Genomic DNA, 576,716 nt, shown 5'->3' with positions numbered 1-576,716 from the left:
GCGAATGCAGCGCCGGAGAGCCGGGTTCGATCCCGACTACGGGTGCTGTCTGTACGGAGTTTGTACGTTCTCCCCGTGATCCTGCGTGGGTTTTCTCCGAGATCTTCGGTTTCCTGCCACACTCCAAAGACGTTCAGGTTTGTAGGTTAATTGGCTTGGGAAATGTAAATATTGTCCCTAGTGTGTGTAGGATGGTGCTAATGTGCGGGGGTCGCTGGTCGGTGCGGACCCGGTGGGCCGAAGGGTTTAAGGTAGACAAAAATGCTGGAGAAACTCAGCGGGTGCAGCAGCATCTATGGGAGCGAAGGAGATAGGCAACGTTTTGGGCCGAAACCCTTCTTCGATGGGCCGAAGGGCCTGGTTCGGCGCTGTATCTCTCAACTAAAGAATATGTGCAAATAGTGCAACCGGGACCGTTCATATTTCATAGTTTAGTTAGTATTGTGCAGTGTTCACAAGCCTGATCGCTGTTGGGAAGAAGCTGCTCCTGAACCTGGAGGTCACAGTTTTCAGGCTCCTGTACCTTCTTCCCGATGGTAGCAGCGAGATGAGAGCGTGACCAGGGTGGGTGTGGGTCTCTGATGATGCTGGCTGCCTTTTTGAGGCAGGGCCTCCTGTAGATCCCTTGGATGGTGGGGAGGTCGGTACCCGTGATGGATCGGACCGGGCCAGTGTCCACCACTCTCTGTAATCTCCTGTGTGCTGGGTGTTAGAGTCGCCAAACCCCAGGCCATGATGCAACCAGTCAATATGCTCTCTACCGTTCAGCTGTAGAAGTCCAAGAGAGTAATTGTCAGTGAGATATGATCCTCCATAAACCAAGGTCACAAAGACTTTTGGCACGTTGACCTTCATCAGTCAGAGTATTGAGTATAGACGTTGGGAGGTCATGTTGCAATTATATTAGATGTTGGCAAAGCCGCATTTAGAGTATTATTCTCACTTCTGGGCGCCATGTCATAGGAAAGGTGTCAAGTTGGAAAGGGTGCAGATAAGATTTGCACGTATGTTGCCAGGACTCGAGGGTCTGAGCTATTGGGAAAGGTTGAGCAGGCTAGGGCTCGATTCCTTTCACCGCAGGTGGATGAGGGGTGATCTTGTAGAACCGTGCAAAATCTCTTGCCCATAGTAGGTGAATCGAGGACAAGAGGGCATGTTGGCTGTACGGGAAGATGAAAAGATTTAATAGGAACCTGAGGGGTAACCATTTCATACAAAGGGTGGTGGGTGTATGGAACGAGCTTCCAGACGAGGTAGTTGAGGCTGGGACTATCCCAACGTTTAAGAAACATTTAGACAGGTACATGGATAGGACAAGTTTGGTGGGATATGGGCCAAATGCTGGCAGATGGGACTAGTGTAGCTGGGACATGTTGGCCGTTGTGGGCAAGTTGTGTCGAAGGGCCTGTTTACACACTGTAACAATCTATGACTGTCACAAACGAGTTAATTAACTTCCTCAATCATCTGCTTCATTCAAACAAGTCCACGTTTGTACATAGAGTATAGAACAGCAGAGCAGGAGTCTGTGCTGAATATGATGCCAAGTATGCCTGCACGTGATCCATATCTCTCCATTCCCTGCATATCCATGTGCCTGTCTAAAAGCCTCGTAAACCCCACTATCATGTCTGCCTCCACCACCACCCCTGGCAGCGCGTTCCAGGCACCCACCACCCTCTGTGTAAAAAAACTTGCCCCGCACATCTCCTTGAAACTTTGCCCCTCTCACCTTAAAGCTGCACCCTCTAGTATGTGACTTTCCCAGCCTGGGAAAAAGGTTCTCTTATCTTTTTTTTTAAGAGAGATACAGCACGGAAACCGGCCTCCGAATCCGCACCGCCCACTAAAACTATCCCACACGAGGGACATTTTTTAAATAGTTATCCCAAGCCAATTAACCTGCAAACCGGCAAGTCTTTGGAGTGTGGGAGGGAACCGGACCCCCCGGGGAAAACCCACGCAGGTCACGGGGAGAACGTACAAACTCCGTACGGACAGCACCCCCCATCGAACCCACGTCTCTGGCGCTGCTGGGCAGCAACTCTACCGCTGCTCCGCCGTGCCTATCCATGCCTCTCATAATCTATCAGCACTCCCCACATGACTGTTGCAGGGAAAACAGTCCAAGTCTGTCCAACCTCTGCCTGTCACTAACACTCCCTAATCCAGGCATCATTCGGAGAAATCAAATCTCCTCAATTTTCTTAGGAAGTCGAGGCATTGAAGAGTAACGGAGCTGGAATTTCAACGGCATTTTCCCTTCCGTAGGATGTGGAGGAGACTGGGTCGAGAAAGGTTTTCCAAAGTCAACTAAATGTCCAGCAATTTCCCATCGACAGACACAAAATGCTAATGGAATGTTGGCCTTCATAACAAGAGCATTTCAGTATAGGAGTAAAGAGGTTCTTCTGTGGTTGTATAGGGCTCTGGTGAGGCTACATCTGGAGTATTGCGTACAGTTTTGCGGGGTCTCCTAATTTGAGGAAGGACATCCTTGTGATTGAGGCAGTGCAACGTAGGTTCATGAGATTGATCCCTGGGATGGCGGGACAGTCATATGAGGAAGGATTGAAAAGACTAGGCTTGTATTCACTGGAGTTTAGAAGGATGAGGGGGTATCTTACAGAAACATATACAATTATAAAAGGACTGGACAAGCTAGATGCAAGAAAAATGTTCCCAATGTTGGGCGAGTCCAGAACCAGGGGCCACGGTCTTAGAATAAAGGGGAGGCCATTTAAGACTGAGGTGAGAAAAAACTTTTACACCCAGAGAGTTGTGAAATTATGGAATTCCCTGCCACAGAGGGCAGTGGAGGCCAAGTCACTGGATGGAATTAAGAAGAGTTAGATAGTGTTCTAGAGACAGGTGGAGTCAAGGGATATGGGGAGAGGGCAGGCATGGGTTATTGATAGGGGACGATCAGCCATGATCACAATGAATGACGGTGCTGGCTCGAAGGGCCGAATGGTCTCCTCCTCCACTGCCCTCTATGTTTCTAAAATGCTGGAGTAACTCAGCAGGTTAGGTAGCATCTCCGGAGAGAAGGAATGGGTCAGGTTTCGGGTCGAGACCCTTCTTCAAAGCGATTTCCCGTACTGTTCTGATGATTAGATACCATGAGAGAATGTTGAGAATGTTCTTTGATGACATATTTACTCAGTAGCCCAGCCGTGAAGATAGCAAGCGATAATCTCCGAGTGGTTTACAGTGGTTACTAGATTACAGATGACTGCGGAAGATTGCAGATTCTTCCTCACTCCATGCTAATGCTTTTATGTACAGGAACAGTAGATCCTGTCTGCACTCCATGCAATCTCTGGCCCCTTCTGACTGATTCGTTGGAGGATACAGCATGGAAACAGGCCCTTCAGCCCATCGCCACCAGCGATGTTATCCCACTTTCTCAATTTGCAGAGGCCAGTGGTGCTGTGGCCTCACAGTGCCAGAGAGACCCGGGTCCGATCCTGCTGTCTGTACGGAGTTTGCACGTTCTCCCCGTGACCTGTGTGGGTTTTCTCCGGGTGCTCCGGTTTCCTCCCACACTCCAAAGGCGCGCAGGTTTGTAGGTCAGTTGGCCTCCTGTAAAATTGCCGCTGGCCTGTTGGATAGTGCGAGTGTATGGGTGATTGTCAGCACAGACTGGGTGTGTCGAAGGGCCTGTTTAATAGGTCTAAACTAAACGACAAACCCGCACATCTTTGGGATGTGGGAGGAAGCCGGAGCACCCGGAGGAAATCCACGTGGTCACAGGGAAAACTAGCTAATTCCACACATGGACAGCACCTGAAGTCAGGGTCAAACCCGGGTCTCTGGCGCTGTGAGGCAGTGGCTCTACCCGCTGCACCACTGCGCCACTAGATCTCTGGACATGTGCACAGCGAGGCAGGTTTAGATCTGTGTTGGGTGGTAGCCAGGTATTGTACAACTGGGATTCTGCTGCTTGGCAGGGTGTCAAAAGTAGCTTGTTCTGACACAGACTGACACAGATAGGAGCCCCATCTAATACCCACCACCGGAGAAGGAGTGGAGGGAGTGTCCAGTGTATCCAGATTAGTTATCCTTCATGTAATAAATCATCTTTGCCTGCTCTCCATCGATGAAGCAACCCTAAGAACATGACTCAAAGCGTTTACTGGGAACTGTTGCAAAGTCAAACAGCACAATGACAATGGCAACTTCTACCATCTTCTCGGGAAATCATCACAGCACGGTTTTGGAACATCTCCATCCAAGACCTGCAAGAAGCCACAGAGTTGTGGACGCAGCCCAGACCATCACACAAACCAACCTCCCTTCCATTGACTCCATCTACACCTCACGCTGCCTTGGCAGAGGTGCAGAAGTGTGCCAGTCACTGCTGCTCAGAGTAATAGTCATACAACTTGCCCACTCCCACCAACATGCCCCATCACATGAGCTACACTACACTACACTCTTCTCCCCACTCCCATCAGGCAGGAGGGACAGAAGTGTGAAAACGCACACCTCCAGATTCAGGGACAGTTTCTTCCCAGCTGTTATCGGGCAACTGAACCATCCCACTGAACCATCCCACAGAGAGTGACAATAGAAAATAGACAATAGACAATAGGTGCAGGAGTAGACCATTCAGCCCTTCGAGCCATTCAATGTGATCATGGCTGATCAGCCCCAATCAGTGCACGGTCCAGCACCGCACCGTGATCAGGAAACCTTTTGTCATGCCTGGTGACCTCGACCTGTGCCAAGTCATCAAAAGCCGTCTCAACAACAGACGCTTCTTCGTTCAACTAAACGACAAGAAGAGCAAATGGAAAGCCCAAAAGAATGGCCTACCACAAGGCAGTGTACTGGCCCCCCTCCTCTTCAACATCTACACCGACGACCAACCAGTTCCCCCACAATGCCGCCGCTTCATCTATGCTGATGACCTCTGCATCACCACCCAACAGGAGAACTTCCAGAAGATCGAGTCTGTCCTGGAAAGCTCCCGCCCTCCAAGAGATGACAACCCACTACAATAACAACCGCCTGAAACCCAACCCATCAAAAACCCAACTATGCAGCTGCCATCTTAAAAATCGAGATGCAGGAAAACAACTGAGCGTCTCATGGGACGGCCACAAACTCTCCAACCACTTCCACCCCGTGTACCTCGGAGTCACACTCGACAGGACATTCTCTTTCAAAACCCACCTTCAGAACACCGAAGCCAAGGTCAACACTCGCAACAACATCCTGCGCAAACTGGTAAACTGGTAAAGTGGGGCGCTGATCCACCAACCACCCGTGCAACTGCCCTAGCCCTGCGCTTCTCCACAGCTGAATACGCGTGCTCAAGCTGGAGCCGCTCCCACCACACCAAACTGGTTGACACAGCCCTCAACAACACCTGCTGCATTACCACGGGATGCATAAAGACAACGCCAGTCCCGTGCCTCTACGCCCTAGCTGGTATCACTTCAGCCTTCTGTCCGCGACCACGGCCTTCGTCCCGTACCTCCTGGTTTCTGTCTGCCTCTCTCCTGGGCTATTTGGTGTATCCCTGCAACGGCTCCTCGACTTCCTGCCTGGCTTCGACTCTCCTTTCGTCTGTCCCTCGCTGGTTTGTTTGGATCTCCTGGTTACCGGACCTTCCGCTACCCCGACTACGTCTCCTGCCTGCCCCTCTTCGGAACCCTCGCTCAATCCTGAGCCTCTGTGTGAGTACGGTGTACCCATTCCTGTGTTCCTACTCTGTGCTGCTATTGGGTCCCAGCTATACCCGTTACATGGAGAGAGGAATCACTCCGACTGAATGCCTCGCCAGCGGGCACGACCTCCCATGGCCAATCTGGAAGACCCTCAACAGATTATGAGTGGAGCAGGGGAGGTGCTAGGCATGGAACTACCAGGCAGAACACATATGCAGCTGTGGAGCAGTACAGACAATGTCCCACCTACTGGAGTGTGACAACGCCCCCCAGTGCAGCCCCCAGGACCTGGCTGAACCGACCCGACCAGCTGCGACCTGCGCCAGATACTGGCAGAACGACATCTGAGATTGCAACGGACTCCAAGAAGAAGAAGATTCCCAATCAGTACCCCGTTCCTGCCTTCTCCCCATATCCCCTGACTCCGCTATCTTTAAGAGCCCTATCTAGCTCTCTCTTGAAAGCATCCAGAGAACCGGCCTCCACTGCCCTCTGAGGCAGAGAATTCCACAGACTCACAACTCTCCGTGAGAAAAAGTGTTTCCTCTTCTCCATTCTAAATGGCTTACTCCTTATTCTTAAACTGTGGCCCCTGGTTCTGGACTCCCCCAACATCGGGAACATGTTTCCTGCCTCTAGTGTGTCCAAACCCTTAACAATCTCATATGTTTCAACAAGATCCCCTCTCAACCTTCTAAACACCAGAGTGTACAAGCCCAGCCGCCTCATTCTCTCAGCAAATGACAGTCCCGCCATCCCGGGAATTAACCTTGTAAACCTACGCTGCACCCCGTCAATAGCAAGGATGGTGGCGGACCAGTTGAGTTGCTGCCTCACAGCGCCAGGGACCAGGGTTCGATACTGACTACAGGTGCTGTCTGTGACCACGTGGGGTTTTCTCCGGGTGCTCCGGTTTCCTCCCACACTCCAAAGACATGCGGGTGTGTAGGTTAATTGGCTTCTGTAAATTGTCCCGAGAGTGTAGGAGAGAGCTAATGCATGGGGTGATCGCTGGTCGGTGCAGACTCGGCATGCGAAGGGGCCTGTTTCCACGCCGTATCTCTAAACTAAACTAACCGGCTTGTGTGGCCACTTTCAGGGAGTTTTGCTCTTGGACCCCAAGATCCTTCTGTACATGAATGGTGTTTAGGGTCTTTCCATTCATTGCATATCTTCCCCTCAAAGACAAGCTCCCAAAGTGCCACTCCCACTTGCACAAGGGCTTTTAGCCACAAGGTCAAGTCCCAAGACGACCTTGGAGATTTAAACTTGAATTCCTCGTATAAATCTGGAATTAAGACCAGTTCTCACTGAAAAGCCCCCCTCATTAGTGGGAATGAAACGATTCTGGTTTTTGGAAGATATACTCTGTAGCAATGATTCATTCTTGCTTTAATGTGACTCTTAACCAAATTTTAAACAAAACCAGATAGGATGCTTGGTGCCAGTCAGATAGTCAGTGTAGGAAAGTAAGTTCTATCCCCACTGAAAACATCACGTAAACATAGAAACATATAATATAGGTGCAGGAGGAGGCCATTCCGCCCTTCGAGCCAGCACCGCCATTCATTGTGATCATGGCTGATCGTCCCCAATCAATAACCCGTGCCTGCCTTCTCCCCATATCCCTTGACTCCACTCGCCCCTGGAGCTCCATCTAACTCTCACTTAAATCCATCCAGTGACTTGGCCTCCACTGCCCTCTGTGGCAGGGAATTCCACAAATTCACAACTCTCTGGGTGAAAATGTTTTTTTCTCACCTCGGTCTTAAATGGCTTCCCCTTTATTCTAAGACTGTGGCCCCTGGTTCCGGACTCGCCCAACATTGGGAACATTTTTCCTGCATCTAGCTTGTCCAGGCCTTTTATAATTTTATATGTTTCTCTAAGATCTTCCCCCTCATCCTTCTAAACTCCAGTGAAATGTAACTATGTTTACTTTGAGGATGCAGAGAGGATGTTTCCACTAGTGGGAGAGTCTAGGACCAGAGGTCGTTGCCTCTGAATTAAAGGACGTTCCTTTAGGAAGGAGATGAGGAGGAATTTCTTTAGTCAGAGGGTGGTGAATCTGCGGAATTCTTTGCCACAGAAGGCTGTGGAGCCCAAGTCAGTGAATATATGTAAGGCAGAGACGGATAGATTCTTGATTGTTACGGGTGTCAGGGGTTATGGGGGAAAAGGCAGGAGAATGGGATTAGGAGGGAGAGATAGATCAGCCATGGTTGAATGGGGAGGTAGACTTGATGGGCCGAATGGCCTAATTCTGATCTTTTTTTTTTTTTTTTTAATTTTATTTGTATTAGAAGTACGGTAAATTACAATCCTACACAACACATATATCTTAATACATTTTTTGTACCGCTTCATTTTTTTTTTTTTTGAGCTTTAAGAAAAAGGTAGAAGTAAGGAAAGTAAAGAAAGTGCAAGAGAGTCGTGCAGTGCAAGAGTGTTGGGAAAAGAAAGCCCCTTAGGAAAGAAGTTAGAGAAGGAAGTAAAGTGAGAAAATAGACCCTAGAAAAGAAAGAAAGAGAAAATAGAAACAATCGCTCTATTATAACATTAAACTCCGCAGAAAGGGGACTACCAATCAAGTCTGTTTTTATTATTTTACCTCCCGTTACCAGGTCCTGATACCACTTATTTATATATTTGTTTTTTTTAGATTACTATTGCACCTCATACTTGTAATAGGTCCAGAAACATAGACCACGTCTTTTGGAATTGGTCTGCTTTACCTGCTAGGAGGAATCTCATCTCTTCCAGATGTAATGTTTCAAACATATTTGATATCCACATTTTTATTGTTGGTGTCGGCGCATTTTTCCAGAATTTAAGTATAAGCTTTTTTCCCATTATTAGCCCGTAATTAAATAAATTCCTCTGAAACACGTTTAATTCAGGGTTATCTTCCGATATTCCGAAGATAATCCATTCTGGTTTTGGTACCAGTTTTATTTTGATCAATTTTGAAAAAATATCAAATATTTCATACCAGAATTTTTGGATTTTTGTACAAAAAACAAAAGAGTGCGCTATGGTAGCTTCTTGACACAGGCATTTATCACAGATTGGTGAAACATTAGGGAAGATTTTATTTAATTTAGTTTTTGAATAATATAATCTATGTAATGTTTTAAATTGGATGAGCGTATGTCGTACGTTGATCGAGCATTTATGCACCTGTAGTAAATGATTATCCCAGGTCTCTTTTGAGATTTTTATAGCTAATTCTTGTTCCCAATCTTTTCTAATTCCATCTGTTGTGGGTATTTCTATGTTTAAAATGATATTATATAGGTACGATATTAAATTAGCTGATTCCGCCTTGGTCTTCATTGCTTCATCCAATAAGTCGGAAGGCATATTATGATAATCTTTTGTGTGTTTTTTCAGATAATCACAAATTTGAAGATATTTAAAATATTGGTTATTTTTCAAATTATATTTCAGTTGTAGTTGTTGAAATGATAGTAAATTCCCCAATTCATACAGATCTTCGAGCGTTTTAATTCCCATTCTTTCCCATTGTATAAATGATTTGTCTATGACTGATGGTTTAAACGATGGATTATTGACTATTGGTATTAAAAGAGATAGGTTTCTTAATTTTAAATTCTGTTTTATTTGTTTCCATGTTCTTATTGTGTTATGTAAAATTGGATTTTTATTATAATTTTTTATTATTCAAATTTATTGGTGAGAGGATGGTCGCTCCTATATTACTCGGGGAGCAGTCCCCTTTTTCCATTACCATCCAGTCCGCCTGCTGTGCAGAATTGTCCAGCAGGTGAATCATATTTTTAATATTTACTGCCCAATTATAATACATAAAATTAGGGAGCGCTAAACCCCCCAGCTCTTTTCGTTTATTAAGGTGTGCTATTTGTATTCTATGGGATTTATAATCCCATATAAAATTTGTAATGTCTGAGTCCAATTTTTTGAAAAACTTTTTTGGGAGATATATAGGTATTGATTGAAATAGGTATAGAATTTGTGGTAAGAAAACCATTTTAATAGCATTTATTCTGCCTATTAAGGACATCGGAAGTGTTTTCCAGAATTTAATCAGATTATTCAATTTCTTGAGTAAGGGATTATAATTGGCTTTAAACATATCCTGGTAATTTCTAGTAATTTCAATTCCCAAATATTTGAATTTTTCTGTAGCTATTTTAAAGGGAAATTTCCGAAGATGTGTTGAGTCTTTTGGTTTTATCGACATAATTTCACTTTTGTTCCAATTTATTCTATATCCCGAAAAGGATCCAAAGTCCTCAATTAAATTTAATATGTTTGGTATACTAATTTGTGGTTTTGTGATGTACAGTAGTACATCATCGGCATATAGGGATATTTTATTCTTTGAGTATTTTGTATTATAACCATAAATATCTGGATGTGTTCTTATTTTTTCAGCAAGGGGTTCAATTACCAAAGCAAATAACAGCGGTGATAATGAGCATCCTTGTCTATTGCCCCTTGATAGTTCAAATTTCGAGGATAAAATATTATTAGTTAATATTCTAGCCGTAGGTTTGTTATATAATAGTTTTATCCATGCGATAAAGTTTTCTCCCAATTGGAATTTTTGCAATACTTTAATCATATAATCCCATTCTACTTGATCAAACGCTTTTTCTGCGTCCAGTGAGATAATAGATAACTCTTGGTCGTGAGATTTATGTGAGTGCATTATGTTAAGCAAACGTCTCAAATTATTGAATGAGTGTCTCTTAGGTATAAATCATTCTGCTCTTATGACATGACCTTGTGACCTTATTTAGATGAATAAATGCCCACTCCCATGCCACTGCAACCACCCGTGCTGTCTTCCAGTTCATCTGTGGGTCAAAGATGGAGTGGGTCCGATGGGTCAAGATGCACAAGTCGGGAGACAACGGGGGCAAAACCGTGCCCAACGTCGCCCTCACCCTGATGGCCACCTTCATGCGTGCCTGCATCAGGTGGAGCGTAGAGCCAAGGCACGTGGGCTGCAAGTGTCACTACCTGTTTAGAGATACAGCATGGAAACTGGCCCTTCGGCCCACTGAGCCCGCGCCGACCGGCGATCCCCGCACGCTAATCACTATCCTACACACACTAGGGGCAATTTACAACTTGTACCAAGACAATTGACCTACAAACCTGCACATCTTTGGAGTTTGGGAGGAAACCGAAGATCTCGGTGAAAACCCATGCAGGTCACGAGGAGAACGTACAAAGTCCGTACAGATAGTCGGGAAGAAACACGGGTCACTGGTGCTGTATATTTACAATATTACAATGTATATTTACAATATACATCAATGATGTGGATGAAGGGATTCAAAGTAACATTAGCAAATTTGCAGATGACACAAAGCTGGGTGGCAGTGTGAACTGTGAGGAGGATGCTATGAGAATGCAGGCTGACTTGGACAGGTTGGGGGAGTGGGCAGGTGCATGGCAGATGAAGTTTAATGTGGATAAATGTGAGGTTATCCACTTTGGTAGCAAAAACAGGAAGGCAGATTACTATCGAAATGGCGTCGTTGGGAAAAGGGGAAGTACAACGGGATCTGGGGGTCCTTGTACATCAGTCTATGAAAGTAAGCATGCAGGTACAGCAGGCAGTGACGAAAGCAATACAATACAATACAATTTATTTGTCGTTTGGACCCCGTTGAGGTCCAAACGAAATGTCGTTTCTGCAGTCATACATACAAAACGAAAAAGACCCAAGACACAACACAATTTACACAAACATCCTTCACAGCGCATCTTCTCCTCGCTGTGAAGGAAGGCAAAAAAAAAACATATCTCTCCCCTGCACTCCCCTCTCCCCCCCATGTCAGAGTCAAAGACAGAGTCAAAGCCCGCAGCAGGCGATGTTAAATGTCCCGCAGCCATCAAAGCCACGCCGGGTGATGCAAGGCCAAGCACCGGGTCTTGGTGTTGGCATGTTGGCCTTTATAACAAGAGGAATCGAATATAGGAGCTAAGAGATCCTTCTGCAGTTGTACAGAGCCCTAGTGAGACCACACCTGGAGTATTGTGTGCAGTTTTGGTCCCCTAATTTGAGGAAGGACATTCTTGCTTTTGAGGGAGTGCAGCGTAGGTTTACAAGGTTAATTCCCAGGATGGCGGGACTGTCATATGCTGAGAGAATGGAGCAGCTGGGCTTGTACACTCTGGAGTTTAGAAGGATGAGACGGCATCTCATTGAAACATATAAGATTGTTAAGGGTTTGGACACGCTAGAGGCAGGAAACATGTTCCTAATGTTGGGGGAGTCCAGAACCAGGGGCCACAGTTTAAGAATAATGAGTAAGCCATTTAGAACGGAGAGGAGGAAACACTTTTTCTCACAGAGAGTGGTGAGTCTGTGGAATTTTCTGCCTCAGAGGGCGCTGGAGGCCGGTTCTCTGGATACTTTCAAGAGAGAGTTAGATAGGGCTCTTAAAGATAGCGGAGTCAGGGGATATGGGGAGAAGGCAGGAACGGGGTACTGATTGTGGATGATCAGCCATGATCACATTGAATGGCGGTGCTGGCTCAAATGGCCGACTGCTGCACCTATTGTCTATTGTGTATTGTCTCTGAGGAGTGGACTGCAACATGGATATTTTTAATGATTCTGGAACTCTAGCTCCATGAGAAGGGATCAGCAAAGTTCTGTAATCAACTTTTCTCCTTTGCTGCGCTGCTGAGGCAGATCAGGCAGTCCTGGGCTTGTTGAAGAAGAGATGACACTTCAATATGACCCTTGGCAAAGAGACAGAACTTAATTGTAAGCAGAGTTTTCTGTGCTGACACGCAGAACTCTTTATGTTGATGCTTCCCTGCCTTTTAATCGGTTGGCTGGATATAGTTTTAGTCTTTTTAAAGCCTAAAGTAAATTCTAAAGACAACATCACCAGGCCAGGCCGACCCCTGCAACTCTGACCCAGTGCTGTCGCCAGGACAACGGGCCTTTAAGATTTGACCTCTTCCAGAAACGTGAGGCTCTTGGGTCTTCTGTTGTGCCACCTACCACAGTGTATCCTTTGCCACAGACGGCTGTGGTGGCCAAGTCAATGAATATTCTTAAGGCAGAGATAGATAGATTCTTGGGTTACACAAAAAAGCGGGCGTCGGAGGTTATGAGAAGAAGGCAGGAGAATGGGGTTAGGAGGGAGAGATAGATCAGCCATGATTGAATGGCCGAGTAGACTTGCCTCAGAGGGCGGTAGAGGCAGGTTCTCTGGATGCTTTCAAGAGAGAGCTAGATAGGGCTCTTAAAAATAGCGGAGTCAGGGGGTATGGGGAGAAGGCAGGAACCGGGTACTGATTGGGGATGATCAGCCATGATCACATTGAATGGCGGTGCTGGCTCAAAGAGCCGGCTCGAAGGGCCGAACTCCTGCACCTATTGTCTATTGTCTATTGATGGGCTGAATGGCCTAATTCTTCTTCTATTCCTTATGACCTTATTTCGTTTTCGTTTAGGTTAGAGACACTAAGCAGGAACAAGATCTTCGGCCCACCGAGTCAGAATCTTTCTTCCCAGGAAGAAAATATCAAAGAGTAGAGGGTTAGCAAAAATGCTGGAGAAACTCAGCGGGTGAGGCAGCATCTCTGGAGCGAAGGAAATAGGCAACGTTTCGGGTCGAAACCCTCAGCCCGAAACATTGCCTATTTCCTTCGCTCCATAGATGCTGCCTCACCCACTGAGTTTCTCCAGCATTTTTGTCTACCTTCGATTTTCCAGCATCTGCAGTTCCTTCTTAAACAGAGAGTAAAGGGTATCGCTTTATGGTGAGAGCGGTAATGTTTAGAGAAGTGTGGGGCCATTTGTTTACACAGAGGGTGATGGGTGCATGGAATATGCAGCCAGGAGTGGTGGTGGAGGCAGATATGATAGGGTTTTACTTGAAATTCACACCGCTGAACTTAACAGCGGTATGAATATCGATTTTCCTAATTTTGAGTAACTCCTGCATTCCCTCCCTTCCCCCCCCCCCCCCACACCCCGCCTCTCACCCCCCCCTAGACGTCCTGCCAATTCCATTGTTCGTATCCATATATCCCTTCGTTATCACCTCCCCCACAGCCAACAATGAACCATTGTGAGCTCCACTTGGTCATCAGTGCCAGCTCTGATTTATTCTGACCCTTGTCATGCCTCTAATTTCCCCCCCCCCCCCCCCGACTCTCAGGTTGAAGAAGGGTTTCGACCCGAAACGTCACCTATTCCTCTTTTCCAGAGATGTTCACAGCTTATTTGGAGGATGTGATGTTTAATAGCCCAATGGTTGTAGGGAAGAAGCTGTTCCTGAACCTGAACGTTACAGTTTTCGGGATCCTGTACCTTCTTACCCGATGGCAGAAGTGAAATGAGTGCATGGCCAGGGTGGTGTAGGTCTCTGATGATGCTGAGTGCATCTTCGACACACTGGTCTCGTCCAATTTCCTTGCATTTGCCCCATAATGGTCTGAATCCTTCTTGTCCACATGTAGACATAGAAGCATAGAAAATATGTGCAGGAATAGGCCATTCGGCCCTTCGAGTCAGCATCGCCATTCAATATGATTATGGCTGATCATCCAAAATCAGTATACCGTTCTGGCTTTCTCCTCGTATCCCTTGATACCTTTAGCCCTTGCGGCCGGTCACGGTGGCGCAGCTGTAGAGTTGCTGCCTTTCAGCAAATGCAGCCCCAGAGATCCAGAATAGATCCCAACTACGGGTGCTGTCTGTACGGAGTTTGTGCGTTCTCCCCGTGACCTGTGTGGGTTTTCTCCGAGATCTTCGGTTTCCTCCCACACTCCAAAGACGTGCTGGTTTGTAGGTTAATTAGTCTGAGATAAACGTAAATTGTCAAAAGGCCATCAGGTCATAAGTGACAGGAGTAGAATTAGGCCATTCGGCCCATCAAGTTTACTCCGCTATTCAATCACGGCTGATCTAGCACTCCCTCCTAACCCCATTCTCTTGCCTTCTCCCAATTTCCTCCCACACTCCAAAGGTTTGTAGGTTTGTAGGTTAATTGGCTTGGTAAATGTAAAAATTGTCCCTGGTGTGTGTAGGATAGAGTCAATGTGCGGGGATCGCTGGTCGGCGCGGACCCGGTGGGCCAAAGGGCCTGTTTCCGCGCTGTATCTCTAAACTGAACTAAACTAAATCTAACTCTCTTGAAAACAATCTCACCACTATTTGGATGGGTGACAAGCGGGCCAGGCAGCATCTGTGGACGATAAATGGACTGGCGACGTTTTGGGCCGGGACCTTTCCGAATGTTTGTGGGTTATTTTTCAGCCACGATTCCAGCAAATCTGATCTCTTGAGCCTTCATTCTTGGAAAATAGCCTTGGATAAATTTAGCTCCATTAAGATTAAATTGTCTTTCACAAAGGACAATTGCAATCAAAACATTTGACAGCCCTAGCTGAGGAACAGAGGAAGAGAAGGATTATTCCATTCTGAGTGGTTTCATGAACAATGGGAGATTAAAGCACACAAGGGACTTTCTGTTCCTTAGCCTGATTAAAAAAGTTGGAAATAAAAATGACTGGAGACGAGAAGACCAGGCACATCCCTACTGTAGTGTGATTGGATGTGTGGCACGGTGGCGCAGCGTTAAAGTTGCTGCCTCACAGCGCCAGAGACCCAGGTTCGATCCTGACTACAGGTGTTGTCTGTTCAGAGTTTGCACGTTCTCCCCGTGACCTCGTGGGTTTTCTCCGGGTGCTCAGGTTTCCTCTCGCACTCGAGTCCAGAGACACACAGGCTTGTAGGTTTATTGGCATCGGTAAAATTGTAAACAGTCCCCAGTGTGGGTGGGATAGTGTTAGTGCACTGATCGGTGCAGACTCGGTGGGCCGATAGGGCTGTCTCTCTAGAGTAGCGTACAGTTTAAGGAACTTGGGGGAAAAAGATACAAAGTGCTGGAGTAACTCAGCGGGTCTGGCAGCATCTGTGGAGAGGTGACGTTTTGGGTCGGGAGTCGGGATGCTTCTTTAATTGATTGTTGCTGGGCTGGGGAAGGGGGGAGGGGAAGCCGGGAGAGAGGAGGAGGAGCAGGGGAGCAGATTAAGCCTGGTAATAGGTAATAGGTCGATATGGGGGGGGGGGGGGGGGGGGGGGGGGGGGGGTTGGAACAGAGGCCAGAGATAAAAACAAACAAGGGTTTTGGCGGTCTCAAGAACGACAACTGAACTTTTAAACGAATCTTCATTCGAAAATTCACTTTTCAGCAAACGGGTTCTGTCGACACGTCTGGCCTCATCGGTGGTCAGTGCTGAACCGCCGCGCCAAAGCAAAACCGCGCGAAAACAAGCAGCCCCTCCCGAGTCACGTGACCGTGGCTTCCGAACGCCGGGTTCGATACCTGCGTGCACCAGCAGGAGCCGCTACAAGGTGTGAGTTAGGATTGAAGAACAGCGAATTGTGAAGCGTAGGAAGGAATGTGGGTGGAGGGGGAGGGGGAGGGGAGGAATATGTTGGAGTCCAGGTAGGGCACAGTGGCGGGTAGAGTTGCCAGCTTTCTCACTCCCAACTAATGGACAAAAGGTCAAAATACGGGACAAATTCCCGACGGCAATTCGTTGACCGACTCGGCCGTGGCTGGGTGAATGATGAGTTGGCCCGGGTGCTGGACTGCACACAAAGCCCAGCCGGCGGGCCAGCTGAGGAGTTTTGGCCCCGGCACCCCATCCAACTCATGAACCGATGATCGGCCATGAGGAGGAGGGGTGGTGGTGGTGTCGGCGGTAAGCGAAGGTCCGAAGGTCGGACAGCTGGCCGGGCTGCCGACCGACGGGGCCACGGGCGAGGCGCTGCTGCTGCTGCTGCTGCACTCCATGGGCTGCACTACGTCGGGACGGGTGAGGCGGGGCCGGACGCGGCGCTCCGACCCGACAGTCCCCTCGACCCGAGTAGTAGCGGTCAAATACGGGACAAGGGCGGTCCTGTACGGGACAAACCAATTTAATACGGGACAGTTGGCAAGACTAGTGGAGGGGAGAGGGGGGGGGGGGGGAGAGAGAGAGAGAGAGAGGGGGTGGAGGGGGGTTGATAGAGGTTACTTAAAATGCGACTAAAAGGGCAGCCAGCATCATCATGGACCCACATGGCCACGCTCTCATTTCACCCCTGCCATCAGGAAGAAGGTACAGGAGCCTGAAAACTGTAACGTCCTGGTTCAGGAACAGCTTCGACCTGCAACCTTCAGGTTCTTCAACACTACAAACACCCATTAAACTGAACTGAAGACAGCCCGGTAGCACTAGGGACTTGGGTACTGGGTTTGTACTGCACCCCCTGGGTTTGTTATTCATTGCCATTTTCTTGTTTGTTTATTGTCTTATCTCAGGACAGCAGAGTGAGAGGAAACCTGAGCACCCGGTGGAAACCCACACGGTCACAGGGAGAACGTGCGAACTCCACACACACAGACAGCACCTGTAGTCAGGATGGAACCCGGGTCACCGGCGCTGTGAGGCAGCAGCTCTACCCGCTGCACTGTGGTGCCGCACTAATATATGTTTCAATCTTGCATGTAATTTACAGAGGGCCAATTAACCTACAAACCCACATGTTTCCAGCCAGTCTGAGGAAGGGTCTCGACACGAAACGATGCCTATTTCCTTCATTCCTATGATGCTGCCTCACCTGCTGAGTTTCTCCAGCATTTTTGTTTACCTTCGATTTTCCAGCATCTGCAGTTCCTTCTTGAACATGTTTACAGCATCCTGTGACCTTTTGTAATCTGTGTCTGATAGGTCACTATCTCAGCCAGCTTTTAAACTCCTGTGTTGTTGAGTCACAGGTGTTTTTTCTCTTTGATCGCTTGATCTCTGCACCATTATATAACAATTAAATAATAATCAGTGCCTCTCTAATCTCCCAGGATCGGTGCAGGTCTGATATGAGATCAGACTGATATCACACCTCCCAGTCCCTCTCTGGGGTAATGTCCGGGTTTCACCCCTCTGTTATCAGGTTTCTGAACGGCCCTTCATTAACCTGGGTACTGTCCCATTCACCTCTACCCCATTGCGGACATCAGTTCATAAATTCATAAGTCATAGGAGCAGAATTAGGCCATTCGGCCCATCAAGTCTACTCAGCCTTTCAATCATGACTGATCTATCTCTCCCTCCTAACCCCATTCTCCTGCCTTCTCCCCATAACCCCTGACACCTGCACTAATCATGAACCTGTCAATTTCTACCTTAAAAATTGTGGAATTCCCTGCCATTTGTGGAATTCCCTGCCACAGAGGGCAGTGGAGGCCAAGTCACTGGATGGATTTAAGAGACAGATAGAGCTCTAGGGGCTAGTGGAATCAAGGGATATGGGGAGAAGGCAGGCACGGATTATTGATTGGCGATGATCAGCCATGGTCATAATAAATGGCGCTGCTGGCTCGAAGGACCGAATGGCCTCCTCCTGCATCTATTTTCTATGTTTCTATGACTCGGCCTCCACAGCCATCTGTGGTAATTAATTCCACAGATTCACCACCCTCTGAGTAAAGAAATTCCTCCGCATCTCCATACTAAACGTACGTCCTTTTATTCTGAGGCTGCGCTCTCTGGTCCTAGACTCTCCCACTAGTGGAAACATCCTATCCACATCCATATCCAATCTATCCAGGCCTTTCACTATTCGGTAAGTTTCAATGAGGATCCCACTCCCCCCCCATGGGACTGTCTCTGGAACAGATGACTACAATGTTGAGAACGTTATTCTACACTCTGTATCTTCCCCTTTGCTCTACCTATTGTACTCGAGTGTGACTTGATTGTATTCATGTGCAGTGTTATCTGATCTTATTGGAAAGCGTACAAAAAAAGCTTTGCACATTTAAACCGAAATGGGTCAGAGTGACAACCACAGAATATAGAATCGTCGAGCTATGCAGCGTGAAATCATGCTTTAATTTAATTTAATTTGTTCCTCCCACACACACTCTCCGCAAACCACTGAATCCTTGGGCACACATGTAAAAAGGTTAAATATGTAAGAGGGAGTGTGTTGGAAGGTACTGCAGATGCTGGTTTGCACCGAAGATAGACACAAAATGCTGAAGTAACTCAGCGGGACAGGCAGCACCTCGGGAGAGAAGGAATGGGTGCCGTTTCGGGTCGAGTCCCGTCTTAAAACTGAGAGTCAGGAGTCACCTCCTCCACAACCAACAATGGACCATTGTGATCTCTTTGTGTGTGTGTGTGTGTGTGTGTGTGTGTGTGTACGTGTGGGTGCGAGAGCGAGAGCGAGATTTTGTGTGTGTGTGTGTGTACATGTGCATGTGTGTGTGTGTGTCTGAGTGTGCATGTATACATGTGCTTGTGGGTGTGTGCTTGTGGGTGTGTGTGTGTGTGTGTGTATACTTGCGAGTGTGTGAGTGTGTGTGTGAATGCATGTATGTTCATATAATAAGAACAGAACTAGGCCATTCGGCCCATTTAGTCTACTCCGCCATTCAATCTTAGCTGATCTATCTCTCCCTCCTAACCCCATTCTCCTGCCTTCTCCCCGTAACCCCTGACACCCAGATGTGAGCCAATGTGAGGCAGGTTAAAATAGCCGAGATGGGGCACGTTGGTCAGTAGGGGTGAGATGGGCCGAAGGGCCTGTTTCCGTGCTGTAAAGGGCAGGTGTAGGAGATTCCTTAGCTTACAAACAATTCGGGAACTGTCTTGAATTGAACATGCAGAGTTTGCGAGTGGTCTCCCAGTCGGTGAACGATCACAAAATGCATCACACACTCCAGGCCCAAGTACAAACTCCACCCTCCATTTCAGTGCAATAGCAATAAAAATAACCGTAAAATTGCCTGATAAAACTTCAGTGACTGGGTGTCCTTGTACACCCGTCACTGAAAGTAAACATGCAGGTACAGCAGGCAATGAAGAAAGCTAACGGCGGCATGTTGGCCTTCATAACAAGGGGAGGATTTCAAACTGAGATGAGAAAAAAACGTTTTCAGAGGTGATTAAACTTATCTTTCTATGCTTCTATTGTTTCCCTCTAGCAGTTTCCTCCCCACAAGGCCCACAGTGATGAATCGCTGGTCGACTACTCGGTGGGCCGAGGGGCCTATTTCCATTCTGGAGTATTGTGTGCAGTTTTGGCGTCTTCGGCCGGGTAATTTGGGGAAGGACATCCTTGCTATTCGGTGGCCGGTGGCAGCGTAGGTTTCCACTATGTAAACTCCCATTGTGGAGGAATGGCGGGACTGTCAAACAGTACAGCAGGAAAGGTTGGAAAGACTAGGCCGTATTCAAACAGGATCTTTAGAATATCCCTCCATGAGGGTGCCTGTCTATAAACCTCTTATAGACTATCGTATCATCCACCATAAAATTATCCAGGCATCCACCAGTGTACTGGCCAAGCTAGATGCAGGAAAATTCCCCTTCCCAATAGACAACAGACAATTCCACTCTGTGCAGGAGTAGGCCTCATTTTCGGCCTCTTCGGTCTCCAGCACCGCCATTCAATGTGATCGTGGCTGATCATCCCCAATCAGTACCCCGTTCCTGCCTTCTCCCCATATCCCCTGCCTCCACTATCTTTAAGAGGGTGGAGTAACTCAGCGAGAGAAGGAATGGGCGACGTTTCGGGTCGAGAACCTTCTTCAGACTGAACAGTCTGAAGTCTGTACACTGTACCTCACCGCATGTGACAATACTAAACAATGTAGATAATAACCACCATGCTACACCACTGAAGGGCAGCTCGCAGACACAGCAGGTAGAGCCATTGCCTCACAGCGCCAGAGACCCGGGTTCAATCCTGACCTGGGACCGCGGCCTGTGTGGAGTTTGCACGTTCTCCCTGGGACCACGTGGGTTTCCTCCGGGTGTTCCGATTTCCTCCCACATCCTAGAGAGGTGCAGGTTTGTAGGTTAATTGGCCCATTGTAAATTGGAGTGGATGAGAAAGTGGGACAACATCGAACTCGTGTGAAGTTGGCATCCTGGGCTGGTTCCATTTGCCTACATTTGGCCCATATCCCTCTAAACCCTTCCGATCCATAGATCTGTCCAAGGTAGACAGAAATGCTGGAGGAACTCAGCGGGTGAGGCAGCATCTATGGAGCAAAGGAATAGGTGGCATTTCAGAGTCTGAAGAAGGCTCTCGACCCGAAACGTCACCTATTCCTTCCCTCCATAGATGCTGCCTCACCCGCTGAGTTTCTCCAGCATTTGTGTCTACCTTCGATTTTTCCAGTATCTGTAGTTCTTTCTTAAACATATATCTGTCCAAATATCTTTTAAAAGTTGTAATTGTATCCGTTTCTATCATTCCGCTCCAGCCGCTGGTCTACAGATATGGCCAGAAAAGGTTCCTTCTTTAATCCTCTCCCCTCTCACCTTAAGCCTGTGCCCTCTAGTTATAGAATCCTCTACCCCGGGGAAGAAGACTGTGAGTGTTCACTTTATCCATGCCCCTCATGATCTTGAACACACCTCAATAAGGTCACCCCTCAGCCTTCTATGCTCCAAGGAAATACTGGGGTGGAACAAGTCTTTGAGTAACGTTGTCATGCATTCCCCTCGCTCCCTTCCTCCACCCTAGTCATTTTACCAGTCCCACAGTTCTCCACATTGTTTTCCCTCTTGACATCACAGCTACCAGGCACCACCCTCCCTAAGGTCATTTGTGGCTGGCTCTGATTGCTCTTTCCTTGTCTCCAGCTATGAATGGGTCCCAATCCGAAACATACCTGAAACTTATTGAAACTAACCGAATAGTGAAAGGCCTGGACAGAGTGGATGTGGAGAAGATGTTTCCACTAGTGGAAGAGACTAGGACTAGAGGTCACAGCCTCAGAATTAAAGGACGTTTCTTTTAGGAAGGAGATGAGGAGGAATTTATTTCGTCAATGGGGTGATAAATCTGTGGAATTCTGCCACAGAAGGCTCTGGAGACCAAGTCAATGGATATTTTCATGGCAGAGATAGACTCTTGGTTAGTACGGGTGTCAGAGGTTATGGGGAGAAGGTAGGAGAATGGGGTTAGGAGGGAGAGATAGATCAGCCATGATTGAATGGCAGAGTAGACTTGATATGCCGAATGGCCTAATTCTACTCCTATCCCTTATGACCTAATGACCTGAAACGTTGCTTGTGCAATCCCCTCCATCGATGCTACCTGGCCCATTTAAGTTCCTCCAGCACTTGGTGTTTTGCCCAGCCTTAAGCGGAGCTCTTTTACACAATGCCAAAGATGCGATAAATCAGAATCTAATACTTTTCTTTAGTCCCACGCCTTCATAGTTGTCAAGTTGTTACTTGAAGCCTTTTACTATCAATGCCCCTCCCCCAATATTGTCAACTTACCGTAAACGTGGGGAATTTTCTGATTTTGGATGCCAGCCAAAATCAATTGATCTTTCAAAACTTTAATTCCCTCATGTGCATTTAATGACAAATTATTGTACTCATATTTATGATTCATTTGTCGAGAGTTTATACAGTAATGTTCTTTGAACATTTCATGGCCAATTAGATTCTTATAGTTTATTTTATTTTAGTTTAGTTTATTTTTGTTTAGTTTAGTCTAGTCTATTCATCTATTTTAGTTCATTTTAGTTCAGTTTACTTTTGTTTAGTTGAGTCTAGTTTAGTTTAGTTTAGTTTATTGTCACGTGTACCAAGGTACAGGGAAAAGCTTTTTTTGTTGCCTGCTATCCATTCAGAGGAAAGGATATACTGTACATGATTACAATCGAGCCATCCACAGTGTACAGATACAGGATTGTACACTCTGGAGTTGGCTTGTGCACTCTGGAGTTTAGAAGGATGAGAGGGGATCTCATTGAAACATATAAGATGGTTAAGGGTTTGAACACGCTAGAGGCAGGAAACTTGTTCCCGATGTTGGGGGAGTCCAGAACCAGGGGCCACAGTTTAAGAATAAGGAGTAAGCCATTTAGAACGGAGACGAGGAAACACTTTTTCTCACAGAGAGTGGTGAGTCTGTGGAATTCTCTGCCTCAAAGGGCGGTGGAGGCAGGTTCTCTGGATACTTTCAAGAGAGAGTTAGATAGGGCTTTTAAAGATTGCGGAGTCAGGGGATGTGGGGAGAAGGCAGGAACGGGGTACTGATTGGGGATGATCAGCCATAATCACATTGAATGGCGGTGCTGGCTGAAGAGCCGAATGGCCTACTCCTGCACCTATTGTCTATTGTCTAAAGGGAATAACATTTAGTACTAGATAAAGTCCAGTAAAATCAGATTAAAGATAATCTGAGGGTCTCTAATGAGATAGATGGGAGGTCAGGACCTCTCTCTAGTTGGTGATAGGATGGTTCAGTTGCCTGATAACAGCTGGGAAGAAACAGTCCCAGAATCTAGATGTGTTTAAGAAAGAACAGCAGGTGATGCAACCTCATCTACTGCATCCGCTGTTCCAGGTGTCAACTTCTCTACATCGGCGAGACCAAGCGCAGGCTCGGCGATTGCTTTGCGCAACACCTCCACTCAGTTACTTATTTTAATTTTTTTTTTTTTTCAAAATAGACTTTATTCAGGTAATGAATTTGTACACTACATGAACTGTGCAAAACATTTGTCCGACATTTCCGGAGGCTATACAACATTCAATACTGTTTACATACATTGCTCATATTTCACAAATTGATCCCCCACCCTTGCCACACTGGCGTGGAATCCCTTCCCCTATTTTGGGGGGCGTCTCCAATAAACCTTGCCCCCCATGTCCAGCATCGGAAGGACCTCCCCCACCGAGCCTTGGCATTGGCTACACCGAGCTTCAGTGCATCCCTGGTTCTGGATAGCAAATTGGCTCCATGGAAGGAAGCAGAGGGTGATGGTGGAAGGTTGTTTCTCGGACTGGAGGCCTGTGACTAGTGGTGTGCCTCAGGGTTCGGTGCTGGGCCCGTTACTGTTTGTCATCTACAATACATCAATGATTTGGATGAGAAACTAGAAGGCAAGATTAGCAAGTTTGCTGATGATACAAAAGTGGGTGGTTTTGCAGATAGTGAAGATGGTTGTGAACATTTGCAGCAGGATCTGGTTCGATTGGCCAGGTGGGCGGAGGAATGTTTGATGGAATTTAATACAGAGAAATGTGAGGTGTTGCATTTTGGGAAGTCTAACCAGGGTAGGACCTACACAGTGAATGGTAGACCTCTGTGTAGTGTTGTAGAGCAGAGGGATCTAGGAGTACAAGTGCATGGTTCCTTGAAGGTCAAGTCGCAGGTAGATAAGGTGGTCAAAAAGGCTTTTGGTACATTGGCCTTCATCAGTCAGAGTATTAAGTTTAGAAGTTGGGACACATGGCTTCACAGGTGTTTGTAATTGCTCAAGTGTGTTTAATTGCCTCCTTAATGCAGGTATAAGAGAGTTCTCAGCAGCTAGTCTTTCCTCCAGTCTTTCTATCACCTTTGGAAACTCTTATTGCTGTTTATCAACATGAGGCCAAAAGCTGTACCAATGGAAGTCAAAGAAGCCATTATGAGTGAGAAATAAGAATAAAACAGTTTTTATCATCAGCCAAACCTACAGTTTACCAAAATCAACTGTTTGGAACATCATTAAGAAGAAAGAGAGCACTGGTGAGCTTACTAATCACAAAGGGACTGGCAGGCCAAGGAAGACCTCCACAGCTGATGACAGAACAATTCTCTCTATAATAAAGACAAATCCCCAAACACCTGTCCGACAGATCAGAAACACTCTTCAGGAGTCAGGTGTGGATTTGTAAATGACCACTGTCTGCAGAAGACTTCATGAACAGAAATACAGAGGCTACACTGCAAGATGCAAACCACTGGTTAGCCGCAAAAATAGGATGGCCAGGTTACAGTTTGCCAAGAAGTACTTAAAAGAGCAACCACAGTTCTGGAAAAAGGCCTTGTGGACAGATGAGACTAAGATTAACTTATATCAGAGTGATGGCAAGAGCAAAGTATGGAGGAAAGAATGATCTGCCCAAGATCCAAAGCATACCACCTCATCCGTGAAACACGGTGGTGGGGGTGTTATGGCCTGGGCAAGTAAGGCTGCTGAAGGTACTGGCTAACTTATCTTCATTAATAGACAATAGGTGCAGGAGTAGGCCATTTGGTCCTTCGAGCCAGCACCGCCATTCAATATGATCATGGCTGATCATCCACAATCAGTACCCCGTTCCTGCCTTCTCGCCAGTACCCCTGACTCCGCTATATTTAAGAGCCCTATCTAACTCTCTCTTGAAAGCATCCAGATAATTGGCCTTCACTGCCTTCTGAGGCAGAGAATTCCACAGTTTCACAACTCACTGGGTGAAAAAGTTTTTCCACATCTCCGTTCTAAATGACCTACCCCTTATTCTTAAACTGTGGCCCCTGGTTCTGGATTCCCCTTACATCAGAAACATGTTTCCTGCCTCTAGCGTGTCCAATCCTTTAATAATCATATATGTTTCAATAAGATTCCCTCTAATCCTTCCAAATGCCAATGTATACAAGCCCAGCCGCTCCATTCTATCAACATATGACAGTCCCACCATCCCGGGAATTAACCTTGTAAACCTACGCTGCATTCCCTCAATAGCAAGGACGTCCTTCCTCAAATTTGGAGACCAAACCTGCACACAATACTCCAGGTGTGGTCTCACTAGGTCCCTGTACAACTGCAGAAGGAACTCTTTGCTCCTATACTCAACTCCTCTTGCTGTGAAGGTCAACATGCTATTAGCTTTCTTCACTGCCTGCTGTACCTGCATGCTTACTTTCAGTGACTGATGAACAAGGAATCCCAGATCTCATTGTACTTCCCCTTTTCCCAACGACACCATTCAGATAATAATCTGCCTTCCTGTTTTTGCCACCAAAGTGGATAAACTCGCACTTATCCACATTAAACTGCATCTGCCACATCTGCCCACTCACCCAACCTGTCCAAGTCGCCCTGCATCCTCATAGCATCCTCCTCATAGTTCACACTGCCACCCAGCTTTGTGTCATCTGCAAATTTGCTAATGTTAATCCTTTCATCTAAATCATTAATGTATATTGTAAATAGCTGTGGTCCCAGCACCGAGCCTTGCGTATCCCACTAGTCGCTGCCTCCCATTCTGAAAGGGACCTGTTAATCCCTACTCTGTTTCATGTCTGCCAACCAATTTTCTACCCATGTCAGTACCCTACCCCCAATACCATATGCCCTAATTTTACCCACTAATCTTATTGTGCCCATTAATGATGCAACTGCTGAAGGTGGTAGCAAAATGAATTCTGAAGTGTATAGATCCATCCTATCTGCTCAAGTTCAAACAAATGCCTCAAAACTCATTGGCTGGCGGTTCATTCTACAGCAAGACAATGATCCCAAACATACTGCTAAAGCAACAAAGTAGTTTTTCAAAGCTAAAAAAATGGTCAATTCTTGAGTGGCCAAGTCAATCACCCAATCTTAACCCAATTGAGCATGCCTTTTATATGCTGAAGAGAAAACTGGGGGACTAGCCCCCAAAATAAGCATTAGCTAAAGATGGCTGCAATACAGGCCTGGCAGAGCATCACCAGAGAAGACACCCAGCATGTCCATGAATCGCAGACTTCAATCAGTCGTTGTATGGAAAGGATATGCAACAAAATACTAAACATGACTACTTTAATTTACATGACATTGCTGTGGCCCAAACATTATGGTGCTCTGAAATAGGAGGACTATGTAGGAACACTGTTGTAATTTCTACATGGTGAAACCAAAATGTATTAAAATGGCATTTATTAAAAAAAAATTCTCTAGTACAAATCTCAAATTGTGGAGTACAGAGGAAAATAAATAAATGACGGGTCTTTGTCCCAAACATTATAGAGGGAACTGTAGGTACATGGATAGGACGGGTTTGGAGGGATATGGACCAAATGCAGGCAGGTGGGACTAGTGTAGCTGGGGCATGTTGGCCGGTGTGGGCAAGTGGTGAGGAGGGGGCTTTGATGAGCAGATAGTTGGTCAAAGGCTGGAGATGAGAAGACTGTGAGATAAGGAGAGAAGATTTGCGGAAGTTGCTTTATTTGTTCATTTAAAGTACCGACTTTCACTACAATGCACGAGCCAAGTGCTAGCTGTCCCAACTTGAGAATTCCTAACCGCAAATACAACGGGGAGGAGAGTGCTTGAGGGAGGGGAGAGGTGTTTTGGCATCCAGTCGCGGTGAGGAAGGCGCTCGCTGGCTTTGAACCCGTGCCAAGGTAAACAGTCGGGGCAGGCCAGCAACTGATCCAAGACTTGCAGCTCCGTGTATAAATACGGGAGGGAAACGGGGGATGAGACACGGAGCATAGGTTGGTCTGCTCAGAGAGGAGAGAAGGAGAGAAGAGGAGGAGGAGAAGAAGAAGACGAAGAAGAAGAAAGAGAGATAGAGAGAGAGATAAGGACTGAGAGTGACATAGAGAGTGAGAGAGAGATAGGAGAGAGAGCAGAGACAGACAGAGTGTGTGTGTGAGAGTGGCCTGCAGCCGACCCTGCCTGTAACCGACATTTCAACATGACCCGAGTCCCGGCGACCTTCCTCCTGCTCTCCGCTGTTGCTGCCGTTCTCTGGCACGTTTCCCAAGGTCAGTGCAAGGCGGTGGTCGTGGCGTGGAGGGTGGGTGATCGAGGGGAGGGTGGGTGATCGAGGGGAGGGTGGGTGATCGAGGGGAGGGGGCGATTGGTGGGCGATGGGCGGGGAGAGAGATTCAGGCTACGGAGAAGTGGCGGGGAGCTCACGGTTGCACGGACAGTGTGGGCCGAATGGCCTGGTCCCTGTTCTGTACTGTTTGCCCGGGAGAGCGAGGGAAGCAGATCTCTTCCCGCCAGCATCAGAAGGGGTGGGAGGAGGACCTGACAGGAGGCTGGGAGGGAGCGAGTGATTAGAATGGTTTACTAGGACCAGAACAGAATGAGGTGGAAGGTCCATAGTTCTGAAGAAAGATCCCAACCCCAAACGTCACCTATCCATGTTCTCCAGACATGCTGCCTGACCCGCTGAGTTACTCCAGCACTGACATAACATTGAACGTTAACACGGGGGCAATGTTCCAACCCCGATCTGCTAAGTCAGAGGAGGAGATAGTGTAGTGTAGTTTAGTTTAGTTTAGAGATACAGCGCAGAAACAGCCCCTTCTACAGCGCAGAAACAGGCCCTTTTTCTGTAAGCAAGCATCTGCAGTTTCTTGTGTCTCCATTGTTTTAAGTGCCTTGAGTTAGCTGAAAGATTTAAGGTTTATGCAAAAATTTCCACCTTGTTTCTTTACCAGCTCCCTCAGCGTGGATGAGGGGAGAGTAGGGGCTGGGGCTGGGGCTGGGGCTGGGGCTGGGGCTGGGGCTAGACCAGACAGAGGTTTTGGGTCTTGGGCTTGCTAACGAAGGGTGTGTTTGCCTATCAGCCAGCGAAGATGGCCGGAGTGTGAACGACTGCTGCCTGATGACGGCAAATGTTCCCATCCCGATTCGCATTGTGAAGGCTTACACGATTCAGAAAGCCGGCAATGGGTGTAGCATCAACGCCATTGTGTGAGTGTTCACCCTGCCCTACTATCCCCATCATTCCATCCCCCCCCCCCCCTCCATCCCCCTTTCCCCTCCAACCCCCTCATCCCCCCCCCCCATCTCCCCCTGCTCTACAAACCCCCCTTCCCTCCTTCCACCCCTCCCCCCCCCCCAGCCTAGGTGAGTGGGGAGAGCAGGCGGCTGATCTTTGAACCTTCACCTTTGCCACAGGTTCCTGACCAAGAAGGGGAAACGCCTTTGTGCCCCTCCAAAGGAGAAGTGGGCGATCAAGCTGATGAAGACCCTGAACCGCAAGAGTAAGAAGAGAGGCAAGTCCCAGCAGAGCCGCAGGTAAGGCTGTGTCCACCTTCGCCCATCTCCCCCTCTCTCCTCTCCTGTCCCCTCTCCCCTCTCCCCCCCCCCACCCCTCCCTCCTCCCCTTTCCCCCTTTCTCCCCTCCCCTTTCTCCCCTTTCTCCCCTTTCTCCCCTTTTCTCCCCCTTCTCCCCTTTCTCCCCTTCTCTCTCTGCTCCATCTCCCCCTCTCCTTCTACCCTCTCTCTGCACCATCTCCCCCTCTCTCCCCTCTCCCCCTCTCCCCACTCCCCACTCCCCTCTCCTCCCCTCTCCCCTATCCCCTATCCCCCCCCCTCCCCCCCCCCTCTCCCCTCTCCCCTTTCCCCTCCTCCTTTCCAATCTATGTCCTCTCTCTCGCCCCCTCCAAACACCCCTCCCTCCTAACTCTTGCCTTCCTCTTTTGCACCCCACCCCCCCCCAAACTCTTCCCACCCCTCCCTGCCCCCACTCCTCCACTCCTGTGACTCCTACACCCCCTGTCCTGGCACTACTGACTGCCGCCCATCATCCCAATCACTGACAACACCCCTCCCCTCCCCCTCCCCCATCCTATCCTGTCCCCCACAGTACTCTCCCCATCGTCCCCTGTGACTCCTCCCTCCTCCCCCCCCCCCCCCCCCACCCTACCCCCCCCCCCCCCCCCCCCACCCTCCCACCCGCTCCCCCCTCTCCCTCTCCTTTAGTTTAGTTTTTCTTAGTTTAGTTCAGTTTAGTTTATTGTCACATGTACCGAGGTACAGTGAAAAGCTGTTGCGTGCTATCCAGTCAGTAGAAAGACTATACATGATTACAATCGAGCCGTCCACAGTGTACAGATACAGGATAAAGGGAATAACGTTTAGTGCAAGATAAAGTCCAGTAGAGTCCGATTAAAGATAGTCCGAGAGTCTCCAATGAGGTAGATGGGAGGTCAGGACTGCTCTCTAGTTGGTGGTAGGATGGTTCAGTTGCCTGATAACAGCTGGGAAGAAACTGTCCCTGAATCTGGAGGTGTGTGTTTTCACACTTCTGTACCTCTTGCCCGATGGGAGAGGGAGTGACCGGGGTGAGACTGGTCCTTGATTATGCTGCTGGCCTTGCCCAGACACCTCCCCTAAAGTTGTTGCCTTGCAGCGCCAGAGACCCGGGTTTCATCCTGACTACGGGTGCTGTCTGTGCGGAGTTTGCACGTTCTCCCCGTGGCCGCGTACGGTTTTCTCCGGGTGCTCCACAAAGGCGTGCAGGTTTGTGGGTTAATTGGCTTCTGTAAATTGTGTAGGATAGCGTTAGTGTCAGTGGCCGAAGGGCCTGTTTCCACGCTGTATCTCTAAAGTGTAAAGTCTAAAGTAAACCCCCTCTTCACCCACCGCCATCACCACCCCCCCCCCCCCCCCCCCCCCTTCCTTGCCCGTGATCCTCGCTGTGTGATGGCGGAGGGAGGGTGGGGTTGTCCTTTTGTCTTCCCCCCCCCCCCCCCCCCCCCCCCCCCCCCCCCCCCCCCGGCCAACCACTGTCAGTATCTTTTCTAACAGACGTTTCTCTTCTTCCATCCACGGCAGGCCAAAGAACTGAGGAGTGGCCGCGGCCCAGAGACCTTCCGGAACCTTCCCTCCGTTACCTCGCGCTCCCACCCGAAGATGCCAAGATATATTTGTTGCGGGGGGTGCAGACGGGATATCTCCCAACCCCACACACCCCACAGGCGATGTTCCACGCTGATCGCCAACCCCCTCAACGACCCCTCTCCCTCCAATGTCAAAATGCTGGCCCCTACCCTGGGACTCAACCCCCCCTCTCCCTCTCCCCCTCCTCTTTCACTCCCTGGAGAGGTGGGTCTAGAGTACTCGGTCCCCCACTCAACTGGCCCCCAGTTCGATATTGTACTCCTGTAACCAGCTGAAACGTGTCGGCAGGAACTGCAGATGCTGGTTTAAACCAAAGATGCCGGCGTAACTCAGCGGGACAGGCAGCATCTCTGGAGAGATGGGGAGGTGTAGAGGGAGCTTCACTCTGTGTCTGACCCCCTGGGAATGGACAAACCTCTGTTCCATCAACCCCACACTGTCCCTGGAATATCTCCCACCGTTTGTGGTTTATCAATCGACACTGTAATGCTTCGAGGGAACTACACCAGGCTCCCCCTCCCCCCCCCCACTCCCCCTCACCCACCCAGTGGGGACCTCACTCGGCCCACCAAGAGATCCCTGATAAAATGTGAAACTGAAAAACGTTAAGTGCCGGAGGAACTCCGCGGGTCGGGCAGCATCTTTGGAGGGACTGCCTGGGACAGTCCCGATTCAGAGAGTTGACCCGAAACATCGGCCATCTCCATGGGACGGCTCGCTGGCGCAGCGGGTAGAGCTGCTGCGTCACAACGTCAGAGACCCGGGTTCGATCCTGACTACGGATGCTGTCTGTACAGGGTTTGGATGGTTCTTCCTGTGACTGTGTGGGTTTTCTCCAGGAGCTCTGGAGAAAACTCCGGAGAGCTTCCTCCCACACACCAAAGGCATACGGGTTTGTAGGAAAAATGGCTCCTGTAAATTGTCCCTAGTGTGTGTGGGAAGGAACTAGTGTGTACGGGGTGATCGCTGATCAGCGTGGACTTGGGCTGAAGGGCCTGTATCCACGCTGTATCTCTAAACTAATCTAAACTGATGCTGCCCGACCCGCTGAGTTCCTCCAAAAATGTGAAATATTATGACAATAGACAATAGGTGCAGGAGTAGGCCATTTGGCCCTTGGAGCCAGCACCGTCATTCAATGTGATCATGGCTGATCATCCCCAATCAGTACCCCGTTCCTGCCTTCTCCCCATATCCCCTGAGTCCGTTATTTCTAAGAGCCTTATCTAGCTCTCTCTTGAAAGCATCCGGAGAACCGGCCTCCACCGCCCTCTCATCTCTCCCCCTCCCCCCATTATCTCTGCCAACGACCGTCCTAACCCCCCACCCACCCTCTCCACCATCCCCGTGTGATGGCAAGAGAGGTAAAAAGCTCTCCCCTGGAACAATGTGAACACCGATAAGTGAATGTCCTTATGAAGCTACCACATTGTATGGTGCTACTCGAGATGGGGGAAGGAGAAACATGCGACACCTTGATACCTCCAGTGGTTGCTAGGAGTATGCGACGGAAAATGTTTCCCCTTTCCTCCGCAGATGGTAACCTTGCATCAACCGTGGGCCTGACCTTTGGTTCCTCCTGCAGAGCCTTGTTGGGTTGTGTTTGATTTAATGGTGCCTATCTCTTTAACTGTTCCACTCCAGTAAACCACAGTAAGCTGGCCTGTCATTCAGCTACTTTATATCAAGTTCTTGTATATTTTGATCTTTTTTTTTTTAAACGTGGCGTTTTGTACTGTTTTATGATATTAATTAAAAAACTTGGATTAATTCACTGTCTCTGAACTTATGTTCCCCCTCGCTTGCGGGATGGAGGGGAGACCTCAATCTTTGTCTAATGGTTCAATGGTTATTTATTACCGAGGTACAGTGAAATTGTTATTTAAGTGAGAGATTACTGCCAATCCCCAGTTAAATACCGAATGCATAGAAACAGCCCACTATTGAGGATTGAGCAGGCTAGAACGTTATCCTAGGCACACAATGCTGGAGTAACTCAGTGGGACAGACAACATCTCTGGAGAGAAGGAATGGGTGACGTTGCGGGTCGAGACCCTTCTTCGGGCTGATGTCAGGGGAGTGGGCGGCACAGAGATAGAATGTAGTCGGAGACAGTAAGACTGGTGGGAGAACTGGGAAGGGGGAGGGGATGGAGGGAGAGGGAAAGCAAGGGCTACTTGAAGTTAGAGATGCCAATGTTCAAACCGCTGGGGTGGAAGCTGTCCAAGTGAAATATGAGGTGCTGTTCCTCCAATGCGCGCTGGGCCTCACTCTGACAATGGAGCATTTTGTGTAACATCACTCATTCCTTCTCTTCAGAGATGCTGCCTGTCCCGCTGAGTTACTCCAGCATTTAGTGTCTATCTAAACCAGTATCCGCAGTTCTTTCCTAGAGCTGTATCCTGTTTCTCGCTCTCTCTTTAAGCTGGAAAGAGTGCAGACAAGATTTACGAGGATGTCCAATACAGTTCAGCTCCGTTTAGTTTATTGTCACTTGAACGGAAGTACAGTAAAAAGCTTTTGTTGCCAGGACTCAAGGGCCTGAGCTACAGGCAGAGGTTGAGCAGGATGGGACTCTATTCCTTGCAGTGCAGGAGGATGAGTGGGTGATCTTATAGAGGTGTACAAATTCAGAGAAGAAGAGATCGAGTAGTCTCTTGCTAATAGGGGAATCAAGAACCAGAGGACATAGATTTAAAATGAGATGGAAAGATTTAATAGGGACCTGAAGGGTAACTTTCTTATACAAAGGATGGTGGGTGTATGGAATGAGCTGACAGAGGAGGTCGGTGAGGCAGGTACTATCCCAAAGTTTAAGAAACATTTAGACAGGTATCATGAATAAGAAGGTTTAGATTCATGCCAAATGCAGGCAGGTGGGATTAGTGTAAATGGGACCTGTTGGGCTGAAGGGCCTGTTTCCATGCTGTCCGTATGATTATGACGCTCCATGTGCAAGAGGGGACAGGTTTTGGGGCCATTTCCCAGTCCCAGCTGGAGTTGGTCACAAAGGCCCGTTGCACCCATCGCCTCCACTCTGGTCGTCCCATGAACAGCCCAGCCATCTTCAGCCTTCCTGCTCCGGGGGGGGGGGGGGGGGGGGGGGGGGGGGGGCAGGGGCCGGATCGGACGAGGCTCCCACCCCAGCCGGGTGCACCCATGTTACACCGAGTCCCAAGGGTCTCCAATGAGCTGGGTGGTAGGTCAGGGCTGCTCTGTGGTTGTTGGTAGGAGTCGGACTCAAGAGTATTCCACCAGCTGCCAGTCAAACGTTGCCTGGATTACAGGGTATTTTCTACAGGGATAGGTTGGACAGACTTGGATTGTTTTCTCTGGAACATTCAAGGGTGTGGGAAGACCTTCTTGCGTACGGCGTGCACAGCCTAAAGTTGCAGGTCAACTTGTTCTATTTGATCTATTTGTTTGTGCACATCGGGTTGAAACAGGGTGGACAACGTGAATGTTGCAATCTCCCACCCAGCGGGATGACCTGATAGAAGTGTATAAAATTATGAGAGGCATAGATAGGATAGACAGTAGGTATGTTACAATACTTACCTTCAGCGGCGCTGCAATTCTGCCACTGGCCGTGTGCGCGATTTTGCCGCCGTTGAGGTGGGGGCGGGGTTAAAACGCGTTTTTTTCCTACCTTGTCCTGGATTATATTTGGCTGGAGTGCAAGGTTTTGCTGAAGAATCGTTCCGACGGCCGTTCTGTGTATTTTTTTTTTTTAATCGCCCAACTAATTCAGCGCTGGAGTCATTTTAAAATCAGCTTCTAAAGCCTTCAACGCTGACAACGGGGACGGCTTTCAGGTAGGGGACAGGTAAACGAAACGAAACGAATTTTATGTATAAACGTGGTCCTTAAGATGCCTTTAGTTCACATTTTAAGTTGCGAAATGGTGATTTAGTCCCCATACGAACCGGCAGTATTTTTCATGCCGATATGGGGGTCTAAATTCACTGCAAACCGCAACGTTCCAAATGATCGCGTTCCAGAAAAACCCACTCGCAAGATGATATAAATGGCCATTCATTTACAGGTATTAAACATTAAATTCCTTCCATTTGGCCTATAAATCCATGACAATGAGATTTAAAAATTATGTTATATTGTGAATTCTTGTGTGAATGTTATTTGGACACTTAGGCTATTTGAAAATGTGAATCTATTCTTAAGAAATTGATAGATGTTTAGATCTAGTAATTGAATTTTGTAATTAGCTACAATTAGGTAACCAACTAATTATATGCTTTAATTTCAAGTCATCTAACTAAGATTGTTTCCTATTTGTTTCAGAATGCTTTAATCTATAATGACTGAAAATTTATTTCTATTTTTAAGAAAGTTATGGCCATTTGACTGTCCTTGATCACAGCTTTTGTGAAGTCAATGGAAAAGCAATAGGGAACAAGATGCTAATTTCTGAGTATGAATATGGCCATAACTTTTTTTAATACTGAAGATATGAAAGTGAATTAGGTGTCAAATTAAACTTCTTTTTACGCTTGATTTTTTAAAATCTCAAAATTTAGTAACATTGCTATAGACAGTCAGAACCTTTTTCCCAAGGGTGAAAATATCAAAGAATGGAGGGCAAAGCTTTAAGGTGAGAGGGGCAAAGTTTACAGGAGACGTGCGGGGCAAGTTTTTTTCCACAGAGGGTGGTGGGTGCCTGGAACTTGCTGCCAGGGGTGGTGGTGGAGGAAGATATGATAGTGGTGTTGTCGCAGTTAATGGGGATTACAATCAGGTGGAGAATGAGGAATATTGGCATTGCCGTCGGTACAGACGTGGGTTGCTGTTAACACTTAGACTCAAACACATGAAAACAAACTATACCTAAATTAATCATGCATCACAGCATGCTTAAGGAACAGCTCCATCCAGGAGATACAGAGTGGAGACTGGCCCTTCGGTCCATCGAGTCCGTGCTGACCAGTGTTCACCCCCGTACACTAGAACTATCCTACACACTAGAAATATAGAAACATAGAACATAGGTGCAGGAGTAGGCCATTAGGCTCTTCGAGTCAAAGCCATCGCCACCGCCATTCTATATGATCATGGCTGATCATCCAAAATCAGTACCCCGTTCCTGCTTTCTCCCCATATCCCTTGATTCCGTTAGCCCGAAGAGCTAAATCGAACTCTCTCTAAATCCAGGCCTCCACTGCCTTTTGTGGCAGAAAATTCCAATTCTCTGGGCGAGAACATCTTTCCTCATCTCAGTCCTAAATGGTCTACCCCTTATTCTAAAACTGTGACCCCCTGGTTCTGGACTCCCCCAACATCCGGAACATTTTTCCTGCATCTAGCCTATCCAACCCCTTAAGAATTGTATATATTTCTATAGGATCCCCTCTCATCCTTCTAAATTCTAATGAAAACAAGCCCAGTCCATCCATTCTTTTACCATATGTCTAAGGAGGTTCCAGCTTGGGGGGATTGCCATGAGTGTTAGGGGTGTCAGGGGTTATGGGGAGAAGGCAGGAGTATGGGGTCAAGAGAGAGAGATAGATGAGCCATGTTTGAATGGCGGAGTAGACTTGAAGGGCCGAATGGCCTAATTCTGCTCCTATCACATGATCTTTAGGTGGGGGAGATTAAAAGGGGGGACCCAGCGCAGGCTATTTGTAACTCTGTCGGTGCCCTTTATATGGCTACTCTTTACATACCTTGTGTATGCAAAAACCAAGAATTTCACTCCGGCATATCGCGTGTGACAATAAACTATTCATTCATGCATTCATTCCTTCATTCAGATGTTGTGTGGTCTTTCTCGTTTATCTGAAAGCCGCCCCTGTCATGTGGCTCAAAGTGAAAGGGTGCACGGAGGGGCGGTAAGTAGCTGGGGCAATAACAAACCAGCCTTCCCGTACTGAGAGTCGATGTAGGTCAGGGGCATTGAAGGAATGTATTTGCAGTAAACACAAGGGTGTAGATTGATCTCACAAACCATGCATTCTCACCCAGTGTAGAAATCCCCTTTCTCCCTTTGGAGCGGAATTCCAGAGGGAAAGTCAGGCAAGGATCTGAGGCTTTGTTCTCTCGGAGTGAGCGGAACTCAAACAATGAAGTGATTATCAGGGGGCGCTGACTGGATACAGAGTCAGTGCTCGTCTCTGGGCCAAAGTCCAGAACCACAGGGCACAGAGTTAATGTGTGGGAAGGAACTGCAGATGCTGGTTTAAACCAAAGATGGACGCAAAATGCTGGAGTAGCTCGGCGGGACAGGCAGCATCCACGGGTGGAAGGAATGGGTGACGTTTCAGGTCGGGACTCTTCTTCAGACTGAGAGAGCCCTCGCCCAGTCTGAAGAAGGGTCTCAGCCCGAAACGTCGCCCATTCCTTCTCTCCATAGATGCTGCCTGACCCGCCGAGCTACTCCAGCATTTTGTGTCTATCTTCGAGCACAGGGTTAATGAGCAATGAAACTTAAGGAGATCATCGTAGTGTGTTTTTCAGTGGGTGGTTGCTTTTTGGTACAAGGTGCCAGAGGAGGTGTATGAGGCAGATGTATGCCTAAGCTGTTGGCCAAAACTCAGGTGTTGAGTAGACTGGGGCTAAGCTTGCGGTACGGAGGATGTGTGCATTGGATCCCCAGCTTTTGCCTGCAAGTTTCCCGATGATGTTGACCCTTGCTTTCAGTTTGTCAGCCACCCTCTTCAGGTGTTCACGACAGGTCAGGGTGCAATCCAGGGTGAGTCCGAGGTACTTGGGGAATTCCTCATTCTTCACCGGCTCACCACAAAAGGACACTCGGAGCTTTGCATTGGCGAGCAGATAGCTGAGGTGAAAGGCAGTGACAGCTGTCTTAACAAACACAAACAAAGTGCACAAACAAATCATGGGCAGCATGGATGAGATGGGCTGAAGGGCCTGTCAATCGTCTTCTGTTAAACACAAAGTGCTGGAATACCTCAGCGTGTCAGGCAGCATTTTTTGAAGATGTGTCCCGACCCAAAACGTCGCCTATCCATGTTCCCCAGAGATGCTGCCTGACCCGCTGAGTTACTCCAGCACTCTGTGAAACGTCACCTATCCATGTTCCCCAGAGATGCCCTGCCTGACCCGCTGAGTTACTCAAGCACTTTGCCCCCCCCCCCCCCTTTTTTTTGTAAACCAGCATCTGCAGTTCGTTGCATCAGCATTTTCAAAATTTAGTTTAGAGAAACAGCATGGAAATAGGCCCTTCGGCCCACTGAGTCCACGCCGACCATCGATCACCCGTTCACACTGGAGCAATGCAGGATGTGGGATGATCTTATCGAGATGTATAAAATCATGCTGGAACAAGGTAGTGAATGAACAGCCTTTTTACCCAGATTAGGGCAATGTAAACCTTTTCTGCGCTCTTTCCAGCTGAACGACATCTTTTCTACAGCAGGGTGACCAAAATTGAACACAATATTCCAAATGTGGCCTCACCAATGTCCTGTACAACTGCAACACAATGTCCCATCTTCTATACTCAATACTTTGACTGGTGGAGGCCAGCGTGTCAAAAGACATCTTCACCACCCTGTCCAACTGTGACGTTACCTTCAGGGAGCTTATGTACCTGCACTCCTAGATCCCTCTGCTCTCTACAACACTCCGCATGGCCCTACCATTCACCGGGAAGTACCATTTCCTTCCATCAGGTCACCCCTTCATCCCAGGGAAAACAAGCACAGGTTTTCCAAACTCCAATTTCAAGCTCCTCCTATATGTATGCAATGGCCTTAACGGGCTTGCCCCCACCTACATCAAAAATCTGCTATCCCACCATTCTACCTCCAGGTCCCTCAGGTCGGCCGACTTGGGACTACTGACTATCCCGCGGTCCAGGCATAAGCCTAGGGGTGACCGTGCTTTTGTGGTTGCAACACCTAGTCTATGGGACAACATCCCTCTTCCCATCAGAACTGCCCCCTCCATCGACTCCGTTAAGTCAAGACTTAAAACTTATTTCTACTCACAAGCGTTTCTTGAGGTCCTCAAAGTCAGCCCCGAGCAAGGCCCTCTGACTCCGGACTGTCAAAGCTGCCACAGCCAGACATAAAACCAGCTTTTTTCCACGAGTAGTTGCTCTACTCAATAACCAAACATCTGTAGCCTCCTTTTGCTCTGGTATTTTATTTAATTCACATCTTTAAACGATGATATTTTATTATTAATGTTTAATGTTTTTATGTGTCATTCTTAACTTGTCACTTGTGGGCAGAGCACCAAGGCAAATTCTTTGTATGTGAATATTTGACCAATAAAATTAAACTTAACTTAACCACATTATTCCCAGAGTACAGTATAAGTTTTGTAACCCGATTCTTATCGTAAGCAGATAGAATGGTAAAGAAGGCATTTAGTATGCTTGCCTTCAGGTTAAGGCATTGAGTCTAAGAGTCAGGAAGTCATGATGCAGGTCCACAGGACTTTGGTGAGGCTGCATTTGTAGTAGTACGCGCAGTTCTGGTCGCCCCCATTACAGGAAGGATGTGGGGGCTTTGGAGAGGGTGCAGAGGTGGTTTACCAGGATGATGCCTGGATTGGAGAGTATTAGCTACAGGGAGAGGTTGGATAGACTTGGATTGTTTTCTCTGGAAAGCCGGAGGTTGAGGGGAGACTTGATAGAAGTCTATAAAATTATGAGGCACAGATAGAGTGGACAGTCAAAACCTTTTTCCTATGATGAAAAAATCAAAAACTAGAGGACATTGCTTTAAGGTGAGAGGGGCGGAGATGTGCGGGGCAAGTTATTATTTTACATAGAGGGTGGTGGGTGCCTGGAACGCGCTGCCAGGGGTGGTGGTGGAGGCAGATGCGATAGTGGGGTTTAAGAGGCTTTTGGATAGACACATGGATATGCAGGGAATGGAGGGATAAGGATCATGTTCAGGCAAATAAGAGTTGGTCGGCATCATGTTTAGCACAGACATTGCGGGCCGAAGGGCATGTTCCTGTTGCTGTACTGTTCTATGTTCTACTGGTTAGGGCGGCACGGTGGCGCAGCGGTAGAGTTGCTGCTTTACAGCGCCAGAGACCTGGGTTCCATCATGACAACGGGTGCTGTCTATACGGAGTTTATACGTTCTCACCGTGACCGGGTGTGTTTTCTCTGGTTTCCTTCCATATTCCAAAAATGTGCAGATTTGTAGGTTAATTGGCTCCTGTAAATTTGAAATTGTCCCTTGTGTGTGTAGGATAGTGCTAGTGCGCTGGGTGGACTTTGGGTGGTGCGGACTCTGTGGGCTGAAGAACCTGTTTCCGCTCTGTATCTCTAAACCACCAGGGGGCGCCATACAAAGGCAGCCTCCCCAACAGTCTGTCTGTCTTTTTTTGTTTTTATTGTGTTTTAAAAGTTTATGTCAATGTTCTCTGGTGTGTTTTATGTGAGGGGTGGGGAAGGGGGGAGGGGGAATTTGTTTCCAATCTCATACCTTGCCGGAGATGCGATTGTTTTCCGGATCGTATCTCCGGTCGTTCTGCGGCCTAACATCATGGAGCTGGCGGCCTTGCTCGGGGCTGACGTTGAGCCCCACCGCTGGGTCGTGGACTTACCATCGGAGCCGATCCCTTGCCTGGGATCGATGCTCCAAACGTGGCCTGCGGACTTCACCATCGAGGAGCTCGCAGTTTTGGGTAGAGACCGATGTCGGGAAGCTCCAAAGAACACTAAAGGTTTTGAACTAGCCCCAACCCGGGGTCAGATCGCCCGGCGCGGGGGAGCTGAGATTCCCCCCCGATGCAGGAGTTTGATCGCCCCAACGCGGAGGGCTTGACTTGCGGGAAAACAAAGAAGGGAAGAGATTGAACTTTTATTTCACCTTCCATCACAGTGAGGAATGTGGAGGAGTCACTGTGGTGGATGTTCATGTTAAAATGTATTTTGTGTGTTCTGTTGCTTTTTATTGGTATGACTGTGAGGCAAATCAAATTCCTTGTATATTGCAAAACAAACTTGGCTAAGAAAGTATGATTATGATTACGATTATGAAACGAAACTAAATCGGGTTATTGAAGTGTTACAACTCATTTGACAGTAAATGATGGCCCTGCTAGGAAAGACGGACTGCCCCTTCCATCCTTTGAGATTTTCAGATACATTTTCAGGAATCATTTGAACTTTGGTGATTGCATCAAATGCTGTAAGATGCCTCATTTTGAAACCAGAGGACATCAAGCACAAGTGAGAAAAACAATTCAGCCAGGGAAGTCCCATGGCCCTCATCCTGCACAATCCGAGACACTGGAGACGCGAGGAACTGCAGGCGCTGGGATCTGGAGCAAAACACAAACTGCAGGAGGAACTCAGCGGGTCAGGCAACAGAGAGTGATACAGCGTGGATACAAGCCCTTCAACCCACACTGACCAACATGCCCCATCTACAATAGTCCCACCTGCCTGCGTTTGGCCCATATCAATCTAAACCTGTCCTATCCATGTACCTGCCCAAGTTGGGGAGGGAGATTGCAACCTCCACGTGGTCCGCCCTATTTCGACGAATGCGATCAACCCAGCGTGCACAATCAAATAAGATCAAATACAACAAGTTGTCCTACAACTTTAGCCTGTGCACGCCATACGCAAGGAGAAGACCTGCCCAAGTGTCTTTAAAATGCTGTTACAGTACCTGCATCAACCTACCTCCTCTGGCAGCTCACCCCATTTATTCCTCTCATGATGTTATACAGCTCTCTATAAGATCACCCCTCAGTCTCAAAGGAGCAAAACACAAAGTGCTGGAAGAACTCTGCGGGCCAGGCAGCATCTGTGGAAGGAGTTGACGTTTTGTATCAGGATCCCTCTTCAGACTCAAGAGATGTGTGACAGAGACAATGAGTTAGTTTACATTTGCAGAGAAAAGAGGGGAGGAGTGAATAGAATTAGTTTAGGGATACGGCACGGAAACAGGCCCTTTCGCCCACCGAGTACGTGCCGACCATCGATCATCCGTTCACGCTCGTTCAATGTTTTCCCACTGTCTCATCCACTCCCTACACACGAGGCACAGGTTGCACAGGCAAATTAATTTACTAAACCCTCACGTCTTTGGAGTGCGGGAGGAAACCGGAGCACTCGGCGGAAAACCACCCAGGTCACGGGGAGAACGTGCAAACTCCACACAGGCAGCACCCGAGGTCAGGGTCGAACCCGGCTGAGGCAGTTGTGAGGCAGCAACTCCACCACCCAATGTAGAATGCTCTGTGTTGTTATGTATTGGAGAGTTTGTTGGGGTAATTCCAATGTTTGTTCGACTGTAATAGATTACTGAAATGGAGAGTGAAAGTAAACAAAGGAACCAGATAAACTGATATGTGGGGGTCGGCCTGCTGACTGAACGTGAAACTAACACTAACCAGATGGTCAGGCAGCCGCTATGGAGAGAGAGATACAGGGAGAGAGACAGCAGGAGAGACGGGGGGTGGGGGGGGGGGGGGGGGGGGGAGGGGGGGGGGAGGGAGAGAGGGGGAGAGAGAGAGAGGGGGGAGAGAGGGAGAGAGAGAGGAGAGAGAGAGGAGAGAGGGAGGGGGAGAGAGGGGGAGAGAGGGGGAGAGAGGGAGGGAGAGAGAGAGAGAGGGAGAGAGGAGGGAGAGAGAGGGGGAGAGGGAGAGAGAGAGGAGAGAGAGAGGGAGAGAGAGAGAGAGAGAGAGAGAGAAGAAGAGCTGGGAGAGAGAGATAGGCAGAGAGAGGGAGGGGAGGAAAAGGGGAAGAGGGGAAGAGGGGAAGAGGGGGGGAGAGAGAGAGAGAGAGTATGTGTCATTTTTTTTTTCGACAATCAGCTTGTTGGTCTAACTGATGTTCAGAGCAAGGTTGTCCTTTAGTTTGAGATACAGTGGCGAAACCGCCCCTTCAGCCCACTGAGTCCACGCCGACCAGCGATCGTTCCGTACACCAGCACTATCCCACACTATCCGGAGGAGGTAATCTGCTTTAGCGATGCTTGCACAGGGTAAAGGATTGGTCGGGTTGCGGGCAAGAACTCCTCCAACACCATTGGACTGCCTGGGTGGATAGATCAAGACAAGACAAGACTAGCAAGCAAGCAAGTTTATTTATGTAGGCATTTCAGCAACAAAGAAATTCAAAGAGCTTTGCCCAAAGCATTAAAAAGCAATCAAAAGCAATTAACATTAAAAAGAATAGAAAATAAAAGTAAGCTAAAATAGTAAGATTAAACGAGAACTTACCAGTTTGAAGTTTGATCTGTATTTTATGAGGAGTTACGATGAGGGATTACGTGAAGAACCCCGCCAGGACGCATGCGTGTCATTCTTCAAAGCAGCGGTGTGAAATCACAGACAACTGTAATGAATAAACATAGTAAGATTAGAGAAGAGATACCAGTTAAGTTTATGATCAAGGGTGGGAGCGGAGGGCACGTAATCCCTCATCGTAACACCTCATCAAATACAGATCAAACTTCAAACTGGTAAGTTCTCGTTTAATCTTACTATTTTACTTCGGAGTCACGTGAGTGACTACGTGAAGATTTTAAAGCTCTGTGATTTCATGCCGTGGAAACGAGTCCATGCATCACTTCTGCCTTGACTGTAGGAGGAATAGTGTTAACATAATTCGGACATGAATTCGATATTGAAATCATAAAATGTATTAACACAAATTATGACCCTTTTATGGGTTTGAATTAATTTACAGAACTTACATTTTTTTCTGCAAATGTACCAGGTTTCATTACTGGTTTATTGTAAAATAATTGGAATGTTCATTCCCCTGACCACCCTGCTGCTTCGAGGACTTGGTCCATGGGCACATCCAATTGTATTGCTGCCGATGTAGCTGCAGCCCTGGTGGAATGAGATTTTAAAATGTTAATATCCACCCCAGCCTGTGTAAGCACCTGTTTTAGCCATCTGGAGATGGTCTGGACAGTCACTCTTTTGTGAGGTTGCTTGTGGCTGATCAGAAGTTCCTTCTCATTGCCTCTTAGGATTTTAGTTTTCTCTATGTATAATGACAGGTGTCTAACTATACAGAGACGGTCATCTGTAGGGTATGACCTAAATAGTATATTGAGGCCTGCTGATCCCTGTCTGTTCTGCTTTACTAGCTCGTAGATGTGGAACGTAATATTGTCAGGTGAGGAGGTCATGTTGTCCAGTCTGAGTTTATGCAGTGACTGTACCCTCTGTTCCGTGACTAATGCCATTAACATGACTGTTTTTAAAGTCAGTCTATGTAGGGACAGAGTTGATGCTGGAGACCAGTTCCTGAGCGTCTTCAGGACAATGCTTACATCCCAAATTTGAGAGTACCTGGTTTTTGGGGGATTAGTATTAAAAATTCCCCTCTTGAGCTTTGTTCCAAGTGTTGCCCACAATGAGTATGTCATTTAAATATGCCATAACCATGTGTTTACGTTCCCGTAGAAATGCTAGGGCTGGTTTTAACATTTTTTGTGAGCAGCCTGGGGGCTGATGATAGCCCATTTGGTAGTGCTTTATACTTCTAGATTTGTCCCATCCAGTTGAATTTTAAGTCTTCTTCTTCTTATCGAGTCCACACACAGAATTAGAAGTTGTTCAGCCCAAGCTGAACACACCTCTCGGCATCTGCATACAATGGTGTCTGTTTTGTCGCTTCTTGTGCTTCTTGTGCGTGGTGGTGGAAAGATTGGTGGAAACAGGGCCACGACGTGAACGCTCTTTCCTTGACCCCAATTTTAAGTAACATGTGGTCACCTCATATAGGCACTGTATAGTAAGCATCTTTTAAATCGATGCTGGCCATGAAGTAACCTTTGGAAATTAATTGTTTAGCAGTAACAAAGGTTTCCATTTTAAAGTGAATATATTGTACAAATGTATTCAATTTTGTTAGATCGATGATGATGCGACAACCACCATCTTTTTTGATTTTGGTAAAAATATTGGACACAAATTCTAATGGTTCGTGTTGTGTTATCTCAATTACACCTTTTGATGTAGAGCCGCTCCAGTTCAGCTTGTGCCTCTGAATTTTCTTTATCAGAGAGCACGAACACTCGGTTCGGTATATGTTGAACTGGAGGGCTGTACTTGTGTATAAACTCTATTGTATATCCTTGGATACTGCTTAAGATGTAAGTATCGGTTGTTAATATGCTCCATGCATTCAAAAACCAGCGTAATCTCCCCCCAACCTCCATGCTCTCCATATTTTTAGGGAACCAGACCCACCTACCTCCATTGTTACCAGTGGCAGGTTTACTTCTTTTTGTAGTTTTTCCGCAATTGTTGTTGTTGCACTGGTGCCTGGTTTTTCGGTTTGGTTGGCGTTGGGGATCCCCGCATCTTCCAAGAAGGCCGGCCTGGGCCATGGCCTAAAAAAGACTCATGTTTGGAAAACCGTGCCTTCGAGCTTTCACCAGTTCTGCTGGTGGATGCGTAGGGATGCTGTCTTTGGCTGTAGTGGGTTTTTATTGGTGTTCCTTTTATTAATCCCAAGGTTTTGGCTTCCTCATCGAGCTCTTTTACCTGCTTCGATAGGTTGCCTCCGAACAAGAGTATGGGTGGTTTCATGGTCCCAGGTTTGCACAGTCCCGCAAACTTTGGGTTCAGTGTGGGTTGAATGGCACTTTTCCTGATGTTATTTATTTCATGCTGGGTGTTGCAGAATAGTACCAGTGCATCTTGTTGGTCCTGGGACATGTCCCTGTCGTCCACTGTACGGGCAAATGCTGTTATCCCTGCGGTCAGTACTTTCAGTACTTTTAGCAATATTACATCCATGCTCCTGACTCCTGTTCCAATGTGTTTCCATATACAGTGGTTAACTATTGGAACGTTCAGAGATATGCAATTGCCCGGTGCCAGGTGTCTTCCTGTGGTGTCCAGTACAGCCTGCTCTTGTAACTGGTTTAGAGACATGTAGTCTATACTGGCAGCAAGCTTTGGCTCCAGATTTTGTCCAGTCTGTTCCGGCTGTATAAAATTGGCCACCATGTCCAGTAAGTTCTCTTTTTCCTGCACCCCATGCACACTTGTCTTTTCTTCTGCGGACCCCTCTCTTCCAGGTCAGCCCAGCACTGACCCGCAGTGCTCCCCTCCGATGAGGTGGAAGCACTGTGCAGCCCTTGAAAAGGTACTGCTGTGGGTTTACCATAGGGCCCACAGTGACCCGACTCCATCTCCCGGAGTCTGTCACGTTGGAGCAAATGCTCCATACACCGTTCCATTCGGGTCCAGCGCTCTCAGTCGCTGGCCGCCCGCGGTGGTTCAAAGTGTGTGTCCATACTCATCCCATACAGCTCGTCCCATACACTCCTCTGAGTCCACGACCTTGTTAGTTTTGTGTCTAGCCTTGCCGCCCGGCCGCGTGGATTTGGCCGGTGCGGAGGCGACATCGGGCACAGCTGATCCCACTACGGGTGATCCAAGTGCCGTTAGCTGCTGTTGCTGGCTTCCCGCTACTCCGCGGTCCTCCCTCACCAGCTTTGTTGCAGCCCTTGTCTTCTTTGTTTCCTCCATTTTCCTACCTGTAGTTGGAAATGGGAACAAAAAAGACCGCAGAGTAAACGCTTACCTGCAATTAGCGGCTTTTAAACTGCCGTCCACGGGGGAACGTCTTTCCACCGCGTCTGACGTTTCGCAATTCGTGTAGCGATATGACACGCATGCGTCCTGGCGGGGTTCTTCACGTAGTCACTCACGTGACTCCGAAGTAAAATAGAATGACAGGTATAAAATACAAGAATATAAGCAGTCTTCCCAGGTCTACACTAGTCCCACCTGCCTGCGTTTGGCCCACGTACCTCTAAACCTGTCCTATCCATGTACCTGTCCAAATGTTTCTTAAATGTAGTGACAGTAACTGCCTCAACTACCTCTCCAGGCAGCTCGTCCCATACACCCACCATCATGATCAATAGACAAAAAACAATAGACAATAGGTCCAGGAGAAGGCCATTCGGCCCTTCGAGCCAGCGTCACCATTCAATGTGATCATGGCTGATCATCCCCAATCAGTATTTAAGAAGGAACTGCAGATGCTGGAGAATCGAAGGTACACAAAAAAGCTGGAGAAACTCAGCAGGTGCAGCAGCATCTATGGAGCGAAGGAAATAGGCAACGTTTCGGGCCGAAACCCTTCTTCAGACGTCTGAAGCTCTCTCTTGAAAGCATCCAGAGAATTGGCCTCCACTGCCTTCTGAGGCAGAGAATTCCACAGACTCACAGCTCTCTGGGTGAAAAAGTTTTTCCCACATCTGCGTTCTAAATGGCCTACCCCTTATTCTTAAACTGTGGCCCCTGGTTCTGGACTCCCCCAATATCGGGAACATGTTTCCTGCATCTAGCGTGTCCAAACCCTTAACATTTAAATGTTTCAATAAGATTCCCTCTCATCCTTCTAAACTCCAGAGTGTACAAGCCCAGCCGCTTCATTCTTTCAGCATATGACAGTCCCGCCATCCTGAAACATCTCATCCTGCTTCTAGCTTCACTCACGTGTCATCCCTTGAGGGAACCTCATGAGTGGCACCACGAGGGGGCGAAGGGTGGGGTGCCCTCAGGGGGATAAGGAACGGACAGTCATTGCACAGGAGGATGCCATCCATCCATCATGGCCATGATATCCCACTAGTATCCCACTAGATATCCCATGATATCTCTGTAGTAGACACGGTGGTGCAGTGGTAGAGTTGCTGCCTCACAGCGCCAGAGACCCTGGTTCGATCCCGACTACGGGTGCCGTCTGTATGGAGTTTGTACGTTCTCCCGTGACCTCCATGGGTTTACTCCGAGATCTTTGGTTTCCGCCCACATTCCATAGACGAACAGGTTTGTAGGTTAATTGGCTTGGTGTCAATGTAAAAATTGTCCCCAACGGTGTTAATGTGCGGGGATCGCTGGTTGGTATGAACCCGGTGGGCCGAAGGGCCTGTTTCCGTGCTGTATCTCTCAACTAAACTAAACTAAACTAGTACTTGGTTCCTAGGCATTCCCTTAAATAGTTCAGAGCACATATCACCAGCAACTTCTCCTGGACCTCCCATATATTGAAGCAATGCCCAAAAAAGCCCACCAACATTCTACTTCCTAAACATTCCTGAGGTTAAGGAGCCATGAGGAGGTAGTGACCATAATATGGTACATTTTAATCTACAATTGGAGAGGGAGACGGGTAAATCAGAGGTGTCGGTGTTACAGTTGAATAAAGGGGACTATGGAGCCATGAGGGAGGAGCTGGCCAAAGTTGACTGGAACGATACTCTAGCAGGGATGACAGTGGAACAACAATGGCAGATATTTCTGGGAATAATACAGAAGGTGCAGGATCGGTTCATTCCAAAGAGGAAGAAAGATTCCAAGGGGACTAAGGGACGACCATGGCTGACAAGGGACGTCAGGGACAGTATAAAAATAAACGAGAAGAAATACAACATAGCAAAGATGAGCGGGAAGCAAGAGGATTGGGTAATGTTTAAAGAGCAACAGAAGATAACCAAAACCGCAATACGGGGGGAGAAGATGAGGTACGAAGGTAAGCTAGCGAAGAATATAAAGGAGGATAGTAAAAGCTTCTTTAGGTATGTGAAGAGGAAAATGTTAGTTAAGACCAAAGTTGGACCCTTGAAGACCGAAAAAGGTGAATTTATTATGGGGAACAAGGAAATGGCAGATGAGTTGAACAGGTACTTTGGATCCATCTTCACTAAGGAGGCCACAAACATTCTTCTGATGTACTAGTGGCCAGAGGATCTGGGTTGACAGAGGAACTTAAGGAAATCCACATTAGTCAGGAAATGGTTTTGGATAGACTGATGGGACTGAAGGCTGATAAATCCCCAGGGCCTGATGGTCTGCATCCCAGGGTACTTAAGGAAATGGCTCTAGAAATCGTGGACGCATTGGTGATAATTTTCCAATGTTCTACAGATTCAGGATCAGTTCCTGTGGATTGGACGGTAACTAAAGTTATCCCACTTTTTAAGAAAGGCGGGAGAGAGAAAACAGGGAATTATAGACCAGTTAGCCTGACATCGGTGTTGGGGAAGATGCTGGAGTCAATCATAAAATATGAAATAGCGGCACATTTGGATAGCAGTAACAGGATCGGTCCGAGTCGGCATGGATTTACGAAGAGGAATTCATTCTTGACTAATCTTCTGGAATTTTTTGAGGATGTAATAACTAGGAAAATGGACAAGGGAGAGCCAGTGAATATAGTGTACCTGGACTTTCAGAAAGCATTTGATAAAGTCCCACATAGGAGATTAGTGGGCAAAATTAGGGCACATGGTATTTAGGGTACAGTGCTGACATGGATAGAGAAGTGGTTGGCAGACAGGAAACAAAGAGTAGGGATTAACGGATCCCTTTCAGAATGGCAGGCAGAATGGTACCCCAAGGCTCGGTGCTGGGACTGCAGCTATTTACAATATACATCAATGATTTAGATGAAGGGATTCAACATAACATTAACAAAATTGCAGATGATACAAAGCTGGGTGGCAGTGTGAACAGTGAAGAGGATGCTATGAGGAAGCAGAGTGACTTGGACAGGTTGGGTGATGGGGCAGATGCATGGCAGATGCAGTTTAATGTGGATAAATGTGAGGTTATCCACTTTGGTAGCAGAAACAGGAAGGCAGATTATTATCTAAATGTTGTCAAATTGGGAAAAGGGGAAGTACAATGGGATCTGTGGTCCTTGTTCATTTGTAAATGAAAGTAAGCATGCAGGTACAGCAGGCAGTGAAGAAAGCGAATAGCATGTTGGCCTTCACAACAAGAGGAGTTGAGTATAGGAGCAAAGAGGTCCTTCTGCAGTTGTACAGGGCCCTGGAGTATTGGAGACCACAACTGCAGTATTGCGTGCAGTTTTGGTCCCCTAATTTGAGGAAGGACATTCTTGCTATTGAGGGAGTGCAGCGTTCACAAGGTTAATTCCCGGGATGGCGGGACTGTCATATGCTGAGAGAATGGAGCGGCTGGGCTTGTACACTCTGGATTTTAGAAGGATGAGAGGGAATCTTATTGGACACGCTAGAGGCAGAAAACATGTTCCCGATGTTGGGGGAGTCAGAACCAATGGCCACAGTTTAAGAATAAGGGGTAAGCCTATTTTGAATGGAGACGAGGAAACACTTTTTCACACAGAGAGTTGTGAGTCGGTAGAATTTTCTGCCTCAGAGGGTGGTGGAGGCCGGTTCTCTGGATACTTTCAAAAGAGAGCTAGATAGGGTTCTTAAAAATAGCGGAGTCAGGGAATAATCGGAGAAGGCAGGAACAGGGGGGGTACTGATTGTGGATGATCAGCCATGATCACATTGAATGGTGGTGCTGGCTCGAAGGGCCGAATGGCCTACTCCTGCATCTATTGTCTATCGTCTATTGTCTATGGCTGAGGATGTTCGGCAAGTCCCCAACAACTCTCACCAACTTCTACAGATGCACCATGGAAAGCATTTTATCGGGATGCATCACAGCACGGTTTGGGAACAGCTCCATCCAAGACCGCAAGAAATTGCTGCGAATTGTGGACGTAGCCCAGACCATCACATAAACCAACCTCCCTTCCATTGACTCCATCTACACCTCGCGCTGCCTCGGCAAGACCAGCAGCATAATCAAGGGCCAATCTCACCCTGGTCACTCCCTCTTCTCCCCTCTCCCATCGGGCAAGAGGTACAGAAGTGTGAAAACGCACACCTCCAGATTCAGGGACAGTTTCTTCCCAGCTGTTAAAAGGCAACTGAACCATCCTAGCACCAACTAGAGAGCGGACCTGACCTCCCATCTACCTCATTGGAGACTCTCAGACTATCTTTAATCGGAATTTACTGGACTTTATCTTGCACTAAACATTATTCCCTTTATCCTGTATCTGTACACTGTGGGTGGCTCGATTGTAATCATGTACAGTCTTTCCGCTGACTGGAGAACACGCAACAAATTATTTTCACTCTACTTCAGTACACGTGACAATAAACAAGAGAGTCAAGAGTCAAGAGTCAATTTAATTGTCATTTGGACCCCTTGAGGTCCAAACGAAATGCCGTTTCTGCAGCCATAGATAGATAGATAGCCTTTTATTGTCATTCAGACTTAGTCTGAACGAAATTGCAGCAGTCATACATATAATACAATACAATAAAACAACAATAAACACACATTAACATCCACCACAGTGAGTCCACCCAGCATCTCCTCACTGTGATGGAGGCAAAAGTCTTAGGTCGCAGTCTCTTCCCTCCTCTTCTCCCTCTGCGCTGGGGCGATACCCCCCCCCCCCGGCGATGTTAAGAACAGTCCCGCGGCTCAAACACCGCGGCCCGGGGTGGTTGAAGCTGCCGCCCACCAGTCCTGCAGAAACAGCTGCTGGCCCGCGGCCGAACCCCGGACTCAGGCCACCGCCGCCAGAACACCGTCCCAGCCACCCTCACGTGAGTACTGCGCCGTCTTCAGCCTCGGGCTGGGCCGCCCCGACTTGGGCGCCGAACCTCCCCCGGACTGGGCCGCCCTGACATGGGCGTCGCTTCTCCCCCCGCACCGGGCCACCCCGACTTGGGCGCCGAACCTCCCTCGGGCTGCCAGCGCCGCACCTCCCCGAGCTCGGCCGCTCCGACGGGAGCCTCGTTCCACCCTCGGGCTGGCCGCCCTCACGGGAGCGTCCCAGCCTCTTCCAGCCCTGAGCCGGACCACCCTCACGGGAGCGAGCTCAGAGCGAGTCCTGACGGTGCTCTGCCTCCGGAGCCTCGAGGTCGTCAGCTCCATTAGGCCTCAGCGCAGACGGAGGCAGAGAAGGGGAATACGACAAAAAGGTCGTATTCCCCCGCAGGGAGAGACTGCAAACCCCGTTTCAACCCCCCCCCCCCCCAAAAACACAAGCTAAAACCAAAAAACTAAACTAACCAAACAAATAAACAACATAAAAAACACAAAGACAACGGGACCGCCGGTAAGCCGCTGCAGCCAGAGCCGCGCCGCCACTCCGAGACATACATTACAAACAAATAGACCCCAGACACAACATAATTTACATTTTACATAAACATCCATCACATTGCTGTGATGGAAGGCCAAAAAAACTTATCTCTCCACTGCACTCTCACCCCCCCCCCCCCCCCCCCCCCCCCGATGACAGAGTCAAAGTCAAAGCCCCCGGCTGGCGATGGCGATTGTCCCGCGGCCATTAAAGCCACGCCGGGTGGTGCGAGGTCGCACACCGGGTTCTTGATGTTGGAGCCCCCGGCGGGCGCTCGCAGAGTCCCGCGGCCATTCCAAGCCGCGCGGGGCGGTGATGTAAGGCCCCGCTCCAGGAGCTCTTCGACCCCGCAACTCGGGCGGGAGAAGTCGCCGTTGCAGGAGCCCTGAAAAGCGGTCTCCCTCCAGGGACCTGCGGGCTCCCGGTGCCGCCGTCCGCAGACCCGCAGTTGCAGCCTCCGAATCAGCAGCAGCAGCAGCAGCAGCAGCAGCAGCAACGCTCCACCACCGCTCCACCCGCTCTGGACTCGGCCAGCTCCTCGACGGTGACGGTGAGGTGAGTCGGCACCAGAGTCCCCGGCTTCTTCTGTTGGAGGCCGCTCCTCATTGCAGCCCCAACGACAACGGAGACCCGACAAGAAAAGGTCGGGTCTCCAGTGCAGGGAGAGATTTAAAAGTTGCCCCCTCCCTCCCACCCCACCCCCACCCCCCCCCACACACACACCCCAACAAAAAATAACAAAACTACATATAAACATAGACAAAAATAATAAAAACGCGGACGGGCTGCAGAGGCCGCTGCTGACGAGAGTCGCGCCGCCTACCGGACTAAACTACACAAATCTATCATAACTGCCTCCGCCCACCACTCTTTGTGTAAAATAATTTGCATCATTGCCCCTCTCACCTGAAGCATACAATGATCAATAGTATAATAAATGATCAATAACATAAAGATTAAATGAGAACTTACCAGTTTGAAGTTTGATCTTGATTTTATGAGGAGTTACGATGAGCGACTACGTGAAGGGCCGTCCATCTGCGTGCGTGTCAATCTTCAAAGCAGCGGTGTTAAATCACAGATAAAAAGAAGACCTGATAATTGTAAGATTGTGAAGAAACTAGAACTTCCATATGACCTTGATAGTATGAGGGAGGGAGCGGTGGGTACGTAATCTGGTAAGTTCTCGTTTAATCTTACTATTTTACTTCGGAGTCACGTGAGTGACTACGTGAAGATTTCAAAGCTCTGTGATTTCACGCCGGTTACGAATCCAGGCGTCACACACTGAATGGATTGACCATGGATGAGAGTATTATTAAAGCATTCAGACATAACGTAGTTAGTAAAGACACTAATGCTTTAAAGAAAAGAACAATTTTTTAATAGTTTCCCCTCCCAACCTGGGGGAAAACTAGGTAACAGAACTTAAGATTGCATGAGCAAATACCCCTGGTCCGGTTATGGGTTTGTTATAAAACCGTTGGAACGTTCTTTCGTTCACCCATCCTGCAGCCGCTAGGATGTCATCAAGGGGTACATCCATCGTTCTTGCTGCCGACATAGATGCAGCCCTGGTGGAGTGCGATTTGAAGATATGAGTGTTTACCCCCGCTACCACCATTACCTCCTTTAACCATCTGGAGATAGTTTGTGTTGACACCTTTCGGTGTGTTTTTTTTGTGGCTGATGAGGACCGATTGTTCTGAGCCTCTGAGGTTCTCCGTAACTCTCAGGTAGTAGTGTAAATATGTTACCACACACAATCGTTGGTCCTCTGGATATGCCAAGAACTGGATCTTCATCCCTGGCATTCCTGGCCTGCTCTGTTTGATCAGGTCCTTTATAACGAATGTTATATTATTCGTATAGTTGGTCATGTTGTCCAGTCATAGCTTTTGCAGTGTCTGGACTCTTTGGGCTGTTACTAGTGCCATCAGCACAACCACTTTCAGTGGTAGTTTTGACAATGATAAGGCCATAGGCGGTCCCCACTGACAAAGTAGGGTTAGTACCATGCTCACATCCCATGTGGCCATGTACCTTGGCCTAGGAGGTATTGAATTGTAAATTCCCTTCATGAATATTGTTACGAAGGGGTGCGTTCCTATCGACCCGTGCCCTGCCTCCAGCATCAGTTAGGAGGAGAGTGCAACTCTGGCACTATTGATTGCACTATAACTTAGTTTGTAGTCATAGTACAGGGCTGATAGGAACTCTAAGACATCCGTTATCCGAACTGTGTTGTATGTTATATTGTTGGCATGGCAGAAAGTTTTCCCACTTCTTAATATTTGTGGCGTACTGTTTTTTAGTACTGTCCCTCCATGCCTTTGTGATGACATCCACAGTTTGTTCGGATAGTTCAATGTCTTGAAATGGCCTCCTCAGAATCTGCAAACCAACAAATTAATACGGTCAAAAAGTGAATGGTGCTCCCTATAACTGGGTTTACTAAGAGATCCCTCCTTTTAGGTACAACCATTAATTGCTGGACTATGATTCCCAATATTTTCGGGAACCAGGCTTGTGTAGGCCAATCTGGTACTACTAAAATGCCTGTGGCTTTGTCTTGCTTGATTTTAATCAAGCATCGGTTTATGAGGCAGAATGGTGGGAAAGCATACATAAACATTCCTCCCCAGTTTAGAGAGAAAGCATCCACTGCCTCTGCTCCTGGGTCCGGCTCCCAGGACACATATCTGGGTAACTGATGGTTTAATCGAGATGCAAACAGATCCAATTCTGGAATGCCATATCGTGTAGTTATTTCATTAAATACTGTACGATTCAACATCCATTCTGTGTTATCATTAAACATTCGTGACCTTGCATCTGCCACCGTGTTATATCTTCCTTGTAGATACACTGCCGTAACCCAAATATCCCTCTCGGTACACCAGTGCCAAATGAGGTTTGATAATCTGTCACAGGATACAGATTTTACACCACCCATGTGATTGATATATGCCACCGCTGTTGTGTTATCAATCTGAATTTGAACATGCACATGTTGCATATTGTTACAGAGAGACTTGAGCACATATTGTGCCCCCGACAATTCCAGGTAATTGATTCCATATTGTTGGAGTATCGTAGAGTCCTGCTCATTCCGGTCGGTGGGGGCGCTGCAAGCCGGCGCCCTGTCAGCAGCATGTCCATTTTTTTCTGCTTTTTTTGTTTTTTTAGTATGGTTTAATGTATGTTTTTAATGTTTCTCTGTATGTTTTGTGTGGGGGGTGGGGGGGGTAAGGGGGAAACCGCTTCGGTCGCCTCCTCCACGGAGAGGCAATTTTTTCCAGGTCGCCTTCCCCGTGGCCTAACAGCAAGGATCGGCGCGGCCTTTCCCGGAGACGCGACTGGGGCTTCAGCGGCGGGCGCAGCGTGGACTCTCAGCGTGGAGCGGGCGAGCCCTCGCCGGAGGGGAGCACTCCATTTCGCTGGCCCACGGCAGCCGGCAGCCTGAAGCCGCGGTCTGCACGGCTCTAGCTGGCGTGGCGTCTACAGCCCGGGATCTCACGTTGGGGACCCGGGGGGAAGAAGAAGCTCCATCGGCCGGCCCGCGGCCGAATTCTACCGTGGGCGCAGTGGCGACTTACCATCACCCCTGGAGGGGAGCTTCGTCTGTCCGCCCTGCAGTCTGCGGTGCTTCTGGCTGTTGCGTGAACTTTAAATCTTCGACCGCCGGCCTACGGCCTACACCAGCCTGAAGCCGCGGTCTCCGGTGGGGAAGAGCCGACTCTGGACTTACCTTGACTTTTACCTTGTCCTTTTACCATCTGGACGCCTGCAACGACGGCTGCGGACGGTTGAGGTCCTGACCACGGGGGAAAATGGAGGAGGACTGGCCAATTTCTGTGCCTTCCACCACAGTGATGAATGCTGTGGTGGATTTTTGTGTTAAATGTTTATTGCGTTTTTGTGTGTTCTTTATCATTGTACCGCTGCTGACAAATTCATTTCACTTGCACTGTATGTGCAAAGTGACGAATAAAACTGATTGATTGATTGATTCCATTTGCTGCGACAGCTCCTGACTGCGTTTGTAGCTCCCCATCCTAAACCGCTTGCGTCGGTTTGGAGAAACACTGATGGGCTTTCAAGAAAGATTTCCCTTGAGCTGAGTCTTATGTTTTCCATCCACCATTGTAGTTCAACAATGGCCTCAGCTGGTAACTGCATAGGTTTGTCAAACTGGCTCGTTCCTTTGCTCGCTGTAAATGCTGGTAATGCAAAGGCCTGTAGCGTACTGCAGGAAAGGCAGCTACCAATTTGCCAATTATGCTTGCTGTTTGTCTGATAGTTGGTTTGTATTTTTCTATCAGATCATTGCAGGCTTTCCTCAAATCTTGTTGTTTGCCCCTAGGGAAAGTCACCAACATGGTTACTGTGTTGATAGTAAATCCTAGGTAATCAATTACCCTGGTAGGTGTCAATTTTGATTCAACTGGATGGATGAGGAACCCAAGTCTTTCAAACAGGGTTTTGGTTACTTTGACTGTTGCTTCTGCCAATTCTTTAGTGACTCCAAAGATAAAAAAAATGTCATCCAAATATGCCATAACTATGTGGTTCTGAGATCTTAGCAGCCCCAGAATTGGTTTCAGTAATTTGGTAAACAGTCTAGGGGCTGATGTCAACCCATTTGGCAGAGCCTTGTATTGCCATTATTGACCCATCCAGCTAAACTTCAAATATCTCCTGTGCTCTTTGTGATTAGACACCAAGTATTATGCATCTTTGAGGTCGATGCATCCCACATAACCATATTTGGAAACCAACTGAGTTGCTGTTCCAAAATTGTCCATTTTAAAGAGTTTATATTGCACATATGTATTGAGTTCCGTAAGATCCAAAATGATGCGGACTCCCCCATCTTTCTTCTCTTTTGAGAATATATTGGATATAAATTGGTGAGGTTCTGAATGTGACCTCTCAATGACATTATTGTCAGATAATGTTTCAATTTTTGTATATCCATAGTATCTTTTTGGGAGAAGACATATATGCGAATATTGGAATGTGTTGCGGGTGGTGATGAATTCAAATTTAACTCAATTTTGAGTCCTTCTATACTGTGCAGTACAAATGGATCCTTAGTGACCCAACACCATTCTTTCAAGAAATATTTTAACCTTCCTCCCATCTGTAAGTGAGGTTCGTCTGGAATGTTCCCTAAGGAACTGGCGTCCACGAGGTTTGGGGAGCTGAGCTGGTGGTTGCTCTCTCCTCATCCTCGCTGTCGGCCTGCTAGGGCCTGCCACTAAAAAAGACCTTGACTCAGGTGTGGGTCTTCTTCCAGTGCCTGGCTCTCTAGGCGTGAAACGCCGAGAGCTGTAGGGGTGAAATCTTGTTGATGGACCCTTAGGGGTAACCTGACCTTTGGTTATGAGATGCTTGACCTCTGCCTCGTCATCCAGATCCCGTACCTGTCTCGGCAGGTCTTCCCCGAACAGGTAGTTTGCGGGCTGGATATTGCTGGCTTTGCAAAGAGCTGCGAACTTCGAGGTGATTGCTGGTTTAATTGCATCCTTCCGAATGCAGTCTATATCGAAGCGGGCATTGCATAGTAGTGCCATAGTGTCTTGTTCCCGGTCAGTGAGGAGGCCTCCTTCCACACCTCCTGCAAATGAAGTAATTCCAGACCCCAGCAGGTTTAGTACTTTCTGGAACTTTAGTTCTTGGTTCCTGATGATAGGACCAATTTGTCCCCAGATTACATGGTTCACTGCTTGAACCTCCAGGGAAGCACAGTTGGATGGTGGGGGGTACCTGTTCATGGTTTCTTCCATGACCAGTTCTTTGCGTTGGTGGGGTGCTAAGTAATTTATGTTACTTGCTAGGTCTTCATCAAGGGGAGCACCCATTGATGTGGTAATAGCAACCTTGGATGATTGTAGAGGTACTTCCTCCATTCTCCCCTGGGAATGTTCCCCCCTTGTGCTTCCGTATTCTGATTCCGGGTAGTCCCCATATGTACTTCTCCCTTCCAAGGGGAAGACATAGTGCTGCCCCGTGTAAGAGGCTACTGGCATGGTCTGTTGAGGGGACTCGTGCTGATATTGCTCCCTCCTGCGGAGCTTCTCATTGTGGAGCAACTTCTAGTTACAATACCAATGGTTTTAGTGACTGTGAAATGAAAAAAAAAAGTAATATAACTTCTCCACAAGCTGCTCCATGTGGGAGAGTCGTCCTCGGACGCTTCCCGTTGAGGGAGGGTATCCCTCTTCCCCGGACTCATCCGAGTCTACGGGTCTGGCAGACTTATGGGTGGCTTTACCGCCGGGACCACCACGGTGCTTTCCTCCTGCACCAAGTCTGCTGCTGCCGGTTCTGATGCCGGCGGCAATGTCGGCGAAATAGACTGTCGCCCGCTACCGGGAATGCTGCGGTCTTCGGCAGCTGGTTTCCCCGCGGACCGTCTCTTCGATATTTTTGGGGCTCTGAAACACAAATATTTTTTCAAGCCCGAACAGAAAGCGCAGGGTAAGTAGTTCAGCTTCTCTTACCTGCTGCCTTTTTTAAATCCCAACGGCTGGGAGGACATAGTGCGCGTTGCGTTCAGACGTAATGACGCGCACGCAGACGGACGGCCCTTCACGTAGTCACTCACATGACTTCGAGGTAAAATTGGTGATTTTACTTCAGAGTCACGTGAGTGACTATGTGAAGAAGGCCGTCAGCCCGCATGCGTGTCATTACGTCTACCGCATTGCGCAACGACTGACTGGCAGGCACGCTGCTCCTTCCAGCGGTAAGTTTAAACCTGCAGGTAATTTTTAAAACTTATTTCCAGGTTCTGTTTTTTGTCTTGCAGGAAGCTCTTACAGAGTTTGCCTGCTGGATTCGGGGCGAAGTCATACGGGCCGCGGGGAAACCGGTTATGGACCGTGAGGAGATCCTGGTCCGGACCGCGGAAGCCTGTGGCCGTCAGGTTCGCTACCTAAGTCGCAACATTACGTGCCCTCCGCTCCCAACCCTCGTATCATAAAGGTCATCTGGTATTTCTAGTCCTCCCTAATCTTACTATGTTCAGTTCACCAACTGTTATCTGTGATTTCACACCGCTGCTTTGAAGATTGAGGCGCATGCGGGCTGACGGCCTTCTTCACATAATCGCTCATCTTAACTCCTCAAAAATAAAGATCAAATTTCAAACTGATGTTATCGTTTATTCTTGCTATTAGACTATAATAGTGCAAGGCTCCAAGACATGGAGTCCTGGAGACTGCAGGGAGCAGGCCCTTCGGCCCGACTTTCCCATGTCGACCAAGGTGCCCCCAAGATAGTACCAAGATGGTATATAAGAGCAGTACTGTAATCTGCTAAATGAATTTCACTGTGCAGTTGTTTGTATATGTGACAAAGAAAACACCATTGAACTATTGAACCAACTGATCCAAGATGCCTCATCAAGGTAGACGCCCTGATTACCTCCTTGGCAGGGCCGGCCTTAGGAGGTGCGGGGCCCAATTGGGAACAATTTTGATGAGCCCCAGGTTCCCAGCCAAGGTCTGTAGAATCGCAGAAATATAAATAAAGTCTATCATAGACTTTATGTCTCTTGGGGTGGGAGATTGCAACCTTCACGTGGTCCGCCCTGTTTCGACAAATGCAATCCACCCGGCGGGCACAGTCAAATAAGATCAAATAGAACAAGTTGTCCTACAACTTTATGCTGTGCACGCCATACGCAAGAAGAAGAAGTAGACTTTATGTCTCTATGGCAGAATGGAAAGTAATCAAAATGTGCGCTTAAAAAGTTGTCTGCGACTTAATGGACCAAACAGATCTAAGCTACATTTTAATATATAATTGCATACATGTAAGCCTACAAGTAACAAACAAAATGTGTAGATCACCTCTGAAAAGTACATAGTTACAATACCACTTGTTTTAGTGACTGTGAAATGAAAAAAAAAAGTAATAAATTAAATGGATCCTGGAAAACCAATAACCATTGGTGAAAAACCAGTCCAGGCATTAAATTTTGGGCTTCAGCCCCATCCTACCCTTTGGGCTTCTACCCCATCCTAACTTAGATGTGTGTGTGTGTGGCTTAGTGTGGGGGTGTGTGATAGTTGGCTGTGCGTTAGTACGGGTGTGCGGGAAGGAGAGTGTGTGTGAGTGAGGGAGAGAAGGAAGGGAGTGGGAGAAGGAAGTGAGGGAAATTGTCTGTGCGTTATGTGTGTGTGTGTGTGTGTGTGTGGGAGGGAGAAGGGAGGGAGGGAGAAAGGAGGAAGGAGAAGGGAGGAAGTAGAGAGAAGGGAGGGAGGGAAGGAGAGAAAGAAGGGATGGAGCGAATGAGAAAAGGGAAAAGAGAGAGGAAGGAGGGAGGGAAGGGGAGAGGGAGGGAGGGAAGGAAGGGAAGGAGAGAAGGGAGGGAGAGGGCCAGCGGCAGGAGCGGATGCCAGGGTCTGGGTGTGAGCTGAGGCAGATGTTTGTAAACGTTGCTCCAATCCCCGGCCCGACGCTCCGTGTATTGTTCACGGCGCCTCCCCGGGGAGAGAGAGGGGTGGAGCCGGGGCTGTGTGCGTGAAGCACAGCGACTGGAGGGGCGGGAGCGCTGCCGTGAGCGAACGACCCACCTCCCCCTCTCCCCCTTCTCCATTCCCCCTCACACCCCCCCCCCCCCATCTACCCTTTTCTTCCCCCCTCCACCCCTCTACTCTCTCTCCCCCCTCCACCCGGGGTACATCTACCTTGAGCCGAGAGGAGATTACTCCGGCGCGGGGCCCCCTTACTCGCAGGGCCCAATTGGGAGCAATGGTCCAATCGGCTTAAGGCCGGCCCTGCTCCTTGGTGACCCTCGGAGTATCCTTGATCAGACTTTGCTGGCTTTACCTTGCACTAAACGTTATTCGCTTATCATGTATCTGTACACTGTGAACGGCTCGATTGTAACCATGTATTGTCTTTCCGCTGACTGGTTAGCGGGCAACAAAGGTTTTTTCACACAGAGAGTGCACGTGACAATAAACAAAACTGTAACTGAACTAAACTTCCTTCTTAAGTCCCCGAAACTCCTCCAGGGATGCACGGGTAGATACCCGTCCCACGCCTCCCGCTATTTCCTGACGCGACCCTCAGTCTCACTGGTCATCCAGGCCGCCTTGCCCTTCGCTCCAAGAGGAACACATGCGAGTCTTGACCCGCCACTATCCCCCTGTTCAACACATCCCACTTTCCGGACTTTCCCTTGCCAGCAAATCTCCTCCTCCCGTCAACTCTGGCAAGTTCAGAGCTGCAAAAACATCGGTTGTGTAACAAGGGTATTTCCAACAGCAGAGGAATTCTAAATTCCCTCACACTGCATCACTCTGCAGAAAAGAAAGTGATCTTGTGCGGCTACACATACAGAAAGTAACAGGGGCAACATCTTGCAGAATTCAAACAGCCCAGAAGCGTCCGATTAAAGATAGCGCGAGGCTCCCCAATGAGGTAGATGGGAGGCCAGGACCGCTCTCTTGTCGGTGGTAGGATGGGTCAGTTGCCTGGTAACAGCTGGGAAGAAACTGTCCCTGAATCTGGAGGTGTGCGATTTCACACTTCTGTACCTCTTGCCCGATGGGAGAGGGGAGAAGAGGGAGTGACCGGGGTGCGACTGGTCCTTGATGATGCTGCTGGCCTTGCCGAGGCAGCGTGAGGTGTAGATGGAGTCAATGGAAGGGAGGATGGTTTGTGTGATGGTCTGGGCTGGGCAAGAATCAATAGATTTTGGCGGCCACTCCACAACCATTGACTCCACCGGTCATCACCTCTCCACCGGCCCCGTAACGTTAACTCACCCGTATTCCTCGCCCAGTTCCGGACTGAGAGTCTGATAAACAATCTCGACCCGAAACGTCACCTATCCATGTTCACCGGAGATACTGCCTGACCCGCTGAGTTACTCCAGCACTCTGTGAAACGTCACCTATCCATGTTCTCAGAGATGCTTCCTGACCCACTGAGTTACTCCAGCACTCTGTGAAACATGACCTATCCATGTTCTCCACAGATGCTGCCTGACCCGCTGAGTTACTCCAGCACTCTGTGAAACGTCACCTATCCATGTTCTCCACAGATGCTGCCTGACCCGCTGAGTTACTCCAGTACTTTGTGCCCTTTTGTGCATTACCCAGCATCTGCAGTTCTTTGTTTCAGCTACTTACACAATGATGTGTGGGATAGAACTGCTGGTTTAAATCGAAGATAGACACAATATTATACAATGATACTCTATTACACAGTAATCCCTTACTCGGTTATAGTGGACACTCTGCAATAACGGACACCATCCCCCACTCATGGTCCATTATAACGAGGGTTTACTGTATACATCAGGTGTTCTCCCTTCTAGGAATAAAATCTTCTTTCTTATCCCTTTTCCACCAACACCAGTTCTTGGAAAGACCCTTCCTCCTCCATCCAGCTCTCCCAGTTTCCCGCTTCCTCTTCCTCCTGGGAATTTCCCCATTTGTAGAAAGAGTGTGGAGGCATTCAAGAGGCTTTTATTCTTAGTCTGAAGAGAGGTCCATTCGAGAGCCTGATAACTGAGGGGAAGAAACTGGTGATGTGTGTTTGCAAGCTTTTGAATCTTCTGCCCGACAGGAGAGGGGAGAAGAGGGGGTGACCGGGGTGAAAAGGATAAAAGTTTCGGAAATTCGGCTTGACTCCCACGACTCTTACCAATGTCTACAGATGATCCGTAGTTCCTATCTGTACTGTTCTATTTTCGACATTCTATGTTTTCCAAATTGGTAAAATGGGATGGATGGAACGGCCTCATTTTGTGCTCTAACCACCCGGAAACTAAACTAAACTAATCTAAATGATTGCAAGATTTCCCAACACCTCCAGCAGCCAAGATTTGGTCAATGGGTGATAGGCATGTGTCTTTACAATCCTTAATGTATCCTATCAGCTGCAGTTTATTGTTTTATATCACAAAGCTACCTGTGAGAGCAAAGTGTAAATGAGAAGCAATAAACTAAACACACTGCATTTTCGTGGACAATTCAGGAAAGACCCAGCAGATCAGGAAGCACATATAGAGGGAGAAAGATCAAATATTGAACATAGAAGAGCACTGTACAGAAACAGGCCCACAATGCCATTTTAGTTTATTTTCATTTAGTTTAGTTTTGTTTTGATTTGTTTACTTTAGTTCAATTTAGTTTATTTTACTTTATAGTTCAGTTTAGCTTAGTTAGTTTAGTGGTTTAGTTTAGATCAGTTTAGTTTAGTTTAGATTAGTTTAGTTTAGTTTACTTTGGTTTAGTTTAGATTAGTAGTTTAGTAGTTTAGTTTAGTTTAGTTTAGTTTAGATTAGTTTAAATTAGTTTAGTTTAGTTTAGTTTAGATTAATTTAGATTAGTTTAAATTCGTTTAGTTTAGTTTAGTTTAGATCAGTTTAGTTTAGTTTAGATTAGTTTAGTTTAGTTTAGTTTAGTTTAGATCAGTTTAGTTTAGTTTAGTTTAGTTTAGTTTAGTTTAGTTTAGTTTAGTTTAGTTTCATTTAGTTTAGTGTAGTGTATTATCGTCATTGTACTGTGGTACAGTGTTTTTTTTGTGGCGTGTTCTCCAGTCAACAGAAAGTCTATACATGATTACAACCGAGCCGTCCACAGTGTACAGATGCAGGATAAAGGGAACAACAATTAGTGCAAGATAATGCCCAGTAGTGTCCGATTAAAGATAGGCTGAGGGTCTCCAATGAGGTAGATGGGAGGTCAGGACCGCTGTCTAGTTGGTGGTAGGATGGTTCAGTTGCCTGATAACAGCTGGGAAGAAACTGTCCCTGAATCTGGAGGTGTGCGCTTTCACACTTCTGTACCTCTTGCCTGATGGGAGAGGGGAGAGGGGAGAAGGGGGAGTGGCCGTGTAAGAAGAGAGAGGGACTCCAATGAGGTAGACAGTAGCCTAAAACTGCTCTCTAATCTGTAAAGTCAGAAAGAATTGAAAGATATGAGAAGAGATAGAAACGAGCGTAGTTCGTGTAAGAAATGTTTTAAAAGAGTAGAGCGACTATAATGAATGATTGTAGATCTACTTCTGGGCCAGCACGCAGAGGGTCACAAGGCTTGGGCGCCAGCTTGGCTTTCTGTGTTAAAAGGATTGTCATTTGCCTCAGGTAGAGGGTTTAGATTAGTTTAGTGGTACAGCATGGAAACAAGGCATTTGGCCCACCGAGTCCACGCCCACCATCGATCACACGTTCGCACTGGTACAGTGTTGTCCCACTTTCTCATCCACTCCCTACGCACAACACGCAGAGGGCTAATTAATCCACCAACCCGCATGTCTGTGGGATATGGGAGGAAGCCAGAGCACCCGATGGAAAGCCACGCGGTCACAGGGAGAACGTGCAAACTCCACGTGGACAGCACCCGACGTCAGGATGCAACCCGGGTCTCTGGTGCATTGAGACTGCGACTCCACCAGCTACACCACTGTGCCACCCTATGTCAAGAGTGTTTTATTGTCATATGTACCAACAGCGGAGCAATATAATTCGTACTTGCAGCAGCTGGACACAGGCCTGAAAACACGATATATACAGAGAATATTAAAAATTAAATAAATGAATAACTACAACCAGGGACAGTCCATCGAAGTTTCTAGTTGCGCGGCACAGTGGCGCAGAGATAGAGTCACAGCGCCGAGACCCGGGTTCAATCCTGACTACGCTTTCTGTGCTGTCTGTACGGAGTTTGTCCAATCTCCCTCTGACCATCTGGGGTTCCTCTGTGTGCTCGGTTACCTCCCACACTCCAAAGGCATAGTAAGTAAGTCAGTTTTATTAATATAGCACGTTTTAAGTCAACTCGCATTGACACCAAAGTGCTTTACATAAAATAGATAATGATAATGAGCGGGGCCTTACATCATCGCCTGGCGTGGCTTCAACGGCTGCGGGACTTTGCTAGCGCCCGCCCGGGGCTCCAACAACAAGACCCGGAGAGCGGCCTTGCATCACCCGGCGCGGCATTAATGGCCGCGGGACAATTGTTATCGCCCGCCGGGGGCTCTGACTTTGACTCTGACATCGGGGGGAGAGGGAAGTGCAGGGGAGAGATACGTTTTTTTTGCCTTCCATCACAGCGAGGTGGAGATGCGCTGTGATGGATGTCTGTGTAAATTGTGTTGTGTCTTGGGTCTTTTTTTTTCTTGTATGTATGACTGCAGAAACAACATTTCACTTGAGCCTCTATGAGGTTCAAGTGACAAACAAATTGTATTGTATTGTATTGTATTGTAATAAGTTTCCATACAAACCATAGAAAAAGGTTAAAAAAATATAGAAATTGGACACAACACATTATAGAGCTCAACACAAACGTCCTCCCACAGCAGAATCAAACATTTCCACTGTGGGGAAAGGCACCAGAAAGTTAAGTCCTCTTCTTCTGTGAAACACCCGAGGTCGGGGCCCATTTGTGGCCGTGCAGCCAGTCCGATGATTTTCAGGGCCCTCTTGCCGCGTCGGGTGAAACATTCCTCAGCGGCTTGGAAAGTCTGGAGCGGCTGCCTCCTCCCCGGAGACCGACCGGGGCACTCGTAGTCCTCAGGCCGCGCCGGTTGGAGCTCCGACCCCGGCGAACTCGATCCCAGGCTCCCTGGCGCTCCAAATCCAGCGCCGCCCGCGGCCGGACGCCCGCAGCCACAGCTCCACGATGTTGGTAGTCGGCGTAGGTTAATAGTCTTTTGTAAAAACTGTAATTTGTCCCCTGTGTGTAGGATAGTGCTATTTTACAGGGTGATTGCTGGATCGCAGGCTGAAGGGCCTGTTCCCGCGCTGTACCTCAAAAGTCTAAAGTTGAGGTTAGTGTTTGTGCAGTGTTCAAGAGCCTGATGGTTGTTGGGGCAAAGCTGCTCTTGAACTTGGCGGTCATTTGAAATGTCTTCCGTCCATTCCCTCCACGGATGCTGCCTGACCCGCTGAGTTCCTCCAGCACTTTGTTTGTTATTCCAAATTCCAGCGCCTGCAGTTCCTTGCGGTTCCATTTGGCTGAGATCAGCGCCGACCCTTGAATTAAGAATTCCCCTGCAATCTCAGCCCTAATTTCTGCTAACAGGAACGGAATTCCGTGCCGTAAAGAGCCAGTATCCCACTGACCCTCATAGCATTAGTAATAGGGGTCAGAATGACCAAGGACAGACCAGTCGTTTTCACGGGGTCTTTTTTCGCCCATGTACCCAAGACGGCACCCAACCCAGGGGACTATATGCTCGCTAGATAATCTACAATCGCGAATTACAATCGCTCCACACACTTAAATCTCTATCCTTGATCGGACTTTGCTGGCTTTACCTTGCACTAAACGTTATTCCCTCATCCTGCATCTGTACACTGTAAATGGCTCGATTGTAATCACGTATAGTCTTTCCGCTGACTGGATGGCACGCAACAAAAACTTAAATACACGTGACAATGAACGAAACTGAACTAACCCGAGGTACAGGGTAATTCATTTTTCTACGCTGTTTAGTGCAGGTATCACTGTACCCAAGCACAGATACAACTTATATAAGCATCTCAGATATAGCATGCTCATTGCAGTAGTCTGCCTCACAGCGCCAGAGACCCGGGTTCCATCCTGACTACGGGTGCTGTCTGTACGGAGTTTGTACCTTCTCCCCGTGAGTGTGTGGGTTTTCTCCGGGTGCTCCGGTTTCCTCCCACATCCTGAAGACATACAGGTTAGTAGGTTAATTGTCCCCAGTGTGTGTAGGATAGTGTTAGTGTGCGGGGATCGCTGGTCGGTGCGGACTTAATGGGCCTATTTCCATGCTTAAACTCAGTAGTGCACTGAGAGAGTGTACAGAGTCGCCAGTTTGGCACCATTTTCAAGTGCCAGTTGTTGTAAGGGCGGGGTTCTTGACCTGACCACGAAGGCCCGTTGTCATGGCGACGTTGCAGGGTGGGCCTGGCCAAGCATCGCCGTGGTGTCTGCCGCCGCTGCTCCACCGCTGTAGGTCGCGTGCAGTCCACGTGCTCGGCCTCTTGGAGCAGCGCACGGCCCAGCCGAGCCCCAGGTTTTTAGAAAAGCACATGGATATGCAGGGAATGGAGGGATTTATGGATCACATGCAGGCAGATAAGAGTTGGCCTTGGCATTATGTTCAGCAGGGACATTGCGGGCTGAAGGGCCTGTTGCTGTGCTGTACTGGTTTAGTTTAGTTCGGAGATACAGCGCGGAAACAGTCCCTTCGGCCCACTGAGTCCATGCCGACCAGCGATCGTCCCCGTCCCCCCCCCCCCCCCCCCCCCCCCCCGTACACTAGGGGCCAATTTAAAATTTACAGAAGCCAATTGACTCACAAACTTGCACGTCTTAGAGATGTGGGAGGAAACCGGAGCACCCGGAGGAAACCCACGAGACCACAGGGAGAACGTCCTTCACTCTTGTTATGTTACAAACCAGCTCCCACACACTGATCTAGAGTGATCATCTGGCACAGTTTGCATTGATTTGGGACGGAGCCAAGTGGGAAGAGCGATAGCCACATTTCCCGACCACAAACCAACAGGGCCACGCCTCCCTGTATGCATCTCCTTTGATCGGCAGCAGCAGCAGGCATATTCCTGTCCAGTTAGTGAAGGGTTAATATTGATGTGGCGGGGATTCTGCAGATGTATATATAGAGGCGGCAGCCCTGTGTGTGAGCAGAGAGCTTCAGCGCTGATCACCAGGGAACGAGACCAAACAGGAGCCAGAACTCAGAGCTGACCACCACAGTGCTGATCTCCACAGCCAGCCACTCGACTCTGCCAGCATGACCCTCCACATCCAATACGCCGTCCTGCTCTGCACCGCACTCTTTCACCTCAGTCAAGGTAAGGTGCTGTCCTTCAGCGGACCAGGTACAGGGGAAGCTGAGGGGTCCTGCGGAAGTGGAAGTGGGGGTGCCATGCAGACGTGATTTACCAGGGTGTTGTCTGGAGTCAAGGGAGGTTGTGCAGGATAGGGCTCTGTTCCTTGGAGCACAGCTGAGTAACTCAGCGGGTCAGGCAGCATCTCTGGAGAACATAGATAGGTGATGTTTCACAGAGTGCTGGAGTAACTCAGCGGGTCAGGCAGCATCTGTGGAGAACATGGATAGTTCATCATTCCTGATGAAAGATCCCAACCTGAACCATCGCCTATCGATGTATCTCGAGATGCTGCCTGGATGTGTGGATTTTATATGTTCCACCTGTGACTGTGTGGGCTTGCTCCGGGTGCTCAGGTTTCCACCTCTGCCCTGTAGATCAGTGGGTTACATGGGCCGCTGTAAATTGTCCCCAAGTGGGTGAAGGTGAGTGGTGGAATACCGGAGTTGACGGGAGAATTGAACGGGATGCACATGGACGGGTGCTTGATGGTCGGCACGGGGGCGATGGGCCGAAGGGCCTGTGTCACTGCTGCGTGCATCTGTGAATGGGCATGGAGGTGATGGTCCCTGCTATGAGGTTCTGTTCTATCAGGGGCATGGAATTGGAGGGGAGGGGGCTGAGGTGGGGGGGGGAATAGTTAGCTCTCCTGCAACCTTCATGAGCAGGAGTTCTCTGTAACAACAATCTGAGGGGCAACATCTAGTTCAGTTCAGTTTTGTTTAAATTTTGTTTCTCAATTTTGTAAAATAAAAACGTAAAAAACAGTTAAAACACCCAGCTCCACAGATACACCTGTAGATACATCCACAGATACTGTATATGCAGATGTCAGGCACATCTGTGGAGAAACGGCTCAACGTGTGGCCATTTACAGCCTGATTCAGACTCAATTTAAGAACTCCGGGCAACCGACAGTATATTTAAATTTTCTGCAGGGTGTTTGCATAGAGGGAGGGTAGCAGGGAGGGGGAGGTAGGGGAGGGGAGGGGAGGGGGAGTGAGGGGAGGTAGGGGAGGGGGGAGTAAGGGGGAGTGAGGGGGAGGTAGGGGGGGGAGGGGGAGTGAGGGGAGGGGGAGTGAGGGGGAGGGGGAGGGGGAGTGAGGGGAGGGGGGAGTAAGGGGGAGTGAGGGGAGGGGGGGGGAGTGAGGGGAGGGGAGGAGTAAGGGGGAGTGAGGGGAGGGGGAGTGAGGGGAGGGGGAGTGAGGGGAGGAAGGGGAGGGGGAGGGTCCTAGGAAGGGGAGAGGGGAGGGGAGAGGGAGAGAGGAGGGGGGAGGTGGTAGGGGAGGGGGAGTGAGGGGGAAGGAAGGGGAGGGGGAGGAAGGGAGTAGGGGAGGGAGGAGGAGAGAGGGGGGAGGGAAGGATTGTGAGGGGAGGGGGGGGGGAGGGGAGGGGAAAAAGAGGAAGGGAAAGACAGGAGTGGTAGAGCTGAATGAGGAAAGGCGATGAAAGAAAGGAGGAAGAGGGAGGGACTAATGGAGGAAGGGGTGAAAGCAAAGGGAGTGAGGGAGAAGCGGAGAGGAAGAGGGACAAGGGAAGGAAAGAAGGGAGGGAGCCACCCTAGTACACGTCCTCCGCCCCCCAGCTGTCTCAGCCTCTAATGTTGCTTTCTCCCTCTCGTTGCGGCAGGGCGTTGGGGTAATGATGGAGCCATGGACTGCTGCCTGGAGGTGAGCCACAAGGTTATCCCCAGAAAGATCGTGGCCGCCTACAAGGTACAGGGCAGCAGCAGCGGCTGCCGCATCCAAGCCGTTGTGTAAGTAGAGAGAGCTCTATCCACCTCCCCTCATCCTCTACCCCCATCCTGCCCTCCCCCCCTTCCCTCTCTCTCCTCCACTCCCCTCCACTCTCCCCTCCCCCTCCCCTCCCCTCCACTCCACTCCCCTCCCTCTCCACTCCCCTCCCCCCACTCCACTCCCCCCTCCCACTCCCCCACTCCCCTCCACTCCCCTCCACCCTTCTCCACTCCCCTCCACTCCCCTCCACCCCTCTCCCCTCCCCTCCACTCCCCCCCCTCCACTCCCCCTCGCCTCCACCACTCCACTCCACACCCCTCCTCTCCACTCTCCTCCCCTCCACTCCACTCCCCTCCCCTCCCCTCCCCTCCCTCCCCTCCCCTCCCCCCTCCACTCCCCGCTCCTCCACTCTCCTCTCCTCCCCTCCCCTCCTCCCCTCCCCTCCACTCCTCTTCCCTCTCCACCCCTCCACTCCACTCCTCCTCCCCTCCCCTCCACTCTCCTCTTCCCTCTCCTCCCCCCCCTCCACTGTCCTCCCCTCCACTCCCACTCCCCCACTCCACTCTCCCCTCCCCTCCCCTCCACTCCACTCCCCTCCCCTCCACTCTCCACTCTTCCACTCTCCACTCTTCCACTCTCCGCTCCTCCTCTCTCCTCCCCCTCCTCTCCTACCTCCCCTCCCCTCACCACAGGGGTGGGGGGGGGGGGGTAGGCGATGGGTCGGTTACGGGGAGGAGATGGGAGAGTCGATTGGGGAGGTCTAGGGATGCGGTCTCTTCGGAGCATGGACCACACTGGGGGGGAGGAGATGGGACAGGAAGAGAGAGGAGAGCAGAAGAGAGGGGAGGGGACGGGGGGGGGGGGGAGGAGGGAGAGCAGGGTAGTTGCGGAGGGGTGGGATGGGTGCAGGGCAGGGTAGTGGGGGAGGGGTGGGGGATGGGTGCAGGGCAGGGGTGGGGATAGTGGGGAGGGGGGGATGGGTGGGGAGTGGGGGAGGGTGCAGGGGGGTAGTTCAGGGCAGGGTAGTGGGGGAGGGGAGTGGGGGGATGGGGGGGGTGGGGGCAGGGCAGGGGGCAGGGTAGTTGCGGAGGGGTGGGGATGGGGGCAGGGCAGGGTACATGGCCTGTCAGGAGTGACCATCAAGCATGCTGACCAACAACGCTCCTCTCCTGTAGCTTCATCACGGTCAAAAACAGGAAGCTGTGTGCCCCACACGATGCCCGCTGGGTAAAGAATTTGATGAGGTGGTCTGACAAGACCCATGGATCCAGGTAGGTGACATCCTGTCAATAACCAGGGGGGGGCGGGACACCCACCCACACATGAATTTAGAATGAGAGGGGATCTTATAGAAACATATAACATTCTTGAGGAATTGGACAGGGTAGATTGAGAAAACATGTTCCCGATGTTGGGGGAGTCCAGAACCAGGGGCCACAGTTTAGGAATAAGGGGTCGGCTGGCCATTTACAACACAATAATACTATATACAATATTTATTCAATGTCATTTGAACCTCAGTGAGGCTCAAACGAAACTCTGTTTCTACAGCCATACAAACAAAACAATTCCTACAAGACACACAAACAATTCAACTCATACAAACATCCATCACAGTGAATCTCCTCCTCATTGTGATGGAAGGCAAGTCTTTGAGGTAGATTGAGGAAACATGTTCCCGATGTTGGGGGAGTCCAGAACCAGGGGCCACAGTTTAGGAATAAGGGGTCAGCCATTTAGGACTGAGATGAGGAAAAACATTTTCCCCCAGAGTGTTGTGAATCTGTGGAATGCTCTGCTGTAGATCAGTGCCACTGAAGGCAGTGGCGAAAAATTCTCTGGATGGTTTCAAGAGAGAGTTAGATTTAGCTCTTATGGTTAAAGGAATCAAGGGATATGGGGGAATAAGCAGGAACTGATTTTGGATGATCAGCCATGATCATATTGAATGGCGGTGCTGACTCGAAGGGCCGAATGGCCTATTCCTGCACCTACGTTTCAATGCCGACGGAGCTTCACTCTGTGTCTGACCCCATTATTTTTATAATCCAAGATGCTTTTATTCAATTATACACAAATACAGAGTAGTAACGGAATCAAGACCAAGCCACCTTGGCCAAGCCCAAGAGCAAACCAACAGGGAGATATCCCCCCCCCCCCCCTAACTCCTCCGTACTGGGTGACCAAATATCAAGAGTGGCTTAATAAAAGTCCACGGAAGACCTCCAGAGTCCCCGCTATGACTCTGACTGTGTTTCTGTTTCTGTCTCTCTGTCTCCGTGTCTCCGTGTCTCCGTGTCTCTGTGTCTCTGTGTCTCTGTGTCTCTGTGTCTCTGTGTCTCTGTGACTCTGTGTCTCTGTGTCTCTGTGTCTCTGTGACTGTGTCTCTGTGTCTCTGTGTCTCTGTGATTCTGTGTCTCTGTGTCTCTGTGTCTCTGTGTCTCTGTGTATCTGTGTCCTGTGACTGTGAAAGGCTCTGTCTCTGTGTCTCAACAGGGAGATCCCTGTGTCTCCCCCCCTCTGTGTCCTCTCGTACTGGGTGACTAAATATCAAGTGTGGCTGTGTCCCTGTGTCTCTGTCAATGTGACTATGTGACTCTGTGACTCTGTGTCTCTGTGTGTCTGTGACTCTGTGACTGTGTCTCTGTGTCTCTGTGACTCTGTGACTCTGTGTCTCTGTGTCTCTGTGACTCTGTGACTCTGTGACTGTGTCTCTGTGTCTCTGTGTGTCTGTGTCTCTGTGACTCTGTGTCTCTGTGTCTCTGTGACTCTGTGTCTCTGTGTCTTTGTGTCTCTGTGTCTGTGTCTCTGTGTCTCTGTGTCTCTGTGTCTTTGTGTCTCTGTCTCTGTGTCTCTGTGTCTCTCTGTGTCTGTCTCTGTGTCTCTGTCTCTGTGTGTCTGTGTCTCTGTGTCTCTGTGTCTCTGTGACTCTCTGTGACAGTGTCTCTGTGTCTCTGTGTCTGTGACTGTGTCTCTGTGTCTGTGTCTCTGTGTCTCTGTGTCTCTGTGTCTCTGTGTCTCTGTGACTGTGTCTCTGTGTCCCTGTGACTGCCTCCCCTTCTAACGTGTGCCGTTTTGATCTTTCCCCCCAGCGGATAATAAAAGCCAGCATGACGCGAGGTGAAGTGAGAGTGCGAGGAAGTTTCATGGTTCCCGCCAGGACCTTGCATAGTCTACGCCGTCTTTCATCTTCACTACGCTGTGAGAGGCTCTCTCAAACAATCCCAGAACAATGTGAATGCATTTTCTCTTCCCTTCTCCTTTCATCCACCAGATCTTTTCCCCACCCCCTCATCTTCCCTTACCCCCCACCCCCCCTCCTGTGCCCCACCTGGACCTGTACATATCTCCCTCCTCCCACCTTCATTCCGTCCTCTGTCTGCACACTTCGCAACTCGCCAATCGTTTTGTCTCACAGCTTCCGTCTTTGAATCTCTCTTCCACCCATCTGCCTACCAAATACAACCCCCAACCTACCAGCCTACCAGCCCCTCCTCTCTTTGCCAGCTTTCCCCCCCTCCCACAATCAGTGAAGAAGGGTCCCAACCTGAAACGTCACCTATCCATGTTCTCCACAGATGCTGCCTGACCCGCTGAGTTACTCCAGCACTCTGTGAAACGTCGCCTATCCATGTTCGCCACAGATGCTGCCTGACCCGCTGAGTTACTCCAGCACTCTGTGTCTATCTTGTGCAATGACTGGTATTTCGGATCCATAGGTTTGAGCAAGTTGTTTACACTGAGGGTGGTGGGCGCATGGAACACTTCCAAAGATGGTCTTCGAGTCGTATAGAACGGAAAGAGACCCTGCAGCCCATCTTGTCCATATCGACCATCTATGCTGGTCCAATATGGCCACCTTTGGCCCATATCCTTCTATCCATATATAGAGCCGTGAAGTCATAGAAGACGGAAACAGGCCGTTCGGCCCAAATCGTCCATACCAACCAAGATGCCCCATCAAAGCTAGTCCAATTTGCCCATCTTTGGCCCATATCCCTCTAAACCTTTCCTGTCCTTTTGTCTTTGGTTCACTATTGTCGCGGGTACCGGTGTGTAATGAAAGGCTTTGATTTGCATGCTGTCCAAGCAAATAAGATATACCATACTCATCCACGTACCAGCCCCAGCTTCTTTTAAATGGTTAGGAAGGAACGACAGATGCTGGTTTACACCAAAGATAGGCACAGAATGCTGGAGTAACTCAGCGGGTCACAAAATGTCATTCATTCCTTCACTCCAGAGATGCTGCCTGCCCTCTGCTGAGTTACTCCAGCATTTTGTGCCTGGCTTCTAAATGCTGTTCTTGTACCTGCCTCAACTACCTCCTCTGGCAGCTCGTTCCATACACCCACCACCCTTGGTGTGAAAGAGGTGCTCCTCAGAATCCAGGGGTTTGTTGGGTCAGAGGTACTGGGGCGATGGCCTGTGCAATGGTTCAAAGGTCAGGGATGAGGGTTTGGGTCAAGGGTCAGAGGGTTTGGGAATCAGGGATGGAGGGCAGATGTCAATTCAGAAATTGAATTTTCTAGAAATAAGTTTCAGGAAAACACTTTGTATTTGTTAAAGTTGAAATTTAACGACAGGAACTGGCATGATCTTTGTTTATTTTTTTTGCATTTGTAATATATGCTTTGTCGCTCTTATTTTCATGAATCATAAACATTGTAGACTGCTTATATGAATAAACTACCTGATTTAACATTTCCAATTTGTGGTGGAGATTCTGTTGTTTTTTCATTGCGAAAGAGGGGGGGGCTTAAAGGTGGATTTGGGCAATTTTGAAAAGAGCACCTTGTATTTCCAAGGCACGGTGGCGCAGCGGGTAGAGCTGCTGCCTCACAGCGCCAGAGACACTGGTTCGATCCTGACCACGTGTGCTGTCTGTGGGGAGTTTTCACGTTCTCCCTGTGGCTTGCGGGCTTTCTCCAGGTGCTCCGGTTTCCTCCCACATCCCAAAGACGTGCAGGTTTGCAGGTTAATTGGCTTGGTATAAATGTGAAATGTCCCTTGTGTGTCGGATAGTGTGGGTGTGCGGGAAGCGCTGGTCGGCGTGGTCTCGGAGGAAGGGCTTATTTCTGCGCTGTATCTCTAAACTAAACTAAACTAGACTATGGCGATGAGGGAGTCCTGCATTGACAGAGAGGTCTTTTGGATGTAACTTTAAGGCTAGGTCTTTCTCCCATTCAAGAATGTTCAATTGTTCGTAAGTTCATGTCATCTGAGCAGAATTAGTCCATTCGGCCCATTGAGTCTACTCCACCATTCAATCATCTTTCCCTCTCAACCGCATTCTCCTGCCTTCTCCCTATAGCCTTTGATATACTTAGTAATCAAGAATCTGTCAATCTCCGCCTTGAAACTACCCTTTGCAGTCTGTGGCAAAGAATTCCACAGATACACCGCACTCCGACTAAAGAAATTCCTCCTCATCTCATTCCTAAAGCTACATCCTTTTACTCTTGAGTGTTTCTGAATTGTTTAGTTTAGTTTAGAGATACAGCGTGGAAACAGACCCTTCGGCCCACCTAGTCTGCACCGAACCAGCAATCCCCCCCCGTTCAATAACATTTGTCCTACACGCACTAGGGACAACTTACAATCTTTATCAAAGCTGATTAACCTACAACCTACAAACCTGCACGTCTTTGGAGTGTGGGAGGAAACCCGAAGCACCCAGAGAAAACCCACGCGGTCACGGGGTGAACGTACAAACTCCGTACAGACAGCACTCGTGGTCAGGATGGAACCCGGGTCTCTGGCGCATTGATGCAACAACTCTACCGCTGCGCCACCGTGACGCCCATTGTCGTGTGTACCGGCAATGGAACAATCAAATTCTTATTCGCTGTAGACTCATTAATGGAACAAGAGGCAGATAAATATACACAAATCAACACCATAAATTAATTATTATTAATAGTCATGGTTGAGAGCACACTGAGTGGTAGCGTGCACACTGACTGAACTCTTGATGTGAGATCACAACATTGGCAGCGGTAAACAGCTGTCTTCTTTGCAGTAAATTGGGATGGGGAGGACTGAAAGATCAGGAATTCCACTGAAAATCAACAGGATTTGAAATGTTCCGGATATGTTGCTCAATGCCTTTTCACATTAAACAGTCGATCAATCTTCGCAATCAGTCCTTCAGCAATTAACACCGTGTTGTACCGTTCAAAGCTAGTGTAGACAATAGACAATAGGTGCAGGAGTAGGCCATTCGGCCCTTCGAGCCAGCCCCGTCATTCACTGTGATCGTGGCTGATCATCCACAATCTGTACCCCGTTCCTGCCTTCACCCCATATCCCTTGACTTCACTTTCTTTAAGAACTCTATCTAACTCTCTCTTAAAAGAATCCAGAGAACCGGCCTCCACTGCCCTCTGAGAATTCCAGCGTATACAAGCCCAGTAGCTCCGTTCTATCAACATATGACGGCCCCTTCATCCTGGGGGATTGACGTTCATTCATTTCTGTCATCTGTACCAAGATACAGTGAAAAAACTTTGTTAGCTTGCTATCCACCCACTCAAACCATGAGAATATTCAAGCCATGCATAAATACAACAGGCAGTGCAAAGAGAAAATCTCCAGAGGGCGGAATATAGTGTTACAGCATTATACGGTTACAGGTAAAGTGCAGATTTTAAAAAAGGTTTAAGGTCCACATTGAGGTAGGTTGGAAGATTGAGACAACACCCTATTTATGGAAGGACAGTTCAGAAGCCTGATAACAGAGGGGAAGAAGCTGTTCCTGAGTCTGGTGGTGAGCACTTTCAAGCTTCTGTACCTTTTGCCGGACGGGAGCAGGGAGAAGAAGGAATGACCGGGGTGGGACAGGGATAAGTCTTTGATTATGTTGGCTGCTTTCCCAAGGCAGCGTGAAATGTAGATGGAGTCGATGGTGGGGAGTGTGGTCTGTGTGATGGACTGGGCTACATCTACAATGGTGGGGAGTGTGGTCTGTGTGATGGACTGGGCTACATCTACAATGGTGGGGAGTGTGGTCTGTGTGATGGACTGGGCTACATCTACAACTGTGTGATTTCTTGCTTGCGGTCTTGGACAGAGCTGTTCCCAAACCCAAGTGGTGATGTAACCCGACAGTGTGCTCTCTATGGTGCAGCTGTAGACGTTTGTAAGAGGCGCTCGAGACACGGGGAATTTCCTCAGTCACCTCAGGAAGTAGAGGCGTTGTTGCGGCTTCTTGGTTGTCGCTCCAATGTGGTTGGTCCACAACAGATCGCTGGTGATATTAACACCGAGGAACTTGAAGCTCTCAATCATTTCCACTTCAGCACCATTGAAGTCTGAAGAAGGGTCTCGACCTGAAACGTGGCCTATTTCCTTTGCTCCATAGATGCTGCCTGTCCCGCTGAGTTACTCCAGCATCTTTGTCTACCTTCAGCACCATTGATGCTGACTGGGGCTTGCACTCCACCATGCTTCCTGAAGTCGCCGGCAGGAATGGGAAGATAGGGAGAAATGGGAGCTATGGACTGATGGGGTTTAGGTGGAGATGAGCAACAAGAGAGTGAAAGGGGCTGATGGCATCAGGTTGGGGTTACGACACTTGACCTGAAGCAAGACCTCCAACCCGTAAACAGGACAGGTTTGGAACCAAACGCAGGAGCGGGACTAGTGGAGATGGGACATGTTGGTTGGTGTGGGCAAGTTGGGCCAAAGAATTGAGTGGATGCGGAGAGGATGTTTCCACTGGTGGGGGAGTCTAGGACCAGATGCCACAGCCTGTGAATAAATGGACGTACCTATAGAAAGGAGAGGAGGAGGAACTTCTTCAGTCAGAGAGTGGTGAATCTGTGGAAATGAAGGCTGTGAAGGCCATCAATGGATATTTGTAAGGTGGAGATAGATAGATTCTTAATTAGTACGGGTGTCAGAGGTTATGGGGAGAAGGCAGGAGAATAGATCAGCCATGATTGAATGGCAGTGTAGACTTGATGGGCTAATTCTGCTCCTATAACTTATGGACTACAACATAATGGTTGAACACAAACTCAAAACCAACGCTAGGGTCGGGTGAGCGGGCATATGGAAGGGCAGTGGGGGATATATCTCTGCTCCTTTCACTCCTTCGTTAGTTCTGGGCTTTTCCTTTTTTCTTTTTCGTATGTTTTTCTTATAATTTTTTTATTTTATTTTTCTTTTCTTCTTTCTTTCTTTCCCTTTTTGTGCTTTTTCTTTTTTTTCCGATCTAGTTATTAGTCCATAAAATGTTAAAAACTGAAGCAGTACGAAAATTGTTATGTCGATTACTTTCTTTTTGTACAATTGCTTCTAATAAAAAATAAATAATAAACAATAAATAAATTAATTAATAGACAGATAGATAAATAAATAAATAAATAAATAAATAGCCAGGTGAATAAATAAATAAATAAATAAATGGATAGATAGATAGATAAATAAATAAATAAATGGGTAGATAAATAGATAGATAAATAAATAAATAGATGGCTTATGAATGGCCTGCTTCCACACACTAATGACTATGATTATCATGGAAAAAGATTAATAGGGTTATACACATAGGAAACAGGCCCTTTGGCCCACCAGGTCCATACTAGGTGGTGAGTAGATGGAACGAACTGGTAGAGGAGGTAGTTGAAAGGTTCTATAGTGAGATTTAAAAGACATGGGACAGGTAAACGGACAGGGCGGCCAAACGTGGGCAGGTGTGGTTAAGAGTGTTTATATGTCCCGAAATCCAGGAGCAATTGGAGTATTGCATTCAGTTTTGGTCGCCCTGCTATGGTAAAGCTATAAGAAAGATGTTGTTAAGCTGGAAAGAGTGCAGAGGTGATTTACGTTGCCAGGACTCGAGGGCCCGCAGGAAATAATTTGAGTGCGTGCATTTTACCTTGAGTAGGGGAATCAAGAAGCAAAGGACATAGTTTAGTTTAGTTTAGTTTAGTTTAGAGATACAGCAAGGAAACAGGCCCTTCGGCCCACTGAGGCCATGCCAACCAGCGGTCCACACACATTAGCATTATCCTACACACATTAGGGAGAATTAAAGGACGTTCCTTTAGGAAGGAGATGAGGAGAAATTTCTTTAGTCAGAGAGTGGTGAACCTGTGAAATTCTTTGCCACTGAAGGCTGTGGTAGCTAAGAATGGATATTTTTCTAAGGCAGAGTTAGGTAGATTTGTGATTAGTTCAGGTGTCAGAGATTATGGGGAGAAGGCAGGAGAATGGGGTTAGGAGGGAGAGATGGATCAGCAAGGATTGAATGGCGGAGTAGACTTGATGGGCCGAATGGCCTAATTCTACTCCTATCACTTATGACCTCATGACCTTATGACAATTTACATTTACCTCTGACTAATTAACCTACAAACCTGTACATCTTTGGAGTGCGGGAGGAAACCGGAGCACCCGGAGAAAACCCACGCAGGCCACGGGGAGAACGTACAAACTGCGTACGGACAGCACCCGTAGTCAGGATCGAACCCGGGTCCCTGGCGCTGTGAGGCAGCAACTCTACCGCTGCACCACCTGAGGTTTGAAGTGAGAGGGGAAAGATGTCAAAGGAATCTGAGGGGCAACTTTGTCACTCAGAGGGTGGCGGGTATATAGGGCCCTCTAGTCCCGGTGACATCCTGGTGAGTCTTCTCTGCGCTCCTTCCAGTTTCATGACTTCAAGGCCGATGAAGAAATCGCAGAGCAATAAAGCCATTAAGCCTGCTAAGTGGTGTTAGTAATGGGACAGGGACAGGGCTGGATGTGAGGCAGGCTTTGTACCTCTATCACAGCAAAGCCTCTTAATCAGGAGCCAGATTAAGAGGGAATTGCTTTATGGTCACAAGTGCTATCTTGTTCAGACATGGACTTCAGCTTCAGCCCTCTCCACCCGTCCACATCAAAACGCTGCGCCAAGCAATAACAAGCTTGTTAGTGATCTCCACCTGATAGCCTTGCCTTCCCTCTCCCTTGTGTGTCAGAGAGAGCTATAAATATCTGTGTCAGAGGGTTGATGGGGTTCGGGTTGCAAAGGTGGAGGCACAGGACCCGAATAGCTCAGTCGGTAGAACATCAGACTTTTAACCCGAGGGTCCAGGGTTCAAGTCCATGTTCGGGCCTTGTACTTAAAGGCGGCACAGTGGCAGAGTTGCTGCCTCACAGTGACAGAGATCCTGACTATGGGTGCTGTCTGTACGGAGTTTGTACGTTCTCCTCGTGAGCTGGGTGGATTCTCTCCGGGAGCTCCGGTTTCCTCCCACGCGTAGGTATGTAGGCTAATTGGCGTATTACATTGTAAATTGTCCCTGGCGTGTGTAGATTACTGCTAATGTACGGGGATCGCTGGTCGGTGTGGGCTCGGCAGGGCATGTTTCAGCACTGTTTCTCTAAATTAAACTAAAATAAACACAAGGAACTGCACATGCTGGTCCACAAAAGCAATGCAAAAGAAGTTCGGCATGTCCCCAACTCTCACCAACAAATGCGCCGTAGAAAGCATTTTATCAGGATGCATCACAGCACGGTTTGGGAACAGCTCCGTCCAAGTCCGCACAAAATTGCAGAGAATTGTGGACGCAGCCCAGACCATCACACAGACCAACCTCCCCTCCATTGACTCCATCTACACCTCACGCTGCCTCGGCAAGGCCAGCAGCATCATCAAGGACCAGTCACACCCCTGGTCACTCCTTCTTCTCCCCTCTCCCCTCTCCCATCAGGCAAGAGGTACAGAGGTGAAAACGCACACCTCCAGATTCAGGGACAGTTTGTTCCCAGCTGTTATCGGGCAACTGAGCCATCCTACAAACAACTAGTCCTGAACTACCATCTACCTCATTGGTGACCCACAGACTATCTTTAATGGTCTAGTTACAGGTCTTTGGCTTGCAGTAAACATTATTCCCTTTATCCTGTATCTGTACTCTGTGGGCGGCTCGATTGTAATCATGCATTGTCTGCTGACTGGTCAGCACGCAACAAAAAGCTTTTCACTGTACCTCGGCACACGTGACAATAAACAAAACTAAACTAAAAAAATCTTGTGTGAACGGGTGATTGATGGTCAGCGTGCACTCAGTGGGCCAAAGGGCCTGTTTCCATGCTGTATCTCTTAAAAAAACTGCTGCCCTTTTGAGGGGAGGGTAGGAGGATTTACAGGGAAACCTCTTCTCTACCTCTTCACTCGCTGACATAATGGAAACACTCGGCTCCTGGTGAAGCAGAAGGAGGTGGGAGCTGGAAACCTCCACCCAGTCTCAGCATCAGTCTGGGGAAGGGTCCCGAACCGAAACATCACCTATCCCTATCCTCAAGAGATGCTGCACTGACCCGCTGAGTTACTCCAGCACTCTGTGAAACGCCACCTATCCTTGTTCTCCACAGATGCTGCCTGGCCCACTGAGTTAGTTTTAACTTTGGAGATACAATATGGAAACAGGCCTTTCGTTCCACCGACCAGCAATCACCTGGTATACTGGCACTATTCTACACTCAAAGGACAATTTACAGAAGCCAAATAACCAACAGGTCTATGTTTAGTTTAGATATGTAGCCTCCCTTTGTTCTGGTATTTGGTTGGTTCACATGCGTGATCAATGGTGTTTTATCATTAATGTTTTATTATTATTAATGTTTAATGTTTACTGAGTCATTCGTAACTGTCACTGTATGTCAAGTTGTCACTTGTGGGCGGAGCACCAAGGCAAATTCCTTGTATGTGAATACTTGGCCACTAAATGTTCTTACTACTAAACATACTTACAAGAGAACGGCCCTGACCTCCCGTCTACCTCATTAGAGTCCCTATCTTGAACTAAATGCTGTTCCCTTTATCCTGTATCTGCACACTGTGGACGGCTCGATTGTAATCATGTACAGTCTTTCTGCATCCAAACTTGTCCCACCTGCCTGCGTTTGGCCCATATCCCTCTAAACCTTTCCTAACCACTTGACTTCTGTTCCGAAGTAATATCGGGACTGCAGATTACACAATGCGGTAAGTGTTGGATGGTTTCCCAGCTCTGGGCAGATCTGCTCAGCTCCAACACAATAACTCTGACAGGCAATCAATCATCCCCACCGGCCTGAGAACTGGGCTGGGCCCATTGATCGACGGCCGGTAAAGGAAATCATAACTTATCTAGAGATTCGAGGCACGAGAAACAAACCCTAGCATGTTGAGCGCTGATTTCAAATAATGAATAGGTGTTAGTCATCTCCACAGCGCGCCAAGTTCCCCTGGAATAACAAAAAAGGAGTTCAAGACCAAATACTTTCACTCTTGTGTTTGGATAACCTGCAAAACACAGCTTTTCATTGTACCTTAGTACACGTAACAATAGTAAAACAAAATTTAAATCTGCGTCATGGTGGTACAGCGGTAGAGTCGCTGCCTAACAGCGCCAGAGACCCGGGTTCGAGCCTGACTATGGGTGAGGCTTTACGGAGTTTGTACGTCCTCCCCGTGACCGCATGGGTTTTCTCCGGCTGCTCCGGTTTCCTCCCACACTCCAAAGACGTGCAGGTTTGTAGGTGAATTGGCTTCTGTAAATTGTCCTTAGTGTGTAGGATAGTTTAGTTTAGTTTAGTTTAGTGTAGAGATACGGTGCGGAAAAAGGCCCTTCGTCCCACCGTGTCTGCGCCGGCCAGCGATCCCCGCACACTAACACCGTCCTACACACTAGGGACAATTTACAGAAGCCAATTCACCTACAAACCTGCACGTCTTTGGAGTGTGGGAGGAAACCGGAGCCAATTAAGCTACAAATCTGTAGGTCTTTGGAGTGTGGGAGTGAAACTGGAGCTCCCTGAGAAATCCCATGTGGGTCATGGGGAGAGCATACAAGCTCCATACAGACAAAACCCATGGTCAGGATCGAACGCAGATCTCTGACGCTGTAAGGAAGTAACTCTATATCTGCACCACCATGAACCACACTGGACTTTAGACCTTGCTTTAGGCTTTTGAGATGTAGCGCGGAAATTGGCCCTTCAGTCCATGTTGACCAGCGATCACCCGTACAATAAACGCTAACTTGCACACGGGGGACAATGTACAATTTGGGCCAAAATCAATTAACCTACAAACGTGTATGTCTTTGGAGTGTGGGAGGAAACCGGAGCACCCGGGGAAAAGCCACACTTGACCCTTGACATAATGTGTACCGAGGTACGGTGAAAAGCTTTTGCTGTGCGCTGACCAGTCAGCGGAAAGACAAAACATGATTACAACCGAGCCATCCACTGTGTACGGATACATGGTAAAGGGAATAACGGGAATAATATTTAGTGCAAGATAAAGTCCAGGAAAGGCCGATTAATGATATGACGAGGGTCTCCAATGAGGTAGATAGTAGCTCACAACTGCTATAGGATGGTTCAGTTGCCTGATAACAGTTGGGAAGAAACTGTCCCTGAATCTGGAGGTGTGCGTTTTCACACTTCTGTACCTCTTGCCTGATGGGAGAGGGGAGAAGAGGGAGTGGCCAGGGTGTGACTGGTCCTTGATGATGCTGCTGGCCTTGCCGAGGCAGCGTGAGGTGTAGATGGAGTCAATGGGAGGGAGGTTGGTTTGTGCGATGGTCTGGGCTCCGTTCATACTCACTTCCACACACAGTTCCCTGACTGACAAGATTGGGCAGCTTACAACCCAGCGGTAAGAATATTCATTTCTCTAACTTCAAGTAACCCCGGCATTCAAGGGTTTCAGCGATCACCCCGTACACTAGCATTATCCCACACACTAGGATCATGTGGAGGGAAACCGGAGTCCCCAGAGAAAACCCACGCAGGTCACGGTGAGAACATACAAGCTCTTGCACTGTGAGTCAGCAGCGCTACCACGGCCACCACTTAGGGACGGGTTTGGAGGGTTATGGGCCAAATACAGGCAGGTGGGACTAGTGTAGATGGGGCATCTTGGTCAGCGTGGGCTAGTTGGGCTGAAGGGCCTGTTTCCGTGCTGCATGCCGCTATCATACTGGAACAGGCCCTTTGGTCCACAAGGTGCATTCTCAAAATGATGCCAGGTTAAACTAACCTCATCTGCCTGCCCGTGGTCCATATCCCAACATTCCCTGCATATCCATGTGCCTGTCTAAAAGCCTCTTAAACACCACTATCGTATCTGCCTCCACCACCACCCCTGGCAGCGCGTTCCAGGCACCCACCACCCCCTGTGTAAAAAAATCTTGCCCTGCACATCTCCTTTAAACTTTGCCCCTCTCACCTTAAATCTATGCCCTCTAGTCTTTGACTTTTCTAACTGAGAAAGAGGGTGTGTTTGTCTACTCTATCGATGCCTCTCAACATTAATTGGCCCTTTGTAAATTGCCTACTGGCACAGAGGGATGAGAAAGTGGGAAAACACAGGACTAATGTGAACGGGAGGCCGGTGTGGACTCGGTGGGCCGAAGGGACTGTTTCCACGCTGTATCTCTAAACATGCAACGCAGAATGCAAGGAGCTGCAAGATGTCTGCAGGTCAGGGAGGGTCTGTGGATGGAATGATCAGACCACGTTTCGGGTTGGGACCCTTCTTCAGACTGATTGCCCCCCGGTGTGCAGGGAGTGGATGAGAAAGCGGGATAACATAGACCTAGTGTGAACGGGAGATCGATGGGCGGCATGGACTCAGTGGGCCGAAGGGCCTGTTTCCATGCTGTGTCTAAACTGAACGTGGAACTAGTGTGAACCAGTGATCGATGGTCAGCACGGACTAAGACGGGCCGAAGGGCCTGTTTCCAACCTGTGTCTTTCATTCAATTAATCAGGCTCCTTCCAGTTTCTCTGCGTCCCTTGTCGGTTTACACTCTCCCCCCTCCACAGCCCGCCTGTCCAAGCACATCCTTCCTGTCGTGTGGAGACCAGAACAATACACAGCTTGCAAGATGGTGTTATAAATATCCCCAACATAAGCTCTCTGCTCGAGTATTCTCATCAATGAAAGTACCCCATAAATCTTTTTGGCATCTTGTTGATTTATTTTGCTATCGCTAAGGATCTGTAGAAATCCACTCCAAAGCCATTCTGTCACTGTTCCAGCTTGTAATTGTACTTCTCCCCGCCTGCAATGGATAATATACAGTATGTCTAACTTAAGTGTGTGTTGTCTGAGTCCCTGTGCCTGTGAAGACACCATGCTGGAGTAACTCAGCGGGTCAGGCAGCATCTGTGTAGAACATGGATAGGTGGCGTTTCACAGAGTGCTGGAGTAACTCAGCGGGTCAGGCAGCATCTCTGGCTACACCCACCACCCTTTGTGTGGAAAAAGTTACCCCTCAGATTCCTATTAAATCTTTTCCCTGTTCACCTTAAACCTGTGTCCTCTGGTCCTCGATTCACCTACTCTGGGCAAGAGACTCTGTGCGTCTACCCGATCTATTCCTCTCATGATTTTATACACCTCTATAAAATCACCCCTCATCCTCCTGCGCTCCAAGGAACAGTATCCCAGCCCACTCAACCTCGCCCTATAGCTCAGACTTACAGGTGGCCTGCAGGGAGTTGAAACCATTGACAGATTTGGATTATTTGGAGGTTGAGGGGAGACCTGAATGTATAGAATTATAATCATAATCATAATTACTTTATTAGCCAAACATGTTTTGCAACATACCAGGAATTTGATTTGCCACACAGTCATACCAATAAAAAGCAACAAAACACACAAAATACATTTTAACATAAACATCCACCACAGTGACTCCTCCACATTCCTCACTGTGATGATAGGCGAAAAAACAGTTCAATTGCTTCCCTTCTTTGTTCTCCCGCGGTCGGGAGCCTCGAGCCCTCCGTTGACAGGACGATCTTGACTCCATTAGCCGGCGGGGCGATCAAGCTCCAGCATCGGGTGGGGGGGAATCTCAGCTCCCCCGCGCCGGGTGGTCGGACCCAGGGTCGGGGCTGGTCGAAGCTTTCTGCGACTGGAGCTTCCCGACATCAGCCTCAAATCAAGATCCCAGGCAAGGGATCGCAGGCTCTGATGGTAAGTCCACGGCCCCGCGGTGGGGCTCAAAATCAGTCTCGAGCAAGGCCGCCAGCTCCATGATGTTAGGCCGCAGAGCGACCGGAGATACGATCCGGAAAACAATCGCATCTCCGGCAAGGTAAGAGATTGAGAAAGATTATGAGATGTAGATAGGGAGAACGGCCTCGGGCTTTGAGATCTTTTCCGTTAAACGGTTCAAGTTGTGTCATTGTTTCACTAAAGAACATGAAGTATTACGGGGTTGGTTGGTCGGAGCGGACCCGGTGGGTTGAAGAGCCTGTTTCCGCGCTGTATCACTGAACACAACTATAGGTGAACCCTTGGGGTCAACATGAACACATTGCGGTGGGATTAGTTGGTGGAGGCTGTGTGGCAGCAAAAGTCGTAATTACTCGAGAGGTCCACAGTCAAGGATGGTCTTGACGTTAGACGGAGCTGAGAGACTTACAGCGCCAGAGACCTGGGTTCAATCCTCCCCTCGGGTGCTGTCTGTTCGGAGTTTGCACGTTCTCCCTGTGACCGCGTGGGTTTTCTCCGGGCGCTCCGGTTTCCTCCCACACTCCAGGCTGGCTTCTGTAAATTGTAAATTATCCCGAGTGTGTGCAAGATAGCGCTAGTGTACGGGGTGATCATTGGTCAGCGCAGACTCAGTCCTGTTTCCACACTGTATCTCTAAAGTAAAGTCAAAGCTTCTTCCCTAAAAGCTAATAAAAAGATTTTAAAAGAAAAAATATATATAAATAAATAATAAATAAAACAAACATCTAAAAAAAAGAAAGGAAAAAAAGCTTCTACCCAGTTCTTCCCAGCAACCAGCAGGCTCTTGAACACTGCACAACACTAACCTCAGCAACTTTGATCTCCTACACAGTATTTGGCTTTGCACTATTATGGTTAACTGGTATTAAGTTTATTAATTTATTGCATTTATGTTTATGTATTATCTGCCTCATTATGTTTATGGGCCTGTTAAAATGCAGCAAGCAACATTTACACCGAAGGATGCTTAAATCTTGAGCAAAAAACACTTGTGCCTCAGCGGGTCAGGCAGCAGCCTCTGGAGGGAAGGAATGTGCGACGTTTCAGATCAAGACCCTGCTTCACACTGAGAGTCGGGGGAGAGGGAAAGGAGAGATATATACTCGGTAAATAGAACAAATGAATGAAAAATATACAAAAAGCAACGATGCATGGAGAGTTGGCGTTGCAGAACCCTCGTCAGAGAGAGGAGATGAACCTCTTCAAAGTGGGCATGGCTTGCTGTACATTCCTCAACATATATACCCCTGGGGGTGTAAGCTGCCCAAGCAGAACATGAGGTGCTGTTCCTAAAGTGTGTGTGTGTGTGTGTGTGCTCTCACCCTGACAGTAGAGGAGTCCCAGGACCGAAAGGTCAGATTGGGAATGAGAAAGGGGATTTTAAAATGGTCAACAATCGAGAGTTCCAACAGGCCTTGGCGGACCAAACGCAAGTGGTCAATGGCTGCCTCGCCAACAGTCTGTCTGTCCCTTCCTTCTCTGTTGTTTCTTTAGTATGTGTTAAATGTATGTTTTTAGTGTTCTTTAGCTTGTTTTATGTGGGGGATGGGTGGGCGAGTTGGGGGAATCTTTTTTTTAATCTCTTACCTCGACAGAGAGGCGATTATTTTCCGCGTCGTATCTCCGTCCACACTGCGGCCTAACATCGAGGAGCTGGAGGCCTCCGCTAGGAACCGACTACGGGAGCTCCCACCGCGGGTGGCTGCAGACTTTAACATCGTGGCGCTCGCCGTCTCTGGTTAGAGGCCGACTTCGGGAGCTCCAAGCCGCAGGAGTTTCGACCGCCCGATGCGGGGGCTTCGACCGCCCCATCGCGGGGGCTTCAATCGCCCCGACGATCGCCGGCTGCCGGAGCTTCGACCTCCCCGACTGCAAATGGTTCGACTGCCTCGACCGCGGGAGGAAAATGAGGGAAGAAGATTAGACTTTATTGCCTTCCATTACTGTGAGGAATGTGGGGAATCCACTGTGGTGGATGTTTATGTTAACTTGTATGTAGTTATAATAATAAATCGATTTAATGGTGTCTTTCAAGACACTCAAGGCCACCTTACATCATTTAACATCAGTAATAAACATACAATAAGCAACAAAGCACAGCACAACCAGTTTAAGTTGATATAAAATAAGATGCATTTGTTGCAATTGAAATGAGTAAGCTAGTTTAAAAAGATGGGCTTTGAGCAGTTTTGAATTCTGTCATGGAGTCCAGTATGCGGATGTGAGGGGGTAGTGAATTCCAAAGTTTAGGTGCAGTGTGGGAGAAGGCCCTGGCACCCATTGTGCTGAGGTTGATGAGTGGGAGTGCCAGTAGACCGGCTGATGAAGGGAGCAGGAGGGGGTATAAGTCTGAAGGGGGTCTGTGAGATAAACTGGGGAAAGGTTATGAAGCGCTTTAGATGTTGATAATACAATTTTTAAGTGAATCCTTTGTGACACAGGGAGCCAGTGTAATTGAATCAGCAGGGGTGTGACATGAAGAGTGGACTTTGAGCGTGTGATGATCCGTGCTGCAGAGTTCTGGGTGAGTTGAGGTCGATGGATAAGTTTGTTGGGGTTGCCTGCCACGATCGCATTGCAGTAGTCAATGCGTGATGTGACCAAAGCATTGAAGCCCCTGTCCCACTTTCACGACCTAATTGGCCGAGTTTGCCCTTGACTCGTACTCGCAGCATGGTCGCCACGAGGTAGTAGGAGGTCTTCGTAACTCTTCCTCGTGCTCGTGAGGGGTCCCCGCGTACCCCTGGCCTCAAGTACGTCGCGCCGCTTTTTCCAGCCTGATAAAAAATGTCCACAAGTAAAATAAAAGTCGGCATGGAAAAAATGGATCCATTTTACTCGTAGGTAGGTCGTAGGTCGGCCTTAGTAGGTCGTGATGGTAGTCGTAGGTAGGTCGTGGATAGTCGTGGATAGTTGTAGGTCGGTAACTGGCTCGAGGAAAAAAATGCAAACATGACATCATTTTATCATGTGATCATTTTCCACTCGTACCTGGTCGTAGTTGGCTTAGGTGTGGAAGACCGAGGTCAAGGGGCGTCATAGGAGGTCGTAGACATAGTTGCAGGGGGTCGTAGACATAGTCGTAGGAGGTCGCAGGAGGTCTTTTATGACCGTGACATTTTTTACAACTCGTCTATGGTCTTCTGAACTTGTGGAGTAGGTCGTCCAAGTGGGACAGGCCCTTGACTAGGAATTCCGTGGAGTGTTGTGTTAAAGCAGGGTGTCGTCTGGAGATGTTTCGTAGATGGAAAAAGGCATTGTTTATATGACTGGAGAAAGAAAGTGTGCTGTCCAAGATAACACCCAGGCTCTTCACCTGTGTGGAGACTGGTGTGATGGCTTCAGCGATGGGGAGTGAACCGATATTGGTTTTTGAGCGTGTAGATTTCGAGCCAATTAGGAGTCGCTCAGTTTTACTCGTGTTGAGCTTTTGGGTACTTGTTTGTCATCCATATCTGTATCTCATGGAGACAGGCAGTGAGAGTACTGGAGGGGGCTGTGGAAGTGTGCCTGGTGGACACATAAAGCTATGTGTATCATCAGCATAACAATGAAAATGAATACCATGGTGCTGAAAAATGTTGCCAAGAGGAAGGAGGCAGATAATGAACAGGAGTGGCCAGCCCCAAGTTGTGTCTTGTTGCTTTTTTTTTCGTATGGCTGTACGGTAATTCGAATGTACCTTAATTGGCCCACGTGGCAATAAAAGACCTTTGAAACCTTTGAAGTGTTCGGGGAAAACGGCCGGCTGGTCTACGCTGGGTGTCGCCGATGGATAGGAGACCACATCGGGAAGAGCGGATGCAGTAGTTATCCCATTGTTCCATTGCCGGTACATCCGACAATTAAACACTCTTGACCCCCTCGCCCCCTGCGGAGTCCTCGACCTCTGCTCCTATTTCCCTTCAAGGCCGGCACAGCCAGATATTAAACTCATTTTGCAAACTGTTGTTAAATATATAGAACTCTGCAAACGACTTCCGTTTGCAGAACTGAATGTTCCCTCAGTCACGTGAAGTGTTGTACACACAGCCAGGGTTCTCTCCCTGTTCATCTCTAAACGGCTGGGTCAGGACAACTGCCTAACTTTCCCACGCAGCAGCCAGCGCTGGAGTTCCCCTGCACTGATAGTGTTTGCCTTGCGACATTCGAGAACCAGGCTGGGTAAACACAGGGGATTGATGTTCCCGTTAACTGTCGAACTCCTGGAGAGAGATGAAGCCCCCGGACCGACACTCAAACCAACCTCCCTTCCATTGACCCCATCTGTACCTCACGCTGCCTCGGCAAGGCCAGCAGCATCATCAAACACCAGCCTCGCTCCCTCCTCTCCCCTCTCCTATCAGGCAAGAGGTACAGAAGTGTGAAAATGCACACCTCCAGATTCAGGGACAGTTTCTTCCCAACTGTTATCGGGGACCTGAACCATCCTACCAACAACTAGAGAACAGTCCTGACCTCCAGTCTACCTCATTGGAGACCCTCGGACTATTTTATCAGGCTGCTGAACCATCCTCTCACCAGCTGGTTGAGTTTAGTTGAGTTTAGCTTAGTTTATTGTCACGTGTACCGAGGTACAGCGAAAAGCTTTTGTAGTGTGCTAACCAGTTAGCGGAAAGACAATACATACATACAAAGATTACATTCGAGCCAACCACAGTTTACAGATAAAGAGAATAGCATGAATGTTTAAGAAGGAACTGCAGATGCTGGAAAAGCGAAGGTAGACAATAATGCTGGAGAAACTCAGCGGGTGAGGCAGCGTCTATGGAGCAAAGGAAATAGGCAACGTTTTGGGCCGAAACATCGGGAACAGCGGATGCAGCGTCTGAGGAAGGGTTTCGGCCCGAAACAGTGCCTATTTAGTTGCCTGAGGTTATCCACTTTGGTAGCAAAAACAGGAGGGCAGATTACTATCTAACTGGCGTCAAGTTGGGAAAAGGGGAAGTACAATGGGATCTGGGGGTCCTTGTACATCAGTCTATGAAAGTAAGCATGCAGGTACAGCAGGCAGTGCAGGAAGTGAATGGCATGTTGGCCTTTATAACAAGAGGAATCGAATATAGGAGCAAAGAGGTCCTTCTGCAGTTGTACAGAGCCCTAGTGAGACCACATCTGGAGTATTGTGTGCAGTCTTGGTCCCCTAATTTGAGGAAGGACATTCTTGTTATTGAGGGAGTGCAGCGTAGGTTTACAAGGTTAATTCCCGGGATGGCGAGACTGTCATAAGCTGAGAGAATGGAGCAGCTGGGCTTGTACACTCTGGAGTTTAGAAGGATGAGAGGGGATCTAATTGAAACATAGAAGATTGTTAAGGGCTTGGACATGTAGGAGGCAGGAAACTTGTTCCCAATGTTGGGGGAGTCCAGAACCAGGGGCCACAGTTTAAGAATAAGGAGTAAGCCATTTAGAACGGAGACGAGGAAACACTTTTTCTCACAGACAGTCTTGAGTCTGTGGAATTCTTTGCCTCAGGGGCGGTGGAGGCAGATTCTCTGGATACTTTCAAGAGAGAGCTGGATAGGGCTCTTAAAGACAGCGGAGTCAGGGGATATGGGGAGAAGTCAGGAACGGGGTACTGATTGTGGATGATCAGCCATGATCACATTGAATGGCGGTGCTGGCTCGAAGGGCCGAATGGCCTACTCCTGCATCTATTGACTATTGTCTATTGTCTATTTCTTTTGCTCCATAGAATAACATGAATAATGTTTAGTGTGGGATAAAATCCAGTAAAGTCCGATTAAAGATAATTTGAGGGTCTCCAATGAGGTAGATGAGAAGTCAGGACCGCTCTCTAGTTGGTGGTAGGATGGTCCTGACCTGTCATCTACCTCATTGCGCTAAACGTGATTCCTTTTATCCTGTATCTGTACACTGTAAATGGCTTGATTGTAATCATGTGCAGTCTTTTTGCTGATAAACTAAATTAAACAATGAATTCCATTGTCCATTAGTAACACCATATATTTTTTTAAATATTTATTACTCATCTAATTATATGAATTGTATTTCCTTGCAGCCATCGTGGGATTACAACACCTAATTTCAGACCAGTGGTGCAGGCTAATGGATTAACCTTTAACCTAACCTACCAGTGATCCTAGAGTCATACAACACAAATACAGGCCCTACCGCCCAATATGACCCACCCCGGTCATTCCCCCTTCTCCCCGCTCCCGTCCGGCAGAAGGTACAGAAGCTTGAAAGCGCGCACCACCAGACTCAGGAACAGCTTCTTCCCCTCTGTTATCAGGCTTCTGAACGGTCCTTCCATAAGCTAGGGTGCTGTCCGATTCACCTCTACCCCATTGCGGACATTGGACTTTGTCTCTGGAATTGAAATTCCTAAGAGATAATACCACCAACAACTTCTCCTGGATCACCCATATTGAAGCAAGGACCAAGAAGGACTTCCTTAGAAGGCTTAGGAAGTTCGGCATGTCCACTACAACTCCCACCAACTTCTACAGATGCACCGTAGAAAGCATTTTATCGGGATGCATCACAGCTCGGATTAGGGAACAGCTCCATCCAAGACTGCAAGAAATTGCAAGGAATTGTGGACGCAGCCCAGACCATCACACAAACCAACCCCCCTTCCATTGAACTGAAGAAGGGTCTCGACCTGAAACATCACCCATTCTTTCTACGCAGAGATCCTGCCTGTTTCACTGAGTTACTCAGCATTTTGTGTTTACCTCCCTTCTATTGACTCCATTTCCACCTCACGCTGTCTCGGCAAGGGCCAGCAGCATAATCAAGGATGAGTCGCACCCTGACCACTCCCTCTTCTCCTCTCTCCCATCAAGCAGAAGGTAAAGAAGTGTGAAAACACACACATCAGGGACAGTTTCTTCCCAGCTGTTACGAGGGAACTGAACCATCCTAGCACAACCTGAGAGCAAACCTGAACTACTATCTACCTCTTTGATGTCCCTCGGACTATCCTTGATCAGTCTTTACTGCCTTTACCTTGCACTAAACGTTATACCCTCATCATGTATCTGTACACTGTAAATGGCTTGGTTGTAATCATGTATTGTCTTTCCGCTGACTGGATAGCAGGCAACAAAAGCTTCTCACTGTACCTCAGTACACGTGACAATAAACTAAACTGAACTGGACTGATGCGCTACAATGCTGAGAACTATATTCTGCACTCTGTATCTTCCCCTTTGCTCTACCTATTGTACTGGAGTTTGACTTGAAAGGTTGCATCCGTTCAGCCATCAGGCTATTAAACACATCAACCGCCAAATAAGCTCTGAACTGCATAGACTTGGGGGCATTGGTTTTGTCTTTTTGCACTGTTCTTGTTTGTTTGTATGTTTTTGTGTATGTATCTATGTGTGTGTGTATATATATATATATGTGTGTGTGTGTGTATGTATCTATGTGTGTGTATATATATATATATATATATATATATATACATATACACACACACACACACACACACACATATATGTATATATATACTGTATACTGTATATGTATACACACACACACACATATATATATGTAGATACTGTATATATATATATATATATATGTGTGTATATATATATATATATATATATATATATATATATATATATGCACACACATATATATATATTGCCTTCCATCACAGTGAGGAGGAGATTCACTGTGATGGATGTTCGTGTCAATTGTGTTGTGTCTTGGTTCTTCTACTTGTTTGTATGACTGCAGAAACCAAATTTCGTTTGAACCTCTGGGTTCAAATGACAACAAATAAATTGTATTGTATTGTATTGTATATATGTATATATATATATATATGTATATATATATGTATGTATATATATGTATATATATATGTATATGTATATATATAAATATATATATATATAGATATGGATATATATGTACATATATGTATATACTATATATATATGCACACACACATATATATGTATATATGCAATGTGTATATATATGTACATATACACACACACATATATATGTGTATATATATACTGTATGTATACACCAAATATATATATATTACACCATGTTATACACCATATATATATATATATATACTGTATAACGTAGTACTCTGTAAACAATATAATAAATGAAATAAATAGCTTTATATATATATATATATACTGTATAAGCTATTTTTTTCATTTATTATATTGTTTACAGAGTACTGTGTTTACATATTCTGTTGTGCTGTAGCCAGTGAGGATTTAGATGACAATAAAACATGATTGTATTTACGTAGAGTATTATCTGATCTCTTTAGATAGCATGCAAAACAAAGCTTTTTACAGCACCTGTGTGTGTATATCAGAGCTCAGCTCTCTCCCGCCCACACATGGCCAGCTACCCCCACCCCCGAATCCCCCGGCTCCAAATCCCCTCTTCAGAAAAGACCAATCTTCCAGGGAAAGGGGGGGGGGGCAGGGGGGGGGGGGGGAACTTGGGGGGGCAGGGGGGGGGGGGCCTTGGCCAGGAGGAAAAAAGCTAGCGAAATGTCGGAGCGGCAGGAGGAAGGGAAGATTGCCATGAACCTCCCCCTCAGCCCCATCGCCATTGAGCTGGGCCGAGAGGGCACCGTGCTGGAGGAGGGATGAGGGGCAAACCCTGTAGTACCCAAACTCCAGGAACCATCCCAAGCTGCAGGAACTGATCAAGGGTTTCATCGACTGGATCAATGTCGAGCTGGTGGTGAAGAGGATTATCGTGATGGATTTAGCTGAAGATCTGTACGATGGTCAAGTTCTACAGCAGCTCTTTGGTTCCTCTGGCAGCTCGTTCCAGATACGGACCATCCTCACAGTGAAAACGTTGCCCCTGAGGTCCCTCTTAAATCTCTCCTTAAAGGGGCTGTCCCACTTGGACGACCTAATTGGCAAGTTTAGAAGAGTTTGAATAAATGACACGATAAAGACTTCCTTCAACTATCTTGAAGACCTCCTTCGACCTCCTTGTTGAAGACCAGCTTCGACTAGCTACGACTAGCTACGACTAGCTACGATTAACTTCGGGAAAGTTGGACACCGAATAGTGGAGAGTGAAGACGACCTCCTTCGACCTCCCTTCGACTATGATGAAGACTATCTACGACTACCTTCGACTACCCTCGATTACCTACGACTAACATGCCGACCTACTACCACCTACTACGACTAAACCTACGAGTAAAAAAAGTATCGATTTTTTCCATGGCGACCTTTTTTTACTCGCGGGCATTTTTCAACATGTTAAAAAAAAACGCTGCGACCTAGCTGAGGGCTCAAGTACACGGAGACCACTCTCGAGCATGAAGGAGAGTTACGAAGACCTCCTCTGACCTCATGTCGACCGTGCTGCGAGTATGAGCCGAGCGCAAACTCGCCAGAACTCGTGGATTAGGTCGCCCAAGTGGGACAGGCCCTTAAACCTGTGTCCTCTAGTTTTAGAATCCTCTACCCTGTGGAAAAGACTGTGAGCGTTCACGTTATTCATGCATGCCCCTCATGACCTTGTACGCCTCAATAAGGTCATCCCTCAGCCTCAGGTGCACCAAAGAGAAATGTCCCAGCCTGTCCAATGTCTCCCTCCAACCTTCCAATCCATGGGACAAGGGGTCATTTAGATTTAAACCAGCATCTGCAGTTCTTTCTTGACTTGGATTTGGCTCCGGTGGACCATCACCACCCTCTGCTGGAGGCAAGAGAAACTGCAGCAAAGCAAGAACAGCTTCAGAGGCACAGAGACTCGCAGATGCTGGAATCAGAAGAAGTCAGGAGTCAGCAATGTTTCCTTGTCACATGTAATGACAACAGAGAAGGGAATTCTTACTTGATGCAGCAAAACAGGCCTATAGTGCATAGAAATTACAGAGATGTCTGTGTGTGTGTATACATATATAGTGTGTGTAGGAAGGAACTGCAGATGCTAGTTAGACACCGAAGATAGACACATCATGCTGGAGTAACTCATCGGGACAGGCAGCATCTCTGGAGAGAAGGAATGGGTGACATTTCAGGTTGAGACCCTTCTTCAGACTATAGTGTGTGTATGTGTGCTGACCTCTCCACCATCGAAGGTTATCCACTTTGGTGGCAAGAACAGGAAGGCTACTGCAGTTGTACAGGGCCCAGGTGAGACAGCACCTGGAGTATTGTGTGCAGTTTTGGTCTACTAATTTGAGGAAGGACATTCTTGCGATTGAGGGAGTGCAGCGTAGGTTCACCAAGTTAATTCCCGGAAGGCGCGACTGACATATGATGAAAGAATGGGTTGACTGGGCTTGTATTCACTGGAATTTAGAAGGATGAGAGGGCATCTTATATAAACATATAAAATTCTTAAAGGATAGAACGGGCTAGATGCAGGAAAAATGTTCCTGATGTTAGGGGAGGCCAGAACCAGGGGTCACAGTTGAAGAATAAGGGCTCAGCCATTTAGGACTGAGATGAGGAAAAACTTCTTCACACAGAGAGTTGTGAATCTGTGGAATTCTCTGCCACAGAAGGCAGTGGAGGCCAATTCACTGGATGTATTCAAGGGAGAGTTAGATTTAGCTCTTAGGGCTAAAGAAATCATGGGAAATGGGGAAAAGCAGGAACGAGGTACTGATTTTAGATAATCAGCCATGTTCATATTGAATGGCAGTGCAGGCTCGAAGGGCCGAATGGCCTACAACTGCACCTATTTTTCTATGTTTTCTCTGTTTCTGTGAAGGGATCTACAGGAGGCGCTGCCTCAAAAAGGCGCTCAGCTACATCAGTGGCCCACACCACCCTGGCCACGCTCTCATTTCACTGCTGCCGTCAGGAAGAAGGTACAGGAGCCTGAAAAATGTAACGTCCTGGTTCAGGAGCAGCTTCTTCACAGCAGCCATAAGGGTATTGGACTTAGACACAAAATGCTGGAGTAACTCAGCGGGTCAGGCAGCATTTCTGGAGAAAAGGAATGGGTGACGTTTCGGGACGAGACCCTTCTTCAGACATACAAACCCCAACTACACCAAACTGCCTTGATTGCATCAGGGACTTTGGGGCTTGGGTTGGAGGGCGGGGGGCGGTGCACGACATTCAGTTATTTTTATTTTATTTAACTATTATTATTATTATTATTATTATTATTATTATTATTATTATTATTATTATTGTCTATATTTGTCTATATTATCTACTGAGTTCTGTATTTAAGGACCTGTTTTATGTGGCTGCAAGTAAGAATTTCATTGATCTGTTTTGGTACATACAGATGTAAATAAAACACTCTTGACTCTTGACAATTTCTGTACACTATATATATCGGCCCAACTTGCCCATGCCAACCAAGATGCCCCATCTACACTAGTCCCACCTGCCCACTTTGACCCATATCCCTCTAAACCTATTCTATCCACATACCACCAAATGTCTTTAAATGCTGTTATATCCCCTGCCTCAGCTGCCACCTCTGAAAGCTCATTCTATACACCCACCACCGTCCGTGTGAAGAGGTTGTCCCTTAGATTCCTATTCAATCTTTATAAATAACTGGGGTCCCAGCACTGAGCCTTGCGGCACCCCACTTGTCACTGCCTGCCATTCTCAAAAGGACCCATTAATTCCTACTCTTTGCTTCCTGTCTGCCAACCAGTTCTCTATCCATACAGAGAAAGGTTGAACAAGTTAGGGCTTTATTCTTTGGAACGCAGAAGGTTAAGGGGGGACTTGATAGAGGTCTTTAAAATGATGAGAGGGATAGACAGAGTTGACGTGGATAAGCTTTTCCCACTGAGAGTAGGGAAGATTCAAACAAGGGGACATGACTTGAGAATTAAGGGACAGAAGTTTAGGGGTAACATGAGGGGGAACTTCTTTACTCAGAGAGTGGTGGCTGTGTGGAATGAGCTTCCAGTGAAGGTGGTGGAGGCAGGTTCGTTTTTATCATTTAAAAATAAATTGGATAGTTATATGGACGGGAAAGGAATGGAGGGTTATGGTCTGAGCGCAGGTATATGGGACTAGGGGAGAATACGTGTTCGGCACGGACTAGAAGGGTCGAGATGACCTGTTTCCGTGCTGTAAATTGTTATATGGTTTATATGGTTATGTCAATACCCTACCCCCAATACCATGTGCTCTAATTTTGAACACTAATCTCTTGTGTGGGACCTTGTCAAAGGCTTTTGAAAGTCCAGATACACCACATCCACTGGTTCTCTCTTTTCCGTTCTACTAGTTACATCCTCCAAATGTAATGTGGGAGGATGTGGGTGGAAACCAGAGCACCCGGAGGGAGAACGTGCAAACTCTGTACAGACAGTACCAGTAGTCAGGATCAGACTCCGGTCTCTGGAGCTTAGATTTTTCATGATACAGCATGGAAACAGGCCCTTTGGCCCACCAAATCCATGTCGGCCAGCGATCCCTGTACATTAACACCCATCCTACACACACCAGGAACAATTTACATGAATAGAAAGCTAATTAACCTACAAATCTGTACATCTTCGGAGTGTGGGAGGAAACCAAAGATCTCGGAGAAAACCCACGCAGTCACGGGGAGAACGTACGGACAGCTCCTGTACCTTCTTCCTGATGGCAATGGTGAAATGCGTGTGTGGCCAGGATGGTGTGGGTCTTTGATGATGTTGGCTGCCTTTTTGAGGCAGCGACTACGATAGATCCCTTCGACGGTGGGGAGGTCAAAGCCGGTGATGGACTGGGCAGTGGTCACAATTTTTTGCAGTCTTTTTCGCTCCTGGACGTTCAAGTTGCAGAACCAGGCCACGATGCAACCAGTCAGAATGCTCTCCACCGTGCACCTGTAGAAGTTTAAGAGAATCCTCTTCGACATGCCGAATCTCTGTAATCTTCTCAGGAAGTAGAGTTGCTGATGTGCCTTCTTTATAATTGCAACGGTGTGCTGGGTCCAGGAAAGATCTTCTGATATATGCACGCCCAGGAATTTGAAGTTATTGACCCTTTCCACCATCATCCCATTGATATAAACAGGTTTGTGGGTCCTCATTCTTCCCCTGCTAAAGTCCAGAATCAGTTCCTTGGTCTTACTGATGTTGAGAGCCAGGTTGTTGTGCTGGCACCATTTGGCCAGTCGGTCGATCTCACTTCTATACTCTGACTCGTCCTCATCTGTGATTCGTCCAACCACAGTGGTGTCATCGGCGAACTTGATGATGGAGTTCGCACTATGTCCGGCTACGCAGTCATGGGTATAGAGTGAGTAAAGCAGGGGGCTGAGCACACAGCCTTGAGGTTCTCCGGTACTAATTGTTACTGAGAATTAAGTGGTTCCTCCAATTTGAACAGACTGTGGTCTGTGGATGAGGAAGTCGAGGATCCAATTGCAGAGGGATGCGCAGAGGCCCAGTTCCGTGAGCTTGGTAACCAGCTTGGAGGGGATGATGGTATTAAACGTCGAGCTGTAGTCTTTCAACAACAACCTGAAGTAGGTGTTTTTATTGTCCAATGCAGAATGAAGAGCCAGTGAAATTGCATCTACCGTTGACCTGTTGTGGCGGTATGCGAACTGTAGTTGGTCGAGGTTCTTGTCGAGGTAGGAGTTGATGTGCACCATAACCAACCTCTCAAAGTACTTCATCACCACAGGCGTTAGTGCCACTGGTCGATAGTCACTGATCGATAGTCATCAACGGGGTACTGATTGTGGATGATCAGCCATGATCACATTGAATGGCGGAGCTGGCTCGAAGGACCGAATGGCCTACTCCTGCACCTATTGTCTATTGTCTATTGTCTATTAAACAAGCATTTGCAGTTCTTTCTTACAGCCTGGCTATTAAACACTACAACCTCAAATAAGCTCTGAACTACAATATACTATTATTATTATTATTATTATTATTATTATTATTATTATTATTATTATTGCACTACTATTGTTTGTTTTTTTGAGTATGTGTGTAAGTCTATATATATATATATATATATGTATATGGATATACATGTGTATATGAACTTTTATCTCTCATTTATCATATTGTTTACAGTGTAATATGTTTACAAATTGTGTTGTGCTGCAGAAAGTAAGAATGTCATTGTTTTATCTGGGACACATGACAATAAAACACTCTTGACTCTAGAAAGAAAGTGCTGGTGGGAGCAGCCTGCCTGCCGGCACTGCGGCTGCGCTGCCGACCGCGTCACGTGACGTAACGTGGGAAATCCCCGCGTTTTGCGAATGCAGTGACGCGATGGGCATTCCGGCGACGTGACGTCATCGCGTCCTGCGCGGCAGTGGGGAACTCTGGCGAGTTTTACCGTCATTAAAGCTGCAGCTGGGCTCTGCAGCAGAGCCCGGATAGCTCAGTCGGTAGAGCATCAGACTTTTAATCTGAGGGTCCAGGGTTCAAGTCCCTGTTCGGGCGTTGCGTTTTTTTCCCCCTAGAACTGCAAGCCATCTCTATTGTTATTTAGTATATTGATTGTCAATTATATTCCTTTTTCTAAATTTAGCAAGATAAATCATCCTTAAGTTCCAGTCAGTGCATTATTTCCCAACTCAGAAATAAACTGTTACAACTGTAAGAAACCTCTTGTTATTTAGTATATTCATAGTCAATTATTTTCCTTTTCTAAATTTAGCAAGATTAATCATCCTTAAATTCCATTGTGTCTTTGAGGGCAGACTATAATGTAAATTATTATATATTGTTAGAAAGAAGGTGAAATTTAAAAATGGGAATCTTCAATAACAAAATAAAACTCAAAGTGCTGGAGTGACTCTGGGGGTAGGAAGCATCCCTGGAGAACATGGATAGGTAACGTTTTGGGTCAGGACCCTTCTTCAGACAATTTAAGGTTTAGGTTTATTATTGTCACAGGTATGGTGAAAAACTTTGTTTTACATGCTATTTAAACAGATCCAGGTAAATACCACACATAAATACAATCCAGTACAATAGGTAGAGCAAAGGGGCAGATACAGAGTGCAGAATATAGTAGAAACATAGAAACATAGAAATTAGGTGCAGGAGTAGGCCATTCGGCCCTTCGAGCCTGCACCGCCATTTAATATGATCATGGCTGATCATCCAACTCAGACAATGCACAGTTCTCAGCATTGTAGTGCATCAGTTCCAGAGACAAAGTCCAATGTCCGCAATGGGGTAGAGGTGAATCGGGCAGCACCCTAGCTTATGGAAGGACCGTTCAGAAGTCTGATAACAGAGGGGAAGAAGCTGTTCCTGAGTCTGGTGGTGCGCGCTTTCAAGCTTCTGTACCTTCTGCCGGACGGGAGCGGGGAGAAGAAGGAATGACCGGGGTGGGACATGGACAAGTCTTTGATTATGTTGGCTGCTTTCCCGAGGCAGCGTGAAGTGTAGATGGAGTCGATGGTGGGGAGTGTGGTCTGTGTGATGGACTGGGCTACATCTACAATGGTGGGGAGTGTGGACTGTGTGATGGACTGGGCTACATCTACAATGGTGGGGAGTGTGGTCTGTGTGATGGACTGGACTACATCTACAATGGTGGGGAGTGTGGTCTGTGTGATGGACTGGGCTACATCTACAATGGTGGGGAGTGTGGTCTGTGTGATGGACTGGACTACATCTACAATGGTGGGGAGTGTGGTCTGTGTAATGGACTGGGCTACATCTACAAGTTGGATCAATGGGCCTGTTTCCGTGCTGTACGACTTTATGACCACTGGGCAACTCTTCTCTGTTGATTGATTGGAAACAGGCCCTTCAGCCCGCCGAGTCCACGCCATCACCACTTTCACACTAGTTCAATGTTATCCCACTTTCCCACCCACTCCCTACACATTTGGGGCAATTTCCAGATGGCCAATTAACCTGCAAACCCGCACGTCTTTGGGATGTGGGAGAAAACCGGAGCACCTGGAGGAAACCCACACGGTCACAGGGAGAACGTGCAAACTCCACACAGACACAGACTGGGTCCCCACCCGAAATGTCAACTGTGGGCCGATTGATCTAATTCTGCTCCTATTGAAGTCGGCTATGGGAACGGATCTGCCGGCTCTGGCTCCAGCTGGGCCGGGGAGGTGGTTAGTAGGAGATTTCCTGAAATATCAGGATGCATCACAGCTTGGTTTAGGAACAGCTCCATCCAGGAATGTAAGGACCGCAAGAAATTGCAGCGGATTGTGGACGCAGCCCAGACCATCACACAAACCAACCTCCCTTCCACTGACTCCATCTACACCCCCACGCTGCCTCAGCAAGGCCAGCAGCATAATCAAGGACCAGTCTCACTACGGGCCACTCCCTCTTCACCCCCCTCCCATCAGGCAAACGGTACAGAAGTGTGAAAACACACACCCCCAAATTCAGAGACAGTTTCTTCTCAGCTGTTACCAGGCAACTGATTCATCCTACCACAACCAGAGAGCAATCCTGAACTACTATCTACCTCTTTGATGTCCCTCGGACTATCCTTGACCAGACTTTGCTGACTTTACCTTGCACTAACCATTAGTCCCATATCCTGTATCTACAACACTGTAGATGGATTGAATGTAATCATGTGTTGTCTTTCTGCTGACTGGATAGCACACTTTTCAAAAAGCTTTTCACTGTACCTCGGTACACGTGGCGACACGGTGGCGCAGTGGTAGAGTTGCTGCCTTACAGCGAATGCAGCGCCGGAGACCCGGGTTCGATCCTGACTATGGGTGCTGCCTGAACGGAGTCTGTACGCTCTCCCCGTGACCTGCGTGGGTTTTCTCCGAGATCTTCGGTTTCCTCCCACACTCCAAAGACGTACGGGTTTTAGGTTAATTGGCTTAGTATAATTGTAAATTGTCCCTAGTGTGTGTAGGATAGTGTTAATGTGCGGGGATCACTGGTCGGCACAGACCCGGTGGGACAAAGGGCCCATTTCCACGCTGTATTTCTGAGCTAGACTAAACGTGACAATGAACCAAACTGAACAGAACTGATTATAGAAATCAATGTTCATACCATTGGGTTGTAAGCAACCCCAAAATAAATATGGACTTTATTGTGGTTGCAGTTCTTGTTTGGTTTGTACTATTATGTTCTGACTCCCTAGTATTATAGATAATGTAATGCATTATTGGTGCATATTTATTTGTGTGTTATTACATTAATATGTATGTAAAGCAGCAGCAAGTAGGAATGTCATAGTTCTGTTGCCGGTACACGAGACAATTAAACACTCTTGACTCAAGCTGGAAAGGGTACTGAGAAGATCAAGCTGGAAAGGTCATGAGGTCATAAGGAATAGGAGTAGAATTAGGCCATTCGGCCCATCAAGTCTACTCATGGCTGATCTGTTTAAGAAGGAACTGCAGATGCTGGAAAATCGAAGGTAGACAAAACTGCTGGGGAAACTCAGCGGGTGAGGCAGCATCTATGGAGAGAAGGAAATAGGCAACATTTCGGGTCAAGACCCTTCTTCAGACATGTGAGGGTGGGGGGGGGGGGGCGGGAAGAAGAAAGGAAGAGGCGGAGCCAATGGGCTGAGGGAGTGCTGAGAAGGAATCATGGCTGATCTATCTCTCCCTCCTAACCCCATTCTCCTGCCTATCCACTGACGGCCTCCACAGCCTCCTGTGGCAAGGAATTCCACAGATTCACCACCCTCTGACTAAATAAATTCCTCCTCATCTCCTTCCTAAAGGAACGTCCTTCAATCCTGAAGCTGTGATCTCTGGTCCCAGACTCCCGCACTAGTGGAAACATCCTTTCCACATCTACTCTATCCAGGCCTTTCACTATTCTGTAAGTTTCAATGAGGTGACCCCTCATCCTTCTAAACTCCAGCGAGTACGAGCCCAGTGCCGACAAACACTCATCAACCCACGCATTCCTGGGATCATTCATGTAAACCTCCTCTGGACCCTCTCCAGAGCCAGCACATCCTTCCTCAGATATGGTGCCCAAAATTACTCACAATATTCCAAATGCGGCCTTCCCTGCGCTTTATAGAGTCTCAGCATTACATAAAGGGTACAGAGAAGATTTATGAGGATGTTGCCAGGATTAGAGGGTCTGAGAAGGGAGAGGTTGAGTAGGCTGGGACTCCATTCCATGGAGTGCAGGAGGATGAGGGGTGATCTTATAGAGGTGTATAACATCATGAGAGGAATAGATCTGGTAGATGCACAGAGTCTCTTGCCCAGAGTAGGGGAATCGAGGACCAGAGGACATAGGTTCAAGGTGAAGGGGAAAAGATTTAATAGGAATCTGAGGGGTTACTTTTTAACACAAAGGGTGGTGGGTGTATGGAACAAGCTGTCAGAGGAGGTGGTTGAGGCTAGGACTATCCCAACATTTAAGAAACAGTTACAGGCGATTCGGCCACTGAGTCCACACTGACCACCCTGTACACTAGCAGTACCCTACACACGAGACTATTTACAATTTACAGAAGCCAATTAAAGCTACATACTTGCACGTCTTTGGAGTGTGGGGGAGCACCCGGAGAAAACCCACACGGTCACAGGGAGAACGTATTAACTCCGTACATTCTCTCATGCTGTGAGGCAGCAACCATACTGTTGCACCATCATGCTAATGTAAAATGCCCATAAAATGCAACGCCCGAACAGGGACTTGAACCCTGGACCCTCAGATTAAAAGTCTGATGCTCTACCGACTGAGCTATCCGGGCCCTGTATTTATATGGGGAATGCATAGACTCCGTGTTCAGACTGAAAAATGTCCCAACCATTAATAGACAATATACAATAGGTGCAGGAGTAGGCCGTTCGGCCCTTCGAGCCAGCACTCACTGTGATCATGGCTGATCATCCGCATTCAGTACCCAGTTCCTGCATTCTCACCATATACCATGGCTCTGCTATCTTTAAGAGCTCTATCTAACTCTCTCTTGAAAGCATCCAGAGAATTGGCTTCCACTGCCCTCTGAGGCAGAGAATTCCACTGATTCACAACTCTCTGGGTGAAAAAGTGTTTCCTCGTCTCCGTTCTAAATGGCTTACCCCTTATTCTTAAACTGTGGCCCCTGGTTCTGGACTCCCCCAACATCGGGAAAATGTTTCTTGCCTCTAGCGTGTCCAAACCCTTAATAATCTTATATGTTTCAATGAGATATCCTCTCATCCTTCTAAACTCCAGAGTGTACAAGCCAACTCCAGAGTGTACATGCCAACTCCAGAGTGTACAATCCTGTATCTGTACACTGTGGACAGCTCAGTTGTAATCATGTACAGTATAGTCTTTCCTCTGATATATGGATGGGCCGGGTTTAAAGGATTATGGGCCAAATGCAGGCAAATGAAGTTAGAGTGGTCTGACCTCCCATCTACCACATTGGAGACTCTCGGACTTCATTAATCGAACTCCACTGGACTTTATCTTGCATTAAACGTTATTCCATTTATCCTGTATCTGTACACTGTGAATGGCTCGATTATAATAATGTATGGTCTTACCGTCGACTGGATAGCAGGCAACAAAACAGATTTTCACTGCATCTCAGTATACATGCCAATAAACTTAAAGCCCTGTCCCATTGTACGAGTTCATTCAGGAGTTCTTCCGAGTTTGCCCTGTTTCGAACTCGGAGATTTACGGTAATGGCCGCTCGTAGGTCCTCGGGGCTCTCGTGGATATTTTCAACATGTTGAAAAATCTTCACGAGTCTTCCCGAGCTTATCGCGTTTTCCGAGTCCCTGCCGTTAGCGTTACGAGCCGCTAAGAGATGTCCCGAGCTCTGGCGTACCCGCTACGTACATTCTACTTGCTTACTACGAGTTTGATTTTTTTTTTAAACTCTGGAGAGCTCTTGAATGAGCTCGTACAGTGGGACAGGGCTTTTAGTCTGAAGAAGTGAAGAAGTGCCTCCACCGAAACGTCACCCATTCATTCCTTCTCTCGAGAGATGCTGCCTGACCCGCTGAGTTACTCCAGCTTTTTGTGTCTATCTTCGGTCTAACCTAAACTAAGCTTAGAGTGCCAACTTGGTCAGCATGGACAAGGTGGGCCGAATGGCCTGTTTCGGTGCTGTACAGCCCTGTGACTCTAATCCACTTGATCTGGAGAGGGTTACAATGAAATTGAGCAGAACTGGATGATTTGAAAGATTAAATAATGTGCGGTTCGCATTTAAAGAAAGACACAAAGACATGGCCCTTCTGCAGACAGATGCAGATGGGGGGGAGAAAGCTGGAAGAGAGGTGGGGGAGGGGGGGGGGGGGGCATGACCTGGCAAGTGATAGGTGGATGGAGGTGAGGGGAAAGTGGGTGATTGGTAGAGGGGTGCAGTAAGTGACAAAGGCTGGAGGTGAAAAGGAGACAAAATGGTGTCAGATAAGGACGGAGAGCAGTGAAATGTAAAGCAAGAGGAAGGGATAAGGGTGGAAGAGGACCAGGGGAGGGGAGGGGAGAGTGCATATTTTGAACACTCTTGATGTGCTTCTTTCAGCTGTTGGGGAATCTCGATCAAGACACGAAGGGACACGAAGAAACTGCAGATGCTGGCTTGCAAAAAAAAAGACACAATGTGCTGGAGTAACTCAGCGGATCAGGCAGCATCACTGGAGAACATGGCAAGATCACATTTTCTAGCCTGAAGAAGGTTCCCAACCCGAAACGTCACCTATCCATGTTCTTCGGAGATGATGCCTGACCCGCTGAGTTACTCCAGCACTCTGTGAAACGTCACCTATCCATGTTCTCCAGAGATGCTGCCTGACCCACTGAGTTACTCCAGCACTCTGTGAAACGTCACCTATCCATGTTCTCCAGAGATGCTGCCTGACCCGCTGAGTTACTCCAGCACTCTGTGAAACGTCACCTATCCATGTTCTCCAGTGATGCTGCCTGACCAGCTGAGTTACTCCAGCACTCTGTGCCTTTACTTAAAACGACAGCAATCCAGCATCATTGATGCTTCCTCTCAGCATCCTTGAATAATGAATCACTGCCTCCATATCTGAGATCATCTCTACAATGATAACAGAAAGCCAAAGCTGGTGGAACCCACAGTTTCTTCCCAACTGTTATCATGACAACTAAATCATCCTACCGCAACCAGCGAGCGGTCCTGAACTGCTATCTACCTCTGTCATTAGTGACCCTCAGACTGTCCTTGATCAGACTTTACTGGCTTCACCTTGCACTAAACATTATTCCCTTATCATGTGTCTATACACTGTGAATGGCTCGATTGTAATCATGTACTGTATAGTCTTTCCGCTGACTGGTTGGCAAAGTTCTTCACTGTACCTCGGTACACGTGACAATAAACTAAACTAAACTAAACTGAAAGTGAACTGAAACCGAACACACCTTCCAAGAGACCGCTAATTCCAAATTTCTGGATCCTGAAAACGGATTGTCATTGGGTGAAGTTGTAAAGAGATGCCAAACTAACAGAAGTAAACGCGGCTGAAATACAGATGAACCAGAGTCTTGTTGCTTGTGTGGTGTCATGGAATATGGAACACAGAACAGTGCAGCACAGGAACAGGACCTTCGGCCCATCACATCTGTGCCCAACATGATGCCTAGTTAATGTCAGGGGTTATGGGGAGAAGGCAGGAGAATGGGGTTACGAGGGAAAGCTAGATCAGCCATGATTGAATGGCGGAGTAGACTTGATGAGCTGAATGGCCTAAATGCCCTGTCCCAGTCCATACGAGTTCATTCAAGAGTTCTCCCGAGTTTGACCTGATTCGAACTCGGAGATTTACGGTAATAGCCGCTCGTAGGTACTCGGGGCTCTCGTGGACATTTTTCAACATGTTGAAAAATCTTCCCGAGCTTACCGCGTTTCCCAAGAACCTGCCGTTAGGGTTACGAGCCGCTAAGAGACGTCCCGAGCTCCGACGTACCCGCTACGTACATTCTATGTACTTACCACGAATTTGATTTTTTTAAACTCGGGAGAGCACTTGAATGAACTCGTACAGTGGGACAGGGCTTTAATTCTGCTCCTATCATTCATTAACTTACTCATAACTCCTCTGCCTGCACGTGATCCATATCCCTCCATTCCCTGCATGTCCATGTGCCTATCTACAAGCCTCTTAAACTGCACTAAAAAGCCATTTAAATCTGCCTCCCTCACCAATCCTTGCAGCGCGTTCCAGGCACCCACCACACTCAGTGTTAAAAACTTTGCCCCGGACATCTCCTTTAAACTTTGCCCCTCTCGCCTTAAAGTCATGCTTTGTAGTCTTTGACATTTCCATCCCGGGAAAAAAAGATTCTGACCGTCTATCCTCTGTGCTTCTCATAATTTTATAGACGTCTATCAGGTCTCTGCTCAGCCTCCGGCGTTCCAGAGAAAACAATCCCAGTCTGTCCATCCTCTCCCTGTAGCTAATACCCTCCAATCCAAGCAGCATCCTGGTAAACCTCCTCTGCATCCTCTCCAAAGCCTCCACATTCTTCCAGTAATGGGGGTGACCAGAACTGCACGCAATAGTTTAGTTTAAGGGGCTGTCCCACTTGGGCGACCTAATTGGCGAGTTTAGGAGAATTTGAAAAAATGACATGTTGAAAACAATAGACAATAGACAATAGGTGCAGGAGGAGGCCATTTCGCCCTTCGAGCCAGCACCGCCATTCAATGTGATCATGGCAGATCATCCCCAATCAGTACCCCGTCCTGCCTTCTCCCCATATCCCCTAGATAAGGCTATTTTTAAGAGCCCTATCTAGCTCTCTCTTCGACCTCCTTTGACTATGTAGAAGACCTCCTTCGACTATGTTGAAGACTAGCTTCGACTAGCTATGACTAGCTCCGACTAACTTCGGGAAAATTGGACACCGAATAGTGGAGAGTGAAGACGATCTCCTTCGATCTCCTTCGACTATGATGAAGACTATCATCGACTACCCTTGATTACCTACGACTAACATGCTGGCCTACTACGACTAAACCTATGAGTAAAAAAAGTGTCGATTTTTTTCCTTGGCGACCTTTTGTTACTCGCGGGCATTTTTTAACATATTGATAAAAACGCCGCGACCTAGCTGAGGCCTCGAGTACGCGCAGACCACTCTCGAGCATGAACGAGAGTTACAAAGACCTCCGAGGACCTCGTGTCGCCCATGCTGCGAGTATGAGTCGAGGACAAACTTGCCAGAACTTGTGGATTAGGTCGCCCAAGTGGGACAGGCCCTTTAGAGAAACAGCGCGGAAACAGGCTCCTCGGCCCACCGCGGGGATCGCTGGTCGGTGCGGACCCGGTGGGCCGAAGGGCCTGTTTCCGTGCTGTATCTCTAAACTAAAAAATGAACACTACCTACACACACTAGGGACAATTTTTATTTATTTTTTATATACCAAGCCAATGAACCTACAAACCTGTGTGTGTCTGGAGTGTAGGACGAAATGGGCGATCTCGTGAGAAAATCCACGCTGGTCACGGTGCCCGTAGTCGGGATGGAACCCGGGTCTCTGGCACTGTAAGGCAGTAGCTCTACTGCTGCACCACCGTGCCGCAAACTTGTTGGGAATATGGAGTGGTTGAGACAAGTACAGAGACATCAGCAGGGAGGCGGGGAGGGAAGGGGGGAAGGTGATGGAGATGGGCTGAGGAGCAGTCGGGCTAAGACTCGTCGCAATTAACAAGGAGATTCACAAAATCACGCCATCGAATCTCCCGTCATCCCAGAGCACCGACTGCCATGAAACGAGACAAAATAACGGTCCCTAAATCATCAACTGGCTACATTTCAATAAACTGCGACCAATATTCCCTTTACCCAAGGACGATAAGGGAATGGAATATGTTACCACTAAACACACGCACTGCTCCCGATGTTAAAGTCATTTAAAAAGGGGATTGAGCAACTAGATCTCCTCAACTTGGTGAAAATGGCCCATTTCAAAATTTAATCGCTACTCTACTCACTCCGACCTGTGCCAGATAACCACTGCTGAGGTGTTTGAGCAGTATTCAACCAGAACCAGAAGGAGCTGAGACAAGGGGGAGCGTTGGTAACTAGCATGAAGCAGCTGGGCCGAATGGCCAGTTTCCGTGGTCATGTGGAGAACGTACTAACTCCGTTGAGACAGCACCCGTAGTCAGGATCGAACCCGGGTCTCTGGCGCTGTGAAGCAGTCGCTCTACCGCTGCGCCACTGTGCCACCATCCAAATGTAGCCTAACCAAAGCGTTATTGCAGCTTGTACGCGATTGAAGAGCTTGGGATAAAAGACAATGAAAAGTCTGGTAAAGGTGGAACTGTAGCTAACATCCACCTGAGAGTCAGACCGAGAGACTGTTGTTAGTGGGAGAGACTGGAAGGGATTGCTTGTTCATCTCCATCAGCTACCCATGTCGCAGCGGGTGGAGCTGCTGCCTCACAGCGCCAGAGTCCCGGGTTCCATCCTGACCTGACCTCGGCTGCTGTCGGTCTGTATGGAGTGCGCACGTTCTCGCTGTGACCACATGGGATTTCTCCGGGTGCTCCGGTTTCCTCCCACATCCCAAAGACGTGCGGGTTTGAAGGTTAATTGGTTTCTGTAAACGGCCCCTAGTGTGTAGGGAGTGGATGAGAAAGTGGGATAACATAGAACTAGTGTGAACAGGTGATCGATGGTCAGTGTGGGCTCGGAGGGCCGAAGGGCCTGTTTCCACGCTGGATCATTCTTCAGACTCTACTTTAGACTTCAGAGATACAGCGTGGAAACAGGCCCTTCGGCCCACCGAGACCGTGCCCACAAGTGATCACTCCGTACACTAACACTGACCTTATACACTAGGGACAATTTACAATTTCACAGAAGCTAATTAACCTATGAACCTGATCCAATTTACCTACGAACCTGTACGTCTTTGGGATGTGGGAGGAAACTGAAGCACCTGGAGAAAACCCACGCAGGTCACGGGAAGAGCGTACAAACTCCGTACGGACAGCACCCGTAGTCAGGGTTCAACCCGGGTCTCTGGCGCTGCGAGGCAGCAACTTTACCACTATGCCAGCGTGCCACCCTTGCCTAGAGCAAGGAAACGGGATGGAGTAGATACCCCAGCCAGTGTGAATCATCTTCAGCCATAGATGGATACATGTGTCTTCAAACGGTCAGTGGGTGGAAGAGTGATTACCATTAATGACAAGGCACTGTGGCTCATTGGGGGAGCTGTTATATTGATTATTAAACACAGGCACAGTCCAAACAAGTACAAGACGCAGCGATAATGTTGGTCATTGCAAAATGTTCAACACAAGTCCGCTAACGGGCGTGATGGAGAACAGGCACAGTGTCCAAGGCTGGTGGTTGACGGGGGGGGGGGGGGGAGGCGTGGCGAGGGGGCGCTAACCGCGCTGGTTGTAGCCGGGGTAGTTGTCCTCGTCCTCGTCCCGGTGGCACTCGACACCCAGGCTCTGCTGGAGCCTCATCTCCTGTTGCCGGGCCGGCGTGGAGTCCAGCTGTTCGTACATGGCCGCCAGCGACCACACGGGCGAGAGGTACCAGGAGTGGATGGCGCCATCCTTGCCCGTCAGCAACATCATGAAGTGCTCCTCGCTGACCTGGTAGTGTTCCCGCAGCCCGCTCACCGCCGCCCACGACAGGCTCTCTGTCTCCACCTGTGACCGCCCTGTGTTAAAGGGAGCAGACAGAAGGTTTGGTAGACTTTAGACGTTTACTTTACACTTTACGTGGCCACTTGTACAGTGGCACGGTGGCGCAGCGGTAGAATTACTGCCTCACAGCACCAGAGACCCAGGTTCGATCCTATCTATGTCTGTACGGAGTTTGCACGTTCTTCCCGTGACCACATGGGTTTTCTCTGGGTGCTCCGGTTTCCTCCCACATCCCAAAGACATGCATGTTTGTAGGTTAATTGGCTTTGGTAAAATTATCCCTAGTGTGTAGGTGTACTGGATCGCTGGTCGGCGCGGACTCGGTGGGCCACATGGCCTGTTTCTGCGCAGTATCTCTAAACTATAGACTTTAGAGATACTGCGTGGAAACAGGCCCTTCGGCCCACCGAGTCAGCGCCGGCCAGCGATCACCATGTATACTGCTTCTATCCTACACACTGGAGACATTTTACAGAAGCCAATTAACCTACAAACTCACATGTGTTTGCAGCAAGGGAGGAAACCGGACCTCCCGGAGAAAACCCACGCGGTCACGGGAAGAACGTGCAAACTCCGTACAGACAGCGCCCGTAGTCAGGATCGAACCCGGGTGTCTGACGCTGTGAGGCAGCAACTCGAACATTGTGCCACTGTGCCACTGTGCCGCCCCTGATCTTAGCAGATCCTAATTGGTATAACTCAGCATCTGCAGTTCCCTTTTATTACATTCAGAGTTTAATAGATCAGGTTTCACCGTACGTGTGACATCAAGAGCTTCAACATAGAAACATAGAAAATAGGTGCAGGAGTAGGCCATTCGGCCCTTCGAGCCTGCACCACCATTCAATATGATCATGGCTGATCATCCAACTCAGTATCCTGTACCTGCCTTCTCTCCATACCCCCTGATCCCTTTAGCCACAAGGGCCACATCTAACTCCCTCTTAAATATAGCCAATGAACTGGCCTCAATTACCTTCTGTGGCAGAGAATTCCACAGATTCCACAGATTAGCTTTATAGGTGTAATTATCATCAACAATCTGGCCCAGGACGAAACACAGAGGCTAGGGCCAGGAAAGACCAACAACACCTGGCGTTCCTCAAAGCCGATGGATGTTTGGCATGTCTCCGACAACTTTTGTTGGAGAGATGCTGTCTGTCCCGCTGAGTTACTCCAGCAGTTCCTGCGAACGGGGCCTGGGATGACGGAGCCTGTATCCGGGGCCTGCTTCCAATAGTGGGAGGTTGCTTCACCGGGAACAAAGGAGGACCCGGCGTGGCAGGACCACCGTGAGTAGGGAGGGGAAGAGTAACTGGGACTTGGCGTTGGGGGGACCGCCTTGAGTAGGGGGGGGGGGTGAACAAAGGGGGAACTTTGTAACTTTGTCAACGCCCTTTACGAGGCGACTATTTACATACCTTGGGTATTCTTCTTACATCTTAAGCCCTTTGCTCCTCTGGGGAGCATAGGCTATTGACAAATGTCCTCCACCTCACTTGGTTGTTGACAGTTCTTTCGATATAGAAACATAGAAACATAGAACTTAGGTGCAGGAGTAGGCCATTCGACCCTTCGAGCCTGCACCGCCATTCAATATGATCATGGCTGATCATCCAACTCAGTATCCCGTACCTGCCTTCTCTCCATACCCCCTGATCCCCTTAGCCACAAGGGCCACATCTAACTCCCTCTTAAATATAGCCAATGAACTGGCCTCAACTACCCTCTGTGGCAGAGAGTTCCAGAGATTCACCACTCTCTGTGTGAAAAAAGTTTTTCTCATCTCGGTTTTAAAGGATTCCCCCTTATCCTTAAGCTGTGACCCCTTGTCCTGGACTTCCCCAACATCGGGAACAATCTTCCTGCATCTAGCCTGTCCAACCCCTTAAGAATTTTGTAAGTTTCTATAAGATCCCCTCTCAATCTCCTAAATTCTAGAGAGTATAAACCAAGTCTATCCAGTCTTTCTTCATAAGACAGTCCTGACATCCCAGGAATCAGTCTGGTGAACCTTCTCTGCACTCCCTCTATGGCAAGAATGTCCTTCCTCAGATTTGGAGACCAAAACTGTACGCAATACTCCAGGTGTGGTCTCACCAAGACCCTGTACAACTGCAGTAGAACCTCCCTGCTCCTATACTCAAATCCTTTTGCAATGAAAGCTAACATACCATTCACTTTCTTTACTGCCTGCTGCACCTGCATGCCTACCTTCAATGACTAGTGTACCATGAGACCCAGGTTTCGCTGCATCTCCCCCTTTCCCAATCGGCCACCATTTAGATAATAGTCTGCTTTCCCGTTTTTGCCACCAAAATGGATAACCTCACATTTATCCACATTATACTGCATCTGCCAAACATTTGCCCACTCACCCAGCCTATCCAAGTCACCTTGATATCTCCCCAGTTGGGCCCTGTCTCGGACATTTCTGTCTGAATATACCGTGGGTATGCAAACTAATAATTTCACTGTGACTCCGGTATAGACCAGCATCTGCCGTTCCTTCCTACACTTTCCCTGACTGATGAAGGCCAGCGTGGCGAAAACCTCCTTCACCACCCTGTCGACCTGTGAGACCTGAGGAATGGTCAGTCAGTCCAGCTGACTCCAGGGCAGCTCACCCATCACCCAACAAATGTCCTCACCATTCGCAGGAAGCAGCTCGAGCGATCCAGAGGCCTCTTCTCCTGAACCCATCATCTTCAACATGGCAAAATGGCGAATTCCTGAACAAGGAGAGAACTTCAGTAAGATAGCTCGCTTTCATTTTATTTTTAAAGAATTGATAGGGTGGACTCTAACACAGAGCAGGGCAATCGAGGACCAGAGGACCTAGGTTTAAGGTGAAGGGGGAAAGATTTAATAGGAATCCGAAGGGTAATTTGTTCACACAAAGGGTGGTGGGTGTATGGAACGAGCTGCTGGAGGAGGTAGTTGAGGCAACGTTTAAGAAGCAATTAGGCAGGTACATGGAAAGGACAGGTTTGGAGGGACATCGACCAAAGCAGACAGGTGGGACCAGTGTAGATGGGACATGTTGGTCGGTGTAGGTAAGTTGGGCCGAAGGGCCTGTTTCCACGCTGTATGACTCTATGACACCACAAGATGAATGAAAGTAAAATAAACTGCAGATGCTGGCACTCTGAAACATAAGACAGATAGTGGTGTTTAAGGGGCATTTAGATAGGCACATGGATATGCAGGGATATGGATTATGAGCAGAGAGAGGTGATTATTTTCTTCCCAGCTGTTATCAGGCAACTGAATCATCCCAAGAACAGCTAGAGAGCGGTCCTGACCTCCCATCTACCTCATTAGTGACCCTCAGACTATCTTTAATCGGACTTTACCGAACTTTATCTTGCACTAAATGTTATTTCTGTTATGCTGTATCTGTGCACAGTGGATGGCTCGATTGTAATTGTGTGTGGACTTTCCGCTGACTCGATAGCACACAACTAAAAGCTTCTCACTGTACTTTGGTACGCGTGACGATAATAAACTAAACTAAACTAAACTAAGACTGATGAGTCTGAAGAAGGGTCTCGACCCATTCCTTCTCTCCAGAGATGCTGCCTCACCTGTTGAGTTACTCCAGCATTTTGTGCCTACCTTTGATTTTATCCAGCATCTGCAGTTAGTTCTTACACATCAACTAAACTAGATGCTGGAAATCTAAAACACTAGACAATAGACAATAGGTACAGGAGTAGGCCATTCGGCCTTTTGAGCCAGCACCATCATTCAATATGATCAAGGACTATATCTATATAACTAAAAGTCTCATCTATATCTATATAACTAAAAGTCTCATCTTGACCTCTTCCTGTCTGCTCTGTATATTGATTTTAGAAAAAAACGCTACCATATATCGCTATGACTTTTGGCCATCTTCCTCACAGTCCTCCTCTGCTGAGGCAGCCCCAAGGATTTTTTTGATTGATGAAAATTAAAAAAGTTATGAGTGTTTAAAAAATCTTGAGATCAGCTGATTGGTCCTCTCGCCTGTCAATCACCACGGCAAAGGTAACGCCCCTTCCGGGGGTGGGGGAGCAGAACGATTAAACCCATGGATGCCTGGACGTGAGTCAGTCACTCTGGAAGATCGCGAGGGAGAGTCCACAACTGTGATCCTAAGCTGTGAATTAACTGGTCTGCAAATTACTTGCAATAAATGATTTGTTAGCCCTTAATGGCAATGCAATGACTTGTTTGGCAATTTGGTGGCCTGCACTCTGCTTGAAATGCTGTGAAACTGAATGTGGTGGCCTGCACTCTGCTTGAAATGCTGTGAAACTGAATGTGGTGGCCTGCACTCTGCTTGAATGGAATTTCAAAGAATAGCCGTGACTGAACTGCCAGCCCACCAGCCCTGAGTGACTGATCTGCCAGCACACCAGCCCTGAGTGGCTGAGCTGCAGCCCACCAGCCCTGAATACCTGAGCTGCCAGCCCACCAGCCCTGAGTACCTAAGCTGCCAGCCCACCAGCCCCGAGTACCTAAGCTGCCAGCCCACCAGCCCTAAGTGACTGAGCTGCCAGCCCACCAACCCTGAGTGACTGAGCTGCCAACCCACCAGGACTGAGTGACTGAGCTGCCAGCACACCAGGCCTGAGTGACTGAGCTGCCAGCCCACCAGGCCCAAGTGACTGAGCTGCCAGGCCAAGAATCCATTTGGCCCACAATGTCCATACTAGCCCTCTGGAAACCAGTCCCTTTGGCCCACAACACCCATACTAGCACTCCAGAAAGTCCCACCCCCACTGGCCAACAATGTTGGAATTGGTGGAGAGGTGGAATATTGTGTTGGTGGACCTGCAGACCCGTGTGAACATGGGACCCAATGGGTCCCACTTAGTCTAGTATATCTTTGTATTTATATTTTAACGCAGCCAGGAATGCCTCTGAGGTTCCTCCAAGGGTGTGTATAGCATGAAGATATTTACCTCCTTGGAGTTAGCAAGCTGTGGGATTATGTCAGGCCCTGGACATACTGGGATACACTTTCCGCCTGCAATCTAATGCCAATACCACCTGCTTCTCCCACTCAGTCTGGTTAATGGAGAAATTCCTGTGAAGCTCTTAAAAAATGTCTGCAATTCTTCCAGTTGTCCTAAAATAACGGCAACAAAACTTGGCGGGGCGGAGACACCAGGGACAGCAGCTGCTGCTGAAGTCTAGAGGGAAAAGCAAACTGCTGGAAGAACTCAGCGGGTCAGGCAGCATCTGTGCACCAGTCTTGGTGCAGGGTCTTGACCCAAAACATCCACTATCCCTTTGCCTGCGAGCCGCTACCGTCGGGCAGGAGGTACAGAAGCCTGAAGTTCCACACCACAAGGTTCAGGAACAGCCAGGGATGCCAACAGTCCCGTATTAGCCGGGACATCCCGTATTTTGGGCTAAATTGGTTTGTCCCGTCCAGGACCGCCCTTGTCCCGTATTTGACCGCTACTACTCGGGTCGAGGGGACTGTCGGGTCGGAGCGCCGCGCCCAGCCCCGCCTCACCCGTCCCGACGTAGTGCAGCCCATGGAGTGCAGCAGCAGCAGCAGCAGCGCCTCGCCCGTGGCCCCGTCGGTCGGTCAGCAGCCCGGCCAGCTGTCCAACCTTCGGACCTTCGCTTACCGCCGACACCACCACCACCCCTCCTTCTCATGGCCGATCATCGGTTCATGAGTTGGATGGGGTGCCGGGGCCAAAACTCCTCAGCTGGCCCGCCGGCTGGGCTTTGTGTGCAGTCCAGCACCCGGGCCAACTCATCATTCACCCAGCCACTGCCGAGTCGGTCAACGAATTGCCATCGGGAACTTGTCCTTTATTTTGACCTTTTGTCCCTTATTTGGGAGTGAGAAAGTTGGCAACCCCAGGAACAGCAACCCTAACACTAGCTCGGCGACACAGCCCACCGGTCCACCGCTTGCACTACCATGGACTTGCTCCCTTTCCGTCTTTTTCGTCTTTTTCACTAATCTCCTGTTTTTTCTTTTACTGTCCTGCGGAATTTATGTGAATTTACTTCGGACTTTAGAGATACAGCGCAGAAACAGGCCCTTCGGCCCACCGAGTCCGCGCCGACCCCGACCAGCGATCACCCCGTACACTAGTTTTATCCTACACACACTGGAGACAATTTACAATTTTTACTGAAGCCAATTAACCTACAAACCTGTACGTGTTTGGAGCGTGGGGGGAAACCGGAGCACCCGGAGAAAACCCACGCAGTCACGGGGTGAACATACAAACTCTGTACAGACAGCATCCGTAGTCAGGATCGAACCGGGTCTCTCGTGCTGTAAAGCAGCAACTCTACCGTGGGGGGGAGAGGCTGTGTGGGGGGGGGGGGGGGAACAAAAGGAGGAGCTGGCGTACTTTGTAACTTTGTCAGTGCCGTAGGTGGCCGCTATTTGTATACATTGTGTATGCAAGCAAAGGATCGCACTGTGCCTAGTCACATGTGACAATAAAGTATGCCATTCCATTCAAGCATTGACACAACCGATAGAACTGCACTCCCTTATGGGCCGGCCCCACTTACGCGACTTTTTCGGCAACTGCCGGCACCCGTCATAGGTCGTTACAGGTCGCCGAAAGTTTTCAACATGTTGAAAATCCAGCGGCGACCAAAACAAGGTAAGACTCTTTGGGCGACTACTCATGACCATACAGGCTTCACCCCACGACATGTCACCTAAAGAGCCGTAGCGTCTGACTGGTAGCCGCTGAATTATCAACGTGTTGAACATTTTCGGTGACCTATGAAAAAGTCGCGTAAGTGGGACAGACCCTTTAGGCTATTTTTTGGCGACTGCCGGCGAGTGTCATAGTTGTCGCAGGTCGCCGAAAAACCAGCGACTGGACCCCCTTTCCACATCAAATTTTAAATAGAATCATTACTTTAATAACAAAAATAAATCCGAAGTCAGCACCTGGCGACAACCTACGTTAACCTGGCGACAACCTACGACAGCACCTACGTCAGGAGAAGTCAAGCTACACTCATTGGCGTCAAACCCACTGTCGCCAACTGTCTCCGAAAATGTTTCAACATGTTGAAAATCCAGCGGTGACCAGAAAGACGCTACGACTCTTTGGGCGACTGAGAAGACGACTCACGGCCATACAGGCGACACCCCGGCAACCGTGTGGTGACAGCCTAGTCGCCTGTAGTTGCCTAAAAAATAGCCTAAGTGGGACAGGCCCATTAGCCTGTACGGAAATGTCAATCAAGACCTTTGGAGTGAGCTCACTGCCATGGGCTGATACAGAAGCAGGAAGTCCCACACCACCAGGTTCAGGAACAGCTACTTTTCTACAACCTTCAGGTTCTTGAACCGACCCGCACCACCCTAATCCCACCTCCGATACGGAACCCTACGGAAAACCTCTGACACTACTGCGGACGTATTTTTTTATCTACGTTTTGCACTAATCTCTTGTTTTTTTGTCTTTTTAATGTTTCGTGGATTTGTGTGTATCTATGTCTAGGTTGTGCTATGTATAATTTATACGTTGTGTGTGGCTGCATCAAAATGGCAGCCAGCATCATCAGAGACCCACACCATCCTGGCCACGCTCTCATTTCAAACCCTGCCATCGGGGAGAAGGTACTGGAGCCTGAAAACTAACATCCAGATTCAGGTACAGTTCTTCCCTACAGTCTCTTAAACACCACAACCTCCAAATAGGCCCCAAACAACATAGACTTGGGGGGAGATTGTAGTCTATCTATTTGTCTTTTTTAAAATAAATACTGAACTTTTGTGTTGTTTAACAGAGTACAATGTTTACAAATCAGAGAAGGAAAGAGTAGAATGCTGGTTTAAATCGAAGATAGACACAAAATGCTGGAGTAACTCAGGGGCACAGGCAGCATCTCTAGAGAGACGGAATGGGTGACGTTTCTGGTCGAGACCCTTCTTCAGACTGAGAGTCAGGGGGGAGATTGTGCTGCTGCAAGTAAGAATGTCATTGTTCTGTTTCGGGAAATGCGGCAATAAACCACTCTTGACTCTTGACTCTGAGTCTGCGTCTGTGATGCTGCTGCAAGCGAGATGTTCATTGTACCTGCATCTCACCGTACTCGAGCACCACATCAAGAACTTTAACTTTCTAGATGTAATTATCACCAACAACTTGCCCTGAACTAACCACAATGAAGCCACGGCCAAGGAAGCACATTAACACCTTGCTTCATCAAAGACTATGGACATTCGGCATGTCTCCAACATAGGGTTGCCAACTGTCCCGTATTAGCCGGGATATCCCGTATTTTGGGCTAAATCAGTTTGTCCCGTACGGGACCGCCCTTGTCCCGTATTTGACCGCTACTACTCGGGTCGAGGGGACTGTCGGGTCGGAGCGCCGCGTCCGGCCCCGCCTCACCCGTCCCGACGTAGTGCAGCCCATGGAGTGCAGCAGCAGCAGCAGCAGCGCCTCGCCCGTGGCCCCATCGATCGGTCGGCAGCCCGGCCAGCTGTCCGACCTTCGGACCTTCGCTTACCGCCGACACCACCACCCCTCCTTCTCATGGCCGATCATCAGTTCATGAGTTGGATGGGGTGCCGGGCCAAAACTCCTCAGCTGGCCCGCCGGCTGGGCTTTGTGTGCAGTCCAGCACCCGGGCCAACTCATCATTCACCCAGCCACGGCCGAGTCGGTCAACGAATTGCCGTGGGGAATTTGTCCCTTATTTTGACCTTTAGTCCCTTATTTGAAAGTGAGAAAGTTGGCAATCCTACTCCAACAACTCTTAGAAATTTCTACAGATGCACCGGGAAAGCATATTCACTGTGATGGCTGAATGGTTTCGGCCCGAAACGTCACCTATTTCCTTCGCTCCATAGATGCTGCTGCACCCGCTGAGTTTCTCCAGCATTTTTGTGTACCTTCACTGTGATGGATGTTTGTGTAAATTGAATTGAGTGTGTGTCTTATAGGAATTGTCTCTGTTTGTATGGTTGTGGAAACTAAGTTTCGTTTGAGCCTCACTGAGGTTCAAATGACATGTAATAAATATTCAATTCAATATTCAATATTGTCATAAGGTCATGAATCATCGGACCAGAATTAGGCCATCGGCCCATCAAGTCTATTCTGCCATTCATTCATGGCTGATCTATATTTCTCTCTCAACCCCATTCTCCTGCCTTCTGCTCCACAACCCCTGACGCCTATACTAATCAAGAGTCTGTCAATCTCCACCTTAAGTACATCCACTGACTTGGCCTCCACAGCCTTCTGCGGCAATGAATTCCACAGATTCACCACCCTTTGGCTAAAGACATTTCTCATCATCTCCATTCTAAAGGCACATCCTTTCATTCTGAGGCTGTGCCCTCTAGTCCTAGATTCTCCCACTTTCTCTTCACATCCACTCCATCCGGGCCTTTCAGAATGAGGAGCTGTTCCTGAACCTGGTGGTCACAGTTTTCAGGCTCCTGGGCCTTCTTCCCGACGGCAGGGGTGAAATGAGAGCGTGGCCAGGGTGAGGTGGGTCTGCGATGATGCTGGCAACTCCTGTAGATCCCATCGAGTTGACTTCCCTCCGCAGATGCTGCTCGACTTGCTGTTCCTCCAGAACTTTGTTCTTTGTTTCAAACCTACCTTTGTGTTTTTCGTGTATCAAAAATAATGTATTTAATTACGATCACGATACAAAATAAAACCCAACCAGGACATGTTCAGCCCTGCCCATTCCCTAGATCCCGTCACCAGTCCTTTGGTCACTGACAGCAGAGCCGCAACAGACAATAGACAATAGGTGCAGGAGTAGGCCATTCGGCCCTTCGAGCCAGCACCGCCATTCAATGTGATCATGGCTGATCATCCACAATCAGTACCCCGTTCCTGCCTTCTCCCCATATCCTCTGACTCTGCGATCTTTAAGAGCCCTATCTAGCTCTCTCCTGAAAGTATCCAGAGAACCAGCCTCCACTGCCCACTGAGGCAGGGAATTCCACAGACTCAAAACTCTGTGAGAAAAGGAGTTTCCTCGTCTCCGTTCTAAATGGCTTACCCCTTATTCTTAAACTGTGGCTCCTAGTTCTGGACTCCCCCAACATCGGGAACATGTTTCCTGCCTCTAGCGTGTCCAAACCCTTAACAATCTTAAATGTTTCAATAAGATAATCTCTCATCCTTCTAAACTCCAGAGTGTACAAGCCCAGCTGCTCCATTCTCTCAGCATATGACAGTCCCACCATCCCGGGAATTAACCTTGTAAACCTACGCTGAACTCCCTCAATAGCAAGAATGTCCTTCCTCAAATTAGGGGACCAAAACTGCGCACAATACTCCAGGTGTGGTCTCACTCCTCCCCTTGCAGACTCTAGGTGGAGTGGCGGTGCTCTTTGCCCATCTGGACCCTGGCTACAAGGGATGCTCTACTGCTCCCTCTACCCTCAACAGGAACGATGCTGCTCTTGGTCTTGGCGGCCTTCTCCACGTCGTCCAAGAAGGACCTGAGCTGATGCCGGTCACTCCCCGCTACCTGTGTGTTGGATCACACTGTGTAAAGACGATGCCATCTTTAGCGTGGTCATCCTGGCTATATTTCCAAATACATTTCCGACAGTTAGTGTGACCCTAATGAACAGGAAACCTAATCCCCAGGGTCTCCAATGAGGTAGATGGGAGATCAGGACCATCTCGAGTTGTCGGTAGGACAACTAGAGACCGGTTGCCTGATAACAGCTGGGAAGAAACTGTCCTTAAATCTGGAGGTGTGAGTCTTCAAACGTTCAATTTAGTTTACTTTAGTTTTGTTTATTGTCACATGCGAGGGTCTCCAATAAGGTAGATGGGAGGTCAGGACCGCTTTATAGTTGGTGATCGGATGGTTCAGTTGCCTGATAACAGCTGGGAAGAAACTGTCCCTGAATCTGGAGGTGTGTGTATTCCTCTTGCATGGACTCCGTACAGACAGCACCCGTGGTCAGGATTGAACCCGGGTCTCTCGTGCTGTGAGGCGGCAACTCTACCGCTGCACCACCGTTCAAGAGTGTCACCCTCAAGAAGGCGATTGTTGTAGTGGAAGGAATGGGCACTGGATGTGGAGCGGCTGTGTGTGTGTGTGTGTGTGTGTGTGTGTGTGTGTGTGTGTGTGTGTGTGTGTGTGTGTGTGTGTGTGTGTGTGTGTGTGTGTGTGTGTGTGTGTGTGTGTGTGTGTGTGTGTGTGTGTGTGTGTGTGTGTGTGTGTATGCGTGTGTGAGTGAGTGTGTGTGTGTGTGTGTGTGTGCGTGCGTGCGTGTATGCGTGCTTGAGTGCGTGCGTGCGTGCGTGTTTGTGTGTGTGCGCGTGTGTGTGTACGCTTGTGTGTGAGTGTGCCACACGGCATGGAGGTGAGGACAACTTACCCAAGTTACACTCCTGGCCTGTGAGGGCAGTGAGCTGCTGTTGGAAGGCCCAGTCCTCCTCGTAAGGCGTGGAAATGATCAACAATCGTCTCTTCCATTGAAACCTGAGAAACATGCAGACACTTAGAGTCTGAAGATGGGTCCTGACATTTCATGTTCATAAGTGATTGGAGCAGAATTAGGCCATTTGGTCCATCATGTCTACCCCACCATTCAGTCATGGCTGATCTATCTCTCCTTCCTAACCACAATCTCCTGCCTTACCCCCATAACCCCTGACACCCGTATTAATCAAAAATCTATCAATCCCTTCCTTTAATACATCCATTGACTTGGCCTCCACAGCCTTCTGTGGCAATGAATTCCACAGATTCGCCACCCTCTGACTAAAGAAATTCCTCTGAATCTCCTTCCTAAAGGAACATCCTTTAAATCTGAGACTATGACCTCTATATGGAACTAGCTGCCGGAGGAGGTAGTTGAGGCAGGTGCCATAACAGCCTTCTAAAGGACACTTGGACAGGTACATGGGCAGGAAAGGTTTAGAGGGATATGGGTGAAACGCCGGCAAGGTGAGAGTAGTTGAGATGGGGCATGTTGGCCGGCATGATCTTGAAGAATGGTGGAGCGAGTTGGAAGGATCAGGCTAGACCTTGAGATGGAGTATGTTACCACACGTACCCTTGCAGGGATGTAATGCCAGGGCTTCAGACCAAACTAGGAATATCGTGAGCAGTTTGGACCACATATCTGAGGAAGGATGTGCTAGCTCTGGAGAGGGTCCAGAGGTTTACGCGAATGATCTCAGAAATTAGTGGGTTATCATATGATGAGCGTATGATGGCACTGGGCCTGTACTCGCCGGAGTTTAGAAGGATGAGGGGAGGAACCTCATTGAAACTTACTGAATAGTGAAAGGCCTGGATAGAGTGGATGTGGAGAGGATGTTTCCACTAGTGGGAGAGTCTAGGACCAGAGGTCACAGCCTCAGAATAAAAGGACATACCATTAGAAAGGAGACGAGGAGGAATTTATTTAGCCAGAGGGTGGTCAATCTGTGGAATTCATTGCCACAGACATCTGTGGAGGCCAAATTATGGGATATTTTTAAGACATAGATTAACAGATTCTTGATTAGTACGGGTGTCAAGGGTTATGGGGAGAAGGAGGGAGAATGGGGTTGAGAGGGAAAGATAGACCAGCCACGATTGAATGGTGGAGTAGACTCGATGGGCCGAAGGGCCTAATTCTGCTCCTCTGACATGGACTTATGAGAAAGCCGAGGCTCGGCGTTGCGCACACGTTACCTGGCGAGGAACTTGTTGATGTTGAGCCGACCTTCTCTCTTGATGCAGGTGACTCCTCTTCTCCTCTCCTCTTGGATCTCGGGCAGTCTGGAGGGGAAAGTGTCCATGTAATCCACCAGAACTTTGATGGGGATGGGGACGTCAAAATATTGCTGCGGAACAAGTTCATACAATTTGTTAACCATCAAAGGTAGACACAAAATGCCGGAGTACCTCAGCAGGACAAGCAGCAACTCTGGAGAGAAGGAATGGGTTGAGGTCCTTTTTCAGAGTGAGAGTCAGGAGAGAGGGAGACATAGAGATAAGGAAGAGTAAGGTGTGAAAACGACACATTAAAGCAGACGATGCTCAAGGGAATATAGAACGGTTCATTGTTGGCTATGGGAAGGTGACAACAAGGCATACAATCAGTAAAATTAATCAGGAGGGCTGTGAAACTAGTCACTACGGTGGGGGAGGGACAGAGGGAGAGGGAAAACAAGGGTAACTTGAAGTTCAATCAATGTTCATACCACTAGGTTGTAAGCTGCCCAAGTGGAATATGAAGTGCTGTTGCTCCAATTTGCATTGGGCCTCACTCTCGCCGTGGAGGAGGCCCAGGACAGAAAGGTCAGTGTGGGGATAAGGGTTGCCAACTTTCTCGCTCCCAAATAAGGGACAAAAGGTCAAAATAAGGGACAAATTCCCAGCGGCAATTCGTTGACCGACCCAGCCGTGGCTGGGTGAATGATGAGTTGGCCCGGTGCTGGACTGCACACAAAGCCCAGCCGGCGGGCCAGCTGAGGAGTTTTGGCCCCGGCACCCCATCCAACTCATGAACCGATGATCGGCCATGAGAAGGTGGGGTGGTGGTGTCGACGGTAAGCGAAGGTCCGAAGGCCGAACAGCTGGCCGGGCTGCCGACCGACGGGGCCACGGGCGAGGCGCTGCTGCTGCTGCTGCACTCCATGGGCTGCACTACGTCGGGACGGGTGAGGCGGGGCCGGACGCGGCGCTCCGACCCGACAGTTCCTTCGACCCGAGTAGTAGCAGTCAAATACGGGACAAGGGCGGTCCCGTACGGGACAAACCAATTTAGCCCAATATACGGGATGTCCCGGCTAATACGGGACAGTTGGCAACCCTAGTTGTAAGCTGCCCTAGTGGAATATGAGGTGCTGTTCCTCCATTTTGCATTGGGCAGCACTCTGACAGTGGAGGAGGCCCAGGACAGAAAGGTCAGTGTGGGAATAAGAGGGAGAGTTAAAATGTTTAGCAACCGACAGATCGCGTATCATCGGACAGCATTACAGAGTTGTGGGGCATGGAAACAGGCCCTTGTCCGTGCTGACCAAGTAGGCATTCTGGGCTGGTCCCATTTGCCTGCACATGTCCTGTATCTCTCTAAACCCTTCCACTGTGCTACACACACACAGCTGCTCCACAGCCAGATGATCCAGTAATCACAATCAGAATCAGAATCACATTTTATTAGCCAAGTATGTTTTGCGAGGAATTTCATTTGCCAGGCCAGTCATACAAATAAAAAGCAACAGAACACACAAAATACATTTTAACATAAACATCCACCACAGTGACTCCTCCACATTCCTCACTGTGATGGAAGGCGAATTCCTTCCACGACAACAATCCCCCCTCGCAAAACAGAAAGGCTCTTTGACACACAGAGCACTGGAATAGGCCCATCAGCCAAGCTCTCCCACGTCAACCCCAAGTTGGCATTCTGGGCCAGTCCCATTTGCCTGTATCCCTCTAAACTCTTCCCATCCATATATCATATCAGGTGTCTTTTCAAAGTCATAATTATATTTGCATCTATATTTTCCCCAGGCAGCTCATTCCAGATACAGACTACCCTCTGAGTGAAAACACTGCCCATGAGCTCCCTCTTAAATCTCTCCCCTCTTACCTTCAGTCTGTGCCGTATAGGTTTAGAGTCTGGGAGAAAAGAAGACTGTGAGTTTTCACTTGATCCACCTAACTGAATCAGTTTGATGGAAGGTCCCGACCCGAAACGTCTCCTACCCATGTTCTCCAGAGATGCTGCCTGACCCGCTGAGTTACTCCAGCACTCTGTGATACGTCACCTATCCATGTTCTCCACAGATGCTGCCTGACCCGCTGAGTTACTCCAGCACTCTGTGAAACGTCACCTATCCATGTTCTCCACAGATGCTGCCTGACCCGCTGAGTTACTCCAGCACTTTGCATCTTTTTTTTAACACAAGTGTCCCTTAATTCATCACCAATATTAGATCCAACTTGTATTGAAGAAAGAGAGACACAAAGTGCTGGAGTAACTCAGCGGCTCAGGCAGCATCTCTGGAGAGGAGGAATGGGTGACGCTTCATGTCGAGACCCTTTCTTCGAACTGGTTATAGAGTCAGATCATAGAAACAATATGCTGCAACAGACCTGCGATATGTGAAATGCTCAGGCACGAGGAAGGGAGGTGAGCTCTGGTGTAAATGTTATGCTCTCGATTCCTAACTGATCTCAGGGAAAAGGTGTAAGGTTGATATCTACACATTATAGATACAGCACGGAAACAGGCCCATCGGCCCACCGAGCCCGCGCCGACCAGCAACCCATGCTAACTTACACCACCCTACGCACACTCGGGACAATTTACAATTTATACCAAGCCAATACCTACAAACCTGTACGTCTTTGGACTGTGGGAGGAAACTGGAGCACCCGGCGAAAACCCACGCAGGTCACAGGGAGAACATGTAAACTCCGTACAGACAGCACCCTTGGTCAGGATCGAATCCGAGTCTCTGGTGCTGTGAGGCAGCAACTCTGCCGCTGCGCCATTATGCTGCCCTTTTTAAAATATAATTAGCTATTTACTTTGAAGATAGTCACAAAATGCTGGAGTGACTCAGCGGGCATCTCTGGAGAACATGGATAGGTGAAGTTAGAGAAATCAATGTTCATACCGCTGGGGTGTAAGCTGCCCAAGCGAAATACGAGATGCCGTTCCTCCTGACAGTGGAGGAGGCCCAGGACAGAAAGGTCAGATTGGGAATGGGAGAGGGAGTTCAAGTGATTGGCAACTGGAAGATCGCGCAGGCAAAGGCGGACTGAGCGGAGGTGTTCAGCGTGCCTGCCTTTAATTTACTCAACTCGCTGACGGCAAAACAATGTCAACTCTCACCTTAACTTTCATGTCATAATCAACCAACACCATGAAGAATTCGTCAAAGGTCATCCCAAAATCTTTCCTCAGCTCTGTGATCACTTCAGGCCCGACAGGCTCCGTCACCGGGATTTCTAACGCTTGTTCATTCTCTGAAACACAGGAATGGGATGGTACGTCAAGGAAATGTCGACCTCGCACTGACACAGACACGGAACACATTGCCACACACGGCTGTGGAGGGCAAGTCCATGGATATTATTAAGGCAGAGATAGACAGATTCTTGATTAGTACGGGTCATAGGTTATGGGGAGAAGGCAGGAGAATGGGGTTGAGAGGGAAAGATAGATCAGCCATGATTGAATGGCAGGGTGGACTTAATGGGCCGAATGGCCCAATTCTGCTCCTATCCCATTTGGACAGACTCCGTGGAATCTCACCCGTCCACATATCTCCAGTAGGACTGTGAGTCAAGAGTCAAGAGTGATTAACAATGACAAAGTGCTGCTGCTAGGACAACAGGCCTTTAAGGCCAGAAGAGGAATAGATCGAGCAGATGCACAGTGACTTGACCAGAGTAGGGGAATCGAGGACCACAGGACATAGGCTCAAGGTGAAGGGGAAAAGATTTAATAGGAATCTGAGGGGTAACCTTTTCACACACAGGGTGGTGGGTGCATGGAACAAGCTGCCAGAGGAGGTTGTTGAGGCTGGGACTATCCCAACGTTCAAGAAACAGTTGGCCAGGTACATGGATAGGACAGGTTTGGAGGGATATGGACCAATCGCAGGCAGGTGGGACTGGAGTAGCTGGGACATGTTGGCCAGTGTGGACAAGTTGGGCCGAAGGTCCTGTTTCCACACTGTATCACTCTCTGACTTTATAAGACTCTGTGCTATTAAGAACATTGAAATTTGAAGGGCACAAGTTTGCACCAGAAATGCGGTTTGTGTACTGTACGGTGAAATAGACTATTCTTACACCACAGTCGTTGTGTGGATGATCGATGGCCAGTGTGGACTCGGTGGGCCTAAGGGCCTGTTTCCATGCTTTATCTTTCAATGATTTGTCCTTGTACATCAGTCTATGAAAGTAAGCATGCAGGTACAGCAGACAGTGAAGAAAGCGAATGGCATGTTGGCCTTTATAACAAGAGGAATCGAATATAGGAGCAAAGAGGTCCTTCTGCAGTTGTACAGGGCCCTAGTGAGACCACACCTGGAGTATTGTGTGCAGTTTTGGTCCACTAATTTGAGGAAGGACATTCTTGCTATTGAGGGAGTGCAGTGTAGGTTTACAAGGTTAATTCCCGGGATAGCGGGACTGTCATATGCGGAGAAAATGGAGCAGCTGGGCTTGTACACTCTGGAGTTTAGAAGGATGAGAGGGGATCTCATTGAAACATATAAGATTGTTAAGGGTTTGGACACGCTAGAGGCAGGAAACATGTTCCCGATGTTGGGGGAGTCCAGAACCAGGGGCCACAGTTTAAGAATAAGGAGTAAGCCATTTAGAACGGAGACGAGGAAACCCTTTTCCGACAGAGAGCGGTGAGTGTGGAATTCTCTGCCTGTGGAGGCCGGTTCTCTGGATGCTTTCAAGAGAGAGCTAGATAGGGCTCTTAAAAACAGCAGAGTCAGGGGATATGGGGAGATGGCAGGAATGAGGTACTGATTGGGGATGATCAGTGTGTGGAGAGGGTCAACACCTTCCGGTTTCTCGGCGTCCATATCGCTGCTGATATCTCCTGGACATACAACACGACAGCGGTCATCAAGAAGGCTCAGCAGCGGCTGCACTTCCTGAGGGTTCTCTGGAAGCACAACCTGGACTCCAACCTGCTGCTGACCTTCTACCGCTCGTCCATCGAGAGCCTGCTGACATACTGCATTACAGCATGGTACGGCAGCTGCACCATGGCAGACAGGGAGAGGCTTCAGAGGGTAACTAGGACAGCACAGATTATTGGCTGCCCTCTCCCCTGATGGATATTTACACCTCCCGCCGCCTTAACAGGGCAAAGAATATCATCAAGGACAGCTCCCATCCTGCGTTTGGACTGTTCGACCTGCTGCCCTCTGGAAGACGCTATAGGTGCATCAAATCCAGGACAAATAGACTCAGGAATAGTTGTTTTCCGAAAATTATAACTACTCTTAATTCACACATGCACTGACTTCACAGCCCAACACCCGGACTTCCATCTGTATATATGTATATAGCGCCGCAGAATTGTGCACCTATCCCCCCCCCCCCTCTTCTCCCTTCTGTTTTTGTTTTCTGTTTCTTGTTTTTTGTACTAAATTATATGTATGCACTGAGTACGAGCAGCTTTTAATTTCATTGTACATGTATAGTGACAATAAATGGCATATCATATCATATCATATCATCAGCCATGATCACATTGAATGGCGGTGCTGGCTCGAAGGGCAGAATGGCCTACTGTACCTATTGTCTATTGTCTATTGTCTATTGTAGCAGGTACGTCGGGGCTCGTGGACGTCTCTTAGCAGCCCGTAACGCTAACGGCAGGTACTCGGGAAGACTCGTTAACAGCAGGTAAGCTCGGGAAGACTCGTGAAGATTTTTCAACATGTTGAAAAATGTCCACGAGATCCCCGAGTACCGAGGAGTGGCCATTACTGTAAATCTCCGACTTCGAATCAGGGCAAACTCGGGACAACTCTTGGAATGAACTCGTACCGTGGGACAGGGCCATTAGATGAAAAAAATCATAAAATGCAAGAGCATTGTTTCCTTTAGTTTGGAGATACAGCACGGAAACAGGCTCCCATGGCCCTCTGAATCCACGCTGACCACTCGGCCTTAATTGGTTGTATGTGACAATAAAAGACCTTTGAGACACCAGAGACCCGGGTTCCATCCTAACTACGGGTGCTGTCTGTACAGCGTTTGTACGTTCTCCCTGTGGCAGCGTGGGTTTCCTCCGGGTGCCTGGTTGTGTTGCTCCTGGTCCTGGCCAAGCTGGCCATCCGCGAGTCACGGCGCCAGGCGGAAGAGGACTCTGCCCGAGCCGGCTGCCCGCCCCTTTTCCTGGGTTACGTCCGTGCCCGGGTGAGGGTTAGAGAGGGACTACGCCCTGTCCACGGGCACCCTGGGGGATTTCCGGGACCGCTGGGCACCGTGGGGGGTGGAATGCATCCTGGACAAGGAGTGTAACATCGTTGTATAGCAGTTTATTTAGGATATTTGTTTGTCTTGTATTATGGTGGTGGGTTCTGGTTTGTTTTGTTGTATTGCAAATATTATTTTTAATAATTGAACTAATGTTTTGATTAAATAAAACAAAAATGCGACGCAGGGGAGATTTGGGGAGGGACGAGGCGGGAGAGGACGGGGGGGGCGGGGGGGATTGTGGAGGGAGGGCCGGGATGGTGGACAGTCACCGGTCTGATAGTGTTCCACCGTCAGGCTGCTGTTGGTGGGGGAGCCCAGGATGTTGACCACACTGATGCGCCGCAGAGCCAGCTGGCACACGTGCTCCAGGTACTCGTCTCTCTGCTGGACGTGCAGTCTGCTGTCCTTGCTGGGCGACGTGATCACCTGGAAAAGCAGAGGAAGGAGCATCAGCCGCACCCACAGCACCCCGCCACTCTCACACAAGTACACCTTCATATTTACTGTTACCAACTGCAGTTCCTTCCAACACACTCCACCTTTCTATACCTTTTCTCACATATGTACCCAAGGATTCAGTGGTTGGGGAGTGTGCGTGATGTGGGAGGGTGCGTGTGAAACAGTAAAATAGGTGCAGGTGTAGGCCATTTGGCCCTTCGAGCCAGCACCACCATTTATTGTGATTATGGCTGATCAATCAGTAACCCGTGCCTGCCTTCTCCCCATATCCCTTCATTCCACTAGTCCCTAGAGCTCTATCTAACTCTCTCTTAAAACAATCCAGTAATTTGGCCTCCACTGCCCTCTGTGGCAGGGAATTCCACAAATTCACAACTCTCTGGGTGAAAACGTTTTTTCTCACCTCAGTCTTAAACGTTTTTTCTCACCTCAGTCTCCCCTTTATTCTAAGACTGTGGCCCCTGGTTCTGGACTCGCCCAACATTGGGAACATTTTTCCTGCATCTAGCCTGTCCAATTCCCCTCTCATCCTTCTAAACTCCAGTGAATATAAGCCAAGTCCTGGGAGGGATAAACTAAATTAAACTAAAGCATGATTCTGTGCTCTGTAACTCTATGATTCTATGTTCTATGATTATCACTATACCCATTTAGGTTGAAGTTTATTCTTGTTATGTGTACATTAATGCCATGTTATTAAAGCACATGGCATTGGGGGTTCAGTATTGATGTGGATAGAGAACTGGCTGGCAAACAGGAAGCACAAAGAGTAGGAGTAAACGGGTCCTTTTCACAATGGCAGGCAGTGACTAGTGGGGTACCGCAGGGCTCAGTACTGGGACCCCAGCTATTTACAATATATATTAATAATCTGGATGAGGGAATTGAAGGCAATATCTCCAAATTTGCGGATGACACTAAGCTGGGGGGCAGTGTTAAGTGTGAGGAGGATGCTAGGAGACTGCAAGGTGACTTGGATAGGCTGGGTGAGTGGGCAAATGTTTGGCAGATGCAGTATAATGTGGATAAATGTGAGGTTATCCATTTTGGTGGCAAAAAAACGGGAAAGCAAGACTATTATCTAAATGGTGGCCGATTGGGAAAGGGGGAGATGCAGCGAGACCTGGGTGTCATGGTACACCAGTCATTGAAGGTAGGCATGCAGGTGCAGCAGGCAGTAAAGAAAGCGAATGGTATGTTGGCTTTCATAGCAAGAGGATTTGAGTATAGGAGCAGGGAGGTTCTACTGCAGTTGTACAGGGTCTTGGTGAGACCACACCTGGAGTATTGCGTGCAGTTTTGGTCTCCAAATCTGAGGAAGGACATTCTTGCCATAGAGGGAGTGCAGAGAAGGTTCACCAGACTGATTCCTGGGATGTCAGGACTGTCTTATGAAGAAAGACTGGATGGACTTGGTTTATACTCTCTAGAATTTAGGAGATTGAGAGGGGATCTTATAGAAACTTACAAAATTCTTAAGGGGTTGGACAGGCTAGATGCAGGAAGATTGTTCCCGATTTTTGGGGAAGTCCAGGACAAGGGGTCACAGCTTAAGGATAAGGGGGAAATCCTTTAAAACCGGGATGGAGAACTTTTTTCACACAGAGAGTGGTGAATCTCTGGAACTCTCTGCCAGAGGGTAGTTGAGGCCAGTTCATTGGCTATATTTAACAGGGAGTTAGATGTGGCCCTTGTGGCTAAGGGGATCAGGGGGTATGGAGAGAAGGCAGGTATGGGATACTGAGTTGGATGATCAGCCATATCGAATGGCGGTGCAGGCTCGAAGGGCCGAATGGCCTCTACTCCTGCACCTATTGTCTATGTTTCTATGTCTATGTTTCTATGTACAGCGACAAGCTTTGTTTTGCACGCTATCCAAACAGATCAGATAATACCATGCATAAATACAATCAAGTCAAACTCCAGTACAATAGGTAGAGCAAAGGGGAAGATACAGAGTGCAGAATATAGTTCTCAGCATTGTAGCGCATCAGTCCAGTTCAGTTTAGTTTATTGTCACGTGTACCGAGGTACAGTGAAAAGCTTTTGTTGCGTGCTATCCAGTTCAAAGTCCGCAATGGGGTAGAGGGTGAATCGGACAGTACCCTAGCTTATGGAAGGACCGTTCAGAAGCCTGATAATACTACACATAATACAATCAAGTCAAACTCACGTACAATAGGTCTTCTTCTTCTTGCGTATGGCGTGCACAGCCTAAAGCTGCAGGACAACTTGAGTACAATAGGTAGAGCAAAGGGAAAGATACAGAGACGTGGTACATGAAAGAATTGCAGATGGTGGTTTACACTGAAGGTAGATACAAAATGCTGGAGTAACTCAGCGGGTCAGGCAGCATCTCTGGAGAAAAAGAATGGGCGACATGTTGGGTCGGAACCCTCTTTCAGACTGAAAGTAGAGAGAAGAACTTCTTCAAAGTAGGCATACCTTGAGGAGATTTTGCAGTGGAGCAGACAAAATGTGTAGGAAGGAACAGAGTACAGAATATAGTTCTCAGCATTGTAGCTCATCAGTTCCAGAGACAAAGTCCAATGTCCGCAATGGGGTAGAGGTGAATCGGACAGCACCCTAGCTTATGGAAGGACCGTTCAGAAGCCTGATCGTTATTGAGGGGAAGAAGCTGTACCTGAGTCTGGTGGTGCGCGCTTTCAAGCTTCTGTACCTTCTGCCGGACGGGAGCGGGGAGAAGAAGGAATGACCGGGGTGAGATAGGGATAAGTCTTTGATTGCGTTGGCTCCTTTCCCGAGGCAGCGTGAAGCGTAGATGGAGTCGATGGTGGGGAGTGTGGTTTGTGTGATGGACTGGGCTACATCTACAATGGTGGGGATTGTGGTCTGTGTGATGGACTGGGCTACATCTACAATGGTGGGGATTGTGGTCTGTGTGATGGACTGGGCTACATCTACAATGGTGGGGAGTGTGGTCTGTGTGATGGACTGGGCTACATCTACAATGGTGGGGAGTGTGGTCTGTGTGATGGACTGGGCTACATCTACAATGGTGGGGAGTGTGGTCTGTGTGATGGACTGGGCTACCTCTACAATGGTGGGGAGTGTGGTCTGTGTGATGGACTGGGCTACATCTACAATGGTGGGGAGTGTGGTCTGTGTGATGGACTGGGCTACATCTACAACTCTCTGTAATTTATTGCGGTCTTGGGCAGAGCTGTTCCCAAACCAAGGGCGGCACAGTGACGCAGCGGTAGAGCTGCTGCCTCACAGCACCAGAGACCCATGTTCGGTCCCGACTACGGGTGCTGTCTATACAGATTTGCTCGTTCTCCCTGTGACCGCGTGGGTTTTCTCCGGGTGCTCCGATTTCCCCAAAGATGTGCAGGTTTGTAGGTTTATTGGCCTCTGTAGATTGTCCCTTGTGTGTGGGATAGAACTAGCGTATGGAGATCGGTAGTCAGGCAGTCTCGGGGGGCTGAAGGGCCTTTTTCGACACTGCATCTCCAAACACTAAAGTCAAACTGTGAAGCAACCCTTAAAATGTTATCCGCACAAGTCACCTATCCGTCAAAGCACTTGCCCTGTTCAATGTGTGAAGGGGTGGTAGAGAGGGAACTATCAGAGTGATGGGTTAATAGAAGTGGTCCACACAATGGCCACCTCAGTCAGTCTGATCACTGCAGTAGTACAATACAACGGAGTGGTTTGCCAATTTGCTTCAGAGACAGATTGGGGCAAACTCTTCAGGGTGAGAAAGTAGTCACCTCTCAGCCCAGGCCAGGAACATAGAACGGTACAGCACAGGAACAGGCCCTTCAGCTCACAATGTCCCTGTTGAACATGATGCCAAGTTAAACTAATCTCTTCAGCCTGCACGTGATCCACATCCCTCCATTCCCTGCATATCCATCATGGGCCCGTCTAAAAGCCTCTTAAACACCACTATCGTATCTGCCTCCACCACCACCCCTGGCAGCGTGTTCCAGACAAGCTTTGTTTTGCACGCTATCCAAACAGATCAGATAATACCATGCATAAATACAATCAAGTCAAACTCCAGTACAATAGGTAGAGCAAAGGGGAAGATACAGAGTGCAGAATATAGTGTATATGTTTCGGGTCGAGACCCTTCTTCAGACTGTTGTGGGGGTGGGGGGCGGGAAGAAGAAAGGAAGAGGCGGAGACAGTGGGCTGTGGGAGAGCTGGGAAGGTGAGGGGAAAGAAGGAGAACATAGGGACTACCTGAAATTGGTGAAGTCAATGTTCATACCACTGGGGTGTAAACTGCCCAAGCGAAATATGAGGTGCTGCTCCTCCAATTTGCGGTGGGACTCACTCTGGGCATGGAGGAGGCCCAGGCCAGAAAGGTCGGATTTGGAATGGGAGAGGGAGTTGAAGTGCTGAGCCACCAGGAGATCAGGTTGGTTATTGCAAACCGAACGGAGGTGTTGGGCGAAGCGATCGCCAAGCCTGCGCTTGGTCTCACCGATGTAGAGCAGCTGACACCTAGAGCAGCGGATGCAATAGGTGAGGTTGGAGGAGGTGCCTCACCAGGAAAGACGGCTTGTGTCATTGGATGGAGTCGAGGGGATAGGTAAAGCAACAAGTGTAGCATTTCCTGCGGTTACAAGGGAAAGTACCAGGGGAGGGGGTGGTTCAGGTGGGAAGGGACAAATTGACCAGGGAGTTACGGAGGGAGCGGTCTCTGCCAAAAGCCGAAAGGGGAGATGGGAAGATGTGGCCAACAGTAGGATCCCGTTGGAGGAGGCGAACGATTTTTTCCAGCATTTGTAGTTCTTTCTTAAAGATAACCTACAAACCTGTACGTCTTTGGAGTGTGGGAGGAAACCGAAGATCTCTGAGAAAACCCACGCAGGTCACGGGGAGAACATACAAACTCCGTACAGACAGCACCCGTAGTCGGGATAGAACCCAGGTCTCTGGCGCTGCAAGTGCTGTAAGGCAGCAACTCTACCGCTGCACCACCGTGACCGTCATGTTGAGGTATGACTCTCCGTCCACGTGGGTCTTTTCCGAATGCTCCGGTTTCCTCCCACATCCCAAAGACCTGTGGGTTTGTAGGTTAATTGGCCTCTGTAAATTGCCCCTGGTGTGAACGGGTGATCATTGGTCAGCACGGACTCGGTGGGGAAAAAAGGGCCTGTTTCCCTTTATCTCCAAAAGTAAAACTAAAAAGTAAGGTATTTTAGTTTATGTTAGTTTCGTTTTTTATTGTCACGTGCACCAAGGTACAGTGAAAAGCTTTTGTTGCGTGCTGAATGTCAGCGGAAAAACTATACACGATTACAATCAAGCTGTCCACAGTGTACAGATACAGGATAAAGGGAATCTCCCAACCATTGCTGCCATCTCAAGAACAGCAGGATCCCAGTAGGGCTACCGTTAACGTGTTTTAAGGTATGATGAGCGTTTGACGACACTGGGCCTGTACTCGCTGGAGTTTAGAAGGAAGAGCGGGGACCTCATTGAAACTTACCGAAAGGCTTGGATAGAGTGGATGTGGAGAGGATGTTTCCACTCGTGGGAGAGTCTAGGACCAGAGGGCATAGTGAAGTATGACCAGAGGGCATAACCTCAGAATAAAAGGTCGTATCTTTAGAAATGACGTGAGGGGGGATTTCTTTAGTTAAAGGGTGGTGAATCTGTGGAATTATTTGCCACAGAAGGCTGTGGAGGCCAAGTCAATGGATATTTTTAAGGAGAGATTGACAGATTCTTGATTAGTACGGGTGTCAGGGGTTATGGGGAGAAAGCAAGAGGATGGGGTTGGGAGGGAGAGATAGATCAGCCAGGATTGAATGGCGGAGCAGACTCAATGGGCAAAATGGCCTAATTCTACTCCAATGTCTTATGGACCTATCAAGGGTATATCATAGTCCCGTCTGCGATGCAGGTGACAATGGAACACTCTTGGCCTGGGTTAAGCCCATGCCCTCGTCCTGTCTACTCACCAAGAGCCTCCGCTTGTTGAGGAACTGCTGCAGGAACAGCTGGCTGCCGGACTGCTCGTCCCCCCCGGCTCCTTGCTTCTTGTTCTTGTTCCTGTTCTTGCGGTTCCTCCTGTTCTTCCTTCCCTTGCCCCTGGAGCCCTTGCCCGAGTTCTCCCTGTCTTTCCTCCCTGCCTTCTTGGCCTTGCCTGGGGCAGGCGACGCGGTGGCCATGCCGGGCGCCCTTCCCTCCGGCCCGGCCGACCCACGCCGGCCACCGCCTCCCTCCTCCCGGGTGGGGTGGCAGGTGGTGGGTTCGGGAGGGTGAGTCTGCCCCTTCCTCGTTCGATGGGTGTCGAGACCAGAAGCCAACGTTGGTGATACCTCCTGTGGTTCCCCGGTCCAGTTTCCCTCGCCCAGGTGGGGCAGAGGACCCACGGACACCATAGTCCATCCGTCATGGCTGCCCTGGGATCGTGCTGTGCCTGAGCTGGAGTCCAGGGTCGTGACCTCCTCAGGGTTGACAAGTTGTCCGGATGATGATGAAGTGGTGGCGGTGTGGGGAAGCTGAGAGCCCGCTCCGGTGAGGTCAATGGAAGCCCCCATGGGTACCACGGTCGGAGGTCCAGAGGAGAGGTTCTGGTGAGGTCCTACCTGGAACACTTGACCACCAGGCCTGCGCTGGAGGGGGTGCCTGGAGTTGACCGCCATCATCTGCCACACCTTCTGCTTGATCTGGCCCATCAGATGATCCACCATCTCCCGTCCCTTGGTGTTCACTGGGCTCCTGGGAATCTTGGCCTTCCTCTCCCCATCCGAGCCCCGGGTTGAGGCCAAAGCATTCCGCTTTCCCGGCACCGCCTCTCCGGACTTCTCCGGGAATCGGCGGCTGGAAGATCTGAAGGGATTCCGAGAATTGGGAGAGCCTGGTCTGTACCTCGGGTTGGCTGGAGAACCTTTGGGAACAGTCCTGATGCCTGAACGGTTGGGCATAGTCCGATGGGAGGCGGTCCTATTGACCAGAGATCTGTTGGCCATGGTCCCAATGGACATGGTCCTATTGACCAGAGATCTGTTGGCCATGGTGGTCCCAATGGACTTGGTCCTGTTGAGTGGAGACCTGTTGAACGTGGTCCCAATGGAGGTCGTCCGATTAGCCAGGTTCCTCCTAGCGTGGACCTGTCCTGAGATCCTCCCGGCCCGGGACCCCTTGCATTTCAGCTTCTGTGCCCTCCGGGTCATGCTCTCCAGCTTCCTGAGGGGCATTTGATCAACCGCCTCCAACACCGCCTCCACCCTCACCGCGTAAGGGAAGCGCTCGTAGACGTGTAGGGACTTCCTCAAGAGGACCATGCCGAACTGGGAGGCCTCCAGGGAGAGCTTGCGGGTGACCTGCTCCACCTCCTCGGGCCCCAGCTTCTCCTCCAAGACCTTGCCTTCCTTGGACACCCTCAGCAACTTGCCCTGCGTTGGCCGGGTGCCTTGGAAGAGGACCATCACCAGGAGATCCCTCAAGGCCAAATCGCATCTCAACGCCCCCTTGCCCAGGTCTACCTGCCTCTCCATCAGCCGGTAGGAAGTGTCCAGTGGTCCCGGCGCGGAGATGACCAGCAGCCGAGACTTGCCGAAGTGCCGGCCGAGGGGTCCGGAGGAGGCGGCCGGGGAGTTGAGCGCCGCCGCCGGAGGGTCCTTGGAGCCGGGCGAGGGCACCGAGCCGTCCCCTGAGCCAGCCCGGAGAGCGGAGACCAAGAGAAGGCAAATGGTGAGCGGGCGGCAGCCGGCTCCCATCTCTGCTGTCGCTACATGCAGAGACAGACAGAGAGAGACAGACAGAGAGAGAGAGAGAGGGCGAGCGCCGAGTAAAAGTTTAGTGCAAGAAATTCCAGCCCACAATCCAGAGAGAGGAAAAAAAAAATCTCAGCCACAGCCTTAGAACAAACGCTTGCAATCTGGGTCAACGATTGCAGAGTGTGTGTGTGTGTGTGTGGAATGTAATACATTTACCAGCTGCCTTCCAGGTGTCACGGCAGCATTGTACATTTGAAATGTAAACACACGAATGCTAAACAAAACCCGACCCCCCAAAAAAATACCTACCCTCCGGGCTATGCATAGAAACTTTTGCCCAAAATAGCCACGTGTGCTCTCAAGCCCAGCCTGACTCACACCATCCCCCCGAGGGACTCCTGCCTTCGCAAGCTGTCAGACTAAATCGAATTGGAGTCATTGCATTTGGAACTTATCTGATCTCCTCCGGCAGCTCGTTCCACACGCCCACCACCCTTTGTGTAAAAAAAAATTAAATCTTACCAACCCCCCACCCCCACCCCCACCTTAAACCTATGGTTATCCATTCACCAACTCTGGGTGAAATATTGTGCATTTACCATATCTATTCCCCTCATGATCTTACACACCTCTAGAAGATCACTCCTCATTCTGCACTCCTTTATTCTCCTCATTAAAGTCCCAACCTGCCCAACCTCTCCCCCATAGCTCAGACCTCCACCCCCCCCTTTGATTTTAGCTCAAGCATCTGTGGTATTTTGGTATTCACAGCCAATTAAATACATTTTGGGATTTTGTTGTAGTGTAGGAAGTTTAGTTTAGTTCATTGTAACGTCTGCATGCTGTCTGTACGGAGTTTGTACGTTCTCCCTGTGACTGCATGGGTTTTCTCTGGGTGCTCCGGTTTCCTCCCGCATTCCAAAGACGTGCGGGTTTGTGGGTTAATTGGCTTCTGTAAATTGTCCGCACTGTGTAGGATACAACTGGTGTATGGGTGAGCGCTGGTCGGCATGGGCTTGGTGGACAGAATGGCCTGTTTCCACGCTCTATCTCTAAACTAAAATAAACAAAATCAAGCCGCTCACAGTGTACAGATACAGGATAAAGGGAATAACATTTAATGGAAGATAAAGTCCGTGAGTGGCAGCCTCTTTATTTCAGGTTTTGATCATCTGCAGTTTGCTAGATTATCATTTATTGATCTCTGACTTCACCGAGGGCAGTCTCTCAGTCTGAAGAAGGGTCCTGACCCGAAACGTCAACTGACCATTACCCTTCCGCAGATGCTGCCTGAGACGCACTGAGTTCTTCCGGTGCTCTGTGTTTTGCTCAAGATTCCAGCATCTGCAGTCACGTGTGTCTCTCCAGTTTAAAATCTGGCTGGGTTAAAACAGAGAGAAAGGAAGATCTGGGGACACAAGATGGTGGAATCTGGAGCCAAACACAAAATGGTGAGGGAACTCAGCGGGTCAGGCAGCATCTGTGGAGAGGAATAAACGGATGATGTGTCTGGGCCAGGACCTGGATGGTGATGAGCTGCCAGAGGAGGTCGTTGAGGCAGGGACTATCGTAATGTTAAAGAAGTAATTAGACATGTACATGGATAGGACAGGTTTAGAGGGATATGGGACATAAGCAAGCAAATTGGACTAATATAGATGGGGTGTGGAGGTTCGTGTGGGCAAGTTGGGCTGAAGGGCCTGTTTCCACGCTGTATCACTCTAGGACCCTTTTTCAGTGATGAATTAGAGAGAAAACTGGCACACAGAGAGAGAGAGGGCCCTACTCTTCTACTCCACCCAGAATTTCTTCCGTCCGTTTCCTTTCACAGATGCTGCCTGACCCGCTGAGTTCCTCTGGATCCTGGGATTCAGACTCAGGATGTGAAATTTTCCCAAAGGTTCTGCACTAGGTTTAACCCCAGCTGGAAATGCTCCTATCAAAGAAAAGTAATTAACTCATTTTGTTGGTATGGATTATGAATACCAGATGACCCAGCATGAATTCAGACTGGGCATCCATCCAACCTAAGCATTGAGATAATGCTACTCATCCGCCTGCTTGCGGAGTTGGCAATGGATTTGGAACAGTCCCCTGTTAAAAATGCCTGTCCTGTAAGTAAGTAAGTAAGTAAGTAAGTAAGTAAGTTTATTGGCCAAGTATTCACATACAAGGAATTTGCCTTGGTGCTCCGCCCACAAGTAACAACATGACATATACAGTGACAGTTACGAATTACTCAGAAAACACTAAACATTAATAATAATAAAACATTAATGATAAAACACCATTGATCAAGCATGTGAACAACAAAATACCAGATAAAAGGGAGGCTACAGATTTTTGGCTGTTGAGTAGAGCAACTACTTGTGGATAAAAACAGTTTTTATGTCTGGCTGTGGCAGCTTTGACAGTCCAGAGTCGCCTTCCAGAGGGAAGTGATTCAAAGAGTTTGTTGTCAGGGTGAGAGGGGTCAGAGATGATCTTGCCCGCTCGCTTCCTGGCCCTTGCAGTGTACAGTTCATCAATGGAGGGAAGGTTGCAGCCAATAACCTTCTCAGCTGATCGGACGATTCGCTGCAGCCTCCAGGTATCGTGCTTGGTGGCTGAGCCAAACCAGACCATGATGGAGAAAGTGAGAACAGACTCTAGGATGGCCATGTAGAATTGGACCATCATGGCCTGTGGCAGATTGTGCTTCCTCAGCTGCCGCAGGAAGTAGATCCTCTGTTGGGCCTTTTTTACTCTGGAGTCGATGGCAGCCCCCCACTTAAGGTCCTTGGAGATGATGGTTCCCAGGAACTTAAAAGACTCCACAGATGTGACTGTGATGTTGTTGATGGTGAGTGGGGTGAGGGGAGGGGGAGCTCTCCTAAAGCCTACAATCAATTCCACTGTCTTAAGAGCATTGAGCTCTAGGTTGTTGCTACGGCACCAGGACGCCAGCTGTGGTACTTCCAGTCTGTAGGCAGATTCCTCCCCATCCTGGATCAGTCCAATCAGGGTTGTGTTGTCCACAAACTTGAGAAGCTGGACAGAGGTGTCAGTGGAGGTGCAGCCATTGGTGTAGAGAGAGTAGAGGAGAGGAGAGAGTACGCAGCTTGCGGTGCTCCTATGCTGAGTGTTTGCGGGTCCGAGATGTACTTTCCCAGCCTCACATGCTACTTCCTGTCTGTCAGGAAGCTGGTGATCCACCGACGGTTCAGGCACAGTCAACTCGGAAAGTTTGGACTGTAGTAGCTTTGGCACAATGGTGTTGAATGCAGAGCTAAAATCAACAAACAGGATCCTCGCATAGGTCCCCCTGGCGGTCTAGGTGCTGGAGGATAAGTGTAGGCGCAGGTTGACTGCATCATCCACAGATCTATTGTCCCGATATGTAAACTGCAGAGGATCCAGCAGGGAGTTTGTGATATTTTTCAGCTTGGCCAGCACAAGCTTTTTGAGTGTCTTCATGACTACAAAGGTCAGTGCGACAGGCCTGTAGTTGTTAAGGCCAGTAATCCTTGCCTTTTTGGGTACAGGGACAATAGTGGAGACTTTGAAGCAGGCAGGGTCAGTACATGTTTGCAGGGTCAGTATAAAGCATTGTGATAGACAGTATAAAGCATTTATCCTCAACAGTCATAATTGTCATCACGTGAAAGAACTTCTCATCCCGACCTACAACCGTGGCACCCATGTGGGCTTCCATTGACCTCTCTGGAGCAGAAGACATTTTCCAGAACTCTAGAGTCCTGAGCTACAGGGAGAGGTGGAGCAGGCTCGGACTCTATTCAAAGGAGAGCAGGATGATGAGAATTGATCATATAGAGGTGCATAAAACCATGAGAGGAATAGATTGGGTCGACTTATAATTGGGACGGCAGGGTGGCAGAGTTGCTGGCTTACAGTGTCAACGACCCAGGTTCAAACATGACCACGGGTGCTGTCTGCATGGATTTACGAGGATGTTGCCAGGAGTTGAAGGCCTGAGCTACAGGGATAGGTTGAGCAGGCTGGGACTCCTTGGGGTGCGGGATGAGGGGTGATCTTATTGAGGTGTACAAAATCATGAGAGGAATAGATTGGGTAGATGCACAGAGTCTCTTGCCCGGAGTAGGGGAATTGAGAACCAGAAGACATAGGTTTAAGGTGAAGGGGGAAAGATTTAATAGGAATCTGAGGGGTAACTTTCTCCACACAATGGGTGGTGGGCGTACGCAATGAGCTGCCAGAGGAGGTAGTTGAGACAGGACCTACCGCAATGTTGAAGGAACAATTAGACAGGTATATGAATAGGATAGGTTTGGAGGGATATGGGCCAAATGAAGGCAGGTGGGACTAGTGTAGATGAGATATGTTGGTTGGTTGGTTGGGTCAAAGGGCCTGTTTCAACGCTTTGTAACTATGACATTTCTTTAGACTTCAGACTGTAGCGAGTGTGAAAACAGGCCCATCAGCCCATCGAGTGTGCACTGACAGCAATCGCCCCGTACACCAGCAAGTCAAGTCAAGTCAAGTCAAGTCAAGTTTATTTGTCACGTACACATACGGGATGTGCAGTGAAATGACAATTTACAATTTTTGCAAAAGACAAACCAAAACAACCAAACAAATTAACCAATAAACATACCTAATAAATAGAAGGAAAAAAAACGTTCTGTAGTCTTTTCTCAACCTCTCCGTTCTCAGTGGGGAAGGAAACCTGGGACGCCTTCTCAACCTCTCGTTCTCACTGCATGGCAACGGAGGCGTTTGCCTGACCGTAGCGGCTGGAACAGTCCGTTGCAGGGGTGGAAGAGGTCTCTCATGATTTCGTTTGCTCTGGAGTTGCACCTCCTGGAGCAATTCCCAAACCAGATGGTAATGTTCCCCAGACAAGATGCTTTCCACCGCCGCGCTGCGTAGAAGCACTGGAGGATCCTCGGAGACACTCTGAATTTCCCTCAATTGCCTGAGGTGGTAAAGGCACTGCCTGCCTTACTCACAGGAGGCGTGTGATGACCATGTCATATCGGAGAACTCCCAGAATTTAAAACAGTCTCCTACAGACAAGCACTATCCTACATCAGGGGTTTAAAACAATCAGGTCTCAAGGCAGCAGTGGGAAAGGAAACCGGACCTTGGGAGTGTCCAAAGCAATTGACTCCATTTACACTTCACGCTGCCTCGGGAAAGCAGCCAACATAATCAAAGACTTGTCCCGGTCAATCCTTCTTCTCCCTGCTCCTGTCCGGCAGAAAGTACAGAAGTTTGAAAGTGCGCATCACCAGGCTCAGGAACAGCTTCTTCCCCTCTGTTATCAAGCTTCTGAACGGTCCTTCCATAAGCTAGGGTGCGGTCCGATTCACCTCTACCCCATTGCGGACATTGGACTTTGTCTCTAGAACTGATGCGCTACAATGCTGAGAACTATATTCTGCACTCTGTATCTTCCCCTTTGCTCTACCTATTGTACTTGAGTTTGATGATTGTATTTATGCATATTATTGCTTGATCTGTTAGGATAGCATGCACAACAAAGCTTTTCACTGTATCGTGGTACATACTCCTGGACTCGCCCCACAGAACTCCCAGGTGACTGTGGAGAAGCCGGGCGACGAGGCCTGTCTGGGCCGAAGGAGCCTCAGCGGCAATGGGAGCCTCGGCGGCAGCATGAGCCACGACGTAGGAGGTGGTGGGGCCTCAGTGGCACTGGGAGCCTGGGTGGCGTTGGGGCCTCGTGATCAGTGGTCGATGAGCGTGAAGGGGGAGAGGAAGACAATGGGGACCCGGTGTAGGGGAACCGCTGTGAGGGACGGGGAAGAACAAAGGCGAACCTGGTGTGGGGGACTCTTGTTTAGAATCCTCTGCCCAGGGGATAAGTCTGTGTTTGTATGTTTGTTTGTCTGTTCATTCGCCAGTATAAAATGGCGGCGCTGTAATGGTGGCGGTCCCTGCAGTTCGTCTGTCCTTTTTAAAAAATATTTGTCCCGTTTGCTGTGGTTTTTAATATTATTTTTAATATTGTTTTTAACTGTGTATATGTGGGCGGCGGGAAGGAAACTTTTAATCTCTTCCCTGCACGGGAGACCCGACCTTTTCCCGTTGTCTTTGGGGCCTAGCACTGTGGAGAGACCTCCAGCCGGAACAACCAGAAGGCTCCAGTTGCGGAGCCTGCGGACTTGCCATCGTGGAGCTGGCCGGCCTCGGAGCGTGGGGAGCTGTGGTGCGACCAGACTTCAGGGCTTCGGAGGTTCCAGCCACAGGCCCGGTGGACGGTGACATCAGGAGCTCGTGGGTCAGGTCCCAGGTGGGAGACCGGTCTTCGGAGCTCCCACAGCGACAGCTTCTCCCGCTGGAGTTGCGGGGCTGAAAACGGCCCGGAGCGGGACCTGACATCGCCCAGCGCGGCTTTAACGGCCGCGGGACTTGCCATTGCCCGCAGGGGGGTCCAACGTTAAGACCCGGAGCATGGCATTACATCACCGGCACAGCCTAAACGGCCGTGGGACTTATCATCACCCGCCGGGGGCTTTAACATCGGGAGAGGATGGAGAGCAGGGGAGAGACAAGACTTTGCCTTCCATCACAGTAAGGAGGAGATTCACTGTGATGGATGTCTGTGTGAATTGAGTTGGTTTGTGTGGCTTGTATAATTGTTTCTTTTTGTTGTATGGCTGCAGAAACCAAAGTTCCTACCGGAAAAATAAAGCTCATTGTATTGTATTGTATCGTTCCGGTGTGAAGGCACTGTGAACAAGGACAACCAGACAACACTCGCTTGTCTTTTTCTTTTTGTTTTCACTTTTAAGTTACTTTTAATTTCATTTTAATTTCATGTTTTCGTGCACCTTGTGTGTTGTGGATGTCGGCAGACCAATATCTCTCCGGGGATGAATAACGGTCTATTGTATCGTATCGTAATAAACACTGAAGAGGCAACAAAAAAGCATTTCACATTGTGACGATAAAATAAACTAAACTATATAATCCTCTCTGTTACTGGTTCCAATGAAAGACGAGCGGTGGCCAAGATACACTCATCAGCATGCAGACTGAGCAGTGAATAAAATCTTCCTCTGTGTCTAATTAATTCCAATGAGACGCCCTTGCTGAGAGTGCAATCCAGGCCGCTGTGCTGAACCTCATCTACAAAGAGCCAAACCCTTGACAGTTCAGCACTCACATAGCATTGACTGGGAATCTTAGACTGGATATGCTGTTGATGTTTAGTTTAGATTAGAATAGAATAGAATGCCTTTTATTGTCATGCAAACAGACAAGGTTTGAACGAAATTTCATTCCTACAGTCATGACATTACAAAAATAAAACAAGACCCACACTTAACACAATTTACACAAACATCTATTACAGTGAATCTCCAACATCTCCTCACTGCAATGGAAGGCAAGTCTTATCTCTTCCCTTTGTTCTTCTCCCGCAGTCCAGCAGTCCAACTGCAGCGTCGAGGTGACTGGGGCTCACGATGTTTAAGCCCCCGGCGGGCGATGGTAAGTCCCGCGGCCGTTTAAGCCGCGCCGGCCAATGTTCGGCCCCGCTCCGAGTCATTTAAATTCCGTGATTCCGGCGGGAGAAGTTTCCGGTACGGCAGCTCCGAAAAGCGGTCTCCTACCAGGGACCTGCGAGCTCCCGATGTTCCTGTCCACTGGGCCTGCAGCCGGATCCTCCGAAGTCGGGTTGCACCACAGCTCTCCCCGCTTCGAAGTCGGCCAGCTCCGCGATGGCGAGTCTCCGCAGGCTCCGCAACTGGAGCCCTCAGGCTGGTTCCGGTTGGAGGCCGTCGCCGGCTCCAAAATGTTAGGCCCAACGACGCTGAAAACCCGACAGGGAAAAAGTCGTGTCCCCATACTGGGAAGAGATTAACGGTCCCCCCCCACCCCCTACATATACACAGCAAAAATTTAATAAAAATTAGAACCAAAAACATACATCTAACGGGACAAAAATTTAAATAAGACAGACGGACTGCGGTCGAGCCGCTGCCGTTAGGCACCGCCACTTCGCAAGTTAGTTTATTGTCATGTGTACCAAGGTACATGGAGTCATGGACGTTGACAGATGACCTGGAGTAAGTGATGTTGACTATTGACCCGGGGTCAGAGACATTGATAAAAAAAAAGAGGTACAGTAAAAAGCTTTTTCATTGCGTGCTATCCAGTCAGCGGAAAGGTTATACATAATTACAATCGAGCCGTCCACAGTGTACAGATACAGGATAAAGGGAATAGTGTTTAGTGCAAGATAAAACCAGTAAAGTCCAGCTAAGATAGTTCGAGGGCCTTCAATGGGGTAGATGGGAGGTCAGGACCGCTCTATAGTTGTTGGTTGGACGGTTCAGTTGTCTGATAACAGCTGTGAAGAAACTGTCCCTTAATCTGTAGGTGTGCGTTTTCACACTTCTGTACCTCTTGCCTGATGGGAGAGGAGAGAAGAGGGAGTTACTAGGGTGGGACTGGTCCTTGATGATGATGCTAGACAGGGAGACTAGTCTGAAGAAAGGTCCGGACCCAAAACGTCACCTATCCATGTTCTCCAGAGATGCTGCCTGACCCGCTGAGTTACTCCAGCACTCTGTGAAATGTCACCTATCCATGTCCGGACCTAAAACGTCACCTATCCATGTTCTCCAGAGATGCTGCCTGACCCGCTGAGTTACTCCGGCACTCTGTTTCCTTTTGTAAACCGGCATCTGCAGCTTCCTGTTTCTACGTATTAATATTTCTGATGCATAATGTGTTGTTATTTAGGGCTTTAAATAGGAGAGGAATTTTATTTTCTCCAGTTAATTTGTCTGTGTACTGTGCTAACTGTGCAGAGTTTTGTATGTTCTCCCTGTGACCGCCGAGGTTTCTCCTGGGCACTCCATCTTCCTCCCACTACATGCAGGTTTGAGGTTTAAAACTGTGACCCTACAGAGTGTGGGGATGAGGGGTAGAATCTGGGGAGTGCTGATACAATATGAAAGAGAATACAAGGAAATAAGTGGGGAGAATGGACTGCGTAGACATAATGGGCCAAAGGGCCTCCTTCCGTACCGTAAGTAACAATGAGCTGAAGTGGTTGAGGCAGGTACGATAACAATTAAAAGAGACTCGGACAGGTATATGGATGGGAAAGGTTTAGAGAGATGTGGGCCAAATGCAGTTAAATGGGACAAGCTTGGTTGGGGGGGCATTTTGGTCGACCTGGACGAGTTGGGCCGAAGGGTCTGTTTCCATTCTGTGTCTCTAAACATATTCAGCAAGTCTGACAGCATCTGTGAAAGGAAACGGACAGATGATATTTTGGGTGGAGTAATGGAGAAATGGGAACCCTCTGTGTCAGCTTTCTTTCCTCTTGTCCATCAGTCAGAAGAAGGGTAGAGTTGCCGCCTAACAGTGGCAGAGACCCGGGCTTGATTCTGACTACTGTTGCTGTCAGTACCGAGTTTGTACCTTCTCCCTGTGACTGCGTGGGTTTCTTCCGGATGCTCTTACATACTCTTACATTCCAAGTACGTGCAGGTTTGTAGGTTGGTTGGCTTTTGTGAATTGTGTGTAGGATAGAACTAGTGTACAGGGTAATAGCTACTTGGCATGGACTCAGTGGGTCGGAGGGTTATCTCTGTCGCTCCAAACTGAACTAAAGATACCCGATGGAGAAATCGTCTCTGCACTCTATCCTACAGCAGGGTGACCAAAACTCAACACAATACTCCAAATGTTATCTTACCAACGTCTTGTACAACTCGCTTGTTTTAAACTCCATCTGCCACTTCTCTGCCCACGGTAGGTGGATTTTAATTGCCTTACTGCTAAGGAGCACAGACAGCCGGTTTGTGCCACATTCTAAGACATAGTAGACTCTCGACTTTAAAAATGGTTGCTAAACAAGGCGGTGCCTGCATGTATAAATATCCAATAATAATTTCACTGTGCAGTCGCCTGTGACAAATAAAGCGCCATTGTGTAAGAAGGAACTGCAGATGCTGGTTTAAATCGTGGATAGACACAAAAAGCTGTCTCAGTGCCTCTGGAGAGAAGGAATGGGTGACGTTTCGGGTCGAGACCCTTCTTCAGACCACCGAACCATTGGTTTCACAACACAATCATGGTCGCCCTAGTGCAGTGCTATTGTTTAATTTATTATTGTCATTTGTACCGAGGTACAGTGAAAAGATTTTGTTTGCGTGCTATCTAGTCGGCAAAAAGACTTAATCAAAATGATTACATTTAAGCCATCCACGGTGTAGATGTAGGATAAAGGGAATAACATTTAGTGCAACATAACGTCCAGTAAAGTCTGATTAAAGATAGTCCGAGGGTCTCCAATGAGGAAGATGGGAGGTCAGGACCGCTCTCTAGTTGGTTATAGGATGGTTCAGTTGCCTGATAAAAGCTGGGAAGAAACTGTCCCTGAATCTGGAGGTGTGTGTTTTGACACTTCTGTACCTCTCGCCTGATGGGAGAGGGGAGAAGAGGAGAATCTCCGCCCGGCGCGGCCTGGGGACTGCGGGAGCCACGGACCCCGGTATGAAGCAGCTGATTTGGAGTTCCAAGCCGCTGAGGTTGGCCTCCCCTTCCGATGTCGGAGTTCCAACATCACGGCGAGTGGGCCTGAGCGGCGGGCGGGCTGCCCATAGCGGCGACTGCGGTGGGCTCCAGAGGCCCCGACCACTGGTGAACATCAGGTGAAGATGACTGACTTTGGCGCCTTCCCTCACAGTGGGAAACTTTTGATTCTGCTGTGTGGGGATGTTTTATGTTGAACTCTATCGTGTGTTGTGTTCTTTAGTTTTATTGTATCGCTGTATGGTGATTACATTTCACTGTGCCAACTGGTACATGTGACAAATAAATGTATCTATATCTTGTACATTGCCCCGTGCTTTGTGAAGGTAAATCTTGAATAAACGCTGTAAAATTGTTCTGTGAAGGTAAAATGGGTGGCCAGGTGGACTGGATTAAAACATAAAATGGCTGCTGACCAAAGTTGCTGAAGATGCAGCTGCAGATTTCAGGAACTTGTGGTCAGGGAAATACACATTATCTTGCAGTTACTTCATATTCGCGACTAGGGTATTACACGTGCCCGTCTGACAAGGTTGAGGAATATACAATCCGCCGCGCCGGGAAAACTGAGGAATGTACCTGTCTGAGCTCTAGTATTGTTCCACTAAATAACATCTCCTTATATGTACGTACCTGTTATCCTGACCATTGCGTACATATCTGTTGCTTGATTGGGGAATGTGGGAGGTGATAAACCGTAGCATTAAAGTATACAAGCATTACGAATAAGGGCAGAGAGCTTGACTCTTTGTTCAAGAAGGAACTGCAGATGCTGGAAGATCGAAGGTACACAAAATTGCTGGAGAAACTCAGCGGGTGCAGCAGCATGTATGGAGCGAAGGAAATAGGCGACGTTTCGGGCCGAAACCCTTCTTCAGAGAGCTTGACTCTTTGGTTGCTTGTTAACCTGTGTAAAGACTCCTGCTGAATAAACGTACGTTTAAAGCAACCCCGGTGTCCGGTCGATTATTGTCGAAACAACCGATGTAAGAGAAAAACAGGATCCACAGTTTGAAGAAGCAGGAGCTGAGTGAGTGAGAGTCCTTGCCCGAAGACTCATCAGTTGGCGGGACCGGGAGGGAGCTGGAGAAGTCGGGCAAGAGGAGCGTGGGCTGGTGAACCAGGGTAAAAACCCCAGCACCTTCAGGGTCGGCTGCAGGAGGTGCCCCCGGGGACACAAAGATGGCCGGTCAAAGCGAGACGAGGGACGTCGGTTTGTGAGGAACTGCTCCAGTACATCAAGCGGGCCGACCGGACTTTGAATATTGGTGCCAGAAAATGTGTAATATATGCATGTGTAATATTTGCAAAAATGAATTTCACTGCACAGTTGCATATGTGACAAATAGTCAAGCAACATTGAACCACAACATTGATTCACCCCTGAATCAGAGCCAAGGCAGAAAATAAAGTGAGGCCAAATATGCAGAGCTTTTAGCCAGAGAAGGCAGGATGCAGAGCCTAAATGAGAGCCAGGGCCACACCACACATCTGCTGATGGAAACTGCCATCCGCACAGAGATTGGCTCTTCTGTAAAATTAGAAGTCACACTACCTCAAGTGCTAAAGAAGTCACTGGAAGACAACCAAGAAAGCACATTTTCTTATCCTTGTTTAATTCTGCCCTGTTTCTCCATTCTTGCCCCATAACCCTGAAGGTCCTGTCCCACTGTACGAGGTAATTCAAGAGTTCTCCCAAGATTTCCCCCGATTCGAACTCGGAGAATATCCTTGGGAGTTTGTGGATGTCTTGTAGCGGCTCATACGAGTAAAAAGTAACCATTTTGTTTCATCACAACTATTTTTTCACTCGTGGACATTTTTCAGTGTTGAAAAAACATCACCAGTTTACCGGATTTCCCGAGTACCTACCGTTACTCGTACGAGCCGCTACGGGACATCCACGAACTCCTACGGACCCTACGAACATTCTCTGAGTTTGAATCAGGGGAATACTCGGGATACTCTTGATTTACCTCGTACAGTGGGACAGGCCCTTGACTTTCCTTATTGCATTCATTCCTCCATTGTCAAGAGCGAGGCCAGACACAAACTGGAGGGACAGCACCAAATATTTTGCTTGGCTAGCTTGCAACCCAGCAGTATTGAACATTGAATTCTCTAATTTTAGCTAACTTCTATATATACTCCCCACCTCCACCTTGCTCCATTGAGAGTTGGTTAACATGTTCCACAGCAACTATGTATCCCTCTTGGGGTTACACAGCTCCGCGCCAACAATCGGCCTCTCAGGGAGCCTCCCTGCCTTGAATCAACATGCTGCAGTTGGCACATATCCCTTGATGTCCTTCCTATCCATATATCTCCCCAAATGTTTGAAAAGCCATAATTATAAAATCCTAAATGGGAGTAAATCCTATCCCGACGAATCTTCTCCGACAGCTTCTCTACCACTGAAATGAGGCTCACCGGCAATATTCACTAGATGCTTCATATTTCCCTTCTTAAATAAAGGAACAACATTAACTACTCTCCAGTCCTCCGGGAACTCGCCTGTGGCTAGAGAAGACACAAGGATCTTCAACAAGGCTCCTGTAATCTCCTCTCTTGCTGCTGTCAATAGGCTGGCATAGATTCCATCTGGCCCTGGGGATCTATCCACCTTAATGCTCTTCAAGGTCCCCCACATCTCCTCCTTCTTCTTAATCTCAAACTGCCCTTTCCATTTTACTATTCTCAACACTGATCTCCATGTCCTTCTCGAAGATGAATACAGATGCAGAGTACTTGTTTAGTATCTTGCCTCTATCCCTAGACTTTAAGTGTGAATCCCATCAATTATCCTTGAGTGGTCTTCCCTTCTCCCAGGTTACCCTAGTTTTTAATGCAGGTTTAAAGCCTCGGGATTCAAAGAAAGACTTTGTGGCACCTTTCGGCCCTTCTAGTTACATGCTTGAGTTCTTTCCTCCTTATAGTCCTCAAAGGCCATGTCTGATCTTGGCCTAAGGCGATATGGAAATTCTTATTTTCTCACTTTAAGGCCCGAGGTCTTGGCGGCACTGGATCGATGAATTAGTGGGTGGGCCTGGCTTGAGCGGGGTCTAACATTTGCACTGTGCAGATCTATACACAATGGGTGGCTCGATTGTAATCGTGTAGTCTTTCTGTTGACAGATTAGCACGCAACAAAAAGTTTTTCACTGCACCTCGATACACATGACAATAGACTAAAGTAAATTAAAGAACAATGTCTTTATGAATTTAGTGGAAAGATGCTCAATGAATAACTGAACAAATATGACTGACGTGTTTAAAGAGGTAGCTAGTTAATCACAAGAGATAATGAATGTGAGGGATATGTAGATGGTTATTAGGTAAAGTGGAGGATGGATACTATATATCCAATGTTATGCTGACATTTCCAGTAACAGAGCACGTCTTAGACAACCATAAAACATTCTCCCTCTGTTTTAAACGCCCAAACCTCCCCACGATGTATTCAAGCAGTGGTTGTTGATGACAAAACATAGGTTGCAGCAGAATTCTACATCTCACCATCACAGTAAATGATTTGGAACAAATTACTCCCATACTTTATTCACCATGAGGAGTGGGGCAGTGCAAATTATATAATAAATAAACCCCACGTCAGATCATTAGTCAGAACTGTGCACGATACAGTGAATGCAACATCAAAAACATGTGTTCTACTCCCACTAATATAACACAGCAGCTTGAAGGCAACATGTTCTCAGAGCGCCAGAGAGAGACCACAAGAATGGATTGCATTTACATCTTCTTCCAAGTCGTAAACCACTCACATGCAACATGTTATTTTGAAGGGCAGCCTCCACCCTTGTTAAGTAGCAAGGTAGGCAGCACAGCGGCGCAGCTGGAAGAGGCATTTAGAACTAATTAGCTGAATAAAGGGCGGCACAGTGGTGCAGCGGTAGTGTTGCTGCCTCACAGCCCCGGGGACCCGGGTTCGATCCTGACCCCGGTTGCTGTCTATGTAGAGTTTGCACGTTCTCCCTGTGACCGCATTTTGCCCACATCCCAAAGAAGTGCGGCTTTGTAGGCTAATTGGCCCTCTGTAAATTGCCTTTAGTGTGCAGGGAGTGGATGCAATAGAACTAGTGTGAATTGGTGATCGATGGTTAGCGTGGACTCGGTGGGCCGAAGGGCCAGTTTCCATGCTGCATCTCTAAACTAAACATTCTGAAGGAGGAAATTCCCGTTGAAATTCCTCCTGCTCCCTTGCGGGAGAAGGGGATTCCCCAATTATCTCCCAGAGATGGGATGATTTAGCATCACAAGGCAGGGTTTTGTAAGATGGAATTATTCATCACATAGATGAGAGCTGAAGGGCTCTTTCAAGCTGATACAAAATCCCACTTCCGAATGGAGCAGTGAGGAATAAATGCAGACAACTTCCAGCACTAGACTGATGATTAATTGCATTGGGGCTAAGTCGAGGGAGAGCCACGGTGTTAAAGCAGCTGTTGTGATGACTTGACACGCTGCTGCTCAGAAGCTGGAGGTGGTCTGAGCAATACATACCATCTGGTGCCCATTACCAGGGACGGTGAGGCCTCATTCACGTCAGCTTGTCGGAGCTCCCTAGGATCAGGCAGCTGTTTTTAACACGTGGTTCCTGTGGTAGGAAGCTGCTTGTTAAGTGACGCGGGTTGATGGTGAAGCAGCGGCCAGGGCGGCAGAGAGAGAGAGAGATCGCCCCCTCGCCCTTCCTGGAAATGATTGTGGAGTCCACACACAGGGGAAAGACAGGACGGCACTCCTGTAAAAATGTATTTGCCGAACAACCTGTCCTTCCAGGCCATTCTACATGCTCTGGGTGAGACTATTGGCAGGGCAGCCACAGTCTCAGTGGTCAGTTTGTATGTATACTAAAGACCGAACGGACAGTGGCTCCAGCGCTGGAAAGGGGGTTAACGGCGGGCGGGCATTTCACGGCGGTAGACCGATGGGGGGGGGTCCCGTGATGCCGGTCATTTTGTCCAACGTTCCCACTTTTATTCTAGATGAGCTCCTGCTCCCACATCTAAACAGGCTGGGGGAATTGCGGTTGGGGCTCACCGGACTGTTGTACAGGTTTAATGATCCTAGATTGTGGCATTACAAAGGTGAAACAGTTATAATGGGTGACTTCAATCTACATATAAATTGGGTGAATTAAATTGGCAAGGGTGCTGAGGAAGAGGATTTCTTGGAATGTATGCGGGATAGTTTTCTAAACCAACATGTAGAGGAACCAACAAGAGAGCACGCTATTCTAGATTGGGTATTGAGTAATGAGGAAGGGTTAGTTAGCAATCTTGTTGTGCGTGGCCCCTTGGGCAAGAGTGACCATAATATGGTTGAGTTCTTCATTAGGATGAAGAGTGACATTGTTAATTCAGAAACAAGGGTCCTGAACTTAAAGAAAGGTAACTTTGAGGGTATGAGACGTGAATTGGCCAAGATAGACTGGCAATTGATTCTTAATGGGTTGACGGTGGATAGGCAATGGAAGGCATTTAAAGACTGCATGGATGAACTACAACAATTGTTCATCCCAGTTTGGCAAAAAAATAAATCAGGGAAGGTAGTGCATCAAACAAGGGAAATCAGGGATAGTATCAAAACAAAAGATGAAGCGTACAAATTAGCCAGAAAAAGCAGCCTACCAGAGGACTGGGAGAAATTCAAAGTCCAGCAGAGGAGGACAAAGGGCTTAATTAGGAAAGAGAAAATAGATTATGAAAGAAAACTGGCAGGGAACATAAAAACCTACTGCAAAAGCTTTTATAGATATGAAGAGAAAAAGATTAAAGTTAAAACAAATGTAGGTCCCTTGCAGTCCGAAACAGGTGAATTGATCATGGGGAACAAGGACATGGCAGATCAATTGAATAACTACTTTGGTTCTGTCTTCACTAAGGAAGACATAAATAATCTGTGGGAAATAGCAGGGGACCGGGGGTCAAATGAGATGGAGGAACTGAGTGAAATCCAGGTTAGCCGGGAAGTGGTGTTAGGTAAATTGAATGGATTAGAGGCCGATAAATCCCCAGGGCCAGATAGGCTGCATCACAGAGTACTTAAGGAAGTAGCCCCAGAAATAGTGGATGCATTAGTGATAATTTTTCAAAACTCTTTAGATTCTGGAGTAGTTCCTGAGGATTGGAAGGTAGCTAATGTAACCCTGCTTTTTAAAAAGGGAGGGAGAGAGAAAACGGGGAATTACAGACCAGTTAGTCTAACGTCGGTAGTGGGGAAACTGCTAGAATAAGTTATTAAAGATGGGATAGGAGCACATTTGGAAAGTGGTGAAATCATTGGACAAAGTCAGCATGGATTTATGAAAGGTAAATCATGTCTGACGAATATTATAGAATTTTTCGAGGATGTAACAAGTAGAGTGGATAAGGGAGAACCAGTGGATGTGTTATATCTGGACTTTCAGAAGGCTTTTGACAATGTCCCACATAAGAGATTAGTATACAAACTTAAAGCACACGGTATTGGGGGTACAGTATTGATGTGGATAGAGAACTGGCTGGCAGACAGGAAGCAAAGAGTAGGAGTAAACGGGTCCTTTTCACAATGGCAGGCAATGACTAGTGGGGTACTGCAAGGCTCAGTGCTGTGACCTCAGCTATTTACGATATATATTAATGATTTGGACGAGGGAATTGAATGCAACATCTCCAAATTTGCGGATGACACGAAGCTGGGGGGCAGTGTTAGCTGTGAGGAGGATGCTAGAAGGCTGCAAGGTGACTTGGATAGGCTGGGTGAGTGGGCAAATGCATGGCAGATGCAGTATAATGTGGATAAATGTGAGGTTATCCACATTGGTGGCAAAAACAGGAAAGTAGACTATTATCTGAATGGTGGTCGATTAGGAAAGGGGAAATGCAACGAGACCTGGGTGTCATGGTACACCTGTCGTATAAAGTAGGCATGCAAGTGCAGCAGGCAGTGAAGAAAGTGAATGGTATGTTAGCATTCATAGCAAAAGGATTTGAGTATAGGAGAAGGGAGGTTCTACTGCAGTTGTACAGGGTCTTGGTGAGACCACACCTGTAGTATTGCATACAGTTTTGGTCTCCTAATCTGAGGAAAGACATTCTTGCCATAGAGGCAGTACAAAGAAGGTTCACCAGACTGATTCCTGGGATGTCAGGACTTTCATATGAAGAAAGACTGGATAGACTCGGCTTGTGCTCGCTAAAATTTAGAAGATTGAGGGGGGATCTTTTGGAAACGTACAAAATTTTTAAGGGGTTCGACAGGCTAGATGCAGGAAGATTGATCCCGATGTTGGGGAAGTCCAGAACAAGGGGTCACAAGGATAAGGGAGAAATCTTTTAGGATCGAGATGAGGAAAACATTTTTCACACAGAGTGGTGAATCTCTGGAATTCTCTGCCACAGAAGGTAGTTGAGGCCAGCATTGGCTATATTTAAGAGGGAGTTAGATGTGGCCCTTGTGGCTAAAGGGGATCAGAAGGTATGGAGAGAAGGCAGGTACGGGATACTGAGTTGGATGATCAGCCATGATCATATTGAATGGCGGTGCAGACTCGAAGGGCCGAACGGCCTACTCCTGCACCTATTTTCTATGTTTCTATATATATATACTTTTAAGCGCTGCGTGTATATACAGATGGCACAGGGGACGGACACGGAGGGGAGGTTCAATGTGGAATTGGATGGATCCACCTATAGCGTGTTCTGGAACTCGGGCCAATTGCGTTGTCATTCATGCGAAGTGGGACATTTTCGCAGGAATTGTCCCAGAACCCGGGCTGCCAATTCTACCACGGTGGCCCGGGAAAGCACTGCTGGCCCATCTGGGGCTGCCAGTTCTATCACAGTGGCCCGGAAAGGCAATGCTCCCTTACCCCCACCCCTCCTCACCCCCCCATGTCCGTACCTGTGGCGGTGGATGTCGCTAAAGTGCGTGGAGCAGACGAGGATGAGGGATGGGAGCGTCAGTGGGAGGAAAGCTAAGAAAAAGAAGAAGCACCTCCGAGCGAGACCTCTGGCAGTAGATAAACTCGTGCTCTCCTCTGAGCATAGCCTAGGGAAGCCTAAGGACCAACGGGAGGCTGGAGAGGGTGAGCAGGTAGGCAGTTGTGCGGAGGCAGAGGCTTCCGCAATGGATCTCACTGTACCACCGCACGCCAGTGGCTGGAAGAGGAGGAGGCATGGGTCCTCCGATACGGACTGCAGCCCTGAAATCCAGGGGCAATCTGTAGGGGGACCTTCACTCCCTTTCGAGGTGGTGTACCCGGGACACGCTTCCTCTGAGCTGGAGGACAGGGACCACCTGAGGGTGGTGATGCACTACCCGTGGGAGCTGTTCCCCCAGAGAGCGAGTCCCCCTGGCTTAGAGGATGACCGGGGCAGCCTGAAGGGGAAGACTTTGGTGGGGGTGGGTCGCCAGCCTGTGCTCCCTGTTGAGGCACCCCAGAGGGGTGAGCTCCCCCACTGGCTGAGGGAGTAGGGGAGACACCAAGAGCATCGGACCCTGAGTGCCACAGTGAGGTGATTCCCCTGGTGGTGGAGGTTGGGGACTCTTTTGGTGACGGTGCTGGGGTGGGTACCAAAGGTGCGGAGAAGTTCTTGAAGGACTCCAGAGGGAGTAGGAATAAGGCGGAGTTGGCTGTCGACCGCTGGGCGGACCTGGCGGGACCCATGCAGTCCATTTATGCCATCCTTCAGAAGAAAGGAAAGGAGGCGGGTCTCACGTAAAATGAGCGGCGCCAGCTCCAAGTGCTTTTTTAAAGGCCTAAAGAGAGGCCTGAAGGTTAGGGGTGGCTCCACTCCTTCACGGGGTGCTGGTAAAAGATCTTCACAATGAAGCTCACCATAGCCAGCCTGAATATCAATGGGGGCAGTGGGTCTCTCCGTAGGTTTCACCACCTCTCGGAGCTCAGGGACGTGAGGTACGCAGTGAGCTTCTTGCAGGAAACACACACTGTGGCTAGTGATGAACACACCTGGCTCCTGGAGTTGGAAAGGGGGTATCTACATGAGCCATCTTAACTCCAATTCGAATGGAGTGGATTTCATGTTGGGCCCCATCTTTCCAGCCGGAGATCCTCAAGGTGCAGGAAATTGTACCAGGCTGGTTGCTGTATCTGGCCGTGCGCCTGGATGGTGTGCTGTTACACTTTATCAATGTGTATGCCCCCAAGACCGGCGCAATGCAGACGCGCCTAACCCGGGAGGTGACCACTTTGTTGAATACCATCAACCGTGGAGAGTGTGTTTTCCTTAGGGGAGATTTTAATTGTACCCTTGAGTGGAGAGATCCCTCTGGCATTCAGCGTGACTCAGTATCAGTGAAGGCATTAAGGGAGCTGGTGGACGCGTGGCGGAATTTCCATCCTGACTCTAGTGCCTTCTCGTACAGGTTTGAGGGTGGTGGTTCCCGTATTGACCACTTGTACATTTCCAAGGCCTATGTCTCCTGTGCTTCGGCGGCCTCCATGCGGCCGGTGCCGTGCTCGGACCACTGCCTGGTGCGCTGGGCTTTATCCCAGCGCAAACACGGGCAAGGTCCGCGTACTGGCATTTTAATAACCGGCTGCTGGAGGATCGCCGATTCAGGAAGTTCTGGGTAAATTGGAGAGAGGGGCAGGGGCATTTCCTTTCCCTAAGGCAGTGGTGGGACGTGGGGAAGGTCTATGTCCATCTGTTTTGCCAGGACTATGCGAGTGGATCGACCAAGGGGCAAGGCTCCAAGGTTGGACGGCTTGAGAGAGAGTTGCTCGACTCGGAGTCTCGCCTGGGTCGGACTGGCGGGGACTCATGTGAGCGGCGGGAGTACAAGAAGAAGGGAGCACTGAGGGACTTGCAGCTTTGGAGGTCCCGGGGCGCGTATGTGAGGTCGCGAGTCCAGATGTTGCACGATCTGGAGAAGTGGCGAGGAGTCCGCAGGCAGCTCATTGAGTTGCTTGTGGATGGTGGCTCGTCTGTCACAGATCCAGAGAGCATTGGTGCCTCGGTTCAGTCTTTCTACAGGACTCTGTTCTCCGCAGGTACATCTAGTGGGGTTGCACAGGGGGTCCTGTGAGAGGGCTTACCCGTAGTGTGCAAAGAGGTGGCTAAGCACCTCGATGATCCCTTAACTGGAGGAGCTGACTGCTACCCTGCACCAACTCAGAGGAGGCAAGTCTCCAGGACTGGGTGGGCTGACGGTGGAGTTTCTTAGAGCATTCTGGGATGTCCTAGGGGGTGACTATATGAAGGTCCTGGGGGGAGAGCCTGGCGACCGGGGAGATGCCCTTCTCGGGGCACAGGGCAGTCGTTGCTACTCCACCTTTTGAAGAACTGCCGCCCGGTCTCTCTCCTCAGCACAGAATACAAAGTCTTTGCACGGGCATTGGTGAATCGCCTGGGTCCCGTGCTGTCCCAAGTGATCCACCCGGACCAGTCCTACAGTCCCGGGCCAGTCCATCCAGGACAATATTCATCTGGTCCGGGACCTGATCCATCTGTCCAAGGGGGCTGGACAGTCAGTCACCTTTCTCTCCCTTGACCAAGAGACGGCGTTTGACAGGGTGGATCACGATTACCTTCTTGAAACTCTGCAGGCGTTCGGATTTGGACCGCACTTCGTGGCCCGAGTCCGGCTTTTGTATGCTGCTGTGGAATGCCTTGTTAAGGTCAACGGCTTTTTGTTGGTCCCCCATTCACTTAGGGAGGGCGGTACATCAGGGATGTCCCAGGCCAGCTGTATTCCATCTACGTAGCCATCACTGTGCCTTCGCCGTGGGCAGTTGGCAGGCCTGGCTTGACTGGGGCCGGGGGTGGAGGTGGATCTTTCGACCTATGCCGATGATGCCCTTCTGATGTTCACCGACCCTGTTGACCTGCGGAGGATGCGTGTGTGCCAGCAGGTTTTCTCAGCTGCATCCTCCGCCCGGATCAACTGGGGGAAGTGTTCTGGTCTCTTGGTGGGTCAATGGGTGTGCACTCCCTGCCAGAGGAGATGACATCTTATGCGTGGAGCACCACGCACCTCCTCTACCTGGGGGTCTACCTGAGTCCCATTGAGGGGGCTTGGCCGGCGAAGTGGCAGGAGCTAGAGGTGAAAGTTGTTGCCCAGCTAGGGCGTTGGTCAGGCCTCCTTGGCGTTCTCTCTTCCCGGGAGAGAGCATTGGTCATAATCCAGCTGGTGGCCTCTATGTTGTGGTACCAGCTGGCCACTCTGGTCCCGCCCTCTTTATGTCACCTTGATCCAGAGGAGGTTGGTGACCTTCTTCTGGGGAGAGAGGAATCATTGGGTCTCTGCTAGGATTCTGAGTCTGGAGAAGGGCGGTCAGGCGCTGGTTTGAGTCAGTACCCAGATCATGTTAATACTCTGAATGTTTATTTTATTTTTTGAATAAAAGTATTTGTAGAATAAAAATTTGTTTTTAAACGGGACTGTAGCTCTGGGTTGTGCTACCTGCAGTTACCTGAGTCACCAATGCAAGGAACAACAGACGCTGGCTTACCAAGGAAAGACAAAGTGCCGGGTTAGGCAACATCTCTGGAAAACATAGATCTGAGTTATCTGCCCATTGTTCCTCACCTCTCCTCCTACCACCTCACGCCTCCTCCTCTTTATACTGGCTACCTTCCCCCTCCACTCTCACTCCTCACCCAACACGTCAATGATTCCTTCCCACCTCCTCCTGACCCACTGATAGTTTCTTGACCCGCTGAGTTCCTCCAGCAGATTATTGGTTCGTCCATTCTCCAGCATCTCTCGCGTCTCCACCACCTTGGACCCATGTTCTCTGTGGTGATTTTGCATCTTTTAAATACCGCAGGAGCCTTGCAAAGTGCACGGGGGCAGATCTGAGCAAGTCCATTGCACTGAAGTTTAAGACAGGTCTTGAATACAGTGACGTTCCTGGCAATCAAAGAAGTTTAGAGTTTTTAAGAGTTTAGAGATACAGCGCAGAAACAGGCCCTTCGGCCCACCGGGTCCGTGCCGACCAGCGATCCCCACACATGAACGCTATCCTACACCCACTAGGGACAATTTTTTACATTTACATCGGCAATTAACCTACAAACCTGTATGTCTTTGGAGTGTGGGAGGAAACTGAAGATATTGGAGAAAACCCACGCATGTCACGGGGAGAATGAACAAACACCGTACAGACAGCACCCGTAGTCGGGATCGAACCCGGGTCTTTGGCGCTGCATTCTCATAAGGCAGCAACTCTACCGCTGCGCCACCGTGACTGCCCTACGGTAGATGGAGACACAAGGAACTGCAGATGCTTATAGCTGGGAGATACAGCGCGGAAACAGTGCCTTTCGCCCACCGATCACACTAGTTCTGTTATCCCACTTCGCAGGCACACCCTACCCACAAGGGGCAATTTACAGAAGAATACCCTTTACACACCCGCAGTGTGGGAGGAAACTGCAGCACATGGAGGAAACTCATGCGGTCACAGGGAAAACATATAGACTTCACACAGACAGCTCCCGAGGTCATCATCAAACCTGTCTCTGGCACTGTGAGACACCTCTCTGTGTTACCTTTTGTAAGTTTTGCTGGTATACTGAAAGAAAGACTCAAAGTGTTGAGGTAACTCAGCGGGTCAGGCGGCATCTCTGGAGAACGTGGATAGGCGACGTTTTGGTTCTGAAAAAGGGCCCCGGCGGGATACTGTAAGTCACCTATCCATGTTCTCCAGAGATGCTGCCTGGTCCGCCTTGTTACTCCAGCATGATGTGTCTTTTTTCTCCCCCCCATGTTAGATCATGGACCTGGCCTTCGTCATATCCATCACGGGGACTGTTTGCTGCACCACTGACCTGTTCATCCACTGCACTCCTGTGTTTCCCTCAGCGTGCCCGACCCTTCGCCTCCCTCATTTAATTTTCCCGTCCCCGCTTTTTGGTTTGCCTCGAGCAGCAGCTCGATATCTTGGATGGCCCTGCCAGTCCTTTGCAGTGCCAACTCCACGCTCCAGCCGTCATCTCCTGGGGGTGGGAGGGAGGTCTCCGTGGGCGGCTGAAGGGCAGGAACGGTGGGCGATGGGGGCTCAGGCTTTAGATACTTGGAGTTCTCCAGCAGAACTGCAGGCACGTGCGTTAAGGAAAACCCAGAGACCACAGACAAGACCAGAAGAAGTAATTGAGGCAGGTGACTGAGTAAATGAGACCCTCCACCCACCTCTCTTTCCCAGTTTTGTGTCTCCCCCCCCTCCTCCTACTCCATCAGTCTGAAGAAGAGTTCCGACCCGAAATGTTGCCCGACCCACTGACGAAATGTGGAGGAAGGAACTGCAGATGCTGGTTTACACTGAAGATAGACACAAAATGTTGGAGTAACTCAGCGGGACAGGCAGCAACTCTTTTGAGAAGGAATGGATGATGTGGTGAGTCGAGGCCTGCTGAGTTCCTCCAGCACTGTGTGTTTTGCTCAGGAGAGAAAGATCCCTCTGCGAGTCAAATAAATGTACAGCCTCAAAGCCGGACTTCTCCGACAGGCTATTTGGAACGAATATATAAAAAGGATACAGTTAAACCTCTGGATCTTCTGAAGTTCTGAGATAACAGACCTGGAAAATACAGAAGCTCGTGAGATACAAGGAAAGTCTTTGACTGCGTGGCATGTAGATTAACATGGGGAGATCGATTTATCCCACTCGATTACGAGTCAGGGTTCACTGAAATAAAACTGAACTCGCTGGAAACATTCAGCAGGTCAGGCAACTTCTGCAGACAGGGAAACAGAGGTAATGTTTCAGGTCCATGATCTTTCACCAGAATATTAAGATGCCTGCTGTTTCTCTTGTCACCAGGTGCTGTCTGACCTGCTGAGTGATTCCACTAATGCCTGCCTTCATTTTAAATTCCCAGAATCTACATTTTTCTTGTCAGCATTCAGCGGAGATGTGGAAACACTTTTTCACACAGAGAGTGTGAGTCTGTGGAATTCTCTGCCTCAGAGGGCGGTGGAGGCCGGTTCTCTAGATACTTTCAAGAGAGAGCTTGATAGGGCGCTTAAAGAGAGCACAGGGGATATAGGGAGAAGGCAGGAACAGGGTGCTGATTGGGGATGATCAGCCATGATCACATTGCTCGAAGGGCCGAATGGCCTACTCCTGCACCTATTGTCTAACGCTCTCCTTATTCGGCCCTGCTGAGTGCCCCCCACCCCCAAGAACTGTCTCCCTCGGATGGTCACGTCGCACAGACACATCTGCACTTTAGTCTGTTTTGACAATTTTACTGTTGAAATGTTCTTTGTACAAACCATGTTCTCGGGGTATCTAAACCAAAATTTTAGTAGTTACTTAAGTTATGATGTCGGATGGAAGCTGCATACCCAAATCTTGTTGCACTTATGTGCAATGACAATAAAATATATTATTATTATTATTATTATCTGAACAGGGAAACCCATTAGCATTTCAGGAGGCAGAGGTGGGGAAATTAAAAGGACATCCAACTTGAACCAATGTGATGAGTCGCACTTCTTAGGTTCAGTTGTTAGGTTAGGTTTTATTCTAGCCGTGTATTGAGGTATAGTGAAAAGCTTTGTGTTGCAAACAGATCAGATAATACCATACATAGATACAACCTAGACAAACTCAAGTACAGTAGGTAGAGCAAAGGGGAAGAGTGCAGAATATAGTTCTCAGCATTGTAGCGCATCAGTTCCAGAGACGGGGTGGAAGATTGCAACCTTTACGTGATCCGCCCTGTTTCGACTAATGCAATCAACTCGACGTGCACAAACGGAAGATCAAATAGAACAAGTTGTCCAACAACTTTAGGCTGTGCACGCCACATGAAAGAAGAAGAAGAAGTTCCAGAGACAAAGTCCAATATCCACAATGGGGTTGAGGTGAATCGGACAATACCCTAGCTTATGGAAGAACCATTCAGAAGCCTGACAGAGGGGAAGAAGCGTTCCCGAGTGGTGGTGCACGCTTTCAAGCTTCTGTACCTTCTGCCGGACGGGAGCAGGGAGAAGAACGAATGACCGGGACTGGAACAATGTTGGCTGCTTTCCCGAGGCATCGTGAGTGTAGATGGAGTCGATGGTGGGGAGTCTGGCCTGTGTGATGGACTGGGTAACATCCACAACTCTGCGATTTCTTTCAGTTTTGGGCAGAGCTTTTCATAGGTCAGAGCATTGATGCTGTTCCGTTCTATAACTCGGGAGAAGGTGCTTATCGAATAAAGCATTGTGACATTTTTTTAGGTGTGTTACAGTCACCCGAATAGTCACAGCAAATTCCTCACCAGTTCTCCTCCTGTCCACTGGCCTGTTGACTGGGCAGGTCCTTGGATTTTCTCTCCTGTGTTTTTTCACACACGCGTCGGCACCAGTCCGTTGCTGCAGTAACGTATCTACACCAGGCAGGGAGAAAACAATTATCCACAAGCACAATACCACCGATTCACCCACTTACAACCTGGTCCAAACAGTTTTCCTCCTCCTTGCCTTTTTGGTGTTAACTCCATGGGACCCAGCTGCAGTTCCAGAGAGATGGGAGACCTCTGGAGAGGGCCCGAGTCAGTTGAGCCACCCAGGTTTGTTACAAGCAACCATTCCCAATATGTCAGCCTTAGATATTCACAGATATTTGGATACAGTGGGAACCAAGAGGTAAGGTATAATGTCACAGAATCAAAGGGGTGATATGGTGGCCCAATGGTAGAGTTGCTGCCAGCACCAGACACCCAGGTTCGATCACGATTATGGGAGCTGTCATAACGGACTTTGTACATTCTGCAAGTGCCCACGTGGGTTTTCTCCGGATGCTCCGCTTTCCTCCCACGCACCAAAGATGTACAGGTCTGCAGGTTAATTGGCTTCAGTAAAATTGTAAATTGTCCGTAGTGTATAGGACAGTGCTAGTGTACAGGGATCGCTGGTCAGCGTGGACTCAGCAGGCCGAAGGGCCTGTTTTCACTCTGTATCGCTAAACTAAACTAAACAAAGAGCATGGAAAGAGGCCCAACTCATCCTTGCCGACCAAGATGCACCTCCAAGCTGGCCCTTCATTGCCCTCATTTGATCCATATGTCGCGCAACCTCTCCTGTCCATGTTGCCCACTCCTTTAATTACTTTTAATTTGAATTAAATTAAATAATTATTCATTTCTAACTGCACTGGAATTTTTATTCTTGTATTTTATACATCTTATTCTATTTTAGCTTGTTTTTATTTTCTATTCTTTGTAATGACTGTTTTTAATTGCTTTTTAATGCTTTGTGTAAAGCAATTTGAATTGCCTTGTTGCTGAAATGTGCTATCTTTGGCTTGAAGGTCCGAATGGCCTCCTCCTGCACCTAATTTCTATGTTTCTATATAAATAAACTTGCTTGCTTGAGAGGATGGGGATGAGCCACCTTAAACTGCTGCACACCTTTCTGGTGAAAGCTCTCCGTAAAGGCTGTAGACCTCGAGTTCCGGGATTTAGTTCCCAAAAGAATGAAAGAGTATTATTTGTCCAAGTTTGGTCTGTGTGCGACTTGAAGATGCTGGAGATCCCATGTACAGGGCTGCCCGTGTCATTTTAGGCTGCAGAGATTAGGAAGGGGTTGCATTGTTGAAGAGACATCGGCAGATTGCTGCTGCACCTAGTTGCTGCTCCCCGTTGCAGCCCCAGTGCACCCGAGGGGGAAAGGGAATCGTGCACAGTGGTGCCAATAAGACCTCAGCCTCAATCTTCAGACCCGCACATCACCCATTTAAAGCAGAGATGAGGCTAAACGCTCCCTCGGAAGAAAGCAGAATCTTTGAATGTTACAGAATATTAGATTGTTGAAACGCAGGTTGGGGAGGGAGGGGGTGAAAGGACTTCAAGGGAGAATGCAAGAGGTTTCAAGCAGATCATCCATGCATGTCAGAGCAAGCTCGAGGTGTCAGAAGTAACTCAGTGGGTCAGGCAGCATCTCCGGAGAACATGGAGAGGTGATGTTTTGGGTCAGGACTGTATCTTTGTTTAGTTTAGAGATACAGTGGAAACAGGCCCTTCGGCCCACCGAGTCCACGCTGACCAGCGATCCCTGTACACTAGCACTATCCTGTGGCGAGGTGGAGATAGGACAAAGCTTGGCACTTAATAGTTGAACACAGGCGAGGGGGGAGTTGATATAAAAAAAACAAATATATATTTATTAGAAGTACAATACAGTGGTACCATTTTACAGGATCCCAACATTATATTAACATATTACATTCTCTGTACAACTTCCTTTTTTTTAATTTTTATAAAGAAAAAAGTAAGAAGAGAAAAAAGAAAAATAGGTCGTAAAGAGTGAAGGATAGACTAGTGTGTGAGAGTAAAAGGCAGAAAAAGAAAATGGTGAAGAAATGAAATGCGTGAGGAGGGAGAGCAGGAAGGAATTTGTTCAATCGCCACAAGGAGATGATTATTTATGTTCTAGATCGTCTTTCACCCATACCTGAAACTTTTAATTTTCGCGATACTATACAGTAGCACCACATGCCTCCAAGAAATCAATAAATAAGATGTGAGTTGATAAGCAGATGGATAGACAAAGTGTGTTGGAAAGAACTGCAGATGCTGGTTTACACCAAAGATAGACACAAAATGCTGGAGTAACTCAGCAGATCAGGCAGCATCTCTGGAGAGAAGGAATGACTGACGTTTCGGATCGAGACACTTGAGTCATAGAGAGTGATACAGCGTGGAAACAGGCCCTTCGGCCTTTAACTAGCCCACACCGGCCAACATGTCCCAGCTAAACTGGTCCCACCTGCCTGCATTTGGTCCATATTCCTCCAAACCTGTCCTATCCATGTACCTGTCTAATTGCATTTTAAATGTTGGGATAGTCCCTGCCTCAACTACCTCCTCTGACAGCTTGCTCCATACACCCACCATCCTTTGTTTAAAAAAGTTACCCCTCAGATTCTTATAACATCTTTTCCCCCTCACCTTAATCTTATGTCTTCTGGTCCTCGATTCACGTACCCTGGGCAAGAGACTCTATGCGTCTACTCAATCTATTCCTCTCATGATCTTATACACCTAATAAGATCACCCCTCATCCTCCTGCGCTCCAAGGAATAGAGTCCCAGCCAACTCAACCTCTGCCTATAGCTCAGACCCTCTAGTCCTGGCAACATCCTCGTAAATTTTCTCTTTGTACCCTTTCCAGTTTGACAATATCTTTCCCATAACACGGTGCCCAGAACTGAACACAATATTCTAAATGTGGCCTCACCGACGTCTTATACAACTGCAACATGACCTCCCAATTTCTATACTCAATAATCTGGTTGGTGAAGGCCAATGTGCAAAAAGCCTTTTTGACCACCGGATCGACCTGCAACTCAACCTTCTTCAGACACAGTCTGGTGAGAGAGTAATGAGATATGGAAGGGCACAAATGGAATGGACAAAGGCCAGTGATGAAAAGACAGTCGGCGTGAGACAAAGTGATTGAAGAGTTGCGAACTAAGAAGCTAGAGGAAGTCATGTAGTTGGAAGGGTTGGGGGAAGGGAGTAATAGGGGTGAGTCCAGCTGTCATTCTGGGGGAAGAAGGAAGGGGAAGTGGTTTGTAGTTACGTAAAATTGGAGAATTCAATGTTCATACTGCTGGGTTGCAAGCTGCCCAAGTGGAATTTAAGGTGCCGTCCCTCCAGTTTGCATGTGGCCTCATTCTGGTAATGGAGAAGGCCCAGGATTGAAAGGGTAGTGTGGGAACGGGAAGGGAGTTAAAATGATTAGCAATGGAGAGATTTAGCAGGCCTTGGCAGACAAGTAATTGAGCGCATGTATTTGACAAAACCTTTCTGTACACCAGCACCCCCATAGTCCCTGTGTCTCCAAGGTTGAGGTGACCAACTCCCACTATATGTGTTTGTCCATACGGTGGGGGAAGTGGCAATGAAGGCAAACACACACAATACAGGTACCCGCTCTTACCTCTCATAGTTTCCAGCAGAATGCAGTTGAACCGATTGGGAGGATCTATCTGGAAACAATAATCGGTACCAACCAGCTTGTGTTTCGCCGAGACCCGTGGGTGAGGTCATGGGATTGCCCTGCTGAGAGAGGAGGAGAGGGAATTAATCGGGGACTGTCCCCAGGGCATTATCAACCATTTAGTTTATTGTCAGGTGTAACGAGGTACAGTGAAAAGTTTTTGTTGCTTGCTAACTAGTCAGCAGAAAGAAAATACATGATTGTAATCAAGCCATTCAGTATACAGATACATAAGGGAATAATGTTTAGTGCAAGGTAAAGCCAGCAAAGTCCGAGCATGGGTGGTCTGAATGGTCACCCGTGAGGTAGATAGTGGTTTAGGATTGTAGGTCTCCTGCCTACATTCAATTCAAAGGTAGACAAAAGTGCTGGAGAAACTCAGCGGGTGCAGCAGCATCTATGGAGCGAAGGAAATAGGCAACGTTTCGGGTCGAAACCCTTCTTCAGTTCTTCAATTCAATGGGCTTGACCGATTAAACAGTATGCTCTGTCCAACGGATCTCATCTATGACAGTAAAGGATGGTGTTATAATTATCTTGTTTATGAAATAAGTTGAGGGAACCTCTGTGTAACTTCAGAAAGGCTTAGTTTAACTGTGCTACCACAAAACCCTCATCTCTCCCCGAGAGAAGGGGCCCGACCCAAAACGTCACCTGTCTATGTTCTCCACAGATGCTGCCTGACCCGCTGAGTTACTCCAGCACTCTGTGAAACGTCACCTATCCATGTTCTCCAGAGATGGTGCCTGACCCGTTGATTTACTACAGCACTTTGTGTTCTATGCAGCCCCTTGTGTCTACATTCTCTACCCCAGAGGGTGAAGGCGAGATCGGAGGCGGATTTATTTAAGGGGGAAATAGTTACGATTTTGAAAGATCAGGGAAATGAGGGCTATGAGGAATCGGCACAAAAGACACGGGGCCTGGACATGTCATCCATGATAATACTGAATGGTGTGGCAAGCTAGTCTTTGTAAACCAGCATCAAGTTCCTTGTTTCTACATTCTGGATAAAAGATACTCTGCATTTATCCTATCTACAGTGCCCTCCATAATGTTTGGGACAAAGACCCATCATTTAAATAAATTTTTAATAAAATAAATCACATGTGGTTAAAGTGCACATTGTCAGATTTTATTAAAGGGTATTTTTATACATTTTGGTTTCACTGTGTAGAAATTACAGCTGTATACAGGGGGCACTGTTTTCCCCTTGTGATTTTATACACCTCTATAAGATTACCCCTGTCTCTTGAGCTCCAAAAAATAAAATCCTAGCCTGCCTCATCTCTCCCCATAACTCAAGCTCTCAAAGCCTGGCAACATCCTTATAAATCTTTGCTGCACTTTCCGGCTCAATGGCATCAAGCCGATAATGTGTCTCAGTACATGTGACAGTTATAAACCAAAATCAATACCAGGAGATTGGGAAAATGTATTACGGAGGAAGTATGCTTAAAAAGAGCAAATGCACCTTGAATTATTGGCTGGAGAACAGCTATCGTGTGCAATTATCCAACCTTGATGTTCGAATGAATATCACCCAAAAATGCAGGATCCCCAGGGCATTATCAAGAACCAACAAAATCTTGAATTGCAAATTCCTGGAAGCACTGTATCTCTCCAGCTGAGGAACAAAATGGTTCATGAATCAGCTTCAAATTAAAAAAAGGCTAACGTCATCCAAACTGTTCTGTTGCACTTGCAGGAAGAGATGCATTCCAAATTCCTTTAGGAGTCCAAGGAACAGATAACAAACAAGGGACACAAAAAGAGCTGGAGTAACTCAGCAGGTCAGGCAACATCTGTGCAGAACATGGACAAGTGACGTTATGAGTTGGGACCCTTCTTCAGACTGATTGTGGGGGAGAGAGGGTGGGAAAGAAAGTAGGAATGGAGATGGTGGATGGGGGACAAAGTCTGGCAAGTGATAGGTGGATGCAGGTGAGGGGATGTTCCATTGGTAGATGGGTGGACAAAGACTGGAGGTGAAATGACAAACCACTGTGACTAAGGTGTAAAAATCTGAAATCAGAGGAATGGATGTAGTTGAAAGAGGACTGGGGAAAGAAGAAAAGGGCGGGGGGGGGGGGGGGGGGGGGGGGGGGAAAGTTTTGTGCCTTGCTTTGGAAAGTGAAGCAGAATGTCACACACGTGACAGGATGGCATCACTTAAAGTCATGCATTAAAAAAATTATTGTAAGAGATCAATCTTATTCATTGCTATTTTCCTACCTACAGAGTTATAATGCATGTCTGCTAAAGATATGAACATACTAGCTTTTTAAAATTCAGTTTGTAAGATAAAACTGATGGCTATATTTAAGAGGGAGTTAGATGTGGCCCTTGTGGCAGAAGGGATCAGGGAGAGAAGGCAGGTACAGGATACCGAGTTGGATGATCAGCCATGATCATATTGAATGGCGGAGCAGGCTCGAAGGCCGAATGGCCCACTCCTGCACCTATTTTCTATGTTTCTATGAAATAAATGCTTCCATGATGTCACACATGTGACCAGTCATATTTGACCTCTGACCCCAAACAAACATTGTCAGCATAACATAGAAATTTCACTTGATAAACTTCGAAGAAAATATGAATCATACACACAGTACAAAACAATGTACCCTTAATACTTTCAGAATTAGATGTATTCCACAATTTTTCATATTTTTGGCCACACACGTGACCAAGAGTAGGCCTTTAGTTTAGGGATACAGCGTGGATACAGGCCCTTCGGCCCACCAAGGCCGCGCTGACCAGCGACCACCCATACACTAGTTCTACCCTACAAACCTGCAGGTTTTTGGAATGTGGGAGGAAACCAGAGCAGCTAGAGAAAACCTATGTGGTCACAGGGAGAACGTACAAACTCTGAACAGAGCACCTATTGTCAGGACCGAACCCGGGTCCCTGGTGCTGCGAGGCGGCAACTCTACCCGCTGCGCCGCCCAAACAAGAACCCAAACAAGTTACTTAAATGGTTGCATATCTGGACGGGGCACAGGGTTAAAGAGGGGGAGGGAAAGGGGAAATTTGTTGGTTAATTGCCTAAAATTGGAGGATTCAAATGTTCATACAATTGGTTTGTAAGCTATCCAAGCAGAATACTAACTAAGCCAAGGTTTAAGTTTGCAATCTCCTGCGGAAACTCCACAAGTCTGTCATTTTGCTGGTTTGTGTCCTGAAGCAGTCTGTTCATGTCTTCCTTCAAGCATGTGTTTCCAATAAAATCCAGTGGCATCCACGTTGAACACTTGGTATAAAAACTCCCCGCCCTAGTTATCCGAGCCAAAGCAGCAGGAATTGCACGCTCTGCTGCACGATCATTGCTTGCTGCTTCCTCTCACACTTTTCATCGTTCCATTACCACTACATATGGCAATTAAACACTTATGACTCTTGATCTTACTTATCAAGCCACTTCTGGAGAACATGGATAGGTGACGTCTTCGGTCCCGACATGAAACGTCACCTCTCCATGTTCTTCAGAGATGCTGCCTAGACCACTGAGTTACTCCAGCACATTGTGTCTTTTGTTTGTTAACCGGCATCTGCAGTTCCTTGTGTCTCTATCAACCACTTTGCCGCTTTGCAATGATGGTTGCCTGTGTCAGGGACGTTCCTTTAACGTGCTCAAGACTGTAAGCCTTGTCCTTTACAATGGCCACCTACTGTTGAATGATTGAAACATAAGGCTTTGCCAATTTGCAATGATATTTTATTATCTAATGATAAGTGGCATAGTGGTGCAGCAGTAGAGTTGCTGCTTCACAGCGCCAGAGACCCACGTTTGATCCTGACTATGGGTGCTGACTATGTGGGATTTATATGTTCTCCCTGTGACCTCGTGGGTTTTCTCCGGGTGCTCAGATTTCCTCCCATATTCCAAAGACGTGCAGGTTTGTAGGTTAATTGGCTTCTGTAAATTGCCTCCAGTGTGTAGGATGCAAAACTGGGATAGCAGAAAACTAGTGTATGGGTGATCAATGGTTGGCGCAGACTTAGTGGGCCGATGGGTTCTGTTTGCACGCTATATCTCAAAACTGAGCTAAACCAATTTATCCTCCAATATAATGATTTTCCTTTTCTTGGAAGACATAGACATAGAAACATAGAAAATAGGTGCAGGAGTAGGCCATTCGGCCCTTCGAGCCTGCACCGCCATTCGATATGATCGTGGCTGATCATCCAACTCAGTATCCCATCCCTGCCTTCTCTCCATACCCCCTGATCCCTTTAGCCACAAGGGCCACATCTAACTCCCTCTTAAATATAGCCAATGAACTGGCCTCAACTACCTTCTGTGGCAGAGAATTCCAGAGATTCACCACTCTCTGTGTAAAAAATGATTCATCTCGGTCCTAAAAGACTTCCCTCTTTATCCTTAAACTGTGACCCCTAGTTCTGGACTTCCCCAATATCGGGAATAATCTTCCTGCATCTAGGCTGTCCAACCCCTTAAGAATTTTGTAAGTTTCTATAAGATCCCCCCTCAATCTTCTGAATTCTAGCGTGTACAAGCCGAGTCTTTCTTCATATGAAAGTCCTGCCATCCCAGGAATCAGTCTGGTGAACCTTCTCTGTACTCCCTCTATGGCAAGAATGTCTTCCCTCAGATTAGGAGACCAAAACTGTACGCAATACTCCTGGTGTGGTCTGGAATGGTAGACCTACCATTGCATGCAGTTTTTTTGCATTTGGGAGGTATGGTAATGGTACAATAGTGTAAGAATTTTGCATCACAATAGCTTGTACAGTGTTAGTAAAGAATCCCAGACACTGCTTCAATATGGGTCTCTCGAGATGGCTGGCGTTGGTGCGGGGATCAAGCTGCCATTACCAGTGCTTGCAGGAAACTGCTGTTTGCAGGAGTGAATGTGTGTTCGAATGAACAAACTGGAGCTCATGTAGTTTTGAGATACTGTGGAAACAGGCCCTTTGGCCCACCAGGTTCGCGCCGACCAGCGATCCCCGCACATTAACACTATCCTAGACACACAAGGGATAAATTTTACGTTTACCAAGCCAATTAACCTACAAACCTGTACATCTTTGGAGTGTGGGAGGAAAGCGAAGATCTCAGAGAAAACCCACACAGGGTGCATCTCTCTCTTTGCACAATACATTTAACCTGCTCAGTTTAGAGATAGAGCACGAAAACAGGCCCTTCGGCCCACCAAGTCCACCCGACCATCGATCACCCGTTCACACTAGATCTATGTTATCCTACTTTCTCATCCACTCTCAACACAATTGGGACAATTTGCAGAGGGCCAATTAACCTACAAACCTGTGCATCTTCGGGATGTGGGAGAAAACCGGATCATCTGGAGGAAACCCTCATGGTCACGGGGAGAATGTGCAAACTCCACAAGGACAGCACCCGAGGTCAGGATCGGACCTGGGTCTCTGGCGATGAGAGGCAGCGGCTCTACCACAATGCCACTGCGTTGTATTCACGTGTGATGTGATTTGACTGGGTAGCAGATAAAACCAAGCTTTTTGCTGTATCTTGAAACCCATCGGGACTGCTCCCTGGTTCGTCGTGGCTGATCTATCGTTCCTTCTCAACCCCATTCTCTTGCCTTCACCCCATGACCTTTAATGCCCTTACAAATGAAGAACCTGTCATCTCCACTTTAAAAATGCCCATTAACTTCCTCCACAGCCATCTTTGCTGGGAATTCCACAAATTCACCACCTTCTGGATAAATAAATTCCTCCTCACGTTCATCATAAAGGTACATCTTTTTATGTACAGGCTCTGCCCTCTGGATCTAGATTCTCCCATTACTGGAAATAACTTTCCCACATCCACCCTATCTAGTGCTACCTCCTGCACCCATGCAGAACTCACTGAATTCATCAACTTCACGACTAATTTCCATCCTGCACTCAAATTCACTTGGACCATCTCCTACATCTCCCTACCGTTTCTGGATCTCACCGTCTCAGGAAACAGACTATTGACTGACATCTATTACAAACCTACTGACTACACTTCTTCCCACCCTGCTTCCTGAAAAGACACGATCTCCTACTCCCAATTCCTCCGTCTACACCGTATCTGTACCCAGGATGAGGTTTTCTATACTAGATCATCAGAGATGTCTTAATTCTTTAGGGAACGGGGGTTCCTCTCTTCCATTATAGATGAAGCTCTCACTAGGGTCGTCTCCATATCCCGCAGCTCCATTCTTATTCCCCCTTCCCCCGTTCGTGACAAGGACAGTCACCCTTGTCCTCACCTTCCACCCCATCAGCCGTCGCATACAGCATATAATCCTCCAACACCTTCGCCACCTCCAATGGGATCCCACTACTGGCCACATCTTCCCATCTCCACCATTTCTGCTTTCCACAGAGACCGTTCCTTCCGAAACTCCCTGTCAACTCGTCCCCACCCAAACCACCCCCTCCCCAGGTACTTTCCCCTGCAACCGCAGAAGATGCAACACCTGTCCCCCCTATACCTCCCCCGCTCGACTCCATCCAAGGACCCCGACAGTCTTTCCAGGTGAGGCAGAGGTTCACTTGCTCCTCCTCCAACCTCATCTACTGTATCCGCTGTTCCAGGTGTCAACTGTACATCAGCAAGACCAAGCACGGGCTCGGCGATCGTTTAGCTGAACACCTCCGCTCAGTCCACTTCAACCAACCTAATCACCAGGTTGCTCAGCACTTCAACTCCCCCTCCCATTCACAATCTGACCTTTCTGTCCTGGGCCTCCTCCATTGTCAGCGTGAGGCCCAGCGCAAATTGGAGGAACCGCACCTCATATTTCGCTTGGGCAGCTTACAACCCGGCGGTATGAACATTGACATCTAACTTCAGATAGCTCTGCTTTCCCTCTCTCTCTCTCTCTCCATCCTCTCCCCCTTCTCCCACCAGTTTTACTGTCTCCAACTACATTCTATCTCTGTCCCGCTCACTCCCCTGACATCAGACAGAAGAAGGGCCTCAACCCGAAACGTCGCCCATTCCTTCTCTCCAGAGATGCTGCCCGTCCCGCTGAGTTACTCCAGCATTGTGTGTCTACCTTTCGCTCTATCTAGGCCTTTCGTCATCCACTTTGGGGAAGATTTTTTTTCCGGAACCTTGAGTATTATTTGCTCCTGAATACAGAGGCCTGAATTTGCAGACCAGGTACAAATAGCACTACACAACACTGGATGAAACCAGTGCTATGTTCGCTTTCTTGCTGAGAGGCTGTTCTGAGGAATTCTACGACAGCTGACTGCTGACCAACTGACCTGGGACATGGTCTTCTGCTCTCTCCTCTGCCGGGACCCAAAGTCCCAGGTTGTGCTCAGTCGAACGCCGTTGCAGAAGGTGACATGGACCTGCCCATCGGAAAATGCCAGGAATCTTCCGACGTTACCAATCACTTCCTCGGCGAGAATAGCTGGGAACTGGATAGGAGGTCCTGGCTGCAACTCCTCCTTCAAAAAGAGAAAGGAAATTCATAGAACATAGAATACCGCAGAAGATGGACACAAAATGCTGGAGGAACTCAGTGGGTCAGGCAGCATCTCTGGAGAAAAATAATTGGTGACGTTTCGGGTAGGAACCCGTCTTCAGATGAGAAACCTCACCTATTCCTTTTCCCCAGAGCTGTTGTCTGACCCGCTGAGTTACTCCAGCATTTTTTTCTCTCTTCCGAATAAACCAGCATCTGCAGTTCCTTCTTACACATGGAACACTACAGCACACGAACCGACCCTTCAGCCCAAATGTCTGTGGTGGACATACTGCGTAGTTAAACTAATATGCTCTGCCTGCACAGAGTCATAGATAGAGAGTCATTGAGGAATACAGCGTGGAAACAGGCCATTCGGCCCAACTTGCCCACACCGACCAACATGTCTAATCTACACTAATCCCACCTGCCAGCGTTTGGCCCATATCCCTCTAAACCTGTCCTAACCATGTACCTGTCTAATTGTTTCTTAAATGTTGCGATTGTCCCTGCCTCAACAACCTCCTCTGGCAGCTCTTGTCACACTACAATCACATGATCTACATCCCTCCATTTCCAGCACATCCACGCTCTTCTCGTCTTCTCCTTCTCTTGAAGGAATACAAGAGACCACGGCTGTGATCACTCGTGGATGCACTCCAAGCCAACATAGTCATCATTTGTTCATGGCCCGGTTCCTCTGGTGATTGAGGAAGCTCTGTCACAACCCAAGGACCAACACCACAGGCTACTGCTACTGACACACGCTTTGCGTACAAGGGAACTCACCGTGATCCAGCAACGCACACTGGGCAGTTTTAGGGACAGCTTGAACTGGTTCCAGCACTGCAGGATCCTGGAAAACATTAACTCATAACGTTAGACCCAGCCAAGAGAAATGACAGAAAGGCAACCCGTCCCCTTCCACCGATAAGACCATTAGACATAGGAGCAGAATTAAGCCATTCAGCCCATTTGATCATGGCTGATCTATTTTTCCTTCTCAACCCTTCTCCCTGTAACCTTTGACATCCTTCCTAATCAAGAATCTGTCAATCTCCGCTTTAAAAGTACCCAATGACGGCCTCCGCAGCTGAATGTGGCAATGAATTCCACAGATTCACCATCCTCTGGTTAAAGAGATTCTTCCTCATGTCTATTCCGGAAGTACGTCCTTTTATTCTGAGGCTGTGCCCTCTGGTTCGAGAGTCTCATTACTGGAAACATCTTCTCAACATCCTTCCTCTGGATTTACATTTCGTGCCTCTTCTGTCCTTATCTCGCTCGTCTTGTCTTTTCATCTCTGGCCTTTATCCAACCATCCGCCTATCAAAACAAGTCCCTCACCTGCATACATGTTACTGCCAGTGCCATCATTTCAGGGAGAACTTGGAAACATCACCATGGAAACTAAAGGATAATATTATTGTAAAGTCACCAAAGCGGTAGGAAGGAACAGATATGAGGATAGAGCAATGGTGAGTTATCCAAACATCCACAAATGCATTCAAGATTAATGAAAAGCAACAAGTTATGCAAGGGTATGGAAATGATCAAGTTTCATTGATTACTAAATTGGTATCTGAAAATTCAGAATAGAGGAATTGGGAGCGGCACAGTGGTGCAGCGGTAGACTTACTGCCTAACAGCGCCAGAGAACTGGGGTTGGATCCTGACTACGGGTGCTGTCTGTGCAGAGTTTGTAAATTCTCCATGCGACCGTGTGGGTTTTCTCCGGGTGCTCCAATTTCCTCCCACACTCCAAAAGACGTCCAGGTTTGTAGGTTAATTTGCTTCAGTAAAATTTTTTAATTGTTATCAATGTGTAGGAGAGTGTCAGTGTACGGGGTGATCGCTGGCCAGCGTAGACTTGCTGGGCCAAAGGACCTGTTTCCACACCGTATCTCTAAAGTCTAAAGGAGTAAAGAACTAAGGGCCGGGCAATGAATAAACTTTAAATAGTTTAGTTTATTATTGTCACGTGTGCCGAGATACATTAAAAGCTTTTTTGTTGGGTGATATCCTGTCAGGGGAAAGACTTTTCATGATTACAATCAAGCCATCCACAGTGTACAGATAAAGGATAAAGGGAATAACATTTAGTGTAAGATAAAGTCCAGTAAAGTCAAATTAAAGATAGGCTGAGGGTCCCCAATGAGGTAGATGGGAGGTCAGAACCGCTCTCTAGTTGGTGAGAGGATAGTTCAGTTGCCTGATAACAGCTGGGAAGAAACTGTCCCTGTATCTGGAGGTGTGCATTTTCAAACTTCTGTACCTCTTGCCTGGTGGGGGAGGGGAGACGAGAGAGTGACCGGGGTTGAGACTGGTCCTTGATTATGCTGCTGGCATTGGCGAGGCAGCATGAAGCTGTTATCAGGCAACTGAACCATCCTATCACCAATTGGAGTGTGGTTCTCACCTATCATCTATCCCATTGGAGTCCCTTGGGCTATCACTTTAAGTCTTTTTTACCTTTTAAATTAAAAACCAAAGGAATTAAAGCTTCTGGAGCAGATACCTGAGTGCACGTGTGACCATGGAACAGATGGAGTATTTGGAGCCAGGTGTGTCTGGAGGAAGGCTGCTCACTCTGTACATTCTCTCTTCTCCCTGAACCAAAAAGAAAAGCACAATGCACTGAAGGCACAAGAAACTGCAGATGCTGGAATCTTGAGCAAAAAAACAATGGCTGGAGGAACTCAACGGTTCAAGCAGCATCTGTGGAGGGGATGGACAGGCGACACATAACCCGTAGAAACATAGACAATAGGTGCAGGAGTTGGGCATTCAGCCCTTTGAGCCAGCAACACCATTCAATATGATCATGGCTGATCATCCAAAATCAGTAGGTACACAAAAATGCTGGAGGAACTCAGCGGGTGCAGCAGCATCTATGGAGCGAAGGAAATAGGTGACGTTTCGGGCCGAAACCCTTCTTCAGACTTTATCAGTGTGAAGGAGAGTTTCGGCCCGAAACGTCACCTATTTCCTTCGCTCCATAGATGCTGCTGCACCCGCTGAGTCTCTCCAGCATTTTTGTGTACCTTCGATCTTCCAGCATCTGCAGTTCCTTCTTGAACACATCCAAAATCAGTACCCCGTTTCTGCTTTCTCCCCATATCCCTTGGTCCCGTTAGCCCTAAGGGCTATATCTAACTCTCTCTTGAAAGCATCCAGTGAATTGGCCTCCACTGCCTTCTGTGGCAGAGAATTCCAGATTTTCAACTCTCTGGTGAAAAAGCTTTTCCTCGTCTCAGTTCTGAATGGCCTATCCCTTAATCCAGTCTGATAAAGTGTCTCGAGGTGCTGCCTGACCCGCTGAGTTACTCCAGCAATCTGTCATTTGTCACATACATGTGAGTGTTGCTGGACATTAAAGCTGCGATTTGCCATGGAGATTGTAATCAGTTGTAGCACTCAACCAGCGGTGTTAGGGAACCACAGTTCTTTGTCCAGCTAATGCTGATCTTTGAATAGACTGCCCTTTCCTTTTATCAATTCTTTTCAATGCTTGGGACGCTGCCTCAAAAAGATAGCCAATGTCACACCACCCTGGCCGCTCCCTCATCTCACTCCTGCAGTAGTCTGAAAAACCGTGACCTCCAGGTTCAACAGCTTCTTGAACACGCAAAATAAAAAGAGCTTTTCACTGTACTGTACCTCAGTACACGTGACAATAAACTAAACTAAATTTTAAATATATAATGACGAGGGTGGCAGGGTGGCGCAGCAGTAGAGTTGCAACGTTACAGTGCAAAATACCCAGGTTCATTCCTAACTAAGGGTGATGTCTGTATGGAGGTTGTATGTTCTCCCCGTGACGACGTGGGTTTTCCACGGGTGCTCCGGTTTCCTCCCACGCTCCAAAGATGTGCAGGTTTGTAGGTTAATTTGGCTTCGGTTGAAAAAAATTGTAAATTGTCCCTAGTTGGTAGGATAGTGCCAGTGTACGGGGATATCTGGTCAGCGTGGACTTGGTTGGCCGAAGAGCCTGTTTCCACGCTGTATCTCTCAACTAAATTAAACTAAGACTTGTGTCTCAGCACAGAGCTGCCTTGCCTGATGGTCACACAGGCAGACGTTCCACCAGGAAGCGATATTCAGCCAGCGATGGAACTGGTCGTCCCGTCTTCGACTGTGCCCAGCCTGGGGTTCCCTGCACAGAGAATCAACCCTGGAGGGCTTGTTGATCTTAACAGGTCATACCAGTAAAGCTCAGAACTACTTGACAACCAAGCACACGGCACAAAAAAAGACACGGTGGCGCAGCGGTGGAGCTACTGCCTTATAGCGTCAGAAAGCCGGGTTAGAACCTGACTAAGGGTGCTGCTGTCTGTACGGAATGTGTACATTCTCCCCATGACCTGCATGGATTTTCTCCGAGATCTTCAGTTTCTTCTCACACTCCAAAGATGTACAGGTTTGCAGGAGAATTGGTATAAATGTAAATTATCCCTAGTGGTGGACACTACATTACAGATATTGACTTCCTCACCATAAGGGATCTACAGGATGCGCTGCCTCATAAAGGCAGCCAGCATCATCAGGGACCCACACCACCCTGGCCACACTTTCATTTTACTCCTGCCATCGGGAATAAGGTACAGGAGTCCGAAAGCTGTGATTTTTAGATTTAAGGACAGCTTCCCAACAACCTCAGGCTCTTGAAGATCACAATATATCTATGTTGTCCACAGATGCTTCCTGACCCGCTGAGTTACTCCAGCACTTGACATCTACAGTTCCTTGTGTAAGCATAAAGCACAGCTTTGTTGATGGAAGCTTGTAACTCCGTTACCTGCACGTCAGCGTGTCCCACCCGATAATGAGTGAAGTAGTTGCTCATGGCATCGTGGGCTTTGAGAACAGAACCATCTCCTGGGTAAATTTCCACAGAGGTCACTGTCCCAGCAATTACTCTGAAGCAACAAGACAATAAACAGAAAAAGTCATAAACATCCACGGGCAGGTGAAGTATTCTATTCATGAAATTACTGATAAATGCACCACTCATCTACATATACAAGTCCAAATCCCACCTTGGCTGTTGAAGAATTGAAAATCTAAAGTGGTGGCACAGTGGCTGGCACAGATTGTAGAGCCGCTGCCTCACAGCACCAGAGACCCGGGTTCGATCCTGACCACTGGTGCTTTGTGTGGAGTTTGCACGTTCTCCGTGACCCAATGGACTGACATGGCCCTGGCCTGTGATTGTTTCCCCATCTAATGACTGCATTAAAGCTGCAGTGATGGACAACGGCAGGCAGAGGTGCCTCCTGTCTTGGTTATTACTCATTCATGGACACGCCTCGTGACGAATAAAACTGATTGTATTGACTGTATTGAAGAAGGGACCAGCCTCAAAATGTCAACTATCCATGTTCTCCAGAGATGCTGCCTGACCCGCTGAGTTACTCCAGCACTTTGTGTCCTTTCTTGCCACGATCCTACAACAACAGACCGAGAGTAGCTGGGGTCAGGCCACTTTCCTGTTAGACAAAAGGCACTAGGTGCAGGAGAAGGCCATTCGGCCCTTCGAGTCAGCGCCGCCATTCAATGTGATCATGGCTGATCACCCACAATCAGTCCCCCGTTCCTGCCTTCTCCCCATATCCCCTGACTCTGTTATCTTTAAGAGCCCTATATAGCTCTCTCTTGAAAGTATCCAGAGAACCGACCTCCACCGCCCTCTGTTGCAGTCCCGCAAGTGGAAAGTTGACATTACAATGGTATGACGTTTGTGAGTCAGAGTCATACAGCAGGTCCTCCAGCCCAACTTGCCCATGTACGCCAGTCCCACCTTCCCACGCTTGGCCCATATCTTTCTAAGCCTATTCTAACCATGTACCTGTCCAAATGTCACTTAAACGTTACATTGGTACCAGCCTCAACTACTTCCTCCAGCAGCTCATTCCATACACCCACCACCCTATGTGCAAAACGTTACCCCTCAGGCTCCCATTAAATCAGAGCTGACGGATTGGTATTCATCCCGGAAAACAAATAGTCCATTACACTCCTGACTGGTGCATTATCGATAATACTCAGTCTCTGAAATAAGTTTCAAGCCATTGTACTTATGCAGTCAAAATAAAAAACAGAAAATACTGATAACATTCAGTTGGTCAAGCACATCCGTGGAGTCAAAATCAGGGAAAACGCTCCAGGTCTAATATTTATCTCAAAGTAGGACAAAGGTACAAATCAAACATGTTTTAAGTTCCACAGAAGGGTGTGGATGAAACAAAGATAAGATCTGTAACATGTAGAAACAAATAACTAGATGCTGGTTTGTACCAAAGATCGACACAAAGTGCTGGAGTAACTCAGTGGGTCAGGCAGCATCTCTGGAGAAAAAGGATAGATGGCATGGCGGCGCAGCAGTAGAGCTGCTGCATTACTGCACCAGACTCGGGTTCCATCCTGACTATGGATGTTTGTCCGTATGGAGTTTGTGCATTCTCCCTGTGACTTGCGTGGGTTTTCTCCGATCTTTTGTTTCCTGCCACATTCCCAAGACGTACAGGTTTGTAGGTTAATTGGCTTGGTGTAAACGTAAAATTGTCCCTTGTGCGTGTAGGGGAATGTTAATATGTGGGGATTGCAGGTCGATGCTGACTCGGTGGGCCAAAGTACCTGTTTCCACACTGTATCTCTAAACTAAACTAAGGTGACATTTTGGGTCAGGATCCTTTTGGATCAGTTACTCCAGCACTCTGTGAAACGTCACCTATCCATGTTTTCCAGAGATGCTGCCTGACCCATTGAGTTACTCCAGCACTCTGTGAAACGTCACCTATCCATGTTCTCCACAGATGCTGCCTGACCCGCTGAGTTACTCCAGCACTCTGTGCAACGTCACCTATCCATGTTCTCCACAGATGCTGCCTGACCCGCTGAGTTACTCCAGCACTCTGTGAAACGTCACCTATCCATGTTTTCCAGAGATGCTGCCTGACCCGCTGAGTTACTGCAGCACTGTGTGTCTATCTTAGATCTGTAACAGAGTGGCTTTCTGATGTACCACATGACTACTCCTAGAGAAATCCAATGAGCTGACATTGTATATCTCTCTGCACCATAAACCATACTGTACGCTCTGGTATTTCTCTTTGCACTACCTGTTATACTTGTGTGCAGCTTAGTTGTACTCGTGCCTAGTATGATTTGACTGGACAGTAAACAAACAAAGCTTTTCACTCTGTCTCGGTATACGTGACAATAATAAACTAATACCAATTGAGAAGAAGGGTCCTGACCCAATTCGACACATATCCATGTTTTCCTGGAATACTGCCTGACCTGCTGAGTTACTCCAGTACTTGGTGTCGTTTTGTGAATCACTTTGGCCGAGAGACAGTGAGATTCTCATTAGCTTTACCATTTGCATTACTCCACAAAACTAGACAACAAAGTATTTTTTTCTAAACACTTAACATAGAAACATGGAAAATAGATGCAGGAGGAGGCCATTTGGCCCTTCGAGCCTGCACTGCCAATCATTGTGATTATGGTTGATTAGCTGCAGTGCCCGGAAACACAGTGAGAATACATTAAAAAAAAAGACTTGCAGTTCTCTGTCACATGCTCCAAGACCACAGGATATCCCAAAGCTGTTCTCAGTGATTCAATAATGTTTTGAAATTAATAGTGACGTTGATTCGTGGGAGATAAATAGTGTCTGGTATTCTGGTGAAACTGTCTACGATTCCCCTGAATTAGTAATAGCCCATGAGATTTATTTCCATCCATGTGCAAGAATAGACATACGTGACATCTCAACTTTTGAGAAAAGGCACTACTTCTTCTTCTTGCATATGGCGTGCACAGCCTAAAGTTGTAGGACAACTTGTTCTATTTGATCTTATTTGATTGTGCATGCCAGGTTGATTGCATTCGTCGAAACAGCGCGGACTATGCGAAGGTTCCAATCTCCCACCCCAAGCACTACTCATACCGTAGAACTTCCTCACGTTTTTTCACCTCTTATCCGGCATCCACGTAACACAAAATGTCAAGGTTTACTAAGACAGGTTTAAGCTGATTATTGCCACGTCTACCAAGGTACAGTGAAAAGCATGCGATCCAAGCAGATCAAAATGATTAAAGTGATTGTATCCACATATTTCAAACCCGGGTACAAGAGATAAAGCAAAGGGGAAGATACAGAGTGCAGAATATAGTTCTCAGCATTGTAGCGCACCACTTCCAGAGACAAAGTCCAATGTCCGCAATGGGGTAGATGTGAATTGGACAGCACCCTAGCATATGGAAGGACCGTTCAGAAGCCTGATAACAGAGGGGAAGAAGCTGTTCCTGAGTCTGGTGGTGCGCACATTCAAGCTTCTGTACCTTCTGCCAAGACAGGAGCGGGGAGGGGGAGGAATGACCAGGGTGGGACAAGTCTTTGAATACATTGGTTGCTGGAAGTGTAGGTAGCGTGAAGTATAGATGGAGTCAATTGTGGGGAGTCTGATCTCATAAGCTCATAAGTTGTAGGAGCAGAATTAGGCCCATCAAGTCTACTCCGCAATTCAGTAAAGGATGATTATCTTTCCCTCTCAACCCCATTCTCCAGCCTTCTCCCCATAACCCCTGACGCCCCTACTAACCAAGAATCTGTCAATCTGTACATAACTAAAACTCTGATCTTGTGCTCATCCGGTTTGCGTGGTTTTTCTATTTGCGCAAACACGGTACACAATGGCGCTACGATTTTTCGTCACCTTACTCACCATTCTCCTGTTCTCAAGTGTAACAGTAGTGTACCGGTCGATAGTATAGTTTAAAAGTTATTAAGGTTTAAAAATCTTTAAAACTGTGCATGCGCAGATTGATCTCCTCTCCTGCCAGTCACCCCCACGTGGATTGGTCTCCTCTCCTGTCAGTCACCCAGGACGGTGACACCCAGGCTGGGATGGCGACGCTCGTTCGGCACAACATCGCCGCACTGACTGGCCGGGCCCTCTGTCACTCACCGGCGGGGAGAATTGAAGGAATGGACGAGCAGAGTTAGTGCATCACCTGGAGCTGCATCGCTCAGAGCCGGGCCAACTCCGACGCCAACTCCTGCAACCTCGAGATCGTGGGGAGGTGAGGAGGGAGACTCTGAGGCCGACTGCTGCAACCTCGAGATCGTGGGAAGGTGCGGAGGGAGAGTGGAGGGATTGAGGGAGAGGAGGAGGTAGAGAGGGAGAGGGGAAAAGTGGAGGAGGTGAGGAGGGAGAGTGGGGGAGGATGGGGAATAGAGGGAGAGGAGGGGAAGTGGGGGAGGTAGGGAGTGGGGGAGGTCAGGAGGGATAGTGGGGGGTATAGGGGGAGGTGGGGGGTAGGGGGGAGATGAGTTATGGAGGAAGGGAAGGGGGTGACTAAGGGTAGGGGAAAGGAAAAGGTGAGGCGAGGGAAGGGTTGGAGGAGGGGAGGAGGAGAGTGGAAAGAAGAGGAAGGGTGAAGAGGAGGGGAGGGAGTGCTCGGGGATGAGGGGAAATGAGCTGCGCCTGCGCAGTTAGGGGCTATGGGTGAGTGGTGGAATATTGTGTTGGGGGAATGGGTTGCATGGGGGAACGGGTGAGTGGTGGAATATCGCGTTGGGGAACGGGTTGCTTTGGGGTAGCAGGCCTCCCATGGGGGGCTATGGGTGAGTGGTGGAATATTGCCAACAGGTCCCACTTAGTCTAGTCTCGGTCTTAAAAATATCCATTGACTTGACCTCCACAGCCTTCTGTGGCAATGAATTCCACAGATTCACCACCCTCTGACTAAAGAGATTCCTCCTCATCTCCTTTCTAAAGATATGTCTTTTTATTTTGAGGCTATGGCCTCTGGTCCTAGACTCTCCCACTAGTGGAAACATCCTCTCCACAACCATTATATTCAGACCTTTCACTATTCGGTAAGTTTCAATTAGGGCCCTCTCACCCTTCTAAACTCCAGCGAGTAGGAACAGTGCCTTCAAACTCTCATCATACGTTTTGTTCCAATAATTCCTGGGATCATTCCAGTAAACTGGGTGCTCTCCAGAGCCAGCACACCCTACCTCAGATACAGGGCCCAAAACCTCCCAAAATACTCCAAACGTGGTCTTGTCCAGTGCCTTAGTGGTCTGTGTGATGGACTGGGCTACATCCACAATTGTCTGAAATTTCTTGCAGACTTGGGCAAAGCTGTTCCCAAATCAAGCTGTGATGCAACCCTTCAGCATGCTTTTGATGGTGCATCTGTCTGGCTGTAGCAAGTCATATAAGAGTAGATGGAATATATATCTATACTGGAGGCAGCATCTACGGACAGAAGGAATTGGCGACTTTTCGGGTTGAGACCCTTCTTCAAACTATATATCTATGCATATGTCTTTTATTGCACCTGCCTCAACTATTTCCTTGCGCAGTTTGTACAACATACCCATCACTCTCTGAGTGAAAAAGTTGCCCCTCAGCTTCCTATTAAATCTTGCCCCTCTCTCAACTAAAATTATCATCTTGAGTCTTGATTCCCCATTCCCTGGGGGAAAAACTATGCATTCGCACCTTAGCCTCCTGCATTCCGAGAAAAAAAGTCCCAGCCTGCTCAAACTCTCCCTGTAGCTCAGGACCTTGAGTCCTTGCATCCTCGCAAACCTTATCCGTATTCTTCCCACATTAACGGCATTTTTTCTGTAGCAGGATGACCTAAAACTAAACACTATAATACTCCAATGAGTGCAACATTCAAGCAGCTTGACAGCATCCAGATGAAAGCAGCTGGCTTGTCTGAGCACTTAAACATCATCTCCACCATGGCCAGACACAAAATGCTAGAGTAACTCAGCAGGTCAAGCTGAATCTCTGGTGACGTTGCTAATCAGAAACTTTCTTCAGAAAAGGGTCAGAAAAAGAGTTCTGACCTAAAACATCACCTATTATTTTTCTCCAGAGATGCAGCCTGCCCTGCTGAGTTACTCCAGCATTTTGTGTCTATCTTCAGTATAAACCAGCATCTGCAGTTCCTTCCTACCCATTTCCACCACTGTACTCAACATACCCAAATGAAGTTGAAATACCCCTGTTAATGCAGGATTATTTAAATTCCCGATGCATTCTTACCTGTACACAACACCTTGACACCAAACCACTTTCACTGGCTCCGAATCCAGACAGGTCTCCAAGTCTGGCTCTCCCTGACTCAACACATTTCTGTATCGCCATCTAGGTGTAGAAACAGCAATTATTACTGGTATATTCCTTATGTTTGCCACAGTCAGATATGCAAGCAAAAGGAATCTCAAGGTAGTGACATGCATCAATACATTTAGAGCTTTATGACATGATGCATGTTGATGAATACCGTAATAATCGTACAAGGAATGCTCTACATGATTAATGTTTTTCTCACCTTTTCCATTAATTGTGGGCTGGCAGTATACATAGAAGTTCAGGAACAGCTTCTTCCCATTAATCATCAGACTATTGAACCACATCTCACAACCTGACCTCAGCAATAATCTATTGAGGGCTTTGTATTAGGTTGCAATACGTACTTACGTTTGCACAATGGCTGATCTACCTTTCCCTCTCAACTCCATTCTCCTGCCTTCTCCCCATAACCTTTGACGCCCTTACTAATCACATAAGTTCATAAGTTCTAGGAGCAGAGTAAGTCGAGAGTAAAAGGCCTGTCTCACTTGGCCGTCATTCGCGCGCCATTTACGCGACCTGCTAGCATGTGGGTAGCGCGGTACGGGCGCATGGAGTGGCGTGGAAGAATGTGGAGTTGCGTGCTGCATGCCAGGATTTCGTTCTGCACTAAATCTTCGCGCGCCACCGGCCTGTCGCGTAACTGACGGCCAAAGTGGGACAGGCCCAAGACCCTGGCACGGCGCAACATCTCAACTCCAACAGCAGCAGAAGCAGGCAATCGATTGCCGTGCTCAGCCTGGGGCTCACGGCCATTGCGGATCCGGATCCGGATCCCCCCCCCCCACCCCCCCCAGAGCGGGGCCAAGACGATTGGAGATAGAGTAACTCAGCGGGACCGGCAGCATCTCTGGAGAAGCAATGGGTGACGTTTCAGGTCAAGACCCTTCTATTCAGACTGAAGAAGAGTCTCGACCCGAAACATCATTCATTCTTTCTCTCCAGAGATGCTGCCAATCCCGCTGAGTTACTCCTGCATTTTGTGTCTATCTTCAAATGATGTCATGCGCTCCAGACGGCTATGCGGAAGCATCGTGACCGTCGTGCGTCAGTCACTACCGGCCTGTCACATAAGTGACGGCCAAGTGGGACAAGTCCTTAACTCCCGACACCCGCACTAATCAAGAACCTATCTCCGCTTTAAAAATACCCAATGACGGCCTCCATAGTCATCCGTGGAAATTAAATTCCAGATTCACCACCCTCTGGCAAAATAAATTCATCGTCATCTCCAGTCTAAAGGTACTTACTTTTATTCTGAAGCTGTGCCTTCTGGTCCCAGACTCTCCCACTAGTGAAAATATCCTCTCCACGTCCACTCAATCCAATCCTTTCACTATTCAGTAAGTTTCAATGAGATCCTCCTTATCCTTCTAAGCTCCAGTATGTACAGGACCAGAGTCTCATATTTTAACCCAATCATCCCCATGTTTTCTTGTAAACCTCCTCTGGATCCTCTCCAACACTAGCACATTCTTCCTCAGGCACAAGAAACTGCAGAAGCTGGAGTTTTATGTAAATCACAGAGTGCTGGAGTAATTCAGCGGGTCAGGCAGCATCTGTGGAGAACATGGATAGGTGACGTTTCACAGAGTGCTGGAGTAACTCAGTGGATCAGGCAGCATCTCAGGAGAACATGGATAGGTGACGTTTCGGGTCGGGATCCTTCTTCAGACGGTTTATCACAGAATATGTGTGGGTACTGACCTCCCCACCATTGAATGGATCTACATGAATCGCTGCCACAATTGTCACAGACTCGCAACACCCTGGCCACGCTCTCATTTCACTCCTGCCGTCGGGAAGAAGGTATAGGAGCTGAAAACTGTAATGTCCAGGTTTAGGAGCAGTTTCTTCCCAACGACCATCAGGCTATTAAACATGCGGGGCCGGTCCCACTGAGGAGTGCGGAGGGGTATGTAGTTGAGCATGACATCGCGTGGGGCTCCGAAATTTTTGTAGCGAACAAAATCTTCGCACGCCAACGGCTTGTCGCGGAACTGACGGTCAAAGTGGGACAGGCCCAAGACCCTGGCGCAGCGCAACGTCTCACCTGCCACAGCAGCAGAAGCAGGCAAACGATCGCCCAAATCGGTCTGGGGCTCACGGCCGTTGCGGTCCGGTTCCGCCTCCACTTCTACTCCCAGAGCGGGGCCAAGAAAATTGAAGATGGACACAAAATGCAGGAGTAACTCAGCGGGGCCGGCAGCATCTCTGGAGAGAAGGAATGGATGACGTTTCGGGTCAAGACCCTTCTTTCAGGCTGAAGAAGGGTCTCGACACGAAACATCATCCATTGCTTCTCTCCAGAGATGCTGCCGGTCCCGCTGAGTTACTCCTGCATTTTGCGTCCATCTTCAAATGACATCACGCACTCTAGGCGGCTATGCTTACGCATGAAATCGCACGCGACCTTCGCGGGACCTTCACGGCTCAACGTGACCACGAGTAATTTGCGTGCCAACGACACGTAAGTGGGACAGGCCCTTTAAATTGAATAATTGAATTGAATAACCTTTAATAATCCTTTACAGGAAATTACAGTGCCACAACAGCTTCAAGACAGACATAACACCACACATTTCAACAGATATCTTCAATACATAATAAGTTAAAAATTTTTTTAGTTTACATATCTGTTGTGCTGCTACATGTAAGAATTGTGTCTGAAGAAAGGTCTCGACCTGAAACATCACCTAATCCTTCTCTCCAGAGATGCTATCTGACCCACTGAATTAGGCATCATTTCTCAAGAGAAGGAATGGGTAACGTTTTCGAGTCGAGACCCTTCTTCAGACTGGTTAAACTTCCCCTGATAAAGAGGATTTCATTGATAAGATACCCACCTGTGAAGATGTGGGGCTGGACAGTTGAGGGGCAATGCCTTGGGAGGAATAGTGGTCGCTTCTGGCAATGCAAGAGGCCCCGGTGTCTCAGGCTTGTCATGTCTGCCGGAGTGGTTGCTTGGTGATTTATCTTCTTGCCCACTGCAGTGAAGTGCGAGATTGAGAGGATGACGCCATTCTGGTGGACACAGGGAGACGGTGTGGTGCTGGACCACCCAGGTGTACTGGTGCGTGTACTTGGGACACATCTCCGTTGAGCCTCTGACATCCGGCTTGCAGGGTGGCGCAGCTCTTTGGGCTTCACCCTGCCGACCGCGGGCTCTCCCCACCGAAGCGTTGTTCCCCGAAGCCAGTGCCACAGGCTTCACGTTCTCCTGCTCCGAGCCAAGCCCATCGCTCTGCGCCAGTCCCGGTTTAGGACGCGGCTTGCCGGGGACGGGGCGGCTGACCCGCGCCAGGAACTCGACGGTGAACTCCAGTCGAGATGGGGATAAGTAGAGGAAGGCTTGACCTCCCAGGGAGGAGACCATAACCCGACCATTGTCAGCGATCGTCACTGCACCTTCCCTGTCAGTGCCGGGCCATTTCACTTCAGGGATATCAAGGAACAGGTTCTGCAGAATCAAGGGACAAGAACAAAAGTTTAAATGGAAATATCAAGTCAAGCAAGCAAGCCTGCACATTTACAGGGTGGCATCCTGAACTACTATCTACCTTTGATTGGACTTTACTGGACTAATCTTGGACTAAACGTTATTCCCATTATCATGCATCTGTACACTGTGGTTGGCTCGATTGTAATCATATAAATGTCTTTCCGCTGACTGGTTAACACCAACAAAACCATTTCACTGTACCTTGGTGCACGTGACAATAAACTAAACTGAGATACATGGAACAGCTGAAGTTGGTTTGTGCAAAAAAAGTACTGAAATAGGGCCCTGACAAGAAACGTCACCTATTTCATCACTTCCGGCTCTCTGCCCTCTAAAGCCTCCAACCTTATCGTTTCCCAGCCCCGCTCGGCCCGGTTTTATCATCTCCCCAAAATCCACAAACAGAACTGTCCTGGCAGACCCATTGTTTCTGCTTGTCCATGTCCCACTGAATTAATTCCCACATACCTCGACTCCATCCTATTCCCCTGGTTCAATACCTCCCTACTTGTGTCCAAGACACCGCATACGCCCTTTGTCTCTTCAATTACTTCCATTTTCCAGGCCCCCATTCCCCCATCTTTACTATGGATGTCCAGTCACCCTACACCATCCCCCTCCAGGAAGGTCTTAAAGCTTTCCGTTTCTTCCTCGACAGTAGAACCAGCCAATTTCCATCTACTAATACTCTCCTCCACCTAGCAGAGCTGGTCCTTACCCTTAGCAACTTCTCCTTCGACTCCTCTCTCTTCCTCCAAATCCAAGACGTAGCTATGAGCACTCGCATGGGCCCCAGCTATGCATGCCTCATTGTAGGGTACGTTGAACAATCATTGTTCCATGCATGCAATGGCCCTATCCCCAAACTCTATCTCTGCTACATTGACGACTGCATCAGTTCTACCTCCTGCAACCACGCAGAACTCACTGACTTCATCAACTGACTAGTGGGGTACTGCAAGGATCGGTGTTGGGACCACAGCTATTTACAACATATATTAATGATTTAGATGAAGGGATTACAAGTAACATTAGCAAATTAGCAGATGACACAAAGTTGGGTGGCAGTATGAACTGTGAGGAAGATGCTATGAGAATGCAGGGTGACTTGGGCAGATTGGGTGAGTGGGTAGATGCGTGGCAGATACAGTTTAGTGTGGATAAATGTGAGGTTATCCACTTTGGTAGCAAAAACAGGAATGCAGATTATTATCTGAATGGTGTCAAGTTGGGAAAAGGGGATCGGGGGACCTTGTTCAATAGTCAATGAAAGTAAGCATGCAGGTAATGCAGGTAGTGAAGAAAGTGAATGGCATGTTGGCCTTCATATCAAGAGGAGATGAGTATAGGAGCAAAGTGGTCCTTCTGCAGTTGTACAGGGCCCTAGTGACACCACACCTGGAGTATTGTGTGCAGTCTTATTCTCCAAATTTGAGGAAGGACATTCTTGCTATTGAGGGAGTGCAGCATAGGTTCACAAGGTTAATTCCTGGGATGGCGGGACTGTCATATGGTGAGAGAATGGAATGGCTGGGCTTGTATACTCTGGAGTTTAGAAGGATGAGAGGGCATCTAATTGAAACATATAAAATTATTACGGGTTTGGACACGCTAGAGGCAGGAAACATGTTCCCGATGTTGGGGGAGTCCAGAACCAGGGACCACAGTTTAAGAATAAGGGGTAAGCCATTTAGAACGGAGATGAGGAAACACTTTCTCACACAGAGAGTTGTGAGTCTGGAATTCTCTGCCGTCCCCTTTAAACTTTGTCCCTCTCACCTCCGCTTTGTTTTTAAAGATGTGTGAGGCACGCTTTCACTTGCCCAAGCAGTTGTCCCCACTTGCCTTAAAGCCACCTCCATCGTGCCAGTGCCAAAACACTCCACTGCGGCAAGCCTCAACGACTTCCGCCCAGTTGCACTTACCCCCATCATCACCAAGTGCTTCGAGAGGCTGGTCCTGGCACACCTCAAAAGCTGCCTACCCCCCACACTGGATCCCTATCAGTTTGCCTACCGCAAGAACAGGAGTACGGAGGATGCCATCTCAACGGCACTTCACTCCGCCCTCTCCCACCTTGACAACAGAGACACTTATGTAAGAATGCTGTTCATCGATTACAGCTCAGCATTCAACACCATTATTCCATCAAAACTGATCACCAAACTCGGTAACCTGGGCATCGACCCCTCCCTCTGCAACTGGATACTGGACTTTCTAACCAACAGACCCCAGTCTGTGAGGTTAGACAAGCACACCTCTTCAACCCTCACCCTGAACACCGGCGTTCCTCAGGGCTGTGTGCTGAGCCCCCTCCTCTACTCCCTCTTCACCTATGACTGCACACCTGTACATGGTACTAACACCATCATCAAGTATGCAGATGATACAACGGTGATTGGCCTCATCAGCAACAACGATGAGCTGGCCTACAGGGAGGAGGTCCAGCACTTAGCACCATGGTGCGCTGACAACAACCTGGCCCTTAACTCCAAGAAGACCAAGGAGCTCATTGTAGACTTCAGGAAGTCCAGAGGTGGCACGCACACCCCCATCCACATTAACGGGACGGAGGTGGAACGTGTTTCTAGCTTCAGGTTCCTGGGAGTCAACATCTCCGATGACCTCTCTTGGACCCACAATACCTCTACTCTGATCAAGAAGGCTCATCAGCGTCTCTTCTTCCTGAGGAGACTGAAGAAGGTCCATCTGTCTCCTCAGATCCTGGGTGAACTTCTACCGCTGCACCATCGAGAGCATCCTTACCAACTGCATCACAGTATGGTATGGCAACTGCTCTGTCTCCGACCGGAAGGCACTGCAGAGGGTGGTGAAAATTGCCCAACGCATCACCGGTTCCACGCTCCCCTCCATTGAGTCTGTCCAAAGCAAGCGCTGTCTGCGGAGGGCGCTCAGCATCGCCAAGGACTGCTCTCACCCCAACCATGGACTGTTTACCCTCCTACCATCCGGGAGGCGCTACAGGTCTCTCCGTTGCCGAACCAGCAGGTCGAGGAACAGCTTATTTCCAGCGGCTGTCACTCTACTAAACAACGTACCTCGGTGACTGCCAGTCACCCCCCCCCGGACACTTATTATTTATTTTTTATTCAAATCGTTTGCTATGTCGCTCTTCAAGGGAGATGCTAAATGCATTTCGTTGTCTCTGTACTGTACACTGACAATGACAATTAAAATTGAATCTGAATCTGAATTGAATCTTTGAATCTGAATCTTCGCTGAGGTGGGACTCACCTGTAGTTTGTCTGCAGTGATCAAATCTGCAGGGAGATACGGGCAAGTGGCAAATCGATTCCTGAACTCCAGAGCATGCAGTACTTGCTCCTGAAAAAAAAAGTTAACGCTGAATATCAGGCAATAACTAGGACTGAAACGCAAATTGGAAATATTCAACATTGCCATATAAAATATTTAATTCCTGTATCTTCTTCACAAATACTGCCTAATAGGCTAAGTATTTCTAGCATTTTATAATTTTCTCTTATGACCTGCATTTGTAGTGTATTGGCAAGGTGCAAGAAACATGGCAATTCTTGTTTACCAGAGTCATACAGCTTGGAAACAGGCCTCTCTTGCCCAGGTAAATTACCCACGCCAACCAAAATGTTCCCTCAATGCTAGTCCCACCTACCTGTGTTTGGGCCATATCCCCCGAAACCTTTCCTATCCATGTTCCCTGTCCAAGTGCCTTGTAAATGCTGTTAAAGTATGGGAAGAACTGAGCTGTTCATCCCCTTTCAAAATGGGTGGCACTTCACTCTGTGGGAATCAAACGTTACTGCAGTGAATGACTAAACATGCCTGGTGCAGGTGGCCCCATGGAGTTAAGAAAACAAGTTCGCTAAACACAAAGAAGAGCTTGTGAACTCAAGGATACACCGAGACATCCTAATCTTCCTACATAGATAATGACGCCTGTTTCTCAGTGGCAAGTTACTGAATGCTGGATCACAATAGTTAACCCTGTAAACAAGTGTACGTGACTAACCTTGCTATTATGCTATCAAAAATGATATTAAAAAATACTGCATGCTTTGAATCAGCAGGACAGTCTCTTGCTTGACTGTTCACCTTGTCTGACAAGTTATTACTTATAAATCAGCTGGCCCATTCTTAATCATGTGCGTGATCCAAAATATGAAAAATTGTCGAATACATCTCTTCTAATTCTGAAAACATTATGGGTATATTGTTTTGTACTGTATAACATGATTCTTTTTTCCCCCCGAAGTTTATCAAGTGAAATTTTTATGTTATGCTGACAATGTTTGTTTAGGGTCAGAGGTCAAATATGACTGGTAACGTGTGTGACCTCACACGGAAGCATTTTTCATAACTCAGTTTTATCTTACAAACTCTCGTGAATTTTAAAAAGCTACTAGAATGTTCATATTTTTAGCAAACATGCATTATAGTTCCGTAGGTAGGAAAATAGCAATGAATAAGATTCATCTTTTACAATAATTTTTTTATGTATTACTTTATGTTATGGCATCCAGTCTCGTGTGTGACAATTTGGTTCGTTTTCCAAAGAATGGCTCAGCCACAGTTTGACAGTCACTCCACAACAAGAGGAGTTGAGTATAGGAGCAAAGAGGTCCTTCTGCAGTTGTACAGGGCCCTAGTGAGACCACACCTGGAGTACTGTGTGCAGTTTCGCTCTCCAAATTTGAGGAAGGACATTCTTGCTATAGGTTTACAAGGTTAATTCCTGGGATGGCGGGACTGTCATATGGTGATAGAATGGATAGCTGGGCTTGTACAGTCTGGAATTTAGAAGGATGAGAGGATATCTTATTGAAACATGTAAGATTATTAAGGGTTTGGACACGCTAGAGGCAGGTAACACGTTCCCGATGTTGGGGGAGTCCAGAACCAGGGGCCACAGTTTAAGAATAAGAGGTAAGCCATTTAGAATGGAGATGAGGAAACACTTTTTCACAAAGAGAGTTGTATTTGTGGAATTCTCTGCCTGGAGGAGGAGGAGGAGGAGGAGGAGGCCGGTTCACTGGAAACTTTCAAGAGAGAGCTAGATAGGGCTCTTGAAGATAACGGAGTCAGGGGGTATGGGGAGAAGGCAGGAACGGGGTACTGATTGTGGATGATCAGCCATGATCACACTGAATGGCGGTGCTGGATTGAAGGGCCGTATGGCCTACTCCTGCACCAATTGTCTATTGTCTATTATCTCGTGAAAATTATTCCAACAACAGCACCTGCCTTAACTACCCTGATTAACCAAGTAACGAGCGTTCACATCGTGGCCCTGTTTCCACCACCAAGCGCAAGACAGACACCATTGTATGCAGATGCCGAGAAGTGTGTTCAGCTCTGGCTGAACAACTTCTAATCCTGTGATGTGGACTCGATATGAAGAACTACCTCCACCGGCAGTTAGTTCCATACACCCACCATTATGTAAAAAAGCTGCCCCACAGCTTTCCGTTAAATCTTTCCTTCTCACCTTGAAATGCTTCACAGCTGTTGCAGATAAAAACAAGTTGTTACACAAAAGATTGGACAAATTTACAGAGTAGTTAAATATTCTCCAATAGGGAAGTGTGCTGCCTCAGTGTAATCTACCAGTCCTCCGCTCTTGTAGTTAAGTATGATTGTGGCCATGTACATTAAGATTTTTACTCAACTGTTTCACTGTACTGTGACAATAAAGTACCATTGAACCATTAATTTTCTGGTCAGTCTGAAGAAAAGCCCCGAACAGCATTACTTTATCAGGATGCATCACAGCATGGTTTGGGAACAGCTCTATCCAAGACCACAAGAAATTGCAGTTTTAGACACATCCCAGACCATCACACAAACCAACCTCCCTTCCATTGACTCCGTCTACACTTCACGCAAGGCCACCAGCATAATCAAGGACCAGTCTCACCCTGGTCACTCCCTCTTCTCCTCTCCATCAGGCAAGAGGTACATAAGTGTGAAAACGCACACCTCCAGCTTTAGGGACAGTTTCTTCCCAGTTGCTATCAGGCAATTGAACCATCCAACACCAACTAGAGAGCTGTCCTGAACTACTATCTACCTCATTGGAGACCTTCAAACTATCTTTGATCGAACTACTGGCTTTATCTTACACTGAATGATACTCACGTTATTCCCTTTGTAATGTATCTGTGCATTCAGCATGCCTCCAATTGTCGGTACACGTGATAATAAACTAAACTGAAGGCTCGAAGAGTCACCTATCCATGTTCGCCATAGATGCTGCCTGACCCGCTGAGTTACTCCAGCACTCTGTGAAACGTCACCTATCCATGTTCTCCAGAGATGCTGCCTGACCCGCTGAGTTACTCCAGCACTCTGTGAAACGTCACCTATCCATGTTCTCCAGAGATGCTGCCTGATCGGCTGAGTTACTCCAGCACTCTGTGTAACGTCACCTATACATGTTCTCCAGAGATGCTGCCTGACCTGCTGAGTTACTCCAGCACTCTGTGAAACGTCACCTATCCATGTTCTCCAGAGATGCTGCCTGACCCGCTGAGTTACTCCAACACTCTGTGAAACGACCCTTTTTGCACGTTATGAACTTTCAGAGAAAGTCTCTAAATGTATCTTCTGCAACTAGCTGAGAGGTTAAAATTGGATTCAGTGGGGTTGTTACTGTACTGGAATCATGCAGCATAAAAACATGTCTGTTCAGCACATCCTGTCTGAAGGATCAGCCCCTCAAAAGAGCAGACCAACTGATTCTACTGTTCCTCTGCAGATCTGTAAATATTTCCTTTTCAAAATAACTAATTCTAGTTTAGTTTAATTTATTATCATGTGTATACCGAATATTATCACAGTGACGCTGTTGGTAGAGCCGCTGCCTCAGAGAACCGGGTTCAATCCTGACCTCAGGCGCTGTCTGTGTGCGTGGAGTTTGCACGTTCTCCCTGTGACCGTGTGGGTTTTTATCTGGATGCTCCAGTTTCCTCCCACGTCTCAAAGACGTGCGAGTTTGTAGGTTAATTGGCTTCGTAAATTGCCCGTAGTATGGGGGGAGTGGATGAGAAACTAGTGTGAAGGGGTGATCAACGGTCAGTGTGGACTCGGTGAGCCAAAGGTCCTGCTGTATCTTTCATCATCTAAATGCTTCGCAGCTGTTGCAGATCGAAACAAGTTGTTACACAAACGATTAGACAAGTTTATGGAGTAATTAAATATTTTCCCATAGGGAGGTTGGTAAGTAGGTTGACCTGCTGCTGAAACCTAATTTGAGAGGTTGTGGTATTAAATCCCACGCCAGAGACTTGATGGCATAATCCAGAGCAGATGAGCCTTTTCTCAACTCTTAGCATTGTTGTCAGGACTGCCTTTGATTTCCCCTGTATAACCTGGTACTTCCTTATTGCAAGATGTTTAGACGGGCAGAATGTTTTAGGCACATTCAACAGGGTTTCTTAAAACAGTATGCAGAAAGGGTGGAAAAAAGATTTTACGAGGATGTTATTGGATCTGGGGTGTAAAAAGGAGAGGATGAGTACGTGGGAACCTTTTTTCCCTGGAGCATAGGAGGCTCAGGGATGACCTTATACAGGTATATTATAGTCATGCAGAGTGGGAACAGGCCCATTGGCACAACTTGCCCAAGCCGATAAACATGGCCCATCAAAACGTCCCACTTGCCTGCGTTTGGCCCATATCCCTCAAAATCTTTCCTACCAATGTACCTGTCTAAATGTTTCTAAATGTTGGGATAGTACCTGCCTCAACTACCTCCTCTAGCAGCTCATTCCATACACCTACTGCCCTTTTTGTAAAATAGTTTCCCCTTAGGTTCCCAATAAATCTTTCCCCTCTAACCTTAAACCATTGTCCTCTAGTTTTTAATTTGCCTACTCTGGCTAGAAGACTGTGTGTATTTACCCTATCTATTCTACTCATGATCTTGTACTTACCTACTTACTTACTTACTTGGACTCGGCACGGACTAGAAGGGTCGAGATGGCCTGGTTCCGTGCTGTAATTGTTATATGGATATATGGTTATATGGTTACTTACTGGCTATTATGCCTCCTGGCATGTAGGGCAGCAACGAAGGTCCACCACTCCTGTCTATTCTGGGCTAGTTTCTGGACACTACCCCAGGTCAGGTCCATTGTTTTCATTTCCTCTACGGTTCGACTCCAGGTGGTTTTGAGTCTCCCTCTTTTCCTTTTCCTTGTGTCCGGTGCTGAGCTATTCTTGGGATGCTGCCTGGTTCTCTTTCACCATTGACATTCATCCTAGCATCTGTCGATAGCCCTGGATGTCCATCACACCCAGTAGTGTTGATTCCTTCAGTTGCTGTTTCTGTAACATATTTGTTTTACGAGACAGGGTTGTTAGCCCTGTGTTCAACCTCCAACCTGGAGGACCAGTGGATCGCTCTTCGTCTCACCTCTACCATTCGACCTGTCCTGCATGGGAGACCCTAACAGGAGATGAATCTCCCACTGGCATAGCTTTAGGAGTCACTGAGACACACAAACTCCCCGACCACGACAAGGTTGCAATCCAACGGGGAATCATGATCTTGTACATCTCTATAAGATGTACGCTCCAAGGAACTCTATAAGATCACCCCTCATCCTCCTGTGCTCCAAGGAATAGTCCTAGTCTGCCTAACATCTCCCTATAGCTCAGGCCCTCGAGTCCTGGCAACATCCTCGTAAATCTTCTCCGCACCCTTGAGAAAAGGAATAGGTGATGTTTCGGGTCGAGACCCTTCTGCAGACGAACAAGTCTGAAGAAGGGTCTCGACCTGAAACCTCACCTATTCGTGTTCTTCAGAGATGTGTCTGACCCATTGAGTTACTCCAGCATTTTGTCTATCTTCGGTTTAAACCAGCATCTGCCCTTCCATCTTATAGACTTCTCTGCACTCTTAACAACATCCTTCCTCTAGTAGGGTGGTCAAAACTGAACACAATACTACAAAATGCAGCCTCACCAAATTTCTTGTGCAACTTCTCGCTGTATTGTATCTTGGCACACGTGGTAACAATGAACCAGTAAGCTGTATGGCTGATGCCACACTTTGAGAAAGTAGCATCAGTTGCCGTTACCCACCTTGTAAATGCTGATGGTGAACAGAGTTCGCTGGCGCACCCGGCAGCAGCTCTGCAAGGGGTGCAAGTTCGGCGCAGGACTCTTCTCAATCATAAATTCAGATCCGCAAGGGGAGAGCTGGAGGCTGGAGCCATCCGCGAGTTGGACTTCCACAGAATCATCCTCATATAAGACCATCAGACTCACCAAGGCCATGGCGGTTGGTTGCAAAGTTTGCGGACGACACCAAAGTTGCTGGTGTCGCCGACTGTGAGTAAGGCTGTGAAAACATACAGTGGAATATAGATCAGCTATGGAAATGGGCGGAGAAATGGCAGGTGTGAGGTGTTGCACTTTGGGGGGTCAAATGTTGGAGGAAATTATACCGAGGAATCAGCGTTACAGGCTGGACAAAGAGTTGGTTGGAGAACGGAGGGTCTAGCTTTCTGCATCTACAGGGTCGGCTGCGGAAGGTGCCCTCCCGGGAGAAGGAAAGCTGAAGGCCGATTGAGGAGAAGGATGGTTCGCTGCCCCGATCCAAGTGAGGTGATGGCTGCAATGGGCCATTTTGAGCAGCTACAGCATGGACTGTGTAAAAGTGGCGCCGAAGTGTGGTGACTATATTGACACCTGGAACAGGTTGACACCTGAAACAGCGGATACATATGACCTATATGGAAAATATGTATTCAGTACACGTGACAATAAAAAAACCACTGAATCATTAATTGAAGAATACAGTTGAACAGAGGGATCTGGGTATAACCGTGCATAGTTCCTTGAAGGTGGAATCTCATATAGATAGGGTGGTAAAGAAAGCTTTTGGTATGCTAGCCTTTATAAATCAGAGCATCGAGTATAGAAGCTGGGATGTAATGTTAAAATTGTACAAGGCATTGGTGAGACCAAATCTGGAGTATGGGGTACAATTTTGGTCGCCAAATTATAGGAAGGATGTCAACAAAATAGAGAGAGTACAGAGGAGATTTACTAGAATGTTGCCTTGTTTTCAACAACTAAGTTACAGAGATAGGTTGAATAAGTTAGGTCTTTATTCTCTGGAGCGCAGAAGGTTAAGGGGGGACCTGATAGAGGTCTTTAAAATGATGAGAGGGATAGACAGAGTTGATGTGGACAAGCTTTTCCCTTTGAGAATAGGGAAGATTCAAACAAGGGGACATGACTTCAGAATTAAGGGACAGAAGTTTAGGGGTAATATGAGGGGGAACTTCTTTACGCAGAGAGTGGTGGCGGTGTGGAATGAGCTCCCAGTGGAAGTGGTGGAGGCAGGTTCATTGGTATCATTAAAAATAAATTGGATAGGCATATGGATGAGAAGGGAATGGAGGGTTATGGTATGAGTGCAGGCAGGTGGGACTAAGGGGAAAAATAATTTGTTCGGCACGGACTTGTAGGGCCGAGATGGCCTGTTTCCGTGCTGTAATTGTTATATGGTTATATGGTTATTAATGGCAAGCTCAAAGGGGACATTTTGGTCAGCAACCCATGTATTCCCTCTCTCCATCCCTCCTCCACCCATCACACCAGCTTCTCGTTCTCACCTAGCAAATAGCTAACAATGACCTGTTTTCTTAATCATTGTTACATTTTTGCATATCTTTCATTCATTTGTTGTATATCTCTACATCACCGTCTACATCTCTCGTTTCCCTTTCCCGACTCTCAGTCTGAAGAAGGGTCTCGACCCGAAACCTGACCCAAACAAAACTCCCCTTCCCCTCTCCACTCCCCCGCCTCCTCTCCCCTCTCTCTTCCCTCCTACTCCCCCCTTCCTTCCCCCACCTCCTCTCCCCTCTCCCCCCTCCCCTTCCCTACCTCCTCCCCCTTCCTCCGCCCTCCTCCCTCCTCCTCCCCTTCCTTCCCCACCTCCTCTCCCCTCTCCCCCGCCTCCTCTTCCCTTCCTCCTCTCCTCTACCTCCTCTCCCCTTCCTTCGCCCACCTACTCGTCCTCTTCCCTTCCTCCACCCCCCTCCCACTTTCCCCCACTCTCGCTGCCCGCAGTCAAACTTACCGCCGCTCTCCTCCCCGCCCCGCCGCCGCCTCGCAGCAATCCCGCCCGCCATTGGCCCGGCGCCTCGGCCCCGCCGTTAAAGCCGCCGCGTCATTGGCCCAGCACCGCTGTTCGCGTCACGGCGCGGCCGGTTACCCCGGCAACGCGGCCTAGTCCACAAGCTGCAGCCCGGGCCCCGCTGACAGCAAGTGTGCGGAAGAAGGAACCTGCAGGTGCTGGTTTAAAAACATAGACAACAAGTGCAGAGTAGGACATTCGGCCCTTCGGGCCAGCACCGCCGTTCAAAATGATCATGGCTGATCATCCACAATCAGTACCCCGTTCCTGCATTTCTCCCCATATCCCTTGATTCCTTTAGCTCTAAGAGCTAAATCCAGCTCTCTCTTGAAAAGATTACACCGAAGATACACAAAATGCTGCAGTAACGTAGCGGGACAGGCAGCATCTCTGGAGAGAAGGAATGGGTGACGTTTCCGGGCCGAGACCCTTTCTTCAGATTGAGAGTCAGGGGAGAGGGAGAAAGATATAGACGATGATGTAGAGTAATATAGAACTAATGAATGAAAGATATGTAAACATGTAACGATAATCAAGGTCATTGTTAGCTGAGAACTTGTTAGCAGTACACGTCTTTTCACTAACTTCAAGAACCCTTGCATCCCCTCTATCCATTCCTCCCCCACCCATGTCATTGTACTATTTCACTGTCGTCCTGGTGGGCTTCACTGTCTGTATAGCTCATTTTCACCTAGCCCACAGCCAACTATGGGCCGTTTTCTTTAACGTTATTATTTGTATATCTTTCATTCATTTGTTCTATATCTCTCTACATCAACGTCTATATCTCTTGTTTCCCTTTCCCCGACTCAGTCTGAACCAAAGATCTTTGGTCTGAAGAAGGGTCTTCACCCGAAACGTCACCCATTCCTTTACTGCAGAGATGCTGCCCGACCCGCTGAATTACTCCAGCTGTGTGTCTACCCACTGAGAGCAAGCCAAATCAACTGAGAAAGATAATAACACAGATAATTACTAGAGATCTAATGTCAACATTTCCGGGTGCTCCGATTTCCTCCCACATTCCAAAGACGTGCAGGTTTGCAGGGTCATTGGCCTCTGTAAATTGTCCCTAGTGTGTTTGAAGTGGATGAGAAAGTGGGATCACGTAGAACTGGTGATCAATGATTGGCGTGGATTCGATGGGCCGAAGGACACGTTTCCCTGCTGTATCGCTAAACTAAATGTTACACTTGCCCTCTTTTTTTAATGGTTCTTTTTCTTATTTGTTTTTCTTCCCCTTTTAACTCCCCCAAGAGAGAATATCCCTGTTTCTCAGCCCCAGTGTGATATTATGATTCACAAAAGGACACAAAGTGCTGGAGTAACTCAGCAGGTCACGTAGCATCCCTGGAGAACATGGATAAGTGACGTTTTGGGTCAAGGCCTTTCTTCGAACTGCTTGTAGGAACCTCCCTCCATTTGCTCTGTTAAACCTTTGTAGGATCCTTTTTCAATAAAATCATCTTCACGTACATGAGTGTAACTGCATAATAAAATGATTTCCCATGGAGATTATAATCAGTTGTGGCACTCAACCTGTGCTGTTATGGGACCACAGATCATTCCAGATCTTTAAATAGATTGCCCTTTCCTTTTCTCATTTCCTTTTAGATGCTTGACCTTCCCACCATCAAAGGGATCTACAGGAGGCGCTGCCTCAAAAATACAGCCAATGTCATCAAAGACCCAGATCACCCTGGCCACTCTATTTCTCTGCTACCATTGGGAAGAAGGTACAGTAGTCTGAAAACTGTGACCATCAGGTTCAAGAACAGCTTCCTCCCAGCAATTATCAGTCTCCAAACCCAACGCAACAACATGAACCTCAGGAACTATGATCTCCCATGAGCTGTCTTTGGTTGCATTATGGACTTCAGTTTTGTTCTATTATGGTTAACTAATATCAGGGTTATTAATTCATTGATTATATTTGTGTTATTGAGTTTACAGACCTGTATCAAGAATTTCAATGTTCTGTCGTCTTTACTTTAGAGATACACTGCGGAACCAGGCCCTTCAGCCCACTGAGTCCACGCCGACCAGTGATCATCCCATACACTAGCAGTATCCTACACACCAATGATAATATACAAATTAGACACCAATTAACCTACAAACCAGTACATCGTTGGGGTGTGGGAGGAAACCGGAGCACCGGGAGAAAATTCATGCGGTCACATGGAGAACGTATAAACTCTGTACAAACAGCACCAGATTGACCCGGGTCTCTGGCACTGTGAAGCAGCAACTCTATCACTGCACCACCCCTTGTCGGTACATGTGACAATGAAACTGCTTTGACCTCCAGTTAAGACAAATTTCATTTTTGGTCTCTGCCTCATTGGAGCTTTGCTGCTGAGTATGTGTCCCTCCACAATATCTCATCTCCCATTTGTGGCACCAACCCACAACTGAACCATTTAGCTCATACCTCCTCTATTTACTTCATTTCCAGACATCCTTCACTCTTCCCAACCTCACCATTTTCTGTTGCAACCCTAGCCTTGCAGCGACACCTTATCTCCTTCCAACTGGAGATAGCCATCATCCCATCCTCCACCCTCGAAACTCTACCTCGCCCACAACTGCAGAGTCATACAGCACGGAAACAAGCTCTTCAGCTCAACTAGTCCATGTCAAGCAAGATGTCCCATCTACACTAGTCCCACCTGCCCGCATTTGCCCCTTATCCCTCTAAAACGTTCCTATCCTGTCCGCGTGTCTTTTAAATGTTGTGGTGGAATCTGCCTCACTAGGGTAAAAGACTGCATTCACCCTATCTGGCAGCTCGTTCCATACACCCACCACCCTTTGTGCAAGAAAGTTACCCCTCAGGTTCCTATTAAATCTTTCCACCTTACTTTAAACTTATGTCCTCCAGTTCTCGATTCCCCTACTCTTAGCAAGAGACTACTCTATCTATTCTTCTCATGATTTTATACACCTCTATAAGATCACCCCTCAGCCTCCTGCACTCCAAGACCTGCCCAACCACTCCCTATAGCCAAGGCCCTCGAGTCCTGATGCCATATTTGACAGACGTTGCACGGTCCAGGTAGACTTTAGCCAAAGAAAAATGTTCATAAAGCATAAAACGCAAAACCATTTACAAACACATCAAAATTTATTTACCAGGAATAGCAGGAGGGGGAAAAGAAATCACAAGGTTGTTTCATGCATTGTTATATATACAATTTGAAGAACAGTGTAAACATCTACAATTCAAGTAAATAAGACTGCAAAACGAAGGCAATGCTTAGATACAGAGACTACTGCACAATAAAGGTGCAACTTTAAATTGTGCTGTAGGAAGCAACCTCGCAAACCTACCTGGAACTGCTGCCAATGGTTCAGCAGTTGTTATTAGCTACTCTCACAGTAGCTATCTGCAAGCAGGGAACTGGGGTACTGAGACGTAACCTCCAATCATTTCCCCGGGGAAGAAGTGGATGGTTAGTGGTGGAAGGCACTACTGAAGAGGGCAGGTATGCTTTTCACTTGGGGTGGGGAAAGAGGTGGGACAGGGACGCGATGGACTGAAGTAAGGATAGACTGCAATAAGGGGGGCACTTTGGAGCTGTCAGTAATCCTTGCGTGAATTGAAGTCTTACTGGATTTCTGCTCCCGAGAAGCTGAAGCGAGACAAAGTAAAACATTTAATATTTACAGGCAGGCTTTGCTCCAATTAAAAGCTGCAAGCATACATATACACGTCAGATAGATACTGCTTCGACAGAATAGTGAGAATCAGAGTAATGGGGACGACTCTTCCATATTCCAGATTCTTACTAACAATCCCAAACTAACAAGGAAACTTCGCTGCTTCTGAAATACCCCAGAAATTGGTAACTCAATGTAACATTTGAAACATGCCTTGTTGTCTTTTACTTTTATAAATCGCGGACTGACAAATAATGGCAGTGGTACATTTTAGTGAATTGCCTACCTAGGTGAGACATTTGTGACCACCTTGGTTTTTTTTTCAGGAAGGGCTCACTTTCGTGTGGAATACCGTCAATGGGAGCAACAATTATCTAGCAGTGCAAGGCTATGCCAATTTTCCGCAGGCTCCTTTTTTGGTGTCAAGAGATTGTCAGCTGGTGTACAATGGACAGCAAAAACACAAGGTTACACGTCACCTTATACAAACATGTTATCTTTGTCCAATACCATCTTCCAACTTGATAGCAATTTAGCATAGTTTCTTAAAGTGCACATTGTTTGCAAATTGCCAGCCTCTGTGTGTGTGTGTGTGTGTGTGTGCGCATGTGCGTGTATATATATATACACAGAAAATGTGTATGCATTTAAGTGTGTATGCATGTACATTGTGTGTGTACATATATATATCGTATATGTGTATGCATTTAAGTGTGTGTATGCATGTATATTGTGCGTGTGTGTGTATATATATCGTATATGTGTATGCATTTAAGTGTGTGTATGCATGTATAGTGTGTGTGTGTATATATATCGTATATGTGTATTCATTTAAGTGTGTGTATGCATGTACATTGTGTGTGTGTGGGGTGCGTGTGCGTGTGTGTGTGTGTGTGTACGCATGCATATATGGACTGGTAAATAATGGCAGCATTACGATTTGACTATTTAACAGTAGTCCCCACCTTACTCTCTCAGTGTGAGAATTTCTCACTCTTCTCATGCCTCATGTCCATACATCTCTTTCCCCCAACCCAATGACTTTGCACGGAGCAAGCTGCTGTTTTCCTCTCCCGACTGATACATATAATTCATTGTCTGCGTGCCTTGTGTTGTTTTTTAAATTACATATTGATCGGGAGAGTCAAAATCTTTAGTGTGCTTCACGAAGCGATGCAGCCCGTTACAAAGAATCATTTTATTTTAGTTTTGAACTTGCAACTTTTACATAAAAATAAAACTATAACAAACTATATTACAAAAGAGTCTCATTAAAAGTACAACATATTATCAGGCAGAATCTGCTTGGGCATTTTTGCAGTGTATTCACCATCAACAGCTTTAGGTAGATTCCCACAGACCTTTTCCTGTAATGCTTTCAATGGCACAAGAAAATGAAAATGTTTCTTCAGTTTGCCTTTAAATTACTTGCATGTCTTTTGAAATTCAAAAGTTTTTTTTTGTCCTTTTTTTCAAATAAACACTCAAAACGCAAATTTTTTTTGTCTATTTTTCACTTCTAACGAATCCCATGCTCTCTCCTCTTTGCACTATTTTGTCTTTTTCTCTGTTTCGGCACAGAACTTTTCAAAAGCTTCCTCCATCTCGGGGTCCATCTCATCTTCTGAGTCATCAAGATACCTATCGAGAAAATTGTATAGGGGATGTTAGCTAATGGTACCAAATGTGTGCATCCCCCCCCGGAAGACAAATTCTGCTATTGGGAAGAATGGACGGGACCCCCAAAAAAGTAACATCCAAGTTCAAGCACAACTTCTTCCCAGTAACCATGAGCCTTTTCAACACTGGTTTAGCTTTATTATGGTCACATACACCAAGATAAGAGTGAAAAGCTTTGTTTTGCATGCTATCCAAACAGATCAGATATGCCATACATGGATGCAATCAGTTCAAACTCAAATACAATAGATAGAGCAAAGGGGAAGATACAGAGTGCAGATACACTGTACAACGCTAATCGCTACCTCAGCAACTATGATCTGCCATTACTTTGTCCTGGTTGCACTACGTACATCAATGAACTTGCACTATCATCATAGTTTAGTTTATTGTCACGTATACCGAGCTGAATCTGGAGGTGTTCGTTTTCACACTTCTGTACCTTTTGCCCAATGGGAGAGGGGAAGCGGCAGTGACCAGGGTGCAACTCGTCCTTAATTATGCTGCGGGCCTTGCCGAGGCAGCGTGAGGTGTAGATGGAGTCAATGGAAAGGAGGTTGGTTTGTGTGATGGTCTAGGCTGCGTCCACAATTCTCTGCACTTTCGTGTGGTCTTGGATGGAGCTGTGGCCTGGTTACCTGGTATTACTGATTATAAATTTATTGTACCATTGATTATTGTATATTTATGTTTGAGTTTTGCACTAATGGGCCATAAAGCTGCGGCAAGTTTCTTTGCCAGTACACACAACAATTAAACAAACTCTCTGTCAAGAGACCAATTAGCACAGCAGATTCCCCAGGCTAGTCTCCATGCCAAAGCAGAGCCTTTGTTTTATCTGTCATGAAGTCCAGAGAGAGACTGCTCACTGACAAACATCAGTCCACGATGCTCTGTTTCATTCATAAACCAATAATGCATCGGCCCACACCAGCATGCTTACTTTCTTGGTCAGAGTGGCTGCTTTGTGATTTGCTCACCAATATCTAAAGATGCATACATCTTCCAAGTAGCCATATTTTTTCATTTAGTTTAGATATAGTGTGGAAACAGGTCCTTTGATCCACTTAGTCTGCATCGAACAGCAATTTCCGTACACTAGTTCTATCTGAAACACTAGGGACAACTTGCAGAAGCCAATTAACCTACAAAACCGCATGTCTTTGGAATGTGGGAGGAAACCAGTGCACCCGGAGAAAACCCACGTGGTCACAGGGATAACTTACAAACTCCATACCGACAGCACCCGTAGTCAGGATCAAACCCGGGTTACTGGTGCTGTAAGGCGGCATCTCTACCACTGCTCTACCAAATATATTTGGGATATATTATAACCCTAATTTATTTTCCCTACAAGGAACGACAAAGTGCTGGAGTAACTCAGAGGGTCAGGCTGCATCCCTGGAGAACATGGACAGGCGATGTTTTGAATCGGATCCCTTCTTCAGTGATTGGGGTTGGGGAGGAAAGGGGATGGCAGGCCAAAGCCTAGAAGGTCTGAAGAAGGGTCTCGACCTGAAACATCGCCCATTCCTTCTCTCCAGACATACTGCCTGAGTTACTGCAGCATTTTGTGTCTATCTTCAGAAATTCCTTTCATTGATTCCTGCTATACCCTGGAATAAATTTCATCAGGGCCTGGGGATGTAACCACCTTAACGTGCCACAATCTTCCCAACACTTCCTCATTCCTGATATACAAGTCCCAGACTACCAGTGTACACTTCCCCTCACTCTTCAACCTCCCCGTAAACTTCTCCCTGGTGAACAGTCATGCAAAGGTATTATTTCAGGACACCATACATATTCCCCAGCTCCACATAAACACCTCACTTCTGGTCCATGTGGACCTAATCTTTCCCTAGCTATTCTCCAGTATATTTATAAAAGGTTTATTATTTTCTCTAATTCTGTTGCCAGAGCCATTTCTTTTCCCCTATTTGCACACGTGTTTCTAATCTCTCTTATATAATCTATAGAACTTAAAGGACTCACTTGATGATTTCTTATACCTGACACACGCTTCTTTTTTCCCCCCCGATCAAACTTCAACTTCCATTGTTAACCAAACTTCCCCAATCTTACCATTTTTGCTTCTTACAGTTTACAGGGACATGCTAATTTTGAACTCTTACTTTTTCGCTTCTAGATGCCCCCCATTCATTAGATAGAAATAAGGAACTCCAGGTGCGGGCTTACAAAACAGACAGTGTTGGAGTAACTCAGTGGGCGAGACATTATCGCTGGGGAACATGGACAGGTGACGTTGAATGTAAGATTGAAGGGTCCTGCCTGACCCACTCCAACATTGCATCATTATTTTTACACACGATACCAACATCTGCAGTTCTGTGTGTCTACTCTTTATCCATTTACCAACAGATACAATAGATGTGACTGTGCATCATGAATGAACCAGGTTGTGGAGATGAATTAATTGAACCTTTTCAGGCCCTGCCTGTATTCATTGCCTAATCTTAGAGGCGGTAGAGAGCTTGTTTGCCTTGCACACTCATTGTGATGGCCAATAAATTAATTATGAAGCAATTTGAACAAGGCAAAATACTTCATAGGAGCATTCTGATAGCAAGTTACACCAAAGATAGACACAAAGTGTAGGAGTAACTCAACAGGTCAGGCAGCATCTCCGGAGAATAAGGATGGGTGACGTTTCGGGTGGTGGCCCTTTTTCAGACTGAAAGTCGAGGATGGGTGTGGGGGAGGGGGGGGAGTGTGAAGAGCTGAAGGCGAGAAAATACCAAGACCAATCAAAGCCACAAATGACCTAAGGCAGGTTGGTGCCCTTGCTGGCTAGAGAAGGTGTGATCTCCAGAGAAACAATGTGGAGAACTGTGGAACTGGTTAAAAGACTAGAGGGGAGGAAGAGGGCAAGAGGGGAGTGTAAGATGAAGCTACTTAAAATTAGAGAATTCAACATTCATACCGCTGATTTGTACTCTACTCAAGCAAAATACGAGGTGCTGTTTCTCCATTTTTTGTGTGGCCTCACTCCGGCAATGTTGGAGGCCCAGGACAGAAAGGTCGGCGTGGGAAGGGGTAGGGGAGTTGCCAGCTTGGAACATAGTGTAGCAAAGTGTAGAGTCATGCATTTTGGTAGTAGGAATAAAGGCATACACTATTTTCTAACTGGGGTGAGAATCCAGAAATTGGGGGTGCAAGGGGACTTGAGGGTGCTGATGCAGGATTCCCAAAAAGTTAATCTGCAAGTCGAATTGGTAGTAAAGAAAGCAAACTCAATGCTAGCATTTATTTCAAGAGGGCTTGTATACAAAAACAGGGATGCAATGCTGAGGCTCTATAAGGCACTGGTGCAGTCGCATTTCGAATACTGTGAATAATTTTGGGCACCATATCTGAGGAAGGATGTGCTGGCCCTGGAGTGGGTCCAGAGGAGGTTTACAAGATTGATCCCAGGAATGAGTAGGTTAACCTATGATGAGCATTTGTCGGCACTGGGCCTGTACTCGCTGGAGTATAGAAGAATGAGGGGAAACCTCATTGAAACATACAGAATAGTGAAATGCTTAGATAGTGTGGATGTGGAGAGGATGTTTCTACTAGTGGGAAAGTCTAGAACAAGAGGTCATACCCACAGAATTATAGGAAGTTCTTTTAGGAAGCAGATGAGGAGAAATGTATTTAGTCAGAGGGTGGTGAATCTGTGAAATTCTTTGCCACAGAAGGCTGTGGAGGCCGTCAGTGGATATATTTAAGGCAGAGATAGATAGAGTCTTGATTAGTACAGGTGTCAGAGGTTATGGAGAGATGGCAGGAGAATGGGGTTAGGAAGGAGAAATAGATCAGCCATGATTGAATGGCAGAGTTGGCCCGAATGGCCTAATTCTACTCCTATCACTTATGACCTTATGCCCCAGTACATCATTCAACACCTTCAACCTCTCAATTAGATCATGACTCATTTTCATATCCCACGAGACTTTCCATCAAGAAACATCCATTCATTGAAATTTCACGCAACAGGGACGTGAACAGAAAGAGAAAAACTTACGCGTCCCCATCTTCGTCGGAATAACCTTGAAACAATTCCTCTCGATCAATCATCTCCTGGTACTTTTCCAGGTAATCTGAAAGCCAAGCAGAGGAGAAATGCTGCTGAGAATCTGGTGGAAAGATCTGTGCACCCTTTCCCTTATGTTTGTTAGTTTTACAAAACACACAGCAAAAAGATATTTTAAACCGGTCAGGTGTCTGTTAAAAAGTGAAAAGATATTAACGTTAAAAAGAGCAGAGCCGCGTGGGATATGTGAGATTAGATAAGTTATACAGAACAGAAACAGGCCCTTCACCCCACCATGTCCGTGCCGACCCCTTTGCTAATCAATATTAATCGCATTGTCTACATTTGGTCCATATCCTTCTACGCTGTTTAAGTAGCTCTCTGAATGTAACTCAAATCAAGTGTTTGCATCAGACTCCACTACCTCTTCTGACAGCGAGTTTCAGTTATCTAACACTAATAGGTAATATCCCTTCCTGGCTTTGTGAAAGAAAAAAAACTATCCTCTCAGCTTACTTTCCTCTCATCTTAACTACGCAACTATTGTTTTGATACCCCTACCCTGGGTAAAGGATTCTGACCACCTATATATGCTTCTTCTAAGTTTGTATACTTCTATCGTGTCACCATCAATCAGTCATGATCACATTGAATGGCGGTGCTGGCTCGAAGGGCTGAATGGCCTACTCCTGCACCTATTGTCTATTCCCCATTAAACCATCAGCTCCCCTTTCACCAGTTTACATACACACATTCATACCTGGTGCTGAAAGATTCCTATGTCAGTTTTAACTGGTGACACATTCCTCCCTTGTTCCAGATTCTGATCTGGTGGGAAGAATTATCCTTAAATAATATCTTTCACATTTCTCTACAAGTCTATGAATCTCTGAAGAGTACAGTCTGGCCAAGTGAAATTCAGAACCGGCTACATGCCCCCAGGAGTTGGTGATGTCCTTTCTCAAGCCCCATTCCTTTTGACATTTGCAGAGGAGGGAATGGATCAGTAAATTAAAAATAATTGTCTGGCTGACACTAAAAGACTAACCTGGGTCTGCTGGAGTGAGAGGGATACCCTCTGCTGAATAAAATACAGGCTCATTCTGAAAATTAAAACATAGTAAACGTTACTCATTGCTCCTGAAGTACACAAGCGTCACGCTAATTCAGCATTACTTCCTTTAGCTGGTTAACTCAGTGGATCCACGCTCACAGGTTATTTTTGTTCTGGTTGTTCTGATTAATATGCAGAGTAAATATTCAAGCGATTGGATAGGCATGGTGGTGCAGGGCTAAAGCTGCTGTCTTACAGTGCCAGAGACCCGGGATTGATCCCGACTATGGGTGCTGTCTGTACGGAGTTTGTACATTTTTGTTGCGACATCGTGTGTTTTCTGTCCGGGTGCTCCAGTTTCCTCCCACATTCCAAAGACGTACAGGTTTCTAGGTTAATTGTCTTCTGTAAATCATCCCTAGTGTGTCGGATAGAACTAGTGTACGGGTGTTTAAGAAGCAACTGCAGATGCTGGAAAGTCGAAGGTAGACAAAAATGCTGGGGAAACTCAGCGGGTGAGGCAGCATCTATGGAGCGAAGGAAATAGGCAACGTTTCGGGTCGAGACCCTTCTAGTGTACGGGTGATCGCTGGGCGACGCGGACCTGGTGGACCTGTTTCCATGTTGTATCTCTCAACTAAACATTGCACTGGGCTACAAGTATGTAACAGTGCATGAATGCTCTGGCAATGCCCTATTCCGTAAGTGATAACTACCTGCAAACAATGAAACAAGAATCAGGCAGGATGGATTTAAAAGAGAGTAGAAAACAAGGAAACAATCAATGCATCAACCCTCACCACCCCACTTGCCCTGAGAATAGGGCAGGAAGGAAGACTGCCATTCCCATTGCAACTTCAAATCACCCACAAGCCACCATAGCAAGAGATATCAAGTAACAGTAACAAGGCAGATATGGCAGTGGCATTTAAGATGCTTTTGGATAGGCACATGGAAGTGCAGGGAATAGAAGGGTATGGATCATGTACAGGCAGATGAGATCTGTTAACTTGGCATCATGTTCGGCACAAACCTTGTGGGCTGAAGAGCCCGTTTCTGTGCTGCACATTTCTATGCAAGGCACTGAGAGAGTAAAACAGGATTGGGCTGAGTTGATGTGGACAGGTACATGGATAGGTGCCTGGTTGAGGGAGGTACTATGACAACATTTAAAAGATCTTTGGACTGGTAAGATAGGGAAGGCTTAGAGAGATATAGGCCAAATGCAGGTTGGTGGGACCAGTCCAGATCAGGCATCTTGGTCGCCATGGGCAAGTTGGACCGAAGGGCCTGTTTCCGTGCTGTATGTCTCCATGTTGTGGATTCATGCAAAGACAATCCCCCAGCAGAATAGATGAGGGGGATGTGGTGTATTTGGAGTTCCAAAAGACTTCTGCCACACAATATAGAATTTTAAACAAAATTGGAGTGTGGGGTATTGAGTGCAGCAAGACAGTGGCAGGGGTTAAGGAGAGATTAAAGAGAATAATTGGGTCATTTTCAGATAGGGAGGCTGAGATTGAGAGGGAAGAGGCAGCAGCCACCATCAGTTCTAAGGACTTCTCTACATCAATGGAAAGAGCAGATCAAGTGTAATATAACCAACATTTCTAAGATGGGTGACAACATGGGTTATGAGGCGGCTGCAGAGAGGGAAGGTTCAAGAGAATAAAGACAGTGAATGAAGACACAGCAGGTGGAACATACTGTGGACAAATAGTCATCATCACTTGGGTCTTAAAAAAATGGAAAAGCAAGATGTTTGTTTTAAATAGAAACATAGAAAATAGGTGCAGGAGGAGGCCACTCGGCCCTTCGAGCCAGCACCACCATTCATAGAAACATAGACATAGAAACATAGAAAATAGGTGCAGGAGTTGGCCATTCGGCCCTTCGAGCCTGCACCGCCATTCAATATGATCATGGCTGATCATCTAAATCAATATCACATACCTGCCTTCTCTCCATACCCCCTGATCCCTTTAGCCACAAGGGCCACATCTAACTCCCTCTTAAATCTAGTCAATGAACTGGCCTCAACTACCTTCTGTGGCAGAGAATTCCACAGATTCACCACTCTCTGTGTAAAAAATGATTTTCTCATCTCGGTCCTTAAAGACTTCCCTCTTATCCTTAAACTGTGACCCCTTGTTCTGGACTATTGTGATCATGGCTGATCGTCCCAAATCAATAACCCGTGCCTGCCTTTTCCCCATATCCCTTGATTCCACTAGCCCCTAGAGCTCTATCTAACTCTCTCTTAAACTCATCCAGTGATTTAGCCTCCACTGCCCTCTGTGGCAAGGAATTCTAGAAATTCACAACTCTCTGGGTGAAAACGTTTTTTTCTCGTCTCAGTCTTAAATGGCCTCCCCTTTATTCTATGAGTGTGACCCCTGGTTCTGGACTCGCACAACATTGGGAACATTTTTCCTGCATCTAGCTTGTCCAGTCCTTTTATATGTTTCTATAAGATCCCCCTCATCCTTCTAAACTCTAGTGAATGCAAGCCTAGTCTTTTCAATCTTTCCTCATATGCCAGTCCCGCCATCCCAGGGATTAATCTCGTGAACGTACGTTGCACTGCCTCAATCACAAGGATGTCCTTCCTCAAATTAGGAGACCAAAACTGAACACAATACTCCAGATGTGGCCATACCAGAGCCCTGCAGAACAACTACAGAAGACCCTCTTTACTCCTATACTGAAATCCTCTTGTTATGAAGGCCAACATTCCATTAGCTTTCTTCACTGCCTGCTGTACCTGCACGGCAACTTTCAGTGACAGGTGTACAAGGACACCCAGGTCTCGCTGCACCTCCCCCTTACCCAACATTGAGATAATAATCTGCCCCCTTGTTTTTTTACGCCAAAGTGGATAACTTCACATTTATCTATATTATACTGCATCTGCCACGCATCTGTCCACTCACTCAACCTGTCCAGGTCACCCTGCAACCTCCTAACATCCTCTTCACAGTTCACACTGCCTCCCACTGAAAGGGGTTGGCGTTCAGAGACCTGGGATCTTTGTGCATGAATTACCAGAAGCAAATGTACAGACAATGCAAGCAATAAGGGGTCGTAGAAAGGGCCTGGGTGAGACCACATTGGGAACATTGCCTTTTGGTGTGGTCTCCTTACCCAACAAGGATATACAGTGCCTTCCATAATGTTTGCGACAAAGGCCAATTTATTTATTTGCCTCTGTACTCCATGATTTGAGATGTGTAATAGAAAAAAACACATGTAGTTAAGAGTGCAGTGTCAGATTTTAATAAAGGCAATTTTTATACATTTTGGCTTCACCATGTAGAAATTACAGCAGCGTTTATACATAGGCCCCCATTTCAGGGCACCATAATGCTTGGGTCACAACAATGTCATGTACATGAAAGTAGTCATGTTTAGTATTTTGTTGCATATCCCTTGCATGCAATGACTGCTGGAAGGCTGCGATTCATGGACATCACCAGTTAAACATTGACATAGAAACATAGAAAATAGATGCAGGAGGCCATTCGAATCAGCACTACCATTCATTGTGATCACGGCTAATCGTCCCCAATCAATAACCAGTGCCTGCCTTCTCCCCATATCCCTTGATTCCACTAGCCCCTAGAGTTCTATCTAACTCTCTTAAATCCATCCAGTGATTTGGCCTCCACTGCCCTCTGTAGCAGGGAATTTTACAAATTCACAACTCTCTGGGTGAAAACGTTTTTTCTGACCTCAGTCTTAAATGGCCTCCCCTTTATTCTAAGACTGGCCCCTGGTTCTGGACTGGCCCAACATTGGGAACATTTTTCCTGCATCTAGCTTGTCCAGTCCTTTTATAATTTTATATGTTTCTATAAAATTCCCCCTCATCCTTCTAAACTCCAGTGAATACAAGCCTAGTCTTTTCAATCTTTCCTCATATGACAGTCCCATCAATCTCGTGAACCTACGCTACACTGCCTCAATCACAAGGATGTCCTTCCTCAAATTAGGAGACCAAAACTGTACGCAATACTCCAGATGTGGTTTTACCAGAACCCTATACAACTGCAGAAGAACCTCTTTCCTCCTATACTGAAATCCTCTTGTTATGAAGGTCAACATTCCATTAGCTTTCTTCACTGCCTGCTGTACCTGCACGCCAACTTTCAGTGACTGGTGTACAAGGACACCCAGGTCTCACTGTACCTCCCCCTTACCTAACCTAACCCCATTGAGATAATAAACTGTCCCGTTGTTTTGGCCGACAAAGTGGATAACCTCACATTTATCTATATTATACTGCATCTGCCACGCATCTGCCCACTCAATCAACCGGTCCAGGTCACCCTGCAACCTACTAACATCCTCTTCACAGTTCACACTGCCATCCAGCTTTGTGTCACCTGCAAACTTGCTAGTGTTGCTCCTAATTCCCTCTTCCAAATCATTTATATGGTAAACAGCTGCGGCTCCAACACCGAGCCTTGCAGCACTCCACTCGCCACTGCCTGCCATTCTGAAAGGGACCCGTTCACTCCTACTCTTTGCTTCCTGTCTGCAAACCAATTTTCTATCCACGTCAACACCCAACCCCCAATACCATGTGCTCTAATTTTAGTCACCAGTCTCCCGTGCGGAATCTTATCAAAGGCTTTCTGAAAGTCTAGATACACGACATCCACTGGCTCCCCTTCATCCATTTCACTTGTCACATCCTCAAAAAATTCCAGAAGATTAGTCAAGCATGATTTTCCTTTCATAAATCCATGTTGACTTGGACTAATCCTTTTACTGCTATCCAAATGCCCCATTATTACCTCTTTAATAATTTACTCCAGCATCTTTCCCACCACCGATGTCAGGCTAACTGGTCTGTAATTCCCCGTTTTCTCCCTGGCTTCTTTCTTGAAAAGTGGGATAACATTAGCTATCCATGAAGTGATCCTGAATCCATTGAACATTGGAAAATGATCACCAATGCGTCCACTATTTCTAGTCACCTCCCTGAGGACCCTGGAATGCAGACCATCAGGCCCAGGGGATTTATCATCCTTCAGTCCCATTAGCCAACGCAATACTTTTTCTCACCTAATGAAAATTTATTTCAGTTCCTCTACCCCCTTAGATCCTCTGTCCTACAGTACTTCTGGGAGATTGTTTGTGTCTTCCTTAGTGAAGTACCTGTTCAACTCTTCTGCCATTTCCTTGTTCCCCATAATAATTTCACCCATGTCTGCCTTCAAGGGACCCACATTTGACTTTGCTATTCGTTTTCCCCTTAACATATCTAAAGAAGCTTTTACTGTCCTTCTTTATATTCCTGGCCAGCTTTCCCTCGTACTTCATCTTTTCAGCCCGTATTGCACAGTTCCTGGGTGTTTTCTCTGATGATGCTCTGCCAGGCCTGTATTGCAGCCATCTTCAGTTTTCTCTTCAGCATATAAAAGGCATGCTCAATTGGGTTCAGATCGGGTGATTGACTTGGCTCCTCAAGAATTGACAATTTTTAAGCTTTGAAAAGCTCCTTTGTTGCTTTAGCAGTATGTTTGGGATCATTGTCTTGCTGTAGAATGAACCACCGGCCAATGAGTTTTGAGGCATTTGTTTGAACTTGAGCAGATAGGATGTGTCTATACACTTCAGAATTCATTATGCTACTACCATCAGCAGTTGTATCATCAATGAAGATAAATGAGCCAGTACCTTCAGCAGCCATACATGCCCAGGCCATAACACCCCCACCACCGTGTTTCACAGATGATGTGGTATGCTTTGGATCTTGGGCAGTTCCTTCTCTCCTCCATACTTTGCTCTTGCCATCACTCTGATATAAGTTCATCTTCGTCTCACCTGTCCACATGGCCTTTTTCCAGAACAGTGGTTGCTCTTTTTAAGTGCTTCTTGACAAACTGTAACATGGCCATCTTATTTTTGCAGCTAACCAGTGGTTTGCATCTTGCAGTGTAGCGTCTGTATTTCTGATCATGAAGTCTTCTGCGGATAGTGGTCATTGACGAATCCACACCTGACTCCTGAAGAGTTTTTCTGATATTGGACAGGTGTTTGGGGATTTTTCTTTATTATAGAGAGAATTCTTCTGTAATCAGCTGTGGAGGTCTTCCTTGGCCTGCCAGTCCCTTTACGATTAGTAAGCTCACCAGTGCTCTCTTTCTTCTTAATGATGTTCCAAACAGTTGATTTTGGTAAGCCTAAGGTTTGGCTGATGTCTCTAACATGATGTCCCTGAAATGGGGGGGGACTATGTATAAACACAGCTGTAATTTCTACACGGTGAAACCAAAGTGTATAAAAATACCGTAATAAAATCTGACAATGTGCCCTTTAACTACAAGTGATTTTTTTCTATTACAAATCTCAAATCGTCTTTGTCCCAAACATTATGGAGGGCACTGTACTTGCAATGGATGGAATGTCACAAAGGTTCACCCGGTTATTGGAAATAAAATGCTGGAGTAGCTCAGCGGGCAGGCTTCATCGCTGGAGAGAAGGAATGGGTGACCTTTTGGGTTGAGACCCTTCTTAGAGACTGAGAGTCAGCAGAGAGGGAGACTAGAGATATGGAAGGGTAAATGTGAAAACGAAAGATCAAAGCAGGCAATGATAAGGAAATGTAGAATGGTTCATTGTTAGCTCAAGGGAAGGTGACATCGAGGCAACAGATTGATGAAGAATATGTTCAACGATAAGAGATTAAGCAGACTGGAATTATATTCTCAAGAATGAGAGGCGGTCTAAATGAAACATACAAGATCATTTGGGGCAGACTAAGTTTTTCCCTCAGCTGGGATGTCTAGAACCAGGAGACGCAAGCGACTGCAGATGCCAGAATCTTAATCAGGAAATAAAGTACTGATGGATCTCAGGGGATCAGACAGCATCTGAGGAGAGAAATGGATAGACAATGTTTAGGTCGGGACCCTTCATCAGACTAAATCAGTCTAAATTTCAATGAGTCTGAAGACGGATCCCTCCAGAGATGATGCCTGACCCGTTGAGTGCCTCCAGCACACTGTTTTCTTTTGTCTAGGGTGAAGGGCTGGTGTCAAATTGGTGGCCATTCAGTACTAAGGGGGAAAATGTCTTCACAAAGAGGCGAGTAAATCTTTAGAATTTCTTTATCCAGTCTATTTAAGGAAGAAGAGCGACAAATGTTTGGATAGCAAGATAATCAAAGGAGATGGGGTTTGTGCAGAAAGATATCGGTGAGGTCAAGGATCAGTCCCAATCTTACAATGGCAGAAAAGGCAGCAGAGGCTGCTTCTTATAACTAGCGATGCAATCTTCTCTAATTACAGATTCTGCCTCTGGAGTATTGAACAATACCTTTCAGGGTTCAATACAAACAGCTTGCTTCTATTACCACCAGGGGCATAAATGTATCTTTTTTTGTTATGTTTGGTGCATTTTAAAAGTTTGTGTAAATGTTCTCCGGTTTGTTTTATGTGGGGGGGTGGGGGAAACTTTTTTCAAATCTCTTACCTTGCCGGAGATGCGATTGTTTTCCGGATCGTATCTCTGGCCGCAGCCTAACATCATGGAGCTGGAGGCCTCCTCGGACTGACTTTGAGCCCCACCGCGGGGCCGTGGACTTACCATCGGAGCCGATCCCTTGCCTGGGATCGCTCCAACCGCAGCCTGCGGACTTTAGAATCGAGAGCTCGCAGTCTCGGGAGAGGCCGAGTCGGGAAGCCCCAACGAAGCAGAGGTTCGACCCGGGGTCCGATCGCCGCCTTGGTGAACTGACATTCCCCCCGATGCAGGAGCTGACCGCCCCAATGCGGTGGGCCCAAACACTGCCGGCTACGGGAGTCAAGATCGTCCTGTTATCGGAAGGCTTAAGGCCCCCGACCGCGGGAGAGCATAGAAAGGACGAGATTGAACTTTTATTCGCCTTCCATCACAGTGAGGAATGTGGAGGAGTCACTGTGGTGGATGTTTATGTTAAAATGTATTTTGTGTGTTCCATTGCTTTTTATTTGAATGACTGACTTGGCAAATGAAATTCCTCGTATGTTGCAAAACATACTTGGCTAATAAAGTATTATTGTATTGTATTATATTATGTTGTGTCCACTGTCAGCAAAACAACACATCTATTCTAGTGAAAAGATGATTTTACCCACTTGACTTATTTGTCACTTGGTTGACAATGGTGGACGTGCAACTCTGCAGTGTATGAAATCCTTCCTCCTCTATACGCAAGGCAAGCCCCGTTTGTGGACGTGATATTTGGATGGACAAGGTTTACATTTGTGTCCCTCTGCCCTATCCCCAATTCAGACAGTCCCAAATCAAGGGAACATGGAGCCCACGGAACTAACTGTGTGATCCAAAACCACTTCTGGAAGAAAAAAAGATTTAAGTGACCAAAACGTACTCTCACACATGATGTGTAAAAGAGAAGCCGTGACTATCGTCAATGCATTGAAGTTCACCCACTCAAGCCCCACCACAGAACCTTAGCACTGTGTCAACAGCATGAATATTGCGGGCAGTGAGAAGGCAACACAACCCATCGATGAAATACTTCTTTGGGCCTTTTACAAAGCAACCCAGTTATTTGGTCTGCTGAAACTAATATCTCCATAAAGACCATCTGAACTTCCAATGATGACCCACCCATGGTCCTATGCATCTGAGAACATGGATTACTGGCCCCTACTGACAACTTTCAACCATGCAAATACTGAATCGTGCTGAGAACTATATTCTGCACTCTGTATCTTCCCCTTAGGCTGTACCTATTGTAATCGAGTTTGACTTGATTGTATTTATGCATGGTATTTCTGATCTAATTGGGTTGCATGCAAAACAAAGCTTTCCACTGTACCTCAGTATGTGACAAAAATTAGCCTGAACCTATTGCATGCAAAAGAGGAATTTCACTGTACCTAGGTAATAATAAATTATCATTGAAACACTCTATATCTTCCCTTTTGCTCTATGTATTGCACTTAAAGTCATATAATCACACAGCGTGGAAACAGGCCCTTCGGCCCCATCTACGCTCGTTCCACCTGCCCGCGTTCGGCCCATATTACACCAAAACTATCCTATCCATGTACCTATCTAACGACTTCTTAAGCATTGTGATTGTACCTGCCTCGACTACCTCCTCTGGCAGCTTGTTCTGTGCACCCACCATCCATTGCTGCACCCCTCAGGTTCCTATTACCCCCCCCCCACCTTAAACCTGTGTCCTCTAGTTCTCGATTCTTCACTTGAGTTTGGCTTGATTGTACAGCATTATCTGGTCTGGACAGCGTGCAAAACAAAGCTTTTCACTATACCTCGGTACATGCGACAATAATAAACCGAAATATTAGACCTAAAATCTAACTGTGGATGCTTTAGCGTGGATGATGTAGTAGATAGCCCAGTGTAACAAACTAAAGAGTCCCACTCCAGCAATTGGAAAGTGCTGTACAAAGGTCTTCACGATGAGATACCGACAGATCTGGCCCGGGTTCCATGATGTTTATAAAAGACCCACAGCAAAATCTCAAAGGCCAAAGAGAGTTTCCCTCCTTGCCCTGGCCAACAATTATTGCCGTTGCTATTGTCACTGCTTGTTTAATAATAGCAATTATTAAATACATGCTATTATTTAATAACTGCTATTATTAAACAGCAATAACAATAGCAACGGAAATACTATTGCAGTTTAATCATAATGGACAGATACAGGTCCAACCAGTCTGAGACATATAAGTGCATCAAATTATATAATATCTGCATTCAACCTAAATGTAAGTGTACTTAAGTTTACTTCTGCGACGCACTGTGTAAAATCATGATGGATTCCATAGAAATAGGAGTGTGATTTAACATTCGGCTTCTTTCAGTGGTGAAAGGCACCTAATGCCTTCACCAAGGGCAGTAGATGCATGCGTGCGCCCTTACCATATAATAGTTAGGATCATTTTCAGGTGTAGCTTCATTGTATGTGACTGCTGTGTGAACACGACCCCAATTACTAGACCGCAACTCCACCAGCTTCAGCAACATGTGCTTGACATCTCTGAAAAGAGTGAAGATCAGAAAGTAAATCAGTGCTAAGACTTTAATAATGCTTGGAGATTGAAGGCCTTGCTTCTGCGATGAATTCATTGTTCTGGTGTCTGTACACACGATAATTAAACGCTCGTTCATCAGAAGTGATAATAGCAGAATTAGGCCGTTCGGCCCATCAAGTCTCCTCCGACATTTAATTATGGCTGATCTACCTCTCCATCTCAACCCCATTCCCCTGTTTTCTCCCCATAACCCCTGACACCCGTACTAATCAAGAATCCATCTATCCCTGCATTAAAAATATCAATTGAAGGCCTCCACAGCCTGCTGTGGCAATGAATTCCACAGATTCATCACCCTCTGACTAAAGAAATTTCTCCTCATCTCCTTCGAAAAGGAACATCCTTTAATTCTGAGGCTGTGACCCCTGGTCCTAGACTCTCCCACTAGTGGAAACATCCTCTCCAAGTCCGCTCTAGCCAAGTCTTTCACTATTTGGTAAATTCTAAACCCAGCGAGTAGAAGCCCAGCGCTGTCAAACACTCTTGACTCTCTTGAAACAAATGCAATTGATTTGACTATAGAAATCTAAAATATTATACCTAGGTGCTCACTCATATTGTACAATGGTCTGCCGATAACTCTTTGGGGCTAATGTCAAAATCCTGTGGTACCCCAAATGTTGATCAAACCCAGAACCTTGGTTCAATGGCCAAGGACACTTACCTACTACAGTCAGAATCTAGAACAACATTCTCAACTCGCTGAATTATCTCGGCCATATCTGATTTTCCTTGCTTGTTCCAGGCATCTTCTAGTATTGACCCAGTAAGCTAAGAACAAAGAAGACATTATTAAAGGGAGGGCAACAATACGGCCAGTTTTTGGAGAGAGGTAGAGGGGATAGTAAGACATGACCAGAGGAGAAGGGAGTGCAGGCAGGTGGGAATTGTGTAGAAGGAGGAAGAGGGGCCATGCAAGTGGGGGCTACCTAAAAATGTAAAGATGGAAGGAAAATACTCCAGACTAAAATGAGAGGCAAGTGAAAGCTGTCATCATACCTTCAGTAATTTTACAGCACAGGTGAGGTTATCATCCACGGGCTTAGAAAACAGTGCGCTCAGTAATTCGCAGAGTCCTATTTGCAAAATCTCAGCTCGTGTCACCGCCCCGTTTACACCTTTGATCTACAGATCCACAGAGAGAAAATCCCCGTAATAAATACATTTGTTCTGCTGAATTCAAATGACAACATTTTAGTGCAACTGAACCCAGATGAATGTGGTGTTATGTTCAGACTGTACAAAGTAAACAATTACATCTCAATACATTTTAATTTTAGTTTTAGAGGTACAGCGTGAAAACGGGCGCTTCGGCCCACCGAATGTGCGCCTACCAGCAATCACCATTTCACTAGCACACGAGGGACAAGTTTACAATTACCAAAACCAATTAACCTACAAACATGCACATCTTTTCAGTATGGGAAGAAACAGGAGCACCCGGAGAAAACCCATGCGGTCACATGGAGAATGTACAAACTCCGTACAGGCAGCACGGTAGTCAGGATCGAACCCGGGTCTCCGACGTTGTAAGGCAACAACTCCACAGCTGCACCACCGTGCCGCACGCAGTCATAATCTCACAACTAAGTGTCAGCTGCTCTACATCGGTGAGACCAAGCGTAGGCTTGGCGATCGCTTCGCCCAACACCTCCGCTCGGTTTGCACTAACCAACCTGATCTCCCGGTAGTCCAGCATTTCAACTCCCTTCCAATTCCGAATCCGACCTATCTGTCGTGGGCCTCCTCCATGGCCAGAGTGAGGCCCACTGTAAATTGGAGGAGCAGCACCTCATGTTTCGCTTGGGCAGTTTACACCCCAGCGGTATGAACATTGACTTCTCCAATTTCAGGTAGTCCTTGCTTTCTCCGTCCTTCCCCTCCCCTTCCCACCTCTCCCCCAGCCCTCTATGAATGGTATGACTATGAACTTGAACGATGATCTCTCGTCTCCCTGATTTATTTTTCACAGGGTTTCTTCAAGATAAGCAACAGATTTAACAATTGAACTCTCACCTCCAGGTTGAGATACAGCTCACCCAAAAACAGCACAAATGAGTGGAACTTCTTCCTGGCCTTTTCATCACCATTCACTGCCTCGTTTCTCTTTGAGTACTCTGTCTCACACCTGTGGAAGGGGGAACAGAGGCACAGCAGGGTGAGAAGCAAGTGCATTTGCAGTCCAGCTACCAAACCAGCGGGCATCATCCGTGGCCCATTAGTTTAGTTTAGAGATGCAGCACAGAAACAAGCTCTTCAGCCCACCAAATCCACGCCGGCCAGCGATCCCAGTTCAATAGCACTATCCTACACACCAAGGATAATTTCGAATTATGTTTTAACCAAAGCCAATTAACCTACAAACATAGAGCTTTGGAATGTCTCTTCCCCCAACATGAATTGCAAGTCCAACGTCTACCCTTATAGTTAATGCCCTCTAATCCAGGCTTTGTTCCGGTCAACCTCCTTTACACTCGTTCCAAAGCCTCCACATCCTTCCTGTAATGGGGCAACCAGTATTGTAGGCAAAGTTCCAAATGCGGCCTAACCAAACTCCTCTAAAGCTGCATCTTGACTTCCCGACACCTATCACTCAACCAATGAAGGCAGGCATACTTGGATCACCACTTTCACGGAGTCATGGACTTGGACCCCAAGATCCAGCGACATCCAGGAGTTATTAATGCAAAAGGTTTGTTGATAAATTAACTGCAATCTGGTGTCGCTTTTTTCTCACTGGTCAAGAACTTGAACTTTTGTCACGGGGCAAGTGCAAGGGCAAAGAGAAGCGAGCCCGACAAAGCAGCAAATGTACACAATAACTTCACGGGGTGAACAGGATCCAGCACCTACCTCTGTAACAGGAGTTGGCGGAAGTTGCTATTTCTGGGGTTAATAGTAAGGTTCTGGGACAGGTAGTTACATAGTCGAGCTGCCGTGTACGTGAAGTTGGGCACCGTGGTTGCCTAAGAGACGGGAAACAAAACAGACTGAAATAGATCATTGTGGAGGTAGAATTGGAAAGTACAGTAACACAAACATAGAACAAAATGCTGGAAACGCCCAGTAGTTCAGCAAGCACCCGTTAGAGTGGAACAGTTAACATTTTGGATCAATTAATTATCTTGGACACAGGCCCTTCGGCCCTACTCATCCACGCCAACCAAGATGCTCCTTCTAAGCTAGTCCCATTTGCCCAGATCCATTTAAACCTTTCCTATCCATGTTCCTGTCCAAATGTCTTCTTGAAAGGCGTTTTTCTACGTGCCTCAACTACTTTTCCCAGCAGCTTATTCCATAAAACCACCACCCTCTGTGTGGAAAAAGTTGCCCCTCGGGTCCTATTAAATCTTTCCCCTTTCACTTTTCATCTGAACTGGATGTTAGCTACAATAAAAAGGGAAGGGCTAGGAATTGTAAAATAATAAATGGGGTAGTATCTGGTAGATTGGAAGGAAGGCGTCTAAATGACAAACAGAATCACGATGGAGGAAAAAAGATGCAATGAGACAAGGAAGAAACCTTTAAGAGGGCAAATGATGGCAGCAAATCAGACACCAAATCCACCCTAAAAAAAGTGAATAGATTGTTGAACTCAAGGTGCTCCAAAGGTAAAGAGCTGATGTGAAAAGTTTGGTAAATGAGGATGCAAACAGCGTTGGCAGGCTGATGTATCCAATGGTGCAGGCTGCTGGAGGCCCTGCAACAGCCTGGGGCTCGATTAGATCTGGCGGCATTCGAGCGGCCAAGCGCATGGCACAGACGCAGCATGCAGCGGCATGAAGCAGCAGAGGTCGCTCGAACTCCGACCCAGTGCCGCCACCAGGACAATGGGCCTTTATTGCCAAGTTAAGACTGTAATATTTTTAACAACTCTGAACTTAAAGGGTACAAGATGGTGCCACGAACGTGGCGACTTCTGTGTACTGCCTCAGTGTAATCTACTATTGTGTAAAGTACAGTTGCGCATAATCATAAGGTTGTTACTGAACTGCATGCAAAAAGATTTCACTGTACCTAGGTGTATGTAACAATAAAGTACTATTGACCCATATCATTAAAACATGTCATAAGTTCTAGGAGCAGAATAAGGCCATTCGGACCATCAAGTCCGTCATTCAAGCATGGCTGATCTAACTTTCCCTCTCAACCCCATTCTCCTGCCTTTGCCCCACAACCCTGACACCCGCACTTATCAACAAATCTGTCTCACACACACACACACGGGTTATTAATTGATTGAGTTTTGTATATTATATGTTATCTATGAGTATTGTGTTTACAGGAGGGTAAAGCTGCAACAAGTGAGAATTGTTCCGTTGTTGGTCTGCATTACAATGAAACATCCTTGGCCACAGAGACACTTTCCTACCTGCTGGTAGATGATTTCCACCACCTCTTGCAGTATTTCGTCAGTGTTCACCCAGGTGTTCATCATTTCTGTGAACTGCCCAATCTCCAGCTCAAAACTCCCGGGGTGAGAGGTCAGGAGACTCAGGAAATCTTGGAGATAATCAGCAAGTGTCAGGTCAGGCGGGATCTCAAAATCCACATAGGCCTCGTCGGCAGTAGCTTTCTGAGGAGACACCAACAGGATCATGTCAGACAAGCATGAAAGCTTTTTAACGCTTTGTTTCTTTATTGAACAAAGAGATGGAGAAAGTAGCCAGGCACCTATGTCCCCTAGTATAAATACAGAATTAGGGGTGGCAGTAGAGCTGCTGCCTCACAGCGTCAGAGACCCAGGTTCGATCCTGACTACAGGTGTTGGCGGTACGGAATTTGTACGTTCTCCCTATGACCGTGTGGGTTTTCTCCTGGTGCTCCACTTGCCCCCCACACTCCAAAGTAGTACAGGTTTGTAGGTGAATTGGTTTCAGTAAATTGTCCATAGTGTGTAGGATAGAACTGATCTACAGTTGATCGTTTAACATAACTAAATCTGCCCCGTGTCACCTTAAACTTATGTCCTCTTAATTTTAGACTATACCCTGGGATGTAGATGGTAGACAACTGTCCCTCAGCCTCTTAAGTCTGAAGAAAGGTCCTGACCCAAAGAATCTCCTAGCCACTCCCCCCCAGAAATGCTGCCTGAGCCGCCAGGTTACTCCAGCACTTTACGTCTTTTTTTGCAACCCAGCATCTATAGTTCCCTCTGTCTCTAAGATTTAATAGCAACCTTTACACACAGAGGGTGGTGGGTATATGGAACAAGCTGCCAGGGGAGACATAGTGAACTGCAGATGCTGGTTTACTCAAAGCTGGTTTTGCCTAAGATTCTGCCAGCATCTGCGATCATTTGTATTCTTCAATCTTACGCTGTTCCATATTCCAAAGAAGAGGTCAGGAAGGGAGTGGGGTGGAGGAATAAGGGGGCAGACAACTTCAGGTCACAGTTTGGACTAGTGCAGATGGGACATATTAGCCGGTGGGGCAAGTTGGGCCGAATGGTCTGTTTCCAAGCAAGCAGAGAAATTATACAAACTGGTCACCCGATCCACGTTTGGTTTCTCCAAATGCAGCAGAGACGACACCGAGAGCATTGAACGTAGGATGATGAGATGGAGGTAGAGGCAAACACTTACCGACGACACTGCCATAAAGCCAGGGGGGTAGAATTCTGGTGCGCTGGCTGAAAGTTTAGACTGGATGGTGAATGCCTCCATTTTCTGTGATTTAACCATGGAGGTATTTGTGCCATGCGAGAGATATTGGTCATGAGGGCCCAAGGCCATTTGCCCATGATCTGAAAAATCACAAAAACACATCCCATTATTTTCCACATCCTCCTTGCCTGGGGTGCCCAAGCAAAAAGCAACAATTGCCCACCAACGCCCCAGATCAACGGAGCTAATCTTTTGGTTTAGTTCAGAGTGACAGCATGGAAGCAGGCCCTTCAGACCACCAAATTCATGCTGACTATCGATCACCCATTCACACTAATCCTATGCATAGTTTTAGAGAGACAGCATGGAAACAGGCGCTTTAGCTAACCAAGTCCACACCGACCAGCGATCACCTGTTCACACTAGTTCTCAGTTACCTCACTTTCTCATCCACTCCCTTCACACTCGGGGAAATTTACAGAGGGCCATTTGACCTACAAACTCTCAGGTCGTCTATGGGATGTGGGTGGAAACCCGAGCACCCAGAGGAAGCCCACACGGTCACAGGTAGACGTGCAAACTCCACAGTCAGGATCAAACCTGGGTCTCTGGCGCTGTGGGGCAGCAGCTCTACCCGCTGCACCACTAGGTTGGCCTTTTGATGTTTGTGGACTGATTGGTTGGGCACCATGGAGATGCAGTGGACATTCTGCGAAGGCAAATATCTGCCTCCATTAATATTAACATTGTTGCTTCCACCATGGACAGATGCCTGGTTTCTAACTGCACCTCATTATACTGGCAGAGAAAGGTAACAAGGAACTAGATTAAATCCACATATTGTACAGACCTCCGCCCAGGAGCAAGTACCTACACTGACTTAGTTCTTCCAGGCAATATATCAAGCAGAGCCTTTGACTACTCCAAAGAGGTCAATAGTAGAATAAAAGCAGAGAGTTCCATTCTAAAACAATTCATCTGGGCTAGAAACTTCCCGAGAGACACTCCAAATACACCAACCCAGCTTAGTATAGTTTAGAGACACAGGGCGGAAACAGGCCCTTCGGCCCACTGAGTCCGCACCAACCAGCGATCCCCGCACATTAGCACTATCCTACATACACTAGGGACAATTTACATTTATACCAAGCCAATTAACCTACAAATCTGTACGTCTTTGGAGTGTGGGAGGAAACCGAAGATCTCATGGAAAAGCCACGCGGTCGCAGGGAGAACGTACAAACTCCGTAAACACAGCACCCGTAGTTAGGATCGAACCTGGGTCTCTGGCGCTGTAAGGCAGCAGATCTGCCGCAGCACCACTGTGCCACATCTGTGACAGACATTCCACCTCTAGTTGCCATCCCAAATGCGCAAACACAAGAGGAAATGAGAGTCAAATGTCAACATTGCAGTTGGAGCATCTGAAGAAATGTTTATCCTTGCTTTTCTTTCATAGAGACATAGACCAGTACAGCAAGGGAACAGGCCCTTCTCCCCACAATGTGCATATAATGTTAATCTCCTCTGCCAACACACATACCTCCATTTCTTGCATATCTACATGTCTACCGAAAAGCCTCTTAAAAATCACTATCATATCTGCCTCCACCTGCGTTCCAGGCACCCACCTTTAAACATCCCCACCTTATATCAGCCATCCTTTACAGGACTCCAGATTGAGTGTTTCTTTCTTTTTAATAGACCACTGGGATCTCTTCTGGGGTAGGGGTGACCTGTACAAAAGGGACGGGTTACACCTGAACTGGAGAGGGACCGACCGACATCCTGGCAGGCAGGTTTGCTAGGGCTACACGTGTGGGTTTAAATTAAACAGTGGGGGGGGGAAGGGATTGACAAATTGTGAGTATAAAGGGGAAGTGAGTACAGGAAAATTACAAAAGACTCTCGAATTAATAGGAAGGAAAGCACGAGAATGGACAACAGAGTAAGGTCAGGGCTAATTGCGAGCGGTGCGAGGGGAAAAGTGAATATGGAGGTCAAAGTGCTGTATATGAATGCGCGAAGTTTAAGGAATAAAGTGGACGAGCTTGAAGCTCAGTTAGAAACTGGCAAGTATGATGTTGTGGGGATTACTGAGACATGGCTGCAAGAGGGCCAGGGCTGGGAACTGAATATTCAAGGGTATACCTCCTATCGAAAAGACAGACAGGTGGGCAGAGGAGGTGGGGTTGCCCTGTTAGTGAGGAATGAAATTCAGTCCCTTGCAAGGGGTGACATTGAAATAGGAGATGTGGAATCAGTACGGATAGAACTAAGGAATTGTAAGGGTAAAAAGACCCTAATGGGACTAATCTACAGGCCTCCAAACAGTAGCCTGGACATAGGGCACAATCAGGAGTTAAAATTGGCATGTAGCAAAAGTAATGCTGTGGTTGTTATGGGAGATTTCAACATGCAGGTAGACTGGGAAAATCAGGTTGGTACTGGACCCCAAGAATGGGACTTTGTAGAGTACCTTTGTGATGGATTCTTAGAACAGCATGTATTTGAGCCTACCAGGGAGAAGGCAATTGTGGATTTAGTGTTATGTAATGAACCGGATTTGATAAAGGACCTCGAGGTTAATAAGCCATTAGGAGGCAGTGACCATAACATAGTCAGGTTTAATCTACAATTGGAGAGGGAGAAGGGAAGATCGGAGGTGTCAGTGTTGCAGTTGAATAATGGGGACTATGGGGCCATGAAGAAGAAGCTGGCCAAAGTTGATTGGAAAGATACACTAGCAGGGATGACAGTGGAACAAAAATGGCAGGTAATTATAGGAATAATACAGAAGGTGCAGGATCAGTTCATTCCTAGGAGGAAGAAAGATTCCAAGAGGAGAAAGGGACGACCATGGCTGACAAGGGACATCAGGGACAGTATAAAAATTAAAGCGAAGAAGTACAATATAGCAAAGATGAGCGGGAAGCAAGAGGATTGGGTAATGTTTAAAGAACAACAGAAGATAACCAAAAAGATAATACGGAAAGAAAAGATGAGGTACGAAGGTAAGCTAGCCAAGAATAAAAAACAGGATAGCAAAAGCTTCTTTAGGTATGTGGAGGAAAAAATGAGTTAAGATCAAAGTTGGATCCTTGAAGACCGAAAAAGGTGAATTTATTATGGGGAACAAGGAAATGGCAGTGGAGTTGAACAGGTAATTTGGATCTGTCTTCACTAAGGAGGACACAAACAATCTGCCTGATATGGTAGTGGCCAGAGGATCTGGGGTGATGGAGGAACTGAAGGAAATCCACATTAGGCAGGAAATAGTGTTGGATAGACTGATGGGACTGAAGGCTGATAAATGCCCAGGGCCTGATGGTCTGCATCCCAGGGTACTTAAGGAAGCGACTCTGGAAATCATGGATGCATTGGTGCTAATTTTCCAATGTTCTATAGACTCAGGATCAGTTCCTGTGGATTGGAAGGTAGCTAATGTTATCCCACTTTTTAAGAAAGGAGGGACAGAGAAAACAAGGAATTATAGACCAGTTAGCCTGACATGGGGAAGATGAGATAGCCGAACATTTGGATAGCAGTAACAGGATCGGTCCGAGTCAGCATGGATTTACGAAGGGGAAATCATGCTTGACTAATCTTCTGGAATTTTTTGAAGATGTAACTAGGAAAATGGACAAGGGAGAGCCAGTAGATGTAGTATACCTGGACTTTCAGAAAGCATTTGATAAGGTCCCACATAGGAGATTAGTGGGCAAAATTAGGGCACATGGTATTGGGGGTGGAGTGCTGATATGGATAGAGAAGTGGTTGGCAGACAGGAAACAAAGAGTAGGGATTAACGGGTTCCTTTCAGAATGGCAGGCAGTGACTAGTGGGTTACCACAAGGCTCGGTGCTGGGACCACAGCTATTTACAATATACATCAATGATGTGGATGAAGGGATTCAAAGTAACATTAGCAAATTTGCAGATGACACAAAGCTGGGTGGCAGTGTGAACTTTGAGGAGGATGCTATGAGAATGCAGGGTGACTTGGGCAGGTTGGGGGAGTGGGCAGATGCATGGCAGATGAAGTTCAATGCGGATAGATGTGAGGTTATCCACTGGTAGCAAAAACAGGAAGGCAGATTATCATCTAAATGGTGTCAAGTTGGGAAAAGGGGAAGTACAACGGGATCTGGGGGTCCTTGTACATCAGTCTATGAAAGTAAGCATGAAGGTACAGCAGGCAGTGAAGAAAGCGAATGGCATGTTGGCCTTTATAACAAGCGGAATCAAATATAGGAGCAAAGAGGTCCTTCTGCAGTTGTACAGAGCCCTAGTGAGACCACACCTGGAGTATTGAGTGCAGTTTTGGTCCCCTAATTTGAGGAAGGACATTTTTGCTATTGAGGGAGTGCAGCGCAGGTTTACACGGTTAATTCCCGGGATGGCGGGACTGTCACATGGTGAGAGAATGGAGCAGCTGGGCTTGTACACTCTGGAGTTTAGAAGGATGGGAGGGGATCTCATTGAAACATATAAGGTTGTTAAGGGTTTGGACACGCTAAAGGCAGGAAACATGTTCCCGATGTTGGGGGAGTCCAGAACCAGGGGCCACAGTTTAAGAATAAGGAGTAAGCCATTTAGAACGGAGACGAGGAAACACTTTTCCTCACATAGTGGTGAGTCTGTGGAATTCTCTGCCTCAGAGGGCAGTGGAGGCAGTTTCTCTGGATGCTTTCAAGAGAGAGCTAGATAGGGCTCTTAAAGATAGCGGAGTCAGGGGATATGGGGAGAAGGCAGGAACGGGGTACTGATTGGGGTTGATCAATCATGATCACATTGAATGGCGGTGCTGGCTCTAAGGGCCGAATGACCTACTCCTGCACCTTTTGTCTATTGTCTATTTAAACAGGGACAGTGAATATCAATAAACATTTACATGTAAAATATGGAAGATTATAGCCAGTAGCTAATTTCCATCTTTAGTCCCTTTGGCAGGTTGATGTTAAATAAACATGTTAAACACATCACACCACAATCAATCAATAAGAAAAAAAACAATAAGAAAAATACCAATAAAGAGTCCAATAAACAAACAAACAGACAAACAATGCTGCTTATGACAGACCAGATAGCGGTGAATCATTTTAAGGTAGATTATGAGTGAAGTATTGATTTTCCAGTAGCCATGTTTTTAGATGTTTGGTAAATGAGGTAAAAGTTGGCAGATCCCGTATGACGCTTGGTATCGTGTTCCAGGTCTGCGACGCTCGATATGAAAACACTGACTGCCCAAAAACACTTTCTCTAAATGGGACTAGACAATCACCTCTGGAGCCTGCTCTAGTCGACCTATTTGTGTTTTTCTTTAAAAAGTCCTTTAACGGAGGTGGGGCTAGTCCATGGAAGATTTTGTAAACCAAAATAGAATCTGCATATTTGATTACTTTTTCCCAGCTCAGCAGATCATATTTCTTCAGGATGCTACAGTGATGGTACATTCTGGACTTTTTTGTCATGAATTTTTAGGGCTTGTTTGCAAGTTTGTGGACTTGCATGCCAGTGCCCAACTTGTTATACAGCAGGTCATATATGGCATAATCATTGCATTAAAATATAGTTTAGCTGAATCAATAGTTAAATTATTTCTAATATATCTAAAATTGGACAAGTGAAATATATTATATTTACTATTCTTTTCACTTATTGTTTGAAACAGAGCTGTGACTGCTCAGTTAATTTGGAACGAACAATAAGTCAGCACTTTCAGTGAAGTCCACATACACGGGGAAGGGGGAAAAATTCCCATACACAGAAAAAAAAATCCTGCTCAAAATTCTGATTTCTCAGTTAAATTACCATCTTCACTCTAATTAATCAAACTTTGGAGTACGTAACATTCTGATGAATCTACAGCATAATGCTTCCACTGTCAGCTTATCTCTTAATAAGGCCTCAAGACATAAAAGCCAAAATAGGCCATATGGCCCATCGAGTCTGCTCCACCATTCGATTATTGCTGATCTATTTTTCCCTCACAACCCAATTCTCCTGCCTTCTCCCTGCGACCTTTGACGCCCATTACTAATCAACAACCTGTTAATCTCCCGCTGTGCAATGAATTCCAGATTCATCACCCCCTGGCAAAATAAATTCCTCCTCATCTCCATTCTAAAGGAACGTCTTTTTATTCTGAGGCTGTGCCCTCTGGTCCTAGACTCTCCCACTACTACAAACATCCTTTCCACATTCACTATGTAGGCCTTTCATTATGCAAACAGGAGAATGCAGAGATAAAATCAATGGGGTTTTCCTCCAACCTTGAGTATTATTTTCTGGAGAACATGGATAGGCGTCGATTTGGATCAGGATGCTTCTTCATACTGGTTGCTGAGTTATTTCAGTACTTTGTGTCATTTTGTGTATTTGCCAGCATCTGCAATTCTTTGTGTAGAAGGAACTGCCTAGACAGAAAATGCTGGGGTAACTCAGAGGGACAGGCAGCATCTCTGAATAGAAGGAATGGGCGACGTTTCGGGCCGAGACCCTTCTTCAAGACTGAGAGGAAGACACGGAGATAAGGATGAGTAAGGTGTGAAAACAAGACATTAAAGAGGACGCAGCTCAAGGAAAATGTAGATGATTGTTAGCTAGGTGATAACAAAGAGATAAGATTTAATCAGGGGGACAGTCAGACTAGTTCGAGAACTCGGAAGGGGGAGGGATGGAAATAGTGGGAAAGCAAGGGTTACTTGAAGTTAGTGATGTCAATATTCATATCGCTGGAACCTACAGCATAAACTTGTTTCTACAGTTTTAAGGTGATTCCGGATTACATAAAATCTGACTTATGTTAGGGTTTACAGAACATAACCCTTGCATAAATCAGAGAGTGTCTATATAGGTGTATTATTGTCACACATACTGAGATATTGTAAATGGCTTTATTTTACATGCTAACCAGGCAAACCTTAACATACATCAGTGCAATCCAACTATAAGTAAATCAGACAGCGCAAGAGAAAATAAACAAGAGTGTAGAATATAGTGTTACAGCTGCAGAGAACGTGCACTTTTTTTTTAAAGTGCAAGGCCGCAGTGAGGTAGATTGGAAGACTGGGAAATGGTCCTCAGCAATGCATGGCTAGTAAATTTGGAGGTGACACCAAAATTGGTGGTATGGTGGACAGCTGGAGAGACTTTTTGCAGCAGGCTTGACAAAAACATCTGGATCAACCAGGGAAGTGGCACAAGAAGGGCAGATGGATTGTAACTGAGTTGGATGATCAGCCATGATCATATTGAATGGCGGTGCAGGCTCGAAGGGCCGAATGGCCTACTCCTGCACCTATTTTCTATGTTTCTATGTAACTCAGAAAAGCGGGAGGTGATATATTTTGTTCGGGCAGGACTTGCAGAGTAAATGGTACGGCCTAGGAGAGTCTGTGCCCTTCAGGATACAGGTATATAGTTTCCTAAAAGTACGGACATGAATCGATAGGATGATGAAGGCGGCGTTTGGTACACTTGCGTCCATCGGTGGGGCCGTCATGCTACAGGTGTACAAAATGTTGGTCAGAACGCACTTGGAGTATTGCAAGCAATCTGCCACCTTACTATAGGAAGAATGTCGATTAACTGAATTGGGCGTAGAAAAGATTCACCAGAATGTTACCAGGACTTGAGGGCTTGGGATGGCTGGATCAAGTGAAAATGTTATCTCCCCCCCGAAGTGCAGGGGGCTGAGGGGTGATCCTATAGAGAGATACAGAATCACGAGGGGCTAAGGTCAACGGTCTGAGTCTTTTCCCCCCAGGGTAATCAAAAAACCAGAGGGCATATATTTTAAGTGCGAGGGAAAGATTTAAGAGATCTGAGGGGCATTGACACCAGAAGATAGTGTGTATATGGAACAAACTGCCAGAGGGAGCTGTACAGGCAGTTACAATGGTAACATTTAAAATACTTTTAGAAATGTCTTAGAAATGTCTAAACCTCTCCAGCCTCTCCTAGCATCTCAAGCTCTCGAGTCCTGGGAATATCCTGGTGAATCCTTCCTGCATCCAATCCAGGCCAGTGATGCCCTTCAGGGTGACCGGAACAGCATACAATACTCACATGTGGTCTCACCAAAATGGATAGAAAAGGTTTAGAGGGATATGGGCCAAACACATATGGGAATGGTACTAGGTATTACAGGTCTGAAGAAGGGTCTCGACCCGAAACCTCACCCATTATCAGTCTGAAGAAGGGTCTCGACTCGAAACGTCACCCATTCCTTCTCTCCAGAGATGTTGCCTGTCCCGCTGAGTTACTCCAGCATTTTGTGTCTACCTTCGGTATTATAAAACCTGGTCAGTATTTTTAAAAATAAATAGCAAAGCTTCAAGAAGACAGTAGGGGATAGGGACAGGTAGAGTGCCTAAAGATGCTCAAAGCCCTCTTCATGTGGCATAATAATTCTGTGCTTTAAAGAAGGTTGAAACTGAGCATGTGTACCCACCTGTTTAAGAAAGAACTGCAGATGCTGGAAAAATCGAAGGTCGACAAAATGCTGGAGGAACTCCGCGGGTGAGGCAGCATCTATGGAGAGAAGGAATAGGCGACGTTTCGGGTCGAAACCCTTCTTCAGACTGATACCTACCTGGCTCTTACTGCTGTCTACTCTAGTCAGGTTCTGTCCTATTTTGTGAAAGGACAATCGTAAAACAATTTTTAAAAAAAGGTCGAATGGGTAACAGGACATCTGTTTATCTGTAGGTAGACACAAAATGCTGGAGTAACTCAGCGGGTGAGGCAGCATCTCTGGAGAGAAGGAATGGGTGACGTTTCGGGTTTCGACTCGAAACGTCACCCATTCCTTCTCTCCAGTGATGCTGCCTCACACGCTGAGTTACTCCAGCATTTTGTGACTACCTTTGATTTAAACCAGCATCTGCAGTTCCTTCTTACACATTTGTTTATCTGTAATGGGGTGGAATTGGGCTGTGTTTACTGATCTGTGTTTTTCAGAGGTGTATTATTTATAATTGTTATAAGAACATTCAAAAGAAGGAAAATGCTTAAATGTGCCTGCTACAGTAATCAACACATGAAAGGAAAATTCTGTATCAGTGGATGAATCTTTGTAAGGTGAGTAATCTCCTAGATTGTTCAGTGATCACTGTATTTTATTGCCTTGCCCGATGGTGTGTTTAAAGATTTCTTGAACAGCATGGGCAAGTTAGGCTGAAGGACCCGTTTCCCCGCTGCACGTCTATGACATTCAGTCCACTTTCACACCCTGGCTCATTCCCACAGTCTGTAGAGGAGAGAGAATGCTTGGCCAATATCCAGTCTTGGATTAGCTGACATTTTCATCAGCAAGACAGCTCAAAGACAGCAGAATCCTTTCTAGCCACGACCACCACATCTACACTCTACTGGACATGACCATTTAGACCTTTTCTGACCAGTACCTCCATATCTTTAAAGGAGGATGAAGGGTGATCTAGGGGTATATAAAATCATGAGATGAATAGATAGGGTAGATGCACAGTCTTGTGCCAGAGTAGGGCATTCGAGGACCAGGGGGCATAGGTTTAAGGGGTAAAGTTTTAATAGGAATCTGAGGGGTAGCTTTTTCACACAGAGGGTGGTTGGTGTATGGAACGAGCTGCCAGAGGTGGTAGTTGAGGCAGGGACATGGATAGTTTAACTACTTTAAGAAGTAGTTAGACAGGTACATGGATAGGACAGTTTCAGAGGGATATGAACCCAGCGCAGGTAGGTGGGATCAATGCAGCTGGGACATGTTGGCCGGTGTGGGCATATTGGGCCAAAGGGCCCGTTTCCACGCTGTAAGACTATGACACTGCTGCCCTATCACAATCTTACAACCTATCAGCCCATCACCCTCAACATTCTACAGTTTCTGCACCTTAATTTTGCTTAATTGTTTAATTTAGAGATACAGCGCAGAACTTTGGCCCACCCAGTCCGCACCGACCAGCAATCCCCGCACACGGACACAACTCTACACACACTGGAGATAATTTACAATTTTACCAAGCCAATTAACCAACACACATGCACGTCTTTGGAGCGTGGGAGGAAACCGGAGCTCCCAGAGAAAACTCACGCAGGTCACGGGGAGAACGTACAAGCTTCATATAGACAGCACCTATAGTCAGGATCAAACCAAGGTCTCTAGGGCTGTAAGGCAGCAACTCTACCGCTGCGCCACCGTGCTGTCCAGTGGTCTAAATTGCTTTTAATCATTATAAGCCTGACATTTCTCCAAAGTTCAATCTCTAATTTTTTATTTTTCTCCACTTCAGCATCATCTTCATCCCTCCCTTTGTCCCAATAGTGCCCCCACTCCCCCCATTAAATCGCGACTTAAACTCATTCTTTTGTGTCAATCTTTATTCAACTTTTAATGGCTCCCAACATGTATAGTCACCGCATAATTGAAGGCTTTATGTCTCAGTTGTAAATATACAAAAAGCTTTGCACCGTAGAGCCGTATGGCACGGACAAAAGGCCTTTCAACCCACCTTGTCCATGCTGACCCAGCTGGCATCCTGGGTGAATCCCATTTGCCTGCATTTTGTACACATCCCTCTAAACCCTTCCCCATCCATATATCTGGCCAAATGTATTTTCAAAGACATTATAAAGTCCTTACATGTCACTGTTGTGGTCAGGCCAGTAATGAATCGTTTAACGTTTCAAGAGCCAGACAGACACTGTCCCAGTTCCAAGACTGAAGTAAACAATGTGTCAATGAAAGCACTCAATATCATTCCCTCATTCACGAGGGAAAATATTTTTTAAAACTTTCATTTTCAATACTATTGGCAAGCAAAACAATCTTAATTGCAAAAGGTTTGAGCAATAGTTTTTCATTTTTTATGAATGAATCCACAGGATGGGAGTGCCATGGGAAAATTCGAGTACAGGGTAGTAAGTTCAGTTTCGTTTATTGCCACGTTGTACCGAGGGACAACGAAAAGCTCTTTTTGCGTGCTAACCAGTCAGCGGAAAGACAACATAATTATTACAATCGAGCCTTTCAGTGTTCAGATAAGGAAATAGTGCAAGGTAAAGCCAGCAAAGTTCGATCAAGGAAAGTCCGAGGGCCACCAATGAGGTAGATAGTAGTTCAGCACTGCTCTCTGGTTGTGGTAGGACGATTCAGTTGCTGGATAACAGCTGGGAAGAAACTGTCCCTGAATCTGGAGGTGTGCGGTTTCACACTAATATACCTTTTTCCTGATGGGAGAGGGCAGAAGGCGGAGTGGCCAGGGTACGACTCATCCTTGATTATGCTGCAGGCCTTGCTGAGGCAGCGTGAGGTATAAATGGAATCAATGGAAGGGAGGTTGGTTTGTGTGACGGTCTGGGCTGCGTCCACAATTTGCTGCTATTAACAGCCACTCCTCACTGCCCTGGAATATGCAGTCAATTTGCAGACTTTAAAACTGACACATTATCTGCTCAACGCAGTGTGGCTGCTTGCAGGAGCTTGTTGTGCTCAGCTGGAATGTGCTGAAGTGAAGGAACCGGGCAAACAACTTCCCTCCTCTCGTTTCCTACTCTAAGTTCTGACAATTCCACACACACAGTTCGCTGACATTACACAAGGATTAATAGCTAATAGGGCACAGTGGGGCGGCACAGTAACGCAGCGGCAGCCTCACTGGGCCACGAATCCGGGTTCAATCCTGACCATGGGTGCTCTCAATGTGGAGTTCGCATGTTCTCCCTGTGACAGTGTGGGTTTCTTGCGGGTGCTCCGGCTTCCTCCGTGTCCCAAAGCTGTGTGAGATTGGAGATTTATTGCCTCCAATTGCCTAGCGTGCAGGGAGTGAAAGTGAAATTGGGACAGCATTGAACGGTGGCTTTGTGGTAGAGCTGCTATCTCACAACACCCGAGACTCGTGTTCGATCCCAACTACGGGTGCTGTCTAAATGGAGTTTGTACGTTCTCCCCGTAATTATTTGGGTTTTCTCCGAGATCTTCGGTTTCCTCCCACACTCCAAAGACGTACAGGTTTGTAGATTTATTGGATTGGTACAAATGTAATTGTCCCTAGTGTGTGTAGGATCGTGTTAATGTGCGGGGATCGCTGGTCGGCACGGACTCTGTGGGCCGAAGGACCTGTTTCCACACTGTATCTTTAAACTTAACTAGTGTGAGCGGGTTATCAACGGATGGCCTCCCAGCCACTCACCATCCCCACTTTGAACTCTACCCCTGTTGCTTCACCACCGCTGTGTCACAGTCCTGGAGTTGCCTACCTGACAGCACTGCGGTTGGAGTCACACCCCAAGGTCAGCAGCGGTTCAAGACGGCAGCTCACCATCGCTGTCTCAGTTGTTGAAGCAGGCTGAGAGGTGATCTTATGTGAAGGAAGGAACTGCAGATGCTGGTTTAAACCGAAGATATTCACAAAGAGCTGGAGTAACTCAGCGGGACAGGCAGCATCTCTGGAGGGAAGGAATGGGTGACGTTTCAGTTTCTAATCTTGTGATGTGGACTCGATAAGAAGATCTTGTGGATGTGTATCAAAAATCATGATGGGAATAGACAGACAGAATGAATGCAGTCGTTTACCCAGGGTAGGAGAATCAAGAAGTAGATGGCATAGGCTTAAGGTGGGAAGGGAAAGATTTAACAGGATCCTGAAGGGCAACGGTTTTTGTTTTTTTTTAACACAGAGGGTGGTTGGTGTATGGAACGAGCTGCAAGAGGAGGTAGTTGAGGCAGGTACTGTAACAACACTTGACAACTGGGCAGGCACAAAGATTTAGAGGGACATGAGCAGAATACAGCAAATGGGACTAGCTTAGACGGGGCACCTTGGCTGGTAAGGACAGGTTGGGCTCAAGGGCCTGTTTCCGTGCTGTATGACTAAATATTAAAGGAGGAATTATGAGGTTCATTTTTGTAGGTGTCAGTGATGTTCACGTTCTTTAAATGATTGAACCCCTCTGGTAGAAAGAGAGCAAGTAAAGTTTCAGGAGCAGAGACACTCTCCAGTAACAAACTAAGACTATGAATGATAGGTGTGCTTGTTGCATTGGTATAGAAGGGCCCGACTCGAAACATCACCTATCCATGTTCTCAAGAGATGCTGTCTGACCCGCTGAGTTACTCCAGCACTCTGTGAAATGTCACCTATCCATGTTCTCCAGCGATGCTGCCTGACCCGCTGAGTCACTCCAGCACCATGGGTTTTAGCCTTTATATGAACAGCAATGCGTTAGGATGAGCAAAGGTGGTACTTATTTCAAAAACAGAACAGTTTGGAATAAAAGATGTTATGTGAATAAGATACTAATTTCCTTGAACACCCATGTCCCTTATTTTGTGGATGAAATGGTGCCAGTATATATATAACAAATATAAAGGGTGGCTCAGTGGCACAGTGGTTGCTGCCTTACAGTATTAGATACCCGTGTTCGATCCTGACCACGGGTGCTGTCTGTACGGGGTTTGCACGTTTTCCCTGCGACCACGTGGGTTTTCTCCAGTTTCCTCCCACAAACCAAAGACAAGTTCATAAGTTACAGGCTATTCGGCCCATCGAGTCTACTCTGCCATTCAATCATGGCTGCCTCCTAATCCCATTTTCCTGCCTTCTCCCCATAACCCTTGACACCCGTTCTACTCAAGAGTTTGCCTATCTCTGCCTTAAAAATATCCAGTGACTTGGCCTTCTCAGCCGTCTGTGGCAATGTTCCACAAATTATCTACCTTCTCACTAAAGAAGTTCCTCCTCACCTCCTTTCTAAAAGAGCATCCTTTAATTCTGAAGCTATGACCTCTGGTCCTAGACTCTCCCACCAGTGGAAACATCCTTTCCATATCCACTCTTTTTTTTTTTAAATAATATTTTTATTAGAAGCATATACATATCATAATCAAAACACATTTTGTTTATCAATTACATATTGTTAATAGTTGGGATCCCAGCTATCAAAGTAATTGGGGTCCTCATTTATCAATTACATATTAACACAGCTTCTATTTGGTTTTTTTTTATAGGCAGAAAGAAAGGAGGAGAAAAAAACGATTTAAAAAAAAAAAGAATAAATTACCAATAATACAACTTTGGAGATGGGTCCATAGATTATAAAACATGACTATTCATCTAATCCTGGGCTCAAGTTTCAGTCAGGCCTCCGTGCCGGACCAATGTACCCTTTCAGAAAATCAATAAATGGAGACCATATTCTAGCAAATAATTCTTGTTTGTCAATTAAGACAAGTCTAGTTCTTTCCAAATGTAAGGTCTCTGACATCTCCATATCCATTCTATCTATACCTTTCATTATTCTGTAAGTTTTAATGAGTTGAAGACTTGCAGGTTTGAGGGTTAATTGGCGTCTGTAAGTTGTCCCTAGTGTGTGGGCTAGAACTAGTGCACTGGTGAATGCCGGTCGTCGCGGACTCGGTGGGCCGAAGGGCCTGTTGTATCTCTATGATAAACAGCTCACACCGAACTATTGGCTTCCATACATCAATCTAGTTTTTAAACTTTTTACAGGTGCCGTACCATCACAAAAAGAAACATTGTCCCTACTTATTACAAAACATGATGTACAGCGGATACTACAAATCTGAATGTTGAACGAGTCCAGAACCAGGGAGTCACAGTCTTAGAATAGGGGGGAGGCGATTTGGGACTGAGGTGAGAAGAAACTTTTTCACCCAGAGAGTTGTGAATTTGTGGAATTCCCTGCCACAGAGGGCAGTGGAGGCCAAATCACTGGATGGATTTAAGAGAGTTAGATAGCGCTCTAGGGGCTAGTGGAATCAAGGGATATGGGGAGGAGGCAGGCACGGGTTATTGATTAGGGATGATCATCCATGATCACAATGAATGGCAGTGCTGGCTGGAAGGGCTGAATGGCCTCCTCCTGCACCATTTTTCTATGTTTCTATGAAATGGAACTAAAAATGCTGCAACAGATTATTCTGCTGGAAGGTCACGGACTTGAAATATTAACCTCTTCCCTCTCACAGTGTATCTGGCCCGTCAGTTGTTTCCAGTTGCATTACAAAATGACCACAGGATATATCTGCTCTCCTGTTGACTCTTAATCAATGCTTGTATTGAACACAGAACTGTACAACATAGGCCCACAACGTGGAAACTCCAAATGAGAAATAAATTACTGTGGAAATGTACTCAAATGGGCGAGTCACAGAAACACTTCAACTGTAGATAGAACATGAAACCGTACAACACGGGAACAGGCCCTTCGGCCCACAATGTTTGCGCCAAACATGATGCTAATTAATCTCCTCTGCCTGCACGTGATCCTTATCCTGCCACCCCCTGCATATCCATGTGTCTAAAAAAAGCCTCTTAAATGCCACAATCGTATCTGTCTTCACCGCCAACCCTGGCAGCGTGTTCCAGGCACTCACAGATCTCTAAAAAATGTCCCACATATCTTTCTATTCACAATTTCACAACCAAACTAGTCAAGAGTGTTTAATTGTCGAATGTGCTGATAATGGAACGATAGAATTCTTGTTCTTGAAACAAGCCATTAAATATTTTGGCTGTAATTGCTCCACATAAATCTACCTGGTCATCTTGATAAAACATCCATTCCTACATTTATCCACACAAACATCTATTCGGCATCGATCCTTATCAAAGATTGAAGATGTTGAAAAGTGAACTATTTCTTTCACTCCGCAGATACTCTCTGATCTGCTGAATATTTACTGCACTTCTTTTCTATTGCAGATTTCCAGCACCTGCAGTTTTTGTTGTGACTAGTTCATAAATCCATGGTTTAACTCCAAAGGTTTGTGGCGGGAAGCAATGTGAATATTTGCTTCTAACTAACATTCGGGGGCTAGACACAAAATGCTGGAGTAACTCAGCGGGACCGACAGCATCTCGGGAGAGAAGAAATGGGTGACTTTTTGGGTCGAGACCCTTCTTTGTTTCCTGCCCAACTCGATCATATTTAACACAGTCCTAGTCCAGACCAGTCCTCAGCCTGTGGGTTCCATACATTCCACCATCGCTCCTGCCTACAGGGCCACTGGCATGCATACACAGAACCCATCAGTAGAGTCACCAGCACCCTCCACAGTTAAACCGTGGAGTTGTGGACTAATCATAACACAATTGCAGATGCTGGAAATCAGAGACAAAACAGTGTTTTAAAAATGCAGGTCAGAGCATATCTGTGGAGACAAAATAATAGTTGCCTCCCTCACACAAAATCCACAGCCGCCAGTTTGTCCCCTGTTACACAGTCACGGTGGCGCAACGGTAGAGTTGCTGCCTTACAGCGAATGCAGCGATGGAGACCAGTGTTCGATCCCGACTACGGGTGTTTGTACGGAGTTTGTACCTTCTCCCCCCGACCTGCATGGGTTTTCTCCGAGATCTTCGGTTTCATCCCATACTCCAAAGACGTACAGGTTTGTAGGTTAATTGGCTTGGTAAATGTAAAAATTGTCCCAAGTGAGTGTAGGATAGTGTTAGTGTGCTGGGATCGCAGGTCGGCACGGACCCGGTGCGCCGAATGGCCTGTTTCCGTGCTGTACCTCTAAACTAAACTGTCGCCGGCTGGTCCCTTCACCTCCAGAGACCCTGGTCAGCTCCTCCACCCCTTCCCCAGCCCTATCATGTTCTCTGTGCACGCACACACCCAGTCCACTGTGTTAAATGCACTGTACAATCAGCTTCCCCCTCACACCAGTCAGGTTCATCCCCAACCTAATTCCAACCTGGTGCGGTGGCACAGAATTGAAGCACCACGGAGCCATGTGTGAGCGCGGACCCAGCAGTGGGGCCTGGGAAGATAGAGGGACCTGGCTGGAGGGGAGGAAATATCAAGAACGAGGACAAACGGTATAGGACTCGGCCGGGTGGAGGGCACACCCGCACCCACACAGAACAAAGAGGGATCAACATGAGTCTAATGATTACTTATGTAACTTTATCGGCGACTCTCTGCGCACTTTGTGCATTGCATGCAAAAACAATTTCACTGTACCTAGGTACATGTAACAATAAAGTATCATTGAATTGAATCCTCCCAGCCCTGTCCTGCTCACATTCCCCAGCCATTCCCTCACCCAGATTCCCCCCTCCCCATCCCATCTACCACCCTTCCCTCTCCCCCCCCCATCCATGTCCCACCCACCTCTCCCACCCTGGCTTGTCCCACTCCACCCCAGCTCCCCACTATCACCCTCAACACCCTCCTCTCCCCCCCCCCCCCCCCCCCCCAGCCCCCAGCAGCAACTCCAATTCACCACCCCCGCTCCTCCGTCCCCACTTCCCTTTCAGGTCTTGTCTTCCCCCCATCTTGTATTCCCTGTCACCCTCTTGTTTCCCCCCCATCTCCCTGGGACTTTCACCTCCTAGTCTCCCCCCTCCCCCCCCTACAACCCCCAAAGCCCCTGTCATCCCCCTAGTCCTGTCCAAAGATACAAGAGCTCCCTAGTCACTAGTCCTGTCCTCCCTAGTGCCCCCCCGTCAACCCCTTGGTCTCCCCTCCCCCAGGCCCTGTCACCTCCTCCTAGTGCCTCCTTTCCTACCCGCCCCCTCTCCTCGTCCCTCGTCCCTGGACGCTCTGTTGACCCACACGCTCGGCTGACATCCACATCACCTTCTCCCCCCCCCCCCCCCCCCCCCGGTGTAGTCGTGTAGCTGTATGGCGACCACACATTTCACTGTACCAATTGGTACATGTGACAAATAAATGTTTCTTGTAGTGTCCCCCCTCTCTCTCCGCCCATTCCCCAGATGCTCAGGAGGTGGGTTACCTCCCTCACTCCCACCACCCCATGTCCCAGTTCCCACACATCTCTCTAGTTATACCGGCCGTCCACTCATCACCCTCTCTCCCTGTCACACTCACTCCCCCTCCTCCCTCTGGATGCGTCACCTCAAGTTTCCCCCAACTCAAGTGGGTAGTGTCCCCTGTTACCCGGGCATAGCATCCCCTATGCCCCCCGTCTCCCCCATTACCCGGCTGCTCAGCGGACTGGATACCTCCTCTCATCGCCCTCTCTCCCTGTCACACTAACACCCATCCCCACACCCCTGTAACCGCAAGTCTCCCCCCGTTGCCCCTCTCCCCGTTACCCGGGTGCTCGGCGGGCGGGCTGCTCCGGGGCTGCCGCAGCGGCTCCTGCTGCTGGATGGCGCTCTTGACATGGACGCCGTTGCCCTGCAGTCCGCTGGCGGTGGCGGTGACGGGGTTCCCGGGGGCGGTGATGCCGGGAGCGGCTCCGGGCAGCTGGGCGAGCGCTGCTCCGGGTCCGGGGGCCGGAGCCAGGCCCAGGCCCGAGCCGGGACACAGCCCGTTCTCCTGGGCGCCGTCGCCGTGTCCCTGCGGCCGCCCCCCCGCTCCCGCGGCCGCCCCGAAGCCCCGGCCGCGGCCTCGACCCGCTCCCGGCGCCCGGTCGAAGGCGGGCGGTCTGCCGCCGCCGCCGCCGCTCTCCATCGTCCGTTACCGACTGCCGGCACACTTCCGCCGGAAGCCGCGACCTTTCGCCCCCCTCCCCCCCCGCCGCCATCCGCTTCAAAACATAACAACGGCGGAGCTGATGCTGGTCCTCCAACTACAGCGCCTCCGGCGGTGGGAGGAAGGTATTGCACCCATCCTCGGTCCTCCAAATGTAGCGCCCCCGGCGTTGGGAGGAAGGTATTGCACCCATCCTCGGTCCTCCAAATGTAGCGCCCCCGGCGGTGGGAGAAAGTCATTGCATCTACCAGGTCCACCAACTGTAGCAAAGATCTTAGAGCTCCGCTATAAGATCTTTGAACTGTAGCACCCCCGTCGGAGAGAGTATTGCACCCACCCGGTCCTCCAATTGTAGCGCCCCGGCGGTGGGATAGAGGTATTGCATCAAACCGATCCTCCAACTGTAGCGCTCCCGGCAGAGAGAGGGAGGTATTGCACCCACTCCCGGTCCTCCATTTGCAGCACCCCCGGTGGTCTGACAGAGGCTACTACACCCAACCCGGTCCCCCAGGTATAACGCCTCCTGCGGTCATGAGCAAAGATCCTATAGCAGAGCTCCCTCCGCTATAGGATCTTTGGTCAGGAGGGAGATACTCTGTCTCGGTCCTGGTTCTGTAGCGCCGCCAGCGGTCAGAATAGAGCTACTACACCCAACCGGCTCCTTCCGCTCTGACGTCCCCGGCGGTGGGAGTGAGGTATTGCATCCACTAACAGGGCTTCTCCACCCAACCCGGTCCTCCGGGTGCAGCGCCCGCCCTTGGTCAGAATGGAGGTACTCCCTCTGTCTCGGTCCCGGTTCACCAGCTGCAGCGCCGCCGCCGCTCGGAGGGCGATACTTCACCTTTCCAGGTCCTCCCCATTGCTGCGCCCCCAACAGGCGGAAAGGAGCTATTGCACCCAATGCCTGTCCTCCGGTTACCGCGCCCCCAGAGGTGGGCGGGCGGTACTCCCTCTGACCAAATCCTCCAGCAGCAGCGCTGCTCAGAGGGCGATACTACATCTAACCCGGTCCATCAAGTACATCGCCCCTAGCGGTGGGAGGGCGGTCCTACACCCACTCCCGGTTCTCCTGTTGCAGCATCCCCGGCGACAGGAGGGCAGTAATGCACGTATCCTGGCCCTCACGGCGCAGCGCCCCCAACGCTTCAAGGATGCTACTGCCCCCGCTGGCGGTAGGGCGGTACTGCACCAGTCCCGGTCCTCCAGCTGCAGCGCCGCCGCCGGTGCATGTAGGTGCTGCATCTAACCCGGTCTTGCTGTCGTTGTGCCCAAAGATCCTATGGTTGGTGGACAGGCGGTACTGCACCCCGGTCAGTCCTCCCAACTGCAGCGCCACCAGCGGTGGAAGGACGGTACAGCACCCTTCCCAGTCTGCCAACAGCAGCGCCACAGGCGGTGGAAGGGTGGTACTGTACCCTGGCCTGCACCTCCAGTTGCAGAGCTCCCAGCGGCGGGAGGGCTGTACTGCATCGACCTGCCGCACCCACCCCCAAAGATTATAGAGGAGCAAGATAGACCACTCCTCGAAAAACGCGTAGTATGACGTGTGTGATCGTCGACGCCATTTTTCGAGGCATTTATTGGGCTTCCCCCACACTGTCATGGCGTCCTTATCTAAATTTCATCTCACTGCTCTGCTATCAAGTATTCTAATCGTAAATCTAAACGACCCGACCTGTCATTCTTTAGGTTCCCCAATAAAAAAGAAAGGTGAGAAAATATTTTTATTATTTTCAGTCGATATTCTGTCGTGAAAATGTTATTTTCTGTTCTCCCATCAACGGCCATTGGGAAACTGGGTTTGTCGGTACATTAGAAAGTTATTAGACTTATTTTTAATAGATCTTTACATACCACAATAATAAAGACAATTTTAACACTTCTGTACGTTTTTGGTTTTGTTTTGTAAGGGATTAGTCTCCACAATATGGCCCGCGGACACATTAGGTCCAGTGACCAGGAGATTTTTCGACCTCAGATTCAAGTCCGAGAATGGGCGGCTGTTACCCATTATATCCCTCGAACATAGGGACATAGCAAACAACACTCACATACGTACAAGACATCACATGCAAAGATCACAAGCCCGCCGTGAAGAAGGGTGCAATCAAATATTATATAACTCTGCTCTATAATCTTTGGGTCGGAATGGGGGTCGGGGGGTTCTGCGCGTTATATAATGTGCTATCGTGGAGCTCTGCCTCTCCCCTCTTTGGTTCTAATGGACGTTCTGCGCTTTATAATGTGCTATCTTCCACTCCCCCTCTCCCCTTCTCCCTCTTCCCCCTTCTCCCTGTCCCCCTTCTCCCTTCCCCCCCCCCCCTTCTCCCTCCCCCTCTCTCCTTCTCCTTCCCTCCCTCCATCCCCTCTCTTCCCCCCCCTCCCTCCTTCTCTCTCTCCCTCTCTCCCCTCCTCTCCCTCTCCCTCGCTCCCTCTCTCTCTCTCTCTCTCTCTCTCTCTCTCTCTCTCTCTCTCTCCCCCTCTCTTCGCGATCTCCCTCCCTTCCATCTCTCCCTCCCTTACCTCTTCGTGAGAGTTGGCAGCTCTGCTATGCCTTGGGTCCAAAAGAGGATAGATAGAAAATACTTAATGGTCTTTGTAAGAAGATTTTAATAAGCTCTTCTACATTTAAGGTAAATTGACATATTAGGGGCAAAACGCATTTTCAATATACAGGTCTCTCCACACAACTGAAAACAATTGCATTTAAGTGATATATCATCCATTGTTCAGGCAAGTAGCACTAGATTACAATAAACTTCCTACATATTCCAGGAATTCATCTCATAAAAATGGGAGAGGCTTAAATGCATTGTAAAATCATAAATCCATGTTGACTTGGACTAATCCTTTTACTGATATCCAAATGCCCCATTATTACATCTTTAGTAATTGACTCCAGCATCTTTCACACCACCAAAGTCAGGCTAACTGGTCTGTAATTCCCCGTTTTCTCTCTCGCTCCTTTCTTGAAAAGTGGGATAGCATTAGCTATCCTCCAATCCACAGGAACTGATCGTAAATCTATTGATCGTTGGAAAATAATAGAAACATAGAAATTAGGTGCAAGTAGGCCATTCGGCCCTTCGAGCCTGCACCGCCATTCAATATGATCATGGCTGATCATCCAACTCAGTATCCCGTACCTGCCTTCTCTCCATACCCTCTGATCCCCTTAGCCACAAGGGCCACATCTAACTCCCTCTTAAATATAGCCTGAACTGGCCCCGACTACCCTTAGAGAGTTCCAGAGATTCACCACTCTCTGTGTGAAAAAGGTTTCTTCTCATCTCGGTTTTAAGTTTCCCCCTTATCCTTAAGCTGTGACCCCTTGTCCTGGACTTCCCCAACAATCTTCCTGCATCTAGCCTGTCCAACCCCTTAAGAATTTTGTAAGTTTCTATAAGATCCCCTCTCAATCTCCTAAATTCTAGAGAGTATAAACCAAGTCTATCCAGTCTTTCTTCATAGACAGTCCTGACATCCCAGGAATCAGTCTGGTGAACCTTCTCTGCACTCATGGCAATAATGTCCTTCCTCAGATTTGGAGACCAAAACTGTACGCAATACCCCAGGTGTGGTCTCACCAAGACCCTGTACAACTGCAGTAGAACCTCCCTGCTCCTATACTCAAATCCTTTCGCTATGAAAGCTAACATACCATTCGCTTTCTTCACTGCCTGCTGCACCTGCATGCCTACTTTCAATGACTGGTGTACCATGACACCCAGGTCTCGCTGCATCTCCCCTTTTCCTAGTCGGCCGCCATTTAGATAATAGTCTGCTTTCCTGTTTTTGCCACCAAAATGGATAACCTCACATTTATCCACATTATACTGCATCTGCCAAACATTTGCCCACTCACCCAGCCTATCCAAGTCACCTTGCAGTCTCCTAGCATCCTCCTCACAGCTAACACTGCCCCCCAGCTTAGTGTCATCCGCAAACTTGGAGATATTGCCTTCAATTCCCTCATCCAGATCATTAATATATATTGTAAATAGCTGGGGTCCCAGCACTGAGCCTTGCGGTACCCCACTAGTCACTGCCTGCCTAATGACGAACTCAACCATATTATGGTCACTCTTGCCCAAGGGGGCACGTACAACAAGATTGCTAACTAACCCTTCCTCATTACTCAATACCCAGTCTAAAATAGCCTGCTCTCTCGTTGGTTCCTCTACATGTTAATCATATGTATAAATATATATGTATGTGTATATATGCATGTATGTGTATATATGCATGTATATGTATATGTGTGTATATATGTATGTATATATATGTTTATATGTGTGTATGCATATAAATGTATCCATATGTATGCGTGTATTTATATGTGTGCATATGTATGTGTATACGTATGTATGTATGTGTATATATGTATGTGTGTATATATGTATGTGTATATATATGTGTGTATAAATATATATATATGCATATATATATTATTACTATATAATTATATATATAATTGCCTTTATGGTTTATGTATATCATCTTACAAGACAAATAAATTAATAGTGATTATTTAAATCAAAGTTGCTTCTGATCCATGAGAATAAACTTAATTATCTCTAACTTGCCTCTCACACACAGACACGCATTCATATAAATATATATATGTATACGTTAAATTTAATTTTGTGCAGTGTGTGTTAAAGCAATACAATGCAAGGGAAACTATGCAAAGGAGGGGGCTGTTCCCGCTACAAGATACTCGAGGATCTTTGCTTTGGATCAAAGATTATAGCGGAGCTCTATAATCTTTGCTTTGGATCACAGCGGGTGGCATACCGGAAGTCGCGTGTCGCATTAAAAAATGGCGGCCGTGACGTTCCGTCACGTTCTACACGCCAGTCCATTGGATTTCGGAGGAGTGGTCTATCTTGCTCCTCTAGGATCTTTGCCCACCCCCTTCCATTCCTGCCTCCTGCATAAAGTAACTGAAGGTCTGCATTGAGTTCACCACTCTCTGTGGTATGAATATTGATTTCTCTAACTTCAAATAGCACTTGTTTTCCCTCTCCGTCCCTCCCCTACGCCAGTTCTCCGACTAGTTTCACTGATGCCCTGATTAATTTCCTTGATCACCTTCCCCATAGCTAATAAGATACAAGATACAAGATACATTTATTTGTCACATGTGTCCGTTGACACAGCAAAATGTGATCACCATACAGCCATACAATAAAATAAAGAACACAACACACGATAGAGTTCAACATAAAACATAAAACATCCCCCCACAGCGGAATCAAAAGTTTCCCACTGTGAGGGAAGGCACCAAAGTCAGTCATCTTCCTGTAATGTTCTTGATGTTCACCCTTGGTCGGGGCCTCTGGAGCCCACCGCAGTCGCCGCGACAGGCAGCCCGCCGCTCAGGCCCGCTCGCTGGAATGTTGGAACTCCAACGTCGAAACGGGAGGCCAACCTCAGCGGCTTGGACCTCCGAATCGGCTGCTTCCTTCCAGAGTCCGCTGCTCCCGACGTCCCCAGGCCGCGCCGGGCGGAGATTCCCGCTGGCAGCCCCTGGCAAAGGGCTCCAGGGACTCCACGATGTCGGTCAGCGCCGCCCACGCTGGGAGCTCCACGAACCACAGCCCTGCGATGTTGGAGCAGCGGGCCCAACGCTCCGGAGCTCCAAACAGCGATCCAGGTAGGTATCGCCCGCTCCGCGTACAATCCAGCGCCGTGCCCCCGCTGCCAAAGCTCTGGTCCGGTCGCCGGTCTCAGGTAAGAAAGGCCGCGCCAATCCAGTGGTAGACCGCGAGGAGGGGGGTGTGAGAACGCAACTCGGAGAAATAGTCTCATCCTCGCCAGGATGCGACTGGGAAACGATTTCCCCCTTACCCTACCCCTTATAAAATGGGAAAAAACGGACAGACTGTCGGCAGAGGCGCCTTCAATGCAGCGCCCCTAGTGGACTGGAACTGCAGCTGTTAGGTTACAAAAAAGACATAAAGTGCTGGAGTAACTGAAGGTCTCCATTCTACATTGCCTTAATGATCGTCTGCATTGATCTGTCGTTTTCACATCTTACCCTTCCATATCTCTATGTCTCGTTCTCCCGTGACTCTCGGTCTGAAGCAGGGTCTCAACTTGAAACGTCACCCAATCCTTCTCTCCAGAGATGTTGCCTGTCCCGCTGAGTCACTTCAGCTTTTTGTATCTATCTTCGGTGTAAACCAGCATCTGCAGTTCCGTTCAACACACTATCTGCAGTCTCTTGTGTTCCTGTGAATTGGAATATGCAACCAGCACTCCACAGCAAATTGATTGAAAGATACAGCACAGAAACAGGGCCTTCGGCCCACCGAGTCCACGCTGACTCATCGATCACCCGTTCACACTAGTTCTAAGTTATCTCGCTTTCTCAACCACTCCTTACACAATAGGAGCAATTGACCTACAAATCTGCACGTTTTTTGAGATGTGGGAGGAAACCGGAGCACCCGGTGGAAGCCCACACGGTCACAAGGAGAACGTGGAAACTCCACACAGACAGCATCCAAGGTCAGGGTCGAACCTGGTTCCTCTCTGGAACTGTGAGGCAGCAACTCCACCACTGTGCTATTAGTGCAAGAGGTGGTCCGTGGTGTTCCTTTGCCGAGGTGGGATTAGGGTGGTGCGGGTGGGTTCATGAAACTGATGGTTGTTGGTAAGTAGCTGTTCCTGAACCTGGTGGTGTGGGACTTCAGGCTTCTGTATCTCCTGCACGACGGTAGCAGTGAGAAGGAGGCAACCTTCCCTCCTTTGAAGATGGTGGGGATCCTTGATGAGAGATGCCGCCACTACCCTAATCCTACCTCAGCAACGGAACACGACAGACCACCTCGGGACGACCAGGGACTTGTTTATCAATAGTGTTTTACAGGAACATCTTGATTTTTGCAGTCCTCACAATCTTTTTCATTTTACTGTCTTCAGAATTAAGGTGCAATTTATCTATAATTTATCTATCTCTGTGTCCGTGTGTTGTCTGAGCCGATGTTGCTGTGGCAAGTAAGATTTCCATTGTACCTGTACCTCTCTGTACTCATGATAGACTTTAAGAAAGCTCCCCCTTCCCTCCCCGCACTCACCATCAACAACACCAGAGTCACATCTGTGGAGTCTTTTACGTTCCTTGGAACCATCATCTTCAAGGACCTTAAGTGGGGGGCCATCATCGACTCCACAGTCAAAAAGGCCCAACAGAGGATGTACTTCCTGCGGCAGCTGAGAAAACACAATCTGCCACAGGCAATGATGGTCCAATTCTACACGGCCATCGTAGAGTCTGTCCTCACCTTCTCCATCATGGTCTGGTTTGGCTCAGCCACCAAGCACGACACCCGGAGGCTGCAGCGAATAGTCCGATCAGCTGAGAAGGTTATTGGCTGCAACCTTCCCTCCATTGATGAACTGTACGCTGCAAGGGCCAGGAAGCGAGCGGGCAAGATCATCTCTGCCCCCTCTCACCCTGGCCACAAACTCTTTGAATCACTTCCCTCTGGAAGGCGACTCCGGACTGTCAAAGCTGCCACAGCCAGACATAAAAACAGCTTTTTTCCAACGAGCAGTAGCTCTACTCAACAGCCAAAAATCTGTAGCCTCCTTTCGCTCTGGTATTTTATTTCATTCTTCACGTGTTAAAATTATAATGTTTTATTTTTAATTGTCTACTATATATCGTCTTGTTACTTGCAAGCAAAACACTAAGACAAATTCCTTGTATGTATACATACTTGGCTAATAAAATGTATTAAATTGAATTCAATTCAATTCTTGATTATGGGATATGGGATGTGTAGGGAATCCAGACCCAGAGGACATAAATTCAAGGAGAGAGGGCAAAGATTTAATAGGAACTTGAGGGGCAAGTTAGAGTCATAGTCATACAGCACGGAAACAGGCCCTTCATCCCAACTTGCCCACGATGACAAACATGCCCCATCTACACTAGTCCTACCTGCCCATCTAAGTGGGACTAGTATAGAGGGCCCATAACCCTCTAAACCTATTCCATCCATGTACCGATCCAATTGTTTTTTAAACGTTGTGATGGTTCCAGCGTCAACGACCTCCTCTGGCAGCTTGTTCCATACACCCACCACCCTGTGTGTGAGAAAAAGTTACCTATAAAATCTTTCCCCCTTCACCTTAAACCAATGCCCTCTGGTTCTTGAGTCCCCGACTTTGGGCAAGAGACTGGGCTTCCTCTCATGATTTCATACACCCGATCACGATTTCGCGCACCTCTATAAGATCACCCCTCATCCTCCTGCGCTCCAAGGAATAGAATCCGAGCCTGCTCAATCTCTCCCTATAACTCATGTATATCCGAGGCCACAACTGAGGAAGCATCTCTAATGTGGGAGGAAAACGGAGCATCCGGAAGAAACCCACACGGTCACAGGGAGAACGTGCAAACTCCATATACAGACAGCACCCGAGGTCAGGATGGAACTGGGGTCTCTGGCGCTGTGAGGCAGTGGTTCTACCTGCTGCACCCCCGTGCCGCCACGGGTTGGTGGAGCATTAAATCGTGATTCTCTTAGGAGGAGAGAGCATCCTCAGGACCCCAATGAAGAGTTTCTGTCCAGGAAGTGAGATCACGGCCTCTGCATATCTTTGTGCGTCTGGTTTCTGGGAATTGTTGCGGATTGAGAACAGACACAGGAAGCCAGCCGTACGCGCTCTTCTGGTCACTCAACCTTCCCCTTTAGCCCACGGACCCAAGCTTCACCACAGTGCAAGTCAGCTCGGTTTAAGTTTATTGTCTCGTGTACCAAGTTACAGTGAAAAGCTTTTGTTGTGTGCTAACCAGTCAGCGGAAAGACTATACAAGATTACATTCGAGCCATCCAAGGTGTACAGATACAGGATGAAGGGATTAGTGCAGGATAAAGTCCAGTCAAAGATAGTCCGAGGGTCTCCAATGAGGTAGATAGTAGTTCAGGACCGCTCTCTAGTTGAAGTAGGATGGTTCAGTTGCCTGATAACAACTGGGAAGAAACTGTCCCTGTCCACTATATTCCTCCAAACCTATCCTATCCATGTACCTATCCAAGTGTTTTTTAAATGTACTTTAGAGACAGGCCCTTCAGCACACCGAGTCCACACTGAACAGCCATTATTACCCCGTACACTAACAATATCCTACACGCTAGGGAAATTACAGAACCTTTTACCAAAGCCAATTAACCTACAAACCTACACGTCTTTGGAGTGTGGGAGGAAACCGGCGCACCTGGAGAGAGCCAACGCGGTCACAAGAAGAAAATACAAACACCGTACAGGCAGCACCCGTAGTCAGGATCGAACTCAGGTCTCTGGCGCTGTGAGGCAGTAACTCTACTGTTGTGCCACCATGCCTGTTAAACTGTAGGAAATGTTCCGTTGTTCTGTTGCCAGTACACATGAAAATTAAAAACTCTTGACTCAATATTTTACCAAAATTTAATTTATTCAACTATTTACAATAACATTTATACAACAAACAATACACCCACCACCATAATACAACAATCGCCAAATATTCTTTCCACTAACCATCAAATTACTATACTAGTAACATCCCGAGGTCCTGATCCAGGATACAGTCAATCCCCTGTGGTGCCCAGCGGTCCCGGAACCCTCTATGGTTCAAAGGTTAATGTTCATAGTCAGAAACCGAGGTTAAGACAGTGAAATATCAATGCATCCCTGTAAGGGGGTGGGTTAGAAAGTGGGGAAAACATAGAAGATGGACGCGGTGGGCTGAAGGGCCTGTTTTCACAATGTATTTTTCAATCAATTCAATGCTGAAACAAAAAAAAGTATAGAACCAAAATGTTGATGTTTCTCTCTCCACAGGTGCTGCTCAACTGGCTGAGTTCCTCCTGCCTTTATGGTTTTATTTCGGAAGCCAGCATCAACCTTTTTAAATCAGTGGGACAGGCAGCATCTCTGGAGAAAAGGAATGGGTGACATTTCGGGTTGAGACCCTTCTTCAGACTGATGGTCAGGGGACGATCTTACTCATGTAGCTGGTTGGAGGCCTCCTCGTTGGGACGATCCTGCATTGGGGGGAATCTCAGCTCCCCCCGCGCTGGGCGATCGACCCCGGGTGGGGGCCAGTCGAACGTCGTGCGGCTTTTGGAGCTTCCCGACGTCGCTCTCAACCCAAGACTGCGAGCTCCACGATGTTAAAGCCCGCAGGCTGCGTCGATCCCAGGCAAACTATCTGCTCTGATGGTAAGTCCACAGCTCCGCGGTGGGACTCAAAGTCAGTCCAGAGCAAGGCCGCCAGCTCCATGATGTTAGGCCGCAGAGCGACCGGAGATACGATCCGGAAAACAATCGCATCTCCGGCAAGATAAGAGATTGAAATAAAGTTTCCCCCCTCCCCCACCCCCCACATAAAACACACCAGAGAACATTAACACAAACTTTTTAAACACACTAAAAATAACAAAAAAAGGACGAAAAGCACAGACAGACGGTTGGCGAGGCTGCCATCAAAGCGCCACCTGGTGCTTTTCACTGCCTGATGTACACGTGTATGGTATGATCTGCAAAGGCAGCACACAAAATAAAGTTTTCACTGTATCTTGGCCCACGTTGCAATAATAAAACAATCTGTCCTTACCTGTATTCACCCATTACTTACTAGTCATGTCCCACCTCTTTATATTGGTCCTATTCCCTCGAGGGCCAATTAACCTACAAACCCGCATGCCTTTGGGACGTGAGAGGAAACTGGAGCATCGGAGGAAACCCACATGGTCATGGAGAATGCGTAGGAAGGAACTGTATATGTTGGTTTATACCGAAGATAGACACAAACTGCTGGACTGCTAACTGCTAATACAGCGTGTCTGGCAGTGTCTCTGGAGAGATGGAATACGTAGGCGATGTGTCTGGTCTGATCTGAAGAATCTGTCAGATCTGGTCGTTATCTCCAGAGATCCAACGTGCAAACTCCACACAGACAGCACCCGAGGTCAGGATCAAGCCCGGGTCTCTGGTGCAGTGAAGTAGCAGCTCTACCAGCGACACACTGTTATAGGTTCTGTTATAACATTTAAAAGCCATTTAGACAGGTATATGGATAGGAAGGTTGAGAAAGATATGGGCCTATACGCAGGCAGGTGGGACTAGTGTAGATGGGGCATCTTGGTTGGCATGGATGACTTTAGACTTTAGAGATACAGCGTGGAAACAGGCTCTTTGGCCCACCGAGTCCACGCCGACCAGCGATCACCCCTCTTTGGAATGTGGGAGGAAACTGGAGCACCCGGAGGAAACTCACGTGGTTACAGAGAGAACGTGCAAACTTCACACAGACAGCACCCGAGGCCAGGATCGAACCTGGATCTCTGGTGCTGTGAGGCAGCAGCTCTACCAGCTGCACAATGTTGCAGGCAAAGATAGGAGAGGTCTAGGGGGATATATGGGCCATACACAGGCAGGCAGGTCTAGTGTAGAGGGGGCATCTTGGGTGGCGTGCATGAGTTGGGCTGAAGGTGCTGTTACTGTGCTGTATGAATCAATGGGTCTGTAACAAAGGGTTTTTGGGCAGAGAGCCATGTTTCCAGTGCACTTCCCATCCACAAGTGGCATGGAGCCACATCGATGACGAGTGGTCTTCTTGTGCAACAAAGGGGGAAAACACACTAAAACGAGTGTCCCAAAAGACCAGGCAGTTGGAAGAGGGCAGATCTGGACTTTGGGAATGGCTGCCATCGTCTGGCCACCTGGTGCTTTTCACTGCCTGATTACACGTGTTGGGCCAATGATCCTGCAAAGGCAGGAAGGAAAATTAAAGTTTTCAAGTGTATCTTGGCCCACGTTACAATAATAAACAATCTGTCCTTACCTGTATTCAAGAAATTACTTACTAGTCATGTGGCACCTCAGTATAGTTGGTCCTATTCCCGCGAGAGCCCAATTAACCTGACAAACCCGCATGCCTTTATAGACGTTTGAGGAAACTGGAGTGATCCGCCGTGGAAACCCCAGGGTGCTCTGGTTTTGCGGAAGGAAAGACGTACATGTTGTAGGTTATACCGAAGATAGTAAAATTGTAAACTGCTAACTGTAGGACAGCGTGTCTGGCAGTGTCTCAGGAGAGATGGAATGGTAGGCATGGTCTCGGTGGGATCTGAAGAATCTGTCCATCTGGTCGTATCTCTAGAGATCCAACGTGCAAACTTTGTCACAGACATTCCCGAGGTCAGGACTTTTTTCCTCATTCCATTTCTGCAGTGAAAGTAGCAGCTTACCAGCGACACACTGTTATTTCGTTCTGTTTGCTGCATTTAAAAGCCATTTAGACAGGTATATGGATAGGAAGGTTGAGAAAGATATGGGCCTATACGCAGGCAGGTGGGACTAGTGTAGATGGGGCATCTTGGTTGGCATGGATGACTTTAGACTTTAGAGATACAGCGTGGAAACAGGCCCTTTGGCCCACCGAGTCCACGCCGACCAGCGATCACCCCTCTTTGGAATGTGGGAGGAAACTGGAGCACCCGGAGGAAACTCACGTGGTTACAGAGAGAACGTGCAAACTTCACACAGACAGCACCCGAGGCCAGGATCGAACCTGGATCTCTGGTGCTGTGAGGCAGCAGCTCTACCAGCTGCACAATGTTGCAGGCAAAGATAGGAGAGGTCTAGAGGGATATATGGGCCATACACAGGCAGGCAGGTCTAGTGTAGAGGGGGCATCTTGGGTGGCGTGCATGAGTTGGGCTGAAGGTGCTGTTACCGTGCTGTATGAATCAATGGGTCTGTGACAAAGGGTTTTTGGGCAGAGAGCCATGTTTCCAGTGCACTTCCCATCCACAAGTGGCATGGAGCCACATCGATGACGAGTGGTCTTCTTGTGCAACACAAGAGGGGAAGTGGAAACGAGTGTCCCATAAGACCAGGCAGTTGGAAGAGGGAGATCTGGATTTCCTTGGGAATGTTGAGGTTCGGGAGGAGTGTAGAGAAATTCATATGTTGGGCCAATCTCTCCTGAAAACAGCTGGAAGGAACTTTATGGATTTAAAGTGTAATTCAGCTCCTCAAACTGAAACTCCCTTTAAAATAAGAACAACTGGCCTCAACGGCCTCTGTGGCAGACAGCAGAGAGTTACTGCCTTACGGCGCCAAAGACCCAGGTTCGATCCTGACTACAAGGATGCTGCCAGTATCCTTTGTACGCTCTTCCCCTTGTGCCGTGGGTTTCCCTAACATCGGGAAAAATCTTCCTTCATTTAGCCACTCCAAAGACGTTAAGAATTTTGTAGTTTATATAAGCCCCTCAGTAAAATTGAGAGTAAAACCATCCCTATCCAGTGTAGGATAGTGTTAGTGTACAGGGTGATCGCTGGTCAGCGTGAATCGGTGGGGTGAAGGACCTGTGCACATCCTGTATGGCTAAATGTCCTAACGAACAGATTTGGAGACCAAAACTGTGCGCAATACTCCAGGTGAGGTCTCACCAAGACCCTGTACAACTGCAGTAGAACCTCCCTGCTCCTATACTCAAATCCTTTTGCAATGAAAGCTAACACACCATTCGCTTTCTTTACTGCCTGCTGCACCTGCATGCCTGCCTTCAATGACTGGTGTACCATGACACCCAGGTCTCGCTGCATCTCCCCCTTTCCCAATCGGCCACCATTTAGATAATAGTCTGCTTTCCTGTTTTTGCCACCAAAATGGATAACGTCACATTTATCCACATTATACTGCATCTGCCATGCATTTGCCCACTCACCCAGCCTATCCAAGTAACCTTGCAGCCTCCTAGCATCCTCCTCACAGCTAACATTGCCCCCAGCTTAGTGTCATCCGCAAACTTGGAGATATTGCCTTCAATTCCCCTCATCAGATCATTAATATATATGTAAAAATAGCTGGGGTCGCAGCACTGAGCCTTGCGGTACCCCACTAGTCACTGCCTGCCATTGTGAAAAGGACCCGTTTACTCCTACTCTTTGCTTCCTGTTTGCCAGCCAGTTCTCTATCCACATCAATACTGAACCCCCAATGCCTTGTGCTTTCAGTTTGTATACTAATCTCTTATGTTGGCCCTTTTCGAAAGCCTTCTGGAAGTCCAGATACACCACATCCACTGGCTCCCAAATCCACGCTACTAGTTACATCCTCGAAAAATTCTATAAGATTCGTCAGACATGATTTACCTTTCGTAAATCCATGCTGACTTTGTCCAATGATTTCACCACTTTCCCAATGTGCTGCTATCCCATCTTTAATAACTGACTCTAGCAGTTTCCCCACTACCGATGTTAGACTAACTGGTCTGTAATTCCCCGTTTTCTCTCTCCCTCCCTTCTTAAAAAGTGGGGTTACGTTCATTTGTCATTTGTCATATGAAATTGGAACAATGGAAAATAGTAACATAGAAGTTAGGGGTGCCAACTTTCTCACTCCCAAATAAGGAACAAAAGGTCAAAATATGGGACAAATTCCCGACGGCAATTCGATGACTGACTCGGACGTGGCTGGGTGAATGATGAGTTGGCCAGGGTGCTGGACTGCACACAAAGCCGGCACCCCATCCAACTCATGAACCGATGAGCGGCCATGAGGAGGAGGGGTGGTGGTGTCGGCGGTAAGCGAAGGACCGAAGGTTGGACAGCTGGCCGGGCTGCCGACTGACTGACAGGGCCACGGGCGCGGCGCTGCTGCTGCTGCACTCCATGGGCTGCACTACGTCGGGACGGGTGAGACAAGACCGGACGCGGAGCTCCGACCCGACAGTCCCCTCGACCCGTGTAGCAGCGGTCAAATACGGGACAAGGGCGGTCCTGTAGGGGACAAACCAATTTAGCCCAAAATACGGGATGTCCTGCCTAATACGGGACAGTTGGCAACCCTAATAGTGATGGCAGTCAGAGACATTTCCAATGCTCTTGAGGCCTACACCTGCAATTAATGCATTCAGTTGTAACTCCTTAAGGACCGTGTTAAAGAACGGAGGCTGCAGTTTTAGTTTAGTTTAGAGATACAGCACGGAAACAGGACTTTCAGCCCACCGAGTCCGCGCCGACCAGCGATCACCCCGTACATTAGCACTATCCTACAGACACTGGGGACAATTTATAGTTTTTTTCCGTAGCCAATTAACCTACAAACCTGTACATCTTTGGAGTGTGGGAGAAAAGTGGAGCACCCGGAGAAAACCCGCGCAGGTCGCGGGGAGAATGTACAAACTCCGTACAGACAGCCCCCTTAGTCAGGATGGAACCCGGGTCCCTGGCGCTGTGAGGCAGCAACTCTACCGCTGCACCACCGTGCTGCCCTGAGCTGGTGACCTCAGGGTTATCCAGGGGTGTGAGAGTGTCATGGATTGGAGTTACAGTGTGGTGTTCATGCCTAAGGTACCGGCGGGAAGTAGATTGGTGACCACCAGGAAAGAGAGCAGGCACAATGCCGGAGTTCCCTGGGGCTGTTCCCCTCAACAACAGGTCTGTCTGCTCCTTTGCGTACTGTTGAGGGGTAGGAACGGTCAGAGGAGGGCAGCAGCAGCAGTGATACAGACTGTGTTTTCAGACCTGGCTCTGAGGCACAGAGGAGAATTGAAAAGTCTGACAGAGCCACAGTGATAGGAGACTCATTAGTTAGGGGCTCAGATAGGAGACTCTGTGTTCAATTCAGTTCAGTTTATTGTCACGTGTACTGAACGTGTACGCTTTTGTTACGTTCTAACCAGTCAGCAGAAAGACAATACATGAATCCAATCGATCCATCTACAATGTACAGATACATGATGATGTATCTGGGCGGTCACGGTGGCGCAGCGGTAGAGTTGCTGCCTTACAGTGCTTGCAGCGCCGGAGACCCGGTTTCGATCCGACTACGCTTGCTGTCTGTACGGAGTTTGTACGTTCTCTCTGTGACTGCATGGGTTTTCTCCGAGATCTTCAATTTCCTCCAACACTCCAAAGATGCACAGGTTTGTAGGTTAATTGGATTGGTATAAGTGTAAATTGTCCCTAGTGTGTGTAGGGTAATGTCAGTGTGCGGGGATTGCTGGTCGGCGCAGACTCGGTCGGCCCAACGGCCTGATTCCATGCTGTACCTCTAAACTAATATAACCAAAATACGGGTATAACGTTTAGTGCAAGGTAAAGGCAGCAACATCCAGTCAAGGATAGTCCATGGGTCACCACTGAGGTAGATAGTAGTTCAGGACTGCTCTCTGGTTGTGGTAGGATTCAGTTCCCTGATAACAGCTGGGAAGAAACTGTACCCGAATCTGGAGGTGTGCGTTTTCACACTTTTATACCTTTTGCCCAATGGGAGAGGGGAGAAGAGGGAGTGACTGGGGTGAGACTGGTCCTTGATTGTGCTGCTTGCCTTGCTGAGGCAGCATGAGGTATAAATTGAGTCAATAGAAGGGAGGTTGGTTTGTGTGATGGTCCGGGCTGCATTTGGAACTATGAATGTGCTAGCCATTCCCATACTGACTGTTTTGGCCAAATTCAAAGTCAAAGTCAATTTTATTCGTCATATGCACCCGAAGGTGCAATGAAATTAATTTGCCAGCAGCGATACATTTAAAAAGAGAACACACAATACACAATAGAATTTAACACAAACATCCACCCCAGCATTCTTCACTGTGGTGGAAGGCAACAAAGTTTAGTCAGTCCTCCTCCTTTGTTCATCCGTGGTCGGGGGCATAAACCCTCTGTAGTCGCCAAGACAGATGGCCAGGGCCTCCTCCTTTGCTAGAGAGAGGCCACACCCACTGGAGGAACAGCACCAAATATTCCACTTGAGTGGCTTACGACCCAGCGGTATGAACGTTGAATTCTCCAACTTTAGGTAACTAACCTACAAACACTCCCCTCCCTCTTTTCCCTCCAATCTCTTTCCTGTAACCCGCCTGGATGTGACCCATTTTTCCCTTTCCTTTTCCCATCTATATTCCTTCCTCTGGATGTACATTTCACAACTCTTCTTATCTCAGTCTTTTCATCTCTGCCCTTTGTTCAACCATTTGTCAATAACCTCCCCCCCCCATGTATATCCCTCCTCCACCCAAGTCGCACTAGCTTCTCATTTTCACCCTACAAACAGCTAACAATGCCTCTTCCCTTATCATCGTCACTTTTTTTGCATATATTTAATTCATTGTTCTTTATCTCTCCACATCACCGTCTATATTTCTCGTTTCCCACATCCCTAAACTGTCTGAAGGGTCTCGACCCGAAACGTCACCCATTCCTTCTCTCCAGTGATGCTGCCTGTCCCGCTGAGTTACTCCAGCTTTTTGTGTCTGTGTCCATGTATCACTTGCCTGGATTTGAAATCTTCAAATTCCTAAGGAATAAATTTCACCAAAGACTTCTCCTGGATCACCCATATTGAAGCAACGACCAAGAAAGCACACCAACTCCTCTACGTCTTTGGAAGGCTTAGTTCAGCATGTCCCCAACAACCCTCACCATGGAAAGCATTTTATCGGGATGCATGACAGTTTGGTTTGGGAACTCCATCCAAGACCGCAAGAAATTGCAGCAAATTGTGGATGCAGCCCAGACCATCACACAGACCAACCTTCCTTCCATTGACTCCATTTATACCTCAGCAAGGCCAGCAGCATAATCAAGGACGAATCGCACCCTGGCCACTCCCTCTTCTCCCTCTCCCGTTGGGCAAAAGGTATAAAAGTGTGAAAACTCACACCTCCATATTCAGGGACAGTTTCTTCCCAGCTGTTATCAGGCAACTGAATCATCCTACCGTAACTACAGAGCAGTCCTAAACTACTATCAACCTCATTGGTGTCCCTTTGACTGTCTTTGTTCAAACTTTACTGGCTTTATTTTGCATTAAAACGTTATTCCCCTATCATGTATCAGTGAACTGTGGATGGCACAATTGTAATCATGTATTGTCTTTCCACTGAATGCTTTGCATGCAACAAAAGCTTTTCACTGTATCTTGGTACTAGTGACAATAAACTAAAACTGAAACTGGCTTTGTCCTGTCCCACCTCTTTTACAGCTTTATTCTCCTTCCCCCCCCTCCCCCTCCCCTTCCCCCCCCTCCCCCTCCCCTTCCCCCTCCCTCCCCCGCCCCCATATAATCATTCAAGAAGGATCCAGACCGGAACATTGCCTATTCATGTTCTCTAGAGATGTTGCCCGACCTGCTGAGTTACTCCAGCACTTTGTATCTACTGCTGATGAATTTTTGCCCTTGTTGTGACATGGGTTAGTTAAACCAAGCGGGCAAAAACTTTGCAATATATTGTGCGGGAAATTGTTGACTTTTTATGAAGCAGAGAAAAGCAGAGGTTATCTTAAAATCGGAGGTGTTTTTGTACATGAAATAGAAAGAGTTAACGTGCGGGCATATCAAATAATTAGGAAGACAATGGCATGGGGTATGGGCCATCGCAGGGGACAGACTCCTGACCGACATACATTACAAACCCACTGACTCACATGGCTATCTGGACTACACGTCTTCCCACCCTGCCCCCTGTAAAGACTCCATCCCCTACTCCCAATTCTTCCGCCTACGCCGCATCTGTTCCCAGGATGAGACATTCCATACCAGGACATCAGAAATGTCCTCGTTCTTCAGGGAACGGGGATTCCCCTCCGCCACCATAGATGAAGCTCACAACAGGGTCTCATCCATACCCCGTAACACTGCTCTCTCTCCCCATCCCCGCACTCGCAACAAGGGCAGAGTCCCTCTGGTCCTCACCTTTCACCCACCCAGCCGGCAAATACAACACATAATCCTCCGCCATTTCCGCCACCTCCAACGTGACCCCACCACTAGCCACATCTTCCCATCTCCCCCCATGTCTGCCTTCCGCAAAGACCGCTCCCTCCGCAACTCCCTTGTCAATTCTTCCCTTCCCTCCCGCACCACCCCCTCCCCGGGTACTTTCCGTTGCAACCGCAAGAAATGCAACACCTGTCCCTTCACCTCCCCCCTCGACTCCATTCAAGGACCCAATCAATCGTTCCAGGTGCGACAAAGGTTCACCTGCATCTCCTCCAACCTCATCTACTGCATCCTCTGCTCTAGGTGTCAGCTGATTTACATCGGGGAGACTAAGCGGAGGTTGGGCGATCGTTTCGCCGAACACCTCCGCTCAGTCCGCAATAACCAACCTGACCTCCCGGTGGCTCAGCACTTCAACTCCCCCTCCCATTCCCAATCCGACCTCTCTGTCCTGGGTCTCCTCCATTGCCAGAGTGAGCAACAGCAGAAATTGGAGGAACAGCACCTCATATTCCGCCTGGGGACCTTGCGTCCGGATGGCATTAACATTGAATTCTCCCAATTTTGCTAGCCCTTGCTGTCTCCTCCCCTTCCTTAACCCTCTAGCTGTCTCCTCCCACCCTCTTATCCGCCCGCCCTCAGGCTCCTCCTCCTCCCCTTTTCCTTCCTTCTCCCCCCCCACCCCCCATCAGTCTGAAGAAGGGTTTCGGCCCGAAACGCCGCCTATTTCCTTTGCTCCATAGATGCTGCTGCACCCGCTGAGTTTCTCCAACAATTTTGTGTACCGAAGACAATGGCATGTTTGCCTTTGTTGCAGGGAGAGGAGTCTAGACATGTTGTTACAACCATACTGGGCATTGATGAGACTAAAGACAAAGTCTGGCACAGTTTCTTTGAGCTTACTTTGGGAGTGATAGATTCAGTAATTCTGTGACGTTCATTATAATGGAGGCACAAGCTGGGATCCTGAGCAAAATATACAAAGTACTGGAGGCACGTTAAAATAAACGTGAACAGGTACATGGTTAGGAAAGGTTTAGAGGGTTATGGGCTAAAGGCGGGAAGATAAGAATGGGTGTAGATGAGACATCTTGGGTAAGAAGGGCCTGTTTCAATGCTGTATGACTCTGTTAACTCAGTGAGTCAGGCAGCATCTGTGGATGGATTGGGCAGATGATGTTTTGGGATGGGTGCCTTCTTCAGGCTGATTGAGGGAGTGGGGGTGGGGCGAAGAAAGCTACGAAAGAGAACAGCCCATTTCCCTCCACAGATGCTGCATGACAGTTAGGTCAAAAAGCAACGTTGACTCCGCAGGGAAGACCATTATCCATGTTCCTCCAGTTCACGATACAACCATTCATAACTCTCTGCTTTCAAGTCCGAGGCAAAACTCATTTCCGTTTTGCTTCTTTCACCCACGAGGTTGAATTTTGCTGACATCTTTGTTTGGTGAGTTTTTAATGATATGTTTTTTTTGTGCAAAACATCATCAATCATCTAGCCCTTATCAAACCCAACACCTCATCAAAGAATCCGTTAAGTTACTTAAGCATGAAATGTCTTCAACAAATCTGGACATGCTCCCTTCATTGGTCCTGACCTATCTAATTTACAACTAGAGTCGTAGAGTTGTACAGCACGGAAATAGGACCTTTTGGCCCAACCTGTCCACACCAACCAAGTTGCCTGCCCGAGCTAGTCCTATTTGCCCCTTTCTCCCATTTCCCTCCAAACATTTCCTATTCACCTATCTGTCCAATTGTCTATTAAATGGTGTATTTGCACCTACCACTTCCTCTGGCAGCTCATTCTACATACCCACCAGCCTCTATGTGAAAAACTTGCCCCTTACATTCCCATTAAGTCTTTCCCCTCTCAGTATCCATTAAGATTCATCACACCCCTGTAACGGACTGTTCGAACTCCTTCCCTCTGGCAGACGTTACAAGGCCTTCTACGCCCGAACCACCAGACTCAGAAACAGCTTTATTCCAAGAGCTATAGCGGCTCTGAACCGGCCCTGCTGAGTGCCCCCCCCCCCCCCCCCCCGGACTGTCTCCCTCGGATGGTCACGACACACAACTTATTTATTTATTTTACTTTTTTCTTTTTCATCGGTTGGAGCTGCATACTAAACCTCATTGCACTGACGTGCAATGACAATAAAATATATTATTATTATTATTATTAAACCTATGTCCTTTGGTTCTGGCTTTCCCCACCCTGGGAAAAAAAACTGTGACCGTTCACCTTTTCTATGTCTTTCATGATTTTGTATACCTCCACAAGTTCACCCCCTCCGCTTCCACTACTCCAGGGGCAAAAGACTCAGCTTGTCAAGTTTCTCCTGAAACCTCAAACCTTCCAGGCCCTTCAACCCAGAGTCCGAGCCGACCAGCAATCAACTGCACACGAGTTCTATCCCGAATGTTAGGGACAATTTACAGAAGCCAATTAACCTACAAACTTGCATGTCTTTGGGGTGTGGGAGGAAACTGGAGCACCTGGCGAAAACCCATGCGATCACGGGGAGAACGTACAAACTCCGTACAGACAGCACCTGTAGCCAGGATCGATCCTGAGTCCCTGGCGCCGAAAGGCAACAACTTTACCGCTGCGTCACAGTGCCACCCTTGTTAATGACTTTATTCACCTTTTCCAGTTTAATACCTTTCCTGTAATCAGGTAATAGGGTGACCAGAACTGTACATTGTGCTGCAAATGTGGCCTTACTATCATTTTGTACACCTGTACATGACATCCGTCTTCCCCTACTGAATAGCCTGATCGATGAAGGCAAGTGCGCCAAATGCCTTTTTCACCATCTTGTCTACTTTCCTGGAAATATGTACTTGCTTCCCAGGGTTATCTGTTCCACAATATTCCCCAGGGCCCGACAGCAGTCCTGAACAACTATCTAACTCATTGGAGACCCTCGGACTACCTTTGATCGGACCTTACCGGCTCTATCTTGCACTAAATGTTATTCACGATATTCTTTTCATGTACCTGTACACTGTGAATGGCTCGATTGTAATCATGTACCGTTTTTCCATTGACTGGTTAGCATGTAACAAAAGCTTTTCACTGTACCTCGGTACATGTGACAGTAAACAAATTACTATTTTTACCATTTACTGCTTTGTCTTTGCATAAGGTAACACCTCTCATATTTCCTAATTAAATTATTTCTGCCGATCCTCAGCCTATCTGCCCAGTTGATGAAGATCTCAGATAGTCTTCCTCTATACCACCAGTTTTGCTGTCATCTGCAAACCCTCCTTCTCCCCACTCCCATCGGGCAGAAGATACAGAACCTTGAAAGTGTGCACCACCAGATCAAGAACAGCTTCTTCCACTCTGCCATCAGGCTTTTGAACAGTCCTTCCATAAGCTAGTGTACCGTCCGATTCACCTCTACCCCATTGCGGACATTGGACTTTGTCTCTGGAACAAAGTCTACTCTGATCGGTGAAATATTACAAAAGTTATTCGTCTGTCATTTGCCGGGTCGGCGACGCCCCTTCCGGCACCTGCTGTCAATCACCGGCGGCGAGAATAAAGCTGAAGGAGCGGAGTGAGCAGAGTGTGGGCTGTGTTCCGCGGGCGGCGGCCACCACAACGAGCCGGGCGCCGATGAGTGCAGCCGGGGTTGGGAGCCACTGAGTGCGACATGTGCAGGGGACGGGAGCCGCTGAGTGATTCCGGAGCCGGTCAGTGCGGTCGGAGCCGGGTCAGGGTGCCGCTGAGACCAAACACCTCCCTCCCTCCCCCCACCACCACTCCCTTCCCCCCTACCACACACCCCCTCCTTCCTCCCACATACACACCCTCCCCTAACCGCACAACCCCCCTTCCCCACACAGACCCCCCTCCCTACCACTTCCGCACACTCCGCCACACACAGCCTCCCCCACACACCCCCTTCCCCCCACCGCACCCCCCCGCCACACACCCTCCCCCATACACACCCTTCCCCCACCCACACCCCCCCTCCCCCACCACACCCCTCCTCCTCCCACACATCCCCTCTGATGCAAGACTGATGCAAAAAAGTTAATCAACTCCTCTGCCATTTCTTTATTCCCCATTATCACTTCTCCTGCATCATTCTCCAGCAGCCCAACGTCCACTTTTGCTTCTTCTATGCTCTTTATATAACTGAAGAAACTCTTGCTATCCTCTTTCATATTATTGGCTAGCTTACCTTCATATTTCATCTTTTCCCCCCGTATTGCCTTTTTAGTAACCTTCTGTAGTTCTTTAAAAGCTTCCCAATCCTCTGGCTTCCCACTAATCTTTGCTATGTTATACGCCTTCTCTTTTAGTTTTATTCTGTCCTTGACTTTTCTTGTCAGCCATGGCCGCCTCTTTTCTGCCCCTAGAGTCTTTCCTCCTCTTCCAGATTATCCCAGAAATTCCTGCCGTTGCTGTTCCACCGTCATTCCTGCTATAGCCCCTTTCCAGTCAACATTGTCCAGCTCCTCCCTCATGCCTCTGTAGTCCCCTCTGCTCAGCAGCAATACCGACACGTCCGATTTCACCTTCTCCCTCTCAAATTGCAGATTCAAACTTATCATGTTGTGGTCGCGACCTCTTATTGGTTCCTTTACCTTGGGTCCCTTGATGCGGTACTGAGAACTAAAGATCTATGCTGAGAACTATATTCTGCACTCTGTATCTTCCCCTTTGCTCTATTATTGTACATGCGTTTAACTTGACTGCATTTATGTATGGTATTAGCTGGTCTGATCATGCAAAACAAAGCTTTTCACTGTACACTGCACCGTGACAATAATAGACCAAAACCTAGCAAGGTATAATAGTCATAGATTCCTTCCTCCCCTCCTTACACGCTCACTCCCATCCCCTTGTGTACTCCATCATGTACTTTGTGCCTTCTCGTTTCGCCATCTTCCCCTCCCTGCATCCTCCCTCTCTCCCTTCCCTTTCTACTACCCCTGTGCGCTCCCTCCATGGTCCATCATGCTGCTCACCTCTCGCGCTCTCTCCCTCACACGCTCTGCCACCTTTGTTCGCTCCCCTCACCCTCCACCCCTCATCCTTACTCCCCCACCCCTCATCCTCACCCCCCCTGCCCTCATCACTCTCCCACCCCTCATCATCCCCCCACCCCTCATCCTCTCCTTCCCTCCTCCACCCTCATCCTTCCTCCCCAATCACCCCCCATGCTCACCCCCACCCCTCATCCTTTCTCCCCCACCCCATTCACCCCTCATTCTCACTCCACCCCTCCTCTCCTCTCCCACCCCTCATTCTCACTCCCCCACCCTCCTCACTCTCCCACCCCTCCCGCCCTCCCCCTCAACCCCTCTCATCCTCACTCTCCCACTGCCCCATCCTCACTCCCATCCTTCCTCCCCCACCCCATCATTCTCACCCCCACCCCTCCTCTCACCCCCTCCTCATTCTCCCCCTCATCCTCCCCCCCCACACCCTCATCCCTCACCCACACCCTCCACCCCCCATCCTCATCCCCACCCACCCCTTACCCTCACTCCACCCCCTCTTCCACTCCACTCTCCCCCCACCCCTCACCCCCCACTCCTCACCCCCTCACCCCTCACCCCCACCCCTCACCCCCCACCCCACCCAACTACCCTCCCACACCCCACCCCACCCACACCCCTCACCCCCACCGCCACCCCCCCACCCCCCACCCCTCACCCCCCACCCCCACCCCCACCCCCACCCCCTCACCCCTCACCCCCACCCCCTCCCCTCATCACCCCCACCCCCCACACCACCACCCCCACCCCTCACCCTCACTCCTCTCCCCCACCCCCCCCCCTCACCCCCACCCCTCACTCACCCCACCCCCCCTCACCCCCCCCCCTCACCCCACCTCACCCCCCTCACCCCCCCGCCCACCTCACCCCCCCCCTCCCACCCTCCAACCACCCCCACCTCTCCCACCCCATCATCCCCACCCACACCACTCACTCACCCCCACCCCTCCTCACCCCACCCCCCCCTCCCCCCTCCCCCTCACCACCCACCACCACCCACCCCACTCCCCCTCCCTCCCCCCTCACCACCCCACACCCCCCCCACCCTCACCCCCACCCTCCCCCCACCCCTCATCCGCACCCCCCCCCCACTCACCCTCTCATCCCCCCACCCCCTCTCACCCCTCATCCCCTCCACCCTCCCCACCCCCCTCACCCTCACACCCCCCCCCACCCACTACCTCACCCTCCTCACACCCTCACCCCTCACCCCTCACCCCCTGCCCCTCCCTCCTCACCCACCCACCCCTCATCCCCTCACTCACCCCCACCCTCCCACCCTCCCCCTCACCCTCTCTCACCCCTCCTCACCCTCACCCCTCCTCCCCTCACCCCTCATCCTCACCCACCCCCCACCCCTCACCCACCCCCTCACCCCTCACCCTCCTCCCCTCACCCTCACCCCCTCCCCCACCCTCACCCCCACCCTCACCCTCTCACCCCTCCCCCTCACCCACACCCCTCCCACCCCCCTCATCACTCCCCTCACACCCCCTCACCCTCACTCATCCCCCATTCCCATCACCCTCCCCCCTCCCCCCCACCCTCACCCTCACCCACATCCCCCCAACCCCATCCTTCCTCCCCACCCCTCATTCTCACCCCTCATCACCCCCCCCCCCTCACCCCCACCCTCCCCCCCGCCCTCACCCCCCCCCTCACCCTCACCCCCACCCTCACCCCCTCACCCCCAACCCCACCCTTCACCCCCCCACCCCACCCTCACTCACCACCCTCACCCCCCACCCCTCCCCTCACCCCCCACCCCTCACCACCCTCCCCCCACCCCCACTTCACCCCACACCCCCCACCCCCACCCTTCACCCTCACCCCCACCCTTCACCCTCACCCTCACCCACACCCATCACCCCCCAACCACCCCCCCCTCACCCTCACCCTCCCCTTCACCCCTCACCCCCACACCCCTCCCCACTCCCCACCCACACCCTCCCCCTTCACCCTCACCCTCACCTCACCCACCCTCCCACTCACCCCCCCCTCACACCCCCACCACCCACACCACCCCCACCCTCACCCCCCCCCCTCCTCACAACCCAAACCCTCACCCTCCCCCACCCACACCTTACACCCTCCCCCCCCTACCCACACCCCCCCCCATCCACCATCCCCCCCACCCTCCCTCCCCCTTACCCCCACCCCCCCCCACCCCTCCCCCCACCCTCCCTCCCCCCCCCTCACACCCACCCCCACACCCCCACCCTCACCTCACACCCACCCCCCTCCCCCCACCACCCCCACCATCCCACCACCCAATCAAAGATTACCCCACCATCCCTCTCAATCTTCACCCCCTCCCCCGCGCGCTCCCCATCCCAAGATTATAGAGCTCCCCCTCCCCAATCTTCGCCCCCCCCCGCCCCACCGCGTGCCCCCCCCCCCAGTGCCGCCCTCACCTCCCGCTCCCCTAGTGCCCCCGCGCGTTCCCAACCAAAGGTTATAGAGGAGCTCCTCTATAATCTTTGCTCCCAACCGTCCCCCACCCGCCCCACCGCGCGCTCCCCCTCCCCAGTGCTGGTGCCGCTCCACCAGTGCCGCGCGCTCCACCAGTGCCGCTCCCCAGCGCCGCGCGCTCCACCAGTGCCGCTCCACGCCAGTCGGGCCGCTGCGGCCGTGGGGGACGGATGGGTGTCCTGCTGTCTCATCGTCCTTTCGCTGCCGCTGCTGCTGCGCCCAACGCCGGGCCCTCGCCCTCACCCCACCCGCCTCTCCTCTAGTTCCTGCCCTGAACGGTCCCGCCGCCTCTCCTCTCCTCTCCCCTCGGTGCCGGACGGCCGACCTAGGTTGGAGCTCGCTGACGCAGACTGTCTCCATGCATCCCCGCTGCCCGGTGAGTTAATGCTTCGTTCGACGTCCATAAATCCCCAGGCATGGGATCCGCGGCCACGTTAGACGGCGCTTGTAAGTTGGTTGCATGGTCGGAGCTGGGACGAGACCAGATACAACAGGGAATCAAATGATGAAAGACCTTATACTTCACTGTACTTGTGTGTGAGTGTCCATATATCACAATAAATAAGCTCGGCTTAACCTGACTGGACTTGGCAGGCTATATGATACTCCTGTGTAGGAAGGAACTGCAGATGAAATGCTGAAAGTAGACACAAAACACAGAAGATAGACACAAGAAGCTGGAGCAACGAACTTAGCGGGACAGTCTACATCTCTATGGAATAGGTAACATCTCGGGTCGAGAAAGACCTTAGAGACAAGAGAGAGAGAGACTATAGATGCTGGGACATGGAGTAGGAAAACTGTGCTGCATTTGTTCAATTGTTGCGTGTTCTTGTATTCCAACGACTACGCTTGTTTTTAAGTTAAAATATACTATATAGAATTGTAACATGGGCATGTTATCAAATGACAGCAAACAAATTGCTTGAGAGACTCAGCAGGTCGGGCAGCATCTGTGGAGGCAATGGACAGTAGGTTTCCAGACTACACTCTATGTCTCTGATTGTTACATTTTCCTACAGTGTAATGATGACTAGACTTGTTTTTTTTAAGTATAAAATTGTGCCAGCAAAATACTGCAATCCAGAGCAAAAAAAAAGGTTTCTATGACTAAATTAGTGTATTTTTTCGTATTAGAACGATTGTGCTTGTTTTTTAAGTTGAAATTTAGAATTGTAATATGGGTAAGCTAGCAAATGCTAGCAAACAAAGTGCTGAAGGGGCTTGGAGGGTCAGGCTGTATCTGTGATGAAAATGGACATAGGAAAGGTTTCCATACTGTAAAGTTTAGAGATACACCACGGAAAACAGGCCCTTCCACCCACCAGGTCCATGCCATCCAGCGATCAACCCGTACACTTACACAATCCTACAATTTACATTTATACCAAGCCAATTAATTAACCCTCAAACCCGCATGTCTTTGGATTGTGGGAGGAAAACGGAGCATTCGGAGAAAACCCACGCAGGTCACGGGGCGAACGTACAAACTCCAAATTGACAGCGCCCAGTCAGGAACGAACCCAGGTCTCCGGTGCTGCTGTAAGGAAGCAACTCTACCGCTGCGCCACCGCGCTTTATGACTGTAATTGTTGCATTTTCCTACAGTTTTAAATTATCCAAAATAATTAACTTTTAGGTCAAGGTTTGAAAACGTTTAAAATAAGTGGACTTCGGTATTTGAACCTCAGCATGTTAGGCTGCTTTGTGAGAAACGAAAGGTGCCTAAAACAGTCTGACTCTGGCTGTAATTGTGGATACAAGGAACTGCACATGCTGGCTTACATAAAATACACAAAGTGCTGGGGTAATTCAGCGTGTTAGACAGCATCTCTAGAGAACAAGGATAGGTATCTGTACCTGTTTTTTTTTTAAATGTATAGAATTATAAAATGGGCAAGCAGCAAATAACTGCAAACAAGATTAAAAAAAAACAATGTGTTAGAGAGGCTCAGGGTTAGGCAGCATCTATGGTGGGAATGGACAGAAGAAAGATTTCCATACTGTATGACCCTAATTGTGGAGGAGGGAACTGCAGATGTTGATTTAAACCAAAGATGGACACAAAATGCTGGAGTAACTCAGTGGGACAGGCAGCATCTCTGGATAGAAGGAATGGGTGATGTTTTGTGTCGAGACCCCTCTTCAGACTCTAATTATTACTCTTTCCTATATTAAAATGCTTACGCTAGTTTTAAGCAAAAATATAAATATAAATTATAAATCAGGAAACCAGCAAATAACTGTAAATAAGAACAAAGAAAAAAAATGTGCTGGAAGCACTCGGTGGTCGGGTAGCATCTGTGGAGGGAAATGGACGGATGACTTTCTAGGTTGGGACCCATCTTCAAATTGAAGAAGCCCACCCCAAAAGGTTGCCCATCCTTGTTCTTCAGAGAATCTGTCTCACCTGCTGAGTTACTCCAGCAGTTTGTGTCTTTTTTCTGTTACACCAGTTGTTGCATTTTCCTACAAATTTAATTTTAGCTTTAAAATATTACATTTTAAGTCAAGGCGTTAAATCATTTCAAGTAAATAGATTTGGGAATTTGAACCTCGGCAAGGCAGGCAGCATCGGTAGATGAAAGAAAGGTTTTCCTGTTGTATGATTCTATGACTCTAATTAGTCACAGAGACATATTCCACAGGAACAGGCCCTTCAGCCCAACTTTCCCATGTTGGCCAAGCTACCTAATCTACACTAGTCCCATCTACCTGCATTTGCCCCATATCCCTGTAAACCTCTCCTGTCCAAATGGCTTTTAAATGTTGTTATGGTATTTGCCTCCACTACGTCCTCTGGCAGCTCGTTGTGTGTAAAAGTGGCACCTCGGGATCCTATTAAATCTTTCCCATCTCACATTAAACCTATGTCCTCTGGCACGATTTATTCTCGGTACAAAACTGTTCATCTACTCTATTTCTCTCTTGTTCGTATACACATCTATGAGAACACCTTTCAGCTTCCTGCACTAGCCTGCCCAACTTCTCCCTGTAGCTCAGGCCCTCACTTCCTGGCAACATCCTCGTATATTCTTTAACATTTCCTCAAATGTTTCCTTGCATCCTCAAATTGTTACGTTTTCCTACATTGTAACGATGACTATGCCTTTTTTTTTTAAAGTGTAAAATTTTGCCAGAAAACGTGCAGAAAAAGGTTTGCATGCTCTATTAATTGTTGCATTTCCCTGTATTACAAATATTATGCCTATTCTAAGTTGAAATATAGAATTATTCAGATTCAGATTTAGATTCAACTTTAATTGTCATTGTCAGTGTACAGTACAGAGACAACGAAATGCAGTTAGCATCTCCCTGGAAGAGCGACATAGAATATGATTTCAATAAATAAATCTATTTACATGCATACAGTCATAGTGTTTTTCCTGTGGGAGGATTGTCGGGGGGGTGGGGGGGTGATTGGCAGTCACCGAGGTACATTGTTGAGTAGTGTGACAGCCGCAGGGAAGAAGCTGTTCCTGGACCTGCTGGTCCGGCAACGGAGACACATGTAGCGCCTCCCAGATGGTAGGAGGGTAAACAGTCCATGGTTGGGGTGAGAGCAGTCCTTGGCGATGCTGAGAGCCCTCCGCAGACAACGCTTGCTTTGGACAGACTCAATGGAGGAGAGCGAGGAACCGGTGATGCGTTGGGCAATTTTCACCACCCTCTGCAGTGCTTTCCGGTCGGAGATAGAGCAGTTGCCATATCATACTGTGATACAGTTGGTAAGGATGCTCTCGATGGTGCAGCGGTAGATGTTCACCAGGATCTGAGGTCACAGATGGACCTTCTTCAGTCTTCTCAGGAAGAAGAGACGCTGGTGAGCCTTCTTGACCAGAGTTGTGGTATTGTGGGTCCAAGAGAGGTCATCGGAGATGTTGACCCCCAGGAACCTGAAGCGGGAAACACGTTCCACCTCCGTTACGTTGATGTGGATGGGGGTGTGTGTGCCGCCCCTAGACTTCCTGAAGTCTACAATGAGCTCCTTGGTCTTCTTGGAGTTAAGGGCCAGGTTGTTGTCAGTGCACCATGCTGCTAGGAGCTGGACCTCCTTCCTATAGGCCGACTCATCGTTGTTGCTGATGAGGCCAATCACCGTTGTATCATCTGCATACTTGATGATGGTGTTAGTACCATGTACAGGTGTGCAGTTATAAAATCGGCAAAATAAAAAGTGCTGGAGGGGTTCAGAGGGTCGGACAGCATCTGTGGTGGCAATGGACAGAAGAAGGGTTTCCATACTGTAAAATTGTTGCTCATTATCAAACTGATTGCCAGTTTTAAGTCAAAATATAGAATTGCAAATAGCTGTAAATAAGAGCAAAAAGAAACCCTTCTTCAGACAGATGTAGTAAGAGGGTAGAAAGAGACGGGGGTGGGGAGGGGGAGCTAGGATGATAATTGTTGGGATCATTCATGTTTTTAAAATCAACACCCCCCCTGCATTATAGGTGTTCTGGTTAATCTGGAAGACTGATCATTCGTTATTGTCTTATGTGCCTATAAAGAGCGTAAATAGTGTTTAATTGGCATATGCATGAAACGGAACAATAAAATTCCCATTTGCTGCAGCTTTACAGGCACATTAACGCAATAAAACACAAATTAATATATAATAATGTCATGCAATAAATTAGTAATACAAGGTAACCACACCATAACAGTGCAAAACGGAAGTATGCAGTGGAACTAAAATGAAGACCGTCGTGGTTTGGTGCTGAAGTAGGATTGTGGTTAGGGTTTGCAGTGTGGTTTATGAGCCTAATGGTTGCCGGGAAGAAGCTGTTCTTGAACCTAGAAATCATGGGTTTCTAAAGCTGTAATAGAAAGAATTTGGACAGATATATGGATAGGAAGGGACTCGAGGGACCTGGGCCAAATACAGATAAATGGGATTAGCTCAGAGTGCCAAAATGGTCAGCATGAACAAGTGTGGGTCGATGGCCTGTTTCTGTGCAGTATAGCTCTAATTTCATTGTTCTCTGGTCCCGATGCATATGAATGTCACTCTCCAGTATTCAAAGGTAGACAACAATGCTGGAGAAACTCTACGGGTGAGGCAACATCTAAGGAGCGAAGGAATAGATGACGTTTTGGGTCGAGACCCTTCTTCAGACTGATGTGGGGGTTGGGGTGGGGTGGGGGGGGGGGGGGGGGGGGTGGCGGGAGCGGGAAGAAGAAAGGAAGAAGTATTCTGTAGTATTATCTCCCTACATCTACATTCCTTCCTCTGGCTTCACAATTTGCATCTTTTCAATCCTTTCGTCGCAACTATTTTCATCTGTCCTATGTCCAACCATCTGTATATCAACTGCCCCTGCCGCCGCCTATAATAATAATAATAATAATACATTTTATTTATTGGGCGCCTTTCAGACATCTCAAGGACACCTTACATAGATTAACAGGAATATAAACATATAATCAGAATAAAATAAATAATAAAGACATCACAGAAACACAAATTAAAAACAGAATTCAGTCCAAAATCAAAAAATCAAAAACACAATGCCTATGTTCATGTGTTACTATTTTAAGGTGCAGATTGACAGATTCTTGATTAGTAAAGGTGTCAGTTGTGGGGAGAAGGCAAGAGAATGGGTTTGAGAGGGAAAGATAAATCAGCCATGATTGAAAGGCGAAGTAGACGATGGTTGAATGGCCTAATTCTGATCCTATAACTTGTGAACTTGCCAGGCTTTGTCCTGCCCCTCCAGACAATCAGTCTGAAGAAGGGACCTGACCCGAAACATCACCTATCCATGGTCACCAGAACTGCTGAGTTACTCCAGCACTTTGTGTCTGTTTTTGTAAACCAGAAACAGTTCCTTGTTTCTACACTTTAGTATTTTGTTCTTTATTTTATTTTTGTTCAGAAATTGATGTTGTCAGCAATTACAAGTCAGAGTTTTGTGTTTAAACCAAAGCAGGAATGTTTGGTGGTATTTCTGCAGCATGTTTTTGATATTTATTCAAGTCAATTCCATTCCTGAAATAGTCTAGTTTATCGGATGTCACGTCAGTTGTGTATGCAAGGCTGAAAGAGGCCATTTAAGCCTGCTTGTCCTTGCTAATGCTCCCCTGGATCTGCCTCCCGTCTTATCAAGGTTCAGCAGCTGCATTATTTTGGTTCATTCTCCCCAGTGCTTATCTATACAAACATTCAACTATGTTGTCTGTGGGAACGAGTTCCCTTTTCTGGGTAAAGCTGTCTAAATACCAAACATGATTTCTTGCTGACAGTCTTGTATATATCATATATCCACTCCATTTTGCTTTTTTCCAAAATTGGAAACACGCACACTGCCCCTGTTTATTGACTCTGCCTACTTGCGCCACAGAGTTGCTTCAGCCTACCTTTCAAGAGAAAATATTACTGTGTGAAATCATCGTGCTTCCTCACCGAAGAACAGTTGTCACACTTCAAGGAAAATTAATGCAATTGATAATGTTTTAAAAGCATTTCCCATCATTTAAATGTCATTTGCCGGAATTAGTTGGTGCTGGATATATTTGACATGGACCTTGTCACACCATAAATATCTTGACATGTTGCTTTCTTTCTCAGTAAATCATCTTTCCCTTAAATGTTTTTGGCCTTTACCCCAACCACTCAATTATATAGGTACCTGCAACCATGTTTCAGTTTTAGAATGTCTTCTCTTTTGGATTATAAAAGTTATGGTGTCCAGTTTTAGATTCCCCACAAGTACAATAAGTGTTCTACCATAACTTCTCATCATCACTTTATATCAGTCCATTTTTCTAAAATAGCTGTAGGGAAATTCTAACTTTTTAAAATTGATTAAGAAGACAGCAGCAATAATTATGAATGTCCTAATCATGTATCTGTCCGTTAGGGTACATAATGCCAACAAATTCCTTTCTATACTCTGTTTAAGAAGGAACTGCAGATGCTGGAAAATCGAAGGTAGACAAAAATGCTGGAGAAACTCAGCGGGTGACGCAGCATCAATGGAGAGAAGGAAATAGGCAAAGTTTCGGGCCAAAACCCCTTTAGCCCGAAGCATTGCCTATTTCCTTCGCTCCATAGATGCTGCCTCACCCGCTGAATTTCTCCAGCATTTTTGTCTACATTTCTATACTCTGCCCAGTTTTAGCCCTTTCTCACACCCTTCCTTTCTTTGGTGATTAAAATGATCGTCAAAGTATTTCTAAATGATTCTGAGACTAAGGTGTAAAAAAAATTCAGATCATCTCATATATTATCTTTAACATAGAAATATAGTAAAATAGGTGCAGGAGTAGGCCATTTGGCCCTTCGACTCAGCACCGTCATTCAATATTATCATGGCTGATCTTCTAAAATCAGTACCCTGTTCCTGCTTTCTCCCCATATTCCTTGATTCCTTCAGCCCTAAGAGCTAAATCTAACTCTTTCTCAAAACATCCAGTGACTTGGCCTCCACTGCCTTCTCTGGCAGAGAATTCCACAGATTCACAACTCTCCAAGACCTTCTGACTATAGAAATATCTCCTGAGGGAAATTCTTCTCATTATGTGCATTATCTGCATTGCTGCTTATTTTGCATATCTCTCAGCTTCTCCCTCAGCCTTTTTTGTCCATGGAAAACAAACCCAGCCTTTCCAGTCTAACCTCGTACTTATCTTTTGAAATAATATCTGCTCCATCTTAGGCAACGTTCATGTGTATCTCCCTCTCCAGTGCAATCGTGAACTGCTTAACCAGAAGCTTAACACATTACTTAAGTTGTGATTTGACTGATATTTTGTATGATTGCTCTTGTATTCTGTGCTAATGAAGACAACAAACCTGTATGCCTTGTCCACCATCTTATCTATTTGTGCTGCTGCTTTCAGTGATACTTAGAAAAGGACCAAAGCCCTCTGATTCTCAGTACTTCCTATGACATTCCATTTGTTCTTGCACATCACAGCTTTATCTGTCCTAAAATGGGCGGTATGGTAGCACAGTGATAGAGTTGCTGCGTTACAACAGTAGATACCTGGGTTCAATCCTGACTATGGGTCTGTCTTTACGGAGTTTGTACGTTCTACCCGTGACCTGCGTGGATTTTCTCTGGGATCTCCGGTTACCTCCCACACTCCAAAGTGGCTTGGTATAATTGTAAATTGCCTCTCGTGAGCGTAGGTTAGTGTTAATGTGCGGGGATCACTGGTCAGTGCGGACTTGATGGGCTGAAGGGCTCGTTTCAATGCTGTATCTGTAAACGAAACTAGACTAATCATTGTGCTTTACGGAGTTAATGAGCATATTTTAGATTTATTTTAAGAGAAAACGCAAAGTGTTTTTTGAATGTAAGATCAATTTAATTTCTGTATTCTCACTATATTAATTATGATGATTTGGCCTAAAAACTTGCTTCTGTTTTTTGTGTTAGATTTACCTTGGTATTCTTTTCGTCAAGACTCTAAAACATTTAAAGTAAATAGATTTTGGTATTTGAAACTTCTCAATATTTGTTTTCTGACCCCATTGGTTGTAGTTTCCAAACTCCTGTTTCGGTCAATGCACCACATTCTCTTTCATATTAAATGGAGATAACAAAATTATTTATTAAGCTCTTGATTTTGAGGTTGTGCCCACATATCTGCATTGAAAGATTAACAAAATTCTAATGGGACTGGCAATCATTCCATGAATTGGATGGCATTTACAAGGCTGAGGGGCGAGCGAGGCTAGCTGGATGACCTTTTAATGGAGCTGGTATTGATGTAATTGGTCTTCCTGTACTATATTAGAGCTAAAGAGTATTTCAGCGTGGAAATGGACCCTATGGCCCAACTTCTACATGCAGATCTCTGGTTCCATTTTCCTGCATCTGGTCCTCATCCCTGTAAAGCTCTCCAAAAGTCTGTTAAATATTGTAATATTACCTGCCTCAACCAGTTCCTCTGGCAGCATGTTCCATATATCCACCACCATCTGTGTGACCATCTTGCCTCTCAGATTTTATTTAAATCTTTCCTCTTTCATCTTAAGGCCTCTCTCATGTTAGACCCCCCTGGGGATAAAGACTGTAACCATCCATCTTGTCAATGTACCTCATGATTATATAAACCTCTTTTAAGTCACCCAGCAGCCTCCTTTGCTGCAGGGAAAATGGTTCCAGTCTATTCAAGCTCTCCTTAAACTGAAGCCCTCCAGTCCCAACGATTCTTGTGAATCTTTTCTGCACTTATCCTAGCTTAATTGCATCCATTATGCAGTACTGCACAGAATATTCCAGATGTGTTCTCACTAATGTTTAGTAGAGCTGTAAGATGATGTGCTAACTCTTGTTTTTAATGCCCTGATGGATGAAGGCAATCAGGCGACATGCCATCTCTACCGCCTTGTCCATCTGTGTCACATTCACTCTGTCTGTCCTGCCGTAGTTTAACTTCCCAAAATACATTACTTCGTGCTTGCCTAAATTAAATTCTATCTCTGCCATTCCTTTGCTCATTTTCCCAATTGATCTAGGTCCTGCTGTAACCTTAGACAACCTTCTTCACTGTCCACCGCACCATAAACCTTGGTGCCATCAGTGAGTTGATTACTCATTCTCATCCAAATTGTTAATGCATAGATTATTTCAGTGTTTATGATTTCTAGATGTCGATGTGGAATTTCCAATGAGAGATAAAGTACCGTGGAAATGTACTCAAATGGATGAGTGTATCTATTTGTGTATTTAAACCCTTTCTCAACTGTACATCGAACATAGAAAAGTACAGCACAGGAACTGACCCACAATGACCTAGCCAAACATGATACCAAGATAAACTAATCCCCACTGCCTGCACAAGATCCATATCCCCCCCCATTCCCCGCAAATCCTTGAGCCTCTCTCAAAGCCTCTATCATATCTGTCCCCACTCCTGGCAGCACATTCCCGGCACCCACCATCCTCTGTGTTTAAAAGCAACCTTGCCCTGCACATCTGCTTTAAACTTTGCCCCTTTCACCATAAAGCTATGCCCTTTAGTCTTTGACATTTCCAAAAGGTTCTGACTGTCTACCCTACCTGGGCTCATAATTGTATGTACTTCTATCAGGTGTTCCAGAGAAATCAATCCAAGTTTGTCCCACCACTCCTTGTAGCAAATACCCTCTAATGCTGTTAGCCTTCTGGTAAAAATGTGAATTGTTTTTATTGCAAAGGAATAATTTTCTAGCATTGTGCAGCTGTGATTTCCTTCGTCAAGGGAATTCAAGCATTAACTGCCCAGAGCTTTTAGACTAATTTATGTGGTTGGTAAATTTTATGTGCTAATAGCAAAAGATTTGTCATGAGTTCCTGAAGGGTATGATCTGCAGTTGGAGTCCATAAACCTGAAAATTACCTTAGAGTGTAAACAAAATTTACATTTCAACAGAACCATTCATATTATTGGGGATTAAAAATGCTGTTTATCTTATGAAAGACATCTGAAATGTGATAATGTAGGAAATATGCAGCTAATTTATACACATAGCTTCTACAACAATACAAAAAGTTTTAGATTAGATTAGATTAGATTAGATCCTTTATTTGTCATTCAGTCCTTACGGTCTGAACGAAATGTCGTTACCTGCAGCCATACATACAATAATAAACAACAGAACAGACAGTAAATAATAATAATAATAATAACTTTATTTGTTAAGCACCTTAAAAACAACCAAAGCTGACCAAAGTGCTGTACAGAAAAAAGAAAACAAGCAAGACATCATAAAACAGGCAGAACAACAGAACATACAACTAACACGAGGCGCATAAATTACATACAAAAATCCAAACAATAAATTAAAAAACATAAAACACAAGTACGAACAACGCAGCAAAACCAAGCAAATAAAGTTAATAAACAATTCAACACCTCACTGGTCTACAAAGGCCATGGAGAATAGATATGTCTTCAGGAGTGATTTAAAAACAGCTAGAGAAGGGGCCTGTTTAACGTGCAGAGGCAATTCATTCCACAATCTCGGAGCCGACACAGCAAAGGCACGGTCCCCTCTGAGCTTCCGCTTAGTCTTTGGCTCAATCAGGAGCAGCTGATCATCTGACCTGAGAGAGCGGGAGGGCGAATAAGGGTGAAGAAGCTCAGATAGGTAAACACAAATTAACATCCACCACAGTGAGTCCACCAAACACCTCCTCACTGTGATGGAGGCAAAAATCTTAGGGCTGCTGTATCTTCCCTCCTCTTCTCCCTCTGCGCTGAGGCGATACCCCACCGGGCGATGGTAAGTCAGTCCCGCGGCTCACCGAGCTCCGCGAACGGGCCAGTTCAAACTCCGCAGCCCGGGGGTGGTCGAAGCTGCCGCCCTGCAGTCCAGCGGACGCAGCTGTTGACGATGATGTCCACTGGCCCGCGGCCGAACCCCAGACTCAGGCCGCCGCCGCCAGAACGCCGTCTCAGACACCGCTGTACCGTTCCAGCCCCGAGCCGGGTCACCCTCACGTGAGCGCCGTTCCACCATCGAGCCAGGCCGCCCTCACGGGAGCGTCTTAGCCCCGCGCCAGGCCGCCCTCACGGGAGCACCGTTACCCTCGAGCCAGGCTGCCCTCACGGGAGCGTCTTAGCCCCTCGCGGGAGCGCCGTTACCCTCGAGCCAGGCCGCCCTCACGGGAGCGAGCCCAGGGCGAGTCCTGACAGGCTCTGCCTCCGGAGCCTCGAGGTCGCCAGCTCCGCCATTAGGCCTCAGCGCAGACGGAGGCAGAGAAGGGGGATATGACAAGAAAGTCGCATTCCCCCGAAGGGAGAGACAGAAAGCCCTGTTTCAACCCCACACATAACACAAACCTAAAAACCAAAAACTTAACTAAACAAGACGAAAAAAAACAACACAAAAAAGTAAAAACAAATGGACTGCAGGCGAGCCGCAGCCGTTCACCAGCGTCACCATTTACTTGCAGATAATGCAGATAATGCTTTAGTGGTTGTTACTGCATTTACTCAAGTGCATTTGAACAGATCAATTCCAGCGTAGCCATGTTTGTGGAAACAAAATTATTAAAGTTTACTTTGTGAAAATGTGGCAGCTGTTTAAATATACATTACTCTTGTAATTTTTTTTCATTGTGACTGAGCCTTTTGTGTTTAAAGTCTACCTAGTTCAAATAGTGTACCTTGGAGCTGAATGCCATTATCTCGGCTCAGATAAAAACAGAAACTGATGGAAACACTTGGATTGTGGGCACTATTTGTGGAAAGTGAAACAGATAATGTTTCAGGTTAATTAAATCAGATTTCCAGCATTTGCAATTTCTTAATTTTTATTGTCGGAATGTTTATGATAAGTTGCTCTGTGCAAATTTCGAAGATAGTGCAGGCGTTCAGGTGGATGAGGGGGGATGTTATTTATAGAGGAATATAAAATCATGTAGGGCAAGGGTTCCCAACCTGGTGTAAATTAATCCCCAGAGGGTAAATTTCACCTACCCAGGGGGTAAATTTCTTGATTCTGGATTTATACATATTTTTTCTCATTGACTGACTGTTTGGTTCTGGTATACCGGTATCTGTTCACCATTAGTTGTTCATAAGTGAAATAACACTGTTGTGTGCTATTAAAGTTGACCAGGGTAAATGGGACGAAAAAGGTTGGGAACCCCTGATGTAGGGCATGGATAAGGTGAAATGCACATCAACTTTTCCTTCATAGTAGGGGAATCAAGAACTAGAGGGCAAAGTAAAGTGAGAGGGGAAATATTTGAAAGTAACCTGGGGTACATAATTCTATATATCTTTGATCATTGACTGATTTGATCTGTCATTTTCAGACCTTACCCTTCCACATATCTCTAGTCTCCTTCTCCCCTGACTCTCAGTCTGAAGAAGGGTCTCGACCCGAAACGTCACCCATTCCTTCTCTCCACAAATGCTGAGTTACACCAACATTGTGCGTCTACTGAGGGACAATTGTTTCACATGGAGTGTGGTACGGATATGGAACAAGCTGGTAGAGTAAGTGGTTGGGCATGTACAATATTTAAAAGACATTTGTGCAAATATATATGGGAAGGGAGGGAAGGTTTAGAGGGATAGGGATCAAACTCGGAAAATGTGACTAACTTGGATGGGCACCTTAGTCAGCTTGATGAGCCGAAGGGCCTGCTTCCATTTGGTATGACGCCACGATACTATGACTAATTATTGTGATCAATGACTGCTTATTTTTAAGTCAAAATGTAGAATTGTAAAATGGACAAGCCAGCAAATAATGGCTACAAAATTCAGATTTGTGGGTTTTCAAACTGGCTAGATGGCTACACAGCAAACAGAAAAAAAAACACATTTATCTGGTACCTTTCATGCCCTTTCAAAACACTCAGAATAGCTTTAATGCCAGTAATGTAATTTTGATGAAACACAATCACTGTTGTAATGTGGAAAGCATGAGAGTCAATTTACTTGCACAGACTTGCACAGAAAGCTTAACATCAAATGCTATATAATTTGGTGAAAGGAATGTTGTTCTGATGGGAATCTCACTGAGTACCATAATGCAAACAGGTTTTGTGAACAAGGTTGGATTATTATTAATGTAAAAGCGTTTGTTTGTGGGATGTGGGTGATGTCTGCAACACAATACATTTATTGCCCTAACAAAATCAGCTCAATGCAGGGTGGAGTGGAGTCACGGATTTGCCGTGGTTAGAGATTCGCGTAAAGGGACGTCAATTAGTTAATTGGGTTTTGGACAAGTTGCTATCTTGATCATTTCTTCCACTGAGAGCTCACATATCATATTGGTGTGGTTTGTTGCTCACCAAAATGTTTTTTTTATTAATGGTCCACAATCTGTTTATAATATCAAAATGTACAAAATGTTTAACCACAATCTCATTGCTTATCTCACTGCTTATTGCTGCATGTGGGGTAGGAGATTGCAACCTTCACGTGGTCCGCCCTGTTTCAACGAATGCAATCAACCTGGCGTGCACGATTAAATAGAACAAGTTGTCCTACAACTTTCGGCTCTGCACGCCATACGCAAGAAGAAGAAGATTGCTGCATGTACTGCAATGCGGTGAAAATCTTTGCTTTGCAGTCAAATCAAAGCATACTCGAGTACCACAGGTAGTTTATAAGAGAAAATAAACAGTGCAGGACATAGTGCTACAGCTACAGAGTGAGTGCAAATATGAAGTGCAAATGCAGTAACAGGAAATTTGAATTGGAACGAGAGAGGTGGAGTGGTTGGTTGCAGGGAGGCCGATTTTGCGTGATGGATTGCGTGATGCGTTCACAACTAGATACATCGATACATAGAAAATAGGTGCAGGAGGAGGCCATTCGGCCCTTCGTGCCAGCACCGCCATTCATTGTGATCATGGCTGATCGTCCCCAATCAATAACCCGTGCCTCCTTCTCCCCATATCCCTTCATTCCACTAGCCCCTAGAGCTCTATCTAACTCTCCCTTAAATCTATCCAGTGATTTGGCCTCCACTGCCCTCTGTGGCAGGGAATTCCACCAATTCGCAACTTTATGGGTGAAAAAGTTTTTTCTCACCTCAGTCTTAAATGGCCTCCCCTTTATTCTAAGACTGTGACCCCTGGTTCTGGACTCGCCCAACATTGGGAATATTTTTCCTGCATCTAGCTTGTCCAGTCCTTTTATAATTTTATATGTTTCTATAAGATCCCCCTCATCCTTCTAACCTCCAGTGAATACAAGCCTAGTCTTTTTAATCTTTCCTCATATGACAGTCCCACCATCCCAGGGATCAATCTTGTGAACCTACACTGCACAAGGATGTCTTTCCTCAAATTAGGAGACCAAACAGATATGGTCTTACCAGAGCCCTATACAACTGCAGAAGAACCTCTTAACTCTTATACTGAAATCCTCTTGTTATGAAGCTCTGCAGTTTCTCGTGGCCTTGGTCAGAGCAGTTCCCATACCAAGCTGTGATGCATCCCAATCGGCTGCTTTCTCTGATGCATTTGCAGACATTGGTTGTGGGTCATTGGAGACATGCAGAACTTTCTTAGTTTACTGAGGAAGTACAGGCGTTGGTGTGCTTTCTAGGTCATGTTGTTGATATTCATGTTCATAAGTTCATGTGACAGGAGCAGAATTAATCCATTTGGCCCATCTGCCATTCATTCACGTCTGATCGATCTTTCCCTCTCTACTCCATTCTCCTAGCTTCTCTGCTATTGTTGGACCAGGCCAAATTCTCAGCATATTTTCACCAGGAAACTTGAAACGCTGGACCTTCTCCACTTTCGTAACATTGATGCAGCCTGAGTGAGACAAGTGCTCCATCCCCTTTTCTGAGAAAAAACAGATGCCAGAAATGGTCCTATTTGTCCATACGGTATGCTGACAATGTTAGCATTCAACGTGCATCGCCAAAATTAACAAACATTCAAACCTGATAGCATAAGACTTCTTAGAGTGTGTAGAATGGCAATGATAAAGCCCTAACCCATGGTACGAGTTCATTCCAAGAGCTCTCCTGAGTTAAAAAAAGAATCAAACTCGTGGTAAGCACGGAGAATTAACGTAGCGGGTACGTCGGAGCTCGGGGACGTCTCTTAACGCTAACGGCAGGTACTCGGGGAGACTCGCTAATGGCAGGTAAGCTCGGGAAGACTCGTGAAGATTTTTCAACATGATGAAAAATGTCTACTAGAGCCCTGAGTACCGACGAGTGGCCATTACCGTAAATCTCCGACTTCGAATCAGGGCAAACTCGGGAGAACTCTTGGAATGAACTCGTACCGTGGGACACGGCTTATACAGGGCATCAAGGGCCATTCTGATTGCTGATTCACCAGTACTCCAGCTGCTATTGAGGGTAAAGCATTGTGTACAACACTTATGTAGGCACAGAGCCTGCTGCATTTCTGAATTTGGTCTCAGGACCTTTTTAGTTACAGACCAAACAGTGGGTAAGATCCCACTTTTTAATCTGATTTGGGAACATGGACCGATGGGGATGGCAGGAGGAGGTGGGAGATGAAAATAGGCCTGAAGTTGTTTAGCGTAGATCAGTAGTGGGGATGAAGCCTAGCAGTATGCGCAGAGATTGGCACTGTTTGAAAGACAGATTAGCTGCAAAGTGGGGAGAATTATGTAGCTGGCAATATTTATCTGTGGTGCGGAGGTGGGACGTGTGTGTCTGGCCTTGATCTTTTGTGAATGTTGAAGTCGTTTACCTGGTGGGGAAGTGCTCAAAAATATAGAGAAGTAGGGTGCTTAACATTTGGGATTCCAGTTTGGTTCTGTGCGGTATGAAGATCTCGTTGTACCAGGTCAACTTCATCCCCTGCATTGTTCCAAAAGGAGGTGCAAGGTGGATATCATCCCAAATGGTGTCATGGGAATCCTGACAGGATCAGGGGGCTGCTGATGTGTGGAAGGATCCAGTCAAATTTTCCAAATGACCCGCTGAGTTACTTCAGGACTTTGCGTCTTTTTTTTTTAACACAAGTAGTATTCCTCTATTCTTCACCAGAATTAGATCCAATTTGTATTGAAGAAAGATAGACACAAAATGCTGTAGTAACTCAGCCGGACAGGCAGCATCTCTGGAGAGAAGGAATGGGTGACGTTTCGGGTCGAGACTCTCCTTCAGACTGGGTGTCAGGGGAGAGGGAGACATAGAGTAAGGTGTGAAAACACAGATCAAAGGGGACGATGATCAAGGAAAATTTATAATGGTTCATTGTTAGCTGAATGGAAGTTGACAACGAGGCATGCAATCAGTAAAATTAATCAGGAGGACAGGGAGAGAGGGACAGCAAGGATTACTTGAAGTTAGAGAAATCAATATTCATACCGCTGGGTTGTAAGCACACAGCAGAGAAGCAGGGCCTTGCCTTTCATTAGATTTCACTGAGGAAAACTAATTCTGTTTAATTTGAAAAAGAACACATTTCCAATAAATATTTACTTGACATTGTTATGACATAAATACAATTGAACATTGTGATCTGTTTTGTAACTGAGGTTTGTCTTTTGCAGTAACGTATGGCAGCTAAGATAAATCAGGGTTTTAAAGTCCTTTTAAGCGGCAGGAGAGGTTCCCCTCTTCCTCTTCAGATTGTTTTCATTCTTCGAGGGTGAACAAATGCCTCGCTCATTTACAAAAAAAAAAGAAAGACTGTAGATGCCAAGCAAGTCAGAGAGCAACTGTGGAGAGAAACAGAGTTAACGTTTCAATTCATTGTCCTTTCATTTGAATTAGTCCAATGAAGAGTCATTGACCTGAATTGTCAAATCTGTTTCTGAAGGGAATTTGGAGAAAGATGAATAAATGTGATTTGGAATTATCTACCAACATTTATTGTAAATGCAGCACAAATATGTCAGTTAGGAATGTAAATGGAACACTGGAGCCTTTGTATGAATATTAGAATAAATTAGTCTGGCCAGCGTTCATTTAATTCCCAAAGGGTGTAGTGATGGGCACTCACTTGGGCACAAGCTATGCCTAACTTTTTGTGGGATATATGACGCAGTTTTTGTTTTGGTCTTACTCGGGCACACTCTGTCAGCTTTTTTCTGGTACAGTACATCAATGCATTCTGGTGCCTTGTTGTTTTGCAAGAGGCTGCACCATTTTCATTATTTGTGCTTCCATTTTCACCCTACACTCACTACACAGTCAGATTCTGAGTCTTCCTTTTGTCATCGATCTCTATCTCCATCTCAGGGGATAGCCTAGCTACGGACATCCATCTTGACATCTGACATCTTGCCGTCTGACACAACTATTATGACAACTCTTTGCCCAACCATGCCGCTTATAAGGACTCTTTAATTTCCCTTGTTGTTCTGGCTCTTTTGTATTTGTTCTGATGATGAGATTTTTAGTACAGGTGCCATTGAAATGCCATCCTTCCTTATCGTGGCTTTCCCTCTGCCATGATTAATAAAGCAGTTGACTTCATCTCCATTCTTGCATTCTGCTCTTATCTTCTCTCCTCTAGGACAGATCAGGTTAGAGTTCCCTGGTCCTCGGACTACCGTTGATCGGACTTTACTGACTTTACCTTCCACTAAACATTATTTCCTTATGTATCTGTACACTGTAAATGCAATCATGCACCGTCTTTCCACTGACTGGTTAGCACGCAATAAGCTTTTCACTGTACCTCGGTGCACGCGACAATAAACTAAACTCAAATTAAAACCTTCCAAACCACTAGCCTCCACATCCAACGGCTCATTCTCAGTAATTTCCACCACCTTCAAAGAGATTCCACTACCAAACAAATCTTCTCTTTCCCTTTCCTCATTTTACAGGGACCATTTCCTTCACAATTCCCTGGTTTACTCTTCTGTTTCCACCAACGACCCACCTTCTTACAGTACTTTCCTTTACAACTACAGGTGATGCAACACTTGTGCTTTCACCTCTGCTCTTCCCACCATTCAGGGACCCAATTGGACTTTGTAGATGAAGCAGAGATACGGTTGCACTTCTTTCCCATTGAGTGCACTGCATTTGGGGTTGTCAATAAAATATCTTCTACGATGGAGAAACTAACTGTAACTTGTTTTCAGCCTTCAGTGGTGGCTCGGAGCCTCCTGGTGCCTGCCACTTTAACTCTCCATCCCACTGCCACTTTAAAGTGTGGCCTCCTCTAGGGCAGATCAGGTGAGAGTTCCTTGGTCCTCACCTTCCATACCACTAGCTTCAGCATCCAATAACTCATTCTCAGCAATTTCCACCATCTTCACAATGAACCCAATGAAGCTTGAGGAACAACACCATGCCTTCTGTTTGGGCACATTACAGCCTTCTGGGCTCAAGATTGAATTAATCAATTTTAGGTAATTTGATTTCTGTCATTCATCTGTGAACTTGGCTTGTTTCTTTTCTTTGCCCTTGGGTGTGGAGGAAGTGCCCAACCTGTCCTGCCGGGCATGTATACCTGTTCTGCAATTCGAGACTCTGACATTTTTTATGTCTAGACACAAGGGACTGCAGAGGAAAAATAGGACACAAAGCGCTGGAGTAACTCGGCAAGTCAGGCGGCATTTCTGGAGGACTTGGAGTCCAAAACCAAAATGACGCCTATTCCTGCACTTAGTGTTACTCCAGAACTTTGTTTTATTTTTAATGTAAATCTGTCCAGGTTCTCACTCTAACCGCACCCAGTTATTCATACTTCTGATAACCACGTTTGCAGCTTCTTGCATGGTCACCTTAATTTTACCCATCGGAGACTTCCACCTCCCTTGCGTTAACTTTATTATTTCTCCCATGGATGCAGTGTATATGGGTGATCGCTGGTCGGCTAGGACTCGGTTGGTCAAAAGGCCTGTTTCCACGCTGTATCTCTAAAACTAAAAAACTAAAATGACAGAAGACATGGTAGTTTCCACAAATTCAGAAGAAGCAGTTTCACAATGGAATGAACCATTTTAACCATATAACCATATAACCATATAACAATTACAGCACGGAAACAGGCCATCTCGGCCCTACAAGTCCGTGCCGAACAAATTTTTTTTCCCCTTAGTCCCACCTGCCTGCACTCATACCATAACCCTCCATTCCCTTCTCATCCATATGCCTATCCAATTTATTTTTAAATGATACCAATGAACCTGCCTCCACCACTTCCACTGGAAGCTCATTCCACACCGCTACCACTCTCTGAGTAAAGAATTTTACAGCACCTTTGCTTGCAAAAATTTCCCATTGTCATATTTGAACGTCAACACTGAGTTGCTAGTTCCGTGACATAACATAGAACAGTATAGGAACAGCCCTTTGGCTCACAATGTTTGACATGATGCCAAGAATAAGTAATCTTATCTGCCTGGACAAAATCAATATCCTTCCATTCGCTGCATATCCAACTGGGTATCATACCGTTTTGCAATAATGTCCTCCTGCATATTATTTTTACCCTTGGACATTAAACATTTAATACCCAATTTCTTCAAAAAATGAAAAGGTGAACAGAAGGGGAAAATGGTGTAAATACTCATAAGCTACCATCTACAGAGAAAGAACAGAGTTAATGTTTCAGCACCTTAATGTTTTCTTCGCAGAGCATTTACAAGGTTTTGAAAGGTTTCGATGGTTTCAATGAATGTTTAATAGTATTTGCTGATTGAAAATTATGGGAATGCACATTATAGTTAGTTTATGGACCTCACAATTAAATTACACTCACTTACTCCTTGGACATCAATTTAATAAATTGTGTTAAATTATTTATCTTTGGGTACCATTAAAATAAAACCAGTCTTGCCAATTAGAAGTATTACAGAAATTGCATTATCACTTTACCATGATCACATAATGTAATGAAAATCACAATGAGGATATTAGTGAGCCTTTCTTAAAGCAAAGTGGAGTGATAAGATGAGTGAAACATTTGGTTTTGATGCCATCCAGTCAAATCAAACCATTAGTGAGTATCTGTAACTTAGCAAGTTCTGGACAAACAGTAAATCTTTGTAGGTCTGCCGCCCATTATATCCTGGAAACTTTCTTCAGAATTGCAGAGACAACACAAAAATTCTGCAATAAATCTGCAGATTTTCTCAGTGTCTATACATTCATTAGTGTCATACTCGGTAACGTTCACACCTATCTTTAAGCAAAACAAAGCATCCTTGCTCACAGCCTAGGAATTGGCTGCACCATGCTTCAGTGCATCCTTCAGCACATACTCCTGCAGTCTGGAAAGGGCCAGTGGGTAACATTCCCTGAATGACACCTGCACCATGTACAGCATCTCGAGAACAACTCTCACCTGATAACCAAGTTTTTCCCGGTTATCGAGAGGGAGAGTTGCTTCCACAGATCACGCATTTCATTTCATTTGACCTTTAATCTGTCTTCTGTGCTGTTCAAGAAAGGTCAAGAAGCTGGCAAGAGGATATTGATACAGTATACCGCTGCTCTGGCCAGCGGTGTGCTTTACCAAAAATACTGTATGGTATTTTGAAAGATTAGGAAAGATGGTCGTAATTCGAAAAGGTGCTGACTTCCAGACTTCATGTGACTCAAAGATTAATTGAGCTATGCCGCATGGAAACAGGCCCTTTGACCCAACTCGTTCCTGCTGACCAAGGTGCCGTGGTAGAGTTGCTGCGTTACAGCGCCAGAGACCCGGATTTAATCAGGACTATGGACGCTGCCTATACGGAGTTTTTACGTCCTATTTGTGACCACCTGAGTTTTCTCGGTTTACTCCCGTTTCCTCCTGCATTTCAAAGACGTACAGGTTTGTAGGTTAATTGGCTTCTGTAAATTGTAAATTGTCCCGAGTGCAAGTATTCGGGGTGATTGCTGGATGGCAAGGCCTGTTTCCACGCTGTATCTGTAAAGTCCAAAGTAAAGTCCAAACATGCCTATCCATGCTAATCCATTTGGTCTGTCTTTGGCCCAAATCCCTCGAAAACATTTATATCCATTTACCCGTCCAAATGTTTTTTAAACTTTGTAATTGTACCTGACTTTTATCACCTTTGGCAACTTGTTCCCATGTACCCACCACCATCTGTGTGAAAATATGCTGATCAGATCCCTCTCACCTTAAACATATGCCCTCCAATTGTGTTTTAAAAATACACTAGGTGCTGCAGTAACTCAGTGGGTCGGGCAGTATCTCTGGAGATCATAGATAGATGATGTTTCAGGTCAAGACCCTTCAGACTGTTTGTCAGGTCCAGTTTTAGATTCCATTACCCTGGGAACAAGATGGTAAAAATCTACCTTACCCCTTCATAATTTTATAAACCTCAGTAAGGTATTCCTCAGTCTCCTTTGCTGTAGGGAAAACAGACCCAAACTACCCAATCTTACCTTATAACATGTCCTTTGGATCAGTCAACATTTCTGTGAACCTTTTCGGCTTCCTCTCTAAATAGTTCACATCCTTCCTATAACCCTGGTGATCAGAACTGCACACAATAGTCAAAGTGAGTCCTAACCAATGTTTTGTTCATTAATAACATGATGTCCCAACTCCTTTACTCAATGCCTTTGCTAATGAAGACAAGCTTAGCATTGTCCCCTTCCAGCAAATCTACATGTGTTGTCACTTTAGGGGAACCTGAAGTGTACCTCATGGTCTCTGTTCAACAATATTCTCCAAGGCTTAAATGTCCTCTGATTTAACTTTCCAAAATAATTCTCTTTGTGCTTGTCTGGGTTAAATTCCATCTGAAATTCCCTTGCCTACTTTCACTGTTGATTAACTTTCTTCAATGTCCATTATATCACCAATTTCGGTGTCATCTGCAGACTTATATTATGTAATCTACATAATTATGTAATATATATATATATATGTGTAATATATATATATTGCCACACACACACACACCCTCTGACTCCTACCACCAAGAAAATTTGGTCTCCGCTCAGTCCGCCTGGACCTACCCGATCTCCCGGTTGCCAAACACTTTAATTCCCCTTCCCATTCCCAACTGATCTTTCGGACCTGGGCCTCCTCCATTGTGAGAGAGAGGCCAGATTCAAATTGGAGTAACAGCATCTCATTTCGCTTGGGCAGCTTCCAACCCAGCAGTGAATTTGATTTCTCTAACTTCAAGTTCCCTCTCTCCACCATCCCTTCCCCACCCATGTTGCACTAGCTTCTTGTTTTCACCTAGCCCACCGTTAACAATGGCCTGGTTTCTTTATTTTTGTTACTTTTTTGCATATCTTTCATTCATTGTTCTATATCTCTCTACAACTCCGTCTATATCTCTTGTTTCCCTTTCCCCCTGACCCCAGTCTCAAGAAGCGTCTTGATCCAAAACGTCACCGATTCCTTCTCTCCAGAGATGCTGCCTCTCCCACTGAGTTTCTCTAGCATTTTGTGTCTGTCTTCGGTTTAAACCAGCATCTGCAGTTCCTTTTTACACAAGACACTTTTGTATCCTACTTGCCATCTCACACTGGATCCCATGTTTTCTAACTTTCTCGTCCAGTTTATCACATTGGTCCTTGTCAAAGGCCTTGCTGATGTCCATATAGAAAACACCCACTGCACTCCTTGGTCACCTTAACAAAAAGCTCAGTCAAATTTGGGGGACCTTGAGTTCTGGTTGTTCAAAACACAGTCAACTCAGATTTTATTTCTTGAGCCTGTGCATTTTGAAAGAACTGTTCTAAGTATTGGATGAACACTTAATCTTCAAATTGAACGGTATTCAGATAATGAATGACGTGAAAATAATAATAGTCTATTGTAGTTCATAGCTTATGAGGTTGTAGTGTTTAATAGCCTGATGGCTATAGGGAAGAAACTGTTTCTGAACCTGGACATTAAAGTTCTCGGACTCCTGCACCTTCTTCCCGATGGCAGTGATGAAATGAGTGTGTGGCCAGGATGGTGTGGGTCTTTGATGATGTTGGCTGCCTTTTTGAGGCAGCGATTACGATAAATCCCTTCGATGGTGGGGAGGTCAGAGCCGGTGATGACCTGGGAAGTGTTTACAACTTTTTGCAGTCTTTTCCGCTCCTGAACGTTGAAGTTGCAGAACCAGGCCATGATGCAACCAGTCAGCATGCTCTCTACTGTGCACCTGTAGAAGTTCAAGAGAATCCTGTTTGACATACTGAATCTCTGTAATCTTCTCAGGAAGTAGAGGTGCTGATGTGCTTTCTTTATGATTGCATCAGTGTGCTGGGTCCAGGAAAGATCGTTGGAAATATGCATGCCCAGGAATTTGAAGTTTTTGACTCTCTCCACCATTGTCCCATTGATGTAAACAGGATTGTAGGTCCTCAACCTTCCTCTTCCAAAATCCACAATCAGTTCTTTGGGTTTGCTGATATTGAGAGCCAGCTTGTTGTGCTGACACCATATGGTCAGTCGGTCGATCTCACTTCTATACTCCGACTCATCACCATCTGTAATTTGTCCCACAACGGTGGTATCCTCAGCGAACTTGAAAATGGCTACACAGTCATGAGTATAGAGTGAGTAGAGCAGGGGGCTGAGCATGCAGCCTTGACCCGTACTGATTATCACTGAGGATGAAGAGTTTCTGCCAATTCGAACAGACTGTTGGATTTGTGAATAATAAAGCAAAAGTTAATCAGTTATATATAAAACTGTTTAGATAGTTAATATAAAATCTTAATCCAAACATAGCAATTTAATAGTAAGATTAAACGAGTACTTACCAGTACGAAGTTTGATCTGTATTTTATGAGGAGTTACGGTGAGGGATTAAGTGGAGACCCCAGCTCCAGTGCGCATGCGGCATACTTCGAAGCAGCGGTGTGAAATCACAGAATAGACACAATATTTGAAGTAAGATAGTAAAGATCACGAGACATCAGTTTACTAGTTCGATCTGTATAATGAGGGTGGGAGCGGCGGGCACTTAATCCCTCACCGTAACTCCTCATAAAATACAGATCAAACTTCGTACTGGTAAGTACTCGTTTAATCTTACTATTTTACTTCGGAGTCACGTGAGTGATTCCGTGAAGACTTCAAAGGTCTGTGATTTCAAACCGTGTAACAGTTTTTATTTCACTCACTGCCGAAGTTTATGAGGGAGGAAGTGTTATCGTAATCAACCAGTGGATCTGCTTTCAAAAGAAACAGAAAGGTATTTGTTAACAATAACAACATAACAGAGCTCCTCTGAGCTTAAATTAATATTGCAGTTTGTAATATTCTCCTGCAATTAAATCAGGTTTATCAACGGTTTATAATAAAAAATGTTCTGAACGCGGTTCCCTTGACCATTCTGCTGTATTGAAAATGTGGTCAACCGGGATGTCCATTCGTTCAGCCGCTGATACCAATGCTGCCCTAGTGGAATGGGATTAAATGTATTATTATCTATTCCGGCAGCTTTCAGTACCTGTTTGAGCCACCTTGGAGTGGTTTGGCTCGTACCCCGTTTTGGGTTACTGTGGTTGACCCATAGGCTTTCCTCTCCCTCTAAGATAGTGGGTTGTGTCTATATATAGTAGTAGATGGGTCACCACACTCAACCTGGACTCTGGTGGGTAGGCCCGGAATCCCACCAGTGAATCGGGCGTTCCTGGTCCATATAGCCATATAACGACTACAGCACGGAAAACACAGGCGATCTCGACCCTGCTAGTTCGTGCCGAATCCATATACCTGCGAGTTAGATTTTACCAGACCTAAATATGAACTTGATGCGTCTGGGGTAATCACCATGTATCCAGTCTAGTTTATGGAGTGACCGGACTCTTTGAGCGTGTACGAGAGCCATAAGCATGAGCCTTTTTTAAAACATAGATTAAGCAAGCTGAGGGATCTGGCTGGTGCCATTCTCTGAGGTATGTCAATATCACACCAATATCCCATACATGGGTATATACCTGGGTGTTTGGGGCTTATATTATAGTTGCCCTTCATAAGTTTACCTTCAGTGGATGGGATCCCATGCTCTGCTGACATGCGGTTTTAGATAAGCAGATAAGGCGCTCCATGCTGTATTTACGGCACTGTAACTCACCTTTTAGTCATGGTGTAGATGTTCCAGGAACTCCAATACGTCAGTGGTTGAATAGTTCGTTGTCCCTGCGTCGTGGCAGTATTTTACCCATGTTAGCTTTTAGTGACTGTTCGCAGGGATGCCGACATGGTGGTAATGGTTCCTTTGGATAATCCCAGTCCCTGGTAAGGTCTATTCAAAACCTGCACCCAGGAGTTTGATGTTTCCCTGGCATGGGTGGCTTATGCCTGATACTGGGTTGAGTCAGCAACCATGGTCCACTAGGGAAATCCATAGGTGACTCGCCCACCGTGTCGTGATGAACTGGGAACCATGGCTGTAGGCCGGTCGGGCACGTTCAATATCTCGGAGACAGATCCCATCTGTATTGCGAAGTGCCCGACTGATGAGGCAGAAGGGAGGAAGGCAAAGCAGAAATTCCCCCTTCCAGCGTATAGGCATCTATCGCTGCTGCCTCTAATCTGGTTCCTAAGTCACATACATGGGTTACTGGTGATTCCGTCTTGTGCAACCAAATTGATATCTGGCTTTCAAACTGCTTAATAAATTTAGCAGATATTTTGGGTTATGACATCTATTCAATGTAATCATAAATTTTACCCCGTGACATGGTGTCTCCCACTGTGTTCTAGCTTCCTAGGACATAGGCAGCTGATAGTTAAAATGTCTTTTGACACACCATTGCCAGATTTGTTTGACCAATTTGTTGCACAATAATGATTATTATGCTCCCCATATGGTTGATATAAGCCACCACCATAGTATTATCAATCCGTAACCACATATGTACGTGCTGCATTTGAAATGCATATGCTTTTTAGCCCAATAGGCGATCACCAATCCCAAGAAGTTGATGCCCGGTATGTGTAGTAACGATGTTTGTGACTTGGTCCATCTGTTACCTGTGCTGGATATGGAGTTTAGTTGCTCCCCAGCCTAAAGTACTGGCATTGGTTTTTAAAATAACCAAGTTGGGATTGGTGATGATAATAGGGCTGAAAACTATGCCAAATATATGTCTGCCCACCACCTTAATTGTGATATAGCTTCAGTGGGTACATTCATGATTTGATTATAGTGACCCAAGTACCTTGGCAAAGTAACAGTCATATGGACGGAATTATTATTGAAGCCCAGATAATCCTTGGTAGTTAACGCTTCAATTCTGGTTTATCTGGGCGTGGGATGAACCTCAGCTTTAGGGAGCTGTTTCGTAGCTAGAACTGCTCCACAGCTAATTCCTTTGTTTCCCCTAATATGAGGATATCATCCAATATGTGCCATGATTATGCTTGTTTTCTTAATATTTTCATGGCCATTTATAATAGTTTAGGGCTGAGGTTTAGACCATATGAAATGCTATATGCTCCCATGGTTGCCCTAACCGGGATATCCATGATCCAGGTAAATATATTTAGGTATCTATAATGATCCTAGTGTATGGTATAAGATAGTTAGCATCTCCCATATCAATGCTCCCCATAGGTATCCTAGGGAGATCAGATGTCTGGCAGTGACAAAACTCCACCTCCATCTTAAAGTGGATATACTCAACAGATTTATTTAGTGATATTAGATCAATGATGATGCTACATTCATCATCTTTTATAGTTTTGGTGAATATATTCGATACAAATTCCAATCCGTTTAGTAATGTGCCTGTTTAGTTCAGCTTGCCTTCTCACTTCTCTTTTCTTAGAGGGAGAAACAGCCCTTTGGGCGCATTGCTGAACTGGCAGTAAAATGCCCAATTTGAATTCGTTTTTATCCTCTAATGCTGTTGAGTATATTTTGGTTATTTGTGACAGCACCCATGCTTAGCCCACTCCCCATGCAGTTTAGTAGAACACCCTTGTTTTAGTGTAAACTGGGAGGAACCAGACTACCTACCTCCATGCTTGTTGTTTTTCATGAAGGCGTAGTTTGCTGGTATGCTGGTGCTGTCGGTGGGGCGGCGCATCTTCCCACGGCTCCGCTCTGGGCCCCGTCTAAAAAGAACTATGGGGGATCTGCAGCGGTCACCAGGCTTTCACCAGTCCTTGTTTGATATTGCTGGTGGATGCCGAGGGGTGCTGCCAGCTGGGTGTTGGATGTGATGTCCTGCTCGTCCCATAGCCTGCTCCCTCTTCCCCGCAGCAGCGGTTTGCATAGCCCCATATATTTGGGGTTGCGGGCAGGTCTATATGCACCATCGTTCAGTCGAGTATCCCAAATATGGGAACATCTTAGGCGTCAGCACCAAAGGCGAGCAAAGGTGGTAACATCTTGACCTTCTGTAGAATTCGCTGCTTGTCTGTGAGTCTACGAGACCCAGCTGCCTGCGGATTTGCCTCTGGAAAGGCCTGCTCCTGCAGGGCTTTTGTTGGGAAGATGGTCGCGTGGAGGAGCCATGTAGTGGCCCACGACACCCAGTGGCTCTTCCTGATCCTGCTCCCCTGGCATACTGCTGTTCTCGTCCGCCTGCCCAGCGCTTAAGCCAGCCCAGCCCTGGCCTCCTTAGCCCTTAAAAAAGGAGCATAAAGGATGCGCTGAATGGGAGGAGGCAAAGCACTCCACTCCCTGTTGCATCAATCCCTCGACAAGGGAGATGGCTAGTGCAATAGCACTGGGGTAGGAGTCAGCTCCCTTGGCATTCAGCCAGTGCCCCTTTACACCAGCGGCACAGGGAGCGGCTCGGTGTCGAGTGAGCGGGAGCATTGAAATAGCTCCACCGCTACCGGTGGCTGCCTCCCAAATAAGGACCCTCGTGTGGAGTTGGGCAGGCAGTCCTTCTCCTGGAGGTGAACTTCATGACCTCCTCTGGCTTGGGGAGACAGACATACTTATTTTGCCTTCTCCAACCTGTTCCAGCTTGGAGGAAGATGGCTCCTGTAGAACCTGTAAATTGGTAAGATTTCCCCTTACCTGTAAGTAGAGGCTGCCTGCCGTTTTCCAGGCGGCGTTGTGGCGGTTCCCGGGCGGTGATTCTCCTGGTCAGGAGTCTGCAGGGCTGCCGGTCGGGTTTTTTTAAATTTTCCCGCCAGTCCGCGGCTGTACGGAACAGCTGTTCAGCGGACCGGCATTAGCGCAGCTCCTAGCAGCGGTCCGCAGCGTTAGCGGTCCGGGTGGCACCTTTTCCCCGTCACTGTCGGCCCCACGCTGGAGTCGAAACGGGGCCCGCTCACCATGCCTCACTTTGCTCCCCCTGGAGCAAAAATCACAAGGCCCGATTAAGGTAAGTACTTACCTCTCGTCCCTGGATGCGGGAGCTAGCCCGACTCCCGCTGGCTGCCGCGTTCTGCACGCTGTGCGATAATGCCGCATGCGCACTGGAGCTGGGGTCTTCACGGAATCACTCACGTGACTCCGAAGTAAAATCGATAGCCCATACTTGTATACAGGCTATTCTTTCTTACAAAGGAGACGGTCGGGTTCTGTCAGTCACCTTTGTTACTCTTGCGCTAATTAAAAATGTTCTTTTCTGCCCCCTGTATCTGGGATCAAGATATGTGAAAACTCTACAGGAGGTAGACACAAAATGCTGGAATAACTCACAGGGACAGGTAGCATCTGTGGAGAAGGAATGAGTGACGTTTCAGGTCGAGACCCTTCTTCAGTACCGACAGGGGTATGGGAATTATCCAAACCAACCAATGTATAAGAATTGTGACATTCTACAACGCCAGTCCTTGCCTTCAGTCTGATCCCTCTCTCACCCTATACCAACGCCAAGGGACAGTGCCTTCATGGTATTGATCTTGCACTTTAGAACTTTTCCAAAAGTCAAATCCACTCTGTGGGTCACAATGTTCTCCACGTTCACTTGGCATCATGTCGACACAGGCAAAGGGCCTACAACTCATAATCCTCCGAAATTTACGCAACCTCCAATGGGATCCCACCACTATCCACAGTTTCCCATCTCCACCCCTTTCCAACGTCTGCAGAGACCTGTCCCTCCGTAACCCCCTGGTTAACTCATCCCTTTCCACCCAAACTACCCCCTCCCCAGGTACCTTCCCCTGCATCTGCAGAAGATTCAACACCTGTCGCTATACCTCCTCCCTTGATTCTGTCCAGGGACTCTGACAGTCCTTTCAGGTAAGGTAGAGGGTCACTTGCAACTCTGCTAACCTCATCGACTGTATCCATTGTTCAAGATGTGAACTCTTATACATCAGCGAGACCAAAAGCAGACTGGGAGATCGTTTCGCGGAACACCTTCGCTCAGCCCGCGTGAACCAACCTGATCACCTGGTTGCTGGTCACCTTCCCATTCCTACACCGACCTTTCTGTCCTCTGTCTCCTCCATTGTCAGCGTGAGGCTAATTGGAGGAACAGTATCTCACATTTCACCTGGACAGCGCAGCTTACAATGGCCTGTTTTCTTCATAATTGTTACTTTTTGCATATCATTCATTCATTGTTCTTTATCTCTCAACATTACCGTCTATATCAGCCATGATCATATTGAATGGCGGTGCAGGCTCGAAGGGCCGAATGGCCTACTCCTGCACCTAATTTCTATGTTTCTATATCTCTCGTTTCCCTTGTCCCTAACCAATCTGAAGAAGGGTCTCGACCCGAAACGTCACCCATTCCTTCTCTCCAGAAATGCTACCTGTCCTGCTGAGTTACTACAGCTTGTTGTGTCTACCTTCGGTTTAAACCAGCATCTGGAGTTCCTTCTTACACAGACAAAGGGCTTGTTCTTGTGCTGTACTGTTCTACGTTCTATGTCCTAAAGCAAACCGAACATGATGCCAATTAAACACGCTGAAATAGTCCAGCACTTTGTGTCGTTTATGATGGTGAACACCAACTCTTTTCTGCCGACACATAATCCATATCCTTCCATTCTGAGCATATCTATGTGCCTATCCAAAAGTCTTCTTTACTGTCTCGGTAAATCTCCTTGGGGCATACCACTGCATGCAACCAAGAGCATAATCAGAGCGTGTTGGCAATCAACAAACATTGTCTGGTATGTGAGTTTAATATTAGCAGCACTATGAATTCATATTGCATTGGTCAGAAATAGGAATGTTGCTGTGTCCTACATTAAAGCTATCCTAGTGTTTCTGGCTTTGTGGAAAGGACAACTAGAGTGCTTGGAATGCACTGTTTGGATATTGCAAAGTCACGACTAAAAAAAGCTTGCCAAATGACAGGTGGGCCAATGAAATGTAGCCTGGTTCTCATGAATTATAGAGTCCAGTACTGTGCAATAGCTGAACTCACAGCGTTGAGGGACTGGCCAAAATGAGCAAGTGTTGATGAATATTCATTGAGTGATACATCTCGGAAATCAGTAGATTTTTATTATTTTGAGCTACGTTACACATTAACTAGACCTAAACTCTTGAGATTTATTGCACTGTCTGACTGTTCTGATTATGCCCTGATTCATAAGCTGGCAAAGGGTCTATGAAGTTGCAGATTTTTTTTGCCTCTGCATGTTTAAGAAGTGATTCATTGGTGACCAAAACCACCTTTGTAACAGCGAGTGATTCAGTGCCACGTCAATGTCTTTACTCCCCCAGTTTGTTTTTTTCAAACATCTGCAGTACATTTGATCCTCTACCATACAAATTTTGGGCACAAACCCAACACTGTTTCATATTTAGTGATCTGAAGTAATATTTCTGAATATAGAACGCACATCACAGAAGAGTACAGCACATGCCACAGTGTTTAGGTTAGATTAATTATTGTCACGTGTACCGAGACACAGTGAAAAGCTTTGTTTCTGCCGGACAGGAGTTAGGAGAAGAAGGAATGACCGGGGAAGGACAAGTCTTTAATTATGTTGGCTGCTTTCCCGAGGCAGCGTAAAGTGCAAATGGAGTCTCTGGTGGGATATCTGGTCTGTGTGATGGACTGGGCTACATCTATAATTCTACAATTTCTTATGATCTTATTCCGGTTCCGATGCCTCGCCTGCAGCGGGTTCGTTGTTTCGACTTTTTTATTTGGTATGTCCAAATGTATGTTTTAGTGTTTCTCTGTATGTCTTGTGTGGGGGGTCTTGGGGGTGAATAGCAGGAAACCGCCGTTTTTCAGGTACCTACCTCGAAGGAGATGCGACTTTCTTCCATGTCGCTTCTTCGCCCCCCTCCTCGCAGCCTTACAGCCGGTTTGGTGCAGCTTTTCCCGGAGTTGGGCCCAGAGTTTCAGCAGCGGCACAGTGGGTACTTTTAACATTGCGGACTCCCTTACCAGGGGTCGCCGGAGAAGCGCTCCGACCGCTGGCCTGCGGCCTACAACATCTTGGAGCCTCGGTCGGTGGAGCTTCTAGCGGCAGGTGTGGAGCAGGCCTTCCAAAGTGGAGTGGGCGGTCCCTCGACGGGGGTCGCTGGAGAAGAACTCCGACCGCCGGCCTGCGACCTACAACATCTGGAAGCCGCGGCTCCAGTAAGGAGGTGGCCGATTGGGAGTTCAGGGCCACGCGGTGTGCTCGGCCTGAGGGCTTGAACATTGGGCCGTCCGTAGCAGCGACTGCGGAGGGTCAGGGCCCTGACCGCGGGTGAACGAGGGAGGAGGAGAAGGACTGTCTGAACTGTATTGCCTTCCACCACAGTGAAGAATGCTGTGGTGGATGTCTGTGTTGAATTATTTTGTGTACTATGTCATTTTTTAATTGTAACGCTGTATGGTAAATCACATTTCACTGCATGTGACAAATAAATTTGAACTTGAGCTTGCAGACCTGTTGCCAAATGGGCTGTGATGCAATCCGACAGTATAGAAACATAGAAACATAGAAATTAGGTGCAGGAATAGGCCATTCGGCCCTTCGAACCTGCACCGCCATTCAATATGATCATGGCTGATCATCCAACTCAGTATACTGTTGTGATGCATCTGTAGAAGTGACCGTGATGCCTATTTAAACCGCACATCTACTTGCATGTGGTCCACACAACTGTAACATGACGCTGACTTTTACACCAAATATTTTGTGCCCGTTCTTTACCACCCTATCTAATTTACAACTTTCAGGGAGCTATGGACTTGCACCCCCAGATTTCTCTCTATCAGTTCTTCTAAGGGATCTGCCATTCACTGTATATTTGTGTATATGCGCATCCCAGTTTGGGGTGTGTAAGAAGGAACTGCAAATGCTGGTTTACACTAAAGATAGACACAAAATGCTGAAGTAACAGTGGGACAGGCAGCATCTCTGGAGAAAAGGAATGGGTGACATTTCGGATCAAGATCAAGATGGGTCTCAACCCAAAACGTCACCCATTTTTTCTCTCCAGAGATGCTGCCTGACCCGTTGAGTTACTCCAGCATTTTGTGTCTAACCCAGTTTGAAGGCTTCCCAAGTTTATATTTAGGTAATGGGAGTGGTTCCTTACATTAAAACAGCAATCTCATCTCGGAATTTCAATCTCATCATCAGTCTGAAGAAGGGTCTCGACCCAAAATGCCGCCTATTTCCTTCGCTCCATAGATGCTGCCTCACCCGCTGAGTTTCTCCAGCATTTGTGTCTACCTTCAGAATAATTGAAGATCAGATCCCTCTCTAATATATGGAAGGCCTGTTTTGTGTTTTCATAGTACTGGTTAGTGTTGATTAGTTGGTAAGAGAGAGAAGAAACCTGTGTGGTCAATCTCCATCCATCTTTAAAAGACTATGTTGACCAGTGGGTTGAAATTTGATTTAACCAAGTACGCTGTTGTTCGTCTTGCATGACTGGCACTTGATCTACCACCCTGGACTTTCAATTTGAGGCCATAATATTTCAGAGCAATGCTGATGAAAGCTTGTGTGCTGGCCAGATTGCCTTGTTGGCTGTGTTTGAAAATCGATTATCGTTTAGCATTTGAAAGCAGGTCATTTTAACCTTAAACTTAACAGGTTGGGTTTATGTGTTGGGACAGTAGAAAGTGCGTAAGCTTTGCTGAATTTACGATGCTGAATTTACTCTCTTGAGTTAGTTGGACGAGTGGTTGCGTATATGTGGTTTTGTGGTTTAGATGGTGTAGAACTGATAAAGTACAATGAGCACTTTGATTTATGTATGGGTGTTGGGTGGGCCTTGTGAACATAGAGCAGCATAGAAACGGGGCCTTTGGACCACAACGTCTGTGCCAATCAACTAATCCCATCAGCCAATACATATATTTCCATATTCCTCCATTCCCTGCATGGAACAATGTAGAGGCTTTGTAGAGGGTGCAGAAGAGGTGTACCAGAATACTGCCTGGATTAGAGGGCATCAGCTATGAGAGGTTGGACAAACTTATTTTTTTCCTTTGGCGATTTTGAGGTTGAGGGAAGACCTGATAGAAATAGTGATAGGGTACACAGTTAGAACCTTTTGCCCAAGGTGGAAATGTCAAAGTCTAGAGGGAATAGCTTTAAGGTGAGAGGGGGAAAGTTTGAAAGACATGTGTGGGGCAAACTTTTACACCGAGTGGTGGGTGTCTGAAACGTGGGCTTAAGTGGTGGTGGAGGCAGATCCAATTGTTTAATTTAGGAGGCTTTTAGATAAGCACATGGGGAATGCAGGGAATGGAAGAACATGGATCACATGCAGACAGAGTTAATTAATTTGGCATCATGTTCAGCATGGATGTTGTGGGTCCTTGAGCCGTTACTCTGCAGTACCGTTCTATGTTCTATGCACATCCATGTGCGTGTGTAAACGACTCTTAAGTGATATCATCATAACTACTGCCACGGCTGCTCCTGGCAGCCCATTCCAGGTACCAACGGCTCTCTGTTTAAAAAATACTTGCCTCACACTTTCTCTTTAAACATTGCCTTAAAGCTATATGTATCGAACATTTGCACCAAGGGAAAAAAGGCTATCAATGCTATCTGTGCCTCTCATCATTTATTTTTTTTCTATCAGCCCCCAAAGCGTCACAGGAAGCATCAAAGTTTGTTTAATCTCTCCTCATAACTCTGTTGTTCATTTGAAATTATCTGAAAGCAATTTACATCGTGTCCTCAATTAATTTGTTGACTTCTTGACTATATTTACCGAAAATACATTTTTTTGATTCTTTGCCAATTGGAAAGGAGAGATCAAATTTCAGCATTAATCATTGTTCTCAACATAGAGGAAGCATACTCGCACAGTGAGATGTTGAGAAACTGCTTGCTGGAAATCTAAAACATGAAATGAAAATGCTGGAACTAATAAACAATGCAAGTCACATCTGTGGGATGGGAAACAGAGTTAATGCTTCGGGTAAATGCCCCTCATGAGAACTAGGAAGGAGTCAACCCCCCTCTTGCCTGCATCCACCTTTCACCTGTATTGAAAGGAACTGCAGAAGCTGGTTTAGACCAAAGATAGACACAAAGCGCTGGAGTAACTCAGCGGGTCAGGCAGTATCTCTGGAGAAAAAGTATGTATGATATTTTGGGTCCTCCCACCCCCCACCACGCCGTGTTCCCCCCCCCCCCCCCCCCCCCCCCCCCCCCCCCCCAGGGTTAAACGTAACCTTCCTTACTCGGTTATAGCAGACATTCACCATAATAGGTTCATAAGTGATAAGAGCAGAATTCGGCCCATCAAGTCTACTCCACCATTCAATCATGGCCAATCTATCTTTCCCTCGTAACCCCATTCTATTGCCTTCTCCCCATAACCCTTGACACCAGTACTAATCAACAATCTATCTGCCTTTAAAAAAATCCATTGATACGGCCTTAACAGCCGTCTGTGGAAATGAATAATGGACACCATCTTCCCTCCGTGGTCTGTTATTGCGAGGGTTTACTGTACGGATAATTTACCCGGATACAGCACAAAACAAAGATTTTCATTGTATCTTGGTGCACATGATAATAATAAACCAGTACTATTGTCAATAAATCAATTGTGTGGTTTAAATTGAAGCCAAAAGTAACCAAGATTCCTCACAGCCGTTTCCTGTTGCAAAACGGCTGCTGTGAATTGTGAAATTCAATTTGTTTAGTTCTTCAGCAGCGGCATTCACTTTTCTGTTTTTCAAGCAAGTAGCTGATGCATTTTTTGACCGCCCAGTTTCCATTTTTATCTACTACCAGCTGTATCATAAAGTACTGACCTATGTCATGGTATTGTTTATCATATTTATACTTGTGGTTTAAAATACATAATTTTAATAAAAACACAATGACCAGACGTCTTCATGTGATGACAGTCAAATACCAGACAAAATCTTTTTGTCTTTTGTTTTTAAGTGGCCTGTTTGGAAGCACAAAGATGCAACAATTAGATCTGCTGCCCACAGCTTCAGCAACCCGGATTCATTGCTGATGCCCATTGCTGTGTGAAGTTTGCACTTTCTCCTTGTGGCTGCACGGGTTTCAGCAGACGCTCAATATCTCATGTCTCCAAACCCATATGGGTTGTTAGGGTGATTACCCCTACGATAGACACAAAATGCTGGAGTAACTCAGCAGGTCAGGCAGCATCTCCCGTTCTCATCAACACTCACTGATATACAAGGAACAATTTACAGTTTACAACATTGGAAAGTGGGAGGAAATTACGAAAACCCACACACTCACCGGGAGAACGTGCAAACTTCACGTGGACAGTGCCCGAGGTCAGGATCGAACCTCTGTCTCTGTAGCTACTGTACTAGCTGTTGCACTGTGCGCACTCACATTGTCAGCAAGGTGAATTGCATAGACGGAAGACCGGCATAAATTATAGATCCCTAAGTATCTTTGGGTATCGAGTTACTTTCTTGAACTGCATTGACGGTAAGGCTGGAGTAAATGGCAGATCCTTGGGTACCCTTGGGTATTAAGTTACTTTATTGAATGCATTGACGGTAAGGACAACATAACTTTCAGATCCCTAGATATCCATGGATGCTGTTATCTTCATGAACTGAAGCGATGGTAAGGCCAGATGAATTGTAGCTTCCCAGGTACACTTGAGTATCAAATTCTTCTTTTAAGCTGCTGCAGCCTGTGTGATGAAATGCTTAATGTTATTTTTTGATGTTTTAGAAAAGATTCTAATGAAACATTATTGAGGGCGGCACAGTGGTGCAAAGGGAGGCGCAGTGGTAGAGATATTCTTACAGTGCCAGAGACCCAGGTTTGATCCTGACCAAGGGTACTCTCTGTATGGTCTTTATACGTTCTCCCTGTGACTGCATGGGTTGTCTCCGGGTGCTCCGGTTTCCTCCCACACTCCAAAGGCGAACAGGTTTGTAGGTTAACTCAGCAGGACAGGCAGCATATCTGGAGAGAAGGAATGGATGATGTTTCGGGTCAAGACCCTTCTGAAGCATCACCAATTCTTTCTCTCCAGAGATGCTGCATGTCCCGCTGAGGTACTCCAGCATTTTGTGTCTACCTCTGGTTTAAACCAGCATCTGCAGTTCCATCCTATAGGTTTGTAGGTTAATTGGCTTCTGTAAATTGTAAATTGTCCCTCGTGTTTAAGATGGTGCTAGTGTCAGGGTTGATCACTGATCGGCAGGGACTCGCTGGGCCGAAGGTCCTATTTTCACGCTGTCTCTCTAGAGTCTAATCTTTATATGCGATGAGGGGACGGGATCCAATGGGTCCCCCTTGGTCTAGTACATAACTAAAACTCTCATTTGGTAATCTTCCGGTTTGCATTGTTTTTACATTTGCGCAAAAACAGTACGCGATAGTATGATATAAATATTCAGGAATAATTTCATCCCAGCTGTTATTAGGCAACTGCATCATCATATTGTCAACTAGAGAGCAGTCCTGACCTACCATTTACCTCATTGAAGAAACTATCGGACTTTACCGGACTTTATCATGCACAAAATGTTATTCCCTTTATCCTATATCTGTACACTGTGAATGGCTTGATTGTAATCATGTGTAGTCTTTCCGGTGACTAGATAGCACTCAACAAAAAAAGCTTCTCATTGTACCTCGGTACACGTGACAAAAACTAAACTGTTATTGTTGGAAGGAACAGCAAATGCTGGTTTACACCAAAGATGAACTCAGTGAGACAGGCAACATATTTGGAGAAAAGGAATGGGTGACGTTTCGGGTCGAGATCCTTCTTCAGACTCAAACTATTGGTGTTCCTTTGTTTTGTAGAAAATAAGGAATTGTACATCCAGCAATGCAATAGAGCAGTGGTTTTAACCTGGGGGTCGGGATCCTCATGGAGGGGTCGTTTGGGGCTTTACCGGGGGACATGAATGGGGTCATAAATAACATATCCATTTGTTGAGCCCATTTTTAGGAACCTAGCAAAGGTATATACCACATACAGTCCGTATGCCAAAAAGGTTAAGAACCACTGGAATAGTTGAATGGTTAACCAGTTATTGGTGGTAGTGGTTGAGGAGGTGACATTTATGAAGGAGAATTTGCAACCAAATAGAAAAGTCTGTAACATTTTAATCACAATGTTTAATGGTTCTACAACTGTCATTCAATAGACAATAGGTGCAGGAGTTAGCCATTCGGCCCTTCGAGCCAGCATCGCCATTCACTGTGATCGTGGCTGATCATCCACAATCAGTACCCCGTTCCTGCCTTCTCCCCATATCCCTTGACTCCGCTATCTTTAAGAGCTCTATCTAACTCTCTCTTGAAAGCATCCAGAGAATTAGCCTTCACTGCCTCCTGAGGCAGAGAATTCCACAGATTCACAATCCTCTGTGTGAAAAGGTTTTTCCTCACCTCTGTTCTAAATGGCCAACCCCTTATTCTTAAACTGTGGGCCCTGGTTCTGGACTCCCCAAACATCGGGGACATGTTTCCTGCCTCCAACGTGTCCAATCTCTTAATAATCTTGTATTTCAATAAGATATCCTCTCATCCTTATAAATTCCAGTGTATTTAAGACCACTCGCTCCATTCTTTCAACATATGACAATTTTTGATCATTATTGATCTAATGGACCTGACTCTCCCAGCGGCCAAAGTCATTCCTCCATTTATAGGTACATTTCAAGAGTATGATTAAATAGCACGTGGTAACTATGCTCAGTGAACCAAGGAGCTAGACACAATACCGAGCTTAACATTCCTCTTGGTTTGTATCTTATCAGCTAACCTGGACATTCACCTCTTTCATCAGAGACTACAATGTCCACTGCCACGCTTTAGTAGTATTTACTAACTAATCTAAGCAATCTCAAGTAAATATTTAAAAGGCTGGTAAGGCTGGCACGTGCATCCACCTCAAGTCACATAGTTTAGATGTAGAACATACCCCAAAGAAGACAGCTGTTGGATGGGTCTTTGAGCAGAGTACAACAAAACTCATTTGACAGAATGATTTAACACGAGAACTCTAAAACTTCTTTTCAGCCCACAAGGTGGCTGTGAAGGAGATGATTGTCTATCTCCTTGTGGACTGTGTGTTTGTTTGGAAAGGGATGTTGTGATCTTTGTTGAAGTTCATCCCGAACAGCTGCATAACATAGGATTTGCTCTATGACTGTTCCCAGTCACACATACTGAGCCAAACATTGTGTAGGAAGGAACTGCAGATGCAGGTATAACTGAAGAGGATCAGTAGTAGGACCTCTTTGAGAAAGATACAAATGATTTGGATGAAAATGTAGGAACACAGATTAAGAAATTTGCAGACGACACAAGAATTGATGGAAATCGCCAAAGGATTTGGCAGGATATAGGCAGAGATATGGTAGATAGTGTTTAATCCAGATAAGTGTGAGGTGTTACACTTTGGGAGCTCACATGTAAGAGGAAAGTATATCGTAAATGGAAGAACCCTAAGGAATGTTGATGTACAGAGGGATCTAGGAGTCCAGGTCCATAGCTGAGTAGCTACACAAGTAGAGTGGTAAAAAATGTGTGGCTTATTTACCTGAGTTCCTCCAGCACTTTATGTGTTGCTCATGGCTCCAGCATCAGCAATTTCTTGTGCCAGCCTATTTGACTTCATCAGCCAGGGTGTTGAATATAAAAATTGGGAAGTCATGTTGCTGTTGTACAAAAATTTGGTTAGCATTGTTGGAGTATTGTGTGCGTTTCTGATTGTCTCATCACAGGAAGGATGTGAAGGCTTTGGAGAGGGTGCAGAAGAGGTTTACTTGAGGGACGTTATCTGAGATTATTTGTTATAAAGTGATATTGGACAAACTTGGATTGTTTTCTTTGGAGCATTGGAGATTGAGGGGAAACCTGATAGAAGTTTTTAATAAAATTATGAACGGCATGTATAGGGTAGACTGTCAAAACTTTTATCCTGCGGTGGAAATGTCAAATACTAGAGGGCACTTTAAGGTGAGAGGCGGAAAATTTAAAGGAGATATACAATACAAGTTCTTCTGCAAAATGTGTGGTGGCTGTATAGAATGCACTGCTAACTACCGCTGGTGGAGGCAAATAGGATGCCATTTAACAGGCATGTAGACAAATATATGAACAGGCAAGAAATGAAGAGATAGATCATGTGCAGACAAATTAGATTATTTAAATTTTGAAATCATGTTCAGCACAGGCACGAAGGGCCAAAGGGCCTGTTCCTGTACTTTTCTGCCCTGTAGATAGATACAAAAAGCTGGAGTAAATCAGCAGGTCAGACAGCATCTCTGGAGAAAAGGAGTCGGTGATATTTCGGTGAAATAGGTGAAAGGTGGAGATCCTTCTTCAGTCTGTCAGGGGAAATGGCTGGAAAATCATCAATTCAGTGAAAGATGCTAATTGGTCTTCCAGTGCAATAGATGTCTGCGACAGAGCATAATTGAGTCACAACATTAGTCACCCTCCAGTTTTCCGGCATCTCATCTGTGTCTAATGATTCGCATATCGCAGCCATATCTCCACTCTAGCTTCCCACAGTGTCCTCATATGTTTGATCAGGCCCGGGAGATTTATCCACCTTCATATTCCTTAGAATGTCCAGCACCTTCACGACTATAATGTGGACTGTCCTCAAGTCATCTCCCATGTATCAAGTCTTCTTGACTTTCTCCATGATAAAAAAAAGAGTTCTCATTGATTTGTTTAAGAAGGAACTGCAGTTGCTGGAAAATCGAAGGTGCACAAAAAAGCTGGAGAAACTCAGCGGGTGCAGAAGCATCTATGGAGCGAAGGAAATAGGCAACGTTTCGGGCCGAAACCGTTCTCATTGATGACTGCTTTGGTTTCTGAGGGGCCTTTGTCTCTCTGGTTAGGTTGTCATAATTAAAGAAAATATATACCTGAATTGGAAACAATGCAGAGAAGTATTCCAAAATGACAAATTCCAGAGCTGGTGAATATCTAACTGAAGGTGCACTTCATGGATGAAACAAGTCAATATTCCCTAAGCGCTGCACTGAAACAACATTCTAAATCCTTGGGCTAACTTTATAATCAGATTTGTACAGGTCCACCACCCAGTTTGCAGCAACTGATTGTCCAGCGCTTCTTTTAATCCAGACAAAATCACGAGAGGGCACTTGAAATCCCCCTCCAAAGTCCCCCTGATAATGTGGCACCTAGGCTGAGTAAGGTGGCCGATCTCGACCTCATCCGCCGAGCGGCGGTTCGAATCTGCTGCTAGTGGCCGGGGCTCTGGAACTCCGGCCTGGCTGGAGCCGGCAGATCCGTTCCCTTAGCCAACTTCCATGGTCGAGGATCAGGAATGACATTCTAGACCTTCATTTGTAATTTACAAAGAAATGTATTTCTAAATGTTTTAAAAATATTTCATATTACTGTTAAGCCATACTATTTCCAGTCAATAGAATAAATATGGAATGCAGGAAAGAGATTGGCACTGCCTGTCAAATGTTGTGCAAGTTATGATTGTGCTTCTGTGAGGAATAACATGGCTAACCGGTTATTATCATTTGTGAGTTTTATCAGAGATTTATGAATGTTATGATCTCCAATTTAAAGTAATTCCTCATATAATCCTGGATTAGAATTTTCAAAATTTGTTGTTTATAGAGAAAATGTGCAATAAGCAAGCATCCGTATACATTTTTGGACGGTTCAAGAAGGAACTGCAGATGCTGGAAAATCGAAGACAAAATTGCTGGAGAAACACAGCAGGTGCGGCAGCATCTATGGAGCGAAGGAAATAGGCAACGTTTCGGGCCAAAACCCTTCTTCAGTTGTTGAACTTGATTTAGCAATAATCCAAATACAATTTAAAAAAAATTTTTTTAATTTTTTTTTTTAATCACTGCTACTTAGACTAGCTTTGAGATTAAAAAAAATACTTTAATCATTGGGTTACAAACTCTTTTTTTAAAACTAGTATTGCATGGGCAGACGAATGGGAAGAAATGTGGTTAACAATGACTGGAGCAAACTCTATTTTACTGGTAGTCGGGTGGATTACTGACAATATATTGGCCTGAGGGGTAGGCAGTACATATGCATGTTTATAGACCAGATTACGTCTGTTCGTTTAGACTTAGCTTCACATGTTCATACTTGTTTTGTTTTCATTTTCTGTCATTATCCAATGCTTTTTTTTTTAATGCTGTGGGAAGTTTTGATCTTGGTCAATTCCCAGTTCCCAGAAAGGCTAGTTTCTGTTTATCTTGACAATGCAGGACTTAAGGGAACATAGAACAGTAGAGCACAAGAACAGGCCTTTCAGCCTACAATGTCTGTGCTTGATCTATCAATCATGGATGACCTGTCTTTCCCTCTCAACCCCATTCTTCTGCCCTCTGCCCATTACTTTGGACACACTTACTAATTAAGAACCTGTCATTCTCTGCTTTAAACATACCCAAAGACTTTAGGTCAACACTACTTTACAAATCGGACAGGAGGGAATGTTGTGCAGTCTGTTTCACAGAGACATGACTTACCCACCAACCCGCCACACTCATTCCTCCAATCCAAAGGTTTGATCCATTGCATGAACTGGACCATGTAATCAGGAAAAGGGAGAGGCGGTGGTGTCTGACCCCTGGTAAAGTATTTGTTGAGCTAGGAAGTGGGAATTTTGTTACAGACTTGGCAACTCCTACTCTCCCTACCTGGAACATCGGCTGCCCAACGGTATTCATTCCTGATGTCAAGTACAGTGTGCGTGCTGCCCTAGGCAGGCATTTGTCTAGCACTGGAGGAACTACAAGCAGTGATCAGCAAACACCGGGCAGCATACCCTGACGCCTTCTCCATCACAGCTGGAGGCTTCCACAGGGCTACATTGAAGAAGACACTTCCAACCCGCCATTAGCATTTTTCCTGCAGACCAGATCTGTTTGCCTTCAATCAGGTGATTCAAACGATAGAAGAAGTTCAGGTACAACTTCCGGAGGCTGTCGAGAACACAAAGAGACAGTCTTGGTCTAAACCAGTGGGTTGCAGGATTCTCAGCAGCTATGTTAGGGCTTGCATGCCCTCACTTCCTACAAGGTGCAACGGAGTAGATCAAATGACAGTAAAGTATCACTCCCGGATGAGTTCATTGCTTTCTAAACTCGCTCGAAAGGGAGATCAATGTTGTACCTTCAAGAGCCCGCGTGTCCCTGGACTACACTATGAGCTCAGTCTCCGAGTCTGATGTCAAAAGATCTTCTGTGAGGATGAAGCCTCGGAAGACATCCGGCCCTGAGGTTAACCTGGGTGCAGACCTGCTGACTCGAGTTATCATGGACATTTTCAACTTCACAATGCTATGGTCTGCAGTCTCTACCTGCTTTAAAATGGCATCCATAATACTGGTGCTCAAAAAGGGAAAGTGACATGGTTCAATGACTACCAACTTGTGGCACTCAAGCACATTGTGATGAAGTGCTTCGAGAGTTTGGTTATGATGCAAAATAACTCCTGCCTCTGTACTGACCTGAACCCACTTCCATTTGGCTACCTCCACAGCAGATGCGATCTCGCTGGCTCTCCACTCTGCACCAGACCACTTGGACAATAAGAACACGTACATCAGGCAGTTGTTCATCAACAGCTCAGTATTCAACACCATCATCCCTTCCAAACTCTCCCATTGTTAAACATGTTGAACTAGATCTCTGCTCCTCCTCGTGCAACCTCCTTGACCTCCTCATTGGCAGACCTTGATCCGTACGAATTGGCAACAACATCGCCTCCTCACTGATCGGCAGTTTAAGCGGGAGACTTTCTCAGTCTCCCGCTCAACTCTATATTCATGACTGTGTAGCCAGACTCCGCTTCATCACCACCATTAAATTTGCTGTCAATCCTACATTTTTTTGAAGAATTATGGTTAATGATGAATCCGACTACAGGAGGGAGATCCACAATCTGGCTAATGTGGCCGAGCCACGTTGGTCTCGAACCTTCGATCGTCGAGCTCGAATTCTCGCGTGAACTGCCGTGATATGGGCTGAACAATCAACGCCGACCTCCGTGGTCAGCGGATGGGATGCAGCAGACGACGGAGCAAATCTTCACCTCACAGTCGACACGTTAACACACCTTGCCCTTTTGTGCTAATTATTAAACTGAGTGTTTATACATCACTTGAACCTCTTCAGTGGTGACCCCTGACGATCCAAAACGGCCTCTTTTGGATTTCATCATGCCTAGAGGAGACATCAGCAGAACACAGAACTGCTCACCTTCTGGGCATCACAGCCCCTAGTGTGGTTTGAACAAGCCGAAGCCCAATTCCATATCCGCCAGATAACTGCCGATGTCACCAAGTAGTCAGTTAGAACAACAATCTTGCCCTTGACGTTAGCAGGGCTAAGGAGCTGAACGTTGACTTCAGGAAGGGAAAGCTTGGGGAACACGTCTTCATGAGTTAGGCAGCAGTGGAGAGAGTCAACTTCAGCTTCCTGGGCTGACTGATGATCTGCCTTGGGTTCAGTACACTATAATTACAAAGATTACCAATGCTTTTACTTCCTCAGTAGTTTGAGGAGATTCAGTATGTCGCAGAAAGCTCTCTCGAACTTCTGCAGATGTACAGTGGAGAGCATACTGGACTGACTGCATCACAGGCTAGTTTGGAGATTGAAACTCTCAAGAACGAAGGATGCTGCAGAAAGTGGTAGACATTGCCTACTCCTTCGAAGGTATTGACTCCCCACCATCATAGGGATTCATAGGAAGCGCTGCCTCAACAATCCACCTAGTATCATTAAAGACCAGCTGTTATCAGGCAACTGAATCATCCTACCACAACTAGAGAGCAGTCCTGAACCTCATTGGATTTTCAGTTCTCTTGTCTGCAAAAATAAAATGTGGGCTCCTTCTTAGACTGCAGTACAATATCTCGACCCAAAACGCTACCCATTCCTTCTCTCCAGAGATGCAGTCCGACCTGCTGGATTACTCCAGCATTTTGTGTCTATCTTCGGTGTAAGCCAGCATCTGCAATTCCTTCCTACTTGGTCCCGCAAACAGGTCCTTCCACTCAGTATGTCAGTTGCTGATAGTTGCTAGTTACCACAAGCCTCACAAGCCTCAAGTTATTTTCTGTACAGTTCTATGTGCTGCTCAAATCCCTGATGTTTCAAAATGTCTCAATGTAATGAAAAAGTTTACATTATTCTCATGATGTCGCCTCCACAACTCTCTGAGGTAGAGAATTCCAAAGAACTCTCTTCTCCAAGAAGAAACATCTATGTGCTTCAGTTTTAAATAACTCTGCCCTTTTCTTGGAATTATGTCCGCTCCTGTGAGGTCCTCCCACCAATGAAAATGTTTTGATATTTATCTTGTCAGCCCGCTTGGAATTTTGTATGTTTCAGTGAGATCATCCATCGCTCTTCTAAACTCCACAAAGAGTATAGTGTTGTTTCACCACTCCTGACAGACACAAAGCTCTTGTTTCAGGAAATAACCTAGTGAATCTCCTTGGGACTGCTTCCAGTATTGTTGGGTAAGCAGACTAGAGCTCCAGGTGTGGTCTCCACAGCTCCTACAAAGCTTCCAACTCCTTTGCAGTAAAAGGCTAAAGTAATGACTTGCTGCACTTGCCTGTTAACATGCACACAGATCTCTCTTTACGCATTTGTACTCTGCTTCTATTTAAACGACAATATGCCCTTTGAGTTCCCAGACAGAGAAATGCATGACTTTGCACTTTTAAACATTATACTGCATTTGCCAAGTTTATGTCCATTTGATTTATCTATATCTTGTTGCAGTCACACAAAACAAAATCAAAATACAGTCCCACCAGTTCCCCCCCGCGACTTTCAATCTGAGGAAAGGACCGGACCCGAAACGTCATCTTTTTCCCTCCAGACCCACTGAGTTACTCCAGCACTGTGTGTCTGTCCTCGGTTTAAACCAGCATCTGCAGTTCCTTGCTGCACACTGCGGGCATTGCGGTCCTTTTAATACCATTGTAACAGAAGCCTTAAGTGACTTATTTAAAATGGATTGATGCATTTGTTCAAATAACAGGGTTATATGCAAACCTGTTATATGTTGGAACAGTAATAATTATGCAGTATAATTCCTGCCTTTTTTCCCCCTCAGGATTTTCATGCCAACGTCCTAGCCGATAAGATGCAAACCAATTTGCATGCAAATTCATGACCTTTAATTACTGAGCATTTGTTTTTTGGTAAAATCAGGAAGTCGTACGATTTGATTGCTGTTGCAGAAGGGAAGAAAGACATAAAGGCTTGCAGTCACAAAGCATCTCTCACAAGCTCAGGGCGACTCTGCGAATAATGCAGACGTTTTACACTGAAGCTGTCCTCATGGGCCTGTCCCACTTAGGCGATTTTTCAGGCAACTGCCTAAAGTAAAATGACCTAAGGAAGAAGAGAATAAAAACTTTTGAGAGTCGCAAGGAACTGCAGATGCTGGTGTACAAAAAAGGACATAGTGCTGGAGTAACTCAGCGGGTTAGGGAGCATCTCCGGAGTACATGGATAGGTGACTTATTCCACACTCTTAAAGCGCCCCTCAATATTTGAAGTGTAATTTAGTTAATTCAACACAAAGTTGAAGTTGAATTTAGAACTCTTATGTGTATATTCCTTAAATTCATGTTTACAGCAACGGTTGGGGAAAAAATAATCCCACAGAAACAATTTTTGAATGTTTTGGCAAAGCTGTACAGTCTAATAAAGAATGTATACAATTATTATTCCTTTGAATGTTGATTTACTTTTTTACCCAAATACAAGCACATATTAATAATATTTAGAGACTTGAAAGAAACATTTTTCTTTCCTACGAAAATAAGTTCTACTTAGCATTGGAATGATATGCAGTAACGCACATGGATATTTCAGCAAGTCTTATGAGAGCCACAATCTAGACCATAGGTTTGTTCTTGTGTTCATTCACTAAACAAATCCGTGCAAATAATGTACACCCTCGCTTTTGTTATTTAATAATATTTATAGGAAGCAGAAAAGTAAACTCGCTAGGAATGGTTTAGTTGATCTTTTCTGATGAGACCAATTATTGACCGGAAAACAAATTGCTGGAGAAACTCAGTGGGTCAGGCAGCATCTGTGGAAGGAAACGGACAGACAAAGTTTTGAGTTGGAACCCTTCATTCTGAGGATGACAATTCCAAAGAGGCTAATTATTGGCAGGGTAGGAGAAAATGAATATCAAAAAACAACAAATGCTGCGTCAGAAGTAAAGGTGGAAAATATTGGAACCACTCAGCAGGTCAGGCAGTTTCTGTGGAGAGAGAAACAGAGTTAATGTAGAAGCAAGGAATTGTAGATGCTGGTATACGGGGGAAAAAACACAACAGCTGGAATAAATAACTCAGCATCTCCGGAGAACATGGATAGGTGACATTTCGGTTTAGGAACCTTCAATCTGAAGAAGGGTCCCCAAAACGTCACCTACCCATGTTCTCAACAGAGTTAATGTTTCAGCTTTAAGAATTAAAACTAAATTTATTCTTCACTTTTCTAGTTCTAACATGAGGTTTTCATATAACTGTGTTTATACTCAGTTGCACAGCACAGAAAAGGGCCCTTTGGCCCATCATGTCCATGCTGACTTTTTTGCTTATCAATACTAATCAAGGAATGTATTCTTCGAGTACTGGTCTATTTAAATGCCTTTTTAAATGCCTCTCTCAATGCAAAACAAATAGGCCGGCACGATGGTGCAGCAGTAGAGTTGCTGCTGAACAGCGTCAGAGACCCAGATTCGATCCTGACTACGGGTGCTGTCTGCGCAGAGTTTGTACGTTCTCCCCGTGACCTGCGTGTTACCCCTTAATTTCTTACCTCTCACTTTAAAGTGAAGTCTACTTGTTTCCAATACCCCTATCATGTGAAAAAGATTTTGACTATCTTTGTATCTCAATCTTATACACTTCTATGATCACCTATGATTTCCTTTGGTCCAGGAAAAACATCCCATCCTATTATATTTCTGCGCATTACTAAAATCCTCCAAACAATGCAACATAAGGTCATAAGGAATAGTTGACTTAGGCCATTCGGCGCACCAAGTCTATTCTGCCATTCAATCATGCCTGATCTATCTCTAACACCATTCTCCTGCCTTCTCCCCATAATCTCTGACACATGTACTAATCAAAAATCTATCTCTGTGAAATCTCTGACGGCCTCTACAGCCTTCTGTGGCAAAGAATTACACAGATTCACCACCATCTGACTAAAGAAAATTTTCCTCATCTCCTTCCTAAAAGAACGTCCTTTAATTGTGAGGCTATGACCTCTAGTTCTAGACTCTTCCAACAATGGAAACATCCTCTTCACATCCACTCCATCCAAGCCTTTCACTATTCTGTATGTTTCATTGAGGTCCCCCCTCATTCTTCTAAACTCCAGCGAGTACAGGCCCAGTGCTGACAAACGCTAATCATAGATTAACCTACTCATTCCTGGGATCATTCTTGTAAACCTCCTCTGGACCCTCTCCAGAGCCAGCACATTCTTCCTCAGATATGGGGCCCAAAATTGCTCACAATATTCCAAATGCGGCCTTTCCAGCACCTTATGGAGCCTCAACATCACATACCTATTTTTGTATTCAAGAACTCTTGAAATAAATGCTAGCATTGAGTTTGCATTCCTTACTACCAATTCGATTTGCAGATTAACTTTTTGGGAATCCTGCACCATCTTTCTGTGCTGTCTCTAGCGCAAGCACGCTTCTATGGTGAGGGAACTTGAGCTCCACGTGGTAACAATGCTCCACGTGGAAATGCCATTGTTTTAAAGGTGCAGCATAACGTCCCATTTCTATATTCAGTGCCCCGACCTATGAAGGCAAGTATGCCATGTACCTCTTTACCACCCTATCCATCTGTGTGGCCATAGTTCCAGGAACGAGGGACTTGAACCTCTAGGTCCCCCTGTTCTTCAACATTCCTTCCTGTCTAAGTATGTAGTGAACCCTATTTGACAAAATGCATCAACTTACTGTTATGATTATATTCGATCCATTGTTCATTTCGGCTTCACAGTTTGACTTTCATATGGATGTCACATTGACAATTCCTTAATTAGGCTGTGTTCTGCACTCCGCTCAGTAACACAGAATATAACATTTGTTGTGAATACCAAATTAAATAAAATGTAAACGCTCGCAATAACGGAGTGCTGGATAGCGGATTTTGCTTTTAGCGGACGGAGGCTCCCGCTACACTCCCCCACTCCTCCCACTTCCGCCAGGTTATCCGCTGAGCTGGCACCACGCGGTGTGCTTCCGGTTGTGGGAGTGGAGAGAGTGAGCAGCATGATGTGGCGTGAGCAGAATTCCCGCTTGTTTAACTCCCCCCCCCCCACCATATGTCACGTTTCTTTCCTCCCGGCCTTGGTGTAAACTTTACCACCCTCACTCGGTTATAACAGATATTTGACAATAATGGACACCATCCCCTCCAATGTCCCATTATTTTGAGGGTTTCCTGTACTATTATACAAGGATGTGGACATGCTATGACATTACATCCACTGCCCCAATTTTGAGTCTGCAGAGGAAACAAATGTTTCAAGCTGCAGACAGGTGTTGGTGGAAAGAACAAAGGGAATACCTGTGGTTGGGTGGAGACCAAGTTTGTTCAGGTGACACAAATGCCGTGGATGCCATCATAGAGAGGGCGATGTATGCTTATTAGTCATAGCTAATTGCCTGGAGGAGGTGTAAATAAAGGGAGAGTAAGTGAGGAAAGTAGAGAGAGTGAAAAACACAATTTGCAGCTATGAGTGTCAGTACGCGGCAGCAGCTCGTAATCTGGAATGAAAGAGAATGTTGTACAAACTCAGCAGATCAAAAACGGGCGACGCAGTGCTAGAGTTGCTGCCTTACAACACCAGAGACTCTGGTTCAATCCTGACTACGGGTGCAGTCTGTACGGAGTTTGTATGTGAATGCGTGGGCTTTCCTTGGGTGCTCCGGATTCCTACCACACACCAAAGACGTGCGGGTTTGTAGGTTAATTGGCTTTGGTAAAATTGTTGCTGGCAAGTAGGATAGTATTAATGTGTGGGGATCGCTAGTTGGCGGGGGTTCAGTGGGCCAAAGGGCCTGTTTCTGTGGTGTATCTCCAAAGTCTTAAGTAAAATCTAAAGTCAGTTAACATCTATGGAGACGTCGGTGACCTATCATCAGAATGACCCAGGCAGGGTTGGTCATCTGAAATAGTTGAATTCATTGCTGAATCCCAGAGGTAACTTGCCAGGAGGTCCAGGCCCTGCTTCTCCAGGTTGCATTGTGCATTGTTGGATCTGCTTAAGAAAGAGAGGTCAGAGTCGGATGGAAAGTTAAAGTGGAACTGGAAGCTCAAGGCCTCCCCTGTGCACTGGTTAGAATTGTTAGTTTGTTTAGTTTATTACAGTCACGTATACCGAGGTACTCTGAAAAGCTTTTTACTTACGTGCCATCCAGTCAGTGAAATTACTACATGATTCCAATCAAACCACCCCAGTGTACAGTTACAGGAAAAAGGGAATAATATTTAGTACAAGATCAAGTCCAGTAAAGTCCAATTAAAGATAGTTCGAAGGTCTTCAATGAGGCGGATGGGTGGTCAGGACCCCTATTTACTTGGTGAGAGGATGGTTCAGTTGCCTGATAACAGCTGGGAAGAAACTGTCCCTGAATCTGGAGGTATACAGTTTCAAATTTCTGTACCTCTTGCCTGATGGGAGAGAGGAGAAGAGGGAGTGACCGGGGTGCAACTCGTCCTTGATTATGCTGCTGGCCTTGCCGAGGCAGCGTGAAGTGTAGATGGAGTCAATGGAAGGGAGGTTGGTCTGTGGGATGGTCTGGGCTGCGTCCGCAACTCTGTGCAATTTCTCGTGGTCTGAGATGCTGTTCCCAAGCAAAGCTGTGATGTATAATGATCAAATGCTTACTGCAGCGCATCTGTATACGTTGGGGAGGGTTGTTGGGCACATGCCGAACTTGTTGAGGAAATAGAGGCATTGGTGTGATTTCTTGGCCATTGCCTCGATGTGGCTGGTCCAGGACAAATTGCTGATGATATTTATTCCTAGGAACTTGTAGCTTTCAGCTTTCACTATTACGGCGTCACGTCAATGTATACGGGAGTGTGTGCTCTGCTTCGCTTCCTGAACTTGATCACTATCTCCTTTTGTCTTGCTGCAAAGCGAAAATTATTCTATAGTTGTTGGTGCAATATCAATTTTTGTTGTTGGCAGAACTCCTGAAGCTAAGTAGGGCAAGATATAATTTGCCTTTGAGACTAACAGGTTCCTTCCTTATGTACAGGCAGCTACTTGGCAATACCCTCGTTCAACTCGTTGGTTCAGAGTGTGAGTGTGACAGTCTTGTCTTGAAGGAGACACAAGATAGGGCAGATGTTGGAATCATGAGCAAAAAACAAACTGCTGGAGGAACTTAGCTGGTCAGGCATCGTCTAAGGAAGGAAATGAACAGTTGACGTTTGAGGTTGGAGGAGAGAAGTGTTAGCTGGTAAGAAGTGGCGAGGGAAGGGGCGAGGTAAGAGCTGGTAAGTGATAGGTGGAGATAATAACTGTTTCTTAAATGTAGGGATGGTCCTTGCCTCAATTACCTCTTCTGGCAACTTGTTCCATGCACCCACCACCCTAGGTGTGAAAAAGTTACCCCTCAGAATCCTATTAAACCTTCACCTTAAAAATATGTCCTCTGGTCTTTGATTCACCTACTCTGGACAAAGGACTCTGTGCATCTACCCGATCTATTCCTCTCATGATCTTATACACGTCTATAAGATCCCCCTCATCCTTCTGCGCTCCAAGGAATAGAGTCCCAGCCTACTCAACCTCTCCTGTAGACCCTCTATCCTGATAACATCCTCATAAATCTTTTTTGTACCCTTTCCAGCTTGATAATATCTTGCCGATAACACGGTGCCCAGAACTGAACGCAATACTCTAAATGTGGCCACACCAACGTCTTGTACAATTGCAACATGACCTCCCAACTTCAATACTCAATACTCTGGCTGATGAAGACCAATGTGCAAAAGCCTTTTAGACCAACCAATCTACCTGCGACTACACCTTCAGGGAGCTGTGCAACTGCACTCCTAGATCCCTCTGCTCTGCAACACTATACGGCGCCCTACCATTCACTGAGCCCTGCCTATTCCTTTTCTCCAGAGATGCTGTCTGACCTGCTGAGTTAATCCTGGGCTTTGTGTCTATCTTCAGCACAGGGAGGTTTTGGAGAATGGAAGAATAGAGGAGGAGAAGGTAACTGGATGCAAGGGGAGTTGAACGACAGGTGTGTGTGTGTGTGTGGGGATGGAGGGAAGACGGGTGAATGAGGATGAGGTAGGTGGGATGGGAGTTACCTGATATTGGAGAATTTGATTATTTGTTTAGTATAGTTTAGAGATATAGCACGGAAACAGGCCCTTCGGCCGACAGGTCCGTGCCGACCAGCGATACACATTAACACTATCCAACACCCACTAGGGACAATTTTTCCATTTACCAATTAACCTACAAACCTGTACGTCTTTGGAATGTGAGAGGAAATGGAAGATCTTGGAGAAAACCCACGCAGGTCATGGGGAGAACGTACAAACTCCGTACAGATAGCACCCGTAATCGGGATTGAATCCGGGTCTCTAGCGCTGCATTCGTTGTAAGGCAGCATCTCTACCGCTGTTCACATTTTTGAGATGTGTGCTAACCAATAAGAACATGAGATGTTGCAGTTTGCATGTGGCCTCGCTATAGCAGTGGAGGCTAAGGATAGCTTGGTCGGGATGGGAAGAGACATTAACATGGCTGCAGCAACCCTGCTCTATTATTACATCCACAACACCGCCAATTAGCTCGATAGCCAGGAGCTGTGGAAGGCCTTGGCAGACGGAGCGCAAGTGGTTGGTCAAGTGGTCGTCTAGTCTGTGCTTGGTCTCTCCAAAGTAGAGGAGGCCACATCAAGAGCAGGGAATGCAATAATCTTCTCCAGTTTAGTTTAGTTTAGAGACTAAGCGTGGAAACTGGCCCTTCGCCCCGCAGAGTCTGCCTCGACCAACGATCACCCGTACGCTATTTCTGTCCTACATACTGGGACAATATACAGAAGCCAATTAACCTATAAGCCTGCACGTCTTTGAGATGTGGGTGGAAACCGGAGCACCCGGAGGAAACCCACTCCGACACAGGGAGAAAGTGCAATCTCCGTAAAGACAGCATCTGTAGTCAGGTTTGAACCCTGGTCTCTGGCGCTGTGAGGCAGCAACTCGACCACTGCGCCACCATGCCGCACTCTGATGCCCCGTGTGTTATTACAAATACTGAGGAGCAATGAAGAGAACGTATATCTTAAATTAGATTTCAAATACTTGTCAGGAAATTATCGAGACGTGGGGATTTCCAGCTGGACTACAAATCCATTTGTTGGAGTCACGGTCCAATCTGTTTAGCATGCAGATCTCATGATGTCATGTTTGAGCTCCTTGAGTGCATGTTAAATAACAGACGCTGCACCAGGGCCACAGTGTGAACCAGCTGCACTTTTCAAAAAGGTATTAATGGGATCTACGTGTAGTGAGAAGGACATATTTTGCACTTTGAAATGTCTAAGATTGTTTTGCAGTCCACTAAATACTTTTTGGAGTAGCCAATTCACACAGCATATTCTCTCAAACAGCAATATGATAAGTGAGCTTCTGTGTTGTGGCTTTTGGTTGAAGAGGGAGTTAAAAAAAAAATTGTGCCTTATCCTCCCCGAGAAGCAAACATGGCCTCAATTTAACCTCGTACGAAACATTATCTCCAACATGCACAATGTGCGAGTGAGGATTATGCTTCTCAACGAGGAACTTCAAAATGTGCTTTCAAATAGATGCTATGGAGTTTTGCAATGTTAAATAAGTCAGCTTAGGCACAAAATAGGCACAAAATGTTGGATCAATTCAGCGGGACAGGCCCGCAGCTCTGCCTGTCCCGTTGAATTAATCCAGCATTTTGTGTCTGTCTTCGGTGTAAACCAGACATCTGCAGTTCCGTCCTACACATTTTGTCCGCTGAGTAGCATGCCCATAGCTAACTAAAGGGTAATAATATCTTTAGTGTCCCTCTCCCTTGACTCTCAGTCTGAAGAAGGGCCTCTTCACGAAACTTCACCCACTCCTTATCGCCAGAGATGCTGTCTGATCCCCTGAGTATCTCCAGCATTTTGTGTCTATCTTTGGTGTAAACAAGCATCCGCAGATCCTTCCTACACATAATCATACTTGAAACAGTTTAAGTATTTCTTTAAAACAAGTTTATGACTTTAGTGTATTGTGCAAAGGTCTGTAACATAAACTATGTTGTTTTTATTTAAACGTAAATAAAACTAATGTGTAGCTTAAAGGGCCTGTCCCACTCTATAGAGGTAATTCAAGAGTTCTCCCGAGTTTCCCCTGATTCGAACTCTGAGAATTACGGTAATAGCCGCTCGTAGGTACTCGGACATTTTTCAACATGTTGAAAAAAATCTTCACGAGCTTACCTCGTTTCCTGAGTACCTGTCGTTAGCGTTACGAGCCGCTAAGAGATGTCCCGAGCTCCGACGTACCCGCTAGGTACATTCTGCGTGCTTACCACGAGTTTGATTTTTTTTTAAACTCGGGAGAGCTCTTGGGTAAACTCGTATAGTGGGACAGGCCCATAAAGCTACTACCGTTTAATTTGAAGGTGAATGCCATCACTGAGACAAGTAAATATAAGTATCAAAAACCCTGAAAACATTTATCCTTTATATAATAATGACTTGTTCCCTTTACTTCTCTCTGAAGCTTTAACCATTTATTTATTCAGTCGATTATCAGATTCTCATTCACCTATTATTTGGCTGTCATTTCACTTTTGTTTTATGATACATCTGTAGATCGTATTAGATTCTTAATGTGAAAAATATTCTAAAATAAATGGATCTTATTGCTGATGAAGAGTAAACCTAATGTTTTACTAAAATAGCAGTGACAGATAAATTATAGTGTTTATATTCAGAAGTGCGGTTACTTGTGGAAGTTTCCCAGTAAACGATATTGTTGGTAGTATTTAACCACTTCCTAAAAGATTAGGAATAATAAACTCCACGGAAGGTCTAATGTTTGACATGTGAATGCTCAGACATCACATTAGAAGAAAATTGAAAAGAATGTATCTGTGTGTCCATAAGTACGTAAGCAGAATTAGGCCATTTAGACAATAGACAATAGACGCAGGAGTAGGCTATTTGGCCCTTCGAGCCAGCACCGCCATTCAATGTGATCATGGCTGATCATCCCCAATCTGTACCCCGTTCCTGCCTTCTCCCCATATCCCCTGACTCCGCTATTTTTAAGAGCCCTATCTAGCTCTCTCTTGAAAGCATCCAGAGAACCGGACTCCACCGCCCTCTGAGGCAGAGAATTCCATAGACTCACCACTCTCTGTGAGAAAAAGTGTTTCCTCATCTCCGTTCTAAATGGCTTACTCCATATTCTTAAACTGTGGTCCCTGGTTTTGGTGTCCCCCACCATCGGGAACATGTTTCCTGCCTCTAGCGTGTCCAAGCCCTTAACAATCTTATATGTTTCAATGAGATCCTCTCTTATCCTTCTAAACTCCAGAGTGTAAAAGCCCAGCTGCTCCATTCTCTCAGTATATGACAGTCCCGCCATCCCAGGAATTAACCTTGTAAACCTACGTTGCACTCCCTCAATAGCAAGAATGTCCTTCTTCAAATTAGGGGACCAAAACTGCACACAATACTCCAGGTGTGGTCTCACTAGGGCTCTGTACAACTGCAGAAGGACCTCTTTGCTCCTAACTTTCGATTTCTCTTGTTATAAAGGCCAACAGTTTCTTCACTGCCTGCTGTACCTGCATACTTACTTTCATAGACTGATGTACAAGGACCCCCGATCCCGTTGTACCCCCCCTTTTCCCAACTTGGGAAAACATTTAGATAGTAATCGGCCTTCCTGTTTTTGCTACCAAAGTGGATAGCCTCACATTTATCCACATTAAACTTCATCTGCCATGCATCTGCCCACTCTCCCAACCTGTCCAAGTCACCCTGCATTCTCATAACATCCTCCTCACAGTTCACACTGCCACCTAGCTTTGTGTCATCTGCAAATTTGCCAATGTTGCTATGTATCCCTTCATCTAAATCATTGATGTATATTGTAAATAGCTGCCGTCCCAGCACCGAGCGGTACCCCACTAGTCACTTCCTGCCATTCTGAAAGGGACCCGTTAATCCCTACTCCTTCGCTCCATAGATGCTGCTGCACCCGCTGAGTTTCTCCAGCTTTTTTGTGTACCACATCTCTATCCATGTCAGTCCGTCAAGTTTGGCCTGTCAAGTCTACTGCAACATTCAATCATGGCTGGTCTATCTTCCTCTGTTAACCCCATTCTCCTGCCTTCTCCCCATAACCCCGACATCCGTACTAATCAAGAATCTATCTCTGCCTTAAAAATATCCATTGACAACCACAACCTTCTGTGGAAACAAATTCCACAGATTTACCCTCTGACAAAAGAGATTTCTCCTGATCTTCCTAAAGGAACGTCCTTTTATTCTGAGGCTATGACCTCTGATCCTAGACTCGCCCACGAGTGGAAACGTCATCTCCAGATCCACTCTCACTAAGCCTTTTGCTATTTGTGTATGATGGATCTGCCAACATAATTTGCAGTAGAATATTATATCCACTCTGAAGGAAAGATGTAAAGGGTGTAGCGAGGAAATTGAAGAGATTCATCAAAATGATTCTACGAACAAGGAATTTGGATAATCTGTGTGGATTAGAGATGCTGGGGTTGTCCTTCTTTGGGGACAAATAATCCTCAATGATAATCCTCAACATTGCAATGATAATCCTCAACAATCCCACAGCTCTGCAAGGATGCGTTTTCAGCTGAAAGACACAAAATGCTGCAGGCGGCATCTCTGGAGAGAACGAATAGTGGACATTTCGGGCCGAGAACCTTCTTCAGACTGAGAATCAGGGTAGAGGGAGACATTGAGATTTGGAACGGTAAGATGTGATACGACAGATCAAGCAAAGGTGACCAAGAAAATGCAGAGAGGTTCATTGTTGGCTGTGGGGAAGGTGACAGCGAGGCATACAAACAGAAAAAATAATCAGGAGGACAGTGAAACTAGTCAGAGAACTAGGTAGGGGAGGGACGGAGAGAAAGGGAAAGCAAGGGTTACATGAAGTTAAGGTCCGGTCCCACTTGCGTGTCCTTGGCCCTCAAATTACGCAACCTCATGGTCGCGTTGAGGCGCACGGGCATCGTATGGCCGTGCGGGGCCGGTCCCACTTAAAAGTGCGGAGGGGTATGTAGTTGTGCGCGACATCACGCGGGGCTCCGAAATTTTTGAGGTGAACGAAATCTTCGCTCGCCAACGGCCTGTCGCGTAACTGACGGCCAAAGTGGGACAAGCCCAAGACCCTGGCGCGACGCAACGTCTCACCTTCAACAGCAGCAGAAGCCGGCAAACGATCGGCGAGCTCGGCCTGGGGCTCACGGCCGTTGTGGACCGGATCCGCCCCCGCTTCTACTCCCAGAGCGGGGCCAAGAAAATTGAAGATGGACACAAAATGCAGGAGTAACTCAGCGGGACCGGCAGCATCTCTGGAGAGAAGCAACGGGTGACGTTTCGGGTTAAGATCCTTCTTTTCAGACTGAAGAAGAGTCTCGACACGAAACGTCACCCATTGCTTTTCTCCAGAGATGCTGCCGGTCCCGCTGAGTTATTCCAGCTTTGTGTCCATCTTCAAATGACATCACGCGCTCCAGACGGCTGTGCGAGCGCATGTAATCGCTCTCGACCTTCGCAGGACCGTCGCGGCTCAACACGACCACGGGGTCGTGTAATTTGCATGCCAAGGACACGTAAGTGGGACAGGCCCTTTAGAGAAATCAATATTCGTATTGCTGGGGTGTAAGCTGCCTTCCAGACACATACCATTCTCCTTAAAATGTAAGTGGCAGGTTTTTTTTTAAGGAGAATGATATGTCTGGAAGGCAGAGTCTGAGGAAATGTTGGAAGAAGATATGATAGAGACATTTAAGAGGCATTTAGACTGGCACGTGAACAGGAATGAAATTGACCGTATGCAAGCAGATATGCAGCTTAATTTGGCAACATGATGGGCACAGGTATCATTGGCCCAAGGGTTTGTTCCGGCACAACTGTTCATTGTACTAGGTTAACAAAGAGGTTTATCCTCCACATTGAGTGGTTAATGCATGAAATGCAATGCCAGGATTAGCAGTGGAAACTGATTCAGTTGTAGTTTTCAAAGGGCAGCTGTTTAGTATGTGTAATGCAAAAATTAAGCAATGGTTCGAGAGCATTATGAATTGTTGCTTTTAATGCTTTGCAAAGATCACAAATCTTATGTTTATCCTATTCTCTATAAAGTCTGTCATTTATTCATTGTGCTTGTGCTCAAAAGCCCTAGATCTCCACACTAGAACAGCATGCCAATGAGCACTTTTTAAGTTTATACATAAGATAAGAAAGGTTTAGAGGCATATGGGCCAGCCACAGGCATGGGGGGGACTAGTGTAGATGGGGCATGCAGGTCGGCTTGGAAGTTGGGCCGAAGGGCCTGTTTCCATGCTGTTTGCCTATGAATCATCGTCGTTGTGGCTATCCCTCGAGGTCGAGGATGATGGTCTACGTTCAGTTGTTTTTATGGACTCTCAGGTGGCTTATCAGTCCAATCCTGGCTTTGCAGCTTACAGAACAAAGTAGCCTGTGCGTGTGTTCATTTAACATGTACTTGATGTTGTACTACAAGAAGCACACGCTCCTACACAAATCAATCAACTAATTCCAATGGTAAGGAAACCAAGACGATTGGAGCTATTGCAGCCTTCATCCGCCTTCACAGCCGTTGGGTTCAAGATAACTTTGTCCGCCTGGTCCGCTGTTGAGGTCTTGTAGGTTGGATCGTTCTTAGTCTGGACCCTCATCCTCGATCCTTACTGCCATTGGTGGCCCTACCAGAAGCTGGTGCTTCCAACGGCTTCACTCTCGGAATCATGGGGTCACGCGAGCCTCTTCACCACGCCAAGGTGAACGATCCGAAGAGGTGACTCTGAATAGCAAGTAATTAGTTTAGTTTTAGATTAGAGATGCAGCGTGGACACGGTCCCTTTGGCCCACCGAGTCCACGCCGACCAGCGATTCCCCACACACTAGTTCTATCCTACACCCTTGGGACAAATTACAGAAGCCAATTAACTTGCAGACCTACACGCCTTTGGAATGTGGGAGGAAACCGAAGCACCCGGAGGAAACCCACGCAGGTCACGGGGAGAAATTACAAACTCTGTACAGACAGCACCCGTAGTCAGGATGGAACCCGGGTCTCTGGCACTATGAGGCAGCAGCTCTACCGCTGCGCCACTGTGCCGTCCTGATGCAAGATTGCTTGTATCACTGCTTTTTGTCCTTTTTTAAAAATTCCTTTTCATTCTTTTCTTGAGCAGTACTTGTTAAATGATGCCTGCTGATGATTCTGCAAATTATTCACTGCTCAGTCAGACGTTAGAGTTCATAGTGGTGTCGGAAGGAACTGCAGATGCTGGTTTAAACTGAAGATAGACACCAAAAGCTGGAGGAACTCAGCGGGCAGGCAGCAGCTCTGGGGAGAAGGAATGTGTGAAGTTTCGGGTCTTGACCCGAACCGTCACCATTCCTTCTCTCCAGAGATGCTGCCTGTCCCGTTGAACTATTCCAGTTTTTTTGTGTTTATCTTTGATAATGATGTCAATCAATCAATCAACCTTTATTGTCATCTTGCAAGCAACAGTTGTACAGTGCAAAATGAAAAGACATTTCCCAGGGAATAGCGGAGCATCACACATGAAATTTAAAACATTTCACACATAATAACACTAAAAACAATCCAGTCCCTGATGGAACAGTATAAATAGTTAAAAGCAGGTAAAACACAACGTTAAAATACAATAAACCAATCATAAAAATGTCCGGGGCAGCTGATTTGAGTGGCCAGTGCCAGTTATTAAAATGACCAGTGCCAGTTATTAAAGTGTCCGTGCCAGCCGCAGAATCAAGTGACTGTGAGTACAGAGTAACTGTTTAGCAGCCTCACAGCCTGTGGCAGAAAGCTGTTTAGCAGTCTTGTAGTCCGGGCTTTGATGCTTCGATATCTCTTGCCTGATGGCAGGAGATCCAGGTGTATGTGGAGGGGGTGCAGTTTGTCCTTAGAAATTCTCTGAGCTTTTTTCAGACAGCGGCTCTGGAACAGTTCTTGTACCGAGGGTAGGGAGACGCCAATGATCCTCTCTGCTCCCCTCACTACCCTCTGCAGAGCCTTCCTGTCCGAGCAGTTGCAGGCGCAGTACCACGTATTTATGCAGTACGTGAGTACAGACTCCACCGTACCCCTGTAGAATGTCCTGAGGTTGTCGGTGGGGAGTGAGGCCTGTTTTAGTTTCCTCAGGAAGTGCAGTCTTCTCGTCCTCTGGCACATCTTGCACACATCTTTTTTTAATCAGTCTATCGCATCAGACTGAGCAAAGGCAAAAATCTGAGTAGTACCTCTTCCTTTATTATAACTTAAATTAGCAGTAGTACATAAGTGTAAGAAGTCATTCTATCTTGGCAAAGTTCACACAAATAACATGATTAACATGCTGAGCATGATGTTGAAATCATTGCTCAACATCATACTCAACATGCATGACGATGAGCAATGTTTGCTTTCCCAGATCATTTAATGTAATATGCACACATTGCTTAATTAAAAGACTCTCTCACTTGGTCCATGTTAGCTTATAAACAATCACCATAAGGAGACAATGCGAGAGATGAGCTTTCGCACTAATTGAATAAAGGAGCGCCGTTGTGCTAATTGCTGAGATATATTTCACTCCTACCGGGTTGACACTTTGTGATTTTATTCAGTTCACTGTAAAAATATAAATACTTGACAATCTATAATCCTTTCGATAAAATGAGTATTGAGGTGAAACATTTCATTTATCCCTTCTAGGGTAGTACTGTGTTTGGATGTTACTGTTTAAGCAAGGTCCTAGTTACTTTTGGTTCAGAGATTCAGCATGGAAACAGGCCCTTCAGCCCACCGAGTCCACTCTGACGAGCGATCACCCCGTACGCTAGCACTAATCTACACACTAGGTACAATTTACAATTTTACAGAAGCCATTTAATCTACAAACCCGCACGTTTTTGGAGTGTGGGTGGAAACCAGAGCACCCGGAGGAAACCCTCGCGGTCACAGGGAGAACCTACAAACTCCACACAGACAGCACCCGTAGTCAGGATTAAACTCTGGTGCTGTTAGGCAGCAACTCTACCGCTGTGCTACTGTATTCGCATATTTTAATACTGGCATTTAGTTGTCCAGTTTACTAGTTTAACACCTGCATTGATCTAATAAAGATGAATTTTGGATAAGCACACTTAAATTTTGCACCGGAATACAATTCGTGATAATCCTGTCCTTAAAGTTCAATTTGTGTGCAAAATCTTATGCATTGAGTAGTGGTTTAATAATGTGGGCTGTTGGTGCTAGGATTGTCTCAGTCGGTGGAAAATTATGTAATTGTGCATGTAACTCTTCCCTCTGTGACATTAACTTTGGGTTGGTTCCCCCTTGATTTAGTTGTACTTTTTGATGGTAGTTTGGGACAATGACATATATTTTGTTGATTATAATAACCCTGAGTAATTTTGTAAAGATGGTTAGTTTTGTCCTTCGAGTAATCTTTTCTTTAGATCCATTAACATTTGTTATTAATATTGCATAGTACAAGTTTACTATGTTTGATTTATTTCTGCCTGTTCTGGTACATTGACTGTTCTTGGCCATTGCCCTGATCTTGATGTGGTAATTATTTCTCAACACGAGAAAATAATGGTCTATATAGAAGAAATTGTATCCGTGAACATTTACAGCACCATAAACTAATGGGGAAGGGATGGATTTTGATTTAAAATAAATTATTGTTCAACTTATTAAACTGCATTTGTCTTAAAAACAAGTGCATAGACAATTTGTTCACAGTTCTATTTTTTAAATATTCATGTGAAAGTGGTTTTATGCAGAACTATAACACTAGTCCAATCAGCTTGACTGAAACTCTCAAAGAATGTTTTATGCACTTATGGCATTGATGCTATTCAGGAGACCGAAATGCTGGACATCTCCAGGACCAGACAATGTTTCCCCCTCTACCCTGAAGCTCTGTGCCGAACAACTAGCACCAGTCTACACTGACATTTTCAACCAGTCCCTGCAAACATGTACTGGCCCTGCCTGCTTCAAAGTCTCCACTATTGTTCCCGTACCAAAAAAGCCAAGGATTACTGGTCTTAATGACTACAGGCCTGTCGCACTGACCTCTAATCATGAAGACCCTTGAAAGACTTGTACTGGCCCACCTTAAACATTTTCACAAACCCCCTGCTGGACCCCATACAGTTTGTATACTGGGCCGATAGATCAGTGGATGACACAGCCAACCAAGGCCTGCACTTCATCCTCCAGCACCTAGACCACCGGGGACCTATGCATGGATTTTGTTTGTGGATATTAGCTCTGCATTCAACACCATTGTGCCAGAGCTACTACACTCCAATCTCTTCCAGTTGACTGTGCCTGAACCCCTCTGTCAATGGATCACCAATTTCCTGACAGACACGAAGTAGCATGTAAGGCTGGGAAAGCACATCTCGAACCCGCAAACCCTCAGCATAGGAGCACCGCAAGGCTGCGTACTCTCTCCTCTCCTTTACTCTCTCTACACCAATGACTGCACCTCCACAGACTCCTCTGTCAAGCTTCTCAAGTTTACGGACAGCACAACCCTGATTGGACTGATCCAGGATGGGGAGGAATCTGCCTACAGACAGGAAGTGACAAAGCTGGCATCCTGGTGCCGTAGCAACAACCTGGAGCTCAATGCTCTTAACATACTTGGCTAATAAAATCTATTCAATTCAATGTCAGGTTTATTGTGGGAGAATTGTCTTTGATGGAGCAAAATGGAGCGACAAAGCACATGAGTGAATTTAAGGTAGACAAAAATGCTGAAGAAAATCAGCGGGTGAGGCAGCATCTGTGGAGAGAAGGAATAGGCGACGTTAAGGATTTATTGGATAAAAGATAAGTTAGGCATTTGCCATCCTTTTACTTTGAGTTGGGTTTTTAAATGTAAAAGTTTAATGAGTTGCCGTTACTTAGATGTGCTTTCGCGAATGAGGATGCTGATAGGTCTCTATCTGACATCTGCCCATTAAGGCAAGATTGTAAACCAGCAGTTGTTTTGACTTATATAGCAAGGAAATCCTGAATTATTTATCACTGATTGCCAGGAAATTCTGACATCTGTTTAGCAGCTACATAAGATTGAAAAACAATATGGAACATATCTGATTCATACAATTAGAATTATAGTCATAGACTCATATGGGTACAACTTGCCCACGCCGACCAACAAGCCCCATTTGCACTAGCCCCACCTGCCTGCGTTTGGCCCATATCCCTCTAACACTATCTTATCTTAGAACAAAGACGCGAAAACACTTTTTCTCACAGAGTGCTGAGTCTGTGTAATTCTCTGCCTCAGAGGGCGGTGGAGGCAGGTTCTCTGGATGCTTTCAAGAGAGCTAGATAGGGCTCACATATACCGAGGTACAGTGGAAAACTCTGTTTTACACGCTATCCAATCAAATCAGATAATGCTACACATAAATACAATCGTCAAACTCAAGTACAATAGATAGAGCAATGGAGAAGGTATAGAGTGCAGAATATAGTTTTCAGCAGATACAGCAATGTCTTAGACTAGTTGAGATGCACAGCATGGAAAAAGTCCCTTTGGCCCTAATCACCCATGTGAACCAAAATAGTCCTACAGAGTGGAAATAAGCCCTTCGCCCAACTTACCAGCACTAACCAACATGCACCGTCTGCATTAGTTCCACCTGCCTGCTTCTGGCCCTTAATCCTCTAAACCTTTCCTGGCTGGCGGGATGATGAAAGAATGGGTCGACGGGACTTATATTTGCTGGAATTTGGAAGGATGAGAGGGAATCTTATAGAAACATAAGATCCTTAAAGGATTGCACAGGGTAGATCCAGGAAAAATGTTCCTGATGTTGGGGGAGTCCAGGGGGTCACAGTTAAGAATAAGGGGTAGGCCATTTAGGACTGAGATGAGGAAAGGCTTTTTTAGAGAGTTGTGAACCTGTGAAATTCTCTGCAACAGAAGGCAGTGGAGGCCAATTCACTGGATGTTTTCAAGGGAGAGTTACATTTAGCCTATTTCCTTCGCTCCATAGATGCTGCCTCACCCGCTGAGTTTCTCCAACATTTTTGTCTACGTTAGATTTAGCTCTTAGGTCTAACGAAATCGAGCGATATGGGGAAAAATCAGGCACGGGGTACTGATTTTGGATGATCAGCCATGATCATAGTGAACGGCGGTGCTGGCTCGAAGGGACGGATGGCCTCCTCCTGCACCTATCTTCTATGTTTCCATGATAATACCCACCTCAACTACCTACTCCGGCAGCACGTTCCATATACCCATCACCCTTTGTGTTAAATTAAAAAATTGCCCCGCAAGTTCCTATAAAATCTTCCCCTCTCACCGTAAACCTATGTCCTCTGGTTCTTCATTCCACTACCCTGGGTAAAAAAACGGTGCATTTACCCTATCTGAGCATTGCTGAACAGCGTTGATTACAGACCTCCTGTCAGAATACCCTCCCTCCACCACTACCCCTGCCATTTATGGCAATGCAAATTATTTTGATACCTGTCAACCGATTCTCCGTGGATCACCTGTGCCTTAATCTTGAGGAACCTTGTTGATAGTTTCGTTTTTTGTGATGTGTACCGAGGTACAGTGAAAGGCTTTTTTATTGTGTGCTATCCAGTCAGTGGCGAGACCACACATGATTACAGTCAAGCCGTCCACAGTGTAGAGATACAGGATAACGGGAATAACGTTTAGTGCCCGATTAAGCCCGATTAACGATAATCTGAGGGTCTCCAATGAGGTAGATGGTAGGTCAGGACTAGTGATGGGATGGTTCAGTTGCCTGATAACGGCTGGGGAAAAAACTGTCCCTGAATCTAGGTGGAGTAAAGACCATTCACTGCCTTGTTGCTCATCTTCATCAATTCCTCACAAAGTTCAATCAAGTTTGTAAGACCCTGCATAAAACCCTGTTGACTGTATGCTTTTCCAGATGTGAGTGGATGCTATCCCTCAGAATATTCTCCAGTACCAAGCACTGGTGTGAGACTCTCAAATCTATAATTTGCTGGTTTGCCCCTATTGCTCTTCTTAAACAGAGGAACAACATTGGTTATTCTCCAATCCTTTGGGACCGCACTTCCCAACTGTAGGAATATCCCAGCAATGTCCTCTTAATCACCTGAGGTAGATGTTTACTTCCAGCCTGCCAAATCGCATTGATGCATTGTAAATCTCCTACAGGTGCATGGCAGAAGCCATCCCCCAGACCCTACTGGAACATATGGAAAACAAGGACACCTCGGTTGGACTCATTCATTGACTGTCACTACACTACCAACACAATAATTCAAACTAAACTCATCTTCAATCCCTTGGATGTAGGAGTCAGTCTTTCAGACACATAAACCACATTCAGTAAGGAAATGCAACATAGCCCCCTCTACAATAATTCTCAACACGGGTGCCCTGCACGGCTATGTTCTCAGCCACTCCCTATGCACTCAGTTTGTGGCCATTTATAAATTTGCAGACGATGCTACTGCTGTGGGCCAGATCTCAAACACTGACGGGTGGGAATGCAAGAGATAGAGACCTTAGTAACATGGTGTCAAAACCTCTACCTCTCCCTCAATATCAGCAAGAAATATGAAGGTGGGCAGAGTACATGTCCCAGTCTACATCAGTGATGCTGAAATGGAGATGGTTGGGAGCTTCAAGTTCCTAGATGTAAATAGCCATCAATTTGCCATCCACACTTTTGAAAACACTCCACTTCCTCAAAAGACTGCATAAATTCAGCACGTCTCCAATAACTTCCCAACTTATGCAGATGTACCATGGGCAGCATTTTATTGGGATGCATCACAGCATGGTTTGGCATCTGCTCTGTCCAAGACCACAAGAATTTGCAAAGAGTTGTGAATGCAGCCCAGTCCATCACATAAACTAGGCTCTCCCTCCCCATTGACTACACTTCACACTGTTTCAGAAAGACAGCCAACATAATGAAGAATCATTCACATCTGAGTCATTTCCTCTTCTCCCATCTTCCAATGGACAGAGAATTTAAAAGCATGAAAGCATATATCACCAGACACAAAATGTTGGAGTAACTCGGCGTGTGAGGCAGCATTTCTGGAGAGAAGGAATGGGCGATGTTTCGGGTCAAGATGAGAAACGTCGCCTATTCCTTCTCTCCAGAGATGCTGCCTCACCCGCTGAGTTACTCCAACATTTTGTGTCGACCTTCGATTTAAACCTGTTTCTGCTATTCTTTCTTACACATTTTGTTCACCAGATTCAAGGACAACTTCTCCCCCACTGTTGTCAGATTCTTGAACAAACTGCATCATAAGCTATGGATGTATTCCTGATCTCCCAATCTACCGCGCTACAACCTTTGCAGTTTAAAAAAAACTGCACTTTCTTTATAACTGTAGCACTGTGTTGTGCACACTGTTTCCTTTCTGTGTGTGCACTATCCTTTTGTATTCAATGTATGTATGAATTTCCGGATAGCAAGTAACATTTTCATTGAATTTCAGTACACATGACAATAATAAGCCAATACCAAACTTCCTCCCATATCTCCCTAAGTTCTCTTCGTGGGACCTCGTCTCTCATCTTGCCTTTGCTGTTTGTGCCAATATGGACCACGGACTCTAGTTGCTCCTCCCCTCCCCCCCCCCCCCCCCCCCTTCAGAATGATCTTCCCCCCTCAGAATCTTCCTTGACCAGGGAGGGAACACACAATCCTGGAGACTGGCTAGCACCACCGCAATCCTTATCTGTGCCCTTGACTAAGGAATAGGGTTCAAGGGGAAAAAGTAAGAGTTACTGTCTCACAGCGCCAGAGACCCAGGTTCGATTCTGACTCTGGGTGCTATCTGTGGGGAGTATGCACGTTTTTCCTGTAACCGTGTGGGTTTTCACTGGATGCGCTGGTTTACTTCCACATTCCCACATGCAGGATTGTAGGTTAATTGGCTTCTGAAGCGTCCAGTGCGATTCGATAGTCCTCAGTCCTTTTTCAGAAATTCAGAGCTGTAGTCTATTTAAAGGATATCAGCATTCCTTACAATTCTATTTTGGTTTTTGTTGAAATGAATAAATAAGTTGTTGCCAACTGATTCTCCGTGGAGGTGGGGTGAGAATGCTCATGTCGAGAATCATGTAGTCCACTCTGCCGGATTTACAGACTCCTCTTTTGACACGCGCATACACAGCTGTGGTTGCTGTTTAAAAAAAAAATCCAAATAAGCGTGGAAGTCAGGGGTGGTGTTCGGAATTGCAAAGACCAAATACTTGGAATGTAAAAAGTTTCTCATGCGCCCCCCCACCCCACCCCCCTCCCCAGGGGTCTGAGTATCAGTAATCTGGATTATCGAGGCATGATGTTCCCTGCATTATTCACCGTGACAGCCGTCTGAGGAGCTGCAGATTGCTTGTTGAATAACCAGTGCCTCTCGCTTTAAAAGCCACGCCGGATGGTCAGTGTAGGAAAGAACTGCAGGTGCTGGTTTAAATCGAAGGTGGATACAAAATGCTGGAGTAACTCAGCGGGACTGGCAGCATCTCTGAAGAGAAGGAATGGATGGCGTCACCCATTCCTTCTCTCCAGAGATGCTGCCAGTCCTGCTCAATTACTCCAGCATTTTGTATCTACCAGATGGCCAGTCACTGCTTGCTAACTCCCTCGGAATTTGCTTTAAAATATATTTTTCATTGCGCCTGTGACACTGTGCACCGTTAAGTTATCATGCCTTAGTTAAATACTCTGCAATGGAATTATTAATGAAAAGAGCTACTGTGGTTTTTATTAAACCACCTTGGAAAGTGAGCAAAGGAACGACAGATGAATTTTAACTCCGACAAGTGTGAGGTGATACTTTTTAGGAAGTAAATATAAATAGCAAGATTCCGGGTTGCGTTGTTGACCGGAGAGATCTTAGGGTACAAGTGCATAGTTCCCTCAACACAAGAACACCATGATGAAGAGAGCAAATAGCAAGTTTGCCTTTGGCCAAGACATTGAGCACAAGAGTTTGGGCATAACGTTGCAGTCATACCACATGTTGGTTCGGTTGCATTTGGAGTGTGATGTTGTCACGCTACAGAACAGATGTAATTAAGTTCCATTGGGTGTAGAAAAGATGCCTGGGTTAGAGGGCTTTAGTTATGGGGAGATTGGATAGGCTAGCTTTGTTTTCCCTGGAATTAATGAACCTGAGGGGTGAACTGGCAATTCTATATAAAATTAGGAAAGGCATAGAGAAGGTAGATAGTCAGATGGTGGAATCTTGAGCAAAATCTAAACTCCAGGTACTTGATTTGGACAATCCTATCAATTTGATGACACTATCTATGTCAAAGCCAAGAGGACATAGCCTTAAGGTGTGACAAAGGCAGTATGAGGGTTTTTTTTCCACATGGAGAATCATCAATATCTGGATATTGAGGAACTGCAGATGCTGGTTTAAAGCAAACATAGACATCTCTGTAGAGAAGGAATGGGTGATGTTTCGGGTCGAGTCGAGGTCTGAAGAAGGGTCTCGACCCAAAATGTCACCCATTCCTTCTCTCCAGAGATGCTGCCTGTCCCGCTGAGTTACCCCGCTGAGCATTTTGTTTCTGTCTTTGATATCTGGAACTTGCAGCCAGTGTAGGTGGTGGGAGTCACAACATTTGAGAGACTTGTAGACAGGCACTTAAGATGGCAAGGCATGGGTGAATGAGGATTTTAATGTCAGCAAATGAAATTAGTGTAAATGGGCAACAGAGATTGTCATTGAGGTGATGGGCCAAAGGACCCTTTCTCTGTTGCTCAGTACTGACTCTGTGACTCTAAAATAAGGGCAGGGCATTTAATACTGAGGTTACAGGAATTCCTTTGCTCAGAGGCCATTGACTCCCTGGAATTCTCTTCCCGTGAGTGTGGCATTGTTATGAGTTTATTGTGTACTGAGTTACAGCGAAAAGCTTTTGTTTATCTAATTGTGCTATCTAATTAAATTGGATAATACTATACGTGAAGGTCCAGTGGAGGACAAATTATGAGATGGGACTAATATTTTCAAGATTAAGAGAGATGAGGTAATGGCACAGAAGAGGCCAGCTTGGATCAGTCATGATCGTGTTGGATGTTGCCACAGGGATAAGGGGACAGGTGGCCTGCTCTTGTTCCTATTTTCCAGTGTTTTTGTGATAACTATTAACACAGAACATAGAACAGTACAGCACAGGAATAGGCATTTTGGCCCACAATGTCTGTGCCAAACACGATGCCAGGATCCAATCTTATCTGCCTGCACCTAATCTATATATAGAATAGAATAGTTTCTTTATTGTCATTGTAACATGGACCATGTACAACGAAATTTAAAATGTCAGCCAGTCAGTGCAGCATTCAAACATTTCTAAAAGCTAACGATACATACACGGTAAAATAATAAAGAGAAACAACTAAATAAATATCACGAACACAGCACGCATTCACACCCAACCCTCCATCCTTCTGTCGATTTCACAGTTACCACAGTCCCTTAGTCTGTATCGCCCCTGTGTTCCTTGGCGGCTACATTTAGTGCCTTTATAGCAGTGGGGTAAAAACTGTTTTTGAGTCTGTTTGTCCTTGTCCTTGTAGATCTGTACCGTCTGCCTGACGGCAACAGTTCAAACAGGGAGTGTCCGGGGTGGGAAATGTCCTTTATGATATTCTGGGTTTTTTTGGTGCAGCGGGAACTGTGTAAGTCCTCCAAGGTAAGGAGAGGGCAGCCGACAATCCTCTGGGCGTTGTCAATGGCCCTCTGGAGCGCTTTCCTCTGAGCCGCTGTGCAGCTGGTGTACCACACGCATACACAGTATGTTAGTATGCTCTCAATGGAGCACCGATAAAAGGACAGCAGCAGTCTCTGAGTGATGTTGTTCTTCCTGAGCACCCTCAGGAAGTGCAGTCTCTGCTGGACCTTTTTCAGCAGCGCAGTGGTGTTCACGCTCCACGTCAGGTCCTCCTCAATATGGATTCCCAGGAAGCGGAAATCCGCCACCCTCTCTACACAGTCCCCTCTGATAGTCAATGGTACCATGTCCGTTTTGTTCTTCCTGAAGTCTATTATTACTTCCTTTGTCTTTAAGGTGTTGAGGAGCAGGTTATTTTCTTCGCACCACACTGTCAGCTGCTCCACCTCATCCCGGTAGGCGTACTCGTCCCCCCCGGAGATGAGTCCCACCACTGTAGTGTCATCCGCAAATTTGACAATGGTGTTGCTGTGGTGGGCGGGGGTGCAGTCATGTGTGTAGATGGTGTAGAGCAGGGGGCTCAGTACGCAGCCCTGTGGAGAGCCGGTACTGAGGCTGAGGGCCGTGGATGTGTGATGGCCCACTCTGACTCTCTGGCTGCGACCCGACAGGAAGCTATTTATCCACGTACAGGTGGAGTGTGGAAGTCCCAAGTCCCCCAGTTTGTCCACCAGTTTGTGGGGAAGGATGGTATTAAAAGCAGAGCTGTAGTCCACAAAGAGCATCCGCACGTAGCTCCCCTGCTGCTCCAGGTGAGACAGTGCAGCATGGAGAGCTGTGGCTACAGCGTCCTCTGTGGATCTATTTGCTCTGTACGCAAACTGGTGGGGGTCAAAGCTTCGGGGCAGAAGTGATGTGATATGACCCCGGACCAGTTTTTCAAAACACTTCATCACCACTGGTGTGAGTGCGACTGGCCGGTAGTCGTTGAGGCTGGAGATATTGGTTTTTTTGGGCAAGGGGACTATGGTGGAGGACTTCAGACAGGGTGGGACAGTGGACTGGGCCAGAGACTGGTTAAAAATCCTTGTAAAGACTCCAGCCAGCTGGTCTGCGCAGTCCTTCAACACGCGTCCAGAGACGCCGTCAGGACCAGTAGCCTTCCTTGGATTGATGGCACGCAGAGTGCGCCTCACCTCATGCTCCTCTATCTTGAGGGTTAGGCTGCTGTGGACCATGTGCTGTGATGTGGCTGTCTCGGGTGGCTCCACTTCAAAGCGAGCAAAGAAGTGGTTCAGCTCCTCTGCCAGCGAGGCGTCACCTTCAACAGCTCCAAGGTTGGTCTTATAGTTGGTGAGACACTGGATCCCCTGCCACACCTGCCTGCTGTTATTACTGTCCAGGTGGTCCTCTATCTTCCTCCTGTAATTCGATTTGGCCTCTCTGATGCCTCTCTTCAGGTTAGCTCGGGCCGTGCTGTATAAAGCCCTATCGCCGGACCTAAAAGCGGTGTTCCTCTCTTTCAACAGCCGCTGGACCTCCCGGGTCATCCAGGGCTTCTGGTTGGGGTAGACCCGGATGCGTTTGTCCACTGTGACCGTGTCCATGCAGTTTTTAATGTAACACAGTACACTGTCTGTGAACACCTCCAGGTCCCGGTGTTCAAACACATCCCAGTTGGTCCTGTTGAAGCAGTCCTGCAGCTGCTGAGAAGCACCATCTGGCCAGGTTGTGATGGTCTTTGTAATAGTAGGAGCGGTTTTCCTGAGGGGGGCATATGCAGGAATTAAGAGCAGGGACATATGGTCAGACTGGCCCAGGTGTGGTAGTGGTCTAGCCCTGTAGCCCAGCTTGATGTTGGAGTAGACCTTGTCCAGGGTGTTAGCTCCTCTTGTAGCACATTTAACATGCTGGTAGAATTTGGGCAGCATTTTCTTCAAGTCCGCGTGGTTAAAGTCCCCTGCTATGATGTGAACACCGTCAGGATATATGCTCTGTTGACTGCTAATGCTACCATACAAATGACCGATAGCCGAGTTAGCATTGGCATCCGGTGGTATGTACACAGCAGTTATCATGACAACAGTAAACTCTCTAGGGAGGTAAATGGGCCTGCATTTAACAGTCACATACTCCAGGTTCGGGGAGCAGTGACTGTCCACAATCACTGTGTTTGTACACCAGGTGTTGTTCACGTACACACAGAGCCCTCCACCTCTGCTCTTACCAGAGTCTCTTGTCCTGTCATGACGCTGTGCTGTGTAGCCTGCTAGCTCGATAGCAGAGTCCGGGATGAGAGAATGAAGCCAGGTCTCCGTGATCAACAGGATACAGCTGTCCTTCACGACATTGATAGCTGCAGTCTGTAGCCTCAGTTCATCCATCTTGTTAGCGAGGGATCTGGCGTTCGTTAGAAACAGGCTGGGAAGCGGTGGTTTCAGTGGCTGCCTCCGTAGCCTCGCTAGCGCGCCGGCCCTGCCGCCTCGCTTTTGCCTTCTGTCTCTGCGCCGTCTTCGCCTCCTCCCCGCGGGGATGGTGATCCACGGAGAGTCGGGGCTCCTCGCTATGTCCGCCGGGATCTCATTTGAGTGGACAAACTCGGCGGTAACCTCCCGTTCGCGACCGGCTCCGATCCTAAGAAGGTCCTGCCGGCCGTAGGCGTTGTTCGCCCGACAGTAAGTACACAAAACACAAAACAACACATACACATACACACATATCCCTCCATTCCCTACATATCCATGTACCTATCAAATTGGATGACCAAGATCCTCCAAGAAATGCAAAATACTGGGGTCCTTGTCAGATTAATCCTGCCTTATAGAGTTTTTTAGCCAGGGTAATTGTATGCTATTTTGTTTTGTTGTTCTCCCACTCTCACTGTCAGTGTTTTGTTTGGTTTCGAGAAACAGTCTCTTCGGCCCACCGAGTTCGTACCGACCAGCGATCCCCGCACATTGACACTATCCTACATACACTAGGGATAATATACACTTATACCAAGCCAATTAACCAACAAATCTTTACGTATTTGGAGTGTGGGAGGAAACCAAAGATTTCAGAGAAAACCCACGCTGTCACACGGAGAAGGTACAAACTCCGTACGGACAAGCACCCGTAGTCGGGATCGAACCCAGGTCCCCGGCGCTGCAAGCGCTGTAAGGCAGCAAATCTACTGCTGCTCCACCGTGCCACAGCAATGTTGTGTTTTAGTTTTTAAGCGTATTGCACTATTTACAGATACTGGTACCCCCCCCCCCGACACCTGTATATGACTAACCTTTATAAAACGTAGAAATTAATACAATAAAACCTGATTGACCTTGTGCATTCAAGCAAACAAAGAGCATGTGTCCCACCCTAGGCTGAGACATTTGATGGGAAGTTAAAAAAAACGACACCTCATTAAATGATTTGCAAGCAGTGTTATTTTTATCTGTCATCGACACAATGCACAAATTGAGAAATGAGGGTTCCAGTTATCGTTTGATCTCTCGTTTCCCTTCTGATTCTTATAACGTGCTTACTCGTGAGAACGTTTGGAAATTAAATTTTGTTGCCGGCGGAGCTGTACTTTAGTAAAACTCCTTCTGCAGCTTAAATAATGTTTGGTCAATTAGTTGTTTTATGGGCAGATGCGTGATTTTCATCACTAATTTCATTTTGTAGGTCATAAGGTCATAAATGATAGGTACATAATTAGGCCTATCAAGTCTAATCCGCATTCAATCATGACTGATCTATCTTTTCCTCCTAACCCCATTCTCCTGCCTTGTCCCTGTCACCCCTCACATCATAACCCCTGACACACTACAGTAAATGTTATTAGAGGGACAGAAGTGCAGATACTGGAATCTTGAACAAAAAACAAAGTGCTGGAAGAACTTAGTGGATCAGGCAGCATCTGTGGAGGGAATGGACAGGCGATGTTTCAGGTCTGTACCCTTCTTCAGACCCTTGTTTTACAGTTTGACCCACAGAGTTCCTCCAGCGAATGTTTTGATACCTTGGGGAAAAAATGACTTTAATTGATCTTAATTATAAATCCTTTGGTGTTTTGGAAGCTGAATACTTTGAGCCATAATCCCATCAGGATGGCCTATCTTACTGTATCATTTCATTGGGCCCTTGATGAATATATTTGATGCACAGTTGGCGATTATCAGATCGAAACCTGGAGTAAGCCCACTGCACCCCAGGGATACTTGATTTGTTATGGATGTGAACAGTGCAAGATTATTTTTGTTTTAAGTATGCTTCTTCTTCTTATCGAGTCCACACACTAGATTAGAAGTTGTTCAGCCAGAGCTGAACACACCTCTCGGCATCTGCATTCAATGGTGTCTGTCTTGTCGCTTCTTATGCTTCTTGTGCGTGTTGGTGGAAAGATTGGTGGAAACAGGGCCGTGACGTGAACGCTGTTTCCTTGACCCTTATTAAATATGAATGTCAACTTGAGGCTATCCAAATTGTGAAATGACTCTCTGTCAGTTGAACCATAGTTGAACTATATTTTTGCACTCTTTTTTTCCCTTTTGGATTACTTATTGTACTTGCGTTTGACGATTGTATTGATGTGTAGTATTATCTGTTCTGTTTGGATTGCATGGAAAACAAAGGCCTGGATAGAGTGGATGCGGAGAGGATGTTTTCACCAATGGGAGAGTCTAGGACCAGAGGTCATAGCCTCAGAATAAAATGATGTAACTTTAGAAATGAGATGGGAAGGAATTTCTTTAGAGGTTGGTGAATCTGTGGACTTCATTGCCACAGACGGCTGTGGAAACCAAGTTAATGGATATTTTTAAGGCGGAGATTGACAGATTTTTGATTAGTATGGGTATCAGGGGTTATGGGAAGAAGGCAGGAAAATGGGGTTGAGAGGGAAAGATAGATCAGCCATGATTGAATGGCAGAGTAGACTTGATGGGCCGAATGGCCTAACTCTGCTCCTTGAACGTGAAACCGTTTCACTGTACCTCGGTGCACATGACAATAATAAATCTAAATCAAATAGAAAACCATCAGATTCTTCTTCTTGCGTATGGAGTGCACAGCCTAAAGTTGTAGGACAACTTGTTCTATTTGATCTTATTTGATTGTGCACGCCGGGTTGATTTCATTCGTCGAAACAGGGCGGACTACTTGAAGGTTGCAATCTTTCACCCCAACCATCGGCTGATACTTCCAGAGCAAATATATCCCAGATTGATTTCCCTGACTGCATCTTCTGAGCTTTCCACAGTTACAGTGAGCAGGTGGGCTTCCATGTATATGAGCTGGAGGGGAAAAATTAATGATCATTTGTAGTTTTTCAAATGGCTTGACCCAGGCTCATCTTAAAAGGATAGTAGACAGAATCTAACTATGGTAGTAAAGTTCTTATTCATGTCTTTGTGGTCTGTGGATCATTGTTTCAAAACTCCGGTTAAAACAATGGTTTACAGGTCAGCTTGTTGTTCCATTTTGATGATTAATTGATTTGGAGATTGCGACATCTTTAACTCATTATTAATTCATATTTTAGCGTTTGGGTTTCTTTTTAGGATGCAAGACTGCAGCAGTGTGCTATTCCAGGCCTGCTTCGCTATGCTTGGGTTACTATATGTGAGAGCTGATTCTCAGGGTTCAGTGTGAATGAAGTTATATTGTAGATTGCAGTGTTTTTATTTTAATGCCCCTTTTGCCTCGTAAGTAACAATTAAGGTATAAAGTACTGGAAGTGTGCTGCAAAGTTCAGAATTGTGTGGAGAATTGCCAGCAGGAAACTGTTCTTCATAACAACTTTTGGATATAATACTGCTTATGGTGTGCTATGTGTTGCAGTGTTAGCAGAATATTTTGTTATCAAGGCATCGTGCACTGTTGATGTCCTCTTGGCATCTGGCCCAGGACGACCTGTTTTCTGCACGGCTGCACTCAATTAGTGCAAAGCGCAGAATCTGAGATGATTTCAGAAGTCAACAAATGGTTTGGGATTTTATTCTAACTTGACGCACTTCTTTTGTTGCAGGGAAGTGGAGTTCTCTAATGGATGACTTTTCTACGAACACATTCAAGGCTGGCAGAATGAAGCTGTGCGTGGTTTTTCAGTTTGTGCTTTTGACCCTCTCATTATCGGCTTGTGATCTGGCCTTGGCTCTGAATCACGGTGAGTTAATGTCTATTTCTGATTGCTTTTACTAAAATTGATGGCTTTTCTGTAGTTTGGAGTTTGCAATGCTTTATCCTGCCTGTTTTATTCATCTCTTTTCCTGTCACCATTTCAATTAAGTGACACAAGGTTTAATATAGGGAGGTTGCACGGCAGTCGAGGTCACGAAACGTGACGCGCACTGTTGCCGTGCAACGCCTTCTGGAGTACAAGCCAGAAGCACTTACTATGGCTGCCAGTACAGCGGGCCCATCTTCTGTCCCAGCATCCGGACTCCACGCTGACTGGGCAATGCCACAGACCCACAGCCCGTGACAGTGCGGCCGCACCGGGGGAGACGGGGTGGAGTGCGGCCGTGGCCGGATAACGCTGACCCTGGGGAGAGAGTGGGGTCTGTCCCGAGGGATGCGCTCCTTTAGCCGTTTACACCTTGGTACTCGGGTTCAGAGCAAAGATACTAGAGCATTTGGTTCAGAGCACTCAAGTCACCCTCCACAATTCTTTACAGCCCAAAAATCGACCATTTCAGCGTTTTTTAGCAGGTAAGAAAGTACGCGTTTCGTGTGTTAACGGTGTATGCCGGAGGCTGCCATATCCTCCAGAAGGATTGAGTTGCTCTGTGCGTCATGCCCTTTGACTCGATGACCCCGCCCGATAGAACATAGAATAGTACAGCAGAGGAACGGGTCCTTTGGCCCACAATGTTTACGCCGAACATGATACCGAGTTAAACTGATCTCATCTGCCTGCACATGATCCATATCCCTCTATTCCCTGCACTTCCATGTGCTAAACCAAAAGACTCTTAAACACCACAATCGTATCTGCCTCCACCACCACTGCTGGCAATGCATTCTGGGACCCTACCACTCCATGTAAAAAAGAAATTTGCCCTGCACATCTCCATTAAAGTGTCCCCCTCTCACATAGCGATGCCTTCTAGTGTTGGACAATTTCCACCTGAGGTGGCAACCGTTCTGGCTGTATACCGCATGGTGTCTGGTGTCTGGTGTTTGCCTCTGGTGTCCCTGTAATTTTTGGGGATTAGCTGCGCAGCCATTTCCTGCACAGTTGTTTAGTTTAGTTTAGAGATACAGCACGGAAACAGGCCCGTCGGCCCACTGAGTCTGCACCAACCAACGATCTCCGCACATCAACGCTCCCCTACACGACACTGCCCTACACACACACACTAGGGACAGTTTTCCATTTTATACCGAGCCAATTAACGTACAAACCTGTACATCTTTGTGGGAGGAAACCGAAGATCACGGTGAAAACCCACAGGGTCACGGGGAGAACGTACAAACTCCGTACAGACAAGCACCTGTGGTCGGGTTCGAACCCGGGTCTCTGGTGCTGAAAGGCAGCAACTCTACCTCTACGCCACTGTGCCGCCATTCATTTAGTTGGATTTAGAGTTTTCTCTGTCTGCCTCATTAATGCTACCCCGTATTTCTCAGTTTGGATATTTATAAAAGCAAACCAGATTACTTGCAATATCACCAAGAATTGCAGAGTTTGACAAGACCCTCGGTCATTATGAGGAGAAACACCAAACTGAGTTTGTTTTATTTTGAACTGGCCATTAATTGAGATGTACAAAATTATGCAAGGATCAGGTGGGTTAAATAGGAAAGAGATATTTCCCATGGTAGAGAGAATTCAATAGCAAGGCACAGATTAAACTTAATTAATACCAAAATTAAATAGATCTGAGGATTTTTTCCCCACTCAAAATATTATTGGAGCCTTGATTTGGCCTCCTAGGAGAATGTAAGCTTTATTAAGAGGTACTTGAAGAGCTGTACTGTACAGACGAGAGCTGGGAAGTGGAAGTACTTTAGTTTGGTGAATAAATGAATGGAAATACGTTATTATCACATGTGACATGTCATTAGTGAGATTCTTTGTTTTGCTTCCACAAGTATGCAAAGAGCCGCCACATATTGGTCCGTCAGACCTCCAGCACCCATCGCGGGCCTGCCTGGCCTTGAGCACCCACTGTGGGCCAACCCGACCGCCGGCCCGTCCTTGACCGCCGCTGGGTCTTGATGGCTCGGAGGCGGCGCTCACCGGGAGCTTCCCTATGCGGCGGCGCCCGCCGGGAGCTTCCTAGTTTAGTTTAGTTTATTGTCGCATGTACCAAGGTACAGTGAAAAGCTTTTCTTGTATGCTAACCAGTTAGCGGAAAGGCAATACATGATGACGATCGAGCTATCCACAATGTACTGATAAAGGGAATTACGTAATAAAGGGGATTACGTTGGGGTGGAGGGTATTGCACCGAGGAGTCCCCTGCAACCTGTTTCTCTCGCTGTTCACAGACTCGCCAGCCGCCTGCCACTTTTGTGGGCTGGAAGAGTCTGTGTACCACGTGTACATGGAGTGTGTGAGGTTGCAGTCCCTGTTCTAATATCTAAAGGGGCTGCTCCTTGCCTTCTGGCTGCGCTTCACACCCACCATCCTCATCTATGGACACCCTGTGCGTAGGGGAGAGGGTAGGGCTGAAGATGTCCTGGTTGGGTTGCTCCTGGGCCTGGCCAAGCTGGCCATCCGCGAGTCACGGCACCAGGCAGACGAGGGCTCTACCCGAGCCGGCTGCCCGCCCCTTTTCCGGGGTTACGTCCGTGCCCGTGTGAGATTAGAGAGGGACCACGCGCTGTCCACGAGCACCCTGGGGGATTTCCGGGACCGCTGGGCACCGCGGGGGGTTGAATGCATCCTGGACAAGGAGTGTAACATCGTTGTATAGCAGTTTATTTAGGATATTTGTTTGTCTTGTATTATGGTGGTGGGTTCTGGTTTGTTTTGTTGTATTGCAAATATTATTTTTAATAATTGAATACATTTTTTGATTTAAAAAAAAAGGGAGGAATTATGTGAATAACATTTAGTGCCACACAAAGTCCAATAAAGTCTGATCAAAATAGTCCAAGGATCTCTCCAATGAGGTAGATAGTAGCTAAGGACTGCTCCCTAGTTGTTGGTAGGGTGATGTTCAGAAACCTGAGCATATGGAGTCCTGTGCCAACATTGTCTATGATTCGGTGAAGTGCCTCCACCCCATGCCATGATTACCAAGAATTGATGCAAGTTTCATAGTGATGTTAGAGATAGTGATGAAAAGTTTATTCCAACACTTGGGTTTTAGTGAGCATCTTAAAGGAGGAGGTAGAGAAAAGTACTGGAGAAACTCAGCGGGTGCGGCAGCATCTATGGAGCGAAGGAAATAGGCAATGTTTCGGGCCGAAACGTTGCCTATTTCCTTCGCTCCATAGATGCTGCCGCACCCGCCGAGTTTCTCCAGCACTTTTGTCTGCCTTCGATTTGCCAGCATCTGCAGTTCCTTCTTAAACATCTTAAAGGAGGAGAAAGGATTGGAAAGGTTAAAAACAAGGAACTGGCGGTGTTGTTTTACAAAAAGAAGACACACAGTGCTGGGCTCAATGTAGTGTGGAGGTAGGGGTACAAAGGCAAAGGCCTCTGCTGAGGTTCACTTGCACCTCCTCTAACAAGCATTTGGTGTCTTTTTGTTGGAGAGGTTCGTGCTTGAAATTCCGGAGTTTGGGAATTTGGCATTGTAAGACTTACCTGCCTGCAGTTGAGCAATTGGGTTTGTGGGCGTGATGAACCTAGAGGAGTGCCAATATCTCTGAAGGTTGTGGAGCTGGGGGAGGAGCAGAGAAGTACAAGGGTAAGACCAAAGAAGAATTTGAAAAATATGTGATTTTCGTAACTAAAACTTGCATAACTGGGAGGCTCTAAAAGTCAGCAAACACAAAGGTAAGATAGAACAGGGGCAGCAGATTTTGAAGTTTTCTTCAGCTGACTGGCTAAAAGGAATAGAATAGATAAGGATGTGTAACACTGTGTAGAAAGGAACTGCAGATGCTGGTTTACACCAAAGATAGACACAAAATGCTGAAGTAACTCACAGGGACCGACAGCACATCAGGAGAAAAGGAATGGGTGAAGTTTCGGGTTGAGATCCTTCTTTAGACTGAAAATCAGGGGAGGGAACCAAAATATATAGAAGAGTAAGGTGTTTCACACCGTCTCCTCAGACTCTCAGTCTGATGAAGGATCTTGACCCGAAACGTCACCCATTCCTTCTCCGAAAATGCTGCCTGTCCCGCTGAGTTACTGCAGCAATCTGCACGACTGTGTTGGAATTCACAGTCCCTCATTTTACTTTCATTAGCTAATCACAAACTGGCTTATTCACAGGGTTGGCCCCAGGCCTCATCTTAAAATGTTTTTCTCCAACAGAGAGACTAATAAATACACTGACTGAAGACCAGTTATTGCTTGTGTAGAGTTCAGGCTTCAGACCACTTGTGTCAAGTGGCTCTTGCAATATTTATTCAGCTACAGCTTAGGATGTCAAAGCCCTACCCTGCGTTTTTTGTTTGAATGGAAGTAATTAGCTTATATTGTTCATTTTAAAGCATTTACACATTTTAATGTGTTTACTGTGTTGTCTGTTAAAATATATTTTAATGGACATTTTAAGAGCATATTTCTGTTGTGCAGGGATGACGGCAGAGATTGTAATAGAGAACATAAGTAATATCGGCTTCATTTTTGTTACCCATGGAAAGTATATGTGGACTATGAGGACACTGCAGTTAATGTTTGAGTTTCTAATGAGATGAGGTAATCTGTAATCTTTTGCCATGATATTGTTAAACAACATCTTTTTCCTGCTTCCTTTTATTTTAAAGGAGTGTTTCTCTTGGCAAGATCATAGCTTTTGAGCATAAACAACAGGATGATCATGGGCTATGAACCTATTTTTGCGGTAATTTTCTTTAAATAAACGTGAGAAGGCAGCAGGCAAAGGCAGAGATCTCTGTAAATAATATTAGTACGATAGTGCTACAGCCTTACAGCGCCAGAGACCTGGGTTTGATCCTGACTGCGGGTGCTGTCTGTACGGAGTTTGTACGTTCTCCCCGTGACCTGCGTAGGTTTTTTTCCAGGATCTTTGGTTTCCTCCTACACTCTAAAGACGTCCAGGTTTGTAGGTTAATTGGCTTGGTATGAATGTAAAATTGTCCCTAGTGTGTGTAGGATGGTGTTAGTGTGCGGGGATCGCTGGTCAGTGTGGGCTCGGTGGGCTGAAGGGCCTGTTTCCGTGCTGTATCTCTAAACTAAACTAAGCTCCAGGTGGGTATAACGGTTGGCATGGTCATGGTGGGCGGAATGGCCTGTTACTGCACTGTACGTGTGTGTCTTTGACTTCGGGTGCACACCAATAATTCTCAAGACGTACAACTTCATCCAAGATAGAGTAGATTTTATGACATCACTGTTTCTTGACTCTTTCAACTGGGCATCAAGGTCCTAGAAATTTGTTTCTGGTTACTGGGAATTTAAGGAGAATCGCCTGGGGGTTAACAACTTAGGAATGGTACACAAAAAGACACAAAGTGCTGGAGTATCACAGCAGGTCAGGCAGCATCAATGGAGCCCATGGATAGGTGATGATTGGGCTCGGAACCCTTCATCAGACTGTTTGGGTTGGTCTGGCCTGGCGATGTGTTGATGCCCTCCGCCATTGCTCCACTGTGTCGCTGCAGGCCACATCCGATCCGCTCGCTCGGCCACTTGGAGCATCACCCGATCTAATGGGACACCAGGTGGCTGCAGGGTCTCCAGTAACCCACTCCGTCAACTCGACCACTCTTATACATATAGAAAAGATCTTTCCAGCATTTGGGTGACCAGAATGAGGAATTATGGCAGCCACTAATAAAATCAGTTGAAAACTGAGGGGAAGAAGCAGTTTGTGAGTCTGATTGTGCACGCCTTCATGCTTCTAAAAATGTGCATCACCAGACTCAGGAACAGCTTCTTCCCCTTTATTTATCAGGTTTCTGAACGGTCCTTTCATAAGCTAGGGAGCTGTCTGATTCACCTCTACCCCATTGCAGGCATTGGACTTTGTCTCTGGAACTGATGCGCTACAATGCTGAGAACTATATTCTGTACTCTGTATCTTCCCCTTTGCTCTCCCTATTATACTTGATTTTGACTTGATTGTATTTATGTACAGTATGATCTGATATGATTGGATAGCTTGCAAAACAAAGCTTTTCACTGTACCTTGTACATGTGACAATAATAAACCAAATAAATTCATTACTTGGGGAATGGTGAGAATGCGGAGCTTGGCACAAGTTGTGATGAGTGAGATTGATAAATTTGAGAGAATGCCAGATAATCATGGGAAAGAAAAGAATAGAAGGCTTGTTGTAGAGTATATGAAGCAAAAGACAGATAGGCTGAATGATAGACACAAAAAATGCTGGAGTAACTCAGCGGGTCAGACAGCATCTCTGGAGAAAAGGAATAGGAAACACTAGACGAAGTGGGAGCCGTTGGGTCCCTGTCACATGGGAGGCCTGGTCCCCCAACGCAACCCATTCCCCAACGCAATATTCCACCACTCACCCGTTCCCCCAATGCAACCTGTTTTTAATGTTTTTAATGTTTTAAAGAAAAACCTCGATAACTTTTACAATATACCACCGATCGGAATGAAACTTGTTGCACTCGCAGCACAGGAGAGCGGCGAGTAACCTGGTGAAAATTGTAGCGCTATTGTTTTTATGCAAATAGAAAAACCGAGCAAACCGGAAGAGCACAAGATCAGAGTTTTAGTTATGTATAGATTTTGGGGCAAGAACCTCCGTCAGACTGGAAATAGAACAAATAAATAAAAGATGCAAAAAAGTAATGATGGTAAAGGAAACAGGCCATTGTTAGCTGTGGAGTAGGTGAAAACGAGTTACAGACAATGAGACTCGATGAGACTCAACAAGAAACTCGTACAATGACTTGGGTGGGGGAGAGAGGGGGGATGCAAGGATTAATGAGCAGTTCCTGTACTCTCTATTCTCTTTTAATACAGATTGTTTTTGTTACTGGAGTTTATTTTTTAATGTTGGGAGCAAATGAATTGTTTCCATTCAAGAGCAAAAAACACATTCTTTGACAGAAACTTTGTTTTCAGATGTTGTTTTTCTAGCCTCTATATGGAATAGAAATAAATTGCTGCTTTGGAAATTGAGGGCAGTGCAGGTTTGCAGCCCCCTCTACTGACAGATGCAGGTACATTGATGGATAGGATAGGTTTGGAGAGATATGGGCTAAACGCAGGCAGGTGGAACTAGTTTAGATGGGGCATGTTGGCTGGTGTGAGCAAGTTTGGCCAAAGGGCCTGTTTCCACGGTGTATGACTCTATGACTATACAACTGGCTAGATTTCTAATATCAGAATTTTGTGAAGCTACAAAGGCTGGAAGATTCATGAGCTCGGGTTAAAGCTCCCCCCTCTGTGAGCTGATTCACAGAGGATCTGTGGGTTTCTAGGTCAATTGTCCTCTGAAAATGTCCCCTTGATTTTTTATGTCAGGGTCAGGGCTATGGGTAGTTGAGATGATTATTTTTTTCCAATCAGTGTTCATGCTTCAACATCCAGTACTGATTTCAACACAGGGTGGCACGGTGGCTCAGCAGTAGAGTTGCAGCTTTACGGTGCCAGAGACCCGGGTTCGATCCTGTTCTCCCCGTAAACGCGTGGGTTTTCTTCAAGATCTTCGGTTTCCTCCTACACTCCGAAGACGTGCAGGTGTGTTGGTTAATTATCATCTGTAAATTGTCCCCAGTGTGAAGGATGGAACTAGTGTACGTGTGATCGCTTGTCGGCGTAGACTCGAAGGGCCTGTTTCTACACTGTCTGTTTCCACACTAAACTGAAACTTCTCAAATTAATGGCCAAATGGCCCACAATATAGGGCAAACTTGCACTAAACATTATTCCCTTTATCATGTATCTGTACACTGTGGATGGCTCAATTGTATTCGATTCCGCTGACTGGATAGCATGCAACAAGAGCTTTTTACTGCACCTCGGTACACGTAACAATAAACTAAACTGAACCAAGACTGAAGAGGTGGTAATGTGTGACTGACATTTAACCTAGGTGTGTTTAATGTTTGTAGAGAGTAGGGGAATAGAAAGATTGATACTAAAGAAGAATCTATTGGATATCTTGGAGGCGAGGCTTGGGTTGTTGTTGGATAAGGTGAAGAAAGGTCATCCGATCGCAGCAAATCACCTGGAGAGGAGGAATGGGTGACGTTTCTGGTCGAGACCCTTCAGGCTGAAAGTCCCGGGAAAGGGAAACGAGTTGGTTCCATTCCCGTGACTTTCAATGTGAAGAAGGGTCTCGACCCAAAATATCACCCATTCTTTCTCTCCAGAGATGGTGCCTGTCCTGCTGAGTTACTCCAGCATTTTGTGTCTATCTTCGGTTTAAACCAGCATGTGCAGTTCCTTTCTACACACAACAAATAACCTTCAGTATTACTCAGCGGGTCGTCTGGCTAATGGGTCAGCGGGGGTGGTTAGAGAGGGAAAATAAACAAAAACTGAGGTGAGGGCAGCTGATATGAACATAAAAATGTTGCCAAATGATTATAGGACGTGCCCAGCTCATCAGGTGCCACCGTGCTCTACGATTATGATTCCACAACTAGGCTATAACAAAATTAAAAGGTTTTTTTCTTGTTCATCTAGATCCGTGTGGTTCCATTTCTGCCAAGGTCTTGGTTGCTCATGTTGGTTCGAGCCACAATATAACCTGCTCCTTTTGCAAAGAAGGAACCGCTGATAAGGTCCAATGGAAATATGGTGGCAATGAGCTTCCAAGCAGCCAAATCATTAAGATCGGCTCCAATGCTAGCATGGCGATGCTGATCAACCTTGCCCTGACCAGCAGCAAGGGGGAGAATTTGACGTGCATGACGGAAGAGGAGTCTTACACTGTGTTAATTCAAACAGGATGTGAGTATGCACTGAAGGGATGCTGGCACAATGCCCTATATAAGGGGTTCACATTTTGAGTTACAAATCAATTGATCTTTTACCCAGAGTAGGGGAATCAAGAACCAGAGGACATAGGTTTAAAGTGAGATGGGAAATATGTGCGGCATTTCTTTCCACACAGTGGGTGTGTGGAACATGCCACCAGAGGAGTTAGTTTAAGCAGGTACTATAACATTTAATAAAGATATGTTAACAGGTGCATTGATAGGATAGAGGGACATGGGCTAAACGCGGGCAGGTGGGACTAGTGTAGTTGGGGTCTGTAACCTCCTTTTGCCCTGGTATTTTTTCATTCACATGTTTAACCTATAATATTTTATTCTTAATGATTTAATGTTTTATGTTTTATTCTTAATTTTTTACTGTCTGTCGTGTTGTTACTTGCGGGCGGAGCACCAAGGCAAATTCCTTGTATGTGGACATACTTGGCCAATAAAATTATTCATTCATTCATCTTGGTCAAGTTGGGCTGAAGGGTCTGTTTCATTGGTGTATGATTATGACTACATCAACAGTATGACCAATAAGTCAAATTTGGAGAATCCAGAGAAAAACGATATACTGTAATGCAGAAGCTAGAGTCAGAGAGTTGCACAGCATCGATCAGGCCCTTCGGCCGACTATATATTTGGTCCATGCTGATCTATTTGCCCATCTGCACTAATCTCATTTGCCTGCAATAGATCATTATGTTTCTATGCTTTATTTAAATTTAAATGTCTATCTAAATGTCTCTTAAACAAAATGTATTAGTTCAGATGCCTTTCAATTGCCTTAAACCTATCCCCTCTTATTTTTGATACCTCTCCCATTGGAAAAAGATTGTGGCTATCCACGCTGTCAAAGCCTCTTTTAATTCTATGTACCTCTATCTAATCTATATATCGGTCACCTCATCTACTGTATCCGCTGTTCCAGATGTGGACTCATATATCGGTGAGACCAAGTGCAGGCTCGGCGATTATTTCGCTGATCACCTCCGCTCTGTTCACATAAACAATAACTCCTCTTCCCACTCCCACACTGACCTTTCTGTCCTGGGCCTCTTCCACTGTCAGAGTGAGGTCCAGCGCAAATTGGAGGAATAGTACCTCATATTTCGCTTGGGTAGCTTACACCCCAGCGGTATTAATATTGACTTCTCTAACTTCAAGTAACCCTTGCTTTCCCACTCTCTCCATCCCTCCCCCTTCCCAGTTCTCCGACCAGTCTGACTGTTCCTGATTACATTTTATCTCTGTTTGCTTTGTTGTTACCTTCTTCTAGCAAACAATGATCTATTCTACATTTTCCTTGATCTCCACCCCCTTTGATGTCTAGATCTCACACCTTACACTTCCTTATCTCTATATCTCCCGCTCTCCTGACTCAGTCGGAAGAAGGGTCTTGACCCGAAACGTTACCCATTCTTTCTCTCTCGAGAGAGATGCTACCTGTCCCGCTGAGTTACTCCAGCGGTTTTGTGTCTATCCAGGGTTTTGTAAAGTTCATTAATTCATTCATTCAATCAATCATTAAGTTGCAAAGTAGTATTCCAACTCTTACATTTTATGTCCTGACCTATGAAGGTAAACATACCAGATACCCTCTACGTCACCTTATCCACTTGCTACCATCTTCAAGAAACTGTCGGCTTGATTCCCCAAGGTTCCTCTGTTCATCGACATTCCCCATACAGTGCCCTCCATAATGTATGGGACAAAGACCCATCATTTATTTATTTACCTCTGTACTCCACAATTTGAGATTTGTAATAGAAAAAAATCACATGTGGTTAAAGTGCACATTGTCAGATTTTCTTAAAGGCTATTTTTATACATTTTGGTTTCACCATGTAGAAATCACAGCAGTGTTTATACATAGTCCCCCCATTTCAGGGCACCATAATGTTTTGGACACAGCAATGTCATGTAAATGAAAGTAGTCATGTTTAGTATTTTGTTGCATATCCTTAGCATGCAATGACTGCTTGAAGTCTGCGATTCATGGACATCACCAGTTGCTGGGTGTGTTCTCTGGTGATACTCTGCCAGGCCTGTATTGCAGCCATCTTTAGCGTATAATTATTTTGGAGGCAAGTCCCCTTCAGTTTTTTCTTCAGCATATAAAATTGAGGTCAGATCGGGTGATTGACTTGGCCACTAATTTTTTAGCTTTGAAAAACTCCTTTGTTGCTTTAGAAGTATGTTTGGGATCATTGTCTTGCTGTAGAATGAACCACCGGCTAATGAGTTTTGAGGCATTTGTTTGAACTTGAGCAGATAGAATGTGTCTATACACTTCAGAATTCATTATGCTACTACCATCAGCAGTTGTATGATCAATGAAGATAAGTGAGCCAGTACCTTCAGCAGCCATACATGCCCAGGCCATAACACCCCCACCACCGTGTTTCACAGATGAGGTGGTACGCTTTGGATCTTGGTCAGTTCTTTCTCTCCTCCATACTTTGCTCTTGCCATCACTCTGATATAAATTAATCTTCATCTCATCTGTCCACAAGACATTTTTCCAGAACTGTTATTGTTCTTCTTGGCAAACTGTAACCTGGCCATCCTATTTTTACAGCTAACCAGTGGTTTGCATCTTGCAGTGTAGCGTCTGTATATCTGTCATGAAGTCTTCTGTGGACAGTGGTCATTGACAAATCCACACCTGACTCCTGAAGAGTGTTTCTGATCGGACAGGTGTTTGTGGATTTTTCTTTAGTCACACGGGAGGCCTGGTCCCCCAATGCAACCCATTCCCCAATGCAAAATTCCACCATGGTGAGGGAGACGGGGTGGTGTGGAGGAGGGGGGGTTGATGTCGGGGAGTTAGAGAGCTTTCTTCTGTCATCAGCTGTGGAGGTCTTCCTTGGCCTGCCAGTCCCTTTGCGGTTCACCAGTGCTCCCTTTCTTCTTAATGATGTTCCAAACAGTTGATTTTGGTAAGCCTAAGGTTTGGCTGATGTCTCTAACAGTTGTATCCTTGCTTCTGAGTATCATAATGGCTTATATGACTTTCATTGGGACATCTTTGGTCCATATATTGATAAACAGCCATAAAAGTTTCCAAAGGTGATGGAAAGACTGGATGAAAGACTAGGTGCTGAGCTCTCTTATACCTGCATTAAGGAGACATTAAAACACACCTGAGCAATTACAAACACCTGTGAAGCCATGTGTCCCAAACATTATGGTGCCCTGAAATGGGGGGGGGGGGGACTTTGTATAAACACAGCTGTAATTTCTACATGGTGAAACCAAAATGTATAAAAATGGCCTTTAATAAAATTTGACAATGTGCACTTTATTCGTGTGATTTTTTTCTATTACAAATCTTAAGTAGTGGAGGCAAATAAATAAATGATGGGTCTTTGTCCCAAACATCATGGAGGGCACTGTACCTCTCATGTACTGTGTATGTCCTACACCTATCTAACTTCCCAAAACGCATGACCACATATTTAGTAGGATTAAATTGCAACTTCCAATGCTCTGCACAACTTCCCTTCTGATCTGACTGCCTAGCCTCTCCATGCCGCTCACAATTTTATATACTTCCATCAGATCTCCCCACAACCTCCGACGTTCCTGAGAAAACAAATCAAGTCTATTGAGGCAGTCAAAAAAGGAAAAAATTAAAATGATGGATTCGATCTCAAATAGTTCACTTGCAGAATTGGACAGATGTGGAACTAGATAAATCAAATATGCATGACGTATTTCGTTACTGGTCAGCGTAGGGTGGTTCTTTATCTGCCCTAACTATTCAGCCCCTGTAATTGCAATGTTCTTGCTTTCTCAGATCCTCCAGATGCCCCTCGAGATATGAAGTGCGTAACTCAGAACTTTACTAAACTCAACTGTTCATGGGACCGTGGGAGAGACACAAATATAGAAACCAACTACATTTGCTGTTGCCAGTGAGTTGTCTTTGTTTCTGTGAACTTGCATTATTGTTGTACTGTCATATTTAAAACAAACATATAAAGTGCAGCAGGTACACAAAAAAGCTGGAGAAACTCAGCGGGTGCAGCAGCATCTATGGAGCGAAGGAAATAGGCAACATTTCGGGCCGAAATCCTTCTTCAGACGGGATATAAAGTGCAGCATTGTAGAAGCAAAGACTAGCAGATAGACGCAAAGTGTTGGAGTAACTCAGCGAGTCAGGCAGCATCTCTTGCAAATAAGGATAAGTGACGTTTTGGGTTGGGACCCTTCTTCAGACTGATGTGGTGGGGGGGGGGGGGGGACGGGTACTGGAAGGATGGTAGGGGCAGGACAAAGCCTGGCAAGTGATACAAAGAACTGCAAATGTTTACAAAAAAAGTCTCAAACTGCTGGAGTAACTCAGTGGGTAAGGCAGCATCTCTGGAGAAAAAGGATGGGTGGCTTTTTGTGTTGGGATCCTTCATTAGAAGTGCTGAGTAACTCCAGCACTTCGTGTCTTATCTAAGTGCTGCATTGTTTGATTTGATATTTGCCTGCTATCTATATGTACTAGCCATTTAAAAAAAAATGAAATAAGCAGTTGGTGGACCTGGCCAGTTTTCTCCTTTCCTGTACTACCTGTATGATCCTAGACCAGGGAACTGAGCCCTGTTGTGGCTGGGCCCAGCAGACATTGTACAGACCAGATGTCAAAGCTGGAATCCTGTCTGCTATAGCCTGATGTTGTAAGGATGCCTGTATCCACTGAGCTTAGTAGGTGCTTGATTGCAATCATGCACAGTCTTTCCGCTGACTGGACAGCACACAACAACAAAAGCTTTTCACACTGTACCTCGGTACACGTGACAATAAACTAAATGACCATTTTGGAAAATATTAGGGAAAAAGTTCATTATTCAGTCTCTTTTCGAAATAACCGTGGAGCTTCAATTATCATTTTATTTTTGACATTTAGTTTGAATTAGTGTGCATTCATTCCAACATTTTTTGTTTATTGTTAGCCAAACCCCACTCCATGACATTATTTCCACATCCACCCCACCCCACCCCACCCAACCTCATACAGTAATACATTATGTGACACATTATTGCAATGACTTTCCAACATGGAAAAACAACAGACCGACTGTTTTGCCTTTATCTACCCAGTTCATTGCATTGCCAGTAAGATTGGCAGATTTGCCAGTTGTAACTTTCCATTTGTAAATTATTGTCTAAATGATACTCTGAAATTTCCATTCTTCTACCCAGTTTATTACGTTGCCAATAAGATTAGCAGATTTGTCAAATGTGTGTTCCCTAATTGTCCTAATGATACCCTGAAGTTTCTGCTGTTCCAGTGAACACTAGTATTTCCCAGAGAAAGACATTAGGCGAAAACTGGCCCAACATGTCCTGAGGTGGTGTAAGGTACTGCAAACATTTAAATAGTCTTTCCAGTATGACAATATTGAATAAAATAAATGAATTTGTCTATATTACAATGTCTCCTGTAATCAGTTATCTAATACCAGTCACCATTCAAGTTCCAAAATTGGTCTAATGGTACTGGATGGTACATGTACTTGTGGGACCATGTGTTACTTTAAATGTAGAATGGAAAAAACAAGAATAACAGTTCTTTAAACAAAAAATGATCAATTGTTTTTTCCAGTTTTCTTTCCAGGTCAACAAACTGCACACGAGTGGGGCAGGTTAACTTTATTGAATCCGAATTTCTACTATTTAATGATAGAATATTACAAATAACTGCCACTAATGAACTGGGCACCCAGACATCAGACAAAAACTCACCGTGAAGGAAAGTGATATAGGTAAATAATTACGATTAGTTGCTTAAGATTCTTAAAATAAGTTTTCACTTCAAGCTAATTGCACGAATGTGGTTCCAGAGCGCAAGTTGCTTGTTTTATGTTGTTGACTCACTGTCCACACCTCCCCTGTTGTCTCCCCACAAGGATTGGAATTACAAGAACCTTTATCAAATTTATTTCTACCCTATCTTCATACAGAGGCAACCCATTTTTAACAACTCACCAAACTTCTGAAGATGGTACAAAGCGAAGAATGTGGTACAAACCTATTGAGCAGTTGTGTAAGAGTCCCAATCATATAATCTAAATAAATTGATTTGTAATCAATTACCCAACACATTCGCACATTCAGAGTCCTAAAGCTATGCAACGTGGAATAATGCCAATCGACAAACCTTGTCCATCCCGACCAACTTGGCCTTGGGGGCTGGTCTCGTTTGCCCATGTCCTTCTGAACCCTTCCTGTCCATACATCTGTCCAAATGTCTTTTAAAGATCATAATTGTCTCCGCTTCCCTGGCTTCCTCTCACAGCTCATTCCAGAAATGGACTGAGTGAAAAAAGTTGCCCCGAAGGTCTCTCTTCAATCTCTCCCCTCTCACCTTCAGTCTGTGCCCTCTAGTTTTAGAATCTTCAACTCTGAAAAAGGTTGTGAGTATCTATACTCCTTATCAAGCAGTTGTGTAAGGGTGCCAATTGCACAATCTATTTTATGGTGTCTCGTCTAGAATGGCCTCTACTCATCGAGCATATGGCGTGAAAACAGGGTCTTCGGCCCACCTTTCCCACACCGACCAATATGTCCCATCTATACTAGTAATGTGATAACATACATATAAAAAATGTGCATGTGATAAAGTAGATTTTAAAAAGGAGCAGAAATGGGTTTATTGTCCATTTCGTTAGTGGCCAACAATCTGTCAACTGGATAGGTAGACAAAAATGCTGGAGAAACTCAGTGGGTGCGGCAGCATCTATGGAGCAAAGGAAATAGGCAACGTTTCGGGCTGAAACCCTTCTTCAGACTGATGCAGGGTGGGGGGGGGGGAGGCGGGGGGGGGGGCAGGAAGAAGAAAGGAAGAGGAGGAGCCAGAGGGCTGAGGGAGAGCTGAGAAGGGGAGGAGACAGCAAGGGCTACCGGTAATTGGAGAAGTCAATGTTCAGGCCACAGGGGGGCAGAATATGAGGTGCTGATCCTCCAATTTCCGGTGCTGCTCACTCTGGCAATGGAGGAGGCCCAGGACAGAGAGGTCTGATTCGGAATGGGAGGGGGAGTTGAAGTGCTGAGCCACAGGGAGATCAGGTTGGTTAATGCGAACCGAGCGGTGGTGTTCGGCGAAACGATCGCCAAGCCTACGCTTGGTCTCACCGATGTAGATCAGCTGACATCTAGAGCAGTGGATGCAATAGATGAGGTTGGAGGAGGTGCAGGTGAACCTCTGTCGCTCCTGGAACGACTGCTTGGATCAACTGGATAGGGAACGTTTAGAGGGATAAAGCCAAACGCAGGTAGGTGGGATTAGTTTAGATGGGGCATCTTGGTCGACATCGGCAATTTGGGCTGAAGGGCATTTTTCCGTGCTGTATGACTCTTATTAACTGCTGTCTTTAATTTACCTGACCGCTAGAGTCGCCTGAGCAGCAAAAATAGCAAATTCCAAACTGTTTAAAAGTTGTTTACTCTTCATCTTGCTTAATTTGCTGACCAATTATGTTTAGACTATGGGGAGCTGTGAAGCAGCGTGCACATTCAGGTGAAAGAACTTCCAAGCCCTCATTCATTTTAACAACAATACCACTTCATTCTTCTACATGCTAAAGAGTTTTTAGTGCTCTTGCTCGCTAGGTAGCCGCCTCCTTACAGCTTTTAACCCAGTAAATCCCTGTTGAACCCCCTGATAGGTGAGTATATCCTACTCAAGGTAAAGAGTACATTGCAATCCAAATGTGGCCATTACCAAATCCCTAAATAATCGCACAAATATTTTCCACTAACATTGGAATTGACTGTAGGTATGTCCTGTTCATGATAGGGATTAGCGGCACAGGGGTGCAGCTGCCACACAGTGCCAGAGATGCAGGTTCAATCCTGACAACAGGTGTTGTCTGTGTGGAGTTTGTACGTTCTCCTCGTTGCCACATGCGTTTCCTCCAGATGCTCCGCTTTCCTCCCACATCGTGAAGAGTTCGTAACTTAATTGGATTCTGTAAAATTGCCTCAAGTGTGTAGGGAGTAGATGTGAAAGTGGAGATAGACACCTGAAGCTGGAGTAACTCAGCGGGACAGGCAGTATCTCTGGACAGAAGGAATGAGCGATGTTTCGGGTGGAGACCCTTCTTCAGAAAAGTGGATTAACAGAGAACTCGTGAGAAAGGGTGATCGATGGTTGGCTTGGATGAGGTGGGCCAAAAGGTCTGTTTCCCTGCTGCATCTCGAAACTGAACTAAATTTGGTCAATTATCATCCAAACGTCTATTTCAGTCACCAACAATATGATGGTAGATGTTGTGGACATTGCGGTCAAGCTGCACGTACTGATCCAGTAATGTAACGCTGATGCCGAATGTGGGTCTCCACAGCCATTTGACCAGACTTCATCACAATTTGGCCTATAGGGCTGAACTCCAGAGATGATGTGGGAACCGATTGCATTTGCCATCAAGGCAGCACTTAACCATGTGTGGTATCGATGAGCCCCACTTAGTTTTTCCTAGTTCAGTGTAGAGATACAGCGCGGAAACAGGCTCCTTCGGTCCACCGAGTCTGCACCGACCAGCGATCCCTAACACTATTTTACTCGAACTAGGGACAATTTACACTTATATCAAGCTAATTAATCTACAAACCTGTACGTTTTTGGAGTGTGGGAGAAAACCGAAGATCTCGGAGAAAACCCATGCGATCACGGGGAGAACGTACAAACTCCGTACAGACAGCACCCATGGTCAGGATCGAATCCGGGTCTGTGGCGCTGTGAGCCAGTAGCTCTATCGCTGCACCACTGTGCCGCTCTGGTAAAATTAAAGTCGGTGGTTATTGAAGAGAAAATATTTCATTGGATGAAGTCATACTTTGTATAAAGGAAGATGATCGTGGTTGGTGGAGGGTCACACATCCCAGCCCCAGAACACCACTGTGTGAGATTGATACTCTGGTTTCTCAGGGAAATATCCTAGCCCTAACAGTCCCTAGCTGCTCCATCAAGGGCCTTTCTAAGATAGTCCAAGATTAGAATACTGATGACTGCGCAGTGTTCAATACTATACATGCATCCCCAGCCATGCCTACATGTAGCAAGACCAAGAAAATATGGCTCTTGCTTGTTCGTTGATGCAGCAAATGTTGCAGGCTTTTCTCCAGGCTGTAATCTTTTTGTTTCTCTGCCCTATTTCAGCGTTTGTACCTTACACGCCGAAACTCAAGAGGGTATTTAAAGATCCGTCCAATTCCCAGATGATGCAGGTGGAATGGTTTGAAGGAGGAGACACTTACGGAATAGATTTAAAAATGATTTTCCAAATCCAAGTTCTCCTGGCATATGACATGCAAGAGGTCTGGATGGTAAGTGAAATGGTAGCATGAGATGTGGAGAATTAACGCCCTTCTTTATGACATTAGGAACATTATGACATTAGTGAAGTATTATTGCAGCCAACAGTGTATGGCTACTGCCTGCTGCATGTATTGTTTCTCAGATCTTCGAGGCTGTGATGGCGACAAACATATTGAAACAAAATTCGAGTCAAGGAAACCGCAGATGCTCATTTGTGCAAAAACCCCCTGTCCAAATAGCTAGAATAACTCAGCTGGTTAGGCAACATCTCTGGAAGACATGGATAAGTTGAAGTTTCGGGCCTATCTTTCCTAAAATCAAATTTGTTGCACTTCTGTGGTGAATAAGGAGATTCAACGATTCACTTAATTAATCAATTAATTAATTAATTAGTTAATCAGTATTTATTAAATTATAAATACTGATTCATTGTTCAGTATTTAATGTCTGTCTTTGGGAAACACTAGTATTCACTGGAAGAGCAGAACTTTCAGTGTATCATTAGGACAATTAGGGAAATCACGTTTGACAAATCTGCTAATCTTTCTGGCAACGTAATCTAGGTGGATAAAGGGAAACTTGAGAATATAATTGAGATAATTGGGCAAATTGAAAGTCACATTGGACAAATCTGTTTATCTTACTGGCAACGTAATAAACTGGGTAGATACAGGCACTTTGTGTCTTTCCTCATCCAAAATTTCACCTATCCATGTGACCCGCTGAGTCAAGAGTCAAGTCAAGAGAGTTTATTGCCATGTGTCCCAGATAGGACAATGAAATTCTTGCTTTGCTGCAGCACAACAGAATATTGTAAACAAAAATACAGATTCAGTTCAATATACACATAAATAAGCAGATAAAGTGCTTATTTATAGGCTGTTACAGTTCAGAGTCTGTTTGTTGGCGAGATTAATAGCTTGATGGCTGTGAGGAAGCAGCTGTTCCTGAACCTGGATGTAACAGATTTCAGGCTCCTGTACCTTCTGCCCAATGGTAGCGGAGAGATGAGCGTGTGGCCAGGATGGTGTGGGTCCTTGATAATGCTGGCAGCCTTTTTGAGGCAGCGACTGCGATAGATCCCTTTGATGGTGGGGAGGTCAGAGCCGAAGATGGTCTGGGCAGTGGTTACAACTTTCTGCATGCTTTTCCACTCCTGGACGGTCAAGTTGCAGAACCAAGTCACGATGCAACCAGTCAGCATGCTCTCTACTGTGCACCTGTAGAAGTTCGAGTGAGTCGGGCACTTTGTGTTTTTTTTATAAACTAGCATCAACAGTTGCTGGTCAGCAATCTGCACTGTTTATACACTGATCCGTGTTTTTTTTACTAGTTAAGAACAGATGAGCTTTGTTGGAAAATCTGGCTTATTGTTTGAGAGCAGTTGATGAAATGACGGAATTGTGTTTTGATTTTTGCAGGGAAACCACAGTGAAACCTTGAACTATACCCATAATCGGGTGTTGCATACGACTTGGACATCAGATATGCCTCTCAAGTGCACATCCTACTTAGTGAGGATACGTTCCATTGGCAATGATGAGAAGACCCTCTTCATGGGTAGAAAAGCATGGAGTGAATGGAGCTCACCATTAAAACTTGAAGGTAAAGTCAATATTGCTTTATTTGTCACATGTGCAACTGCACAGTGAAATTATTTTTGTATATATTACGCACGTGGGCCCCGACATTTTTGGTGCCTTTATTCAAAGTTAAAAAGTCCAGTTGGCCCGTGCGCGCGATGTACTGAAACAGTTCCTGCGAATCAACGTCCCTCTCCTCTCCTCGCCCGGCCATCATTGTGTTCCCCTGGCAACGCCTCCTTGCAGCAGACCTGAAAGCGGTGGAATAATCCCCTCCCGGTTCACCCACCTACCGATCCTTGCCCCTTGCGCCCAACTTCTCCGTTTCTCTCACAATTACGCTGTCTGACGAGCTTTCGAGCAGGTTCCTGGCTCTGCCGGAGACCATGGCGGGTGGTCCGAGCCTACTGGGCGGATGGTCCGAAGTTGGTCCGCGGTGGGCGATTCGGGTCTGCCGCCTGCCGGGAGCGAGTCCACTTGACCTGCAGTAGCGATCATAATAGTATCAAGCAATATAAGAGGCATATCTTACTCTAGTGCGAAAGAGGGAGAAAGGTTTGATTGTTGCGATGATGTGAACAAGTGTGACGCATGGGCTTCATTGATATGAAGCTGTGTTGTATGTAGCGATATACCATGGAAATGCTGAGTCGCTGCTGACCATTAATCACCCTACTCTAAATTTACATTAATAGAGCACCATCAGAGGGCCCATGGCACCCTGGCCACACTCTCATTTCACTCCTTCCATTGGAACGATAGTCCAGGAACCTGAAATCACTGACCTCCAGGTTCAAGAACTTAGAATCATAGAATCATGCAACATGGATTCAGGCCCTTCAGCCCAACTTGCCCATGCTGACAAGATACCCTATCTAGACTAGTTCCACCTGCCTGTTTTTGGCCCATATCCCTCTAAACCTATCCTACCAGTGGATGTGGCTTACCTACTGTAGATTTTCAGAAAGGTGCCACACGTGAGGCTGCTAAGGATGATGTGAGCCCACGGGACCAAAGGGCAGATACTAGCATGGATAGCACGTTGGCTGGATGGCAGAAGACAAAGAGTGGCAATAAAGGGGACTTTTTCGTGTTGGCTGCCAGTGACTAGCAGAGTTCCACAGGTGTCGATACTGGAGCCGCTACGCTTCATGTTGTATATTAATGATTTGGATGAGGGGATTGAGGTTTTTGTGGCCAAGTTTGCGGATGATACGAACAGGTAGTGTAGAGAAAGCAGGGACTCTGCAGAAGGACTTGGACAGGTTGGGAAAGTGGGCAGAGAAGAGGCAGATGGAACATAATGTAGCAAAGTGTGGAGTCAAGCATTTTGGTAGTAGGAAGAAAGGTGCAGACTATTTTCTAAATGGGGAGAAAATCCAGAAATCGGAGGTGCAAAGGGACATAGGAATGCTGGTACAAGATTCCCAATAAGTTAATCTGCAAGTCGAATCATTAGTAAAGAAAGCAAATGTGATGCTGGCATTTATTCCAAGTGGGCTTGTATACAAAAACAGAGATGGAATGCTGAGGCTCTATAAGGCGCTGGTCAGGCCACATTTGGAATTTTGTGAGCAATTTTGGGCACCATATCTGAGGAAGGATGTGCTGGCTCTGGAGAGGGTCCAGAGGGGGTTTACAAGAATGATCCCAGGAATGAGTGGGTTAACGTATGATGAGCATTTGATGGCACTGGGCAAATTGAAGAATGAGGGGGGGACCTCATTGAAACATACAGAATAGTGAAAGGCTTGGATAGAGTGGATGTGGAGAGGATGTTTCCACTAGTGGCAGAGTCTAGGTTTGTCATAGCCTCAGAATTAAACGACGTTCCTTCAGGAAGGAGCTGATGAGGAATTTATTTAATCAGAGGGTGGTGAATCTGTGGAATTATTTGCCGCAAAAGGCTGTGGAGGCCAAGTCAATGGATATTGTTAAGGCAGAGATAGATAGATTCTTGATTAGTACAGGTGTCAGGAGTTATGGGGAAAAGGCAGGAGAATGGGGTTTGGAGGGAGAGGTGGATCAGCCGTATTAAATGGCGGAGTGGACTTGATGGGCCGAATGGCATAATTCTGCTCCTATCGCTTATGACCTGATGATGACCTATCCATGTACGTGTACAAATGCCTTTTAAATGTTGTTATAGACTTCTGGAGGTAGGTGAGGCAGGTACTGTAAATTTGGTAACTTGGGCCAATTTACAGAGGCAAATTAGCCTACAGACATGCATGTCCTTTGGGATGTGGGGGGAAACTTGTGATCCACGGGGAAACCCACAAGATCACAGGGAGAATATGTAAACGCCACACAGACATTGCCAGAGGTCAGGATCATACCCATGTCTCTGGTGCTGCTCTGCCCACTGCGCTACTGTGCTGCCAAATGTCATTGTATAATCTGTTGTAGGTGATAATAAATATGTTGTCACATTATTTTTCAGGCCAGGATGTGTCTAATGAAACCTCCTTTAAAATCTACCCAGTGGAGGGAACTGTTCTGGAAGCTGGTTCCAATCCGGCGTTTTGTTGTGTAGCTGGGAAAGGAGAACATGCGGAGGCGTTGACTTTTGACAACTTAACGTCATTCATCAAATTAAGTGACAGGAGCCTGGCCATCAGAGTGCCGAATGTCTCTCCGTCGATAGAATCTGGAACAAATGTCGTTTGCAAGATGTCCGGGGGAAAATATGATGGAGCAGTTATATTTATTGGCTGTAAGTAGAAGTTTGAATGGGCATGAATTTGGTTTCAGTTTGGGCACCAAAGAAAATTGAAGTGTGTGTGTTGGGTGTGTGTGCATCGGGAGTACAGGCACTCCCCATCTTACGTACGTTCCATGAACCCCTGCACGTCAGGTTTTATGTACGTCGGAATCACCATCCCCGCCCCTGCCCGAAATAACCCACTGAGAGTATTAACTGTCTCAGCGGCATCCGGCTGTGTCCGAGGCACCTATTCCACGTCTGGTCTGTTTGATTGCTCAATCTGTAAACTACACTCCAAGGCTGATGGAGAAATAAAGATACAAAGTGCTGGAGTAAAGGGCCGGTCCCACCAGCATGCGACAGCATGCGGCAAGCGCGACCTAACGTGGTCACTTGAGCCGTACGTCCTCGTGGGGCCGGTCCCACTTCGATCGCCGGAGGAGTATGGAGTTGTGCGGAGCTGGTCCCAATACCGCGCGGGGTTCCGAAAAGCTGACACTGTTTAAAAATTCCACGCGGCAACGGCCTGCCGGCCCGCAGCCGCATTGAGGCTGTACACACCGACTCGACGCTGTACGCAGCATCTTGACTGCGTACGACTAAGCGCGAACTTCCCGCGGACTTCACTCGAACTTCACGTCAATTCATATGGGATCGGCAGATGGTTGGACAAAGGCTAGAGGTGAACAGACAAAAAGTAGAATAGAAGAGATGAAAATTGTGAAGCAAGAGGAAGGAAGGGAACAAGGGGAGGGGGTAGGGGATAAATGGATGCAAATCTAGGTGGGGCACACGGAAGAGAAGGGGAATGGGGGAGGGAGAAGGGAAGGAGGAGGTTTCTTTGTAGGTTAGTTACCTAAAATTGAAAAATTCAATATTCGTATCGTGTAGGACTGAATATTCCAGATGCTGGTTTGTACCGAAGATAGAACAAACAAATGCTGGGACAGGCAGCATCTCAGCGGGGGGAAAAGGAATAGGTGATGTTTCGAGTTGGAACCTTTCTTCAGACTGGAAGCTAGCTGTAAACGAGTTAGACAATTAAACTCAACATGATAGCAGTGAAACTAGTACAACCACGAGAGTGGGGGAAGGACGGAGAGAGAAAGGAAGAAAGGGTTACTTGAAATTAGAGATATATTCGTACCGCTGGGTTGAAAGGCGCCCAAGCGAAATTTACATTTAACCTCACTCTGACCATTGAGGAGGCCCAGGACAGAAAGGTCAGTGAGGGAATGGGAGTTATAGTGAACCAGGAGATCATGGAGGCCCAGGTGGACTGAGCGAAGGTGTTCAGCGAAACGATCGCCCCGTCTATGTTTGGTGTGGGGTCTCGACCTGAAACCTCACCTATTCCTTCTCTCCAGAGATGCTGCCTGACCCGCTGAACTCCACCAGCATTTTGTGTCCATCTTCAATATTCATACCGTGGGATTGTGCTCTACCCAAGCGAAGTATGTGGTGCTGTTCCTCCAGTTTGTATGTGGCCCCACTTTGGCCATGGAGGATGCCCAGGCCAGAAAGGTCGACATGGTGATAGGAAGGGGAGTTAAAATGTTTATGTGCCTGGAGATCAGCAGGCCTTGGCGGACCGAGCGGAAGTTGCATGACTGTTTTACAAAGGTCTGCGTTATTGTTTCATTATTTTTAATTTTTGATTTAGATCCGCCTGATGCACCAAAAAATGTCAGCTGTGAAACGCGGGATTTACAAACGTTAAACTGCACATGGGACCCAGGAAGGTCAACTAGGCTGGTCTCAAAGCGTAGGACAATCTATCATCTCAACACTGGGTAGGTTTCAATATCCATGTCTTCCCTTCTTGTGAATATTATTTGTTTGTCAGCTGACAGGTGTTTCTTGCAACAATGAACGAGGAGGCCATTCAGTTTATTGAACCAGTTCCAATTCAATTCTGCTACCATGCAAAACGATCAACAGAAACACAACATTGTCACTATTGATGACGTCACAAGGGCATTAGATAAGGGGAAATTTATACATAAGGCAATCCTGGACTTTTCGAAAGTGTTCGATAAAGTTACTTGTGAAATACTCCTCGGAAAACTGGATTACTATGGCATCAGAAATAGTCTACGTAACTGGATTAGGGACTTTCTCACAAACTGGATGCAGAGGGTGGCCTGTGAAGGAAACATTTCTTTAGAAGAACAAGTACTGTCAGGAGTACCACAAGGCATGGTCCTCGGGCCACTGTTATCCTGACGTACATTAATGATCTACCTGAACACATAAATTGTAAAACAAAACTCTTTGCAGATGATTGTCTTGTATATACACCTGTCACTGATGTAGAGTATATCAACTCCTTACAAGAACAGCTTAAGTCCTTGGAATTATGGCAAAACGTAATGGAAGATGAGCTTCAACCCAACCAAATGCTCAATTATGGTAATTTCAAACAAGAAGAAACCACCTACTCGAGACTACGTCTTCTGTGGACAAATACTTCATCGTCCAAGTTCACAACCATACCTTGGAGTTCATCTTGATACCAAGCTTTCGTGGGGAGAACACGTACACAACACGGTCACTAAAGCCAAACAGACACCAGGAATCCTTAGACGAAACCTCTGGTTCTGCCCAAAGGAAGTGAAAACCACAGCATATACAACATTGGTTAGACCCGTACTGGAATACCTGGGACCCATTCAAAACTGGTCATATCAATAAACTAGAAGGGGTACAGAGGAAAGCAGCCGCTTTTGCATCGGGAACTACAATAGAGGTAGCAGTGTCACCCAGATGCTGTCTGACCTGGAGTGGGAAAAGCTGGAAACAAGACGGGCAAGAAACAGGCTAGCCGTGTTGTACAAGATTCAAAAGGGGATCATGGGCATAACTGAAGATAGATACATAATATACTCAACGGAAAGGAGAACAAGAAAGAGAAATGATATGCAAATAGAAATCCCATTCGCCAGGACAGGTATTTATAAGAACCCATTCTTTGTAAGAACCTTAAGGGAATGGAATAAACTAGACAACAATATAGTCAAATCACCTTCATTAGACAGTTTTAAGGGGGCACCAACAGCACGTTAGTATGCACAACACATCCAAGTTGGCCATATGCAGAGTACTGCCCTGCCGACTACAAATTTAGAAGGTTCCATGTGTAGGAATTAACTACAGATGGTGGGTTAAATCGAAGGTAGACACAAAATGCTGGAGTAAGTCTGAAGAAGGGTCTCGACACGAAACGTCACTCATTCCTTCTCTCCAGAGATGCTGCCTGTCCCACTGAGTTACTCCAGCATTCTGCTACTATTTCCCTGTAACTTTGCATCTCTCACGTGCCCATTAACTCTCCTTTAATTCTCCTGACACTCATCTATACCGTGGGTAATTTGTAATGCTCCTCAGCCTGGCATCTACCACGCTCTGTGCAAAACAAGAAGACTGCTATTGCACCCAGTGTTCATGGCAATTAAACACTCTTTACTCTTGGCTGTGTTTCGCACTGTGGTGTCTGTCACCTATGACAGGTAAAAGGGATCCTGTGAGATAATTTCATGTAAGTGGAATTGCCCTAGTGTCCTGGATATTATTTCCCTTCAAACCACACCAGTCAGCAATCACACAAGTGCTAGACACAGAGTGCTAGAGTAACTCAGCGGGTCAGGCAGCATCTGTGGAGAACATGGATAGGTGACGTTTCACAGAGTGCTGGAGTAACTCAGCGGGTCAGGCAGCATCTCTAGAGAGCATGGATAGGTGACGTTTCACAGAGTGCTGGAGTAACTCAGCGGGTCAGGCAGCATCTCTGGAGAATATGGATAGGAGACAGTTTGGGTCTGAACCCTCCCAGAATCAGCCTGTTATTTTAGGCTTATGAGACCAAATTGCATCTATACTTAAGATAGACACAAAATGCTGGAATAACTCAGCGGGACAGGCAGCATTTCTGTATTGAAGGAATGGGTAATGTTTTCAGTCGAGACACTTCTTCAGGCTGAGAGTCAGAGGAGAAGGAGACACAGAGATATCACGCTTGCTCAGCAGGGTCACCCGCATAGTCAAGGGTGAGTCTCACCCCGGCTACTCCCTCTTCTACCCACTGCATCGGGCAAGGATAATTAATTTATTGTCAGGTGTACCGAAGTGAAAAGCTCTTGTGTGCTAATCAGTCAACGGAAAGACAATACATCATTACAATCGTGCCGTCCACAGTGTAACGATTAAGGGAATATTGTGAAGATGTACATGTGTGAAAACGCTCAACTCCAGATTTTGGGACAGTTTCTTTCCAGGTGTTCCGACCTTGGCAAGGCCAGCAGCATAATCAAGGACCAGTCTCACCCCGGCCACTCTTTCCTCTCCCCTCTCCGTCAGGCTAGAGGTACAGAAGTGTGAAAACGCACACCTCCAGATTCAGGGACAGTTTCTTCCCAGCTGTTATCAGGCAATTGAACCATCTATGACCACTAGAGAACAGTCCTGACCTCCCATCTACCTCATTGGAGACCCTCGGTCTTTGATCAGATTTTACTGGAGATTTTATCTGAGCCGGTACCCTTATACTAAACATTGCACTAAACGTTATTCCCTTTATCCTGTACCTGTACACTGTGGACGGCTCGATTGTAATCATGTATATTTTTTCCGCTGACTGGATAGCACGCAACAAAAAAGCATTTCACTGTACCTTGGTGCACGTGACCATATATAAACTAAACTAAATTATTTTATTGTCATGTATCTGTTGGCAGTCTCAACAGTAGTTTTCACATATTTACGTTTGAGTTGTATACATGATCACCAACTCTTTGTCATTCTTTAGGTCACAGAACTCTTTGCTATGTAAGGAAGCTTCTCGGGTGTATCCAGATTACTGGTGTGCTTACCCCATTTCAAACATCAGTGGTAAAACCAATATAACAATACATGGGAAAAACCCGCTGGGGGAAGCCGAGTCCAGCATAACTGTTTACGTGACCCGTGTCTGTAAGTATATCAAATGAAAGAAAAGCCTCTCCTGATTTTTTGTTGTGTTTAAGTATAACCTGTGACTGCACCAAGACTTGTTCAGGTACAGGGTACTGAATCTTCGGGAATGTGTAGGGAATGTGTAGGGAGGATTAAACCGAAGATAGACACTAAATGCTGGAGTAACTCAGCGGGACAGGCAACATCTTTGGAGAGAAGGAATAGGTGACGCTTCGGGTCAAGACCCTTCTTCAGACTGGTGCCAGTCGGATGTCCAGTCTGGACACCACTCTGAAGAAGGGTCTTGACCCGAAACGTCTCCCATTCCTTCTCTCCAGAAATGCTGTCTGTCCTGCTGAGTTACTCCAACCTTTTGTGTCTCTTTAGCTGAAGTAATGTCCTATTTTCTTATTTGTTTGAGGGTAACGACGGATTTCTGCTTGCAAATGATAGAGTGCATTTTGGCACTTTGCTATTATAAAGCTAATGGGAGAGAGCTTTCCACTAAACTTGACTGGTATTGAATGTAGGATACAGCTAGGGTTGCCAACTTTCTCACTCCCAAATAAGGGCCAAAAGGTCAAAATATGGACAAATTCCCGACGGCAATTTGTTGACCGACTCGGCCGTGGCTGGGTGAATGATGAGTTGTCCCGGGTGCTGGACTGCACACAAAGCCCAGCCGGCGGGCCAGCTGAGGAGTTTATGCCTGGGCCGCGCGACATCACACACAAAGTCAGGCACCCCATCCCCACTCGTGAACCGATGATCAGCCATGAGAAGGAGGGGTGATAGTGTCGGCGGTAAGCGAAGGTCCGAAGGTCGGACAGCTGGCTGGGCTGCCGACCGACGGGGCCACGGGCGAGGCACTTCTGAAAATTTAGCCCAATGTACAGGATGTCCCGACTAATACGGGACAGATACAGCATGGAAACAGGCATCTCATGCCCACTGAGTCTATGCGGCCCATCGATCACTTGTTCACACCACCTCTGATCTCACAGTAATTGCTCCTTTAAGAGAATTTGCAGAGAATGAAAGATACAGCACAGAAACAGGCCCATTAACCTGCCCGAGTACACGCCGACCATCGATCACCCATTCACACTAGTTCTGTTTCACCACACTGCATACTACTAGGCTGATTAACCCACAAACCTGCACGTCTGGGATATGGGAAACCACCCAGTTTAAACCCACTTGGTTACAAGAAGAATGTGCGGACTCCACAGAGACAGCACCCTGGGTCAAGATTGAACCCGAGTCTCTGATGCTGTAAAGCAGCAGCTCTGTGTGACTGTGCTGCCCTGCATTCTGGAAAAATAATTAACTTAGCTATCAGTCCTCTTACAAATTCTTTATCTGGTTGAAATAGCATCATTGATTTTACTTTAAGAAGGAATGTTTTTCCAAGACGCTGGCAAGTGTTTCATATCCTTTTTAATGCTCCTTCCAGTTCGCCCTTTTGCTCCTTATGAATGGAAACGGGAAGAGGTAACAAGAGACAGTGTCACTGTGTCCTGGTCAGATCGAGTGGATTACACAGGCATTGACTTGGATTGTGAGATTGTGATCCACGATAATCTTGGGAAAACTATGACAGTAAGTAAATACCAAAGCACGTTTCTCTTGATCTTCAGTGACGTTGTTCGTTTTTGCTGGGCTTGACTTGTTGACTTTCCTCAGGAGCTTTTCCCTCTGTGTGAATCTGAATACTGCAGCCCAGATTTAATTTGGGATGGTGGGGTGAACATGATCGCCACCTGTGGCTGCAGTGTTTCTGTGGCTGGACCTTGTACGTTGGGGCAAGTGCCATCCAGTGTCTTGGGCAGATGAATATGGGAAGAGAAATGCAAAGATGTTTCGATGGGCAAGAATGAAATTGCCTGCCTTGGGAAAGTTGGCCAAAAAATGGTACAGTGGGTACAGTGAGAAGCTTTTGTTGCGTGCTAACCAGTCTGCGGAAAGACAATACATGATTACAATCGATCCATTTACAGTGTACAGATACATGATACGGGAATAATGTGAATGACGTTTAGTGCAAGGTAAAGTTCGATCAAAAATAGTCCGAGGGTCTCCAATGAGGTAGATGGTATATTCACACACACACACGCACACGCACACACACACACACACACACACACACACGCACACACACACACACACGCACACACACACACACACACACACACACACACACACACACACACACACACACACACACACACACACACACACACACACACACACACACTATATCACTTTGGTAGCAAAAACGGGAAGGCAGATTACTATCTAAATGGTGTCAAATTGGGAAAGGGGGAAGTACAACGGGATCTGGGGTCCTTGTTCATCAGTCAAATAAAGTAAGCAGAGTGTTCAAGAAGGAACTGCAGATGCTGGAAGATCGAAGGTACACAAAATTGCTGGAGAAACTCAGCGGGTGCAGCAGCATCTATGGAGCAAAGAAAATAGGCGACGTTTCGGGCCGAAACCCTTCTTCAGAGTAAAGCATGCAGGTACAGCAGGTAAGTAAAGTAAGCATGCAGGTACAGCAGGCAGTGAAGAAAGCAAATGGCATGTTGGCCTTTGTAACAAGAGTAGTTGAGTATAGGAGCAAACAGGTCCTTCTGCAGTTGTATAGGGCCCTAGTGAGACCTCACATGGAATATTGTGTGCAGTTTTGGCCCCCTAATTTGAGGAAGGACATTCTTGCTATTGAAGGAGTGCAGCGTAGGTTTTCAAGGTTAATTCCCAGGGATGGCGGGACTGTCATATGACTGTCAGAGAATGGAGCGGCTGGGCTTGTACTCTGGAATTTAGAAGGATGAGAGGAGATTTTATTGAAACTTATATGATTATTCAAGGTTTGGAAACGCTAGAGGCAGGAAACATGTTCCCGATGTTGGGGGAGTCCAGAACCAGCGGCCACAGTTTAAGAATAAGGGATAAGCCCTTTAGAACGGAAACGAGGAAACACTTTTTCACACAAAGAGTGTGAGTCTGTGGAATTCTCCGCCTCAGTCGGCGGTGGTGGTCGGTTCTCTGGATACTGTCAAGAGAGAGCTAGATAGGACTCAAAGATAGCGGAGTCAGGGGATATGGGGAGAAGGCAGGAACGGGGTACTGATTGGGGATGATCAGCCATGATCACAGTGAATGGCGGTGCTGGCTGGAAGGGCCGAATGGCCTACTCCTGCACATATTGTCTATTGTCTATTACTGTGTGTATATGTGGATGTACCCGGGTCTCTGGCGCTGTAAGGCAGCAACTCTGCTGCCCAGTGTGCCCCCGTTTATTATTTTGATTTCAAGGACATGAAGCTTTTGGTTTTTAATTTGATATCTTTTTGTCTAATCTCTGAATATTTTTGTTTTGCAGCTTAATCGGTCAGTGACCGGAAAACGAATGAATCAACGGCACACAATGACGTTAACTGATTTAAGGCCCAACACAGAGTATTCTATCAGAGCTCGATATTCATCCGTACTTTTTTGGAAGTGGAGTAAATGGAGCGACGTTGCACATGCCAAAACTAAGATTGCTCGTGAGTAACTGGGAAAGGAATAGTCCAGGAAAATTAAGTGAGATTTACAACACCTGTAGCATCCTCCTTATTTAATTGCGACTTACAAAACCAAGAGATGTTCAGTCTTGGAGTCAATAAACAATAGACAATAGAAAATGTGTTGGCAGATCAATTTCCCTCCTGGGATAAATAAAGATCTATCGTATCGTACAATGCTGAGCACTATATTGTGCACTCTGTATCTTTCCCTTTGCTCTACCTACTGTACTGAGTTTGAAGTGATTGTATCTATGTATGGTATATCTGACCTGATTGGGTACCATGCAAAACAAAGCTTTTCACTGTACCTCAGTACACGTAACTATAATCAACATAAAGCAATGAGGGCCCAGCACCAATCTTTATAGCACACCATTGGTCATGGGCCTCCAATCTGGAAAGCAAACCTCCATTAACACCCTTTGGGGTATTGGCTTTAATACCAAGTGGTATAAGCGTTGATTCCCTAATTTTAAGCAAGTCCTACTGTAGATGGCTAGTGCATGTGCCTTTAACATAGTGACCTCACTACCCCTAACCACTCCCCTCCTTAGGTGTATAATTGCATGCTCCCACCCTTGGCTCTCTCTCTCTAGCTCTGGTGACAGACCACGTACAGCTGCTCCATGGTCCGTTGGAACTCCTCGCTTGCTTTTTTTTTTTTTTTTTTTTTTTCATTTTCTTAACTATAGTTTTATTAACTGTTCACAACATTACTGCTCTAGCTGTACGTGGTCTGTCACCGGAGCTAGAGAGAGAGAGCCAAGGGTGGGAGCATGCAATTATACACCTAAGGAGGGGAGTGGTTAGGGGTGGTGAGGTCACTATGTTAAAGGCACATGCACTAGCCATCTACACCTACAACTCTCTCTTCACCCCCCCCTTCCGTCCCACGAATAGTCCTACCAGTCTCACTGTTTGCATCTCATTATCTACCTCATTATCGTCTCTTCCCCAGTCGACATTGGGTCATTATGGGCTCCACCCTTTGTCATCTGTTGCCGGCCCTGCTTTTTATTCTGGCTTTTTCCCTACCAGTTCTCCCCCCCCCCCCCCCCCCCCCCTCTCCCCCCCCACCCCCCTCTACTTTCAGTCTGAAGAAAGGTTCCGACCCAAAACGTCACCTATTCTCTCCAGAGATGCTCCCTGACACGCTGAGTTGCTCCAGCACTTTGTGTCTATCTTCGGTATAAAGCTGCCTCTGCAGTTCCTTCCTACTCCATTAATACCCTTTGCCTTCTACCACCAAGCCGATTTCGTATCAAATTGTTCAGCTCACACTGGATCGCACATGTTCCAACCTTCCAGATCAGCCCACAATGGGTGACCTTGTCAAAGCCTTCACTAAAGTCCATATAGATAAGGCCCAGCCTCCTGGTCATCTTTTCAAAAAACTCATGAGCCAACTTCCTAAGCATAAAGCCATTCTGACTATCCCTAAACAGTCATGCTCATAATTTATTGGAGCAGAATTTGACCATTCCGCCATTCAATTCACTTGGCCAATCTATCTTTCACTCTCAGCCCCACTCTCCTACTTTCTCTCCATAACCCCTGACACACGTACTAATAAAGAATCTGTCAATCTCTCCCTTAAAAATACCCTTTAACGGCCTCCACAGCCTTCTGTGGCAATGAATTCCACAGATTCACCACCCTCTGACTAAAGAAACTCCTCATCTCCTTCCTAAAAGGACATCCTTTAATCCTGAGGCGATGGCCTCTGGAACCTAGACTCTCCCACTAGTGGAAACATTCTGTCCACATCCACTCCATTCAGGCCTTTCACTATTTGGTATGTTTCATTGAGATTCCCCCATACCCATCTAAACTCCAGCGAGTACAGGCCCAGTGCTGTCATCACTCATCATATGTTAACCTAATCATCCCCAGGATAATTCTCGTAAACCACCTCGGGACCCCCTTTGGACATCAGCATATCCTTCCTCAGATATGGGTCCCAAAACTGCTCACAATACTCCAAATGCGGTCTGACCAGCGCCCTATAAAGCCTCAGCATTGCATCCCTATTGTTATATTTTAGTCCTGTTGAACTAAATGCAGGCATTGCATTTGCCAGTCCCTAGTCTTTCCAAATATAAAGAAATGCAGGCTCGAGCAATCCCTCCCACTACCTTCCCCACAACTGATTTAAGGCTCATTGGCAGTGACATAAGCTTCATGCTTCTAAAAGCGCACACCACCAGACTCAAGAACAGCTTCTTCCCCTCTGTTATCAGGCTTCTGAACGGTCCTTCCATAAGCTAGGGTGCTGTCCGATTCACCTCTACCCCATTGCGGGCATTGGACTTTGTCTCTGGAACTGATGCGCTACAATGCTGAGAACTATAGCCCACACTCTGTATCTTTCCCTTTGCTCTACCTATTGTACTGGTGTTTGACTTGATTGTATTTATGTATAGTTTTGTCTGATCTGATTGTATGGCATGAAAAACAAAGCTTTTCTTTGTACCTTGGTTCATGTGACAATAATAAACTTCAACCTGAAGAGGAAATGAAATTCCCTCCACTGTCCATATTTCCTCACAAATAGTTTGTCATTGCAGCTCCATCGGTGAAGCTGGATGTCTGGAGAACAGTGATGCCAAACCGAACTGTGACCACTTACTGGAAGGTAAAGACTAGGAATGTCCTTTGGTGGGCAGATGAACGCAAAGAGTTGGAGTAACTCAGTGGGTCATGCAGCATCTCTGGAGTAAAGGAATAGGTGACGTTTTGAGTTGAGACCCTTCTTTGGACTGAGAGTCAGGGGAGAGGGAAACGGGAGGTATAAAAAGGTTCAGAACAAATGCAAGCCGGCACCGATGACCAAGGAACGATGGAGCCCACAATGTTTCATTGTAGGAACAGGATGAAAGTCTTGGAATAGGCATCAAGTGTAATGAATGAAAGAAAACCTTTGGGGATATTATGATCTTGTAGGACGAATAAATTACATTTGTTTATGTGAAATAAGAACTATATATACTGGAAACCCAGCAGATTGATCAGCCATGATCACATTGAATGGCGGTGCTGGCTCGAAGGGCCGAATGGCCTACTCCTGCGCCTATTGTCTATTGTCTATTAGGTAGCACTTGTGGAAGGAGAAACAGTTAATAGATTGGTTTGTGTGCTATCGAGTCAAATCACACCATGCATGAGTGCAATCAAAGCATTACACAAGTACAAGAGGAAAACACCAGAGTGCAGAATATTGTGCTGCGGCTACAGAGAAAGTGCAGATGTAAAAAGAGAAAAGTGCAAGGGCCACAATGAGGTTGATTGGAGTACGGGAAACACGCCCCTAGCTTATGAAAGTTCCATTCTGTGGTCCAATAGCAGAGAGAGAAGTGTTTTTGAATTTGCTGGTATGTCTTTTGTTGCCTGTCTGTGCAGATTGTGCTCTGTGGGTCAGGGTCCATTTACAACATGGGGTGCTGATTCCTAGGTCCAAGTATCTGGAGACAGGATTTATATGATATTTATTGGTGATATTTTCACCCAGAAACTTGAAGCTTTCGACCATCTCTATTTGGGTATCTTTGATGCTGACTGGGGCGTGTACACCACCCCGTTTCAAGTTGTAACGTTGAAGGGAAAGTTGGGAAGGAGTGGATAATGAAAGAACAGCTGGTAGGGGGAGGCCAGGTTTGTAGCGCTGGTTTATTGAAGTAGCCATATGGTTGATATTGTCCTCCTGATTAATTTTGCTTCCTCTCAGCCACCAATGAACCAACCTACATTCTAGATGCACAGAGTCTCCTGTCTCTTGCCCAGAGTAGGTGAATCGAGGACCAGAGGACTCAGGTTTAAGTTGAAGGGGAAAAGATTTAAGAGGTATCTGAAAGGTGACTTCTTCACACAGAGAGTGGTGGGTGTATGAAGCTGCCAGAGGAGGTAGTTGAGGCAGGGACTATTGCAATGTTTAAGAAGCAGTTAGAAAGGTGCATGGATTGGACAGGTTTGGAGGGATATGGACCAAACACTGGCAGGTGGGACGAGTAGCTGAGACACGTTGGCCGGTGTGGGCAAGGTGGGCCGAGGGGCCTGTTTCCACACTCTATCACTCTATGACTCTGTGCCTATGGGTCTACATTCTTTGCTCAGCTTCTGCTTTGATCTGTCATTTTCACACCTTGCCCTTCCATTTCTCTAGTCTCCCTCTCCCCTGACTCTCAATCTGAAGAAGGTTCTTGACCGAGAACATCACCCATTCCTTCTCTACAGAGAAGCTGCCTGTTCCGCTAAGTCACTCCAGCATTTTGTGTCTATCTTTTGTTGATAAGTTAATGCGTGAAGTCAGAGAGAGAAAAACAAAGGACATATAATAACAGTGAAATTGAGTTACAATGGACTGCAGATGCGGGAAACTTGAGTGAATCCAACCGCTGGAGAAAATCAGCAGGTCAGGCAGCATCTGGGGGAAATGTACAGTATGATGAATGTTTGATGGCTTTGGGCCTCTCCTCACTGGAGTTTAGAAGGATGATGGGGTGGCCTCATTGAAACTTACGGAATAGTGAAAGGCCCGGATGGATTGGAAGTGCAAAGGATGTTTCCACTGGTGGGAGAGTCCAAGACCAAAGTGCACAGCCTCAGAATACAAGGACAGACCTTTAGAAAGGAGATGAGGCGGAATTTATTTTGTCGGAGGGTGGTGAATCTGTGAAATTCATTGCCTCAGACAACTCTGGAGGCCGTCATTGGGTATTTTTAAGGCAGATTCTAGACTAGTGCGGGTGTCAGGGGTTATGGGGAAAAGTCAGGAGAATGGGGTTGAGAGGGAGAGATAAATCAGCCATGATTGAATGGCGGAGTAGACTTGATGGGCCGAATGGCCTAATTCTGCTGCGATCACATGACCTTATGAATCTCTCTTTTCATTATAGCCACTATCAGCTTTGGAAGCCAATGGTCCAGTTTTATTCTACAATGTAACTTGGACAAAAGTGGGAAATGGTTCAATAAATAGCAATGTTGAACATGGAACTGATGTCCAGATTCATCTTGACCGCGCTGGTTACGTAATCACCATCGTGGCTCAAAACGCTGCTGGAGTATCCCCCCCATCTGTGATCAAAATCCCTCCCCAGCAAGACGGTGAGTGTTCCAAGTCTGATCAGTGGCGATATTCAGAACACAAAGTGCTGGAGTAACTCAGCGGGTCAGGCAGCATCTCTGGAGAACATGGATAGGTGACGTTACACAGAGTGCTGGAATAACTCAGCGGGTCATGCAGCATCTCTGGAGGACGTGGATAGGTGATGCTTGAGTCTGAAGAAGGGTCCCGACCCGAAACGTTGCCTGTCCATGTTCTCCTGACTCGCAGAGTTACTCCAGCACCTTGTGTTGTATGCAAGATTCCAACACCTGCTGTTGTTTGTGCCTACAGTGGCATTATTTGCTGCAGGAGGCAGTCTCAGCACTTTATCTGGGCAGGCACGGGTTAATGATTGGGGACAATCAGCCATGATCACAATGACTGGCAGTGCTGGCTCGAAGGGCCGAATGGCCTCCTCCTGCACTTATTTTCTATGTTTCTAAAGAAACTACATGCCTTTAGGAGAATGTTGTAATGCGCATGTGAGCTCTCCTTGAGACCTTCAGAGCTTCTTCACAGATAAAACTTCATAACATAGTCTTTTAATTAACAGTTTCTTTATTGTTGAAGAAAAACAATAAGATATACATCCGACCTTCTTATCTGACTCGTACACTTTAATCTTCGTCAAACTCCAGCATATCGATTTAAACATTAGAAAACCTCTCGTGTCTCGGTTAAACTTCACATGGTCGAAGGGTATTCCTTCCCCATGTAACTCCGAGCTAAACTAAAAACGAAACTTCTGCGCAAGAAACCCAGCGCCAAGCATGCCCTTAACTACATAATAAATCCCACCCACATAATAACAGGCAGTCTAAAATTTAAAGATAAATGCCATAATTAATGACACAAAACAAGCCAAATGGCCACTACCTTGGTGTTGGTCGGGAAGATGCTTCAATAGAACAATTCTTGCAATAGACAGTTTCCTGTTTCTGTAATGGGTGGCACGGTGGTGCAGCAGTAGAGCTGCTGCCTCACAGTGCCAGAGACCCGGGTTTGACCCTGACCGCGGGTGCTGTCTATACAGAGTTGTAAGTTCTCCCCGTGCTTGTCCCAGATCTGCAATCATTTATTACAATTGCTCTCCACTCTTTTAAACCTCTACTCCAACAGCAGCATTCGTTATCCTGTAACTGTACACTATCGATGGCTTGATTGTAATCGTGTCTGGCATAGCCTTTCCTCTGATTGGATACCATGCAACAAAAAAGCTTTTCACTGTACCTCGGTACACATAACAATAGTAAACTAAACTAAACCCACCCATAGCGGCACGGTGGTGTAGTGGTCGAGCAGGTTCCATCCTGACTATGGCTGCTTGTCTGTACAAACTTTGTACGTTCTCCCCATAACCTGTGTGTGTTTTCTCCCTTTTAAATTTTCCCTAGCGTGTGTAGGGTAGTGTTAATGCGCGGGGATCGCTGGTCGGTGCAGACTCAGTGGGCTGAAGAGCCGGTTTCCGTTCTGTATCTCTAAACTTAAACTAAACTAAAAATGTGGCCTCACCAACCTGTGAAACATAGAAACATAGTAAATAGGTGCAGGAGGAGGCCATTTAGTCCTTCGAGCCAGCACCGTCATTCATTGTGATCATGGCTCATCATCCCCAATCAGTAACCCGTGCCTGCCTTCTCCCCGTATCCCTTGATTCCGCTATCCCCTATAGCTCTATCTAACTCTCTTTTAAATTCATCCAGTGAATTGGCCTCTACTGCCTTCTGTGGCAGAGAATTCCACAAAGTCACAACTCTCTGGGTGAAAAAGTTGTTTTCTCATCTCAGTTTCAAGTGGCCTCCCCTTTATTCTTAGACTGTGGCTCCTGGTTCTGGACTCCCTAAACATTGGGAACATGTTTCCTGCATCTAGCTTGTCCAGTCCTTTTATTATTGTATATGTTTTTATAAGATTCCCTGTTATATAAGTGTAACATAACATCCCAACTTCTATACTCAATGCCCCTACTGATGAAGGCCATTTCTGTGTATATTGACCTCCATTTCCTTTCTAGATGAAAACCTGGGCATTGAGAGATCCACTGGTGTTGGTGATGGAATCAATGTGACTTGGCGAGGTCATCTGGCTGACAACTGTGGCTACACCGTGCAGTGGTGCAGGTTGCTCAGCCTACCCATGTGTAAGGTGGATTGGAGTAAATTTCCTCCAGATACAACCAGTGCTACAATAAAATCAGGTGAGTGTCCATGCTGATCAATAGATCAGTTCACGTGCCCTCTGTTGCTCTCTTCCTCTTGCCCTCTCACAATTTCACAGTACTGTTACAGTTCACAAGCCATAGGAGCAGAATTAGGCCATTTGGCCCATCAATTCTATTCCGCCATTCAATCATGGCTGATCAATCTCTCCCTCTCATTCTCCTGCCATCTTCCCATAACCCCGACACCCTTACTAATCAAGTATCTGTCAATCTCCGCCTTAGAAATGTCCAATGACAGCCTCCACAGCAGTCTGTGGCAGCATAGCAAGAGGCCATGCTAGTTAAAAGAGCTAAGGGCCTGTCGCACTTTCACGACCTAATTCACGACCTCTGCCGAGTTTGCCCTTGACTCGTACTCGCAGCATGGTCGTCACGAGGTCATAGGAGGTTGTAGCTAAGTCGTAGCAGGCCGTGATGCTAGTCATAAGTACTTGTGGCATCAAGTGGGTCGGGGCGTTGTTTCAACATGATGAAAAAGGTCCACGAGTAAAAAAGGTTGTGAATTAGGTCGTGAAAGTGGGACAGGCCTTTTACAGTGCGGAAACAGGCCCTTCGGCCCACCGAGTCCATGTTGATCAGCTATCACTCTGACTACACTGGTTCTATCCTGCACACTGGAGACATTTTACAGAAACCAATTAACCTACATACTTGTACGTCTTTGGAATATTTGAGGAAATGGCAGCACCCGGAGAAAGCCCACGCAGTCACGGGGAGAACGTGCAAACTCCGCCAGACAGTACCTGTAGTCAGGATGGAACCTGGGTCAGTGGAGCAGTAAGGCAGCAGCTCTACGACTGCACCTCTCATACTTTATTAGCCAAGTATGTTTTGCAACATACGAGGAATTTGATTTACCATGCAGTCATACTAATAAAAAGTAACAGAACACACAAAATACATTTTAACATGAACATCCACCACAGTGACTCCTCCACATTCCTCACTGTGATGGAAGGCGAAAAAACAGTTTAATCTCTCCTTTGCTCCTTTGTCCTCCAGCGGTCGGGGGCCTCTAACCTTCCCTTGACGGGACGATGTTACTCCTGTAGCTGGCGGCGAGTCTCCTCATCGGGGCGATCAAGCTCCTGCATCGGGGGCGGGGGGGGGGGAGAGAATCTCAGCCTGTGAGACCCTTATCGCTGGAATTATCAAAGAACCCTCCGCCTCCAGATCCTGAGCACTCACTGTGTTTAAACCTTCATGCCACTCTGGGTTTATTCTGCTAACCACCTTCGTTCTGTGTCTACTCTTCCCTGATTCCTTTTACAGAGGAAACGCTCTGCTCTGTCAATATATTCAATGATTTTTTTCATGCTGCTCTCTGAACTGAACTCTTTGCAGGCCTCTCTTTCGTTTCGAGATCAAGCATGGAAACCAGTTTTTCGGCCCACAAGGTTCACTCCACTCCATCCACTGATCACCCGTTCTCGTTAGTTCTATGCAATCCCACTTTCTCATCCACTCCCTGCACACACCCGGCTCTACCGCTGCGCCACTGTGCCACCATAATGAGAATTATTTATTAAGAATTTATTGTCAATCCCTTCCATGAAAGGGTCACGGTGAATTGGTTGTTCAGCCGCTGCTGTCTTTCTTGTGGTGCGGAGTGATATGGATTATTTGCAGGTAAATAAGAGTTGGATCTGGCATTGTGTTCAGCACAGACATCGTGGGCCGAAGGGCCTTTCCTGCGCTGTACTGTTCTGCAGAAACTAAGAACTGCAGATGCTGGCTTATACCAAAGATAGAGACAAAGAGCTCAGCGGGTCAGGCAGTTTCTCTGGAGAAAAAGAATAGGTGACGTTTCGGATCAGGACCCTACTTTCCAGTCTGAAGAAGGATCCCGACCCAAAACGTCACCCATCCTTTTTCTCCGGGGAACCTGCCTGACCTGCTGAGTTACTCCAGCACCCTGTGTCTATCTTTCTGTACTCATGTTCACAAGTGTAGGTGTAACATTAGGCCATTCGGCCCTTCAAGTCTACACTGCCATTCAAGCATGACTGATCTTTGCCTCCTAATCTAATTTTTCTGCCATCACTACACCCCATGACCCTCGACACCCGACCTAATCATGAGTTTATCTATCTCTGCCTTAAAAATATCTACGAACTTGGCCTCCACAGCCCTCTGTGACAATAAATTCCACAGATGAACTACCCTCTGACTTAAGAAGTTCCTCCTCACCTTTCTAAAAGAGCGCCCTTTAATTCTGAGGCTATGATCTCTGGTCCTAGACTCTCCCACCAGTGAAAACATCCTTTCCACATCCACTCTATGCCTTTCACTATTCTGGAATCATTCTTGTAAACCTCCTCTGGACCCTCTCCAGAGCCAGCACATCCTTCCCCAGATATGGTGCCCAAATGTGCTCACAGTTCTCCAAATGCGGCCTGACCAGAGCCTCAGCATCACATCTCTGCTTTTGTATTCCAGTCCTCTTCCCTTCACAAAACCGTGCTGACTTTGTCCTATTTTATCATCAACTTCTAAGTAATGCGTAACCTCATCCTTTATAATTGACTCCAAAATCTTCCCAACTATCGAAGTCATGCTAACCGGCTAACCACTCTTCTGCTTTGTACAGCGGGGTGATATTTGCAATTTTCCAATCTTCAGGAGCCACTCTTAACTCTCGCGGTTCTTGAAATATCACAACTAATGCCTCCACTATCTCTGAGGCCCGGTCCAATGTTCTACGAGACATTAAAATGGCCTCCACCACCATCACCATCATTGATTCCGTTTGATTCTTTTTCGAACAGATGCCTTCCAAGTTGGGGTGCGCTACAGCCTTGAAGTATTCGAGTGCAGGAGCGATGGAGACCACCTGCTCAAGAAGCTAATCGGGTACACACGTGAACTAGGTAAGTAACCCGCTGGTGTTGGAGGCTTTGAGGCCTACTCTGCCTGTCTAATCATTTGGAGGCATAAGAGTCTGCAGGTACTGCAATTTGGAGCATAACACAAAGTGCTGGAGGAACTCAGCAGGTCACTCAGCATTTGTGGAGGCAGTTGCACAGTTGACGTTTCAGGTCAGGACCCTTCTTCAGACTGATTTTTTAACACTCTAATAATAAATTGGCTGGTTTTATTTAGAGGCAGCATTTTTAATGAGGGAAATATGACAGTGTACATGATGATAGGGTACACCCACAAAAGCTGGAGTAACTCAGTGGGTCTGGAGAAAGGGAATAGGTGACGTTTCGGGGCGAGACCCTTCTTCCGATTGAGAGTCGGGAAAGGGATAATGACGGTGATATAGAGAGACATAGAACAAATAAATTAAAGATATGCAAAAAAGTAACGATGATCATGGAAATGGTCTATTGGTGGCTGGGGGCTAAGGTGAAAACGAGTTACAGACAATGAAACTCACCGGGACGACAGTGAAACTAGTCTGACTAGGGTGGGGGAGGGACAGAGAGAGAGGGGATGAAAGAGCAACTTGAAATTAGAGAAATCAATAATCATACCACTGGGGTGTAAGCCACCCAAGTCAAATATGAAGTGCTGTTCCTCCAATTTGCATTTTGGCCTCACTCAGACTATGGAGTAGGCCCAGGACAGAAAGGTCAGTGGGGGAATATGTGCTTGGCAACATGGAGTTCATATGGGCCCAGGCAGACCGAGCAGATTCAGTGGGCTGTTTCTATGCATTCTGTTCTTAACCGGACAATGTGCTTATGTGTGGCAATAATCTCACCGATCTGTGTCACTGTATCTTGGTATGTGTAATAATAAAGGAACCATAGGTAGACAAAAATGCTGGAGAAACTCAGCGGGTGAGGCAGCATCTATGGAGCGAAGGAATAGGTGACGTCTCGGGTCGAGTCCCTTCTTCTTCATCTGAAGAAAGGTCTCGACCCGAAATGTCACCTATATCTACTGCAATCTTTTGCAGTGGCACAGAAACGAGGCACTTGTTCGGTGTCACTAATGTCAACATAGTTTTGTTGCGATGTAGTGTAGTTTATTATTATCAGGTGTACCGGCGTATGGTGAACAGCTTTCTTGTTGCCTGCTATCCAGTCAGCTAAAAGACTCGATGATTACAATCAGTGTATAGATATAGGATGAAGGGAATAAGGTTTAGCGCAAGGTAAAGTCCGATTAAAGATAGTCCCAGGGTCTCCAATGAGGTAGATGAGAGGTGAAGACCACTCTCCAGTTGATGGGAGGATGGTTCAGTTGCCTGATAACAGCTGGGGACAAACTGTCCCTGAATCTGGTGGTGTGCATTCAGTACCTGTACCTGTACCTGATATCTGTGCATGTGATTAAACTGACCACAGCCCAATCTGAAGCCGTCAGCAATCTTCACTTTTCTCCCCAGCCCCAGCTGAAGGTCCTCAGGTGGAGGTTAACCAAACCAGCGTGGAGTCGGTACAGATCGAGTGGAAAGACATTCCCGTGGAGAAGCAGCGAGGATTCGTTGAAGGATTCAAGATTTATTACAGCACGCTCTACAACGACTCAGCAGCCAGCAAGCCAGTGACCGCAGGTAAATAAATGTACAAGTTGTGATTTACACTTTAGTGATGCAGCGTGGAGACACGGCCCTTCGGCCCACTGGTTCCGTGCCAGCCAGCGAACCTCCTGTACATTAGCACTATCCTACACACTAGGGGCAATTTACAAATTTTCCAAAGCCATTAACCTATAAACCTGAGGTAGATACAAAAAGCTGGAGTAACTCAGTGGGTCAGACAACTTCTCTGGAGAAGGATTAGGTGACGGTTTGGGTCGAGCTTGAAAATGTCACCGATTCCTTTTCTCCAGAGATGCTGACTGACCCGCTGAGTTACTCCAGCTTTTTGTATCTGTCTTCGGTTTAAACTAGCATCTGCAGTTCCTTCCTGCACATTTAACCTACATACCCGCACGTCTTTGGAGTGTGGGAGGAAACCGGAGCATCCGGAGGAAACCCTATGCAGTCACAGAGTGAACGTCCACACTCCGTGGTCAGGATGGAACCCAGGTCTCTGACGCTGTGAGGCAGCAACTCTACCACTGCGCCAACATACTGCCCTATGGGATCTTTGGGAAGTTTCTCCTTCCTATTTGGAGTTGCACCGGCAATTCATCCTCAATTGTTGTGAGTGTCATTTGGTCTTCCCAGTGCCCAGACAGATATTTTAGAAACATAGAAAATATGGCCCTTTGAACCAGCACCGCTATTCAATATGATCATGGCTGATCATGCTAAAATCAGTACCTGGTTCCTGCTTTTACCATATCCCTTGATTCCTTTAGCCCTAAGAGAATCTAACTCTCTATCTTGCTCTCGATTGAGTTTTGAAGTTTTGTAGATTTGAAAAGAAGTCTAAATAGCATTTAGATCCTAACTACAAGTGCTATCGGTGTGGAGTTTGTACGTTCTCCCTGTGACTGCATTGAGTTGGCTCTGGATGCTTCGGTTTCCTCTCACAGTCCAATGACGCACAGATTTATACAGTAGGCTAAATGTTAGGAACTGCAGATGCTGGATGAAATCTAAGACAAAAAGCTGGAGTAACTCAGCGGGTCAGACAGCATCCCTGGAGAAAAGGAATTGGTGACCTTTCGGATCTATGGATGCACCGGTTTAAGGGGTGGCACAGCGGCGCAGTGACCCATGTTCAATCCTGGCGATGGGTGCTATCTGTACAGAGTTTGCATGTTCTCCCTGTGACCCGTGGGGTTTTTCCGGGTGCTTTGATTTCCTCCCACACCCCTACCACAAAGACGTGCGGGATTGTAGTTAATTGGCTTCTGTAAAATTGTAAATCGTCCCTACGGTGTGTCGGATAGTGCTAGTGTACAGGTAATCGATCACTGGTCGGCACATGCAGTGGGACAAAGGGCCTGTTTCGCCGCTGTTTCTGTCGAGGCTAAATCCGTCGACAGCCATTTTGAACAAGCTGACTTTGGGCTGTGTTGTCGTTCACGAGAAGGATTCAACAGCGGTACGGAGAGGAGATAGGGCCCGTCTCCATGTTTCTGACCCCCTGCTCTCTCTCCTCTGCAATAGTGAATCAGCAGGCAAAGATTGTGCTCCGCCCTGACCAGCGGGCATTCAAGATCCTGGGCCTGGAAGCAGGAACCACGTACAACGTTGGAGTGAGAGCCTTTACCAAAGGAGGGGACGGCCCCAGTAACATGGTCACTGTGACCACACCAAACAGCCGTGAGTAACTGGAAAACAGCAGTACCCTGCAAAGGTGTGAGCTCTGTTATAGGGGCCACATGTTTCTCAGTGGTCAAAGGTGCTTTTATTGTTACATTGTCTCCTAATTTGAGGAAGACATTCTTGCTATTCAGGGAGTGCAGCGTAGCACCACCATTCAGTGCTGGAGTAACTCAGCGGGTCAGGCAGCATCTCTGGAGAACATGGACAGGTGACGTTTCACAGAGTGCTGGAGTAACTCAACGGGTAACTCAACGGCAGGCAGCATCTCTTGAGAAAAATAAATGGGTGACGATTTGGCTCGGGACCCTTCGTCAGACACAACCCAAAACGTCTCCTATCCATGTTCTCCACAGATGCTGCCTGACCCGCTGAGTTACTCCAGCACTCTGTGAAACGTCACCTATCCATGTTCTCCACAGATGCTGCCTGACCCACTGAGTTACTCCAGAACTTTGTGACTAACTTCAGTACATACCAGCATTCTGCAGTTCCTTTCTACACGTTCTCACTGGAGTAAAGTTCGATTCCCACAGTGAAGTGCTGCCCATGTTTAAGATGTCTAAACCTTTGCTCGGTTCTCGTTGAGAAGCATTTCCTGCACTGTACATCGTGTTAATATAACTGCTTTCTCCTCTTTCTCCAGCCATTGCCCTGATCCTGGGGATTACCTTGCCTCTGATTGGATTTGTAGTTCTCGGAGTCGTGTTCAGTATCTTCTGCTATCAAAAGCAAGAGTGGTGAGTTCCTTTGTCACACACTCTCTGACAGCTGTGTCTTAATGAAACACTCCTCCGCTTCGTAGTGAAAGATGGATAATGCACAAGTTCTTGGAGCAGAATTAGGCCATTCGACCCATCAAGTCTACTCTAGCCATTCAATCGTAACTGATCTGTCTTTCCCCCTTAACCCCATTCTCCTGTCTTCTCACCATATCTCCTGACACTCGTACTTGAGCCTATAGCACTATCTGAAGATGCTAAAACATGAAGGTACACAAAAAAGCTGGAGAAACTCAGCGGGTGCAGCAGCATCTATGGAGCGAAGGAAATAGGCAACGTTTCGGGCCGAAACGTTGCCTATTTCCTTCGTTCCATAGATGCTGCTGCACCCGCTGAGTTTCTCCAGCTTTTTTGTGTACCTTCGATTTTCCAGCATCTGCAGTTCCTTCTTAAATGCTAAAACACGAGTTCCTCTCCCTTCCCTGAATGTACGGGCATTCATGGTATCGCCTGCTTTCCCACCCTGGGTCTATGTCCTGGGCTGCTTTAGCCTCACTCCATCTGACCCTGCAAAGTATATCAGGCCACTTTTCCCTGACTCTGTGCTCCAGTTGAAACCAGGCTGAGCATGGAAATAAGACCCGTGTTTGAATTCCCCAATTTCAAGTCATACCCCTCTTCCTCATTCTCTTTCCCCTGACCTTCCTGGACTGGTGCCCACACATTCCTCCCATCGTCACCACCACCACCACCCTATCATCCTGCACCTTCCCCACCTCATCTCCCATCCCTGAGTCCATTTCCCTTTTTACCCCTCTTTCCTTGCCACCCTCTCTTCCCTTCTATCCCACCACCCCTTCCTCCCATACCCCTTCCCCTCCCTTTACATTTCACTCCACCTCTTCTCTCCTTATCTGACACCCATTTCTGTCATTTTCATCACTAGACTTTGCCACTTACTGCACCCATCTGCCAATCACCCCCCCCCCCCCCCCCCTTCCAGCTTATATACCAAAGATAGACACAAAGTGATTCATAGTGTCATACAGTGTGGAAACAGGCCCTTCGGCCCAACTTGCCCACACTGACCAACAGCTACACTACGATAGACAGTAAATGCTGGAGTAACTCAGCGGGTCAGGCAGCATCTCTGGAGAGAAGGAATGGACAATGTTTCAGGTCGAGACCCTTCTTCAGCTACACTATACTAGTCCCACCTGCCTGCGTTGAGCCCGTATCCCTCTAAACCTGTCCTATCCTTGTACCTGCTCAAATGCTTCTTAAACGTTGCATAGTCCCTGCCTCAACTACCTCCTCTGGCAGCTCATTTATTACACACACCACCCTTAGTGTGGAGAAATGTACCCCTCATTCCTATTAAATCTACCCCGCCTCACCTTAAAAGTCCTGGAGTAACTCAGGAAGTCAGGCGACATCTCTGGAGATAGAGGGGTGATGTTTCAGGTCAGGACCGTTCTTCAGAGTTGCTGCCTGACCCACTGAGTTACTCCAGCCCTCTGTGGCATTTCCTTTGCCTTCCCCCCACCTCTCTTTCCAACTTATCCCCCCCTCTTCTTTCAGCCTGATGTGTCTGACCCCAAACGTGGTCTGTCCGTTCCCTCCGCAGAGGCTGCCTGACCCGCTGAGTTCCTCCAGCACTCTGCTGCTTGCACAGGGGCCTGTGGGATTGGGAATGAAGGGCACAGCTTTGAAACAGGAGACTGGGCAGAGAGTTGGGTGGGACTCACTGCAAACACGGGTGGTGTGATAGCAACGTCACTGACCGATGCCCCTTGACATCTTTTCCAGGATCAAAGACACGTTTTATCCTGATATCCCTGATCCAACTAACAGCAAAGTTCTACAGAATGGAAGCTTTGATCAGGTATGGTGCTGCACGTCTTGTCTACATGTGTACTCGTACAGATTCGGATATTGAATATGTACAAGCGTGTAAATGTTTATATACAGGCGGGCCGGTGTATATAGGTGTGCATTCCTTTGTGTGCTTGAACATAGAGCAAACAGTACAGCAACAGTACTTGATGCCAGATTAAACTAACCTCGTCTGCCTGCAGGCGATCCCTATCCCTCCATATCCATGTTCCTATCCAAAAGCCTTAAACACCACTATCGTATCTGCCTCCACCACCACCCCTGGCAGCACGTTCCAGGCACCCACCACCCTCTGTGTAAAAAGATCTCCCGCACATCTCTTGCTGGGAACATGGGAAGAATAGGAAAATGAGGTTGGGTCAGATTAGTACATAAATGGTTGCTTAATGGTTGGCATAGACAAAATGGGCTGAAGGGCCTGCTCCTGTGCTGTATCTTTCTATGACAGTGCAGCTGATTGCCTGGTGCTGGGTAGGTCCCAGGCCTCATGTAGTTTTGGTAGGCATGAGTGAGTTCAGCTGCGGGCAGTACTGTGATGACACAGCAATGCCTTTGTGGACAGAGTGAGTGTTTACATTTGGATCAGTTGTTGCCACAGTTTGGGTGAGTACACAAGGGGCAGCTGCCAGTACGACTGCTTTAAATCGTTGAAAACATTAGTGACGCATGGTGCTGGTTTCTGACGGGCATATCTTACAATGCTGTGTACGACAGTGATCGTAACGTCTACTGAAGTGTTCCGACTATCCCACCACGGAGCAGGTAGCCCGGGATGACATGGTACCCGTGGCGGGGGAAGGGGGGGGATCTCCCCCCCGACCTGACTAATTAATTACGATTGCTGGCTAACTGTTGCATCCACAGCCTGGAATCCTCTGATTTCTCTCTCTCTCTCCCTCCCTAGGTGGTCAACTTGTGCAAAACTCTGGAGCCAAAAGATTGCACGCCCAATGAAGTGCAAGTGGTGGAGGACAAACAGCGGAGAGCGGAGGGGAATAAATACATCATCACCAATCAACAGGGCGAGGACAACTCTGACAATGAGCTGCAGGAAGGAGGCGTCATCTCGTACAGGCCGAGCAGCACATCTGTTGAGACGGCGGGCGAGCCAAACCCAGCGTTCGAGGCAGTAGCTCCCCTGGTGCCGTGCGTCTACCCCAGTGAGGTGACGTACACGAGTATCCGAGGCCCTGGGCCCGCTCATCAGGACAGGGCAGGGGCGGTACAGCTGGAGGACGGGATGGAGGTGATCGTCAAGTCAGGATACCAGCCCCAGGTTCACGTAGCCACCAACCCAGTGCTGGACAGGGAGCAGCTGGACCCTGCGCCTCACGTCAACGGCTACCAGCCCCAGATGCACAAGAAGTCGTGGAGCCTCGACTCTGGGAACCTGCCCACGCTGGAGCCAGAGTCTATCGGCAGCCCAACCTCCATCAACTCCCAGGCTTTCCTGCTGCCAGAGATGTTTGGAGAGGAACTGAAGGTCGGTGGCAGCAAAACGTGGTCACTTCCCTTCTTCAACGCCAGAACCTCCTCAAACCCGTACAGCGACGACAATCTCAGCTGAAGTGCGGATGGGGAGAGGGAAGGCATGGAAGTTGAGCAGCCCAGCTCCAAACCCTCATTAATCTTTGCTCCTGCCCTTAACCTTAGCACAGAAAGCCTGCTGGAGGACTACATTTCACTGATTTCATAGCTGCATTCGCCTCCTTCCACACTTCCCAAGGGCTTTAAGTGGATGGAGGAATGATTTGCAAGAAGCATTTCTGACCGAGTCTCCAACCACCAGCACCAGGCCTCAGGAGGATTCCTGTTTGCACCACGGTTTGAGTGACTCTAAACACCTTCTCCATTGTTCCCGTTCAATATTGCTTGCTGCTGTCAGGCTGGGATCATCCTTCTCCAAGACTTCACATTGACTAAATCTAGGCCGAATGCTCAGAGCTCAGGAAAGTGGAGTGACTGATGTTTGCTTTCTGTAGAAGGTGTGAGACTGTCTACGGGAATTGTGACAAGATGGGTTTGTGGCAGCTCTGATCCTTGCATGCAGTGTTGGTCTGCTGCAGTAACTGACTGTGTGAACCTGCAGGAAATGGCAAATGGAACTGAACTGAACATCAAGCCTCCACTTCCCCAGGAAGAGGCAGCTGGACTCCGCACACTCCTGGATGGGAAGTCAAGTCTTTTGTAGCTTAAATATTCAGGTTTACAACTGCTTGTATTTCTGAGAATCTGACAGAATTATCCTGCTGATTGAGCCAATGTGTCGAACCTGTGTCACCTTAACCCTGCTCCGATTCCATTTATCAAAAGCTAAGTGGTCGATATGCCACTGGTGTGAGCGGATGCAGATCATCTATGGCCATTTTAAATATCGTCTGCTTCTGGCGTGCAACCAAGTCTGCGCGTTCTGCACCTGATGTGTCACCTTACAATCAGCTCGTCTGAAGCATGATTATACTTCATCTCCTGCCTTTGCTAGGGGAAAATTCAACCACTTTCAATCCGTTTGGCTACCTCTTTGACTTACCACAAAACCAACGCTGGGAATACCCGATGTAGAAGCTCCGCACATTACCCTGGAGAATAGGGAGTGTGAAATGCTGTGCCAGACTGACGTTTAGGAGTGGGCGTGCATTGCGTAAAATATCAGCAGTTGCAGAGATGACTACACCCGGAGGCAGTACTATTTATCCAGTCCATTCACATCATGGCTACAAGTATTAGATGTTAGCTTGATTGCTCAACCACCTGTAACTCAATGCATTTATATAGTTAGATTTCAATTAAATAATGAGGGCGGGAGGGGAAGAATGTCATTCTATAGTTCCAAGATATTTTAGGAGCAAGTCTGCTTCCAGAATCTAGCTCACCACAGCTGTACTTAGTCTCACTGCCCCATCAGGGCTTGGACAGCCTACCTGTGGCAACCATCTGTGAGGCAAAGGACACATTTACCCACTGAGCTACCGGAATCACATTAGCTTCTTCTCATGTCCATCGTGTTACAAATGTTGACCTCGCTGGTCCTGACATTAGCGGGTATTTAGTATTGAGGATAACGTTGAACCTAATCAGATGAAGCCTTTGCATTCCACCAGAGATTTGCAAATTGGTTCCAAAGTTGGCTTGTGGCAGAAAGCATAGGGCAGTGGTCAGCAGGTGGATGTTGTAGAATTGACAGAGTGGGACGTGATTGAGACAGAAGTGTAGGTGACCTGATAATGAAAAATGCATTAAATCCAAAAGCTACGTTGATAGTGCGGAGGGAGGCAAGTTGCAGTCAGACTAGTCACAGACACAGTGCTGGAGTAAGCCAGTGGGTCAGGCAGCATCGCGATGCATTTATATCTGCTATGTTTCGGCTCCGAACCCTTCTTCAGCCATGGCAGCTGGGCAGAGAAGTGGCAAATGGACTTCAGTCTGGGAAGTATGGCAATGGACAGCAAATAAGATAAATAAATCCATAAATCCTAAGTTTAGGTCACTGCGCATTAAGGATGGTGGAAAGATAAACTACAACAGCCAGAGGGTGAGGGATTTCAGCACCTTGGACTGAGGTATCCAGAACGACTGGTTTATACAGAGCTGTTCTCATGAGTGGACAATTCAAGGACCAGGCACACACCCGATTTTTGTTGTATTCAGGTTCAGTCTAAAGAGCTCATTGTGGACAAATTCTACAGTAATTCCTGATTCCACAAAATAGATAATACACTATTGTGCATACTCCCACATTGGTACATACATGGTGACCAGTCCTCAAAAACTAGATGTTCCTGTCAGTGAGCAGGTTCGTCTCCATTTGTAACGTTAACTTTAAATAAAGTTAGAAACTTACACCAGGACCCTTACTGTTGCTGCAGCAATCATTCAATTGAGTTTAGACACCAAATGCTGGAGTAACTCAGCAGGTCAGGCAGCATCTCTGGAGGAAAGGAATAGGTGACATTTTGGGTCAAAACTGAGTTTTCTATTTACCACCAGTTGATTGGAAGCTACAATTAATCATAGCACGAGTAAGTCTGAATATAAATTATCTTTTAACATGGTCCTCTGGAAGTCAACCCAAAATAGTTTGAGAAAATGTCTAAGCTTCTCCCCATATTGCATAGAAAATTGCCTGAGTCTAACAACCTGGTTCTTTGATTCCCTTCATGTATAAGTTTCTGTTACTGAAGGTTCACGTGTGTCCCACAAAACTGCTGCCCAACTCTTGGTTAAAGTGATTGTCCCCTTAAAATGAGAGTCCTTTGATATTCAATTCCTATTTGGGTCAGGAATAAACATTGACAACACTTGTAAATACCTCTTCCCACATCAGCATTAATCTGATAGATTTAAATCATTAACACAGGCATGTTTTTTTATCCACACCTAGGCATCTCTGGTTAAATTGAAAATTGTTTAAAAATATTAATAACTGAGGAATTTCAATCAAAGGGCTTTACTTTAAGATTACCTGTCGTCACAATATTTTTTTGTTACTGGATGGAAAAATGCTGAAGGATCTGGAAGGGCTAACATTGAAGGAAAAATGGTCCCAATGTTGGGCGAGTCCTGAACCAAGGGCCAGTCTCAGAATAAAGGGGAGGTCATTTAAGACTGAGGTGAGAAAAAACATTTTCAATTAGAGAGTTGTGAATTTGTGGAATTCCCTGTCACAGAGGGCAGTGGAGGCCAAATCACTGGATGGATTTAAGAGTTAGATAGAGCTTGAGGGGCTATTGGAATCAAGGGATATGGGGAGAAGGCAGGCACAGGTTATTGATTGGGGACGATCAGCCATGATCACAATGAATGGCGGTGTTGGCTTGAAGGGCCGAATGGCCTCCTGCACCTATTTTCTATTTAAAACCTAGTGTACGTTGTACATACCCTTGAACCCACTCACCATTGACTAAGATAGGATTGAACTGCTTGTTTAATGATTGAGAATCTTGTTGACCATTTTAAAATGTCAGATTAAATTAGCAGGCAATTGCGCATCTGTTGTTGCCGTTGCATTTTTAAATGTTCCCAGCTGTGTATGTGGGATGAAGATGTAAAACACAGGCCACAGCAATGAGCATCCTGCATAAAGGCAAAACAGGGTTAGTGAATCACTCCTGCTGCCATCACCCTATATCTAGTTATGCCTAAAAGGAGGGAGATTGAGAAATTTTGTGAAGGCACCTTACCACCTAGGTCTTGGACAAACCTTTGTTTAAATCAAGAATTGTGTATTTACAGCTGTGGGTCTAGATCCGTATTCTTGCTTTCATACCTCATCAAGTGGTCAAGGTCTTGGCCACCACAACTATTGACGGGGATGAACCAGTCAGCATTTATGGCACCCTGAATTTATAACACTACAACTGAGGCTTAAATTCAAGTAATATAACATTTTATTCCCAGAATTGTTTTTAAATAAAAGGTTGAATTGTTGCATTATTGACTCTGTATCTGTTCAATATCCTTACATCTCTGGTCCAGGTAACAGATGGCATTGTGAAGATGGTTACACGATCCTTTAAGTACATTTATTTGCAAAGTGGACTAATTCAGTCATCATACTCTGTGATTTGTAACTACTTTGCACGAGTAGTTAGAGAATCATCTCTGCATTATCCACATTAATCAACAAGCATAACGTTCAGCAGGAATTGCTGCTCAAGTCTGAGCTGAACAGATCAGTACATCAGGCCCAGGATTACTTACACGTTTCCAATCGCAGCTGCTTAGTCAAGAGTGCAGCATAGCACCGCTAGTATTAGTTTTACAGAACCAGGCCCTTCAGCCCATCTAGCCCACGCCAACGGGCAATTTACAGAAGCCAATGAACCTCCAAACCGGCACGTCTTTGGAATGTGGGAGGAAACCGGAGCACCCAGAGAAATCCTCTTGGTCACAGGGAGAACGTACAAACTCGGTACACTCAGCACCTGAGGTCAGAATTGAACTTTTTCACCCAGAGAGTTGTGAATCTGGAATTCTCTGCCTTAGAAGGCAGTGGAGGCCAATTCACCGGATGTATTCAAGAGTTAGATTTAGCTCTTAGGGCTAACGGAATCAAGGGATATGGGGAAAAAGCAGGAATGGGGTTCTGATTCTGGATGATCAGCCATGATCACATTGAATGACGGTACTGGCTCGAGGGGCCGAATGGCCTACTCCCGCACCAATTTTCGATGTTTCTAATTAAAGCAGAATACACGACAAACCATTCTGCAACAGAAGTGGACGCACAGATTGGGAACTTCACATTCACAGCCCATGATTACAGACTCAGCTAAATATGACTAACCTCTTTGTGTGATGGAGGCAATCCCACGCAGTTCCTGGGCTTCACACGAGGAGGTATGGGGTGTTTCACATGGGAACAAGATCGACACCGGCTGCCAGAAACTTTGATACATTTGTTTTTATTGTTAATTAACAATGCACCCCTTTGATAAGTTTATGATCAGAGGGTAAATGCCCAGAAACAGACTGTACACACTATACAAAGAAACCACAATGTGGCAACACAAAAACATTACTCTCCAAAGCCACTCTGCTTTATTTAAATTATACACAGCTTTATGAAATATTCTCTTATGGAAAATATATAAATAATTTCTTATTTTAATCAGACTATGTTACAGGTATACATACAAATCAGGTATATGTTCCGTGATCTTTGAACAGCAGAACATTCCAATAATGTAGCAGCTTATCACATAGAAATAAAACCAAACACATTCACAATGATGGCTGCAATGTCCACCTACAATGCGCTCTCTCTCTTTCCCTCGTACTTGGCCATTGACTTCCATTAAATTATTCCTTCCCCTTCAAACAACAAACACGTTTGCTGGATGAAGTAACATCAGACTTGCTATCCAAGCATTGATTCGTTTCAATCTCACTCCCAAGTGTGTGGAGATGGAAAGAGTGACGCACCACGAGAAACACAGAGCAGGGGGATTCAGACCGAGCAGGAGGAACAAATGTACACAGAGACCACAAGACGGGAGGGGAGAGGGGGTTCCTGCAGAAAATGGCAATGATAAAGTCGTAAAGTTAATAGTGAATTGCTGACATCTCTTGAAAGCATTGACGGTGATGGTCACCGCCATTTCAACTGGCCAACTTGATTAGTGTTCGTTACAGTGCACCGCCCATTGCAGGGCAGACTGCTGTGGGGACAATCAGGCGGAACGGTACCTGTGAGCTGGGGAGAGATGGAGGAGCCTCCAACACCGTGTGTTTATGTTACAGCAATTCCATCAGCAGCTTCTTCCTACATCCTGGATCCTGGGCAGAATGGATCAGGTCAATGAAGTATAGCACCTTATTCTAGACCCATCCCTTGGGAGTCACCATGCTCTCTGGGGGTGACATCTCAGCTGCTCTCTGCAATCCACCCACTCAAGATCAAGGCACACAACCCAGAGATTTCCAGCTTCCAACTAGCAACACCAGAAATAGATAGTCACAAAGTGCTGGAGTAACTCAGCTGGTCAGGCAGCATCTATGGGGAAACGAGGATAGATAGGTGATGTTCCGGGTCAGAGCCCTTCTTCACACAGCTCTGAATCCCGTGACGAATGGTCGCAACCTGAAACGTCACCCATCCTTTTCATCCAGAGATGCTGCCTGACCCGCTGAGTTACTCCAGCACTTTGTGTCTTATCTTTGGTATAAAGCAGCATCTGCAGTTCTTTGCTTCTGCCGACACCGGAACTCTGATCCGCTTGCAATTCTCCCTTCCCACCCTCTCCAGGTGAGTGCCAAGAAGAAGAATTATCATTCAGATAATGGAGAAGAACGTGTCCAGCTGCCAAACACTCCTCTGTTCCAAATTCACTGCTGATCAGAAAAACACAAAGTGCTGGAGGAACTCAGTGGGCGGGCAGCATCTGTGAAGGAAAATGGACAGTTTCCAATCTGAAGGACCACGACCGGAAAACACTGCCTGTCCATTTCCCTCCACAGACGCTACCTGACCCGCTGAGCTCCTCCAGCACTTTGTATTTTGCTGAAGATTCCAGCATCTGCTGGTCAGATTTAATTTCGTAAAAAAATCGCCGACCAGTGCTGTGAAAGGATCTTCAATCTTAATTCAAAATTAAATTCTGCACACGCACACACCATCGAGCTGCAGTAATGGGTGAGCTGAGAGCCTCCAGCAACTCAGCATCCTATCGACACTGATCATGTTTCTGTCTGGTGTCCAGAGCCCACTCGCACCTCTTGCCTGAGGCACACTGTTCAACAATAATCTGCTCAAGACCTCACTATAACAACCTCCTCAAAGTTGTGCAATGGGGCTCAGCACCGAACAGTATATGGATCGCTACCACACATCTCAAAGCCAGGACACAACGAGAAACGGCAGCCAGACTTGCCTCTTCATCTGGACGCTCAGCTATTTTGGAAGCCAAAATATTCGATGTCATTTTCTTTCACATGGTGCCTCCCAGTTTTCACATCACCACTGGGGGGTCGTTACAACCCCCCTGGCCAGAACCCACCCACACTGTGGAATTGCCACCCACGTTGGCTGAAATGCCCAGTGCACAAAGCTGCCTGACGGGTTGGGGAGTGGGCAGGCAGTGATGGAGAGCAGCCGGTGGTGGAGATACCAGGGATCAGTGTCCTATGTATCCTAGTTGCTGGAGTTCCAAACATCCTCTGAACTGCTGGGTGGAGAGTTTCCTATGTACCCAGGGGATGGGTAGCTACGTGACTGGGGGTGGGGGTTCCCTATGTATAATGGTTGTGGGAGAGGAGGTGGGGGTGTTCATAGTCTGGGGAGGGGCAGCTACCACCCACTCCTCTAAAGCAGCAGTGGTGGACAGGCCATGTGTGGAACACAGGGGCCCTTCTGAAGAAGGGTCTCGACCCGAAACGTCACCTACTCCTCTACGACCTGCCCCGCTGAGATACTCCAGCTTTTTGCGTCAATCTACAGGGAGATTTGGTAGTTCCAGGGTGAAAGTGCCCCCCCCCCCCAGAGAGCCCTTGACAATAGAACGGTTGGTCATCTGGATAGAGGCAGGGTGAGGGGCAAGTTATGCCCCAACTACTTGGGCCCACGGCTACAGTCCGCCATGAAAGGTCCCCAGCAGCGCCAGTCTCCACCAGAATATTTCAAACATTATTGCAACAAACTGTAGTCGTTTCTCCTTGTGGTGCCCATCAGACAGTAACACAGACTTGAAACAACCCAGGGCAGTTGCGGTGGAGTGGAAGGGTTTGCGATGGGTGGGTGTTGTCTGTACAATGGTGTTGAGCAGATCCATCCAGTAAGCCAGACCAGCGAGAACCGAGGGCTGCGTCCCAATTGTCTTCATACCGCCAGTAGTGTTAAGAATACCTTCGCGTTCAGGACAGAGGGAAGGGCAATAAATAAGGAGCCAGGCTCTGGACCAGAATCGAGTGCGGAGTCGACGCAAGTGGCAGGTGTGTTGGTGTCAGCAAATGGGGGCTGAAGTTGGCCGTGGATCTGGCAATGTGGAAATGTTTCCGTTTGGGCTTGGTCAGGACTCGAGCATCAGTTCAACGTCCACGGGCTTCGGTAATACAAGGGTAGTGTCCGCTTCCTCGTATAGCTGTCAGAGAGGAGAGACAAGGTCAGAGAAGATACAGCGAGATCTACTAAACAGCCTAAGTGAGAGACAGACGGAGATCTCGGATGCCAGAGAGCGAGTGGGTTCATTGGCTTCTGTGTAATTGTAAATTATACCTAATGTGTAGGATAGAACTATTGTCATAAGTAATAGGAGCAGAATTAGGCCATTCAGCCCATCAAGTATACTCCACCATTCAACCATTGCTGATCCATCTCCCTGCTAACCCCATTCTCCTGCCTTCAACTCATATCCCAACACCCGTACTAATCAAGAATCTATCTAATCTCTGCTTTAAAAATATCCACTGACGGCCCCCACAGCCGTCTGTGGCAACGAATTACACAGATTCACCACCATCAGACTAAATAAATTCCTTCTCATCTCCTTCCTTATGGAACGTCCTTTAATTCTGAGGCTATGACCTCTAGTCCTGGACTCTTCCACTCGTGAAAACATCCTCTCCACATCCACATCCTCTCCACATCCACAAGCCTTTCACTATTCTGTACGTTTCAATGAGGTCCCCCCTCATTCTTCTAAACTCCAGCGAGTACAGGCCCAGTGCCGACAAACGCTCATCATAGGCTCACTTACTCATTCCTGGAATCATTCTTGTAAACCGCCTTTGGATCCTCTCCAGAGCCAAAATTACTCACAATATTCCAAATGCGGCCTCACCAGCACCTTATTGAGTCTAAGCATTACATCCCTAACACAAGCCCCTCCGACCACCAAGTCCCCACTGGCCATTGATCATCTGTTCACATTAGTTCCATGTTATCCCACATAGTCAGTCCCTGTTAATTGGGGGCAATTTAATTTACAGATGTCAGTTGACCTACAAACCAGCAAGTCTTTGGGCTGTAGTAGGAAACCGGAGCACCTAGAGAAAACCTATACGGTTAATAGGAGAACACACAAGCTCCGTACAGACAGCATTCAGTCAGTATCGAAGCCAGGCCTCTGGTGGTGTAAGGCAGTAGCTTTACCGCTGCGCCACTGTACTGTCCTTTTGTCCATATCAGAAGTCCTTGCACTGTCCACGAGAGAGCATCCCTTTATTTATCCCATCTAAATCAGCATATCATTTATCAAATATCTTCTCAATCTTTTTCTAAATTTAGAGAGAAACAGTTCAACTTCTCCAATTTAACCCTGTAACCGAATCTTCCCCCCTCCCCCCCCGTTCCTGAAACCTACAAATCTTTTAAGCACCTTCTCTAGTGTCTCATAAGCAAAGTTGGACACAATATCACAGTGCGGGCCGATCAGTGTCCGGGCACAATTTGACACTTCCTTGCTGTCACACTCCATGCCACAACCACATCTGTCCCATTACCACATCAAACAGGGTCTTGTGTGTCAGGGTCTGGGAGACACTGTTTCAGAACTCTGTCGTGAGCACACGGAACATCACCACCTCTCTGACTTCTCTCAATCTGCACAAGAGATTGTACACCCCCCCCATTTGACCCCCCCCCCCCCCCCCACTGCAGAAAAGTGCGATTCTTCTGAGAAACGGGCGGCTCCAATGAGCATTGGTCAGCAACTTACTGGCTGGAATTGAACATCTTGGAAGAGTTCTTGGATAAACCTGCGGGACGGCAGTCTGAAGGTGCAGTTTGCCAGCAAGTGAGAGACCTCAGAGTAGAGACAGATGTCATCAAAAGCATGAGGAAACTTCTCCTTTATCCTGGGGAGCACAAATAGAAGGATCTGAGCGTTTTTGTGCAAAAACAACACAAGTAATGCACATTTAAAAAGCAGGCAGTGGGAGGGCAGAAGACAAGCCCCCCTCATTTGGGTGTTGTACAGCATGTTAGTTTGTGTTTTCTCTGGCACAATTTACCACCACACACATGGAAACTGCTTCTCAAATCGCAATGGGATCGAAGGAGGAGATAGCTGACTGGATAGAAAATTGGCTTCATGGAAGGAAGCAGAGGGTGGTGGTGGAGGCCTGTAACTGGTGGTGTGCCTCAGGGTTCGGTGCTGGGCCCACTGCTGTTTGCCGTCTATATCAATGATTCGGATGGCATGGTTAGCAAGTTTGCTGATGACACTAAAGTGGGTGGTAGTGAAGATTGTTGTCAAGCATTGCAGCAGGATCTTGAACAGTTGGGCAGGTGGGCTGAGGAATAGTTGGTGGAATCTAGTAGAGAAATGTGAGGTGTTGCACATTGGGAAGTCTAACAAGGGCAGGATCGACAGTGAATGGTAGGGCTCTGGGAAGTGTTGTAGAGCGGAGGGATCTAGGAGTTAAGCACATAGTTCCTTGAAAGTGGCATGAATAGGGCGGTCAAGACGTCATTTTGGCACATTGGCCTTCATCAGTTAGACCAGGGATTCCCACCCTTTTGTGTCCCGTTTACCCCTGGCAACTTTAATAGCACATAACAATGTTATTTCACTTATTTATGAACAACTAATGATGAACAGATACCGGTATACCACAACCAAACACAGTCAATCAATGAGAAAAAATATGTACAGATCCAGAATCAACACATTTACCCCCTGGGTAGGTGAAATATACCCCAGGTTGAGAACCCTTGAGTTAGAGTATTGAGTGTAGAAGTTGGGAGGTCATGTTACAGCTGTATAAGATATTGGTGAGGCCACATTTAAAGTATGGTGTTCAGTTCTGGGCACCATGTGATAAGAAAGGTGTTGTCAAGCTGGAAAGGGTACAGAGAAGATTTCATAGGACGTTACCAGGACTAGAGGGCCTGAGCTATAGCGAGAGGTCGGGCAGGCTAGGGCTTTATTCCTTGGAGTGCAGGAGGATGAGGGTTGATCTAATAGAGTTGACAATAAACCAAACTAAACAAAGTGCCCTTTCGAAGGATGAAACTGATGAATAGTTTTATTCAAGAGGGACATGTGATGCCTTGAGGAATGAGTGCAGGAACTGTGGTCACGGGCTGGTCTACGTGTGTCGGAGCATGCTAACCCTCCTGCTGCCATTTTACAAGAATCTAGGTAAATTGGACACTAAACACCTACTCCAGACCCGGGGAACAACTGTCCGTGCTGGGCATCGATCCTGGATTTAGTCCCATATACGCGCCTTTGTGTGTACAGACAGGGAGAATACGCAGAGTCTTTTTTCCCCCAGGGCTGGGGATTCAAGAACCAGAGGACAGAGGTTTAAGTAGAGATTTAGTAGGAACCCGAGGGGCAACTTTTCCACTCAGAGGGTTGTGGGTGTGTGGAACAAGCAACCAATGGAGGTAGTTGAGGTAGGTACTCTAACAGCATTGAAAAGATATTTGGACAGGTACATGGATAGGAAGGGACATGAAGCAAAGGTAGACATGTGTGACTGGTGTGGATGAGTTGTGCAGCAGGGCCTGCTGTACGGCTCTGACACCTCAATGACGGATGCCCATAACGCTCTGCCAGAAGTACAAGGATTGCCGCGAATGTCGCAACGGAATGAGTTCTTACGTCAGGAGCCCCGTTTCGTGGCCCTTTGTCCCGACAGAGCTGCTCAGATTTATGACCAGCCGCAGCACCTCTTTGCGCAGCAGCACCCGGCAGGCAGGCTTGTTGTCCATCACCGCTTTCCCTGCTGGTGGGAGGTGGCAGGGTTCAAAACAGGCGCAGGCTCCAAGCATTCACACCACTTTCACACTCCCCTGCATCTACACCCGTACCTCACTTGGTCAAACCAAGCCCACCCTCAGTCTGAAGGGCCCCGATACGACACTGGCCAGTCCACTGATGCCGCCTGACCCGCTGGATTCCTCCAGCACTTTGCCGTTTGCCCAAGGTTCCAGCATGTGCAGTTACTTGTGTCACCCTCATACTAACCGCTGAGTTAAACCAAGCCGTCTCCTCCCTGCCCCACCCCGACTCACTAATGCATACTCCCTCCTCACCCTAAATCAGACGCAAACTCACTCCCCACCAAACAAACCCCAAGATAAACAAGCCACAACAAGCCCATTTTCACCGCCCCTCCCTTAAGCCGACAACCACAGAGTTGTGTGTATCTAAGAGCGTTTCCTGAAATTCTTATGTGGATAGTCCAACCCGAGAAGGAAACATAGTGGACCTTGGGGACTTTTTCCACACAGAGAGTGGTGAGTGTGGAATTCTCTGCCTCAGAGGGCTGTGGAGGCCGGTTCTCTGGATACTTTCAAGAGAGAGCTAGATAGGGCTCTTAAAGACAGCAGAGTCAGGGGATATGGGGAGAAGGCAGGAACGGATAACTGATTGTGGATGATCAGCTGTGATCACATTGAATGGCGGTGCTGGCTCGAAGGGCCGAATGGCCTACTCCTACACCTATTGTCTATATTGTGTTGGGAAATAAGCCTGGTGATTGGTGCTTTTGGAGCTGGTGATCACAACTCCATAAGTTTAATGTAGAAACAAGGAGCTGCAGATGCCGGCTTAGAAAGGCAAGAGACAAAGTGCTGGAGTAACTCAGCTGGTCAGGTGGCATCACTGGATAACATGGATAGGTGACGTTTCAGTTCGGGGCCCTTCTTCACACTAATTCCCTGGTGAACATGGACGTTTTCGGGTCGAGGCGCTTATTCAGTCAGAAGAAGGGGACCCGACCCATGATGTCACCTACTCATATTCTCCAGAGATGCTGTCTGACCAGCAGTTACTCCCGTACTTTATGTCTTTCCATAGGTTTTAAGATTGGTTTGAATAGGGAGAAGGCTGGAACATGCTGCCAGGGATGGTGGCGGAGGCAGACGTGATATTGGCATTTAAAAGATTTTTGGAATGGCACATGCAGGGATTACATGCGGGCAAATAAAGATTGGTCTGGGCACTATGTTCAGCACGGACATTTTGGGCAGAAGGGCCTGTTTCTATGTACCAGCTCCCCCACCTTCCCCAAGCAGACAAGTGCAGGAAACACATTTCACAGGGTACAGTTAGTTGTGCCTCACGTTAACCCTCTTACACAAGAAGCAAGTCTGAATCACGAGCACCAGGGTTGTTCCAGGTCCCACACTCACTTATTAGTATATCGACACTCTTGGTACTGCTGGCAGACCCTTGTGACACAGCATCGCTGCACCCGGAGATGCCAGAGATCTTCGAGGATCGAGGCGTGACTTCCAGGTGGGTGTGGATCGGGATGGTGGGCAGACAGCAGTCAGAGTAGAGAACGTCCGGCAAATCTGGAAACAGTAACACCGTTACATTAACACCAGGAAACGTCACGAGGGATATCTGCAGCTTAAGAAAAGCAGAGTAAGTTTATTCAAAGCACTGGCAACAAAGTACTGTTAACTTGGAGTGGAAAATACAGTTGTAATGGGGAGGGAAAATAAACTCTGGAAGGGAATCACACGCAAGCTGCTACATCCAATCTGAAGCCGTAAGAAACCGCAGAGTTGTAGATATAGCCCAGTCCATCACACAGACCACACTCCCCGCCATTCACACACACCACACTCCCCACCATTGTAGATGTAGCCCAGTCCATCACACAGACCACACTCCCCACCATTTTAGATATAGCCCAATCCATCACACAGTAGCCCAGTCCATCACACAGACCACACTCCCCACCATTGTAGATGTAGCCCAGTCCATCATACATGAAGTTTAATGCTGATAAGTGTGAGGTGCTACATCTTGGCAGGACAAATCAAAATAGGACGTACATGGTAAATGGTAGGGAATTGAGGAATGCAGTTGAACAGAGGGATCTAGGAATAACTGTGCACAGTTCCCTGAAGGTGGAATCTCATGTAGATAGCGTGGTAAAGAAAGGTTTTGGTGTGCTGGCCTTTATAAATCAGAGCATTGAGTATAGAAGTTGGGGTGTAATGTTAAAATTGTACAAGGCATTGGTGAGGCCAATTCTGGAGTATGGTGTACAATTTTGGTTGCCTAATTATAGGAAGGATGTCAACAAAATAGAGAGAGTACAGAGGAGATTTACTAGAATGTTGCCTGGGTTTCAGCAACTAAGTTACAGAGAAAGGTTGAACAAGTTAGGTCTTTATTCTTTGGAGCGCAGAAGTTTAAGGGGGGACTTGATAGAGATCTTTAAAATGATGAGAGGGATAGACAGAGTTGACGTGGATAAGCTTTTCCCACTGAGAATAGGGAAGATTCAAACAAGGGGACATGACTTGAGAATTAAGGGACAGAAGTTTAGGGGTAACATGAGGGGGAACTTCTTTAGAGTGGTAGCTGTGTGGAATGAGCTTCCAGAGAAGGTGGTGGAGGCAGGTTCGATTTTATCATTTAAAAATAAATTGGATAGTTATATGGACGGGAAAGGAATGGAGGGTTATGGTTTGAGTGCAGGTACATGGGACTAGGGGAGAATACGTGTTCGGCACGGACTAGAAGGGCTGAGATGGCCAGTTTCCGTGCTGTAATTGTTATATGGTTATACAGACCCGACTCCTCACCATTGTAGATGTAGCCCAGTCCATCACACAGACCACACTCCCCACCATTGACTCCATCTCCACTTCACGCTGCCTCGGGAAAGCAGCCAACATGATCAAAGACTTGTCCCTGTCCCACCCCGGTCATTCCTTCTTTTCCCCGCTCCCGTCCGGCAGAAGGTACAGAAGCTTGAAAGCGCGCACCACCAGACTCAGGAACAGCTTCTTCCCCTCTGTTATCAGGCTTCTGAACGGTCCTTCCATAAGCTAGGGTGCTGTCCGATTCACCTCTACCCCATTGTGGACATTGGACTTTGTCTCTGGAACTGATGCGCTACAATGCTGAGAACTATATTCTGCACTCTGCATCTTCCCCTTTGCTCTACCTATTGTACTGGAGTAACACTTGATTATATTGATGTATAGTATTATCTAATGTGCTTGGATAACATGCCGGACAAAGCTTTTATGGGTGACTGGGGTTATGTGGAGGTTGGAGAATGGGGTTAAGAGGGAACGATAGATCAGCCATGATTGACTGGCAGAGTAGACGATGGGCCGAGTGGCCTAATTCTGCTCCTATAACCCATGGGCTTTTCACTGTATGTGGGTACAGGTGACCTACACCTGTGTGGTTTTAGACCGACCTGCACGGTTTAAAGTGGAGGCGCATTGGCTGCTGGGCTGGCAGCCCAGTATCTTCAGGCATACACAGTAGAGGCAGCTATCATCCGTGTGCTCCTGCAAGCCAGTCTCCTCTGTGGCGTCACCTGAAGGAGCATCTTCTGAGGCTTTCAGCATTGCCTCCGTGAAGCTGATCTGAGACCGCAGCTCTTGGAAGGGGCTTCGAGAACAAGGGGACGATACTTGGTCTAAAATAAAATAAACACAACTTAGGCATTATGTAGTCATACAGCACGGAAACAGGCCCTTTGACCCAACTTGCCCTTTCTAAGATGCCCCATCTACACTAGTCCAACCTGCCCACATTTGGCTCATATCCCTCTAAACCTTGCCTTTTGTCAGCCAGTATCTGCATCTCGTTGTGTCTACACTCACCTGTCCAAATGTCTTTTTACTGCTGCTGGTGTGCCTGCCTCACAACCTCCTCTGGCAGCTCGTTCCATACACCCACCACTCTCTGTGTGAACTCAATAGACAATAGACAATAGGTGCAGGAGTTGGCCATTCGGCCCTTCGAGCCAGCACCGCCATTCAATGTGATCATGGCTGATCACCCCCAATCAGTACCCCGTTCCTGCCTTCTCCCCATATCCCCTGACTCCGCTATTTTTAAGAGCCCTATCTAGCTCTCTCTTGAAAGCATCCAAAGAACCTGCCTCCACCGCCCTCTGGCAGAGAATTCCACGGACACCACTCTCCGTGAGAAAAAGTGTTTCCTCGTCTCCATTCTAAATGGCTTACTCCTTATTCTTAAACTGTGGCCCCTGGTTCTGGAGACTCCACAGACAACTTCAGCTGCAGTGTCTATAGGCCAGAGCTTCACTCCATCACCAAGAAACTATCCATGAGGAAGAATTCTCAGTTTCTAAGCCTGTCTGAAGGCGGCATCTCTCATCAAGGGGCCCCACCCAAGAGAGCCGTGCCCTCTTCTCACTGCTACCGCTGAGCAGGAGGTATACAAGCCTGAAGTGCCACACCACCAGGTTCAGGAACAGCTACTTCCTCACAATCGTCAAGATCTTGAGCCGACCGGCACCACCCTACACCCACCTCAGCAACGGAACACTACGCACCACCTCCTGCACTACGGGGACAACCAGAATGCTTGTGAACGCCACATAACACAAACTTCAGCAACTGCGACTGTATCCTTGGTTGAACTACACACTTTAGTTTTTGCACTATTATTTCCTAGTACTGTGGATATTCATTTATTGCACTATTGATTATCAGAGGTGGTGAGGTGAAGGCAGGAGGATGGGGTTAGGGAAAGATAGATCAGCCATGATTGAATGGTGGAGTACTTGAAGGGCCGAATGGCCCATTTCTGCTCCTCTAACCTATGGACGTATATTCATCTTAAGTTATTGTGTTTACTAGTGCAAGTAAAAATGTCATTGTTCTTTCATCAGCACATGTGACAATTAAACACTTGACTTTTTTCTATGTGTATTTTTGCAGTCATTTCCTTTTGCAGTCTTTTCACTGTCTTGCAGAATTTGTGTAAAGTATAATTTGGGCATCATTTAAAAGTTGGTGTTTTCTGTGTGTGCCGCAAGATTTTTATTGTACCTGCACTCACCATGAAATGCAGCCTCAACGCTCTATGAGGCGCTGGTCAGGCCGCATTTGGAGTATTGCGAGCCATTTTACGCAACATATCTGAGGATGTGCTGGCTCTGGAGAGGGTCCAGAGGAGGTCCTACAAGAATGATCCTAAGAATGAGTGGGATAACATATGATGAACTTTTGACTGTACTCGCTAGAGTTTAGAAGAATGAGGGAGCTCATTGAAGCTTACAGAATAGTGAAAGGCTTGGATAGCGTGGATGTGGAGAGGATGTTTCTACTAGTGGGAGAGTCTAGGACCAGAGGTCACAACCTCAGAATTAAAGGATGTTCCTTTAGGAAGTTGAGGCGGAATTTCCGTAGTCTTCTGTAGAGGGCGGTGAATCTGTGGAATTCTCTGCCACAGAAGGCTGTGGAGGCCAAGTCAGTGGATATTTTTAAGGCGGAGATAAATAGATTCTTGATTAGTACGGATGTCAAGGGTTATGGGTAGAAGGCAGGAGAATGGGGTTAGGAGAGATATATAAGCCATGATTGATTGGCAAAGTAGACTTGATGAGCCGAATGGCCTAATTCTGACCATGTATGAAAGAATATAAACAATTTGACTGCTGCAATGCCTACAGGCAATAGGTGCATGTCTCTGATCTACAGGGAGGAGGAGATCTGTTCCCCTGCTGTGCCACCTACTGGTGAGGGATAGGAAGCCACCTTCAGTGCAATGCATTCAGTGCAGTGCCAAAGCCACTTAGGCTTGATATAAACACAACACAAATCTCCCCAGGTGGCGAGGATGTTTGCAACACACGGCTATACTGGGGTACCTCAGCAAGGCAGGAGTTGGCATTATCTTCGCCTGATGTGCCTACACTTTCTCATTAAAGCAGCAACATGAGAGCACTGTGGTCAAGATACTACAGCACTAAGCTAGAGTCTAAAGTTCACATCTTAGAAACATAGAAATTATGTGCAGGAGTAGGCCATTCAAGCCTGCACCACCATTCAATATGACCATGGCTGATCATCCAACTCAGTATCCCGTACCTGCCTTCTCTCCATACTCTCTGATCCCCTTGGCCACAATCTTCTCCTCATGGTTGAGAATTTAGGGAAAAAATCAACCTCTAAAAAACCTCCATCCCCTTCCTTGTGCCCCTCATGGATGCCCCTCTATTTCCCTCCTCTCCCATCACCTTCCACCTACGCTCCTTCCTCTGGCTCCACATTTCACGCCTCTGCTAGCACTCGCTCCTTTTCTCACACATTTTGTCTTTTCACCTCTGGTTTTTGTCCACCTACCTGCCCACCAAACCCTCCCCTCACCTGTATCCACCTATCGCTTGCCAGGCCTTGTCCCTCCCCCACTACAATCATTCTGAAGAAGGGTCCTGACCCGAAATGTCACCTATCCATGTTCTCCAGAGATGCTGCCTGACCCACTGAGTTACTCCAGCACTCTGTGAAACGTCGCCTATCCATGTTCTCCACAAATGCTGCCTGACCCGCTGAGTTACTCCAGCACTCTGTGAAACGTCGCCTATCCATGCACTCTGTGAAAGCACTCTGTGAAACGTCGCCTATCCATGTTCTCCACTGATGCTGCCTGACCCGCTGAGTTATTTCAGCATAGGTTTCTTTAAAAAAAACCCCATTGGGTTCACAAAGTTTTATTCTAGACTCAAAGTAATCATCTCTTAAATGTCTACTCAGTTCAGCGGAAACCAGGGATGGGCAAAAAATGTCAGAAATAGCACAACACAAAGAGAGCAGTTAGCAAGACCAGGTAGACATTTGCACCCACCATCTTTTGATTCTGGTCCTTGCATTGAGTAGTCATCTTCAGGTGGGCTGCACTTCTGCTGAAAGTAAGGGATGTCCTTCACCTGGGAGAAAGGTGGAACAGTTCACTAGACAGTTTCATCCGCACACCATAGATCATGGTCTTGTATCTAAACATCAGCTCAAATGTAACAAACATCACAGTCATAGAATCTTAAGGGCCTGTCCCACTGTACGAGGTAATTCAAGAGTTCTCCAGAGTTTTTCTCCGATTCGAATTCGGAGAATGTCTGTAGCGGGTCCGTAGGAGTTCGTGGACTTCTCGTAGCGGCTCGTACGAGTAACGGCAGGTACTCAGGAAATCCGGTAAACTCGTGACGTTTTCTCAACACTGTGAAAAAATGCCCACGAGTAAAAAAATACTCGTGATGAAAAATATTGTTACTTTTTACTCGTATGAGCCGCTACAAGACATCCACGAACTCCTACAGACATTCTCCGAGTTCGAATCAGGGAGAAACTCGGGACAACTCTTGAATTACCTCATACAGTGGGACAGGCCCTTAACAGCGTGGAAACGTGTCTTTCCAACTTGCCCATACCATCCACCCAACACGACCCACCTGCTGACATTTGGCCGATATCTCAAAACAAAAATAGATTTACAATAAATACTTTTTAAAAAGTGTAGATAGCAAAGATTGGATATTTTTCTAATTAGCTAAATTCTTTCAGAACCAGGGGCCACAGTTTAAGAATAAGAATAGTTTAGAACGGTGACACGTAATTTTCTCACCTCAGAGGGCGGGTGGAGGCAGGTTCTCTGGAACAGAATAAGGATTGATTCTGGAAAAAGGGGCAGCACTGAATGTCAGATACACCAACTCATGATCCTTTGAAGATTCATTGGGAATACATTTAAACGGAATTCTTTATAAGCACTTTACATGGTCAGCCATTCCCAGGATTCAACCAGGCAGCACCTTGCAGCAAATAAGGAGGTCCTTCTGTTCCTTATCGAATATAGGAGCAAAGAAGTCCTCTGCAGTTGCACAGAGCCCTAGTGAAACCACACCTGGAGTATTGTGCACAGTTTTGGTCCCCTAATTTGAGGAAGGACATTCTTGCTATTGAGGGAGTGCAGCGTAGGTTTACATGGTTAATTCCCAGAATGGTAGGACTGTCATATGCTGAGAGAATGGAACAGCTGGACTTGTACACTCTGGAGTTTAGAAGGATAAGAGGGGATCTCATTGACGTGTAGCTTAATTGGCTTCTGTAAAAATGTCCCTAGTGCACAGGATTGAACTAGTGTATGGGTGATCGATGGTTGGCACAGACTCGGTGGGCCGAAAGGCATGTTTCCACACTAACTATAACATCTAAAACCAAGTCTCCTCACGAGAGGCAGGTAACAAAGAGGCCCAATCAGCTCACCAATCCATATGTATTGTGGGAGGAAACTGGAGCACCTGGGAAATCCATGTAGCCACTGGGAGGAGGTGTAGGTAGAGAGCAAGAAACTATTTCAGATGATCGAAAAGGGAACAGATCATAAAAACTAGATCCAGACTAGCAATAATGATAGGAAGCCAGTTCTACATGCAGAACTTGGTAGAAATGTCTACAAATGGAATTGATTCCAGGTCTATGTTCAAGAAGGATCTGCAGATGCTGGAAAATCGAAGGTAGACAAAAATGCTGGAGAAACTCAGCGGGTGCGGCACCATCTATGGAGCGAAGGAAATAGGCAACGTTTCGGGCCGAAATCCTTCTTCAGACTGATCCAGGTCTATTGCTGATTTTAAATTTTAAAAGGATGTTCTGTTAACCATAGGTATTAAACAATAAAGACAAATGTGGAGTCAGCCCACAGATCTGTAGAAGGGTATCGACCTGAAAAGTCACCTATTCCTTTTCTCCAGAGATGCTCTCTGTCCCGCTGAGTTACTCCAGCTATTTGTGTCTATCTGCAGTTCCTTCCTAAACAGACCATCCGTGGTCTCTTTAACTAGTAGAATCACCAGCAGTGGAGAGAGGGCTGGTCTGTTGCCAGGCCTGCAGTTGCACAATGGCAGTGTGCCTTCCCACCCGCCCACACACACACCCTGCCAGACTTGCAGACACACAGAATAATGTGCAGGGTTCCCACTCATCCTACCTGGAACAGCTCATTGATGTCGCTCGGCAGTGCAAGGCCAATGTAATCGTCGTTGCTGCCGTAGGTGGCGTTGGAGACCATGGAGCGCACAGAGGAGGAACGCTGAAGGGTGGTGTGATTAATCGGACTGAGTAAATCCTCTTTGTCCAGCGAGGCAAAGCTCAATGCTTTGATGAATCTGAACAACGGGAGATGAGCAGGAATGAGAGGCGGCAAGTGAGCGACAGATGGTATTTACAACCTCAGACACACTGTGGAGGGATCGGCAACAACAGCGTGGTGGAGCACAGACTATTTTCCTTTAGCTCCCCCTGACTCTGGTGAACTCTGCAGAGTAATTCATTTCCATAACCCGATCCGACCCGACTCGCAGTGTAATCAACGTTGCGGGGGAACAGTTTGTGTTAATAAATTAAAAAATTCTGAAAATGAGGAGAAGATTTTTACCAAATAACTTTTATTTATACGCGGATGTTTCCGTAAACCGGCTTCCGTCTCCGCACTAGTATCCTATGGGATCTTTGGTGCGGAGACAGAAGCCGGTTACAGAAATGGGGCCTTAAATTACCCATGAATCTGCCCATGACCGTACTACGTCTTTTTCGTCGAGTGGACTATCTTGCTCGCTATAGGATCTTTGCTGACCACGGTCTGTAGCAGCCATTACCAGAGCTCACCATTTTCTGTACAAGGCACCCCCTCCTATCATTCACCACTGTCTGATAGTAGGCATCACCATTGTTCACCACTCTCTGTAGTAGCCATTACCAGAGCTCACCATTGTCTGCAGCAGGCATCTCTACCGTAGCTCACCACTGACTGATAGTAGGCACCTCCACCATAGCCCACTAGTGTTCAGTAGGCATCCCCACCACAGCTCACCACCTCCTCCCATACATCACCACTGTCTCTGCTGGTAGGCAGCAGCACAGCAGATCATGCCCACAACTTAACAGGGAGCCTGCAGCAGAAAACCACTGGCTATTCGAGTCTTTAAGCAGCTCGCCCAGATTCCTACACTGTAAACTACCTAATTCAGCGCGCACACAATTCAGAATCCTTCACGCAACAATTTTCCAGGACCTACTTCCCTAAAGTCAAAATCATCATAAGATCATGTTCATTAGACATAGAAGCACAAATTAGGCTATTTGGTCCATCGAGACTACTCCAACATTCGATCACGGCTGATTTCCATCTGTCCTTCTCTACCCTATTCTTCTGCCTTCTTTTTTTTAATTAAAAAAAAAAAAGATTTTATTTTTTTAGAAGTAGTCATATGGCACCAAAGTGCCTAATATATATTTTTATAATACATTTTATGTACAACTTTTTTTTTTTTGTTACATTGAAAAAAGATTAGAATAAGAAAAAGTTAGATAGTAAAGAATAGAAAGATGTGAAATATATAGTGTGCGAAGAAAGAAAACGAGTAAATGAAGAAAGTTGAGAGAGAAAATAGAGAAAAGAAAATAAAATAAAAAAGAAAAGGAGATCATTATTTATAATCTTGACCAACCCTCGTCCAGTCCTGAAACAGTTATTTTTTACAATTGTGTTGCACCATATGATTCCAAAAAAACGACGAATGGAGACCAACTCGTTATGAATTGGTCTGATTTGGTCCGGGGCCTTACATCATCGCCCGGAGTGGCTTCAACGGCTGCGGGACTTTGCCAGCGCCCGCCCGGGGCTCCAACAATAAGACCCGGAGCGCGGCCTTGTATCACCCGGCGCGGCGTTAATGGCCGCGGGACAATTGTTATCGCCCGCCGGGGGCGCTGACTTTGACTCTGACATCGGGGGGAGAGGGAAGTGCAGGGGAGAGATACGTTTTTTTTGCCTTCCATCACAGCGAGGTGGAGATGCGCTGTGAGGGATGTCTGTGTAAATTGTGTTGTGTCTTGGGTCTTTTTTTTCTTGTATGTATGACTGCAGAAACAACATTTCACTTGAGCCTCTATGAGGTTCAAGTGACAAATAAATTGTATTGTATTCTATTGTATTGTTTTGTATTGTGATTTATCCATTAGGAGGAATCGCATTTCTTCTGCCTTCTCCCCGTAACATTTGACACCCGTACTAATCAAGAATCTATCCATTTCCACTTTAAAAATACCCATGGACTTGGTCTGTCTGTGGCAATGAATTCCATGGATTCATAGACAATAGGTGCAGGAGAAGGCCATTCAGCCCTTCGAGCCGGTACCACCATTCACTGTGATCATGGCTAATCATCCACAATCAGTACCCCGTTCCTGCCTTCTCCCCATATCCCTTGATTCCGCTAGCCCGAAGAGCTGTCTAATTCTCTTTTCAATGCATCCAGTGAATCGGCCCCCTCTGCCTTCACTGGCAGAGAATTCCACAGATTCACAACTCTCTGTGTGAAAAAGATTTTCCTCATCTCAGTTCTAAATGGCCTACCCCTTATTCTTAAACAGTGGCCCCTGGTTATGGACTCAAAGTAGGAGACCATACAATACTCCAGGTGTGGTCTCACTAGGGCCCTGTACAACTATAGAAGGAGCTCTTTGCTCCTATACTTAACTCCTCTCATTATGAAGGCCAATAGGCCATTAGCTTTCTTCACTGCCTGCTCTACCGGCATGCTTACCTTCAGTGATTGATGTACAAGGACACCCAGGTCTCGTTGCACCTCCCTTTTCCTAACTTGACACCATTCGGATAATAATCTGCCTTCCTGTTCTTGCCACCACACATTTATCCACATTATACTGCATCTTAAACATATCCATTGACTTGGCCTCCACAGCTGTCTGTGGCAATGAATTCCACAGATTCACCACCCTCTGACTAAAGAAATTCCTTCTCATCTCCTTACTATAGGTTTGTCCTTTTATTCTGAGGCTGTGCTCTCTGGTTCTAGATTTCTCCACTAGTGGACACATTCTCTGCCACTCTAAGGCAGCAACTCCAGTGCTGTGCCACCGATCTGTCCTGTAAAGATTCTTTGGAGAATCAAGGAACTGTGGATGATGGTTCAAAAAAAGGCACAAATTTCTGGAGTAACTCAGTAGGTCAGGCAGCTTCTCGTGCAGACATGGATAGTTCACCTATCCACGTGCTCCAGAGTTGCTGCCCGATCCACTGAGTGTACTCCAGAACTTTGTGCCTTTTTTTGAACCAACATCCGCAGTTCCTTGTTTCTCCAAAGAATCTTTACAGTCAATGGATATGTTTAAGATGGAAATTGATAGATTCTTGATTAGTACGAGTGCCAGAGGTAATGGGGAGAAGACAGGCGGATAGGGTTAGGAGGGAGTGATAGATTAGCCCATGAGTGAATGGTGGAGTAGACTTGATGGGCCAGATTCTGCTGCTCGGATTTATGAGACCCGGGTTCGACCTTGTCTATGGTTGCTGTCTGTATGGAGTTTGCACGTTCTCCCTATGACCGCGTGGGTTTTCTCCGGGTGCTCCGGTTTACTCCTACTCTCCAAAGAAGTACAGGTTTGTAGGTTAATGAACTTTTGTAAATTGTTCCTAGTGTGTAGGACAGAACTAGTGTATAGGGTGATCACTGGTCGGCGTGGACTCATAGGTCAAAATGGGCCTGTTTCTAGTTTATCTGTAAAATAAACCCCTTTTGAAAAAAGGAATACACGGGGTTACCTTCTGGGTGTCAGTCTGGAGTCCAGGCTGCCTGTCTTCATGGTGATGGTGTCTGTGAAGAGCACGTCCTTTGCGGGCGATGCGAGGGCCTCGGAGTGCGACAGTGACGAGTGCATCCTCTGCTGCTGCAGCCGCTTCAGGGTGGCGTAGCCAAAGGCATCGCGCGGACTGGTGTAGCTGAAGCTATAGTCGGTCAGGCTCTTGATGGTGGTGACAGAAGGTGCTTTGAGCGACTGGGCCCGCCGCGGGAGAGTGTGAGAGGATCCGGGGGGTACCAGCGAGACGGAGTTGGACTTGGACAGAGGTAGATGGTTGGAGCGAGGGGTGGGGGACACGTTGGTCTTCAACGTGCGTGAACTGACGATGGTGTTGAGGCTGCCACAGTCGGTGTCGGCGTTGGCCAGGTCGAGACGGACCGTCTCACTGGAAGGACTGGAGCTGACCGAGCTCATGGAGCTGATGCCGCTGGTTGTGGTGTCCGTGTTGAAGCTCTGGCTGCGGCTTTTGAACTGCGGGCCGGCGGTGCCGTCCCCCATCGACCTATCCTTGACAATCTGCTCCCTGTGGTTGTCCACCAGCAGTGTCTTGGGGCGTTTCAGCTCCGTCTCCGAGATGCTGTGCGAGCTGCCGCCGTTTCCGTGATCCCGGTTGCCAACGAAGGAGGTCTCCAGGCTCAAGGTGTGGCTCTTGTGCATCCGGGTGCCGTTGAAGATGCTGGTGAAGACCTCGCTCTGCAGGTACTCGGTGCTGTTGGCCGGCTCCGTCACCGCCCGGATGCGCTGGTGTACATGCTTCCTCTCCACTGCCACTTTGGCCGACTTCGACTCGCTGCTGCTGCGCAGTTTCTTGCTGGGCAGAGAGGTCAAATTGTTGAAGAAGCGGCGGGTGACAAATTTGGACGAGCTGAGGATGCTGAGAGGGCTTCGCTCCTTTTCCTTCATTGACTTGGGCTTCAGTAGCAAAGACGGGTCTCCCTCTTCAGTGATATCAAGGAAGAAAGTGCTCGTCGTGCTGCTCCCATAGCGGTCATCTTCCATGATAAACATGCCTGAAATGAAGCAGACCAGTTAGCATGTCCCACTGATCAGGAGCTGAATTTATACAGATCTTTCATGACTTCTGAGTAAGGAAAATAATTGCTCCTCTTTAAAGGCAAAAATTCCCTTTGAAGTGTAACTATTGCATAATACGGTAAATGCATCAGCCTTTTGGTCACGGGACAATGATCTGCACAGCACATAGCACAGTACAGGAACAGACCCTTCGGCGCACAATGTCTTTGCCCAACAGGATGCCAGGTTAATCTCCTCTACTGCCAATTGATTCATATCCCGCCATGTGTCTATTTAAAAGCCTCTTAAAAGCTGCTATTGAATCTGCTTTATTAATATCCACTGAAAGTTGAACTTTAATCAAGCCAATAAGATCATAAGTCCTGAAGGCACAGGAGCAGAATTAGGCCATTCATCCCATCGAGGCTACTCCGTCATTCAATCATGACTGATCTACGTTTTCCTCTCAACCCCATCCTCCCACCTTCACCCTGTTACCTTTAACAAATCAAGAACCCAGCAATCTCCGCTTTTAAAAATACCACAGCTGTCTGTGGCAATGAATTCCACAGATTCACCACCTTCTGGCGAAATAAATTGGCTGGTTTGCCAATGTAACCAGAGAAAAATGAAGGCAATGTTTGATGAGACAGTCTAGAGACCTCTGCTCTGTATTCAAATCATGCAGTGCCGGGCCTGACCATGGCTCTTGCGTTCAGTCTTGAGGTTCATTCGCTAAACTGGCGTCGATATTTCAATCAAATCAAAAGGAAATGGAAGTTGGATCTATGTATCAATAGCAAGTGCTCTTTAATAAGGCACACAATGTAGATGGGCTGATCAGGACACATGCAGCTAACAGAAAATAGCAGTTATAGATTGCGAGGAAGGTTGCTAAAAGATACAGCATGAAATTGGAAATAGCGGCAGAGAAATGGCAGATGACGTTTAATCTGAGCAAGTGTTGTAATTTGGGAAGCTAAATGAAGAGGAATATACAGAAAAGGCAGGACCCTCAGGAGTATGAACGTACAGAGGGATCTTGGGGTGCAAGTACATTGCTCTCTGTAAGTGCAAAACCAGTAGATAGTGGGAAAGACAGTGATGTTGGGGGAGTCCAGAACCAGGGGTCACAGTTTAAGAATAAGAAGTAAGCCATTTAGAACGGAGATGAGGAAACACTTATTCTCACAGAGAATGGCGAGTCTGTGGAATTCCCTGCCTCAGAGGGCGGTGGAGGCAGGTTCTCTGGATGCTTTTAAGAGAGAGCTAGATAGGGCTCTTAAAAATAGCGGAGTTAGGGGATATGGGGAGATGGCAGGAACGGGGTACTGATCGGGGATATTCAGCCATGATCACATTGAATGGCGGTGCTGGTTCGAAGGGCCGAAGGGCCTTCTCCTGCACCTATTGTCTATAAGGCAGACATACCACCATCAGTTGGGGTGTTGAGTATAACATTTGGAAAGTCATGTTGCTAAAGTATAAAACTTTGGTTTGGCCAAATTTGGAGTATTGTGTGCAGATCTCTGGTCACCCCGTTACAGAGGGATGCAGAGGCTTTGGAGAGGGTGCAGAAGAGGTTTACCAAGATGCTGCCTGGATGAGAGGTTATTAGCTAGAAGGAGAGTTTGGACAAATTGGGATTGTTTTCTCTGGAGTGTCGGAGACTGAAGACTGGCTGACCTGATCAAAGTTTATAAAATGATGAGACACATAGATAAGGTTGACAGTCAAGAGTCTTTTTCCCCCACAGGGTTGAAATGTCAAATGCTAGAGGGCATAGCTCTAAGGTGAGGGGGATGGCAAGTTCAAAGGAGTTTTCTTTGCTGACCAAAGAGGGTGGTGAGCATCTGAAACGCATGCCAAGGCAAGTGGTGGAAGCATATAGGATAGAAGTAGGTAAGAGGTATTTAGTCAGGCAAATGACCATATGAGTGGAGGGAAAGGCAGGAAGATGGGTTTTAGGTTAACTTGGCATCATGGTTGCACAGACATTGTGGGCAGAAGGGCCTGTTCCCATGCTGTACTCTTCTATGTTTGAAGCCAACATGACAAATTCATTGCAACCATCTTTGAACCAAAGCTTTGTTTGGGAACAGTCAGGGAGCCGACACAAACCCTGGCTGGCGACTGGTGCTGTGCTGTTGCAGAGGTCTCCCGATACATTGGGAGGACGGGCAAACTTCACACGATACTCACTCTGGGGCAGAGACTCACTGTCGCTGTTGTGCCTGGAGCCGGTGGACTCGGAGCTGAGGCTCAGGGTACTGGGGACCGAGGAGAGCTCGCTGTACAGTTGCTCCATGTCGTCAGGGGCCACGGGCCAAGGCTGCCTGCGGCTGTGCCTGACCGCATCCCAGTTGTGCTGCTTCAGGATGTCACAGCCCTGCTTTGTCTTTGCTAAGAGGCCTAGCACATACAAACACGTCCTGTGGGGCAACATAGTGAAAAGGAGTGAGTGGAAATAACAAGCCCACGTCCGATGCACTGTAATAAGCACACTCACAAAGAACATCACAGTTAACTTTACATGCAGACCTTAGAGATACAGTGCGGAAACAGGCCCTTCGACCCACCTAGTTTGTGCTGACTAGCGACCACCCCGTACACTAGCATTATCCTACCCACAACAGACAATTTATCATTTTACTAAAGCCAATTAACCTACAAGTCTGTACGTCTTTAGAATGTGGGCGGAAACCAGAGCACCCGGAGAAAACCCACGTGGTCACGGGAGAACGTACAAACTCCGCATAGACAGCACTCGTAGACAGCATCGAACCTAGGTCTCTGGCGTTGTAAGGCAGCAGCTCTCCCGCCACGCCACTGTGCTGTCCTAACATCACCTCACAGTCTCTGGAAATCCAATTAACATTCACCTATCAGCTATCACTGACATGTCAAAGCACAGAGATCTAATGGTAAAAAAGACACAAGTGCCTGTGTAACTCAGCGGGTCAAGCAGCATCACTGGAGAATATGAATAGATCACGTTTTTGGTTCAGACTCTTCTCCCTATCCATGTTCTCTAGAGACGCTGCTCTCTTTGTTGTAAACCTGCCTCTGCAGTTCATTGTCTCGAGATTTACTGCAACATGTATTACGCCGTTCCTCCGGGTTTATTCCAAGCAGGGTTGATGCTTACCCTCTGACGGAGAGGGTCTCACATGTCTGGGCCAGGACGATGATATCTGGGATCACATTCTCTTCTTGGAGAAGGTTCAGGCCCCAGTTAGATGAGCCAATGTTTCCCTGAAATTCAGACGACATTTCGGTTAGAATCATTAAGCATCCAGCATCATTTGAAGAGAAAAGATGGCCATCTTTAGTTTCGGTTTATTATTGTCCCATGCACAGAGGTACAGTGAATAACTGTGTTCTAGAATGCTATCCAATCTCATCAGCTAATAACATACATAAATACAATTACGTCAAATGAAGTACAATAGGTAGAAGATACAGAGTGCAGAATATAGTTCTCAGCATTGTAGCGCATCAGTTCCAGAGACAAAGTCCAATATCCACAATGGGGTAGAGGTGAATCGGACAGCACCCTAGCCTATGAAGGGCCGTTCAGAAGCCTGATAACAGAGGGGAAGAAGCTGTTCCTGAGTCTGGTGGTGCGCGCTTTCAAGCTTCTGTATCTTTTGTCCGATGGGATTGGGGAGGAAGAGGATTTACCAGGGGGGAGAGATTTGGTCACCAGATAATTCTTTTCAGAAAACAATCTAGCATAAATAGACATGGTTTGCATAAGGGTTCAGTTCCTGAGAAAAGTCACTGTGTCAGAGATATAATGCTGGAGTAACTCAGGGGGCCAGGCAGCATCTCTAGAGAGAAGGAATGGGTGAGCTTTTGTGTGGAGACCCATCTTCAGACTGGGTCTGCACCTGTCTGGGACTGGAACTGACCCGTTTTTCTAAAACTATCGCAAGTACATATCGCTCAACATAAATTTGTTATTTTTCAATGACGTGAAGGAATTATCACTCTTTGACACTAATCATAATTAAACTAATGGAATATACACCGCACCATTAATGAACACCATGAAGTATTTTATTATCACTACTATGGGAGGCCCTGGGGCAGCCTGCAATAGCTGCACGGAACTGCAGTGGAAGGAAATTGTTGGCATCAGTCCGACTCCTTTTTACCCATCCAGGACACCGGGCATTCAAGTGAGATGTAGGAATCGTAGGTAGACACCAAATGCTGGAGTAACTCAGCGGGCGGGACAAGCAGCGTCTCTGGAGAGAAGGAAAATGTAAGAATCGCAGGTCTCTTTAGGCCTGGGTCGGACGTTTCAGGAACTCGACGATGATTTGAAAAGTTAACAAGACATACAGACAAGATGATGAGGGTGGAAATACAGAAAGGTAACCATGTAAAGAAAAGACACCGTCGTACCAGGGCCCAGAGTGCTGCTTTCAGCTGCTTCACACCATCCCACTTGTCCAGGGCTGGTGAACGCACCACGTAACTCAAGTCTGGAACAATGCTCTGCAACAACAGAATGGTACCGAGTAAAGCTCTTGCCCATCTAACATTCCCAATTACATCGAGTACGTTCTCCTCTGCACTGGCAAATCAGACACTCCCGTGGCATGAACACCATGGGCTGGGAAACAATAAAGAACCCTCTAAACTCCTCGGATTGAGATTCACACGGAAAAGATTTATGTTGCCGGGAATCGAGGCACAGATTTACAGTGGGGGTGGACAGGTAAGACTTTATTCTTTGGAGCACAGGGGGCTGAGGAATGATCTGTGTAAAATCAAGAGGGGAACAGATAAAGTAATGCATAGATTTTACCCAGAGTATTAAGGGACTCCTGTTGACAGGTAGTTCTGCTACATGTATTCATATTGCAAATTGGATAACATATTTGTACGCTATTTGTATTATACACGTGCCAAATTGGTTATAAAACGATTTTGATCAGGAACTAGATAACACTTAAAAATCACATTGAAACTAAGGTGTAGAAAAAAAAGCTGTCATAGAATAACAGCCCAGGGGGCAAAAATTGCTTCCATGTAACGTCCCAACAGTAATCAGACACCTTTATCCTTCAAGAACACAGTCTGTCAGTTTCACTGAGTGCCCATTGCAAATGGTCAGCAATCGCTCCTATTGACACGTGCAATAACACACAAGCAGCAACTGAGTGAAGAGACAGGGTTTTAAATACTGTTTTATTACTGTATTAAATACTGTGTTAATCACAGTCATGACTGTGCATTGCATTTATCATGTTGAAAGGTATACTCAGCTCCACAAAGGTTTTCTGACCTGTGTCTCCAGTAAATGGCAGCCAGTTTTATGATGCACCAGCTGGCTATATAGATGAATGGGCAGGTAAACATACAGCCGTTGTAACCTAGACAAGGGAAAAATGTAATTCTCAATACAGAACATATAAATAAAGTCTTAACTCTCTGTATTTCAAGCTATATATTGCATTTGTATTTATACACGGAGTTCCTGAATGCAATTTTCAGAGACAAACAGGAAAGCTTGCATTTGTTAAATATCATATTTCAAGAGTCAAGAATGGTTTATTCACATGTGTATCAAAACAAAACAATGAAATTCTTACTGGCAGCAGCCCAAGTCTGTAAGCACAGTAGTCAAAAGGATAAGATTGTAAAAACTAATTATTTAAAGTGCCCCACCATGTTATTTCAGTGACGGTGGTGGTCATTTTGTCTCGCAAATGGTTTAAATTAAGATAAAGCTGATGTAATAACTTTGTGCTGCTGCAAGTAGCCTCAGCCATTCATTATTGGTTATAATCCTTTAAAGATGTTTACTTAACGCACTCCTAACACCAAGTGGGCAATGGTTGTTATTGCACAGCATTTACTTTGGAATCTCAGAATCAAGAAGCCAACGCAGAAACAGGCTCTTTGGCCCACTGAGACCAATACTTGCACTGCTCCCACTTTGATTCTCCCCACTTTCCCATCAGCTGGCCCTAGATTCAACCTTTTACTGACACACTAGGGCCAATTTGCAGTACACAATTTGGGATGAGAGGTGAAACCAGAGCATCCGGTGGAAACCCACACACACACAGTCATAGGGAGAACATGCAAACTCCACACAGACAGCACTGGAGGACAGGATTGAAGCAAAGTTGCTGGAGCTGATACTCTACTAGTGTCACGGCAGCGATCCCTGCATCCTTTAGACTTTACTTTAAAGATACAGCGCAGAACCAGACCCTTTGGTCCACTAAGTTTAAAACGACCAGCGATCACCCTGCACGCACGCGAGCACTATCTTACACACTGGGGGAAATTTACAATTTCTACCGAAGCCAATTAACCTACAAACCTGTAGGTCTTTGGCTTGTGGAAGGAAACCGGAGCACTTGGAAAAAACCCACGTGGTCACAGGGAGAACGTGCAAACTCCGTACAGACAGCACCCGTAATCAGGATCACTCTGGTGCTGTGAGGCAGCAATTCTACTGCTGTGCCACTGTGCCGCCCCAATTGACTTAATCCTCACTTGTCTTGAGTATTCAGCTAATGCTGATGCTCTGCAAGTGTTGCAGCGGTGACTACAAAATAAACCTAATCCGCACTCATTGCTGCTCTCATTCATGGCCCAGGCGGGGAATATTCAGAAATCAGTGGTCAGTAAATTCCATGCAAACAAGGCCACACAATACAGTGAGGCACACATAGGCAGCCAATATCAAGGACCCACACCACCATGGCCATGCCCTCATCTTGCTGCTTGCCATCGGGAGCCGGGAGCCTAAAAACCGTGACCTCCAGGTTCAGCTGCTTCCCAGCAACCATCAGGCTCTTGGAGACTGCACAGCACTAATCTCAGCAAAATGTACAATCAATGAACTGCAGATGCCGGTTTGTAAAAAGCGACACAAAGTGCTGGAGTAACTCAGCGGATCAGGCAGCATCTCTGGAGAACTGGATTGGTTACATTTCAGGTGGAGACCCGACTTCAGACAGACCTCAACAGCTAAAAGATGTAATAGCTGCGCATTTGGAAAGCAGTGACAGGTTCGGTCAAAGTCAGCATGGATTTATGAAGGGGAAATCGTGCTTGACAAATCTTCTGGAATTTTTTGAGGATATAACAAGTAGAATGGATAAGGGAGGGCCAGTGGATGTGGTGTATCTGGACTTTCAAAAAGCTTTTGACAAGGTCCCCCACAAGAGATTAGTGTGCAAAATTAGAGCACATGGTATTGGGGGTAGGGTATTGACATGGGTAGAGAACTGGTTGGCAGACAAGAAGCAAAGTAGGAATAAACGGGTCCTTTTCAGAATGACAGGCAGTGATTCGTGGGGTGCCACAAGGCTCAGTGCTGGGACCCCAGTTATTTACAATATATATATATATATATTAACGATTTAGACGAGGGAATTAAATGTAACATCTCCAAGTTTGCAGATGACTCAAAGCTGGGTGACAGAGTGAGCTGTGAGGAGGATGCTGTGAGGCTGCAGGGTGACTTGGATAGGGTTGGGTGAGTGGGCAGATGCAGTATAATGTAGATAAATGTGAGGTTATCCACTTTGGTGGCAAGAATAAGAAGGCAGATTATTATCTGAATTGTCAGATTAAGAAAAGGGGAGGTGCAACGAGACCTGAGTGTACATCAATCACTAAAAGTAAGCATGCAGGTACAGCAGGTAGTGAAGAAAGCCAATTTTTGGCCTTCTTTGCGAGAGGCTTTGAGTATAGGAGCAAGGAGGTCCTATTGCAGTTGTACAGGGCCATGGTGGGCCCACACCTAGAGTATTGTGTGCAGTATTGGTCTCCTAATTTGAGAAAGGACATTCTTGCTATTGAGGGAGTGCACCGTAGGTTCACCAGTTTAATTCCCGAGATGGTGGGATGGACAAATGATGAAAGAATGGGTAGACTCGGCTTGTATTCACTGGAACATAGAAGGATGATGGGGAATCTTATAGAAACATAAAATTCTTAAGGGATTGGACAGGCTAGATGCAGGAAAAATGTTCCCCATGTTGGGAGAGTCCAGAACCAGGGTTCGCAGTTTAAAAATAAGGGGTGGGCCATTTAGGACTGAGATGAGGAAAAATAATTTCACCCAGAGAGTTGTGAATCCGTGGAATTCTCTGCCACAGAAGGCGGCGGAGTCCAATTCACTGGATGTTTTCAAGAGAGTTGGATTTAGCTCTTAGGGCTAAGGGAATCAAGGGATATGGGGAAAAAGCAGGAACGGGATACTGATTTTGGATGATCAGCCATGATGATATTGAATGGCGGTGCTGGTTCGAAGGGCCGAATGGACCTATGTTTCTATTTTTCTCAGCTAAAATGTCGACATTAAGCCTTCCACCCAAAATTGTTTAATTTCATTTTGCATACAGCTTTTCCTTTCAGAATTCATTGCTGTAAATCTTAAATTATCCAGCAATAAAGTGATAAAGCAAAATGCTCAGCATTCAGAAGTGGTTGTAGAATTTTAAAACTTGGCTTGTGCATGTGGTAAATATTTTAATAAATGTTTAACCATTTACCCAGTCGCTCACCTCTGGTTACTGCGACGCACATAGTTCTCTCCGTCAGCGGGTTTGCGATATGTAGTGAGTGCCTCATTTAGCTTTTCTTCAATCAGATCCACATACTTCAAGTTGTATTCCTGAAAGCACATATGATGGTATTTACATTGCTGAAACGATGCACTATATTCTATTAACTTGAACCACATACCCAGCATTCAATGTATCCGGTTCCACATGCATCGCAGCTTGGGTTGGCAACTACCCTGCCAAAGAGATTGTAAACACACCCCAGACGATCACAGAGTAGCCTCTCTCTCTCTCACCCCAAATCTTTCTGCCTCGGGAAAGCAGACAATATAATCAAGAACCACTCACAACCTAATCATTCTCTCTTCCCCCATCAGACTGAAGATACACTCTTGAAATTTCACATCACCAGATTTAAAAACATTTCCCCTCTCAGATTTTTGAATTGACCTTGCATATGTCAGGGATGAATTTCCTGATCTTTTATTCTACCTCTTTGCAGCCCTTGCATTTGCGCTTTATATCTGTCAAGTCAAGTCAAGAATTTATTGTCACACGTCCCAGATAGGACAATGAAATTCTTTCTTGCTGCAGCACAACAGAATATTGTTGGCATAAATACAGATCAGTGTGTCCATATACCATAGAATATATATACACACACATAAATAAACAGATAAGTGCAATAGGCTGTTATGGTTCATAGTTTATTTGAAGTTGTGTTTGCAGTTGGGAAGAAGCTGTTCCTGAACCTGGATGTACCAGATTTCAGGTTCCTGTACCTTCTACCTGATGGCAGCGGAGAGATTTTCTGCATTCTTTTCCGCTCCTAGACGCTCAAGTTGCAGAACCTAGCCATGATGCAACCGGTCAGCATGCTCTCTACTGTGCACCTGTACAAGTTCGAGAGAGTCCACTTTGACATATCGACTCTCCGTAATCTTCTCAGGAAGTAGAGGCGCTGATGAGCTTTCTTTATAATTGCATCAGTGTGCTGGGACCAGGAAAGATCTTTGGATCCACAGTCCACAATCAGTTCCTTGGTTTTGCTGGTGTTGAGGGCCAGGTTATTGTGCTGGCACCATTTGGTCAATCGGTCGATCTCACTTCTATACTCTGATTCGTCCCCATTAGTGATTCGTCCCACAACCGTGGTGTTGTCGGCGAACTTGATGATGGAGTTCGCACTATGTCCAGCTGCACAGTCATGAGTATACAGCAGGGGGCTGTGCACGCAGCCTTGAGGTGCTCCCGTGCCGATTGTTATCGAGGATGACAATCACTTTCTCTGCAGTTGTACGGCTATATTCTGCATTGTTTTCTATTTGGCACTACCAGATGTACTCATGCATGGCATGACCTGTCTGCATTCTCCGCTATATCTCAGTATAGTGACATTAATAAGCAATAAGCAATATCGCTATTATTCAGGGATTCAAGATCTTAAATTGAAGCCGACAAAATGCTCATGACATTAGTATTCTGAAACCAACAGAAGGTACAGTGGCCCTTGAGAAATCACTAGTTACATGCGAAATAAGAGCAAACAAAGCAGGCTGTTTGACACAAGTTCTGTTCTAACTTTCAATAAAATCTTCATCTTCTCCCTCACCACAATTTTCCTATTGTATCCCACAATTTTGCCATTGACCTTAGCTTTGAATGCTATGATTGAGCCTCCATAGCCATCTGGAAAAGAGAAACCCCTGGTTTCACCATTCGGAAATTTGCCACTTTAGTCCCAAATAGTCTATCCCTCATTTACTGCGTAGCTTCCTCGAGTTATATTTGATGACGTTAAAGTGGAGACCATTGATCATGAGAATTGAACCATCACAGCACTTCATTGCTCCCTTTTATCCACTATCTCGGAGCTGACACCACCCTTACACAGGACTAAATATGGAAATAAAATACCTGCTGCAAAATGTCAAATCTGCAGCAAATTGTTTCCTTTCGTCCAGTCATTTGGGACAAAGACTTTATTAACAGCCTAATAATGAAACACTTTAAGAGTTTTAGTCACTGAAACTATTAACCATACGCACCTGTTGCCATTTTTCCAACTGCTTGGTAACATAACCTCTTTCGTTCAGGTAGGAGAATCCCTTAGGAATTGATAAAAATCTGGAAAAAATAAACCACATGTCATCACCGATGTTGGGGAAGTCCAAAACTAGGGGTAACAGTTTAAGGATAAGAGGGAAGTCTTTTAGGACTGAGATGAGAAAATCATTTTTTACACAAAGAGTGGTGAATCTGTGGAATTCTCTGCCACAGAAGATAGTTGAGGCCAGTTCATTGGCTATATTTAAGAGGGAGTTAGATGTGGCCCTTGTGGCTAAAGGGATCAGGGGGTATGGAGAGAAGGCAGGGATGGGATCCTGAGTTGGATGATCAGCCTTGATCATATCGAATGGCGCTGCAGGCTCGAAGGGCCGAATGGCCTACTCCTGCACCTATTTTCTACGTTTCTATCAGGAATCCAGTCAGTGCCATGGTTCAAAATAGCCAGTTTGAAGAATGGTCCCAACCTATAAAGTCACCTATCCATGTTCTCCAGTGATGCTGCCTGACCCACTGAATTACTCCAGTACTTTGTGTCCTTTTATGTTACAAAATGAAGAGCTGGCCAAAGGATGGCCAGAGGATTAAACCAATTTCTGTCTGGCCACACTAACTTTCTCTGTTGAGGTGCAGATTCCTTTGTCAAAAGAGATTAAAAAAAGGTGAAAGGGGATAGAGGAAGGGGCAGCCAGAGAGAGGAGAGAGAATGAAGGGGCAGCCAAAAGAGGGGAGTAAGAGACAGCAAGAGAGACATGGAGGGGAGGGAAGAAGAGGAAGATAGGGACTCTACAAGGGCAGGACTGAAGGGAAGGAGGGGCAATGACAGGCAGACAAGCTGAAAAGCACACAGGCAGGCTCGGAAATGGTAGGAATGTTTGCATGGCAGTGGTCAAAGAATGACCCCTTAGATTACATATAATATATTAAACGACATGAGCAAATATTTTTCATTTTAATCAATATCTAATTCCTTAGATGCCATGAATTTTGCGCTACTTTCGAAAATTTGCTTACTGGTTCACTAAGTTTCTTGAGCGGTTGAAACCTGTTGCCCCTTTACAGGAAGGATGTGGAGGCTTTGGAGTGGGTGCAGAGGAGGTTTACAAGAATGCTGCCTGGATTAGAGGGTATTTGCTATAAGCAGCGGTTGGACAAACTGTTTTCTCTGGCAGATTGGGGGTTGAGTGGAGATCTGACAGAAGTATATAAAATTTGGCAAGATAACAATAGGGTAAATGGCTGTAACCTTTTTCCCCCAGAGTGGAAATAACAAAGACTAGAGGTTGAAAGTCAGAGGGGAAAAGTTTAAAGGAGATATGTGAGGCTTTGATTTGTTTTTAAACAGAGGGTGGTGGGTGCATGGAACGAGCTGCCACAGTTGATGGTGAAGGCAGAGTGGTTTATAAGAGGTTTGTTGATGGATATGAAGGGAACGAGGTGATATGGATCAGATGCAGGCAGAGGAGATGCCACCATCTTCAGCACAGAACTTGTAGGCAGAACGGCCTGTTCCTGTGTTATACTGTTGTGTGCGCACAAAATAGGTCCTGAAAGGGTTGATGTGTGAAAGTGGCAACGATGAGCTACATGGGAACTTCAGAAGACATTCAATAAACTTCCCCATTATAAACAAATGTGCTGCTCATGGTACTTCAGTTTAGTTTAGTTTATTGTCACGTGTACCGAGGTACAGTGAAAAGCTTTTTATTGCGTGCTACCCAATCAGCAGACAATGCATGATTACAATCAACCCATTCACAGTGTACTTCCCCATTCCCCATTACATGATAAGGGAATAATGTTTAGTGCAAGGTAAAGCCAGCAAAGTCCGGTCAAGGATAGTCTGAGGAACATCAAAGAGGTATTTAGTGATCCATTGAAGTACAAGCAACAAAATGGGCTTAAGGCAGAGTCATGACAATGTTATTCTTCAGGTAGCAGGTTGGTTGCTGTGATGCCCAGCAGGATGTTGAGAGTTTCAACTAAACGATTATCTTAAGCGAAGATGTGGTTGTCATTTTAGTTTAGTTTAGCGGAAACAGTCCCTTTGGCCCACCGAGTTTGTGCCGACCAGCGATCCCCGCACACTAGCACTATCCTACACATAGGGGCATTGTACAATTTTTACCGAAACAAATTTAACCTTCGAACTGGTACGCCTTTGAAATGGAAGAGGAAACCGCACCAGGGGAAAACCTACACGATCACAGGGAGATCATGCAGTCTCCGTACAGACAGCACCTGTAGTCAGAATCAAACCTGCTTCTCTGGGGCTGTAAGGCTGCAACTATACCACTGCGCCTCCCCCAAACTTTGCTATGTATTGAAGCGAAGGACGAGGGAAAACGTATTTAAAATAAAGAGGGAATGATGCATGGAAAACAAGTCCCGGTAATTATGAACTGTAATTCATCGCCTGCCTGTGTTGGAAGCAGTATCAATTTGTGCCATCAAAAGGAAACTGGGTAGGCACTTGAGAACGTGCAAATTGCTGGGGAATGGAGCTGATGAAATTATTGAACGAGGATTCGGTGATTTAAATGGCCTGCTCCCATGCTGTGAAGGTTTGGAGTTTAATAAAAACGGATGAAAATGGGTCAGGTTAGGACAATCAAGGAATTGTAGATGCTAGTTTATAAAAAAAAACAAAATGCTGAAGTAACTGAGGGGGCCAGTCAGCATCTCTGGAGAACAAGACAAGTTGGCGCTCAGATCGGGACCCTTCAGAATGAGGCCTGAAGCATGGGTCCCAACTCCAAATGTCACCTCTCCATGTTCTCCAAAGATGTTACTTCAGCACTTTGTGTCTTTTTCTGTGTCAGGTTGGTCTTGCTTGATCTTATTGTGTTGTTAGGAGTGTAGCAGTGGAAACCGGAGATGACGGAGGAAGTTTGAACAATTGTACTCACCGAAGGAGTAGCAGCAAACCTTTGTCTCCAAGGTGGGTTAAAGCTGGTTTCAACTGGATCAGTGCATGCAGGTTAGCCTGGAGTATTAGAAAGAAAATTGCACACCCATTAATCACACCTTATTCCAGCTAAACAACAATTATCTTGTGTAGGAAGGAACTGTAGATGCTGGTTATAGATCGAAGATAAGACACTAAATGCTGGAGTAACTCAGCTGGACAAGCAGCATCTCTGAAGGAAAGGAATAGGTATAATTTTGTGTTGACACCCTTCTTCAGACAAGGATAACAAGGATAGGTGACGCTTCAGATCGGGCCCCTCAGACAGAAGTCTGAAAAAGGGTCTCGACCCGAAATGTCACCCTTCCCTTCTCTGCAGAGATGCTGCCTGTCCCACTTTTTCTGTGATCTTCAGCAATTAAACTTCCTGTTCTCCAAGATTTTAGCACCACGTATAGATGGAAACACCAGTGCAGATTACGATCTGTTGAACAATTGCCCTTGTAGTCTGTATTGCGGCTGACCTGGACAAACAATGCCTTGATCTTCATACTGTGAGAGCTAATGTTAATGTACAAGTGGAGGCCAGGTGTACAATCTCCTGTAAAGGAAGCGTCTCTGACTGTACATCATCCCATCCGCACTGGGTGCAGTATGAATCGACATTAGTATACAAACTTAAAGCACACGGCATTGGGGGTTCAGTATTGATGTGGATAGAGAACTGGCTGGCAAACAGGAAGCAAAGAGTAGGAGTAAACGGGTCCTTTTCACAATGGCAGGCAGTGACTAGTGGGGTACCGCAAGGCTCAGTGCTGGGACCTCAGCTATTTACAATATATATTAATGATCTGGATGAGGGAATTGAAGGCAATATCTCCAAGTTTGCGGATGACACTAAGCTCGGGGGCAGTGTTAGCTGTGAGGAGGATGCTAGGAGACTGCAAGGTGACTTGGATAGGCTGGGTGAGTGGGCAAATGTTTGGCAGTTGCAGTATAATGTGGATAAATGTGAGGTTATCCATTTTGGTGGCAAAAACAAGAAAGCAGACTATTATCTAAATGGTGGCCGACTAGGAAAAGGGGAGATGCAGCGAGACCTGGGTGTCATGGTGCACCAGTCATTGAAAGTAGGAATGCAGGTGCAGCAGGCAGTAAAGAAAGCGAATGGTATGTTAGCTTTCATAGCAAAAGGATTTGAGTATAGGAGCAGGGAGGTTCTACTGCAGTTGTACAGGGTCTTGGTGAGACCACACCTGGAGTATTGCGTACAGTTTTGGTCTCCAAATCTGAGGAAGGACATTATTGCCATAGAGGGAGTGCAGAGAAGGTTCACCAGACTGATTCCTGGGATGTCAGGACTGTCTTATGAAGAAAGACTAGACAGACTTGGTTTATACTCTCTAGAATTTAGGAGATTGAGAGGGGATCTTATAGAAACTTACAAAATTCTTAAGGGGTTGGACAGGCTAGATGCAGGAAGATTGTTCCCGATGTTGGGGAAGTCCAGGACAAGGGGTCACAGCTTAAGGATAAGGGGGAAATCCTTTGAAACCGAGATGAGAAGAACTTTTTTCACACAGAGAGTGGTGAATCTCTGGAACTCTCTGCCACAGAGGGTAGTCGAGGCCAGTTCATTGGCTATATTTAAGAGGGAGTTAGATGTGGCCCTTGTGGCTAAGGGGATCAGAGGGTATGGAGAGAAGGCAGGTACGGGATACTGAGTTGGACGATCAGCCATGATCACATTGAATGGCGGTGCAGGCTCGAAGGGCCGAATGGCCTACTCCTGCACCTAATTTCTATGTTTCTATTATTCACTGACGCAATGCTTGAAGCATAATGCTTCCTTTTATTTGGGCAAAATTGAGAAGCCACCAAACTAGTAAGTGTTTTACATTTTTGAATCCTTCAGAATCTAGTCTCGTAGGTAAACTTCACAATAATAAGCATTGCACATCACAGCGCCAGAGACCGGGGTTTGATCCTGCCTACGGGTGTTATCTGTACGGAGTTTGTACGTTCTCCCCGTGGGTTGTCTTCAAAATATTCGGTTTCTTCCCACACTCCAAAGACGTACAGGTTTGTAGGTTAATTGGCTTGGTATAAATGTAAAGCATTGTACCTAGTGTGTGTAGTGCGGTGTTAATGTGCGGGGATCACTGGTCAGTGTGGACTCGGTACTGTATTTCTAAATGAAAAGTCCTGTCCCACTGTACAAGTTCATTCAAGAGTTCTCCCCGAGTTTGCTCTGATTCGAACTCGGAGATTTACGGTAATGGCCGCTCGTAAGAACTCGGGGCTCTCGTGGACATTTTTCAACATGTTGAAAAATCTTCACGAGTCTTGCCGTTAGCCAGTCTTCCCGAGTACCTGCCGTTAGCGTTACGAGCCGCTAAGAGACGTCCCCGAGCTCCGACGCACCCGCTACGTTCATTCTACGTGTTTACCACGAGTTTGATTTTTTTTTTAAACTCGGGAGAGCACTTGAATGAGCTCGTACCGTGGGACAGGGCCAAAAGCTGTTAAAAGAAACCCTTATAATTTCTCATCCCTCTCTTACCAGCTGGATTCACCCACATTAAGCCCATTATACGTACTCCATTTAAAATTACATGGTGATGAGTGAGGCCCACCATAAATTGGAGGAGCAGAACCTCATATTTTGCTTGGGCAGTTTACACCCCAGCGGTATTGAACTTCTCCAATTTCAGGTAGTCCCTGCTTTCTCCTCCCCTTCCCAGCTCTCCCTCAGCACATTATCTCCACCTCTTCCTTTCCTCTTCCCGCTCTTCCCACCCTCACATCAGTCTGAAGAAGGGTCCCGACCCGAAACGTCGCCTATTTAGTTCGCTCCATAGATGCTGCCTCACCCGCTAAGTTTTTCCAGCATTTTTGTCTACCTTCGATTTTCCAGCATCTGCAGTTCCTTCTTAAAGTGGTGATGAGTGAGCAAAGCTTTAGGTGACGGTCACCCCTTACATCAGGGAAAACCCAGTGCCACTTCCGCAGGCTTCAAATAATCTGACTGCCATAACTGGGCTCAAACACAAGATCATGGTTAAAATATTTAGACAACTCTCTCACCCCACTCCTAAGTCACCAGCAAAGTTGGCTCACGGTCAAATGTTAAGACAGATGCCCAGCAGCATCTAACAATTAGGCAATTCTGCGCAAAGGTGCTGAGAATCCATTTCCCCTTCCACCCCGTCTCTTCCCTCACATGTATCCTCCCCCTTGCCCCTCTCTCTCTCCCCCATCTATCCTCCCCTCGTCACTCTCCCCCCACTCTCTCCACCCACATCTGTTTCTCCCCACCCCTTGTCCCTCTCGCCACAAACCCGCTCACCCTTCCCACTCTCCTCACCCTCACTTCTCCTTTGCTCCTCCCTCTTAAGGGTCAAATGCCAACTCCTAAGCCACAGCAGTCTGAAGACTTGCATCGTTGTCTGTCCATTCCCCCCACAGATGCTGCTTGACCCGTTGAGTTCCTCCAGCAGGCTAAATATAATTGCAGATGCTGGAATCTAGAGTAAAACAGAGTGCTGGAGTAACTCAGTGGGTCAGGTGGCATTCTGCGGAGGGAATGGACAGAAGACCCTTCATGAGACAGATTGCAGTAGGGTGGGAGAAGGCTGGGAAAGAGGTGGGTGGTGGGTGGGGCAAAGCCTAGCAATGGGTGGACAAAGGCTAGAGATAAAAAGCACAAAGCAGACAAAAGGATGTCAGATCTGTGGAGAAATGAAATGTAAAGCCAGAATGAGGGATATGAAGGCGGGGTGGGGGGTGGGGAGGTGGGAGCAGATATTGGGGAAGTGTGTGCACACTGGGATTGGGGGATGGGGAAGGCAGTGGAGGGTTGAAGAAAGGGGTGGAGGGGGAGCTGTGACCTAAAATTGGAGAATTCACTGTTCCCCTAGCATTACCTCAAACCACATGGATGTGTAAGTATTACAGGATGGGGATTCTGTAAGTGCTGTAAGTTAAACTAAAACGTTAGGTTCAGAAAGCTGAGCTTGTGTGAGTAATACCACACTTCAAGCCTGGAGAGCATTGAGTACTCACTTCCACACTCAGCAGAGCTCACCTTGTCCTCACATGCCTCATCCAGGATTTCCAGGGCCTCTAAAGAGATGGCTTTATTTTTATCGTGCAGCTGCGTCACCAGTAACTCCATGCCCCAGTTGCTGAAGAACTCCACGTTGGCCCGCAGTAGAACGCGCAAGTGCTTGGTCGCGTACAGCCTGCAGTTCTGAAATGACAGCAGTCAAACCGAAACTGTGGTGAGCCACGGGAAGTGTCTGCTCCAAACTAGTCTACACCACTCACAAGTAGCACAGACAGAGAACATCTTGCCTGACAACAGGCGTTCTGATTGCACTCTACTCTGTCTGTGGAGAGCAGTTCTTCAAGACTACAGCAGAGATAAAGAACGAACAACAACTTTTTTTAAACAATTGATCCGCAAGTCGTGCTCATCGCGTCAGATTTAATAGGAACCCGAAGGGTATAAACGATAGGTTTGAGGTGAGGGGTAAAAGATCATGAGGGGCATTTTTAAAAATTTTTTTTTACACAAAGTGTGGTAGGTGTATGGAACGAGCTGCCGGTCGGTGGAGGTAATTGAAGCAGGTACTATCGCAATGTTTAAGACACATTTAGACAGGTACATGGATAGCACTGGTGTGGAGGGCTATGGGCCAAATGCAGGCAAGTGGGAATAGTGTAGCTGGGGCATGTTGGTCGGTGTGGGCAAGTTGGGCCGAATGGCCTGCTCCCACACTGCATGATTATCACTGTCAAGCCCATAATTTGTCATCGTTGTCACCTCAAAAGGTGGGTATAAAATAATTGGCAACACAGCAGGCAATGCTCCCCAGCTACTGGTTCAGGTTTTCTCATCATGTGCCCACCCAGGCATGGTTTGGATGCAACGTGGACTTCTGTCCCACCCACTTTACCTCAGCGGTTACCCAACCCTCGCCATTTGCAGAAGAAATGTTAATTTTTCATGAGTTTATTGCCAAACATTAACTGCCCCCGAAAAGGCGAGGCATGGGAACATGATAATCGGGAGCGGGACCGCCCAGGCCATTCGGTCCCTCAGGTCTGCTGCACCACTCAGTAAGATCACCAGCTCAGCCGATTCAAACCTCAATTTCACGTTCCTATTTACCCACAGCAAATGAGCATTCAGCCCCTTGCTTCAGTTTAAGTTTAGTTTAATGTCACGTGTGCCGAGGTACAGGGAAAAGCTTTTGTCGCGAGCTGACCAGTCAGCGGTAAGACTACACATGATTACAATCGACCCATTTTTACTATGGATATATGAAAAAGGAATAGCGTTTAATGCAAAGTAAAGCCCGATCAAAGATAGTCCAAGGGTAACCAACGAGGTAGATCGTAGTTTAGGACTGCTCTCTGGTTGTGGTGGCATGCTAATAGGTCTTTTTTTTTAAATCACGGGCAAATTTCTTAATTGTGGCTGCCATCTTTAGGTTCGTCATTTATATACAACACATGAAGCAAGGATTCTAAACCAAGGCTTGTGGAACATACTGCATACAGTTCCCCAGTCACCAAACACCAGGGGCATGCATCCTTTATTCTCCCTGCATTCTGCATAAAAACTCCATCTTGTATAGATTTTTCACACCATTAAGTGAATGTGAATTTCAAGACCCAGCCAGTCTGCACAAAATACGATCAACCCACATGATTCACCTGCTCACCAATTCCAAACGTACTTACATCTGTGGCTGACGTAAGGATTTTGGACAGGATAACCCTGGACAAGCCGTCGCGGCTGTAGTCTAGAGTGGAGACTGTTAGCTTTAGCACGTGGTCGTAGTTCTTCAGAGAACAGAGGCTGAGCAAACTAGAGGGAGGAAGAGATTAAATTAAGACAGGCACAACATTCAGTATTACTTATCTCACCATCCCACGCACCTTAACAGCATCTTCAAATGCCACCTCAATTTCCGACCAATTAATTCCATTTCTAAATTCCCTGTTGCGTTGCCACAGTGCCTGCCTTTTCTGCTGCAGCAAAACTGACAAATGCTGACGGCCATTTTGCTTGGGAAATTTACAACACAGCAGTATGAAATTGATTTCTCTCACTTTAAGTAACCCTTGAATCTCCCCCCTCCCTCTCTCTCTCTCTCCATCCCTCCCCCACCCATCGTACCAGCTTCAAAGTCGTCTTGTTAAGTCTCATTGTCTGTAACTAGTTTTCACATAACCCACAGATGGCCTGTTTCCTTTATCATCGTTACTTTTTTGCATATCTTTCATTCATTTGTTGTATATCTCTCTACATCACCGTCTATATCTCTCGTTTCCCTTTCCCCCGACTCTCAGTCCAAAGAAGGGTCTCGACATGAAACGACACATATTCCTGTTCTCTAGAGATGCTCTCCTGAGTTACTCCAGCTTTTTGCATCTATCTTTGGCATATTAAGAGTTTTAGGTTTTTATGCACAGCTTTTGATCTTATACACTTTTCTTAAACAAAATGCTAATCTGTGGAAATCGGATTATACAGGCTATGTATACAAAAGGGAAAGGACTGAGAGACTGATTTGGGAGCTTTATTTTTAAATGAGCAGTATAGGGAAGGAGAATATTGCAAACGTGGTATACTTCAACTTTGAAAAATGAGATGCCCCAGAGGAAGCCGAGGAGAGCAGCGAGACACAGTGAAAAACACAGTGTCCAGTCAAATTATACTGTCCACAAGTACCATCAAGCTACACACAGGTACAACGGGTAGTGCAAAGAGAATACACCAGAATGCAAAATATAGTGTTGCTGTTATAAAAGTAGTGCAGATTTTAAAAAGTGCATGGACCTCAATAAGGTAGTTTGGAAGATCAGGACTACACTCTAGTTAATGAGAGGACCAGTGAAGAAGCTATTCCATAGAAAAATAGAAAAATAGGTGCAGGAGTTGGTCATTCGGCCCTTCGAGTCATTCAATATGATCATGGCTGATCATCCAAAATCAATACCCCCTCCCTGCTTCCTCCCCATGTCGCTTGAGCACGAAGAGCTAAATCTAAGAGCTGGACTAGCAGGTTCAGGAACAGCTTCTTCCCTGCGGTTGTTACCCGACTTAACTCTGCACCTTGGTGATTGCCAGTCACCCCCTTGGACACTCCTTCCACAGTGATTGATCTCCCCCCCGGAAATTTGCACTACTGTTACTGTATGTATATACATATGTACATTTTACTGTTCCATTATTCTGTGTTCACATCTCTGGGTGAGATGCTAACTGCATTTCATTGTCTCTGTACTTGTACACTGCACAATGACAATAAAGTTTGAATCTGAATCTGAATCGAACTCTCTTGAAAACATCCAGTGAATTGGCCTCCACTGCCTACTGTGGCAGAGAATGCCACAGATCCACAACTCTGAGTGAAAAAGTTTTTCCTCATCTCAGTTCTAATCCTAATCCAGAAATGAATGATACATGCTTTCACGTTTCGCATCTTCTGCCCAACAGGAGTGGGAAAGGGAGGAGAGAACTACTGGGTCCTTGTTTAGGTTGGCTGCTTTTACCGGGCAGGGTGCATTCAGGTATACCACTTTGACATTATCAGCATCAGTATTTCATTCACCTAAAATTAGCAGAGCGACTTACCATTGAAACATGCTGCATTTCTCCAACATCTTGACCCCATGCGGGTGAGCAGACAGGGTACCGATGAGTAGAAAGTAGTGCTGGCTGAGGGTGTTGAGCAAACCATTATTCTGCAGGCTTCGTTCAGGTTTAAGGCCAGAGGACGAGGAGAGCCACTGCACAATGTCCTTCACCAACTCCTCCAGATAAATCTGACCATCCTGTCACAACATGAAACCCATGACAATCATTGAATTCACATTTTTTCACCACTCTCTCTCTCTCTCTCTACGTCCCATCTGGATTCACATCCTTTCTCCCTTTCCCCCTCACCCCAGCTTTACAATTCACCTCTTCTATCCATAGCTCACACTTTTTGTCTTTTCAGCTCTGGCCTTTGTCCAAACAATAGCGCATCAAGAAATCCCCCTCCACTGTATCCACCTATCACTTGTCAGGCTTTGTCCTTCCCCCAAATAAATTGTCTGAAGGCCATAACGTCACCTGTCCATGTTCTCCACAGATGCTGCCTGACCCGCTGAGTTACTCCAGCACTCTGTGAAACGTCACCTATCCATGTTCTCCACAGATGCTGCCTGACCCGCTGAGTTACTCCAGCACTCTGTGAAACGTCACCTATCCATGTTCTCCAGAGATGCTGTCTGACCCACTGAGTTGCTCAAGCACTGTCTATTTTTGTAAACAGCAGTTCTGTGTGTCTCTACATTGCGTTCTACATTCTTCTGAAACAGTAAACGAGAAATTTGCACCATAGCAAAAAATGAAACTGCTCCACTCAACGCCAACCCCTCCACTCTTCACTCATCTCACCCTATGTATTAATTCTCCCACAGTTTTAGAAAGGGGAATATGTTGAGTTAAAGGGTGATAATCAATACCAAAATAATTCCTAAAGCACACAAGTCTTCAGACAATCTCTCCCCACTCCCCACAGTACCACCTCTCTGTACTTTCCCCTTAAACGCTCAGAATACCGCAGCCGCTGCAATATCCGTCCTCCTGCTTCCTGGATTGAAATGATCAGCTGCTCAGCCTGTGCTCTCAGGCCCTCCCTCACCGTTCTCCTATAATCTAGGCTGTTGAGACGAACATTGAGTGCCATCCACAGCATCTTGATGAATTTCATCCCCTAATTCTTCAAATCCATTTCAATTTCAGAAATTAGCAAACAAAACCTGCTGCCACATAATTTGTGAGCACAACGCTTGAGTTGTACAGAATTAGTAAGTGCAGGGAGGAACTTCAGATGCTGGTTTATAGCAAAGATAGACACAAAGTACCGGAGTACCTCAGCAGGTCAGGCAGCATCTCTGGAGAAAAGGAATAGGTGACGTTTCGGGTAGGTGACGTTTCGGGTCTGAAGAAGGGTTTCCATTCGAAACATCTCCAATTCCTTTTCTCCAGAGATGCTGCCTAACCCACAGCAAGCACCTTGTGTCTATCATTAATATGTGGATTTACATGGAGGATAACGTTGTGTGGAGTAATAAGCTGGCAAGCTCACCTCGCTGGATTCAAGCAGAAACTCGATAAACTGGCAGCCCACTATAGTCAGCTGCTTTCCCATGGCATGATCCAGCTCCATGTTCGCGTACAGCCTGCCACTGGGTTTGTAAAAGTACAGCAGTCGGCGCACAAACCTAAACAAGGGTGGAAACGCTGAAATAGTGATCAAGGCAGGAGGAAAATAATGCATCGAAAGGAACTGCAGATGCTACTTTGCACCGAAGATAGACACAAAATGCAGAAGTAACTCAGCAGGACAGGGAGCATCTCTGGAGAGACGAAATGGGTAACATTTTGGAGACGAAGAGACCCTTCTTCAGACTCTACAGAATTTGAAGAAGGATCTCGACCTGAAACGTCACCCATTCCTTCTCTCCAGAGATGCTGATTGTCCCGCTGACTCACTCCAGCATTTTTTGTCTATGTTCAGGAGGAAAATAACATGGGAGAGGACAAAAGAATAATAAAGTCATGCAGAAAGACTCCATTGTGCAGGTAATATAACAGCATTGTAAAGCCATTTGGACAGGAACATGGATATGAAAGGTTCAGAGGGAAATGGGCTAAACTGGGGAAAATGGGACTAGCTTAGATGGAACATCTTGGTCAGCATGGGCGAGTTAGGCCAAACGACCTTTTTCCCGTACTGTGATTGTGTGACAAGTAATTTCCCCACTAGTAGTGATGCAATTCAAACCTCCCTCCAGGTATCTGGGTTACTATTCCAGTACATTAATTAATGATTTGGATGAAGGGACAAAAAGCAATGTATCCAAGGTTGCTGAAGGTTAAATGGGAAAGGGCAATGAGATAGTGAACGGACAAAAAGATAGCAAATTATGGGGAAAAGTAGTGTTATCTATTGTGTGGAGAGGACAAAAGCAGGATATGATTGAAATGGTATGAGATGAATGGTAATACTCTGAGATCTGTGTGCCCTTGCAAAAGAAGCAGTTACTTTGAGTACCACAAGAGTTTACGAGGGTGAGGGGACATTGGTCTTTAATGTAATGTGAATGGAGTCCAGAGCTTCACTTTAATGAGAGGCAGCGCTTGTACTCACCTGTGTAACTGTTCATCTTTGTAATTCCTCAGGTTTACATTGGGCCACTGCAAAAAAAGATTGAAATTCAAGCATTTATTCTTGAATAGACTTGACACTAACGGCCAGTCAAACAGTGTTGATAACCAGCATGGACACAAAATGCTGCAGTAACTCAGCAGGACAGGCGGCATTTTCTGGAGAGAAGGGATGGGTGATTTTCGGGTCGAGATCCTTCTTCAGACCTTGATAACCAGCCTGCTTGGTTCTACCACTGCCTCCATTTCTTGAACTGATTTGAAATGTTACCTCTCCCTTCATGGAGTGTCCAGGCGAGACCTTTGTCTTTTCACTTGCAATTTTTCAAACGTCCTATTATCCAGCCTACCTCCATGATAAAAAAAAACTTTGCTGTTGGTGGAATTTAGCAGGTCAAGCAGAATATGAGAAGGCAAAGAGATGGTGGATATTTCAGGTTGTGACCCTACTTCAGAACTAAGGGAATATAGTATGAAGAGGTGAAAGAGAGGGATGATAGGGGTCAGTAGAGGATAGGTGGAACCAAATTATATTTTTGGGGGGGGGGGGGGGGGGGGGGGGGGGGAAGAGGTGTAATTTGACGATAGAGGCTATTGAAGATAGATGAAGTCGTATGAATATTGATCTCACTAACTTCAAGTAACTCGCTCTACCCCTCCCACACCCAAGTTGCACCAGCTTCTCGTTTTCACCCAACAAACACCTAGCAATGGCCTGTTTCCTTTATCATTGATACTTTTTTGCATATCTTTCATTCAATGTTCTTTATCTCTCGACATCAACGTCTATATCTCCCCTTTCCCTTTCCCGTGACTTTCAGCCTGAAGAAGGGTCTCGACCCGAAACGTCACCCATTCCCTCTCTCACGAGACGCCGCCAGTCCCACAGAGATACTCCAGCTTTTTGTGTCTATTTTCGAATATAGATGAAAACAGATAAGGGAATAGAATGAATTCAGGTGTGGAAGGTACATGAAAGAGTGGCGAGCACTTTGCATCCAAGTTTTGAACGATCAAATCAAAACCGGGCATCAAATTTTCAAAAATGTTTATGGTAATTATCCCAAAACCTAAATGTTTTGAGATACTAGTCGAGCCTAAGTGATTTATTTGCAGTTCTACCTTAAGAATAGTTGAGATGAGGTTCCAGTTCCATCGCAGATTGTCCTTGTTATTCAGGACATCGCTGTCACGCAGGTTCCCCATCATTGCCTCCTCCGTATCCTAGAAAATTATTAAGCATTGCAAAATGGGTATATGGCAGGAGATGTATAAAGATAAACTTGTGCAAGAAATACGTTAGTAGAATTATTTAGCTTTACAAGCAGAGTTAAAGCCCAGTCCCACTGTACGAGTTCATTCAAGAGCTCTCCCGAGTTTAAAAAAAAATCAAACTCATGGAAGCACGTAGAATGAACGTAGCGGGTACGTCGGAGCTCGGGGACGTCTCTTAGAGGCTCGTAACGCTAACGGCAGGTACTCGGGAAACACGGTAAGCTCGGGAAGACTCATGAAGATTTTTCAACATGTTGAAAAACTCGAAGTACCTGCGAGTACCGTAAATCTCCGAGTTCGAATCAGGGCAAACTCGAGAGAACTCTTGAATGAACTCGTACAGTGGGACAGGGCTATTACAAAGAAGGCAAATGGGATATTTGCCTTCATTGGTCAGACATTTCAGTATACGAGTCAGGAGGTGGTGCAGCTTTATGGACTATCCCAAGGCTGGCATTTGGAGTAGTACGTGTCAGTTCCGGTCACCCTTGGCGAGGATGTCGAAGAAATTTACCAGAATGATGTTTCGATTAGATGGCATGAAATATAAAGAGAGGTTGGATAAACTTGGATTGTTTTCTCCTAAGCATTAGGGGTTGAGAAGAGACCTTACCAGTATATACAATTGTGAGAGGCATGGGTAGCATCAGCATCCAGAACCTTTTTCCCAGGTTGGGAATGTCAAAGACTAGAAGACATAGCTTTAAGGTGAAAGGGGGAATGTTTAAAAGAAATGTGTGGGGAAGTGATAGGTGCCTGGAACACACTGCCACGGGTAGTAGTAGAGGCATATACGATAGTGGATGACATGAAGCCAGAAGAGATTAGTTTAACGACATTATCATCGGCATAGATATGGTGGGTCGAATGGCCCACTCTTATGCTGTGCTAAGCTTCAAAATCTAAAACTCAAAATGCCATGTACAAGTCATTTAAGGACTAAAAAACACAAGGATTTTCAAATTGGTCTCTTCATCGGGACACGTTTTCCCAGTGGCAGTAAAAGCCCTGTCCCACGGCATGAGTTCATTCCAAGAGCTCACCCGAGTTTAAAAAAAAATCAAACTCGTGTTAAGCACGGAAAATGAACGTAGTGGGTACGTCGGAGCTCAGGGACGTCTCTTAGCGGCTCGTAACGCTAACGACAGGTACATGGGAAGACTTGCTAACGGCAGGTAAGCACGGGAAGACTCGTGGAGATTTTTCAACATGATGAAAAATGTCCACAAGAGCTCCGAGTATCGACGAGTGGCCATTACCGTAAACCTCTGAGTTCGAATCAGGGCAAACTGGGGAGAACTCTTGGAATGAACTCGTACCGTGGGACAGGGCATTAACTTGTTAACTAGGAGCTCTGCTCACCTTCAGAACGAAGAAATCCTTTTGGATACGCAGATGCTGATCCCGCTTCTGGATGTTGGAACCGCTCTTGTGCGCAATGTGATCCAGATACAGGCTGTAAGGTTTGGAGCCCCGCTTCTTCATCTCGTGAAAACGCTTCAAGCAATTCACAGCTGCACTGGCTCGCCTGTAAGTATTGAAGGCAAGTCAGGAGGCAAGAGGGACAAATGCTTACTGGCACTGCAATCGTTGCCGTCATATGCTTTTACACAACAGGGAAGAAACACCACGACAGAGATCCCATTATCATGTGAAAAAGAGAAATTTGACTTGGATGTCAGTCAATAAGTTGAAAAGGGTGTTGAAGAGATTCACCATGATGTTACCAAGACATGGGCTTGAGTTACAGGGAGAGTTTGAACTGGCTCGGATTTTCTTCTTTGGAGCGCAGGAGGTTGAGGGGTGACCTTTTAATGAGTACAGGATCATAAGGGGCACGGATAAAGTGGACGCTCAGTTTTTTTTCCCCAGGGCAGAGGATTCTAAAACTAGAGGACACCCGCTTAAGGTGAGAGGGGAGAGATTTAAGTCAGACCTCCAGGAAACTTTTTCCGAAGGTAGTGCATATCTGGAATGTGGTGCCGGAGGAAGCAATAGAAGTGGATACAATTACGACTTTTAAAGGGCATTTAGACAGGTATGGATGGCCAAGGTTCAGAGGGCTATGGGCCAAATGCAGGCAAATGGGACTAACCCAATATGCAACTTGGTCAGCGCGGGTCAGTTTCCACGCTGCACAGATTAGTTGCACTGGCGAGGAACGATTCATGCTTCTGGTATATTGCTTATCAGTAACTCACCCATAAAGGTATATACAAGAGAGGAAGTCGTACCAGAGGAGGTCATAGAAAATCATCACAGAAACAAGCCCTTCTGCCCACCTTGCACTGCCGACCATGATATCCCACCCACCTGTGTTTGGCACATATCCCTCTAAAACATTCCTATCAGTGTGCCTCTCCAAAGTAGGTGGTAGAAGAAAGTGAGCAGATATTCACAGACTATGTTACCACCATAAATATTGCAGGCTATGGTCAGTAACTGTAAGTACTGTTGTATCACTTTGAGCTTTGACAGCCACCGTTATTTAGCGTGAATGGTGAAATGCAATACTTACAGACGCTTTTCCTGAGAGATATTGAAGGAAGCTGCCATGTTCATGAGAGTTGGTAGACAGTGTAAGTGGTGACTGTACGCATAAGGCAGGATGTTATTTGCCTGGGTGAGGAAGGTACCCGTTTAGTATGCCACACAATATCACAAGCTTACTCTAGTTTATTCAACCTCAAACGCAGTGGTGATGGTGTGCACGACTTTAGACAAAATGTTAATCAGAGGATACAGCTTATCTGGCCAGGTGGATGTTGAGGAACCCATTTCAAAGTGACCATACATGGTTGCCAAGTAAAGAAACAAAGTGCTGCTGGAGTAACTCAGCGGGTCAGGCAGCATCTGTGGAGAACATGGATAGGTGACGTTTCAGAGTGCTGGAGTAACTCAGCGGGTCAGGCAGCATCTCTGGAGAACATGGATGGGTGACGTTTCGGCACGGGACGACTGCGTTTCGGCACGGGAACCTTCTTCAGACTGCCACGTATCTTGGCCATGAACAATAAATCTACTGAAGCTGCTCACTAAATTAACCCACACATTAATTCAGTTTTATGGCTGTTCAATATTGCTGTGTAAAGTATTAATGATGGTATAAAATGATTTATTCCATAAGAACCACAATAATATTTCTAAGATATTTAGACCAAATTACAGATTTTAGAAACTTTTACCCCTCTGAAGTAGAGTATGTTAGTTTTTTGAGCAGATGCTGAAGATGATTGGCGAGAGAAGCTTTGTACATGGGCTTTAGTAACGCTCTCGACAAGGTCCCTAATGGTAGGCTGATCAGGAAGATTAAGATGCATGGGATGCATGGAGAATTAACAGATTGGATTCAAGCATAGGCTTGGCAATAAAAGACAGAGGGTAGTAGTAGAGGGGGATTATCCTGACTGGAGGTCTGTGCCCAGTGGGGTTCCACAAGGATCAGTATTGCAAGATTGCAAAAAGTGGTGAATATTGCCTGTATCAGCAGTACTGAGCTCCCCACCATCGAAGGGATCTACAGGAGTCGCTGCCTCAGAAATGCAGCCAACATCATCAGAGACCCACACCACCCTGGCCATGCTCTCATTTCACTCCTGTCATCAGGAAGGTGACATAGAAGCCTGAAAACTGTTAACAGCCAGGTTCAGGAACAGCTTCTGTCCACAACCATCAGGCTATTAAACATTACAAACTATATACTAAACATTTTTTAGTTTATTATGGTATAATATTATGTTTAAATGTCTGTTGTCCCGCTGCGTACGAATTTCATCGTTCCACTTTGGGACATGTGACAATACAACACATGTATTGTTCTTGATTGTTCTTCCTCAGAAGCTGCCTGATTTTCTCTTTCCATTATGCGCTATACTTGATTCCAGACCTAGCAATGAGATTGATTCTCTACTACAGCTTTGGTTCAGAGGCAATTTGGACAGAACGGTAAATGCTATCAACAACTATATCACTAATTGCTGGACGTCAAAGGGCAGTGTCAAGCCAGTTACAAACTGGAGTGCAAAGTCAGATGAGATGCAAGCCCCAAGGAGATGGTGTCGGGCTAGTCACAGCCTTGCAGAGCCTGAAAAAGGGACCGAACCAAAACGCATGTTCTCCAGGGATGCTGCCAACCCGCTGAGTTACTCCAGCACTTTATCTTTTTTCGTAAACCAGCACTGTGCCGTTTCTTCTGTCTACTGTGCAGGGTCAGTGTCAGGTTAGTTCCAAAAGACACCCACATCAGCCTGGTTTCAATAAATTAATGGCATTGTTGTTAGTTTATAGCTTGTACTGTTTTAATATTGTCACATGTACCGAGATATGGTGAAAAATATTGCGTGTACCTGATCAAGTCAAACCATACTGTACATGAGTACACTCAAGCCATACTCAAATACACCAGGTAAATAGAAATATACCAGAGTACAGAACATAGCGTAATAGCTGCAGGGAAAGTGCAGATAACAGATATCAAGTTATTATGTTACCAAACCCATGACAAGATTGGAGTAGGCAATGCCAGACGGCCTATGATACAGTGAATAGAGGTCGAGAGAGAGCATTATCTAGCTGACAGCTCAACTTACCATGTGCAGGAGCTCACCCAGAAGGATGGTGGCACACACAAACACACCATCATTGCTGCTTGTTAGCACTTCAACCAGGCTCTGAGGAAAGAGGCAGGGTGAGTTACATTTACGATACACTAAACAACAACAAAACAATGACTAGGTTGTGGGTTTATGTAACGAGCTGCCAGAGGAGATCATGGGGGCATGTACTATAACAACATTTAAAAGACATTTGCACGGGTGGACGGATAGGAAAGGTATAGAGGGATATGAGCCAAACGTGAGCGGGTGGGCTAGTGTAGATGGGACGTCCTGGTCAGCATGGGAAAGCAGCAAAGGGCCTGTTTCCATGCCGTATGACTCTTATGACCAACTGACCGAGGCACACATTTCAAATATAAACCCTCTATTTAAATGAATCACGCTGTTCACAAATATTCAAAGTCTCAATACCCATTGTCATTACTGAAATCAGTAGCATGTATACTTACATTAAAGATGATATTATTTATTATATATATCTTTTATCATTATTAATTCACCAGTGACGCTTCAGTTAAAATATTTCACGGGGTGAACGTACAACCTCTGCACATAATAGCACCCGTCGTCAGGATTGAACCCGGGTCTTTGGCGCTGTAAGAGCTGTAAGGCAGAAACGCTACCTCTGCGCCACCATGCCACCCCTCGGCGGGAGTAGGGAGGAAGAGGAATGATCAGGGTGGGAAAGATCCTTCTATTGGTTTCCAGTTTCTAACGGTGTTATGCTATGCAGAAATAATGCTAACACCTCAATTTAAATTTAAATTCACAACCAACCATTATTCCACACACAAACCTCCTGAACCTGTTGATTTAATACTACTCGCATTTCAAAGTAACTTTACATGACATTATTGCCCGTTAATTACATTGGGTGTTCCAACGCTTGGGGCTTGGAACCTTTCTAAATTAATTTAAAGTAATTCAAATTGTACTTAGCTAATAAACAAATGATGAAAATATATTAGGAAGTTTTATAGTTTCTAAACTGCCAAAACCAAATTTAAAAACCTCGCTAATTTAGGTGTTACCTCCAGGAGTCCATTGTTGATAAATGCAGAGAGCACAAGTGCCAAATAGTTGTCCATCAAGTCAGGCCTAGAAAGAGAAACAATCATTGGACTTGACACAAAGCCATGAACAAGTCTGCCAACACCTCAAGTCTTCCCTTCAAACCTTACACACAACACAGCAAAAGCAATCAGGACTTTATGAATTCTCATGTAACTTTTACTTATTTTCCATGATGCGCCCAACGTACATATTTAAAACAGAGCTGGATATATTCGGGTCTGAAAGCACGTGGTAAGAGAAACAAACTTCATATTTCAGGTCCACAAGCTTTCATGAGGACATTTAGATTTGTGGCTCCGCGAATAAATTACTGACCGGCTAAATTCAGCGTCTCCGTCTGACACGGCACCTCATAATTTGCTTGGGCAGCTTGCAATCTAACGGTATGAATATTGATTTCTCCAATTTCAAGTAACTCCTGCATTCCCCCACTCCCCCACCCAAGTAGCCCTACCACAGAGCTGGCAAGTTTTGTCAGAGCAGTTCAGTATTCTAGTACCTGAAAATCAGTATTTTGCTGAGGAAATCAGTATTTTTGTCATTTTGCTGAAAAAAAGTATTGTTTTTTTATGTGCGGTCATACCCATGTAGGCGTACAAGAATGCATAACTTTGCTACCAATTGACATATCTTCTACGCACCTTCCTTGACAGAGCTGCAAGTTCATTGCCATCTCTTTCTATACCTGAAAATGCTGTTTGAGGACGGCAGTATTTTTGTAATTTTTACCGAAAAAAAAAAAGTATTTTTTAGTATCAGATGATGTACAAGAATGCAAATTTGAAGCATATCTTCTACGCCCTCCTTGACAGTGCCTCCCTCTTTATATACTGCTTTTTGAACGGCTCCTCCTGCTTTTAGTATCAGATGATGTGTGGAAGCCAAATCATCCCTCCCACCCTTCCTCTCTCTTTCCTCCTCTCCTACTCTCCCTTTTCGCTCTTCCTCCCTCTACTCTCTCTCCCCCCTCCCTCCCCACTCCCTCTCTCCTTCCCTCCTCCTCCTCCCTCTCTCCCCTAACAGTCTGTGACCCATAACGCTATGTGTAAAGCGCTCTAGCTGGGAGTGCTATTATTAGAACCCATAGTGCTGTTCGTTTAAATTCCCACACGTTAAACTGACAGCACTGTTTAAACCTGGAGCGGGACATGCAGATCAAAGCTTACAAAAATAATCATCCAGATCTTGAAATTTAAAATACTAATAGATTTAATCTATTTAATTAGAGTTACAGTATGACTTTTTATATCCTTGCATTTTTTAAGCAGCAAGATGAAACAGGAAGTTGGGCTGATTTTTAAAAAAATCCGTATTTTACAAAGCAAATGTGTATATCCGTATGCTGATCGCATTTCCGTACAAAATACGGAAAATCCGTACTACTTGGCAGCTCTGCTACCAGTTCCACTGGTCACATCCATGTATCCCTCTTATTATCACAACTTCTCCAGCCAACAATGGGCCATTATGGGCTCCAACTATCCTGAGGTCATCTGTTGCAGGCTCTGATCTCGCCTCCAGTCTATTTTCTCCCCCCTCCCCCTCCATCACCCCTACTTTCAGTTTGAAGGGAGGTTCCTACCACAACATCATCTATTCTTTTTCTCCGTAGATGCTGCCTGGTCTGCTGGGTTCCCCCAGCACATTTATTCTGCAAAACACGTCTCAAGGGCCTCATACGCCGTACACTGCTTGGCAGGTTGGAGTTCACATACTAGACAATTCCTTTGTCACCTCCCCAGGAAGCACTTACAAGGTTAAAATGATGTCCTTAAGCTTGAAGAAATGAGCCTACAATTGCATTTCCCTGCGGTCTCATCTATTCAATGGTAAAGCATGAATTGCTGGTACAAGTACCGTGCAGTATAATGACAGCATTAATAATCAAATGCTACCAAAAATAAAGATTTAGATGATACTTTGGGATCTTCTTCTCCTTGTCCAAGCCACTGCATAACGCAGGCTCTGGCACATGGGTTGAAGACCTTGAGATCTTCTGGTTTGCAGGGCTCTGGCAGGTATAAGACCATTAGACATAGGAGCAGAATTAGATCATTCGACCCATCGAGTCGACTGCCATTCAATCATGAGTGATCTATCATTCACTCTCAACCCCATTCTCCTGCCGTCCCGTAACCTTTGACACACTTACTAACCAAGAATCTCTCAACTTCTGCTTAACCCAATGACTTGGCACCCGCAGCCACCTATTGAACATCGAACAACATGATAAAAAAAACTTAACACGTAATAACTTTTAAAAACTATAATGTTCTGTGGGCAAATAATGATACGTGTTGTTTTAGTCTTCAACCCTAGTTGAGGCCACCCAAACTATTGCATTAATCACTGGGGAGTCGTACCTGGATCGGGCTCGATGCGGGAGAATGGTTTTAGCTTCAGCTGCTACAAATCCGTCCGAAAGACGCCAGGAATCCTGGAATCGGCTGGGATCTGGGGGAAAAAAAACAAGGCAATGCAAATAATCATGGAAAAGCAAAGGTGCTTTCAACCTTACACACATGGACCTTCCCATTGTTCATGTAGGGCCGAATTAGGCACACTGGCATTACATCAAAGTCTGAACAGTTCCTATAATCTGTTTCCAATGAAGGGCCTGTAATCATAGATTTAAAGGAATTGGCTACCCAGAGGCTACACAAGGAAACATTTTTCTAAATTGTGTATTATGATCTGATACGTACTGCTGAAAAGAGTAGTGGAATTACATTCAACAGAGTGAACTAGGAATTACAGGAATGGTGGGTGTGAGGTTCAAGATAAAGAGCTGCATTAAAAGCCAAATTACAAACTGCCAGCATTGCACTAGGGACTCTGGGCTTTGTTTGTTTTTTTACACAAAATGTTTTTTTTTTTTAATTGAACTATTTTCTTTGTTTATTATATTATCTATTGAGCACTGAGTTTTCAAACCAGCTACGCTGCTGCTGCTGCTGCACGTAAGACTTTCATTGTCCCCTTTCGGTACCATAGGACAATAAAACGCTCTCGACTCTCGAAAAGAATGAACACGTTCCATGCGACTTCATGCCATGATTACGGCTGACATCAGCAACTCATTATTTTGATCCTCGCCAGTCCTACTGACGTCATGTATTGTGGGGCTTTGATCCTTCATCCGTCTTTAGGCAACAAGGGCGGCAGCGATTGGCGGTAAGTGTAATCGATGACCACTGCCTGTAGGGGTCAGCAGTGATGAAGCAAAGGATCTAACTGCACACACAATGTTTTTACAGCATTTCATGCACAAAGTAGATTTCTTCCTAACCCCCTGCATTTGATTATTTGGGTTTTGATACATTTGCTTCCTCACTTGCCTCACAAAAGAGAATAAAATGTTCCCATGCTGTATCTCTAACCTAAAATAATACAACTATATACTTACTTGTCACTTAAGCATTTAAGGATAGAAAAAGACACAAAGTCCAGGAGTAACTCCGCCGGTCAGGCAGCATCTGTGAAGAATTTGGATAGACGCAAAGAAACAACCTGAAACTTCATCTATCCATTCTCCAGAGGTGCTGCCTGACCCGCTGAGTTACTCCAGCACACTGTGTTTAAAAAACCCCCCAGAAACTGCAGTTCCTTGTTTCTATAATTAAGAATAGAATTGTGAGAGCAGATTGTTAGATTGAGTAGTTGACATCACACTCACTTTTTGGACCATTTTCCTTGATTCACTACAAAGGATTGGAAGTTCATAAGTTATAGGACCAGTTATAGTCTATTCGGCGCATCGTCGACTCTGCCATTCAATCATAGCTGATCCATATTTCCCTCGTAACCCCTTCTCCCGCCTTTTCCCCCATAACCCCTGACACCTATACTACTCACGAATCTATCAATCTCCGCCTTAAAAATATCCATTGACTTGGCCTCCATAGCTGTCCGAAGTAATGATATTCACAGATTCGCCACCCTCTGACTAAAGAAATTTCTCCTCATCTCCTTTCTAAAGGTATGTTCTTTTATTATGAGGCTATGGCCTCTAGTCCTAGACTCTCCCACGAGTGGAAACATCCTGGCCATATCCACCCTATCCAAGCCTTTCACTATTTGGTAAGTTTCAATGAGATTCCCCCCCCTCATCCTTCTAAATTCCAGCGAGTACAGGCCCAGTGCTGTCAAACGTCCATCATACTTTAATCCAATCATCCCTGGGATTATTCGCGTACACCTCCTCTGGACCCTCTCAAACACCAGCAAATCCTGCTCCAGAAATGGGGCCGAAAGATGACTTAATCCCTGGTGGTATGTTATCTGAAATGGTGCTAAAATCTTGCTAAAGTTGATCTGCAAGCACCCACAGCGAATACAAACATTACATTGTTTGTTGCGGCAGGGCAGTGGGGAGGCGAGGGAGGAAGTGATTTGTGGCAGTACCGACAAACTGGGTTAAATGAGGACTCCCACTATAGATGATGCCAAGTCTGGCCAAGGCAATTTATGAATTCAGTATTTCTGGTAACTCAGAAAGGTACCAGCAGCCATTGAAGTTTCAAATTGGATATATAAAACCAGCTGTATATACTTCAGTGCTAAAACACTTTTTGGACAAGATCACAAAGAGAGCATGGAATCAGGCCATTTGGCCCGACTTGCCCACACCGATCAACATGCCCCATCTACATCAGTCAAGGGGCTAGGATGTATTAACAATTTATTTTGCACATATTACAGTATTCCCAATTCATTGCATAATATGGTCCAAAGTGCAATGTGCTGGAGTAACTCAGCAGGTTAGACAGTATCTCTGGAACATGGATGCTTCAGGTTGGGACCCTTCTTCAGACTGAAACGTTCCAACGGGTACCAAAGAAGGGTCCCAAACCAAACCCATATGCCACCTTTACCACTCGATTAAAAGGCATAGAATGTCAGTGAGTATTGTATCATCTATAAACAGGAAACCACTGTACAAAGGCATTCATAATCTCTGCCATCACACTGTGTCATTTACTGTCTATCTGCATGATATTAAATATTGCAATCAGTGATCGAGTCAGTGATAGTTTACATTTTCTGACAAGTAGAAAATCACAATGTCCTGTCAGATGGCAGGTCTTAAAAAGACTGGCTTTACACTGGCTTCCTTACATCCAGATCAACTACGCATGTCGTACATTGATCAGGTCAGGTAAAGAATCAGAGAAGTTTATCCAAGTCCATCTTGCAGGACTTATTTCCCCCCCAATAGGCATGAACATAACCAGGAAGGCAAAGAAATGTTTTGCAATATGAACTGTGAGGAGAGTGGGCTCACAGCTTACCTAACCACCCAGATACCTCAGTGAACTGACAGGTAGAAAGCGTGCTCACTCACCTACACTTAGCAGAGCTTCAGAAAAATCCTGCGTATCCACAGGAATAGGTAGTCGAAAGATATCGTGCAGCACCTCCAGCAGACCACGCTGTCAAAGTGAAGGGGGGGGGGGGGAGAAAGCTTGTCAGTTTACAAAAGGTTTTTCTGCAAACCTCTAGAATAATACACAGATGAGCAGTACAGCAGAAGAGGCATGTATGATAATAAAGCTATTTTACACAGGCACCTCAACACTTAACTGTACAACTGCCAGGTTCACCAACAGCTACTTTTCACAGAACTGAGGTTCTTGAACCAACATGAACCCTAATCTTACCCAGTCAACAAATTACTACCGACTACCTCTTGCACTACTATCAATGGGATTTTCTAATTGATTTTTCACTAATGTCTTTTTTCTTTGCAGAACTTTCTTTCTTTTGGAATTTTTAATAGAGGGAGTTAGATGTGGCAATTTGTTCTTGTGTGTTATCTGAGTGAATGTGCCTATGATGCTGACACAAGCTATACCTACAATAATTGAATTGATTGAAAGATACAACCAAAAAAACAAGTACCAAGCACCGGCTCACCGAATCCCGTTCATACTAGATCCATGTTTTCCATCCATTCCATATTAGGGACAATTTACAGAGGCCAATTAACTCAAAAACCTGCACATCTTTAAGATGTAGGAGGAAACCAGAGCATCCGGAAGAAAACCACGCGGTCACAGGAAGAACATGCAAGCTCCATTTAGACAGCAGCCGAGGTCAGGATCAAACCCAGGTCCCTAGTGCCGTGAGGCAGCAGCTCTACCCGCTGCACCACTGTGTATCTCAACTCTTGCATATGACAATTAACGGCGGTCACAGTGGCGCAGCGGTAGAGTTGCTGCCTTACAGCGAATGCAGCGCCGGAGGCCCGGGTTCGATCCAACTACGCATGTTGTCTGTACGGAGTTTGTACATTCACCCCGTGACCAACGTGGGTTTTCTCCGGGATCTTCGGTTTCCTCCCACACTCCAAAGACGTTCAGGTTTGTAGGTTAATTGGCTTGGGAAATGTAAAAATTGTCCCGTGTGTGTAGGATAGTGTTAATGTGCGGAGATCGCTGGTCGGCGCGGACCCGGTGGGCCGAAGGGCCTGCTTCCGCGCTGTATCGCTAACTAAACTAAGAGAAGTAATCAAAAAAATCTAATGCCAGATCAATCTCCTTGACTCAAATATGAAAGCCTCCTCAACACCAATCCACAAGCCAATCACTCCACAAATCCATTCACATTGCCTAACAGTGTATTCCATACTGTACCCACCGACCACCTTTTCCTCCAAGTCCCAGTTAACATTGCGCATTGCACCCACTCCAGTGCAATCGCATTTTTGCCTCAGACTAGCAACCAGAACACAACATTCTAGTCGTGGTCTCACCAATGTGTTATAAAACTTACCAAGACCAGTCTGCCTTTATACTCTAGCTAACAAAACCAAACATTCCTATGCCCTCGTCACTATATCGACCTGTGCTGTCACCTTCAGTCATTTTGAACATGCATACCAAGCTGACTCAATCGATTTAGTCCTCAATAAGTATCCAGAGCCAGTAGCCAGAGTATCCCAGGCCCAGAAAATTAACTATTGACTATATGATGTATTAGACCTGATGTTGAGTGACGGATAAATATATTCCAGGAACAAAAAAAAGTCAGTGATCGTATGGGATCTATTCATGCCCACCAGACAGGTCAGTAACAATGAAACCACAGACCAGCAGTGGCGCAACTAGCACCAGGGACCCAGGTTAGATTCTAATCTTGGATGCTGTCTGTGTGAAGTTTGCATGTTCTCTCTGTGACCGCATGGGTTTCCTCCAGGTGTGGGTTTGTAGTTTAATTTGCCTCTGCAATTGCACCGAGTGCATGGGACTGGGTTAACGTGTAACTAGATTCACGGGTGATGGATGGTCTGTGTGGGCTCGGTGGGCCGAAGGGTCAATTTTCAATCAGTATTTCTGAACTAAACCGTTCTTCAGGTAGCAAAGTGCAATAAAAGTAAAATTTTTAAAAAAACTTGCATTAAAGCACTACATGGTCAATTTAGCTTAGGCTTTCTTTCAAACATGTCCCCTGACTTGAAGACAGGAAAACTACGAGTTATTCTTGAGCTTCCCACGAGTCACTGCGGCTTTAAACATTAACGCCATCAATTTCCACAACACTGGTGACCTGCTCCAAATGTATCAGTAGCTGATTCAAGCAAATAACAAAATATATTTGCAAGGGAAACAACTTAATCTGGTTCCCATCAAAAATAATTCCTAGTCTTAGAATCACAAAATAGTTTGATGTGAGGAAGCCACTCAGCCCATCGTGTCTGTGCCAGCCATTTGAAAGACAACTGTCTAATTGGTCTCCCTCCCCGACTCTTTCCCAGGTGAGAACTAGACAATTATATCAAATGCATTCGATGATTAGTTACAAGGCCAGCAGGTCTACATTGCAGCAGTGACTAGATATACTTTCTGTCAGTAAAATACTGATCAGAAATAGGAAGGAAGTAAATATACTCTGCAGACCTTTCTTTAAATAAAAAATAAAACCAGGAAGTAACAAGGTCAAACTCAGTGCCACAGTTTAAGAATAAAGGATAGGCCATTTAGAACGGTGACAAGGAAACACTTCTTCACACAGAGAGGTGCGAGTCTGTGGAATTCTCTGCCTCAGAGGGCGGTGGAGGCCGGTTCTTTGAATACTTTCAAGAAAGAGCTAGATAGGGCTTTTAAACCTAGCGGAGTCAGGAGATATGGGGCTCTTAAAGATAGCAGAGTCAGGAGATATGGGTAAAAGGGAGGAAGATCAGCCATGGTCACATTGAATGGCGGTGCTGGCTCCAAGGGCCAAATGGCTTACTCGTGCACCTATTGTCTATTAGATGTTAGGTGCAGCAGGAATGGGGGGGGGGGATTTAAATTGGATTGTGTTCTTATCATCTCCACCCAGAAAGATATCAGCAGCAAATCCAACTCGGGATATTAAGTAAATTCCATGTGCCTCCTGTTCTCATTGATATATATGCGACTGAAGCTATCATCTTACCAGAGGTGGCCCAAATCTGCAAATTTCAGGACCACACTGGCCATTCATCACATTAAAGAGCGCTCAAGACTACATTCAAACTGTAACTGGAGACTTGAGCTGTTCATAAAACTCATTGGTTTTACCATATGTCCAGAGATGAAATCAAATGCTAACAAATTCCCCTCAATTACTGCGGGGTAGGTGAGAATAAAAAAGAATTATAAATAATGCCCATGTGTATAAAGAGGGGAAATGTGTCAAATCCGTATATTACAAATAACAATATAATCTTTTTAAAGCATCCCTTACAATAAACTGCGACGGAAAGATCACACTGTGCGCTTGCCACAAATGATGCAGCTAAGATTCAAGTACGAGCACCTCAGTGGGAACATCAACCTACCCGTACTTCCATATTTGGTATACAAAGTATTCCTATCAAAGAATGGATGCCTGAGTTTCCTGGCCGGCACAAATTTATAATTCCTGTAAACCAAACAAAATAGGCACACTATCAGCATTCAAATCTGCACTAGATATTGGCAAAAGCTTCACCACATCTTCAAATTAAAACAATATTTTAAAATATTAAAATAATCATTAATAACACCAGGAAGTAATACAAAGGCAGAAAGCAAGTTGAGTGAGACCAATGCTACCTTGTCTGTGGTCTCAGTACATTTTAGCAGTGCTCTCCAGGTTTAGTGTACAGAGCTTGGACTTTGGTGGGGAGGGGTGATTTTATTATCATTTAAAATTAAGTGGACGTTGCAAATTGAAATCCAAGAAACCTAGAAATACTAGCCAGGTCAGGCACCATCTTTGGCCAAAAGCTGTCTAATCTTTTAAGTTACTGACCATTTCTGTTCTATTTCATCCAAAATAAATTTGGTCTTAGTTTAGTTAAACAAAATGTAGTTTCTAATTTTCTCATTTCTAATTTTCTTGTAGTTTAATGGGGCTGTCCCACTGTACAAGCTAATTCAAGAGTTCTCCCGGGTTTGCCCTGATTAGAATTTGGAGAATTATGGTAATAGCTGCTCGTAGGTACTCGGGGCTCTCGTGGACATTTTTCAACATGTTGAAAAATCTTCCCGAGCTTACTGCGTTTTCTGAGTACCTGCCGTTAGCGTTGTACATTCTACATACTTACCAGAAGTTTGAATTTTTTTTTTAAACTCGGTAGAGCTCCTGAATTAGCTCGTACAGTGGGACAGCCCCTTTAGCTTGCATTGATATAAACCAGATAGCTCACAGGTAATTGGGTAACCCATTAGAACTGGTTAATTGAAGCCAGTTGACTTACCACACGTTAGTTGGAAAGATATATGTGGGTGTAGGAAAGAATTGCAGATGCTGGTTTAAATCAAAGGTAGACGCAAAATGTTGGAGTAACTCAGCGGGTTAGTCAACATCTCTGGAGAGAAGAAATGGGTGATGTTTCGGGTCGAGACCTTTCTTCAGACAAAGGTATATATGGGGTTCCAGCAAAAGGGCAGTGTCTTCAGAATGCAGTGTGAACTTTGGGAAGTAATTTTAATTGCACTTTAAACACTTATTGGTTTAATTTTGTTTTCTCATGGTCCTATTGTTTTAAATTCCAGTGATATAAACAGCTCTTTAGACAATTCAGTGTTTTTTTTGTACACAGAAATATGCCAGTGTGCATATAATTTCTTTCTACCAGTGCAAGACCTGGGTGTCCTTGTAGACGAGTCACTAAAAGTTGGCGTGCAGGTACAGCAAGCAGTGAAGAAAGCTAATGGAATGTTGGCCTTCATAACAAAAGGATTTCAGTATAGGAGTAGAGAGATTCTTCTGCAGTTGTATAGGGCTCTGGTAAGACCAAAACTGGAGTATTGTGTACAGTTTTGGTCTCCTAATTTGAGGAAGGACATCCTTGTGATTGAGGCAGTGTAGCGTAGGTTCACGAGATAGATCCCTGGAATGGCGGGACTGTCATATGAGGAAAGATTGAAAAGACTAGGCTTGTATTCACTGGAGTTTAGAAGGATGAGGGGATATCTTATAGAAACATATAAAATTATAAACGGACTGGACAAGCTAGATGCAGGAAAACTGTTCCCAATGTTGGGCGAGTCCAGAACCAGAGGCCAGTCTTAGAATAAAGGGGAGATTTAAGACTGAGGTGAGGAAAAAACCTTTTCACCCAGAGAGTTGTGAATTTGTGGAATTCCCTGCCATAGAGGGCAGTGGAGGCCAAATCACTGGATAGATTTAAGAGAGAGTTAGATAGAGCTCTAGGGGCTAGTGGAATCAAGGGATATGGGGAGAAGGCAGGCATGGGTTATTGATTGGGGACGATCAGCCATGATCACAAAGAATGGCGGTGCTGGCTCGGAGGGCCGAATGGCCTCCTCCTGCACCTATTTTCTATGTTTCAATGTCTACAGTGGATCATCACTGTATACGGTGTTTAAAGTCCTAACTGCCTAAATTAATTTTTAAAAAATGTAAACTTTAGTAATCTTTTTTAATATTACAAAAACAATAAAGCTGAAAATCTAGTGTTTAATTGGTCAGAGGTGCCAGAATGCTGTATGGGCAAATTATGTCATTAAAGAAGCATTTATTTTAAAGGGGGAAAGTGCAGACCAATTAGTGTGAATTCAAAATTAAAGAAGGTGCTGGAAAAGGACATTTGGAAAATAATAACAAACTGGGCAGGGTCCGAATGATTAAAGGGATATGTTTGAAAAATCTATTCGGATTTTTAGAGGCTGGAGCTAGCAGAATAATGAACATTGAACTAGTTACAAATAGTATATTTGGCCACTGTCACCATTGTGATCATTACAGCAAGAGACCCTTCATGCCCCTCAAAATAATCAGGGAGGAGTATTAAATCCTACCGCACATGGCTTTCCAAGTTTCTAAGGCAAAAATAAAGAAGCCTTTGACATTACTTGCACGCCACAGTGAATCATACCTGCCCAGGATCGGAAGGCTGCTACTATTGCCATTTTGCTGGCTAATAACCGTGCTTCTCTGTCCTCTCTGCATGAAATAAACAAAAAACACAATTACACCCTGAATGCAACTATATTCAGTTTATTCCATAGAACATAAAACAGTATAGCACAGGTACAGGTCCTTCAGCCTACGGGGTCTTTGCCAAACGCCTTGCCGAGGTAAAATGTATAAACAAGGTACAACAGATAACACAGTGGTGCAGCGGTACAATTGCTGCCTTACAGTGCTTGCAACGCCAGAGACCCGGGTTCTATCCTGACTACGGGTGCCGACTGTACGGAATTTGTACATTCTCTCTGTGACCACGAGGGTTTTCACCGCACTCCAAAGACATACAGGTTTGTAGGTTAATTGGCTTGGTATAAGTGTAAATTGTCCCTAGTGTATATAGGATAATATTAATGTGCTGGGATCGCTGGTCGGTGCTGACTCGGTGGGTCGAAGGACCTGTTTTGGCCCCGTATCTCTGAACTAAACTAAAACTAAGATGCTGCTCTACAAAAAAAAAAAGGCAGAGTGCTGGTATAACTCTGCGGGTCAGGCTTCCAGAGGCATGGATGAATGACATTTTGGGTCGGGACCCTTCTTCAGACTAATTCCCTCTGCATGTGATCCATAGCCCTCAATTCACAGCATATCCATGTGCCTATCCAAAAGCCCCTTAAATGCCACTATCGTATCTGCTTTCACCACCACCCCAGGCGATGCACTCTAGGCATTCACCGCCCTTTGGTTAAAAAAAAATCCCACGTACATCTCCTTTAAACTTTGCCTCTCATGTTAAAGGTATGCCCTCTAGTCTGACATTTCCATGCTGTATTGCCACTCGCATGTATATCCTTAGCAGAGCCGTGCTGGAGGTTCAGACAGCATCTGGCTGTGTAGGGAATAGGGAGGCAATGCTACGGGTTGGAATCCCAGCTTTAGGAGACGCTGACTTGAAATGTCATCTGTCCATTCTCTCCACAGATACTGCCTGACCTGCCGAGTTCCTCCAGTGCAGTCTCAAGATTTTGGCACATGTACATCTTTATTGGATTGGGGTTCTACAGGCTCTAAACTTTGTGATATTGTACCATGTTGCTCTTCTTCCTACGTCGGTAAAGATCAAGAGACCGTAGGATTTACTCACTGGTGCAGCTACAGCTGAGTTTCAGTCATGTGTATAGATAGACACATTAACTGTGAATCACTGGTCAATGGGCAGTAATAGATCTCCAGCTTAAGGTGGTGTTTGGCATGCTTGCCTTCATTGGCTTTCTGTAACCTTAATGCTACAACTGTACAAGACAATGGCAAGGCCAAATTTTGAGTATAGTCCTGGTCACCCTGCTATATGATGGATGTCACTGAATCGGAAAGGGTGCAACAAAGATTTAAGGATAATATGAGTTTTGGAAGGTTTGAATTATATGAAGAGGCTGGATAAGATGCGTTTTTTTAATCCGGTAAGAGATTGAGGTGACATTAAAGGTTTCCCAAATCATGAGGGGCATAGAGTGAATAACCACAGATATTTTCCCTGGATAGTTGAGTCAAAGGCTAGAGGGCATGAGTTTAAGATGAGAGGGGTAACATTTAAAAGCAATCGCATGGGTAACGTCCTCCACTTAAGACAGTGAAGCATATGTGGAAAGAGCTGCCAGGGCAAGTGGTCGAGATGGGTGCAACTAAGACACCTGGACAGGAAAAGTTGGAAGGTGTACGGATCAGGCAAGTGGGACTAGCTCTGTTGGGCAACGATCACATGGACAAGCTCAAGACCGAAAGCCTTGTTTCCATGCTGAGTAGCTCTCCAACTTTACCATCTTTCCATTTCATATATTATCCCAGTCCACGCTAGATAATTCCACTTTTATAACTTAGTAACTCTCTTTACTTAACTTTGAAACAAGGTTTCATATTTTGGTCTGAATATGATCACTCTTCCGAGCGAATCCACAAGAATAAAATCATTAGTTATTCCTGTTCCATAATGCATGAGCAGATATCAGATTAGTTTCATAATATATTGTGCTGAGAATCTGTCCCAAATAGATTATGAACATCCTTAGTTATAGTTCTGCCCATTAATTTATCTATTGTATAAGATTGGACTAGTCATACAATTTATCACAGTACATTTCCTGCAAGTCCCCATTATGTGTTTACTATGCTTTCCTAATGGAAGGTTGACCTTCATAACAAGAGGATTTCAGTATAGGAGTAGAGAGGTTCTTCTGCAGTTGTATAGGGCTCTGGTGAGACCACATCTGGAGTATTGTGTCTAGTTTTGGTCTCCTAATTTGAGGAAGGACATCCTTGTGATTGAGGCAGTGCAGCGTAGGTTGCCGAGATTGATCCCTGGGATGGCGGGACTGGCATATGAGGAAAGATTGAAAAAAACAGGCTTGCATTCACTGGAGTTTAGAAGGATGAGGGGGAATCTATATAGAAACATATAAAATTATAAAAGGACTGGACAAGCTAGGTGCAAGAAAAAGGACGGCAAGTCACTGGATAGATTTAAGAGAGAGTTCAATAGAGCTCTAGGGGCTAGTGGAATCAAGGAATATGGGGAGAAGGCAGGCAGGGGTTATTGATTGGGGATGATCAGCCATGATCACAATGAATGGTGGTGCTGGCCGATTGGCGAAGGGCCGATTGGCCTCCTCCTGCACCTACTTTCTATGTTTCTATGAAATAGCTTTTACACTTTTCACTTAAGAGAAAGCCGCTTCGCTCTTCCAGAATAGTTATTCACTCAAATTTCTATTGAGAATTATATATTACTACATTTGAAATAAATTCAAGTAGGAAACTTACTTGAGTTGTCCCTCTGCAGTGTCTGGATTATGTCTGTAGTGAAAATCCGTGTATGGCGCTAGAATTTGCTGCAAGACAAATACATTATTGCAATAGATAATCCGGAACACTTCAAAACTTTACATTTTATACAAATATATACTGACACATATGTAACTATAACACACACAGATACAGAGTCTGAAGAAGGGTCCTGAACGCAAACGTCATTTGTCCTTTCTCTCCATAGCCTGACCTGCTGAATTCCTTCAGTACTTTGTGCTTTGCTCAAGACTCTAGCATCTGCAGTTGCGTGTGTCTTTCTACATAATATATTTATATATTAAACGAAAAACAAAAAGTGCTGGGAAGATTTAGCTGGTCAGGCAGTATCTGTGGAAACAGTACCAATGTTTCACGTTGAAGACCCAGATCCAAAAAGACCTGAAGCTAGAATTCAAAGGAAAGTAAACAGAGAGAGAGATCATCAGAAGAAATTTAGAAACATAGAAAATAGGTGCAGGAGGAGGCCATTTGGCCCATCGAGCCAGCACCACCATTCATTGCGATCATGGCTGATCGGCCCCAATCAATAACCCATGCCCATATAGATATATTCTCCCCATATCCCTTGATTCCAATAGAAACATAGAAAATAGTTCAATTTTCTCAGTGGGAAGGCAAATCCCCAACACATTCTCTGATCATCAACTCAAACTCCGGTATCCCTGTCAGTAGTAAAACAATTTGGAAAACTGCTTTTACTGAGAATCAGCTTTTCATCTACATGTTAGCAAAACTCAAACTCACATTTCCCACATGTAGCAAAAGTTTTCTTCCCACAGAAATGTAGAATTTATTTATGTTTTTATTTTCACTTTTTGTCTTAAGGTTATCATATCCAAGTACCTAGAACATAGAGCAGTACAGTGCTGGAAAAGGCTCTTTTGGCACACAATGTCTGTGCCAAACATGACGCCAAGTTAAACTAATCTCCTCTGCTTATATGCGATCCATATTATTCCATATCCAAGTGAAACACCTTTTCTCTTCCTGGCAATAATCAGAACCTTTGTCACCCAGGGTGGAAATGTCCAACATTAGAGGGCATAGCTATAAGATGAAAAGGGAAAAGTTTAATGGAGACGTGCAGGGCAAGTTTTTAAAACAGATGGTGGTGGGGGGCCTGGAACGCACTGGAGGCAGATACGACAGTGATATTTAAGAGGCTTGTAGACAGGCACATGGAAGTGCAAGGAAGAGAAGGCTAAGGTTCATGTAGAGGCAGATGAGAACAATCATATTGGGTGCAAGCATTGTGGTCAAAGGGCGTGTTCCTGTGCTGTGCTGTTCTATGCTCTAAAGGCTTTGTCCAGGTGGGATTATTGTACTACATAGTGCACCGGAGAGCAATTATAACTGAAAGCACCAGTGCTCATACCTCTAGTTCCACATCGTTTCGAATGTACTTCCGTGTCTTTGGGTGATTTAGCAGATGAAGAATGGTGGTGATGAGCGCCTCGTTTATCCGATTCAATTGACAGTCGATCACATTCTTCAGAATGGTACTGAGACCTCCACGGATGGCCACCACCTCAGGATTTTGAAGTGCTGATAAAATAAATTAGTCCAACGTTTACACAAAGGAAATGGTGATCTAGAGGCCGAGGCTATTGATTTGGTGTCAGTAAATCCAATCAATGAAGCTATAGATTGCCATCATGTCCTTCAGGGAAGGACATCTGTTTGTGTGCAAATCATCCATCTATACATTTCAGATTTCCACCAGCATTCATAGAGTGATACAGCGTGGAAACCGGCCCTTCGGCCCACACCGGCTAACATGTCCCAGCTCCACTAGTCCCACCTGCCTGCACTTGGTCCATATCCATCCAAACCTGTCCTATCCATGTACCTGTCTAACTGTTTCTTAAATGTTGGGATAGTCCCTGCCTCAACTACCTTCTCTGGCAGCTTGTTCCATACACCCACCACCCTTTGTGTGAAAATGTTATCCCTCAGATTCCTATTAAATCTTTACTCCTTCACCTTAAACCTATGTCCTCTGGTCCTCGATTCCCCTACTCCGGGCAAGAGACTCAATGCATCTACCCGATCTATTCCTCTCATGATTTTATACACTGCAGATGTGAAGTGGGGCACAAAGCTACACATTTTCTGACTGGTAATGGGCAGAAGAGTAGTAAATACTATCTTGGTTAAGGAGCCTATTGGCAATTTAAATGCCATCAGTGCACCGTCTCGTCTTCTGCACTGTGGGTTTGAACGTGCAACCTTTTAGGTTTAGATTGATCTGGTGGCAAGCCCACGGATGCTTTTACACTAATGCCCCAGGACAGGATTCTGAAGATGAATGAATGCCAGATAGGAAATGGTTTAGTCCCGTTACCTAGCTCACAGAGGATGGCCAAACAAGCTCGGACCATGCGATCACGTTCTTGGAGACCATCATTTCCAACAGCAATCAGGGAGTTTGTGATAGAGTTGGGAAACAGTGCAGCATTCACAGTGATCATCTGTGAAAAAAAAGAAACACATTAACACTCAAGCTCCTAACAGCACAGACAGGAGCTGACTGCTGGAGCAAACCATATCTAATCTTTCTGCCCTATTAGTTTGTCATGGCCTCTTCAAATAGTTAGGTTTTCTCATGTAGAAATAAATGTCTCTTCACCTCTCTCCTTGAGGTATCAAATTTATAATAGACCCCCTTCTACATTAATTTTACTCCATCTAGCCTTCAGCGAGTCCCCGTGAAAATGCCCTCAGCCCTCTTCTTGACCAGTAAGGGGATCAGGGATTATGTGGCAAATGCAGTTTCCATCTCAAAGGGGTTGAGATCAGCCATGATTGAATGGCAGAGTGGCCTGGATGGGCCGAATAGCCTAATTGGACTTCAAAATTAAGCTCCCTATTTAAATTCTAATCATGTGTTCATAAACAGAATAAACGTGGGGCCCAGCAGTCAATCCTATGGCTCAGATATTGTTCAAATCCTATGGCTCAGCACTTCCAGCTATTCTCAATATTAAGCAATACACATTTGTTGGTCAATGTTTTTAAACAGTGACCCACGTTTCTCTTAATAAACTTTGAACTATTTCTCAAACATGTTTCGAAAACAAGTAATAGCATTAGAGCATTCCATTTATCTTTCAGTTTGGCTGTTTTTTAAATTTATTCAGCCTCAGAAAGGGAGCATAAAAAGTTAGGAACCTCTGAGGAATCTCAACTACTAACGATTCCTTGATACAAACTCAATATGTGCGCACTTAGAATGAGGACACAAATGGGCCCACCTGATACACTCCACAAATGCAAGCCTGTCAAAACTCTCAAAAAGAACGGCCACCGAAGGAAGGCAATGAATGGTCATTCGTCCTTCTCCCCGCTTCCGTCAGACAAAAGACACAGAAGCTTGGTAGACAACAGTGCTGGAGAAACTCAGCGGGTGCAGCAGCATCTATGGAGCGAAGGAAATAGGCAACGTTTCGGCCCTATTTCCTTCGCTCCATTGATGCTGCTGCACCCGCTGAGTTTCTCCAGCACTTTTGTCTACCTTCGATTTTCCAGCATCTGCAGTTCCTTCTTAGACACAGAAGCTTGAATGGGCGCACCACCAGACTCAGGAACAGCTTCTTCCCCTCAGGAAGGGGAATCAGGCTTCTGAACAGTCCTTCCATAAGCTATGGTACTGTCCGAGTCACCTCTACCATATTATGGACATTGGACTTTGTCTCTGGAACAAATGCTGAGAACTATATTTGTCTCTGTCGCTTCCCCTTTGCTCTACCAATTGTACTTGAGTTTGGTTTGATTGGACTTATGTGTAGTATTACTGATCTGATTGGATAGCATGTAAAAAAGCTTTTGACTGTGCCGTGGTACATGTGACAATAATAAACCTAAACATAAAATAGAATGTAAACTTCGATAGATTCTTCACACTTTCAAGATGTCACTATGAACAGGTGATGAGGGCAAAGCAGAATGTCGATTTCATTTTGCAAATACAAGTTAAAGACTTTTGCCTTCCATCACAGTGAGGAGGTGTTGGGAGATTCACTGTGATGGATGTTTGTGTAAATTGTATTAAGTGTGGGTCTTGGTTTTTTTTGTAATGTTCAAGACTGTAGAAAATGCAATTTCGTTCAAACCAAGCTGTTTGAATGACAATAAAAAGGCATTCTATTCTATTCTATTCTATTAAGCAATGTTTGAAAATATACAATTATACTTTTACTTTTTCATTCTGCTAACTTCACCCAATAATTCTATGCAAATGGAGAAGCTAACAGAAGGTCTGTGTATGGAAGAGACTTCATTCTACATCTAATCCATGCAGAACTTGTTCTGGAAGTTTGGATGCTGAAAATTATCTTAAATAAATGTTTTCATCAATAAGGAAAAACTAAATTTTAATACACCCACGCTCGTAAAATGTATTGTGACGATTTACATACACGTTGAGTCATAACACAGAGCAGGGGAATTCCTGGTACACACAAACAAGTCTATGGGGTTGCCATTACCCTTTTGCTACCCTATGTGTAGCAGCTGTCATAGGCAAATGTTAAAGTTTCATTGTTTTGAGTCAGAGCTAGAGAGCACATAAACCACATATAGATCACATAAACAGTGCATTTAGCCAAACTCAGTCATGCCAACAAAATTGTTCAAGCAGGCTAGTTCCACTTGGCTGCACCTGCCTCACACGGTTCCAAACCAGGTCCTGACCTGAAATGTTGACTGTCCATTCTCTCCATAGATGCTGCCTGGCCCTCTGAGTTGCTCCAGCACCTCATGGTTTTTTCACCTGTTCATGCAGCTGTCAAAGTGTCTTGTAAATGTGATAATTGCACCTGCCTCTCCCACCTCCTCTGGCAGCTCGTCCCATGCATGCACCTTCAAGTATGAAAAATGTCCACCTCGGGTCCCAAAAAGTTTTCAGTTTTCGATACCCCTAGCCTGAGGAAAATACCATGTCTAATCATCTTTTCTATATTCCTAAAGTCATTCTTTAAGGGCCTGTCCCACTTGGCCGTCATTTGCACGCCATTTACGCGACCTGGTAGCGTGTGGGTAGCTTGTGTCGGTCGCATGGAGTTGCATGCGGAATCGTGCAGCGCGCCAGGATTTTGTGCTGCACAAAATCTTCGTGCGCGCCACAGGCCTGTTGCGTAAATGATGGCCAAGTGGGACAGGGTGATGTTTCGGGTCGAATGGGTGACGTTTCGAGTCGAGACCTTTCTTCAGACTGAAACGTCATCCATTCCTTCTCATCAGAGGTACTGCCGGTCCCGCAGAGTTACTCCTGCATTTTGTGTCTATCTTCAATTTAAACCATCATCTGCAGTTAATCCCACAGATTAATTTGCTCTGCAGTTTGCTACTTTTCATTCACCTCTTTTTTTTGAATAGGAGCTTTACATCTGCAGTTTTTCCAATTGCTAGCACCACTCAAGAAACTGGAACATTTTAGAAAATCACTATCATAAACTGGGTAAATATCATAAACTGGGTCTTCAAATGACGTCACGCACTCCAGACGGCTGCGCACACGTCAGTCACCACCGGCCTATCGCGTAAATGACGGCCAAGTGGGACAGGCCCTTTAGCTTTCTACACTCCAGGGAAAAGACAACACAGACTATCCAGCCTCTAATAGCTCAAATTATCCACACCAAGTAACATCCAGATTAAATCTGTCCCCATTTGTTCCACCAAAATGCAAAACGCGATTATTCAACTTAAACTCTGCAATTTCTCTGTCCATTTGCCCAGTGCAGGAGGCTCAAGGGTGACCTGTGGCCTCTCAATTTCCCCCCCTGGGATCCCACAATGTCTTAGGAAACACAAACAAATCCCAGGGATTTAGCTAAACAAAAAATGCTGGAGAAATTCAGCGGGTGAGGCAGCATCTATGGAGAGAAGGAATAGGCAACGTTTCGGGTCTTTCTCCTGCATTTTTTGTCTATTTTCGATTTTTTTTTTCAGCATCTGCAGTTCTTTCTTAAACACTAGGGATTTAGCACCGCCTCCTCTGTAATGTGGTCTCTCTCTAAGACATCACTAATAATTTCCACAAGGTCCCTAGAAACCATGTCTTTCTCCACTGTAAATACAGAGGAGAATTCACAGGTGGTGATGAGTCAGCATACAAGTGACATCTGGTTGAATAGCGGCACAACAACAAAAAAAAAAAAAATCACTCGCTCAACGTCAACAAAACCAACATTTCGGAAAGGAAGACAAGAGAACATGCGCCAGTTTTCAATCATGGTCAGAAGTGGAGAGAAAAAGCAGCTTCAAGTTTCTGGGCATCAACATCTCCGAGGATCTGACCTGGGCCCTGGACGTATGTGTAATCATGAAGGTGGTGTGCCACCACATCAACCTTCTTGGAAGTTTGAAGAGCTTCTTTGGAAATTGGGAGGTCATGTTGTATAAGACGTTGGTGAGACTGCATTTAGAATATTGTTTGAGAAGGAACCGTAGATGCTGGAAAATCGACAGTAGACAAAAGTGCTGGAGATACTCAGCGGGTGCGGCAACCAAGGTTTCGGCCCGAAGCATTGCCCATTTCCTTCGCTCCATAGACGCTGAGTTTCTCCAGCACTTTTGTCCAATTTAGACAATTTATTGTGTTCAGGTCTGGGCACCGTGTTATAGGAAAGATATTGTCAAGCTTGAAAGGGTGCAAGGAGATTTACAAGCATGCTGCCAGGGCTAGTGGGCGTGAGCTATTGGGAGAGGTTGAGTAGGCCAGGTCTCTATTCCTTGGGTGATCTTATAGAGGTGCATAAAATCATGAAAGGAATAGATCAGGTAGACGCACAGAGTCCCTTGCCCAGAGTAGGGGAATCGAGGACCAGAGGACATAGGTTCAAGGTGAAGGGGAAAAGATTTAATAGGAATCTGAGGGGTAACTTTTTCTCACAAAGGGTGGTGGGTGTATGGAACAAGCTGCCAGAGGAGGTTGTTGAGGCTGGACTATCCTAACGTTTAAAGGGCCTGTCCCACGGGCGTCATTTGCCTATCACGCAGGTGGCATGCGAAGATTTTGTGAATCATAAAATCCTGGGGTGCCGCGCGCGACCGCATGTCACTGTCTACGCCACCGCGCGTAATGCACGCCATGCGCACATCGCGACGCGCAAGTCGTGCATCGTGACGTGTAAATGAGGAGGAGGGGGCAGAGGGAGTGGGAGAGGGAGAGACCGGGACGGAGCAGCTAGCCTTCCGCCCGGCAGCTACCCGGCAACCACCACCTCCACCGGTTGCACCTGTGTCGAAGGACACCGTGGCTGGCTGCAGGGCGGGCCGGCAGTAGGCGCTGATGTGGCAGCTGGTTCCGCTGTCCAATCCCAGCGGCCGCTCTCGGCCACCCAAGCTGCTGAGTTGCTGGCATGATCCCCGATCCCCTCCTTCTCAATACTCCTGCCCTCCCCGCAACTTTACCCCTGGCAGCCCAGAGAAGTTTACTACTTTGTGCCGACCAGGCCGTGCTGACCCGGGCCAGACACCCCACACACTGTGAAAGGAACTCTCCCCTCCCAGCTGTACTGAGGGATAGCCAAGTGACGGGGGACCTGTCCACCCACCACATTTTCAGAGTTGGGGGCCAACCCCCCCCCCCCCCCCCCCCCCCCATGTTTTGTGAGCTGGGCGCTACAGCCAGTCCCAGGTTGGCTCGCTTGCCCCAGGTCTGGCAGTAGCGCCCAGGTCGGCTGGCAGGTCTGGATGTAGTGCCCAGGTCGGCTCGCTTGCCCCAGGTCTGGCTGTAGTGCCCAGGTCGCCTGCGTGCCCCAGAACTAACTGCAGTTCCCAGGTCGGCTGCGTGCCCTGGGAATGGCTGCAGTTTCCAGGTCGCCTCCGTGCCACGGGTCAGCTCGCTTGCCCCAGGTCTGGCTGTGACACCCAGATCTGCTGCGTGCCCCCCGAATGGCTGCAGTTGCCAGGTCGGCTCGCTTGACCCAGGTCGCTCGCCTGCCCCGGGACTGGCCGTAGCACCCAGGTCGGCTGGCAGGTCTGGCTGCAGTTCCCAGGTCGCCTGCGTGCCCCGGGACTGGCTGCAGTTCCCAGGTCGCAAAAACTAATTGAAAAAAAACACCTGCGGGCCAAATGAGTTTGGGTTACGGGCCAGATCCAGGCTTTAGGTTGCCGACCCGTGTTATGTCTCATTGTGTCCCCCCCCCCCCCCCCCCTATGTTCTGGCCCAAGCGATTTGGCCCAAGTCTATCTTTCTTGGCTAACAATCTAACCCCCAAGACGCAGGAAAAATTTCGGGCCTTATTTTAGGGTAAAAAATAGCTTCTTCATTGCCGGGAAATACGGTACTCATTTGTGGGAAATCTAATGCATATAGCCACACTTTTCAAATGAAAACCACGTAACAGGAAGTCCAGTCAAATCAGGATACCATTGTTACACAAAACAAGATCCTCTCGCAAACCTCAGCCCAATTTTTTTCTCATCTCAATAACGTTGTCTATGGAGGACCAAGTGTATACCACGCTGTAAGTCCAATGTAACCTGTGGTCACTTCATACAAAACAAGAAGCAGAGTGCTAATCACCCAGTGCACCCAACTCAGAATGAAAGAAAGAAAAGCAATTGATCCCCATGCTTAGATGACGGAGAGCAAGAGGGCCAGAACTGCGAGATGTAAGTTCAGGGCGGATGGAAGAAAATAGGATCCTTCAAGTCTGTAAGGTCCTAGATTCATCAATAAATAATTTATTGTGTGTTGCGTGCTAAGTATGCAAACACATCAACCAAGTTGCACACAGGAAACTGACTAATAGTTTATTATTGTCACATGCATTGAGGCAGAGTGATATACTGTAGAGCTTGATCTAAAATGTTAACTTCTCTCTCCTACACATATTATTTTGACCAGCTGAATGCTTTTCAGATATCCAGCATTTTTAAATGATTGAAAGGCCAGCCAACAGTGGGTGAAACTGTATGGGAATTAGAGCCATAGGATTTTTTACAGCCTGCAGTCAATCTATATATTTTTTAAAAAGCAGTCTACTTGACAGCTCCAAATACTGAAGCATTCCTTGAATCCTGAAGCAGACAAATAGAGTGCTGGATGAATGCAGCCAGTCAGGCAGCATCTGTGGAGGGAACTGGACAATCTACATTTCGGGTTGACACCCTTCTAAGTCTGAAGTCTGAGGAGGGCTTGGAACCAAAATTCCATCTGTCCACTTCCCTCCAGATGCCACTTGACCTGCTGAGTTCATCCTGCATGGGTTTTTTTTTGCTCAAACTTTCAGTATCTGCAGTCTTGTCTCCTTGAGGGCTGAATCTTTTGTCAGAGACAAGAGGACTATCACTGGTCTAATCTAATACCAGATGTCTCGGGACCGATTAGATTTGAGTCCCAAAAAGTATGGATTAAAGGAAATCAGTATTAGTTTAAAAAATATTGGAGAAAATAATGGGCCTGAAAGTTGCCGAATCCCCAGGTTATGATCTTCTGCATCAGAGAGAACTGAAAGATGTAAACTCTAGAGATTATGGAAAAGACCATGCAGGTTGGAGGGGGGCAAACCTCATAATTAAGAAAAAAAGGAAATGGGGAATTACAGAGAAGTTAAACAAACATCAGTAATAGGGAAAATAGACACAAAATGTTGGAGTAACTCAGCGGGACAGACAGTATCTCTGGAGAGAGAAATGGGTAGATTTTGGGTAGAGATCCTTCTTCAGACTGAAAGTCAGGTGACAGGGAAACTAGACATTTGGAAGGGCAAGGTGTGAAAACGGCAGATCAAAGTAGACAGTGATCAAGGAAATGTGGATTGGCTCATTGTTGGCTATGGGGAACGTGCCAACGAGGCGTACAAAATGTAAAATTAATCAGGAGGGCAGTGAAACTAGTCGGAGAACTATGGTGGGGGAGGAATGAAGAGAGAGGGAAAGCAAGGGTTACTTGAAGTTAGATAAGTCAATTTTCATACCACTGGGTTGTAAGCTGCCCAAGCAAAATATGAGTTGCTTCTCAATTTGCACTGTGCCTCACTCTGACAGTGGAGGTAGCCCAGGGCAGAATGGGAGGGGGAGTTTAGCAACTGGGACATCAGATAGGTTTCGGGGGACTGAGCAGAGGTGCTCAACGAAACGATCGCCGAGCCTGCACTTGGTCTCGCCGATATATAGGGACAAAGAACCATCATTTATTTATTTGCCTCTGTACTCTACAATTTGAGATTTGTAATAGAAAAAAAAATCAGTGGTTAAAGTGCACATTGTCAGATTTTAATATGGGCCATTTTTATACATTTTGGTTTCACCATGTAGAAATTACAGCAGAGTTTATACATAGTCCCCCGATTTCAGGGCACCATAATGTTTGGGACACAGCAATGTCATGTAAATGAAAGTGGTCATGTTTAGTATTTTGTTGCATATCCTTTGCAAGCAATAACTGCTTGAAGTCCGTGATTCATGGACATCACCAGTTGCTGGGTGTCTTCTCTGGTGATGCTCTGCCAGGCCTGTATTGCAACCGTCTTTAGCTAATGCATTCGGCGATCGAATGCTTGTTTTGGGGGCTAGTCCCCTTCAGTTTTCTCTTCAGCATATAAAAGGCATGCTCAATTGGGTTCAGATCGGGTGATTGACTTGGCCACTCAAGAATTTACCATTTTTTAGATTTGATAAACTCCTTTGTTGCTTTAGCAGTATGTTTGGGATCATTGTCTTGCTGTAGAATGAACCACCGGCCAATGAGTTTTGAGACATTTGTTTGAACTTGAGCAGATAGGATGTCTATACACTTCAGAATTCATTATGCTACCACCATCAGCAGTTGTATCATCAATGAAGATAAGTGAGCCAGTGCCTTCAGCAGCCATACATGCCCAGGCCATAACACCCCCACCACCGTGTTTCACAGATGAGGTGGTATGCTTTGTATCTTGGGCAGTTCCTTCTCTCCTCCATATTTTGCTCTTGCCATCACTCTGATATAAGTTAATCTTAGTCTCATCTGTCTACAAGACCTTTTTCCAGAACTGTGGTTGATCTTTTAAGTACTTCTTGACAAACTGTAACCTGACCATCCTATTTTTGCAGCTAACCAGTGGTTTGCATCTTGCAGTGTAGAGTCTGTATTTCTGTTCATGAAGTCTTCTGCAGACAGTGGTCATTGACAATCCACACCTGACTCCTGAAGAGTGTTTCTGATCTGTCGGACAGGTGTTTGGGGATTTGTCTTTATTAACAAGAGAATTCTTCTGTCATCGGCAGTGGAGGTCTTCCTTGGCCTGCCAGTCCATTTGTGATTAGTAAGCTCACCAGTGCTCTCTTTCTTCTTAATGATGTTCCAAACAGTTGATTTTGGTAAGCCTAAGGTTTGGCTGATGTCTCGAACAGTTTTATTCTTGTTTCTCAGTCTCATAATGGCTTCTTTGGCACAACTTCGGTCCTAATGTTGATAAACAGCAATAAAAGTTTCCAAAGGTGATGGAAAGACTGGAGGAAAGACTAGGCGCTGAGAGCTCTCTTATACCTGCATTAAGGAGGCAATTACAAACGCCTGTGAAGCCATGTGTCCCAACATTATGGTGCCATGAAATGGGGGCGCTATGTATAAACACAGCTGTAATTTCTACATCTTGAAACCAAAACATATAAAAATGACCTTTAATAAAATCTGACAATGTGCACTTTAACCACACGTGATTTTTTTCTATTACAAATCACAAGTTGTGGAGTACAGAGGCAAATAAATGAATGATGGGTCTTTGTCCCAAACATTATGGAGAGCATTGTACGTCAGTCCCGCCATCAGGGGAATTAACCTGGTGATTTTTTTTGTACCTTTGATACACGCATCCCTAATTTCCTGCTTGATACAATCCCCAACCTCCCTACTGCTGTTTGGTGGTCTGTATACCACTCCAATAAGCGTTTTCTGCCCTTGGCTGTTTCGCAGTTCCACCCACAACCAATTCTACAGCACCCAAGCTGATGTCTCTCCTTGCTATTGCATTAAGCTCCTCTTTAACCAGCAATGCCACCCCACCTCCTCCTCTTTTGCCTATCCTTCCTGAATATCAAATACCCCTGCATGTTTAGCTCTCAGCCTTGGTCACCCGGGAGCCATGTCTCCATAATCTCAACTATATCAAATCCCTTAACTACTAACTGCGCGTTCAATTCATCCACCTTATTACGAATGCTCCTCACATTAAGGCACAAAGCTTTCAGGTTAGTATTTCTTATCTCCCTTCTACCTTTTGCGTCTAAAAACTATAAACCAACTCAATAAACGAATCTGCCTGTGTTTGATCAATATTCCTCCATAACCATGTACCTATTGAACAGCCACTATGGTATATGTCTAAGGAACAGCTTCTTCCCCTCTGTTTTCAAGCTTCTGAACGGTCCTTCCATAAGCTAGGGTACTGTCCGATTTTCCTCTACTCATTGAGGAAACTAGACTGTCTCTGGAACCGATGTGCTATAATGCAGAGAACTATATTCTGCACTCTTTAACTATTATACATGAAATTGACTATTGTATTTATATATAGGATATTTATAGATAGTATTATCTGATCTGATAGCATGCAAAAAGCATTTCACTGTACCTTAGTAAACGTGACAATGACAAATCTAAACCGGCCTCCACCACCACCCCTAACAGCATGCTCCAGGCACCCAACACCCTTTAAAAAAGACTTGCCCTGCATACGTCCCTTAAACGTTGACCCTTTCACCTTAAAGCTATGCCCTCCAGTCTTTGACATTTCTACCTTGGTAAATCAAGAAAAACGAGCAAAAAAAAAACCCAACGTTAAATCAGTCATGATCTTATTGGATGGCAAAGCCGTTTCCAAGGACTGTATTTCACCATGCTGCTTCTATTCCTAAGTTCTTATAATTTTATATCATCTTGTGTCATAACTGAACATCCAGACTGAATCTTCTGGTTATCCTTAGCTTTTTCTTATTCCCACTTCTACAGTGAAGTTTTGAACAATTTGTCATGGGACTTTATTCAAACGTTTGGCATAGATCAATTAAACTCAAGACCCCTTGTCAAACTATTATAGAACAAGTGCAAAGATAGTTAAAGTTAGATAGTAAAGAAAAATTATATCTTTAAATATATCTGACAGATATAATGTAGCTTAGCTTCAGATAAACAATCTTTTACATCATTCCGTTGACCTGTTTCTAATCCAAGATGGCTCATGTTTAGAATCTCACAAGGAATAGTCAGCAGGATAGAAAAGAAAACTGCATTCTCTTCTTTCTATCCACAAGTTTCTGATTCAAGGTTAACGATGTTGAATAAATGGTGGAAGCTTCAAATATAATTTCTCAGGCAATAGGACCAATGTTGGCTTAACCCTGCTGTCCAGAGAGCCCTGGCACCAGCTTGTGGCCAGCAGAAGACATGGAACAGTGCTTTCGGGTCCAACATTAAAGCAGTGCTGTTCTGGGTAATTTACCTTCCGAACTAGTCGAAGTGCCTGTGTCCGCTCCACCTCGTTGCTCTGTTGGATGTCTATACATCTGATGGAAGAAATGGATGACAAAAATGTGTTCAGTCAAAAACCGTACTACTAAATTGAAGACGTTTTTTTTATCGTAGTCTCTCACTTTTATTACCGTCGAGAGGTCTGTCATTCCATTTTACTATATTTCACGAGGGAATTTTTGATCGGTAAAGAATTCAAGCATTTTGGTAGGAAAGTAGACACAGGAATATTGGATTGGCAGTGATTCTATTGACTGGCAGAGAGGTTTATGGAATACTCCTGCTCTCTTGTATCGAAGATAGGGAGAGTTTGGCTCATCAGGTGGTTACATTTGTCCCTTTGATTTTCTTAACATTCACATTTAGTTATTAGAATATTTCAGTTATCTTAAGATGTCAGACATTTTCTAAAAGGGATTCAGCAAATTTCTTAACTGTTATGGCATCCACTTTTATTTGTTTATATCCTTTCCTTGTGCAACCAGTTCCCTTTTCCCGAGGTTGTGAAAAATGATGCAAATCAGACTGACCCAAGGAATACGAGCACTGTTAAGATATTTAGCATTCTGGCAGATTAGTAACACTTTCTTAAACATTCACTGACTTGCTTGAACATGCAAATCAGGTCTAATAAATTCCTACAGGAAACCAAACTCTACCCTCTACAAACAACACTTCACAACACAGGAATTTTCATTCCAGGACTAAAAGCAGTGGGAAAAAGAAACTGCGGCAGGAGGAAATTTGTTTCAAGTGAAGACGAGATTCCTGCTGAAAACCTGACATTGTCGGGCTGCACGGTTGCACAGCAGTAGAGTTGCTGCCTCACAGCGCCAGAGGCCCAAGTTCGATCCCGACTACAGGTGTTGTCTGTACAGAGTTTGTACGTTCTTCCCGTGACCTGCATGGGTTTTGTCTGGGTGCTCCGGTGTCCTCTAACACTCCACAGACGTACATGTTTGTAGGTTAATTGACTTTAGTAAAATTGTATATTGTCCCTAGTGTGTAGGGTACGGTTAGTGTGTGTGGATCACAGGTCGGTGCGGACTTGTTATGCTGAAGGGCCTGTTTATGCTCCATCTCCAAACTAAACTGCAGATTACAAACTAAAAACATTACAGCACAGTTAAAGGAATACAGCAGTTTGCAGTGCAACAACTGTTTGATATGCACAATTTAATAAACGTGATGCTTATATTTATGCCTATATTTATATTTATGCCTATTTATGCCTATATTTATATACAGGTTTTCCAATTAAATTTATCACTTAAGCTTAATTGAATATTAATAGTAAATAAAATATTCATTCAGAAAAGGACTGGATGACCAATGAATGACCAAATTAATTTTGTAACACTTATTTTAAGGGACCAGGAAGTAGCAGCTAAAAGGCCCCATATTCTTTCAATCTGAATCCTATCAGACTAGATTAATCTGCAGTATAGTGCCCTGGTGATGTGTAAACTCCCCAATGAAGAGGCTCCTGGTGATAAAGCTGTTTGTGGCTTTGGGAAATTGGCAAATGTTATCTTGCCAGGAGGTGCCAACAGCACTGAGCCAATACAAAAGCAACTTTTAATAAGGTGGTTATTTGAGGCTCCTCGGTCCAACCCCTTTTGAATTGCAAATTAATCTCAACAAACCATCAAGGGCAAGTAGATTCATCAGTTCAACAGAGGAGCATGATATTATACAGCTGAATGGCAATGAGGTTTCAGACAACAAAAATTATGAAACCAAACTAACCTAGCTATTAAATAATCCACGCGTAGTTTCAGCACCTTCTGGAGAATACTTGAGTCTCGAGTAAGATATCGGAGGGCACGGAGACCAGCTGCACGCACCTCTTTGGCTTCATTTAACAATGCTAATCGCAAACTGTGCAAGAGGAAATGTTTATTAGTGGAAAAGAGTATTAAGGTTCTTTCATCACATCTCAAGGCATTGCACAACAAGTGACTTACGCTGGTTCGGTGGTCATTTCTACTTTGTGGTAAATGCAGCACAGAATTTGCGTACAACCAAATCCCAAAAACAAATGAGTCAACTGACTATAGATACTCTATTACTGGCAATGCTGATGTGAAGAAAACATTGACAAAAATAATATTGTTTCATCTGCATTTATCATGACTGAGGTTGTGGAAGCTAGGGAATTCAGGAAAGTGAATGGGAAAGGCCTGAAATTTATCCACATTACAAGAGGTGCTGGCAGTCAAAGCACATAAATCACTGGATGCTGAACTAGTGTATCCCAGGACATTGTGGAAGATAGGAAAGAAAGTAGAGAGCCCTGGCAAAGATGTGTGTTATTATTAGCCACGAGAGATACTGGAAGCTGGAGGATGGCGACTGTATTTTTTATTTAAGAAAGGCGGCAAGGACAAGCCAGGAATTTAAGGCTGGTGAGCCTAACGTCAGCGGTGGGAATGGAGGGGATTCCGAGAAATACCATCCGCCTGCATTTGGAAAGGCATGAATTGATGATGGGTAGTCAGCATGGCTTTGTGCAAGGGAAAATTGTCTCACGCGAATTTGAGTTTATATTGAAGAGTTGACCAAAAGAATTAATGAGGAAAGTATAGTAGATACTATCTGAATGAACAGCAAAGTTCCATGTGTTCTGGAAGGTCAGATTACATGGGATAGGCTGTGATAGCAAATTAAATGTTATAGAAGATATAGAAATTAATCAAATATGTCATTAATATGCTGGACATTAAATCTAGAGGTCCAGAACACAAAAGGGTAGACATAATGTCACGATGCAATATAAAGTCCTGTTTAGACAATATCTGGAGTACTGTGTGGCCCCCCTGGTTCTTGGTACTCTACAGTTGAAATGACACATACAAGTGTGACACAGAATTACCAAAGTCCAAAGCGATTCATAACAGATCTATTACAAATTCACCTAGAGTCCAAAGTGTTAAACTACAAACTTGGATTGTGTATTTCCTGGAATTTGGACGGTTATGGTTTTCATGCTATTACAGGTAATTGAAGCGATACATAAAGCAAAAGTATTTCTACTGACGAGGGAGTTTAGTGTTGGGGATAGAGCTCAAACGCTAAAAAACTCCAAATAGGAATAGACGTTTCAATTTATTTTTCATAAATCTAGGTTGTTAATATTTAATTTGACATCAATTTTGTTAACCATAGCTCTTAGCAAATATGGGCTAAAGGTAGGTATTTGAAGCTAGGTCACCAATAAACCCTAATTTCATTGAATGGTAGAAGAAGCTCGAGATGTTTAAAGACCTACACTCCTAGATCAGGGGTGGGGAACCTGCGGCCTTCTAAGCCATTAAGTGCAGCCTTTTGAATGAATCCAAATTTTGTAGAACAAATCTTTTTATTATTATTCATATGTTTTTGTTCATCTTTTATTATTTTTATTTTAATCTTAAAAATAACGTATTTAAAATACCAAAGAGTAAAAGAAGATTCAACAAAATAATCCTTCCCGACTGACGGCCACAATTAAAACATTAGGAAGTCATGAGGGCTATTTTAACAAAATAATGTACATTTTGAAGTATATCTAATTTTCTTGGATGTGGCCTTATTAGATCACAGCTAACTTAATGCGGCCTCCCACCATGAAAAGCTTCCCCACCCGTCCTAGATCAATTAGAACTTCAGTAGTGACAGATTTCCAGCTATATGCTATACTTACCATATAATAATTTCTTCATAAGTAAAACCTAGTTTCTCTTCACAGTGGCCAATATTACAAAGTAACTATGGAAGAAAAAAAAGTGAAATTAAATAGTGTCAATGTCTAAACAGTACTACAAACTTTGTATTAAAAGACCCAAATGGGATATTACTCAAGGGCAAATGCATGCATTTCCTAATGGGAGTAGTCTTCATCTGTGTGTTGCTGTATTAACGGGAATAAAAAATTGCTGCAAGAGAGAATTGAATTGCTCCGTTGCCGGTGAATATGACAATTAAGCACTCTTGACTGCAACTTTCCACACTGCAAGTACTTCATTTCAATCACGCCAGCTTAAGTAATTGCCAAATAAGAGCCAAATACATTCCATGCCAATGTCCTACAGCAGCAAATAGTTTCAATTGATTGAGCGATAGGAGCTTACGCCATAAGAAACAGCCATATGGCTCGTTTGTGCTACAGCAATCCAAAGCACACTACACCACCTCATTTTCTCCCATATCTTTCTGTGCTTTATATATTTATTAACTTTTTCCTTAAAATAAGCCTTGTTGTATTTCAACCAGCCTGTGGCAAAACACTCCACCCTAACTACAAAAACATTGTTCACAATAAATGCAATCATCGTAATTTGATCTTGACTCCAAATGGCTCCCAGAAAATAATCTTTACTTAATCTTTAAATATATTCCTTCCTCAGAATAAAAATTGACTTTATCATTCTCAAGGGCCTGTCCCACTTGGATGTCATTTGAGCGTAATTTGCGTGTCATCATTTACGCGTCACGACGCATGCATGGTGCGTGGTAACGTAGGCAGTGACGCGCAGTTGCGCGCGTCGGCCCAAAATTTTGGGATGTACAAAATCTTCGCGCGACATCTATGTGACGCGCAAATGACGCCCACGTGGGACAGGCCCTTTAACTGTATATTTCTATTCCCAGCATCATTTTGTTGAATTTGTTGGAAGGAACTGCAGATGCTGATTTAAACCGAAGATAGACACAAAATGCTGGAGTAATTCAGCAGGACAGACATCATCTCTAGAAAAAAGGAATAGGTGACATTTTGGGTCAAGACCTTTCTCCAGATTGAGAGTCAGGGGAAAGGGAGATAAGAGATAGTCTGAAGAAGGGTCTCGACCCAAAATATCACCCATTCCTTCTCTCCAGAGATGCTGCCTGTCCCACTGAGTTACTCCAGCATTTTGCGTCCATCTTCAGTTTAAACCAGCATCCACAGTACCTTTCTTCCACAAGGGAGATTGGTCCAAAAATGTCAGAGACCAAGGGATCCAAGGCAAGAAGTATCTATAATTGGATCAGTAGTAGGAGATACTGGGCGATGGGGGAAGGTTGCTTTTGTGACAGATTCCTCCGCTGACGAACCCTTACTGTTTCTTAAATAGATTAATGGCTTCAATGTGAAAATAGGAGTTCACAGTTGGTAATATCGATAGCAGGGAAGTTAACCTTGCGCTATACGATGATATGAGATGGTTAAGGTTGATGGGGAAATGAGCAGCATGAGAAAACAAGAAGTGCTGGAGGAATTCAGTACATCAGGCAATACCTGTGGAGGAAATGGACAGATAATGGCGCAGGTCCCATCCCCAAGTCCCATATTCCCCCTCTTTCCCGTCCCCCGTCCACCACCTGCTGTGCTGGCTCGAAGGGCCGAATGGCCTACTCCTGCACCTATTGTCTATTGTCATATACCACCTGAATTCGCACTTTTCAACTTTACTTATCTGAACCCATCTCCTTTTCATCTCTGGCCTTTGTCGCTTACACCATCCACCTTTCATTTGCTAGCCTATTCCCCACCCCCATCTGTCTTTTCCTGCTTTTTCTCACCCCCTCAACCCAACAATATGAAGGGTCCTGACCCAAAATGCCATCTGTACATTCCCAGACCCGCTGAGTTCCTCTAGCAGTTTGTGTTTTGCTCCAGTTTTCCAGCATCTGCAGTTTCTTGTGTCTCTATTGTTCATACTTACTTTGATAAAGTTGTTCAGGTGTCCGAGCTTTCGCATGTTAGATACTCCCTGGGGTTTTGCCACATTTTGGAGGATCTCGCGAAGGTTGTCTGCAGGGTCTGAAACAAAATATAAAGATTGGGTAATGTAGCTCACTGGAACCTTGCTTCACACTTCATTTAATAGTCCTCATTCACAACTGCTCAAAGATGTCCCAAGATCTCCTCACTGAAATTACTTCCTCAGGCTCTGGACCAAATGACTTGCATCCTCAGTGATTTCAATTGCCATTTCAATGTAACATGCCCTTCCCACGAGTTCACTGCAATCCCACTATTCCCTAATCTCTCCCTCCGCAAAAACTGTAAAAACCCAAATTCAGAAATGCCTACACTTTCCCATTTCACGTGGTCTCACAATTCTCACAAAATTCTCCTTCAAGCCCCTTTGCTCCAAGAATAACAACTTACAGCTAATAATCCCCCACCCGGATGTATTCTGAAAAAATATCCGCTATTGGTCCTGAAACGGTGACCACAACTAAATAACACAAGAAATAGAAAAGGCAAACTGATTTAACCATTCAAAGCCAGATCTGGCTGTGCCATGCAGTTCCCTGCTCTCCCATACACTATTATTCCTGATGTAGTCATATTAATCCTCCTTCAACATGCAGAGTTCCTAGATGCATCACTAAGGTCCAATATGTTGCCTCAACTTCCCTCATTTTTATCCAAACTAACCAGACCAATCTTCTCAGGATACCCAGTACTGTCGTACTGATATCCATCGCTCTAGTTCATCGAACATAAACAAGCCAGCTTGATTAGTACCCCCATTAACGGCACGAAACATGACTCTCCCCTTCGCCATCAGCACTGTGGCCGCAGTGTGCACCATTCCCCAAAACTACTCTGACAACTGCTCCCTCTAAGCCAAGGTGAACAAGGACAGTGGATGCATGGGACGACTTACAGGTTCCTCTCCAAGTCTTACGCCACACTGATTTGGAAATATATAACTGCTCCTTCACTGTCACTAGGACTACAGGGGGCCTCCATAATGTTTGGGACAATCATTTATTTATTTGCCTCTGTACTTCACAATTTGAGATTTGTAATAGAAAAAAATCACATGTGGTTGAAGTGCACATTGTCAGATTTTATTAAAGGCCATTTTTATACATTTTGGTTTCACTGTGTAGAAATTACAGCTGTGTTTATACATAGTCCCCTCATTTCAGGGCACCATAATGTTTGCGACACATGGCTTCACAGGTGTTTGTAATTGTTCAGGTGTGTTTAATTGCCTCCTTAATGCAGGTACAAGAGAGATCTCAGCACCCAGTCTTTCCTCCAATCTTTCTATCACCTTTGGAAACTTTTATTGCTGTTTATCAACATGAGGACCAAAGTTGTGCCAATGAAAGTCATAGAAGCCATTATGAGACTGAGAAAAAAGAATAAAACTGTTAGAGACATCAGCCAAACCTTAGGCTTACCAAAATTTGGCACCCCAATTCCAGATTTCAAATTGCGGAGTACAGAGGCAAATAAATAAATGATGGGTCTTTGTCCCAAACATTATGGAGGGCACTTTAAATCCTGGAACTCCCTATCCAGAGCACAAAGGGAGCGTCTTCACCAAGATGACTAAAGTGACCCAAAAAGACCGCTCAAGAGTAATTAGGGATAGGCAATTAATCCTGACCTTGTCGGTGATGCTCAGATCAGTCAAAACAGAAATTCTTGTCAAAATATGCAGATCATGCAAAATTCAAGAAGAGTGAACAATGACAGGATTTGTTTTAGATTTAAGGAATACCAATAAAATGAAATGGACAGTAGAAAGACCGAAAAATTGAATGGAAGAATGATTAGGACTAAATAATACAATTTTTAATTTTTAATGAGTTTGGAACACAGACGGAGCTGCACATAAATGCATCGTTGCAGATAGTTGTGCAAGTTGATAAGAATTTTAGAAAAAACATTCAGCGTCTTATAGGTTTTATACAGAAAAATAAAATTCAAAGATCACAATTTATGCCATGGTTTTATATTCGGTGATAAGGTAACAGAAGAATAGTGTTGTTGCATACCCAAGTTTTAAAGTCATAAACAGTGATAAAATGACAGAACACGTCATGAATGATTATAGGATATGGCACCGAGTGAGTAACAAGAGTACGAAAGGAAATACATTTCATAGAAGCTGTCTATAGCACTCGTTAGGTCAAAGCAGGAGTCCTGCATCAAATCCTTGACTCACTTTCAAAAGGACATGAAAGTTAGTCAGTTTGAAGAAGGGACTCGATCTAAAACACCGTCTGTCCATTCCCTCTACTGATGCTGTCAGACCCACTGAGTTTCTCCCGCACTTTTGTTCTTTGCTCATCACCCCACCACTCGATCAACCACCCGCTGACACCATAAGTGGCAGCCTCGCCAACAGCCTGTCTCGTGCCTTTCTTCTTTTGTTGTTTTTAGTCTTTTATTTGTATGTTTTAGTGTATCTTTAGTTTTGTATTATGTGGGGGGGTTGGTGGAAACTTTTTCCATCTCTTCCCTCGACGGAGATGCGACTTTTGCCGTATCGTATCTCTGTCTGCACTGCCGCCTAACATCGTGGAGTTGGCGGTTCCTTTGTTAGGGATCGACCTCGGGAGCTTCGACCGCCCCAATGAGGGGCCTTCGATCGCCGACTGCAGAAGCTTCGACCGCCCCGATCGCGGGAGCCTCGATCGCTCCGACTGTGAATGGTTTGATCGCCCCGACTGCGGGAGAAAAGGAGGAAGAAGGTAAAAGTTATTCGCCTTCCATCACAGTGGGGAATGTGAGGTTGCCGAAAAACAAGATGTACGTGCACTGGTGGGGACCCGGAGGGAGTGCCGTGAGTGCAGTGATCTTGGTGTTTGTGGGGACATCGTGCCATGAGAATATCCCGGAGTCTGGTACGAGTGTGGTCGGCTTTCTGACTGTTCGGGCGGATAGGGACGGCAGAGAGAGCGACAGCGGTCGGTACAACTCTGATCACAGCACGGTGAAGGAGCCTGTGTGTGGCCCGGACATTGAACTGATGGCTGTGGGTCTCTGCTTATGTTGTGTGCCCTGGGGATTCTCACACGCCGCTGTGGTGGCTGTTTAGGTTTAATTTTTATGCGGTTTTGTATCTTGTTGTTTTTTTTTGTATGACTATGGTAAATCAAATTTCACTGTACCTCGGTACACGTGACAATAAAGGATCATCTAACCATTGAACAATTCTACTTGGAGCCTGCAAGTAAGTACACAATGGCCCACGTATTTACCCTCCGTGCTGTCACAATTCTATGCAAAGCCACGGGTGAACTATTTTATATAATTTCTGCAAAACCAGGTGGACTTTGTACTCCATGTCTTGTTAGAAAACTGAAGATTCCACACACTGTATTAAGCTGTCTTGCTATCTTAGTGCACAGCCATTTATTAAATCTGCTTGAAAATGGCAACATAGAACCACTATTGATTATGCTGCTCCCTCACAGCCCTAGTGATCCCTGGTGACCCAGATTTAATCTCGGCCTCCAGTGCTGTCTGCATCAAGTCTATTCCTGCGCTTTGTGATTTTGTGGATTTCTTCTAAGTGTACTAGATTCTCCCACAACTTAGACATGCTGGCAGTGAGGTTAATAGCCCTGTCCCACAGTGCGAGTTCAATCCAAGAGTTCTCCCGAGTTTAAAAAAATCAAACTCGTGGTAAGCACGGAGAATGCTTCCTTGGCATATGGGGTTCCACAGGGCTCAATTTTAGGGCCCCTGCTCTTCTCTCTATACCTACTTCCTCTGGGCTCAATTTTAAGAAGGCATGGCATCTCCTTTCACTTTTACGCAGATGATAGCCAGTTATATATGCCACTCAGGAAGGAAGACGACTATTCTCTAAAATCACTTCTGTCTTGTCTTGAGGACATTAAGTCCTGGATGACCTTAAGCTTTCTGGGACTTAATGAAAAAAAGACAGAGGTGATTTTGTTTGGCCCCAATGGCTGCCGTGAACCTCCCTTTGTTGCCTTGGGTACACTGGCATTGTCTGTAAAGCCAACAGTTTTAAACCTGGGTTTTAGGATGGACGGTGATTTTAAACTAGATAAACAAATAGGCGCGGTGGTTAAGTCCAGCTTCTTTCACCTAAGGAAGCTGGCAAAGGTGAAGCCCATTCTCGAGCAGCAGCATTTTGAAACAGTAATCCATGCCTTTATTACTTCTAGGCTGGATTACTGTAACGCACTCTACTCTGGAGTCGCACGAGCTTCATTGGCTCGTCTCCAGCTGGTTCAAAATGCTGCCGCTCGCCTCTTAACCGGAACACGAAAGAGGGAGCACATTACGCCAATTTTGGCCTCCCTTCACTGGCACCCAGTGCACTTTCGAGTTCATTTTAAAATTATTTTATTTGTTTTTAAATCGTTGAATGGGCTCTCCCCGCCTTACCTCTCTGAGCTGCTCCACCCATACGCTCCTGCCCGGTGCCTCAGGTCAGCTGCTCCTTGAGGTACCAATGTCTAAGCGGAAGCTCAGAGGGGATAGAGCCTTTTCTGTTGCTGCTCCGGCACTCTGGAACACCTTGCCGTTGCACATCAGACAGGCCCCCTCACTGTCCATCTTCAAATCCACCCTAAAAACTCATTTTTATTCTCTGGCAATCGACACTGGCTGAGACATTGCTCCTGTTTTTAGTGCTTTTAATGTCTTTTAATTTTTACTGTTTTATAGTCCTTTGTTTTACGGTTTTTAATGGTTTGTAATAACTTCTTGTCCATGAGTTCTCATGTACAGCACTTTGTGGCAACTGCAGTTGTTTAAAGTGCTTTATAAATAAAGTTATTATTATTATTAATGAACGTAGCAGGTACGTCGGAGCTCGGGGACGTCTCTTAGCGCTATCGGCAGGTACTCGGGAAGACTCGCTATGAAAAATGTCCACGAGACCCCCGAGTACCGACGAGTGGCCATTACCGTATATCTCCAAGTTCGAATCAGGGCAAACTCGGGAGAACTCTTGGAATAAACTCGTACCGTGGGACAGGGGTTTAATTGGCCACTGAAAATTATTTCCAGTGCATAAGTGGCTGGTGGGAGGATTAAGGGGATGGTAATAGGCAAGTAAGAAAGGTTGGGTTTGCAGGGAAATGAAATGGATGGATGGGATTCAGAGACATGAGAGACTGGAATTGTGAGTAAATAATAAAGTACTGGAGGAACACAGCAGGTCAGGCAGCATCTGTGGAGGGAAATGGGCGGATGGCACAACAGATCCGAAGAAGGGTGCCAACCCAAAATGTCCTCTGTCCACTCCCTCCGCAGATGCTGCCTGACCAGATGATGGGGGAAGAGCTGGCAGAGACTCAATGGGGCAAATATCCCATGTTTCAAAGGAGTCATTTAGCTTGTTTTGCTTCTGATTTTTGTAATCATTATTTTACTGATTCATGCTTGCTTCCAGTATTTTGAGGAACCCTTAAAAATCATATTTGGAAACTGGCATTGTGTCACAAACTCTAATTTTCTGGATTATTAATCCTGATTTCAGCATTACGTGTTCAGTAACTAAATTATTACATGATCACACCATTCAAAATCCCAAAACAAAATACTATAGATAGTGCAAATCTGAAACTGAAATTTGGAATATTCGGTAGGTCACGTAAAAGTTAAGGTTTTTGGCTGTAAACTATGCAAAGGTCTTCTCTGCTGATAACACCAGGTCAACAGTAAAATGGAAACTTTGTGTTGTGCTACAAATGCATCATCCTCTAGACCCTTCCTCGTCTCTCTTTCTTTTCACCTTAACATCACCCCAAGAGAGCCAGTCAATGTAACATTCTCAACTTTTAATTAATTCTTGAAGTAAACTATTCTGAGCTTTGATACTAAAAATCATCAAATACCAATCTAATATTAGTTGAGCATTGTGCATCAGTATCAAGACACTCTAGTTCCAAGGCCCCTGACACACAGTCTGAAGAAAGCTCTTGACACAAAACGTCACCCATTTAGTCTCTCCAGAGATGCTGCCATTCCCGCTGAGGTACTCCAGCATTTTGTGTCCATTTTCTAGTAAAGGGCCTGTACCACTGTATGAGGTAATTCACGAGCTCTCCTGAGTTAAAAAAAAAACTTGTGGTAAGCACGTAGAATGTACGTAGCGGGTACGTCAGACCTCGGGACATCACCTAGCGGCTCGTAACGCTAACGGCAGGTACTCGGGAAACGCGGTAAGCTTGTGAAGATTTTTCAACATGTGGAAAAATGTCCATGTGAGCCCCGAGTACCTACGACCAGCTATTACCATAATTCTCCGAGTTCAAATCAGGAGAACTTTTGAATTAACTCGTACAGTGGGACAGCCCTTTTAGAATAACTTCTGCCCATCCACTTCTGGACCCAACACATTTAAATTTTGTTTAATTCTAGAAGGGCCAAACTTTGACCCTTCATCTCAAAACAATATAGAAAGTTCTTCATAGTGACAAAACTACACCACTTCATTAACAATAAAACACTTATTTCCTTAGCTGAAAAAGACTCCTTTAAAATCCCAGAGAATTCAATCTGCAGCATTTTTTACTTCCAATAGCAATATTCCCTAATTCCGGACCGGTGAACGGTAAATCATTCACTAACTTGATAAATCTCAATTCCAGCCCACATCCTTCACGCAATATTTTAGTTGCCAACATGCAGACATTTTTGAGTCCCTGCCTAAAATTACACTTAGTTGCCATGGGCTATGACTCAGAGTAACCTATGAAATCCCACATGGCTTGTCTCCAAAATTATTTTTAATCTTGGCTCGTACATGTAAATGCCGCTCAGCCAAAATAATTTACTCTAAGCAGAACCATCTTCAATAAACCAATCAAATCATTCGCTCACCATTTGGCTAAGTGTTTTTTTGAATTCTGTGTTGTTGTTTAATGGGAGAATTTTGCTCGGAAATAGAACAATTGCATCTACTATCACACAGATTCACAATAGCCCAGACCTGACGTAAATGAGTGCCTATCTTCTGCATTTTCAATGTTATCCACCTCAGAATATCGTGGGTAATATTGAAAAACAACAGGGCTGGAGGAACTTGGCATGTTGTGTCAGCATCTGTGGAGGAATTGGACAGATGGCGTTTTGTGTTGGGACCCGTCTTTAATCGGAAGAAAGGCAGTCACCTGCCCATTCTAACCACCCCCACCCCACCCACAGATATTGTCTGACCCATTGAGTTCCCCAGCACTTTGTTTTTTGCTCCAGATAATGAATAGACACCGAATAGTATGCATCTTTGAGGTCGATGTATGCCATGTGACCATTTTATAGGAAGCTCCTATAAAACAGTAGTTAGACCGTAACAAAAAATTGCTGTTTCTAAAAGTCTGTACTGCACAAATGAGTTCAACCTGGATGAAGTGACATCCTCCATTGGTCACCTGTCCTGGAAGGCAATCCTGCCCAAAATACTGGGCCTGCCTTGAAGACAATTCTGCTTGGAACCTATGTATGTTGTGCAGTAAAAAATAATCACATGTTGTTATCTGTTTTTTAAGACCAGATCTGAAATTCATGTTATTGTCATTTTGAACAAAAACAAAAGAGTAAAATTACCAACATGTAACTGGTCCACAATCCCTTGTTTCAGTAAACCCAGACCCACCTACCTCCATGGCTACCGGTGGTCTTGTGGTAAGCCCAAAGGCCCCTGATGCGGGTTCCTTTTCTCTCCTTGATTGGGAGTTGGACTGGTAGGAAGTGTGGATTCCATGTTTCTCCTGACCTCTGCTTGGGTCTTGGTCTGAAAACCTTATCATACTGAGCCTGCCTTGTCGGACAATTCTGGCCATAATTCTGAGTCTGCCTTGAAAGACGACTCTGATCATATTTCCGTGCCCAGCTTTCAAGCTACCACCGGCTTCAGTGAACTGCTTACCCCCTATGGAGGTGTGGGGTGTGTTGTCGCCTACTGATGAAGTTTGCTTGTCGTTGGTACCTTGATTGGTCCGACAGCTTTTGCTTCCTTCTTCTGGTCTTACCTGAAGAGAGGATTCGGCGGCTGGTTTCTCCAAAGTCACCCTGATAGCGCTGTTCCCTTGCCGGCATTTGTGCGGATATTCTGCCAACTGCTGTCTCTTGAGGCCATATGCATGTGCTTCAGTATGTACATACTTTAATTCGAGATCAGTTACCTACTGATCTCAAAACCAAATTTCGCTTGAACGTTATGTGAGGTTCAAATGACAAATAAATGGTATTGTATAGTACAGGTGCACAACCTTTTATCCGACAGCCTTGGGACCAGACACTTTTCGTAATTTGGAATTTGTCGGTCTTCGGAATGGAAATTTTTTAGCGTAGATTTTAATGGCTGGCTCAGTGGTAGAGTGCTCGGCTCATATCCGCAAGGTCGCGAGTTTGCGCCTTGATCCCGGCAGTTCCTCGGTCGCGAGTTTGAGTCTTCAGTGTAGTTTTTTTCTTGCAGAATAAATGTCTGTATGAAATGCAGTGTGTTGAATGAATTCCTGAATTTGTAAATGTGACCGCAGCATTGAATCACCTCCCGCACTCATGTCACCCTAGCGGGGCTACATGCCCTTAGGCGGCCTAAGGCGACATTTTCACACTCTTATATCCGTGTGCAGCAGAGGCGCCAAACGTGAGCTTTGGTGTGCAGACGACATCCTGGAAAAAATGTCTGGTTTCTTCCAGGTAGGCGATATACCCTCCCGCGCAATATACCCTCCACTTCTCTTTTTAGTTCCCCTTTCTTCCAGGACCGACCCGAGGTTCCGCTGTCACCTCTGCGGGCCACCCTCGGTGAACGCTCACTCAACTTTGTCTTGGGATTCCTACTCTCCCGCGCAATATACCCTCACCTTCTTTTATGAATGGGGATTTAGTTCCCCTTTCGTCGAGGACCGACCGGAGGTTCCGCTGTCACCTCTGCGGGCCGCCCGCGGTGAACGTCCTGTCTCCCTGTCCCTGGGATAGCAGGGGGCGATAAAACAGCACAATACCCCCCTCCCCCTCCCCCCCACCCCCAACTCCAGAGGAATCCGCTCCCCGATGGGCCGCTACGGCGACGCGCTGCGCGACCTCAAGAACAAGACGCACCTTGCGCACCATCAGTTTCTGCCCCTCTGGAGTTGGAGCGGGGCTGGGCTGGAGTTGCTGATCTGGGATCTCCGTGCTTGCAGTGGGCCTGGGGGTCGGTGTCCCGATGAGGGGGCACAGCTCGGGCTGTGGGCGAACTGCCACTTGTCGCCGTAGCGGCCCATCGGGGAGCGGCTCCTGGTGGTCCCGATGTCTCCCGCTAGTTTGCAGTTTTCCTCTGGAGTTGGAACGGGGCTGGGCTGCTGCTGGCTGTGGGTCTCTGGGATCTCCGTGCTTGCAGTGGGCCTGGGGGTCGGTGTCCTGTTGGTCCTGACGTCTCCGGTGACTGGCACAGCTCGGGCTGTGAGCGAACTGCCACTTGTCGCCGTAGCGCCCACCGGGGAGCGGCTTCTGGTGGTCCTGATGTCTCCCGCTAGTTTGCAGTATTCCTCTGGAGTTGGAACGGGGCTGGGCTGCTGCTGGCTGTGGGTCTCTGGGATCTCCGTGCTTGCAGTGGGCCTGGGGGTCGGTGTTCCGTTGGTCCTGACGTCTCCGGTGACTGGCATTGCCGACGTGAAGACAGTGCAAAGCCCCTACGCCGGTGCAATGCACGGGGAGCTGGAGAGGGGAGGGAAGGGGTCACACACATGGCCGGGAAGCAGAGGGGTGTAGGTGGGGTGAAACTGAAGGGAGCGACAATCTGCAGCTCCCTGCCCGCTGAGTTAAAAAAGTTCCCACGCAAGACTCACGATACACTGTGTATCGTGAGTCTACCGTGGGAACTTTTTTAACTCAGCGGGCAGACAGCAGCATATTGTCAATTATTAACCCTCCCGCGCAATATACCCTCACCTTCTCTTTTATGGATGGGGATTTAGTTCCCCTTTCTTCGAGGACCGACCGGAGGTTCCTCTGTCACCTCTGCGGGCCGCCCTCGGTGAACGTTTTCAAGGACCTTTTTTCAAGGACTGAAAAAATGTCGCTATTCGGAGGTTTTCGTTATTTGGATCTTCGGATAAAAGGTTGTGCACCTGTATTGTAATTCGAGATCAGTTACCTACTGATCACTCACATTCCTCTCGATTGAGTGAGATTTGTAGGTAGCCCTGATTCAGAGTGGTTTCTTCCATATGTACTTCCCCCTCCAATGGGGGAAGACATTGGGTTGCCCCATTATGCGAGGCTCCCGGTACTGCCTGCTGCTGTAGGCCCCGGGCTGACACAGCTCTCTCCTTAGAGCAGGTCATTGTTGGAGCAACTTCTCCAAAAAATTGCTCCTATGTGGGAGAGTCGTCCTCAGACCCTCTCCGTTGAGGGAGGGTATCCCTTTCCCTCCCCGGACTCTTCTGAGTCAACGGGTTGTTTGACTTGCGGGTGGATTTTCCCGTATTGCAAGACCACCAACGGAGCTCTCCTCCTGCAACAAGTCTCCTGCCGGTTCTGCCGGCGCTAATGTTGGGAAACACCGTTGCCCGCTACTGGGAAATGCTTCGGTCTTCGGCAGCCGACTTCCTCGCGGACCGTCTCCTCGACATCTGGGCCCTGAAACTACAAAAAGTTTCAAGCCCGAAAGAATGCAGGTAAGTGATTCAACTTTCCTTACCTGCCATCCTAACGGCCTGGGAGGACGCAGTGCCTCTGCCAGTCCGTCGCGCGTTGCGTTCAGATGTAATGACGCGCACGCAGACGGGCGGCCCTTCTTCACGTAGTCACTCACGTGACTCCGAAGTAAAATCTATGTTTTCTATAGCTCCCACTTAAATGTACTCAACAAAAAAAATGGTCTCAGCTAAAAAGATGTCATACTATTGTAGGAGGTCAAACTCTTCAACAATGCAATTCACACTTTGTGAAATCAAATATTTGTACGGTTTACAAATGTGGAGAATGAATTTTAACTACCTCAGCAATGCCAGCCTATGTTGTTCCTCAGCAACCAATTTAAATCCTGGAATTTCCTTCCCAACAACACGGGAATCCCAGCCAAGAGCTACAGCAGTTCCAGGAGGGGCTACCAAACACGTGTTTAAGCGCGATCATGGACGGACAATAAATATTGGCTTTGCAGACGTATCCCGCAAATGAAATATTTATCTTAATCCAGAAACGTCAAATTTGATATTATCTTTCACGCAAAATCATTGAACCACTTATTTCCGCTTGTGTGACATTGCACGTCCCAGCTCCTGTGCTGAAATCATCAGCTATGACTTTGTTAATTTGACTTCCAGCACATTATTGATACCATCAGTGGGCCCAACTCATCCATGCCGACCAGGATGCCCATCTAAGCCAGTCCCATTTGCCTGCGTTTGACCTATCTCTATAACTTTAAACCTCTCATCTTGTATGTGTGTGTGTGTGTGTGTGTGTGTGTGTGTATATCAAGAGTCAAGAGTGTTTTATTGTCATATGTCCCGGATGGGACAATGAAATTTTTACTTGCTGCAACACAACAGAATATGCAAATATGTAAACATAGTACATAACGGGGGAAGAGAAAAAAAAAGTTAAATAAATGACAAATATAGTGCAATAATAATATAGTCTTTTGCAGTTCAGTGCTCAGAGCTTATTTGTTGTTGTGTTTAATAGCCTGATGGCTGCAGGGAAGAAGCTGTTCCTGAACCTGGATGTTACAATTTTCAGGCTCCTGTACCTTCTTCCGGATGGCAATGGTGAAATGAGTGTGTGGCCAGGATGGTGTGGGTCTTTGATGATATTGGCTGCCTTTTAGGTAGCGACTACGATAGATCCCTTCGACAGTTTGGAGGTCAAAGCCGGTGATGGACTGGGCAGTGGTCACAACTTTTTGTAGTCTTTTTCGCTCCTAGACGTTCAAGTTGCAGAACCAGGCCACGATGCAACCGGTCAGAATGCTCTTTACTGTGCACCTGTAGAAGCTTAGAAGAATCCTCTTCTACATGCCGAATATCCGTAATCTTCTCAGGAAGTGGAGTTGCTGATGTGCCTTCTTTATAATTGCATCGGTGTGCTGGGTCCAGGAAAGATTTCCAAAAATATGCACGCCCAGGAATTTGAAGTTTTTGACCCTCTCCACCATCTTCCCATTAATGCAAACAGGTTTGTGGGTCCTCATTCTTCCCCAACCAAAGTCCACAATCAGTTCCTTGGTCTTACTGATGTTGAGAGCCAGGTTGTTGTGCTGGCACCATTTGGTAAGTCGGTCGATCTCACTTCAATACTCCGACTCACCCCCATTTGTGATTTGCCCAACAACAGTGATGTCGTCGGCGAACTTGATGAGGGAGTTCGCACTATGTCCGGCTACGCAGTCATGGGTATAGAGTGAGTAAAGCAGGGGGCTGAGCACGCAGCCTTGAGGTGCTACTGTACTGATTGTTACTGAGGATGAAGTGCTTCCGCCAATTCGAACACACTGTGGTCTGTGGATGAGGAAGTCGAGGATTGCAAAGGGATGTTAAGAGACCCAGTTCCATGAGCTTGGTAACCAGCTTGGAAGGCATGATGGTATTAAATGTCGAGCTGTAGTTTATAAACAACAGCCTGGCATAGATGTTTTTATTGTCCAAGTGGTCCAATGCAGAGTGACGAGTCAGTGAAATTGCATTCTCCGTTGACCTGTTGTGGCGGTAAGCGAACTGTAGTGGGTCGAGGTTCTTGGTGAGGTAGGAGTTGATGTGCACCATAACCAACCTCTCAAAGCACTTCATCACCACAGACGTTAGTCCCACTGGTCGATAGTCATTGAGGCATGTCACCTTACTCTTCTTGGGCACCGATATTATTGATGCTCTCTTAAAGCAGGTGGAAACCTCAGAAGTGAGAGGTTGTAAATATCCACAAAACTCCCGCCAGTTGGTCTGCACAAGTCTGGAGAACTCCACCGGGTATACCATTGAGTCCAGGTGTTTTCCGAGGGTCCACCCCGCTGAAGGATCTTCTGGCGTCAGCCTCTGTGACTGTAATTGTCATACCGTCAGGGCCAATGGGGATTCGGGAAGGCACATCAGTGTTCTCCCTATCGAACCATGCGAAGCACGCATTGAGCTCATCAGGGAGTGATGCTTCGCTGTCATTTGAGCTGCCTCCTGATTTCGCCTTGTAGTAGGTGATGGCATTCAAGCCCTGCCACAGTTGCCGAACATTCGTCTCATCCTCCAGCTTAGAGCAGAAGTCCCTATTGGCCTTTTGGATGGCCTTACCAAGGTTGTATCTGGACTTCTTATGGACCTCTACATCGCCTGACCAGAATGCTGGGGATCTGGCCTTCAGAAGAGTGCAGATCTCATGGTTCATCCAAGGCTTCTGGTTAGGAAATACTCGGAAGGTTTTTGTTGCTACGCAGTCCTCCATACATTTCCTGATGAAGTCTGTAACGGCTGTGGCGTATTCATTCAGGTCCGTTGCCGAATCCTTTAACATTGCCTAGTTTACAGACTCCAAGAAGTCCTGGAGTTTATCCTTTCCCTCCCCCGACCAACTCTGTACAATCCTCACCTCTGGGTGTGGCTTCTTCAGTTGCTGACTATATGCAGGAAGAAGCAGCACCGCTGAATGGTCGGATTTTCCGAAGTGAGGCATCGCGACGGCGGTAGGGTCCAGGCCTGTCAGTTGCCCCAGACGGAGTTGAGCTGGGTTTGCCACTTCTTCTCCGCGCAAGCTGTGGGCCTGGGGCCGTTGGTATTGTCAGTCCTGGCCTGTCAGTTGGCCTGGGGTGAAGGGGGGGGGGGGGTCAAGAGTGTTTTTAGCGGATCCCAGTCGGTCCAGTATCCCTCTAAATTTTTATTCACAAGGAACTGTAGATGCTGCTCAAGTAAACTCAGCGAGGCAGGCAGCACCTCTCGAGAACATGGATAGGCGACATTTCTGGTCCCTCCCTTAGAATGTTTGAATGATGGGAGGCGGGGTGCAAAGAAAGAGGAAGAGAAGAAGGGCAGGGCAAAGCTTGGCAGGTAATAGGTGGATACAGATGTCAATCCCATACAGATCACTTCCCATTCCCACAATGACCTTTCTGCCTGGGCCTCCTGCATTGCTCGAGTGAGATCACACGCAAACTAGAGGAACAGCACCCCACATTCTGCTTGGGCAGCTTACAACCCAATGCTGGGAACGTAGAATTCTCCAAATTTAGGTAACTTCAATCCCCCCCCCCCCCCCCCCCCCCACCCCCCTGACATTGTCTATCAATGTTTGAGGGGATGCTACCTGACCCGCTGAGTTGCTCCAGCACTTTGTGTCCCTCTAAACCTAGCCAAATACCTTTTAAATGTTGTTATTGTACCTGCCTCAACCATTTCCTCATTCCACTGACACGTTACAGCATTTACATAAATTGAAGTCGTTTTCATTGACCCCAACAAGAGGTTTACCATGATGTTTGTCACAGATGCCAGAGCTTGAAAAATATGTTCCACTGTTTAGCATCAATATTAAAATGTAATATTAGATTCTGCCCCCAGCATTGTAATGCTTTTGGTGCTCAGTGTTGCTTACCAGAAATAGCTCCCGATTTTACTCAAAATGGTCTCATTCCAATTTTAGATTAAAAAAAAACAGATTTCTGCGCAAGGCATAGTACTTGTTGAGCAAGTGCCACTCACCTTTTGTGGCTGAATTTCCCCATAGACCTCCGCTTCTGATGCTTTGTTTTATTTGCAGGGGAGCAATCAAATCCAGAATGTAGCTGCTGCTCAGCACTCTGGCCTGATAGGACATTGTCCAATCATGTCATAAGGTCATGTGATAGAAACAGAATTAGGCCATTCAGCCCATCATCTACTCCGCCATTCAATCATGGCTGATCTATCTCTCCCTCCTAACCCCATTCTCCTGCCTCCTCCCCATAACCTCCGACACCCCTCTCCCACTTAGGATTCCAATTATGGACTCCTCATGCCTCTATGATTCAACCCCAATTACGAATCTTAATCGCTCAACCCTCAAATCTATTCCCAGAAGGCACAATTCAGAGATATTCAACACAATATATTCATCATCTGCCAGAGTTTAGTTTATGCTGACATCATGTTCGGCATAGACATTGTAGGCAGAAGAGCCTGTTCCCATGCTGTACAATATGGAGATATTTAGAATGGAATTTATTTTTTAAGATGGTCAATTATTTAAATTGAATGTAGCACGAGACGGACGTTAAAAGCCCAACGGTGTGATAGGTTTGTTATTTGAAGTGCACCATATCAATCTCCGTCACTTAGTGAAACTAACTTTTTACTATGTCTCAACTGATATGAAACTAGCTGGTTCAGAATATGGCAATTCAATTACCTCCTCTCAGTCACTCCTGGGTACTCCTATCTCTTAAAGTTACAGATCTCTCTCATTGCTGGCCTCGGCTCCACTCAAAAAAGTTTCAATGTGTGCAGTGCAGACAGACTTCCAATACATTGCTTCAGTTTAAGTGATACAAGAAGAGGATTTATGAAGTTTCAAGGACAGCGTCTGCATAATTTGAGCATTTTACAACACCGCCGTTGACTAGCAAACAGAAAAACTGGAATTTATCACAAGACATCACTTAGACATTGGGTCGCTAGAGGTAAACAACATGAGCAGTTTCAGACTCTATACTCCAGGCAGGCAAAGCTCTGTAATGGAAACACACATTCAGAATTTGTTTTCCAACCACGGAGAAACCATGGTCTTGGTGCACCACAACATGAAGAATATCAAAAACAACAGGGAAATCAAAGCAGGCTCATCGACTGGGTAATGCCCAGCTCCAAACAAAGTCTGACGGAGAACGCAAAGAGTTTCAGTTTGTTTGTGAAGCCATCATCCCCCTGGTATGGGAATGAGCCATGCTGGAATTTACATTACAAAGTGGACATTAATGACGTTATTAAAACATACTTGCAGTTTTACAGTTGTAAAGAGACAGCAGCTAATTTACACACAGCAAGCTCGTCCAAAACTCCAATGTTGATTCCGGAGTGCTCGTCATCTGTTTTCAGTGTTATCGATTCAGAGATGAGTATTAACCAAGACACTTGGGATAACTTGCCAAAGGATATTTTACATCCAAGGCTGCAGGCAGGTCTTCAATTTAACACGACATTTTTAAAAAACATCTCTAAACGTGCAGCTCTACTTGAGCAATGCTTACCATCACTCTGGATAGGTGGGTTCAGGAGTCATACAGCCATGTATCCCTTACAAAGCCACAGATACCACTTGTGACACATATTTCAACAACCTTCATCTCGTCCCAAACTAAAACTACACGTTGGAACACTGGCAATTTAAGGATGCTAAAACCACGAGCTACTGAAAACTTCCGACTAACAATTTCAGAATGTTACAAACAAATTAAGATAAGAGGTACAATAGTTACAAAAACGTCTCTGACACTGTATGCATAGTTTTATTAGTAACTATATTCTTCTATACCACGTAACACCTCAGAGGTAGAATCTCAGCAACAATGCCCAGAATCAAACACAGTTGGCCTTAAAATCTAAAGATTGGACATGCGAGGACTGGAGAAAGGTGTTATTCAGTGACAAAAGCATTTCCTGGTTCAGGGCTAACTAAGGCAACATGTTTGTCGATCAGTTGTAGAGCCGACGAGAAAATGCTACAGAGCCACTTGTCAAACACCCCAAAAAAATGAAGTGTTGTGGTAGTAGTTTCCACTATTATGGTGTTGGCCCACTGGACCTAGTTAATGGATTGCTGAGATCGGCACAAAATATTGATGTATTGCACTGAAGAGCGGTGAAGGAAATGGCAAAGACTTCTCCAGCAGCATTGGAGCTATTCCAGCAAGACCTTGCACCCTGCCACACATCAAAGATGGTGAACCATTCTTCCCAGCAGAAGAAGATACGTGACTTGGACGAGCCTGGTAACTCACCTGACCTGAATCCAACTGAGAATTGCAGTCAATTATCATAGGGAGACTGAAAGGACAGGACTGTGCAACCAGACCGAAGCTCAAAGCTATAATTCAGCTGCAGTTGCGAGATAAAAAGAATCGTTGGAAACTGCCAAAATCTGGTTGATTCCACGCCAATCAAGTCAAATACTTGATAAAGAACCATGATGTAGTTTCAAATTCCTAGGAGTAAATATCACCAACAACTTCTTCTAGACCACCCATATTTTTAGCATCAATCAATAAAGCACACCTCCTTAGAAGGCTTCGGAAGTTCGGCATGTCCCCAATAACTCACCAACTTCTACATTTGTGCCATAGAAAGCATCACAGATTGGTCTGGGAACAGCTCCATCCAAGACCGCAAGAAATTGCAGCGAATTGTGGACGCAGCCCAGACCATCACAAAAACCAACCTCTCTTCCATTGACTCCAATTTCACCTCACTTTGCCTCGGCAAGGCCAGCATCATAGTTAAGGACAAGTCGCACCCTGGTCACTCCCTTTTCCCCCCACTCCCATTGGGCAAAAGGTAGAGAAGTGTAAAAACACATACCTCCAAATTCAGGGATAGTTTTTTTTCCAGCTCTTGATCCATCCTACCACAGAGCAGTCCTGAACTACTATCTACCTCATTGGTGACTCTCAGTCCATCTATGATCGGACTTTACAGGCTTTATCTTGCACTAAACGTTATTCCTTTATTATGTATCTGTACACTGTGAATGGTTCAATTGTAATTATGTGTTGTCTTTCCGCTGGCTGGGAGCACACACCAGCTTTTCACTGTACCTCGGTACACGTGACAATAAACTAAACTGCCTGATTAACTGTACTAAAGACATAATGGTGTGATGATAATGAATAAAAGGTAGCCCTGCGACATGTATAACGACTTGTTATATCCAAGTGTATGCTTGATTGTATTAATTTGTACAAGGATGTACAGCGTAGGACTGATCTGAGTGAATCAGCATTCCCAGAGCATACTTGACTTGATTGGCAATGACCTCAAATGGATGTAGCATTAACATCCCAAGGTAAACACTGCATCCATTATACTGGCACACACAAATTTGGACATTGGTACAATCACAAGGTATATATAGTATGTTGATTGTAAAATATTGTACATCTTTATAAACAATACACATTTTCAAGTTGCTAGGTACGTATTCAATAGATAATAAACAGGAGCAGCAACCATAAATAATTTATTCCTAAAACGCAAGGCACCGAAGTAAATTTAAGCAGCTTACTATTTGAAGCTTGGAACCTACACTCCATATTACAGTTGTCAGTCATCCCAAGTAGGGAGTTATTACATAGGCATGCAAAAATAGCATCGCATAGTGCTCTATTTTACAAAGGTAATCATCTTGTAAACAGTGTACCATATCCAATATGAAATGAGACATAGGGAGCGAGGAAGGCTTGAATAGATGTCAGAACATCTGTACTTGGAATCAGGAAATTTACTGATATAAAAACTGTTTTATAAAGCGCCGTATTTCATAAATTCCTTAAATTCCACATTGCTCAATTATTCAGAAGTATGGGGTTGGGAAATGCTTCAACTATTTTACACAACAACCATCTTAGATCACACTTGGGAGTACTGTGTGCAGTGTTGGTCGCCCAGCTATATGAAGGATGCCATTCAGCTGGAAAGGGTGCAGATGATATTCACCAGGATGTTACCTGGGCTTGTGGGCTTGAACTTTAGGGAGAGATTGGATAGGCTGTGACTTTATTCTTTGAGTGTCAGAGGCTGAAGGGTGACCTTATTGAGGTGTACAAAACCATTAGGGGCATGGATAAAGTGAATGCCCAGTTGAACCCAGGGTACAGGGTTCTAAAACTAGAGGGCATAGGCTTAAGGTGAAAGAAGAGAGAGTTAAGAAGGACCTCAGGATCAACTTTCTGAAACGAATCTGAAATGAGATGCCAGAGAAAACTATAGGAGCTGATATAATTACGATTTAAAAAAAATAATTGGAAAGATATAGAGATAGGTGTCTCGCGAGGTAGGGGACAATAACAGGCAAATGCCAGCTTTGTCAGGATGGACAAGATGGGCTGAAGGACCTGTTTCAGTGACGTACAGCCTTATGTCTTTGCACATCATGGTTTTGCAAATAGCCACAAACTGACAAACTGTTTTGATGAATGATAAAAAATTTACAATGAAAAAGCAGCACCTTTCCTTTCTTCAGGAGATCCTAAAGCACCTCATAGTCAATGATTTAATTTTGTATTAGAAACAGCACTGCTTTGGGACAACTCTTCCCCCTCCCCCTCCAAAAAGAACCCCAAAATACTGTGGGATCCAACACAACCGTCTAAACAAGAATGATTTCTGATGAGAAATGTGGATTTTGACAAGGTCCATTTCTCAGCATCACACAGATAGTGTGCTCAAATTTAAGACTGCTACAATTGTGAAAGATGGAAACAAAATGGGCAACATCTCTGCTTTTGCATTGGTAGCCTGCTATTTGTCTGCTGGCAACAAGTCGAGTTGGGGGGGGGGGGGGGGGGGGGGGGGGGGGGAGCGTGGAAATAGTGTGATGTAGGTTTGAGCCGTGTGTAAACAAACAGAATTAATAGCATGACCCCAAGCAGGATGTCCCATGATGCCTAGCAGCAGGAATGTACTAGGAGCTCTCCCTGTTGCTAGTCTGCCCCAGGTAGGCCTCAAATAGTTCTCGAACCTGGAAATGATCAAGCTGCACACGCAGTTTTTGAAAGAGGTTCATCCATTTCATACCCTTTCTATTGAACACGTCAGATATTTCAGAAAAAAAAACTGGACAATGTTTAAAATGATCACAAGCAAGATAACCTTCACTTCCTAATTTAACTATATTACATCAAATCTGCTTCTCCTCCACTCCCTTCAGATTTAGTGAAATGCATTCTTAAACCCATATAAAATGGAGGGAAGGTGCTGGAGAGGAAAAGCATAGTCAAACTTAAAACATTTAGTTAATTGCACAATTTCCTGCCTCACAACTCCCTCCAAGAGCACTGAACACCCGAGGGCTCACTATATTGCAGGAAGTGGGCTTCTAAGTAAGGTTATTATAGGTTACTAGAGACAACTTATCACCACGTCAAAATAAAAAGCAGGCAGAATAGGCCTGCAGGGATTGATACACTTTCCAAATACAATTTCATTCAACGGTCATTCACAATTATACTTTACTCCCAGTCACTTCTGGCATTAGATCATCCACATTGCACATATCTGGTTGTCTGGAACAACATGATGCTGGATAAAAGCCAATCAGCAGGAAGAACAGGCACTGTGGGCCCCTTCACTAGTTTTTCTTATGCCTGCTCTTAAAGTTGCAGTGTGTCACATTCATCATTTAATCTCTCGGCTTGTGATATGACACCACAACATTGAGACTGGTAAAACCAGCAAGCCTGTGCACACAGAGGGATGAGTTATGCGCTACTCCCCGAGGAGCTGCACATAATGAATTCCTCATCTGGCCCACGCTACTGCGGTTTGCAAACAAAAGGAAACACTGCAGGAAATCATCCCAGGAAATGCTATAATGCTGCAAACCTCTTAAGTGGCCAGGCACCAGAAGAAACCAGGCAAGAAGGATCTTTTTTTTTGGCAAAATATATGGAGATTTCTGGGAAGTATGGTGAGGTTAGGTAGATTTAAACATCAAAATATATATCCCTGTGGTGTCTTTCTCGTACCTGCCCCAAAAGTAGATCATCTCCCACTGTTTTTAGAGTTCTGCGATGCAGCTATTCATTCAGATGGTTCCAGGGAGCAAGGTATCAAATTTGCCATGAGTTACATTTCTTCACTTCATATTTTTTTTAATTCCCATCAAAGATGCAAAGTTTGAATCGACAAAGTTAATCATACGTCACAGAAACAGGCCTTTCAACCCAACTCGTCCATGCCAACTCTCCAGGTGCCGTTTGCCCATGTTTGATGCATCTCCTTCTAAACATTTTCCTTATCACATACTTGATCAAATGTTAAAGTTGTTTTTGTACCTGCGTCAACCATTTTCTCTGGCAACTTGTTCCATACTTTGAGAGAAAAACTTGCTCCTCAGACGTCTATTACATTTTTCCCCTTTCACCTTAAACGTATGGCCTCCAGTTCTTGATTCCCTGACCCTGGGAAAAAGACTGTGCAATCACCCCAATCCCCTCATGATTTGGCACACCTCTATCACCCATCATCCTCCTGCATTCCAAGGAATAAAGTCCTAGCCTGCCCAAGCTCTCCCTATAGATCAGGCCCTTGGGGAAAGATTGGCTAGGCTGGGTTTGTTTTCTTTGGATCAAAGGCAGCTGAGGGGTGATGATAGAGGTATGTGGAATTATAAGAGGCATACATGCAGATAAACTGAATCTTTTTCCCACAGTATGGATCTTAAAATAAAAAAGATGTGGGGGTTTTGAAGGGAAGTTGAAGTGAACATTTTTATTATAGATTGGCAAAATGGTCAGCAAGGATGTGGTGGGGAAAGGGCCCATTTCTGCCCGGCCACATCCTCCCCATGGGCACTCATTTACACTACTCAAATAACCTGAAAAACCTCTGCAGAAAATGCAACATCCCCATTGACAATTGGGAATTTTGATCCATGACCACTGAAAGTGGAGAAGAATAATTCTGGATGGCACCGTCCGTCTATTGCCGGGATCTGTACTAAAGTTCATAAGTGATAGGAGCAGAACTAGGCCATTCGGCCCATCCGGTCTACTCTGCCTTCAATCATGGCTGATCTATCTCTCCCTATCAACCCCATTCTCCTGCCTACTCCCCAAAACCCGACACCCATACTAATCAAGAATCTATCTATCTTTGCCGTAACAATATCCATTGAGACTGTGGGTCCCAAATCACCCTTGTCAGTCACTCAGGAACTCATTCCTGGCGCTATGGGAGTATATTAGGTCCTTTCAATACTTGCTATGGGAACATTTTCCCAGTGATAGGGTAGGGGCACATCTTAAGAATAAAGAATCGCTTATTTCTGAGTGACATGAGGATTTCCTTCTTGAAGCGGGGCATGAATTTATGGAATTATCTACACCAGAGAAATGTGCAGGTGGAGTTATAGAATATATTCAAGACAGAGATTGACAGACTTTTACATTACACAAGACTTGAGTGGAATGGGAAATAGATATACAGTAAATGCTTATTATAATGGACCATAGGGAAGGGAATGGTGTCTGTTATTGCCAACTGTCCACTATAACTGCATAATGTACTGTGCCATCTGGCACATGTGACAATTAAATCTATCTTGAATCTTGAATGTATTATCATTGTACATAGTAAAACAAAGATGATCTTTCATACACAAAAGGGCACAAAGTGCTTGAGTAACAGTGGATTAGGCAGTACTTCTGGAGAACATGTATAGATGACATCTGGACCCTTCTACAGATGGATTCAGTCTGCTGAGTTACTCCAGCACTTTGTGTTGTTTCACCTTAAAACTAGGCACCGATGCCGCTGGTCTGCACCCGTGAGCCCTCGCACGGTCCAGTTGACGCGGATGTTGTTGTGGCTCACATTCTTGACCCCACGTACAGCGTTTTCTTTGGGCCGCCACCACCGACAGGATGCACTCGGTCACCATAGGGTTCCCTCCCCTATCACCAGCCACCACTACTTCCTGTCCACCGTCACTTTGTCCACTCCCTCGCTCCACCTCCTCCCGTCGCTTTATCTACTCCCTCGCCCACCTTCTCTCCTGCAATCGCCAACATCTTCCAAGCTGGAGTATATCAGCGACTCCAGAGCAGGAGGTGGCGGTGGAGGTGGGGGGAGGCCAGGTGAACAGAGCAACAAGAGGTGGCAGCTCAGGGGAGTGGGAGTGGAGAAAACGACAGCCACCAGGAATAAACGGTTCCGAACACCTCCGCTCGGTTCGCATTAACCAACCTGATCTCCCTGTGGCTCAGCACTTCAACTCCCCCTCCTATTCCGAATCTGTCCTGGGCCTCCTCCATGGCCAGAGTGAGGACCACCGGAAATTGGAGGAGCAGCACCTCATATTCCGCTTGGGCAGTTTGCACCCAAGCGGCTTGAACATTGACTTGTCCAATTTCCGATAGCCCTTGCTGTCTCCTCCCCTTCTCAGCTCTCCGGCTCCTCCTCTCTCCTTTCTCTTTCTTTTCCCTGCACCCCCCCCCCCCCCCCCCCCCCCCCCCCCCCCCCCCCCCCCCCCCCCCCCCCCCCCCCCCCCCCCCCCCCCCCCCCCCCCCCCCCCCCCCCCCCCCCCCCCCCCCCCCCCCCCCCCCCCACCCCCCATCAGTCTGAAGAAGGGTTTCGGCCCGAAACGTTGCCTATTTCCTTCGCTCCATAGATGCTGATGCGCCCACTGAGTTTCTCCAGCACTTTTGCCTACCTAGGAAGAAACGGCAGCTGGTGAGAGGGGAGGAAGCCCCACGGTGACCAAGCACATCCCGCCAGTAACAGTGTCCTGAAAAATGTGCTGTCATCACGGAGCTACGACGTCAGCCACAACAACAGCCGCATCTACCAGACGGTGCGGTGGGTGAAGGGCTCACTGGCGGTGGAGGGGCTGCAATTGGCCAGAGAGCCGGGGTGGCATTGGCAGGTCTGTCCGCTATAACTGAAATCCGTTACAAAAGGGATGCGTTAAAACGATGGTTTACTGTATTGGGTGATGGTGGCTGAAATTGGATCAGCGGACCGCACCTTAGAGAGGGCTTTACTGCTGATGGGATCACACGTGGCAGGCTGGTGCAGAAGGTTCAGCCACATGGGGTGTGTTGATACAAGGCAGAGGGTAGTGTGGATGTGTGTTTTACTGATGGAAATTTTGTATCAAGTGGCTTTCAGCAATCAGTGCTGGGACCTTTGTTGTTTGTAATCACTTGTTTGTGAGAATGTAGGCAGCATAATTATATTGGAAACAATATAAAAAATGGCAGAGTCCAAGAGAGTTTAAAAGGTTTTTGATGATACAGTGGGTCATAGATCACCACAATAGTTGGGTGGAGTGGTGACAGGTGGAATTTAATCCAGACACACATGACGTAATGTACTTTGGGAATACAGAATCTTGGAGAATGTGGAAAAAATGGCAGGATCTTCAGCAGTGTAGATGTACAGAGAGACCTTAGGGTATAAATTCATAAGGTCACAGGGGATAAATTAGTAAGTTTTTCCACTTAGAATGGTGAATATCTAGAATGAGGTGCCAGAGCAGGTAGTGGAGGCAGATACAATTACAACATTGAAAATGTGTTTGGACGGATACTTAGAAGGAAAAGGTAAAGGGGTATGGACCTAATGGAAGTAAATTGGATTAGCATAGATACACACAAGGGTCGGCATAGACAAGATATGCAGAGAGAACACGTTTCTGTACTGAACAATTCCATGATTCGACAAATGATCATATTGAATGGTGCAGCCAGGCCTGTACCTACACATTTCAAACATCTTTATGGCGCATGTTGCTTTCAGAAAGCTGCAATAACTATTTACGTTTAAGCCCGATTTGTACCGGCCACATGTACAAATCAGAGTGAGGCCACACTCAAACTGGAAGAACAACACCTCATATTCCACTTCAGGAGCCAAAAACCTCACGGTATGAACAATAAATTTCCCAATTGAAAGTAATACCATTTCAGTTGTGAGACATTACAGATGCTTACACCCAAATATCAAACCGTAACTTCCGCAGGAACATTGCATGTGTATCTGCCACCATTTAGCACCATGACCAAACAGAAGTTCAGAACTCCCACACAAATGGGGATGCCCCAAATACCTACTCATCTGACTACTGGGGATTGCCCAATTTGGACTACATATTCAAGCGCATTCAATGTCTCCCTCCTTAGCTTCATATCCCTTTTGTCTGTTACACGATGTATAGCATAAAGTGTATGGTATTATTAAAATGACAAGATAAATTACTAATCTGAACTGTATCAACCTTGGTCCTTACTCCATAGATGTTGCTCAGCCCACTAAGCATTTCCAGCAATATTTGACTCATTCATTGCGGGGAATTAGTGGTTAGGCAATCCGTAATTATTCAGAATTCCCATCCCTCACAGGACTTAAACTAAGTGACATACTAGTTCATTTCTGGATAGATGGGGGTGGAGGAGAGATATGGTGAGAGGAGTTAAGAGTGAGCCACATTAGTAATTGAGACATTAAAAAAACACCCAAAATTCTGTAAGAGTAAGTTTAATTCTGCATCATTTACGGATCAAAAACTTGTTTTAAAATTGAATCTGAATCACAAGTTTTTGATCCGTAAATTAGTTTTGTTTAGAGATACAAAACAGAAACAAGTCCTTCGGCCCACCGAGTCCACTCTGACCAGCAAACCCCGCGCACTAACGCTAGTTCTACACACACTAGGGAGAATTTACAATTATACCAAGCCAATTAACCTACAAACCTGTACGTCTTTGGAGTGCGGGAGGAAACTGAAGAAAACCCACGCAGGTTTTTCTTTTCTGCTTTATCTGCAGCTAAACTGTTTCCGGAGTAATCTAACTGTGCATTTGTGAGTTCTGTAAGGAATAATTTCTGAACCCAAATGGACATAATGCAGGGGTTGCCTGTGTACTATTTTGGAGTCACTGTCAACAGTTGTTTAGTCACTACAGACTTCTGAAACCCAAAATCACAGCATGACATTACAAAATGGAATTTCAAATTTATATTCACATGAAGGATGCATACATTGATAAATCAGCACGAATCAAATACTCCTTATGAAGACAAGTGTCAGCAGTCTCTGAACTGCTCCATTGTTCTGATGAAGATATTCCTGTAAACTATTATTACCTTCTGGATTATGCCCCAACAATAATGGTTCAAAACCTTGGTAAACACCGCTACATATTCTTGTAAACATTTACACATTCTGTTGTGCTGCAGCAAGTAAGAATTTCATTGTCCTATCTGGGACACATGACAATAAAACTCTCTTGACTCTTGACTTGACTAAGTCCATTAACAATTTGACCTGTTTCAATCATACTGACACTACGGCCAAGAAAGCACACCAAGAATCTAAGCATCAGAAAATGAAGAAAATTCAATGCCCATAATGATTCTTACCAATTTCTACCAATGGACCATAGAATCAAAATACATAAGTAGATTCAAAATGCTGGAGTAACTCAGCAGGACAGGCAGCATCTCTGGAGAGAAGGAATGGATGGCGTTTTGGGTCGAGACCCTTCGATTTAAACCAGCATCTACAGCTCTTTTCTACTATATCTAAATACATCACAGCTTGGTAAGAAATCTTCTTTGACCAAGAGCGTAAGAAACTGCAAGGAATCATTCACATCACAGCCCAGACATTCACGCAAACCAGATCCCCTCCCAATCAACTCCATCTAAACCTCACGAAAGCAGCCAATATTATCAAGAGCCTATTAGGCAAAATGTACAAAAGCTTGTGAGCACATACCACAGATCTACGTATAGCCTCTTCCCTGCTGTCATCACCCTTCAATCGATCACTCATATGCTCACGTGTTCTTATTCCTCCAACCTACATTGAGGCCCTTGCACTTTTTAAAAATCTGCTCTTCCTCTGTACCTGTAACACTATTCTGTACTGCGTTTATTTTCTCTTTAGCACCATCAGTCGTACACATGTACGGTACAATTTGCCTGGATAGTACAAAAACAGTTTTCACTGTACACATGACAATAGTAAACCATTGTCAGAGTCTGAAGAAGGGTCTCGACCCGAAACATCACCCATTCCTTCTCTCCAGAGATGCTGCCTGTCCCGCTGAGTTACTCCAGCATTTTGTGTCTACCTATAATAAACCATTTCCAGATTTGAGTGGTTTTCCGTGTACTTGGACTTTCATAACGCCTTTAATGAGGGGCGTCAGAATAGTTTATTAAACAAAATTAAAACACAAGATAAATGTAATTTATAGCTGTGGGTTGAGGAATAGTTAACAAAGAAAATAGAAATACGTGTCATTTGAGGGTTTAGAAGGTTATGGTTTGTGTGATTTACCAGCTTTTCAGTGAATGTCAACGCTTTAAATGGAGGGAACGGGTATAATATATCCAGGTTTGCTGACAATACAATGATAGGTGGTAGTATGTGTAGTGAGAAGAGTTTAAGTGTTATAGGGAGATTGAGCGAAAAGACGAGAACTTGGAAATGGAAGATATTAAAGGTACTGTGTGCAAATGGACCCATTGTCCTTCCATAAACATCAGTCAAAAGAGTAGGCCATTTTGGTCTACTTCACCATTCAGCAAGATCATGGCTGATCTTCAATCTCAACACCAATTTCCTGGTCTATCCCCATAGTCCTCAATTCTGCTAATTTCCAAAGAAGACAATGATGAAGGCAGAATATAACACAGGTTTACCAGGTTGGAGGGTGGTTGGGACAGGCAGGCATGAAAAGAGATCAGACCAGATTCAAAAGAATGACGTGCGATATTGAAACCTACAAATTCTCACATAGCTTCAAAGGGTCAATACAAGGATGATGTTTCTCCTGGCTGCAAGGTGGAGAATATTCAGAACACTCAGTGTTTAAACAAAAGGTCAGCCAGTCAGGATAGTGATGGATTTATCATCACCCAGAAGAGTTATGAATCTTTGAAAATTCCTATAAGGACCTTGGAGGCTGAATCATTGAGTATATTCAAGACTAAGGTGTATAAATGTTTGGATAATAAAGTCAACAGGTTCATGGATTTGTACAGGAAAATAGTGTCAATATAGATGATCAGTCTGATTTTACTTAATGGTGGGAACGTACCCACGTCGACTTCTATTTTAATTACATTTTTCTCAACATTTAAGAAATAACTTCACCAGCTAGGTATTATTTCCATCCTCTGTATTCAGAATAGTTTTGGGCACAAAATCAGACTGCTCAGAAAGATGGGGATTACATTAAAGATTATAAAAATCAAATTAGCCCCTCTCCAGGAATGTTAGCAGAGGTACAAATGGAGAATGCAGAGAAAACCATCTCACTCAAAGGATAATGATGGGGAAATAAGTTACTATAGTAAAATATTCAGAATGATGAGAAAGTACAATTTTAATCAAGTACAAAAAGGAACAGGTTTGTTAGACTAAGTGCCCCTTTCCTGTTGTAAATAACTATTTTCCTATTACCCATCTTGTAATTATATTGGAAGATCATCATTTCAGAAATAAGTGTATGGTGTGAACATCACATAAATGCTCACCTGATTGCTACAAGTACATTCTGGCACTGTGGGGAGTCTTAGCTTTACTTAGAATGAAGATATTGTTTGGACAGCTTCTGCTTTGACAATTACTATTTATTGAAGGTTAATTGTATTTACCTTTAACAATGTGTTTAAAATGCAGAATCCTAATTGAAGCTAGAGGTGTACTAACCAACAATTCTGACAGCCAGAATTGTTCTACAAAACCATGTCAACTCTCCACAAAGTAAAACTGTCTCTCCAAGTGGGTACAATACTGCTCAGGATAATCAGTGATGTCAACTACCTTCAATATGTGAAAAAGACATGCAAATTATTATAAAGGTTCTAATCTCCAGTGCTGAGTTTGTTGATAATGGCTAACATTTCACTTGGTTTGGTATTCCTGAATGTAACGGCTAAACAGGAAGTTTTGCTGGAAAGAATACATGTTTATGACAGACCTTATCTTTGAGGATCGCTCCCAACTTCACTGACCGCCTCTTTTTTTCTACCCCTTGCAACATTCAAACCTTCAAATACCCTCGTGAACCACATTAATCTTACCTCATACATTATACAATAGACAATAGGTGCAGGAGCAGGCCATACAGCCCTTCGAGCCAGCACCGCCATTCAATGTGATGATCATCTCAAATCAGTACCCCGTTCCTGTCTTCTCCCCATATCCCCTGACACCGCTATCTTTAAGAGCACTATCTAGCTCTCTTGAAAGTATCCAGAGAACCTGCCTCCACCGCAGGTTCTCTGGAGGCAGAGAATTCCAGACTCACCACTCTGTGTGAAAAAGTGTTTCCTCATCTCAGTTCTAAATGGCTTACTCCTTATTCTTAAACTGTGGCCCCTGGTTCTGGACTCCCCCAACATCGGGAACATGTTTCCTGCCTCTAGCGTACGTACATTACATACGCAAGCAACAATATATCTATTAAGTTAATGCATAATTGTTAATTAAGACTGTTAATTTTCCAAATCCCCAAAAAACACCCCCATTAGACTTAAGGCGATGTCAGGTTTACTCTTTTCACGGGTCTGATGTAATTACTGTGACTGCTTCCCCTGGCAGCAACATATCGAGTCTTTTAACTTTCTATTGACATTTTTGGTAAAATGGTAAAGCAGTCAAGCTCAGATTCTTCCCAACAGAAATTGCTTTGTTTGCCGTTGTCTCATTTTATTTACTTCCCCCTACCCCTCCTTCAATTACGCTTGTTCCTCTTCCATCCTGTTCCCTCTATAACCCAATTACAGTTTACATTCCACCCTTGCCCAGCAAAATCAAGAGAGCAGTTCAGCCAGTTCAATGCTTCGCCACAATTCTCTCATATCACGGCTGTTTCAAACCTATTTTTTCCCAATATTTAATAATTCCATAATGCTTCTCTACATACCCCAAATTTATTTATTCACCTTAATGTTTAAAGCTTCAATTATCCTGTCATTCCTACATTTTAATGGAGAATATTACAAAGTTATTTGCTGAAAAAACTTTTCCTAATTTTGTTCCCAAATAGCCACGGTCTAATTTTAAAAATGTATCCCACTATTTTTTGTTTTACTCCATTGGAAATTGTTTCTTTATATCACTTTTCTTTAATATTTTAACTAACATGATCATATTGCATGTCAACCGCTTGCGGTGGGAGCATCCTGAGGAGTAGCAGCCAGAAGAACGATGACCCGCCTGGAGTGCCCAGCTCGCCTCTGCCGGAGACTCGCAGTGGACCTGTATCACAGACGGAAACCCACCTGGAAGGCCCGGCTCGCCCGCCAGAGTGGAGAGAACGGTGGGTCTGTAAGCAGATCGGCAGTGGGAGGGAGTACACTGCATCAACAGTGGAGTGGGCCTCTGGAGGCCCTGCAGCAGCCTGGGACTCCAAGAAGCCAAGCACGTGGACTCCATGCGACATGCAGCAACACAGAGGACACCAAGTCGACGCTTGGCCAGGCCGACCTTGCTACCGCCGCCAGGACAACGGGCCTTCATGGTCAGGTCAAGTATCAAAGGGCACCAAACTGGCGACTCTGTATACTATCTCAGTGAACTCCTGCTATACACCTAGACCTAAGCGAAGATGCTTACTAATAAGCATCTAAGTAGTTCTGTACAGAGATACTTGTACTCAACTGTATATGAATTCCACTGTACCTTGGTACATGTGACAAATAAGTAAAGTACAAAACATGCAGAATCCTTAAATTGATCCTCAAACAAAGCTCTGAACATTAATAGACCATTATCTGTTTATTTGCACTATATCTGTTTATTTATTCATGTGTGTGTATATATTTATATAATGGTATATGGACACACTGATCTGTTCTGTATTCATGCCTACTATATTCTGTTGTGCTGAAGCAAAGCAAGAATTTCATTGTCCTATCTGGGACACATGACAATAAACTCTTGAATCTTGAATTGTACCTTAAATTGTAAGGGAATTCTGATGAATCTGCCCTACTCCCCTCAAAGGCCATAATTAGAGAGCTGCACAGCACAGAAACAGGCCCTTCGGCCCACTCGTCCATGTCAACCAAGTTGGCATTCTGAGCTCATCCTATTTGCTTGCATTTGCCTCATGCCCCTCTATACCTTCCTATTCATACATGTCCAAATGTCTCCCGTAAATCATAATTATATCTGCCTACCTAGCCTGCTCTGGCAGTAATAAATATCGTCCTAAAATCTCCAAGTTAATTTTGTTGATTCACCCGGGGTCTGACCAACATTATATATTACCAAACCACAGGCCGACACTCGTTCTTTAGGTTTATTGGCTGCGTACAGCGGAAATTTGTTTTGCATGCTATCCAATCAGATAATACCATATACAAATACTATCAACACATACTCATGTACAATAGGTAGACCAAAGGGGAAGATATTCTGCAGAGTGCAGAATATAATTCTCAGCATTGTTACACATTGCTGAGACAAACACGCGACAAAGTCCAATGTCTACAATTTCTTAGTCCTGGGCAGAGCTGTTCCCAAACCAAGCTGTGAAGCAACCTAACAGTATGCTTGCTATGGTGCATCTGTAGGGGATTGTAAGTCATTGGAGACATGCCGAATATCCTCAGTCTCCTCAGGAAAGAGGTGTTGGCGTGCCTTGGCTATTGCATCAATGCGGTTAGTCTATGACGGATCATTGGTAATATTAACACCAAGGAACTTAACCATTTCCACTTTGGCACCATTGATGCTGACTGGGCCATGTGCTCCATGGGCTTCCTACAGTCGTTAGTTAACAAGCTCTTTCACCTTGCGGGTGGAGGGAGAGATTATTGTCCTGACAGATTATTGTCCAGTCTAAAGAAGGATCTGGACCGAAACCTCACCTTTCCCTTTGCTCCAGATGCTGCCTGACCCGCTGAGTTTCTCAAGCATTTTTATCTACCTTCAATTTTTCCAGCATCTGCAGTTCTTTCTTAAACATTTTGTCTACTCTACTGCGAAATCTCCTCAAAGTATGCCTACTTTGAAGAAGTTCTCCTCCTCTCTCCAAAGACAGTTTAACAACCTCCTCTCTCATTGACCCCCCCTCTGTGATTCCCCCTTCCCTCCAACTCTACGAAGTCTGTTGAAGGGTCTCGACCCGAAACTTCACCTTTTCCTTCGCTCCATAGATGCTGCCTCACCCGCCGAAACTCTCCAGCATTTTTATCTACCTTCATTGTCCTGAAACATGTAACTAAGTTTTCTATCTCCATCCTATACTTCATCTCTACATTGTTCATGATTCGGTGCACCACGTGGTGTCATCTGTAAATTTGTAGATGGAATTAGAGCCTAATTTGGTTGCACAGTTATGAGTGTATTGAGTATATAGTAGGGGACTGAGAACGCATTATGTTGAGAACTGTGGAGTGCATCTCCTGTCAGAGCCATTTTACTTTGGCACCAGGATGACAGTGGTCTTTTTGAAAAAAGATTTCAAGATCTGCCGATTCTTGCATCAAGATTTGCAGATCCTTGTGTCAAACACAACATTTTCTATTTATTTTCTGTTTATTTTCTCTTTTGCACTATCTGATGTACTTATCTATTGTATGATTGCCCTGGTTAGTTTTTTTTAAACCTGCATCTCAATACATTTGTCAATAACAAAATACAAACATAAGAAATAGATGTTGGGATAAGCTTCGAGCTCTCATACCATACCTACTGTGTCATTAAAGCTATCAAAGGTTTTCACTGTACCTCGATACATGTGATAATTAACTAAACTGATATCACTGCTGATATTCAGCATCTGCAGTTCCTTCTTAAACATTTTGTACCATAGATGCTGCCTCACCCGCCGAGTTTCACCAGCATTTTTGTCTACCTTCGATTTTCCAGCAACTGCAGTTCCTTCTTTAACATGTTGTCTACTCCACTGCGAAATCTCCTCAAGATATGCCTATTTTGAAGAAGTTCACCGGGTTTTGACCAGAAACGTTGCCTATTTCCTTTGCTCCATGGATGCTGCCTCACCCACGCAGTTTCTCCAGCATTTTTGTCTACCTTCACTGCTGATCGTTCACCATTGCAGGGGCGGAAAACCCCAGGGGGGCCAGGGGGGACACGTCCAATCCGTTTTGAGAGGTGGGGGACGATCCTCACCATTTTTTGTAATCCGGAATTTAAAACCCGGTGAAATCTGTTTACCGCGAGACAGTGGGGATGGGGCTGATGATCAAGGGCGCTGATTGGACGAGAGAGACATCGGTCAGCAGGCAATGGGGGTGATTGGAGGAGGGAGGTGTCGGTCAAAGAGAAAATAACGGGGTGGGACCGAGGACAGAGCGTGGTGATTGGAGGAGGGAGACGTCCTGGTGGGAACGACGGCCAGCACGGGAAAGCAGCGTTAGCTCCACGGCTCCGGACTGGTGTCCCGTCAGTCCAGGCAGGGCTGTAGGTTAACCGGCGAGACAGGCAGAATTGAGCTGCATCTAGCGCTGCTTCTCTGCGTTGGCCGTAAACCTGGGCCGTCGTTCCCGGAATTACTGTCCACAGGGCCCATAGCTGAAGCCTCCAATGCCTCGCGTGCGTGTGAGTGTATGCAGGCACGCGCGGCCGCCAATAAATTATGCCCCCCCCCCCATGTTTTGATAGCGATTTCCGTGCCTGCGCCATTATCCCCATGTCCCCGCTTTCCTTAACAGACAGAGCTATACAGCGCAGGCAAAGGCTCCATTGCCCATCGATATGGATCCACAATACCATAGTATCAATAATCTATTTATAATTCCAGCTACAGTACATAGAATTATTTTGTTCTTAATATACAAGTAACTAAGCCGCACACCAATTTCTTGAGTACTAAAGTCCACAGGTTCAAAACTAGAAATTTCAGCTCATTTACCTGAATGGCCAACTGCTGAGTTTGGGATTGTGACTGGTTTGAGGTAAGTCAGCCCGGTCAAACAACAGCTCTGCACCTACCCATAAAAACGTTGCAACCTTCAATATATTCACCTCTCATTCTTCTAAACTCAAGATTGTATTCAAGAAAGTGAATCTGCCCAGTCCATCACACAGAGTCATTGACTCGATCTACATTTCACATTGCGTCGAGACATTGCTGATCGTTCACCATTGCAGGGTGCAAGTCCCACCATCATTCCTTTTTCTTCCCACTCCCATTGGACAGGAAATTAAGCTTGAAAGAGTGCACCTCCAGACTCGGAAACAGCGTTTTCCAGTTATCAGACTTCTCATTGGACCTCGGATAAGCAACTGTACAGACAAATTATCCAATCCACCTCATTGCAGATATTGGACCTTTACTCTGGAACTATTTGCTAAAATGCTGTGAAACTATATCTTGCACACTGGCATCTTTCCCTTTGCTCAACCTTTTAGTCCTTGTGTTTGCTTGATTGTATTAGTTTTAGTTCAGTTTAGATACAGTTTAGATATAGTTTAGAACAGGCCCTTCGGCCCACCGGGTCCACCAGCGACCCCTGCATATTAGCACTATCCTACACACAGTAGGGACAATTTATACATTTACCAAGCTAATTTACATACATACCTGTATGTTTCCAGAGTGTGGGAGGAAACCGAAGATGTTGGAGAAAATTCACCCAGTTCACGGGGAGAACGTATAATCAGACAGCACCTCGAGTCGGGATCCAACCCGGGACTTGCGCGCCGCAAAGCAGCAACTCTACCGCTATGCCACCGTGCCGCCCTATTCATATATAGTATTAAAGGATTTGATTGGATAGAATGGAAACAAAGGCTTTTCACTGAACATTGGTACGCATTATAATAATAAAGCTAAGCCGACTAACCAAGTTAACATCATCTCTTTGTACAACTACTCGCCATCCCAAAGAACAGAAAATACTCAAATAACTCAGTAGGTCAAGAGAATCTGTGGGAAAAAAAAGTTGACGTTTCAGATGCAACAAGGCCATTATAGAAACGGGAACTGCAGGTGCTGGTTTACAAAAAAGACAAAGTGCTGGAGTAACAACAGATCAGGCAGCATCTCTGGAGAACATAGGTGATGTTTTGGGTTGGGACCCTTCCGAAAAGCTGTCTGACTTGTTGAGCACTCCAGCACTTTGGGTCTTTTTTTTTTAAACAACCAAAGCATTAACATCTTTTTTTTTTAAAATGCTACAAAACCTGATAACTGCAACAATTTCTCCTTTTATTTCAGATTTCCAGTATCTACAATGTTTTTATTTTTATTTCAGAGGCACCAAGAGGCCTTGAGTAGAAACCATCACTCTATAAGCAACAGTATCTATCGCTGAAATATTGCAACATAGAGTGGATGCAGACATTTCAATTGCTTTCTAGATTATTTTCAACACAAGTATAAAAAACAAGAAAGCTCCAGCCTGCAAGCCTCAAAAATAGCTATTTGAGGTGGGTGGTTACAATATTTTTCTCAATGTAGGGGAGCCTAAAACTAGGTTTAAGGCATGAGGGGATTTAGAAAGGATCCTGGGCATTTTTTCCACTCACATGAGATGGTACGTTTATGGAACAAGCTGCCAGAAGACACTGTGGATGTGGGGACAATTACATTGTTTAAAAGACATTTAAACAGGTAAACAAATAGAAAAGACTTGTTGGGATATGGGCCATATGCTTGCAGATAAGCCCAAGAAGACATCTTGGTCAGCATGGATGAGTTGGACCGAAGGACTTGCATCCAAACATTTATTTCTATGAATCATAATCCCAGTCAAACAGCCCTATAAGATAATAGATCGGCAAATTGCACATTTCTGCTCAATCGCTAGTTTATTGGAGTTCAGTAGTGTTATTGGTTCAGTAGTGTTAATACCAAAACAGAATCTTATTTAGATGTTCAATGACAATAATATGTGGGGCGACAGGTGTGTGCAGGGTAGGGTAGTGAAAGGGAGTATTATAGGTTAATGCAACATTTCTTAAAGGTTCAACTGGGAAATACCAATAAAGGCTAACATTTAGAATCACCCTACCGATTGACAACCTGAGTCATAGCAATATCAGGATCACATCAAAAGGTGAACTGGACCGTTCAAAGCAAGCTCAGATGGCAATACTGAAATATCTCCGTATCTGTACACATTGATGTCAGTTTAATATTAATGCAACTAGTATAACCATATAACCATATAACAATTACAGCACGGAAACAGGCCATCTCGGCCCTACAAGTCCGTGCCGAACAAATTTTTTCCCCTTAGTCCCACCTGCCTGCACTCATACCATAACCCTCCATTCCCTTCTCATCCATATGCCTATCCAATTTATTTTTAAATGATACCAATGAACCTGCCTCCACCACTTCCACTGGGAGCTCATTCCACACCGCTACCACTCTCTGCGTAAAGAAGTTCCCCCTCATATTCCCCCTAAACTTCTGTCCCTTAATTCTGAAGTCATGTCCTCTTGTTTGATAGTGCTCAAGGCAAGTTTATTCTTGCTAATTGTAAATGTACCCCCACCAATCGAATCGCAGAACTCTTATTGTCTAATTGCTGTGTATAAAAGGAACCTTCTAATAATATACCACCAGCAATGAATTACTGAGAAAGTCCAGTTAATTATACAGCATGTGTTTGCCACCTAAACATCCCACTGCCTTAATCAAAACATGTTGGGGAAAAAACAGGTCCACCATTAACTTTTAATTACACTTGAAATATTAAACTGTTTGCCTTTTATCATTGAGAAATCCAAGCTTTGTTTTCCTTTCAGAGTACCAGATCTCTTAATGCTATGTATACCAGTAGAAAATCTATTTCAAAATAGCAACATCCTAACTGGTATTGACTCAGTTGAACATGCAATACACGGATGTCTAGAGCAGACAACGGGGGTGGTGGAAAAAAAGTATAGATAACGATGGGAACTGGAGCCTTTTCTTCCAACTTTGGCTTGCGTCTATAGTCGCGTCTAAACAATGAAGTTATTGCAAAATGGGGGACATTCAAGCGTGACAGAGGGGGAGAGAACAGTGTGCAAAAGGCCACAACACTGCAATCAACTACACAGTGTAACACAGAATAAAGGGAACTTACCAGCGGCTGCTAATTCTACCAAAGTCAAAAAGTAAAATTTTGGTCGGAAAAAGACAGACCACAACTGGCCATGTTCACGACCAAAATAGGATAGAGAGACTGGGTCGGCACTCGATGAGGGCCCGAGGCTTTCAGCACAGATCAGCGGCCTCCGGGGCTGGTGGTGCCGCACACACCGGTGTTAGCCTAGGTCCCGGCACCGGCTCGGCCCTCAAGACATGGCTGACCCAGAATCTTATCCTCTCTCTCCACCCGGCGCTCATCCACATAAGAAAGGCAACACAATTGCAAAGGGAATGTGACAGGAAAACATCTGCCGGCCCACAAACCCGAAAGCAACTGGGTCAACAAATGAGAAGGCTGAGGCACCAGATAGGAGCGGGCGGACACAGACAGTGTCGCAGGCAGATAGGCCAAACGTTGGGTCAGACAGGCCCCAGGGTGGCACAGGGAGCCGGACCGGGCTCCCGCTCCGCCGATGTCAGTGCTGGGCATTGCAGCAGGGCTCCCCTTACGGCTGGAAGGTCATCAGCCCTGACTGACTTACTGACTGGCTCCCTGGCACCAGGAGAAAGGCAGCAGCTGGGCAAGCCTGAGCTGGCACAGGGAGACAGACCTGTATTTAATCACAGGACATGGAAGCCCCCACCACCGTGTTTCACAGATGAGGTGGTATGCTTTGGATCTAAGTTCATTTTCGTCTCATCTGTCCACAAGACCATTTCCCAGAACTGTGGTTGCATTTTAAGTACTTCTTGGCAAACTGTAACCTGGCCATCCTATTTTTACAGCTAACCAATGGTTTGCGTCTTGCAGTGTAGCCTCTGTATTTCTGTTCATGAAGTTTTCTGCGGAGAGTGGTCATTAACAAATACACACCTGAAGAGTGTGTCTGATCTGTCGGACAGGTGTTTGGGGATTTTTCTTTATTATAGAAATAATTCTTCTGTCATCAGCTGTGGAGGTCTTCCTTGGCCTGCCAATCCCTTTGCGATTCGTAAGCTCACTAGTGCTCCCTTTTTTCTTAATGATGTTCCAAACAGTTGATCTTGGTAACCCTAAGGTTTGGCTGATGTCTCTAACAGTTTTATTCTTGTTTCTCAGTCTCGTAATGGTTTCTATGACTTTCATTGGCACAACTTTGATCCTCATGTTGATAAACAGCAATAAAACTTTACAAAATGATGGAAAGACTGGGTGCTGAGAGCTTTCTTATACCTGCATTAAGGCATTTAAACACATTAGTGGGCCTGATCTCAGACAACGACGAGAAGGCCTACCCCGCGGGAGGAGGTGGCTGGTCTAGCACTCTGGTGCCAGGATAACAGCCTCCTCTTGAACATCAAAAAAACGAAGGAGCTGATCATGGACTTTAGGAGGGCACATCATCCGAGGACGTACACTCCATTGAGGATAAATGGGGATCCTGTGGATAGGGTGAACTGTTTTAAATATTTGCGAGTCTACATCTCCGAGGATATGACATGGGCATCACACGCCTCAGCACTCGTTAGTAAGGCAAGGCAGCGCCTTTACCACCTCAGGCAATTGAGGAAATTCAGAGTGTCTCCGAGGATTCTCCAGTGCTTCTACGCAGCGGCGGTGGAAAGCATCTTGTCCGGGAACATTACCATCTGGTTTGGGAATTGCTCTGCCAAGGACAAGAAGGCTCTGCAGAGAGTAGTGCGTTCGGCCGAACGCACTACTCCCCTGCAGGAACTATACATCAGGAGGTGCAACTCCAGAGCCAACAATATCATGAGAGACCCCTTCCACCCCTGCAACGGACTGTTCCAGCTGCTACAGTCAGGCAAACGCCTCCGTTGCCATGTGGTGAGAACGGAGAGGTTGAGAAGGAGTTTCTTCCCAGAGGCCATTCGAACTGTAAACGCCTATCTCACCAGGGACTAACTCTACTGAACGTTTTTCCTTCCATTATTCATTATGTAAAAGAATATGTGTGTTATGATTGTGTTTATAGTTTGTTTGGTTGTTTGTCTTTTGCACAAAAGTCCACGAGCATTGCCACTTTCATTTCACTGCACATCTCGTATGTGTATGTGACAAATAGACTTGACTTGACACCTGAATAATTACAAATGCCTGTGAAGCCCTGTGTCCCAAACATTAAGGTGCCCTGAAATATGGGGGGGGGGGGGGGGGGGGGGGGGGGACTGTGTGATGGTGAAACCAAAATGTATAAAAATACCCTTTAATAAAATCTGACAGTGTGCACTTTTACCATGTGATATTTTTTCAATTACAAATCTCAATTTCTGGAGTAGAGAGGCAAATAAATAAATTATGGATCTTTGTCTCAAACATTATGGAGGGCACTGTATACACCACTCTCTGAAAAATTGCCCCTCTGGTTCCGCTTAAATATTTTCCTCTAACGTTATAACAGTGCCCTCCATAATATTTTATGTGGATTTGTCAATGACCACTGTCCACAGAAGACTTCATGAACAGAAATACAGAGGCTACACTGCAAGATACAAACCACTGGTTAGCCGCAAAAATAGAATGGCCAGGTTACAATTTGCCAAGAATACTTAAAAGAGCAACCACAGCTCTGGAAAAAGGTCTTGTGGACAGTTGAGAAGAAGGTTAACTTATATCAGAGTGATAGCAAGAGCAAAGTATGGAGGAGAGCAGGAACTGCCCAAGATTTAAAGCATACCATCTCATGTGCGAAACACGGTGGTGGGGGTGTTATGGCGTGGGCATGTATGGCTGCTGAAGGTACTGGTTCACTTATCTTCATTGATGATACAACTGGTGATGGTTGTAACATAATGAACTCTGAAGTGCATAGACACATCCTATCTGCTCAAGTTCAAACAAATGCCTCAAAAACTCATTGGCCGGCAGTTCATTCTACAGCAAGACAATGATCCCAAACATACTGCTAAAGCAACAAGAGTTTTTCAAGGCTTAAAAATGGTCAATTCTTGAGTGGCCAAGTCATTCACCCGAGCTGAACCCAATTGAGCATGCCTTTTATATGCTGAAGAGAAAACTGAAGGGGACGACCCCCCAAAACAAGTATAAGCTAAAGATGGCTGCAATACAGGCCTGGCAGAGCATCACCAGAGAAGACACCCAGCAACAGGTGATGTCCATGAATCGCAGACTTCTTGCAGTCATTGCATGCAAAGGATATGCAACAAAATACTAAAATTTCATTTACATGACATTGCTGTGTCCCAAATATTATGGTGCCCTGAAATGGGAGGGGATTATGTATTAAAAAAGCTGTAATTTCTACATGGTGAAACCAAAATGTCCCTTATTAAAATCTGACATGTACTTTAACTACATGCAATTTTTTTTCCATTACAAATCTCGAATTGTGGAGTACAGAGGCAAATAAATAAATGATGGGTCTTTGTCCCAAACATTATGGAGGGCACTGTGTGTCCTCTAGCTTTGGATTTCTCTACCCTGTGGGAAAGACTGGGTAATCACTTTATCTCTGTCCCTCAAGAATTTATAAATCTCCTACCCTCACATACGCTCCAGGGATATCCAGTCTTTCCTTACAGCCCAACCTTCCAGACCCCGCAACATTAAATCATTTTTGCATCTTTTCCAGTTAATGACCTCCTCCAAAAACAGAGCAACCCGAACTGTACATAGTACTCCATATGCGACCTTACCATCTGCAACAGTCATACAGCACAGAAACACAACCTTTCGATCCAACTGGCCCATACCAATCAATGCCACATCCAAGCTTGCATCTCCCTAAACCTTTCATATTCATGTACTCGTCCAAATGTCTTATAAATGCTATTATAGAACCTGCCTCAAATACCTCCTCTGTCAGCTCATTCCATTTACCCATCACCCTCTGTAAAGTGCCATGATGTCCCAACTCCTGTACTCAACACACTGACTGATGAAGGCTAGCATGCTAAACACCACCTTCACCTTCCTGTCCACCTATGTCAAGTCAAGTCAAGTGTGTTTATTGTCATGTGTCCCTGATAGGACAATGACATTCTTGCTTTGCTTCAGCACAACAGATACTACTATAATACTACTACTTTGTGCAGGAAGGAACTGCAGATGCTGGTTTTTACCAAAGATAGACATAAAATGATGTAGTAACTCAGCAGGACAGATAGCATCTCTGGAGAGGAGGAATGGGTGATGTTTCGGGTCGAGAGTCAGAGGAGAGGGAAGCTAGGGGTTTGGAAGGGTAGAAAGAGAATATAAGGTGTGAAAACAACCGATCAAAGCAGATGATGATCAAGAAAATGTAGAATGGTCCATTGTCGGCTGAATGGAAGCTGACAACGAACATACAAACAGTAAAATTAATCAGGACAGTGAAACTAGTCTACTCTGACCTTTCTGTCCTGGGCCTCCTCCACTGTCAGAGCGAGGCCATACACAAATGGGCGGAACGGCACCGCCTATTTCGCTTGGCAGCTCACAACCCAGCAGTATGAATATTGATTTCTCTAACTTTTGTAACTCTTGCTTTCCCTCTCCCTCCCCCACTCTAGTACTCCAACTAGTTTCACTATCCTCTTGATTAACTTTACTGATTGTATGCCTCGTTGTCACCTTCCCCTCAGCCAACAATGATCATTGTTTGTTTTGATCTGTCGTTTTCACACCTTACATTCTCTTTGTACCCTTCCATATCTCTGCTTTCCCTCTCCGTGACAATCAGTCTGAAGCAGGGTCTCGACCCAAAATGTCATCCATTCCTTCAGGGATGTCCCGTTGAGTTCTCCAGCATTTGTGTCTATCTATAATGCTGCCTTCATGGAAATATGTATCTGCACCCCTAGGTCTCCCCAAGGCCCAACCATTTACTGTGCAAATCCTGCCCTGCTTTGTTTGTCTTATCAAAAGCGTAACAATCTGTTAGTGTTCTAGCCACTGCATTTGAGATTGTCAGTTTGGAATTGCAAATGTTGTTTCATTATTTTATTTTAAAGAAATTCCCCGTGGTACAGTCGGATCAAAATTGTGACTTGGAATCAATCGATGAGCCATTTGTCCAGTAGCAGAGACAAAGAGGGGTCCACACTGGATTACAAATTAAAGGCGTATTAAAGTTAAAGATTCGAAACAATTGTTTCTGATAACATCAAGGTCCCATCAGCTACAGTAGTGACAGTGCAGAGTGGCCCGTGACTGCATTTGTCAAATATATTTTTGTGACAATGAATGTAGGTTACGGGTTTGTTTCCCCTCAGTGGGCAGGAGAATGCACCTAAAGGATGTTAAATAATCCATTTTATCACAGCAAAGAAAACTGAAGCCACCATCAGCACAATAACAGGTTTGCTATTTGAAGCTACTTGCACAGTTTAACCTCAAGAGGAAACTGAGGAAAAATTGGAAATATTCATTTTACTGGATTTGGACATCAGTGGCATTATTTACTGCCCTTTCCCAATTTGTAATTGACTTACTTCCTAGGCTATTTCAGAGGGCATTCAAGGATCAATCACATTGGCAGATTTAGAATCGCATGTAGGTCAGACCAGATAAGGACCACAGTTTCTCCTCCAAACGACGTCAGTGAACCAGATGGGTTTAAAGCCAAGTCATCATTATTAATTACTTTTTAAAATATTAAAAGATACATGGTAAAGATGGATGGAAAATCACAGGACAGTTATGTACAGGGTACTGTGGGGAAGGGGTAAGAGCATGCCCGCACTGTGAAGGTAACTCATGGATTATGGTACCCACAGGTGGGGAGACAACGTGGAATGATCATCCTTGCTTGGACAACAGTCCAACATACTGAGTGCGACAATGAAATAAAATTCGAGGCAATTGGAGGCTTCTTTCCCAGAGTGAGATGGTAGTGTTGTCTAAATGGTGAAAATTCATCCAGCACATTCACCCCTCTCTGCCTGCCACCATTCCAAAACCTTCTCCCATCCACCAGCAGCTTCATAGTCATTTGCTATTATCCGTGTCCATTCCCCCTCATCCCAATCGACAGTTTGTCCTTTCCCCCCAGCATCCTCCATCTCTTTACACTCGTTGCCTTCAGCCCTTTCACAGCAATCACGTTTTGCCATGACATGCCACTTCACTCTTCTTCCCCCTCCCCTTCCTTCTCTCAAGTTCAATAAATCTTCAACCCTGTTCCCATCACAACCTTGTTCTTCCTCTTGTTCCCCCATATCCCTCTTGATTACCTCCCCTCCCACCCTACCCACACCCTCCTCTGCTCCCCTCCTCACTCATCCCACCACCCTCTCCTCTCATCCCATCTCTCAACCCATCCAAACCCCTCCCTCTCCCCCTCCCCCCCCCTACTCCCCCCACCCCATCTCCTTTCCCCCCTCCCTCTCCTCCTCATCCCCTCCTCCTCTCTCTCTCCCCTCCTTCCCCTCTTCCCCCCTCCCTTTCTCCTCTCTCCTCTCGCATCCTCCCCCCCACCTCCCTACCCATCCTCCGCCTCGTCCTTCCCCCCTCCCCCCCTCTCTCCTCCTCCTCCCCTCTCCCCCACTCCTCAACCGCCGGAGCTCGTCCCACCGGAGCCGTTGGTGTTTGCCGCGGGTGTCAGTGCGAGGGGCGGCGGCCGGAGTGGAGCTGAGCTCCCCAGGTCACCTCAACCCAGCCCGGTGCGGCCCGGCCCGGCGCAGCCTCCCCTCGGCCAGGCAGGGTGGGCACGCCCCCTCCCCTCTTTGCCCCCTTCCCTCCCTCCCTCTTACCCCGGCTCAGGTCGAGCGGGACGTTCTCCTCGCCGCTGTCATTCCGCCCTGTGGACGTGAGGAGAAAAAACACGGCGGGTCAGCAACGGTTGACGGCGCGGCGAGTCGGTGAGTCGGCGAGTCGGGGGGCGCTCGCATCGCGTCGGTGTTTTATTAACCGCCACCCCCCGAGACCGCGGGGCCGGGGCGAGGAGGCGAGGAGGTTGGCGAGGGGAGGGGAGGGGAGGCCGTGGGCGCGTTACCTCGGATGCGGAGACTCCTGGCGGAGCAGCCGCGGACACTGGCCGCCATCTTCACCCACTGCCGGGCATTGGGCGGGCGGGCGGCGCCGCTCTCGCGAGAACAAGGCCAACCCGCGCAGACAGACGGACGGACAGACAGGCGGAGCCGGCGGCCCGGGGAGGAGGGGCTTAGTGTAGGGGGTGGCTTGGTGTAGGGGGCTTAGTGTAGGGGGTGGCATGGTGTAGGGAGTGGCATGGTGTAGGGGGCTTGGTGTAGGGGTGGCTTGGTGTAGGGGGGGGGCTAGTGTAGGGGGTGGCATGGTGTAGGGGGTGGCTTAGTGTAGGGAGGGGCTTGGTGTAGGGAGGGGCTTGGTGTAGGGGGTGGCATGGTGTAGGGAGTGGCATGGTGTAGGGGGTGGCATGGTGTAGGGGGGTGGCTTGGTGTAGGGGGCTTGGTGTGTAGGGGGCTTGGTGTAGGGGGTGGCTTGGGTGTAGGGGGCTTGGTGTAGGGGGGGCTTGGTGTAGGGGGCTTGGTGTAGGGGGTGGCATGGTGTAGGGAGTGGCATGGTGTAGGGGGTGGCATGGTGTAGGGAGTGGCATGGTGTAGGGAGTGGCATGGTGTAGGGAGTGGCTTGGTGTAGGAGGTGGCTTGGTGTAGGGGGTGGCTTGGTGTAGGGAGTGGCATGGTGTAGGGAGTGGCATGGTGTAGGGAGTGGCATGGTGTAGGGGGTGGCATGGTGTAGGGAGTGGCTTGGTGTAGGGAGTGGCTTGGTGTAGGGAGTGGCTTGGTGTAGGGAGTGGCATGGTGTAGGGGGCTTGGTGTAGGGGGTGGCCTAGTGTAGGGGGCTTGGTGTAGGGGGTGGCTTGGTGTAGGGGGCTTGGTGTAGGGGGTGGCTTGGTGTAGGGAGTGGCTTGGTGTAGGGAGTGGCCTAGGTGTAGGGGGCTTGGTGTAGGGGGCTTGGTGTAGGGGGTGGCATGGTGGTAGGGCAAAGATTAGGTGTAGGGGGTGGCATGGTGTAGGGAGTGGCATGGGTGTAGGGGGTGGCTTGGTGTAGGGGGTGGCATGGTGTAGGGAGTGGCATGGGTGTAGGGAGTGGCATGGTGCAGGGGGGCATGGTGGCATGGTGTAGGGAGTGGCATGGTGTAGGGGGTGGCATGGTGTAGGGGGCTTGGTGTAGGGGGTGGCTTGGTGTAGGGAGTGGCTTGGTGTAGGGAGTGGCTTGGTGTAGGGAGTGGCTTGGTGTAGGGAGTGGCCTAGTGTAGGGGGTGGCATGGTGTAGGGGGTGGCATGGTGTAGGGAGTGGGCCTAGTGTAGGGGGGGTGGCATGGTGTAGGGGGGCTTGGTGTAGGGGGTGCTTTGGTGTAGGGAGTGGCTTGGTGTAGGGAGTGGCTTGGTGTAGGGGGTGGCATGGTGTAGGGGGTGGCATGGTGTAGGGAGTGGCTTGGTGTAGGGAGTGGTATGGTGTAGGGGGTTTAGCGTAGGGGGTGGCAGTGTAGGGGGTGGCTTGGTGTAGGGCAAAGATTAGGTGTAGGGGAGTGGCATGGTGTAGGGAGTGGCCTAGTGTAGTGGGTGGCATGGTGTAGGGGGTGGCATGGTGTAGAGCAAAGATTAGGTGTAGGGGTGGCATGGTGTAGGGAGTGGCATGGTGTAGGGAGTGGCGTAGGGTAGGGGGTGGCATGGTGTAGGGGGTGGCATGGTGTAGGGCAAAGATTAGGTGTAGGGGGTGGCTTGGTGTAGGGGGTGGCATGGTGTAGGGGTGGCATGGTGTAGGGGGTGGCAGTGTAGAGAGTGGCTTAGTCTAGGGAGGGGCAGTGTAGGAAGTGGCTTAGTGTAGGGAGTGGCTTAGTGTAGGGAGTGGCAGTGTAAGGAGGGGGTTAGTGTAGGGTGGAGCTTGGTGTAGGGAGTGGTTTAGTGTAGGGTGGAGCTTAGTGTAGGGAGTGGTTTGGTGTAGGGAGTGGCTTGGTGTAGGAGTTACTGGGTGTAGGGAGGGGCTGGGTGTAAGGAGGGGCTTAGTGTAGGGAGTGGCTTGGTGGAGGGCGAGGCTTGGTGTAGGGAGTGGTTTGGTATAGGGGGGGTGTGGGTGTAGGGTGGGGCTTAGTGTAGGGAGTGGCTTGGTGTAGGGAGGGTCTTGGTGTAAGGAGGGCCAGTGTAGGGAGTGGCTAAGTGTAAGGAGTGGCTTGGTGTAGGGAGGGTCTTGGTGTAAGGAGGTGCTTAGTGTAGGGAATGGCTTGGTGTAGGGAGGGACTTAGTGTAGGGAGGGGCTTAGTGTAGGGAGTGGCCTAGTGTAGGGTGGGGCTTGGTGTAGGGAGTGGCTTGGTATGGGAGGGGCTTGGTATGGTGAGGAGCTTGGTGTAAGGTGGCGCTTAGTGTAGTGAGTGGTTTAGTGCAGAGTAGCTTAGTGTAAGGAGGGGCTTAGTGTGGGAAGTGGCTTGGTGTGGGAAGTGGCTTGGTGTAGGGATGGGCTTAGTGTAAGGAGGGGCTTAGTATAGGGATTGGCTTGGGGTAGGCAGGGTCTTAGTGCAGGGGAGGGGCTTAGTGGAGGGAGGGGGCTTAGTGCAGGGAGGGGCTTAGTGTAGGGGGGTGGCTTGGTGAAGGGCGGGGCTTGTGTAGGGAGGGGCTCAGTGTAGGGGAGGGGATAAATGTGGGGCATTGGCTTAGTGGGGGGGCTTATTGTTGGGAGGAGGGTTTAGTGTAGGGGAGGGGCAGTGTAGGGAGAGTGTACGGAGGGACAGCGTATATGGGTGGGCTGAGTGCAGGGAGGGGCTTAGTGTGGGAAGGGGCTTAGGGTTGTGGATGGGGGCTTAATGTGTGGAGGGGGTTAGTTTAAGGAGGAGCGATATTGCAGGGAGGAGGGGGTTTGTGAAGGGAGGGGCTTAATGTGGGGTGGGGTTTTAATGTTGGGAAGAGGGGACTAATGGGGGAGGAGGGGGCTTGGTGTGGGGGGGGGGCTTAGTGTGGGGGAGAGCCTTCGTGTAGAGGGGGCTTTGTGTGGGTGGAGGGTCTCAGTGTAGGATGACAGGGCTTAGTGGGAGGAGGGGCTTAGTGTGGGGGGTTAGTGTGGGAACGGATGGCATGGGGGGGGGCTCGTGTAGGGAGGGGCTTAGTGTGGGGGGGTTACTGTGGGAAGGGATGGTGTGTGGGGGGGGACTTCATGTAGCGAGGAGGGGCTCAGTGTGGGGGTCTTCATGTTGGGAGGGGCTTTGTGTAGGGGAGGAGCTTAGTGTGTGGGATGGCTTAGTGTGGGGAGGGGGGTTTTGGTGAAGGGAGGAGGGACAAAGTGTAGGGGGTGCTTAGTGTGGGGAGGGGCTTAGTGTCAGGGGAGGGGCTTAGTGTAGGGAGGGGCTTAGTGAGAGGAGGGGCTTTGTGTAGGGGGGCCTAGTGTGGGGAGGGGCTTAGTGTGGGGGAGGGGATACGTGTGGGGGAGGGGTTAAGTGTGAGGCAGGGGTTTAGTGCATGGAGGGGAGGTTTGGTGTGGGGGAGGGCTTAGTTCCGTGCGGCAGTGCAGGGAGGGACTTAGTGTGGGGGGGTTAGTGCCGGGGGGGGTTTAGTGTGGGGGAGAGGTTTAGTATGGGGGATAGGTTTAGTGTGGGGAGGGGCTTGGTGTTGGGAGGACTTAATGTGGGGAAGGGAGGTGATTGAGGTTGAGGCCTGAGATTGAGGAAGAGAGGATGAAGGAGTGGGAGGGTATTGAATGAGTGGGGAGGGTATTTGAGGGGGAGGGGATGTGGGAGAGGGGGGGGGGTGGGGGGTGGGGTGAAGAGGGGTGTGATTGAAAGGGAGAGGAATGTGGGGGAGAGGGTTAAGAGATAGGGGAGGGGGAGGGGCTTGAGAGGAGGGATGGGTTTGAGGAGGGAAGAGGGGCTCCAGGGAGGGAATAGAGTTGGTTGGAGGTGGAGGGGTTTGGTGAGGAGGGGGAGGAGCTTGGTGGGGAGGGAGGGGATTGAGGGAAGGGGGGCTTGGAGGAGGAAGGGGCTTGATGGGATGTGAGGAGCATGGGGAGGGTGGGGCTTGAGAGGAGGGAAGAGAAGAGAGGAAGGAGGAGCTTCATGGAAGGGGGCGGCTTGGTGGAGCAGTGTGGCTTTTGATGAGGGGAGCAGAATCAGGTCTTGTGAGTGAGGGGAGGCTTGGTCTGTTGGGGGCAGTGGCTTGGTGTGGTGGGACCATGGAATGATTGAGAGGAAGGAGACGCAGTGTAGGGTGTGTGGGGTTGGGGGGTGGGTGGTAGGGGGGGGGGGGGGAGGTAGGAGAAAGAAGGAGTGGGGCAAGAGGGGCCGAAGGACCCGGTTCCGTGTTTTATCTTTAAACTAAACCCAGGGTGATTTTACTTTGGTGAATCCTGACACATTGCCCAATTCTAATTTTTTTTAAGGGTGTTTTTTATCAATTATTTTGTCATGGAGTCGAGGATTTCTCAGCTACTGCTTTCACGCTAACTAGTCTAGCTAACCCAGTTTCTCTTCCGCTCCATTCATGAGCAGTGGGATAACATTTGCAAATAGACTTCTATGGTGTCAAGCTATGGTGAAGAGTAGACTGAGCAGCTTTTCTTTAACAAATGCAGAGCATTTCTTTGTAAATTGAATCTAGTAGCTTTGTGTAGCTCTGTGTAGCTCTCTGATTGCCAAGCCATAGAAAGATGTCATTCAGCTGGAAAAGGGTACAGAAACTTTTCACCAGGATGTTATTGGGACTGGAAGCTTGAGTTATAAGAAGACTATTTTTTGTTATAAGTTCACAAATTATAGGGATAGAATTAGGCAATTGGGCCCATTGAGTCTACTCCGCTACTCCTTCTCAACGCTCCTGCCCTCCCCGCAACTTTACCCCTGGCCAGACTCACCACACGCTGTGAAAGAAACTCTCCCCCCAATTGGTCCCTTGAACTAGTATTGTCACTCAATAGGATCACAACTGATCCAACTTGTCCCGGTGTGCTCCTGTTTTTCCCACCATCTCTCCATCTGCCGTCACCCTCCACCTCCCACACATTCAGTAATTCAGAATGAAGGAGATTTGGGAGTCTTGGGCAAATTGAATTGTTACTTTATTTATTTTTATTCTTTATTTTTACGGAGAGGAGAACCATCTGCGCATGCGTGGTTTAAGATTTCTTTTAAAGTCGACTGACTGCCTACCCTGAGAAATTACTCACGGACCGTGTCTGGTCTGTTTCCATGCTTTATGACTCCCTGACACAGACTCAATGGTCTGAGTGGCCTCCTCTTACATCATAATTTCCATATTCTAGAGGAAGAATCACTTTCCTAGTAACAAAACAAAGTTCTGGAGGAACTCAATGGGTTGAGCACATCTGTGTAGGGAAATAGGCAGACGACATTGGGATCCTTCTTCTGACTGATGGAGTAAAAGGAGAGATAGCTGGAACTGTGGCAGCTCTTTGAAATAAATAAAACGTCCTTTTTTTTTTAAAAGCACCTCACAATGTCCCAAAGTATTTGATTCCGTTTTAATAGGCTTTATGACATAGTTACTTCTATAATTTGGGAAAACACCAACCGACACACCACTAGTTCCCATTTTGTGAGTTGTAGATGTAGCCCTGCCCATCACACAGACCAGACTCCCCGCCATCAACTCCATCTACACTTCACGCTGCCTCGGGAAAGCAGCCAACATAATCACAGACTTGTCCCTGTCCCACCCCAGTCATTCCTTCTTCGCCCCGCTCCTGTCCGGCAGAAGGTACAAAAGCTTGAAAGCGCACACCACCAGACTCAGGAACAGTTTCTTTCCCTCTGTTATCAGGCTTCTGAACGGTCCTTCCATAAGCTAGGGTACTGTCCAATTCACCTCCACCCCATTCCGGACATTGGACTTTGTCTCTGGAACTGATGCGCTACAATGCTGAGAACTATATTCTGCACTCTGTATCTTCCCCTTTGCTCTACCTATTGTACTTGAGCTTGGATTGATTCTATATATGTATAGTATTATCTGATTTGATTGGATAACATGCAAAATAAAGCTTTTGACTGTACCTCAGTACATGCAACAATAATAAACCTAAATGTAACACCGTGTTTATATCCATCTGAGTTGTTAGCAACTGTTACAGTCTATGGACAAAAGATCGTCAACCTGAAATGTTAACTCTTTTTTTCTCTCCATAAAACCTGTCTCACTAAATATTTCCAACTTTTTCCATTTTCAGTCCCATCTGAAAAATCACACCATTCATTATCAGTACAAGGCGTTGTCAGTCCAGGAGATCTCTAGGATTATTCATTGGGCTTTAGGAGTATGAAATCATCCTTTAGACTCAACTGGTCAAAGCATCATTGAATCAAGGGTAGATAAAAATCCTGGAGAAACTCAGCAGGTAAGGTAGCATCTACAGAGTATTGAAAAAGGTGACGTTTCGGGTCGAGACCCTTCTTCAGACTGAAGGAGGGTCTCGAACCGAAACATCACCTTTTCCTCCGCTCCATAGATGCTGCCTCAACCGCTGCGTTTCTCCAGCATTTTTATCTACCTTCGATTTTTCCAGTATCTGCAGTTCCTTCCTAAATTGATTCAATGGTGATGCTTGAAACTGCAGATGCTGGAATCCTGGGCAAAAATACAATATGCTGAAGGAACTCAGAGGGTCAGGCAGCATCTGCGGAGGGAATGGACAGACTTACGGGAGTGGGTAAGGGAAGAGCAAAAGTTGAGAATGTTGATGTTGCTTGACCTGCTGAGTTCCTTCAGCGCATTGAAATGAAACAAGGGGGTATTGCTTGGAGGTGTTCTATGATTTTCATTCCATTATTCTTCCTCCTGCACAATCGGTAGTGGTAGCGCTGCTTCCAGAGACCAGGTTTGATCATGACTTCAGGTGCTGTCTGTGTGGAGTTTGCACATTCTCCCTGTGACTGCAGGAGTTTCCTCCGGATGCAGATAGACACAAAATGTTGGAGTACCTTAATGGAACAGGCAGCATCTCTGAATAGAAGGAATGGGCGACGTTTCAGGTGTGACCCTTCTTTAGACTGAAAGTCAGGGGAGAGGGAGACATCGAGATATGGAATGAGAGATTAAAGGAGACGAAGCTCAAGGAAAATATAGAACAGGTCATTGCTAACTGAGGGGAGGGTAATACCGAGGTATCAGTTTAAATCAGTAAAATTAAATCAGGAGGATAGTCAAACTAGTCTGAGAACTAGTGTGGGGGAGGTTTAGAGAGAGGGAAAGCAAGGGTACTTGAAGTTAGTGAAGTCAATATTTATACCGCTCGGGTGTAAGCTGCCCAAGCAAAATACGAGGTGCTGTTCCTCCAATTTGTGCTGGGTCTCACTCTGACAATGAAGGAGGCCCAGGACAGAAAGGTCAGTGTGGGAATGAGAGGGGGAGTTAAAGTGTTTGGCCACCGGGAGATCTCTCAGGTCTAGGCGGAGTTACTCCAGCATTTTGTGTCTTTCCTCCAGGTGCTCCGGTTTCTTCCCATATCCCAGTCAAGCAGGTTTGCCGATTAATTGGCTTCCAATTGTCCCCAATGTGTAGGATGTGTAAGTGGGGTAACTCAACCGGTCAGGCAGCATCTCTGGAGGAAATGAAGAAGGTCTCAACCCGAAACGTGACCTATCTGTGTTCTCCAGAGATGCTGCCTGATGGACTGAGTTACTCCATCACTTTGTGTCTTTTTTTTCTGCATTTTCGTACAATGAAGATACTTCCTTTGCATTTTGGTCCCAGGCCAAAAAGTAGAAGAGCTAATTGAGACCTCTAAGTGGCTGGTAGTCAGAATTATCGTGATACAATTACATACATTTTGTCACCAGGTTTCAATTTACAGAATGCAGAAACCCAAGGATAATTACAATAAGTCACAATATGTAACTTTGCAGAAGATAACAAGCTGAGAATAAATGAAATCTGCAGAAGTACCTCACGTCATGATCTTAAGGTTAGTCAAGGAACTATTTGTTGGATACTTTTGGTCAGACTCTATTGTAATACAGAATCCATTCCAAGAAACAGTCATGCCTAGATATTAGATTTCACCATAGTTCGATGAGCTTAACATTTATTATTGTTATGTGTAACAAGGCAAGTGAAAAGCTTTGTATTGCATGCTATCCAAACCAATAAATACAATCAAGTCAAACTCAAATACGATAGAGGGAGCAAATGGGTAGATACAGAATGCAGACATTTTAATGTCCCATAAATTTGTGAAGGGCCTGTCCACTTTCACCACCTAATTCACGACCTTTTTTCATCGTGGACATTTTTTATGAGGCTAGAAAAACGCCCTGACCTACTTGATGCCACGAGTACCTACGACTAGCATCATGACCTACCTACGACCCACCCACGACCTCCTATGACCTCGTGACGACCCTGCTGCGAGTATGAGTCAAGGGCAAACTCGGCAGAGGTCGGGAATTAGGTCGTGAAAGTGGGACAGGCCCTTCAACATTGGCCATTTGCTGTTTGGGCAAAGAACTGCGATCAAAAATGAGACTTGTATCTCTCCTGTTTGAGTGGCATTGTAGAACTCGGCACCACTCAGGGTTTATTATTGTCACGTGTACTGAGGTAGTGGAGAGCTTTGCTATCCAAACACATCAGATTCACCATACACAAATAGAATCAAGGTTTCAAGGTCAATTTATTGTCACATGAACTAATTAAGGTACAGTGAAATTGTACCTTGAAAAGTCAAACTCCAGTACAATAGGTAGAGCAAAGGGGAAAATACAGAGTGCAGAATATAGTTCTCAGCATTGTAGCGCATCAGTTCCAGAGACAAAGTGGGGTGGGGGCACAGTATAAGCTATATAATACTCCAAGTGGGGTCTCACCTATGTCTTGTACAACTGAAACATATCGTCCCATCTTCTACATTCCATTTGCTCACTGATGAAGGCCAGCATGTGCCTTCTTCACTGGCCTATCTTCATGATATGCCACTTCCAGTTGACTATGTACATACTCCTAGATTCCTCTGCTGATGTCTTCTGGAGGCTCCGCTGCTGCCGCTGAGAATCCCGAGTTCGATCCCAACTACGGGTGCTGTCTGTGCGGAGTTTGTACGTTCTCCCCGTGATGTGCGTGGGTTTTCTCTGAGATCTTCGGTCTCCTCCTTCACTCCAAAGACGTGCATGTTTGTAGGTTATTGGAATGTTCTAAATGTAAGGTGTGCCGAGTGTGTGCAGGATTGTGTTAGTGTGCGGGGATTGCTGGACGGTGCGGACTCGGTGGGACAAAGGGCATGTTTCTGCGCTGTATCTCTGTACTAAACTAAAATAAAAGATTGAGTAAAGGCAATCAGGCAATGTACTGTAAGAACATAGAGAGTAGGCACAAGGAATTACGGATGTTGGTTGATAAAAAAAACACCAAGTGCTGCTGTGCTGGAGTAACTCAGCGGGTCAGGCAGCATCTGTGGAGAACATGGATAGGTGACGTTTCACAGAGTGCTGGAGTAACTTAGCGGGTCAGGCAGCATCTGTGGAGAACATGGATAGGTGACGTTTTACAGAGTGCTGGAGTAACTCAGCGGGTCAGGCAGCATCTCTGGAGAACATGGATAGGTGACATTTTAGGTCGGGACCCTTCCTCTGACTGATTGTAGTGGGGGTGGGGAAAAAGCTGGAGGCGAGGTCGGGGTGGGACAAAGCCTGGCAGGTGATAGTTGAGGAGATGGGTTGGCAGATGGGGACAGAGGCTATGTTTTAAATGATCATCTCTTCACCTTGAAACCATGTTCATGTTTTGAGATCCTCCCATTAATGGAAACATCCTCACGTACTCCAACACATTCCCTGGGGATCGTTCTCTCAGATCGTCCCTTATTTCTTTTCAGAACTATGGACTTTTTCATTGGTCCAATGACAGTTATCTGATAGGTTCAAATGATTCAATAATTGCACTTAAGAGGCTGTTAGTTAGACGCATTTGAACACAGATCCCTCCAATCCTGAGGGGAAATCAAGAACCAAGGGACGTGGTTTTAAGATGAGAGGGGGAACAGTTAATAGTTAACAGTTAACCTGATGGACATTTTTTTTATCACACAATGGGTGGTAGGTGTATGGAATGAGCTGCCAGAGGAGGTAGTTGAGGCAGGTAGAGTAATGACATTTTGAAAGTCATTTGGACAGGTACATGGATAGGGATCATTTAGAGGGAAATGGGGCAAATGCAGGCAGGTGTAGATATGTCATCTTAGTCGGCATGGACATCGTGGGATGAAGGGCCTATTCCTATGTTGTATTGTTCTAATTTTTACAGGCATTTTGTGAATTAATAAATACGTTTAACGTATTTGGTTGAATCAGGTTATTCAGTTCCTCTTTCATAGAATGATAGCATCTTGCAGCTAAGGAAGTTGTTTCACCATTGTGCCGGTGCAGCTCTTTGAAAGAGATTTCTAATTAATCTCACATCTTTGTTCCTTCTCATTGCTACGCATTTCCTACCTTTCTGTAACAAGTTTTTGTTCTGCATTAGACTCTGGGTCTGTACTTTACCTTGCAGGCACATAGAAACATAGAAAATAGAAAATAGGTGCAGGAGTAGGCCATTCGGTCCTTCGAGCCTGCACCGCCATTCAATATGATCATGGCTGATCATCCAACTCAGTATCCTGTACCTGCCTTCTCTCCATACCCTCTGATTCCTTTAGCCACAAGGGCCACATCTAACTCCCTCTTAAATATAGCCAATGAACTGGCCTCAACTACCTTCTGTGGCAGAGAATTCCAGAGATTCACAGAGTGTGAAAAATGTTTTTCTCATCTCGGTCCTAAAAGATTTCTCCCTTATCCTTAAACTGTGACCCCTTGTTCTGGACTTCCCCAACATCGGGGACAATCTTCCTGCATCTAGCCTGTCCCACCCCTTAAGAATTTTGTAAGTTTCGAAGCTGTTTGTTCCATCTTTGGCTATTTAAACAAAGAATTGTAAAATATTTTTCATCTCTCCATTGAATATTGAGCCAAGTGCTGGAGGAACTCGGCGGGTCGGGCAGCATCTGTGAAGGGAATGGACAGATAACGTATTGGGATGAGATCCTTCTTCAGACTGACCCTAAACATCGTCAGTCTTTTTCCCTCCACAGATTGTGCCTGACCTGCAGAGTTTCTCCAGCATTTGTGCTTTTTTTTTAAAACGTATGACTGCTTGTGGGAATAATTTATTTGTGATTTGTTTATTAAAAATAAATATAAAAACTGATTTGGCGGACAAAGATAATTGTCTCCTGAGGGGTCCCAACCCAAAACATCTTCCGTCCATTCCCTCCACACTGCCTGACCAACTGAGTTCCGCCAGCACTTTGTGTTTAGATCACAATTTCAGCATTTAGTTTAGTTTCGAGATACAGCGTGGAAACAGGCCCTTCGGCCCACCGAGTCTGCACCAACCAGTGATCCCCACACACTAGAGGCTATTTTACATTTATACCAAGCCAATTAACCCACAAAGCTGTACGTCTTTGGATTGTGTGAGGAAACCGAAGATCTTGGAGAAAACCCACGCAGTCAGGATGAAAACGTAAATACACTGTACAGACAGCACCCATAGTCGGGATCGAACCCTGGTCTCTGGCGCTGCAAGTGCTGTAAGGCAGCAACTCTACCGCTGCGCCAGGGCCCGTGTGTCTCGTAATTGTCAATGTCCTTGATTGTGGAAGACATTGAATGTATATGTGTTTTAGCCTGTCCTAGAGTCACCTCAGACTTGTGTAGGAAGAGGACTGCAGATGCCGGTTTATGCCAAAGATAGTCACTAAATGCGGGAGTAACTCTGCAGGTCAGGCAGCATCAGGGAAAAGAAGGGGGACGTTCCAGTTCGGAGCCCTTCTTCAGACTGAAAAGTAGAGGTGGAAAGGGGGTGGGGGGGGGGGGGGGGGGGGGGGGGGGGGTTCCGGGGGGGGGAGTTCCAGTTTGGATAAGGAGGCAAGAAAAGGCAAACTCTTCAGACTCTTAAGGGCCTGTCCCACTGGGGCGTCATTTGCGGTCACGCAGATGCGTCGTGGGTAAATGGGGGGGGTGGGGGGGGTCAGGGGAAGGAGGCTGGCCACTGCATTTCCATGTACGCGGTTTCCTGGAAACATTCTCCTCCCACACCTTCTTCTTGCTTTCTTCGCATTTAGTATCAGTTTAACTTAAGATTGCAACCTTCACGTGGTCTGCCCTGTTTCGACGAATGCAATCAACCTGGCGTGCACAATCAAATAACATCAAATGGAACAAGTTGTCCTACAATTTTAGGCAGTGCACGCCATACGCAAGAAAAGGAAGTTTAACTTATTGTCACATGTACCGAGTGAAACACAGTGAAAAGCTTTTGGTTGCGTGCTAACCTGTCAGCAGAAAGACAATACATGATTACAATCGAGCCATTCCATGTAAAGATACATGATCAGGGAATAACGTTTAGTTCAAGGTAAAGCCAGCAGAGTCCGATCAAGGATAGTCTGAGTTTCGTCGAAGAACTAGATTCAGGACCGCTCTCTAGTTGTGATAGGATGGTTCAGTTGCCTGATAACAGCTGGGAAGAAACGATCCCTGAATATGGAGGTGGGCGTTTTCACACTTCTGTACCTTTTGGGAGAGGGGAGAAGAGAGAGAGTGGCCAGGGTGAGACTGGCCCCTGATTTTGCTGAGTCTGGAGGTGTGCGTTTTCATTCATTAATTCATTCACGGCCATTCCTATAAGAGATTTAACCGTCGGAAAGCAAATCGATCTCATTTACAATGGAGGACTTCTTTCAACGCCATTTCATATGAGATTTTAATCACAGCAATGATCTTCAGATGCATTAAAATTACAATGAGCAATGTTCAGCTGAAACGTGTATCTGCGGAGAGATAAACCATAACTTCTGGGGGACAATAAAACATAATATTAAACAGCAATTAGGTGGAGAGCATAGCCTTCAAGAAATGAAGGTGTTCCCTGCAAATTAAACATACTTCCTTTAACCATACGCGTACTGCCCATAACCAAGTAACTATACACAAAAGAAGCAATGGTTGCAAATAGACTCAATTAGAAACACAAAGTTAGAGATATGTAACGATACTTACAAAAGTAGTATGAATTTTAGCGCACATGTTTGACTGATTCACTCATTAGCAAAGAGGAATAACAGTACTGCATCCTTTCAATTTAGGTGTTCCAAAAGTCATTCTCAGGAAAATAAACAGCAAAATATGTTCAAAGCACACATTAAAGACGGTTCAAGGGTCTTCAACATAATTGGGTTTGTTCAAATTCTCAAATATAAATAATTCTTATTCCCCAAGGGTGGTCCACAATTCACAATTGTGGAGTGAGATGATCTGGGTGGAAGATTGTCGATGGATCTTCTGTTGACCGATTCTTTGCTGACGTCGCGGGAACGGAGAGAGCTGGCAGCTTTCGAGAGGCGGGACGCTGGCTGCTGAAGAGTTCCCTTCGTAAAGTGATTGTTGCGTATTGTCGCTCAGTGCAAATGGGAAGAGAAGGAGACGAGGTGGACTGTGGCAGCTCTGTCCAATTCCCTGCAGTCATGCTCAGTCATTATCGTAGATGCATTCTGCAATGGCAAAAAAGGAAATAATACCTTGGGATGAGAGTTCTAGATACTGGAAAGAGCGGAGGGTCAAGGCAAGAATGAGTGACCACTTTGCAGAACACCTCCGTAAAACACCTCGGTGTCCTCAATCCACCCAGAAGTGACATAACAAACCATCTCTTTTCCCTGCCAGGAAGATTGCAACCTGTGGCATTCAATATTGAAACAAGGACACAGAGTGCTAGAGTAACTCAGCGGGTCAGGCAGCATCTCTGGAGAACATGGTTAGGTGACGTTTCACAGAGTGCTGGAGTAACTCAGCCGGTCAGGCAGCATCTGTGGAGAACATGGATAGGTGACTTTTCACAGAGTGTTGGAGTAACTCAGCGGGTCAGGCAGCATCTTTGGAGGACATGGATGGGTGACGTTTCACAGAGTGCTGGAATAACTCAGCGGGTCAGGCAGCATCTCTGGAGAACATGGATAGATGACGTTTCAGATTGGGACTCATCTTCAGACTTCTGATGCCCAATCAGCGCCAAAGACCCACATTCGATCCTGAGCCTGGTTGCCTACTGTGTCAGTTTGTACGTTCACCCAGTGACTGTGTGGGTCTCTTCTAGATCCCCCACATCCCAAAGACGTGCGGGTTTGTAGGTTAATTTATTTCTGTAAAATGGCCTTTCGTGTGTAGGGAGTCGATGAGAAAGTGGAATAGCATAGATCGGGTGTGAATGGATGATCAATGGTCGGCGTGGACTCGAAGGGCCGAAGGGCCTGTTTCCATGCTGTATCTTTCAATTCAATCAATCAATCTATTCCTATTTCTAGAAAATTCATCAATATTAGAAGTATTAGAAGTATTAGAAAGGTCTCGACCCAAAACGTCACCTATTCCTTTTCTCCAGAGATGCTGCCTGACCCGCTGAGTTACTCCAGCTTGTTGTGTCTAACCTGAAATGTTAAAGGGGCTGTTCCACTTTGGCGACCTAATCCGCGAGTTCTGGTGAGTTTGCCCTCGACTCATACTCGCAGCATGGTCGACACGAGGTCGTAGGAGGTCTTCGTAACTCTCTTTCATGCTCGAGAGTGGTCTCCGTGTACTCGAGGCATTAGCTGGGTCGCGGCATATTTTTCAACATGCTGAAAAATGCCCCCGAATAAAAAAAGATCGCCATGGAAAAAATGGATACTTTTTTTACTCGTAGGTTTAGTTGTAGTAGGTCGCAGCAGGTCGGGATGTTAGTCGTAGGCAATCGAGGGTAGTCGAAGATAGTCTACCGATGTCAGGCTAACTGATCTAAAATCCTTGTTTTCTCTCTCCCGCCTTTCTTAAAAAGTGGATTTTACCTGGACTTTCAGAAAGTATTTGATAAGGTCCCACATGGAGATTAGTGGGCAAAATTAGGGCACATGGTATTGGGGGTAGAGTGCTGACATGGATAGAAAATTGGTTGGCCGACAGGAAACAAATTGTAGGGATTAACGGGTCCCTTTCAGAATGGCAGGCAGTGACTAGTGGGGTACCGCAAGGCTCGGTGCTGGGACCGCAGTTAATTAAAATATACATAAATGATTTGGATGAAGGGATTCAAAGTAACATTAGTAAATTTGCAGATGACACAAAGCTGGGTGGCAGTGTGAACTGTGAGGAGGATGCTATGAGAATGCAGGATGACTTGGACAGGTTCGGGGAGTGGGCAGGTGCATGGCAGATAAAGTTTAATGTGGATAAATGTGAGGTTATCCACTTTGGTATCAAAAACAGGAAGGCAGATTACAATCTAAACGGCGTCAAGTTGGGAAAAGGGGAAGTATAACGGGATCTGGGGGTCCTTGTGTCATCAGTCTATGAAAGTAAGCATGCAGGTACAGCAGGCAGTGAAGAAGGCGAATGGCATGTTGGCCTTTATAACAAGAGGAGTCGGGTATAGGAGCAAAGAGGTCCTTCTGAAGTTGTACAGGGCCCTAGTGAGACCACACCTGGAGTATTGTGTGCAGTTTTGGTCCCCTAATTTGAGGAAGGACATTCTTGCTATTGAGGGAGTGCAGCGTAGGTTTATAAGGTTAACTCCCGGGATGGCAGGACTCTCATATGCTGCGAGAATGGAGCGGCTGGGCTTGTACACATTGGAGTTTAGGATGAGAGGATATCCTACTATTGAAACATATAAGATTGTTAAGGGTTTGGATACGCTAGAGGCAGGAAACATGTTCCCGATGTGGGGGAATCCTGAACCAGGGGCCACAGTTTAAGAATAAGAACGGAGACGAGAAAATACTTTTTCTCACAGAGAGTGGTGAGTCTGTGGAATTCTCTGCCTCAGAGGGCTGTGGAGGCCAGTTCTCTGGATGCTTTCAAGAGAGAGCTAGATAGGGCTCTTAAAGATAGCGGAGTCAGGGGATATGGGGAGAAGGCAGGAACGGGGTATTGATTGGGGATGATCAGCCATGATCACATTGAATGGCGATGCTGGCTCGAAGGGCCGAATGGCCTACTCCTGCACCTATTGTCTATTGTCTACTCTGGGCCAGAGACTCTGTGCGTCTACCCGATCCATTCCTCTCATGGTTTGCCTACGTATGATAATTAAACACTCCCGTGATTATCTTGTAAAAACAAGTAACTTACACAAAGGGATACAGAGTGCTGGAGTAACTCAGCGGGTCAGGCTCCATCTGTGGAGAACATGGATAGGTGACGCTTCACAGAGTGCTGGAGTAACTCAGCAGGTCACGCAGCATCTCCGGAGAACATAGATAGGTGACGTTTTGGGCCGGGACCCTTCTTCAGACTCAAGTGTATGCATGTTTTTTCTTAAAAAGTGGGATAACATTAGCTACCGTCCAATCCACAGGAGCTGTTCCTGAGTCTATAGAACATTGGAAAATTATCACCAATGCATCCATGATTTCTAGAGCCACTTCCTTAACTACCCTGGGATGCAGACCATCAGGCCCTGGGGATTTATCAGCCTTCAGTCCCATCAGTCTACCCAACACCATTTCCTGCCTAATGTTGATTTCCTTCAGTTCCTCCGTCACCCCAGATCCTCTGGCCACTACTATATCAGGAAGATTGTTTGTGTCCTCTTTAGTGAAGACGGATCCAAAGTACCTGTTCAACTCATCTGCCATTTCCTGTAGGTGAATCGAGTACCAGAGGACATAGGTTTAAGGTGAAGGGGAGACAGATTTAATAGAAATCTGATGGGTAACTTTTTCACACAAAGGTGGTGGGTGCATGGAACGAGAGTGTATGGAGGAGGTAGTAGAGGCAGGGACTATCCCAATGTTCAGGAAACAGTTCGACAGATACATGGATAGGACAGGTTTGGAGGCATATGGACCAAGTGCAGGGAGGTGGGATAGTGTAGCTCGGACATGTTGGCCGGTTTGGGCAAGTTGGGCCGAAGGGCCTGTTTCCACACTGTATTACTCTATAACTGAACAATGAAGTTCATACTTGAAGCAACACTGGAGGTTTGCAAACAGTAAACATCCCATACTCTTCACAATGCACACCTCTAAACATACCTGTATCAATATCATCATAGATCTCGCCATCCCCTTCCACATTTCTGGAAATAAATAAATAAAAGTGTTTTATTATTATATATTCTGGTCAAATTAAAAAGCATTTTATTTTGTGACATAGCTGTTGAGTTTGCCATGTTTCAACTTCAGTCGGCATAAACCTGAAGGCTTCCCACATACTGTATTGAAGAACTGGAGAACACATCGGATGTGATTCCTGTGGTTTCCTGATCTTACACCGAGGATCCAAATACAAATTATTTCCTTCAGTTCTAAATTAATATTCTCCTTCGAGTCACACACCACGGAAACAGGCCCTTCGGCCCAACTCGTCTGTGCTGACCCAGATGCCCCCATCTACGCTCGTCCCAATTGCCCCGCGTTTGGCCCATAACCCTCTAAACCTTTCCTCTCCATCTACCTGCCCCTGTGTCTTTTAATTGCTATCGTTGTACCCGTCTCAACTACCTCCTCTGGCCTCATGCTCCATACACCCACCAACTGCTGTGTGAAAAAGTTGCCCCTCAGGTTTCCCATTAAATCTTCCCCCCCCTCACCTTAAACCTACACTACGTCCTCTGCTTTTGATTCCTGGGTAAAAGACTGTGCTTTCACCTTATCTATTGCCCTCGTGGTTTTAAACACCTCTATAAGATCTTCCCTCAACCTCCCGTACTCCAAGGAATAAAGATCAAGTCTGCTCAACCTCTCCCTGTAGCTCAGGCCTTTGAGTCCTGGCAACATCTTCGGAAATTTTCTCTGCACTCTTTCCAGCTTAACAACATCTTTCCTACAGCAAGAGTGACCAAAACTGAACACTATACTCCGTGTTTGAGAAAGAAGCTGGAAAAATCAAAGGTAGACAAAAATTCTGGAGAAACTCAGCGGGGGAGGCAGCATCTATGGAGAGAAGGAAATAGGCAATGTTTCGGGTCGAGGACCCTTCTTCAGATTGAAGATGGGTCTCAACGCGAAACGTCGCCTATTCCTTCTCTCCATAGATGCTGCCTACACTACACTCCCAAGTGTGGCCTCACCAACATCATGTACAACTGGAACATAACACCCACATTTCTATCCTCAATAGCCTGTCTGATGTACCGAGAGCCTTCTTGACCACCCTATCTACCTGTGACGCCACTTTCAAGGAATTCTTTAGCTGCACTTCTAGATCCCTCTGCTCTGCAACACTGGCCGGGGTCCTACCAATCACCGTGAAAGTCCTGCCCTAGTTTGACTTCCTAAAATGCAACTCCTCACATTTAAAACTCATTTGCCGCTCCTCAGCCCACTTGCCCAGCAGATCAAGATCCCGCTGCAAGCCCTCCCTCTATTATCTGCTTTTGAATTTGCCTCCCCTACAAGATTGCATGATGTAGAAACAAAGAACTGCAGATGCTGGTTCATACACAAAAGGACACAATCTGTCCTGGGCCTCCTCCATTGTCAGAGTGAGGCCCAGCGCAAATTGGAAGAACAGCACCTCATATTTCGCTTGGGTAGTTTACACCCCAGCGGTATGAACATCGGCTTCTCTAACTTCAAGCTTGCTTTCCCTCTCTCTCCATCCCTCCCCCATCCAAGTTGTTGTACTAGTTTCATTGTTCACCTAGTGAGATTCATTACGTGTATAACTCGTTAACATTCTCTGACCAGTCTGACTGCCCTCCTGATTAGATTTTATCTTTATATGCTTCGGTGTCACCTTCCCCTAGCTAACAATGATCTATTCTCACCCGCTGAGTTTCTCCAGCAATTTGTCAACCTTTGTACTCCTAGATCCCTCTGCTCTATAATACTCCCCAGACCCCTACCCTTCACTGTGAAGGCCCTGCCCTGGTATGACTTCTCAAAATGCCACACCTCTCACTTTAATTTAGTTTAGAGAAACAGGCCCTTCGGCCCACCAAGTCCGCACCAACCAGCGATCCCCGCACATTAACACTACCCTACACACACTGGGGACAATTTTTTTTTACATTTACACCAAGCCAATTAGCCTACAAACCTGTACGTCTTTGCAGTGTGGGAGGAAACCGGAGATCTCGGAAGAAACCCACACAGGTCACGGGGAGAACGCACAATCTCCTTGCAGACAAGCAGTCCCGTAGTCAGGATCAAACCTGGGTTACTGGCGCTTGTAAGACAATAGCTCTACCGCTATGCCACCATGCCGTCCTAAACAACTGAATTAAACTTCATTTGCCATTCCTCAGCCCACTTTCCTAACTGATCAAGATCCCATTGTAATTCTTGATAACCATCTTTACAGTCCACAATACCATTTGCCCTAGTTTAAATACCCGAAATGCAATACCTAAACGGCCTGTCCCACTTGGGCGCATTTGCACGTCACGCAGATGGCGCACGAAGATTTTGTACATCCCAAGACGTACAAGATTGATCCCTGGGATGACGGGACTGTCATATGAGGAAAGATTGAAAAGACTAGAAGTCTGAAGATTAAGACTTGTATTCACTGGTTTAGAAGGATGAGGGGGATCTTATAGAAACATATAAAATTATAAAAGGACTGGACAAGCTAGATGCAGGAAAAATGTCCCCAATGTTGGGCGAGTCCAGAACCAGGGGCCACAGTCTTAGGATAAAGGGGAGGCCATTTAAGACTGAGGTGGGGAAAAACGTATTCACCCAGAGAGTTGTGAATTTGTGGAATTCCCTGCCACAGAGGGCAGTGGAGGCCAAATCACTGGATGGATTTAAGAGAGATTTAGATAGAGCTCTAGGGGCTAGTGTAATCAAGGGATATGGGGAGAAGGCAGGCACGGGTTATTGATTGGGGACGATCAGCCATGATCACAATGAATGGCGGTGCTGGCTCGATGGGCCGAATGGCCTCTAAAATCCTAATGTTTCTAAAATCCTGGGGCGCTGCTCGCGACCGCGCATCACTGCGTACGTCACCATGCACCATGCGCGCGCAATGTACACCATGCGCGCATCACGTGCGCATCATGACGCGTGCGTCGTGCATCGTGACGCGCAAATGACGCCCAAGTGGGACAGGGCATTGACACTTACCCGAATTTCCCTCTTCAAAAACTGCAGTTATTTCCCACTCTCGCATTAAAGAGCTGTTACATTTTATTTTAGCTGCATGGAATTGGCTTTCTATCGCTTTGACCTCAAGGAAAGACGCCCTCCATAAAATACTAAAGGTTCAGAAAACGTCAATTGGAAAAGACGGGCAAAAAATCACTGCGTTATGTTATTAAAAAATATACTCACTCTGTGGCTAAGTAGATTTTTTGAACGTATCCAACTGTTTTTCAAAAAGAAGAGAAAGAGTTAAAATAGCAACAAACTTTAGACAAACTGCTTACACTCCATCGCAATAGGAAACGCTAAAAATACTAAATAGACCCATCATATTTCATATCAGGGCAATTTTAATCCATTCTGCTTGCAGAACAGATTAGTAAATTATCCAAGAGAGGCATTCCTTGATTCCTTTCCTCTATCTTTTACTTTAGCTAGAGACAAGGAACTGCAGATGCTGGTTTACGGGGGGAAAAAGACTGAAGTGCTGGAGTAACAGGACGTATGGATTTTGGGGAGAAGGTAAAACTAAGCCATGTGGAGTAGGGGGGACTACAAGGTCGGAGGCTGAGGAGGGCCGACTGCCAGAAGTGATTTATGGAATTTGGACATAGGAACAGAGTCCCCTTATCCTCACCTTTCACCCCATCAGCCGTCCCATACAACACATAATCCTCCGACATTTTCACACCTCTAATGGGATCCCATGGCTAGTCACATCTTCCCATCTCCATCCCTTTCCGCGGAGACCGTTCCCTCCACAAATCCCTGGTTAACTCATCCCTTCTCACCCAAACCACCCCCTCCCCAGGTACCTTCCCCTGTAATCTGCTCTGTCTGTACGTGATCCATAGTCCTCCATTCCCTACATATCCTTGTCCCTGTCTACAAACCTCTTTGAACACCACTATTGTAAGTGCCTCCACCACCACCACCCCTGGAAGTGCATTCCAGGCACCCTCTACCCTCTGTGTTAAACAATTACCCCGCACATCTCCTTTAAACTTTTCCCCCTCTCACCTTAAAGCTCTGCTCCCTAATCTTTGATATTTCCACCCTGGGGAAAACAGATTGTGCCCAGATTCAGGGACAGGTTCTTCCCAGCTGTTATCAGGCAACTGAACCATCCTCTTACCAACTAGACAGCGGTCCTGTACCTCCCATCCACCTCATTGGAGACGTTCGAACTATCTTTAATGAGACTTTATCGGACTTCAATGTTATATCTTTGCACTAAATGTTGTTTCCTTTATCCTTTATATTTACACAGTGGACAGGTTGATTGTATTCATGTATAGTCTTTTTCTTGACTGGATAGTAGGCAAACAGAAGCTTTTCACTGTACCTATACACATGACAATAATAAACTAAAGTAAACTAAAAGGAAATTCAATAATAAAATATGTCTCATCTGAAACTGGTAAAATGCAATATGCTGGAGTAACTCAGCGGGTCAGGCAGCATCTCTGGAGAACATGGATAGGTGATGTCTCACAGAGAGTAACTCAGTGGGTGAGGCAGTTTCTCTGGAACTCAGCGGGTCAGGCAGCATCTGTGGAGAACATGGATAGGTGACGTTTCACAGAGTGCTGGAGTAACTCAGTGGGTCAGGCAGCATCTCTGGAGAATGTGGATAGGTGACGTTTCAGGTCATGAACCTCTTCAAACTCGAATAAATGACCCAAAATATCACCTATCCATGTTCTCCAGAGATGCTGCCTGACACCCTGAGTTACTCCAGCATTTTGTCTTTCACTTAAGATTCCAGCCTCTGCAGTTCCTCATGCCTCTCATCAGATATTATTTATTAAAACAAATGAAATAAACTTACATTTTCCATCTACGTTGCGGCAGAGCAGTTTAACTACATCGGTGTGCTGGACAATGTCTAAAACTTCACCCGCTTTTAGCGGTAGATCGCGGTTGCCCCATTTCTTGTTGGTTAAATTCTGAGCGGCTTGGACAGTTCCTAGAATCCTGATTTCCCCATCAAACTGTTGGAGGCGAGGGAAATAAAAAATGACACTCTGCTTCACATTTCCAGACACTTAACAAAAAACGAGGAATGAGATGCCGTCAACCTTGCCAAGACTCGAAGGGAGAGGTTGAGCAGGCTGGGACTTTATTCCTTGGAGCGCAGGAAGATGAGGGGTGATCTTATAGAGGAGTACAAAATCATAAATCAGGTAGACGCAAGCAGTCTCTTGCCCGGAGTAGGGGACTCGAAAACTAGGTGAGGGGGAGAAAGATTTAATAGGAACCCGAGGGGTAACTTATTTTACACAAAGGGTGGTGGGCGTATGGAACGAGCTGCCGGAGGAGGTAGTTGAGGCTGGTATTATCTCAACATTTAAGAAACATTTAGATTGGCACGTGGATAGGAAAGGTTTAGAGGGATATGGGCCAAATGCAGGCCAGTAGGACTTGTGTAGATGGGACATGTTAGTCGATGTGGGCAGGTTGGGCTGAAGGGCCTGTTTCCACACTGTATCAGTCTATGACAATAAATAATATATGGCAGAGGAGGCAATGTCATTTGGGTATTTTTAAAGTGGAGATAGATGCAGTAGGTTTCTTGATTAGTAAAGCCATCAAATATTATGGGGAAAAGGATGGGGTTGAGAGGGAAAAATAGACCAGCCATGATTATATGGTGGAGCACACTCGGTGGGCCAAATGGCCTAATTCTGCTCCAATGTTTAATTTAGAGATACAGCATGGAAACAGGCCCTTCGGCCCACCGAGTCTATACTGACCAGCGATCACCCGTACATTAGTTCTATCCCACACACTCGGGACAATTTACATAAGCCAATTAATTTACAAATCAGCACGTCTTTGGGATGTGAGAGGAAACCGGGGCACCCGGAGAAAACCCATGTGGTCACGGGGAGAACCTACAGACAGCACCCGTAGTCAGGATAGAACCTGGGTCTCTGGCGCAGTGAGGTGGCAGCTCTGCTGCTGCGCCACCGTGCCGCCCTTTTTAAAATTTTATCCACAGGATAATAATGTCTGATTATTTCTTATGATTATATAAAATTATAAAAGGACTGGACAAGCTAGATGCAGGAAAAATGTTCCCAATGTTGGGCATGTCCAGGACCAGGGGCCACAGTCTTAGAATAAAGGAGAGGCCATTTAAGACTGAGATGAGAAAAAACGTTTTCACCCAGAGAGTTGCGAATTGGTGGAATTCGCTGCCACAGAGGGCAGTGGAGGCCAAATCACTGGATGGATTTAAGAGAGAGTTAGATAGAGCTCTCGGGGCTGGTGGAATCAAGGGATAAGGGGAGAAGGCCCATTGGGGATGATCAGCCATGATCACAATGAATGACGGTGCTGGCTCGAAGGGCCTCCTCCTGCACCTATTTTTTATGTTTCTATGTTATGAACAGAGGGTATTATTTTTTAGCAGAAAGTTTAATGAGCAATTCCATAGAATCGTAAAGAGTTTTGAAGACAGAACACTTACTTTAAATTTTTTCCTGAAGTCTTTTTCCTCTTTCTCTAACTTTTTGATTCTTTTTGGATCCATATCGTCTTTCTTGCCTTTATTTGGCCCAGGTCTCAAACTGTTCAATAGGAAAAAAGAACACGGCTTTAGGAGATTTGACCTTTAACTAAAATCAAAATCAAGGCAGGAGCCTTTCCCGTTGTATTCTCCTCACACACCTCAGTAACACTCGCACCGACTCCCACACTAGGCCTGATCCCGTACAACATTCACCGAGACGATACTAGACACTGAAGATGTGCAAAGTGCTGGAGCAACTCAACGTATCAGGCAGCGTCTCTGGAGACAACGAATGGGTAACATTTTGGGTCGAGACCTTTCTTCAGACTGAACATAGAGGGAGGGAACTGGAGGTAAGGAAAGGCCTGAACAAAGGAGGGCTGGCAACAGATGACCAAGGAAGGGTGGAGCCCACAATGGCCCATTGTTGGCTGGGGAAGAGAATATAGGGAAGGGATACAGGGATGCAAACTTTTCTCCAGAGATGCTGCCTGACCCGCTGAGTTACTCCTTTTTTTTTGTGAACCAGGTTCTGCAGTTCCTTATTTCTGCATTTCACTGCTCCACTATGAAATCTCCCAATGTGTGCCTCCTTGGAAGAGGTTCTCCTCCTCTTTCCGATGGCAGTTCCGTGAGCCCCCCTCTCACTGCTCCCCCTCTGGGATTCCTGGCAGTGTGAAGAAGGTTACCGACCCAAAACGTCACCTATCTTCAGAGATGCTGCCTGTCCCGCTGAGTTACTCCAGCACTTTGTGTGTATCCTTGGTGCAAACCAGCATCTGCAGTTCCTTCTTACGCACTGTGTGTTACACCCCAACTGAAAGGCGAACAGCTGAGTGCTACAATAACATCGCAAAACATTGCAGATACTCAACCAGTCAGGCAGCCTCTGGGGAGAGGGAGAATTAGTTAACTTTTGATGTCAGTCACACTTCATTGCGACGGGCAGAGTGAGTACACAGACCTGTTCAGTGCCAAGTATACTCAGGCCATGGCCAACAGTGGAAAGAATACTTGGCAGTGAACAGGTTAATTGCAGAGAAGGAGAATACCCTTAAGGGCCAGTTCCACTTGGGCGTCATTTGAGCGTCATGCAGGTGGCGCGCGAGGATTTTGAGAATTCCAAAATCCTGTGGCGCCGCGCGCTATCGCCTGTCACTGCCTACGCCACCACGTCTCACCACGCATCATGACGCGTAAATGATGTCGCGTATATGACGTGCAAATGACACCCGTGGGACAGGCCCTTTAGAGTCAAAGAGTCAAATATCACACAAAGTCCCACACCTAGAGTCATACAGCACAGAAACAGGACCTTCAACCCAATTGGTCCAAGACATACAAGACTCCATCTACACTACTCACCTGCCCGCGATGACCCATTCTTATCCATGTACCTGTCCAAATGTCTCTTAAATGTTGCTACTTTCCCTGCCTCAACTACCTCTTCTGACAGCTCGTTCCATACATCCACCACCCACTGAGTGAAAGCGTTACCCCTCAAGTTTTCTTTAAATCTCTCCCCTCTCACCAATATAACACCTGATAACGGAGGGGAAGAAGCTGTTCCTGAGTCTGGTGGTGCGCGCTTTCAAGCTTCTGTACCTTCAGCCGGACGGGAGTGGGGAGAAGAAGGAATGGCCGGGGTGGGACAGGGACAAGTCTTTGATCATGTTGGCTGCTTTCCCGAGGCAGCGTGAAGTGTAGATGGAGTTGATGGTGGGGAGTGTGGTCTGTGTGATGGACTAGACTGCATCTATAACTCTGTGCGATTTCTTGCAGTCTTGAGCAGAGATGCTCCAAAAGCTCAGCAAAAAGACTATACATGATTACCATCGGGCCTTCAACAGTGTATAGATAAATGATAAAGGGCATAAAGTTTAGTGCAAGATAAAGTCCAAAGAGGTAGATGGAAGGCCATAACTGCTCTCTAGTTGGTGATAGGATGGTTCAGTTGCCTGATAAAAGCTGGTAAGAAACTGTCCCTGAATCTGGAGGTGTGTGTTTTCACACTTCTGTACCTCTTGCCTGATGGGAGAGGGGAGAAGAGGGAGTGACCGGGATGAGACTGGTCCTTGATTATGCTGCTGGCCTCGCCGAGGCAGCGTGAGGTGTAGATGGAGTCAATGGAAGGAAGGTTGGTCTGTTCAGTTCAGTTGAGTTGAGTTTTGTTTATTGTCACTTGTACCGAGGTACAGCAAAAAGCTTTTGTTGTGTGCTAACCAGTTGGAGGAAAGTCAATACATGATTACAATTGAGCCATCCACAATGTACAAATAAATGATAAAGGGAATAACGTTTAGTGCAAGATAAAGTCCAGTGAGGTACGATTGAAGATGGTGCAGTGGTCCTGAGAGTTGGACAATCGACAGGTCTGGGAGGAGATCATAAGGAGAAAAGTTAAAGTAAGAAATGCTGCTGTTGGTGTAGAGGTTCAAAACTGTGGAGCGAATGTAATGAGTGATTGCAGATCCACATCTGGAACCAGCACACGGAGAGTCACCAGACTTGGGCCTAGTGTTGCCAACATTCCCACTCCCAATTAAGGGACAAAAGGTCAAAATAAGGGGCAAATTCCGAACGGCAATTCGTTGACCGACTCGGCCGTGGCTGGGTGAATGATGAGTTGGTCCGGGTGCTGGACTGCACACAAAGCCCAGCCGGCGGGCCAGCTGAGGAGTTTTGGCCCCGGCACCCCATCCAACTCATGAACCGATGATCGGCCATGAGAAGGAGGGGTAGTGGTGGTGTTTGTGATAAGCGAAGGTCGGACAGCTGGCCGGGCTGCCGACCGACGGGGTCACGGGCGAGGCGCTGCTGCTGCTGCACTCCATGGGCTGCACTACGTCGGGACAGGTGAGGCAGGGCCGGGCGCGGCGCTCTGACCCGACACTCCCCTCGACCAGAGTAGTAGCAGTCAAATACGGGACAAGGGTGGTCCCATATGGGACAAAGCAATTTAGCCCAAAATACGGGACAGTTGGCAACCCTATTTGGGCGCCATCTTGGAATATCTGCATACTCCTCAGGAAGTAAAGCTTGGTGTGACTTTTTGGCTGTTGCTTAAATGTTGTTGGGCCATGACAGATCGTTATATTGGAAAAGATCAAAAAACTCAAACCATCAGAACGAGCCTGAGAAATTACACTTTGATTTGTCAGTTTAGTTTAGTTTATAGTTTAGTGATATAACGTGGAAACAGGCCCTTCGGCCCACCGAGCCCCCACCGACCAGCGACCCCACGCACATTAACACCATTCTACACCCACTAGGGACAATTTTTACATTTTCCAAGCCAATTAACCTACAAACATGTACATCTTTGGAATGTGGGAGGAAACCGAAGATCTCGGAGAAAACCCACGCAGGTCACGTGGAGAACGTACAAACTCCGTACAGATAGCACCCGTGGTCAGGATCGGACCCGGGTCTCTGGCGCTGTGAGGCAGCAAAATCTACCATTGTGTCACCATGCAGATTTACGGATAAATCAGTGATCTTCCACCTGGGCAGATCAATGGTTGCCCTAGACAGCAGCTTACTAGCATGGGCAGACCGAGTGTAGAGTCATGTTAGAATCAAATGCCGAGCTGTGTTCTGCTATTCTGCTTAAAGAAATAAAGAAGTGATCCAGGAATCTGCAAAGCCAAGATCCTTTTCCATTCGTTCTCATGCCATAAAAAACAAATCACATCTCTTCTCATTCATCTCCATTTTATATACAGTAAGCTCTTTTCCAATGTAGAGAGCATACTAACTGCTTGCGTCAAGGTCTGGTTCGGCTACTTAAACGCCCAGGAACAAAGGAGATTACATAGAGTGGTGGACACTGCCCTGGTCCATCACGGGTACTCACCTCCCCACCATCGAAGGGATCTACAGGAGGTGCTGCCTCAAAAAGGCAGCCAGCATCATCAGTGACCCACACCACCCTGGCCACACTCTCATCTCACTAAACCATCGGGAACAAGGTACAGGGTTCTAAGAATTGTGATAGCGCATGGAACAGTACAAGGACAGGCCCTTCGGCCCACAATGTCTGTGCTGAACATGATGTCAGGACCGACTCTTATCTGTCTGCACATACAGTGATCCATGTTCCTCCATACCCTGCATATCCACGTGTCTATCCAAAAGCCTCCTAATTGTCACTATTATATCTAGCTGCTTGCCAGCAAATGTGAACCGTACACTGCGGATGGCTTGATTGTAATCATGTATAGCCTTGTCTTTGACTGTATAGCACACAACAAAAAGCTTTTCACTCTACCTCGGTGAATTAAAGCAAACTAAACTCATAAATACAACACCGGTCAGGCAGCATCTGTGGAGAACATGGATAGGTGACATTTCACAGAGTGCTGGAGTAACTCAGCGGGTCAGGCAGCATCTGTGGAGAACACGGATAGGTGAGTTCCGGGTCGAGACCGTTCTTCAGACTCACTGTCGGACTCCAGTTTTTACTGTACCTCGGTAAACGTGACGATAATGAAACTAAACCTAGACCATCACAAACAGGCCAAATGGTCACCGGTGCTGCCTCCTTAGTTTGGTGGGTGGCAGAAGCTGCCAGAGGCTGTGACCTACAGGTCTATCACTCTATGGATGCGGGATTAGTAGACTATTTCTGTACAAAATGCTAATCGGGGATGTGCATGGGTATGACTGTACTAGACTGGACTCATCCAGTGAGCAGCGCTGAACTACGATAGAGTCATAGACTCATAGAGTGATACAACGTGGAAACAGGCCCTTCGGCCCAACTTGCCCACACCAGCCAACATGTCCCAACTACACTAGTCCCACCTGCCAGCATTTAGTCCATATCGCTCTAAACTTGTCCTATCCATGTACCCGTCCAACTGTTTCTTAAATGTTGGGATAGTCCCAGCCTCAACTACCTCCTCTGGCAGCCTGTTCCATGCACGCACCACCCTTTGTTGAAAAAGTTACCCCGCCGATTCCTATTAAATCTTTTCCCCTTCACCTTGAACCTATGTCCTCTGGTCCTCGATTCCCCTACTCTGGGCAAGAGATTCTGTGCATCTACCCGATCTATTCCTCTCATGATCTTATACACCTTCATAAGATCACCCCTCATCCTCCTGCGCTCCAACGAATAGAGACCCAGCCTACTCAACCTCTCCCTACAGCTCACACCCTCTAGTCCTGGCAACATCCTCGTAAATCTTCTCTGAACCCTTTCAAGCTTGACAACATCTTTCCTAACCATGGTGCCCAGAACTGAACAAAATACTCTAAGAGCAGTCTCACCCTCTACCCCATTGATGATTCTCGGACCAGCCTTGATCGGATTTTGCTGGCTTTACCTTGCACTAAACGTTATTCTCTCATCATGTATCTGTACACTGTAAATGGATCGATTGTAACCATGTTTAAAAGGAACTGCAGATGCTGGAAAATTCAAAGGTAGATAAAAATTCTGGAGAAACTCAGTGGGTGAGTCAGCATCTATGTGTTGCCTTTCCGCTGGCTGGATAGCACGCAGCAAAAGCTTTTCATTGTACCTCGGTGCACGTGACAATAAACTAGACTGGACTGAACTGGGATTTCACTGTGCGCCTACACTTGGCAGATGTGACCAGGCATGGATATCGCTATCAAAATATGGAGGGGACTGGGGGACAAGGGGGGGAAACCATTTTTAGGCGGCCGCACACACGCACACACATACGCGAGGCTATGGAGGCTCAATCCAGTGCTAAATGCAGCTCAACCCTGCCTGGCTCGCCGGGTTAACCTACAGCCCTGCCTGGACTGACGGGACACCAGCGCTGCTTCTCCGCGCTGGCTGTAAACCTGGGCCATATTTCCCGCAAGTCCAGGCAGGGCTGTAGGTTAACCCGGCGGGACAGGCACAGTTGAGCTTGGTTTAGCTCTTTTTCTCTACGCTGGCTGTGGGCCTGGGGGCACAGTTCCTGTCTAACCCCAACGTCTCTGGCCATTGCCTGCTGACTGACGTCTCTCTCGCCCAGTCGGCGCCCTAGATCAGTAATCCTGCCCCCACTTTCGCGCGGAAAGCGGAGATTTCATCGGGTTTTAAAATCCGGATTACAAAAAAGGGGGGAGAGGGGGACGGGGGACGTGTCCCCCCCTGGCCCCACCAGGATTTCCACCCCTGGATGTGATATTAAAAGCACCTTTGAAACATTGAGGCAGCTTTGGGAGCTGATTATCGCCGGGGCTGGTTGGACTGTACCTGAATTCGGGAGGCGGTGGTGGGAAATCTTCTGCGCTGACATCGTCGTAGACGTCTTCACCCCCTGGGGGAGAGAACAAGAGGCAGGCGTCAGCAAAACAACTGCAGCTGAGAGTGAAAGATACTTCACCACAGCAAAAGCCCCAGTCCCCAGCCAACCACAAAAAGCTTTTCACTGTACCTCAGTACACGTGACAATAAACCAAACTGAGGTACAGTCGGACAAACACTTGGCTTTAAGCATGTGGCAGCCGGTTAACTTTGCAAAAGACCAGTGTACTTGATGCTAAAGTCTTCTCCAATTTCATTGACTTCTCCAATTTCAGGTAGTTCCTGCTTTCTCCCTCTTTCCCATCCCCTTCCCAGCTCTCCCACAGCCCACTGTCTCTGCCTCTTCCTTTCTTCTTGTCTTCCACAGTCTTCCACACCTAACATCAACTACGACTAGCTATAATAATAATAATAATTTTATTTATAGAGCACTTTAAAAACAAACATAGTTGCAACAAAGTGCTGTACATCACTAATCATTGACAAAAAAGTTAATACACACCAAAAATAACAATCAAAAGAAATAGTAGGAAAAGACATGTAAAATAAAGAAACATCAAAAACACCAAAAACAGAAGCAAAGTCTCAGGCATGGTCAAAGGCCAGGGAGTACAAATGTGTTTTAACACTGGATTTGAAGATGGACAGTGAGGGGGCCTGTCTGATGTGCAACGGCAGGGTGTTCCAGAGTGCCAGAGCAGCAACAGAGAAGGCTCTATCCCCTCTGAGCCTCCGACTAGACATCGGTACCTCCAGGAGCAGCTGACCAGCTGACCTGAGAGACCGGGCAGGAGGGTATGGGTGGAGCAGCTCAGAGAGGTAAGGCGGGGCGAGCCCATTCAGAGATTTAAAAACAAATAACAGTATCTTAAAATGAACTCGAAAGTGCACCGGGAGCCAGTGTAGGGAGGCCAGAATTGGCGATATGTGCTCCCTCTTTCGAGTCCCTGTTAAAAGGCGAGCAGCAGCATTCTGAACCAACTGGAGACGAGCCAGTGAAGAACGAGCAACTCCAAAATAGAGCGCGTTACAGTAATCCAGCCTAGATGTAATAAAGGCATGGATTACTGTCTCAAAATGCTGCCGCTCGAGAATGGGCTTCACCTTCGCCAGCTTCCTTAGGTGAAAGAAGCTGGACTTAACCACCGCTGGACATTTTAAATCAGGCTGGAAAAAAACGCCGCGACCTACTTGAGGCCACGAGTACGCGGGGACCACTCACGAGCACGAGGAAGAGTTACGAAGACCTCCTACGACCTTGTGGCGACCATGCAGCGAGTACGAGTCAAGGGCAAACTAGGCAGAGGTCACCAATTTGAAAGTGGGACAGGGGCTTTACACTTATACTTAGTAAGACTGTGCAGTGTGTGTGGTGGGATTTTTCACTGAACTGTAGGCAAGACAAGAATATAGCTGGATCTGGGTGCGCATGTCAATAAAAGAGTTTTGAACCGGGTGGGCATGATAGTGAAGTCAGTATGGAAATGTATCTCAAGATCATCAAAATCACAGCACAAAAATCACACACAAAATAAATAAAACACAACCGCAGCACTTTGGAAATCCCCTTACCTGCAAGCTCTGACGATGGAGGGATGGACCTTCAGAGATAAAAAAGAGAGAAATTTACTCCACAGCAACGAGAGACCTGAATCCTCAGGGAGTGATTGAGAGGTAAAAGTAATAGACTGACAATGTTAGAGGCTGATGAGGTAAAGACAAGAATCAACATGTTAGTGGAACAGACATGGAAGCCTCATGCAAACCCAGTCAGACATGGTCTTCGCAAAGTCATTCAGAGATTTAAAAAAAACGTAGACACAGTGTGCTGGAGTAACTCAGCGGGTCAGGCAGCATCTCTGGAGAAGATGGATAGGTGACGTTTCACAGAGTGCTGGAGTAACTCAGCGGGTCAGGCAGCATCTGTGGGGAACATGGATAGGTGACGTTTCACAGAGTGCTGGAGTAACTCAGCGGATCAGGCAGCATCTCTGTAGAACATGGATAGGTGACGTTTCAGGTCGGGACCCTTCTTCACTCAGAGGGTGGTGGATATATTGAACGAGGTGGTACCTCCAGAGGAGGTATTTGAGGCAGGGACTATAACAACATTTAAAAGACATCTGGACTGGTACAAGGATAGGACAGGTTTAGAGGGATATGGGCCTAACGTGGGCATGCGGTACCAGGTGTAGATGGGGCATGTTGGTCGGAGTGGGCAACTTGGGCAGAAGGGCCTGTTTCTGTGCTGTACAACATTATGACTGATTATGGTTAGAGGGGAAAAAGCTGGAAAAGAGGTGGGGGCAGCTCGAAAACCTGGCGAGTGATAGGTGAATACGGGTGAGTATTTTTTCTGATTTGTAGAAGGTCTAAGGTCAGAGATGAAAAGACAAAATGTGTGAGACATAGCTTTAAGGATAGAAGACTCTTCTTCCTGACCCGACCCAACCCCTATCCATGTTCTCCACAGATGCTGCCTGACCGGCTGAGTTACTCCAGCACACTGTGAAACGTCACCTTTCCATGTTCTCCAGAGATGTTGCCTGACCCACTGAGTTCCTCCAGCACTCTGTGAAACATCGCCTATCCATGTTCTCCACAGATGCTGCCTGACCCGCTGAGTTCCTCCAGCACTCTGTGTCTTTTTTTTTAACTCCAGCATCTGCGGTTCCTTGTGTCTACAACAACCCTGGTAGTCTTCACTCATTGGAAAAGATTTTGATTGGGTTAGAGACATTGGCACATGGAGTCAGTACTGCTGCTAATCAAGTTAGCATGAACACACTCCAACGTATTAGTACCAGATGGGGGTTATTAGTAGGCTGGTGGTCCGGCCATTGTGCGTATCTTACGGCAGACAGCGCTCGCTGCTCTTGCCCAGAGAGTCACTGTTCTCCTTCTCTCTCGCCTTTCCCTCCTTGGCGTCCGTCTCCGCCTTCTTCCTCTTCAGCCAAGACCAGGAGTTCTGCTTTGATGCGTCCTGTGCAGCAGGGCTTCAAAGTAGGTACGCTGTTATTACCCGCACGTTACAACTCCTGGTGCCACTCTGCCAGCCCAGAACCACTCGTTCCAAACCACATCCTCCCGTGGCACCCAGGATCGGCCCCAAAATACTCGGCGGGACAGGCGGCATCTCTACTGTGTCCGCTACTGCTCCAGCTGTAAGAATTTCATTGTCCTGTCTGGGACACGTGACAATTTAAAACTCTCTTGATTCTTGACTCTTGACCTTCCCCTCAGTCACCAATGATCTATTCTACATTTTCCTTGATTTAGTTTAGTTTGGAGATACAGCGCGGAAACAGGCCCTTCAGGCCCACCGGGTCCGCGCCGACCAGCGGGTCCCCGCACATTAACGCTATCCTACACATACATTTACCAAGCCAATTAACTTACAAACCTGTACGTCTTTGGGAGTGTGGGAGGAAACCGAAGATCTCGGAGAAAACCCACATAGGTCACGGGGCGAATGTACAAACTCCCCACAGACAGTACCCGCAGTCGGGACCGAACCCGGGTCTCCGGCGCTGAATTCGTTGCGAGGCAGCAACTCTACCGCTGCGCCACCGTGATCTTCGTCCCCTATGATCTCTCGTTTTCACACCTTACCCTTCCATATGTCGCTTTTCCCTCTCTCAGGCTGAACAAGGGTCTCGACCTAAAACATTACCCACCCCCTCTGTATATCGGCGAGACCAAGCGCAGGCTCGGCGATCGTTTAGCTGTAATCATGTGCTCAGTCCGCCTAAACCTACCTGATCTCCAAGTTGCCAAACACTTTTAACTCCCCCCTCCCATTCCCACACTGACCTTTCTGTCCTGGGCCTCCTCCATTGTCAGAGTGAGGCCCAGCACAAATTGGAGCAACAGCACCTCATATATTTTGCTAGGGCAGCTTACACCCCAGCGGTATGAACATTGACTACTCTAACTTCAAGCAACCCTTGCATTCCCTCTCTCTCCATCCCTCCGGCATCCCAGTTCTCCCACCAGTCTGACTGTCCTCCTGGTTATGTTTTGAATTTTATTTCAAAACGCATTGATAGTTTACGATTATTTAAATGGTAAATGGAGCTTCAGAAGCGTTTTCATTTTGCATGTTAAAACCCACCTGAGAACCATGGGCGATTTTGCAATTTTACTGACGGATTTTTCACTTTTAAAACTTTTCATATAACAAATGAATAAAGATAAAAAAAAGTCAATAATGCCTTACTTTTGATGAAATGCAGCGAGCAAACGCGATAATTCCCGATATTTTGGATCTTTAAATCTCCACGGCAAATGTCCGCTGGTCACTTCCGCTGGATTGGCACCTTCAGCTCCCTCTTGAATTTACCTTAGTTTCTATCTTTTGTTTGGACTGTAAATTTAGGTAGCTGTGCCTCACGGTCACCCCGACTGGCACAGTAAATTGCAGCTCAAAAACTGGCCGTTTTCGATGTTTTTAACGGTTGTGAAAGTGCGTGTTTTCCCATTCACTAACATGTACCGGATGTATAGCATGTACTCCACTTCAAATTTTCAGTCATGTGGGTGCGGATCTATGCTCGCTGAATTTCATCAAAAGTAAGGCATTATTGACTTTTTTATCTTTATTCATTTGGTATATGAGAAGTTTTAAAAGTGAAAAATCCCTCAGTAAAATTGCAAAATCGCCCATGGTTCTCAGGTGGGTTTTAACATGCAAAATGAAAACGCTTCTGAAGCTACATTTACCATTTAAATTATCATAAACTATCAATGCATTTTGAAATAAATTTTATTCAGATGCAAGCTAAGGAATGGGATAATTGTCAGCTGTCAGTTGGACAAAATTAGGACATTTTATTATTTGCCAAAATATATTTCTCAATGTTTCTTGTTTAAAGCCTGCACATTTACCCAAACTACTTATTTATTTATTTCTTTATCATCTAATAACAGATAAGTAGTTACGGGGTGAAGTTGTAATCTCCGCACTGTCAAGTCAGTATCGATAGCAGTCCCTTTCAGGCAAGTAAAACTCAGACTATGTCTCTCCGGACTGTGGTCTTGCTCGCTTGGACCATTGGATTTCAGTACATCAGGATGAGATTGTAATTACCATTTCTAGGTTATTGCAGGTCATTAAGTTCATAAGTTCAAGGAGCAGATTCAGGCCATTCGGCCCATCAAGTCTACCCCACCATTGAAACATGGCTGATCTATCTCTCTCCCCTAACCCCATTCTCCTGCCTTCTCCACATAACCCCCGACACCCGTACTAATCAAAAATCTATCTATCTCCACCTTAAAAATACCCATTGACTTGGCCTCCACAGCCGTCTGTGGCAATGAATTCCACAGATTCACCACCCTCTGACTAAAGAGATTTTTCCTCGTCTCCTTACTAGAGGAACGTCCTTTTATTCTGAGGCTGTGACCTCTGGTCCTAGCCTCTCCCACTAGTGGAAACATCCTCTCCACATCCACTCTATCCAGGCCTTTCATTATTCGGTTAGTTTGAATGAGGTCCCCCCTCATTCTTCCAAACTCCAGTGCGTACAGCGAATGGGGGGAATCATTAAATCAACCCCCCGGCCTCTCACTGCACTCCAGTGTGCATCTAGTGCCTCTGACCAAGACCATGGCTTAGTCCCCACCACCGCCCATCCCATCACAGGCCACTCACTTCAATTCTTCAGGAATCTCTTCGACATCATCATAGATCTCTTCACCGCTAGGAAAGGGCCCTGTGGAGGGGGGAGGAATAGGAAGAGAGAGACACCAGAGAGTCAGGCCCTCGCTACCCAGCGCCAGCCGCGAGCGAGCCCTCCTCAATGAATCGGCCTGAAGGAGTATCCCGACCCAGAGCGTCGCCTGTCCATTCCCCTCCACGGACGCTACCCGACCCGCTCAGTTCCCCCACCAACAGTTCGATCCTGACCTCGGGTGCTGCCTGTCTGTGGGCGTGGAGTTTGCACGTTCTCCCTGTGACCGCGTGGGTTTCCTCCGGGTGCTCCGGTTTCCTCCCACATCCCAAAGACGTGCGGGTTTGCAGGTTAATTGGCCCTCTGTAAATTGCCCCCTAGTGTGTAGGGAGTGGATGAGAAAGTGGGATAACATAGAACGGGTGTGAACGGGTGATCGATGGTCGGCGTGGACTCGGTGAGCCGAAGGCCCTGTTTCCATGCTGTATCTTTCAATGGTTCAATGATTTGTGTTTTTAGTTTAGAGATACTTGGAAGGAAGCCCTTCGGCCCACCGAATCTGCGCTAACCATCCATCACCCGTTCACACTAGTTCTGTGTTATCCCACTTTCTCATTCACTTCCTACACACTGGGGGCAATGTACAGAGGGCCGATTAACCTACAAACCCACACGTCTTTCGGATGTGGGAGTAAACCAGAGCACCCGGAGGAAACCCACGCGGTCACAGGAGAACGTACAAACTTTACATGCCCACAGACAGCACCCGAGGTCAGGATTGAACCCGGGACTCTGGCGCTGTGAGGCATCAGCTCAACCCGCTGCGCAACTGTGCTGCCCAAAGGAAAATTCTCCTTCAGTGGAGTCCGGATAGGGAACATAGGTGAGTTGGGGATTTGGGGCAATGCCTGACCTGTTGCTTCGAGTTCATAGTCATGGAGTGATACCGCGTGGAAACAGGCCCTTCAGTTCAACTTGCCAACACCGACCAACATGTCCCATCTGCACTCGTCCCACCTGCCTACGTTCGGTCCATATCCCTCCACACCTATCCATGTACCTGTCCAAATGTTGTTCCGATAGTCACTGCCTCAACTACCTCCTCTGGCAGCTCGTTCCATACACCCACCACTCTGTGTGTGAAAAAGTTACCCCCTGAGGTTCCCATTAAATCTTATCCCCTTCACCTTAAACCTATGTCCTCTGGTCCTCGATTTCCCATACTCTGGGCAAGAGACTCTGTGCGTCTGTCTACCCGATCTATTCCTCACGAGGTTTTGTACACTTGGCTGAGGGAACTGTCGCAGAGCTGGGGAACAGGGGGAAATGGATCTAAATATGTAAGAAAGGCGTAAGTGGTACTTACCGCTGCCACCACCACTGTTGTTCCCCCCACCTCTGAGGAAGCAATGGAAAGAAGGTGCACATTAGCAACAGTTTGAAACGACAGAAATCTGGCAGGTTGCTGGTCTTCAGAGAGATAGAGCGCAGAAACAGGCCCTTCGGCCCACCGAGTTCCTGCCGACCAGCGATCACCCCGTACATGAGCGCGCGGCACAATTTATAATTCACAGAAGCCAATTAAACTACAAAACCTGCAGGTCTTTGCAGTGTGGGAGGAAACCGGTCACAGGGAGAATGCACCCTGTGAAGTCAGGATTGAACTGGGGTTTCTGGCGCTGTGAGGCAGCAGCTCTACCTGCTGCGCCACCGTGCCGCACGAAACTTACAAGTCTAGTCCGTCGACCTTATTGCCAGAAACACACGTACTGGTCAGAGAGTCGTGGAGCTGTACAGCACGGAAACAGGCCCTTCGGCCCACTTTCCCCATTGGTATACTGGCCTAGTCCCATTTTCCTGCATTTGAAACCCTTCCTATCCATATATCTGTCCAAATGTCTTTTAAAATTCATAATTGTGTCTGCTTCCATAGGTTCCTCCGGCAGCTCGTCCCAGCTACGGACCACCCTCGAGTGGAAATGTCCCTCTTAAATCTCCCCCCTCTCAACTTAATCCTGAGCCCTCTAGTTTTAGAATCCTCCACCCTGTGATAAAAGAGTGTTCACTTTATCCATGCCCCTCACGACCTTGTGCACCTCGATAAGGTCACCCCTCAGCCTCTTACGCTACAAAGAAAAAAAGTCTCAGCCTGTCCAACCTCTCCCTGTAACTGAAGCCCACGAGCCCAGGTAACATGCTGGTGAGTCTCCTCTCTGCACCCTCTCCAACTGAATGAAATCCTTCCTGTAGCTGGGTGATCAGAATGAAGGTCTCTTTCGCATTCAGTAAAAGGTGGAGTGTGCGGTATTGCAGCAAGCACAGATCTGATTCTGAACCAGAATCCCCTGGTCTGTGAGCAGCCCATTTGCTGCCCACCCGACCATCCTGATTATAACCGAAGACAGACACAAGATGCCGGAGTAACTCAGCCAGACAGGCAGCATCTCTGGAGAGAAGGAATGGGTGACGCTTCGGGTCGAGACCCTTCTTCAGACTAAGAAAGGTCTCAACCTGGAACTTCGTCCATTCCTTCTCTCCAGAGATGCTGCCTGTCCCGCTGAGTTACTCCAGCATCTTGTGTCTGTCTTCGGTGTAAACCAGCATCTGCGGTTCCTTCCTACTGATTATGACCAGGGCAGGCAGCAAACACTGGGGAGGTCTGGGACTGGTGGGGCCTTTCTCGTAACATGCAGACTGAGGAGCAAGAACATTACCGGGTGGTGCAGCGGTGCTCACAGCGCCGGAGACCCGGGTTCGATCCTGACTATGGGTGCTGTCTGTACGGAGTTTGCATGTTCTCCCCGTGACCATGTGGGTTTTATCCGAGATCTTCGGTTTCCTCTCAGACTCCAAAGACGTGCAGAATTGTAGGTTAATTGGCTTGGTATAAAATGTAAATTATCCCTGGTGTGTGTAGGATAGTGTTAGCGTGCGGGGATCGCAGGTCAGTGCGGACTCGGTGGGCCGAAGGGCCTGTTTCTGCGCTGTATCTCTAAATTAAACTAGGTAGCTGGGAACGGAAGAATTTTGCCATTTCCTCTATGGCTACAAGAATGAAAAACGGAGACTTTAGAACATAGAAGAGTACAACACAGGAACACCCACAGTCTGTACTGAACATAATACCAAATGAAACTGATCTCCTCTGCCTGCACGTGATCCATATCCCTCCATTCCCTGCATATCCACGTGCCTGTCTAAAAGCCTCTTAAACACCACTCTCATATCTGCCTCCACCCCCACTCCTGTAATCGCGTTCCAGGCACCCATCATCCTCAGTGTAAAAAAACATGCCCCGCACATCTCCTTTGAACTTTCCGTCATAAATTTGAGCTTTCCGTCATGCGATAGGAGAAGAATTGGGCCATTTGTCCCATCAAGTCTACTCTACCAATGAATCATGGCTGGTCTACCTCTCCTCCTAACCCCCATTCTCCTGCCTTCTCCCCATAACCCCTGACACCCATACTAATCAAGAATCTATCTATCTCTGCCTTAAAGATATCCACTGACTTGGCCTCCACAGCCATCTGTGGCAAAGAATTCCACAGATTCACCACCCTCTGACTAAAGAAATTCCTCCTCATATCCTTCCTAAAGGAACGTCCTTTAATTCTGAGGCTATGACCTCCGGTCCTAGACTAGTGGAAAAAACCTCTCCACATCCATTCTATCCAGGCCTTTCACTATTCGGCACGTTTCAATAAGGTGCCCCCTCATCCTTCTAAACTCCAGCGAATACAAGCCCGCTCATCATACGTTAACCCACTCATTCCTGGGATTATTCTTGTAAACCTCCTCCGGACCCTCTCCAGGGCCAGCACATCCTTCCTCAGATGTGGGGTCCAAATTTGCTCATAATACTCCAAATGCAGCCTGACCAGCGCCTTATAGAGCCTCAGCATTAGATCGATGTTTTTTGTATTCTAGCCCTCAGGATTCCGGGCGTCTCCAAGGTTTTTTTGCTCCTTACATGGTGACGTCACTGGTCGGGGCAACGTCATCGTAGAGTTCCTGATCCGGGAGCAGCTGCCTCATGGCTTGAGAGGCAGCCGCCAATTCCTTTGGCTTGCCTAGTGTCTTCTTCTTGATCTCGTCGTAGTTGATGTCCACGCAGGTCACCTTAATGTAACCGTCTGCAGAGGAGACGAGCAAGAGAGGGGAGAGATGAGAGGGTGAATCATGCAGACCTAAACCTCTCCACCTGCCCGCATTTTGTCCCTTCATCAGTCAGAGCTAGGGTTGCCAACTAAGCCGGGACATCCCGTATTTTTGGCTAAATCAGTTTGTCCCGTACGGGAACGCCCTTGTCCCGTATTTGACCGCTACTACTCGGGTCGAGGGGACTGTCGGGTCGGAGCGCCGCGTCCGGCCCCGCCTCACCCGTCCCGACGTAGTGCAGCCCATGGAGTGCAGCAGCAGCAGCAGCAGCGCCTCGCCCGTAGCCCCGTCGGTCGGTCGGCAGCCCGGCCAGCTGTCCGACCTTCGGACCTTTGCTTACCGCCGACACCACCACCCCTCCTTCTCATGGCCGATCATCGGTTCATGAGTTGGATGGGGTGCTGGGGCCAAAACTCCTCAGCTGGCCCGCCGGCTGGGCTTTGTGTGTAGTCCAGCACCCGGGACAACTCATCATTCACCCAGCCACGGCCGAGTCGGTCAACGAATTGCCGTCGGGAATTTGTCACGTATTTTGACCCTTTGTCGCTTAAGGGCCTGTCCCACTGTACGAGGTAATTCAAGAGCTCTCCTGAGTTTAAAAAAAAACAAACTCATGGTAAGTACGTAGAATGTACGTAGCGGGTACGTCGGAGCTCGGGACGTCTCTTAGCGGCTTGTAACGCTAACGGCAGGTACTCGGGAAACGCAGGAAGACTCGTGAAGATTTTTCAACGTGTTGAAAAATATCCACGAGAGCCCCGAGTACCTACGAGCGGCTATTACCGTAATTCTCCGAGTTCGAATCAGGGGGAACTCGGGAGAACTCTTGAATTACCTCGTAGGACAGGAGGACAGGGCAGGGCAGGACAGGGCAGGACAGGGCAGGACAGGGCAGGACAGGGCAGGACAGGGCAGGACAGGGCAGGACAGGGCAGGACAGCCAACATCCTGAAGGACCCTTCCCACCCTGGACACAACCTGTTCCACCTGCTGCCCTCTGGCAGACGGTACAGGTCTTTCAAAACTCGCACAAACAGACTCAGAGACAGCTTCTACCCCATAGCCATATGTGAACTTAACAATGCAAAATAAGAAATAACACTCACATTCAACTGAATGGCTCTACCTCAGCTGCTATTGTTATTTATCTGTAATTTTTTATTTTTATTTTATATGTATGTATATTTACCTTATCTTATATATTTAAAATTGCTCTTGTGAATCGCACCGTGGGATTGACTTTTAAATTTTGTTGTACCATGTGCAACGACAATAAAGAGATTCATCATCATCTTCGTCTTCATCGTACTGTGGGACAGGGCCTTTATTTAGGAGTGAGAAAGTTGGCAACCCTAATCAGAGCGCTGAGCATGAACATATATTTCCCTAACTTCAAGTAACCTTTGCTTTCCCTCGATGACACAAAATGCTGCAGTAACTCAGCGGGCCAGGCAGCATCCCTGGAGAGAAGGAATGGATGACATTTTGGGTCGAACCCGGTCTTCAGACTGAAGGGCCCTCTTTCCCTCTCTCTCTCCATCCCTCCCCTACCCTGGTTCTGCGGCTCATTTCACTGTCCTTCTGCAGTGTATATAATGGTAACAGTAACTTTAAGAACTGAGTACCGGAATGATGCGATTCACGCTACTTGATATTGAGAATATTGTGTTCAGTTCTGGGCACCGTGTTATAGGAAAGATGTTGTCAAGCTTGAAAGGGTTCAGAAAAGATTTACGAGGATGTAGCCAGGATTTGAGGGTGTGAGCTACAGGGAGAGGTTGAGTAGGCTGCGTCTCTATTCCATGGAGCGCAGGAGGATGAGGGGAGATCTTATAGAGGTATACAAAATCATGAGAGGAATAGATCGGGTAGATGCACAGTCTCTTGCCCTGAGTAGGGGAATCGAGGGCCAGAGGACATAGGTTCATGGTGAAGGGGTAAATATTTAATAGGAATCCGAGGGATAACTTTTTCACACAAAGGGTGGTGGGTGTATGGAACAGGCTGCCAGAGGAGGTAGTTGAGGCTGGGACTATCCCATTGTTTAAGAAACAGTTGGACAGGTACATGTATAGGACAAGTTTGGAGGGATATGGACCAAGTGTAAAATTCATCGCAGGACTGTTGTGCACCATGCCTCCTTGTCACCTTCCCCTCAGCGAACAATGAACCAATTAGATATTGCCTTCATCATCGCCTGCTTTGATCTGTCATTTTCACACCTTATCCTTCCATATCTCTCGTCTCCCTCTCCCCTGCCTCTCAGTCTGAAGAAGGGTCTCGACCCGAAACGTCATCCATTCCTTCTGTCCAGAGATGCTGGGCCTGTCCCGCTGAGTTATTCCAGCGTTTTGTGTCTGTCTTCTGTTTGAGTATAGAAGTTGGGAGGTCATGTTGCCTGTTACATGTAAGATGTTGGTGAGGCCAATATGGGCAGCACAGGAGTAGAGTTGCTGCCTTACAGTGCCAGAGACCCGGGTTCGATCCTGACTATGCGGGCGGGCGGGCTGTGACCGCGGGGTTTTACTCCCACGTTCAAAGAAGTGAAGATTTAGAGGTCAATAGGTTTCTGTAACATTCTCTCTCGCGTGGAGGGACTCCCACTGGTCTGCTGCTGCAAGTAACAATTGAACTGCCAGGGATATATGACAATAAAAACTCTCTTGATTGTTGACTCTTGGGTTACTGCAAAGTTTCTGTGTCACCGAGTCACTTCAGGCTGGGAATGGGATCACATCGCCTATCAGTCTTGGATGGTGAGGGTACGGAGGGAGAAGGAAGCCAGCACCTTTGAGCCCACCCTGCTCCTCAGGTGATCTCATGCCCATTCTAATCCTTCTCTGAGGGGAGACCTGATAGAAGTCCATAATATCATGGGGGGGGAACGTAGATAAGGTAGACAGTCAGAACCTTTCTTCCAGGGTGGAAATGTCAAAGACCAGAGGGCACATCTTGAAGGTGAGAGGGGTAACGTTTAATGGAGATGTGTGGGGCAATTTTTTCCCCCTACATAGTGGGTGCCTGGAACGAGCTGATGGAGGCAGATACGATATGTTATTTCTCGGTTTGAAAAAATATTTTCATGTTATAATATTCAATGTCATTGGCTAACGGAATCAAGGGAAATGGGGAGAAAGCAGGGACGGGGTACTGATTGGGGATGATCAGCCATGATCATATTGAATGGCAGTGCTAGGTCGAATGGCAGAATGGCCTACTCCTGCCACTCTTGTCTATGTTTCTATGTTTCTACGATAGTGTGTATCTCAACTATCTCAAATAGTTTGAGAGGCTTTTAAATAGGCACATGGATATGCAGGGAATGGAGGGATATGGGTCACGTGCAGGCGAAGCAGATTAGCTTAAATTGGCATCGTGTTCAGCACGGACATTGTGGGCTGAAGGGCCTGTTCCTGTGCTGTGTTATATGTTCAATCTGCTGTTTCTCCAGATGCTCAGGCCTGACATTTTGAATTCTTCCTCTAGATGGAGCCCTTGAGTGAAGAGTGAGATCCAGATACCTACTCTGCGATCACAGATACTAACAACATATAATATACAACAGTACAGCACAGGACCAGGCCCTTCGGCGAGCATGTTGTTCAGCTGGAAAAGTTGCTGAGAAGATTTACGAGGATGTTGCCGGGACTCGAGGGCCTGAGCTGTAAGGAGAGGTCCGGCTGACTACACAGAGTTGGGGAATCGAAAACCAGAGGACGTAGGTTTAAGGTGAGGGGGAAAAGATTTAATAGGAACCCGAGGGGCAACCTTCTTACACAAGGGGTGGTGGGTGCATGGAACGAGCTGCTGGAAGGGGTAGTTGAGGCTGGTACTGTTGCAATGCTTAAGTAACATTTGGACAGGTACATGGATCGAACAGGTTTATGGGGATACGAGCCAAATGCAGGCAGGTGGGACAAGTGCAGATGGGACATGTTGGTCACAACCAAGGGCCACAGTCTTACAATAAAGGGGAGGCCATTTAAGACTGAGGTGAGGAAAAACTTTTTCACCCAGAGAGTTGTGAATTTGTGGAATTCTCTGCCACAGAGGGCAGTGGAGGCCAAATCACTGGATGGATTTAAGAGAGAGTTAGATAGAGCTCTAGGGGCTAGTGGAATCGAGGGATATGGGGAGAGGGCAGGCACGGGGTACTGATTGGGGACGATCAGCCATGATCACAATGAATGGCGGTGCTGGCTGCTAGGGCCGAATGGCCTCCTCCTCCACCTATTTTCTATGTTTCCATGTTTGTAACGTGGGCAAATTGGGCCAAAGATCCAGTTTTGCACGCTGAATGAGTGTATGACTCGATGAACATGATCTGTGAACTTAACAGGATGACCAAAACGGAACTCAATACTCCAAATGTGGCCACACCAACGTCTTGTATAACTACACCATACTATAATATAATAAAAAAAGGAACTGCAGATGCTGGTTTATACTAAAGATAGACACAAAATGCTGAAGTAACTCAGGAAATGGCCGGGGGACATTTCAGGTCGGGACCTTCAGCCTGAGGAAGAGCACCAACCTGAAATATAACCTGCCCATTCCCTCCACCGATGCTGCTTGACCCGGTGAGTTACTCCAGCACTTTGTTTTTTGCTCAGGATTCTGGCATCTGCAGTTCCATGTGTTTTCCTCCCACTCTTGGTCCACATTGGTTGAAATCACTCTCAGGATTCAGAATTGGTGAATTGCTCTTCGTAAGCTTATACTTACATTCGGGCACACACACATTTCCACGTGTGCACACATATACCCACACACACACACCCACCCACCTACACACACATTCCCACACGCGCAGACATATATCCACACATGCACTCACACACATATACACACATATCCACATATACCCACATGCACACACACACATATACTCACATGCCGTCACGCACACACACACATGCACACACACACACACCCACATTCAAATACATGCATACACTTATACCCAATCACACACATATACCCATATACACACACATGCTCACACACACATGTACCCACACAACCATGTACACACATATACCCACAGACACACACATACACCAACACACACACACATATACACATCTGTACCACCACACCCATGCACACACACCCATGTACACACATGTATACCCACACACATATATTCCCACACCCATGCACACACCCATGCAATATATACCCACTCACACACATATACCCACACACCCATGCACACACACACGCCCATGTACACATACATATACCCACACACCCACCCACACACACCGTGAGGTGCCGGCTACTCACATGTGCCGTCGGTGGTGCGTGCCAGCCACTTGCCCTCGGGGTTGTCAGTGATGCGGATCACTTCTAGTTCCTCGCCCTGCTTACAGCTCAGCTCGTTCTTGCCGCCCCGGTAATCCATCGTCACCTTCACCGTCTGGATCACCTCGATTGGCCCCGAGAACTGCACGGGAGGCAGAAGGTCGGCAACGGTGATAGGCGTCACGGTGGCACAGCGGCAGAGCTGCTGCCTCACAGCACCAGAGACCCGGGTTCGATCCCGACTACGGCTGCTGTCTGTACAGAGTTTGCACGTTCTCCCCGTGGCCTGTGTGGGTTTTCTCCGGGTGCTCAAATTGATATCTCAAACAGAGAGCGGTCCTGAGCTGCCGTCTCCCTGACCGGGGACCCCCGGACTATCTTTGATTAGTCCTTACCTTGCACTGAACGTCATTCCCTCATCGTGTATCTGTGCACTGTGGATGGTACGATTGTTAATCATGCATTGTCTTTCCGCAGGCTGGTTAGCAGGCGACAAAAAAAGCTTTTCACTGTCCCTCGTAACACCTGATCATAGACTAAACTAAACCAAGCAGATGGGTGGAGAAAGGGGCCAGAGCTGGAGGTGAAAAGGAGAGGAGAGGAGAGGGATGTCGAGCAGGAGGGAGTGTGAGGGATAAGATGATTAAACCACCATCATTGTGAGGGGCCGAGTGGTTGTAGTCACCAACCTTGTGATTCGAACAAACAGTCAGACCTTCAGAGCTGTTGCTAACATTGTAGAATAACAAGATGAGGTAAGGAATGTAGCTGACAACACAGAAGCTATTCTTTCGGTCAAAGACAATTAAGTGGGTAAGGGCAACAGCTACTGAGCATGCTTGATTAAATAAATGAATATTAACTTTACGCTCCTCATGACAAAGAACCTAATTTAAATGTACATGCGATGTATGATGTGGGAGGAGAGGGAATGATTGATGACGCACGGAGGGGAGGGTTGGAAGATTGTGAACCTCGGTACCCTGATTGGAAGGGATCAGAAGGGGAGGCGTCCGATCAATAAAGACTGTATACTGAATTGTATAAAAATAGACGTTTTTCCTTTGCTCGGTGTGTCTCAACTTGGAGAGGCACCCGATTCTGCAGACTCGCAAATAAAGCATTTCTTGTTTCCACGATTTAGTCTCTGAGTAGTGATTGTGAGCACAAACGATAGATCTCACAGGAGGAATAGGAATGGGAGGGGATGGGAGGAGGGGGATAGAGGAGTGGAGGGGGTGGGAGGTATGTGTGGGGGGGGGGGGGGGGGGGGGGGGGGGGGGGGGGGATAATGGAAACTATGAGTGCAAATTCCAGAATCGAAATGGTTAAACACTATGTCACTAAAATAGGTTTTAATTGTTTGCGTAGTTAAATATGAAAACAGGGAAGTACACGACTACTTCTGTCTTGTAAACACTAGTTCTAATCTTCCTATCTGAACAATGCAAATTATAATCCCTTCATAGAAGGATGAGGGGAACCTCATTGAAATTTACCGAAAGAGCGAAAGGCTTGGATAGAGTGGATGTGTAGAGGATGTTTTCACTAGTGGGAGAGTCTAGGAGCAGAGGTCACAGCCTCAGAATAAAAGGATGTTCCTTTAGGAAGGTAGACACAAAATGCTGGAGTAATGGCCCTGTCCCACGGTACGAGTTCATTCCAAAAGTTCTCCCGAGTTTGCCCTGATTCGAACTCGGAGATTTACGGTAATGGCCGCTCGTCGGTACATGAGTCTTCCCGAGCTTACCTGCCGTCAGCGAGTCTTCCCGAGTACCGTTAGCGTTACGAGCCGCTAAGAGACGTCACCGAGCTCTGACGTACCCGCTACGTTCATTCTCCGTGCTTACCACGAGTTTGATTTTTTTTAAACTCGGGAGAGCTCTTGGAATGAACTCGTACCGTGGGGCAGGGCCATAACTCAGCGGGTGAGGCAGCATCTCTGGAGGGAAGGAATGGGTGACGTTTCGGGTCTCGACCCGAAACGTCACCCATTCCTTCTCTCCAGAGATGCTGCCTCACCCACTGAGTTACTCCATTTTGTGTCTACCTTCGATTTTACCAGCTTCTGCAGTTCTTTCAGACTTCCTTCAGGAAGTTTCAGTTTAGTTTATTGTCACGGGTACCGAGCTGCAGTGAAAAGCTTTTTGTTGCGTGCTAACCAGTCAACAGATACATGATTACAATCAATCCGTTTACAGTGTATAGATACATGACAAGGGAATACGTTTTTTACTGAAAGTAACCATGCAGGTACAGCAGGCAGTGAGGAAAGCAAATGGCATGTTGGCCTTCATAGCGAGAGGATTTGAGTATAGGAGCAAGGAGGTCCAACTATAGTTGTACAGGGCCCTGGTGAGACCGCACCTAGAGTAGTGTGTGCAGTTTTGATCTCTGAACTTGAAGAACGACATTCTTGCTATTGAGAGAATGCAGTGCAGGTTCACCGGGTTAATTCCTGTGATGGCGGGACTGACATATGATGAAAGAATGGATCGACCGGGCTTGTACTCACTGGAATTTAGAAGGATGAGAGGGAATCTTATTGAAACATCTAAAATTCTTAATGGATTGGACAGGCTAGATGCAGAAAAAATGTTCCTGATGTTGGAGGAGTCCAGAACCAGGGGTCACAGTTTAAGAATAAGGGGTAGGCCATTTAGGACTGAGATAAGGAAAAAAAACATTTTCACCCAGAGAGTAGTGAATCAGTGGAATTCTCTGCTACTGAAGGCAGTGGGTGTATTCATGAGAGAGTTAGATTTAGCTCTTCGGGCTAATGGAATCAAGGGATGTGAGGAAAAAACAGGAACGGGGTACTGATTTTGGATGATCAGCACTGATCATATTGAATGGCGATGCTGGCTCGAAAGGTCAGATTGCTTACTCCTGCACCTATTTTCTACGTTTCTATGTTTAATAACATTTAGTGCAAGGTAAAGCCAGCAATATCCAGTCAAGAATAGTACGAGGGACATCAGAGGTAGATAGTAGTTCAGCATTGCTCTGGGATGAGGAGGAATTTCTTTGGTTAGGGGGTGGTGAATCTTTGGAATTCTTTGCCACAGAAGGCTGTGGAGGCCAAGAGTGGGTATTTTAAAGGCAGAGATTGACAGATTCTTGATTAGTATGGGTGTTAGGAGTTATGGAGAGAAGGCAGGAGAATGGGGGTTAGGAGGAGAGGTAGACCAGCCATGATTC

At 46.4% G+C, this 576,716-nt stretch overlaps 8 protein-coding genes and 2 non-coding genes across 19 annotated transcripts in view; 4 read left to right on the top strand and 6 right to left on the bottom strand.

The window, feature by feature from the left end:
* The first annotated feature begins 26,850 nt into the window (after nt 1-26,850).
* On the top strand, nt 26,851-32,754 carry LOC129695281 (C-C motif chemokine 20-like). The gene is made up of 4 exons (XM_055632084.1): nt 26,851-27,231; nt 28,045-28,171; nt 28,379-28,498; nt 30,041-32,754. The coding sequence occupies exons 1-4, from the start codon at nt 27,162-27,164 to the stop codon at nt 30,051-30,053; spliced, it is 330 nt and encodes a 109-aa protein (XP_055488059.1). The 5' UTR covers nt 26,851-27,161; the 3' UTR covers nt 30,054-32,754.
* A 33,863-nt stretch (nt 32,755-66,617) lies between these two features.
* ccl19b (chemokine (C-C motif) ligand 19b) lies at nt 66,618-73,322 on the top strand. The gene is made up of 4 exons (XM_055632083.1): nt 66,618-66,846; nt 68,512-68,638; nt 69,794-69,889; nt 71,711-73,322. The coding sequence occupies exons 1-4, from the start codon at nt 66,786-66,788 to the stop codon at nt 71,715-71,717; spliced, it is 291 nt and encodes a 96-aa protein (XP_055488058.1). The 5' UTR covers nt 66,618-66,785; the 3' UTR covers nt 71,718-73,322.
* A 25,609-nt stretch (nt 73,323-98,931) lies between these two features.
* Nucleotides 98,932-99,004, top strand: trnak-uuu (transfer RNA lysine (anticodon UUU)). The gene has a single exon. It is a non-coding gene; the product is annotated as a tRNA-Lys (tRNA).
* Nucleotides 99,005-103,168: 4,164 nt separating this feature from the next.
* Nucleotides 103,169-103,241, bottom strand: trnak-uuu (transfer RNA lysine (anticodon UUU)). The gene has a single exon. It is a non-coding gene; the product is annotated as a tRNA-Lys (tRNA).
* Nucleotides 103,242-109,678: 6,437 nt separating this feature from the next.
* Nucleotides 109,679-137,527, bottom strand: LOC129695279 (coiled-coil domain-containing protein 80-like). The gene is made up of 7 exons (XM_055632082.1): nt 135,489-137,527; nt 129,357-129,513; nt 125,963-126,096; nt 122,803-122,954; nt 121,496-121,599; nt 112,788-112,868; nt 109,679-110,150 (listed from the first exon to the last, which is right to left on the bottom strand). Exons 1-7 carry the CDS (start codon nt 137,250-137,252, stop codon nt 109,867-109,869), a joined length of 2,676 nt encoding a protein of 891 aa, XP_055488057.1. The 5' UTR covers nt 137,253-137,527; the 3' UTR covers nt 109,679-109,866.
* A 21,597-nt stretch (nt 137,528-159,124) lies between these two features.
* On the bottom strand, nt 159,125-199,653 carry c3h5orf34 (chromosome 3 C5orf34 homolog). 6 transcript variants are annotated; one of them, XM_055632075.1, is made up of 14 exons: nt 199,513-199,653; nt 197,972-198,230; nt 192,143-192,232; nt 188,232-188,845; nt 185,296-185,397; nt 179,013-179,133; nt 176,733-176,824; nt 175,004-175,070; nt 174,009-174,197; nt 166,692-166,813; nt 163,028-163,135; nt 161,294-161,334; nt 160,586-160,849; nt 159,125-159,665 (listed from the first exon to the last, which is right to left on the bottom strand). In XM_055632075.1, exons 2-13 carry the CDS (start codon nt 198,164-198,166, stop codon nt 160,590-160,592), a joined length of 2,001 nt encoding a protein of 666 aa, XP_055488050.1. In that variant the 5' UTR covers nt 198,167-198,230; nt 199,513-199,653; the 3' UTR covers nt 159,125-159,665; nt 160,586-160,589. The 6 variants fall into 6 exon arrangements, with proteins under 6 accessions (XP_055488050.1, XP_055488053.1, XP_055488054.1 ...); XM_055632078.1 differs by having other exon boundaries at nt 166,692-166,810; XM_055632079.1 differs by having other exon boundaries at nt 174,009-174,194.
* Nucleotides 199,654-204,287: 4,634 nt separating this feature from the next.
* paip1 (poly(A) binding protein interacting protein 1) lies at nt 204,288-245,196 on the bottom strand. 2 transcript variants are annotated; one of them, XM_055632074.1, is made up of 11 exons: nt 244,951-245,196; nt 226,140-226,300; nt 224,927-225,130; nt 223,408-223,520; nt 222,571-222,682; nt 221,554-221,679; nt 221,219-221,325; nt 220,382-220,499; nt 210,470-210,524; nt 209,413-209,488; nt 204,288-205,343 (listed from the first exon to the last, which is right to left on the bottom strand). In XM_055632074.1, the coding sequence occupies exons 2-11, from the start codon at nt 226,287-226,289 to the stop codon at nt 205,253-205,255; spliced, it is 1,152 nt and encodes a 383-aa protein (XP_055488049.1). In that variant the 5' UTR covers nt 226,290-226,300; nt 244,951-245,196; the 3' UTR covers nt 204,288-205,252. The 2 variants fall into 2 exon arrangements, with proteins under 2 accessions (XP_055488049.1, XP_055488048.1); XM_055632073.1 differs by lacking the exon at nt 244,951-245,196 and adding an exon at nt 244,232-244,607.
* Nucleotides 245,197-270,963: 25,767 nt separating this feature from the next.
* Nucleotides 270,964-399,263, top strand: LOC129695275 (leukemia inhibitory factor receptor-like). The gene is given in 22 exon segments (XM_055632070.1): nt 270,964-271,229; nt 346,564-346,701; nt 355,295-355,561; nt 359,393-359,510; nt 361,193-361,319; nt 361,322-361,352; nt 364,748-364,914; nt 366,328-366,511; nt 368,933-369,205; nt 370,860-370,989; nt 374,001-374,164; nt 375,603-375,748; nt 377,532-377,697; nt 380,286-380,353; nt 382,611-382,821; nt 384,837-385,019; nt 387,812-387,913; nt 389,383-389,550; nt 391,060-391,215; nt 391,862-391,955; nt 393,747-393,822; nt 394,738-399,263. Coding segments are annotated over 21 exon segments (3,615 nt in total). The 5' UTR covers nt 270,964-271,229; nt 346,564-346,580; the 3' UTR covers nt 395,401-399,263.
* Nucleotides 399,264-400,220: 957 nt separating this feature from the next.
* rictora (RPTOR independent companion of MTOR, complex 2 a) lies at nt 400,221-528,586 on the bottom strand. Of its 3 annotated transcripts, none has more exons than XM_055632066.1 (38): nt 528,495-528,586; nt 528,253-528,300; nt 484,804-484,901; nt 482,802-482,866; nt 480,866-480,997; nt 479,088-479,151; nt 467,999-468,125; nt 467,030-467,199; nt 465,610-465,677; nt 462,761-462,828; nt 460,214-460,296; nt 456,755-456,842; nt 453,774-453,864; nt 451,368-451,434; nt 450,310-450,390; nt 448,239-448,339; nt 447,083-447,248; nt 445,568-445,669; nt 444,429-444,475; nt 443,364-443,499; nt 441,860-442,059; nt 439,960-440,086; nt 438,296-438,460; nt 434,210-434,286; nt 431,282-431,360; nt 429,234-429,343; nt 425,990-426,077; nt 425,104-425,196; nt 423,839-423,945; nt 422,893-423,122; nt 419,639-420,686; nt 416,003-416,180; nt 413,864-413,945; nt 410,457-410,681; nt 408,418-408,582; nt 406,883-407,006; nt 404,987-405,125; nt 400,221-403,411 (listed from the first exon to the last, which is right to left on the bottom strand). In XM_055632066.1, exons 1-38 carry the CDS (start codon nt 528,541-528,543, stop codon nt 403,340-403,342), a joined length of 5,160 nt encoding a protein of 1,719 aa, XP_055488041.1. In that variant the 5' UTR covers nt 528,544-528,586; the 3' UTR covers nt 400,221-403,339. The 3 variants fall into 3 exon arrangements, with proteins under 3 accessions (XP_055488041.1, XP_055488043.1, XP_055488044.1); XM_055632068.1 differs by having other exon boundaries at nt 406,883-407,003; XM_055632069.1 differs by having other exon boundaries at nt 422,911-423,122.
* A 12,427-nt stretch (nt 528,587-541,013) lies between these two features.
* Nucleotides 541,014-576,716, bottom strand: part of LOC129695276 (FYN-binding protein 1) — a 99,071-nt gene continuing 63,368 nt past the window's right edge. Inside the window, exons 8-19 of one of the 2 annotated variants that reach the window (XM_055632071.1) lie at nt 573,498-573,657; nt 568,018-568,180; nt 565,411-565,442; nt 564,026-564,086; nt 561,225-561,365; nt 559,942-559,970; nt 558,319-558,382; nt 552,057-552,156; nt 550,413-550,575; nt 548,771-548,804; nt 545,522-545,565; nt 541,014-542,005 (exon numbers count right to left, since the gene is read on the bottom strand). In XM_055632071.1, the coding sequence (XP_055488046.1) occupies nt 541,983-542,005; nt 545,522-545,565; nt 548,771-548,804; nt 550,413-550,575; nt 552,057-552,156; nt 558,319-558,382; nt 559,942-559,970; nt 561,225-561,365; nt 564,026-564,086; nt 565,411-565,442; nt 568,018-568,180; nt 573,498-573,657 (1,014 nt within the window). In that variant the 3' untranslated portion in view covers nt 541,014-541,982. The remainder of the gene's footprint in view (nt 542,006-545,521; nt 545,566-548,770; nt 548,805-550,412; nt 550,576-552,056; nt 552,157-558,318; nt 558,383-559,941; nt 559,971-561,224; nt 561,366-564,025; nt 564,087-565,410; nt 565,443-568,017; nt 568,181-573,497; nt 573,658-576,716) is intronic. The other variant, XM_055632072.1, reaches the window with a different exon arrangement.

Source organism: Leucoraja erinacea, chromosome 3 (assembly GCF_028641065.1).
Source record: "Leucoraja erinacea ecotype New England chromosome 3, Leri_hhj_1, whole genome shotgun sequence".
Taxonomy (NCBI): Eukaryota; Metazoa; Chordata; class Chondrichthyes; order Rajiformes; family Rajidae; genus Leucoraja; species Leucoraja erinaceus.
This window is presented reverse-complemented; position numbering and strand designations above follow the sequence as displayed.

Coding starts and splice junctions, on each gene's coding strand:
- LOC129695281 (XM_055632084.1), top strand. CDS start 27,162: ATGACCCGAGTCCCGGCGACCTTCCTCCTGCTCTCCGCTGTTGCTGCC. Junction 27,232..28,044: donor TCTCTGGCACGTTTCCCAAG/GTCAGTGCAAGG, acceptor TTTGCCTATCAG/CCAGCGAAGATGGCCGGAGT. Junction 28,172..28,378: donor TGTAGCATCAACGCCATTGT/GTGAGTGTTCAC, acceptor CCTTTGCCACAG/GTTCCTGACCAAGAAGGGGA.
- ccl19b (XM_055632083.1), top strand. CDS start 66,786: ATGACCCTCCACATCCAATACGCCGTCCTGCTCTGCACCGCACTCTTT. Junction 66,847..68,511: donor ACTCTTTCACCTCAGTCAAG/GTAAGGTGCTGT, acceptor TCGTTGCGGCAG/GGCGTTGGGGTAATGATGGA. Junction 68,639..69,793: donor TGCCGCATCCAAGCCGTTGT/GTAAGTAGAGAG, acceptor CCTCTCCTGTAG/CTTCATCACGGTCAAAAACA.
- LOC129695279 (XM_055632082.1), bottom strand. CDS start 137,252: ATGGGAGCCGGCTGCCGCCCGCTCACCATTTGCCTTCTCTTGGTCTCC. Junction 121,600..122,802: donor ATCAACAAGTTCCTCGCCAG/GTAACGTGTGCG, acceptor CATGTTTCTCAG/GTTTCAATGGAAGAGACGAT. Junction 110,151..112,787: donor CGAGCTGCTTCCTGCGAATG/GTGAGGACATTT, acceptor CCTTTAACACAG/GGCGGTCACAGGTGGAGACA.
- c3h5orf34 (XM_055632075.1), bottom strand. CDS start 198,166: ATGGCCTTGGTGAGTCTGATGGTCTTATATGAGGATGATTCTGTGGAA. Junction 192,233..197,971: donor TCACCATCAGCATTTACAAG/GTGGGTAACGGC, acceptor TTTTTTTTTCAG/GAGCAAGTACTGCATGCTCT. Junction 166,814..174,008: donor AGCAGAAGACCATGTCCCAG/GTCAGTTGGTCA, acceptor CTCCTCTCTCAG/CAGGGCAATCCCATGACCTC.
- paip1 (XM_055632073.1), bottom strand. CDS start 244,592: ATGGAGAGCGGCGGCGGCGGCGGCAGACCGCCCGCCTTCGACCGGGCG. Junction 209,489..210,469: donor TCTCACTCCAGCAGACCCAG/GTTAGTCTTTTA, acceptor CTTGGCTTTCAG/ATTACCTGGAAAAGTACCAG. Junction 205,344..209,412: donor TCCGACGAAGATGGGGACGC/GTAAGTTTTTCT, acceptor TTTTCTCGATAG/GTATCTTGATGACTCAGAAG.
- rictora (XM_055632066.1), bottom strand. CDS start 528,543: ATGGCGGCCAGTGTCCGCGGCTGCTCCGCCAGGAGTCTCCGCATCCGA. Junction 444,476..445,567: donor TCATCTCAACTATTCTTAAG/GTAGAACTGCAA, acceptor CTTTTTTTGCAG/TGGCCCAATGTAAACCTGAG. Junction 410,682..413,863: donor AGGACCAGAATCAAAAGATG/GTGGGTGCAAAT, acceptor ATTTTATTTTAG/ACCAAGTATCGTCCCCTTGT.